The 541,482-nt window shown below is 44.5% G+C and overlaps 6 protein-coding genes across 7 annotated transcripts; 4 read left to right on the forward strand and 2 right to left on the reverse strand.

Moving 5' to 3' along the window:
* The first annotated feature begins 576 nt into the window (after positions 1-576).
* LOC138670155 (adenosine receptor A2b-like) lies at positions 577-97,390 on the forward strand. The gene is made up of 2 exons (XM_069757231.1): positions 577-1,419; positions 92,252-97,390. The coding sequence occupies exons 1-2, from the start codon at positions 1,070-1,072 to the stop codon at positions 92,940-92,942; spliced, it is 1,041 nt and encodes a 346-aa protein (XP_069613332.1). The 5' UTR covers positions 577-1,069; the 3' UTR covers positions 92,943-97,390.
* A 25,723-nt stretch (positions 97,391-123,113) lies between these two features.
* Positions 123,114-235,811, reverse strand: LOC138670157 (zinc finger SWIM domain-containing protein 7-like). Its single transcript, XM_069757234.1, has 6 exons — positions 235,703-235,811; positions 232,620-232,757; positions 213,993-214,014; positions 212,438-212,540; positions 149,106-149,210; positions 123,114-124,697 (listed from the first exon to the last, which is right to left on the reverse strand). The coding sequence occupies exons 1-6, from the start codon at positions 235,794-235,796 to the stop codon at positions 124,590-124,592; spliced, it is 570 nt and encodes a 189-aa protein (XP_069613335.1). The 5' UTR covers positions 235,797-235,811; the 3' UTR covers positions 123,114-124,589.
* A 5-nt stretch (positions 235,812-235,816) lies between these two features.
* Positions 235,817-305,969, forward strand: LOC138670156 (tetratricopeptide repeat protein 19, mitochondrial-like). 2 transcript variants are annotated; one of them, XM_069757233.1, is made up of 11 exons: positions 235,817-236,053; positions 240,723-240,814; positions 241,805-241,915; positions 242,616-242,654; positions 248,614-248,670; positions 256,717-256,778; positions 260,328-260,422; positions 261,890-262,044; positions 275,200-275,362; positions 292,185-292,340; positions 304,806-305,969. In XM_069757233.1, the coding sequence occupies exons 1-10, from the start codon at positions 235,834-235,836 to the stop codon at positions 292,325-292,327; spliced, it is 1,137 nt and encodes a 378-aa protein (XP_069613334.1). In that variant the 5' UTR covers positions 235,817-235,833; the 3' UTR covers positions 292,328-292,340; positions 304,806-305,969. The 2 variants fall into 2 exon arrangements, with proteins under 2 accessions (XP_069613334.1, XP_069613333.1); XM_069757232.1 differs by lacking the exon at positions 304,806-305,969 and having other exon boundaries at positions 292,185-292,400.
* LOC138671649 (nuclear receptor corepressor 1-like) lies at positions 300,668-442,361 on the reverse strand. Its single transcript, XM_069759819.1, has 42 exons — positions 442,284-442,361; positions 440,026-440,118; positions 416,732-416,784; positions 415,423-415,489; positions 410,263-410,435; positions 409,784-409,874; positions 408,175-408,353; positions 404,154-404,208; positions 395,922-396,023; positions 369,807-369,937; positions 367,405-367,667; positions 358,790-358,852; positions 352,051-352,190; positions 351,013-351,139; positions 348,609-349,161; positions 348,404-348,533; positions 347,998-348,193; positions 345,765-345,935; positions 343,438-343,601; positions 342,273-342,393; positions 338,957-339,058; positions 338,586-338,686; positions 335,458-335,629; positions 334,482-334,625; positions 333,494-333,577; positions 333,114-333,361; positions 332,681-333,020; positions 328,056-328,280; positions 327,304-327,513; positions 327,060-327,209; positions 326,762-326,947; positions 323,899-324,061; positions 323,226-323,701; positions 322,934-323,059; positions 322,715-322,848; positions 322,049-322,263; positions 321,708-321,842; positions 313,784-313,926; positions 311,057-311,110; positions 310,640-310,843; positions 310,097-310,279; positions 300,668-301,881 (listed from the first exon to the last, which is right to left on the reverse strand). The coding sequence occupies exons 1-42, from the start codon at positions 442,359-442,361 to the stop codon at positions 301,694-301,696; spliced, it is 6,933 nt and encodes a 2,310-aa protein (XP_069615920.1). The 3' UTR covers positions 300,668-301,693.
* On the forward strand, positions 424,529-469,177 carry NLE1 (notchless homolog 1). Its single transcript, XM_069757235.1, has 8 exons — positions 424,529-424,623; positions 426,539-426,731; positions 443,465-443,600; positions 448,089-448,135; positions 448,540-448,742; positions 465,507-465,666; positions 468,099-468,169; positions 468,840-469,177. Exons 3-8 carry the CDS (start codon positions 443,513-443,515, stop codon positions 468,850-468,852), a joined length of 582 nt encoding a protein of 193 aa, XP_069613336.1. The 5' UTR covers positions 424,529-424,623; positions 426,539-426,731; positions 443,465-443,512; the 3' UTR covers positions 468,853-469,177.
* Positions 469,178-510,304: 41,127 nt separating this feature from the next.
* On the forward strand, positions 510,305-518,738 carry LOC138671650 (uncharacterized). The gene is made up of 4 exons (XM_069759821.1): positions 510,305-510,367; positions 517,134-517,275; positions 517,373-517,523; positions 517,953-518,738. Exons 1-4 carry the CDS (start codon positions 510,305-510,307, stop codon positions 518,623-518,625), a joined length of 1,029 nt encoding a protein of 342 aa, XP_069615922.1. The 3' UTR covers positions 518,626-518,738.
* The last annotated feature ends 22,744 nt before the right edge of the window (positions 518,739-541,482 follow it).

The raw sequence follows: 541,482 nt of genomic DNA on the forward strand, positions 1-541,482 counted from the left end.
TGGCTTTTATGCTTTTTTGATGAAAATAGTATTAACTACATACCCTATGCTATTTACATGTACTATTACTGTTCACTTACTTATTATAGGGCATTTGCTCATTTTGTTGCCATCTTCAGTTCTTGCAGTTTACTATGAGTAGCCGGAAGTCATTAACCCTTTAAACAAGACCCTTGCGCTCCTCCTTTGATACCCATTTTTATAGCAATTGCTTCCTAGCTGCTTCCAAGAGCATTCACCCCAGGACATCTCACTGAAATTTATTTTTATTTATTTATTTTGCAAAAAAAAAAGAATATGATGCATTCAAAAGCAACTTCATCCACTGCAAACCTGTCCTGTGGCACAACAACTGCTGTGCAAACAGGAAAATGGCAGAAATGCTGGAAGTTGTAGTTCCACAGGCTGCAGCTGGAGAGAAAACACAAAACAAGTGAAGAAATGTGTGCGAGTTTGTGGGAGGGAAGGCAGCTCCTATGCAAACAGCTGGGCCAGCAACACCCTATAGGAGGGTCCTATAGTCCAAGGGGAAGGGCAGCAGCTTCAGGGCTTCCTAAACTCTGCTGTCTGTATAGTGTATAAGTGCAGGCGCTGCGAGCTACACAGCACTGAGGAGGAGGAGGAGGACTACTACTAACAGCATCTGCACAGATTCCCATCATCTGAGCAAGGATTACTGCTGCTATCTTGGAATACTTTTTCACCAGCTGAGGTCTCTGTCTGCACCCCCCTCCTAGAGCTGGTGCTGTGATGTATGGGCAGCACTGCACCTCTAAGGGGGCATCCTGGCACATCTGCTAGGAGTGACTGAGGACCCCTGAGACATGAGAAGAAGGTCGGATCCCTCGATATAACATGGTGATCCCATATGAGTTTGGCCATGTGAAGGATTCACAGACATTATGAAGGATTGCACTGGGGACAAGAAGTGACAGGTGGGCACTGCCAGCACCCACTGTCTGGGCATATAAGCCACAGTCTGCAGCTGACTGGACCTTTCCCAAGAAGTTACCAAGTTGAGTCTTTGACTCGTTCACTCCCAGCCACAGATGCCTGATCCTGTCTCCTTATGTGTGATGAACTAGTGATGGAAATAAACATTAATCACGGTTACATAGCTCTGGAGGTGATCATTGCTGTGCTGTCCATCGTGGGGAACGTGCTGGTCTGCTGGGCAGTGGCCATTAACAGCACTCTGAAAAATGCCACCAACTATTTCCTGGTGTCCCTGGCAGTGGCTGATATAGCAGTGGGTCTGCTTGCCATCCCCTTTGCCATCACCATCAGCATAGGCTTACAGACTGATTTCCACAGTTGCTTGTTCCTTGCCTGCTTTGTGCTAGTGCTAACCCAAAGTTCCATTTTCAGTCTGCTGGCTGTAGCTATAGACAGGTACCTGGCCATCAAGATCCCTCTCAGGTAAGACACACTTGTGATGGTGGGGGGATAAAGACTAAATTACATTTTGTTTTTTATTTTTTTAATGTTTTGCTATGTTTGCATAATTAAAGTTGGAAAAGTAAAATAATTATGGACAGGAGACAAATCACATCATACACTTGTTGCTGAAACACCTACGTCCATTATACCTGCCTGTAGCTACAATCCTTGTGTCTGTGGCGTAGGAGCAATCAGATAAAAAAAAAATCTAAAAGTTCCCATCATAAAATAATAAACATAACAAGATTCTCATTCATCCTCCATCATATATCAGAATTTATTGAAGTAATGGCTGTGCATATTTAATAGAAAATTTCATATAAATATGGTTTAGTAAAATATTAGTTCTTACCGTTGTTGCTATTAGTGGGTAAATAGAAGCGCCAGGGATGAATTTATTCAGTAGTCAACTGGGCTACCTCGAATTATGGTGGCATGTAAGCTATAAAGGCTGAATCTGGTGTCTGGGAGCATGGCAAATTAAAGACATTGGGGGCACAGTACTCTGAAGCAAAAAGCAGGCCGGCTATGTGCACACGTTCAGGAATCTCTGCAGAATTTTCCCGTAAAAAAAACCCAGACTCTTTCTGCAGGAAATCCGTTTTGTTTTTTTTTGCGGATTTTTCGCGTTTTTTTCCGGAGTTTCCCAATGCAATAATATAGCGTCAAAAACACAAAAAATCTGCAAAATTAATGAACATGCTGCGTTTTTTGCCATGATGCGTTCTTTTCTCGGAAAAAAATGCAGCATGTGCGCAAAAATTGCGGAATGCATTAAAAATGATGGGATGCTTATGTTTGCGGTTTTTTAGCGTTGTTTCTTGCAAAAAACGGCTGAAGAAATGCAAAAAAAAGCGAAAAATCCTGAACATGTGCACAGTCAGGGTCCCAGCACGCTATTTATACATTTAAGACCCATTCTATTGGTTTGGTGACGTCTGATAGTTGGGGGTCATTACTTGGTGGTTTCTGTAAGTCGCAAAGACTTGAACAGGGAAAGCCATGAACATATTTGTCCATTTCTCCATTCATTCTCCCATTGCCACCAAACGTCAATTATCCCGGTGGGATCCTACCGATCAATCATTTATTACATATTCTGTTGCTGTGCAGGAATATCTAACATGGGAAACCTCTGCTGGACAAACTTTTCTTACTAGTTACATCAATGGCTATTCTTAACGGGCTGCGAAGATTTCTCAGACCTGCACTAAGTTACTTTAGTCCCTGAGAAAAGAACATGTGCAGCATTTACCTGTTAGTAGACTCACATCATATTCCTGACCCACGGCCAATTCGGATGAATTACAGAGCACATTTCAGCTTTGTTTCTATTATCGCTGAGAGGAGTCCCGTAAATTGCATTGTCGTTTATTTTAAAGATTAAATTGAATGAAATCAACTTTTACAGCTGAAGAGCCTGACTTATCAAGGTTTGCCAGAAACGTCTTGAAATGCTGTAAAATATTATCTCATCTCAATGTTGCATAAAAATGTTGTGACTTTTGGGATTTTTGTTTTGCCAAAGTGGGTGGAACAGAATTTATCATAATTTATACTACTAAAGAGGCATAAATCACACCAAAATTGTACGCCAGCCCCTGGCTGGAAGTGGAAGAACATTTCTGACTGATTTAATGAGCCATTCGCAGTACCGTCCACGCCTCGTAATAGTGCTGCCTTTATGAAGAATGGCGTAGAGAACATTAGTATTAATGAATCGGGCACAAGATCACTATAGATGTCACTAATATTATGAAAATAATAACGAGTTATTGTTTCTAACTAAAAGACTCAACTGATAAAAAAGTCAATAATATAGCAACATAGGTACTTGGATACATCACGTATTCCAAAAATAAGGTCTATGGGCTATCGCTTATTGCCTGGTTCTATATGTATAAAATGATGTCTCTTGGAAACGTGTGCCCAAAATTGCAGTGAAAAGTGGTCTTCTCAAAGAAGGTCTCCAGTATATACAATGTATGGTGGAATGGAATATCTAGCACAGGGTACCTGAGTTGGGAGAGTAGGTCATATGCGTATATATATATATATATATATATATATATATATATACATATATATATATATATATATATATACATATATATATATATATATATATATATATATATATATATATATATATATATATATATATATATATACAGTGGGGCGAAAAAGTATTTAGTCAGTCAGCAATAGTGCAAGTTCCACCACTTAAAAAGATGAGAGGTGTCTGTAATTTACATCATAGGTAGACCTCAACTATGGGAGACAAACTGAAAAAAAAAAATCCAGAAAATCATATTGTCTGTTTTTTTTAACAATTTATTTGCATATTATGGTGGAAAATAAGTATTTGGTCAGAAACAAAATTTCATCTCAATACTTTGTAATATATCCTTTGTTGGCAATGACAGAGGTCAAACGTTTTCTGTAAGTCTTCACAAGGTTGCCACACACTGTTGTTGGTATGTTGACCCATTCCTCCATGCAGATCTCCTCTAGAGCAGTGATGTTTTTGGCTTTTCGCTTGGCAACACGGACTTTCAACTCCCTCCAACGGTTTTCTATAGGGTTAAGATCTGGAGACTGGCTAGGCCACTCCAGGACCTTGAAATGCTTCTTACGAAGCCACTCCTTCGTTGCCCTGGCGGTGTGCTTTGGATCATTGTCATGTTGAAAGACCCAGCCACGTTTCATCTTCAATGCCCTTGCTGATGGAAGGAGGTTTGCACTCAAAATCTCACGATACATGGCCCCATTCATTCTTTCATGTACCAGGATCAGTCGTCCTGGCCCCTTTGCAGAGAAACAACCCCAAAGCATGATGTTTCCACCACCATACTTTACAGTAGGTATGGTGTTTGATGGATGCAACTCAGTATTCTTTTTCCTCCAAACACGACAAGTTGTGTTTCTACCAAACAGTTCCAGTTTGGTTTCATCAGACCATAGGACATTCTCCCAAAACTCCTCTGGATCATCCAAATGCTCTCTAGCAAACTTCAGACAGGCCCGGACATGTACTGGCTTAAGCAGTGGGACACGTCTGGCACTGCAGGATCTGAGTCCATGGTGGCGTAGTGTGTTACTTATGGTAGGCCTTGTTACATTGGTCCCAGCTCTCTGCAGTTCATTCACTAGGTCCCCCCGCGTGGTTCTGGGATTTTTGCTCACCGTTCTTGTGATCATTCTGACCCCACGGGGTGGGATTTTGCGTGGAGCCCCAGATCGAGGGAGATTATAAGTGGTCTTGTATGTCTTCCATTTTCTAATTATTGCTCCCACTGTTGATTTCTTCACTCCAAGCTGGTTGGCTATTGCAGATTCAGTCTTCCCAGCCTGGTGCAGGGCTACAATTTTGTTTCTGGTGTCCTTTGACAGCTCTTTGGTCTTCACCATAGTGGAGTTTGGAGTCAGACTGTTTGAGGGTGTGCACAGGTGTCTTTTTATACTGATAACAAGTTTAAACAGGTGCCATTACTACAGGTAATGAGTGGAGGAAAGAGGAGACTCTTAAAGAAGAAGTTACAGGTCTGTGAGAGCCAGAAATCTTGATTGTTTGTTTCTGACCAAATACTTATTTTCCACCATAATATGCAAATAAATTGTTAAAAAAAAAACAGAATGTGATTTTCTGGATTTTTTTTTCTCAGTTTGTCTCCCATAGTTGAGGTCTACCTATGATGTAAATTACAGACGCCTCTCATCTTTTTAAGTGGTGGAACTTGCACTATTGCTGACTGACTAAATACTTTTTTGCCCCACTGTATATATATATATACCCTACTCTCTCAAGATATATACTCACACATATATGTGTGTATATATAATCGTGTATATATGTTTTATATATATATATATATATATATATATATATATATATATATAACATGTCACACCTACCAGCTCTGAATAGACAGGTTTGTGAACATGAATGTCAGCGCGTCGTGGCATCCTAACCCGGAGGTGTGAAGCTGTGTATTTAATAAGGGCACACACCCACATCCGTTCCTATCCTGTGACATGTGTTCTCCAGCCTTGTGCCCGGGATCATTAATCCAAGCTGTATGGGGCAGTGATTGCACTGACAACACCATTAAACACTGATCGCTAACAATCTAGAGACACACCGAGTGTAAACATACACAAGTAATAATTACTAGTCATGAATACATACTGGGCACTGCCCTTATACTGATGTGATAATTAGTGATGTAGTAACATTGCCAGTCTGCCTCTGTAGGCATTAATCGCTGTTGTTACACGTTTGTCCTGATATTTATATAATATGTTGCTCCGAGATTTGCTTTTATAAACAGAGACGGCCCTTTATTCTAATAGGTCACTATCTACTCTAGATTAAAGGGAATGTGTCGCCCATTTGAGTATTTTCATTTATTAATATGGGCATACAGGTTGCAGACAGCTGAAACTCGTCATACCTGTATGCCTCCTGGATGATGCCTTGTTCAGTAAAAATAATTTTATCTCTTTATGTTAATTAGATCTTCCAGGCTACGGGGCGTATGCTGCCCGGAAGATAAGACTGCTTTCTCTCTTCATTATACCAGATTTCTCCTCCATTCTCTTCGCAGTGTGGCTCTGATGTCCAGAAACCCCGCGCCTGCACCTTCTGCCTGCTGTCGTTCCTCAGCGCCGTTCTGCCCTTATCTGGGCACTGACTTCAATTTTGTTGTGCGCAGGCGCTGGAGAGTCACTGCAACTTCCGGTCCCAGTGTTCAAAGGGCTCTGAAACTGAGCACAACCGACTTTCTTCCTCCCGCCTTGCATAGTGCGCATGTAATTTTTTATTCCCCCATACAATAAAGTCATGCTAGGCAGATCCCTTAATTGTGAGAGCTGCCTGTCCTGAGTTTACTGAACAAGGAATCATCCAGAGGTCATATAGGTAGGACTAGTTTCAGCTGTCTACAACCTGCATGCCCATATTAATAGCTTTAAATTGTTCAAATGAGGAGTAGTCCCATCAGCTGACACCAGTGACCAGATGTCAACTTTATACCTCCGATCACAGCTGAGCGCTCGCGCTGTCTTCTGCCAGCGTGGGAACCGTGGGTCTCTGATGATTTCACCGCCGATCAGAAGCGGTGTTTGCTGCGCTGCCATGAACATGACAGCGCATCAAAAACCCGGTGTACAGACAGCCGAACCCGAACAGTAACACGGACATCCTGGTGAAGTCGGTGTTTGGTGTCTGTGTCCAAACAGTAGGTGTTCTGTATGGATGCCGAACTTTACTGTTCAGGTTCACCCATCTCTAATGACAGGTTCCCCTTTAAGGCCTGACATTATGTCACCAGTGCCTGATATCGAACAGTTCTCCAGTCTCCTGGATTGTCTTGCAATGAAATCTGCTTTCATCTAATTTTTTTTCTGCTTATTTCCAGTAATCATTTTCCAAAAAGATTGTAACATGTAACATTGGGTTTGTGCGATGATGAATAGAACGATGGAAACTTCAATTCCAGTTTTATACGACATCCCCTACTGAGTACTGTAAACTGAATAGTTATGTTGTAGAAATGTATAAGGTTTTACACTGGTATTCCTGAATATGAGGGATACACTCTTTTGATAACGTATTCTGAAGAGTAAATAAGCTTCGATTTGACATATAGAACTATAAAACATTCTGTGTGCTTAGATGTCTAAGAGCTTAAATGGCAGCTTGATTGATTTCCATACAGTTTTCCCAGAAAAAAAGATCTGGTGTGTGTTTTTTTTTTTTTGTTGTTGTTGTTGTTGTTTTTTTTTTTTACTTTTCTTTACACTGTTAGGCTGCGGTCACACGTTCAGTATTTGGTCAGTATTATACATGATTATTTGTAAGACAAAAATGTATTATACATTTGTAAGACAAAATCATGAATGGCACTAACACTGAAAAAGTATAATAGAAACACGTCACCACTTCTGTATTTATCACCCACTCCTGGTTTTGGCTTACAAATACTGAGGTAAAATACTGACCAAATACTGAATGTGTGAACGTGGCCTAAAGCTGACAATCACAATGCTGTGATCAGTGACTGTAGCCACTCTGGACACGTCTCTATGACTGAAAGCTAACACCTCTCAGTACTCTGGCCAAACAACATTGGAACATTATTTATCTGCAGATTAACCCTCAGGTTCTTATCGCCCCAAAAAAGAAAACAAGAAGTTAAAATCTAAATACTTGCTCCTTATTTCCCTCGACCATTGAGGAAACACAGGGGGCCCAAATGCACATTAGAGAGTTGTCCAGTCCTGCCAAAATCAGCGGATTTGGTTAATATAAATCTAAAATGTGTTGCCAGATTCAGTGTAATGGAACAAACAGTGGTAAATGTAATAAAGTGATCATTAGACTTAAGGTACCGTCACATTTAGCAACGCTGCAGCGATCTAGACAACGATGCCGATCGCTGCAGCGTCGCTGTGTGGTCGCTAGAGAGCTGTCACACAGACAGCTCTCCAGCGTCCAACGATGCCGAAGTCCCCGGGTAACCAGGGTAAACATTGGGTTACTAAGCGCAGGGCCACGCTTAGTAACCCGATGTTTACCCTGGTTACCAGTGTAAATGTAAAAAAACCAAACACTACATACTTACATTCCGGTGTCTGTCGCATCCCCCGGCGTTCTGCTTCCCGGCACTGTTTAAGCGCCAGCCGTAAAGCAGAGCGGTGACGTCACCGCTGTGCTTTACGGCCAGCCGGCGCTCAGTCAGTGCAGGGAAGCAGAACGCCGGCTCAATACACACAAAGCCCCCCCGGCTCAATACACACAAAGGTTACCAAAAATGGTTTTCCTGTTTTGTAGAACTTAAACTGGGCCTAATGGTGTCACCCCCACATGCCACACCTGTGACTTAATACCACCACACCATGACCAGGCCACATAGTGACCGAATAATACTACATACAAGGGACAAATACCACAACACCATTTCCAGACCACATATTACCACCGCATAGTGACTGAATACTACAATACTGATCAGTAATAAAAAAACAAAACACAATACTATCACCATAAGTGCCAGTATTCACAGGAGATCTGTACTTAGTATGCAGTGTCTGTGTAGAGGTAATACAGAGATCACTGGTGACATTATACACAGGACCTCTATATAGTATACAGTGTATAGTGTCAGTGTATAGGTAACACTGACTCACCAGTGACGTCTCTAGGTGAAGTCCTTCATCTTTCATCCAGCACAGACCGCCATCATTCCTTCCAGCCAGGACTCGTTTCTGCAGGAAATAACACAGTTATCTCGAGCTCCACTTGCAGAACACATTACTTAATTTTTCACAACTTCTACATTACATCACATGAAGAAAAAAAGGTGATATAGTGTCACTCTGCACAGTAACAGGACCGCCCCCCCCCCCCCCCATTTAAAACAGTATACTCAAAAAAATAAAATAAATACATCACTGCAGTAATAATACCCCTTAATTATCCCCTATGGTAACACTATTCCCCACCCTGGCCCCGTTTATCTCATTCCTGGCTCCAGCCATATGTTCTCGCATCCTGCCCTCATGAGTATCCATTCTACCCCATATGATCTCCACATCCTGCCCCATATGTCTCCATCGTATCCATCCTGCCCCATGATCCAATCTTGCCCCATGATCCAATCCTGCCCCGTGTCTCCAATCATGCCCCGTATCTACATTCTGCCCATGCCTCAAGTCCTGCCCCCAGTGTGTCCAGCATATTACCCCCATGTTGTCCAGCAATCTGCCCCAGTGTGTCCAGCATATTACCCCCATGTTGTCCAGCAATCTGCCCCAATGTGTCCAGCATATTACCCCCAGTGTGTCCAGCAATCTGCCCCAGTATGTCCAGCACTGCCCACAGTGTGTCCAGCAATCTGCCCCAGAGTCCAGCCTTTCCCCAGTGTGTCCAGCAGTCTGCCCCAGTGTGTCCAGCATATTACCCCCAGTGTCCAGCATTGCCCCAGTGTGTCCAGCATATTACCCCCAGTGTGTCCAGCAATCTGCCCCAGTGTCCAGCATTGCCCAGTGTGTCCAGAAGTCTGCCCCAAGGTCTCCAGCATTGCCTCAATGTGTCCAGAAATCTGCCCCAGGGTCTCCAGCATTGCCCCAGTGTGTCCAGCAATCTGCCCCATGGTCTCCTGTATTGCCCCAGTGTGTCCAGCATTCTGCCCCATGGTCTCCAGTATTGCCCCGGTGTGTCCAGCAATCTGCCCCATGGTATCCTGTATTGCCCCAGTGTGTCCAGCATTCTGCCCCATGGTCTCCAGTATTGCCCCGGTGTGTCCACCAATCTGCCCCATGGTCTCCAGTATTGCCCCGGTGTGTCCAGCAATCTGCCCCATGGTCTCCAGTATTGCCCCAGTATGTCCAGAAGTCTGCCCCAGGGTCTCCAGCATTGCCTCAATGTGTCCAGCAATCTGCCCCATGGTCTCCAGTATTGCCCCAGTGTGTCCAGCATTGCCCCCAGACAGTCAGACATAAAGAAAAAAAAAAAAGTAAAATCCTCACCTCTCCCGTTCCTAGCGCAGGTCCGGTGCAGCCAGTCAGCGTCTCTCCGGCTCTGCGACGCTCAGGACAGAGAGGCAGAGCGGCGCGCACAGTAGTGACGTCATCGCTCCCTCTGCTCTGAGACGTCGCAGAGTCAGAGGACGCTGAAGCCGCAGGAACCAGGAGAGGTGAGTATTAGAGCGGGGGGTGGGGTCCGGGGGTGGGGGGAGCTGGCCCTGGTCGTGGCGGCGGACGGCGCCGCCCGAAGATTTAAAGGGGTGTCTTTTTATTTTTTTTTCTTCTTCTCCTGCAGCGCCGGCCGCCCCCCGCATTGTGCCGCCCGGGGCGGACCGCCCCCCCCGCACCGCCCTTCCTACGCCACTGGTTACATACCGTAATTTCGATAGCTTATTTCCATAATACTGTCATTGTTCTTTCATGTAGCATAGGCCACTGGCGTCCCCTCTCATTTTCATCTGATTTTTATACCTAATGCAAGTCAAATATCAAAGGCTACAGACACTAATGTGCACAGGGTTGTAGACGCTCCCATTGCTGCACATCCAGTAAGTCATCTGCAAACATTATTTGTCTATGAATCATATGTTGTAGGTTGGTGGGTGCATCCAATTCCCTGGAAAACTCCAATTGGTTTATCTGTGAAGTAAAGGCAAAAATCTAGAGATTTAGGAGCCACGATCCAAATCTGTAATCACCCATCCTACCTACTAAATTATCACACCCAATCATGGCCCGTTAAAATGTACAGAAGTGTTAAAGGGGTTATCCAGGACAATTAATTTTTTTTTACTACTTGCCTAAGAACTAACAGACAGGTAATTGCTAACTACTTGCCTGTTGTGCCTGGCTCCGATCTCTGCCGACACAGAGCGGCCACAGACTGCTCCTGCTCCTGCTCATGATCCTGTGGCTTCCACTGACATCGCATCAACAGAGCATCTGCTTCTCTTCTGCTCTGCTCCGTTGATGGGGCGTGACTGCTGTCATCATGCTGATTTACAGCTGGCTCCCCACTGCCTATCTGTGGGGAGCCAACTGTTAATGAGCTTGAGGTCGGCAGTCATGTCCCATTGATAGAACAGCCCAGAAGAAAAAGAGCTAATCTGTCGACGTAGATCAGATGAATCATCAGCGGGATCGGTCGTTTATGAGTCAGCACCTTGTAGAACAGGTAGGTAGTTTCCTCTGTTAGCAACTACATGCCTATTAGTTTTTAGACCCATATTAAAAAAAAATCCCTTTAAATGTTTCCTACTAGTAAGGCCACAACTGTCCTCACTGTCAAAACCATGTATGCTACTCTCAGAATAAAGGTCACATCTATAAATCAACTTTTCCTGGGAGCTGCTCATTGATCTGCTGTTTACAGGTCCATCAGCAACTGGGCATTAACAACACAGCTCCATACACCAAGTAGTGTTCATTCTCAGGAACTGCAGCTCAGCTCCCATTGAAGTAAATGAAGAGTGTAAAGAGACGAGATGTCCTGGCCACAAATTCTGCACACGACCGATGGCGGAGATGTTCAGTGTCGGACCCATATGATCTGATACCCAATGGATAGGCAAACAATATCTATGTCCTGGACAACCCCTTTACATTTTTTCCACTATATATATGTGTATATATATATATATATATATATATATATATATATATATATAATACAGTACAGACCAAAAGCTTGGACACACCTCATTTAAAGATTTTTCTGTATTTTCATGACTATGAAAATTGTACATTCACACTGAAGGCATCAAAACTATGAATTAACACATGTGGAATTATATACTTAACCAAAAAGTGTGAAGCAACTGAAAATGTGTCTTTTATTCTAGGTTCTTCAAAGTAGCCACCTTTTGCTTTGATGACTGTTATGGACTGGTGGTTCAGAAACACAATGGACCTGGTGGTTAAGAGCACACAAAGTGACCTGATAGTTACTAATAACATAGGACAAGCTCTGAGACGTGGGAACTCTGCTGACCGCAATCCCTAATCCTATCACACCACACTAGAGGTAGCCGTGGAGCGCTCCTGACCAGACCTAGGCGCCTCGGGCACAGCCTGAGAAACTATCTAGCCCTGAAGATAGAAAAATAAGCCTACCTTGCCTCAGAGAAATTCCCCAAAGGAAAAGGCAGCCCCCCACATATAATGACTGTGAGTAAAGATGAAAATACAAACACAGAGATGAAATAGATTTTAGCAAAGTGAGGCCCGACTTACTGAATAGACCGAGGATAGGAAAGATAACTTTGCTGTCAGCACAAAAACCTACAAACAACCACGCAGAGGGCGCAAAAAGACCCTCCGCACCGACTAACGGTACGGAGGTGCTCCCTCTGCGTCCCAGAGCTTCCAGCAAGCAAGATAAACCAATAAAGCAAGCTGGACAGAAAAAATAGCAAACAAAAGTAACACAAGCAGAACTTAGCTTATGCAGGGCAGACAGGCCACAAGACGATCCAGGAGAGAGCAAGACCAATACTGGAACATTGACTGGAGGCAAGGAACAAAGAACTAGGTGGAGTTAAATAGAACAGCACCTAACGACCTAACCTCGTCACCTGAGGAAGGAAACTCAGAAGCCGCAGCCCCACTCACATCCACCAGAGGAAGCTCATAGACAGAACCAGCCGAAGTACCACTCATGACCACAGGAGGGAGCTCGACCACAGAATTCACAACAGATGACTGCTTTGCACACTCTTGGCATTCTCTTGATGATTTTCAAGAGGTAGTCACTGGGAATGGTTTTCACTTCACAGATGTGCCCTGTCAGGTTTAATAATTGGGATTTCTTGCCTTATAAATGGGGTTGGGACCATCAGTTGTTGTGCAGAAGTCTGGTGGATACACAGCTGATAGTCCTACTGAATAGACTGTTAGAATTTGTATTATGGCAAGAAAATAGCAGCTAAGTAAAGAAAAACGCGTGGCCATCATTACTTTAAGAAATGAAGGTCAGTCAGTCTGAAAAATTGGGCAAACTTTCAAAGTGTCCGCAAGTGCAGTGGCAAAACCCATTAAGCGCTAGAAAGAAATTGGCTCACGTGAGGACCGCCCCAGGAAAGGAAGACCAAGAGTCACTTCTGCTTCTGAGGATAAGTTTATCCGAGTCACCAGCCTCAGAAATTGCAGGTTAACAGCAGCTCAGATTAGAGACCAGGTCAATGCCACACAGAGTTCTAGTAGCCGACACATCTCTACAACAACTGTTAAGAGGAGACTTTGTGCAGCAGGCCTTCATGGTAAAATAGCTGCTAGGAAACCACTGCTAAGGACAGGCAACAAGTAGAAGAGACTTGTTTGGGCTAAAGAACACAAGGAATGGACATTAGACCAGTGGAAATCTGAGCTTTGGTCTGGTGAGTCCAAATTTGAGATCTTTGGTTCCAACCACCGTGTATTTGTGTGACGCAGAAAAGGTGAACAGATGGACTCTACATGCCTGGTTCCCACCGTGAAGCATGGAGGAGGAGGTGTGATGGTTTGGGGGTGCTTTGCTGGTGACACTGTTGGGGATTTATTCAAAATTGAAGGCATACTGAACCAGCATGGCTTCCACAGCATCTTGCAGCGGCATGCTATTCCATCCGGTTTGCGTTTAGTTGGACCATCATTTATTTTTCAACAGGACAATGACCCCAAACACTCCTCCAGGCTGTGTAAGGGCTATTTGACCAAGAAGGAGAGTGATGGGGTGCTACGCCAGATGACCTGGCATCCACAGTCACCAGACCTGAACCCAATCGAGATGGTTTGGGGTGAGCTGGACCACAGAGTGAAGGCAAAAGGGCCAACAAGTGCTAAGCATCTCTGGGAACTCCAAGATTGTTGGAAGACCATTCCCGGTAACTACTTCTTGAAGCTCATCAAGAGGATGCCAAGAATGTGCAAAGCAGTCATCAAAGCAAAAGGTGGCTACTTTGAAGAACCTAGAATATAAGACATAATTTCAGTTGCTTCACACTTTTTTGTTAAGTATATAATTCCACATGTGTTAATTCCTAGTTTTGATGCCTTCAGTGTGAATGTACAATTTTCATAGTCATGAAAATACAGAAAAATATTTAAATGAGAAGGTGTGTCCAAACTTTTGGTCTGTACTGTATATATAGATATACACTTTTGCTTTTTTTCTATCTATCTCACTCTTTGTTCAGTTGCTTACTTGCCTCGCTACCTGTCAGATATACCTATATGTCCTCTGCTCTGTAGCTAGGCTACCAATGTCACTTGTGTTTTAATTTGTTTTACCAAAGGAAGGCTCTTATGGTTTGTCAATCATAGCACACTAGATGATATTTGGCTGTGGACCCAAATAATACCTAAAAATTCCAATTGGTGAGGTGTGATTGTTTAATAATGCATCTTCATGTTGGCTGATGCCAATCATAGTCTGCCCATTGTGTCTATTATTACACTCATATTTGCTGTGTGTATTTATTGTGGTTACCAAAGTTATCTTTTAGTTACACAAGTTAAACCATAGCAGGTGTTCTTTGCATTGTGCTATTCACTACACGCCAACCAGAGACATTTTGTTCTTGCAAGGCATAATTTATTACATCATCACTCATTATTTTGATTTATAGCTTAGTGTTTGTATACAGGTTGGGTGACAAGGTGACCAGAAATCCCAGCTCTGTACTTTCAAAATGGCTGTCAATGGTTGAAAAATTTAAGAAACTGTGCTGATTAAAGTCCAATTTAGTTGAGCTGATAATCGAGAATGAGCCTTCATTGGAACACTTGTTTGCCGATTATTAGCTTGGGTATAAATGCCGGCAATCACCCGATGATCATTGAGTGATTAGATTGTTCATTTCACCAGTAAAATCATTGTTATCGGTAACAGATCGTCCTGGGTAAACAAGGGATGTGCTGTCGACATCAATGATTTTCTACGTACCTAGAATTTGGGTTGGCTTGTCTAAACAAGCTATCTCATGACCTCTGATCGGTTGCATGCAGCTTATTGGTGAATAAAAAAAATTGGAATCTGGCTCAACAGGACTGGATTTTCCTTTTCTTTTTCTTTTTCAAAAGAAAATATAGTGCATTCGAAAGAAAAATTTACATGGTCGACATGACACAGTCGATGTGTTTCGACTGCACTAGGCAGTCTTACTCATGACTTATTGGTGGTCGTTTACTTGGCAGATGTAAATACTTGTTTAAAAGACTGAGAAGATACCGTATGTTATTTTAGCATAAAATTAGTTAAACCTCAGTAATTGGAGCAATTATTTATAATTTAGTAGACAGATACATATAGACTTAAATATTTAAAGGTGTAATTAAGAATATGATGATTTTCTTTGCAACATTTGACAACCCGGCGTTTGGGTCACCCTACTTTTGAAGACCAACCACACAGTTGTATTCCCGGATACAGAGGCTTACCAGCCGCACAGTCATGTCACTCCCTTAATGGGGTGTAATGATTTCAATTCTCGCTCTGTGTGTAATAAACTCTCCTTCATTCATGACTTCTTCCTTTCTAATTCTCTTAATCTCCTGGCTCTTACTGAAACCTGGATCCAGCAGTCAGACACCACCGCTGCTGCTGCTCTTACATATGGTGGACAACATTTTTCTCATACCCCAAGATCGGACAACAGAGCAGGTGGAGGCGTTGGCCTGCTCCTTTCACCCAAATGTACTTTCCAAGTTATCCCCCAAGTACCCTCACTTGTCTTCCCTTCCTTTTAGGTCCATGTGGTCAGACTCTATGTCTCCATGCGAGTGGCGGTGGTGTATCGTCCTCCCGGCCCCTCTTATCAGTTCCTGGATCACTTTGCCACCTGGCTTCCACACTTTCTCTCCTGTGACACCCCCACCCTTATCATGGGTGATTTCAACATCCCCATTGCCTCTCCCGTCTCCCCATCTGCTTCTCACCTTTTATCTCTATCCTCCTCTTTCGGCCTCTCGCAGCATACTAACTCTCCAACACATAAAGATGGAAAATCCCTTGACTTGGTCTTCTCCCGGCTTTGCTCAGTGGATGATTTCACAAACTCCCCTCTCCCACTCTCTGACCACAACCTTCTTTCATTCTCTATCAAGAACTGCCATCCCGCTCAGGTCACCCCCACTTTCCACACTTATAGAAACATACAGGCCATTAACACCCAGAAACTTATGAAGAACTTGCAGTCCTCATTGGCCCCAATCTTCTCCATCTCATGTCCTGATTCTGCTCTGAAGCATTACAATGAAACCCTGCAAAGTGCTCTGGATGAAGCTGCTCCTCCTATACATAAAACAACTCAGCACAGATGGCAACAACCGTGGCACACGCTGCAAACACGTTTCCTGCAGCGGTGCTCCAGGTGCGCAGAACGTCTGTGGAGAAAATCTAATTTACCCGAAGATTTCATCCATTATAAGTTCATGCTAAAGACATACAATTCTGCCCTTCACCTCTCCAAACAAACCTACTTCAACACCCTCATCACCTCCCTGTCCAATAACCCTAAACGTCTCTTTGACACGTTCCAGTCCCTACTCAACCCAAGAGAGCAGGCCCCAACCACGGATCTCCGTGCTGACGATCTGGCCAATTACTTCAAAGAAAAAATTGACCACATTCGACAGGAAATCATCTTTCAATCTCTTCATACCATGCACTGTCCTCCCTCCCCCACTGCATCTAGTTCACTCTCTGACTTTGAAGCAGTTACAGAAGAAGAAGTAAGCAGGCTCCTTGCATCTTCTCGCCCGACCACTTGCACCAGTGACCCCATTCCGTCACATCTCCTCCAGTCCCTTTCCCCGGCTGTCACCTCTCACCTAACAAAAATATTCAACCTTTCCCTCACTTCCGGTATTTTTCCATCCTCATTTAAGCATGCCATCATACATCCATTACTTAAAAAACCATCCCTCAACCAAAACTGTGCCGCTAATTATAGACCTGTCTCTAATCTTCCCTTCATCTCTAAACTCCTCGAACGCCTGGTCCACTCCCGTCTTACCCGCTATCTCTCAGATAACTCTCTTCTCGACCCTCATCAATCTGGCTTCCGCTCTTTACACTCTACTGAAACTGCCCTCACTAAAGTCTCTAATGACCTACTAACAGCTAAATCTAATGGTCACTACTCCATGCTAATTCTCTTGGATCTCTCTGCAGCATTCGATACTGTGGATCATCAGCTCCTCCTCACTATGCTCCGCTCCATCGGCCTCAAGGACACCGTTCTCTCCTGGTACTCCTCCTATCTCTCTGACCGATCCTTCACTGTATGTTTTTCTGGTTCCTCCTCCTCTCACCTTTCCCTTACTGTTGGGGTTCCTCAAGGATCAGTCCTAGGCCCCCTCCTCTTCTCGTTGTATACTGCCCCTATTGGACAAACAATCAGTAGATTTGGTTTCCAGTACCATCTCTATGCTGACGACACCCAATTATACACTTCTTCTCCTGATCTCACGCCTGCCTTATTAGAAAACACCAGTGATTGTCTTACCGCTGTCTCTAACATCATGTCCTCCCTCTATCTGAAACTAAACCTGTCAAAAACTGAACTCCTTGTGTTCTCTCCCTCTACTAACCTACCTTTGCCTGACATTGCCATCTCCGTGTGCGGTTCCACCATTACTCCAAAGCAACATGCCCGCTGCCTTGGGGTCATTCTTGATTCTGACCTTTCATTCACCCCCCCCCCACATCCGATCACTGGCTCGCTCTTCTTACCTGCATCTCAAAAACATTTCTAGAATTCGCCCTTTTCTTACTTTCGACTCTGCAAAAACTCTTACTGTTTCACTTATTCATTCTCGTCTGGACTATTGTAACTCTCTACTAATCGGCCTCCCTCTTACCAAACTTTCCCCGCTCCAATCTGTCTTGAATGCTGCTGCCAGGATCATATTCCTCACCAACCGTTACACCGATGCCTCTACCTTGTGCCAGTCATTACACTGGCTACCCATCCACTCCAGAATCCAGTACAAAACTACTATCCTCATCCACAAAGCACTCCATGGCTCTGCACCACCCTACATCTCCTCTCTGGTCTCAGTCTACCACCCTACCCGTGCCCTCCGCTCCGCTAATGACCTGAGGTTAGCATCCTCAATAATCAGAACCTCCCACTCCCGTCTCCAAGACTTTACACGTGCTGCGCCGATTCTTTGGAATGCACTACCTAGGTTAATACGATTAATCCCCAATCCCCACAGTTTTAAGCGTACCCTAAAAACTCATTTGTTCAGACTGGCCTACCGCCTCAATGCATTAACCTAACGATCCCTGTGTAGCCTATTTAAAAAAAAAAAAATCAGGTTCCTCGCATTATGTTCTCATTCACTTTATGCAGTTAATAGCCCTATGTGTCTGTACTGCTACATACTTAGGCAGTTAACTGGTTCATGCAGCTTTACATGAACACCCGAGCCTTACACTATGGCCGGTCCGAATAACTAAAGCAATTGTTACCATCCACCTCTCGTGTCTCCCTTTTCCTCATAGTTTGTAAGCTTGCGAGCAGGGCCCTCATTCCTCCTGGTATCTGTTTTGAACTGTATTTCTGTTATGCTGTAATGTCTATTGTCTGTACAAGTCCCCTCTATAATTTGTAAAGCGCTGCGGAATATGTTGGCGCTATATAAATAAAAATTATTATTATTATTATTTCATACTTTTTTATACCTCTAAAGCAGCCCAATTTTTACTCCTGGACCAATTTCAAAACATATTTTTCCTGTTTGTCTTTAGAAAATGGTTCTCCACTAACCTCGATGCCACTTGTTACTCTCCCTAGCACCATCCTGGCCAGCCTAGCCTCATTACTCATATTACCTCCTATTTACCCATGGAGGGGTAGTTTTGCACTGGCCCCTTTATATCACCTTGTCTCAAGTCTATGGTCTCTTTTTACTATGTCTTTTTATTATTTAAAGACCCTGATTCATCCAAACCGGTGTTTTTCACGTCATTCTTGATGAGGCAGTGTTGTGCAGTGAGGGACTCCTGATTCATTGAGAGCTGCATGATTCTTAATGACTCAGATATATCTTAAAAGTGGCGCGCTGCTCGCCATAAATCTTACTCCAGTCAGAGATAAGAGTGAGATTTGTATTGTTAAAAAAAATGCCTCCACAACTTGTCATGAATTAGATGAGCAGCTGTCGCCGAGCCCCATTGCACCCCTATCCTGCTCCAGCTCCACACATCTTATCATGAAAACACTAAAAGTCACAATCTAGTGTTGAGCAAAAAATTTTGCAATTTTTCAAAGTGTTTCACACCCGAATTCTGGCCTAAAACACTTTGATGAATCGGAGCCTATGTTTTTTTTTTTATACCAAAGTATTTCCCTAATGAAAAACAAAAAACAATGAAACCCTTAAATGGACAGTAGTGCTTCATCATGTAAGGACCACAACTGATAAATGATACATGAGTGATTCCTTTGCCTGCGGCAACACTAGAAGTAATACAGCATTTCGTCTTTTTTGGGGTGGGAGGCTTTTACAGTATGTGCTGTTATTTTACTATATGCATTTTTAATGAAAGTGACGTAGAATCGGAAAGAACCCTGCTCATAAACTCAATAGAAGATGAACATTTCCTATTTGGAAATGTCGAGCCCTGGTCTGCTCCATGCCAGCACGCCTGTTACTTATGTAACACACATTTCAGGCTTTGCAAAGTAACAAGAGTCCAATGCAGTAGTTAATTTAATTTAATTATAGAGGACTTGTTCCAAAGAAAATAATCCATGCCAGATGCCGGCTGGAATAAAAAGATATTGAAATCAAGTTCATCCCTTTATGTGGAAGTTAGGCTGCCCGTCATTGTGATATAGGCGCTGAAAGGCGGCATGGTATTCTCCAAACCCATCACCTAACGTACCGACGGGCGTGCATCATATGCTCATGTTGCCTAGTGCAAGATACATAGTAGCCGTGGGGTGAAACAATGTATGTCAAGCACATTCATATCCAACTAATCAATAGCTCGTTTCCCTCCAGGCAGATGTTACAGGCTGTCTGGATGCTCAACAATATGTAATGACCAGAGGTCCGAATAAGATCCAGTGAGTCACAAACCAAGACCAAGGCAGAAATCTCCAACGGTATTTACTCAAAGGCAAAATAATCAAGGTAATATGGAGAATATTAAGACAGATGCACCCCAAAGATACACTAGCTCAGCAGCAGCTGAAATCACTGTGCCACTCCAAGGTCTCCTGAGAACTGTATACTACAACAGACTAGTAAGAAATTTACCTAACAGGCAACTAAAAACAGGAACAAGTGTAAATTGAATGTAGTGTTATTAAGGGAGCCCCTGGAATGGCACATTGAGTATAACTTACACAACTCTAATATAAGATACACCTCTAAAGTAACAACTTAACACTCTGAGCAGAGATACCCGGGTATCTATAACTATGGTACCGTATCCTGAGATGGATTTCCTCTCAGGCAGGAATCCGCACAGGCTGCAGCCAGTTCATATTTTCAGCGCCAATAAGTTACAGCAAGCTCCTCTTGTCTTGTCGGCCGATGCCGAGCCCAAACGCCGGGGACTTAGTTAGTGGTCTCACGATGTAGTCTCTGCTTCTGTAGCTCCTAGGAATGCTTCCACGACAATCCGTCCGTCTCTGTATCAGCAGTCTGCCCAGACTTGGTTCTCCACTCAATGCACAGGGAATCCACAGACTTCCAAATACGTACTGGGTTCTTAGTAAAGTCTCAGTCTTTTGTTAAATAAAGGGTTAACTCCTCTCCAGGAAACGTTAGCCTCACAAGTCTCTCACAGAGTAAAACAAAAGGTTAGTTCTTCTCCAGGGGAACGTTAGCAACAAAAAGTCTCTCAAAAGCTTCTTTTCCTCCAAAAACACTTGCAGTAAATCCACACACAGTCTCTCTTTAAGATCTCACAGCAGCTTCTGCCTTTGCTTCCCGCCTTTTTCTCTCTCAGCTCTCACTTCCTAGTTTCACTTTACACCCGAGACACTAGACCCCACCCAGCAGCACACATTGTCTCTGGGAGTTTTGCACGGTCTGTTCTCTTCTGCAATAGGCAAAAACCACAGGGTCCTAGTGCCCTCTCAGTGGGACTACAGTTCACCCTCTTACATGCCACCCCACTAGAGGTTGGCGTCCTCGACATACCTTCCCACTCAAATTCATCTTGAGCATATCGCTGAGGCGGTATTCCTGCCGTAGATCGTGTAGTTCTCCTGAGTCCTACATCAACAGGTGCGACCTTAGAGGGAGCTAGAGTCTCTTCCATGGTCGTGTTAGTGGGCGTAAGTGGAGTTGTCTCCTCCTGCGGCTCGATGTCCTGTGATACAGCGTCAGGACCAAGCAGTTGACCTGATGCACTCTCCTCAACAACATCCTCCATATCCCCAACATTCTCATCACCCGAGGCCAGATCGGTCACAGGGGGCAAATAAGCAGGCGCAGGAGTAAGCACACCATCAAACTCAAGATCATTCAGAGCTTCCGCCCCTTGAAACATGGCCTCTGGCTCTAGGGGGGTAGGCGCCGAATCTTCAAACCAGCACCGCTGTAACATGTTACGATGCAAATTACGGGTTGGCCCCCCTGTCCCCACCGGTTCGACCTCGTACACTGGAATCTCAGGGTTCACCTGTTTTTTTATCAGATACGGTATCGCCTCCCATCGGTCACTCAGCTTTCCTGACCGTCGTTTTGTCCTCACCAACACTCTGTCTCCCGGAGAGAACAGCTCTGTTTGTACAGGTCGCGTGTCCTTATGGACCACCTGGCGAAGGCGGTCACCCACCACCTGATGCACCACCCTCAACCGCCGCCGATGCTCTCGTACCCACTCGGATGCAGTCCGAAGGGGGGCGGAGGAGGGATCTGGCATGCTCAAATCCTCAATGTCTCGGCCAGGTCTACCAAACATCAACATGTGTGGTGAGTAACCAGTAGTACTGTGCACCCTGTTATTGTAAGCCCACATCAATTCGGGGAGATACTCAGGCCAGCATGTCTGTTGCTGACTCTCTAAGGACCTCAACATTTGCAACAGGGTCCGATTAAAACGCTCACACGCCCCGTTACCCTGAGGGTGGTAAGGCGTTGTTCTCGACTGCTCGATACCATAGAGCTGGTGCAACTCTTTCATCAGCGTTCCCTGAAAGCAGGCCCCTTGATCTGAATGTATTCTCTGCGGACACCCGAACACTTGGAAGAAATGTCGGCACACTGCCTCAGCCGCCGACTTGGCCATCTGATCTCTTGTCGGCACCGCTACAGCATACTTGGTAAAGTGATCTGTCATCACCAGGCAGTAGGAGTACCCTGATGTAGAGTACCCTATCAACACGTAGTCAATCATGAGTAGTTCCAGTGGAGCTGAAGTCTTAATAGACTGTGTGGGAGCCCGCTGCTCAGGGCTTTTGTTGAGCCCACAAATTCGGCACTGCCGACACGCGTCGGCCACCATCCCTCCCAACTCAGGGCAGTAGAGGACTCGCTGCAACCACTGAAGTGTCTTTTCACTTCCAAAATGGGCCCCCTTCTCATGCGCCTCACGAGCGACCACCGGCCCCATCCCCACAGGAATTATCAGTTGGTACCGATGCTGCAGCTCCGATGGCAGGTACACCTTACGATACAAAAGACCTTGTTCCACACACAATTTATCCCATTGTCGAAGGAGTTTCATTCCTTCCATGGACAACTGAGCCTTGTCCTCTGCACTGGGCCAGGCCTTGTTTTGTACCCAACGGCGCACAAGTGCAACGTCCGGACACTCATCCTGGACTCTTGTCCAATCTGAGGGTGTTTTACCCAGGACACAGGGCATCCCGGTGGCCACCCCACTTGAGTGTACCACACTTTGGAAGATAGGTATTTGCCCCAAAGCTGGAGTTTCAGTATCCTCAAGTTGTTCATCAACATCTTCCCCGGATGACCCAAGGGGCACTCTTGAGAATGCATCTGCATTGCCGTTCTCTCGACCAGAGCGAAATTTAATGCGGTAATTGAACTTGGCCAGTCTGGCGACCCACCGCTGCTCCAACGCCCCCAGTTTTGCATTCTCTAAGTGAGCTAGCGGGTTGTTATCTGTCATGACTAGCACCTCAGCTCCTGTTAGATACTCGGCGAAGCGTTCTGTCATTGCCCACACCAGGGCCAGCAATTCCAGCCGGAATGAGCTGTAGTTAGCCGGATTTCGCTCGGAGTCTCTTAAAGATCTGCTGCCATAAGAAATCACTCGCTCTCGGCCGTCCTGCACCTGTGCTAGTACTGCCCCCAACCCATGAAGACTACCATCGGTATACAACAAAAAAGGGGTGTCAAACCGGGCGTAGGCCAGCAATGGGGCACTCGTTAGGGCGGTTTTCACTCCATCAAATGCCTTTTTCTGTAGGGGCCCCCATGGAATGGGGCGATTTCGAGGACCCAGCGCTGTCCCTCTCAAAAGTTCATTCAAGGGACTCACCACTTGTGAGAATTTAGGCACAAACCGCCGATAGTATCCTGCTAGGCCCAGGAAGGCCCGCACTTCTCGCAGGTCACAAGGAGGTGGCCACTCTTGTACCGCCTTAATCTTACTGGCTAAAGGTAGTACCCCGTCCGGGGTCACCAGATGCCCCAAATATTCAATCTGGTTTCGTAACAGCTGACATTTTTTTGGCTTTATTTTCAGGCCGTAGCTCTTGAGCCGCCGGAGAACTTGACGCAGCTTCTCCAGATGATCTTCAAATGAGGTTCCGAACACCACAATGTCGTCCAAATTTATCAGGACTGATTCAAAATTTAGATCGCCCAAGCAATGTTCCATCAGGCGTTGGAAGGTTCCCGGGGCGGTAGCGAGGCCAAAGGGCATCCGGTTGAACTCAAAGAGCCCCATTGGCAATACAAACGCCGTCTTGGCCCGATCTTTTTCAGCCATTGGGACCTGCCAGTACCCGCTTGCCAAATCCAACGTTGAGAAATACTTGGCCCGACCCAGGGCCGACAGGGATTCTTCAATACGGGGTAAAGGATATGCGTCCCGTACGGTGTGGGCATTCAATTTCCGATAGTCCACACAAAATCGGAGTGTCCCATCCTTCTTGCGGACCAAGACTACAGGGGCCGCCCAGGGACTCCGGCTCTCTCGGATCACTTGGTTGTCCAGCATACTGGCCACCATGCTCTTCACCTCTTGATAGAGCGCCGGAGGAATTTGGCGATATCTTTCTCTAATGGGTGGAGTATCCCCCGTTGGAATCTCATGCTCAATCGTCTGGGTACACCCGAAGTCCTCTCCATGTCGGGAAAAGGTCTCTTGATGTTCCCACAAAACTCTCTCCAACTGCTCCAACTGCACGGGGGTCAGCTTCTCCCGATCCACTCCCATCTGCTCCATGATCACATGAACATTCCATTCCTCCGTAGGAGGTTCAGTCCGGCCTACCTCGACCGCGAATGTCCAGGATGACTGTTGGTCTGGTCGCAATTCGAACCCTGCATTTTCCGGCACCTTCTCTGCCGGTACGAACAGTTCAGCCAGTATGGTCCCAGCGGGAATTGCAACAGCTTCATCTAAAACATTGATGCATCGGACCGGTACTCGTCCATTCTTCACAATCGCCAAAGAACGGGCCACATGTACCTTGGCAAATGAGGAACCCTCTCGGGCGGGCTCAAGTAGCACTTCAAGCCCATTCAATCTCTGTGCAGCTCCCACAGGCAGCATTAAGAGTTCCTCTTGTCTGGGTCCCAGCAGGATCGGGGCCCTCGAAGTCACTCGGACCCGGCCCACCCGGCCACCTGGGACCGCACTTTTCAGCAAGTCGCAACTCAGCACTAGACGGTGTAGAATTCTCTGTGTGGGTCGGTGTCTTGTCGCACGGGCCCAGTATCGGGGTCCTTCACTGGCATACATCTGGTGATTCAAATCTCGCAGCACGTTCATTCCGAGCGTCACTTCCATCCCTCTTCTAGGGGGGTGATCCACCAGTACTACCCCTTTCTGCCCCAGCTCTTGACCAAACATTTTTAGTTGCATCCACACGATCCTTTTTACTGACAATTGACCATTATTTGCGGCGGTCAGTCGTATCACTCGGCCATCCTCTGGAATCACTAGTCGACTGAAGTATCTCTCATATACTTCTAGAGGCATTATAGTACATTCGGATCCCGTGTCAACAAAGCACCTCATCTTCCGCCCTTCAAACTCTGCTTCTATCACTGGACTACATGCAAACAAATCTTGTTCATTCCGTCGAGGGCTTTGTGTGGGTGGGGCCGCTGCTGCTTGCCCTCTCATGGCAGCGGCCGGAAGTTTAAAGCCGGCGACGGGGTTTCTGGGGCTGTAAGCGCCCGGCAGTAACGCGAGATGTGTCCCTGGCGGCCACACTTCCAGCAGGTGATTGTTCCTCGTGGGCGAGGGCTTGACTCATTCTGATAGGACGACCTGGCCATTTGCGGGGTCACCGTTCCAGGGGGTGAGGCAGGAGGTTCCCGCGAGGGGGTAGAGGCGGGATCAACTGTCAGTTGAGACAATTTCAGCTTCAACTCCTTCACCTCAGCACGCAGAGCTTGTACCACGCTTACCAGCCCCTCTCCCCCCGACCCTGATGAACCACCTTCCTCCAGCTGGGCACTGTTCACTGACCCCTCGGGAACATAGGCCGATTTCTCTTCCCTTTCCACTGCAGCTCGGTAAATCTGCCAGAAAGATAACTCTGGTGCAACCCGGGCCATTTCCAACAGTTTGTCCCGGAGAAGTCTATTGGCTACACCGGTGATGAATTGGTCCCGGAGCAAGCGGTCTACCTCCCGGAATGCCCCCATGGCCCCCGGGTCTAGTCGCTGCATCTCATTCAACATCTCTTGCAAAATATTAGAGTACTGCATCAGGGACTCACACTCTCTCTGGGGACGATTAAAGAATAGGGACCGAAGCTGGGCCACGCGCGCTCGGCCCCCCAAACTCCCCTCTAACAGTTCCAAAATCTTTTCTAATGTATCCCTCTCTGATTCTGGGCGCACCATCACCATACGCCTAATATCACCCTCCAGTGCATTTAATGCCAGCTCAGCGCGTAACGCGGGGGTCAAATTACACATGCGCAGAATACTCCGGATTCTCTCAGCCCAATCTTGCAACGCCATATTGCGCCCATCGTATTTCGGCATGTGCTGAAGTAAAGCTCCTACAGGCACATACCCTCCCGAAGTCGCCGCGGCTGCCAGGGGAACCCCAACCCCCGAGGAGGATGCGGATACAGCGGGGTCATTTCCACCCTCGCCCTCGTCCATGACAAACACTGGATCCTGCCGACTACGCCAAAAATGTAATGACCAGAGGTCCGAATAAGATCCAGTGAGTCACAAACCAAGACCAAGGCAGAAATCTCCAACGGTATTTACTCAAAGGCAAAATAATCAAGGTAATATGGAGAATATTAAGACAGATGCACCCCAAAGATACACTAGCTCAGCAGCAGCTGAAATCACTGTGCCACTCCAAGGTCTCCTGAGAACTGTGTACTACAACAGACTAGTAAGAAATTTACCTAACAGGCAACTAAAAACAGGAACAAGTGTAAATTGAATGTAGTGTTATTAAGGGAGCCCCTGGAATGGCACATTGAGTATAACTTACACAACTCTAATATAAGATACACCTCTAAAGTAACAACTTAACACTCTGAGCAGAGATACCCGGGTATCTATAACTATGGTACCGTATCCTGAGATGGATTTCCTCTCAGGCAGGAATCCGCACAGGCTGCAGCCAGTTCATATTTTCAGCGCCAATAAGTTACAGCAAGCTCCTCTTGTCTTGTCGGCCGATGCCGAGCCCAAACGCCGGGGACTTAGTTAGTGGTCTCACGATGTAGTCTCTGCTTCTGTAGCTCCTAGGAATGCTTCCACGACAATCCGTCCGTCTCTGTATCAGCAGTCTGCCCAGACTTGGTTCTCCACTCAATGCACAGGGAATCCACAGACTTCCAAATACGTACTGGGTTCTTAGTAAAGTCTCAGTCTTTTGTTAAATAAAGGGTTAACTCCTCTCCAGGAAACGTTAGCCTCACAAGTCTCTCACAGAGTAAAACAAAAGGTTAGTTCTTCTCCAGGGGAACGTTAGCAACAAAAAGTCTCTCAAAAGCTTCTTTTCCTCCAAAAACACTTGCAGTAAATCCACACACAGTCTCTCTTTAAGATCTCACAGCAGCTTCTGCCTTTGCTTCCCGCCTTTTTCTCTCTCAGCTCTCACTTCCTAGTTTCACTTTACACCCGAGACACTAGACCCCACCCAGCAGCACACATTGTCTCTGGGAGTTTTGCACGGTCCGTCCTCTGCTGCAACAGGCAAAAACCACAGGGTCCTAGTGCCCTCTCAGTGGGACTACAGTTCACCCTCTTACAAATACACTGGTGGAAGATGCTGTCAAATTGGATAGGATCCTCAACTAATAGAAATCCAGTGCCTGCTGCAAAACTACAGGCTGGTTGTTGTTAGAGAAGGGTCTGCCTTTCTTCCATATACTATACAGCCCCACCATAGGTTTCGTGTGATATTGAGTGCCAGTCAAGTGTACAGAGCTCAGCTGTAATAATACCAGGTAGGGCCAAAAAAAAGAATGTTTGCTGGAAAACAAAAGAACAAACCTCTCCTTGGGCCTCATTTACACATCCATATTTGTGCGTCAGTACTTCATCAGTATTTGTATGCCAAAACCAGGAGTGCATCCAAAACACAGTTTTTTCATTTTTGTTTTTCTGTGTAAATTTCACTCCTGACTTTTTCATACAAATACTGATGCAAAATCCTGACATGTGAGTTATTCTAAGACACCCATTAGGGGGAAGCAGCCCAGATACTTAAGAATAGATCTGATAATGTTATAACTGTAGAAAAAAAGACATCCATAATGTATACGTTGGTATATTGCATCTAAGCAAAACTGTACAAAACTGAGGTTCTTAAAGGGGTTGTCCAGGACTTTAACACTGATCAATATCACATATCCAAGCCCTTTCCACTTCCGGTCGACTTCAACTCAAAAATATTTCACGAATCCGTTCATTCCTCAACCAAGAATCTGCAAAAACCCTAGTCCATGCCCTCATCCTCTCTCGCCTTGACTCCTGCAACCTCCTGCTCTGTGGTCTCCCCTCGAACACTCTCGCACCCCTCCAATCTATTCTAAACTCTGCTGCCCGACTAATCCACCTGTCCCCCCACTATTCCCCAGCTTCTCCCCTCTGTCAATCCCTTCACTGGCTCCCCATTACCCAGAGACTCCAGTACAAAACCCTAACCATGACATACAAAGCTATCCACAACCTGTCTCCTCCATACATCTGTGACCTCGTCTCCCGGTACCTACCTACACGCAACCTTCGATCCACACAAGATCTCCTTCTCTACTCCCCTCTTATCTCCTCTTCCCACAATCGCATACAAGATTTCTCTCGCGCATCACCCCTACTCTGGAACTCTCTACCACAACACATCAGACTCTCACCTACCATCGAAACCTTCAAAAAGAGCCTGAAGACGCACCTCTTCCGACAAGCCTACAATCTGCAGTAACCACCAATCGACCAAACCGCTGCATGACCAGCTCTACCCTTGCCTACTGCATTCTCACCCATCCCTTGTAGATTGTGAGCCTTCTTTGCGGGCAGGGTCCTCTCTCCTCCTGTACCAGTTATGACTTGTATTGTTTAAGATTATTGTACTTGTTTTTATTATGTATACCCCTCCTTACATGTAAAGCGCCATGGAATAAATGGCGCTATAACAATAAATAATAATAATGTCTGATCGATGGGGGTGCATCACCAGACACCCCCACCAATCAGCTGTTCCCAATTTTGGAGATGGCCGAAACTACTCAGTTGCAGAGCTGCACAGCACATCTCCGCCGATGGAATACTACACATCCACCCCTTATTGATTTGAATAGATGGCTTATATATAGCCCACGGGGGTGTGCTGAGCAGCTCCATAGTAGCTGAGCAGTTTCGGCCACTACCTGGGACAGCTAATCGGCGGGGCTGCTGGGTGTTGCACACCACCACTCCCTGATCAGACATTAGGATCCTAACGATATCAATGTTAAAGTCCCAAACAACCCATTTCACACTATCTGTGAAGCCCACTTAACCTCCTAGTGGGTCCTAAACCTTAAAGATGCTGCAATTGTGGGCAACTAGTGCAGAAGCAATACCACATGAGTAGAAGGAGTGATCCAGGTACTCCATAGCACCCATACTGCAAGGCAAAGCACGCACAGCTCCAGGTCACACCACCCACCCCACCATTTTTTGGATGTGCAGTCTGTTTTTTTTCTAGAGTTATAGATCAGATAAATGATGACTAGAGCGCAATAGTAAGGAAAAAGTGTCCCCCAGTCCTGTCTGTGTGACACATATTGTATGTCTGTTTTTCATCAAACATACAGTGCACGTACCCTGTGTTGTAAAATGCTTTGTAACCTTAAAGTCTATCTTCACATTACATTTTACAGAATTGCATATGCAATAATTGTGGGATAAAAGCTTATTATCTGAAATGTATAATGTTAATGCTGTTGTAGAGCAAGACAATGTTTTAAACAGTAGGAGTCAGATTCTTTAAGGCAGAATACTGTCATTTATTATGAAATATTCTTTCTCGTAAGTAAAGACACTTGTAAGAATCAGCGGTTGTGCAATATATAGTGTAAGTGCTGAGCATATATAGCGAGTATGTTCATTGCATCAGATTGTGAATAATGACCCCGCTATTATGAGACCTCACATCTAGAAACACAAAGCCGAGGTCTCCTGACAACAATAAGCCCATTCACTTGCTTTTATATTGGCCTCTTACTATGACACATGTTATATTAGGATAGATGTTTGCTAACTAAAGACATGGCCGATGTCCTTGCTGCTACATTGGGGGATGTCCGTTCCAAGCATTTGGGTTATTATTTCCTAACATGGCTATTGATGGACCGTTTTAGAATTCTTTTTCTTGGGGAAAAAAAGGGTTCCTGAAAATACCCCTCCTAAAGCTCTCAATTAAATGTTCCTGAAACTTTCATGTCTAGAAACTGATCGTCTGTCGCTAATTGGGGGTAGAGTCTCAGGAGGTTGCCCTGTAGGTTGATTGACTTGCCCTGCTTCTTAGCCTTCGGTGTCTATAGTCTTGTCATACCCCATCAGGTTCTTCGCGACCTTGTATATTCGAGCGGGGACTTTGTAGTTTACTGTTTTGTGTCCTTCCTACTGTAGCTACAGAAAATTAGAAAATGTGTTATATCTGAATTTTTTTTATGCTGTCATATATGGATTTTATAGAGGGCCGTAGAGAATATCCAGGGTGGCGGCTGATAGATGGTCGAGGTGCGACACCGAGCTTCAACACCAATCAGCTGTTTTCAGCTTCTTCTGTACCGGACAGATGCAAAAGTGAACAGCACAGCTCCTTACACTGTTTGGTGGCTGTTCCCAGCAGCTCAGCTCCTATTTAAGTGAATGGATGGTGATCTACGGTAGCTAAAAACCACAACTGTGGGGTTCCAGCTCCAAACACTCTGTACTTCCAGCAGCCAGGGGACTTGCAATCAGTTGGTCAGGAGGAGGGGTCTGAGGGGGTACCAGATGTTGACCACAGACTGATCTGATCCTGAGGCCATGTTCACATGAACATCCAAGGGAATCAGGCAGATTATACTAATCACTCTCTGATAAAACTCTGATCACAGTGTGATTATAGTGTGATCTGGTCCTCTCGAATGAGGAGAAAATGGAGCAAAAAAATTCTCCATCTTCTGCATCCTGTCAGTCCGTGGAAGTCACACTTGCACTTGGATGTCATCCGAGTACTGTACGATTTTTCCACGCACTGATTGACTTGTATGGCTGGCTGTGATGCGAATATCAGATCCATATCAGGCATGCAGCGATTTTTATTTATTTTTATATTTTTGCCTCTCGGGCTGGTGCTCTCTGAGGAAAAAGTCTGACATATACACGACCGCATAAAATAATATTGGTCTGAGTGTGATCTGACTTTTTTTGGATCGCACTTGGACTAAAAATACGGCCAAGTACATGAGCCCTAAGGATCAGTCAATCTTAGTCTTGGACAGTCCTTTTAATGAGAGATATATGGCTGTCACCAAATCAAGAGTTGAAAATGTCAGGGGCCCACCATTGTTGGTGTCTGTCCCTTGTAAGTATCAAGATATAAAAGTAGTGTTTCAGCCAGGTAGGCTGTGATAACACAACTTTCCTTCATCTAAGCTACAACGACATTGCAATGAGGTTTCACATTTGTGACATCACTATTACATATCAGTCAGGTATACAGCTGTGACATCACTATTACATATCAGTCAGGTATACAGCTGTGACATCACAATTACATATCAGTCAGGTATACAGCTGTGACATCACAATTACATATCCGTCAGGTATACAGCTGTGAAATCACGATTACATATCAGTCAAGTATACATTTGTGACATCACGATTACATATCCATCAGGTATACATCTGTGACATCATGATTACATATCCGTCAGATATACAGCTGTGACATCATGATTACATATCCATCAGGTATACATCTGTGACATCACAATTACATATCAGTCAGGTATACAGCTGTGACATCACAATTACATATCCGTCAGGTATACAGCTGTGAAATCACGATTACATATCAGTCAGGTATACATTTGTGACATCACGATTACATATCCATCAGGTATACATCTGTGACATCATGATTACATATCCATCAGCTATACATCTGTGACATCACAATTACATATCTGTCGGGTATACAGCTGTGACCTCACGATTACATATCCATCAGGTATACATCTGTGACATCATGATTACATATCCGTCAGATATACAGCTGTGACATCATGATTACATATCCATCAGGTATACATCTGTGACATCACAATTACATATCTGTCAGGTATACAGCTGTGACATCACAATTAGGCTTCATTCAGGGTTTGCTCATGTACAGAAAATAAATAGTAGAAGTATTATCAATGTCTTGGATCCAAGATTCATCAGTATTTGGTCAGTGTCAGGTTTTGCCATCAGTGTTTTATCTGTGATTTTCACATGAGGATAAATTACAAAGCTTTTCCTATCTAATATATAAAGGTGTGTGTGTGTGTATGTCCGGGATTGGCATCTGCACCGTCGCAGCTACAGCCACAAAATTTTGCACACTCACACGTCTGGACCCCAAGAGCGTCATAGGCTATGTTGTGAGGCGAAATTTTAACCCTGCGCATTCCAATTCACCAATTTTGCCCCTAACTACATAATACAGTTGCTAAGGTGGGGCCCCGACATGGGATACTCATCACACATGGAGATATGAACACACACACAAAATGCGCCACACACTACCACGTGCTTGAACACATATACCACCCTCAGCACACATTTCAACACACATACACCAACCTCGCCACATAAAAGTTGAAACACAAAAGTTGCCACTCAAAACTCACCACGTGCAAAATTCGCCACATGAAAAACTAGGCTCACGCAAAACTCGCCACACGTGCAAAACTCAAACTCACTGTGGGCAGCACGGTGGCGCAGTGGTTAGCACAGCACCCTTTCTCTCTGTGTTTGCGTGGGTTTCCTCCGGGTACTCCGGCTTCCTCCCACACTCCAAAGAGATACTGATAGGAATTCTAGATTGTGAGCCCCAATGGGGACAGTGATGATAATGTGTGCAAAACTGTAAAGCGCTGCGGAATATGTTAGCGCTACATAAAAATAAAGATTATTATTATTTATTAACGCAACTCATGGAAAACTCGCCACACGCAAAACTTGCACAGGCGGAAAAATTGCCACCTGCACAAAAGTTGCAACACATGCAAAAGTTGCCTCACACAAAACTTGCACATACTCAAAATGCTCCACATCTAAAACTCGCCACGCGCAAAACTTGCCATGCGCAAAACTTGCTGCACACAACTTGCTTGCTACACTAACCTGTCACATGCAACTCGACACACAAAAAGTTGCTACACGCATGTCGCCACACAAAACTCATCTCACAAAAGTCACTACATGCATGTCGCCACACGCAACTCAACAATCACAACTTGACACATGAAACTCGCCCTAAAACACACACAAGTCTGGTATTATCCTTCAAAAATAAAAATCTGATTAATAAGCAGACAAACTACAAGAGCAACAAATGTACCATATAGGAAATACGTCAGCTGTCAGTCACATGACCTGTCTATTATGTGTATGTGTGAGCTAAAATATATACTGCCAGGGGGGAGGGCTTCCTGTTGGCTGGGGATTTATCAGGCTGCCAATAGCAACCAATCACAGCTCAGCTTCTATTTTGCTACAGTTAATCTGAGCTCTGATTGGTTAATATAGGCAACAAAGGACATTCTCAGTATAATAAAGCTTGTGTGAGGTAATAGCAAGTCAGTTAGGGTGTGTTAGTGGAAAGGCTGATGTCAGTCACATTACCTCTATGTGAGAGGATATAGAAACTGCCAGTTACAGACAATTTTTACCACAATAATGCCTCATAAGAAAAGGAATTCCATGGCACAAATGTCAGCTAATGCGAAAAGAAAAGCTGCATTACGGGCCAATGAAAAATGTGAAGACTGAGAAACAAGGCTGACACAAATGAGAACAGCAGCTGCTTCCTCAAGAGCCAATGAACTTTCTGAGGAGAGGGAAGCGAGGCTTGCAGACAAGAGAACAAGAGCTGCTTCCTCAAGAGCCAATGAACTTTCTGAAGAGAGGGAAGCGAGGCTTGCAGACAAGAGAACAAGAACTGCTTCCTCAAGAGCCAATGAACTTTCTGAAGAGAGGGAAGCGAGGCTTGCAGATAAGAGAAGAGCTGCTTCCTCAAGGGCCAATGAGTCATCTCAGCAGAGAGAAGGCCGACTTGCCACTAAGAGAATTGCTATTTCTTCCACCAGGGCACAGGAAATGGTTGGAGATTTGAAACATGCTGCCTTTTGTTACCAGTCAGACATAAACTATCAGCATAATCCTAACGTTCAAATAAGGAAAAATGGATGTGGTCTGCATGTACTGCAGTGCCCTGAAATGGAAAGATGAACCGCCAGGTTTATGCTGTGCAAATGGCAAGATAAATCTTCCACCTCTCCTGTCACCACCAGATCCCCTAAAGTCTCCGATTACAGGTACCAGTACAATATCCAAAGCATTTCTTGGACAACATCAGGAAGTACAACTCCTGCTTCCAAATGACATCATTTGGTGCAACAAAAGAAATGTTTGCAAACAGGATTTATGCCGACATTTAAAGTTCAAGGACAGGTTTACCACTCAATTGGCTCAACCACTGGACAGATCACCTTCCCAAGCAACTTTTGTTGCATTGTGACTTCCATTGAGGAGTTGAAAGCAAATGTTTTTCCAAACATTTAACTCCACTTCAAAAATTCTGTCTGGCTGTGTGAAAGGGCTATTCTAGCTCCCAAAAATGACAGCGTCAACAAGATCAATCTTCAAATTCTAAATCTCCTTCCAGGTGTGTGCACAACCTACAAGTCAGTGGATACAGTAATAGACCGTGCTCAAGCATTATTTTATCCAACTGAGATCCTCAATTCCTTGGAGCCACAAGGACTTCCTCCTCACAACCTCTTTCTAAAACCTGGAGCACCTATTCTGCTATTGAGAAATTTGGATCCACCAAAGCTGTGTAATGGAACAAGACTCTTGATTAAGAACCTGTTTCCACATGTAATTGAGGCAACCATTTTGACAGGATGTGTCACAGGAGAAGATGTTTTCATTCCAACAATTCCTCTCATTCCATCTGATTTGCCTTTTGATTTGAAACGCCTCCAGTTTCCTGTTCGACTGGCATTTGCTATGTCCATCAACAAGGCTCAGGGACAGTCCTTGAAAGTAGTTGGAATCGATTTACAATCTCCATGCTTTTCACATGGTCAACTCTGTGGCCTGTGCAAGAGTTGGAACAGCCAAAAATCTGTTCGTCTTTGCACCTGAAGGAAAAACTAAGAATGTAATTTATCAAAAGGCTTTTGAATAAGTAGTAGAAGATTACTTCACATTACTTGGCCAATTTAGTTAAATCTGTGTGGAATATCTCTGGTGTTGAAATATATGTTGTGAAATGCTTCTATTAGCTTAGGTTTTGCCTTTTAATAATTACATTTCTATCTTTGTTTTGTGGTTTTTGTGTGCAGAATAAATTTTTGTTAGTGCAGTGCCCCAGAGATCTGGTCGTTGCAGTATGACACTCAGCCGCTAAGGAGAGTGATGGTACGTCTGATGGCACTGAAGGAATTCTACTGACCAGGTATCACCAGCACACATTACACTTCACACTCCGGCCACTAGGGGGAGAAAAAGGCTTTATTTATTGGGCCACTCCTCACACTGGTAAAACTAGGGGTTGGATAGGAAGTTAGTCAGAAGCTGACTGGGTTGGATTCAGGCAACATCCCGTGGCAGGGGGTGTTGTAGGGAGAAGACACAGGGGGGTCCCTGTCAGGCGTGGGAACCTGGCAGGTGCCTAGCGAACAGAGCAGAACGTAACGGAACCGCGCCTGCACACCCCGTGGCGGTATCCTAAGAGAGAGACACGAAGGGAAGGATATTGTGGAACAGTGAGAAACGAGATCAAGCACAAAGGAGAACCAGTAGGAGTCGTGCCGTGAGACCGAGGCAACATCCTACTGAGGCGCGTAGCCGGTTGCCGGAACACCGCGGGAGTAACTGACTCTAGGCCTTACTTCGAACTCCGCAGGACAGTTAATTATAGGTTGGCTGTCTACCTTTAATTTAAAAGACATAGGGGGCAATGCGTGGAGAGGGGCGTCTCTAGGGTCCCGGAAGAGCTCCGAGCCTTCCCGTCATACGGGTGCGTCCTAGCCATAACATACTGGGGGACGAGAAACTAGTAACATCTGGAACAAGCGAGAGAAAATTAGAAAGAACAAACGAACGAGAACAGCAGTTGTGAGGACTATTCCGAATGCTCAGCAGGGTAGCACTACAACACACAGGCGCTAGTGGTAGGCACTGATTTCCACCTGCAAAGAGAACTCTGGAAGTGCCCATCGGACCGGCCGGTCTCAGATAGCCCTGTTAAACGTGCTCTGGATTGAGGATCCTGAAGTCTTCAGTAAAGAGGTAAAGAGACTGCAACCTTGTGTCCTCGTTATTGACTGCACTAAAACACCATCACCATCCACCTTACTGGGAAGCCCTGGGGACATACTTCACCTGTGGGAAGGTATACCATCTAGCTGCCATTCCATCACGCCAGTGGACCCCACAGCAGCGTCTGTCACCCTGACTGAATACCACAGGTGGCGTCACGAAATCTTGACAGACTCCTATCACCTTTTATTGGACTCCCCTTAGCAGGGTCACGGACCGGGTCTAGCCACCGTGACAGCCTCAGAACCGAACCAGAGAGGCCCGGTACCGAGAACTCGTGGCCCTGTGTCTGGGGGCGCTCCATTAACTCATTCAATTTTGCTAACAGCAGTTATTAACCCGGGTGAAGCCGGGTAGTACAGCTAGTATATTATAATGTTAATCATAGACAGCACACGGACTGTACACTGATGACCCGTAAGGTTATATTGGTACTTTTCATCCATGATGCTGGTAAAAAATGGACTTGTCTCCATGATTTTTGCTCAGAAACATGGTCTGCAAAAAAAATAAGAACATGTGAACATCCCCATAGACTATAATGGGTACGTGTTCTATCTGTGAAAATCACAGCTAGAACCCATACGTGAAATATGGATGTCTGAATGAGATGTTACATGTCACTGAGGCAGCCATCTCTCGCCTCACTATCACATATCACTTACATACACAGCTTTGACCATACGATTACAGATCACTCAAGCACATAGGTGCGTTTCAGGCTGTAAATTTAGGTAAACCTTTGTGACATCACAATTAGTTTTCACTGCTGCTGTCCTAAATGTAGATAAAGTGAACCAAATCATATGATTTAAAGATATTAGACTTTATCATTTTGTTCTTGAGAAGAAAATGATCCAATATCTCATGTCACTGAGTGGAAAAAGTATGTGTGAACCTTTTAAAATTAGCAGATAATTTGAAAGTGGAAATTAAAGTCTGGCGTTTAAATCAATGGGACGGCAATCAGGGATGAGTAGGCGAGCTGTTTTATTTCAAGAATTTGGATCGATCAAATCTGATCTTCATAGCACATGTTTAGTGGAAGGGTAATTCCCAACAGACCTGCAAAAATACAGTAAGGCTGAACTTGGCCGCGGCACAAGCTTGATAAAAAATACCTTTATAAGGAGTTACCAATACAAATATTTTTGCTCCCAGATTAACACTTGGTCTCATAAGGTCTTTTTCTCCACAGTGTAATCTCTCTTGACATAAAAAGTCCGGTTACTTTGTTTTCAAAGTTGATTAGATGGAAGCTCCAAGTCCGCAGCGATTTCGACTTCAGCTGAGTTTGTGGATCATTATATGCTTGTAATGACATTACTGCCTACTTATGTGATGATGGCCCATGCAGTGCCAGGCAGAAGCCATAAAACCAGGCAGTAATGTATATCAATGTATTCTTCAGTATCTCTGGCATACTGAGCAGTCTGGTTTGTGAGCCGCGATGCTGTAAGGGAAGGACAGGCTGTAATTCCATCGTGGACGCTATCTGATTATATTCTCGATGGCCGGCTTTATTTAGAGTCATGATAGGTAAATCTACTTAACTGGCACCACATTACTTAAAGGAGATTTCTAGCTTATTTCTGACTCGAGGTATTTGTCTTGCATGTTCTTCCCTGCTGCTGTATCTCAATGTATTTTTTTTGTTTATACGTTGAGATAATCTGATTTGATAAATGCACATTTGCTAAAGACAGAAAAAAATAACGTTATATGTTTGGTGATAATTTATGATAGCCTGCAAAAACAAGCACAGTGTCACCGCAGGATGGAAAACTCTTCAGTGATTATCTCGCAGCAACATTTATAAGCTATATAGAATAAATAATCCTTTCTAAAAACTATTATGTTACATATAATACATTTGTTGTAGTACAAATATTAATTTTGCACAATCCCTGTAGTTTTACCTTACTGATTCCCCACAAGATAAAACTGCTTTTTGGCACACATACCAATCTCTAGTAGCTATCCTAATTCTTATGCTTTCTAACTTGCCATCCACTATTTTTTTAATTGGTGACCCTATGTATCAACATTCTGCCAGCATTATAGGTACTGGAACTTCATTCACTGCTCTCTCAACTATCTATTATGCCTTTCATTGTCCAATAATTTGTCTGTTCTGAGCTTAATTACCATCTCTAGATTTTCCCTGTGTGCAGTTTGACTGGAGAAAAGGATCAGAGACAAAAAAAACTGCCCTTGCTTCTTGTTATCCTGTGTTCCAGTGTCAGTGATTGGCTGGAGCAATCACATGCTCTTCATCAGCATGTCATTGGTGCACCCGATAGGACTATGGGTACTCTGTACCGGGCCGGTTCGGTTCTTAAAGAGGTGGTCACAGTGGCACAGTGATCTGGTCCGTGGCCCTGGGCGTCCAGTAAAAGGGGCTTAATAAAGATGGGAATAAAATCTAATGTAGTAGTGTTCGTGACACCACCTGAGGTATTCGGCCAAGGGTGGCCGACGCTGCTTAAGGGGGTCCTCTGGGGCTGATGGTTTTGCAGCTTACATGGTATAACTCCCCACAGGTAGATCTTGGTTCCCAGGGCTCCCGGTGTAGCTGGTAAGAGGGATGGTTGACAGTGGGGTGCAGGAAATAATTGCAGGACACAGGGATAAGTTTCCTTCACCTTTCACTGGTAACACTCAGGCACAGTCCAGGGTACAGGTAACATGTGATAGTGGGGTCCGGGGAGCCTGGAAACAGCTTGGGATCCACTTAGCCAGGTGGGTTCGGAGGCCTTCCCTCTGCGCTGTATATCTGACCCTTGCTGCCTGAAGCTCTGTACAAGTCCTCTGTGTCTGTATTCTCGACCTGTATGGCTGACAGCTTGAACCTTTCATGGGCACTGTCCTTTCTCCAGCAGACTCAGGCTCCTCACTTGCTGTGGTACCTGCAGGTGTTGGATGGGACAGGAGACTTGCAATCTCCTGCCCTCCGGGTTCAGTGGCTGGGTCTGCAACTCCCACAACACCACGGACCCCGGTGTCCGGTCTCTTGGCGTATTCCTCTGGGGTGAGCCCACTCGCAGCTCCAGACCCCATGCTCCTCTCCTTTTGCCTCCTCTCCCCTCAGTGTCCGTAGCAGACTCTCACTAACTCCTCCAGCCAGAATATATAGGGAAGCTACCCTGAAGCCGGGTTTTACTATAAGTAAAGTACAAAAAGTAATCCGGCACTCCAAATGTGCAATAAAATAGGTGTAGCTTTATTAGGACTGCCATCCAAATAATTGCAACGTTTTGGTCTAACAATATGACCTTCCTTGGATTGATTGCTGAAAAATAGGTAAAATAGATAAAGTAGGCAGAGAGTCAGAATGCAGGGTCTCTATATATTCACTATATTGTGCTGCATTGTCTCACTGCCTGCTTTATCTATTTTTCCTATTGTTCAGCCATCAGTCTGAGGAAGGCCTTATTGTTAGACTGAAACGTCACATTTATTTGGATGGCTGTCCTAATAAAGCTACAGCTTTTTCATTGCATGTTTGGAGTGCCGGATTTCTTTGTCTTCTCGTTGACTAGTCCTTCTCCCTGCTAAAAGGCACAGACAGTAGTATACACTCAAGGTCCATGTTCTGTGACCTAAACCGCTTGATTGCCAGACTGATACATTGTAGCAAACTATCAGAGAGACTTGTTCAGTTGCTTCTGTTGTATTTAGCTCATGTGACATAAGAGATTTATTGTACGTTTTTAAAATCTCATGTATATGCCTGAACAGTTATTACAGGGAAGCTGTCATTAAATTCATGCAGCCAGAAACCCCAGGCAGGATGTATCAGACCCTGACATTGCGGCATTTCAGAAGAAACTTACTTTGAGGACCCGTCTGAAGACTATAGGGAGAAATCTGAATTGTCCAACGTGGTCGCTGGCCAGCTTCTCCCCCACCACGCTCCAGTTGATTAACATGTCCCTGTCTACACACATGGGAGAGACCTGTCAATCAACTGGATTGGGGCGGGGAGAAACCATCAAGGGGCAGTGCCAGACTAGTCAGGTCGCTTCCTTTAGTCCCAAGTCAGCTTTTTCCAAGTATATTTACTCTGCAATGCTGCAGTGTTTCAGGATAAAACATACAGTATCTGGATGCAGATGGGCAGCGAGGCTTTGATTGATGCTGTCCGTGGTTTCTAAAGCAGAAATGTAATGACAGATTTCCAGTCTTTTTCTAATATCAAGTCTGTAAACATTCCCTTTAATTGGCTGTTCGCTCCATATCAACTTAAGCCCTAGGCTAGTCAAATGACAGCCAACGTTTCATGTTGGACAGAAAAGGGAACATGGTTTAGGACTTGTACATTTGTAATCCCAAGAACTACGTATTTGTGAGCGGGGGCTTTGAATTATTACAGTTAATTACATTTGGCTTAGACTACAGTTATTCAATTATCCAAAAAATATCCAGTATTCTCATAACCCAATTTTTGTACAGCCCAGTGGACACGCTGTCTTTGCACTCTATTGTGTTATTTGTAGGATCTATTTAATAACCACCACATGTAATGAGGCAGCCCACGGAGGACAGGCCGATCAATACTGCAGCTCCAGCAATGGGAGATGAGACATTAATTGCCTGCATATTAAATAGCGGTTTGGACAAATGATCACTATTAATCTTTGATGGTTTATCACATGGAAGGGATTAGATTTGCAAAGAATTTCACTGTAATTTTAGCTTTATGCTGCCCAATAGTTGATTTTAAAATATGTAGAAATACATAACATATCAATATGATAAATGGAGAATATATAATGTTCCTATCTACTGGACATGTAGTTGGGATGTTCCCTTGTCCTGAAAAAAAAAAAAAGTCAAATAAGCAAAAAAAAAAAAAAAAAGTGAAAAATTTAAAGTAATCAGTCGTGTGAAAATTGGTATTTAGCAATGGTGGAAATACGGCAGAGTTAGCCCTTGTAGATGCTTTGTAATATATGTATCATTGATTCAGACATATTGGGGTAGATAAGCAAATATATATTCATTGAAGCATTCTGCACTGCTATACATAAATTATCATCACTCACATCGGTCCCTTTCTCCTATGAGAACAGTGAAATTTCAAGTATTTCATCTAGAAATCCAGTTAACCTGTCAGTATAATTCTAGAGTTTGTAAAAATACTGGAAAACCCAAAGGGAATATACAGAAACATGAATCCATGAGCCCAATACTGACCTGTTGTATTCTTACAAATGTGGACATATTTTTTGAGGAATTCTGATAAAATCTCATGTGATCAAACTTCTTGGAAAGCACCAAGAGTTCAAGACCTAAGGACCCTCTTAGGGCATCTAGTGGGTCATTCACCTTCAGGCACATACATATGGGCCAAGGAATAAGCATTTGTAGGATTGCTCTTTCCCAACTATTGGCCTATCTTAACAGGCCAGCAAACCACCCAACAGATAAGATTTCAGTGGGTGTGATGATTTTTAAGCTTCCTTTAAAAATCATCATTATCGGCAGCGCAACATCCTGTGTAACGAGGAAATGTGCTGCCGATAACATGATATTCTATGCGCACAGAACAATTGTATCATTTTATGCCATAGACTTCTGGTCAGCCCTTCTAAACATGTCATTGAACGTCCACTGATCAGCTTGTGAGTAGATGATGGTCTTGGTTACCGTCTATATGGGCATGTAGGTCACAGAAAGATTAATAAAATGATACTTTATCTGCGATTTATTGTTTGATTCCAGAGACATCTAGATTTATCTTAATAGGTAAATGAGCTAATCTGCATGAGAATCTGCCTCCGCAGACTATTTTAAATGAAAGGGGGCTTTACCAGTGTGAGACATGTAATGACTGACAGTCTGCTCTCCTGATCTCACCACATACAGGTGCTTCTCACAAAATTAGAATATCATCAAGAAGTTAATTTTTTTCTGTTCTTCAATACAAATAGTGAAACCCATATAATAGAGTCATTACAAAACAGAGTGATCTATTTCAAGTGTTTATTTCTGTTAATGTTGATGATCATGACTTACAGCCTATGAAAACCCAAAGTAATTATCTCTGTAAATTAGAGAGGGACACAATCCAAGCTGCTGGAGGTCTAGTGTGAAGTTTCCACAATCAGTGATGGTTTGGGGAGCCATGTCATCTGTTGGTGTAGGTCCACTGTGTTTTATCAACACCAAAGTCAGCGAAATCATCTACTAGGAAATTTTAGAGCACTTCATTCCTCCCTCTGCTTACAAGCTTTTTGTAGAAGGAAACTTCATTCTCCAGCAGGTCTTGGCACCTGTCTACACTGCCAAAAGTACCAATACCTGGTTTACAAACAACAGTATCACTGTGCTTGATTGGCAGCAAACTCACCTGGCTTTAGCCCCATAGAGAATCTATGGGGTTTTGTCAAGAGAAAGATGAGACACCAGACCCAACAATGCAGACGAGCTGAAGGCTGCTCTCAAAGCAACCTGGGCTTCCATAGCACCTCAGCAGCGCCACAGGCTGATCGCCTCCATGCCACACCGCATTGATGCAGTAATTGATGCAAAAGGAGCCCGACCAAGTATTGAGTGCATTTACTGAACATACATTTCAGTAGGCCAACATTTCGGATTTTAAAATCATTTTTCACGCTGATGTTATAAAGTATTATAAGTTACTGAGATAATGACTTTTGGGTTTTCATTGGCTGTAAGCCATAATCATCAACATTAACAGAAATGAACACTTGAAATAGATCACTCTTTTTGTAATGACTCTACATAATATATGAGTTTCACTTTTTGAATTGAAGAACTGAAATTAATTAACTGTTTGATATTCTAATTTTGTGAGAAGCGCCAGTAGCTGTGTGTGATTATAGAGAACAAAGTATGGGAGAGCTGAGCTTTGTCTCATTACAAGCACATGTACTGTTGTTGCTCTCTTCTCATAGTGTTGTCAGCTCTGCTGCAGAGCTGTGCCTGATTACAACTAACACCTGAAATTCCATTTCACAGGAAGCCACTGTGGGGGAGGGGAGGACAGCTGAGCTGATAACACTGTATGAGGAGGTAACAGCTGTAGATGTGTTTGTAATGAGACAAAGCTCAGCTCTCCTGAACTATGTTAGATATAATCTCATACACATATGAAGTGAGATCAGGAGAGCAGACAGTCAGTCATTACATGTCTCACACTGGTAACACCTCCTTTCATTCAAAATCATCTGGGGAGGCAGAGTCTCAGTGAGATCTACGTCCGGCCCATAGATCTTAACAGCTTATTTATATATTAAGAAAAACTTTCATTTCTCTGGAATAAGACATTGGATCACCGATATCTAGGTATAATTTTATTCATCTTTCTATGATGTACGAACCCATATAGACGGCTTAGGAGAGTTGATGGTACACACAATTTCCCTTTAATTGGTTTATTTACTTGGTATAGATTAACTTCATGGGCATTATTCCATAGAGGTATGTCATGATCATACATCTTTTGGTTTTCACAACTTTCTACTTTCTCTATGGAAAGATAATTGCACACAAATGTAATCTTGCCAATAACATTAGACTCGGGACCTATTAGAAAACGCCTCTAAATAAACTGAAGGGCTGTATTAGTTTTGCTGGAATTCTAAAAGACACGTATCTGCTTTATTTCAAAAAGTGCAGCATCTCATTTATACCCATAATTGGCCTGGGATTACTCAATTTACATTTTCTGACATTTGAAATTTACAGTGCAATGGAAACTGGGCTATTATTTTCTGTAAATCCTACCATGACCTCTGTGAGATACACGTGCTATAAGGAAAAAAGAATTCTGACATGTATGAACTCACTCACTTGAAATGGAATTGAGGCTTTTTGTCTTGTCACAAGGATCTTGATCTGACCACAGATCCTATTGATCTTCATGGAAATTCTACATTTAGATAGTAGGGTTTCATGAAACTTATAGTACTGCCCTCTATCCAAACCATTAAAGCGGTTGCACACAGATGAATGATAAAAGATGGATTGCCTATATTGTGTATTTCAATAATCCCTTGTTAAAATCTTCTTTTTTTCCTGCATCCTACTGTGGATAGAATACAAAGAGACCTTGAGTTATTACTGATGCAGGGCTAGCCTATATACTACGTGGTTCTGCGCTGTATACTACGTAGCTGGGCAATATACTACGTAGCTGGACAATATACTACGTAGCTGGGCAATATACTACGTGGCTGGGCAATATACTACGTCACTGGGCAATATACTACGTGGTTCTGCGCTGTATACTACGTCGCTATGCAATATACTACGTGGCTCTGTGCTGTATACTACATCACTGTGCAATATACTACGTCACTGGGCAATATACTACGTCACTGGGTAATATACTACGTCACTGGGCAATATACTACGTCACTGGGCAATATACTACGTAGCTGGGTAATATACTACGTCACTGGGCAATATACTACGTAGCTGGGCAATATACTACGTGGTTCTGCGCTGTATACTACGTCGCTATGCAATATACTACGTGGCTCTGTGCTGTATACTACATCACTGTGCAATATACTACGTCACTGGGCAATATACTACGTCACTGGGTAATATACTACGTCACTGGGCAATATACTACGTCACTGGGCAATATACTACGTAGCTGGGTAATATACTACGTCACTGGGCAATATACTACGTAGCTGGGCAATATACTACGTGGCTGGGCAATATACTATGTGGCTGGGCAATATACTACGTGGACATGCATATTCTAGAATACCCGATGCGTTAGAATCGGGCCACCATCTAGTATACAGTATAAGCATAATACAAAATGGCATCTAAATAGAATTGTCATATATTAGCCATGAAATATTTATCATAAATGTACCCCAAAAGGAATGCTATACTGTGTCTCTATCATTACACACTACAAAAATAGTAATACCATCCACCATAAAGTGCACAAACAATATACACAATAATGTAATATCAAAATAATCCTACAAAATACTTTCCACTGTCTCAGTAATTCTACTATACAGCTATAACAAAGATTTCTTGTGGTCACAAGCATCCCGTGCCAGGTCATCTGTGGTGCCCATCTCAGACCCCTAAGTCTGGAAGATATGCACAAATAAAAGATATAGAAACTTGTTCAAAATCTCCCCAAATCACATATGTAGTTTACAGCCAAATTGCCTTGTTTCAACAGGAATTTGCTTGGAATATTCTGAACCCCAGGGGGTTGATTGCTTCTAAAAGATGTTGTAATTCCAGTTATCTTGAAATTCAGAGAACACAATGACATGGTCCTCAGGCCAGAAAGCACGCTATGTGCTATATAAGCCTAGGACATCTCATTACATGAAGGCATGGTAGGTAGTTGTGGAATGTGCTGTTGGTGCACTTGAGCCTTGCCAGTGGAGTCGACATGATCCTGGATTAGTTGAGTATGTGATGTTTATTTAATGAAAACTTATGGGGGCATCATAAACAATGGCGGACTCTGATACAGTGTGGGGGGCGTCATCAATGCTAGGGACTATTATAAGTGTGGGGCCCATTATACAGTTTGGGGGTCAATGTGGGGCCATTATACAGCGTAGGAGCTAAAGTGATTTGCATAATTGACCCAATTCTCTCAGATGAGAGAATGCACGCTTATCTGCACCTGCCCATAGTCAAACATGAACAAAACATGAATTTAGAAACAGAGGCAAAATATGTGACAAGTCAAACATGGGTATAAATATTTCAAACAAATATTAAAAATATGGAACAAATGAGAAAAATTTGCAGATCAGTTTATGACCTGGTGACTGTGATAGGTGGGGTTTCCACTTCTGATGCCAAGAGATGATAAGCGCTCCATGCGTGGATCAATGAACCTCTGTATTCAGTGAATGGTTGTGCACTGATCACCTGATGAAGTTGTGCGGGGCAGGAAGAACACTGTGAAGGATATGGGTTTATCCACAATGAAAGGCTGCTGCTCCAACCGCTGATTCCAAGACTTGTGAATACCGAAATTGAAGAGATACCTTGAGGCGAAGAAAAAAGGTTGTGGTGTTCACCGGGTGCTGCCAGTGGACATAAGGTGTCCAGAGATGGAGTAGAAAAAAGGTTTTATTGAAACAACGCGTTTCGGAATAGATCTAAATGTACCCGATGAAGGAGTTGTATTTTATTTCAATAAAACCTTTTTTCTACTCATCCTCTGGACACCTTATATCCACTGGCAGCACTCGGTCTTTTTTCTTCACCTTGAGGAGTCACTTCTGACACCAATAAGTGAGGATCGCAAGTCCCATTGTTAGTTGGAGAATCGGCCACATGTGTGCTGACGTTTTTTACAGGAATCAATGGCACAGTCGAGTTTTCACATTCTTACATTTCCGTCTAGTGAAATGAATAATAATTCACTTGTTACTGTCACTCAGCATGCGGTATATGCCAATTCCAGAAATTCCAATTCCAGAAATTCAGTGCTCGGTGGTGAGTTACTTTTAACTTAATCCTGAGTTAGTCACTGGATAAATATTTTAGTCAAATAATTGAATATTTGCTGAGCACATGACTAAATATTTCAGAAAAACAAACCACTACAGGAATGAATATTTTCTAAATTTTAAGATTTCTATTAAAAACAAAAGAGCAAGACAAGTCTTGTGGGTAAAAAAAAAAGTCAAATTTTTTGTCTTCAAATTTGCTCTGCTTGGCTATCTCTAGTACATGTTGGCCTGATTTCATGGCTATTACATTTTCTCCCACAAATTTAAACATTTTCAAAGCCTTTAAAGTGAACCTGTCAGCTGATACATTCTGACCAATCCATGGAGAGCATGTATCAGGCACCGGCTGTTTAACTCAGGTCATATACACACACATAGGCAGAGACCTGCCAATCCAGGACAGCGGGCAGGGAGAAGCCGCCGCTGCCTGTCCGTCCAACTAGTCTGTAGCGCTGCTTGGTCCCCCGCAGCATTTCCGACTCTAACATACCTGGCTGAGCTAATTCCGCCAGTGCCTGATATACAGTTGTGGCCAAAAGTATTGACACCACTGCAATTCTGTCAGATAATACTCAGTTTCTTCCTGAAAATGATTGCAATCACAAATTCTTTGGTATTATTATCTTCATTTAATTTGTCTTAAATGAAAACACACAAAAGGGAATGAAGCAAAAAGCAAAACATTGATCATTTCACACACCACTCCAAAAATGGGCCAGACAAAAGTATTTGCACCCTCAGCCTAATACTTGGTTGCACAACCTTTAGCCAAAATAACTGCGACCAACTGCTTCCGGTAACCATCATTGAGTTTCTTACAATGCTCTGCTGGAATTTTAGACCATTCTTCTTTGGCAAACTGCTCCAGGTCCCTGATATTTGAAGGGTGCCATCTCCAAACTGCTATTTTTAGATCTCTCCACATGTGTTCTATGGGATTCAGGTCTGGACTCATTGCTGGCCACCTTAGAAGTCTCCAGTGCTTTCTCTCAAACCATTTTCTAGTGCTTTTTGAAGTGTTTTGGGTCATTGTCCTGCTGGAAGACCCATGACCTCTGAGGGAGACCCAGCTTTCTCACACTGGGCCCTACATTATGCTGCAAAATTTGTTGGTAGTCTTCAGACTTCATAATGCCATGCACGCAGTCAAGCAGTCCAGTGCAAGAGGCAGCAAAGCAACCCCAAAACATCAGGTTACCTCCACCATGTTTTACTGTAGGGACCTCGTTCTTTTCTTTGAATGCCTCTTTTTTTTTTTTTCTTTTGTAAACTCTATGTTGATGCCTTTGCCCAAAAAGCTCTACTTTTGTCTCATCTGACCAGAGAACATTCTTCCAAAACGTTTTAGGCTTTTTCAGGTAAGTTTTGGCAAACTCCAGCCTGGCTTTTTTATGTCTCGGGGTAAGAAGTGGGGTCTTCCTGGGTCTCCTACCATACAGTCCCTTTTCATTCAGACGCCGATGGATAGTACGGGTTGACACTGTTGTACCCTCGTACTGCAGGGCAGCTTTAACTTGTTTGGATGTTAGTCGAGGTTCTTTATCCAACATCCGCACAATCTTGCGTTGAAATCTCTTATCAATTTTTCTTTTCCGTCCACATCTAGGGAGGTTAGCCACAGTGCCATGGGCTTTAAACTTCTTGATGACACTGCGCACGGTAGACACAGGAACATTCAGGTCTTTGGAGATGGACTTGTAGCCTTGAGATTGCTCATGCTTCCTCACAATTTGGTTTTTCAAGTCCGCAGACAGTTCTTTGGTCTTCTTTCTTTTCTCCATGCTCAATGTGGTACACACAAGGACACAGGACAGAGGTTGAGTCAACTTTAATCCATGTCAACTGGCTGCAAGTGTGATTTAGTTACTGCCAACACCTGTTAGGTGCCGCAGGTAAGTTACAGGTGCTGTTAATTACACAAATTAGAGAAGCATCACATGATTTTTCGAACAGTGCCAATACTTTTGTCCACCCCCTTTTTATGTTTGGTGTGGAATTATATCCAATTTGGCTTTAGGACAATTCTTTTTGTGTTTTTTCATTTAAGACAAATTAAATGAAGATAATAATACCAAAGAATTTGTGTTTGCATCATTTTCAGGAAGAAACTGAGTATTATCTGACAGAATTGCAGGGGTGTCCATACTTTTGGCCACAACTGTATGCTGTCCGTGGATTGGGCAGCATGTATCCGCTGTCAGGTTCACTTTAAGTTTTGTAGACAATTAGACATCAGATAAATTTGTACTTAATCTAAAATTTATGTATCATTGATATAGTTTGTGTAAGAAATAATGTTTTGCGGGTTTTCTTAATTCTTCATTTTAAGTATTCAATATATTTGACATTGTCTTGGCAGACGTGGCTAACAGCCCCCATACACATTAGATGAAAGTCAGCCGAACCCTACAATTTTGGCAGGAACAGATGACGATCTTATATGTACTGTGGTCTCTAGACTCTCTCCCTACAGATGATGTGGGGAAAGAGAAGAATCAGACCACTGGTGGACACAGACGAGAGAGGACCCCTGTACAAAAACCATATATGGACCCTTTGTAGACAATCATACTCCTGGTTTGAAGCTGGAAGTGGCCCCCTTACCTCTTGGGCCCCTGTGTGGCTGCACAGGTTGCACTGATGGTATGTCTTCTTCTGGATCAGGCTGATGGAGTTATAGCAGCAAGTCTATTTTAAGGGGAAGTTAAGTCGCTGATTTTTTCATTGCATTTTTGAGTGGGTTTTTTTAACTTGTGTTTTAGCGCGTTTTTGTCTCTTTTTGATATGTAGTGTTTTAATGGTACTTTGTTTTTGATACTTTTTGGTATCAACATTTTTTTTTTTGACAACTTTATTGATAGTCATGTATGGATTAGATATGTTTTTTTTTATGTTTTCCGCATATGTGTTATTTAACAGTATATTTTCTGCATCTAATTAAATTCGACAGTGAAAATTTGCACATAAAACTCAGCGTACCAGTCATTTTGCGGATTTTAAAAATACACCGCAGGTCATGTTACACACATTGGGAATTAGGTTTCTATAAATCCCATCCACTTTGCTAGAAGTCTAAAACCTTGTATTTTGCGCTCAGCGTCAAAAACTCATATTGTGGAACCGTAACCTGAAGGATATCGGCTGCCAGTAGTGCCTGCTTACTCCCTTGTGGCTTACATGTGTGTATGCCCAGCTACAGGCGTGCTTGCCAACATTCTCAGCCTAGTCCAGACCAAAATTACTAAGTCTCCCCAGGATTTTACAGAAGCACGCTATTTGAAGGAATACAAATAATGTGAAATATTTTAAATAAAACCCAGACAGTTTCATATTCCATCCTCGTGCATCATGCCATACTGTCTGTTTACAGGTTTCCTGTTGGAAAATTGGCAGACAGAGTGGGGCCATCAGCATATAGTAAAGGGTTTGGCTTCTTTTTCCTCTTGAATTACCGTAATATTTAAATGATATTTATTTATAAATAACTCATATTTGTGAAGTTTCAGGCTCAGTAGCATAAGATACAGTATGTCACAGATTCATGTGATAAATGGATCATTTCTGGAGGAGGGGGCAGCTGGTGGGATTTCCGCTAATGGCAGAAAAAGGAGACCCAAAAGTCAACTTGTGTATATGGACTAGTGCACAAGCTTGGACTGCTCTACAGAGGAACACATGATGGGCCACCATGCAGGGATGAGGAATGGCACAATACATTTGATTCCCCTTCAGACAAAGGAAGAATCTCGCCATTTATTTAAAAAAAGGACCCAAATTATTATTATAAAGAAGCAGTTGTGAATGAGAATAATGTAATATTTGCATGTACTGTATTTGAAGAGTGGGCCTCCAGAGTCAATGTTACTGGGGGACCCTTGGCATCCCAGTCCGACACTGATAGTGCACATCTGTGATCACTTTCTACAGGACTGACTGATATAGCGTTTCCGCGATCTATCACCTCTTTTGATTACTAGCATACACCCCATGAAGACAAGTGTACATCACAATCAATTCTCACAGCGTGCTTGAAAAGCAAAAAACCTTGAAGACTTTTGACCGTGAGAAATGTTGTAGTGGAAAGCATCTGAAATAAGCACACCCTTAGGGAGCTATACCCAAGACCACAAAACTAAAACTTGGATTCACACTGAGCTTATACTGATCTCACTTAAACTACCGTATAAGCTAATAGGTTTGGTGACAAAGAATATTACAATTCTAGAACAGGACCGGAATAAGCAAATAAAGAAAGCTTTTTTTTCTTTATTGCTTAGGATATTGAATTACGTGTTTGGCACCTTATGGTGTTAAATCCTATGTGTAAATATTTCTGATAACATTTAGGGCAGATTACATGTATAGTAAGTATACTTAGAAATTAGCCATGCACGACCATAGTGATCTATCCCTGAGTTGTTGTTTTTTGCTGACTGTATGTTTATTTTCCAATTATCCAACTTTCAGCAGCATGCGAAACCTGTTTTACACATTCTAAATATGCTAGGATGCCTTGTTTAATCTTTGTTAATCGGCTTTATATTACTGTGTAACATAATAATACATTCATCTGTACATTTACATGGGATCGATATACCGTATTAGCCCGATTCATCCGAGTGTTTACACTAGAATTTATAAGGTCCTCACAAATTTTGCGTCTTTTGACATTTTTATGGCCAAAATGCAAAATGAGGCAGCGGGACAGGACATAGCCCACCCGGCAAATTCATCAAAACTGACACCTGTTCATTAAGACTGGCATGGAAAAAACTGTTCTTTTATGAAGTGTTTCAGTTCAGCAGGATTTTAGTAGTTTTGTGTGATTTTTGATCATGTAGCCTTTGAATGATCGTTGTCCATGATTTCGTAGTACAAGTGAACAACAGGACCCTTCTTTTACTACTGTCTCATTAATTTTTAGATTATAAAATTGTGATGTTGTTTTTTATGATTATAATTTATCTTGTTTTTACATAGTTTACTTTACTTCAGTGACTCATATAGTCCACAGATCTCAAATCCCCTGAGTATTTTGTGGATGTAGATCAAACAGTCTGCCTTATGGCTGAACTACTGTTTAAAGGTACCGTTACACTAAACGACTTACCAACGATCACGACCAGCGATACGACCTGGCCGTGATCGTTGGTAAGTCGTTGTGTGGTCGCTGGGGAGCTGTCACACAGACAGCTCTCTCCAGCGACCAACGATCAGGGGAACGACTTCGGCATCGTTGAAACTGTCTTCAACGATGCCGAAGTCCCCGGGTAACCAGGGTAAACATCGGGTTACTAAGCGCAGGGCCGCGCTTAGTAACCCGATATTTACCCTGGTTACCATTGTAAAAGTTAAAAAAAAAAAAAAAAACACTACATACTTACATTCCGATGTCTGTCACGTCCCCCGCCGTCAGCTTCCCGCACTGACTGTGTCAGCGCCACCGGCTGTAAAGCAGAGCACAGCGGTGACGTCACCGCTGTGCTCTGCTTTATGACCGGCGCTGACAGTCAGTGCAGGGAAGCTGACGGCGGGGGATGTGACAGACATCGGAATGTAAGTATGTACTGTTTTTTTTTTTTTTTACTTTTACAATGGTAACCAGGGTAAATATCGGGTTACTAAGTGCGGCCCTGCGCTTTGCGCCTAGTAACCCGATGTTTACCCTGGTTACAAGTGAACACATCGCTGGATCGGCATCACACACGCCGATCCAGCGATGACAGCGGGTGATCAGCGACCAAAAAAAGGTCCTGATCATTCCCCACGACCAACGATCTCCCAGCAGGGGCCTGATCGTTGGTCGCTGTCACACATGAGGAGATCGTTAGCGAGATCGTTGCTACGTCACAAAAAGAGTGACGTTGCAATGATATCGTTAACGATATCGTTATGTGTGAAGGTACCTTAAGGCTCCATTCACCCTTGGTTCCATGGTTTCTGTCACTGACAGCTTTGATAGATAATTGCCAGAGGGGAACCATTCACTCATAATGGGATTTGTTAAGTTTCCATTGTGATTCAGTATTTTTGAGTTGAGCACAAAGAACATGTGATTATAGTTTAGGGAAATGCAATTTCATCTACAAGTTGCTTCCGAAGGATTTGGTAATGACTTGGGGTGTGGAAAGATTTAAGAAAGGGTTAGGCAACTGCATTGTAACACGTTTGAGGTCAATCTTGGGGAATATTCATCAAAACACGAGACATGTACATAGTGCATGTAACCTAGGTTTTTTACAACCCACTTACCAAGGATCTATGATGTGTATTTGCTTTACGTCAGTGTGGTATAACGAGCATGTCTGTTGCATATTTCAGACTGTGTGTAGAAATCATCCTGAGAACACGTAGGATTGTTATAGAGGTTAAGGCGCGGGCTACTTGTGACTTTGGCTGCAGCACATATCGAATGGCCAAAGATAGCTCTATGACACTGATACATTACAGCATAATAGAAGTGAAAGGCTCTGCAAATCCAACATGTTTCGACTTTTTTGTGACTTGCCTGTTTCGATACCTAGCGAGTCATAATGCGATCCCATTTACTTGTATTATGCTGCGATGTAGCAGTGGCATACGGTCACACGATCTGAGTTGCATCGTTGCCCCAGTCTAAAGCTAGCTCTAAGTATTGTAACCTAAAAACATATTATTATCCCAATGAAACTATGGGCTTTTACCCATGTAGCGTTGATACAAAATATATGTAAATTATTATTCATCATTTATACTATAGTGCTCTTAATTCCTGAGTGCTATAGCGTGATAATGATAACCAAAGTGTGCAGATCCTTGCCGGTACCTCATGCGGAGAACATCAGGCTTAGCCTCTGGGACATTTAAAGGATTGCTAATCAATGTCTTCATCACTGATGAGGATGGTATAGATATATCTAATTAGCAGATGTAGTTCCTACAGCTCTATCTTATTATAATCTGTGAAAGAAAGTCGATTTTTCTTTAGGACTCATGAATATATTCCACATCTTTGCCATAAAAATTAAGAAACTAAGCTTAATGTGGTTAATATTTAATTCTTTATCAGATGTTGGTTGATCTTTAAGAGAACTTGTTACTTGATTCCTGCTAAATGAACCACGGGTAGCGTGAATCGCAGCATGATTACTGTTCTCTCCTAGTCCCAGCACTGCTGCAGGTAATTGACAGGTCTTTCCTACAGCAAGTCACCTGCCGATCACCTTTGCAAAGCTAGTAGAAACCTCCCAGGAGCAAGGCTGGACTATTCTGGTCTCGGGCTATGATCCCTGGTCGTATCTTTAAAATATATTTTCTCTGTTTAATAAAATTAAAAAAATAAGTTACCACGCTGTGTCTTGTGTGACCTCCCTGCACACTGACAGACGTTGTGCTCCTTGTATTCACCGTTATGCCGCACTATCTATATTGTAGTTCTTATCTCCTTGACATATTTTCCTACAACATATGTCAGACTCCAACAATGTATGTTATTTTCCTAAACAGGCAATAGTATATGCAAGAAGGCATAAAGAAAACCTCCCAGGTTAAAACTATTGGCGTTTCCCTCTTCCCAAGTACAATAATGCACAAAACAAAACATTTTTGTGACACTACAGCCCATATACAACCAAGGCGATATATGCAATGTGTCCCATGTGTGCGTGTTCACTTTAGATTAGAGAATAAATTACTACATGGAGATTAACTTTAAAGTGATTCTGAGAGCTGATTGACGCCACCAAGCTCGGGGCATCATGATTCAGACACCGACTCTGTTATTTCTGCCAAGTATGCTTTACTTGTAAAGCTGTGGCTTTTTGAAGAAAATATACAGCTCATTTAAAAAAAGATCATGGATCTCGAGTGATCAGTCCAAAAGGCCGATCCGTCATTTCTCACTGCTCCATACAACTTCTATTATACACTTGTCCCAGTTATCCTGGGCTGCATCTTCTTTTAATGTGGCCGCTGTAATTTGTTGCCCTCTATGTCAGATTTTGCAAGTTGGGCGGCGTGCTTGGTGGACTTCATCCTTTGTGCTTTTTGAACACTCAGCCTGTAAGACCTCTGAGTTGCTGCACACCTTAAACCTTGCCGACTACATTTTGAGTGCCTTATCCTGCATTGTCCTGCGGATGCATTCACTTAACAAGCTATATTGGACTTTGTTCATTCTCATCACTGACTCAGCCATGCTATACATCTGTGGTCCCTTTGTCTACCTCTGACAGCTGCTGTGGCCTGGCTGTGTCCTCCCTACATCTGTCCTTCTGTGGTCTCTAGTGTGCAAAGTGTTCTCATTCCCTATGTGCCATCCTTCCTGCTCCACCAACGCCATGGGTCGAGTGCCAACCTTGAGCTGCAGCTTCAATAGTCACCACCAGGTGAGTCTAACCCCTTCATTGACAGGTCTCTCCCTACATGTATGTATAAGGAAAAATCTGTCACTCTTGAGAGCCTCAAGGGACCCGCCTCTTGGAATAAGTTACCTGAGCGGCATAGTCCCCAGCCAGCTTATAAATGTAAATATCAGCTAGTTTCTGATTCATGTTGCCCATGGTTCAGGCAATGTGAATCGGCTGTCAGGTTCACTTTAAGGTACACTACTGTTGAAAAGTTTAGGGTCACCCAGACAATTTTGTGTTTTCCATGAAAACTCATACTTTATTAATCAAATGAGTTGCCAAATGAATTGAAAATCTAGTCCAGACATTGACAAGGTTCGAAAAAATGATTTTTATTTGAAATAATAATTTTCTCCTTCAAACTTTGCTTTCATAAAAGAATGTACCCTTTGCAGCAATTACAGCGTTGAAGACCTTTGGCATTCTAGCAGTTAATTTGCTGAGGTAATCTGGAGAAATGTCACCCCATGCATCCAGAAGCCTCTCTCACAAGTTGGTTTGGCTTGATGAGAACTTTTTGCATACCATACGGTCAAGCTGCTCCCACAACAGCTCAATGTGGTTGAGATCAGGTGACTGAGCTGGCCACTCCATTACAGATAGAATATCAGCTTCCTGCCTGCTAAATAGTTCTTGCATAATTTGGAGATGTGCTTTGGGTCATTGTCCTGTTGCAGGATGAAATTGGCTCCAATCAGGCGCTGCCACAGGGTATGGCATGGCGTTGCACAATGGAGTGATAGCCTTCCTTATTCAAATCTCCCACTTTACCAGCACCAAAGCAACCCCAGACCATCACATTATCTCTACAATGCTTGACAGATGGTGTGAGGTACTCTTCCAGCGTCTTTTCAGTTGTTCTGCATCTCACAAAGGTTCGTCTGTGTGATCCAAACACCTCAAACTTGGATTTGTCTGACCATAACACTTTTTTTCCAATCTTCCGTTGTCCAATGTCTCTGTTCTTTTGCCCATATTATATCTTTTCCTTTTATTAGCCAATCTCAGATATGGCTTTTTCTTTGCCACTCTGCCCTGAAGGCCAGCATCCTGGAGTCGCCTCTTCACTGTAGAGGTTGCCACTGGCATTTTGTGTGTACTTTTTAATGAAGCTGCCAGTTGAGGACCTGTGAGGTGTCGATTTTTCAAACTACAGACTCTAATGTACTTGTCTTGTTGCTCAGTTGTGCAGTGGAGCCTCCCACTTCTCTTTTTACTCTGGTTAGAGCCTGTTTGTGCTCTCCTCTGAAGGGAGTAGTACACACCGTTGTAGGAAATCTTCAGTTTCTTGGCAACTTCTCACATGGAATTGCCTTCATTTCTAAGAACAAGAATAGACAGTTGAGTTTCACATGAAAGTTCTTTTTTTCTGGCCATTTTGAGAGTTTAATGGATCCAACAAATGTAATGTAATGCTCCAGATTCTCAACTAGCTCAAAGGAAGGTCAGGTTTATAGGTTCCCTAATCAGCCAAACTGTTTTCAGCTGTGCTAACATACTTGCACAAGGGTATTCTAACCATCCATTAGCCTTCTTACACAGTTAGCAAACACAAAATACCATAAGAACACTGGAGTGATGTTTTTTGGAAATGAGCCTCTATACACCTATGAAGATATTACATTACAAACCAGACGTTTGCAGCTAAAATAGTCATTTACCACATTAACAATGTATAGAGTGTATTTTTGAATCATTTAATGTTAGTTTCATTGGAAAAAAACTGTGCTTTTCTTTCAAAAATAAGGAAATTTCTAAGTGACCCTAAACTTTTGAACGATAGTGTACATTTAGATGAGGCAAGAATTGGTTAACGAGCGTACATAAAAGCACTTGTTCCAAATTATTTGCCTTTGTAAACATGCCGGCAATCACCTTACAAATGAGCAAAACATCGTCGGGTGATCAGATCCTATATGCCCATTTTGATTTACATTAATCGTCTTTGTATAGCACTGATGGAACATTTATATTGAACAGTAATTTTATTATTCTCCTATGAGTATGTACAGAGTCAAAGAAGTGTACTCATCTTCTTTGTTCAGGATTGCATCGCTCCTCTGCCTCTCGGCTTCATGGTTGCCTTGAGTTGGTGCGCTCCTGAAAATTGAATGTTTTTAGATTGTGCGCTTTCCCAGGCTACTATCAGAGGCAACTTTGCCTCTGCAGCATGGAAAAAGTTTGGTGATACTGGGGATGACCAGATCCAATAATCTGGCCAGCTTCATAGCGGTGTTTGCAAACATCTTGCATGCGCACGCTCCGTGCCACTCTGAAGTGGTCGGTAACCTAGGCTCCGAGCTATACACTGCAAAACTAAAAATCCTTCTGTTCTAGAGAATGGAGAGTATTTTTAATAGGATGTTTATGAGTCGCCCCGCCTGGGCCGTGGGGTACTCTGTACCTGGTCCTGAGTTTCACAGGGGAATGTGACGGTGGTGACCCAGTCCGTGGCCCTGGGTGCCCATTTAAGGGAAAGGTCTTTAAAGGGAATAAAGTTTGTTCGTGGCGCCACCTGTGGTATTCGGTCAGTGGGGACCGACGCTGCTTTAAGGGGTCCTCTGGGGTTATGGCAGCTAGATGGTATAACTTCCCACAGATGAAGTATATCCCCAGGGCTCCCGGCGTTTAGATGGAAGATGGTGAATTGCGCAGTAAAGAATGAGGACACAGGTTTGCAGTCTCTTTACCTTGTTTACTGAAGTCTTCAGGCAGCCACAGTCCAGGGCACCAAATCACAGGGCAGGGATCCAGCCGGCTTGGAGGCAAGTTAGGAGTCCCCTTACCCAGGTAGAAATCAAAGCCTTCCTCTAGCGCCGTGGTGTTGTAGTCCCTTACTGACTAGGGCTTCAAGTGAGGTCCTCACAGGTCTGTCCCCCATATAGGATAGGACACGACCCATATGACTGGTGACTAGAGGCGGTTTATAGGGACTCTAGCACTCCCCAACCTCTAAGGGTGTCACCGTGCCTCCTGGGTACTAAGGCGGACAGGTAACGTGGAGTTCAGCTGTCCTGCCGGTCTCTGATGTAAGTCGTGGAGGGCCTTACGATCCTCGGTGTTCCGGCTACCGGTTTCTGTGCCTCAGAAGGAAGCAACTTGCTCGGCTACACAGCTCCGTAAACCCTCTTCTGCCTCAGACTGATCCAGTCTGTTTCCTGGCAAGAACTGTTCTGAACTTTCCCTCCAAAACTACCTTATATATAGGGAGTCACCTAGTGAATAGGATCAAAAGCTCCTCTTGGTGGCCTGGCGTGTGAATGTGTTGCATGCTTGTGCTACCTGGATACAGTTATCCCTTCTTGCCTTCAAGCAGGGCCGTATTTGCCAATAGGCACTTGAGGGCACATGCCTAGGGCACCAGGATGCGGGGGGTGCTCTTGAGCAAAGTGTTTTTTTTTTATAATGTCCGGGGTCAAGTGCCCGCCCTGCCCCCCCACCCATACTCACCCTCTTCCAGCGGTGCCTGCAACTCCATCTCAGCACCGGCAGCTCATCCTGTCCTCAGCGGTCAAGTGGTACCGCTCATTAAGGTAATGAATGTGGACGCATATTCATCACCTTAATGAGCGGTACCACATGACCGCTCATACAGGAAGGAAGACGCTGCGGTGAGACAGAGATGCCGGGAAGTTCTACGCCGCGCGGTGAGAGAAAGGTGAGTATGACGGGAGGATGGAGGAGGACGGGGGAGGATGGAGGAGTCATGCATACAGAGTGGGAGGATGGGGGAGCCATGCATACAGGGTGGGAGGATGAAGAGCCATGCATACAGGGTGGGAGGATGGAGGAGCCATGCATACAGGGTGGGTGAATGGGGGAGCCATGCATACAGGGTAGGAGGATGGGGAGCCATGCATACAGGGTGGGAGGATGGAGGAGCCATGCATACAGGGTCGGTGGATGGGGGAGCCATGCACACAGGGTGGGAGGATGGGGGAGCCGAGCCATGCATACAGGATGGGGGAGCCATGCATACAGGGTGGGAGGATGGGGGAGCCGAGCCATGCATACAGGATGGGGGAGCCATGCATACAGGATGGGAGGAAGGGGGAGCCATGCATATGGGATGGGGGAACCATGCATACAGGGTGGGAGGATGGGGGAGTCAAGCCATGCATACATGATGGGGGAACCGAGCCATGCATACAGGATGGGAGGATGGGGGAACCGAGCCATGCATACAGGATGGGGGAGCCGAGCCATGCATACAAGATGGGAGTATGAGGGAGCCGAGCATGCATACAAGATGGGAGGATGGGGGAGCTGAGCCATGCATGCAAGATGGGAGGATAGGGGAGCCGAGCCATGCATACAAGATGGGTGTATGAGGGAGCCAAGTCATGCATACAAGATGGGAAGATGGGGAGCCGAGCCATGCATACAGGATGGGAGGATGGGGGACATGTATGAGGAAACAGTACTGGGGAAAGGGGGGCATGTATGTGGAAACAGTATGGGGGCATATATGAGGAAAAATATGGGGGAATGGGTGCAGACAGTATGGGGAGCGAACGGGGAATGTGTGTGGACACAGTATGAGTAGCGATGTGTACAGAGTACGGGGAGTGAGGGTGATTGGATGTGTGCAGACATAGTATGGGGAGTCAGGTGAGCAGGCAGTATAGAAAATGAGGGGGTAAATATATGAGGAGACAGTATGGTGAACAGGGGGATGTGAGAGGAGACAGTATGAGGAGGAAGGGGAATAGTGTGAGGAGACAGTATTGGGGCAGAAAAGTGAGTGGGCACAGAATAGAAACTGAGTAGTGGGGGCGTAGCCTTGAGGGACAGTGTAAGGGCACAGACAGGAGGGGACAGTATACCAAAGAGGGGGGAGTGTGATGAGAGAGTACAGTATAAATACTGGGCCCTATAGGGGGACACAGTGTAAGAGGACAGTGTGAAGAAGGGGCCCGTATGGAATGGAGAGGTCAGTGTGAAGAGCATGCACCATAAGAGGGACAATGTGGGGGGTCATATTTTGTGCAGACAATATAGTGAGGGGCAATTTTTTATTTAGGAGCATTATAATGACACTTCTATCTTTAAGGGCATCATGTGGAGATTTTATGCAAAAGAGCGGAGAAGATGGAAGTCTGCAGAGACGAGCTGTGGATGAGAAAACTCATCATGGGATCTGGACAAGATGAAGAAAAAAAGAACGGCTCCAGAGACGACGTCATCTATAAGGTACCTGAATGTAAATGTTATTTGTGATACTAACTAACTCTCGTGTTTTTATTAGGTTTTCATGAGTCTGCAGTTATTCTTTGTGACTGCAGACTTCTGAATTATCATAGTGTGCACTGCATGCTGTCAGGATTCTCTCGCTCTGGCGATTTACATTCATGCGGTCACGTGCTGACTAGACGTATGTGGCCTCCGTCAATGAAAATTAACTGAGTGAGGCCAGGCACGTCTAGTCAGAATGTGGTCAGAAGTATACAAATCACATATTTGTGTAAACATGACTGTGCATTGGCAAGGGAGAATCGTAAAAGTGTGCAGTGCATTCGTTGTGAGAATTCAGAAGCTGCGATGTCAGGATTCAGCTCTGCAGGTTCCAGCAGTCATCACATGGACACTTCACTCACATGCGACTTTCATATTTGTGGTCCTGTGACAACGAGCTTCTCTTCTGCTTCTCTCAGTTTTTCACTGAACATTGAGAGCATTAGGGAGAGGAGCTTGTGGGTACAAGACTAAGTGTGAAAATCGCATTTGTCCTTGGCGGAGGGGGGGGGGCACCAAAATGAATTCTTGCCCCTGGTGCCAGAAAACCTAGGTACACCTCTGCCGGTATGCTACTGCGAACGGCGATTACGGGGTCCGGTGGAGGGAGGTCTGTGCACAGTGCAGTACAGTCAGTGAGGCAGGGACTGAGGGTGTGCACAGAAAGAGAATGGAGACCCGGAGACTGCCTGTCCCAATGTTCGCCGTAGCCTGGAGCCCTCATTATGGCTACGTTCACATTGGCGTTCCGCCAATGTGCGTCGCTGTTGCGCCGGCGACGCAGCGGCGACGCGCCCCTATGTTTAACATAGGGGACGCGTGCGTCGTTTTGGTGGCGTTTTTCGCCACGTGCGTCGTTTCCGACGCTAGCGTCGGACGCAAGAAAACGCTACATGTAGCATTTTCTGTGCGTCCGATTTTCGTCGGAAAACGACGCACGCGTCGCAAAACGCGCGCGTTTTTGCGCGCGTTTGCACGCGTTTTAGCGTGCGTCGCGCGTTGCGTCGCCGACGCACGGCGGCGCAACGCTAATGTGAACGTAGCCTATCATAGGAATATGGCAGTTAATAAATTGTTTTTCTAAAGCTTTATAGTGTAGTTTTAAGTCAGAGAGGGATGGTTAGGGATGAGCTAGCAAGGTGCAGGGACAGGTAGTGATGGCTACTTGCGGACTTGTGCGGCACTTGCGGTTTTGCAATTGTGGTGATACAAAAAACACTGCTAGCAGTGTTTTTTCCATTGCTGCAAGTACCGCATTTGCCGGATCGCGGCAAAACCGCAAGTGCCGCACATGTCCGCAAGTCCCATTAGGGAGTGAATGAGGCCGAACATAGTTGCCGTAAGTGATCATGTTACACGGCAGATGCGGAAAAACTCACTGCCGATAGTGTCATACTCACCAATGGGGAGGCAGCGCTAAAAGTGCCGAGGGCAGCAGAAACTCTAAATACGGCCCTGCCTTCAATCGTAACATCACTCTCCCTGTGAGGAAAGCAATGCAACTGTGACGACCAGGACCCTGGGGCACCGCATATATGTCTAGGTTGCTTGTTTTTCCACTCACTTTGCAATTTTAACGATTATTGAACATGAAGCATAATTCACATTGTTTTGTTTGTTTACATTTTTTGTGAAACCATGATGATGAGATGAATAGTCATCCCATGAAGCATTAGACAATAATATCTCAGCATTCCCAAAGTAGCTCTTAGCTTTTCCAGATGGCTAAACCTTAACTAAACAGTGAGAAGTAAGTTGTCAGCTTACACTAACAATGCGGTATGACTCCACATACAGGGCTACTCCTAGAAATGAACCGTTTGGCCACAGCTACTTGTGTTATGTTAGTGAAGGTCCTTATTGACTGACCCATTAGCACTAACACACTAGGTACTGACCTCTTACGTCTCATTAATATTGTTTTCAATTACTCTTCTAAATTCTTATTTGTAACCTTAGTTCCACCACATGTCTGCACGACCATCTCTATCCTCACCTACTGTATCCTCACCCATCAGTTGTAGATTGTGAGCCCTCGCGGGCAGGGTCCTCTCTCCTCCTCTACCAGTCAGTGACTCGTTTTGTTCAAGATTACTGTGCTTGGTTTTTTTATTATGTATACACTTTTCAAGCGCTATGGAATAAATGGTGCTATATTAATAAATAATAATAATAGTATTTGTATTGTATTATTAGAACCAGTGTGGTCTCCATTTGTTAGCGGCATCTCGTGGTTACGTTTTTTTTCCCAGCAATATACCTCTATTAAATCTTCCACGTCTAATAGGGCATCAGCTTACCAGCAGCACATAATGCCGGTTGTAATGATCCCCATATGGGGTCCTGTGCCTTCAGCCATAACATGGGCACTAAAATACTGTACATCTGGATTAGGGTATGCTCAGCAAACCACGGCAGTTTTCAATGCTCTGTTTTGAACCAAAGCCAAAAGTGGATCCATCAGAGGAGAAACATCAAGATATGTTCATACTGAGGTTTTGGGTTGTTGTTTTTTGTTTTTTTTTGAGTAGATCCAAAATCCTCCAAAAAAAAAAAATGTTTCAAGGGTTTGTTCTCATGACTCCTCTATTCCAATATTCCAATGGCAGAGGTTTTCCTAGCTGAAGCCTGTTGCTGGCATTTTTTTCTTGAAGTGATCTTGCTGTCACTTTTTTTTTTAACTATAGAGAATGGGCGACTTCTAAATGAAGCCACCTAAAGAATGAACGTTTTACTTCTTTATGGTTTCGGAACCTTGAAGAGGTTAAAAGACATCACAAAAGATTATGTGCACATCAATGTAATTTTTATACTGCGCTTTTCTGGCGCTTTTTCTTTCAGGTTCCAAGAGGAATCCACCTGAAAAAAAGATATGTGCACATACCCCAAAAGCACTATTCCTAATCATTTCTATGGGAAATCCACTTTGCTGGTCATATGAGAAGTTTTTAGAGCATTTTTTTTTCCTGAAAACCATTTGAAAAACACCTGGTGGAAAAAATAAAGCGCATGTCACTTTTTTAAAGAGGACCCTGAAGAAAACATCTCCAAACTAGGCATTGTGAACCCCAGAAATGGCATTTCCTGAAGCAGGATCCACTTGAAAAACTCATCGTTTTTAAGGCTACTTTCACACATCAGGTTTTTGCTGTCAGGCACAGTCCGGTGAATTTTTCAAAAAACGTATCCATTTTTTTTTCTGCCGCATCCGGTTTTTTTCTCATAGAGTTGTATTAGCGCGAGATTGCACCTGATGGCCTAACTTTTCATCCGTTTTTGCCGGATCAGTCAAAAATAAGTATTTTGGCGGCTGGAGAAAACGTCCAGAGGAACGTTTTTTTCTGTCCGGCGGAAAACCGCACAGCGACTGATCCGGCTAAAAAGTATGAAACGTGAAGTGAAATGACCGAATCCGGCGATCGTATCCAGTTTTTAACACAAATCACGCATTTTCGATTCTGGAATCTCTCTCTCTCTCTCTCTCTCAAGAGGAAATCCAAAGGCTACTTTCACACTAGCGTCGGAATCTCCCCGTCGCAATGCGTCAGGCAGAGATTCCGACGCTAGCGTTTAACACACTGCACAACGGAGGCAGCGCATGCATTTCTCCGTCGCATCCGCTGCCCCATTGTGAGGTGCGGGGAGGTGGGGGCGGAGTTCCGGCATGCGCGGTCGGAAAAAGCGGTCCATCAGGAGCAAAAAACGTTACATGTAGCGTTTTTTGCTCCCGACGGTCCGCCAAAGCACGACGCATCCGTCGCACGACGGATGCGACGTGTGGCAATCCGTCGCAATGCGTCATCAATACAAGTCTATGGGGAAAAACTGCATCCTGCAAGCACTTTTGCAGGATGCGTTTTTTCTGCAAAACGACGCATTGTGACGGATTGTAGTTAACGCTACTGTGAAAGTAGCCAAACTCTATCCCCGGTTTACAGAAAAAAAAAACAAAAAAAGGATCCAGCAAAAAAAATTGATCCGTCACATCAGTTTTTCACATTTTTCACCGGATCCATTTTTTAAATATTCAACGGATCCTACCTGACAGTAAAAAACTGTTGTGTGAAAGTAGCTAAACAACTCAAAAAATTAATTGTGAACAAAGCCTAATAATTCTTTCCTTTATATTTCTGGTTTACCTTGGATCCACTTCTGGCCTTAAATCTTTCATGCTTGAGTGATTTTTCATTTTTGTGTATTCCCTTTTTGCTTCGATCCTTCAAAGAGCTATAACTAGCAAAGCTGTATGAGGGATTGTTTGTTGAGGAACGAGACAGTGTTTTGAAAAACGCCACTGATTTGAACATAAAATGTGCTAGAAAACAGGAAAAAAAATTCCAAGTGCGGTACAATCACAAGAAAAGGTAATTTTGACTTTTTTTTGCGAGGATGGGGGAGTTTGTTTTTACAGCAGTCAATTCCTTGACTTTTTGACTCTATAGGTCAGTACAATTACAGCGATACCAAACTTGTAAAGATTTTTAGTTTTATTTGCTTTTTCTGAGACCCATAATGTTTTTGGTTTGATACCGTTGGACCTGTGTGAAGGCCTTTTTTTTTTTTTTTGCGTGGCTAGTTGATTTTATTTTCGGGCAGATACAACATTTTGATCCTTTCTAAGTGTATGGCGGGGACGGAAATAGTAAAATTCTGGCATTTTTATTTTTTTCTCTCGTTTTGGCTTTTAAAATACACGTTAATTAATATATTTTTTATTTATTATTTAAATTTCTTTATTTTTAATGATGATAAGGGAAATTATGAGAATTTACACATAATAGTCCACAGATTGACTGCCCTGACGGTACAACTGTGACGACTAGCCAGGGGCTGGGCTCTGTCGGAGACTAGTGATTTTGTTCTATATTCTTTAGTCGCCCAAAGAGACTAGAAAGTAAAGTAGAAAACATGTATCTTTTTTCTACTTTACTTTCTAGTCTCCTTGGGTGACTAAAGAATATAGAGAAAATCACTTGTCTCTGACCTGACGGAGCCTGGCCCCTGGCTAGTCTTCACAGTTGTACATTCAGGGCAGTCAATCTGTGGACTATTATGTCACGGTGGGGTCCGTGGAACACCATGCTCCCTGGACTGCATGCCTCTGTCATAGGCTACTTTCACACTAGCGTCGATACGGGGCCATCGCCATGCGTCGGGCCGATGTACCAAAGCAAACTGCGAAAATAATGAACAACGGGGGCAACGGATGCAGTTTTACAACGCATCCGCTGCCCCATTGTAAGGTCCGGGGAGGAGGGGGTGGCGTTCCGGCCACGCATGTGCGGTCGGAAATGGCGGACTCGACGCACAAAAAATGTTACATGTAACTTTTTTTGTGCAGACGGTGCGCCAAAACACGACGCATCCGTCGCACGACGAATGCGATGTGTGGCCATACGTCGCAATGCGTCGGCTAATGCTAGTCTATGGAGAAAAAACGCATCCTGCGGGCAACTTTGCAGGATGCGTTTTTTTCTCCAAAACGACGCATTGCGACGTCCGCCTAACGACGCTAGCATGAAAGTAGCCATAGATTGCCAGTAGCATTTAAGAGGTTAGCAGTAGTTGAAGGAGACAGATGCCGGCTGAGTAATGAAGCCCGTGTCTGCCAGACATGGTGCAGGCTCAGTTCATACATACAATTGCGGGGAAGGGTTAATGGATTTATCCTGACTTTTAAATTTGATGGGTTAAGCAGTCGATTTTTGATTGGTAGGGGTCTAATTCTTGACTTTGAACTGGGTTTAATGTAACTACATATTATTTATGGCACCACAGAACATGGTTGTTTTTAGTATACATAATAGGAAATTAGAAAAACGATGCTAAATAATTTCCAGCATGAAATACAAGAATTGCCCATTTCACACTCAATTGAAGCTATGTATAAAAAGTACTTTAGACTATATGCTTCACGCATCTTGTGACTGAATACATTGTAATGTTCTGCTCTGTAGAAATATGCAACGCAGTTTTTTTTTTTTTTTTTTCCAGGATTAGCAAATCAAGGCTTCTGGTAATTGTTCGACAGCAGATATAGTTTTCGCCTAATGTCTAGAATGACTATATAGTTCCTTACGTTCTCGGCATACAAGGAGTAGACATTGAGCAGATACTGGCCAGTTTGCTCCTGTTCTGTTTTCCTCCATTGCACTTTATCTTCTGACAGGAAAATCCTGTTCTTTTATGATACTGCTAAGGGAAATATTCGCGGATTACATTGTGTTCACAGGAATATGCTTTGCTGATCCGAAACAAGTCAGTTCCTTAGTTCTAAAGACAAGCTAGCGGCTGTGTGGCTAATGAAACACTCAGGCGGCAGATTGTAAAATAAAGCAGGAGGTAGCATTCAAATAGTCCTACGTATATATGTCAGTGTCATGTGCAATAAAATCCCATGTTTACTGCTTAAACAAGTTAATTGAGACAGGAACCCTTAAAAGAACATTAAACATATGCAAAAACAACCCAGCAATCTCTCACTAATCTTCTACTTTTCTTTAATTCAATTATGATTACAACTGAGAAATATATATTAAAAAATCTTCTCAGCAGGTCACCATGTCCCCCTTTCTTTTCAGTGTACTGTGTGAGGCTGAAACCTCAGCAGAAACCTCCCAATACAGTATCCTAAAACATCCCTAAGCCCAGCCCATTGCTTAATGGTGTGGTGCTTCAACTGGTCATCAGCTGAAGATGGATCTGATCAACAGGAGATTAACCCATGTGTTCTCTGCAGGATTTCTCATTTTAGAATCATGTAAAAATGCTTCAGACTGGCAAACCATAAGGGAAACAATATTTTTAGGTTTAGTGTTCCTTTAATAATTTGTACCCAGATCCTGGTTCCTGGAGGGACCCAAATGTTCTGAAAAATAGGGACACATTGTAGGATGGAGGCCATGTTACACATTTTGCATTGATGCCCAAGAGCTTTAGTTTTGCATCCTCATCACATCAGGAGTCAGAAATTTTGCTGTTCAGAACCCTGAAAAACGTGAAAAGTCGCAATAGCTGTCACCTAGCTTTCATGAAAGGCAGATCTGGCCATATATGCCACCATACGTCAGTGCTGCTATGTACAGTAACTAAGCAGGTATTCCATCCAGGACTCTAGTACATAGCAGTGGTATGCGTTGTCATCCCGAAATGTATAGAGTCAGTAAGCCAAGGTTCTGACTTCTCTATTTTTCCAAACCAGGTCAGACTCCATCTCCACATATGTGTATATGAGAATGCATTTACATTGGCCAAGTATCACAAGCGAGTGTTCCCTGGGACACTTGTTTCCAGATAATCGATCAGTACAAACAAATAAGCACTATTGTCATCCGTTGAGTGAAAAGATTTTTAAACTCGCTTAAAAAAATGATAATTCTGGGAAAGTACATTGTCCTATGGTAAAAGGTCCTGTGCTGCCGAGTGAAATGATAGATTGATCTGTGCACATAGACTATTACTTCTAGAAGTATGGTTAGTCTGTCTAAACAGGCTATTAAATGACCACTGAATGGCTTCCATGTAGGCGATCGTTGACGGCCATGGGTTGGCCAATGTAACCAAACCTGAACAAAGAAATAACGTACTAGAAATTTTAAATTATAGAGAAAGTCTTAAAGGACTCATCTGCTGAAGACAACATCTTTCCGCTTGCTTTATGGCATATGGCTATAATACCTTTTTACCTTTTGATATTTCAGCTAGAAAATTGAGTTATAGACAATACTGTCTCTGGTTTGGTGCTTAAGTTACACTGCCTTTAAAAATCGTTTCCTCTGCTTATGTACATTTTTGGCCGCAAGTATGTTTATTATGTAGTCCCACATACGGCCTAAATCTTGCATTGCATGCTTCTTCATATAAACATGGATTTGAGAACCATTGTTATCTGTGTTCAAGCTTGGACCGGCCCACAGGCGAACAGGTAAATCTCCCGGTGGGCCCCTGTGCACTAATGCTAGTTTTGTAGTACCAATACTCAATGTGAATTTAGAGACCACTGATTGACTGCAGCAGTTTCATGCTGGCCTCTTGTAAACGAAGGCCATAGGGATCACTAATTCATTTTGTACTTGAACAAGCAAGGGAGTGTTACGTGGGGTAATTTTCTTATTTTATCACATGTTGTTTTTAAATTTTTCAAAGGTTAGATACTTAATAATGGAACGCTGTCAGCATAGAATGACTGATCAAACCAAGTACAGTCGCTCAGCGCATCATTTAAGTACACCTTCCAGCCTGCTTGTCCAACCGGCTTGTCCTGATGAAGAGGTCCTGCGTGACCTTGAAATGCGTTGACTTTTACACCTGTTTAAATAAATGTTTCAATTTCACCGATTATTGATTACAGCAGCGCAAAAGTGATACCTCCGTTCTTTTCCTTTTGTACCTGTGGTCGTCCCCTCAACCGGTATCTGTGCATCAGCTGTTATATGCCTGTTACGTGGTGCCATTCAGCAACTTATCAAGGTAATACCCCTTTTTTGGATAAGACCCTATTGCTCTTTCTCTTTTCCCAGTCTTTTTTTTGTATTTTTTCCCTCGATCTCCACAACCTCCTCCTCCTTTGACAGTTCTGGCTTCATAGAGCAGAGAAGGGCAGATATAGAGGGAATACAAGTAGGTGGGAAGGTGTACTTAAATGTTTGGCCCTGCCATGGAGCACCGAGCGCCTGTACTTGGTTTGTACAGTCATTCGGCGCTGACAAACTCCTTTTAAATGTTATTATTTTTATTATTAAATCCAGGATATTTTGAGGTGTAATTTACCTTTACACATAAAGGAAGGTAGTGGGCTACATCACAGAATGTAATATTGTCCTCGCGTTTAATCATTTCATTTCTTTACAATTGTTATGTCACTAAGCAGCCACAAGTTCCTAGAAAGGGACAGTGTATAATTGTGCATATACTACATGTACATAATTGGTAGTGGAAGACAAAAGGAAAATCTGTTAAAGTGCTCAGAACAGTTATATATAGAAATGCACTGGAAATTGAGAGCCCAAGTTAGAAAATGGAATGTCCCTAAATTTGTAAGAAGTAAAAACTATATTAAAAAGAAAATAAAAACATCTGCTATGTACATCTAAGGAGCAGGCCTTTCGTTTTATGTCTCGCATGGGACTGTTCTATCACAGCCTTAGTTCTGTTTTCAGAAAAAAAGCCCCACAAGAAAGTGGACTTCACTGACCATTGCACCATTGCCTTTAATAAAATATTGATGTTAATGTTACTTTTATAGAATCTCCGGTTTACAGCAGAGGTAAAAATGTATCTTCTGCTCAGATTTTTGATCTTAAAAGGAAGTCTTTCAGCACATAATGACTGATAAAACCAAGGCACACTTGGCATAGCCGAGCAGTTCTGTACTTGTTTTCCAACTGCTGCCATCTATGGCTAATGTCAGTGCTGTCAATCAAAGGAGAGGAGGGCGGAGATAGGTAGAAATCAAGTTGATGGGAAAATGCACTGAACTTTTTGGCCATCCCAAGGGGGATCCGACCACTTGTGCTTGGATTGAAGAGTCGTTTTCTGCTGACAGACTCCCTTTAAAAGTACTGGTGTAAAAGTGGGCAAGCATAGCTAGTTTATACAAAAGACCACCACCAATGGTGATCCTATTTTATCTAAGCACACAACTCTCTTTTTTAGAAGTGAAGAGTAGTCACCGGTGGTCTCCATATCCACCTTTCCTGTATGTGGCTGCATTAGAACATCAGGTGGGGTGTGGATCCAGGAGAGATGGGCTCCCACCAGATATTTTATGTGTAGGTAAAAGCAATGTGGTTAATTTGTAATAACGGAGCGATATCTTTATTATCACCTGGCCAGTAGCTATATCGAGTTTATACCAGTCTTACAACGTTGGGTAGCATCATTGAGATTAACTCAATTTAATTAATTTCCTTTATGGGTTGTCTAAACTTTTTAATCTTTAATAAAACTTGATGTTCCAATAACAGCTTGCTATGGGATTGCTGTGACGTGTGATTTTCCAAAAATATTATATCGTCGTCTGATAAGTGTATCACTATATCGTTGTCCTCTACTCTGTAGTATATTCGCTGCTGGCATGATATTGACTTCTCGATTCATAACAATATAGTAAATGGGAACATATCGACGATTTTAATCTGAGTCATGGATCGAGTCTATGGGTCTGTGTAAACTCTTACAGCACACCGATGGTACCCTAGTTACATCTTCGTGCTTTTCGTTTTCCACTTACAGTTTTGTAGGTGAAGGTATTATTGGATATGAGAAAAATTTATGAAACCCTAATGGTAAAAACCGACATACTGACCAAACACTAAGGAAAATCTGATTCATCACGCTGATGACAATCCGTCCATTTTTCACATGCTGTAAAATAAAGAGATGTGTAAAACTGTTGTAATGGTGTTCTAACTTGTTTTTGGGGCTTAGAATAACTGCCTTAGGCCACGGTCACACTACCATTATTTGGTCAGTATTTTACATCCGTATTTGTAAGCCAAAACCAACAGTAGGTGAAAAATGGTGACATGTCTATTACACTTTTCCACTGATTAGTCCTCACCTGTTTTTGGCTTACAAACACTGAGGTAAAAAATTCACAAAATACTAATAGTGTGACCGTAGGCTTAGACACTGGTACTATGATCATACAAAATACAATAGTTTTCCACTTAGGTCACCTATATTCAGGTGTGATTATGTCAATATGATACTTTACCATAGCTCCCAACTGTCCCTCATTCTGCGGGACTGTCCCGGTTATGAGCCTTTGCCTCGCACTCCCCCACGGGACGCTCTGCTTCCCGCAGACAGCAGGAGACGCAGCTGACACGCCCCCTTGTGTTAAGCCACGCCTTTTCCCCTTCCGTATGCAGTGCAGTACATCTCAGAGACAGAGAAGGAGAGAGAGGGGGCATTTGAGGTACGTAACTGTAGTTAGTAACAGCCAGGTACGGACTTGGACTGAAATTCAGCCCTGGCATTTGCAATCACGCAGGCCTATGTTGCCCCTGTTTCCAAGCACCAGATGGGATATATTACTAATATTACCCTGGATGGAGGAAAGCAAGACTTACTACAAGACCAATATTTTTAATGATACCTGTGGCCTGCTGGAGTAAGTCAACAACTTTGTGCTCCATCACAACTGTTAATAGTATGCGTGTCTTCAGAACACCGATTCTGTTAACAATGTAGCAGACAAAGCAGCCCATAACCAGGCAGGCCCTTCTGGCATTTGCCAGAATTGCCAGATGGCCAGTCCGTCCCTGGTAACAGCTTACCTGCCGAACGGGTGCCAGTGTAAGCAGCAGTGGAGCTAATGCCTGGGGAATCCTTTGTGGAATGAGTGGGGCTGAGCAGGGTGGGATGGAGACTCGTCAGAGGCTTCCTCCTCTGTAACTGGCCTCGGCTGCCCAGTGCTGTGATTGCAGGGGAACTATCAGGGCCGGACTGGGACTAAAATTCAGCCCTGGCATTTGAAGTTACACAGGCCCACTTGTCACATGGTGACTGTATAATATCTTTGTACACTTGGAGGCAGGGCTGTTTTAGGCAAAGTGGGGCCCTACACCTAGGCAAAGTTTAAAATGGGGCCCCAAATGCTAACATATTGCACGTCACACAAAAGCATTTCAGTTGTATTTACAAGTGCTGAGTTCAGGCCGCTAAATGAGTTTGATCGACAATACTGAAGTTGTTCAGCACTTGTTTCCCGGCCTCTTTCCACCAGCTGAGGAATAATGATCGGACTGAACGATCACTGATAGATCACTAACAGATCACCATGCAGTATCATGTTATCAGCAGCACATCTACAGTTTACACTGGTGATGTGCTGCTGAGAACAATGATTTTTGTTCCAGCAAAAACAATCTGAATATGCAGCATTTTAATTGTTTAGCAAAATACACCCCATACTCCTCCATATATTATAATGTGCACCACAGTCCTCCATATGGTATAAAACACTCCCTATAGTCCTCTATATATTAAAATACACTGCTCAGTCCTCCATATAGCATAATACACTCCTCATAGTGCTCCATATAGTATAATGCACCACCATAGTCATCCATATAGTACAATTCACTTCCCATAGTATAATGCACCCCATAGTTCTTCATATAGTATAACGTATTCCCCATAGTCCTCGATACAGTATAATGCAGCCCACATATAGTATAATGCAGCCATCACCCTACAGAATATAATGCAGCCACCCCAGAGTATATTGCAGCCACCCCATAGAATATAATACAGCCCACCTCCTCATAATATTATTATTATTATTTATTTATATAGCATCATTATTTCCATGGTGCTGTACATGAGAAAGGGTTACATACAGGGTTATAGATATCGTTTACAGTAAACAGGTTTACAGTGATAGACTGGTACAGGGGGGAGAGGACCCTGTCCTTGTGGACTTACATTCTATGGGATAGTGGGGAAGAGACAGAAGGTAGGGTATATGTAGCCCCCATAGAATATAATGCAGCCCCCCATAGTATATAACACAGCCTCCCCCATAGGATATAATACACCCACAATAGTATATAACACAGCCACAAAGTATATACGGCCTCCCTCATAGAATATAATATACCCCCATAGTATATAGCACAACCCGCACAGCAGATAACACTGCCCACATAACAGTATACAGCACAGCCCATGTAGCAGTATCCAGCACAGCCCACATAGTATACAGCACAGCCCACACAGTAGTATACAGCACTGCCCACACAGTAGTATACAGCATTGCCCACACAGTAGTATACAGCACTGCCCACACAGTATACAGCACTGCCCACACAGTAGTATACAGCACTGCCCACACAGTAGTATACAGCACTGCCCACACAGTAGTATACAGCACTGCCCACACAGTAGTATACAGCACTGCCCACACAGTAGTATACAGCACTGCCCACACAGTAGTATACAGGACTGCCCACACAGTAGTATACAGCACAGCCCACACAGTAGTATATAGCACATCCCACACAGTAGTACAATAATGCAGCGCCCCATAGTATATAACACAGCCTCACCTATAGAATATAATACACCCACAATAGTATATAACACAGCCACAAAGTATATAACACAGCCACAAAGTATATACGGCCTCCCTCATAGAATATAATATACCCCCATAGTATATAGCACAACCCGCATAGCAGATAACACTGCCCACATAACAGTATACAGCACAGCCCATGTAGCAGTATCCAGCACAGCCCACACAGTAGTATACAGCACAGCCCACACAGTAGTATACAGCACTGCCCACACAGTAGTATACAGCACTGCCCACACAGTAGTATACAGCAATGCCCACACAGTAGTATACAGCACTGCCCACACAGTAGTATACAGCACTGCCCACACAGTAGTATACAGCACTGCCCACACAGTAGTATACAGCACTGCCCACACAGTAGTATACAGCACTGCCCACACAGTAGTATATAGCACATCCCACACAGTAGTATACAGCACAGCCCACACAGTAGTATACAGCACAGCCCACATAGTAATATACAGCAGAGCCCACATAGTAATATACAGCAGAGCCCACACAGTAGTATACAGCACAGCCAACACAGTAGTATACAGCACAGCCAACACAGTAGTATACAGCACTGCCCACACAGTAGTATACAGCACTGCCCACACAGTAGTATACAGCACTGCCCACACAGTAGTATACAGCACTGCCCACACAGTAGTATACAGCACTGCCCACACAGTAGTATACAGCACTGCCCACACAGTAGTATACAGCACAGCCCACACAGTAGTATACAGCACAGCCCACACAGTAGTATATAGCACATCCCACACAGTAGTATACAGCACAGCCCACACAGTAGTATACAGCACAGCCCACATAGTAGTATACAGCAGAGCCCACATAGTAAGATACAGCATAGCCCACACAGTAGTACACAGCACAGCCCACATAGTATACAGCAGAGCCCACATCCCTCCTCCCCCCCCTAGAATGGCCCCACAGTCCAGTAAAAAAAACCACACACCTCACCTCGTGCCCACGTTGCTCCCTGCTCCTGTCTCAGTGGCTGCCGCTGCTCTGCCTGGGACACAGTGAGTGCGTGCGCACCCGCAGTGTCAGAGGCAGAGCGGGGAATGATGGGAGAGGGAGCATCAGCAGACGCTCTCTCCTCCATCATTGCATTCAACTGTACCGGCGTCATAGATGCCGATATAGTTGAATGCGGCGGTGGCGGCGCTGGGAGGAGGGTGAGTCGGCGTGCAGCGGCCCACTACTGGCACCAGCCCTTCTGGCATTTGCCAGAACTGCCCAATGGCCAGTCCGGCCCTGGGGACTATCATCAGTAGTCGATGTCACAGTCCAGTGAATGCTGGAGGAGGAGGAGCAGCAGCAGCTGCAGCTCCCTGGTAGAGGGCTAATTAATGTGGCATGGTATTTTTCCCCACTGGCAGCCTCACCAATAATTCAAATGCAATTGAGTCTCATTGGGTGCTGCAGCCTTGTAAAGCCTGACATTAAGCTAAGCCTGACACTGTCTGCTGGTTGTCCTGGCGCTGGAGGAGGGTAAGCGTATGTGTGAGGTCAGGAGGTGTTTACAGTGTGGATGTAGCAGAGCCGTGTGTGTATGAGGTGTATGGATCGGAGCAGCGTGTGAAAGGTGTATGAAGTGGAATCGTGTAAGAGGTGTACGGAGCCGTGTGTATGAGGTGTGCGGAGCGGAGCACAGCCAAGTGTGTACGAGGTCTACAGATCGGAGCAGCGTGTAAAAGGTGTATGGAGCGGAGTCATATGTGTACGAGGTGTACGGAGCAGAGCCACGTGTGTACGGAGCAGAGCCGTGTGTACAAGGTATATGGAGCGGAGCAGAGTGTGCAATGTGTATGGAGCGGAGTCGTATGTGTGTGTGTGTGTGTGTGTGTACGAGGTGTACGGAGTGGAGCCGTGTATGTACGAGGTGTATGGAGAGGAGCCATGTGTGTATGAGGTGTATGGAGTGAAGCCGTGTGTACGAGCATACAAAGCATCATGTGAGCCCATTTTACTGTATGGACTATCGGTTGGGGCCAGTATACTGTACGCAGCATCATGTGGGGCCATTATACAGTATGGAGCATCATGTGGAGCTATTATACAGTATGCAGCATCATGTGGGCCCATTATACTGTATGGAGCATCACGTAGGGCCAGTACACTGTACGCAGCATCATTTGGGGCCGTTATACAGTATGGAGCACTATGTGTGGCCATTATACAGTATAGAGCACTACGTGTGGCCATTATACAGTATGGAGCATGTGTGGCCATTATACAGTATGGAGCATCATGTGGGCCCATTATACTGTATGGAGCATCACGTAGGGCCAGTACACTGTACGCAGCATCATTTGGGGCCGTTATACAGTATGGAGCATCATGTGTGGCCATTATACAGTATGGAGCATCATGTGGGGGCATTATAGTGTACTAGATGGTGGCCCGATTCAAACGCATCAGGTATTCTAGAATATGTATGTAGTTTATTTATGAAGTTTTAAGATGAATGCAATTTATACAAAGAATTTGGCCAGCCGCGACCAATTGGTGAAGCGTGGTTCAAATTCTGTAACAATTAGCTGGCGGACTGCGACTGTCGCAGGCCGGGCGTGACCAATCAGTGAAGCCAGGGTCGGCTCCAGGTTTTTGAGGGTCTCGGGCGAAGTAGTCTCAGTGGTCCCCCATCTTTAACACATACTACGATTCATGATGCACAGATACAGCAGAGAAATATAGCACAGCCAAGTAGTTTATAACACAGCCCACGTAGTATATAACACAGCCGACGTAGTATATACCGAAGCCACATAGTATATAACACAGCCCACTTAGTATATAGCACAGCCCATGTAGTATATAGCACAGCCCACGTAGTATATTGCACAGCCCACGTAGTTTATAGCACAGCCCACGTAGTATATAGCCTAGTCCACATAGTAAATAGCACAGACATGTAGTATATTGCCCAGCCACGTAGTATATTACCCAGCCACATAGTATATAGCACAGACAGGTAGTATATAGCACAGACACGTAGTATATAGCACAGCCATGTAGTATATTGCACAGCCATGTATTATATTGCCCAGCCACGTAGTATATTGCCCAGCCACGTAATATATTGCACAGCCATGTAGTATATTGCACAGCCACATAATATATTTCACAGCCACGTTTTATATAGCACAGAGACGTAGTATATAACACTGCCCATGCAGTATATAACCCAGGCCACATAGTATAGAGCACAGCAATGTAGTATATTGCCCAGCCACGTAATTTATACCACAGCCACATAGTATATAACACAGCCCACATAGTATATAGCACAGAGATGTAGTATACAACACAGCCAACGCAGTATCTAACACAGCCCACGTAGTATATAGCAATGTGGGCACCATATCCCTGATAAAAAAAGAATTAAAATAAAAAATAGTTATATACTCACCTCCGTCAGCCCCTGAATCCAGCCCAGACATTTACCGATGCTCCTCGCGATGCTCCGGTCCCAAGAGTGCATTGCGTTCTTGTGAGATGATGACGTAGCCGTCTGACCGTTTGACCGCGACCAATCAGCGACTTTGGATTTCCGTGACAGACAGACAAAGACGGAAGTGACCCTTAGACAATTATATAGTAGATGGAGCATCATGTGTGGCCATTATACAGTATGCAGCATCATGTGGGCCCATTATACTGTATGGAGCATCACGTGGGGCCAGTACACTGTAGGCAGCATCATTTGGGGCCATTATACAGTATGGAGCACTATGTGTGGCTATTATACAGTATGGAGCACTGTGTGTGGCCATTATACAGTATGGAGCACTATGTGTGGCCATTATACAGTATGGAGAATCATGTGGGGCCATTATACAGTATGGAGCACCATGTGTGGCCATTATACAGTATGGAGCACTGTGTGGCCATATATTTTTGTTTATAATTATTGTTTATGAAACATTCTGATCAGCAGTGCTAAATGGGTGTGGTTGGGGTGTGACTACTTGTGAAATGAGTGTGGTCAGAGGTGTGGCCTAAAATTCCCTGCTGTGCGCGCCACTAATTTTGTCTCTCTTTCCCTTCCTCAAAAGTTGGGAGGTATGCTTTACACAAAAGGTTAAAAATGTCCCTAATGGACTAATACAATTAGTTTGACAAAACTATTTTACACGTGGACATTTCTATCAATTGAACAAAAAACAATGTTTAACCTTGACTGGTTTGTGCAAATATGAGAAAGGGCAGAGTGAGTGATTTACCATTTATATTCTGTAACCAGAGTACTATTAAAAGCGTGAGACATTCCTTGTGTAAGAGAGGCTTCAATCTGCACCCGCAGGACCTTGAGGACGGCTTCAAATAGTCAGGACAAACTATTGACCGGTTAATCATTTCTAAAACTGGAGTGTTCCTTCTATTCTACCATCCTAATAAGAAAATTCAGTCTTTCAGTATAGTAATGTGTCCATGGTAAGTTACTCCTGTATATCTGCATTACATTTCATGTATCCTTTTATCTCTAAATTGAATTGTGTTGTTCCCCAGTCATTTTAATTTACTACTGTCTACCAATCATTAGGAAAAAAATAAAGGGATTGTCCACCTTATATGAGGCCACGTGCACATGTGAAGTATTGGTGAGGTTTTTTACCTCGGTATTTGTAAGCCTAAACCAGGAGTGGGTAAAAAATACAGAAGTGGTGACAGGTTTCTATTATACAGTACTTTTCCTCTGATTGTCCCACTCATGATTTTTTCTTACAAATGCTGAGGTAAAATACTCATCAAATACTGAATGTGTGAACGTGGCCTTACAAGGAAGCTGCCAGGATCTTTAGGGTTACTAATCTAATTAGGGTAGTAAATGACAGGTTCAAACATTCATTCTTGGCAGCAAATGGACATTCCATCACAGAGAAAATCAATATTAAAGGAAATCTGTCAGTATGATCAACCGTCCTAAGCAGTCTACAGGTGCTTCTCACAAAATTAGAATATCATCAAAAAGTTAATTTATTTCAGTTCTTCAATACAGAAAGTGAAACTCATATTATATAGAGTCATTACAAACAGAGTGATCTATTTCAAGTGTTTATTTCTGTTAATGTTGAGGATTATGGATTACAGCCAATGGAAACCCAAAAGTCATTATCTCAGTAAATTAGAATAATTAACAAAAAACACCTGCAAAATCTTCTTAAGCATTTAAAAAGCTCCCTTAAGGTACCTTCACACATAACGATATCGTTAACGATATCGTTGCTTTTTGTGACGTAGCAACGATATCGTTAAGGAAATCGTTCTGTGTGACAGCGACCAACGATCAGGCCCCTGCTGGGAGATCGTTGGTCGCTGAGGAAAGTCCAGAACTTTATTTTGTCGCTGGACTCCCTGCAGACATCGCTGGATCGGCGTGTGTGACACCGATCCAGCGATGTCTTCACTGGTAACCAGGGTAAACATCGGGTTACTAAGCGCAGGGCCACGCTTAGTAACCCGTTGTTTACCCTGGTTACCAGCATAAAAGTAAAAAAAACAAACACTACATACTTACCTACCGCTGTCTGTCCCCGGCGCTCTGCTTCTCTGCACTCCTCCTGCACTGACTGTGAGCGTCGGTCAGCCGGAAAGCAGAGCGGTGACGTCACCGCTCTGCTTTCCGGCCGCTGTGCTCACAGTCAGTGCAGGAGGAGTGCAGAGAAGCAGAGCGCCGGGGACAGACAGCGGTAGGTAAGTATGTAGTGTTTTTTTTTTTTTTACTTTTACGCTGGTAACCAGGGTAAACATCGGGTTACTAAGCGCGGCCCTGCGCTAAGTAATCCGATGTTTACCCTGGTTACCGGGGACCTCGGGATCGTTGGTCGCTGGAGAGCTGTCTGTGTGACAGCTCTCCAGCGACCAAACAGCGATGCTGCAGCGATCGACATCGTTGTCGATATCGCTGCAGCGTCGCTGAGTGTGAAGGTACCTTTAGTCTGTTTCAGTAGGCTCCACAATCAGGGGGAACACTGTTGACTTGACAAATGTCTAGAATGCAGCCATTGACACACTCCACAAGGAGGGTAAGGCAAACAAGGTAATTGCTAAAGAAGCTGGCTTTTCACAGAGTGCTGTATACAAGCATATTAATGGAAAGTTGAGTGAAGGGAAAAACTGTGGTAGAAAAAGGTGCACAAGCAACGGGGATAACCGCAGCCTTGAAAGGCCATTCAAAAATTTGGGAGAAATTTACAAGTAGTGGACTGCTGCTTGAGTCATTTCTTCAAGAGCCATCACACGCAGCCGTTTCCAGGACATGGGCTACAAGTGTCGCAATTCTTACGTCAAGCCACTCATGACCAATAGACAATGCCAGAAGCGTCTTTCCTGGGCCAAGGAGAAAAAGAACTGGACTGTTGCTCAGTGGTCCAAGGTGTTTTTTTTCAGATGAAAGTAAATTTTGCATTTCATTTGGAAATCAAGGTCCCAGAGTCTAGAGGAAGAGTGAAGAGGCCACAATCCAAGCTGCTTGAGGTCTAAGTGTGAAGTCTCCACAATCAGTGATGGTTTGGGGACTGGAGCAATGTCATGTGCTGGTGTAGGTCCACTGTATTTTATCAAGATTTTATGGGTTTCCATAACAACTCAGCAGTGCCACAGGCTGATCGCCTCCATGCCAAGCCGCATTGATGCAGTAATTGATGCCAAAGGAGCCCCAACCAAGTATTGAGTGCATTTACTGAACATACATTTCAGTAGGTCAACATTTCAGATTATAAAATCATTTTTCAAGCTGGCGTTATAAAGTATTCTAATTTACTGAGATAATGACTTTTGAGTTTTCATTGGCTGTAAGCCATAATAACCAACATTAACAAATATAAATACTTGAAATAGATCACTCTGTTTGTAATGACTCTATATAATATGAGTTTCACTTTTTGTATTGAAGAACTGAAATAAATTAACTTTTTGATATTCTAATTTTGTGAGAAGTACCTGTGTATGGGCATGTACGTCATAGGAAGTGGAATGAAATGATACCTTGATATCTGTGATTCGATTTCTTATTCCAGAGACTTCTATGTTTTTCTTATTTGTAAATGAGCTGTTAAGATCTATGGGCCGGACAGTGATCTCCCTGAGAATCTTCCTCCAGAGATTATTTTACGTGAAAGGGGGCGTTACCACTGTGAGACATGTATTGGTTACAAGTGTGAGACATGTATAACACAGAATAGTAGAACTGAACTGTGTCTCTTTACAAACACATTTGCTTTAGTTCTCACAGCTCAGCTGTATTGCAACACTGGCTGGCTGTAAGATGGAAGCTGAGATGAATCTGCAGATGTGTCAGTTATAATCACACACAGCTCTGAGGTGGCAACAGGAGAGCAGAGAGTGGCCATCACACATTACACTGGTAACGCCGCCTTAAAATAATCTCTGGAGGCAGATTCTCAGGGAGATCAGTGTCCGGCCCATAGACTGGAACAGCTCACTTACGTATCAGTAAAAAAAAAGTCTTTGCGATAAGACATCGGATCGCAGATATCAAGATATCACTTTATTCAACTTCCTAAGACCTGCATGCCGATATAGACAATTTAGGAGGGTTGATCCTATTTACAGATTCCCTTCAGGTGAACTAAGGCAATTCCCCGCTAATGCATTAATCCTCTGCATTTTTCCCTGCCTACTTTCAGCCCCATGTGCTTTACTGACATCCCTACTACACTGCAGTACACATATCTGTGCAGAAGAGACATCCATCAACCCCTGGAGGTGGCGGTAGGCCAGGAATAATTAGGAGCATCGATGTACTAGTTGGAAACTGGCCCGCCTTGGCGAACTTGCAGCCTAACTTACATATAGATTTAAAATTGGTTTTCTCAATGATGGAATATCTATTTGTGATGTAGAAGGTATATCTGAATATTTTTTAAACTAACCAGCAATATAATTAGTTTGGTAATCCTAAAGCTCCTGTGGGAAACAAACAAGACATTGACCCAATAATCACTATTGGCCAGTGCACGCCAGAGATTTGATGTCCGATAATCTCAACATGTTTAATGCTCCTGCCTCAGCCTGCTTTGCAGAAAAGGCCACTGAGCTGCACACGGAGACAGTCATGCCCACAGTTTGCGAACATTAATGGCCCGTTTTTGTATATGACTGACTGCCTGAACATGGCCTAAGGCTGACCTGAGATAGGTGTATATTGCAATCCTTTAAAGACTGCTGCTTTCTGTGTCTATGAGGCTATAAGTTTAGTTTAGAGACCCACGGTAAGTCTGGGTATTGTCGTCTATATGTGGACAATGAAATAAGCCCGTCTTTACCTAGCCTTAGGTTTCATTCACACTTTCGTTTTTCACATTCTGTTTTTAAGACCGATAACATACTGAGCCTTAGGTGCCAATAACTCAAAGGGATTAAGCCAGAATTCTCAAAAAAAAGTCTCCAAACATTTTGTGTAATGCAAAGTTTTGCAAAACTTTGGGCGTTTTCACGCCAGTTTAACCTAGCTCCCCCAAAATGGCCAAGATGGGGAAGGATGGGGATGTGTCATGCATGATTCATCTACTTCTTGATGAGGTGTGGCATTCCTTCACCAGAAATCTTACTCCTATTCCGTGTGCATGCCACCTGTCAGATGCTCCTGGTTCAGTAAGATTTGTACCTCTTCAAGACCTTACTTCAATACACCACTCTTTAAGACCGATGTGAACATCGTTGGTTTTGATGAATCGAAGCCTTAGAGATTAATGGAACTATTGACATACACGTGGATCTAGGATCTGTGCATTTCTTCCATGATACTCGGTACATAACCTTAACCATAACTTTTCACCAAGGATACATAAAAAAAATGAATGTCCATCAGTTTTCCATCCATTTTTGGACATGTTGAGATGCGCATATTATACGTCCATGTGCTGTCCTTAAGTAAAACGGATAGTACTGTATATAAACAGGACCTATGCAAGAAAATGGTGTCATTGATATGAATGCTTTTACAAAGTGAGTGTAAAACATTGCAGCATGCACTGGTCTGATCCATATAAACGCAATAGGTGCATTAAAAAAAGGGATGCCGTACGGATACAATCTTTTTTTTTTTTTTAATGGATCCATTGCAATTAACGTGGAAAACTGCATTTGGACCATTATTTATTTTATATTCTCATCTGAACCCGGCCTTTAACTGATCCATTGCTAAGTTTAGACAGATGACCTCTTTCAGTTTCTTAAAAACAGATGCAAAATGGATGACACATGGGAGAAACAATTTTTTAACAGGCAACGTAGCATAATTCACTGTGAATGCAGCGCTTCTGTCTAGAATATGGCTTCTGATGCAGCTTGATGTGAACATATCCATACATTTGGCTTAGGTTAACCACATGTACATATGGACCTATATTATTGTTACATGATACCCGTAAAGCCGTACAAAGACAAATAGAACAGTCTGTGCTCTGCCATATGGTTGCAGGAACATCATATAGCCATTTCATGCTTATGTGTAATTCTTCAGTCAGAAAAATCCTCCAATGTTTGATATATACTCGATATACCAGTAATGTCATCGAATATGAAAGCAAAGGTCAACCAAGACAATAAGGAGGTGCATCCATTGACATAATGATATACTCTATACAAAAGAGTTCTAACAAATAAACAAATGACCCAAATAAAAGAAATTGAATTTTCTTCTCTTTTGATTTATTTGTTATAGATTTTTCTCCCCTTGTTAATGCCATGGATCTCCAGCCACCATTGTTTGATAAATCATTACCCAGCCTTTATTAAAACCACATCTCGATCAAAGCCGGCAAATTATAAATAAGGTTTGATCATCACATTTGGCTTCTTGAAGAAAACAATTACATTTGTGGAGCCCAATCACATTAGCTAATTTAGACAAGATGTGATGGAAACTGTATACAGGCCATGTGCACTGAGCTGCTGATCGGCACAAGTTCGGTCAGATCATATGAAGGTTGTTTTTTTCATGTTTTATTTTTTTCTTGTTTTTTTTATTGAGCTACTGATTTGTATAGGATTTATTATTGAAGTCAGTGGATGATGGATTGAAAAATAGATGGAGACCGATGTCACAGAAAAACAGAAAAGGTCACGAAGGGAAAAAAAACAGCACAATTGTAAACTAAAGCTTATGAGCATAAACAAAATGAAAATTAAGATGCTCTATTTTGAAATCTTCAAGAGATGCTCAGAATGTCGTTTACAAACCATGAGTTGGCAAAACCCTAAGCAGACAGATTCTGTCATGTAAGATGTATATATGCAGCCTACAAATGTGCTCCACTATGATCCACAGAGAAAAGATAACATTCCATTTTAGGTCAGGTTTACACAGGTCAGGATTTTGCAGCTATTTCTTTTTTTCTGTTGAATTTGTCTCAATCTTGATCCATGGTAACTTAATGGATGGATTATCTGTAGGAATATAGATCTTGTGCAAGCCTAGATCGGTCCACCAGAGTCTTCTCCGCCATTATGTTGATAATATCAAGCCATTGGGTTGCTGGTCTTCCTCTTAGCCTTGTTCCTTCTATTCTTCCAACCATAATATCCATCTCCAGCGATTGATCTCTCAGTATAATGTGTCCATAGTAGGCAAGTCGTAGCTTGGTGATCCTTGCTTCGAGTTACATGTCTGGCTTGATTTGTTCCAAAATTGATTTGTTTGTTCTTCTTGCCATCCATGGTATTAATAACCTCCTTCTCAGCACCACATTTCAAAGGCATCGATTCTTCTCCTGTCTTCTTTCTTTATCGTCCAGGTTTTGCATCTGTATGTTACCACAGAAAAGAACAAACGGTGTACGAGCCGTGTCTTCGTCATCAGTGAAATGTTCCTAAATGTGAAGGTCTTCTTCAGTGACTTCATGAGATACCTGTACAAGAAAAATTTGGCCATGCTAAAACCACAGTTGCCAAAAAATTCATAGGGATGTTTAAGCCCCACTGTGTAAGGTACCTCAGGCCCTACCTGAAGCACCCAGTTTTGGGGTACAGTTTACTTAAAACATTCCCCCCTTCATTTCAGGAGTCCTGGGAAATCTGGTACAGTTGGCAACTGTGTAAAATCAGTGCTGTGCAGTCACGGAAATGGAGTCAGTCAGTTTTGGTACTGCCTCCAGTGCCATCCTCAAACTAAAAATATTAAATATTATATATTCTGAACACTGTATCATTATTGTATTAAATCTATAGCTGGATGTATATTTACTTTTTATAGAAATTTTCAGAAAGTTTGGAAATTTTAAGTATTTGTCATTTTCCATCAATGAGGCCCCAGTTTGCCATTTTATTACAGTTAATATGTTATTACTAACTTTTACACGTGAGCCATTTATGCACCCCCATTTAAGGCGTCAGAGCGTGAGAAGTCAGAAGTTTGGTTTACTGTATTGCACATTTTAGCAGAATCATCAGCACTCTAATATTGTGGGAGAATTGTTTTACGTGGAACCTACTGCAAATATTATCGTCATAAATTACAACATGAAGAGTTAGTGGAGAAACTGACACAAACAAACCAGAGAGGTCATAAATTAAATCTAGAGAGGAACTAAACATATCATCAGGCTGTAAGAGGTAACACAGTGCCTGCTGTCTGCTATATCTGTTCAACACAGTCCATGTACAAAATAAGCCTGCAGCTGCTGTATACTCCAACATTCTCAGTCAGAGCCCTGGTTACAGTACAGCAAATGCTGCAGAGACCCCCCTAAGCAAAAGATCACTAGCGAATCCATAAAAATCAGTAAGTTTAGATTACTTATATCATGGAATACTTTACACAAATTGCACTGTGTTAATAAGGCTGTAGGAGAGTACAGAAGCTGTAGAGTTTAGGATATCTATAGGTATCCAATAAGTTAATAAAATAATATTACTTTGCAGGGAAAGATATTAAAACAGTACATCTGTCCCAAAAGGACTTCAGCAACTCTTTGTAACTAGTTTTCTATTGTACTACTAGAAAAGCATTGCTTTAGAAATAGCAGCGTTTCTGTCTAAGGAACCACATCTTTAGAGATGATGAGGACCTGCGCACAGATTCCAGCTGATAGTGCACTGATCTGTTATAATTATTATCTGCTCCCTCTATTTGCAGATGATAAGAGCTAAAAACAACTTAGCCATTGGACTGAAATCCTCTTAACACCTCATTAGCTAATGAAGACTGTTGCTGTGATGAATCTGCTGGATGCAAACGCCTCCCCTCTTAAAGGTACCATCACATTTAGCGACGCTGCAGCGATATAGACAACGAGCCGATCGCTGCAGCGTCGCTGTTTAGGTCACTAGGAGACGTCAAACACCGGCAACAGCTGAGCGATGCAGGAGCGATTCAGTGACGTATTTATTGTTCTCGCTGGTTGTTCGCTCCATTGAAAACCATTGCAGGCATCGTTGCTTTTGCTGTCAAACATGACGATACACGCCGACCTGACGACCAAATAAAGTTCTGGACTTCTAGCTACGACCAGCGATGTCACAGCAGGATCCTGATCGCTGCTGCATGTCAAACACAACGAGATCGCTATCCAGGACGCTGCAACGTCACGGATCGTTGTCATTCTCGTTGGAAAGTTGTTCAGTGTGAAGGTACCTTAAGTCTCTGGGTTAAAGATTCCTGCTGTAGATGAGAGCTATAAATATGAAGTATTATGTCTTTTTTGGGGGGGTTCATGTTTTGGACCTAGTTACTACATACAAAAGCTTAATAAATATTATTAGGTGGAATACATATTAATAGCATTCAGATAATATAGATATTACCTATATACACTGCTCAAAAAAATACAGGGAACACTTAAACAACAGAATATAACTCCAAGTAAATCAAACTTCTGTGAAATCAAACTGTCGACTTAGGAAACAACACTGATTGACAATCAATTTCACATGCTGTTGTGCAAATGGAATAGACAACAGATGGAAATTATTGGCAATTATTAAGACACACTCAATAAAGGAGTGGTTCTGCAGGTGGGGACCACAGACCACATCTCAGTACCAATGCTTTTTGGCTGTTTTGGTCACTTTTGAATGTTGGTTGTGCTTTCACACTCGTGGTAGCATGAGACGGACTCTACAACCAACACAAGTGGCTCAGGTAGTGCAGCTCATCCAGGATGGCACATCAATGCGAGCTGTGGCAAGGTTTGCTGTGTCTGTCAGCTTGGTGCCCAGAGACTGGAGGCGCTACCAGGAGACAGGCCAGTACACCAGGAGACGTGGAGGGGGCCGTAGGAGTGTAACAACCCAGCAGCAGGATCGCTACCTCTGCCTTTGTGCAAGGAGGAACAGGAGGAGCACTGCCAGAGCCCTGCACATTTGTGGCTTGCTGGAGGTCATTTTCCATGTGTCTGCACAAACGGTTAGAAACCGACTCCATGAAGATGGTCTGAGAGCTCGATGTCCACAGATGGGCTTGTGCTCACAGCACAACACCGTGCAGGACGCTTGGCATTTGCCACAGAAAACCAGGATTGACAAATTCCCACTGGCGCCCTGTGTTCTTCACAGATGAAAGCAGGTTCACACTGAGCACATGTGACAAACGTGAGTCTGGAGATGCCATGGAGAGCGATCTGCTGCCTGCAACATCCTTCAGCATAACCGGTTTGGCAGTGGGTCAGTAATGGTGTGGTGTAGCATTTCTTTGGAGGGCCGCACAGCCCTCCATGTGCTTGCCAGAGGTAGCCTAACTGCTATTAGGTACCGAGATGAGATCCTCAGACCCCTTGTGAGACCATATGCTGGTGCGGTTGGCCCTGGGTTCCTCCTAATGCAGGACAATGCCAGACCTCATGTGGCTGGAGTGTGTCAGTAGTTCCTGCAAGATGAAGGCATTGAAGCTATGGAGTGGCCCGCCCATTCCCCAGACCTGAATCTGATTGAGCACTTCTGGGACATCATGTCCAGCTCCATCCACCAACGTCACGCTGCACCACAGACTGTCCAGGAGTTGGTGGATGCTTTAGTCCAGGTCTGGGAGGAGATCCCTCAGGAGACCATCTGCCGCCTCATCAGGAGCATGTCCAGGCGTTATACAGTACGGAGGACATACAGGCATGTGGAGGCCACACACAATACTGAGCATCTTTTCCTTGTCATGAGGCATTTCCACTGAAGTTGGATCAGCCTGTAATTTGATTTTCCACTTTGATTTTCAGTAACATTCCAAATCTAGACCTCCATGGGATATTCATTTTGGTTTACATTGATAGTTGTTATGCTTTATTGTTCTGAACACATTCCACTATGCAATGAATAAAAATTTGCAACTGGAATATTTCAGAGATATCTAGGATGTGGTATTTTAGTGTTCCCTTTATTTTTTTGAGCAGTGTATAAATCATTGGCGGACACAGATGGAAGAGGGCGCCTGTTCAAGAACAGTAAATCACACAGTACACACTACATATTACACTGTACAACATTACATGAAGGCTTCTCAAGGGGTATGGGAAACATGCCAATCCCCCTACGTATCTACACCTGGTTATTTCCTGCTGACAACATAAATGATCATAATTTCCAATGCAGTTCTACTATGGAAAGTGAGATTCTCTCTTCTAAGACTTTTATTTCTTCAGTAGTATTTTCTAACATGGCTCGGGGGAGCTGCTAAACCTGGCAGATGTCTCTGTAGTACCAGTTACAAATTACAGTAATAAGAGCCAGCATTCAGCAGTGTCGGGACCATGCAGGTGCCTGCAGAATGACTATCTGTCCTCTCTGCCAAAGGAGGCCATGCTGATTAAATGGCACTATTCAGGCAACTGGATGAGACAGTGGTTTCTAGCATGCTGGCTTTTGCATAGACAGTGACATTTATGCATATCAGGACTGTCAAGTGGCTAATACAGAATAGACCTAAACGGTGTAAATTTAGTTATTACCGCCTGCCAAAATACTGGGTTAAATTATCCATCTACTGTCAGCAGTAACATATAATTTACATATATTATCGGAGGTGCTGTGGTACCATTTTAGGCAATTTAGGTTAAATGGGTTGTCCAGGTTTGGAATGAAAGTCACCATCCTTTGGTTCACATTCCACCAAGGACAACATTTGCAAGGAGTCAGTATCTTCTCGTATTTGCGTGGGTTTCCTCCGGGTTCTCTGGTGTCCTCCCACACTCCAAAGACATACTGCTAGGGAATTTAGATAGTGACCCCCAATGGGGACAGTGCTGATAATAATGTATGTAAATCGCTGTGGAATTAATGGCATTATGTAAGCAAGTAAAAATATAACTATCCTCTACAAATAAGTCATCAATTTGTGGCACTCGGACAACTCCTTTAAGTACTGATACAGTACACATCAATAGAATATAAAGCAAGAAAACTGGGCATACAGTGTGTGTGGTCTCACTTAACTTAGTACTCTTGCAAAAGACGGGACTTCATTCATCAATGTCATTGTACAAGGTCAAATACACCAAACTGTTTAAAATATTGTCACAGGCTAATAGTACGATTACAAACCAATTTGATCCTGCATTCTTATTGTTTCCTTAGGACTTTTAGGGAAAATTCAAAAGAGACATTATTATATTGGGATGAATAACCAGGGCCTCTTCAGCTTAGATAAAGGACACCTTACATGTGTAACGTTGCTGAAAACGAAGTCAGTGCTAAGAACTGGTACATAATTTATTAATCCCAAGAACAATGCAAAGGTTAGGAGACATTTGTAAGTTTTCAGATGACACAAACTTTAGAATAGGAAAGGGTTAGTTACAGTAAAGCAAGCTTGACACAAGATGGTTATTGACCAAACCCCCAGATATTGGTGGGACCTCCTCACAATCTAGTGTGTATAAAGGCCTTCTTTTAGTCAAAAGGGAAAAAAAGGTTTTGATACAGTGTTAGCCACATGTTGATGGATATGTGGATTGAGCAGTTGGATTTTAGCATCCCTAATTCTTTCGTTTTTAGAAAAAAATAAGCCAACAAATAGGTGTCTGCAGGGATGTCAACCATCCAGAAATTTAAGATCAGCTCGTAAAATTATTTAAAGACATCTGTGTTTTTTTTTTAAATTTTAAAGAAGTTGTTCACTACTTGGAGAACTCCTTGTCATAACCCACGCTTGGACCCGATAAAATAAAAAGTCTATACTCACCTCTGGTGCTATTCCTGCGGTGTTGGCACTTGCTCTCCCTAGGGCTTGTTGTGACACGTGACCCCGGTGCCTAATAAACACTGGCATCACTGTCTCCAACTTTGGACAAATTGATCATGAAGAGGAAGTCCAGTCTGCAGCTGATCTCTGACTTCCTCTTCATGTTGAATTTGTCTGAAGGTGGGGACAGTGACATCAGCGCTGTTTGGGCATCGGGGTAACGTCACAACAACCACATGAGAGGCCCGGAGAGAGCGAGTGCCGACATAGCACAGGCACAGGAGGCGAGTATAAGCTTTTTTTATTTCTTCAGGGTCAAACGTGGGGTATGAGATGGGGTTGTCCTAGTAGTGGACAAACCCTTTAAGAATCTCAAGCAGATTATTTTGACTACAATTATCATTATTTTATAGTTCAGAGAATGCAGCTGATTACCATATTTTTCAGGCTATAAGATGCACTTTTTCCCCAGATTTTTTTGGGGGAAAATTGGGGTGCATCTTATAATTGGAATGTATTTACCAGGAGTGTGCCAACAGCAGGAGTTGGGAGATTCTGCTGGCCATGGGTTGGGAAGGGGGGTATTCTGTGGTCCGGTGCTGCAAGGCAATGATCTGACTCCCATCCCATAGTGATGCGGCAGGTTCGGCAGTGCTTGGTGGTAAGGGGGCTCCGCTGACATCTTGTGAAAGCACGGAGCTCCCGCACATCTATTGCTGCAACTTGGTGGCTGCCAGGAAAATGGCCGCCGGAGGCTGTGCATGTGCAGATTGAGGCATTTTCCTGGAGGCCACTGCATTGCAGCAATGGATGTGCGGGGGCTCCGGGCTTACACAAGATGTCGGCGGAGCCCCCGTACTACCGAACACTGCCTAACCTGCCGCACCAGTTTGGGATGGGAGTCAGATCATCGCCGGATCACCGAACACCTCCTGTGGCCCCACTCCACCAGCGCTGCCGACCCCCCTCCCACCGCGGTAAGCTGAATTCGGACTGTAAGACGGACCACCATTTGACGCATTATTTTCCTTCTGAAAATATGGGGTGCATCTTATGCACAGGTGCGTCTTATAGTCCTAAAATACGGTAATTCATATCAGAATTATGGCTTGTAGACACAGATCACTTATAATCAACATGATTTATTATGGTTTTACTATGTGTCCGGAAAAATATATTGTTTAGCCGTGATTTTTTGATAGGGTGTCCAGAAAAAATTAAAGTTAAGTTGGCAACCCTTGGTGTCTGGCTGCCGTTTACTCCACTTTTACTTCTAAGAACATCATAGTTGCTAACTGTTCTAGATTTACCAGTGTTCTTGGGCCGAGGTTTATTTAAACTCAACTGGCTGGTATAATTTCTGGCACACACTAAGTATCAGATGCTCCTGATTCATTAAGCGGCACACACCACCTAATGAATCAGGTCACTGTACTCCAGCGAGAGCTTCATTAAGACTGACAAGTGCTACGCCAATCTTAAAGAATCATCCCCAATAGAGGATGTATAAAAATATATTGTATATAATATATACAGCTCTGGCAAAAATTAAGAGACCACCACATCAAAACCCTGTCATGGCCAGCCCAATCTCCAGACCTGAACCCCATCAAACAAAGAAGAACTGCTTACATTTTTGCGCCAGAAGCAGTGTGAAAGACTGGTGGAAAACATGCCAAGACACATGAAAGCTGTGATTAAAAATCATGGTTATGCCATAAAACATTGATTTCTGAACTCTTCCCGAGTTAAATCATTAGTATTGTTGTTTCTAAATGATTATTAACTTGTTTTCTTTGCATTATTTGAGGTCTGAAAATCTCAGAAAACTTGAGACTGCCAGTTACATTTCAAGATAGTCTGCAGTCATCTGCTAGGCCTCAGACTACAGATGGCCACTAAATAAGCCAATTGTGAAGTTAGAGAAGGAACACTGCATAAATTTCTAATCTCAGAGAGATCGCTGGGAATTATCACATATGAGTATATTACGAAATGATTCTACCATCTATTGCCTAATAACTGATGGAGCCCAAAGCATGGGGCATATGGATATTTAATTTTTTTCTATGTAATGTTGGTACACCAATTTTTTTGACACTTTGCAAATTGTTTTTTTTTTATATGCTAGCTCATTAGGATAACATAATATTGTCTTAAAGCAAGGACATAAGGTTTTTAAACTTAATTATCTTCCATTCGATTATCGATCCCGCAGTGGCAGAAACATTTGTTTTCATCTAAACAAGTCTTACATGGCCATTGTTGATGCTTTAGATGGTGACTCTTGAGAAATGAGATTATTCACAGTTGAAGGTTAAAGGACTTCCTGTTGTATGAGTGAAAGAATAGATCATTGTGTGCTCTCGAAGTTGAAAACAAAATCAATGTTACACTAAGGGCAATCAACTCTACCCATGAAGTGATCTAGTATTGATCTGTATCAGTGTCCGTTTCAATTTTCTTTACCTTACCCCTTCTGCTATAACCTTGCTTTCCAAAACATCCATCAAACAGAAAGCCATGAATATGATATGTAGGTTTGTTCTACAGAGCATCAAGTCTATCTTCCTTCCTGAATTGAGTATTTCGGTCTTATAAGCAATAAGAGTAATTCCCATAATCATGATCTGTGTCCAAATGTCCTTTTGGATAAGTAGTCAATTCGTCCTTATATTATTACATTCCTATAATGAATATTCCTTTGAATGATATCATCGTATTGAAATTATTATTTTTTTCTTTGCAGGTACAAGAGTTTGGTCACTGGAAAAAGGGCGAGAGCCGTTATCGCGGTTTTCTGGATTCTATCATTCGGTATAGGCTTGACCCCACTAATGGGCTGGAATTGCTTGGAAGCAGACTGTGGCAGAGGAGACAGCATTTTCGTTCAGAATCGCACTGTCTCGTGTTTATTTGAAAAAGTAGTTACAATGACTTACATGGTGTACTTCAACTTTTTTGGATGCGTTCTTCTTCCACTGTTGATCATGTTGGTGATTTACATCAAGATCTTCATGGTTGCACGCAAGCAACTCAGGCAAATCGAACTCAAGTGTGTAGGTGCAGACAACTCAAGGACCACTCTCCAGAAAGAAGTGAACGCTGCCAAGTCTTTGGCTATTATTGTGGGCCTCTTTGCGTTTTGCTGGTTGCCTATCCACATACTGAACTGCATCACACTTTATGACCCCAATTTTCACAAGGAGAAACCAGAGTGGGCTATGTTCTTAGCTATTATATTGTCTCATGCCAACTCTGTGGTGAATCCTATCATATACGCCTACAAAATCAGAGACTTTCGTTACACCTTCCGTAAGATCATTTCAAAGTATCTTATCTGTAAAAAGGAAAACTTTTCTAAATGCCCCAAGGGCAGCAATGGGACCTCCAGACAGTTGCATATCAGTACTGTAAGCGCTAGCAACGCTTTTATGTGACCCCATACTTAGTCCAACTGTTTAACGCAACCCACATGGACAAGCCCTTTGTGTTGCTGGACAGGTTACATGGACATCTACTGTAAATCTGATGGTGGGCCATTATGGATATGATAATTGACCACTTTGCTGCTGCACTTTGTTTTTTTTATACGTTCACCATTGTTTTGTTTTTTTTTATTAGAGGGTATTGCTGAAGTTTCCTTCTAATTCCTCTGCACTGACAAATGTTCTGCTGGTTATATCAAACTGTTGTGATAAACTGTTCAATGCATGTATTTTACGGAACATTTATGAGGGACATGCACATAATCCCCAAAACTAATATTTCCACATAGAGTAAACAACCAAAGCCATGTATAGTCACAGTGGAAGGAAAGCTTCAGACCCATAGAAGAATGTACATTAGTTTGTTTATAAAGCACATTATTTATACAGCCTTTTATACATTGGTTGGATGTAGAGTAAATTTTTATTGTTTTGTAGATATTTTTTCTTTTTAGAATTTTTTTTACTATTTGGACATCCTGTATACAGCTCAGTTTATTTAAAGATCTTGTATGTCAAGTCTGTGTATTTAGTCTACATGAAGGTGCGTAAGGTGATCATACAATAAGCTGATAAATGCTAATAAGTCCGAACCTGGAATAAGTTTCCTTACAGAATAAGGAAAAGTAACAGTAAAACACTATTGTGTCTTATAAAATATATTCCATATGGAATTTCCATAAACATAAAGGACATTGAAGAAACCCCTCCATGAACTTTTATCTCTCTAAGTCTGTGTGTATGTATTTGTACTGCAGGGTCGGTGTGTTATTATACTGCTATCTTTTCAGCACCATTCCGCTTCTGGCCTCTTCTGAATAACGTCATCGCTCTTCAGACTCTCCGGACCACTCTGTGCTCTATGCCTGAGCCGGAAGTCTCATTTAGGGCAGGTGCAGACCAGCGTATTTTCGGTCAGAGTGCGATCCAGCAAAACATTGGCTCGTCCTCCGACCAATGTTAGTCCAGAAGACCGTGCACATGTCACATTTTCCCTAGGACCAATCTAGTCCGAGGAAAGTATCGCTGCATGGCCGAGTTGGATCAGTATTCAAATTGAATTCGGCAATGCAAGTCAATGAGTCCGTGGCAAACATCAGACTACACTCAGATGACATCTGATTTCCATGAACTGACAGAATGGAAAAAATGGAGAAATTTTTTGCTCCATTTTCTTCTCATTCGAGAGAATCGGATCATACTATGATCACACTCTGCTCGGTGTCATACATGGTCATCTGCACCTAGTCTTACAATGTAAATCTATGGAGCATCCTTCTGACACTCAATAGGCTTACATTGCAAAAGTCACTTCTGGGTCACGCCGAGCGCAGCGTGATCCGGAGAATCCGAAGAGCGGTGGCGTCAGTCAGAATAGCGTAACGGCGCTGTATACCGAAAAAAATGGTGGTAGAGGAGTATATTAATACACTGAAACTATGCTAGATACACATGTACACAGATTTAGAGAAAAAAAATTAATGGGAGGGCTTTTTAAAGCAAAAATAAAATATAAAAAAACACAGATTGTTGAATTCCAAAAACACAAGTTGCCTATAGGTGTGCTGGGAGGCATCACTTTTGCCGATCAGAATTTTGTATTAGTTGTATTCAGGGTCAGACTGGCCCATCAAAGAATGTTGGGTACCAGGGTCTAACACGATAATGACCCTCAAATATCTAGCAAAATATAAATCTTTCAAAAGTTGACTTTGGGTCCAGTGACTTGCCACTTTTGTAGGTTTTCTCACAAATAAACCCTTTAGACCTTATAGACATGTAAACCAGTCGTCATCTAGTGGGGCAAAGAAAACCGTAATTATAGTGCATATTATATAGTAAATTACGTGACTGCAGTGGAGATCAGGGGAGAAAATGTTGTCTCTCATCCAAGCTAAAGATGCGGAAGGAGGAAGAAAAGACCTATTTCCTGCTACAAGGAACCAAGGGTAGTAATTAGTAGCCCAACTCCAATATTATGCAAAATTCCACAGCGTGAACTAATTGTTGGAAAATACCATCAATAGCCAACCACAATATTGATGTCATATCACATAATTTATGACTTTCTTTAACAGGGTTGCATGACAGTAAAAAAATCAAGATTGCAGAAGAAATAGGGTTGTAAAAATACAGTAGCACCTTTGTTGATCAAGGACTGTCTGCGGTATTACATCGTAATCCCATTCAAGTGGGTAGAGCCGAGCTGGAACCGATGTTTCTGCGAGGAGGCAGTCGTGTTTCTCTATTCTCAGGCAACTCCATAAATGTACACATTACAACTGTGTTTTAGGATATGGTCAAACGTCCGTGTGCAAAAAAAAGTCTTCTATTTTTCAGGTGAGACTCCCCCCATGAGTGCATAAAAATACAAAAAAAAAGGATGCCATTCTGATACTATCCCGTATGGCCTCCAGTTTTGATGGCTCCATTGGAAACATTACATAGGAAACTGTATTAGGAATTATATTATTTTTATTATCATGGATTTTAAATAATTGGATGTTATGCGGATGTAAAAAAAATGGACATACGGAGGTGAAAATCAGACGTATAGAACACCATACAGATAGACAATGTATTAAATGCAGGGCAGAACCCAGCCTTACCGACAATACTATTGTGACTCTTGGCTCAGTTGACTACTTCAAACACTTTGTGAGTTTCTTACTAATGACTGGACCCGAGAAGCGCTCTGAGTCACTGGCTTCATCTTACTTTGCTCTTAGCAGGGTTCAGTAGGAGAACAGCTGCGGTGCAGTCTTGTCCCAGAGGGCTAATCTCAGATTGGAACCAAATGAAAAGGTCAATGTTCATTCAAGGTCCAAGGGGCAAAGCATAAATCCTAAGTATCCAAAATAATTCTCGGGAGGTTGGAAATATATGTATTTACATATTTGTACAATTTTAGTGATTGCAGAAGGAAAAAAAAGCAGATCACATGGTTAAAAAAAGTCCATTGTATGAGGGGTCTTACCCTTACCGGGGCTCTTAAGTTACTATTGTGTCATAGACAATCTGATGTTCTTTCATGGTGAAGGGCTGCACATTACTGTGATCAGGGTTTATTTAGACAGTAATGATTTACAACATGAAGACAATGGATTACACTGTGGGACTGTAAGCTCAGAAATACCCCCTATATCCTGTATATGTCCAGTATATATAGTCTATATGTGCTCAACATAACTCGTACCAGTGAGGCTTGAATAATTTACGTCCAAGCACTGGGACCCTACCAATCATGAGAACAGGTGCCTCCAAGCCCCCTGTGAGACTGAACAGGTGGTGAACATGTATAACCAACACTACATTCACTTCTACGGGACTGATGGAGCTAGTCATGCGTTATCTCGTTATCTCCTGTAGACCTATAGACAATAATTGGAGGAGAAACTATCTCAGAGTTATGGGGCTTGCCAACATCTACAAAAAATAGTTTAAAGATAGTAAATGTCATAAAATACCATGTATGATAAATAAATCCCAGTGCTCTCCTCCAATTTCTACTTACTTCCCTGCACGGGCAACATGCCAATCACTGGCCATAGCGGTAAAAGGCCCAAGACCACTAAGGTCACCGAGTGCTGTACTGATCATGTAGGGTAGATGTCGTGACTGCTGCAGGAAGGTGAACAGAGACTGGTGGGAGCATCAAGGCTGTGGCACTGGAGTGTCAGGATTTATCAGGTTAGAATTTTTTTTGTTACTATTTACACCATTTTAGGCTTTTTTCGCTTTATCCTGGAAAATCCCTTTAGGTTGGTCATTACCATGAGACTGATGTCAACTTAACACCCTTTTGGTCAACACCTACTTTTCCATCTTGACCATTAAAAGGGTTGTCCACCCTGTAGCATACACACTGAGCGCCTCTGTGCATGTATGTTCATTTCACTAGGAAGAGGGGAATAAGCCACTAGAAAAAGACTATTTTCGCCATAGGACCCCATATATATAGGACATTCAAAAAGTTCCTTCAATTTTTTTACTTATATGTACTGTCAGCTTTATCACACGGTGGTAACGCTATCCCAAATAGTTGAATGACAAAAGTCTGCTGCTTCTGTATATATATATTTTTTTAGTATATAGCCATTGTAATGTGAGAGGCCGAGTGCCTTAGCCCATCACTAAAGTACAGGGGTTCTGACATGTCTCCAAATCAAACCATTCTGAAACATATATAAGATTTAATTAAGAATAATAATAACTTTTAAAATTTTTTGTAAAAGTCAATTTCTATATCAGGTTTAGTTTTGCCAAAAAGCATTTGTACTTGTACCGATCGTAGCTACATTTACAATAAACATAACTTCACGCTAAAAAAACACAGGTACAGGTAGTCCCCGACTTACGGACATCCGACTTGTGTACAACTTGTAGATATGAACCATGTGAAAAAAAAAAAAATCTAAGGGCTTATACTCACTTGCGAGAAACTCGGATGGGTCTCGCATGTTAATACCCGGCACTGCACTTGGCACTCAGGAGCGGAGCACCATGTATTCCTATGCGGCCGCACGCTCCGATCTGAGTGCCGGCAGCAGCATCGGGTATTAACATGCGAGACTCATCCGAGTTTCTCGCAAGTGAGTATGAGCCCTAATACTCCCTGTAATGCTCAACTCTGCGGCCAGTCTGCTGCTCACCGCCTGCTGTCCCTTCTTCTTTCTGCCGCAAGCTCTTTACTATGACCCAAGGCTTCCAGCCGCGTCCAAGGTTTAGACGTCACTGCATATTGTAAGATCACAAAATCAAGGCATGTGCCGTGACCTCTGAAGCCTGAACGCGGTCATAAGTCCTGGTCTATAGTTACGAGCCTCAGTGTTTAATTAGCAGGAGATTATCACTACAGGACTAGGTGTCTCGTGCCTCCTCGTCCAGCCATGCTCCCAGCCCGGATTAGCAGCTTTTTGTCAACATACAATGTACACAGAAAGCTGTAAATCACTGTTGTGGGCGTGGTTATACACAGCTCAGCATTCCGAGCTCTGCTAAAGTTGCAGCAGAGAAAACTGTTATCACAACTGCTGCACCCAGCAAACTAAGTGATACATAGCTGGAATCAGGATCTTCTGTCCTTAGATGTTGCTGCTATGATGGAGCCAAGGATGCAGCATGAAATGACGGAAAAAAGAGAAATGGGCGGTGTGGGGTGGCCTGAGAGGTCAGCAATGAGGTATTCGTTTTTGTTTTACTGGACCTGTTCCAACTTGCATACAAATTCGGGATACGAACAAGTCTATAGTCCTTATCTACCATAATTCATAATCTGGGGACTGCCTGGACAAGTTCTTCAGTTACCTTCTGCCGGATGTAAAAAAAACCCTCTAAATTTACCAAATTTAATCATTTTTAAATCTAAATATTTAATTTAAATATAATATTATGTTATAGTCATAAGGCCTTTGATATAACTAAGAAATGACTGAATGAAGTAACTTGGCAGAAAAAGCAGTGACACATTTTCTGGAAACTTTTTGCTCACAGGAGGAAATGCTCTTTTGAATATTGAAGAAGCACTCCTCCTCCCATCTAAGTTTTTATATTGCAGTCATCATATTCTATAGCACTGTGTTCTTACAATTGCTCATTTTGCCTTTCTACCAGATAATTCTTCTCTTTTTTTCTGCTCTATGTAGAAACAGGAAGTCTCTTGTCTCTACATAAATCATTCCCCTATTCAACTCCAGACCCAGCTGCTCCCTCGACATCCTGCCAGGGACTTTTGCAATGATGTATGACTTATACAGGGAAAATTGACCTCCTGTTTCTACAGAGCTTAGAAGGATTCAGCTAGTCAATTTTTATTCACGTGATGTCATAGAACTAATGGAAATTTTTTTTTAACTAGCTATAAAGGCAAAATGAGCAATTGTAAGTGCAGATTGCTATATAATATGATAAATGCAATATATTAAAAGGATAAAAACTTTGATGGGAGGAGTGCTTCTTTAATTCCGCCATTGCATTAAATGTCTAATAAAGCTGCTTGAGTATGAAATGATAAATACCACTCCTAATACAATGTGTACCAGTAATGTAAGCTACAAATGATACTGACGGGAGCAACTCAGTATTTTCAATCCCTATTATCATGGTATTTTCTGAGAAAGGTCCATACCATCTCCATTATAAGTGTAGAGAATGTCGTCCCGGACTGGAAAAAATGTACAATACGCCTCTCAGTGCAGTCAAAGACCATTTCACATGATTTTATGTTACTGTTTTTTGATAAAGTACCTTTATTTTAATACTGTGATTTTTTTTTAATACTGTACTGTTTTGCACTTTATTGGGAAAATGCAGAATTTTACAATATTTATAAAGAACATGTTCATTTCAGTTATGTACATTCCTAGGAAATTCTGAAATGATCTTTTTGGTGTCAAGTCTGTTTTTAAGTCTTAACTATATTTTACATAAAATCTTAAAAAAAAGAGAAAAAAAGAATTGTAACAACAACAACAACAACAACAACGTTACTTCACATATATTATATCAGCCCTTGTAATGTGATTGTCATTGGAATAAATGGACTGGCGCATCTTCCTCTGGGCTCCACTGTACCCTGTGGGACCTGTTGAGTGGACAGGGTTGAAGGACCACCTGGAATATTAATGTGACTATTTGGACCATCTAGGACTTTTTGATGCACTGGTCTGTTTCTCACCATGTGATGTTGTTGTCGTGAAAGTTTTTGCACATACAAGTCGCATTGATATGATTATGATAATCAATGATGCCTCAGATCAATTACTTTTTTTTTATTTTACAAAAAAAGCCACCTTGCCTTGATTATTTAGGCTGAACCATATGTTACAATGTTCTCAATAGTTCAGCACTTTGCTTTTTGCCTTTTTTTCATGTATAAATAAAAGCACTAACATGGTCATTATTAGTAAGTGATTTCTACTGTGATGTGTTGTGTATATATTCCAAAATTCATGCACAGACCATTGAAAGGGTTGTCTCAAGTTCCCATGTGGTTCTTGCGCAGGCGTGTACTATGGAGGACAGAGAATGAACTTCAATCCAATATTGCAGCCAGCATGCAGCCAGCGGGTAAGGAAAGGGTGAATCAAACACCCAAAAACCCCGCCTCCATGGCTGAAGATTGTTCCCTCCAAATTCAGGTGACAGAGTCCCTTTAAGGAATCTCCTTGTCAGAAGTGTCCTCTCATCACCATCAGTGACTGGCACATTTTCCTGTAACAATAAAAATGCAAAACGTGTACCCACATATTACCGACAAATATAGTCCGTGTACCAAACACAAATCAGGACTATAAGGTCATGGGCTCCTTTTCTTGTACATCCTCCAACATACATGATACAATGTACGAGGTGCCCTGGAAGTATTTATATTGGGGAAACTATGCAAAGACTACAAACTAGGATGAATCTACACAGACACACAATCAGGAATGAAATGGACACACCTGTGGGAAAATATTTCTCTGGACCTGGACACAGTATGACAGATTTAAAAGTCTTAAGGTACCGTCACACATAACGATTTCTTTAACGATATCGTTGCTTTTTGTAACGTAGCAACGATATCGTTAACGAAATCATTATGTGTGACAGCGACCAACGATCAGGCCCCTGCTGGGAGATCGTTGGTCGCTGGGAATGATCAGGACCTTTTTTTGGTCGCTGATCACCCGCTGTCATCGCTAGATCAGCGTGTGTGACGCCGATCCAGCGATGTGTTCACTTGTAACCAGGGTAAATATCGGGTTACTAAGCGCAGGGCCGCGCTTAGTTACCCGATATTTACCCTGGTTACCATTGTAAAAGTAAAAAAAACAAAAACACTACATACTCACATTCTGATGTCTGTCACGTCCCTCGCCGTCAGCTTCCCGCACTGACTGTGAGCGCCGGCCGTAAAGCACAGCGTGACATCACCGCTGTGCTCTGCTTTACGGCCGGCCGGCGCTGACACAGTCAGTGCAGGAAGCTGACGGCGAGGGACGTGACAGACACCGGAATGTGAGTATGTACTGTTTTTTTTTTTTACATTTACAATGGTAACCAGGGTAAATATCGGGTTACTAAGCGCGGCCCTGAGCTTAGTAACCCGATGTTTACCCTGGTTACCCGGGGACTTCGGCATCGTTGGTCGCTGGAGAGCTGTCTGTGTGACAGTTCCCCAGCGACCACACAACGACTTACCAACGATCACAGCCAGGTCGTATCGCTGGTCGTGATCGTTGGTAAATCGTTTAGTGTAACGGTACCTTTAACACTAGAAGGTAATTTTAAGGACCACAGGGAAAGAAAAAATTGGGTTATACAAACTAATGAATATGTTTAATTCGTTGACACTAGGACTCAATTTAACACCTGGATTTATAGTCACTACATGGATACAATTCACACCTCCACCAGATGGACTCCAGATAACTAATAACATTATTCCCACTGCCTCTCCATTTGTAAGAAAATGCCTAATTTGATTACCTTGGCTTATCTATGGACTCATCACACTTCCCACCCCCTAACAAATGTCCTACTGTAGAATTCTTTAAATGTTGTGCTTGTTTCTTATTAATCTATTTGTAATCTTGCCTGAAGAAGGAGCCTCTGTGCTCTGAAAGCTTGCAAACATATTATTTTCTGGTTAGCCAATAAAAGTATCACTCCCAGAAAACTTCTGTCATCATTGGGCAGAAAAGTATTCACATCGATTTTTCTGGCTAACACGGTACCACAATACAATTTGTTATTGTACATCAACATGTCACGATTAATTCACCAAGCAGGATGGAACTTAATTTTTTAATAAAATCTGTATTTTAGAACGACAATATGAGATGGATCCATTTAAAAAAATGCATTGTCAGCAGATAAAACATGATTAAAGATGGAATTTAGTGATATCCTGTATATCGCTTCTTTATGGGTGATAAGATTACACTTTTTTACTGAATAATGAAGTGCAAACATGATCATACAAGAGAAATACAGCCTCCTATTTTTCCTGGGCAACTTTTCTTGTGTAGTTTTAGGCCAGGTTCAGACATAAATGACACATAATGAACGCATATAGGGTTGAGCGACATTTCCTTTTTTGAGGTCGAGTCGGGTTTCGCGAAACCCGACTTTCTAAAAAGTCGAGTTGAGTGAAATCGGCCGATCTTCTTGAAAAGTCGGGGGATCGGCCGAAACCTGAAACCCAATGCAAGTCAATGGGAAATCTATATATTTTTATATTTACTTCAGCGCGATATAGCAGAAAAGCCGGTAATTCAATTGCCGACTTTTCATTTCTCCTGCCTAAACCCGACATGATATGAGACATGGTTTACATACAGTAAACCATGTCATATCCCCCCTTTTTTGCATATTCCACACTACTAATGTTAGTAGTGTGTATGTGCAAAATTTCGGCGCTGTAGCTATTAAATTTAAGGGTTAAATCGCGGAAAAAATTGGCGTGGGCTCCCGTGCAATTTTCTCCCCAGAGTGGTAAAGCCAGTGACTGAGGGCAGATATTAATAGCTTGGAGAGGGTCCGCGGTTATTGGGCCCCCCCTGGCTAAAAACATCTGCCCCCAGCCACCCCAGAAAAGGCACATCTGGAAGATACGCCTATTCTGGCACTTAGCCACTCTCTTCCCATTCCCGTGTAGTGGTGGGATATGGGGTAATGAAGGGTTAATGTCAACTTGCTATTGTAAGGTGACATTAAGCCAGATTAATAATGGAGAAGTGTCAATTATGACACCTATCCATTATTAATCCAATTGTATGAAATGGTTAAAAAACACACACACAATATTGCAAAGTATTTTAATGAAATAAACACACAGGTTGTTGTAATATTTTATTGCTCTCTCAATCCACCTGAAGACCCTCGACCTGTAACAAATTAAAAATAATAAACCAACAATATACATACCTTCCGTAGATCTGTAACGTCCCACGATGTAAATCCATCTGAAGGGGTTAAAATATTTTACTGGCAGGAGTTCTGCTATGATGTAGCTGTGCTTGTGCCTGTAAAACCCCGGGGAAGGAAGGTAATGTAGGTCAATGACCTATAGTTACCTTCAGTCGCGGTGATGCGCCCTCTGCTGGATGTCCTCATATGACCTGGAGCGTGGGAAAAAGTTCCCCAGGCTCGAGGTCATATGAGGACATCTAGCAGAGGGCTCATCACCGTGAATGAAGGTAACTACAGGTCATTGACCTACATTACCTTCATCCCCCAGGGTTTTACAGGCATGAGCACAGCTGCATTATAGCAGAGCTCCTGCCTGTAAAATATTTTAACCCCTTCAGATGGATTTACATCGTGGGACATATCGACGGAAGGTATGTATATTGTTGGTTTATTATTTTTAATTTGTTACAGGTCGAGGGTCTTCAGGTGGATTGAGAGAGCAATAAAATATTACAACAACCTGTGTGTTTATTTCATTAAAATACTTTGCAATATTGTGTGTGTGTTTTTTTTAACCATTTCATACAATTGGATTAATAATGGATAGGTGTCATAATTGACGCCTCTCCATTATTAATCTGGCTTAATGTCACCTTACAATAGCAAGGTGACATTAACCCTTTATTACCCCATATCCCACCGCTACACTGGAATGGGAAGAGAGTGGCCAAGTGCCAGAATAGGCGCATCTTCCAGATGTGCCTTTTCTGGGGTGGCTGGGGGCAGATGTTTTTAGCCAGGAGGGGGGCCAATAACCGTGGACCCTCTCCAGGCTATTAATATCTGCCCTCAGTCACTGGCTTTACCACTCTGGCGGAGAAAATTGCGCGGGAGCCCACGCCAATTTTTTCCGCGATTTAACCCTTAAATTTAATAGCTACAGCGCCGAAATTTTGCACATACACACTACTAACATTAGTAGTGTGGAATATGCAAAAAAAAAAAGGGGGATATGACATGGTTTACTGTATGTAAACCATGTCTCATATCTTGTCGGGTTTAGGCAGGAGAAATGAAAAGCCGGCAATTGAATTACCGGCTTTTCTGCTGTATCGCGCTGAAGTAAATATATATATATATATATATATATATATATATATATATATATATATATATATATATATATATATATATATCTCAATGAATACATACATACATATATATATATATATATATAAGACGAAACCCGACTTTGGAGCGAAGATCGCCGACCCGATCCCACAGTGAGATCGGGTCGGATTTCACGAAACCCGACTTTGCCAAAAGTCAGCGACTTTTGAAATTGGCTGATCTGTTTCGCTCAACCCTAAACGCATATATAAGGCTGGAAGTTCGGGTGATGAAACCCACACTCACAACCACACCGTACATGGATTGTGAAATGTGGCCAGCAATTATTTTTATTCTTCTCTCGATGGAACTGTATGAGGTCTTGTTTTTTTGTATGACAAGCTGATGATTTGACTAATATCAAATTTAGGGTATAAGCAACGCTTTGGTAGATTTTTATTGCGTTTTTAGGGAGGTGTAGTGACGGAAAAAAGAACAATTCTATAATTTTAATTTGTTTTCTCTTTACAAAGTTTACTGGATGAGTTAATTATTATTATTATTATACGCAATGATACCAAATTTTAGATTTTTTGGTGGGGAGAGGAGGCGATTTGAATTATTACATTTTTGATAAAGGATTTTGTATTTTTAAGAACGTTGTTATATTTTTTAAAAATAATTAACAGCAGTGATTGGTGCTCAGTACAGGCTACTGCTGTTAGGAACAGATGTTGGCTATTTAACATAGCCAGCATCTACTGCATATGGAAGGAGCTCGGGTCCTTAACCTCTTCCACATTCAATGAGCCCTGTTTGGCATATGTGCCCGTTATTAATAGCCGCTCACTCCAGTAAAATAATTCCCTTGAAGCCAGAGTAGTCAACTTTTTTCTGGACAACTTGCCCTCAAATCATGATCAGATGACATTTTTTTCCGGACACACTAGAAAACCATATAATTAAGAATCACTAGGATTTTAGATAATACAGCCCACATTTTGATATGTATATAGAAATTAGCTGCAGTCACTGTGAATTGTAAAATGATGATAATTACAGTCATAATAATATGACAAGATTTAAAAAAAAAAGCACAAATCAAGTTTATTTTAAAAGAAATATGTCAGCAAGCTTTTTGCTATTTAACCTGAGTGAAGAATAATAAAAGGGCAGAGAGCCTGATTCCAGGGATGTGTCACTTGCTCAGCAGTTTGCTGTAGTTTCAATACAATCAGTGTCTTATCATCAGGAGATTATCACCGCAGAACTAGATGTCTCATGCTAGACAGTCCAGCTAGTCTGTATAGCCTTGCCCCCACAGATTGGCAGGTTGCAGACAATGTATAGTGGACACATGAAGCTGCCAATCAGGGGTAGGAATGGAGTTATACACAGCTCAGCATTCATGGCACTGCCAGATCTTTAGTAGGAAAACTGAGGATTTTATCAAAATTGCACAAAGCAGTCCAGTAAATTATACTTCACTGAAATCAGTCTCTCTGCCCCTACATCATGCTGTTCTCAGATTCCATAGTAAAAATCTGCTGACATATTCCCTTTAACCCCTTCATGACCCAGCCTATTTTGACCTTAAAGACCTTGCCGTTTTTTGCAATTCTGACCAGTGTCCCTTTATGAGGTAATAACTCAGGAACGCTTCAATGGATCCTAGCGGTTCTGAGATTGTTTTTTCGTGACATATTGGGCTTCATGTTAGTGGTAAATTTAGGTCAATAAATTCTGTGTTTATTTGTGATAAAAACGGAAATTTGGCGAAAATTTTGAAAATTTCGCAATTTTCACATTTTGAATTTTTATTCTGTTAAACCAGAGAGGTATGTGACACAAAATAGTTAATAAATAACATTTCCCACACGTCTACTTTACATCAGCACAATTTTGGAAACAAAATTTTTTTTTGCTAGGAAGTTATAAGGGTTAAAATTTGACCAGCGATTTCTCATTTTTACAACAAAATTTACAAAACCATTTTTTTTAGGGACCACCTCACATTTGAAGTCAGTTTGAGGGGTCTATATGGCTGAAAATACCCAAAAGTGACACCATTCTAAAAACTGCACTCCTCAAGGTGCACAAAACCACATTCCAGAAGTTTATTAACCCTTCAGGTGCTTCACAGCAGCAGAAGCAACATGGAAGGAAAAAAATGAACATTTAACTTTTTAGTCACAAAAATGATTTTTCAGCAACAATTTTTGTATTTTCCCAATGGTAAAAGGAGAAACTGAACCACGAAAGTTGTTGTCCAATTTGTCCTGAGTACGCTGATACCTCATATGTGGGGGTAAACCACTGTTTGGGCGCACGGCAGGGCTTGGAAGGGAAGGAGCGCCATTTGACTTTTTGAATGAAAAATTGGCTGCACTCTTTAGTGGACACCATGTCAAGTTTGGAGAGCCCCCGTGTGCCTAAAAATTGGAGCTCCCCCATAAATGACCCCATTTTGGAAACTAGACGCCCCAAGGAATGTATCTAGATGCATAGTGAGCACTTTGAACCCCCAGCTGCTTCACAAATTGATCCGTAAAAATGAAAAAGTACTATTTTTTCACCAAAAAAATTCTTTTAGCCTCAATTTTTTCATTTTCACATGGACAACAGGATAAAATGGATCCTAAAATTTGTTTGGCAATTTCTCCTGAGCACACCGATACCTCACATGTGGGGGTAAACCACTGTTTGGGCACATGGTAAGGCTCGGAAGGGAAGGAGCGCCATTTGACTTTTTGAATGAAAAATTATCTCCATCGTTAGCGGACACCATGTCGCGTTTGGAGAGATCCTGTGTGCTTAAACATTGGAGCTCCCCCACAAGTGACCCCATTTTGGAAACTGGACCCCCCAAGGAACTTATCTAGATGCCTAGTGAGCACTTTAAACCCTCAGGTGCTTCACAAATTGATCCGTAAAAATGAAAAAGTACTTTTTTTTCACAAAAAATTTCTTTTCGCCTCAATTTTTTCATTTTCACATGGGCAATAGGATAAAATGGATCGTAAAATTTGTTGAGCAATTTCTCCCGAGTACGCCGATACCTCATATGTGGAGGTAAACCACTGTTTGGGCACACGGCAGGGCTCGGAAGGGAAGGCGCGCCTTTTGACTTTTTGAATGGAAAATTAGCTCCATTTGTTAGCGGACACCATGTCGCATTTGTAGAGCCCCTGTGTGCCTATGCAATGGAGCTCCCCCACAAGTGACCCCATTTTGGAAACTAGACCCCCCAAGGAACTTATCTAGATGCATACTGAGCACTTTAAACCCCCAGGTGCTTCACAGAAGTTTATAATGCAGGGCCATGAAAATAAAAAATAATTTTTCTTTTCTCAAAAATGATTTTTTAGCCTGGAATTTCCTATTTTGCCAATGGCAATAAGAGAAATTGGACCCCAAATGTTGTTGTCCAGTTTGTCCTGAGTACGCGGATACCCCATATGTGGGGGTAAACCACTGTTTGGGCGCACGGCAGGGCTCAGAAGGGAAGGCACGCCATTTGGCTTTTTAAATGGAAAATTAGCTCCAATCATTAGCGGACACCATGTCGCGTTTGGAGAGCCCCTGTGTGCCTAAACATTAGAGATCCCCCACAAATGACCCCATTTTGGAAACTAGACCCCCAAAGGAACTAATCTAGATGTGTGTTGAGCACTTTGAACCCTCAAGTGCTTCACAGAAGTTTATAACGCAGAGCCATGAAAATAAAAAAAAATTCTTTTCTCAAAAATGATATTTTAGCCCGCAATTTTTTATTTTCCCAAGGGTAACAGGAGAAATTTGACCCCAAAAGTTGTTGTCCAGTTTCTCCTGAGTACGCTGATACCCTATATGTGGGGGTAAACCACTGTTTAGGCACATGCTGGGGCTCGGAAGTGAAGTAGTGACGTTTTGAAATGCAGACTTTGATGGAATGCTCTTCGGGCGTCACGTTGCGTTTGCAGAGCCCCTGATGTGGCTTAACAGTAGAAAACCCCACAAGTGACCCCATTTTGGAAACTAGACCCCGAAAGGAACTTATCTAGATGTGAGGTGAGCACTTTGAACCCCCAAGTGCTTCACAGAAGTTCATAACACAGAGCAGTGAAAATAATAAATACGTTTTCTTTCCTCAAAAATAATTTTTTAGCCCAGAATTTTTTATTTTCCCAAGGGTTACAGGAGAAATTGGACCCCAAAAGTTGTTGTCCAGTTTCTCCTGAGTACGCTGATACCCCATGTGTGGGGGTAAACCACTGTTTGGGCACACATCGGGGCTCAGAAGGGAAGTAGTGACTTTTGAAATGCAGACTTTGATGGAATGGTCTGCGGACGTCATGTTGCGTTTGCAGAGCCCCTGGTGTGCCTAAACAGTAGAAACCCCCCACAAGTGACCCCATTTTGGAAACTAGACCCCCCAAGGAACTTATCTAGATATGTGGTGAGCACTTTGAACCCCCAAGTGCTTCACAGACGTTTACAACGCAGAGCCGTGAAAATAAAAAATCATTTTTCTTTCCTCAAAAATGATGTTTTAGCAAGCAATTTTTTATTTTCTCAAGGGTAACAGGAGAAATTGGACCCCAGTAATTGTTGCGCAGTTTGTCCTGAGTATGCTGGTACCCCATATGTGGGGGTAAACCACTGTTTGGGTGCACGTCGGGGCTCGGAAGTGAGGGAGCACCATTTGACTTTTTGAATACAAGATTGGCTGGAATCAATGGTGGCGCCATGTTGCGTTTGGAGACCCCCTGATGTGCCTAAACAGTGGAAACCCCTCAATTCTAACTCCAACACACCCCTAACCCTAATCCCAACTGTAGCCGTAACCCTAATCACAACCCTAACCCCAACACACCCCTAACCCTAACCACAACTCTAATTCCAACCCAACTCTAGCCCTAAGGCTATGTGCCAACGTTGCGGATTCGTATAAGATTTTTCAGCACCATTTTTGAAAAATCCGTGGGTAAAAGGCACTGCGTTTTACCTGCGGATTTACCGCGGATTTCCAGTGTTTTTTGTCCGGATTTCACCTGCGGATTCCTATTGAGGAACAGGTGTAAAACGCTGCGGAATCCGCACAAAGAATTGACATGCTGCGGAAAATACAACGCAGCGTTCCCGCGTGGTATTTTCCGCACCATGGGCACAGCGGATTTGGTTTTCCATATGTTTACATGGTACTGTAAACCTGATGGAACACTGCTGCGAATCCGCAGCGGCCAATCCGCACCGTGTGCACATAGCCTAATTCTAAAGGTATGTGCACACGCTGCGGAAAACGCTGCGGATCCGCAGCAGTTTCCCATGAGTTTACAGTTCAATGCAAACCTATGGAAAACAAAAATCGCTGTACACATGCTGCAGAAAAACTGCACGGAAACGCAGCGGTTTACATTCCGCAGCATGTCACTTCTTTCTGCGGATTCCGCAGCGGTTTTACAACTGCTCAAATAGAAAATCGCTGTTGTAAAACCGCATTGAAATGCGCAGAAAAAACATGGTAAATCCGCAGCGGTTTAGCACTGCGGATTTATCAAATCCGCAGCGGAAAAATCCGCAGAGGACCAGAATACGTGTGCACATACCGAAACCCTAACCCTACCCCTACCCCTACCCCTAGTTCTTACCCCAACCTTAGTGGAAAAAAAAATTTTTTTATTTTTTTTTATTGTCCCTACCTATGGGGGTGACAAAGGGGGGGGGGGGTGTCATTTACTTTTTTTTTTTTATTTTGATCACTGAGATATAACCTATCTCAGTGATCAAAATTCACTCTGGAACGAATCTGCCGGCCGGCAGATTCGGCGGGCGCACTGCACATGCGCCCGCCATTTTGGAAGATGGCGGCGCACAGGAAAGAAGACGGACGGTCCCCGGGAGGCCAGGTAAGTATAAGGGGGGGAGATCAGGGCACGGGGGGGGGGGGCGTCGGAGCACGGGGGGGGTGGATCGGAACACGGGGGGGTGGATTGGAGCACGGAGTGGGGAATCGCTGTGCGGGCGGGTGGATCGGAGCACGGGGGGGATCGCTGTGCGGGGGGGTTTGATTGGAGCACGGGGGGTGTGATTGGAGCACGGGGGGAGCGGACAGGAGGACGGGGGAGCGGAGCACAGGACCGAGGGGAGTAGACCACAGATCGGGGGGCTGTGAGGCCAATCGGAGGGGTGGGGTGGGTGCACATTAGTGTGTCCAGCCATGGCCGATGATATTGCAGCATCGGCCATGGCTGGATTGTAATATTTCACCATTTTTTTTAGGTGAAATATTACAAATCGCTCTGATTGGCAGTTTCACTTTCAACAGCCAATCAGAGCGATCGTAGCCACGAGGGGGTGAAGCCACCCCCCCTGGGCTAAACTACCACTCCCCCTGTCCCTGCAGATCGGGTGAAATGGGAGTTAACCCTTTCACCCGGCCTGCAGGGACGCGATCTTTCCATGACGCATATGCTGCGTCATGGGTCGGAATGGCACCGACTTTCATGACGCAGCGTATGCGTCAAAGGTCGGGAAGGGGTTAAAGGACAGGCGAAAAAAGTTCCCCACTTTTACAGATTGTCCAGGAATTTATGGATGGTTGGCAACCTGCTGTAAGCCTAAGGCCGGAGTCACACTACAGCGAGATACGGCCGAGTCTCGCAGGTTAAAAACAAGCTCTGGCACTGGCACTCCGGAGCGGATCGTGCGGCTCCATGTATTGCTATGTGACCGCACGCTCCGCTCTGGAGTGCCGGTGTCAGAGCTTGGTTTTAACCTGCGAGACTCGGCCGTATCTCGCTGTGTGTGATCGCGGCCTAATAGTAGACTCATGCGTCCTATTCTGTACAAAACACTACATGTATGCAGGCTGCAATAGCCTGGCTCAGTTGCGTACGCAGTACAGATTTTCTGGGCAGCCTGTCAGGTATAGGGGTATGTGCACACGTAGAATGGTCCATTGCGGATTTTGCCGCAGCGGATTTGATAAATCCGCAGGGCAAAAACACTGCGTTTTTCCTGCGGATTTATAGCGGTTTTTGTGCGGATTCCACTGCGGTTTTACACCTGCGGTTTTCTATTATGGAACAGGTGTAAAACCGCTGTGGATTCTTCACAAAGAATTGACATGCTGCGGAATGTAAACCGCTGCGTTTCCGCACATTTTTTTCCGAAGCATGTATACTGCGGATTGCGTTTCCCATAGGTTTACAATGTACTGTAAATGCATGGGAAACTGCTATGGACCTGCAGCAAAATCCGCAGCGTGTCAACATAGCCTTAGGTGAAGGGTGAGAAAACTGGGTAATTTTCCAGGGCTTTTATCTCCAAAAGGCTCCCAAGCCTTTAACCCCTTTACCCCCAAGGGTGGTTTGCACGTTAATGACCGGGCCAATTTTTACAATTCTGACCACTGTCCCTTTATGAGGTTATAACTCTGGAACGCTTCAACAGATCCCGGTGATTCTGACATTATTTTCTCAAAACATATCGTACTTCATGATAGTGGTAAAATTTCTTTGACATTACCTTCGCTTATTTGTGAAAAAAACGTAAATTTGGCGAAATTTTGAAAATTTCGCAATTTTCCAACTTTGAATTTTTATGCCCTTAAATCACAGAGATGTGTCACACAAAATACTTAATAAGTAACATTTCCCACATGTCTACTTTACATCAGCACAGTTTTGCTGATTTAACATTTTTGTTTGTTAGGGAGTTATAAGGGTTAAAAGTTGACCAGCAATTTCTCATTTTTACAACACGATTTTTTTTAGGGACCACATCACATTTGAAGTCATTTTGAGGGGTCTATGTGATAGAATATAACCAAGTGTGACACCATTCTAAAAACTGCACCCCTCAAGGTGCTCAAAACCACATTCAAGAAGTTTTTCAACCCTTCAGGTATTTCACAGGAATTTTTGGAATGTTTAAAAAAAAATGAACATTTAATTTTTTTTCACAAAAAATTTACTTCAGCTCCAATTTGTTTTATTTTACTAAGGGTAACAGGAGAAAATGGACCCCAAAACTTGTTGTACAATTTGTCCTGAGTACCCCGATACCCCATATGTGGGGGTAAACCACTGTTTGGGCGCATGGCAGAGCTCGGAAGAGAAGGAGCGCCATTTGACTTTTCAATGCAAAATTGGCTGGAATTGAGAGCGTTTGGAGAGCCACTAATGTCCCTAAACATTGAAACCCCCCACAAGTGACACCATTTTGGAAAGTAGACCCCCTAAGGAACTTATCTAGACGTGTGGTGAGCACTTTGACCCACCAAGTGCTTCACAGAAGTTTATAATGTAGAGCCGTAAAAATAAAAAATAATATTTTTTCACAAAAATGAACTTTTAATTTTTATCTTTTTATTTTCCCAAGGTTACCAAACGTTGTTGTGCAATTTGTCCTGAGTACGCTGATACCCTCTATGTGGGGGTAAACCACTGTTTGGGTGCATGGCAGAGCTCGGAAGGGAAGGAGCAGCACATTGGCGCAGTGGATACCCAAGGGTAACAAGAGAAATTGGACCCCAGAAGTTGTTGTCCAATTTGTCCTGAGTACGCTGATACCCCATATGTTGGGGTAAACCCGTTTGGGCGCACGGGAGAGCTCGGAAAGGAAGGACGGTTTTACTTTTTCAATGCAGAATTGGCTGTAATTGAGATCGGACGCCATGTCGCGTTTGGAGAGCCCCTGATGTGCCTAAACAGTGGAAACCCCCAATTCTAACTGAAACCCTAACCCAAACACACCCCTAACCCTAATCCCAACCATAACCCTAACCACATCCTTAACCCTGACTCACCCCTAACCCTAATCCCAACCGTAAATGTAATCCAAAACCTAACCCTAGCCCTAACCCCAACCCTAACCCTAGCCCTTACCCCAACCCTAGCTCTAACCCTAATGGAAAAATGGAAATAAATACATTTTATTTTTTTTCCCTAACTAAGGGGGTGATGAAGGGGGGTTTGATTTACTTTTATAGTGGGCTTTTTAGCAGATTTTTATGATTGGCAGCTGTCACACACTAAAAGACGCTTTAATTGTAAAAAATATTTTTTTGCGTTACCACATTTTGAGAGCTATAATTTTTCCATATTTTGGTTCACAGAGTCATGTAGGTCTTGGTTTTTGTGGGCCGAGTTGACGTTTTTATTGGTAACATTTTTGGGCACGTGACATTTTTTGATCACTTTTTATTCCGATTTTTGTGAGGCAGTATGACCAAAAACCAGCTATTTGTGAATTTCAGCGTTTATACCGTTCCGTGTTTGGTAAAATGGATAAAGCAGTTTTATTCTTTGGGTCAGTACGATTACAGCGATACCTTATTTATATCATTTTTTTTTTATGTTTTGGCCCTTTTTTACGATAAACACTATTTTCTAGAAAAAAAATTATTTTTGCATCGCCTTATTCTGAGGGCTATAATTATTTTTTTCGCTGATGACACTGTATGGCGGCTCTTTTTTTGTGGGACAAGATGATGTTTTCAGCAGTTCCATGGCTATTATCTGTGTATTTGATCGCCTGCTATTCCACTTTTTGCTCGGCGGTATGATAATAAAGCGTTGTTTTTTGCCTCTTTTTTTTACGGTGTTCACTGAAGGGGTTAGCTAGTGGGACAGTTTTATAGGTCGGGTTGTTACGGACGCGGCGATACTAAGTATGTGTACTTTTATTGCTTTTTTTTAGATAAAGGAATGTATTTATGGGAACAATATTTATCTATCTTTATTTAGGAAAAAAATTTTTATTCTTTTTTACACATCTAAATATATATTTTTTTAACTTTATAACATTGCCTCGGGGGGGGGGGGGGGGAGGGTTTCACACCTGGATTTGGAGATCCTCTGCCATTCTTCCTTGCAGATCCTCTCCAGCTCCATAAGGTTGGATGGTGATCGTTGGTTGACAGCCATTTTCAGGTCTCTCCAGAGATGCTCAATTGGGTTTAGGTCAGTGCTCTGGCTGGGCCAGTCAAGAATGGTCACAGAGTTGTTCTGAAGCCACTCCTTTGTTATTTTAGCTGTGTGCTTATGGTTATTGTCTTATTGTAAGGTGAACCTTCGGCCAAGTCTGAGGTCCAGAGCACTCTGAAAGAGGTTTTCATCCAGGATATTTTTGTACTTAGCCGGAATCATGTTTCCTTCAATGACAACCAGGTGTCCTGTCCCTGAAGCTGAAAAACACCCCCATAGCATGATGCTGCCACCACCATGTTTCACTATTGGGATTGTATTGGCCAGGTGATGAGCAGTGCCTGGTTTTCTCCACACATACCGCTTAGAATTAAATTTATCACCAAAAAGGTGCATCTTCATCTCATCAGACCAGAGAATCTTATTTCTCACAGGCTGAGGTCACACTTGCGCGTGCAATGCGAGAAGCTCACACAAGTCTCTCGCATCACTACCTGCCAGCTGCATAGAAAAACATGCAGCCGCATGCCCCAGTCCCGAGTGTCGGCGGCAGTGCCGGGTATTGATGCGAGTTTCTTGCATTGCACTCGCAAGTGTGACCCCAGCCATAGTCTGAGTCCTTCATGTGTTTTTTAGCAAACTCTCTGCAGGTTTTCATATGTCTTGCACTGTGGAGACAAAGGCCCGACTTGTGGACAGCTGCAGCAATAGTTGACTTTGTGGAACTTTCTCCCATGTCCCTACTGCATCTCTGGAGCTCAGCCACAGTGATCTTGGGGTTCTTCTTTACCTCTCTCACCAAGGCTCTTCTCCCACGATTGCTCAGTTTGGCTGGACAGCCAGGTCTAGGAAGAATTCTGGTGGTCCCAAACTTCTTCCATTTAAGGATTATGGAGGCCACTGCGCTCTTGGTACCCAAGGTTCCTACAGAAATTCTGTTGTAACCTTGGCCAGATCTGTGCCTTGCCACAATTCTGTCACTGAGCTCCTTGGCCAGTTCCTTTGACCTCATGATTCTCATTTGGTCTGACATGCACTGTGAGGTCTTAAGCCCCCATCTCACATAGCGAGATCGCTAGCGAGATCGCTGCTGAGTCACAAGTTTTGTGACGCAACAGCGATCTCAGTAGCGATCTCGCTATGTGTGACACGTATCAGCGACCAGGCCCCTGCTGTGAGATCGCTGGTCGTGTCGGAATGGCCTGGACCATTTTTTGATCGTTGAGGTCCCGCTGGGTAACACACATCGCTGTGTTTGACACCTTACCAACGACCTCGTTGACAGGACGTCCCATTGAATCATCATGAAATAGCATCGTTCTACAGGTCGCTACAGGTCGCTACAGTTCACCGCATCGCTGCTGCGTCGTTGGGGAGATCGCACTGTGTGACATCTCACCAGCGACCACATAGCGACGCAGCAACGATCCCTGACAGGTCGTATCGTTGTCGGGATCGCTTAAGCGTCGCTATGTGTGACGGGGCCTTTATATAGACAGGTGTGTGCCTTTCCAAATCAAGTCCTATCAGTTTAATTAAACACAGATGGACTCCAATGAAGGAGTAGAACCATCTCAAGAAGGATCACAAGGAAATGAACAGCATGTGACTTAAATATGAGTCTGAGCAAAGGGTCTGAATACTTATGAGCATGTGATATTTCAGGTTTTTTTTTATTAAATTTGCAAAAAGTTCTACATTTATGTTTTTTTCAGTCAAGATGGGGTGCAGAGTGCACATTAATGAGAAAAAATGAACTTTTTTAAGTTTACCAAATGGCTGCAATGAAACAGAGTGAAAAATGTAAAGGGGTCTGAATACTTTCCGTACCCACTGTATGTAACATTCAGTGTTTGTGAGCGTGTGTAATTTAGTGTATATTTGTAAAAGGTAAAACATTTAAAAGTTCTACTTCTAGAGCAAATTGAGCTTTGGAAAAAAAAACTGCGCTGAGGAAAAATAAAACTACAACAAAAATATAAAAATTCATATATTACGTCTGTCAACATAATCTTTCTTTTACCTGGTTGTAAGAAAGAAATCAAGAAAAAAAGACTGAAAAGGAGCCCTTCTGAGGAGAGAGGGAGGGAGGAGAAGAAAAAAACAAAAAACACACACTAAATAGATATCTTGAATGTGTACAACTTTGTTACAGCTTAATCGGCCTGCTGCTGGTCCGGACATCCTAATCAGGTGCCATTTTGTAAGACAGCTGAAAAAACAAACAAAAAAAGGAGTGCCAGCGGAAGAGAACATTGCGTCCACACAGGGAGATGGGGAGTTGAAGGATTGAAGCGCCACTTACTTTGTAGGGGGGAGGAAATATTCCTATCACCCTTCTTCCAGTTCAGCCTCTCTTCCTTACACATAGACCAATGCAGTGCAAGTTAATGCATGTACGGGAGCGATTTCCAATCCAGCAAGAGACTCACAAAATTAATTTAATGGATAAAAAGACTTTCAGCTCAATAACAAATAAACAAACAGAACAAGGACAAGAGGTTGACTTGGAAGAAGGGGGGATAGGAATCTTTCTCCCCCCTACAAAGTGGAGCTTCAATTCTTCGACTACCCATCTTTCCGTGTGGACTCTGTGCTCTTCGGCTGGTGCTCCTTTTTTTGCTTGTTTTTTTCAGCTGTTTTACCTTATTATAATGATTTCTCTATCTGACCAGATAGTTTAAATGTGTTGGAAGCCAAAGGTGGATTTACAAAATAATTAAAATTCAAATTTAGATTTTTCGGAGCAAAAACACGGGTATTACATACCTGGTAATGTGTTTTTTCATGAGACATGACGGCACCACGAGAGAGGGGATCCGCCCATCAAGGACAGGAAACCTTCAAGATAAAAGGGGCAGCTCCTCTCTCCACATCAGTTGTTTTACAGAGTACGAGAGGAACTCCGCTGGTTAGTGTACACATAAATAATACATCCTAAACGGTTCTATTCACCGATACCCCAGGGAGTGTATAATACAAATAATGCTAATAATGCACCCAACTAATGACGTGATCAAAAGGGTGGGAATATAAGGGTGCCGTCATGTCTCATGAAAAAACACATTACCAGGTATGTAATACCCGTGTTTTTCCATCATACATGACGGCACCACGAGAGAGTTACAGAGATTTGTATTCTCTTCTAGGGAGGGATCACTGCTTGTAACACTCTTCTCCCAAAAGTGAGATCAGAGGTAGCAGATAGGTCTAGTCTATAATGTTTAAAGAAAGTAGACGGAGAGGACCAAGTGCCCGCCTTACAGATTTGGTCGATGGTAGCATCTGCTCTCTCCGCCCACGACGTCGCCATGGCCCTCGTGGAGTGGGCTTTCAGACCCTGTGGAACAACCCTGCCTGCACTACTATATGCTAGAATAATGGCCTCTCTCACCCATCTAGCTATAGTCTGTTTTGAGGCTTTAAGGCCCTTCCTTGACCCCTGGAACGAAACAAATAAAGCCCTCTGCTTCCTCCAGGATTTTGTACTCTCTAGATACTGTAGGATACATCTCCTAACGTCTAGGCAATGGAGTCTCTCCTCTTTTTTGTTACTAGGGTTGGGACAAAAAGAGGGTAGGGTTATATCCTGAGCTCTATGGAATCTCGATACCACTTTGGGGAGATACGCCGGATCTAATTTTAATACAACCCTATCGTCCATGATTTGTGTGTAAGGAGGGTCAGCTGACAACACGTGTAAATCCCCCACCCTACGGGCCGATGTAAGTGCCACTAACAAAGCTGTTTTTAATGTTAGAATTTTATCAGAAGTTGTATTTAACGGCTCAAAGGGGCTTTCCGTCAGGGCAGTTAACACTAGATTTAGATCCCATGGTGGAGGAGTAGGAGATGGGACAGAGTCAGCTCTACTACAGGCTCGGATAAACCTCACCACCCACCTATTACTTGCCAGGTCACAGTTGAATAGGGCTGCTAAGGCTGAAATATGTACTTTGAGGGTACTAACAGCTAACCCCAGATCTAAGCCCTACTGCAGGAACTCCAGTATTGCCACTATCGGGACCTCCCCTTCCCGTATTGGCCCCGAGCTGGACAGGAATTTCTTCCATATCCTCCCATAGATCTTGGTCGTTACTGGTTTTCTGCTGCTGAGCAAGGTGGATATTAACCCAGCTGAGAACCCTTCTTTCTCTAGTAACGACCGCTCAAATGCCAGGCTGTCAAATGAAGCCCGGAGTTCTGCGGGTGGTTGAAGGGACCCTGAGTTAGAAGGTCCTGGTCTTCCGGGAGAACCCACGGGTCCGTCACTGACATCACTCTCAGCCAGTAGAACCACGGTCTTTTCGGCCAGAAGGGCGCTATCACGATCACTCTGGCCTTGTCTTCCCTGATCTTCCTCAGAACCACTGGGATTAGACATATCGGTGGGAAGGCATACAGGAGTCCAGATGTCCATTTTATGCTGAAGGCGTCTACTGCCAACGGCCTATCTGTAGGGTTCAGGGAGCAGAATTTTTGGACTTTCTTGTTGACTTTTGAGGCAAAGAGGTCCACCCTGGGATGACTATCTGTAACCACCATCTGAGAGATTGGAGCACAGAGAGTGGGAGAGTGAGCTTCTGCTCTAACTGTCCCTGAAGTTCCAGGTCGTTCTGCAGCACACACCATTGCAGTTCTCTTGCATGGAACTGGGCCCATTTTACTGCCGGTATGCAGGAGGTTAGGGACCCCAACACCGACATGGCCCTTCTTAAGGTCATTTCCGGCTTTTTTAATGAGGCCATAATCATCTGTTTGATTTTTTCTTCTTTTTCTTCTGGGAGGCGGCACTCCTGTGCCACGGAGTCCACCGTTATCCCCAGGAAATTCTGGACCATTGCCGGCTCTAACTTGGACTTCTTGAGATTTAGTTGCCATCCCAGTGTCTGAAGAGTGTCCATCACTATCCTGACCTGCTCCTGACAGTGAGAAAAGTTCTTTCCCACTATCAGGAAGTCGTCCAAGTAGGGAATTATTAGAGTGTCCTTTTCCCTGAGATGTGCTGTGACCTCTGCAATCAGCTTCGTAAATACGCGTGGGGCGGTTGCTATCCCAAAGGGCAGAGCCCTGTACTGGAAGTGACGCAGCTGGGACCCCATCTGAACTGCCACTCTGAGGAACTGACGATCTTGTTGTCTGATTGGGACGTGATAAGCGTCCTTGAGGTCGAGGACGGACATGTAGTACTGGGGATAGAGAAGTTTCACCGCCGATTTTATGGTTTCCATCTTGAATGATGGTACTACAAGAAATTTGTTGAGGCCTTTTAGATTTATAATTGTCCTCCAAGAGTTGTCCGGTTTTTTTATGAGAAAAAGAGGGGAATAAAATCCTTCCCTCCTTTCGTCTATAGGAACTTCTTCCAAGACGTGCTTGTCTAGGAGTGATGTTACTTCCCCCTCCAGACTGTCTTGCTTCTCTTGGGAGGACTGTACCGGGGTCTGCATATACCTTCTTGGAGGCCAGTGGTGAAACTTTATTCTTAGGCCTGATCCTACGATCTGCCGGATCCATATGCTGGAGGAGATCCTCTCCCAGGCTGGAAGGAAGTGAGAGAGCCTCCCTTCCACCTGAGAAGGACCGTCACTGGGAGGGTTTTTTGGTGTCTCTGGGGGACTTGCCGAAATAGAAGCCCTTTCCTCCCCTGGGTCGCTTGTCCAGGTTGCTTCTGTCTCGGTCCCTGTACTGCTGTCTTCGGAATCTTTGGCCTCTCCGAAAGGAGCGACGAAATGGCTGAAACGGCTGTCTTGGAAAGTTCTTCTTTTTATCGCCGGCCTTCTCCAGTACCTCATCTAATGCCGTTCCGAACAGGAAGTTTCCCTCACAAGGCAAAGAACAAAGCTTCATTTTGGCCTGAGTGTCCCCTGGCCAGCATTTAAGCCATACGGCATGGCGTCCAGTGTTAGCTAACGCTGCTGATTTTGCTGCCAGCCTAGCAGAGTCTGATGATGCTTCAGCCAGAAACATAGCCGCTGCCCTCATAGTTGGAAGTGACTCTAGAATAGCTTCCCTGGGAGCTTTTTGCTCCACCTGTTCCTCCAGGTTGTCTATCCAGATCTTAAGGGATCTGGCGACACAAGTGGCCGCGATAGCTGGCCTTAGTGCTCCCGCTGAGGCTTCCCAAGCTGTCTTCAGGGAACTGTCCACCTTCCTGTCCAGAGGTTCTTTTAGAGAACCTAGGTCCTCGAACGGCAGGGAGGATTTCCTGGCCACTTTTGAGACCGCCACATCGATATTTGGGGCTCTGTCCCAAGATGAGGATGCTTCCTCTTCAAAGGGATACCTTCTTTTTAGGGAGGTAGTTATCTGGGACCTTTTTTCTTGCTTTTGCCATTCCCTTTAGATCAGTTCTTGTATTTGATCGTTAACAGGGAATGATCTCCATTTCTTCTTTTGTAGGCCACTGAACATGAGTTCTTGGGCTGTCTTTTTGGCCTTCTCCTCTACCAGCCCCATGGTAGAGCGAACAGCTTTAATAAGTTTATCTGTAGCCTCTGCTGGAAAGGTGTCTTCCTCCTCAGAGCTACTATCAGAAGAGCGGGCCGTATCAGAATCCTGCTCTGACCCCGAGGAATCCCTTTGGGATGCTATAGAGGTGCTGGATCTGTCCCTAGATCTGGCATCTGTGTCAGGTGTCTGTAATGCTCTTACGGACTTAGAGACTTCGGACTGAATCAGAGATCTTAGGCTGTCCGTAAAGGAGGGTGTTTCCTCCGCCACAGTCTGGTTAATACAGTCCTGACACAGTCTTTTACCCCAAGATGACATTAAAGGCTTTTTACATAAGGGACATTCTCTATTTTTAGTCTTCGCCTTATACTTTTTGGGGACCTCCTATACTCCACCCCGCAATGTATGTAAGAAAAGAGGGGAGAGACGGAGATAAGAGAAGAGAAAAGAACAGACATTAGCGTGCTGGACTTTCTCGTAGTTCACTCACCACTCGGACGTTTTCAAAGTACGGGTACCGGATCCGGAGGATGGCTGGTTTTCTCCGTGTCTCCCAATGAGACTAGGGACCCCTCCTTGTTACGCCGATCCGTCCGTATACTGTCCGAGCGGCTTTTGCTGCTGACATGGCGGGTCTGGCTCTTTTCGCTTGAGCGAGACCGCCTCTCCTGCACCTCCTGCTGTGGCATCAAATGCTCTGGCGAGAAACTCTCCAATATACACACCAGCACACAACAAGAGTAGTCACCTTCAACCTGACCTGGTTTTAGTGACACAGGGCAGCACTTCTAGCTCGTTTAAATAGATTCACTTTTTTTTTTTTTATGAATCACCTGGTTGATCCTGCCTTTATTGGCTGCTCAGCACCAGGTGTATTTATCCAATTAACTACCTGGCTGATCGTGCCTGCACCACCTCCGTGCATGTAATCAATCAAACACCTGGTTGATCCTGCATCTGCCACCGCTAGCGCAATGCTGCTGTATAAACAAAGCATGCCCCTGGCACCACTTCCGGGGCGCGCTCTTAATCATTCACCTGGTTGATCCTGCCTCTGACCCAAGTGCCACCGCTGGGTTCTGCGCGCGCACCCTGCACTTACTCGAGCTGCTCTGTAGCCCTCCAGCGTCCATGCACTCACCTTCCAGGCGCGCATCCGACCCTTACTTCCGGTGCGCGCCGAAGATTCCTGTCCTCCTGCCCCAGTGCCCTGCACAAACGTTCCGAGCGCTGCTGCCCAGCGATGTGCGCACGCGCGGCCGCCTCCTGGAATCATGGCGCCGGCCAGGCAGGAAACTCTGCAGTGTCCCCTCCGTCCGACACGCCACGCTTACCTCCAGATCTATGCTGTCAGATACCGCTCCACACCTCTCCGCTTGTCTCAGGTACAGATCCAGGAAGGAAGGAGAGGGGGGAAGGGGAGGGGGTGCTCTGGGGGGACCATCTGCAGTGCTCAACAGGGATGGCATAAAACCTCCAAGGAGCCTTACCTAGCCTGGGCACCAATGTGTCTCACAGGCTGCACGGCCACCATAGTCAACAGGGAGGGAGCACCTTTGTGACCTCCGAGGACAATTGGCAGGTGGATTTTTTTTTTTTTTTGGTAAAAGGGAAGGCCTCCGAGGCTCCAACTTCACCCGGGCATTCGCCTCGCGGGCTGTGGCCATGCTTCGCTCAGGGGGGGCATGGTATACATTGACCCCCGAGGCGACTACGGGTACCTGGTGACGGGTGCAGCAGACCAGCGCCTGCCCAAATCCACCTGACCCAGGCCCTGGCATCCTCTTCAATCTTCATCAGATGTCTTCCATCTTGAGGGTTCCCCGTCAAGGACAGGAAACCAACTGATGTGGAGAGAGGAGCCGCCCCTTTTATCTTGAAGGTTTCCTGTCCTTGATGGGCGGATCCCCTCTCTCGTGGTGCCGTCATGTATGATGGAAAAACAGTAACAATGCAGTGACGTCTCACCACCACCCGAGCTGCCGCCTCACCACCACCCGAGCTGCCGCCTCACCACCACCCGAGCTGTCGCCTCACCACCACCCGAGCTGCCGCCTCATCACCACCAGAGCTGCCGCCTCACCACCACCAGAGCTGCTGCACTCCGACTTTCTGTCTCTTCCCCATTATCCCGTAGAATGTAAGTCCGCAAGGACAGGGTCCTCTCCCCTCTGTACCAGTCTGTCATTGTAAATTTGTTTACTGTAAACGATATCTATAACCCTGTATGTAACCCCTTTCTCATGTACAGCACCATGGAATTAATGGCGCTATATAAATAATAATAATAATGATGATAAGAATCTGCATAACTAATCATATGCTACATAGCTGCAAGTCAAATTTATGTATGAGATGAATGTCTATAAAATGATGGCAGTATCCTATTTGAAGCAATCGTGGATGGTAAGATATGGAGCCTGAATATCAAAAGTTTTAAACATTGTTACCCTTTTGCTCATCAGTGTAGTATTAACTAATCCAATAGGGAATTGGAGTTGACACTTTGTGTCTCTAGTAGGAAAATAATGTTATACCTAGAACGTTATCTCTTCTGGAGGAAATACAGTTATACGTTAGTCTTATTACTAACAAATGTTGCCATATCTGCCATGTCAAAATGTGATGCAATGAAAGTATGAGCCACAAGATGAAACATCAGTTCTCAGGAAAAAAAAAGGTTTTAGATGAAGCAAGAATTCATGTACCATCCTTTATGTTCTGTTGACAATCATGTCGCCATCCCACAAAACATTTTTGTGCACTTTATTCATGGTGGCTTTCACATTTGCCTTTCAGAATAATGCAAAGTCGCGTGTGCTGAATATTAGCTTCATCTGCCATTTTGTTTATGCTTAAAAAAGGCCACTTGCTGGCCGAAACGTTGCTTTCATGATGCATTTTGGATGAATAAAGGAAATAGAATCATCTCTCTGGTGCCTTGGATACAATTTATCTCTGAATATTAGCTTTGGTTAAATTTCATGTAATCTAACACAGTAATCTTTAAGAGATCATCATAGACCACAGCATTTCCTGGAGATACGCGAAGGAGATGTGGCCTTCGTGCAAATAATAACATTAAGCTTGTTAACTTCCAATGGAATTGTCACACAAAACCAAGATGTCCAATTTAGGATATAAGAATATGCCACAATTTTTGCTTTCCAATAAAGACGAGACTAATGCTATTTTTCCACCACTTCCCATTTCAAACTTTTGAAGGGAGAAAGGACATCACCCTGGAGCCTTTTCCGGACATAGATGCCCCTGAGAATCTGCCTCCAGAGCTTTTTTTAAATGAAAGGAGGCATTACCAGTTTGAGACATGTATTGACTGACAGTCTGCTCCCATTGATCTACATGTCTCACAGTGGTAACTCTACTTTCCATTTACAATAATCTCTGGAGGCAGATGCTCAGGGAGATCTATGCCCGGCCCATAGATCTTAACAGCTCAATTACATTAAAAAACATGGCTTTCTCTGAAATAAGACATTAGATCACAGATATCAAGGTATTATTTTATTTAGCTTCCTATGACCTACATGCCCATATAGATGCCTTAGGATGGGGCATCTTATTGGCAGACGGTTTTAAAAAGTTATGCAAGGAATTAACTACCTAACCAGTTAGTGATCCCTTGAAGCTAAGCACAGGCAAAGCATCTTAACCCTAGTTGAAGACATGGAAAAGGCTAGTGTAACAGGAGGAATTGTGCTGGCTCTTTTCCTGGGTATAGCAGAAAATAGAGTGGTACATCTATGTGATGATGACATAGGCACAATGATGATTGCTGCTTTATCAATATTCTTCAATCAGTTTAGGAGAGGACTCATCGTGGTGTACAGTAAGGGAGCAGGAGAGAAAATTTGGGTTTTGAACCTTGTTTTTCATGACTGAAGATCTTTTCCTTCAAATTTACTGTACATATAACCCAATGTGGGTAGAAATAAAGCACGCTCACTGTATAAATTACCTACCTAAGAAAAACAAGAAGACATTAGCTTCTGTTTCACAGCATCTGCATAAATAAAGGATAGCTTGAAATTGGTCTTGGATGATTGAAGGTGACATGTAAGGATTATTATTTGATGTACAGTCTTTCGGCAAGGCATAAATGACATAAAATACAGAAATCGCCAACAAGAATTTCTGATTAGCAGTCTTTGGGTTTCATATCCCAAGAGAGAGAGTCCCACTTGTTACTGTAGATCATGATGCGCAGTTAGTCTTCTTTGGCCAGTAGAATTTCGCTCATCTGCTTATCAGACACAGAAAGATCTTGGCAGCACTCAATGGCTTGACTTAGGTAGACCGCAAGAATATGTTTGCACTGAAATTCAGAATCAGGAACAAAGTTATAATTGTCCTGCAAACACCATATTGAATACAGAAATAATAATCACTCTAAAATTCCATATTAAATTCTCTTCAAAATTTAGGTTAACTAAGATCCTGGAATTTCCCAAACAAAAAAGAACTACATGCAACTGGAAATAAGAGCAAACCTCAGAAGTTGTACTGCTTTTACCATACTGTGACTCTTCAGCGACTAGATCCATAAGAAAATAATTACTATTGTCTAGGAAACATTGGAATTATTATGATGAGAACCAAGATAAAGAGCAAGGTGTTGTAACTGTTGGCCAGGACTTTTATACAGAAGGCCTATCCTAAGGATTGGTCATCAATATCAGATTGGTGGGGGCATGACAATTGGCATCTCTACCGATCAGCTGTTCTCGGCGCCAACAGTGGTTGGAAGTAATTAATTGCTGAGCGGATATCATTTGAATGGGGCAAATGTGTAGCACGCAGCTGCTACACAGATAACGGTGCTGTGTAGTTACTCTACAACTTTATCACTTCTGCCTGCTACTGGCACCGAGATCAGTCGGGCATACACCCCAACCAATCTGACATTCTTAGCCTACCCTAAGGATAGGTCATCAATATAAAGTCCTGGACAACCCCTTTAAAGAGAAACCAACATATACATTACCAAATATGAAAAAAGGCATACGTATAGAAAAAGCTGTGTACACTGGTGACCGGTGTGGGGGTTGCACCAGTATTCATCAATATACTGGGAACTATTGAGAAACAATGGCAAAATTAAAATATAACAATATTATTATTATAATAATTAAAATTTAATGAATGATCAGCATTCATTAGGGTGGACAGCTTGGAATTGATGTTCACAATAATTAATTTGGAAAACAACAGATAACATCTGCTGTGATCAACATGGTGCACAACGTTATTGAGAAAAAGTAGGAGCCACCACAAAACAAAGAATCAGAAGACTGGGAGATGCCCTCTTCAGTACTATCTGAAAATATCTCATATGTCATATTTCTTCTGTAGAAGGTCAATTTTGTGTTTTTTCCAACCCATTTGGAGATGTTCTGTAGAAAACATTTCATCTACCTCAAAAGTTAATTCGGAGTAACACAAGGTTAATCTTCCTCTGTTGTCCAGAATCTAGAGTGGTTATAAAGAGTGCTGCTCTGAAGAAACTGTTCTGTCCTGCATTACACCCACATATTGAATGGTCACTTTGTAATGCCTATCTCTCCCAGAGATGGCGCTGAATGGAAATTTTGGCAATCACTTCCTGCCAGGGTTCCTTGCTAATTAAAGCTGGAGACCCAAGATAAAAAAAAGGCATACACAATTTTAAGAAGTCAGGATTATCTAAAGCAAAGAATCTCTAAACTTGATTTAAACATGTAGAAAATGCAAACAGTTGGGTATAATTTCTTATTAATATGTAAACTTAAAGAAATATGCACAGAAGTATTCAGAGGTGTAAACAAGCAGTTTTAGAAGCACTCCTCCAACCATCAAAATTGTTATCCTCTTAATATATTACAGTCATCATATTATACAGCACTGTGCACTTACAATTGCACATTTTCCTTTCTAACCAGTTAAATCTTCCCTTTTCCATTAGGCCTATGACATCACATGATAAAAACTGACTAACTGAATCCTTCAAGGCTCTATGTAGAAACAGGAGGTCAATTTTCCCTGTATGAGTCATAAGTCACTGCAAAAGTCAATGGCAGGGAGGAGGAAGGAGTTTTAAAGTCTGAGGGGGTAGATAGCCGTTTCTCTGGCAGTTCCCACTCATTATTGATCATGTCTATAATACTTTTATGTACGGGAAAACCAGGTTGTTTTTCAGTATGTATGCCGAATAACTCGTCTTGTATAGACTGAGGAACGGGTTCCTCCTTTAGCCCCATAGTATTCCTCACTGCGGACACCAATTCCTCAATGTATTCTGAGGAAAAAAGATATTTTCTGATTTCCGCAGATTTATGGGGTAACACATCTTCCCATTTGACTGAAGATGACGTATAAGAACCTTCAGACTCTGACCCAGAATATTCCTGGATCTTTCTCTTTTTGGGAAGTGATGGACCAGGCGAGGATGGTGGTGGCGGTGGAGGGGGGGCGAGCGTGGCCAAAGAGGTCTGGACCTCTTGTCTAACCAGGGAACGTATTTCTTCAATTAGTGAAGGGTGTTCCGCCCGGATTACTTTGTCCGTACAGGGTTGGCACAACTTTTTCTCCCAATTTAAGGGCATTTTCACATTACAGGTAGCACATTTGCGTTTAGTAACGGTTTTATGGCCAGGCTTGTCTCCCTAAAATGAGAGAGGAAGCAGTATAAGAAGGAATATTTAATCTACCTTTAAATGGGACCCATCCCTGCCACACTTACTGGGCCTTGAGAAGCGCTGGGCTCTGCAGCTGCAGGGCAAGACGAATCCATGCTTAAGCAGGCTTACCCGAGACGTCTTCGCAGCTTATATAGAAAATAAGACTGCACCAGCGCGTGGCAATTAGCCGCCCCTCCCCCTCCGCAGTCCCAGGCAGGTGTGCGAGGATGCAGCGTGCCTCACACGCCATTCGGTAGTCCATAACGCCGGACAGAATATCGCTCCTATGCATGAGCGCCGACCCGGAAGTGAAGGCACCACGTGACTTCCGGGTCGCCGAACAGCGCGCACAGGAGGGGGAAACGCCGGAGAGCTCAGGGAGGCCTCCGGGATGGGATCACCGGCCCGCTTTATCCCCGCAAGGGGACGCAGGAGGACCGGGAATGCGGTCCCGAATCCGAAGAGACGGGAACATAACAGAGGAGGAAGCCCGGCTAAGCTAAATACGGTACACTGCCAGAGCCGGCCGCGCAGCGTACCAGGAACCTCTCCATGCCCCATGGGGGACAGGAAAGAACTGGTTAATGGGAGGTGGGAGGGGTTTTTAACCTCTTGTGCTTCCTGTCCCCCATTAGGGTATAGAGACAACCTCCTGGGCTGTCGTGGAAGGCTACTAGAGAAAGCACTGGTGAACTCATCAATGCAAAAAGACCTGGGCGCCCACGGAAGACAACAGTGGTGGATGATTGCAGAATAATCTCCATGGTGAAGAGAAACCCCTTCACAACAGCCAACCAAGTGAACAACACTCTCCAGGAGGTCGGCGTATCAATATCCAAATCTATCATAAAGAGAAGACTGCATGAAAGTAAATACAGAGGGTTCACTGCATGGTGCAAGCCACTCATAAGCATCAAGAATAAAAAGGCTAGACTGGACTTTGCTAAAAAAACATCTAAAAAAGCCAGCACAGTTCTGTAAGAACATTCTTTGGACAGAGGAAGCCAAGATCAACCTCTACCAGAATGATGGAAAGAGAAAAGTATGGTGAAGGCGTGGTACAGCTCATGGTCCAAAGCATACCACATCATCTGTAAAACACGGCGGAGGCAGTATGATGGCTTGGGCATGCATGGCTGCCAGTGGCACTGGGTCACTAGTGTTTATTGATGATGTGACACAGGACAGAAGCAGCCGGATGAATTCTGAGGTATTCAGAGACATACTGTGTGCTCAGATCCAGCCAAATGCAGCCAAACTGATTGGTCGTCGTTTCATATTACAAATGGACAATGACCCAAAACATAAAGCCAAAGCAACCCAGGAGTTTATTAAAGCAAAGGAGTGGAATATTCTTGAATGGCCAAGTCAGTCACCTGATCTCAACCCAATTGAGCAGCATTTCGCTTGTTAGAGACTAAACTTCAGACAGAAAGGCCCACAAACAAACAGCAACTGAAAACCACCGCAGTGAAGGCCTGGCAGAGCATCAAAAAGGAGGAAACACAGCGTCTGGTGATGTCCAAGAGTTCAATACTTCAGGCAGTCATTGCCAACAAAGTGTTTTCAACCAAGTACTAGAAATGAACATTTTATTTACAATTATTTAAACTGTCCAATTACTTTTGATCCCTTTAAAAACAGGGTGGCACATATTAAGGAGCTGAAACTCTTAAACCCTTCATCCAATTTTAATGTGGATACCCTCAAATGAAAGCTAAAAGTCTGAACTTCAACTGCATCTGAATTGTTTTGTTTAAAATTCATTGTGGTAATGTCTATAACCAAAATTAGAAAAATGTTGTCTCTGTCCAAATATATATGGACTTAATTGTATATTAAGAATTAGTGAATTCGGGTGGCTATACTAATGATCCATATACCGTACTCTATTTTTTTGTGGGCAAATGTTTATAGCAGACATTTATAATTAATATGATTTTTTTTATTGTAGTTTTACAGTGTAACTGGGATATCAAACTAAAGGGGGAACAGTCCCCTATATTAACAGCAGAGCTAATCTTGGTCGGCTAAGACTCCAGGTCCAAAAGAGGCTGTAGTTTTGCCTACATTATTAGGGGAATGTTTTACTAAACTGGCAAATGTGTAAAACTAGAAAAGACAGAAGAAATGCCAAGTGAAGCATGATGAAGTCAAAGTACTTAGCACTGTGCTCAAACTACTCAACACATGGCAATCCTATGACTGTGAATGTACCTCCGCCACTTGTGTTCTCCCAGCGTCTGAATACCTGATGGCTAATGCAGTTGCCCTGAGAAATTAATAACAAAGAATTAGCAGGTAAGCCTGTCGTAGCTCCAATATTTGCATATCTCAGGCACACCTGTCCTTCTTTCTGCCAAATTCTTCTAGTATGGATTAGAGAACCTGTCACATTCTATATTTTATCTATGAAGTGGTCACACTGCTATAAGCAATAATTATTGGAAAAATATAATTAGAACTGATGAATTCAATGCAAAGTTATCCAATCGGTTGGCATTTCTAGTTTAGTAAACAGCCTAAAATGGTAACAAAAATTATAAAAGACACACCTTACCAATTCCATCACTTCTGTACTGATGCCTTCAGGTCCCTTGTTGTGTTGGGCTTCCTGTTTCATCAATGTAGTCCAGGGAAGCAGCAGAGGATTGTATTAGGCAAGTATGACTACTAGGAATAAGTGAACCCGAATGGTAATGTTCGGGGTTTGTACCGGACACCTAGTGTCTGGTGCCGAACCCCCAACATGGACTTCGGCAGCCTAATAAAGCTTGATGAAAGGCTGCAGTGCAGCCAATGAAGAAGCTTTAAAGAAGTTGTCCACCACTTGGACAACCCCTTCTTCTACCGCATGTTTTTCCCTGATAAAATTAAAAAAGCATATACTCATCTCCGGTGCCGTTCCAGCAGTTTCGACACTCACTCTTCCCATGCGGTTGTTGTGACACTTGAGCCTGGCATCCCATCAGCACCGACTTCACTGTCTATGCCTTTGTACGAATCAAACATGAAGAGGAAGTCAGGGCTACGGATGCTCTCTCATTTCCTCTTAATGTTCAATTTGTACAAAGACGGGAACAGTGACGCCAGGGCTGTTTGGACGTCAGGCTCACGTGTCACAACAACTGCACGGGAGCGCAGACACCGGAGGTGAGCATAAGCTTTTTTATTTTACTGGGGCAAAACATTTAGATCAAGAAGGAGTTGTACTAGTTGTGGACAACCCCTTTAAGGCAGTGGGCACTTCCGGCCTGATCCCAGCCATGCCAAGTAATGTCATATGATATTTATAGGTTGGGAAGGGCCATGAATATTGGGCCCTTCCCAGCATAATAAGACTAGCCCTCAGCCACCCAAGAAATGGCCCCACATAGAACATCAAGGACAAAAAGCTGACACTTTGGATGCCCTTTTAATTACCACTGAGGTCTACTGTGGGAAACAGGATATTCTGATGGGGAAAAGACAGCCAGATTGAAATTTTTGTTTGCAGGAGGAAAGCATGCCCTCCCAGGCTGAAGCTCCTATGATGAAATTATTTTTCCAGCCGTGGTGTCTCCATTATACAGATAGGAATATTGGGTTCTGCACAGATCTGATATTTACCGGATATAGATTTTCGGCATCATAGTGAAGGTACGGACGTGACACATTAACTCACATCACTGTAGGGACACTAGAATCTCTCCAATTGAATAAAGGACTGATAGATGGGGCTATACCTGTCATATTTGGTCCCTATGGAAATATAAAATCACAATAACAAATATGACATCAATATTGAACACTAGTGATGAGCTAGTATGCTCGTTACTCGAGTTTCTCAGAGCATGCTCCGGTTGTCTCCAAGTATTTCGGCATGTTCGGAGATTTAGTTTGTCGACGCAGTTGCATGATTTGCGGCTGCTAGACAGCTTGAATACATGTAGGGATTCCCTAACAGGGAATCCCAATGAAATACTCGGAGACCACCCGAGCATGCCCAGAGAAACTCGAGTAACGAGCATACTCGCTCATCAGTATTGAACACCTGTGATCTTCAGAGATGAAGATATCTTGGAAGTTGGAAATCTCAATTTCCTGAAACTGAAGCCATCACCAGCCCTGTTTTGAGTAATCAAGGGTAGGTATGTGGGCGTAACTTAGGAGCTGATAAAAAGCAAAAACTGGGTCTGGATCAATCGTCAGTCCATGGAATTCATAGTTTGCTGTGGGTACTGTTCATTTTTCTCGAAGCGCTTCCCTCCGCTAAGCTCTGTGCCATTCCTGTGACCAAGTTTGTTAACGTTCTTGTTTCTTCTTTTATTTTATGTAATTGTCTATATCGTATTGTTTTGTTCCCATTTTGTATCATCCTGAATATTTTTTTTTACTAAACACTGCCTATCTTTCTGCAGTAAATATAAAATGTAATAGCTCTGTTCCTTTTGCTGTGGAAACCAAACCCTTGAAAGCCATACACTATCTGTATTTGGTGTCCAATCGACCAGTATAAACAATTTGTGGTGGCAGCTAATCTTTCTTGGGTTATTGTGGAGTTGGCAGTGACCTTACCGAGGTAAGTATATATTCCATGAGTTGGAATTGGTTGTATATATACACCACGTGCTCACTTTGAGTTCCCCAATAACTGGCCTAGTAGTGGAAACAGCCACGGTCTCCTCCGTTAAATTGGTCAATTGTGCAATTGTCCTGATGAGGGGCAACAGAGAACTGTTCATGACAAAAAAAGGTATCAATGGGTGAATCTGCATGACCCCCTTCCCCCAGCTGTGACACTTGGCTTTAAAAAAATGAAATAAAAAGTGATAAAAAACGACAGGCCATTATGCAAAAAACTGATATGAAAACGTTAGGGCTCCTAAAATATGACAACCCCCCTCCCAAAAAACCAGAGCAGAGCAATTTTGTGTTTTAAAAAAAGTTATTTTTCTTGTGAAAAAGTAGTAAAACATAAATTGGGTATTAACAGAATCATAATCGACCTGCAGAGTAGCGTTAAAGAAGCACTCACATGAAAGTTTTCATCCTCTTAATATATTCAATTAAACATATTATATAGCACTGTGAACTTACAATTGCTCATTTTGCCCTTTTACCCAAAAAACTGGTCTCTTTTCTCTGCTCTATGTAGAAACTGGAAGTAACTTTTCCCTACATAAATCATCCTCCTCTTCCACTCCTTACTCAGCTGCACCCTCCTCCTCTCTAAGGACTTTTGTAGTGACTAATAAGTCATGCATGAAAAAGAGACCTCCTGTTTCTACATAGAGTTCAGAAGGATTCAGCTAGTCAGTTTTTAGTCATATGATGTCATAGACCCAATGGAAAACAGAAGAATTAACTGGGTAGAAAAGAGAAATGAGCACTTTTAAGTACACAGTGCTATTGTCACAATTCCTCCACTCAGTGTGGTGAATTTATGACAGGGGCATGCTGTCAGTATCGTGATAGACAGCTCAGCGTGGCTAGTGACAGTCCAATCACCCAATCAAGGCCGGGGCGTTTTGGGTTTCCTACAGGTGTCTCTTGTTCGGAGTGATTTCCAGGCTATTTAGCTGGTTGTCTGCATCTATTCTCTGCCAGTTACAGCTTTCAGCTCTGTGTGGCTTATCCTCTGTGTCTTGATCTATGATGTCTGATATTTTTTGTTGGATTCTGGATTTTCCTATTGACTATCTGTTTGTATTACCCCATTTTCCTTGACGCACTCTGACCTTAGAATTCTGACTCGGAACTGTGACCTGACTATGCCTTTTGCTTTACCCCTTAGTATATGATGAGCACTCTTGGTATCTGACCCCGAACCTGTTGACTACCCTAGCCTCACATCTTGCCCTTGAATAGTGACTAGTATCACAGCTATATAACATTAGACTGTGGAGACCTGGGTGTCGTAACCAGTGCCTTCCCCCCTCCCATCAATCCCGTAATGAAACACACACAGTCCTAGGTGGGTTGAACAGGTCGGTCACAGTTTATTAATTAAATAATCGGAGAAAGGGCAATTACATATCGTAACGAGCGGCTCGCGCCGAGCTCCTGTCCGTGATCGACAGGGGAATTGGCCCAACGAGCGGTTACGACCTTTGCCCTCCTCCGCTTTTTCCGCTGTGACTTAATAAAGGTTACCAGGGTTAGTTATAACAACATACGTAATAAATTTTTTTTTTTTTTTTTTTTTTAAATATTACAACATAATTCACACATTTACATTATCCTGCGGGTTAGTTTAATCATTAGCCTTTAAAAGGGAGGGTGGGTGGGACAAAAGCTTCCAGGTGTCCTGCCGGGAGTGAAAGAGAAAGTTCTCGGCCGGACACCTGGATTTAACCCCTGTAGGAGTGGCCTTAGGACCCCTCCCCTCTAGTGCCCACTGGCCGGCTGGGGGTCTTCCAATTAGTGCATCACAAAGGGGGGAGTGATGCTAGGGGGGAACTGGCACTGACATTCTTTTCGTGCAGCTCTCTGTGTGCTCCCCAGTCAGAGACGCGTTCCTTATACAGTACCGCGTCTGCCAGACTGTGGAGACCTGGGTGTCGTAACCAGTGCCTTCCCCCCTCCCATCAATCCCGTAATGAAACACACACAGTCCTAGGTGGGTTGAACAGGTCGGTCACAGTTTATTAATTAAATAATCGGAGAAAGGGCAATTACATATCGTAACGAGCGGCTCGCGCCGAGCTCCTGTCCGTGATCGACAGGGGAATTGGCCCAACGAGCGGTTACGACCTTTGCCCTCCTCCGCTTTTTCCGCCACGGAGGATCCCGTGTATTAACTACGCGGGACTCCGACCCCACCCCTCGATGTTAAGGCCTGTTCAACCCCATCCTGTAAACCAGACAGAAAAATATCGAGGCCAATGTCCGTTAGGTGAACTCCGTCCGGTCTTAATTGTGGCGTGTTATCCCCTTGTAGCTGGCGGTGCCGGATCACGATACCGCCTCTTCCTCTCACATATTTTCCAATCCGCGCGTTGAATTTCCTTCTTGTCCGCTCTATGGCTTTTTTATCTCTTACTCCTCGCCAAACGGCCCGTGGTGTTATATCCGACCACACCAGTATTATGTTCCTGAATAGACAGTATCCGACCACACCAGTATTATGATCCTGAATAGACAGTTGAACCTTTCCATATCCGTTGTCACCCATTTGTACAATTCAGCCACCTTTTGTTTGCCCAGGTCATTGCCACCCGCGTGTACCACCATTATCACCGGGTGTTCCGCCAACCTTGCTATGCCAACCATCTCTTTGAACACCTGTTTCCACTGGAGGCCTCTGACACCCCTCCAGTTAACTTTTATGCCCGGGAGGTAAAGATTTGTTCCTCCTGGCCGCAGTTTGGCCCTCTTTTCGGCCCAGTAAACGTAGGAATCTCCTACAACCCAAACATCCACCCCTGAAAGAGACAACACATGTTAATTAAGCAAGTGGGGTCTTATGTATCTGGCGAAGCATGCGGACTTCCAACGACCCATTCTCTGCCCCTCGGCCTCTGACACTCCTGCCCTAGCCGCTTCTGTGGCTGCCCCTATGCGGAACGAATGTGTTCCGTACTCCTTTGGATTTGCGCCGGCTTTTTCCAAGCATAGCTTGAACATCGCCTGAAATTGGTACTTGGTCATAGGGGACCCGTCTGTATGAATGAAGAAAAATCTACCAGCGTGTCTTATCCCGGCGTATCTTCTAACCATTTTTAGCGGGCAAGCTGGGCCATCTGTGGAGTTAACCAGTACCCATGTGCCCCTACCAGTGGGATCGCATTTGGATTTTCTAACCCTGATGCGCAGGGCGTCACTGCATATAACTATGTCCTCATTAATTAGGCCTCCTTCCGACGCGTTTTTTGACCGCGGTAGCAATTCGCTGATACGCCGCGCTCCGAAAAAGACGGTCGCAAAAGCTGCTGATATGAGGGCCGCCTCATATTGCGATAAGCAGACCGACGGGGATATCGCAATCAGGTCCTGCAATAGTCTCAGAGAAATGGGGCGGCGACATTCTTGGCTCGGCTGAAGCCTTTTCCAACCTTTTATGGCTTGTCTTATGCAAAAGGACTTAGTTACGTGTACCCAACCCAATAATTGAAAGAAAAATGCTAGCCCCGATAATTTCCGTTGTGCCGAGGTGCCCGACGCCCCACTTTCCCTCATCCGTAATAAGAAATCGGTTGTCACCACGCTTCGTGCTCGGTCGCATTTATCGACTGGCCTACCCCGAATTAGTGAGCACCACTCCTCCCAAGCCTTACCATACACCTGCCAGGTAGCTGGCGAAACGGAGGCCCGGATTAAGGGCATCAATGATTGGCCACTGTGTCCCACAGGGACTGTGGACACCGAATACCCCGGGGGTTGCGCGTTGGGCTGCTGGATTCTGAAAGCCTGCATATTGGAAAATAACAATGGGTTAATGATATTCTCATCGACTTCCGCCACCACGGTGGCTCTACACCAAATATTGTTTTCAAGGCATATCAGTGCAAGCCGTCGCAAGAGAGCGAGTATGGGCAAGGATGAAGAAGACATGTGATTTAAACTCTTCACTGTTTTCACATTTTTACTTTGGAAACGAATGTTCATGTTCCTCAACTGATCGGCCCATATCTCCAATGCTGCTACAACCACAAACAATTCCCATAGGGCCGGGTCTTGCCCCCACATTGCTGTCGTCCATTTCTCTGGCCAACCAGATTTGCACCATTGATTTTTATAGATTGCTGCGAAACCCTCTTTTTTGTTCCACCCTATTGTCAGCCCTAATTCCTTGCTTGTGATCTCTTTAGCCATGACGCACGTGTGACCGTTGTACGATTGTAGGAACGTCTGCCATACCAGCTGATCTGCTTTTAGCGAACGAGTGAGCCTAATTCTAGGGCCGGGCTAAGAAGCGCCTTTTGTTGCCAGGGATAGTCTGCGCGAGAAAGCTCTGCCGACCGGCATTACGCGGCAGGCGAAGGACAGTAGACCCAATAACGCCTGCATTTGCTGTAGGGTTACCTTGTTAACTTCGAGGAAGCTTTTCAACATTTGCAGGGTTTTTTGTATTTTATCCTCTGGTAATCAGAAAACCATCATCTTGGTATCTATTTCAATGCCCAGAAAGGGCAATACATTACATGGTCCCTCCGTTTTCTCCGGTGACAAGGGCACGCCGAATTTCAGTGAGATAGATTTGAATTTTTCTAGTAGATTGGAGCAGAGTTTAGAATTTCTGGGGCCGACAAACAGGAAATCGTCGAGGTAGTGAATTAGGGATTTACTGCCCGTTTCGTACCGAACTACGTGCTGAATAGCTCGAAATAGTGACATGAGATGGAACATCCCATTGGGAGGCACATGTCGAAGTAATAGTATTGGTCCCCTTTGCAGCCCAGAAAGTGGAAACATTCGGGGTGCACGGGTAGTAAACGGAATGCCGATTCTATGTCGGATTTGGCTAGTAGGGCTGCCCGTACTAATTCTACCGCTTTATCGAACGACGCGTATGAGACAGAAGCTTCTTCTGGGAAAATTGCGTTATTAACCGAATCGCCCTTTGGGTGAGATAAATGATGGATTAGGCGGTATTTACCGGGTTCCTTTTTTGGTATGATGCCTAATGGAGATATTTTAATGTTTTTGAAGGGGAGCGACTTAAAGGGGCCTGCTACCCTACCCATTTCCACCTCCTTGATGATTTTTTTGTCTAAGAATTTTGGGGAATTCGCGAGCCGATTTTAGGTTATCAGATAGGGTTGGCGTTCTTGTTAACCTAAAGGGAAGAAAGAACCCGTCAGAGAATCCTGCTTGCAGCTGCTAAGCCGCTTACTTATTAGGGTAGAGCTTTAGCCAGGGGGCCATCGCGGTTGCGCTCACTGGGGTTCTGCCTTGTAGGCCCTTTGTATGCCTGACAAATGCACCTTGCCGCTGGGTGTCCCCCCCGCAAGCAGAACAGTCATGTCTGAATTTGCATAAATTGTGGAAACGGCAGTTTCCCTCGTTATATAGCCAGCAGGCCCCGGGTTTTCGCACGACTACTGAGTTCTGACCTGCAGTTGTGGACTAATACTGCGAAGGCCTGGAGCCAATTATTCCTGGTTAACCCGATTTTTGATCTCCCTCTATCGAAACCCCTTTCGTTAGCTCTATCAACCGTTTGTTGGTCCGTTGATAACAGCGACCAAATATCAATATAATCGTTGTCCCAGATTTTCTGTCTCGTTTCCTGGTCTATATGAGCGCCTAGCGGGCTGATCCCGCAGAAGAAGGCGTCTTTGTGTAGATTAGCGGACTGTGGTGTTGAATTGTTCACCACATTTCCCCTTGCATGAGTTAATTGTAGGATTATCTCCTTTAACGCTGACGTTAGCTCCATTTCCTTTACATTAACCCCGTAGCGTAACGTTTCCTCGCTACCCTTGGTACACTCACCGCTGTGTGACTCTGGACGAGTGTACACCGATCCTGGAGGAACCCCCGCCGATGTTGACGGGGGGATGTCGCAGGACGGGGAAACTCTGGCTCCCGCTACAGCGAGGGACTGGCCGATGTGCTGGCCGATGCACTGATTATCGTGCGTTGGAGCCCGATTACTACCACGTGGTGGTGGATTGATGGCTCTGTCTTCCGTGACTGCGTGGTGGTTGTTGTGGCTGGAAGCCGCGGGGGATTGTTCTCCCCGGCTGATAGCCCTAGAGGGTGACCGTGATTTAGAGGACTTGCCACGTGCATGATGACTCCTATCCGGACTTTGCGATACCTCGGACCCCTCGGATGTTGCTGATGACAGATGGGAGCTGCGTCTGCGACGGTAGTGGCGCTTAGAGGAGTAGCGGGAACGGCGAAGGGAGTTATCGGAGGAAAATTGGGAGGACGTGTGGCATCTACGCCTTCGTCCGCCGTTATAATGCGGTGTAATGGGGGGGGGATTCTATGAGTAGACAGAGGGGGATTATTGGCCGTAGATGGTCCTGCAGTGCTAATTAGAAGGGGGGGCGTAAGGAGGTAACTGTATTCTTCCCTATTGCTGGGATTTGACGGGGCGGTGGTTAACGGAAGATTTTTATTAAGGTTTTGGGCAGTGGGGGGAGGTGAGAATGTGTCTGTGCTTGGTGCGTTTACTGAGATGTCGCCATGATTCCCGCTGTGCGGCTGTTGAGCGCCCTGCTCGGTCCCATGGGACCGAACAACGCGCTCTTCAGCCGCCCTATGACCTCTCTGGCCTGACCCCTGATACCCCCGTGCAGGCATCAGTGCTGCGCCTGCCGGGGGTAGGCTAGAGGTCACGCCCGGTGACAAATCAGCTCGCTGTTCGGTCGAGTTCGACCGAACAGCTCGCTCTGGGGAACGTGAGGGGTTAAAACCAGCCTCCAGGTTACCCCCTGCGGGCAGCGTATATGTGCCCGCAGGGAAGGTAATGGAGGACTGGCTAGCGCTGTTCTCCTTGCTGGGATCCGATGACCGGAAGTGGGTGGGCGGAGACAGGAAGTTGGTGGGTGGAGCTTTTCCCCGGTGCCGGACCAAGCCCGAGGAGGGAGCCGGAAGATGCCGGCAGCTGCGAGGCGGTGAGCCAGCCCCCTCCCCGACCTGGAGCCGCTCTGGGGCGCGGGGTAAGCGGGCGGACTGCCTTTCCCCCTGTATCGCCCGCAGCGGCCCTGGAGCGGCCGGGGATTGGGGTGATACCTCTAACCGCCCGGCGCTGCACACCCCCGCTGCTGTCCCGGAGGGCGGCGCCGCGGGCAGAACGGCGCGACCGGGGATTGGGGCGAGGGCTCTAACCGCCCGGCGCCGCACGCCGACACACCGCTTGCAGCCGGAGCTGCAGGCGGGGAAAGTGGCGGTGCCGCGGGCGGAACGGCGCGACCCGCCGCCCCCTCTGACTGCAAACATTTCTACGGCGGGTGCGTCGCCCGGCCCTACTCTGCCGCCTATGCCCGCCCGACGCTGGTCGGGCCCCGGACAGCTGCGGACCAGAGGGGGGCGCAGGTATCCAGGCAGCTCCACCCTCCGTACCCCCGGCACCCATCGCAGAACGACCCGTAGCCGGCGTGCCGATCCGCGGCTTAGGAGAGCCGGACATGGAGCGACCTGAGGGCCCAGGGGAGACGACTCACCAGGTGAGGGGATTGTGAGCAGGGGGGAGGAGAGGGGACAGAAAGCTGAGCCCTGACCCCGGTAAAATTGGCCTGAAGCCAGTGCTCACCTCTCTGTGCCGCTCCCTTCAACAAGGCCGCAACCAGGGGGTCCGACATCACTGCAGGGGCACAGACAAAAGCTTCCAGGTGTCCTGCCGGGAGTGAAAGAGGAAGTTCTCGGCCGGACACCTGGATTTAACCCCTGTAGGAGTGGCCTTAGGACCCCTCCCCTCTAGTGCCCACTGGCCGGCTGGGGGTCTTCCAATTAGTATGACTGCAATATATTAACAAGATAAAACCTTTGATGTCCAGTCTGTTCCTCCTACAGAGAAATCAGTGTTTGAATTGATATACAAATGTAGCTGAAGGTCTGAAACTTCTATCACTCCAGCTCTATTACGAGGCCTATTACCACCTCCTCTTGCTTGATTTACAGCCTCTACGCTCTGTGACTTCAGGAGCCATCAGTTAAGTAGGAGGAGGCAGTGGTGGGTAGGGAATAGAGCTGGAGTGACAGATTTCAGATCTACAGCGTCATTTGCTAATTTCTCAGTAACGGAGGAATGGATTGGCCATGTAAAGGCATTGCTGGATGGGGCTTTAAATTTGGGGTGTGACATCCTACTGACAGATTTCCTTTAAGCTTGTAGCTGAAGATCGGGACACCTTTTTCGATATGATGTTTTTTCGTAAGTTGCATATCTTATTCCTATGACCACCTTTAAGATGTGTTTTGCAATATTGTTCAAAACATACGCTACATAGATTTTCAACTTTTTGGAGTTTCTCTCATACATTTTTGCTATTTTGGTACTGTAAACAGACTGATATAACGATACAAACATGCCATCTACCAACACTGCATATGGCTCACCGCAGGCTCCAGACCAATGACATATTACAGCTGGGATGTCTTTTCATGACCCACAATATGTTTTAGGTTGACATGATTGCAGCACTTATTCACCGGTCACTATAACAACAACCATCAATGAGGGCGGCCAAATGGCCTTAATGATCCCTGATTTTTCTTCTTTTCACTGCACATTTCGTAATGTTTAACTGACACCATTAAATGAAGAGAACATAATAAGTAAGGAGAGGATGATGCCAGGATCATGTATCCCACCGACTCTGTATTGATCAAGCCCCGGAGCGTGACGTATTTACTATACCACGTGGACAGAAATAATTACATTATCCTGGTGAGAACGATCAGGCAAAGCATGATGAGCAATTATAGCAAATTATAAACACAAAGATCAGAGAATAATGGTTAGGACATAGGACACAAATGTAGGGAAAAAAAACAAAAAACAAAAAAAACAACACTGACCTGTTAGGGCAAAAGAGCAAAATAGGTTAAACACACCTCTGCTTTTTAACCACTTAAAGGGAAGCTACCAGAAAATGATTTGCATCAAGGTTTGGTGCTAAATGTATATTTTTTAATTACTTTTTTATCATATTACAATCTACATTAAAATAAAAATCTTGCAAAATCACACGGACCACTGGGGCTTTATTAGACGCTAAATTTATGTTGTTTCAGGAAATAACACATTTACATAGCCTCAATGGTCAGACTCCGACCGAATCTATTTTAATCAAGCATCTAATGAGTGTTTGCAAAAGTCATTGTGCAAGGACGGGACGTAGGGTGGCCTATTGCAATTGGTGGACCCTGTGTTATCAGCTGTCTATAGAGGTATTACCGGTTATTGTAATCCTGTCTCTGATGATAATGAGACTTCTAAAAACTCTTCCTGAAAGGAAAGGAAGTTGGAGTCTAAAAAGCCCTAGTCGCTTTTTCACCCTACCGGTTATGCTCATTAAAGCTGCGTGTACCTCCATAGCTTTATATTTGATTTGTGCATGCTTCGGAAGCCCCTGGCACTCGAATACTTTGTTCATGCCGTGAGCGCACGGAGCAATAACAGCGACGCACACTTAAGGCAACCATAACGCTCCGAGTACCAGCTTGACTGAACCATATCCAGCGCAACCCACATGACAAGGAGACTGGAGGTTACATAGAAGTTAACTAAAGATTAAGGCTGTGTGGACACGTTCAGGATTTTTCACGTTTTTTTCTGCTATAAAACCGCTTAAAAACGCAAACATATGCATTCCATCATTTATAATGCATTCCGCAATTTTTGTACATATGTTGCGTTTTTTTCCACCAAAAAAACGCATCGCTGTAAAAAAAACGTTCATTAATTTTGCGGATTTTTTGCATTTTTACCGTTATTTAATTGCATTGGGAAAGCTCCGGAAAAAACGCGATAAAAACGCGTGCGGATTTCCTGCAGAAAATCCTGACGTGTGCACGTAGCCTAAAAGTTTTTTTATTTCTCTACTGGGACGTTTACAGACACGTTAAGGATGAACATTACGTGACCTGTACGGCATTAGGGGCAATTTAGTGTAGCAAAATGACGTGACAGGTTCCCTTTAATAAAACATCATGATATGAAAAAACAAAATTTGACATTAAATTTTTTTTTAAATACATGGACTAGCATTATAGAATGCTGTAGATAAGCCCTGAAAGGCAGTGGCGGTATCTTATATTGGCCAAATCTGGATACAGGTTCGCTTTAAGGATGTGGCCATTTTTTTTTAATTTTTTTGGCTTTCGTTTTTTTCCTCCTCTTCTTCTAAGAGCCCTAACTTTTTTTTTTCTTTCTACAGTATATAGCTGTACGAGGGATTGGTTTTTTTTTTCTTTCTTCGGAACTAGATGTACAGTAATTTTGAATGACATTATTCATTTTACCACATCATGTAATGAAAGCAGGGAAGAGAATTCCATGATGAAGAAAAACAATGCAATTCTGCCATGGCGGGTGGTGGTGGGGGTTTTGTTTCTGCAGTATTGTTTGGTACCGTAAATATAAATATAAAAGAACCTGGCACTCAACTTAAATGCAAGTGTCTTGATTTTTTTTATTGTGTAGTACCAAAAAACGTTTCGGTCTATTTGACCTTCTTCAGTTACGTACGGAGAGGGTTAATTGATGGACTTAACAAACAAACGATAAAAACATATTGATTAAAGTAATTAGGAAAATGACAATGGTGCACCAAAAAGATGGAACCACAGGATAAGGAGGCAAACAACAGGCAAGGTAGAAAATATCAAAGTTATGGTCTAAAGGGAAAATACAAGGACTGATAGATGTTCTTGATAAAATTATCTTTATTGAACAGAAGTGGTAAACGGTAGCACTACAACAAAAAATGTGCCCGTACTTGGAATAAAATCAAATCCTTGTATTTTCCTTTTAGATCATAAGTTCGAGATTTATTTTGTCCGGTTTCTTATCGAATGGTCTACCATTCATGCACTTAGCAACTATATATCATCCACTGTATACATTAATTGATGTGTTACTTTTAGATATATATGGATTGCTGAGTTCAGTTTGTATCAATCTTAAGGTAGCAAATATATATACACAACTTGCTCAAAAGTGCATGTGCATTGTGCAACAGAATGTACCTATAGACATAGTATAAGGCCGGGATCACACAAGTGAGAAATACGGCTGAGTCTCGCATGTTAATACCTGGCATTGCCGCCGTCACTCAGGAGCGGAGAGTGCGGCCGCATAACAATACATGCAGCTGCACGCTCCGCTCCTGAGTGATGGCGGCAGTGCCGGGTATTAACATGCGAGACTCGGCCGTATTTCTCACATGTGTGATCCCGGCCTAAGTGTTAAATGTATCAGAGCTCAAGGGTACACAAGAAAGCAAGGGAGACCAAAAGAGGCTGTATACCAAAATTGGAATAATGTGCTGAGCAAGAGAATAGAGGAATAGTGAATCAATGCCTGGAGGTTACCTGCAATACTTCGGTGCCAGCTGCCCATTAAGGAGTTATGACCCTCTAGGTAGGTCGCGATCCTGGCCAGACTGGCAGTAGTGGGCCACTCGAGTGTGCCGCTGTCGGCACACTCCGAGTCCCCCCCGCTGTCGGCACACTCCCGGGCCGGCCCCGCATTCAACTGTACCGGCGTCATAGACGCCGGTACAGTTGAATGCAATGATAGGGAGAGAGCGTCTGCTGTCGCTCCCTCTCCCATCATTCCCCGCTCTGCCTGCCGCTGACACTGCGGGTGCGCGATGACGTCATATCATCGCGCACCTGCTATGCGACCGGGCGGGCAGACTGCAGCTGCTGAGACCGGAGCAGCGCGGGGCAAGAGGAAAGGTGAGTAGAGTCAGTGTTTTTTTTATTATTATTATTACATGGCATGGCTGCATTACATTCTATGGGGACTGGCTGCATCACATTCTATGGGGACTGGCTACATTACATTCTATGGGGCTGTGCTGCATTACATTCTATGGGGGCTGTGCTGCATTACATTCTATGGGGGCTGTGCTGCATTACATTCTATGGGGCCAGTGCTGCATTACATTCTATGGGGCTGTGCTGCATTACATTCTATGGGGGCTGTGCTGCATTACATTCTATGGGGCTGTGCTGTATTACATTCTATGGGGGCTGTGCTGCATTACATTCTATGGGGCCGGTGCTGCATTACATTCTATGGGGCTGTGCTGCATTACATTCTATGGGGCCTGTGCTGCATTACATTCTATGGGGGCTGTGCTGCATTACATTCTATGGGGGCTGTGCTGCATTACATTCTATGGGGCCGGTGCTGCATTACATTCTATGGGGCTGTGCTGCATTACATTCTATGGGGCCTGTGCTGCATTACATTCTATGGGGCCGGTGCTGCATTACATTCTATGGGGGCTGGCTGCATTACATTCTATGGGGCCGGTGCTGCATTACATTCTATGGGGGCTGGCTGCATTACATTCTATGGGGCTGTGCTGCATTACATTCTATGGGGCTGTGCTGCATTACATTCTATGGGGAGCTGGCTGCATTACATTCTATGGGGGCTGTGCTGTATTACATTCTATGGGGGCTGTGCTGTATTACATTCTATGGGGGCTGTGCTGTATTACATTCTATGGGGGCTGGCTGTATTACATTCTATGGGGGCTGGCTGCATTACATTCTATGGGGGCTGGCTGTATTACATTCTATGGGGGCTGTGCTGCATTACATTCTATGGGGCTGTGCTGCATTACATTCTATGGGGAGCTGGCTGCATTACATTCTATGGGGGCTGTGCTGTATTACATTCTATGGGGGCTGTGCTGTATTACATTCTATGGGGGCTGTGCTGTATTACATTCTATGGGGGCTGGCTGTATTACATTCTATGGGGGCTGGCTGCATTACATTCTATGGGGGCTGGCTGTATTACATTCTATGGGGGCTGTGCTGCATTACATTCTATAGGGGCTGTGCTGCATTACATTCTATGGGGGCTGTGCTGCATTATATTCTATGGGGCTGGCTGTATTACATTCTATGGGGGCTGGCTGCATTACATTCTATGGGGGCTGGCTGTATTACATTCTATGGGGGCTGTGCTGCATTACATTCTATAGGGGCTGTGCTGCATTACATTCTATGGGGGCTGTGCTGCATTACATTCTATGGGGCTGTGCTGCATTACATTCTATGGGGGCTGTGCTGTATTACATTCTATGGGGGCTGTGCTGTATTACATTCTATGGGGGCTGTTCTGTATTACATTCTATGGGGACTGAGCTGTATTACATTCTATGGGGACTGAGCTGTATTACATTCTATGGGGACTGAGCTGTAATGCTGGATACAGCTGTAATTATGTTCTATAGTCATGTTACACTCCCCTCACTTCTTGTAACCTACAAGTGTACAAAGATATTATACAGTCACCATGCGACAAGTGGGCCTGTGTACCTTCAAATGCCAGGGCTGAATTTTAGTCCCAGTCCGGCCTTGGCCGCGATGACATGTTGTGTGGGGAGAAGTCAAGGAACAGAGGGGGCCACCAGTCTCCCATGTAGCAGTCCTTCCCCTGCAAGCCAGACCTTTCATCTGACTGGTAACTGACTCATATTCTGGCTGCCGCTGACACTGCGGGTGCGCGATGACGTCATATCATCGCGCACCTGCTATGTGACCGGGCGGGCAGACTGCAGCTGCTGAGACCGGAGCCAGGAGCAGCGCGGGGCAAGAGGAAAGGTGAGTAGAGTCAGTGTTTTTTTTTTATTATTATTACATGGCATGGCTGCATTACATTCTATGGGGACTGGCTACATTACATTCTATGGGGCTGTGCTGCATTACATTCTATGGGGGCTGTGCTGCATTACATTCTATGGGGGCTGTGCTGCATTACATTCTATGGGGGCTGTGCTGCATTACATTCTATGGGGCCGGTGCTGCATTACATTCTATGGGGCTGTGCTGCATTACATTCTATGGGGCCTGTGCTGCATTACATTCTATGGGGAAGTGCTGTATTACATTCTATGGGAGCTGTGCTGTATTACATTCTATGGGGAAGTGCTGTATTACATTCTATGGGGTCTGTGCTGCATTACATTCTATGGGGGCTGTGCTGTATTACATTCTATGGGAGCTGTGCTGTATTACATTCTATGGAGCTGTGCTGTATTACATTCTATGGGTCCTGTGCTGTATTACAATCTATGGGGCCTGTGCTGTATTACATTCTATGGGGGCTGTGCTGTATTACATTCTATGGGGGCTGTGCTGCACTACATTCTATGGGGCTGTGCTGCACTACATTCTATGGGGCTGTGCTGCATTACATTCTATGGGGAGCTGGCTGCATTACATTCTACGGGGACTGTGCTGTATTACATTCTACGGGGGCTGTGCTGTATTACATTCTATGGGGGCTGTGCTGTATTACATTCTATGGGGGCTGGCTGTATTACATTCTATGGGGGCTGGCTGCATTACATTCTATGGGGGCTGGCTGTATTACATTATATGGGGGCTGTGCTGCATTACATTCTATAGGGGCTGTGCTGTATTACATTCTATGGGAGCTGGCTGTATTACATTCTATGGGGGCTGTGCTGCATTACATTCTATGGGGGCTGTGCTGCATTACATTCTATGGGGGCTGTGCTGTATTACATTCTATGGGGGCTGTGCTGTATTACATTCTATGGGGGCTGTGCTGTATTACATTCTATGGGGCTGTGCTGTATTACATTCTATGGAGGCTGTGCTGCATTACATTCTATGGAGGCTGTGCTGCATTACATTCTATGGGGCTGTGCTGCATTACATTCTATGGGGAGCTGGCTGCATTACATTCTATGGGAGCTGTGCTGTATTACATTCTATGGGGCTGGCTGTATTACATTCTATGGGGGCTGGCAGCATTACATTCTATGGGGGCTGGATGTATTACATTCTATAGGGGCTGTGCTGTATTACATTCTATAGGGGCTGTGCTGCATTACATTCTATGGGGGCTGTGCTGCATTACATTCTATGGGGCTGTGCTGTATTACATTCTATGGGGGCTGTGCTGTATTACATTCTATGGGGGCTGTGCTGTATTACATTCTATGGGGACTGAGCTGTATTACATTCTATGGGGGCTGTGCTGTATTACATTCTATGGGGACTGAGCTGTAATGCTGGATACAGCTGTAATTATGTTCTATAGTCATGTTACACTCCCCTCACTTCTTGTAACCTACAAGTGTACAAAGATATTATACAGTCACCATGCGACAAGTGGGCCTGTGTGACTTCAAATGCCAGGGCTGAATTTTAGTCCCAGTCCGGCCCTGGCCGCGATGACATGTTGTGTGGGGAGAAGTCAAGGAACAGAGGGGGCAACCAGTCTCCCATGTAGCAGTCCTTCCCCTGCAAGCCAGACCTTTCATCTGACTGGTAACTGACTCATATTCTGGATACTTTGTCTTACCATTATTGTATTTGCATATCTGACCATTGTATATGTGTAACCATTTTGTATATATGTGTTTTGTCTAGTGTCCCCTTAAGGCGATTAAATACAGTTAAGTCCATATATATTTGGACAGAGACAACAGGTTTCTAATTTTGGTTATAGACATTACTACAATGAATTAAAAAAAAATCAATTCAGATGCACTTGAAGTTGAGACTTTCAGCTTTCATTTGAGGGTATCCACATTAAAATTGGATGAAGGGTTTAGGAGTTTCAGCTGTTTTTAAAGGGACCAAAAGTAATTGGACAATTGACTCCAAGGCTATTTCATGGACAGGTGTGGGCAATCCCTTCGTTATGTCATTCTCAATTAAGCAGATAAAAGGCCTGGAGTTGATATGTAGTGTGGTGCTTGCATTTGGAAGGTTTTGCTGTGAAGTAAACATGCGGTCAAAGGAGCTCTCCATGCAGGTGAAACAAGCCATCCTTAAGCTGCAAAAACAGAATAAACCATCCGAGAAAGTGCTACAATATTAGGAGTGGCAAAATCTACAGTTTGGTACATCCTGAGAAAGAAAGAAAGCACTGGTGAACTCATCAATGCAAAAAGACCTGGGCGCCCACGGAAGACAACAGTGGTGGATGATCGCAGAATAATCTCCATGGTGAAGAGAAACCCCTTCACAACAGCCAACCAAGTGACCAACACTCTCCAGGAGGTGGGCGTATCAATATCCAAATCTACCATAAAGAGAAGACTGCATGAAAGTAAATACAGAGGGTTCACTGCACGGTGCAAGCCACTCATAAGCATCAAGAATAAAAAGGCTACACTGGACCTTGCTAAAAAACATCTAAAAAAGCCAGCACAGTTCAGGAAGAACATTCTTTGGACAGATGAAACCAAGATCAACCTCTACCAGAATGATGGAAAGAGAAAAGTATGGCGAAGGCGTGGTACAGCTCATGATCCAAAGCATACCACATCATCTGTAAAACCCGGCGGAGGCAGTGTGATGGCTTGGGCATGCATGGCTGCCAGTGGCACTGGGTCACTAGTGTTTATTGATGGCATAACACAGGACAGAAGCAGCCGAATGAATTCTGAGGTATTCAGAGCCGCCATACTGTGTGCTCAGATCCAGACAAATACAGCCAAACTGATTGGTCGTCGTTTCATACTACAGATGGACAATGACCCAAAACATAAAGCCAAAGCAACCCAGGAGTTTATTAAAGCAAAGAAGTGGAATATTCTTGAATGGCCAAGTCAGTCACCTGATCTCTACCCAATTGAGCAGCATTTCACTTGTTAAAGACTAAACTTCAAACAGAAAGGCCACAAACAAACAGCAACTGAAAACCACCGCAGTGAAGGCCTGGCAGAGCATCAAAAAGGAGGAAACACAGCGTCTGGTGATGTCCAGGAGTTCAAGACTTCAGGCAGTCATTGCCCACAAAGGGTTTTCAACCAAGTACTAGAAATGAACATTTTATTTAAAATTATTGAAGCTGTCCAATTACTTTTTGTCCCTTTAAAAACAGGGTGGCACATGTTAAGGAGCTGAATTGTTTTGTTTAAAATTCATTGTGGTATTGTCTCTAACTAAAATTAGAAAAATTTTGCCTCTGTCCAAATATATATGGACTTAACTGTATATAATTTAATATTGGGCTGCTCTTTTATCTCAATCCACACATCCATGATCTCAGCTTAGCTTTCCATGCTACCGAGGCTGGTTTCTGGCCCGATATAATCCCATTAACGGACTGGGCTTATATCAAACATGGGACTAGTTGCAGTTCTACCGGGCAAACCAGGTGCTGTTTCACTGGTGCTAGTGAAAGAAGCTTCTCAGCCTGTCAGAACGAGTGTGGTGCAATGTTAGTTACTGCGTGGGACACAATCTCACTCCCAGAGCCTCCTGGACCCATGTGGACAGGGGTTATCTGCCAAGTTGACCTTACATGTCCCCCCAGGGGGTGCGGTACATTGCGTTGGTGCAAGTGAGGAGTGCGTACCATGCAACTCCTCGGACATAATAGTGACATCAAGTAGGGTGGCGAGGTTAGCGTTCATCAGTGTGTTTCCCAATACTCTACAATGCAGATGACTTACCATCAAGTTGTCCTGTCTTCTGAGTACAGAGAAAGTGAAGGCAGGGCAGGAGCAGTAGTGACTGGTCTTGTAACAGGTGTACATCTTGCCTGAACTCCCAGTTACCTGAGCAAAAGTTAAAAACCACATTGTATTATCTCTTATTCCATGATAGGACACCATCTTTATTCTATGGCTTCAGAATTTTTATTTTAATCAGCTGCAATATTGTACAGTAATTATGCATTCAATGGTCAATCATATGTAGAAATAAATACATTATGTAAAAAAGTCTAAGGGCTCCTACTCACTTGCGAGCAACTCGGATGAGTCTCGCATGTTTAAAACCCGGCTCTGCACCTGGCTCTCAGATCGGAGCGTGCGGCCGCATAGGAATACATGCGGCCGCAAGCTCAGCTCCTGAGTGGGGGGTGCAGTGACAGGGTATTGCCATGCGAGACTCATCCGATTCTCGCGCAAGTGAGTAGGAGCCCTAATAGTTGCAGTAATGGCTCACGCACAACTCACAATTGCTTGTACTAATGCTTTATGGCAACACAACGTCCCTATGGGCAAGTTTCACACACCGGCAGGGACTCTACGATGGATCGTACAAAATACCTCATTTTAGTTTTTGTATAAAATCAGAGACACACAGAGTTACCATATAGACCCATATTATGTCATGTGCTGGAGTGCTAAGTTTTATAGATTGTAGCTGACAATTTCTGGAAGAGTAAACTTTTACTGTGTACTTCCTCGTTAGCAAAGAGGTGCTACATCAAAAGTGAAGCTGATTGCCCATAAGGCAGGTTGGTCGTCTCCGAGACTTCACATTGTAATGGAAATTATTTCCATGCCACAACAATAATCTGATATTAACACAATCCAGAAGAGGATGACTGGAGGACAGAATCACTTCCGACGGCCTTGAGAGACCACAGAAATATAAGTGAACCTGAAATCTTCACATATGATAGTCATGTTTGGTGTGTCTAGAATGGCGAAAGAATGCTTGGAAATATGGAGGTCATATTATTCCACTATGAGGTTTCAGCGGGAAAATATTACATAAATTAGAATAATGTACTTGCACCCATCTTTTTGCACATAAAATTAACCATAATAATAATAATAATCTTTATTTATATAATAATAATCTTTATTTATATAGCGCAAACATATTCCGCAGCGCTTTACAGTTTAACAGTTTCAAACACAACAGTCATAGGTAACAATGTTAACAATACAGTAATAAAGCAAAATAAGACAAAATAAGACGACCCTGCTCGTGAGAGCTTACAATCTACAATGAGGTGGGGGAGATACAAAGCACAGGTGTGTATTTACAATGATGTATTTACAATGATGGTCCAGCCATCTTCAATACTTCATACTCTGCTCATCTGAGCAAGAGGAGGTGGCGAGGGGTTTGGATGAGACCAAATATAACATCTCATCCATAAAAACCCAGTGTTGGATCCCAAGAGAGACAACGTGTATTGTACAGCTGTACAAATTTCTGCGGTAATATCCTCTGCCCGAAGCGCTCATTGGTCCAATCCCTAAGACGTTTCTGTGTTTATCCTTTTATATTGTACTGTTGTTGTTGTACTGTTTTTTATGTATGCCATCTTCTTATTACATCATCTTTATGTAACCTTAAGAACTGTACCTTTTTAAATCTAAAATGTAATAAGTTTGTTTCTTGCTGCTCTAAACTTACCTACTACCTTGAAGAGGGAAAGTATAGTCTGATTTTGTTATCCTCTGTATGCCAGAGTGCTAGAAGAGAACTTATTAGGTGATTGGGAAAGCCGGGTCTGAGTGTATACTAGTGTGTTACACAGGGTAGGCATCCAGTGGCCTATTAAAATAGTGGTGTGGATATGTGAGCTGGCGGTGAGGTGCAATTAGCTCATTGTTAGCCCGTTGTGATGGGCGAGTGTGAGAAGTGTAGTCCTCCTTTACAGCCACCTCCAAAACACATGTGCAGTGAGTGTGTGATGTTTGTGGCAATAAGATACAAAAATTGACCACAAATATTAGCTCATAGTCCTCGTACCTAGATGATTAGGACTGCTAGCTATCCAACAGATCTCTTTGTCTGCCATAATGCTGTGTCTGTCACTTGGTTAAAGCATGCTTGTCCTTGATACCATCATTGAATAAAACAAGTAAAAACGGCTTTTGATGCATATAGTAGTCTAACATGACCATATAAAATTCTCATACTCTGTAACTTGCCATCCACTCTCATTGAGCAGTTTATTAACATTCTGCCAGAACTATTGGTGCTGCAACCTTTCAGACGCATCATGCATTACTCCCGTCATTGTCAAATGGCTTGCCTACCATTAACAGAAAGCTCGGCTTTCTGAGATGCCTGCATTTAGCTTGACAGAAGGGAGAGGAACAGAAAGACAAAGATCCAACCATAGCTCCAGTAATCTGTCTCGGTGTCTCTTCTGATAGACGTGGATAACACTTGACAACAGGCAGTGGACCGTGAGTTAGACAGAAAGGAGACAAATCTGAAACAAAATAACTTTCAGTTTCCCAATTTATCATATCTATCAAGTGTGATCATAAGCACTTGGCTCATGTGCCAAATCTATAATTTAAAAAAAAAAGGAATTGTACTTTGCAGTAGAGAATTAGGGGATCGGTCTATAAATGTCAGTGACTAATGGCTTTTCATCTTCTATATAATTGTCTAAGGGTCACTTCCGTCTGTCTGTCTGTCCTTCTGTCACGGATATTCATTGGTCGCGGCCTCTGTCGGTCATGGAAATCCAAGTCGCTGATTGGTCGTGGCTGTTTTGCCACGACCAATCAGCGACGGGCACAGTCCGAAAGAAAGTGGCAGCTCCTTCCTCCCCGCAGTCAGTGCCCGCTCCATACTCCCCTCCAGTCAGCGCTCACACAGGGTTAATGGCAGCGTTGACCGTGGTGTAACGCACTCGGTTGACACGGCTATTAACCCTGTGTGACCAACTTTTTACTATTCATGCTGCCCATGCAGCATGAATAGTAAAAAGATCTAATGTTAAAAATAATAATAAAAAAAAAAATTGTTATATACTCACCCTCCGTTGGCTCCCGGATCGAAGCGGTTACCGACGCTCCTCGCGACACCCAGGTGACCGCTCCATGCATTGCGGTCTCGCAAGATGATAACGTGCGGTCTCACGAGACCGCTACGTCATCATCTCGCGAGACCGCAATGCACTCTTCAGACCGGACCGCGCGAGGAGCTTCAGTAACTGCTTCGATCTGGGGGCCAACAGAGGGTGAGTATATAACTATTTTTATTTTAATTCTTTTTTTTTTTTTTTTTAAACAGGGATATGGTGCCCACATTGCTATAGACTGCCTGGGCTGTGCAATATATTACGTGGGCTGGGCAATATACTACGTGGGCTGGGCAATATACAACGTGGGCTGCGCAATATACTACGTGGGCTGCGCAATATACTACGTGGGCTGCGCAATACACAACGTGGGCTGGGCAATGTACTACGTGGGCTGCGCAATGTACTACGTGGGCTGCGCAATGTACAACGTGGGCTGCGCAATATACTACGTGGGCTGCGCAATATACTACGTGGGCTGCGCAATATACTACGTGGGCTGCGCAATACACAACGTGGGCTGCGCAATATACAATGTGGGCTGCGCAATATACTACGTGGGCTGGGCAATGTACTACGTGGGCTGCGCAATGTACTACGTGGGCTGCGCAATGTACAACGTGGGCTGCGCAATGTACTGCGTGGGCTGCGCAATGTACTGCGTGGGCTGTGCTATACACTACGCATACATATTCTAGAATACCCGATGTGTTAGAATCGGGCCACCATCCCATACTTGTGCACCTGTCAAATTTTGTTTGAATGCAGATTGCACATTTTCTGTTAGTACAATAAACCTCATTTCAAGGCACAAACATTACTGTGTCCAACAGTTATTAGATATATAAAACTGAAATAGCGGTTGCAAAAAAACAATTTTTATAAAACATTAAGCTTAAGATTAATAGGGGTGCCCAAACTTTTTCATATAACTGTAGTTGAACATAACTATGCACTGCCAAATACTGATGTGTAAGAACTGTACAATTGACATAAAGGGGTTAATGGTCTTTTCCATTAAAGATTCAGCCTGCTCTTTAAACTCTATATCGTGTTCTATTTTCTTCGGTGATGTTTCCCTAATTCTACGAAGTCCATTAACTACAAATTTGGCTACTACTCATGTCACACAGAGAAACTCTTCTTTCCCATTTACCACCCCCAAGAGACCTGTCAAGGAAATGTCTGACTGTTTACAGCTGCCAAGTTCTAATTTGGACACTTGGCAGGAAGAGAGTCTCAGTCTGTATAGGACTATGGATGAAAAATGTTTACAAGCAAATCGGTCTGTACGACCAAATACATAAAGCTGCAGCAGCCGCCCAGTTTGTGGGAACGCATTGGAGAAACCATAATACTGGATCTGTTTTTCTACAAATTCAAGAACATCCGGAATCATCCTGCAGACATCAGGATCGTCTTGTACGACTAAGAACGGGAAATTACTCCAGACGAATCTGCATTTCTCCAAAACGGCAATTGCTTTTAATTAGAAGAAAGAAGATTCGGTGCCTGCAGAAACGGAACGGTGAATGCGCAGATCTTCAACATCAAGCATTTAGCATTAGACTACAATGTTTTCAGCTAAGCCTCTGTTCACATTTGTATCAAAACCTCAGTCACAATTTCCAGATAAAATAGTGTAGCATGTAGAATGCTTTTTCTAGTAAAATTATAGATTGACCTTATCATAAATTATATGATCCATCAAATGTCGCTGATGCCTGCAAAGCTCTTCAGCTTTTTTACTTAATACTCGCATCACCCATAAAGTAACTAGAACTTTTTTTGTCCAGAACCCAACATTGTGCAGGTCCCTTGGTTATTCTTCCTCTAAATGTATATATAATCAATAACAGTTATGGTGCCCATACACTTAGAGGTAATCTCAAATTACCTCTTGAGCAGCTCAGAGCTGTGCAGTCTCCTTGCTTCCTGGTTTCTAGAAGGGTGGACTCTTTTCCTTGAGTGACAGCTCTGGTGAATAGAACTATAAAGCTCATCACAAGTTCTGCTGTAACTTATCAGTGGTTTGTTCTGAGACTACACTGTTACAACCGGTATTTACACAGAGATAACAGGGCATTTGAACAAGCACACGTGTCCAGACAAAAAATAAACAAAGTATGTCCATTGAGTACATTTTTTAAATAATGAATTCAGCAATTAGGTCTTATAGAAACTATAAATGTTTGATTAGAAGTGATAGGTAACTCCACACTGACTTTGGACAAAAAAGGAAGGAGTTTTTAGAGCTAAAATTATTGCTGTATTGCTAATACACCTATAGCAAACAGAATAATTCAATACACACAAGTCAACTACAAAGACTGTTTAGCAACTAAACAGTACATGTGATGTAATAAGATTGTGTATGAGAGATAGATACATTAATATGAATGCACAAAGCAAACAGGCCCTAAATAATAGACGCGATGGTCAAAGTACTATGATTACAAAGCATATCTGCATGGATACATGGATTCACTTTGTCATAGGTATATGGCAATAATGCTTACCCATCATGAGTATGGACTGGCTGTTGCTATCGAAATGCTACAGAAACAAGCGACCCTGACGTGTGTTTCGTGTACATAGTTGTCGCTTCCCTCCTGAGGGTTTTCTTTATGTGTATTATCAATGAACCAATAATTTTAGCTAGAAAAAGACAGAGAGCAGAGAGCCTGATCATTACACCTGCAGTAAAAGCTGCAGGGCTGGCGATTTATAACTGCATGTCTTACATCAAATACCACAGTATGGCGTTCCTACATTGCACCATAATAAAAATGAACGTGGTCACATCACAAACTGCAAACTACCATTCAACATGCTAAAAATCCAAACCTGTTGGATTTTAGCAGCTTGTGTCAGTTAAGGGCCAGCGTGACCACACACATGTTGCGTTAGCGATATCCTTTGAATCCAAGCCTAACTAATAAAGCAGGAGGGTAGCTGGGGATGGGCAGACCCGTGGATGTTCGGGTTCATCAGGTTGGACCGAACTTTATAAAAAATAGTTTGGTTCGGGTACCAAAACGGTACCCGAACTTGATCCCGAACCCCATTCAAGTGAATTGGGGTCCCGAACATCTGGTGGTTTCCACGCTGTCATACAGCTCTTACCGGTGGTAAATTTACTGAAATCACCACCGCTGGGTTTTGTGGACCGCTGCGGATACCCACACTGCTACACAGAGGACAGCATGAGCCAGCAGCTGATGACTACTACTGTCATCAGTGTTGCCTGCTCTCGATGATAGCAGGGAGAACAAGAGAGGCTGGTGAGAGAATTCATCAGCTGGCGCCTGTCAACAGTAGGAAAGATGTCAATGAGATATTTAATTAGTACAGTGAATGTGTAGCTTACTGTACATGTATTTAGCTAATAAGTATAGAAATAAGGAAAACCGTGGAGTCCCCCCATTTTTAATAACCAGCAAAGGCTAAGCAGACAGCTGTGGGCTGAAATTAATAGGCTGGGAAGGGGCCAAGGATATTGGCCCCCTCAAAGACTAAATACACAAGTGATCAGTTGCCCCACAAATGAATAATCCATTATATGCACCTTGGCTCTTCCCGCTTGCCCTTCATTACTGATGTTAGCGCTCAGCACTGCATTCGGATGTAGCAGAGTTGGGAATCATTGTGGGATGGATTCACAGCAAATCCCTTTGGATTATTTTATTTTAAAAGGTAATAAATGGGGTAAAAGAGGGTCGAGGAGTGTTTTGTACAATTAGAGGACTTTTCTGTGTGTGTGTTTATTATTTTTGACTATGTGGTTAGTAATGGGGGTGACAGACATCTCTCCATTCCTAACCACACAGCTGACATCAACCCCAAAATATTACCCCACTTGCCAACGCACCAGGACAAGCGGAAAGAGCCAGGCAAAGCGCCAGAATTGTTGCATCTAATGGATGGATCCTTTTCTAGGGTGCCTGTGAGCTATTTTTAAGCTGAGAAGCACCACATATCCATGGACCTTCCGTGCCTCAGAATACCAGCCCCAAGTTGTCTACTTTACCTTGGCTGGTTATCAAAAATAGGGTGGATCCCATGCTGTTTTTTTATTTTTTTTATTTAATTTTTATATAATAATAAAAAAAACATAATGGTGGCCCATCTACTTTTGATAACCAGCCAAGATAAATCACACAGCTGAGGGCTGCAGCCTGCAGCTGTCTGTTTTACATGTGCTTGTTATCAAATAGAAGGGGAACGCATGTCTCTCTGTAAAAAAAATTTCTTAAATATTGCGCTGGCCAATCACAGCCTTGCCAATATTTGGCATGGTTGTGAAGGAGCCGAAAGTGCCAACACCAGAAAAGCTTATTGATTGGCTGAGCTGCAGCTTTATTCAGGCTGCCGAACCCACATAGTAGCACGTCCATAAGAAACACTTGTTCAGGATCCGTGCACGGACACTAGGTGTCCGATACAGAGCCCGAACTTTACTGTTCGGGTTCGCCCATCACTAAGTGTAGCTTAAAAAATTAAAAATATATAATACACACAGACATTGTGCACAATGAAAGCGATTGTTTTAGCTCATCAATGTTAGAAACACAATATTTTCCAAGGCCCAAGATTATGTATGAAACATAAGATGGTCGAATAATAACAGAACTAATCCTGGGTGATTCCTATATAACTTACAGGAGCAATGTGTAGGAAAGCATAATCGTATCGAGCTAAAATGAGTGAAAAGATTTCAGGACTCAGGCCAGCTCCATTTTAAGACATGACTGCAGTGCCTGGTAATATTGATAAAACAAAAAAGTATAAAACAGTGACTGATCTGATGGGTTCTTTGTTTTAATATGTATGTACAGTCTGGAAAGTAGATGTACTGTATTTTGTGCTGATGGAGCGAAACACCTACAAAAGAGACGGCTGGACTGTCACCTTCCGTTTCACGGATATCAGCACTTTGCACCTTGGAAAACAGCTGCAGGGAAAATGCAGCAAACTATTACTAAGGCTTCCTACGCAGTCTTTTTTGCAGTTTTTAGACTTTTGCTTTTTACAACCTTTACATTCAACCATAAAACAAAAAACCCCATACATGCTGCATTTTGAACACAAAAAAATGCAAAAGACATAAAAACTTCAATTTTTAACAATTAATTTTTTGAAGACTCACAGTAACTAATTATTTTATATTTATTGGCAGCAGAAGAATGACTGAAGTTAATGGGGAGCACGGTTCTGGCTTATGAATTTATATATTGAATAATGCGTGGCTAGTTGTATATTAATGATGTGGTGCATTATTTCAATTTTGGCATGCAGTGTGGGGGATTGTTTTATTACAGAAGGCCAATGTACACATATACCAAATTTTTCACTTTATAAGACGCACCCGATTATAAGATGCACCTAGGTTTTAAAGGAGGAAAATAAGAAAAAAAATCTTAGCCAAAAAATGTGCAAAAAACTTTTAATAAAATAAAAAGTAATATTATAATGGGAGGGGAGAATCTGTGAATGAGGCACTATTATCTCTCGCGTATCACCCCTACTCTGGAACCCTCTACCACAACACATCAGACTCTCGCCTACCATCGAAACCTTCAAAAAGAGCCTGAAGACCCACCTCTTCCGGCAAGCCTACAGCCCGCAGTGACCACCGATCGACCAAACCACTGCATGACCAGCCCTACCCTCACCTACAGTATTCTCACCCATCCTTTGTAGCTTGTGAGCCTTCGCTGGCAGGGTCCTCACTCCTCCTGTACCAGTTATGACTTGTATTGTTTAAGATTATTGTACTTGTTTTTATTATGTATACCCCTCCTCACATGTAAAGCGCCATGGAATAAATGGTGCTATAACAATAAATAATAATAATAATAATAATAATATTATCGAGGACCTGTGAGATTGCAGCTCTCTTATCAAATATCCATCCCCTATTGTAGTTGAAGACCTCTGATCTGAGTGTTGCAATTACAAAGGAGGAGGTATCTGATTTTAATAGCAGACCTCAGTTCACACCCACCATTCCCCCCCCCCTGTAATTGCAGACCTCAGACATAATAGCAGACCTCGGTTAACCCCCCCACGTCGGACTTCTTTGTAATTTCAGACCTCAGACCGCACACTCCCCTCCATGGTGACATATGTTGAAATAAAATTAAAAAAATAACTTATGCTTCCTGCTCTGGGCCAGACTACTTGCTGGGTGTCTCGCTGTACTGTCAGGTGACGTCGCAGAGCGTCAGGTGACAGTGCGCGCCTACGTGCACTGTGATCCTGCCGCTGGGTGTAGGAAGGATGCATACTGCGAGGTACCAGGGAAGAACATGAGGTGGGTGAAAGTATAAGACTTCTTCCCGCTTACCTGTCCCTGCTGCATGGCACAGCTATGGCGGCTTCCTTCACCACCACTCCTCCGGGTTGAAGCGATGGTGCAGGGAAGATGCATCCCCGACCTTGCGCTGACCGCATCCCCGATCCCACAGCTTCACCGCTGCTTGACACCTTCACTTTTTAAGACTCATTGCATCCCCCCGCCCCAACTTTTGGTGGGAAAAAAAAGTGAGTCTTATAAAGTGAAAAATACGGTAATATACAGTACAGACCAAAAGTTTGGACACACCTCATTTAAAGATTTTTCTGTATTTTCATGACTATGAAAATTGTACATTCACACTGAAGGCATCAAAACTATGAATTAACACATGTGGAATTATACACTTAGCAAAAAAGTGTGAAAACTGAAATTATGTCTTATATTCTAGGTTCTTCAAAGTAGCCACCTTTTGCTTTGATGATTGCTTTGCACACTCTTGGTATTCTTTTGGTTTGTACTGTATGTGACTGTTATTTTCAAAATGGGAACACGGCACTTGGTGCAGGGTGCTCAAGTAGGGTACTACCCCTTATATACCACGGTAAAAAGGACTGTACATGCTTTTTTCAAATTGCAAGCTATAGTTTTGTTTATAACCTTTCTCCATAGTGGTCACAAACGGCAAAAACTCATATATATTATATATATACATATATATATATATATATATAAATATATATATATATATATATATATATATATATATATATATATATATATATATATATATATATATATATATATATATATATATATATATATATATATATATATATATACACATATACATATACACACACACACACACACACACACATACATACGCATATATATCATAATAGATCAACAAAAATGGGAGGAGAAACAAGTACTGAGATCTCATCTCCCCAGATCTCCATGTGAGCATGCGCTGCCCCCGGCGGCCATTTTCCCGCAGTCCACCGCATAGGAAACCATGTAACTGCGGGGGCTCTGGGCTTTCTGTGGCCTGCAGCAACCATCCACTCTTGCCTCCTTCAGCAGCAACCCTGGGATCCTGCTCCACCACAGCCGGTAAGGTATTATAAGACGCACCCTCATTTTCCCCAAAAAATTTTTTGGGAAAAAATGCATCTTATAATCTAAAAAATACGGTATTTTTTAGGGACCTATCCAGATTTGAAGTGGCTTTGGGTGTCCTAGATATAGGGAAACCCCCAAAAAGTGATACTATTTTAAAAACAGCACCCCTTTGACATATTTAAAACTTCTGTCAGGTAGTTTATTAACCATTCAAGTGATTTTCAGGAATGAATGCAACGTGGCATGACAGGAATGAAAAAATGTATTTTTGTCACCTAAGTGTTGCTGACTTCTGAACAGATTACTACAGTCGGCAGACTCCACGGCCGCTATTTGGCCGTGAATTGCCATGGCAAACATCAGGACCACACAATTATGATCTCAGGGTGCAGATGGGGATAAATAGGAAGCCCCCACACTCTGTTAACCATTTATATGATGTCGTCACCATTGACAGCAGCATCTAAAGGGTTAAACAGATATGGACGGTGCAAACACTGATCGTGGCTAATGCAGCAAGTTGTCAGCTATAGTGTACAGCCGACAGCTGATGGATTGTCACCTGTATGGAGATGCTATTCTGTTATATCTCAAGTAAAAAGACATATTGGCGGTCATTAAGGGGTTAAGTAGGATTCTCGCTGCTCCATAGTCTTTGGCCGTCTTTGCCAAATTTTTCATTTCAGAACAAGTCAAATGTTTTTTTATTGGTGAAAGGTCTGGACTGCAGGTGGCCAGTTCATCACTCAAACCCTTCTTCTGTGAAGACATGCTGGTGTGATGGATGGAGTACGTGGTGTAGCATCGTCTTACTGAAATATGCAAGGTCTTCCCTGAAATAGATATTGTCTGGATGGGAGCAGATGTTATTCTAAAACCTCTATTTAATGCTCAGCACAGATAGCGCCTTTCAATATACAGTATGTAAGCTGCCCCCGCCATAGGCACTAATGCAGCCCCATACCTTCAGAGATGCAGGAACTGTGTGTTGATAACAAGCTGGGTGGACTCTCTACTCTTGACACCGACAAGCATCTGTGATTTCTATTAAAAAATGTCAACATTTGATTCATCTGACCACAGAACAGTTTTCCATTTTACCTCAGTCCAGCACGGTTTCAGGATTGTCGTGTGATATGGCCTGTTCTTTGTATGATAAAGCTATAACCTGCATTTTGAATTGCACGGCATATGTGTTCACAGGCAATGATTTGTGAAAGTATTCCTGAGCTCATGCAATGAGCTGCATGACCAAATTGGGTCTGCGATTTATGCAGGCCGCCTGAGGACCCATAGATCATGATTATCCAATATTGCCAGTCAGTCTTTTCCCTCGTGCACATGGATTTCTCTTTTGTATGTTAGCTGGTGGGATATTCAAAAGTCTTTGCAATTTTGCATTGAGGAACATTTTTTTCTGAAATTGATCCACAATTTTAGACATACAATTGTTCACAGTTTGGTGAACCTCTGACCATCTTTGCTTCTGAGAGACTCTGCCTCTCCAACATGCTCTTTTTATACACAGTCAAGTGATGTGAAAACTGACCCTACAGTCTTTTTCATTAGTACCACTTGATATTCCAGCCTTTTGTTAACAATGTCCCAACGTTTTGAGATGTGTTGCTGCCACCAATTTCTAAGAGAGTTATTTTTTTTAAATGAAAAGGAAAAATATCTAATCTTCACCTTCTGATCTATGTGTTATGTAATGTTGTGAATAAAATATGGCTGTAAGAGATTTCTAAATCACCGTTTTCTAATTTCTTTACATTTTAAACAGCGTCCCAATGTTTTGGGAATTGAGGTTGTATGTATTTTTCTATTGCTATGTGTGACTTTCACTCGTTGATCGACAACTCTTATTCCTCACACGCCCATACACCTTTCATGTGTTCTCAATGGTGAGAGCAAAGAATACTGCCATTAGACAATGACGACTTATCGTCCAGTGAACAAAAAGATCTAGCAAATTCAAGCTTCCCGACTCTTATCTATGTGGATATCACCTGTGTGAGGAGAGTTGGGAGAACCAAATACACATTAGCTTGTTGACGAATCCCACTAGTTGGCCATTTAATTGATTATAAAACATTTCCCACACATTGGCCTTTCTCCTGTGAGGTACCTCTCATGCATAACAAGATTTGTTCTTTATGCAAAGCACTTTCCGCTTTCTACACAAGAACATAGATTATCACATGTGTGAATTTTCTGATGACTAACAAGATTTAATGTTGTTGTAAAAAATTTCCCACATTCAGAAGATGAATAAGACTTCTCTCCTGTGTGACATTGCTTGTGTTTTAGAAGATGTAGTTTATCTGGAAAGAACCTCCCACATTTTGAGCAGGTGTACGGTTTCTCCACTGTGAGAATTCTTACAATCTGTGATTGAACAGGAGAAGGTTCTTTATTATTAGAGGAATTATCTGTGCTGTGAAGACCTGGATGTACATTAGGTGTAAAGAGGTTTGCTCCTGAGGAGTCATGCATGATATCTTCATCTTCTAGGTTATAATTTTGCAATAATACAAAGATTTCCTTTGAATGTCTACTGGTTGATAATCCTGATGTCTACTGGATAATCCCAACATGTAATCAAGCTGGCTAATAGCTGTAAATCATGCTGCTGAGGTGATAAAAACTTAATCTCCAAGCAGTCATAATTACTCAGAAACCACCTGAGCGTGCTCGGGAAAACCCGAGCAATGAGTACACTCGCTCATCACTACTGATCCTATCAGCTTCTTCTTTAACCCCTTCACGACATGCGCCGTACATCTACTGCGCATGCCGTGAATCCCCCTTTGATGTGGGCTCCGGCGGTGAGCCCACATCAAAGTCGCGACATGTCAGCTGTTTTGTACAGCTGACATGTGCGCGCAATAGCGGCGGGTGAAATCGCTATTCACCCGCCGCTATTAACCTGTTAAATGCCGCTGTCAAACACAGACAGCGGCATTTAACTACCGCATCCGGCCGGGCGGCCGGATATGACGTCATCGCCGACCCCCGTCACATGATCGGGGGTCGGCGATGCATCAGGAAGGTAACCATAGAGGTCCTTGAGACCTCTATGGTTACTGATGCAGGTCTGCTGTGAGCGCCCCCCTGTGGTCGGCGCTCACAGCACACCTGCATTTCTGCTACATAGCAGCGATCTGATGATCGCTGCTATGTAGCAGAGCCGATCAGGCTATGCCAGCTTCTAGCCTCCCATGGAGGCTATTGAAGCATGGCACAAGTAAAAAAAAAATGTTTTTAAAAATATGAAAAAAATATAAAAAATATAAAAGTTTAAATCACCCCCCTTTCGCCCCATCCTAAATAAAACAATAAAAAAAAAACCAAACCTACACGTATTTGGTATCGCCGTGTTCAGAATCGCCCGATCTATCAATTAAAAAAAAAGCATTAACCTGATCGCTAAATGGCGTAGCGAGAAAAAAAATCCGAAACGCCAGAATTACGTTTTTTTGGTCACCGCGACATTGCATTAAAATGCAATAACGGGCGATCAAAAGAACGTATCTGCGCAAAAATGGTATCATTACAAACATCAGCTCGGCACGCAAAAAATAAGCCCTCACCCGACCCCAGATCACGAAAAATGGAGACGCTACGGGTATCGGAAAATGGCACTTTTTTTTTTTTTTTAAAGCAAAGTTTGGAATTTTTTTTCACCACTTAGATAAAAAATAACCTAGTCATGTTAGGTGTCTATGAACTCGTAATGACCTAGAGAATCATAATGGCAGGTTAGTTTTAGCATTTAGTGAACCTAGCAAAAAAGCCAAACAAAAAACAAGTGTGGGATTGCACTTTTTTTGCAATTTCACCGCACTTGGAATTTTTTTCCCGTTTTCTAGTAAAAGACATGGTAAAACCAATGGTGTCGTTCAAAAGTACAACTTGTCCCGCAAAAAATAAGCCCTCACATGACCATATTGACGGAAAAATAAAAAAAGTTATGGCTCTGGGAAGGAGGGAAGCGAAAAACGAACACGCAAAAATGAAAAAGGGCCGCGACTTGAAGGGGTTAATAGTCAGATCTTCCCCCTGATGATTCTCCTCTGGACGTTCATGGGAATACAGAAGATGGGGACATCTCTCTGGTGGATTTATCCTCCTGGATCCATCTGGTGATGTGCGGGGCTGGTCGTCCTCCATCATGACGTCCGTGAATTGAACATTTGACAACATCTGCAAGGAGTTTGTATGTTCTCCCTGTGTTTGTATGGGTTTCCTCCAGGGTCTCCACTTTTCTCCCACACTCTAAAAGTCATACTGATAGGGAATTTAGATTGTGAGCCCTGATGGGGACAGTGATGATAATGTCTGTAAAGCGCTGTGGAATATGATGGTGCTATATAAGCAAAGCATAATAATTTAAACTTAATTATTTTTTTCCTTTTTACATTATCCAAATACAACTGTAGTGTAAAATATCACATTAATAGTTAAATTAGCAGTTTTGTTGAAAAGCCTAGCTGCAGAAAGTTCCCCTCAGATTTATTTATGGAAATCTCTTCCTGCAGTAAAATTTACAGCTTTGCTGAGTACACATGCCGATTCAGGGTTTACGTTAGTTGACCAAACATGTCAGCCAAAATAGACTGAGGCATTACTCCGACACTATTTTGATCTGTGCCTTAAAAATAACTTTGCATGCCAGACTGTACTTGTGAGGAGCACAAGCTGAACCATTAAAAGAGTCACATCAGCGTCAACCGTCAAGGCAAATAAAACGCTTTTGTCACAGAGCACTTATTTTTATAAAGGAAACAATAGAAGATTTCTTCTGTGTCTAAATTAGGACACTATACAATACAAAACTAATTCCAAGTTATCCGTTTTACAGAAAACATGTCTTGTAAGTTTACCAAAGCACGAACACAGATTAAGAGACGGTTGTAAATATAAAAGAATAACAGTTACATTACTATTGAAGAAGCTGTCTGCTAAACACTTCAGAATCCGCAAACTCCCCAGAAATCAATCAGATTAAGCATCTAAGGGACGTGCTGAAAATGTAACTCCCACATGAAAACTTGAAAATAGTCATGGCCAAAAGTGTTGGCACCCTTGAAATTGTTCCAGAAAATGAAACATTTCTCCCTGAAAAATATTGCAATTAAACATGTTTATTTCCTTTTGTGTGTACTGGAACACAAAACCCCAAAAGTGGGCATGACAAAATTGTTGACACCTTTCAAAAATGTGGGTAAATAATTTTGCTTCAAGCATGTGATGCTCATTCAAACTCACCTGTGGCAAGTAACAGGTGTGGGCAACATGAAAATCACACCTGCAAACAGATAAAAAGGGGAGTTTACTCAATCTGCATTGTGTGTCTGTGTGTGCCACACTAAGCATGGAGGTCAGAAAGAGGGGGAGAAGAGAACTGCCTGAGGAATTGAGAACCAAAATTGTTGAAAAATATCAACAACCTCAAGGTTACAAGCCCATCTCCAGAGATCTTGATGAACCTTTGTCCACGGTGCGCAACAAAATAAAGAAGTTTACAACCCATGGCACTGTAGCTAATCACCATGGACATGAACACCAGAGAAAAATTGATGAAAGGTTGCACCACAGGATAGTCCGGATGGTGGATAAGCAACCCTAATCAAGTTCCAAAGACATTCAAGCCATCCTGCGGACTCAGGGTGCATCAGCGCATACTATCCATCGACATTTGAATGAAGCAAAACACTATGGCAGGAGACCCAGGAGGACCCCACTGCTGATACGGAGACATGAAAAAAACTGGACTGCAGTTTTGTTAATTGTATGTGAGAAAGACAAAATCCTTCTGGGAAAGAGTCTTGACAGATGAGACCAAGATAGAGCTTTCTGGTAAAGCACATCATTCTGTTTACCAAAAATGGAATAGTGGTCTGCAAAGAAAAGAAAATTACCTACAGTCAAATATGATGGAGGTTCAAAGATGCTTTGGGGTTGTTTTGCTGCCTCTGGCACTGGGTGCCATGACTGTGTGCAAGGCATCATGAAATCTGAAGATTACAAAAGGATTTTGGGTCACAATGTAGTGCCCAGGGTATGAAAGCTGGGTTTGTGTCCTAGGTCATGGGTCTTCCAGCAGGACAATGACCCCAAACAAACTTCAAGAAGCACCCAGAAATGAATGGAAACAAAGCGCTAGAAAGTTTGGAAGTCGCCAGCAATGATCCCAGAACGAAATTGTACTTGTACAGAGATTTTTAAATTGCTGTTGGGCGGGGAGACGCTTCAAACAGGAAAGACCTGGAGTATATTGCAAAAGCAAAGTTTGCTGGCAGTTATTTCTTCCAAAGAATGTGCAACCAAATATTAAGATGAGGGTGCCAACTATTCTGTCTGCCCAATTTTTGGGGTTTTGTGTGAAATTATGTCCAATTTGCCTTTTTCCCGATTTTGTGTTGTTCCAATACACACAAAGGAAATAAACGTGTATAACAAAACATGTGTAATTGCAATAATTTTCTGGGAGAAATACTTCATTTTTTGGAACAACTGCAAGGGTGCCACACTTTTGCCCATGACTGTACTTATTGAATCAGTGTATTGACAAGATGATGCTATTCTTGGGGGAAGACCTACACAATGTTCGGAATGCAGTTTTAATGTCATGACAAATCAGTTTATCTTAGATATCAATTTCCCATAGCTGAAAATTCATTTGATATTAGTTACTTACCTGTCATACATGTACGGTGCATGTCGGATCTCCCCCTTTTATGTGGGCTCCAACATGGAGCCAACAACTTTTCCGGCACATGTTAGCTGATGTGAACAGCTGACATGTGCCCCTAACAGCCGCAGCTTACAGCAGCATTTAACACGATCGCACTGGAAACGCATCACTATTGCAGCCCATCGGCGCTCGTGTCATGTAACTGCAGGTCGCCAATTGGTTGGCCTAACAATCCAGGGTCTGCACGAGCAAGCCTCCTCTGTGTAGCACAAGTGACCGATGATCGCTACTTCTAGTCTCCATTGGAGAATATTGAAACAAGTGAAAAAAAAGGTATGAAAAATATAAAAAAGTTTAAATAACCCCTCATTCGCCCCATTCAAAATAAAACATTTAAAAAAAATACACATATTTGATATCACCGCATTCAGAATCGCACGGAGTAATGAGAAAAGTCAAAATGCCAGAATTACCTTTTTTTTGGTCGCCGCAACATTGCATTAAAATGCAATAACAGGCGATCAAAACATCGTATCTACCTTAAAATGGTCTCAATACAAACGTCATCTCGGAGCATAAAAAATTAACTCTCACCCAGCCCCAAATCCCGAAAAATGGAGACGCTACAGGCCATGGAATATTACGCAATTTTTTTTAAAAACAAATTTAGTTGTGTCTGTACTGCTACATACTTAGGCAGTTAACTGGTTCATGCAGCTTTACATGAACACCCGATCCTTACACTATGGCCGGTCCGAATAACTAAAGCAATTGTTACCATCCACCTCTCGTGTCTCCCCTTTTCCTCATAGTTTGTAAGCTTGCGAGCAGGGCCCTCATTCCTCCTGGTATCTGTTTTGAACTGTATTTCTGTTATGCTGTAATGTCTATTGTCTGTACAAGTCCCCTCTATAATTTGTAAAGCGCTGCGGAATTTGTTGGCGCTATATAAATAAAAATTATTATTATTATTATAGTTGTTTTTCCTATCACCACGTAAATAAAACACCAAGGTTACTTACTGGTAGCCGGTTTTTCCAGAGCCCATGACAGCACACCTGAGAGAGGGATCCGCCCAGTCGGGACAGGAAACCTACCGAAACAAAAGGGCGGTACCTCTCCCTCGCTTCAGTTGGTTTTCAGAGCATGAGAGGCCTCCTTGGTTAGTACACATGGTAATCCATCACCACATTATAATAATAACAAAAAACACCCAACTAAAAGTGCGCACCAAAGGGTGACAAAAGAAGGGAGGGAATATACAGGTGCTGTCATGGGCTCCGGAAAAACCGGCTACCAGTAAGTAACCTTGGTGTTTTCCCGTCTCCCATGACAGCACACCTGAGAGATTTTTGGAGAAAGGAACACCTTAGGGAGGGATAACCGCTTGCAGCACCCTTCTACCAAAGGTAAGGTCAGTTGAGGAGGATAGATCTAGCCGGTAGTGTCTAAAGAAGGTAGACGGTGAGGACCAGGTAGCGGCCTTACAAATTTGATCAATCGATACCTCTGCTTTTTCTGCCCAGGAAGTAGCCACGGCTCTGGTGGAGTGAGCCTTGATGCCTTCAGGGATCGGGGCACCACGAGAAGCATAGGATAAGGAAATGGCCTCCCTAATCCATCTAGCAATAGTACCCTTGGATACCCCATATCCCTTCCTGCTACCCTGGAAAGCTATAAATAGGGATTGATCCTTCCTCCACTGACTAGTCAGAGATATATACTGCAAAATAGCTCTTCTTACGTCAAGCGTATGAAATTTCTCTTCCCCTGGGTTCTTAGGATTATTACAGAAAGAGGGCAACACAATTTCTTGACTCCTATGGAATTTAAGAACTACTTTCGGCAGATATGCCGGATCCGGTCTGAGCACTACTCTGTCATCAAATATCTGTGTGTAAGGAGGGGAGATGGACAGGGCTTGCAAGTCACTCACCCTACGGGCTGATGTCAACGCTACCAGAAGTACTGTCTTAAGTGTAAGTATTTTTATTGATGACTCCTGCAAGGGTTCAAACGGAACACTAGTCAGAGCTTCTAACACCAGATTTAAATCCCATGGAGGAACCCTCTGAATTACCACTGGTCTAGATCTACTACACGATTTAATAAAGCGGGACACCCATCTATTGGAGGCCAGATTACAGTTATACAAGGCTCCTAATGCCGACACTTGTACCTTGAGCGTATTAGTTGCTAATCCCAACTGCAACCCCGCCTGTAAAAATTCTAAAATAGTACCCACAGGAGCTTTGTCCCCCAAAGGTTGCCCTGAAAAATCTAGAAACTTTTTCCATGTCCTGCCATATATCCTTGATGTAACTGGTTTTCTACTTTTCAACAAGGTGGAGACAAGCCCTGGTGAAAACCCCTGCCTACTCAGTAATGCCCTCTCAAATTCCAGGCTGCAAGATGGAAGCCCTTCACTTGAGAGTGGCATATTGGACCCTGAGTAAGCAGGTCCGGAATTTCTGGCAGGATCCATGGATCGGTCACTGACATTTGTCTCAGGAGGGAGAACCAAGGTCTTTTTGGCCAGAATGGAGCAATCAAAATTACTCTCGCCTGCTCCATTCTGATTTTTCTCACTACCGTCGGAATCATCGCTATTGGTGGAAACACATATGCGAGACTGAAATTCCATTGTATGTGGAGGGCATCTACTGCAAAGGGTTTTTCTCTTGGGTCTAGTGAACAGAAGTTCTCTACCTTCCTGTTGTTTAGGGTGGCAAACAAATCTATCACAGGTAGGCCCCAAGCCTGCACTATCTGTTGAAACACTCGGGGATTCAAAGACCACTCTCCTTGTTTCAGTGTTTTGCGACTTAGGAAGTCTGCTTTCGTATTCTCGACTCCCTTTATATGGAGAGCCGAGAGGGAGAGTAGGTGGCGCTCCGCTAGTTGTAGGAGGACAGATGCTGACTTCATCAGGGAAGGGGATCTCGTCCCCCCTTGGTGGTTGATATATGCGACTACGGAGCGATTGTCTGACATGACCCTGGTGTGATGACCCTGGAGGATGGGTAGGAAATGTTTCACAGCTTTTTCTACTGCCCATAACTCTCTTAGGTTTGACGCTTGTTGTGATTCCGATTGGGACCAAGATCCCTGAACTGAGAGAGTCCCCAAATGAGCTCCCCATCCTGAACCGCTTGCATCTGTGGTTATGATTTGATCTATCGGAGTTATCCACTGGACCCCTGATATCAAATGGTCTCTTACCGCCCACCATATTAGGGAATCTGTTACCTCTAATGAAAGGCGTAGTTTCCCCTCTAAATGCCCTTTTAACCACCTCTGCGCTGACAGGACCTCCCATTGTAATTGTCTTAAATGGAACTGTGCCCATCTTACTGCCGGTATACATGAAGTCAGAGAACCCAACAGGGACATTGCCCTTCTCAATGTCATTACGGGGTGATGAATCGCTGACTCTACAAGATTTTGAATTTTGACCAGTTTGTTTTCTGGCAAAAGACAAAGCTGACGCCTGGAATCCAGGACTAAACCCAGAAAAGATTGCACTAGCTCCGGCGTCAACCTTGACTTGGCAAGATTTATTTTCCACCCCAACCACTCTAGCGTTGATATGACTTGTTCTATTTGTGTTTGGCAATGTGTTGATGAGTTCCCTATTATGAGGAAGTCGTCCAGATACGGAACTATAACTACATTCTGAGAGCGGAGGAAGGACATGACCTCTGACATTAATTTTGTAAAAATTCTCGGTGCTATTGATTGGCCGAATGGTAGGGCAGCATACTGATAGTGCCTGAGACAGCCCTGTACATAAACCGCCACCCTTAGGTATTTTTGGTGGTCTTGATGAATTGGGACGTGGTAATAGGCGTCCTTCAGGTCTATGGCTGCCATGAAGCAACCTGGGAATAAGAGTTTTATGGCCGTATTTACTGACTCCATTTTGAAGGAGCAGTTTACTATTGACCGATTTAGATTTTTTAAATTGATAATAGTTCTCAGGGACCCGTCTGGTTTTCGTATGAGAAAAAGAGGAGAGTAAAAACCTTTTCCCTGCTCTTCCCCCGGGACCTCCACAAGAACCCGTTTTGATACGAGCTCCAGTACCTCTGCCTCCAAGGCTAGCTGCTCCTCTGGAGTCTTTCTTTGGGGCGTTAAAACAAAAATGTTTGTCGCGGTGGAAAAACAAAATCTATTCTTAGGCCGTGTTCGATGACCTTTAGAGTCCAATGACTGGGGGAGATGTCTACCCAGGCTGGGAGAAAAGATGAAAGCCTTCCCCCCACCTCTGGCCTGGCGTCATTGGGAGGGCTTTTTCGCCGATGTTGAGGGACCTTTAAACATGTATCCAGATCCCCTTCTGTCTCTGGAGTCCCAATTCCTTCTATCTCCCGGGGGGCGGCCTCTACTAAATTTGCCCCTCCGAAAATAAGGCCTTCTAAAGTCCACAGGAAAACGAGGGAATCCCTTTTTCCTACCTCCTGCTTTCTCTAAAATGTCTTCCAATTTTTGACCGAAGAGGAAATGGCCGTCACATGGTATAGAACAAAGTCTATTTTTTGAAGGTAGATCCCCCGGGCATCCCTTCAACCAGAGAGCACGTCTAGCTGCATTGGATAAACTTGCAGCCCTAGCTGCCAGTCTTACAGAGTCTGCAGAGGAATCCGCTACGAAGGCTGCTGCACCTTTAGCCAAAGTTACATTGGTTAGAATTTCATCTCTCGGGGCTTTAGACTTCAGTTGCTCCTCTATCTGCTGCAGCCAGACAATAAGCGAGCGAGAGACACAGGTTCCTGCGATTGCTGGTTTCAAGCCCCCTGCGGTTGCTTCCCAGGTGTGTCTTAGGAACCCATCCGCTTTTTTATCTAAAGGATCCCTTAATACGCCAGAATCTTCTAAGGGAAGGGATAATTTTTTAGATGATCTAGCCACCGCACCATCGATTTTCGGAACCTTATCCCAAGTCTCTGAATCTTTATCCTCAAAGGGGTAACGTCTTTTAGAAGCCGAGGGAAGATTACCCGATTTTTCTGGTTTCCTCCACTCTTTTTCTAGAAGGGCTTTTATTCTGGAATTGACTGGGAAGGTGCGTTTTCTCTTTTCCTCTAAACCCCCAAACATTATGTCCTCCAGGGATTTGGCCGCTTTCTCATCTTTAAGGCCCATTGAAGCTCTAACGGCTTTTACTAGCTTGTCCGTGTTCTCAGTAAGAAAGCACGGACGGCCCCCAACATCACTATCAGAAGAGGAGCCAGAGGACTTAGGAGAAGAGGAGCAGGGAGATAACGGTTCCTCCTGACCTTCCTCATCAGAAGGAGATACCTCAGAACCCGAAACTGGTTCAGGGTGCTTACCACCCTTTTTCTTAAGGGCTGCTTTAACAGAGTCTTGTACTTCGGCTCTGATTATTGCTCTAAGACTAGAGGCAAAGTCAGGGGTCTCTTCCTGGATAGTCTTTTGAATACAATCTATACAAAGACTTTTCTGCCACTGAACTGCCAATGGGACATTACAGAGGGCACATTCTTTATTCTTTGTCTTGGAACTAGCCTTCCTCGGCGCCTGCCAAGTAAACAGAAAATGTAGCCCATTACCACCAGGGTGACATTCACGTAGATCACTCACCACCCGCTGACCATAAAGGGTACCGGATTCCGAGGCGGACTGGGAGCACGGGGAACATTCCTCCTGGATGTCGAAGAGTCCTGAGACGTCCGACTAGGATGATTGCTGCTCCTTCCACTTGAGCGGCTATTCTTCTTAGGATGATGACGAGCAGATGTATCGCCTGATAAGGGCTCTTGCTGCTGCTGCTGCTGCTGCTCCATACCCTCCATCTCTGGAAACTGTATGGGAATGAGCAGCGATCTATTGCAGCCACCCCCTTAATAAGGGGTCGTTCCACAGCGCTCCCCGCCTCTTTCGGTAACAATTCTTGCTCCTCTCCCCCTCCAGAACACCGCCGGAGAGCCCACATAATTACCCGCATTTCAATCCATGGGCGCCGCCATCTTGGATCCGGCGCGCCTCTCTGACGTAACGCAGGCACGCCCATACCCAGCGTGCTCTGCACTGAACGCCAGCCGCGCACCCGGAAGTCGCTCCAGCAGAGGGGGAGAGAGCGGCGTGGCAGCCGCAGAATGGCTCCAGAGATCCGGACTGCGCTGGAACGACGCCCGCACGTGCGCAAGAGCCCGAAGGATCTGCGGACGGCGCTACCAGCGTCCCGAAGGCCGACATACAGGCATCCTGCCTGCTCTTCAAGTGCCGGGACGGGAGTGGGTAAGTGGATCTTCTATCAACGAAAAAATAAAAACAAAAAAGTACTGCCGTGATTCAGCACAAGGGTTCCCGTCAGGACAGGAAACCCAACTGAAGCGAGGGAGAGGTACCGCCCTTTTGTTTCGGTAGGTTTCCTGTCCCGACTGGGCGGATCCCTCTCTCAGGTGTGCTGTCATGGGAGACGGGATAAAAGCACCTATGCATGTTTGATATCTACGAACTTGTAATGGCCTGAAGAATCATAATGGCATAATCATAATAGCATTTGGTGAACGTGGCAAGAAAACCCCTCAAAAACAATTGTGAATTTTCACCGCACTGAATTTTTTTCACTTTTTCCTGTACACTATATGGTAAAAGAAATGGTGTTGTTCAAAAGTCCCGCAAAAAACAAGCCCTCACATGGTCATTTTGACAGAAAAATTAAAAACGTTATGGCTCTGGGAAGAAGGGGAGCAAAAAACAGAAACGCAAAAACGAAATTGGGCTGTGGCATGGAGAGGTTAAAGCAAACAACTACTTTTTAGCCCAGTTCAATGAATCCCTCTCTCAGCTCTGCTGTGTCAAGCTGCATCTTTCAAACTCCTCCCTACTAACGAGCTTTGTTGAGTCAAGCTGCAGATTACAAACTCATCGCTTCTAAAAGGGTAATTTAATTTATTTCTGTTATGCTGCTATCGCACAGAATCAGATCGCATACATTTCTTTGTTTTTCCGGTTTGCAATCGGAATCCAACTGCATCTGGCCCACCTGTATACCCTGCCGTCTGGATCCTTGCTGCTCCACATGGTGTCCAACAAGTCATCAATTTCTACTACATCATCTCCGCAGGTCCATGCTGCTCGCCCTGTCATACATCTTAAAGAAACCACCACACACACGAGCCCAAGACAATTTTACAATAAGAATGAACCAAAACAGTTTTCAAAATTAGTTTTGAACTACTTAAAAGAGAATCTGTCAGGAAGGTCAACCCTCCTAATCCATCTATGTGGGCATGCAGGTCATAGGAAGCTGAATAAAACGACACCTTTATATCTGTGATCCAATGTTTTATTACAGAGTGATCCATGTTTTTCTTAGTATGTAAATGAGCTGTTAAGAGCTATGGGCCGGACAAAGATCTACATGAGAATCTGCCTCCCAAAGTGATATAGAGAGTTACCAGTGTGAGACATGGGATGACTGACAGTCTGCTTTACTGATATACAGCACATGTCTCACACTGGTAAAGCTCTGTTTCATTAAAAATAATCTCAGAAGGCAGATTCTCAGGGAGATCTATGTTTGGCCCATAGCTCATTTATAAATTAACAAAAATGTGGATTTCTCTGGAATAAGACTTGGATTGCAGATATCAATTTAGAATATTATTTAGCTTCCTATAACTTTCATGCCAATTTAGATGGCTTAGGAGGCTTGATCCTACTGATAGATTAAATAGATGAACAATTATGGTTTAGGAATGGCCTTTATAGTACTCAGACTTGAGTATTATTGAAAACCCGTGGGTATATGTCAAGCATGCAAATGGACCAAAGCTGAGCTACAAGTGTTTTGCAAGGAACAGTGGGAACAAAATTCCTCAAAACAAGAATGCAAACATTGTTTGCTAGATAAAGACTCTTTTGCAGAATTATTTCTGTTATTTAACACTGCCAGGATGCTCAAACACTTGCCAAATTTTATTTTTTAACATTTTATCCATGTTGACTAATTCAACAAATAATGCATTATGCGTGTAGTAATGTGTGATTTATAAAAGGAGAATTCCCATCAAAGATATTATTGCATGTTCACAGAATGAGCCATAAATGAGTGATTGTTGTGAGCCCCAGGAAACACAACTATCTCAAGAAGAGAGGTTCCCGAACTCCAGTCCTGGGGAGGTGAACAGTGGGCACTGCTTCATGAACGGGATGGATGGAGAGGTAACATATGTGTAAGGAGATAGACCGGACCCCGGGTACCTACATGCCGGGTCCGGAAATTAAAGTGCTGCATCCTCTGTTCCCGTGGAGAAGCTTTAGAGAGGTGGACCTTGCCCTGCAGCCTGGGGGAAGCCCTAGTAAGACGGAGCTTCCTGCTGTCCCAGGGGGGCAGGGAGAACCTAAAAAGGGCGCGCAGCATCAGGAGGATAAGAGAAGCGCGCGAAGCAGAGTAGTCTGGCACCGGCGGAGTGCAGTGCGGAGGGCAGCGCAGAGGGGTGCGCCCTGCCTCCCTTACCAGAGGGTACCGGTGTGGCGATGGGCCATATAGGAGCCCCGGTCGCCAACAGAGAGAGCCATGCAGAGCAGAGCTAAGCCAAGCCTTGCAGAGCACAGCTGTACAGAGCCATGCCAGCAGAGCAGAGCCTTGCTAGCAGAGCAGAGCTAAGCCGGGTGCTGTTCCTGGTGTGATAGTGAGTACCGCACACGCTCTGCCCAAGGGTGACTGCATACTTTTGCCAGACCCCTGCATATAGGTCCACCGTTTGCGGATGACCGACTGTCACCTCCCCACTACCCTCCACGCTAAGAGGTGACCCTAGTTGAAGGCAGAGACTGCACTGAGTGTGCGATGCAGAAAGAGAGAGAGAGAGAGATGGACGTACAGGCCAGAGCCCCTCTACCAAGGTTCCCCCCAGTAGACTCAGATCCGTTCCTGCCACCTTTAAGCACAGGGGTACTACCCGCTACACAGAGACTACGTTGAGAAGTCACGCGCCGCTGTTGTCGGTGCCACCATTGGATTCCCGCCTGTCACATACCACACTGAGACACCACGTGCCGCTGTTGTTGCTGCCACTGTTGGAACCTTGAACTTCCTCACAATGGAAGACTACAGTCCGATAAGTTTAACCTCTGTATTACTAAAAACTTTCGTTCGTCCCTAACCTACCCTGCGATCCTCCCAGTTCTGCCCCATTCCTTACCTTCACCCTTTAACCCCCTACTCCCTGCGAGTATTGTTGTGTGTTAAATAAATACCTTAACTCTTGATCTGCCTCCTGTCCGTGACGACATCCCAAGTACCTGCTAGCATCTTACATATGGCTCTATCCTTTGATTCCTATGCAGTTAATAGTAGGCCAGTGTCAAAATGTGAGATATCAATCTTGGGTACCAGAAATTGTTGGCACATCCTATGGATATTTTATAACTGTCCGTGTCCAACCACAACCTCCCCAAAAAATAAAAAAAATACAAGAAAAATGGCTTGGGAAAAAACCCAAAAGGACAGTGCAGTATATGGTAGAAGATAAAAAGTATACAACTACTTAAGGAATGAAAACATTACGTCTACTAGTAGACACCATTCTGTTGGCACGAGAAATTTAGTTCCGTTGGCAAAAATGCAGCCGGTTTGACAAAACCAAGACACAAGCGACATTTACAGAAGCTGTAGTTTATAAAATATTACCAATTCTTCCGACCGCATATAATAAAATGATCCAATCTTTTATGTGTTGTGTACACAGTAAGCAGATGAGAATGTTTGACTCAGGTTATAAGCACTTATCTCAGCGGCATTTTACAGGGTTATAAAATGTATGCAACTTTTGTTTATATATTGATTATACACATAGCGATCTCGTATGCTGGCTCCACCGAGTTCTCGGATAATGGATACCGCTGTTGTCTGCAGAATGACACTCCATTATGTAATGGTGGCACATTGTTTTACCTGGAGAACACAAGGTTGCTGTAGATATGCTTTGTTATTATTTGGATTGCGTGTTCTGTTATCTAGAAGCCAATTATTCATAAAAGTTTTACAAACAGAAACATCAAAAAAGCAAATAAATCGCTACTGTTCCCTTGTCTGTCACAGACAAATGGCATTTTCAACTAATCTTGTGGGTGACAATGTTCGCTGGTGGGAAAAATCAACAACAAGCGAGGATAGTTTCCCAGATCTCAGTACACCATCCCTAGAGTAAGTGGCTTTTAGATTGGCAGAATGTATGCCTGTTCATTTAAAAGGCATTTTTTTTTTTACTTTGGTCAAGCTTTTGGGGGGTTTCATAAGACACCCCCATAACAAAAGAAGCCATCACAAGAATTCTTGCTGCTGTGATGCAATTAGTTGTAATTGGAGTAGAAAACTCAATACGCTTACAATTAGTCTAGAACGCCACCGCTTGTTCAATGGTTTTTGGCACCACTACTTAGATATCCCTATGCAGCATCAAAAGGTATCCTTATTAGCCAGAGGCAATGTTTCATACTGTTAAACAGGAGTATAAAGGAGTATTCTGGTCAGTGGAAGTCATTACCTTCCCACAGAATAGGTAATAACTTCTAGATTACATACAACTCCAATTCCAAAAAAGATGGGACGCTGAGTAGAATGTAAAGAAAACAAGAATGCAACGAGATGGAAATCTTCTATTCCCAGCAGAACATAGAAGACCGATCAGAAGGAGAGCGTTGGACGTTTTTCCATTTCATTTAAAAAAAAATTACGGAAAGTCATTGAGAAATTGATGGCAGCAACACATCTCAAAAAAGTTGGGAAAGGGACACGTCTACCACAGTGTGGCATCCACTTTCTTTTTGCCAATGTTAGTGCTTCATAGGGGCATTTAAGTAAGTGATAGCAGCAGGCGGGGCACAGCTCCTACTCCTGGTGCTGTTGGTGGCAGATGACGGCTATGTAACAGACAATATCTGCCAGGATAGATGAGAGCTCATTTATTGAGCTTACATCAAAAACAGGAACTCAACATATGACACAATAATACATCACTTGTCGGAAAGGGGTTAATCACTGTGCACTGAAATGTTCTACATCCTGAGGGTGCCAGATATCGCGCCCCACCAATTTGCTACTGATGTATCCTGAGCATGTGCCATTACGATCATAGTAGTTGATAACCTAATTAAAAAGGTCATTCTCATTATATTAACTGCTACAAATTGCAATTTTATGGTTTACTGCTCGTAGCACTACTTTGATACTGTCCGGATAGCAAGGTCTGGGAGGCAGCAGTGCACTGCTATGAAGCGGCAAAGACAAAACTGCCTCTGCCTATAGCATCAAAATGCACCTATCGGAGCAGTGACGTCATCATACTTGCAGGTCTGAACTGGTACTTAGGCAGGAGCGCACTTCCAACAGCAAGCAGGAAGCTAGGAGGCAAGAGAGCATTGCGCTATTGAGCTGCAACCATGAGACCACTCCATTATGCCAAAAAAAGTATATATTTTTAATGCATGTTCACTAGTGACGAGCGAATATACTCGTTACTCGAGATTTCCTGAGCACGCTCGGGTGTCCTCCGAGTATTTTTTAGTGCTCGGAGATTTAGTTTTCATTCTCGCAGCTGAATGATTTACATCTGTTAGCCAGCATAAGTACATGTGGGGGTTGCCTGGTTGCAAGGGAATCCCCACATGTACTTATGCTGGCTAACAGATGTAAATCATTCTGCTGAGGTGATGAAAACTAAATCTCTGAGCACTAAAAAAATACTCAGAGGTCACCTGAGTGTGCTCGGGAAATCTCGAGTAACGAGTTTATTCGCTCATGACTAATGTTCACAGGATGGGTCATAAATGGTTATGAGCTCCATCAAACAACCATCTCCAGAAGAAGGGTTCCCCAACTGCAGCACTGTGAAGCAGAGCAATGGTCATCATTTCAAGAACGTAATGGATGGAGAGGTAATTACACATGGCTCTTTCCTTCGATACCTATGGCGTTGGAAGCAATCAAACTGCAAAATGAGGGATATCGATCTGGATATAGAATACTAGAAATTGTTGGCACATCTTGTGGGTATTTTTAGAAATGTCCAAGTCCAAACCCCCAAAAATAAAAACAAATACAGGAAAGAAATTGCATACCACATAGTCAATGGTATTGAAAAGCCCTGAAAAACAATGGCAGTTTTCTGGACCATGATAGGCTAAGTCTTAGAGTTTTGTAGGCTCCGAGCAGTTTGTTTTTTTGTTTCTGTCTGCAGAGTTACCTAAATGGCCTTTTTATCATATAGTCATTGTCATCCTTCTACACAACAGTAGCATCCAGCATCCACATTTGTAGGCCTCCATCGCTTCTATCCCATAATCAAGGGCAGTAAAATGTAGCCTTGTCCTTTGAATGATAACGCACACTTGTCCCTCCTGACTGTTCGGCACAGCACAGGAAGATCCAGATGACTTGTGGAGCACATACTTCTAAAAAGCGCTTATGGAAGAAGGGAAACCATTAATTTGTGTTTAGACTTGCAGAAAATGAAGGACATGGGGTCAGCAGATGGGCTGGTTGTATGCCATGAGATTTCAGGCACAGGGGCTCTCTCGTGATAGATTTCCGTTCTTTGGGATACACAGCTTTCTCAATGAAAACAAACAGAGCTCTTAATCTCCGTCACTCCATCCTTAGCCACTGTGAAGCCAGATACAAAAGGAGGACAGTTCGCCCCTTGAGTTTTCAGAATTTTACAAGACTTGGCTTCTATCCTAAACTGCATCCTTATTTTTTCACCATCTGGCTGTGAAGTAATGGCCACCGTCTGCTATACATTTATGTCTGTAATGTATAACTTTTTTTTTAGCACATTGTATATTTTAGTTTGTTGTCTAATGCCATTTGGTTTTTAAGCTATAATTTTCGCCCTTATACTTTTCTTCCAATGTTAGATGGTCATTAGCTCTTCTTCATTGGGGTTAATTATAATAATTGCAGCATCTACGTTATATTATATAATGGGAGATGTCAGGCTCTATCTAACTATTCCCCTTGCTTTACACTTTTTGGAGGGGGTGAAAAACACACATGTGAAACACAAAAATCTGAATGAGGCCTTAAAAAGTAATTGAGAAAGAAAACAACTTTTTAGATTAACTTTTTAAACAAACTTTTTAAAGAACTTAAAGGCTACATTCCCACGACAAGTTTTTGGCGAGTTTTTGATGATATGTATTTTTTAAAAATACAAGTAACCCATCTTTCTTAATGGGTGCTGAAAATATGCAACATCAAAAACTCACTGTAGAGCAGATTCCCCTGCACACTTCTTCCCTCCCCGGCAGGGACGCAGACTCACTCCCGGCCTCGGCCCCCCATCCCATACTTCCTCCTCCGTCCTCTCCGGCTGTTGCCCGTGGTCTGCGCACGGCGCCTGGTGCACCAGTACGTAGAAATCTCCATCAATCCTTCTCTGGGTAAAAAAGCAACTAAATGGAGACAGGGAAAGAGCAGTTGACTGAATATCTTCGGGGAGTCCAAGTAAGATTTACAAATTAGATATAATAGGCAAATATTATAGAAATGTTAAAAAAACAATACATTGAAAATGTAGGTACTTTGCTGGCTACCAACCACAATATGATTTAAGTGGTAATAGTTTGAGAAAACAGGAAACTTATAAAACAATACAAAAACACTTTTTAATGTTTACCAAGAGTAAAAAAAAAAAAAAGAAAAGACAAATACATAGTAACGTTATATAACACCCCACACCCAGTAAAGAAGAAAGCGTTGTGAAAAGGAAGGGACTGGTTTCTTCTCAGCAAGTGCCCTGGAACTACACAAAGCACAGAGCAGGAAGCACCTGTACTGGCCGTATACCGTATTTCCTCCACTTTTACTGGGGAGACTTTATTGCCAATGTAACAATTCTGGTAACTTTAGCAAACTCCTTGAAATGAATCAGATAATTTAATAACTCATTCTTATGTTCTAGAGGGTAAAGCATGATGTTGCAGGATATCTGGACAGGGGGGAGAGCTGTAGCTTTGAATCTACTAGAGAGACACAGGTTAAAGAAACTATCCACGGAATGAGAGGGTCACTGCAAAAGACGCCATCATAGATAGATGTGCAGCAGTCCGGGAATCGTGAGCAGAAGTGTTTATTACCCGTCACATGGCTTTTTCAAGCATTGCTATATAGCTTATACAGGGTGCAACCATTTCATTATTTGCAATTGATAAGAACAATCATCAGCTTTTATATATTGTAAACTATAATATATAAAAATATTACCGGTATATCTATATATATAATTGTCTAAGGGGTACTTCCGTCTGTCTGTCTGTCCTTCTGTCACGGTTATTCGTTCGCTGATTGGTCTCGGCAGCTGCCTGTCATGGCTGCCGCGACCAATAAGCGACGCGCACAGTCCGGAAGAAAATGGCCGCTCCTTACTCTCCGCACTGACTGCCAGGCGCCCGCATACACCCCTCCGCTCACATCTCACACAGGGTTAATGCCGGCGGTAACGGACCGCGTTATGCCGCGGGTAACGCACTCCGTTACCGCTGCTACTAACCCTGTGTGATCAAGTTTTTTACTATTGACGCGGCCTATGCAGAGCCAATAGCAAAAACATCTAATGTTAAAAATAAAAAAACGATTATATACTCACCTACGCCGCCTTTCCAGCTCCTCGCGATACAACCGCCACGTTCCGTTGGCACAGATCGTCTGGCAGAAGGACCTGCCGTGACGTCACGGTCATGTGACCGCGACGTCATCACAGGCCCTGCGCGAGCAGGCTGGGACTGGAAGCTGCCGCCTGGACCTCGCACAGGCGACAGAACTACAAGTATGGTGAGTATGTTAGAACTACAAGGGGCCCTCGGATCGGAAGGTGAGTATGTTTATTTTTTATTTTTTAACCTGTGACATACGTGGCTAGGCAATATACTATGTGGCTGGGCAATATACTACGTGGCTCGGCGCTGTATGCTACGTCACTGGGCAATATACTACGTGGCTAGGCAATATACTACGTGGCTGGGCAATATACTACGTGGCTGGGCAATATACTACGTGGCTGGGCAATATACTACGTGGCTGGGCAATATACTACGTGGCTGGGCAATATACTACGTGGCTGGGCAATATACTACGTGGCTGGGCAATATACTACATGGCTGGGCAATTTAAATACATGGCTGGGCAATATACTACGTCGCTGGGCAATATACTACGTCGCTGGGCAATATACTACGTGACTGGGCAATATACTACGTGACTGGGCAATATACTACGGCGCTGGGCAATATACTACGGCGCTGGGCAATATACTACGTGGCTGGGCAATATACTACGTGGCTGGGCAATATACTACGTGGCTGAGCAATATACTACGTCGCTGGGCAATATACTACGTGGCTGGGCAATATACTACGTGGCTGGGCAATATACTACGTGGCTGGGCAATATACTACATGGCTGGGCAATATACTACGTCGCTGGGCAATATACTACGTCGCTGGGCAATATACTACGTGGCTGGGCAATATACTACGTGGCTGGGCAATATACTACGTCGCTGGGCAATATACTACGTCGCTGGGCAATATACTACGTGCCTGGGCAATATACTACGTGGCTAGGCAATATACTACGTGGCTGGGCAATGTACTACGTGGCTGGGCAATGTACTACGTGGCTGGGCAATGTACTACGTGGCTGGGCAATGTACTACGTGGCTGGGCAATGTACTACGTGGCTGGGCAATGTACTACGTGGCTGGGCAATGTACTACGTGGCTGGGCAATGTACTACGTGGCTGGGCAATGTACTACGTGGCTGGGCAATGTACTACGTGGCTGGGCAATTGTACTACGTGGCTGGGCAATGTACTACGTGGCTGGGCAATGTACTACGTGGCTGGGCAATGTACTACGTGGCTGGGCAATATACTACGTGGATCGGCAATATACTACGTGGATCGGCAATATACTATGTCACTGGGCAATATACTACGTAATATACTACGTGTCTGACTAATATACTACGTGGACATGCATATTCTAGAATACCCGATGCGTTAGAATCGGGCCACCATCTAGTAATATATAAATATACTAGATGGTGGCCCGATTCTATTACTAGATGGTGGCCCGATTCTAACGCATCGGGTATTCTAGAATGCACAGCCACGTAGTATATAACACAGCCCATGTAGTATATAGAATAGCCACGTAGTACATAACACAGCTCACATAGTATATAGCACAGACACGTAGTATATTGCACAGCCATGTAATATATAACACAGCCCACGCAGTATATAACACAGCAACGTAGTATAAAGCACAGTCCACGTAGTATATAGCACAGCCACATAATACATAACAGCCTACGTAGTATATAGCATAGCCACGTAGTATATTGCACAGCCATGTAGTATATAACACAGCCCACGCAGTATATAACACAGCCACGTAGTATATTGCACAGCCTACATAGTATGTAGCACAGCCCACGCAGTATATAACACAGACACGTAGTATACTGCACAGGCACATACAGGGCCGGACTGGGACTAAAATTCAGCCCTGGCATTTGAAGTTACACAGGCCCACTTGTCACATGGTGACTGTATAATATCTTTGTACACTTGTAGGCAGGGCCGGTTTTAGGCAAAGTTTAAAATGGGGCCCCAAATGCTAACATATTGCACATCACACAAAAGCATTTCGGTTGGATTTACAAGCGCTGAGTTCAGGCCGCTAAATGTGTTTGATCGACAATACTGAAGTTGCTCAATGCTTCTTTCCCGACCTCTTTCCACCAGCTGAGGAATAAAGAAATAATGATGGGACAGAACGATCATATCATGTTATCAGCAGCACATCTACAGTTTATGCTGGCGATGTGCTGCCGAGAACAAAGATTTTTGTTCCAGCAAAAACAATCTGAATATGCAGCATTTTACTTGTTTAGTAAAATACACCTCATAGTCCTCCATATATTATAATGTGCACCACAGTCCTCCACATAGTATAATACACTCCCTATAGTCCTCCATATAGCATAATACACTCATAGTGCTCCATTTAGTATAATGCACCGCCATAGTTATCCATGTAGTACAATTTACTTCCCATAGTATAATGCACCCCATAGTTCTTCATATAGTATAACGTATTCCCCATAGTCCTCGATACAGTATGATGCAGCCCACATATAGCATAATGCAGCCACCACCCTACAGAATATAATGCAGCCACTCCAGAGTATAATGTAGGCACCCCAAAGAATATAATACAGCCCACCTCCCCATAATATATAATGTTGCCTCCAAAGAATATAAAGCAGCCCCTCATAGTATATAACACAGCCTCCCCCATAGAATATAATATACCCCCACAATAGTATATAACAGCCACATAGTATATAGCACGGCCTCCCCCATAGAATATAATATACCCCATAGTATATAGCACAACCCGCATAGCAGATAACACAGCCCACGTAGCAGTATACAGCGCAGCCCACTTAGCAGTATACAGCACAGCCCACAGAGTAGTATAAAGCACAGCCCACACGGTAGTATACAGCACAGCCCACACAGTAGTATACAGCACAGCCCACACAGTAGTATACAGCACAGCCCACACAGTAGTATACAGCACAGCCCACACAGTAGTATACAGCACAGTCCACACAGTAGTATACAGCACAGCCCACACAGTAGTATACAGCAGAACCCACACACTAGTATATAGCACAGCCCACATAGTAGTATACAGCACAGCCTACATAGTAGTATACAGCAGAGCCCACACACTAGTATACAGCACAGTCCACATAGTAGTATACAGCACTGCCCACATAGTAGTATACAGCACAGCCCACATAGTAGTATATAGCACAGACCACAAAGTAGTGTATAGCACAGCCCACATAGTAGTATACAGCAGAGCCCACACACTAGTATATAGCACAGCCCACATAGTATACAGCACTGCCCACATAGTAGTACATAGCACAGCCCACACAGTAGTATACAACAGAGCCCACACACTAATATATAGCACAGCCCACACACTAGTATATAGCACAGCCCATATAGTAGTATAAAGCAGAGCCCACACAGTAGTATACAGCACAGCCTACATAGTAGTATACAGCACAGCCTACATAGTAGTATACAGCAGAGCCCACATCTCTCTCCCCCCCCCTAGAATGGCCCCACAGTCCAGTAAAAAAACAAACCACAAGCTCCTCACCTTTCCTCTTGCCCGCGTGGCTCCCTGCTCCTGTCTCGGCGGCTGACGCTGCACTGCTTGGGACACAGTGAGTGCGCGCACACCCACAGTGTCAGAGGCAGAGCGGGGAATGATGAAAGAGGGAGGTGACGCTCTCTCCTCCATCATTGCATTCAACTGTACTGGCGTCATAGATGCCAGCATAGGTGAATGCGGCGGCGCTGGGGGAGGGAAGGGTGAGTCGGCGCGCAGCGGCCCACTACTGGCACCGGCCCTTCTGGCATTTGCCAGAACTGCCCGATGGCCAGTCCGGCCCTGGGAACGTAGTATATAGCACAGCCCATGTAGTATATAACACAGCCCATGCAGTATATAACATAGGCCACGTAATATATAGCAATGTGGGCACCATATCCCTGTTAAAAAAACAATTACAATAAAAAATAGTTATGTACTCACCTTCCGTTGGCCCTCGGAACCAGCCGAGGCCTTTACCGATGCTCCTCGTGTTGCTCCGTTCCCAGTAATGCCTAGCGGCAATAACCCATGATCATGTAGCGGTCTCGCGACACCGCCTCGTGATCTCGGGGCATTGCCGCAATGCATTCTTGGGACCGGAGCGCAAGGAGCGGGAAAGGCTGCGGCGGACTTCGGAAGGTGAGAATATAATGCTTTTTGTTATTATTTTCAACATTATATGTTTTTACTATTGATGCTGCATAGGCAGCATCAATAGTAAAAAGTGAAGCGGTGTATAATCCCGCCCCAATATCGCTCATTGGTCGCGGCCGGCTGGCTGCGACCAATCAGCGACCCAGGATTTCCGTTATAGACAGACGGAAGTTAGAAACAGACGGAAGTACCACTTAGGTAATTATATATATAGATATATAATATTAAGGAGACCCACACATTATCTTTTTCTCTCTAAAATTTGTGTATGTAATGTGGTATGTGTTAATATAATCCCCAACCGCCATCTTCTCCGGGATCCAGCGCCGTTCCACTCATGTTCTCTGTGACTTCTTTAAGTTGCTTTACAAACACCCCCCCCCCCACACCCAACAAAAACAAAAAGCAACAGGGCTGACACATTGCATTGCTTTGGATGAATATATTCTTGAATTTACTATTTCTGCTTCGATTCTTGTCGGTATACGTGTAACACCCCAGGGTCCTGGTTGTTATAGTAGCATTGCTTTCCTCACGGGGAGAGTGATGTCATGCTTGGAAGCAAGGGAAGATCTCTTCTATCAGGTAACCACAAGCATACAACATGTTCACACTCCAGGCCAGGAGGGGGAGCTCTGATCCAGCTTGTGGGTGACGCCCCTAGATATATATTCCGGTCTGGAGGGAAAGTCAGTTTGTTCCTGTTAGGGAGACATAGGGGAAGGAAACAGAGGGGCTGTGCAGCCACAAGGTGCTGCAGCTCCTGAAGGACAGAGACAACACAGAAAGACGGACAGATATGTAGGGAGCGTGCAGGAGAGCAAAGCACAGGCGAGTAACAACTGGGGAGGACAGCTACAAGTGGGCTACCTCCCTGCAAAGCGCAGATTCCCGGTAGCCGGAAGACCGAGGTTGTGAGGGACTCCAAGACTTACAGCAGAAACCGGCAGGACAGCTGGACTTCACATCGCCTGTCTGCTCTAACACCCAGGAGACACAGTGGCGCATAGAGCCCAGGTCGTGATAGAGACCCTGTAAAAAAGCTCAAGCGACCTGTCATATGGGTTAGTGTACTACTTTTAAGGAGGGCAGAAAGAACAGTGAGGACCCTGACCGTAGCCACAGGCAGCAAGGGACTACACCAAAAGCCCTAGTAGGAAGGCTTTCATCTCCACCTGGTAGAGGGGACTCTGAACTTGCTTCCAAACCGACCACACCCTGCCTGTACCTGTGATCTGGAGCTCTGGACTGCGGCTGCCTGAAGCCCTCAGTAAACCAGGTAAAGAGACTGCAAACCTGTGTCCTCCATTCTTTACTGCACCATCCACCTATACACCGGGAGCCCTGGGGACCTACTTCACCTGTGGGAAGTTATACCATCTTAGCTGCCATAACATCACCCCAGAGAACCCCTTAAAGCAGCGTTGGTCCCCATTGACCCAATACCACAGGTGGTGTCACGAACACACACTTTATGACAAACCCTTTTAAGGACATTCCCTTTTACTTGGCGCCCAGGGCCACGGACCGGGTCACAGGCACTGTGACATCCCCTTTAAGTACCAGACCCAGTACCCCACTGCCCTGACGGGCGACTCATATGCATCAAGACCCTGAATCAAGGTCAAGTTTTCGGTCCCCGCAGCTGTTGCTTGCTAAAGTGCTTCTACTTTTCATATACAAGCAGACTCCTCCATTATGACACTGGGTTTTGCCACCTGGACAGACAGGTGTAGCATTTTTGTCCTCATCCACACCCATTCCAAGACTCTTGGGTCAATTCCCATCACTCGCTATTAAAGGTTCTTGCCACCTAGTAGCAAAGAGAAAGCATAACAAAACAGCAGCATGGCTTGCCTTTGTAGTATATACACCCTTGTAAGGAAATTTTGACCTGACCATAGTTTAGTACATCCAAATAAAAAGAGAAAATTTGGCAGCATCCTCAGCATTCGCATTACCGAGCAAAATAGCAGAAGCAAACCAAGTAAAACTACATTTCCACAAGCATTTTCATTTAAATTAATAAAACAGAGAAGACATGAAATCTATCCAGGAGTTCTGGATAGATGTTAAAAAGGAGCTTGAAAGTCGATTCCTCGGCAGCATGTATGAGATATTGACAGACAGGCTGTATGAATTCAGCCACATACAGCGGGGGAAATAAGTATTGAACACGTCACCAATAGGGATGGGCGAACCCAAACTGTAAAGTTCAGGACCGTATTGAACACAGTGTTCAGTCACACGGTCCCGAACACGGGTTTTCCATGTTACAGTTTCAGTCCAGTTTGGGCTGTAAAAAAAAAAAAAAAAAAAAAAGCAGAAAATTAATAATAAACTTTAGAATTATACTTACCTGTCCAGCGACGGGTCCTCCCGTCCCACTGTCTCCCGGCTGCATCTGCTTCCGGGGTTGGCTCATTACCTTCTGCCGGTATTCACTGCACTTGGCAGTCTTCAGCCTTTTACGGCAGTGTTCATGCGGTGACGTCACTGCACGAACACTGATGGAAAAACCCGAAGACTGCCGAGCGCAGTGAATACTGAAGGCAGTTAATGAGGGGCCACGGAAGCAGATGCGGCCAGGAGATAGCAGGACGGGAGGACGCGTCGCTGGACAGGCAAGTATAATTCTAATGTTTATTAATTTTCTGCTTTTTTTTTTTTTTTTTTTACAGCTCCCCCTCCCCAGCTCATATATGTAAAGTCTGAGTTCGGGGTTCGGATGCAAGTTCATTTAATGTCTAGCTCCGAACTTTACAAAAAACTCGGGCGAACCCGCCGATCCCGAACATCGTGGGGGTTCGCCCATCACTAGTCACCAATGTTATAAGTAAATATATTTCTAAAAGTGCTATTGACATTAAATTCTCACCAGATGACAGAAACAACCCATCAAATCCACACAAAGAAATCAGATCGTAGATGTCCATAAACCAAGTTGTGTAGTTGTGAGAAACGACACAGGCAAAAAGTATTGAACGCGTTTAGTGAAACATTTTATACGTCATACAAAAGCCTTTATTTATGATTATGGCCCCAACAGTGCTCATTAGTTTAGAAATTCTTCTGTCAATGTCATAAGTATGTTTTGCAACAATAAGGTTGCAAAGGACTTGAGACAGCTCACTGGTTTTACCTATCATCCTAGGTAATGAGACTTTTGATAGGTTACCAAATGACCCAGCTGATATTTTTCACTACATGGTAGGACTGCTTTCTAATTACTGGTAGATTTCAGCTGGTGTCATGACTTTCCATGGCTTTTTGCATTTCTATTTCATCATGTGTTCAATATTTTTTCCCTGTGTCATTTTTGTATTACACATACACCGACAAGCAAAAGGATAACAATGTTTTGAACTTTTTACTTTCATGCATCATGCATTACTGCTTCAAACGTGAAACCATCATTTTATAGACAATCATCGTGGCTATCTTACACATAAATTTGACATGCAGCTATTTAGCATATGATAAATTATGCAGATTCTTGTCATGTCACTGCATTGATACTGTTTTGCTCCTAAATATCTAAATGTTATTTTTTTATTATTTTGTTAGTATTTTGTAAATCCAACTTTGGCTTTCCATATAATCTTTCTGGGCATGCTCTCGATCTGATTCAGCAGGTCTTGACCGAAATCTGGTCCCAGGTCTCTTCTACATGTTCCCAAAGCTGGTGCATACTGGTTGACTCACTTGGGTATATATATACAAGTTTATCTTCATCTCTAAAAACAATTGTTTGATTAGGTTGAGGTCTGGGGACTGTGGCCCCATTCCAGCACTTTTACTTCATTGTCATTGAACTATTTCCTTGCCAATCTCAACCCAAGATGAATGTCTAAAAAATGATGGTAGTCTTGGTGATCAAAGCACTAGAGGATGGTGAGATATGGAGACTGAAAATCCAACTTTCAAAACATTGCTATCCTTTTGCTCGTCTGAGTAACTTCATTTAGGACACCTATGATTTTATTTCTTTAACTGTGTGGATTGGATGGGTTGCTCTGGATATATGGCGAGAATTTCATGTCAATAGCACCTTTAGAAATATATTTACATAGAAAATTGGTGACGTGTTCAATACTTATTTTACCCGCAGTATGTTTAACTCTGAAGTGCTGCAGAATTTCAGACAAAAACATACTTTAAGAGGTGACGAAACCACATAGGTGACTAGTCGAAAAGGCAGACTCCCTGCTTTTTCAACCTGCCTGCTCTCCTTGGATGACGGGTCTCTTCTTGTGTGCATGTACAGAGAGACACCTGTTAGTCTTTGGCAGTGGGCAGGGAGAAGCCAATGGGGATCTGCTTTTTTGACTAGTCCCCCATTTTGATTTTAAAGTATGTAGTGTTTCATAGACAAACATACATGGCTGAAATCATACAGGCAGTGTGATACAACCTGCCCATGGCAGCATGAATCCAATGCCAGGTTCTCTTTAATATTCTGTTTAACCATTTCTTACATTGACCTTCTACTGAACCCCATAAAGGAGGTTGCATGACACATACATGGCATAGTTCTGTAGATAACTAACTTGCTCCCTCAGCCTCTGTCCTACTGCAAGACAATATGAAAAGCTAACATGCTTAACATGAACCAATCATCAAAAGATGTATATACTGGAAACAATAGAGCACAATAGGGTTTTATCCACATATACAGTTGTGCTCAAAAGTTGACATACCCCGGCAGAATTTTTGCTTTCTTGGCCTTTAAGAGAATATGAATGATAACACCAAAACTTTTTCTCCACTCATGGTTAGTGGTTGTTTGAAGCCATGTATTGTCAAACTACTGTGTTTTCTCTCTTTAAATCATAATGACAACCCAAAACATCCAAATGACCCGGATCAAAAGTTCACATACCCCATTTCTTAATACCGTGTACTGCCCCCTCTAACATCAATGACAGCTTGAAGACTTTTGTGGTAGTTGTGGATGAGGTTCTTTATTTTCTCAGATGGTAAAGCTGCCCACTCTTCTTGGCAAAAAGCCTCCAGTTCCTGTAAATTCCTGGGCTGTCTAGCATGAACTGCGCGCTTGAGATCTCCCCAGAGTGGCTCAATGATATTGAGGTCAGGAGACTGAGATGGCCACTCCAGAAGCTTCACTTTGTTCAGCTGTAGCCAATGACAGGTCAACTTGGCCTTGTGTTTTGGATTTTTGGATCGTGTTGTGATGTTAAAACAGGGAAAAAAAAGCATGATAAGGATGCAAAAAACATCCAAAATGCATCAAAAACACGCATACTTTACATGTTTTTCCTGCCAAGAGTTGCAATTTTGGTGCAGAAATGTCTTCAGCAAATACTGAATGTGTGCACTTACTGCTATTTTAAAACAGGAAAAAAAAAAATCCTGCACAACTAATTTTCCTCTGGCAAGTATGAGAAGCAGATTTTATATTATTTTACTAAAGGCAAGTAGGAAACATGCGGTCAATCACAGTTCATGGATGCAAGTCAATTCATTTCTTTTTTTTTTTTTATAAAGAATAACTTCCATTCTTGCTTCATAATGTAAGTTTATGGAACACATGAAAGGAAGAAAAGTGAGTGGACGACCGTCCAGTGACACTGTATGAAGGATTGCACACTCATTTTAAGATTACAGAACTTGGATGAGACAGGAGGAAACGCGTTCATTAAGATTAATGGAAGTCAGGTTTTTTTTTGTTTGTTTTTGTAAAATTCTGGTTAACTTTGAAATCACTAATGAAATTGCCAATAACAGACTTTGTGATGATTTAATTGCTATTGTTATTTTCCTTTATTACATGACCACTGGGTAGTCTCTCTCAAATACTACAGATAACATTAACCCCTTATAGTCCTCATTTTTTATCACTGCATTCCGTGAGCCATATCATACGGTACTCGATTTTATTTTCATTGATGTTGCCGTATTCTTGTTGTCTTTTTTTTTACTTAAATTATTACTTAAATCATATAAACTACATAATGACGTTTTATTAGTATTTAAGGCTATTATATTCTATTAGAAGTCAATTTTTAATTCAGAAGAGTCTAAAAAAAAAGTGGTCTTTGTTGCCCACAGTAAATAGAACTCTGCGTTTGTTTTCTTTACGGAACATTTTTCAACATAATTTTTTCAAACAGACAGTGGGGTAAGGCTACTTTCACACATCAGGTTTTCGCCGTCAGGCTCAATCCGGCTAAGGGTGGTTTCCCATTTGCGTTTTTTTTTTGCGTTTTTGCGGTAAAAAACGCAAAAAAAAGCATGCGTTTTTTTTCCGTATATTTAACATTAAAAATGCATGCGTTTTTTTGTATGCGTTTTGACGCGTTTTTGCGACGCGTTTTTGCAACGCATGCGTTTTTTTTCTGCATGCGCTGTGTTGCAGAAATGCAACATGTAGTATTTTTAGCTGTGTTTTTTTTGCCGTAAAAAACGCATGCATTTTTTTGCGGCAAAAAAAAAATGCATTGCTGTCTATGTAAACGCATGCGTTTAAAAAAAAAAACAAAAAAAAAAAAACAAAAAAAAAAAAACACACTGATAAACCACCCCACACCATAAAATTGATAAAGGGATCCTACCCCTATCCCTAAGCCTAATCCCTTTAAGGGTAGGGTTAGGGGTAGGGTTAGGATCCGGTTAGGGTTAGGATCCCATTAGGGTTAGGATTCCTACCCCTAACCCTAGCTCTTTCTGTTTATAGTGGGTTTTTTACTTTATTTTGATGATTGGCAGCTTTCACACATTAATCTGCATGCGTTTAAAAAACTCAAACGCATGAAAAAACGCATGTAAACGCGTCAAAACACCGCATTTTTTTCACCACATGCAAAAACGCATGCGTAAAAAAAACCGCAGCGTTTGCACGCGTTTACATGCGTTTTTTCACCATGCTTTTTTTTAAAAACGCATGCGTTTTGAAACGCAAGTGTGAAACCAGCCTAATTTTCCAAAAAACGGATCTAGCGAATGTTTTTTTTCCCATAGACTTGTATTAGTGTCTTTGTGGATGCGTTCCGTCCGGTTTTCGCCGGAGGCGGCAAATCTGCCGTTTCGAGTTTCTGGAAAAAACGTCCATAGCAATGTTTTTTGTCTCTGGCGAAAAAGCCGGATCCGGCGATTCCAGCTGTTTGCTAGTTGGATCTGTCAAAAAAACGGATCTGTCGCATCAGTTTTTCACAATCTGCGCCGGATCCGTTTTTTTCCAACATTTGCCTGATTGTGCCTGATGCAAAAAAACCTGATGTGTGAAAGTAGCCTAAAAGGAAAAGCAAAGGGTGGGATAGGGAAGGGGGAAATATAGGAGGAGATCAAATATGGCAAGCGAGATCAGGGCTCGAAAAGATATGGACAGAACTGTCCAGATCTGTACATCGTGTTATTATTTAAGGAGACATAGAAGTGGTCATTGGTAGTCCGTGAAAATTTCTATGAAGACGGTCCTTTATTTTAAGGGGTAATTCTGTGCAAGAACTTTGCTGTAGCTTTCTTTCTGTTTTAAAGTGACATTATGGTTGCATCCTAGCAAAATATATATTTTTTTGTGGAATAATTTAGAACCCCTAAGATAGAGGTCGCCAACTCCGGTCTTCAAGAGTGAAAAAAAAGATCATGTTTTCAAGATTTGCTTAGCATTGGACAGGTGCTAGAATTATCACCTAAGCAATACTAAGGAAATCCAGAAAACATGATCAATTGGTGGCTTTTGAGGATCGAAGATGGGGAACACTACTCTAAGATATAAAAGGAGAAATCAGGGGAAAAAGGGCAGAACAGGAAAAGGCAAAAGGAAAAAAAATTAAAAGGAGGAGTTTAAAGAAAAAAAAAAAAAGGTATAAGCTGTAGGGGTTTTAGAGGACGTAATAGGTTACCGTAACCAGTTAGATAAGAAAAGAGAAAAAGTTTTTTTCACATTGCATCCAGATGCGATTGTAGGCATCCAGATAGACGGATCTCGATTTCCACCCTGCTCAAAAAGACAGTATGGTATCATAAAAACAATCTATTATTCGCTATGTGATGTGTGTTGGTAATATTTGAATAACTGGCTTCAAAGTCTGAAAAAACTATTTTTCTGGAGCATTTTTCCACCCAATCCATTCTGAATAAAAATGGATAACGCATAGGTTTGTTAAGTGCCAGCCATATGTGTAGAATAGTCTCAGGAGCTGCTGTCCATGTACGCTAAAGATTCTTATACCTTGGGAAAATGTGTGTTTCTCGGTTTTCATATTTTGCTAGGGTTATCTGAAAGTTGCGCTGTGATTGCATGCTAACGATTAAAAAGAAAACAACAATTTCAATATATCTCCCATGAATATTAATTTTAGGGCAATGAAAATGAAAAACGAAGATGAGCCCTATTAAAATATAATAATGCAACTAGACTATCATTAATATATCTGAATTTTTGCAAAACATAAACCGTATTTTATGTGCATTAAAAATGATTTCCCAATCCATAATGCGACTGTGTAAAATGACATGAGTTATTAGAATATAGATGAAGATGATCCAAAATATACGATTGTATATATGCAGCTGAACTGTACATTTTATTTTGGGTTAAGAGACCATGAGAAAAATGCTGGGAGCTGAAAAAAAAAAAAAAATAGAAAGTCTTCTGACCGTCATCCAAACATAATATTATCTGAGTATTCAGAAATCACACTGTATGTACCAGATGTGTGTATCTTGGACAGAGAGTCTCTTATGAACAGGACAGACCAACAAAAAGTTCAGATGTTACACCGCTATTAGCAGATCATGTAAGGAAGACGGGTAAAATTACATATCAAAACAGGCAGCCATCAGTCATTCATGAAACGTCATTGTGTGTAAGACATGGGTGGCAGACCAGAAGGTCAAGTGGACAATATGGCGGAAAATGTACTAACATGAAGCCTTTGGTTAGTTCTTACAAAAACTAAGAAAGCATTCTTTCAAGTGGAAACAGAACAACCTATGTTTGGGTTTCTGACAAATATCTTTGACAACAGGTGGGCAAAAGGTTAGGGTACCACTGAAAAAGAGTAGGCACTGAATAATAAATGTAAAAAACAACTATGCCTTTGCCTTTTAGTCAATTTATGCAGCCAACTGGACATAAATTGGCTAATATATATATATTGGGTGAAATAAGTATTGAACAAGTCACCAATATTTTTTATAAAGGTGCTATTGACATGAAATTCTCACTATGAGTTGGTAACAACCCTTCCAATCCACACAGACAAATAAATTAAACCATAGATGTCCATCAATTAAGTTATGTGTAATAATGAGAAAAGACACAGGGAACAAGTGCTGAACACATGAAGAAAGAGGTGCAAAAAGTCATGGAAAGTCATGACACCAGCTGAAATCTATCAGTAATTAGAAAGCAATCTTGCCACTTATTGAAAAATAATATAAGCCAATTAAACTGATGGCCAATAAAAAGGTGTCCTATCATTAACGTGTCACACCAGAAATATCTCATGAGGGGTAAAACTAGTGATCTCTCTCAAGACATTTGCAATCTTATTGTTGCAAAACATAATAATTATGGCACTGGTTACAGAAGAATTTCTAAATACTCAAGGTTCCAATAAGTGCTGTTGGGGCCATAATCCGAAAGTGGAAAGAACACAATTTCACCATAAACCAGCCACTGTAGTATTAGTAGACCTATTAAGCTCAACGGGGGGCCGGGGGTCACGTCATATCACGCTGGAGGGAAGAGGAGATGGGGACAGCCGCAGATACTCACTGCGCATGCGCCAGATTCCCAGCCCCGCAGTGAGAATACAGCAGAACACACTGTGGGATGGGATCACTAGATCAGTTGATGGGACTTGCAGGGCAGCACACACGGCGCATGACAGCAAAATAAGCGAGCACAGCGCAGGCGCCGGGTACATGCATACAAACAGAGAAGGCGGTGCCCGGCGCTGACTGACGGGCTGGGAGGCGGTTGAGTCCGGGGGAAAAGATGTGCCCCCCAGACAGAATAAAGGTATGGCGCGAAAATTATAAAACTTAATATTGCAGTGTTAGTAGGGAGCAAAAAAGAAGAGCCACCTTCACAGAATGCAGCCTTAGTGCTGCAGAAGGTGGCCCTTTTACTTAAAAATGCCCAGGGGGGTAACAGGTTCCCTTTAATCTTCCCTCATTACCAAGATCTTCCATACCTCTTATCAGTTTTGTGTCTCCTCTGTATACCTTTTCTAACTCTTGGGCATCCGGTCTATGAACTGGTGTCCGAAACCGAACAGCCTATTCCAGGTGAGGTCACATTAATGCTTTTTAAAATTATAGTATTATGCCTCTGTCCCACGAGCCTATGCTTTTTAATACATAACTTGTTGGCCATAGAAGCAGCTGGTTAACATTGCATGTTGTTGTTTAGTCTGTGATCGACAAGTACATCCAGAGCCTTCTATACAAGTGACTCTCCTAGTTTTACTCTCCCTAAAACATATAAAATAGTGTACGGTATCATCTTAATGAAGCCAGTTGTATATGGAGTTACATTGCAAAGCTCCATGGTGGGGAGAAAAAAAAAAAGAACACATTCAAATTAGCTCTCAAAGGAAAGAGATATCTCTTTTTTTTGCCACTTGTTGAAGATAACTACTTTATAAATGGTAATTTGCATGCTTTTAATGGTATACTAGATAAAATGCACAATAACAAAATTTCTCATTGTTATTATGCTTTCAGCGCCTCTAATGCATGATTTTTCTGTAACATCTTCTAAGCTGTTTTCAGGCCATTGCACAAAAACAGAATAATTGTAATCATTGGATTCAGCAACTAGGAAAGAAGTGATGATATATATATTTTACAATATACATTCCTTTTCAGTGAGTACACAAACTATAGATTATACTCGGGTTTCTTTTTAAGGACTCATCCAAGAAATTGTTAAGATATGTAAAATACAAACCCAAGTGGCTTCTATTTACAGAATACAAAGGAAAGAGAATGCAGCTGGGAAGCAAAAAAGATTGTCTTGTTTTATTTCCAAGAATATGATATGGATTGTGGTAGTAAATAGCAAACCAAATTGTAAGGAGACAAAGCTGCCTTTATGGCTCCATAGTGATCAGTTGTGGAAGGGAACAGCTGGATGGTGAAAAGCCACAATTATAGCCTGTCCATCATGCTACTACAAAGCGTTCTTCCGCAGTCGCACAAATGTACATGAGAAAGGTCACAAATGTTGCCTGCCAGCTGAATGTGCCGAACGAAAACATATGTTTTTACCGATGCTGCTCAATGTAACAATGTAAGTGTTGCTCTATGGGGACACGCACATAGAAAGTGGGTGCATCTGAGATAATAACCTAAGATGTAACAGAATATGGGGGGCTCAATACACACAGAAAAAAAATTGTTTCACTGATTTTTGAAAATTGTATAAAACCATAATTTTAGTATAATAAGATGCTACAAATATACATTTCACAGCACAAAACTATATACATACATTCATGATTCACGGACTGGCCATGGGTCAAAATCAACAGCCTCAGAGCATATACGAGTCTATCAAGTTCAGGTCAGGAGATCCGCGACCAGTCCATCCATTTAAGTCCGAGCTTGGACCGTGGCACCTGGATACATGAATCCAACCCCAGAAACCATCCATTATGGATTTGTACAAAATCAGATTTGTATGAAGACATTTTACAACACGTCTATGAGAACATACTACGCCTAGATTTGTGTCAGATTTCATGATTGTATTACATTTCATTGGATGTCATCTTAAGGAGATATTCTTTCTTGGATGTATGACTTAGGGAAAAAAAAAGATTGGCTTCATAGCACAAAATCACAAGGACACTGTATGAAGAAGACTTGCAGGACTGTGATATCCCGAGTTTACCCGGCACTTTCTTCCTTCAGGTGCTTACGAATATAATTCCACTCCACAATCTTGGCTCTTGTTTTCAATTGAAAACCGTAAATTTGAGTTTATGCTCCAGCTACATAACAAAACAAACCATGTTTCAGTCTGGACCTTCAGGCTGATAGATAGTAGAAATGATGTGAGGGCGCTGCTTGTATGGGAAATAGGAAATGGCACCATCGCTTAGTGACTGTGTCATCCAGGATTTCGCTCCTAAACAGCCGATTCTCCATCAAACTTCGCTTATGTGGGCTTGGTTATAGTATGATAATTTGCAATCATTCTGTTGAGAACATTAATTAGCGCTTGTGTGTTTTCAAAAAGGAAGAAAGAAAAAAAGCCTCCGACAGAAACCCATTGGCTTATATGTCTAAAATATAAGCGGACTTTAAAAAGTACATATCACAAGTCTGGGGAGGCATCTTTTACTTAAGAAAAGAGTGTGCAACCTCAGACTGGTGAATTTTCTATAGCGCTAACATATTACACAATGCTTTACAGACATTATCATCACTGTCCCCAATGGGGCTCACAATATAAATTCCCTATCAGTATGTCTTTGGAATGTGGGAGGAAACCGGAGAACCCGGAGGACACCCACACAAACACGGAGAGGAGAACATACAAACTCTTTGCAGATGTTGTCCAAGGTGGGATTTGATCTTATTAGCTAGAAAGAGCAGCTCCAGACTGGTGATAGGTACCGTATTCCTTAACCCCTTTACCCCCAAGGGTGGTTTGCACGTTATGGACCAGGCCAATTTTTACATTTCTGACCACTGTCTCTTTATGAGGTTATAACTCCGAAACGCTTCAACGGATCTTAGCGATTCTGAGATTGTTTTCTTGTAACATATTGTACTTCATGATAGTGCTAAAATTTCTTCGATATAACTTGCGTTTATTTGTGAAAAAAACGGAAATTTGGCGAAAATTTTGAAAATTTCACAATTTTCCAACTTTGAATTTTTATTCTGTTAAACCAGAGAGTTATGTGACACAATATAGTTAATAAATAACATTTCCCACATGTCTACTTTACATCAGCACAATTTTGGAAACAAACATTTTTTTTCAAGGAAGTTATAAGGGTTAAAATTTGACCAGCAATTTCTTATTTTTACAACAAAATTTACAAATCCATTTTTTTTTAGGGACCACCTCACATTTGAAGTCATTTTGAGGGGTCTATATGGCAGAAAATACCCAAAAGCGACACCATTCTAAAAACTGCACCCCTCAAGGTGCTCAAAACCACATTCAAGAAGTTTATTAACCCTTCAGGCGAGTCACAGCAGCAGAAGCAACATGGAAGGAAAAAATTAACATTTTACTTTTTAGTCACAAAAATGATCTTTCAGCAATAATCTTTTTAATTTCCCAAGGGTAAAAAGAGAAAATGGACCTCAAAAGTTGTTGTCCAATTTATCCTGAGTACGCTGATACCCCACATGAGGGGGAACCACTTTTTGGGCGCATGGCAGGGCTCAGAAGGAAAGGAGCGCCGTTTGACTTTTTCAAGCTAAATTTGGCTGGAATTGAGATCGGACGCCATGTCGCGTTTGGCGACCCCCTGATGTGCCTAAACAGTGGAAACCCCCCACAAGTGACCCCATTTTGGAAACTAGACCCCCTAAGGAACTTATCTAGATGTGTCATGAGCACTTTTATCCCCCAAGTGCTTCGCGAAAGTTTATAACGCCCGGGCGTGAAAAAAAAAATTCCTATTTTTTCCACAAACATGATCGTTTAGTCCCCAATTTTTTATTTTCTCAAGGGTAAAAGGAGAAATTGGACCCCAAAAGTTGTTGTCCAATTTGTCCTGAGTACGCCGATACCCCATATGTGGGGGGGGACCACTGTTTGGGCGCATGGCAGGGCTCAGAAGGAAAGGAGCGCCGATTGACTTTTTCAAGCTAAATTTGGCTGGAATTGAGATCGGACGCCATGTCGCATTTGGCGACCCCCTGATGTGCCTAAACAGTGGAAACCCCCCACAAGTGACCCCATTTTGGAAACTAGACCCCCTAAGGAACTTATCTAGATGTGTCATGAGCACTTTTATCCCCCAAGTGCTTCACGAAAGTTTATAACGCCCGGGCGTGAAAAAAAAAATTCCTATTTTTTCCCACAAACATGATCGTTTAGTCCCCAATTTTTTATTTTCTCGAGGGTAAAAGGAGAAATTGGACCCCAAAAGTTGTTGTCCAATTTGTCCTGAGTACACTGATACCCCATATGTGGGGGGGGGACCACTGTTTGGGCGCATGGCAGGGCTCAGAAGGAAAGGAGCGCCGTTTGACTTTTTCAAGCTAAATTTGGCTGGAATTGAGATCGGACGCCATGTCGCGTTTGGCGACCCCCTGATGTGCCTAAACAGTGGAAACCCCCCACAAGTGACCCCATTTTCGAAACTAGACCCTCTAAGGAACTTATCTAGGTGTGTGGTGAGAATTTTGAACCCCCACGTGCTTCACTAAAGTTTATAATGCCCAGGCGTGAAAATAAAAAATCCTATTTTTTCCCACAAAAATGATATTTTAGTCCCCAATTTTTAATTTTCCCAAGGGTACCAGGAGAAATTGGACCCCAAAAGTTGTTGTCAAATTTGTCCTGAGTACGCTGATACCCCATATGTTGGGAGGAACTACTGTTTGGGCACACGTTGGGGCTCGAAACGGAAGTAGTGACGTTTTGGAATGCAGACTTTGATGGAATGTTCTGCTGGCATCATGTTCCATTTGCAGAGCCCCTGATGTGACTAAACAGTAGAAACCCCCCACAAGTGACCCCATTTTGGAAACTGTACCCCCTAAGGAACTTATCTAGGTGTGTGGTGAGAATTTTGAACCCCCATGTGCTTCACTAAAGTTTATAATGCCCAGGCGTGAAAATAAAAAATCCTATTTTTTTTCCACAAAAATGATATTTTAGTCCCCAATTTTTAATTTTCCCAAAGGTAACAGGAGAAATTGGACATCAAACGTTGTTGTCCAAACTGTCCTGATTACGCTGGTATGCCATATGTGGGAAAAAACTGTTTAGGCACACGTTGGGGCTCGAAAGGGAAGTAGTGACGTTTTGGAATGCAGACTTTGATGAAATTGTCTGCGGTCGTCATGTTCCGTTTGCAGAGCCCCTGATGTGCCTAAACAGTAAAAAAACCCCACAAGTGACATCATTTTGGAACCTAGACCCCCCCCCCCCAAGGAACTTATCTAGATGTGCCCCCTTTTTGGAACTAATGTACGCTTTCTTGTAAAGTAAATTAGTAGTGCATGGAGGTGTGGTACAATCTGAAGCGATCCTTCATACACAGGCCAGGTTTTTCAGGGCAGGTGTCGCATTGATAAATGGTGTCCTTGCGTATTCCCCTTTTGTAACACACTCGGCACCTTTTTTGCGGCTTACCTTTTCTGCCGGTTGGCGGGACCACCCCCGGAAAATGCTGGCCTGGTACGATACGAGCACCTTCAGTTCCGGAAGTACTGGGGCCCTCTCCTTCCGGAGTACCAAATATCAGGGCCTTAACCACTACCTCCTGGAACTGAAGGTACGACGTATCGGTGTGGCGTGCACATCGTAACAGCAGGAAAGCGTTGAGCATTGCCATTTGTACAATGTGCACGGCCAGCTTTTTGTACCACACCTTGGCCTTTCTCAAAGCACTGTATGGTTGGAGGAGTTGATCAGAGAGATCAACCCCCCCCATGCTTTTGTTGTAGCCCAGTACACAGTCCGGTTTGCAGACCTGTGTAGAGGTACCCCGTACAGTGCTGAGGGCTCTGCCATCACCATGTATGGTGGTCAAGAGAAGGACATCCCTCTTGTCCTTGTACTTGACCACCAGCAGGTGGTCGCTACATTGGGCCTTGCTCTCACCTTTTCTGAGCATCTGCCCAAGTAGCGTCTTTGGGAGGCCTCTCTGATTTTTGCGGACAGTACCGCAGGCTGCGGTACCTTGCGCAGAGAGGGATCTGTAGAGTGGGATGCTGGTATAAAAGTTATCAGTATAGAGGTGATAACCTTTATCCAGCAGTGGGTGCACCAAATCCCACACGATCTTCCCACTCACTCCCAGGTCTGGAGGACACTCAGGGGGTTCAATCCTGGTGTCCTTCCCTTCATACACTCTAAACCTGTGGATGTACCCTGAGGCACTCTCACACAGCTTGTAGAGTTTGATTCCGTACCTGGCCCTTTTGTTGGGCAGGTATTGACGGAATCCGAGCCGCCCCTTAAAATGGACCAAGGACTCATCCACGCAGATGTCCCTTTTGGGCACGTACACTTCAGAAAACTTTTTGTTGAAGTGTTCAATGACCGGCCGAACTTTGAACAGACGGTCAAAGTTGGGGTCATCTCGTGCGGGACACTGTGCATTATCGGAATAATGCAGGAATTTATGGATGGCCTCAAAACGTCTCCGAACCATGGCCATTCGGAACACTGGAGTGTTATATAAAACATCTACACTCCAATACTGCCGAATTTCTGGCTTCTTCACGATCCCCATGTGGAGGACCAGGCCCCAAAACTGCATCATTTCAACTGCGTCTACAGGAGACCAGTTGGAAAATGATGTACCGGGGTTTTGCTCCAAAAATTGACGAGCATACAAATTAGTTTGCTCCACCATGAGGTTAATAAAATCCTCAGAGAAAAAGACTTTGAAAAAGTCTGTTTCTGTGAGGCCCGTGGTGTCAAACTTGATTCCTGATTCTGCCACAAAATCAGGAATCAGTGGCTCGTAATTTTCGGGGGGCGAGGTCCATGTGGGTTCCGCAGTGGGGAGCGCTGGTTCAGGAGTCGTGGGGGCTGCCTCATCTTCTGTCCTGGGGCGTCTGCGTGGCGGTTCCACAGGGCCCAAGGAGGAAGATGAGGAGGAAGAGGAGGAGGAGGAGGAAGAAGAAGAGGATGAAGAATCAGAAAAGTAAAGAAAAGTGGGATCCTCTCCCTCGCTATCAGTGTCGGAGGCAAGGAAAGCATATGCCTCCTCCAATGAATAGCGCTGTTGGGACGAGCGGGACATTTTTGTGTGAATATGGTGATTGGGTGCACTTTATTGATAACTGTATGTGTATGTGTGGGGGGATAGTGATTTGTGCAAACTTATCTGAAAAGAAAATGCTAAAAGGAGAAGAAAAACCTGTAAAAAGAAAAGTCTAAAACAGCAGGCCCAGCTCTGATCAGTGAACTGTTTCACTTATCAAAATTTGGCCGCTGCTTGATGTGCGCACGAGGGTCGGGCAAGGGGGGGGGGGGGAAAGGAAAACGGCAGGCACAAACTCTGATAAGTGAACTGCGTCACTTATCAAACTTTGGCGGCTGCGGGATGTGTGTACGGAGTTGGCGCAACGGGGGTGAGGGAAAAAAAGCAAGCGCGAGCGTTGATCGGTGAACTGTGTCACCAATCAACGCTCGGCGGCTGTTAAATGGGCGCACGGACGGAGGTGCAAAGGGGGGTAAAAAGAGGGGGAAGGGAGATGGGGGTGGAAGTGAGGATTGGGCAGGGATAAGTGATCAAAATGTACGGTTGTAGTCAGGTGGCGCAAAGGGGGGGTGAAAAAAAAAAAAAAAAAAAAAAGGAAAACGGCAGGCACAAACTCTGATAAGTGAACTGCGTCACTTATCAAACTTTGGCGGCTGCGGGATGTGTGTACAGAGTTGGCACAACGGGGGTGAGGGAAAAAAAGCGAGCGCGAGCGTTGATCGGTGAACTGCGTCACCAATCAACGCTCGGCGGCTACTAAATGTGCGCACGGAGGCGGCACAAATGGGGGTGGAGGGGGTAAAAAGAGGGGGAAGGGGGGATTGGGGTGGATGAACGGGGATTGGGCACGGATGAATGGGGATTGGGCACGGATAAAACTTACGTTTAGTTGTCTTCTTCTTTAGCAGGGATTGTGGTGCTACAGCCTGCTGTGGCACCACAATACCCAGCATGGCAGGGAGATCCAGGCAAAAAATCCAACAGGGAGATCCAGCAGTATGACCGCTCTGTAGGAATCCTCAGCTAGAATGAGGACCCTGCAGAGCGGTCATACACAGGTCAGGCAGGTGACACAGACAGGTCACAGAGCGGTCATGCTGCTGCTGTGACCTGTCATTGGTGGGATCGACCATAACATCGATCCCACCAATCAGAGCTTTCCTGGTGACCTGGCTGTGACCTGCCTAGGATCGAGCTGTTCGCGCCGTTCCTAGGCAGGTCACAGCCAGGTCACCTGCAGGGCACAGAGCGGTCACAGCGTGATCGCCGCTGCGCCCTGTGATTGGCGCGATCGACGATGACATCGATCGCGCCAATCGGCTCCTGCAGGCCCTGCTGGGCCTGCACTGTGTCCGATCCTAGGATCGGTGCTATTAGAGCACCGATCCACGCAGGTTCCGGCAGGGCACAGAGTGGTAATACCGCGTGGTGCCCTGCGATTGGCGCGATCGATGCGATCGGGCCAATCCGGGGTGTTCTTGCCGGTGCCTGGCGTTGCCAGGCACCGGACCTAGGATCGAGTACATCGGTACTCGATCCTAGCCTGTCACCTCATTGTTTCAGCCGCTCCGATTGGCTGAAACAATGAGAATGGCTGTGATTGGCTGTTCAGAATTGAACAGCCAATCACAGCGATCGAGAGGGCGGGTGGGCGGCGACAATGCCCTGGATGCCGAGGCCATCTTCCCCCAGGTAAGATGGCGTCGGAATTTTAATGCGATCACCGCGACTTAAGTCGCGGTATCGCATTAAAGGGCATGACGTACTATCCCGTCGAGGGTCAGATAGGCCCAGGGCACCTCGACGGGATAGTACGTCGAAGGTCAGAGAGGGGTTAAAGGGAACCTGTCACCCCGTTTTTTCAGATTGAGATAAAAATACTGTTAAATAGGGCCTGAGCTGTGCGTTACAATAGTGTATGTAGTGTACCCAGAAGACTCGCTACACTCATCAGGAGGGCGTTAAACTAGAAGAAGAGGGGACGGGAAGAAAAACATTAGACTCGAACAAAGACGACCCAGGAAAACATACTCAGAAGTGAGGTAAGAACATTTCTAAAACAATCCACAGTGAGGAGATTGGAACAAAACAAAATCCTCTAAACTGCATGCTCGCAAACGCCAGAAGCCTGACAAACAAGATGGAAGAACTAGAAGCAGAAATATCTACAGGTAACTTTGACATAGTGGGAATAACCGAGACATGGTTAGATGAAAGCTATGACTGGGCAGTTAACTTACAGGGTTACAGTCTGTTTAGAAAGGATCGTAAAAATCGGAGAGGAGGAGGGGTTTGTCTCTATGTAAAGTCTTGTCTAAAGTCCACTTTAAGGGAGGATATTAGAGAAGGGAATGAGGATGTCGAGTCCATATGGGTTGAAATTCATGGAGGGAAAAATGGTAACAAAATTCTCATTGGGGTCTGTTACAAACCCCCAAATATAACAGAAAGCATGGAAAGTCTACTTCTAAAGCAGATAGATGAAGCTGCAACCCATAATGAGGTCCTGGTTATGGGGGACTTTAACTACCCGGATATTAACTGGGAAACAGAAACCTGTGAAACCCATAAAGGCAACAGGTTTCTGCTAATAACCAAGAAAAATTATCTTTCACAATTGGTGCAGAATCCAACCAGAGGAGCAGCACTTTTAGACCTAATACTATCTAATAGACCTGACAGAATAACAAATCTGCAGGTGGTTGGGCATTTAGGAAATAGCGACCACAATATTGTGCAGTTTCACCTGTCTTTCACTAGGGGGACTTGTCAGGGAGTCACAAAAACATTGAACTTTAGGAAGGCAAAGTTTGAACAGCTTAGAGATGCCCTTAATCTGGTAGACTGGGACAATATCCTCAGAAATGAGAATACAGATAATAAATGGGAAATGTTTAAGAACATCCTAAATAGGCAGTGTAAGCGGTTTATACCTTGTGGGAATAAAAGGACTAGAAATAGGAAAAACCCAATGTGGCTAAACAAAGAAGTAAGACAGGCAATTAACAGTAAAAAGAAAGCATTTGCACTACTAAAGCAGGATGGCACCATTGAAGCTCTAAAAAACTATAGGGAGAAAAATACTTTATCTAAAAAACTAATTAAAGCTGCCAAAAAGGAAACAGAGAAGCACATTGCTAAGGAGAGTAAAACTAATCCCAAACTGTTCTTCAACTATATCAATAGTAAAAGAATAAAAACTGAAAATGTAGGCCCCTTAAAAAATAGTGAGGAAAGAATGGTTGTAGATGACGAGGAAAAAGCTAACATATTAAACACCTTCTTCTCCACGGTATTCACGGTGGAAAATGAAATGCTAGGTGAAATCCCAAGAAACAATGAAAACCCTATATTAAGAGTCACCAATCTAACCCAAGAAGAGGTGCGAAACCGGCTAAATAAGATCAAAATAGATAAATCTCCGGGTCCGGATGGCATACACCCACGAGTACTAAGAGAACTAAGTAATGTAATAGATAAACCATTATTTCTTATTTTTAGGGACTCTATAGCGACGGGGTCTGTTCCGCAGGATTGGCGCATAGCAAATGTGGTGCCAATATTCAAAAAGGGCTCTAAAAGTGAACCTGGAAATTATAGGCCAGTAAGTCTAACCTCTATTGTTGGTAAAATATTTGAAGGGTTTCTGAGGGATGTTATTCTGGATTATCTCAATGAGAATAACTGTTTAACTCCATATCAGCATGGGTTTATGAGAAATCGCTCCTGTCAAACCAATCTAATCAGTTTTTATGAAGAGGTAAGCTATAGGCTGGACCACGGTGAGTCATTGGACGTGGTATATCTCGATTTTTCCAAAGCGTTTGATACCGTGCCGCACAAGAGGTTGGTACACAAAATGAGAATGCTTGGTCTGGGGGAAAATGTGTGTAAATGGGTTAGTAACTGGCTTAGTGATAGAAAGCAGAGGGTGGTTATAAATGGTATAGTCTCTAACTGGGTCGCTGTGACCAGTGGGGTACCGCAGGGGTCAGTATTGGGACCTGTTCTCTTCAACATATTCATTAATGATCTGGTAGAAGGTTTACACAGTAAAATATCGATATTTGCAGATGATACAAAACTATGTAAAGCAGTTAATACAAGAGAAGATAGTATTCTGCTACAGATGGATCTGGATAAGTTGGAAACTTGGGCTGAAAGGTGGCAGATGAGGTTTAACAATGATAAATGTAAGGTTATACACATGGGAAGAGGGAATCAATATCACCATTACACACTGAACGGGAAACCACTGGGTAAATCTGACAGGGAGAAGGACTTGGGGATCCTAGTTAATGATAAACTTACCTGGAGCAGCCAGTGCCAGGCAGCAGCTGCCAAGGCAAACAGGATCATGGGGTGCATTAAAAGAGGTCTGGATACACATGATGAGAGCATTATACTGCCTCTGTACAAATCCCTAGTTAGACCGCACATGGAGTACTGTGTCCAGTTTTGGGCACCGGTGCTCAGGAAGGATATAATGGAACTAGAGAGAGTACAAAGGAGGGCAACAAAATTAATAAAGGGGATGGGAGAACTACAATACCCAGATAGATTAGCGAAATTAGGATTATTTAGTCTAGAAAAAAGACGACTGAGGGGCGATCTAATAACCATGTATAAGTATATAAGGGGACAATACAAATATCTCGCTGAGGATCTGTTTATACCAAGGAAGGTGACGGGCACAAGGGGGCATTCTTTGCGTCTGGAGGAGAGAAGGTTTTTCCACCAACATAGAAGAGGATTCTTTACTGTTAGGGCAGTGAGAATCTGGAATTGCTTGCCTGAGGAGGTGGTGATGGCGAACTCAGTCGAGGGGTTCAAGAGAGGCCTGGATGTCTTCCTGGAGCAGAACAATATTGTATCATACAATTATTAGGTTCTGTAGAAGGACGTAGATCTGGGGATTTATTATGATGGAATATAGGCTGAACTGGATGGACAAATGTCTTTTTTCGGCCTTACTAACTATGTTACTATGTTACTATGTTACCCTGATTCCCCACCTATGCTGCGAAATACATTACCAAAGTCGACGTTTTCGCCTGTCAATCAGGCTGGTCAGGTCAGGTGGGCGTGGTGACATCGCTGTTTCTTCCCCAGCTTTCCGTTGGTGGCGTAGTGGTGTGCGCATGTCCAAGTGCCGAATCCACTGCGCGCAGGTGAAGAAAAAGCGTGCGATCTGCGCTATGACCCCTGTCATCGGTGGGGGCGGCCATCTTCCTGAGGCCGCGCGTGCGCAGATGGAGTGCTCTGCTGCACGGGGCTTCAGGAAAATGGCTGCAGGATGCCGCGCGTGCGCAGATGGAGATTGCGGCGGCCATTTTCCTGAAGCCGAGATGCAAACTCGGCTTTGGGAAAATGGCCACCGCGATCTCCATCTGCGCACGGCGGCATCCCGCGGCCATTTTCCTGAAGCCCCGTGCAGCAGAGCACTCCATCTGCGCACGCGCGGCCTCAGGAAGATGGCCGCCCCCACCGATGACAGGGGTAATAGCGCAGATCGCACGCTTTTTCTTCACCTGCGCGCAGTGGATTCGGCACTTGGACATGCGCACACCACTACGCCACCAACGGAAAGCTGGGGAAGAAACAGCGATGTCACCACGCCCACCTGACCTGACCAGCCTGATTGACAGGCGAAAACGGCGACTTTGGTAATGTATTTCGCAGCATAGGTGGGGAATCAGGGTACACTACATACACTATTGTAACGCACAGCGCAGGCCCTATTTAACAGTATTTTTATCTCAATCTGAAAAAACGGGGTGACAGGTTCCCTTTAAACATTCAAAATGAACTTTTTCAAACTTTCTGCACAAAGGCTTCAGGACACAATATATAAGCCCTTGTTTGAGCACTGTAAGACTGGAGGATTTTATGATCTATCACACAAAGGCATCAGTTCCCCATAGACTGTCATACTTAATAAAAAAGGGTATATCACATGGTATACATTGTTTTACTAAAAGCCCCTCTGTGGTGGGACAGCAGTGGCCTCAGCCAAAACAAAACAAAACAAAAAGTTGGTTTGGTGCATGGTTGTAAATATGCATACTTACCTAGCTAAATGCTCCATAGATTGATTGATACAACTCTCTAATAGCTACTAATTAATCATAACCCTCATTTCAAAAGGAAATACATTATTTTTTAACTAGCTGGACGGACAAGTTAAAATTTTCTTTCAATGCATCAGTAACTGAGTAACGTGTTTAGACAAAGGAATGACCACAGCTATTGAGTTCACTGATCAAAAAACAGAATTTAATTCACATCCAACCCAAATATTACTGTAATGATTTTGTGCCTAAGATGTCAGCCAAAACCCTGCTGTAGGAGAAACCAGGCAACCATATATGAACTAAGCTTTTCATAACCGTGTAGGGCCAATATATTGATCAGTTGCTATTATCAAATAAAGTCATTAAATGGGTATTTCCATTACTTTTTTTTTTTCATTTTACATATGTCGAATGTGATACATGATAAATAGCACATACTCACCCACTGATTCCCCCTCCATTTCTCCTGGTCTACTGCCAGTCTCTTCTCTTCTAGCATGAGATCGAAGCAGCCCATCAATGCTATTTTTTATAGCACACTCAGGTCAGTACGATCATTCAATGGAGGCAATGCAATTCTCGACCTTTATCAGAAGATCAAGTATAGCCTCTGTGGTTATCATAACTAGAGCTATGATTTTGAACTATAAATTACAAAGGCCTGCAGAAAAAAAAAAACTTCTGAGACCAAGTGATCATGGAGATAGCTCTAAAGATGAATAATCTGAGAAAGGAAAAAAAAATATACAAAAGATCTTCAACAAAGTAGATCTCTGAAGAACTTTGCCAACGACTGCAGTTTGACGAAGACCTCTACTGAGGAATTCGCCTAGCAAGATTGATACAGGAAATTTGCTAGTGTTTTCCTAGGGTGTGACTTATTTGTGCAAAGAATCGCTCTCTGAAATAGGCCATGGCCCCAACCAATCGTTCCAAGAATAGTAACCAGCAGAAGGATCCAGGGACCAGCAAGAGGCAGGTTCAACCAAAAGTTACCCTTCACCTCAAACCAGCAGAATACCATCAAGGGGCTAAGCTAGGGAGCTCAAGCACTGGAGCCTTGGAAACAGCAAACTGTTGCCCTGAAGCTGAAGGAAGTGGATGAAAAACTAATGGACATGTCTCAAGATGTGTTCCGTAAAAAGGTGCTGATGGACGAAGGCTTCTCCAAGAAACCCTAAGAATCCAAGTCTTAGTGGATTTGATACATGACTGTCATCTTTAGAAGGTATTACCAGGCAGTGGAAACAGAGAGCCCGGAAGTAGACGGAGCAGCTCTGCAAGTAAGTACTTCCCGGCAGCGGCGGCTGCCAACAGAGATAACAGCTGATCAACGGGGGTGCCTGTTCTCAGACCCTGGCCGTTCAGACTTGATGACCTATCCATGGGAAAAGTCATCAAGTCTGATCGGCCTATTCATAGATCAATATAAAAGTAGTGGACAACCTCTTTTAGAACTCATGTGAGCACTCCTTCTGTGACTAAATGAGCAGTTAGGTTGAGCAGTGATGCCAGACTCCTTGGTCTCCAAGAAACTCAGAATGTTCCTGTACCTTCATTTGCATTAACACATGGACTCATCTCAGGAAGGTCTTTTTTATGATGGTTGAAAGTGCAAAAACATTACCCACAGATAGGGGAACTTTAATTCTATAATATGCATCAAGATGTTATTACATCTCAGGTATAATGTTGGAGCAGTGTAAACTTGATTTGATTCATTCTGTTTCAAGGCTCAATAAAAAGGTCAAACATTGACATTGAGAAAAATCTATAGTGTAACTTCTGTAGGAGAGCTACTATATATTGCATACTTTTTCCCAAGGAACATTTCTGGTAAGATGGGGATCTTTATAAGGAGAACTAGAACTTTCTGTGAGACAACTCAAGCTCCAAAAATGTCTATTTCCAAACAGTCTATAAAAACCCTATCTATAGAGGGAGGACAGCATATACCATGACAATTTTATGAATTCTAATACATGAATTAAGTATGAATACCCCAAAAATCAATCAATTCAAGAGGACCCTACAGTCTGTCAAGTTTATCTAAAGATAGTTCACATCCATATTGACGAGACTGAAAAAAAATTAGATTAATACCATTTTGCTCATGTATTTACAAACATTGTATGGTGTGTCTTCATCCCAAGGGGCACAATGAATGGCTCCAAATCTCAATGATATACATGGAAGCCATAACAATGTTCCTACATATTAACGGCCATGTCTTAAACAGAGAACAGATGTTCTGCAATTATAAAGCGCTAATATAGACTTGTATATCGAAACATAGAAATAAAGGACGGGGGGGGGGGGGAGACATTGCAGCGCATAGTAATATTTATGGTCTAGGATGGTGAAGACAATGAACACTTGAGTTGAAGAGTGTGAAAGTAGCCAGATAAGCATACGGTAATCCAAAGATATAAAATGACTGACGCAGTATACTCCTATTTCTGCTTTTTACTAGCAGCAGACAGATAAACTTTCCTTAATTTTTAATGAAGCTCAAGGCCTAAAAACATAACAATGAAGACTATTGGGTAGATCCACAGTGGAGCATAATGTTGGCTGGTAGAGGATAGATTTAGGAACCACAGACATACAATATGCCTTAACAAGAAACAATATTTTTAGAAAATTATTTTCTTTCACCTTATCTGGAATGTTTGTATGATAATCACCTGGGACGACATGCAGAAATTTTGGCTGATTGACTAATTGATTGATTAAAATCGGCATTCATTTTCTAAATATTATTTTTTTTAAAGGCATGGATGTAACAAACGGAGAACGAGACCTACTCACCTTCCTTCACCCCGTGGATCCAGCTCAGGCCAGTCTGGATGTCTGCAATGTCCTGATATCAACAGGACCAATGAAGCCAGTGATTAGTTGCAGCAGTCAAGTGACTAGATGAGTGTGTCAGAGGTTTCTTTGATGATGCGCTCTTTAGTCACCGGACTGCTGCAGCCAATCAGAGGCTTCAGTGGTCCTGTAGACATCTGGACGGCACAGACATTGCTTCCTAATCCAACACAGATCTCCAGGGTGGCCTGCTCTGGATCCATGATGGTGATGGAAAGCAAGTAGGAGTATTCCTCTGTTTGTTTATTTTGAAAACAATCATGCTTTAAAAAAAACAGCGACTTATGGCGGTTTCACACCAGTTTGAAGCAGTTCCTCCAAAATGGGCAGAACAGGGGTGGAACGGAACATGGCTAACTTTACACGTCAAATTCAGCAAAAGTGCTAGAGGTTTTTTTAATGGCAGAATTGCAATTTTTTTTGGTGAGGCGCGTGCCACAGAGAAGATGTGCTAAATTCATTAATTAATTCAGTGTATCGTACTCCAACAAGCCTTTCATTAATACTGGATGTGCATATTCTTAATGAATTGGCCCCAAAGTGATTGGTAATGGTTGGAAATTAATTTTAAAGGGAACCAGTCACCAGTTTTTGAGCCTATGGACAAATGCCACCACCTTCAACTGCCCTTGTGCTGCATTCCACAAACATGTCTATCAGCTCCTGACTCCCCCTGTAAGCACCCCAAAAATATGATTTGATATTCTCCCTCATTGCATGTAAATGAGAGTCATCCGTTCCGATGGACGTCCTTGCTGCGGTGTCTGTCATCTCTGCTCCTAATCTTTTAGTCGGAACCATTTGAAACTTTTTCCTACAAACCAATGCGTCAAGTCACCTTAGTTTTTAATAATAATAATAATAATCTTTATATTTATATAGCGCTAACATATTCCGCAGAGCTTTACAGTTTGCACACATTATCATCTCTGTCCCTGATGGGGCTCACAATCTAAATTCCCTATCAGTATGTCTTTGGAATGTGGGAGGAAACCGGAGTACATGGAGGAAACCCACGCAACCACGGGGAGAACATACAAACTCTTTGCAGATGTTGTCCTTGGTGGGATTTGAACCCAGGACTCCAGCGCTGCAAGGCTGCAGTGCTATCCACTGAGCCACCGTGCTGATTCTCTTAATTTAAAGAAATCTGTAAGTAAATTACAGCTGCTTGTGCTCGTGCTGCAATGGTCTCCTGGCTTCACGTGACCGCTGCAGCTAATCAGTGGCCACTGAGAGATCGAGGTTGACAGCTGCAGTCAGAGTTGGAAGAAACAGTTTAGCAGACCTGTTTTCTAACTTGGACAGGATATGACCATTATTTAGTTTTAGGACCGCCATGTACCCATTTTTAAACTAATTAGAACATTTTCAAAAAAAAATAAAAAATACCTGGAAAGTGCTTCTTCCACTAGGACTTGTGACATGGGTTACGGAACGCTGGTCAACCAAGTCCAGGGCGTATAGAGCAGTCGGCCCAAAGATAAACTTCAATCTAAAAAAATATAATGAAAAAGAATCAAATATAATACTGTACGTAAGCCCTACAAAGTCTAATTAGTAGCATATTATCACTCCAACGTAACAACAGCTGTAGTCTCCAAGATAGAATCCATCCAATAAATGGTGCCCTATCCCATGTAGAAAATATCAGTGTGTTATCTCCTAACTAAACTTTGAACACTTTTTTAATATATTTTTCAGGCACTTTTATTTCCTGCAGATCGGTGGAGATTTGTACATTTAACAGATATGGCTCAACCCCTTTAACATGCAGGGTGATGCAACAAGGATGGCACAAAATTCTAGTTTCAAAAATTAGAAACAAGAGAACATCATAACACAAATGTATTCATATAAAATACACACAACCTATCAAAGTGTTATCTACATGCTACCAATTTCCATTGGTGACACAGCAGATGTCTAGGCGGTTTTCCAGTTCTGTGCCATCAAGTCCTCGGATATGGATTCCACTGTTTCAGTCATTTTTTGTCTCAGGCCTTTTAGATCCTGTGGCTGGAGAGGCAGATACACTTACCGCAATCCTTGATGAAGCCCCACAGAAAGACATTGCAGTGTGTTAGATCTAGCGATTATGAAGGTCAGCTCAACAATGGTGAAACGTTTCAGAGATTGACAGTAGCTTTTAACATGTTAACAGCCGCGAGTGGAGCATGATTCCACCCGCAGCTGTTAGAGGAATATGACAGCTCATCAGATCAGCTGTCATGTGCCTGAAAACATGCTGGCCCAGCGCCAGAGCCTGCATCAAATGCCGGGACACAACCTATGACGTACCCAAACGTCATAGGTCATGTAGGGGTTGTCCGGTCCAAACTGATAAGTCTGCAGTCACTCTCTGTGACTGCAGACTTATGAATCCCCCCCCCCAGCACATGGATTCACTGGTTTCTGATCCGAGAACAAAGGGTGTGTATAAGTTATGCATACTCCTGGCCAGGACCTGTCTAGTGGGCGTGGCCTCTCTCCATACAAGTGTATGGAAGCGAGGCCGCATCCACTGGCCGGGAGAATGTTTAACATATGAATATCCTCTGGTCCTGGCTCAGAAGCTGGCGAATACCCGCAGCGCACAGTGTCTGGATTCACACTGTGACTGCAGACTTATCAATTTGGACCGGACAACCCCTTTAACATCCACCTACCATGCTGCTGAAAAGAAGCAGCTTTTAGTGTGCGTATTAGGTAGCCGATACAATAACAAATATCACTCCACCATCTGTGTACAAGAGGATCTGGGAGATAGGAGCTACATACAATGCAAGATCACCAGCACTGGAGATATAGGTGGACTTTTTTTTTTTTTTTTTAAGTTATTCTAATTTATGTTTTCTTTTATGATGTAATCAAGTAAATTAATATTAACATAGTGTATTGAAATATGCAAAATACAAATTAGCTTAACAGATAAAAAAAAACTTACCCCAGTAGATGTTCATCAGAAACTGAAAAACAGAAACATAACAAAAAAGGGATATAAACATTGAGTAAAAAACTGTGCATGCATGTCATTGTTCTAGACACACAATAGCCATACATAACCATAGATGTCCAGGGACAAAGTATACAGATGTATTTTGCTGGTGGTTTTGCCGGTAGCCGAGCTCATATACACAGGATCCACCTTTTACCATCGGCACACTCACATATATCAGTGTGAATTTTTACATCAGTGAGACACGAGCCGTTATTCCTCCATGTGGCATCGGTTTGCCACCGTTTTGAACCAGTTTTTCAAAAATCAGGTAATCGTGTAGACTGAACCTTTTTTATCCATTCATTCTTGGCAATAGAGCAGCTCAAAACGGATGAAACACGGATGCAAAACTGAAGTACAAAAGTAGATCCTCTATGTTCCACCCGTTTTATGACTGACCTGCGAAACAGATGAGAATAGGATGTGTGCAGTCTCGCAGACCCATTTTAAAAAAAGAAACAGATGTGTATCGATCAATGGGACTCTATGGGTCAGTGTGCTGCCCAAGGGCAAAAAATGGACCTCATACAGATGTGTCATGTGTGAACGTAGTTAAGGTTCATTTCCCTCAGTACATGTGCAGCAGCCCCCCCCCCCCCACCATGCACGCACTGTGCGATGCGGGGATTCACCAGTTTCTGACCCGGGACCGGAGGGTATGTATGAGTTATAAGATATTTGACAGCGTCATCACCCCTATACTGCTGTACGGCAGCACCTCAAATATAGCCTGACGGGCAGAGCTGGGCCGATTCCCCATTTGGTTCACTATCCACAAGAGGGCGCTATAACACCAGGAGCACATACAGAGGGGCAACCCCAGCTCCCACCATCATAAAGCCCTGTTGAGTCGAAGCCCAGAGCAAGGCAGGAACCCCGGTAGCCAGCCCAGCCAAAGTCAACAACACACCCTGACAAAAGCCCAAATAAAGGGGACCTCAGAAAGCTGCAAGAACTGATACATAAAAGGATGGAAAAGTGAATGAGAGAACGCCCAGAAACTCATCATATATCAGTCACTGTGGAGCGACTACACTTTGGTCCCATATCTGGAGAGGTTACGACACCCCAAAGACAGGCAGACCATGAGTCTGCACAGATTGAGTGCCCACAGTCTAGAGGTGGAAATAGGGCAGAACCGATAGACATACAAGTCGCGCGAGAACAAACTGTGTCAGCTGGGGGCCATGGAGGACGAGGCGCACTTCCTGCTACACTGCAACAAATACACAACGGTGACGGCCTCCCACTTCCAGAGACTCCACTCAAATCCTGGACTTCCCACCCATGGACGAGGAGAGGAAACTCCTAATTCTTCTGGGGGGGAAGAGGAATCAACGGTGGAGATTGCCGCCCAATATTGTGCCCTCTGACATCCCATCCCCATAACCCAGGTCCCCCTCCCCTGTCATACTTATTTTTTTTTATTGCTTTGCAACACTAATTGTATTTTGGTTCTGCCAATAAAGCCTATTTAAATGAGAGAGCGAGAGAAAGAAAAGGGCGAGAGAGAGAAAGAGCGAAAGAAAGAGGGAGCGAGAGAAAGAGCGAGAGAGAGAGCAAGAGAAAGAGCGAGAGAAAAAGAGAGCAAGAGAAAAAGAGAGCAAAAGAAAGAGAGCAAGAGAAAAATAAAGAGAAAGAAAGCCAGAGAGAAAAAAAGAGAACAAGAGAGAAAAAAAAAAAAGAGAGTAAGAAAAAAAAATAAAAAGAGAGCGAGAAAAAAAGAGAGCGAAAGAAAGAGTGAGAGAAAAACAGAGCGAGAGAAAGAGAAAAAGAGCAAGAGAAAGCAAGAGAGAAAAAAAGAGAGAGAAGTTAAAGAGCCACCCTGGACTCGTTCTGTTTAGTGGGTTTGACCCCTTTCTCGAACATCCGTGATGAGTGAATCTCGCAATATCCTTATACATCACTACACCCACAATATGTGTAGATACCGTATATAAATGACTGGGTCTCAATACGCGCCACGAAATACAAGCACAATTTAACACATTGATACATCAACAGATTCCTCCTATCAAATGGTAACGCCAATGAATACAAGGAAGACATATTTTAATTGCACTTTATATCCATGTATGTGTTATTTGTATATAGCCAACTAATAAAGCATTACATAAAAACGCATAAATATCTCTGCAGAATTTCTTCGAAAACACAGTGACCATTTAAACATAACAAAAACAGATTTATGAAGTAATGTGCTAAGACCTTAGAAAACACAACTTGGATTCTTCATAGTATTTAGACACAGGGGTTTCCTTGACCTTAGTCATGTGCGGATGAGATTCCCCTCCTCAGTACAATGCTGGTCACAGGTAACTTTCCTGCCATTGTCGCACCACGCTGTGCTATACTCCGCCCCAGACATAACACTATTGAGCATAGACAAGGAAAGCCAGTGTAAAAGTCATCGCTGTGTTTTTGTTAGGAAATAAATCTATCAACCTGAAAACTAAAAAGAAAAGGCATATGGTGACCACATGTAAAATCCCCCCCCCAAAAAACAGTGATCTTCCCAGCAGAAGAACAAAGGACTATTGCTTCTGATGGAGAACAATCGCCATTAACCCTCCGCTATGGAACGGATACCACATAATTATAGAAGTGCTAATGTTCTTGATACGCCCGGCGAAGCGCTGAGCTGTGAGATGATGAGATACTCGAAGCTGAACAGGAAACGTGAGAAATGAGATCTAGGCTCTAGTAGGAGTGAACAATTCCCATTATGATATTGGCAATGCCGTCGCCTGAAGTGGATGACACTCGGAATGTTTTTCAAGGCAGCAATGATAACAGAAATAAAGCGAGTGATAATCAAGCGGGACGAAGCCATATTATTATAATGAACATTTACTAGAGCGTCATCCAAAGCCCAACAGATATTAGAAAGGACGACGGGCAGAGGTTTTGTATTGCAACCATTTTATTATCATCAACATTGCACTATTTTCCTAAAAGCACATTTGGAGCATCTGCTTTTGGATGAGGATAATTCTATGTTCCCCTTGTGTCTGTCTGCATGTTTGAGAACAGAATGGGTGGAATAAGGGCAAACAACCTATAAGATTTTAGAGGTGAAAGATAAAGCCAGAGAATAAGGATACACATGATTTTTTTTCTTTGCCACTATTTTTTGGGGTATAGTTTGATCACATCCATTAAGGGTCGCATATTGTATTAAATGAAAATCATGAGGAAAACAAATGTGGCAAAATACAGGTGCTTCTCACAAAATTAGAAGATCGTCAAATAGATGATTTACTTCAGTTCTTCAATACAAAAAGTGAATCATATATAGAGAGTCATAACACACAGTGATCTATTTCACGTGTTTATTTCTGTTAATGTTGATGATTATGGCTTGCAGCCAATGAAAACCCAAACGTCATTATCTCAGTAAATTATTATACTTTATAACACCAGCTTGAATCTGGTTGCATACTTTTGGGTCTCCCTGTATATAGCTTTACTATGTATCGGTGACTTTTCAGAACAAGCCATTGGGTGTGTTCATTCGGAAGAACACCATTTCTGACCATCATATGAGCAGTATCCTATAATTAAACACCAATTTACCCCTCCTAATTTGTAGTTGTCTCTGATCTAGTGGGTAAAGAGCATCTGTTATGATGTCTCCCATACACTGCACACACAGAGACCGTGAGAATGGATGTCACACAGATATTCCAAGTTGGAGAATCAGAAAAAACTTGTCGGATATGCCAACTGATGAAGACTGTCCAAAGTCAGGTAGATTATTATTATACATTTTTATAGCGCCATTTATTCCATGGCGCTTTACATGTGAATACGAGGCAAATATAGACAAATACATTAAACATGAGCAGATAAGGCACACGGGTACATAAGGAGGGAGGACCCTGCCCGCGAGGGCTCATGAAGATTTATTTATTTTTGTTATTGGGCATTTCGGAGGTGATCCAACTCCTCTCTCAGATACATGTATCTGACTCTGGACATCCTTCATCCACTGGCGGCACTATACGCCTAGGACCCAGCGGTCGGAGCAGCAGCCGTCTATTGTGGACTCACACCAGTGTTGTACCTGTTAGTCAGAACCTCCCCAGGTGAGCAGTGCACGATCCGGTGCTCAAACTAGATCCGCGGATTTACACCAGGAGCACTTTCCCCATCTTTCTACCCAGATTTTCCAAATACAAGAATAATGTCTGAAAAGAATTTTAAAAGCTACACAATTCAAGGTGAAAGTACGATCCCACGAGCTCACAAAATGTGTGCTGAGCTGGGCGGTTTGCAGGGCTGAGAGAGCTGCATAATTACAAAAGTAACAGCCACAAAGTGAAGTGCTTATTTCTACTTTCATTATTACGCAGCAATACATTCTACCTGATTTTCACATATTACACGGTTACAGAGCAATTACCAGCAGATACTAAGCTTCCGAGAAGCTAACCATGTAAAAGAGGGACTTCTGACAACTACAAGTGGGGACAGCACAGATGACTTGATTTTTATTAAGACATACTAGATTTTACATATCCAAAAATAATATCGCCCACACTAAAGTTTGTCAAATTTCGGCCCGATCCCATATTTCCAGCCACTCACCAATCGGTACACCCCCTACCACTCAGGAGATGACACCAGTAGAGATGGGCGGACCCCTGGATGTCCGGGTTCAGCCGAACAGTTGAAAGTTTGGATTCAGGTACCGGAACAGTACCCGGGCCAGGACCCCATTCGCTTGAATGGGGGGCCTGAACATCCAGTGTTTGCCACACTGTCATATGTATGACAGCGCGGCAAATACTGCTTCTGATCGGCGGTAAAATCATTACCGCTGGTCAGAGAGCCGCAGTTCCCATGCTGTCAAATGGCAGCGTGAGCCAGCAGCTGAGATCGGAGGAAGTTTACCTCCGGTCACTGGCGTCGGGCTGCTGGGACTACTGCTCCCATCAGCCTACGCCTGCTGCCGCAAGTAACAGCGAGAGCATGCGGCGTCTGATGGGTCATTGATTTCAAACTTTTTAAGTTTAATTAATCTCTTCTGAACCAACCGTAAACTATAAACATCTGGGATTTCTGCTTTCTACTCTGCAGTAACGTTATTAAATGTCAGTGCATAGTAGAGCGGCTGCACAAGATCACGCAGCTGGGAGCAGAGAGCTAGCTGTCAGACACAGCCAGACTCCCTTTAGAAAAGGTAGGAAGGGTTTATTACCGTCTCTGCATGCTCGATCACTGTATATAGAGCTGAACAAGCACTCCGGTACCTGCGGTCATGGGGTTACTGGGTGCAGGAACTAAAAAAAAAAAATTGTGGTAGCATAGTTTTTTGAAGAGCTAATGGTCTTCACTAGGAGCAGTATTTCCTAGCATAAAATACAAATTGCTGTGGGGTGTTGTGACTGTGTGTAACAGTATGTGATCCTCTTTCTTGTTTTTCAAAGTTGCCAAAGTATGGAGAGGTATGGAGACATATTCTAAAAACAAACTAAAACCAAAACAGATTAAAGTCATCAGAGGGCGCTTATGAATTGCGAGATATTTAAAGGGATTGTCCAGGCTTTGGATTAAAGCATGCACTCACTCTATGTGCACTGATAAGATTCTCCGGGGCTGGCATGGGGTGTGTGACTGTATGTGATTTGCATACGTGCGGTCACGTGCCAACTAGAAATCTGCTGCACACGTCTAGTTGGAATGAGGCCAGAAGTTTACAAATTGCATACTTGCGGTTAAATGATCGCCTGCTCCCGGCACCGGAGAATCCTGATAGTGTACACTGAGGATTCACAGGTCTGCAGTGACATTATGTTACTGCACACTCAAGCCCAAAGACGGGACAGTCCCTTTAATGAAAGTTAGATGAAGCACATAAGTGCATAGAGTGGAGATAAAAGCTGGAAATGGATAAGATTTATTTTTCAGAAAGGGTTTAATAATAAATAACAAGAATAAAAAAATAATAAGTTTAAAAAGTGATCTTATCGGATTCAGGAAACAATTTTGTTTTTCTCAGAGCAGTTTTAATTGCACGGTGTATATTTTCTACTAGACTGTTAATTTATCAATACATCTTAGTGGCGCCGTTACTTTTGATTTTCCTCATTACTTTCTGTAAATAATTGAACATCTGGAGGACTTGTCTCCACGTCAGGCTGTACCGAGACCAGAAAACCTCTCGTCACAGAAACACATTCAGACATGAGCAAGCCGACACGATCCGTGAACTAAAATAGTCAGAAAAACTGATGCAACGAGTCCGTCCGATCTGGCAGCAGGTGTGTTATCTACGGTCAATACAATTTTTGACCTAAATAAAAAATATTTGCTGTTATTTGTGAAGGCTTGGCAACTTCTCAGAGCCGAATCTTGATTTTGGCAGGAAACAGAATGACTGCCGACCATTGAGCTAAGCAATGAGAAGAATGAAATCAGCAGGGAAATAAGAAAAATCAGCCGCATGAAATATTTACCCAAGATATAAAGATGTAACTCACTTCCAGTCACACGTTACCACCATGGGACAATAACCTTCCAGACTTAGAAAATGCTATAAAATGGTGCACTCAGCGAGAAATTACTTTGCCATATGGAAATCATAAACGGTCATGGCTTTCCTGCTCGGGACCCCCAATATGTGGAGAACTGCTAGTTAGAGGCACGTGCTGTCGCCCCAGCCACCCATTATGTAGTCACACACTCGTGTAATACTATATACAGCAATCAGCGGGTAATGATTACGGTACATTTATATAGCGCCGACCTATGCCGCAGCACTTTACAATTCAGAGGGGACTTGTACAAACAAAATAAGACATTACAGAGTAACACATAGTTTAACAATTACCAGGAGGAGCGAGGGCCCTGCTTACAAGAGCTTACAATCTACGCAGAAAGAAGAATGACACAAGAGGGGAAAAAGTGCTTGTAATGTATGATCCAGACATCAATATAATAAATAGGGGGTTTTAAAAGGGTTCTTCCCGTCTCCAAGATCCTCTCTCAATATGTAGTGGGTGCAATAATAATAATATTAGCAAATACCTCCTATTAGAAATGTAGTATAGTTCTTCTGATTCGCTATGTCGCTTACCCGATGTGCAGGGCACTGCAGTACGTTAGGTAGCCATGGTTACGACCACCGAACTAAGGCTGTGTGCCCACGTTGCCTTTTTTACGTGTTTCTGCCTCGTTTTTTGCCGCAGCGGAAACGCTTAAAAAACGCATTAAAAAAACGCTTAAAAAAAACGCATTCCCATGCAATCCTATGGGATTCCGCAGTTGCAGTGCCCATGCTGCGGATTTTCCCGCGGCGGAATCGCGTAGCGGTAAAATCCGCAGCATGTTAATTATTTCTGCAGAATCGCAGCGATTCCGCAGCCATAGGATTGCATTGAAATGTTCACTTTACGCATGTGGCTATGCCCGCCATGCGTAAAGTGAGCGCTTCATGTGCGGATGGTACCCATGTCTGGAGGAGAGGAGACTCTCCTTCAGGCTCTGGGATCCATATTCATGTAAAAAAAAAAAGAATTAAAATAAAAATTAGGGATATACTTAGCTTCTGATTGCCCCCGGAGTCCTCCCGGGTCTCAGCGGTGCACGCGGCGGCTTCCGTTCCCAGGGATGCATTGCGCGAATCACTTGAGATGACATTGCGGTCACGCGGCCGTGACGTCACAAAGGTCCTTTGCGTAAAGCATCCCTAGAAATGGAACGTACCGGGAGTGCCGCTGAGGAGATCGGGGGCAGTCGGAAGGTGAGATAAAACAATATATTTTTATTTTTTTTATTACTTTTAACATTCTATCTTTTACTATTGATGCTGCATAGGCAGCATAAATAGTAAAAAGTTGGTCACACTTGTCAAGCACTATGCTCGACAAGTGTGACCAACCTGTCAATCACTTTTCCAAAAGATGCTTCAAATCGCTTGGAAAACGCAAGTATTCTGCAAGCTAAAAACGCTTGTGTTTTGTGGGAAAACGCATGCGAATTCCACATGCGTTTTACCCACGGCAGGGAGTTGCGGAAATGCTGCGGACATTTTCCGAAGCATTTCTGCAACGTGGACACATAGCCTTACTGTCACTATATGAGTGGTCATAACCATGGAGTATGTGACATAGCGAATCGGAAGAACTATACTGCATTACTAATTGGAAGTATTTACTAATTTATTAACTATTTACCACTACATATTGGGATAGGATCCTTGAGATGGGAATACCTCTTTAAATAATGCTGCATGAACTAGTCACCAGCCAGTATCTGTCCAAGTATAAATACAAAGTGCTATTGTGCGCATGGAAGATGTAGGAACAGATGATCATAGGGATAGATACTCAAGAAAAATTAGGAAGGGAGAACAAGGAATAGTTATATTAGTGAGAAAAGGTGAGGTGTTAAGCCTGTCTAAAGAAATGTATTTTCACTTAAAAGAGTGGAATGGCAATTATGGGTAGAGGGCGCAGAGGCAGGAGATGTAGGGTGGTGCAGCACTGTGGAGCGCTTTGTGGGTGAGGGTGATAAATTTATATTGAATGCTAACGGATGGGCAACCAGTGCAACGACTGGCACAGGGTGTAGGCATCGGTGCAGTGATTGGACAGAAATATGAACCTGGCTGCTGCATTCAGGATAGTTTGAAGAGGGGAGAGTAGTATGAGGGTGACCGATAGTAGAGAATTGCGACGAGATGAGAATGAATCAGAGCAACAGTAACGGCTTTTGCAGAATCAAAAACAAGAAAAGGTTGAATTCTTGAGATGTTTTTGAAGTGCAGGTGACATGAGCGAGTGATCGCATGTGGGGAGTGAAGGTTAGATCTACACTGTGTGCAGAATTATTAGGCAAGTTGTATTTTAGAGGATTATTTTTATTATTGATCAACAACTATGTTCTCAATCAACCCAAAAGACTCAAATATCAAAGCTTAATATTTTTGGAAGTTGGAGTGTTTTTTTTTTAGATTTGGCTATCTTAGGAGGATATCTGTTTGTGCAGGTAACTATTACTTTGCAGAATTATTAGGCAACTTAATAAAAACCAAATATAGTCCCATCTCACTTGTTTATTTTCACCAGGTAAACCAATATAACTGCACAGAAATGTTTACTCCTAAATTTTGACATGCAAAAACAAAACCCCAAAAAATTAGTGACCAATATAGCCACCTTTCTTTATGACACTCAGCAGCCTTCCACCCATAGATTCTGTCAGTTGCGTGATCTGTTTACGATCAAGATTGCGTGCAGCAGCCACCACAGCCTCCAGACACTGGTCCGAGAGGTGGACTGTTTTCCCTCCCTGTAGATCTCACATTTTATGAGGGACCACAGGTTCTCTATGGGGTTCAGATCAGGTGAACAAGGGGGCCATGTCATTATTTTTTCTTCTTTGAGACCTTTACTGGCAAGCCACGCTGTGGAGTAGTTGGAGGCATGTGATGGAGAATTGTCCTGCATGAAAATCATGTTTTTCTTGAAAGATACCGACTTCTCCCTGCACCACTGCTTGAAGAAGTTGTCTTCCAGGAACTGGCAGTAGGTCTGGGAGTTGAGCTTCACTCCATCCTCAACCCGAAAAGGTCCCACAAGTTTATTTTTGATGATACCAGCCCATACCAGTTCCCCACCTCCACCTTGCCAGCGTCTGAGTCGGAGTGGAGCTCTCTGTCCTTTACTGATCCAGCCTCTGGCCCATCCATCTGGCCCATCAAGAGTCAGTCTCATATCATCAGTCCATAAAACCTTTGAAAAGTCAGTCTTAAGATATTTCTTGGCCCAGTCTTGATGTTTTATCTTATGTTTTTTGTTCAAAGGTGGTCGTTTTTCAGCCTTCCTTACCATGGCCACGTCCCTGAGTATCGCACACCTTGTGTTTTTTGTTACTCCAGTAACGTTGCAGCTCTGAAATATGGCAAAACTGGTGGCAAATGGCATCTTAGCAACTTCACGCTTGATTTTCCTCAATTCATGGGCAGCTATTTTGCGCCTTTTTTGCCCAACACGCTTCTTGCGACCCTGTTGGCTATTTGCCATGAAACGCTTGATTGTTCGGTGATTACGCTTCAAAAGTTTGGAAATTTCAAGATTGCTGCATCCCTCTGCAAGACATCTCACAATTTTGGACTTTTCAGAGCCCGTCAAATCTCTCTTCTGACCCATTGTGCCAAAGGAAAGGAAGTTGCCTAATAATTAAGCACACCTTATATAGGGTTTTGATGTCATTAGACAACACCGCTCCTCATTACAGAGATGCACATCACCTGATTTACTTAATTGGTAGTTGGCTCTCAAGCCTGAACAGCTTGGAGTAGGACAACATGTATAAAAAGTATCATGTGATCAAAATACAACTTGCCTAATAATTCTGCACACAGTGTAAATCAAATACATTCCCAAGTAAGCAAGCTGCTTGAGAGTTATGGTGGAGTCACCCACAGAAATAACAATATCGGGTTTAAGCCTCTTTCACACGTCTGTGTCTCCGGTACGTGTGGTGATAGTTTTCATATGTACCGGAGACACTTACACACGTAGACCCATTCAAGTGAATGGGTCTGTGCATGTCAGCGTGTTTCCACAGACTCTGTATCCCTGGGCAAAATTCTCTGACATGTCGGTTTTTTAACAGCAGCACGGGCCGCAAAACATCTCGTACACGTGCACACTGAGGACACACGAATGACAACCGTGTGACACGTACCGGCACCTGGGAAGCAGAGGTATAACTCAACACTTTCCCTTGCTAGTGCTGATTGTAATGCTAACAGAGGGGAATGAGGAGAGCCATCTTCAGCACCTGGTGCTGGGGAACAGCGCGAACTGTACCGCTGATTCCCAGGCGCCAGTACGTGTGATACTGATGTGGCATATGGTTACCACAAGTATTATACACGGATATCTCCGGCACTGGTTTTTCCGGTACCAGAAATATCAGGACGTGTGAAAGAGCCCTTACGTTGGTTAGTAGATGGAGGAAACACAAGGCTTTCAGTTTTAGCAAAATTCAGCTTACGATACAGAGAATCATGTAATTGAACACGACACTTCTGGCCAAATGGTGCAAATGTAGACTCTCATCCCGTAGTACTATACATATGATACTTGGCACTCAAATATGATAAAAAAATATAGTTCTTACCGATAACGGTATTTCTCTGAGCCCATGACGGCACCACGGAGAGAGGGGATCCGCCCACCAAGGACAGGAAACCTACGGATAAAAAGGCGGTACCACTCTCCTGCATCAGTTGTTTTACATAGAGAACGATGGGAGACTACTAAAACATTTGTAAATTTTAACTGTTTATTATAACGAGATACCGCGTGTTTAAAGACTATGAATAGACTATGGCACTAATTTGATGTGCACACCCATAAGTGAAGGGAGGGAATGTACGGGTGCCGTCATGGGCTCAGAGAAATACCGTTATCGGTAAGAACTATATTTTTCTCTGATCGCCCATGACGGCACCACGGAGAGAATTGCATAGATAGTACATTCAGGGAGGGACCACTGCCTCCAGAACCCTTTTACCGAAAGTAAGGTCTGAAGAGGAGATTAGGTCCAATCTATAGTGCCTATAGAATGTGGATGGTGAAGACCAGGTAGCAGCTCTACATATCTGGTCTATGGAAGCTCCGGCCTTCTCCGCCCAGGAAGTCGCTACTGCCCTTGTTGAGTGAGCCTTAACCTCCCCAGGAACGGGCATCCCACTTGCAGAGTATGAGAGACTGATGGCGTCCGTGATCCATCTTGCTATGGTGGCTTTGGATGCTTTTTTCCCCTTCCGGGGACCCTGGAAACACACAAACAGAGAGGGATCCTCCCTACTCTCTCTAGTGGCTTCTAGGTAATGTGAGAGACACCTTTTTACATCTAGTGTATGTAATGTTTGTTCCTCCTTATTTTTAGGGTTGGGACAGAAGGAGGGGAGAGATATCTCTTGGGACCTGTGAAATTTTGAAGCCACTTTCGGTAGATATGCTGGGTCTGGTTTTAAAATGACTCTATACTCTAGAAATTGTGTGTAGGGAGGATTAGCTGAGAGAGCCTGTAAGTCGCTAACCCTACGGGCAGAAGTGAGGGCGACTAACAGAGCAGTTTTTAGAGATAGATTTTTCAGTGAAGCTTCGCGTAATGGTTCAAATGGAGTACTAGTCAGGGCTTTAAGGACCAAGTTTAAGTCCCATTGAGGAACAACTTTTACTGGAAGAGGCCTCGATCTTCCTGCTGCCCTAATAAATCTAGAAACCCATCTGTTTGAAGCTAAGTCAAAATTGAATAGGGCTCCCAAAGCTGCCACATGAACTTTTAGGGTACTAGTGGCTAACCCCATCTCCAACCCATTTTGTAGGAATTCTAGTATGGAAGTAAGGGGAATTTCTTTCCCTATTCTTACACCTGAAGAAGACAGAAATTTTTTCCATACCTTGCCGTATTGTTTTGTTGTAACCGGCTTCCTACTTTGTAACAGAGTTGAGATTAGCCCCGGAGAGAACCCCCTGCTCTCTAATAATTTCCTTTCAAGAGCCAAGCTGTCAAGTGCAAGTTCTTGACTCGTGGATGACAGACTGGGCCCTACGACAATAGATCCTGAAGGTCTGGTAATACCCAAGGGTCGGATATTGACATCTTCCTCATCCATGAGAACCAAGGTCTCTTCGGCCAGAACGGGGCAATTAAGATGACCAGCGCCCCGTCCTCCCGAATCTTCCTCAGCACTGCTGGAATCAGAATAAGAGGAGGGAAGGCATAGACAAGATGGTGACCCCAAGATATCAGGAAAGCGTCCACAGGTACTGGGTTCCCCAGAGGAGATAGGGAGCAAAAGGAGGCTACTTTTTTGTTTAGATGGCTCGCAAAGAGATCCATTTTGGGAACACCCCATCTTTCTGTGATCTGGGTGAATATTGATCGATTTAGTTCCCATTCCCCCTGTTTTAGGCTGGACCGGCTGAGGAAGTATGCTTTGTAATTGTCTACTCCCCTTATGTGTAGGCTTGTTAGGGATAAGAGGTTGCTCTCGGCTATTTGCAGGATTGAGTCGGTCACTTCCATTAGATTTTTGGAACGGGTACCCCCCTGGTGATTTAGGTAAGATACTACCACCCGGTTGTCCGACATTACTCTTACGTGGTGAGAGTGAAGGACCCCCAAGAATTCTTGAAAGCCAAATTTTACTGCAAGGAGTTCCTTCATGTTGGAGGATTTGTTTACAAGAGATGGAGACCAAATGCCCTGGGCTACTAGGTCGCCCAGATGGGCCCGCCACCCTGAAGGGCTTGCATCTGTAGTCAGGACTTTCGAGAACTGAATTACCCATGGGACTCCCTCGGAAAGATTTTCCTGCGATTTCCACCATGTTAGAGAGTGATTGGTGCGAGGAGATAGAGTCAACTGCCCGTCTAAATGCCCTCCTAGATGGATTTGCTCCGATAATATCTGCCATTGAAGGACTCTTGAATGTAATTGGGCCCACTGGACCGCTGGAATGCAAGGTCATGGAGCCTAAGAGGGACATGGCCTGACGGAGTGTTATGGAGGGGAGAGATTGGGTTCTTGATACTAAACTTTTTAGTTTTTGTATCTTGTTCTCTGGGAGCCGACACTCCATCTTTTTGGAGTCTAGAGTGAGACCTAGGTACTCCTGGACCTGGGAAGGCATTAGTCTGGATTTCTCTATGTTTATTAGCCAACCCAACTCCTTTAAAGAATGCATCACTATTACCAGTTGATTCTTGCAATGTTGCGGGGAGGAGCCTATCACCAAGAAATCGTCCAGATATGGAACGATTAGGGTATTTTCTTCCCTGAGGTGAGCCATTACCTCTGCTATCAGCTTTGTGAAAACCCTCGGGGCTATGGCAAGGCCAAATGGTAGAGCTGAAAATTGGAAGTGATTTAGGACTCCACTGATGTGAACTGCCATCCTGAGGAACCTCTGGTGATCCTTGTGTATTGGGACGTGATAATATGCGTCCTTTAGGTCCAGGACCACCATGAAGCATTGGGGAAACAACATTTTGATAGATGATTTTATCGTTTCCATCTTGAATGCTTGAACCTCCAAGTAATCGTTTAGTTTTTTTAGATTTATAATGGTCCTGAAGGAACCGTCTGGTTTCTTCCTCAGGAATAGAGGGGAATAGTACCCTTGCCCTCTTTCTTGTGGGGGAACCTCCAGGAGTACTCCCTTTTTTACTAGCCCGATGACCTCGTTTTCCAGTGCCAGCTGTTCTTCTGACGAAGATCTTATAGATGTCATCGTAAAAGAGGGACGGGGGCATTTTTTGAATGTCAGCCTCAGACCTGATTCTATGATGTTTAGAATCCATTGACTGGAGGTAATCTTTTTCCAGGCTGGGAGAAAGAGAGATAATCTCCCTCCCACCTGGGGCGAACCTTCATTGAGAAGGCTTCTTGGTATCGCTGGGGTTTTTGTTAAATATGAACCCCTTGTTCTTGTTCCTCTTATCCTCCCACTTTCCCTGGCCTCTCCCAGGGTTCTTACGGAAAAACCTCTTGTTCCGAAAGGGCTTCCGGTAAGAGGGGAGACCTAGAGAGGGAAAGGACTTTTTCTTGTCCCCTGCTTTTTCCAAGATATCATCTAATGTGGAACCGAACAAAAACTCCCCTTCGCAGGGGATAGTACACAATTTTGTTTTTGTTTGTAGATCGCCAGGCCAATTCTTAAGCCAGAGGGCACGCCTGGCCGCATTAGCAAATACTGCCGACCTGGCAGCTAATCTTATAGAGTCTGCCGAGGCGTCAGCCAGAAAGGCCGCAGCTCCCCTTATTACGGGTAATGTCTTCAGCATCAAGTCTCGGGAAGTTTTCCCCTTTAATTGACCCTCTAGTTGATTCAACCAGATTATTAGGGAGCGAGATGTGCATGCTGCTGCCACTGCCGGTTTCAGGCCTCCTCCCGCTGACTCCCAAGAGCCCTTGAGGAAGGCATCCGCCTTCTTGTCCATAGGGTCTTTTAGGACCCCCATGTCCTCAAACGGGAGAGCAAATTTCTTTGATGCTTTCGCTATTGCTACATCTAATTTGGGGGCTTTTTCCCAAAAGGAGCAGGATTCATCCTCAAAGGGGTATTTCCTTTTGGGAGTTAGGAGAGTCTTTTTCATGGGTTTTTTCCATTCCTTTTTGATTAACGCTGCAATTGCTTCATTAAGCGGAAAAGCTCTTCTCTTTTTTTGTTCTAAGCCCCCAAACATAATGTCTTGTGCTGATTTTTTAGGGTGGGAGTCTACTAACCCCATAGTACTCCTCACTGCCTTTATGAGGCCATCAGTGTCCTCTAATGGGAAACAATTGTGACCTCCTGAAGAAGAAGTGGATGACGAAGATGCGGAGGAGGAGTCGGAGGATACCGAACTCGCACTATCGCTGTCAGACTTAGAGACTGGGGACGAGGACCTGTGTCTGGTCCTTCTCCGTTTTTTTCCCCTTTTAAGGGATTTAAAGGTGTCTTCCACCTGCTCTTTAATCAGGTTTTTAAGATCTGTTGCAAACCCGGGCAGGCTTTCTGATACCGTCTGCTGCATGCAGGAATTACATAGCTGCTTTTCCCAGGCGAGTGGAAGATCCTCTTTACAGATGGCACAGACTTTGTGCTTGGTTTTACCTACGCTTTTCCTCCCCTAAAAGAGACAAATAATAATCTTACTGTCTCTAACTTTCACGAAGATCAACTTACCACCTCCAGGACCCATAAATACCGATTGGGAATTCTCAGCCTCTGGCTTTTTCCCCGACGCCGTGCTGGACTCCTTGCTGTGTTGAGACCTTTGGCATCCTTTGCTGGTGTCCTGGTAACCTTTCTGCTGTCGCCTTTTTTGCTGCTGCGGCGATGCTATAGGTGGAGGTGATTCAGGCAAGGGAGATGCCGGGTCGCTCATACTGCTGCTGCTGGTCTGCGCAAAAACACTGTCGCTGACACGACTGCTCCTGAGGCTCCTGCCAATATACTGCAGAGCCACTGGGGGGGGGGGGGGGGGAAGTAAATCCTCCCATTTAAACTTTCCCGCCGCTCCCCTTTTTATATATATATATATATATATATATATATATATATATATATATTTTTTTTTCCTTTCTCCGGCGCCTGCGCAGTAGCGCCCGGCCGGCACGAGGAGCGCTGAAACGCCGGCGCCTGCGCAGACACTCCTGCGTCTTGTAGAAATGCCTAAGCGTCATGTCGGGATCTATGGAGCGTCCAGACTACGGCGAGGAGCGCCGAACGCCGACGCCTGCGCAGTTGCTTCCACAGCACCCCGGCGTCTCGCGAGACCAGCGCAGCTCCGGGCATGCGCCGACTTTCCAAGATGGCGCCCGGAGTACAGATATGGCGCTGCTGACCGGCACCCCTGGTCCTATGCAGACCCTTATTGCGCGGCTCTGCAAGCCCGATGGCGTTGCAGTGTGCAGGCTGACGCGTGCTAGGGGAGGGCCACGCCGCACCTCCCGCAACCACAGAGGGACCCCCCTGGATGTTGCCGCTGCTGCATCTTACCTGAGGAGGTGACCGCGAACTCCTTGTCACCTCCTCCACGCACCCTTGAGGCCTACTAGCCCCCAGCGGTGGTGCCTCGGGTCACCACCCCAGCCGAGGCAGAGGGACCCCAGCTGCCTGAATCGGACTGGTTGGCCCCGGAATTCCAACGCTGACTGGTAAGTCCGTAGGTCTCCCATCAAGGACAGGAAACCAACTGATGCAGGAGAGTGGTACCGCCTTTTTATCCGTAGGTTTCCTGTCCTTGGTGGGCGGATCCCCTCTCTCCGTGGTGCCGTCTTGGGCGATCAGAGAAATAGGGATTTATTGAGTAATAGCAATCCAATAATACTGTAGATACTTCGGTCAGTATACTGGATCTTCATCTTCATCCAGGGTATGAGAACTCCCAACTTTTCTAAAGTGGTAGATTCTGCTCATACCCTGTGCGCGCTTTGTTTTTTTTTTTCTTCAAAATTTCGAACACATTTTTTCACCATTTAAACAAAAACAAAAACAAAACAAAAAAACACTACACATGTTTGGAATCTGCATAGTTATACAGACTTGGAGAATAATACTGCCAGGTCAGTTTCAACATGGTAAATAAAATAACATTTGTAGAATTGCACTTTTTTTGCACTTTCAACGCACTTGGAATTTTTTTCTCCACTTTCCAGTGTATTATATGATAAAACGAAGTAAAAAAGTACAATTTGTCCGGCAAAAAACAAGCCGTCAACGGCTGGAAAAAAAAAAGAGAAAAAGGAAAATAGCCCGGTCATTAATGGAGTTAAAGATTTTTTTTTTTTTGTGCTTGTAAAAACAAGTAACTATAAAATCTTATTAAAAATCCTCTCTGTTCTCAAAAATGGAAGGAATTCGAATTCTGTTGTGTGCAGGTTGTTGCCCGTTATCAGTCCCTGGGAAGCAGTGGATCGGTGCGCTCCTGACAGGCAGAACAACGCTTCCACACCGAATACATAGTATAGGATCGGCACCATGTGCACTGGGGCAGTCCGATTACCCCCTGAAATTAGGTTAGTCAATGCTGGATTTCAACAGGGGTATCTAGCAATGTTTTATTCCATTCTCTCTGTCAAAATGAACATGCACACTGACTATGTTGGAGCTACGTATATAAATGTCGCATAAGGCGCATATCATTACATGAGTGACCAGCAGTTACCGGTATGGAGCTTTAGAGGAGCACGTGGCCAGACCTGCCCAATCTTACATGGGAAAACTCCTTTTCTATTGGTGAAGACTGATGGACAAGTCTGGTCACATTGCACAGCTCTCCTGTCCGTACAATCTATGAGGAAAGCGGCACCAACAGGAGCAGGAGGAGAACCGGCCATACCTGTATAACAGTAAGTGCCATGTCATGTCCCCAACACGTCTGATAAAATACAGATAAGCAGGACGACCCTGGTAACTCACTCTGCAGCCAGATATACACGGCAGCTTTAGGAGGTATATGCTGCAAAACCTGCAGTGATTTTTATCCCCAGATACATGCTTTTAAGTCTTAAAAAAGGACTCAAAAAAGCTGGACAACCCCTTTAAAGGGTTATTCCCATTCCAGCTTCTCATGGGTGTAATAGAAATAACTCCATCCAGGCTGTGACCACAGGTGGTGGGGTAATGCGAACAGCCGAAACCTTTGTATTGGAGTTACGGAAACAGTGATATTTAGCTGAACCTCCAGAGGTCGGAGTTATAGAGGTTGTCCTCTAGTTTAGCACTGATGGCATATCGTTAGGATAGGTAATCAACGTCTGATCGGCCGGGGTCAGACATCCGGCACTCCTGTGGATCAGCTGTTTTCGGTGTCAGCCGGAAATATTCACTTGCGGAGCTGCTCGGTCTTCTGAGAACGGCCGCCGCAGGTTACCACACATCCGCCTCCTTTTGATTTGAATAGCTAGGTAAGTAATAAACAATGATTTGCACCCATAAAATCAAAACTGCCTGAGCCCTGAAGGGGTTATTGAGAGCATTCTGGTTCTGGGATTATATCACGGACAATAGCACCAAAATGACAGGATTTCAGTAGAAAAGCATGGTGTTCTTACTTTGGGAGGTCTCTCGGTAAAGGCGTTTTATTTCGCGTAGAAGCTCTTCTACTGCCGATGGCAAGGTAAAGTCCATGTCTTCGGAACATGAGTCCACGGGAACATCACAGCTCGCAGAATACGGCGGCCGCTGCAATCCTAGACATAAAGGGAAACAACTACAATAAAAGACATTTTCTATAATATGAGCTGCGGACAGATGTGTAGTGATATAGATTAGGCTACCCCGGGGATGCAGGCGACTCAGTCACAAATCCTATGTACCGACAGGACAGAGTTAAGCAAATCTGGTCCTGACTTAGAGAACCCCGTCTCTAAGGAGAGACCTTCCATCTAAAATCTCCTGGGAAGCCTGGGGGCTAGCTGTCCAATCTGGTACAGGGGCATGCTGAAACTGTCAGGACTTTGATTGACAGGTCAATCATCCAATCTGGTGCATGGGATTGCTGAGCTGTCTGTTTTAAATTAACCCCTTTGCTATGATCTGCTATCCTTCTGGTATTTTGACCTTGGACCATTACCTGACTATGCCTTTGTCTCTTCCTTCTATTTATGACGTACCCTCCTGACTTTTGACACCTTGACTATCTGACTCGCGGCTTGTTCATGAAAAGTGACTCAGGGTCATAATAATATTACCAGTTATCGTCACTAGATTCTGTGATGGGGCATTGAGCCAGGGAAAGTAGTCTGATTTCTGTATGTGGAGTAGGAAAGAAATCCCCCCCCCCTAATATGGGGCAATCAGCAATTGGCTCATGGGGTTTTTGTCTTCACTGGAACAAAATGATATTAAATTCCAAACGATAACCTAACAAGTCTTATTAAAAAAAAAAAAACATTTTCTAGAAAAACACCTGAATCATCACAAAAAAATTGCCACAGTAATAGAAAGGTACAAGAACACTGTTTTAGGCAGGAAAGTCGAGAGGTTGGAGAACACTAATAGCCGGGGGCTCTAGGACTGGCACCGGTGATGCGCTATGGGCCTGAGTTACCAATACTGGCCCGCTCTTCCTGCCAATCTCATTGAAAAGTCTACGGAGTAAGAGGTGGTAAATGTTCTTCAGTAGTTAGATGTCACACTCAGTCCACAAAAATATAAGTTGTTCTTGTGTTGCCACCTATAGATAAATGACTGGTGTCATGAACATCGCCCACTCGCTGTCATAAAACTGCTCAGGGGTCTCTGCTTGTCACTCACCTATCACAATAGGCTAAGAGATACGCGCACCCTACACTTCTTGCTGCCACCCTTTGCCATTTTGATAGGCCAGTGAGAAGCCTGCCCTGGGTAGCACTTAGTATACACGCACACCCAGCTTTCCCAAGCACCCGATAGGTTCTCTTCTTGCACTCTGGCATATACAGGGTAACAAACCAGGCTATACTTTTCCTTTTAAAGGTTGCGGGTACGTTTGAACGCAAGGAACAAACGTATTACATTTTTTATTTGATATACAAAAATGCTTACTATGTTACAAAAAAGATGAAATAACTAAAAAAGACACAGATAAGAGCAAAAACAATATTATATAAAGGGGATGGGAAAAGAAGGGTCTTAAGGATTGGATCTGTGAAAGTGTCGGGCATAGGAGATCGCCGCAGAAAAATATGGACAGATCTGCTATCAGTGAGGGATCAGTGACAGAAGCCATCAGTATGAATCAGAGCAGCACATGAAGACCCCTCACCATCACAGGCCGCCCCCGGGGCACGATCATATCAGTAAGTGAAAATAAAGATTAAACAACAACCACAAGACGGATTTCATCCCCAGGTATCATGTTAATCAGTATAACGGCGCCGCCCTGACACTGTCTGGAGGTTACTGAGCACAATCCTGATGACAGGGGCACATTAAGGGAAATGTGAGTAATCCTTCAGGGCGGCTGCTGTGTCCGCCACCAGCCAGAACACTGCGGATGCCAACCAGCCAGAGCACTGCGGATGCCCACCAGCCAGAACACTGCGGATGCCCACCAGCCAGAGCACTGCGGATGCCCACCAGCCAGAGCACTGCGGATGCCCACCAGCCAGAACACTGCGGATGCCCACCAGCCAGAGCACTTCGGATGCCCACCAGCCAGAACACTGCGGATGCCCACCAGCCAGAGCACTGCGGATGCCCACCAGCCAGAGCACTGCGGATGCCCACCAGCCAGAGCACTGCGGATGCCCACCAGCCAGAGCACTGCGGATGCCCACCAGCCAGAGCACTGCGGATGCCCACCAGCCAGAACACTGTGGATGCCCACCAGCCAGAGCACTGCGGATGCCAACCAGCCAGAACACTGCGGATGCCAACCAGCCAGAGCACTGCGGATGCCAACCAGCCAGAGCACTGCGGATGCCAACCAGCCAGAGCACTGCGGATGCCAACCAGCCAGAGCACTGCGGATGCCAACCAGCCAGAGCACTGCGGATGCCAACCAGCCAGAGCACTGCGGATGCCCACCAGTTTCCTGTATGACATAACTAGTGCGATTGATGAGGGTCAAAAACCTGGGAACCATAAATCCTGAATAAAGATGATGACATTTGCAGGGCCCCGGTCCTTCGGCGATGTTGGTAGTCCGGGGCCACTAATCGGATCCCTACAAACCTCCCACCTGCTGCCTCTTCCCATTAGTGGGCCTCATCACTCATTGTAACACTAAACCCCCAGCAGCCCCTAGAACCTAACACATGCTGGGAGTTATAGTCCCAGGACAGATTGCAGAGCCCTATCATACACCTTTCCTCGTCCTCTACCCTATCTCACACACACTGGCTCTCTCTTGCTCTGCCAACAGTCTGCAGTGCCCCCTGGGAGTTGTAGTTCATTCACCCTATGACCTATGCAATACCTGAGCTCAGGACACGTGAACTTCATGTATGGTAAGCCATCATGTCATGTGACCTGCAGAACCGCAAGGGATCTCGGGATTTGAAGTTCTTTAGTATATCACTTTTACTTAAAAGCCTGAGAGAATACGGCTCGGCTGTGAGCGTCAGTTAGCACATCTGTCCACCAGGTGGCAGGCAATAAATGCTATTCTAGGAACTGTATAGCTTATTACTACGCCACTTTATGCTCTGACCTGCAGAGGGCAGAAGAGTCCATCCAGCGCTGCTCTTCCAGTACTTCCTCACTGTACCCGGGCGCTTATAAAACTCGTCATGGATTGATTTCATTGGCCGCCTTCTGTCACGTGATGATTGACAGCGTCACATGACAGTCAGGACGATGTATGTGAGGGCAGTGTGGCGGGTGTGTGCTGGCGGTGTGCACAGGCTGAGTGCTCGGGGGGCAGCATGGCGGACCGCATGGTCAGCTCCTGCTGGTCCTCGGCCGGGGGTCCCCAGTGTGTCACGTGTGCTGCACTCATGGCGGCGGGATGGGTCGTACAAGAGCAGCTCCCGTCCTCCCTTCATCCTCCTGAGCGCAGCAGGTGAGGCCCCACCATAACACAGGTGACCATAAACACGGCGGCGTCATGTCCTCCAGAGCAGCATGCACCCACGTGTGGCCATATAACACGGCTGCGTCATGTCCTCCAGAGCAGCATGCACCCACATGTGACCATATAACACGGCTGCGTCATGTCCTCCAGAGCAGCATGCACCCACATGTGGCCATATAACACGGCTGCGTCATGTCCTCCAGAGCAGCATGCACCCATGTGTGACCATGTAACACGGCTGCGTCATGTCCTCCAGAGCAGCATGCACCCATGTGTGACCATGTAACACGGCTGCGTCATGTCCTCCAGAGCAGCATGCACCCACATGTGACCATATAACACGGCTGCGTCATGTCCTCCAGAGCAGCATGCACCCACATGTGGCCTTATAACACTGCTGCGTCATGTCCTCCAGAGCAGCATGCAGCCACGTGTGGCCATATAACACGGCTGCGTCATGTCCTCCAGAGCAGTATGCAGCCACGTGTGGCCATATAACACGGCTGCGTCATGTCCTCCAGAGCAGCATGCACCCACGTGTGACCATATAACACTGCTGCGTCATGTCCTCCAGAGCAGCATGCACCCACATGTGACCATATAACACGGCTGCGTCATGTCCTCCAGAGCAGCATGCACCCACATGTGACCATATAACACGGCTGCGTCATGTCCTCCAGAGCAGCATGCACCCACATGTGGCCATATAACACGGCTGCGTCATGTCCTCCAGAGCAGCATGCAGCCACGTGTGGCCATATAACACGGCTGCGTCATGTCCTCCAGAGCAGTATGCAGCCACGTGTGGCCATATAACACGGCTGCGTCATGTCCTCCAGAGCAGCATGCACCCACGTGTGACCATATAACACGGCTGCGTCATGTCCTCCAGAGCAGCATGCACCCACGTGTGACCATATAACACGGCTACGTCATGTCCTCCAGAGCAGCATGCACCCACGTGTGGCCATATAACACTGCTGCGTCATGTCCTCCAGAGCAGCATGCACCCACATGTGACCTTATAACACTGCTGCATCATGTCCTCCAGAGCAGCATGCACCCACGTGTGACCATATAACACGGCTGCGTCATGTCCTCCAGAGCAGCATGCACCCACGTGTGACCTTATAACACTGCTGCGTCATGTCCTCCAGAGCAGCATGCAGCCACGTGTGGCCATATAACACGGCTGCGTCATGTCCTCCAGAGCAGTATGCAGCCACGTGTGGCCATATAACACGGCTGCGTCATGTCCTCCAGAGCAGCATGCAGCCACGTGTGGCCATATAACACGGCTGCGTCATGTCCTCCAGAGCAGCATGCAGCCACGTGTGGCCATATAACACGGCTGCGTCATGTCCTCCAGAGCAGCATGCACCCACGTGTGACCATATAACACGGCTGCGTCATGTCCTCCAGAGCAGCACGCACCCACGTGTGACCATATAACACGGCTACGTCATGTCCTCCAGAGCAGCATGCACCCACGTGTGGCCATATAACACTGCTGCGTCATGTCCTCCAGAGCAGCATGCACCCACATGTGACCTTATAACGCTGCATCATGTCCTCCAGAGCAGCATGCACCCACGTGTGACCATATAACACGGCTGCGTCATGTCCTCCAGAGCAGCATGCACCCACGTGTGACCTTATAACACTGCTGCGTCATGTCCTCCAGAGCAGCATGCAGCCACGTGTGGCCATATAACACGGCTGCGTCATGTCCTCCAGAGCAGTATGCAGCCACGTGTGGCCATATAACACGGCTGCGTCATGTCCTCCAGAGCAGCATGCACCCACGTGTGACCATATAACACGGCTGCGTCATGTCCTCCAGAGCAGCATGCACCCACGTGTGGCCATATAACACGGCTGCGTCATGTCCTCCAGAGCAGCATGCACCCACATGTGACCATATAACACTGCTGCGTCATGTCCTCCAGAGCAGCATGCACCCACATGTGACCATATAACAGGGCTGCGTCATGTCCTCCAGAGCAGCATGCACCCACATGTGGCCATATAACACGGCTGCGTCATGTCCTCCAGAGCAGCATGCAGCCACGTGTGGCCATATAACACGGCTGCGTCATGTCCTCCAGAGCAGTATGCAGCCACGTGTGGCCATATAACACGGCTGCGTCATGTCCTCCAGAGCAGCATGCACCCACGTGTGACCATATAACACGGCTGCGTCATGTCCTCCAGAGCAGCATGCACCCACATGTGGCCATATAACACGGCTGCGTCATGTCCTCCAGAGCAGCATGCAGCCACGTGTGGCCATATAACACGGCTGCGTCATGTCCTCCAGAGCAGCATGCACCCACGTGTGACCATATAACACTGCTGCGTCATGTCCTCCAGAGCAGCATGCACCCACATGTGACCATATAACACGGCTGCGTCATGTCCTCCAGAGCAGCATGCACCCACATGTGGCCATATAACACTGCTGTGTCATGTCCTCCAGAGCAGCATGCAGCCACGTGTGGCCATATAACACGGCTGCGTCATGTCCTCCAGAGCAGTATGCAGCCACGTGTGGCCATATAACACGGCTGCGTCATGTCCTCCAGAGCAGCATGCACCTATGTGTGACAATATAACAGGGCTGCGTCATGTCCTCCAGAGCAGCATGCACCTACGTGTGACAATATAACAGGGCTGCGTCATGTCCTCCAGAGCAGCATGCACCCATGTGTGACCATATAACACGGCTGCGTCATGTCCTCCAGAGCAGCATGCACCCACGTGTGACAATATAACAGGGCTGCGTCATGTCCTCCAGAGCAGCATGCACCCACATGTGACCATATAACACGGCTGCGTCATGTCCTCCAGAGCAGCATGCACCCACATGTGGCCTTATAACACTGCTGTGTCATGTCCTCCAGAGCAGCATGCAGCCACGTGTGGCCATATAACACGGCTGCGTCATGTCCTCCAGAGCAGTATGCAGCCACGTGTGGCCATATAACACGGCTGCGTCATGTCCTCCAGAGCAGCATGCACCTATGTGTGACAATATAACAGGGCTGCGTCATGTCCTCCAGAGCAGCATGCACCTACGTGTGACAATATAACAGGGCTGCGTCATGTCCTCCAGAGCAGCATGCACCCATGTGTGACCATATAACACGGCTGCGTCATGTCCTCCAGAGCAGCATGCACCCACGTGTGACCATATAACACGGCTGCGTCATGTCCTCCAGAGCAGCATGCACCCACATGTGGCCATATAACACGGCTGCGTCATGTCCTCCAGAGCAGCATGCACCTACGTGTGACAATATAACAGGGCTGCGTCATGTCCTCCAGAGCAGCATGCACCTACGTGTGACAATATAACAGGGCTGCGTCATGTCCTCCAGAGCAGCATGCACCTACGTGTGACAATATAACAGGGCTGCGTCATGTCCTCCAGAGCAGCATGCACTCACGTGACCATAAAAGACGACCAAAACTGGATAGATATAATATATAAACAATCTTTAGAGTACAAAATATTATAAAGCCATGACAATAACCAGACACAGATGAAACATGATGGAAAAATGGTGCGAGTCACCGCATAGAGCTGCTACTGTGCAAAAAAACATGCAGACCGGAAACGACCTGGTTCCCAAATATATAAGATGTATGTATGGGGGATGAGACAACCGAATGGAAGCACTGCAAAAAAAAAAAAAAAACGGATTCAGAGAAAATAAAAAAAAATCTATGTGCACATAGCCTAACAGCCCAGTGGTATAATCTGCTATGTCCGGAGACCACCCAATGGCAGATCTATGCTCCCGCCAGTGTCTGACAGGCTCGTTTCACTTTCCTCATTGAAATGTACAAGCTCTGGATGTCACCCACAATCAGCCACAATTCTACTGATCTATGGCCACTGTTAAATCCCTCGATGCCTCTCGGTCAACTCGGCCCAATAATCTGTATCTGGACTGAACTCTCTCTTGGATCCCATCCCCACTTTTTCTTACCTGATCGCCCTTTCCTGTAGGTTTTCTTCCTGTTGCTCAGTGGAAGTAATTTGGGTCTTTCTATGCATCTGAACCTTAGGCCGGCATCCCACTAGCATATGGCCTCCAATACAAGAGCATCCGATGCGATATGCTAATGACCCTCGACTCCTTCTGAGAACGTGAGCCGAGTATCAGTGCTCTGTTCTCCGATCCCCTCACCTGGGAGAATCGGAGCACAGGTGTGCAGAAGACAGAGAAATTAACTTCTCCATTGCCGGCATCCGTGGGAATTGAACTGCACTCAGATGACATCCGAGTGCAGCGCGATATCTCACGTGCACCCATAGACTTGTATGGGTGCATGCAATCCGATTCTCAAAGCCATTTGCAGCATGCTGAATCGGCATGAGAAAATAATCGCAGATGCGAGCTGTCCCATAGTATAACATTGGACTGAGTGCTATCCGATTTTTTAATCGGATTGTGTTCATCCAATTACATCACAAGTGTGAGCGAGCCCTTAAGCAAATTTGAGCTTTGTATAACGCTGGATTTTTGATACTTTAGGATTTTTTGGTGAGGTCACTTATTATCAGGACATCCTGGAGTTTTCATGTTCCACGTATCGTTACTGTTACTTTAGCATTACAGTAACTTTTGCCATTTGCATTGATTTACAGCGTTTTCTCTCTTCTCTAAACTTGAGGAAGACAAGAATGAAGAACTTACACTAGCAGAAGAAAATATTGTTTATCATTTGAAGAAAGCCAAGGTAAGATGCGAGGAAGAAAATTGTCTAAACCAATCAGAAAACTGTCATAAAATACTTTGAAAAGTAATTCATGGTGAATCTGTAACAAGCATCGTACATGAGGCTTTTGCTGTAGATTCTCCTTGTATTTGTGTAATTCCCCACAGGACGGATTAGCTGCATATTTGTGTAGGTAAAATTGGCAAATAATAGAAGCAGGCAAGTGGGTGAAACAATCCGCGACAAAAATCTGTCGCATGTAAAACTTCCATCATAGTTCCCTTCACAAAAGATGGCCTTAAAGGGAAGGTGTCATCAGAAAACAACCTATCATTTAAGTCAGGTTTTTATGTAACATGTATTTTTTTTTATTTCTTATCACAATTTATATGAAAAAAAATAGTAATCTTACACTTTTCACTGTCTGCTGGGGCTTTTTAGACTCATGATTCCTTGTCTTTTGAGGACGTGTTAACAGCTGGCTCATTATCATCAGAGGCAGGCTTAGAATGATAGTAACAGCTCTATACACAGCTCATATCACAGGACCCAGCAATCACAATAAGGACACATTCACACTAGCAGTATTTGGTCAGTATTTTATATCAATATTTGTAAGACAAAACCAGGAGTGGAACAATTAGAGGAAAAGTATAATAGAAACATATGCACCACTTCTGCATTTATCACCCACTCCAGGTTTTGGCTTATAAATATTGAGGTAAAATGCTCACCAAATACTGTACTTGGCCTAAGTGATGTCACAGATCCCCTCTTCCCTGCACAATGACTTTTGCACACGCTCATTAGATGCCTCAATACAAAATATAGGTGTTGAGTCTATTCCTGCCAACTTATTTGTGAATTTTCTGATATAACAGTATGCTAAAGTCTGTAAGAGCCCCAGTGTCAAGATTTCCAATTTTTATTATTAATACAATTGGGAAAAAAAATGGAATGAGGTGTCTTAGACTTCGTGGTAATTTCATTGAATTATTTTGTCTACCTTAGCTTAGTGTTATGAAAGGTGAAATGGAAGAAGCAGAAGAGATTTTACACAAAACTCTGCGTCTGGCACACGAGTGTGAGAGCAAACGGGCAATCATTTACACATACGATCTGGTACGTCATTGCTTTGGTTTTGTTTGTTTTTTTCAAATTATCTGCACAAGTAACATTTTATAAAAAAACTATGTGTTGAGACCTTCATACGCAATAAGAAGCATACAAATCACAGCAGAGAGCCATTAAAAATCCAAATTCATTATAATTTTAAATAAATCTACATAATCAAATTTAAGCAGAAGTTGTTACATAGGGGACGCTGCGGTCGACAGTAAGCAAGTCTATGTGATTTTTTACTTTATAAATAGAAGGGCTTAATTACCATTATCATTCTGAATTCCATTAAATCTCATTTGAACAATAAACAATAATATCACATAGCTCCATTATGTACGTTATACGGAATACAAAGATTACCCTGTAAATTAACCATTTGGTCACACAAGCCTAGTTGCAAAGAAATCTGTATATCAGATCCAAATATCTATAACGTGCATACGTGCAACTAAAGTGACATGCAGCTTCAATCTAATATGTATGCCCGGTGCATCAGCTATCCTAAGGAGTTGGTTAAACTGTAGTACAGGTATACTGAAATTACAGAATGTGCAAACTCCTTAGGATAGGATAGCTGGTGAATCGAGCACACATATTAGATTGAAGCTGCATGTCACTTTAGTTGCACGTATGCACGTTATAGATATTTGATATTTGCTCTGCTGCATCAATGATTGTATTTGTTCTTTTTGTTTTTTAGATGGCAAACGTGGCATTTCTGAGAGGTGACTATGACAGTGTGAGTATACACTATATCATCCACACTGTATTATATGTAAAGGGCACCTGTCAGTGAGAATGTACCTAGAGAACCTGAAAGACTGCGGGATGGAGCAGCGAGAAGTAAGCAACTGTTATCCATGGCACAGGGCTTTAGTGTGCTGAAATTCATGTTTTAACCCCTTAGCGACCGCCGATACGCCTTTTAACGGCGGCCGCTAAGGGTACTTAAACCACAGCGCCGTTAATTAACGGCGCTGTGGAAAAAGTCCATAGCGCCCCCCAGAGGCCGATTTTCTCCGGGGTCTCGGCTGCCGAGGGTAGCCGAGACCCCAGAGAACATGATTCGGGGGGTTTTTAACCCACCCCGCATTTGCGATCGCCGGTAATTAACCGTTTACCGGCGATCGCAAAAAAAAAAAAAAAAAGCGATCTCTTTTTAATTTCTCTGTCCTCCGATGTGATCGCACATCGGAGGACAGAGAAAAGGGGTCCCAGGTGGCCCCCCAATACTCACCTAGCTCCCCCGATGCTCCTCGTGTCTCCCGGTGGGCGCCGCCATCTTCAAAATGGCGGGCGCATGCGCAGTGTGCCCGCCGGCCGGCACCGGGAAAATCTTTGGGGTCTCGGCTGCTGGGGGTAGCCGAGACCCCAAAGAGCACGATCGGGGTCGGTATTACCGACCCCTGTTTTGCGATCGCCGGTAATTAACTGTTTACCGGCGACCGCAAAAAAAAAAAAAAAAAAGTAAAGTGTAATTCTCTGTCCTCTGATGTGATCGCACATCAGAGGACAGAGAACTAGGGGGATTCGGGGACCCTAGCATACTCACCTAGGTCCCTGGATCCTCTTGCTGCTCCTCCTGGCCGCCGGCAGCAGAACATGGCGGACGCATGCCCAGTGCGCCCGCCATCTGTCTCCATCTGCCGGCCGGCAGGAGAACAGCAGTTGGGGCTAAAATTAGGGTTAGGGGTAGGGTTAGGGGTAGGGTTAGGGGTAGGGTTAGGGTTAGGTTAGGGGTAGGGTTAGGGGTAGGGTTAGGTTAGGGTTAGGGTTAGGTTAGGGGTAGGGTTAGGGGTAGGGTTAGGTTAGGGTTAGGGGTAGGGTTAGGGGTAGGGTTAGGTTAGGGGTAGGGCTAGGGTTAGGGCTAGGGTTGGGGCTAAATTTAGGGTTAGGGTTGGGGCTAAATTTAGGGTTAGGGTTGGGGCTAAATTTAGGGTTAGGGTTGGGGCTAAACTTAGGGTTAGGCTTCTTTCACACTTACGTCGGTACGGGGCCGTCGCAATGCGTCGGCCCGACATACCGACGCACGTTGTGAAAATTGTGCACAACGTGGGCAGCAGCTGTAGTTTTTCAACACATCCGCTGCCCAATCTATGTCCTGGGGAGGAGGGGGCGGAGTTACGGCCACGCATGCGCGGTCAGAAATGGCGGATGCGACGTACAAAAAAACGTTTCATTGAACTTTTTTTGTGCCGACGCTCCGCCAAAACACAATTGATCCAGTGCACGACGGACGCGACGTGTGGCCATCCGTCACGATCCGTCGGCAATACAAGTCTATGGGCAAAAAACGCATCCTGCGGGCACATTTGCAGGATCCGTTTCTTGTCCAAAACGACGGATTGCGATGGAATGCCAAACGACGCAAGTGTGAAAGTAGCCCTAGGGTTAGGGTTGGGGCTAAAGTTAGGGCTAGGGTTGGGGCTAAAGTTAGGGTTAGAGCTGGGATTAGGGTTAGGGTTTGGATTAGGGTTCGTATTAGGGTTAGGGTTGGCATTAGGGTTACGCTTGGGATTAGGGTTAGGTTTGGGATTAGGGTTAAGGTTAGGGTTGTGATTAGGGGTGTATTGGGATTAGGGTTAGGTTTGAGGTTAGGGTTGAGATTAGGATTAGGGGTGTGTTGGATTTAGGGTTTTGATTAGGGTTATGGTTAGGGTTGACATTAGGGTTGTTTTGGGGTAAGGGTTGTGATTATGGTTAGGGTTAGTGATTAGGATTATGGATGAGGTTGGGATTAGGGTTAGGGGTGTGTTGGGGTTAGGGTTGGAGCTAGAATTGGGGGGTTTCCACTGTTTAGGTACATCAGGGGGTCTCCAAATACGACAGCCAATTTTGCGCTCAAAAAGTCAAATGGTGCTCCCTCCCTTCTGAGCTCTGCCGTGCGCCCAAACAGTGGGTTACCCCCACATATGGGGCATCAGCGTACTCGGGATAAATTGGACAACAACTTCTGGGGTCCAATTTCTCTTGTTACCCTTGTGAAAATAAAAACTTGGGGGCTACAAAATCTTTTTTGTGAAAAAAATAATATTTTTTATTTTCACGACTCTGCATTCTAAACTTCTGTGAAGCACTTGGGCATTCAAAGTTCTCACCACACATCTAGATAAGTTCCTTGGGAGGTCTAGTTTCCAAAATGGGGTCACTTGTGGGGGGTTACTACAGTTTAGGTACATCAGGGGCTCTGCAATCGCAACATAATGCCCACAGACCATTCTATCAAAGTCTGCATTCCAAAAAGGCGCTCCTTCCCTTCCGAGCTCTGCCGTGCGCCCAAACAGTGGTTTACCCCCACATATGGCGCATCAGCGTACTCGGGATAAATTGGACAACAACTATTGCAGTCCAATTTCTCCTGTTACCCTTGTGAAAATAAAAACTTGGGGGCTACAATATCTTTTTTGTGGAAAAAAATAATATTTTTTATTTTCACGACTCTGCATTCTAAACTTCTGTGAAGCACTTGGGCATTCAAAGTTCTCACCACACATCTAGATAAGTTCCTTGGGGGGTCTAGTTTCCAAAATGGGGTCACTTGTGGGGGGTTTCTACTGGTTAGGTACATCAGGGGCTCTGCAAACGCAACATAATACCCGCAGACCATTCTATCAAAGTCTGCATTCCAAAACGGCGCTCCTTCCTTCCGAGCTCTGCCGTGCGCCCAAACAGTGGTTTACCCCCACATATGGGGTACCAGCATACTCAGGACAAATTGGACAACAACTTTTGGGGTCCAATTTCTCTTGTTACCCTTGTGAAAATAAAAATTTGGTGGCTAAAAAATCTTTTTTGTGGAAAAAAAAAATATTTTTTATTTTCACGGCTCTGCATTATAAACTTCTGTGAAGCACTTGGGCATTCAAGGTTCTCACCACACATCTAGATAAGTTCCATGGGGGGTCTAGTTTCCAAAATGGGGTCACTTGTGGGGGATTTCTACTGTTTAGGCACATCAGGGGCTCTCCAAACGCGACATGGCGTCCGATCTCAATTCCAGCCAATTCTACATTGAAAAAGTAAAACGGCACTCTTTCTCTTCCAAGCTCTGCGGTGCGCCCAAACAGTGGTTTACCCCCACATATTGGGTATCGACGTACTCAGGAGAAATTGCACAACAACTTTAGTGGTCTAATTTCTCCTGTTACCCTTGTGAAAATAAAAATTTGTGGGCAAAAAGATCATTTTTGTAGAAAAAATGCAATTTTTTTTTTTCACGGCTCTACGTTATAAACTTCTGTGAAGCACATGGGGGTTCAAAGTGCTCGCCACACATCTAGATAAGTTCCTTAAGGGGTCTAGTTTCCAAAATGGTGTCACTTGTGGGGGGTTTCCACTGTTTAGGCACATCAGGGGCTCTCCAAACGCGACATGGCGTCCAATCTCAATTCCAGCCAATTCTACATTGAAAAAGTAAAACGGCACTCCTTCTCTTCCAAGCTCTGCGGTGCGCCCTAACAGTTGTTTACCCCCACATATTGGGTATCAGCGTACTCAGGAGAAATTGCTCAACAACTTTTGTGGTCTAATTTCTCCTGTTACCCTTGTGAAAATAAGAATTTGTGGGCGAAAAGATCATTTTTGTGTAAACAAAAGCGATTTTTTATTTTCACGGCTCTACGTTATAAACTTCTGTGAAGCACTTGGGGGTTCAAAGTGCTCACCACACATCTAGATAAGTTCCTTAAGGGGTCTAGTTTCCAAAATGGTGTCACTTGTGGGGAGTTTCCACTGTTTAGGTACATCAGGGGCTCTCTAAATGTGACATGGCGTCCGATCTCAATTCCAGCCAATTCTGCATTGAAAAAGTCAAACGGCGCTCCTTCACTTCTAAGTTCTGCGGTGCGCCCTAACAGTGGTTTACCCCCACATATGGGGTATTGGCGTATTCAGGAGAAATTGCATAACAAAATTTATGGTTACATTTCTGTTTTTACACTTGTGAAAATAAAAAAAATGGTTCTGAATTAAGATGTTTGCAAAAAAAAGTTAAATGTTCATTTTTTCCTTCCACATTGTTTCAGTTCCTGTGAAGCACGTAAAGGGTTAATAAACTTCTTGAATGTGGTTTTGAGAACCTTGAGGGGTGCAGTTTTTAGAATGGTGTCACACTTCATTATTTTCTATCATATAGACCCCTCAAAATGACTTCAAATGTGATGTGGTCCCTAAAAAAAAATGGTGTTGTAAAAATGAGAAATTGCTGGTCAACTTTTAACCCTTATAACTCCCTAACAAAAAAAAATTTTGTTTCCAAAATTGTGCTGATGTAAAGTAGACATGTGGGAAATGTTATTTATTAACTATTTTTCATGACATATCTCTCTGATTTAAGGGCATAAAAATACAAAGTTTGAAAATTGCAAAATTTTAAAAATTTTCGCCATATTTCCGTTTTTTTCATAAATAATCGCAAGTAATATCGAAGAAATGTTACCACTAACATGAAGTACAATATGTCACGAAAAAACTATCTCAGAATCAGCGGGATCCGTTGAAGCGTTCCAGAGTTATAACCTCATAAAGTGACAGTGGTCAGAATTGCAAAAATTGGCTCGGTCATTAAGTACCAAATTGGCTCTGTCACTAAGGGGTTAATTCCCTGCAAGTTATCGGACTGCCCAATTGGACCACTTGCATGTGTAACTTGTGAAATGTTGTACAATTTATTAGCAATCTCCAATCCACATGCCATTATATGATTGTCTAATTGCAATGATCACCTGGTGTAAATGCTGCAGTTCTCCCGAATCTGGCAATGTTTATTTTGTTGTGCCTGCGCCTCTCCATTCCTGAGAATTGGTTCCCACTTCTCTATATATAAATCTATTCTTTTTTATCCAAGTGGGTGTGGTCCTCAAGAAGACTCCTACAGTGATGACTTTAAGACCATGCCCACTTGGCTAACAAAACTAGATTCACATATAGAAAAGAGCAACAGAGAGTCCCAGTAACAAAAAAAAACCCACTGTCTGATTCAGGAGGACAGACACATTTATTTTTCTTGTGGGACAAGTTGTAGATTTGAATGACACTATTTGACATACCATATATGTCCACTAGGGGACGCTAGAGTTCAGGTTTTGTTATTCTCTCAAGGGGCTATTTTCTTATTTAAAGCCCCGGATGAATATTGCATTGTCTATAAGTCTCCTTACACTGGCTTGGCACTCTCCACGTTTCCCCTTAGACTCCCAGTTAGAAGCTTCTCACCTAGCCAAATCATATTTCCTGCTATGCACTGATGAGGGGCACACACTCTGAAACACGTGTTTGCAAATAGTTACTAATTTGGCTTCTTATCCTAAGTCATGTGACGCGTTAAAGGGGCGATATTGACTTTTAGGATTGCCATATCCAATAGGTGGCGCTAGAGTTCAGTTCTTTTTTTTCTCTGGAGACAGTGAAATGTTGAAAAACAGGAATAGAATTCTGCCATTGTATTTTGGGTTTGATTTTAGGGTGTAAATTTTGCAGTAAAAATTTCCTCGCAGCCAGTCTTGCATAGATTTAATTATTGTATTTATTTTGGGTGGTTTTCAGGTTTCTTCTCTGAGTTAATTAATTTTATATTTTGATAGATTGAACTTTTCAGATCCGGCGGTTCCGAGTATGCTACAGTATAGGTCACCGTGTTCTTGTGACTGATCCCTCCTAAAAGCCACTGAATAACATTTTTCCTTTCTTTTGAAAAATAGGCAGAGAAGTTATTTAAGACCACAATGATATACATGATAGATGGCGGAGTCAAACAGGTACGTTTTTCAATTAAATTAAGTTACCCTGGCTGTTGATTAATGCAGCCTGTACCGCAGAAAGCATGAATCAGACCCTGCATTTTTACTACTGAGATTTGTCCAGGATAAGGGAACCTGACCGCTGCCAGGATAAGGGAAGCATGAATCCGAGGCTGGCTCTGTTATGTCAGCACGGCGCGTTTTACTCCTAAACGCTGCGTCTTTCATCTTTTGCACCAGTCACCAAAGCGACATTTTCCCCAGCCGGGTATAAATGTATGCTTTCTATGAAATGCCGCAGAGTTTGAATCTCTGATACACGTTACCCAAATCATGGCAGCTGTCAGGTTTCCTTCTCCTGGGCAAATCCCAGGGGCAAAACCCCCCAACCCATATCTGATTAGTGCTGCCTGTTAGGGTATGTACACACGTAGAAAATCCGCTGCGGATTTTTCCGCAGCGGATTTTGAAAAACCGCAGTGCAAAACCGCTGCGGTTTTTACTGCGGATTTATTGCGGTTTCTACTGCGGATTCCGCTGCGGTTTTATATTTGCAGTTTTCTATTGGAGCAGATGAAAAACCGCTGCGGATTCCGCAGAAAGAATTGACATGCTGCGGATTGTAAACTGCTGCGTTTCCGCGCGTTTTTTTCCGCAGCATGTGCACTGCGGTTTTCGTTTCCCATAGGTTTACATTGTACTGTAAACTCATGGGAAACTGCTGCGGATCCGCAGCAAAATCCACAGCGTGTGCACAGAGCCTTATTCCGATAGCATGAAACAACTGTCAGGTCAGAGGGAATTTATCAGCAGATTTCTGCTGTGTGCTCTGAAAGCAGCATGAGATAGGGCAGAAACCCTGATTCCAGAAATGTATCACTTAGGCCTCTTTCACACTTCCGTCGCTGTGGTTGCAACGCATCCAGTGTTATGAAGGATGAGGGAAAAAGATATATTTGTTTTTTCACGGACTACAAAATCAGGCAGGCAGCGTGCCGAAATGCGCGTTTGGGAGGACGCCATACAGGTACCAGGGAATCTTACTACTTTTGTAACTTACTTTTTTATTGTATGCACCTTTGTCTTTTTCATTATTTTCTATTCTTTGTATCACTATACTGATTTGCAGCTATCTACATTTTATACTGTGCCGCACTTTGCACATGATTGTCCCTTATATACATAATCGGCATGATATGTAATGATTTATACTTGTACATATGGTAATGTTTTGTAATTGATTATTTGTGTTAAGTGATATGTGTATGTAAATTAACTGTTTGTTTTGCTGCTACCAATGGCAGACCTCTCGGATTTTCAAAGAGGCCAAATTGTTGGTGCTGGTACGGCAGGCGCTAGTGTAACAATAAGCGCCCAAATGCTTGGCGTGTCAAGAGGTACTGTCTCCAAAGTAATGACTGCTTTTGAAAGAGAAGGAAAAATCTCTGCAGCAAAGCACAGGTTCGGCCGAAAGTCAAAGTTGACTGAGAGAGGAATTGTGATAGAGGATTTCAAGACCACGGCTCCGAAAATCACTGCTGAGCTCCATGAACAACTACAGAACCCAGTTTCCACGAAAACTGTTAGTCGGGAGCTGCACAAATCTGGATTCCACGGAAGAGCTGCAATTAGAAAACCGCTGCTTTCAATGACAAATGTTTCCAAGCGTTTAGAGTGGTGTAGAAACCTCCAGAATTGGTCCCGCGAGCAGTGGAAACGTGATATTCTCAGACGAATCATCGTTTACCCTATTTCCGACCTCCGGCTGAGTGTGGAGACAGCCGAAAGAAGCAATCTATCCAGACTGCCTTCTCCCAACCGTAAAACATGGCGTAGGTTCTGTGGTGATCTGGGGTGCTATTTCGTGGAGATCCGCCGGGCCAATGATATCCCTTCATGGAAGAATTAACAGCCGAGATTATTTAGGCATTTTGGGCGACTAAGTGCATCCAATGGTCCAAGCACTGTTCCCGGAGGGGAACGCCATCTTTCAGGATGATAATGCACCAATTCATACAGCTAGAATCGTTAAAGCATGGCAGGAGGAACATTCTAATGAAGCTGAGCATCTCATCTGGCCCCCACAATCCCCAGACCTCAACATTATTGAGCATTTATGGTCGATTTTAGAGATTCAAGTTAGACGTCGATTTCCGCCGCCATCATCGCTCAAAGAACTGGAGGGCGTTTTAACTGCAGAATGGGCTAAAATTCCTTTGGAAACAATTCACACCTTGTATGAATCCATACCTCGAAGAACTGAGGCTGTAATAGCCGCAAAAGGTGGACCTACACCTTATTAAACTAACTTTTACCCCTCGCCACGACAGCACCCTACAGGAGAGAGGGATCCGCCCCACAGGAACAGGAAACCTACAGAAAGATAAAAGGGGGCGGTCCGCCTTTCCTCCTCAGTTTAGGTTTCCTGTTCCTGCGGGAACGACAGGACTCTAGATGCTACAGAAGTACCTGGGCATGCACGCCGCCTGTGCAGTCTCTTCGGAACGGCAGGGGCTGCAGCCTGGAAGCAGCGTCGGGGGAGTTACGCTAGACGGCTCCCTCCTCGTCTGGGAGGCATACAGATGGCCGGGTCCGGAGAAAGCCGCCCGGCATCTGCATTATGCGGCGGCTTCAGCGTGGGAGTTCCTCGCCCGGCAGAAGGGGTGAGTGAGAGGAGCTTCCTGCATGGCGGTCCGAGGACTGGAGGCCGCTCCGCGCACGCTGACCGCCATTAGTAAGTTCACCCCGGAAGTAGATGCTAAACTTCCGGGATAAGCAGGCCGAGATCAGCAGTGGGGTAGCGCGAGTTTGCGCATGCGCAGTACCGCTTAAAAAAAAATAAAAATGGCGCTCTATATAAACTGGCTAACCACTGTTACCTGCGATGCAAGATGTCATCTCCAGGTGCCATGGATCCTGCAGCAGGAGACTCAGTTCCCTCCAAGGACCGCTCCAGCAGAGGATCATCAGATGCCGGTCGAAAGAGCGACACAGTGGATAAATCCAAAGGATCTCGGCCGTCTGATCCGGTAATAAAAAGCTTCACTGGGTGAGTTTATAACTCTGCCTATTAAGCTGACGCCGTCTCTCCTCCTTTCTCTCTCTTTCTCCTCCTCTCGCTATGTCTTATCTGGATCAGGCCAAAAAACGACAAAAAACCAAACATAAGGAATGCGCCTTATGTAGCCAGCCCCTACCAGACTCATACCCCCAAAAAACTCTGCAAGGATTGTATAGCAGAAACCACACAAGGAGCAGCGGTGTCTATTACGGACTTACGCGCCATTATAAGAGAGGAGTTAAAGACTATGTCACAGGATAAACCACAAAAAAGTAAATCCAAAAAGCCAACGCCTTTATTAGACTCTGATAGTGAGCAAGCCGTACTCTCAGATATCTCTATAGCCTCTTCATCATCATCATCATCATCATCTTCAGAAATTGAGGGACGTTCATGTTTCCCCTTAGATAGTGTGGATAATCTAGTGAAATCAATAAGAGACACTATGGGGTGTGAGGAAACAAAGGGCGCACAAACCACGCAGGATATAATGTTTGCGGGTTTGGCGGAGAGGAAAAGGAAATGCTTTCCAGTCATTCCAGCAGTGAAAGCATTAATAAAAAGAGAATGGGAGAAACAAGATCAGAGAAGTTTTTTGCCCTCGGCGTCAAAACGGAAATACCCGTTTAGTGATGATGAGTTACTTACGTGGACCAAAATCCCTAAGGTTGACGCAGCTGTTGCCTCTACCTCTAAGCCGTCCACATTGCCTGTTGAAGACGCGGGGTTACTCTCAGACCCTCTAGATCGCAAAGCCGAGTCGTCCCTTAAAAGATCCTGGGAGGCAACTACAGGCATATTTAAGCCATCAATAGCGATCACTTGTACCGCCAGGTCAATGCTCATCTGGATTGACCAGCTAGACCAAAGCATTGAGAATAAAATGTCACGGGAAAAATTACGAGCTGCTATTCCCTTAATACGAGGTGCAGCAGCCTTTATGGCGGACGCGTCTGCAGATTCTCTCCGCCTAGCAGCTAGATCCGCAGGTCTGGTAAACAGTGCAAGACGGGCGTTATGGATGAAAAGCTGGAAAGGGGACGCACAATCCAAATCTAAGATATGCGCAATCCCATGTGAGGGTGAGTTCCTCTTTGGAAAAACCTTAGATGACATACTCAAGAAGGCAAAAGACAGGAAAAAGGCTTTTCCTGATACCTCTATTCCCTTTTATAGGAGAGCCTTTAAGAGAAGGCCATTCGGCAAGAGAAGGCAGACGGACAGGTTGTCAACATGGTTCCCTAAGGAAGATAAACAAAGAGGTACCATGTTCAGAAGACCCAACCCCCAAAAGAAAGCAAATTCTGAGGATATAACCATTCCAGTAGGGGGCAGATTAAAATTTTTCACTCCCCAGTGGGAAAATATTACAACTAGTTCGTGGATTTTAAATATAATCACAGATGGAATAAAATTACAATTCTCTCGCTTTCCCCACGAATCATACATTATAACATCTCTCAGCTCGCCTATACAACAGGAGGCCCCGGAGAGTGAAATCCAAACCCTATTATCAAAAGGGGTTCTAGTCCAAGTTCCGGAAGGACAGGAGACTAGAGGATTCTATTCTCCTCTATTCTTAATTTCCAAACCCGATGGTTCATTCAGAACAATCCTAAACCTCAAAAAGCTTAATTCATTTATTAAAAATGATACATTTAAAATGGAGTCTATAAAATCCACCATAAAGCTACTCTTTCCAAACTGTATGATGGGGGGCATTGATCTAAAAGATGCTTACTACCATCTCCCTATTCATGACAGATACCAGAAGTTCTTCAGGGTAGCGGTGGCAATCAAAGGCAAGATTTGTCATTTCCAGTATGCAGCCATGCCCTTCGGCCTTTCTACAGCGCCAAGGATTGTCACCAGTGATTCTAGAGGTGATGGCTTATCTTCGCCAAAAAGAGACATTAATTGTGCCCTACTTAGATGACTTTTTAGTAATCGGAAATTCAGTTTCTCAGTGTGCTGACCGTTTAGCTCATGCAGTTTCATCTCTACAGGATCTAGGTTGGATAATCAATATCGACAAATCCAGACTGACTCCACTGTGACTCCATAACTCAAAAATGTCTGCTCCCTCAGGTAAAAATCTCACTCATCAGACATAAAGTCACAACAGCAATAAATAATCCTCACATGACCCTAAGAAAAGCCATGTCATTACTGGGATCTCTTATTTCCTGTATACCTGCAGTCCAGTGGGCACAATACCATACCCGGACACTGCAGCACCAAATCCTCCAAGAGGAAAGACGGCTACTTAGCTTAAATGCAAAGATAACGTTGTCCCAGGAAGTTTTATGTTCCTTAACGTGGTGGCTGGATTCTAACCATTTGATGAGTGGTGTTCCATGGGTAATAACACCATCTCATATTATAACCACTGACGCCAGTCCTCATGGATGGGGCGCTCATATGGGAAATGATTTTTGCCAGGGGTTATGGGACACTGAAGAATGCCACAACTCATCTAATCTGAAAGAACTAAATGCAGTAAGATACGCCTTATGTCATTTTCTCCCACAGCTCCGGGGAAAAGACGTTCGAATCCTTTCCGACAACACCACCACAGTGGCTTATATAAACAGACAAGGAGGTACTCAATCAGAGACTCTGATGTCTTCTGCTGGGAAAATTCTGGATTTGGCAGAAAAACATCTATTATCCCTCAGTGCAGTTCACATAAGGGGGAAAAACAACCAGCAGGCAGACTTCTTAAGTCGACATACCCTAAGGCAGGGAGAGTGGTGCCTAAACCATCATATCTTCCAACGGATAGTATCCCTATGGGGTTGTCCGCAAATAGACCTCTTCGCCACGAAAAAAAACAGGCAAGTCCAGAAATTTGCATCCCTATCGTTAGCAGATCATCCGGACATTCTAGACGCTTTCCAAACCCCTTGGCAATACAGTCTAGCGTACGCCTTCCCTCCGATAATATTGTTACCACAGGTTATTCGGAAGATCAGGGAGGATGGAGCGAGAGTTGTACTAATAGCACCATTCTGGCCCAAAAGGCCATGGTTCTCATGCCTACAAGCCATGTCGGTTTCGGACCCTTGGGTCCTCCCCTTGACACCCAACCTTCTCTTCCAGGGTCCGTTTCTCCACCCCCAGGTGGACAATCTCCATTGACGGCCTGGAATTTGAGAGGCAGATGCTAAAATTAAGGGGATTTTCCGAGGGACTAATTGACACACTCCTCCAAAGTAGAAAACGCTCTACCACAAAAATTTATACAAAAATCTGGAAAAAATTCCTACAGTTCCATAAATCTCCCAACACATCAGAAATTCCATTACAATCTATATTGGAATTCCTTCAAAAAGGGAGGGAACTAGGTTTAGCTGTAAATACGTTAAAAGTTCACGTATCAGCACTGGGAGCCCTCTATGGCCATAATATTGCAGGAAATAGATGGGTATCCCGATTTATCACGGCTTGTGAAAGGATAAATCCTGTTAATATACCTAGAATTCCACCCTGGGATCTAAATTTAGTTCTACAAGCCCTAACAGACTCTCCATTTGAACCAATAGATTCAGTATCCATTAAATATTTATCACTTAAAACTGTCCTCTTGGTAGCACTGACTTCAGCTAGGAGAATCAGTGACATCCAAGCTCTTTCTATAGATCCACCTTTCCTGCTAACTTTTCAGGATAAGTTGATTCTTAAATTAGACCCTTCCTATCTCCCCAAGGTAGCGAAGAAATTCCATAGGTCACAAGAAATAGTCCTACCCACCTTTTTCAGTAACCCTTCCACTCCTGAGGAATGTAAATATCACACTCTAGATGTTAAAAGAGAAGTTTTAAAATACATTGAAAGGACCAGTAGCTGGCGACAGTGTAGGGCTCTGTTTATATCCTTTCAGGGTCACAAGAAGGGTCATGCAGTCACAAAAAGCACCTTATCCCGGTGGATCAGGGAGTCTATCACACTGGCTTACTCCGCGAGGAAAGAAAACCCTCCGAAAGGCATAACGGCACACTCTACCAGAGCTATGGCATCCTCCTGGGCCGAAAGAGGAGACGTCCCAATAGAAACCATATGTAAGGCGGCAACTTGGTCAGATCCTTCTACTTTCTATAACCACTATAGGCTTGACCTATCGTCAACTTCTGACCTAGACTTTGGCAGGACTGTCCTCAGCACGGTGGTCCCCCCCTAGGTGATGGTCTCTGAAAGATCTCCTGTAGGGTGCTGTCATGGCGAGGGGTAAAAAGCCGGATTACTCACCGGTAATACTCTTTTAGTGAGTCCACGACAGCACCCTATTACATCCCTCCCTAGGTTAATATAGTATATACTAATAAAGTAAAAAGTTCCTCTTACTAAATATAGTGCAAATAAGTTTAAACTTAAATAATGATATTTTGCCTAATACTGGCGGTCCTCCGGGTACTCTGAAATCAAAACTGAGGAGGAAAGGCGGACCGCCCCCTTTTATCTTTCTGTAGGTTTCCTGTTCCTGTGGGGCGGATCCCTCTCTCCTGTAGGGTGCTGTCGTGGACTCACTAAAAGAGTATTACCGGTGAGTAATCCGGCTTTTTGTTGATGATTCCATTATTTTTTCCAACTTTTTTCTTACACCACTGATTGGCAGCTTTCTGTGTACACTGTATAGTGACATAAAGATGTGATTTAGTGCTGGGGGTGTGGTTGGGCTAGGAATCACGAGAGAACTAGTCCATTAGGAATAATCTTGTGCTAATAAAACACTGATTTTATTGAAACAAAAACACAGTCCAGTAAGTAACACATCGCTGGAATCAGGGTCTCTGCTCCTACATCATACTGCTCACAGATAACAGCAAAAACCTGTGGAAGAAATAGCAGCTAATCTAGAGGTAGAGACCAATAATGCAGCGTAGAAGCCATATACTGGCCAGAGATAACTGTTATTATAGTGTTATAGCTTATTCCGAAAAGGCAAGTAAAATTAGGTTTTGTTCTACGCCTCGTGCATATATGTTTTTTTGCTTCTCTAACAGGATGACAATTCATTTATTGAGATTTCACTGAAAATGGCCAGTATCTACGCTGCTCGTAACCAGTAAGTTACTCTCTACTGCATTTCAGCCAAAACCAGAGTTTAACCCCATCATTCACTGAGGTGTTGAGAATTAAAGGGGGTTTCCCGTGTTTTATACGGATGACATTAGACTGTCCTATTTGTTTATGATTGGTGACGGTCTGACCTCTGAGCCTTATGAATCCTGAGACTGGAGGGGCCACTGCGTTGGTTTAGTATAGTTTCTCCTTCTGAGACAGCCATCATAGTTGTAAGATGCTTCAATAGGAAAAGTCAGTCCAACATTTACATGTAAAGGGGTATTCCCATCTCCAAGATCCTAACCCAATAAGTAGTAAGTATAATAATAATATTATCAAATATCTCCAATTAGAAATGTAATATAGTTCTTCTGATTCACTATGTCAGCATGTGCAGGGCATTGCAGTAGTGTAGGTATGCATGGGTTATGGCCACTAAAAATTAGCTGTCCCTGTATCAGTGGTCATAACCATGGATACCTAACCTACTGCAATGCTCTAAATGGGGAAAACGACATAGCGAATCAGAAGAACTGTACTACGTTTCTAATTGGAGGTATTTGCTAATATTATTATTTCACCATCTGAACTACATATGTGGATAGGATCTTGGAGATGAGAATAGCTATTTAACACCTTCACGACATGCGCCATTATTAGTGATGCACATTTCATTTCTTCCCATTGATGTGGGCTCCGGTGGTGAGCCCACATCTTTCCCGGGACATGTCAGCTGTTTGTAACAGCTGACATATGCGTCTAACAGCTGCGGGTGGAGTCGTGATCCACGCCGGCTGTTAAGGTACCGTCACACTTAGCGACGCTGCAGCGATACCGACAACGATCCGGATCGCTGCAGCGTCGCTGTTTGGTCGCTGGAGAGCTGTCACACAGACCGCTCTCCAGCGACCAACAATGCCGGTAACCAGGGTAAACATCGGGTAACTAAGCGCAGGGCCGCGCTTAGTAACCCGATGTTTACCCTGGTTACCATCCTAAAAGTAAAAAAAACAAACACTACATACTTACCTACAGCCGTCTGTCCTCCAGCGCTGTGCTCTGCTCTCCTCCTGTACTGTCTGTGTGAGCACAGCGGCCGGAAAGCAGAGCGGTGACGTCACCGCTCTGCTTTCCGGCTGACCGACGCTCACAGCCAGTACAGGAGGAGTGCAGAGCACAGCGCTGGAGGACAGACGGCTGTAGGTAAGTATGTAGTGGTTGTTTTTTTTTACTTTTAGGATGGTAACTAGGGTAAACATCGGGTTACTAAGCGCGGCCCTGCGCTTAGTTACCCGATGTTTACCCTGGTTACCAGCGAAGACATCGCTGAATCGGTGTCACACACGCCGATTCAGCGATGTCTACGGGGAGTCCAGCGATCAAATAAAGTTCTGGACTTTCTTCCCTGACCAGCGACAGCACAGCAGGGGCCTGATCGCTGCTGCCTGTCACACTGGACGATATCGCTAGCGAGGACGCTGCAACGTCACGGATCGCTAGCGATATCGTCTAGTGTGACGGTACCTTAAACCTGTTAAATGCCGCTGTCAATCTCTGACTGCGACATTTAACAGACGCTTCTGGCAAGCGCACCAGAAATCCCACCCATCGGTGACCCCGTCACGTGATCGCAGCTCACCGACAGGTTGGCATGACAACCAGTGGTCTCCAGCAGACCTCTATGGTTGTCACTGCTGGATTGCTATGAGCGACGCCTGGTGACCGGCGCTCATAGCAACTCAGCAATTTTTCTACATACAGGTGATCTGATCATTGCCTGTATGTAGCAGAGCCGATCGGGTTATGGCAGCTTCTAATGAAGCATGCCGAAAGTAAAAAAAACAAACAAAGTTTAAATCACCCCCCCTTTCGCTCCATTCAAAATGAAACAATTAAAAAAAATCAAACATACACATATTTGGTATTGCCGCTTTCAGAATCGCCCGATCTATCAAGCTATAAAAAGAATTAATCAGATTGGTAAATGCCGCAGCAAAAAAAAAAAAAAAGTGAAAACTCCAGAATTATGTTTTTTTTTGGTCACCGCAACATTGCATTACAATGCAATAAGGGGCGATCAAAAGATCATATCCACACCAAAATGTTATCATTAAAAACGTCATCTCGGCACGCAAAAAAACAAGCCCTCATCCAACCTGAGATCATGAGAAATGGAGACGCTATGGGTCTAGGAAAATGGCACAATTTTTTTTAACAAACTTTGGATTTTTTTTCACTTAAATAAAAAAGAACCTCTACATGTCTGGTGTCTATGAACTCGTAATTATCTGGAGAATCATAATGGCCGGTCAGTTTTAGCATTTGGTGAACATGGTAAAAGTAAAATCCTAAAACCGTTGCGGAATTGCACTTTTTTTGCACTTGGAATTTTGTTCTCGTTTTTGAGTACACCGTATGGTAAAACCAATGGTGTAGTTCAAAAGTACAACTTGTTCTGCAAAAAGCAAGCCCTCACACGGCCACAATGACCAAATAATGAAAAAGTTATGCCTCTTGGAAGACGGGGAGCGAAAAACAGAAACGCAAAAACGAAAAAGGGCTCCATCACGAAGGGGATAAAGGCTGCTGCAATCATATCTGCATTAAAGCCAAGCCGGAGGTACAGGGAGGGTCTATGTAAATCCTGTCCTTGGCGGCTAATGCCAGCAGCATACGCATCCATGGAAATCACAAAATAAGACCCCTGTTATCTATTGTCTAAAGGCTCATTTCCACTAGCCCCCGCTGCGGTAAAGAGTCGACTAACTTCCTGTTTCAGGAAATACCACATGTACTTTAGCTGCAATGAACACACTCTATCCCTATCTTTTGTCTTGAAGCATCTAATGAGCACGTGCAAAAGTCATTGTGAAGGAAGCGTGAGCAGGTGAGCTGTGACATCGCCTATTCTGAATGGTGGATCCTGTATTATCAGCTGTGTATAGAGGTCTTACCAATCATTGTAATCCTGCCTCTGCTGATAAGAAGACCGCTGAAAACTCTTTCCTGAAAGGACAGGAAGTCTAAAAATAGCCCTAGTGACCAATGTGAAAATTGCAGGCTTAATAATTTTGTTTATTTAATAAAGATTGTGGTATGAAAAAAAAATACATGTGATACAAAACCTGATTTAACCCTGCTGTTCTGTTCGGTCTGGGGAGACCTATTTTGAACTTTGGTATTTTTTGGGGTGTTCAAGATGCGGTTCTGAAACTTGTGGTTGATTGACTTAAATGAGGATGGGTCGGTCGGCCACGGGTTTCAGAGCCGCATCTTGAATATTTTAAAGAATATTGAAGTTCAAAGTCGGTCATTTTTGACCAACAGAACAGCAGGGTTAAACAATACGTCATTTTTTATGCTAAACCAAACCTAAAAATCATTTCACTCAATGAATGCAGGATTTGCTCGTTCATTGGATAATCGTGCTGTAAATGCACCGTTAACTCTGTGACTACAAATTGGACCCATCTGCTCCATGTATCCCGCAGTAGTAGAGGATACCTGAGGGTGTGACAATTATTCTCACGTATTGATTTATTTTCCATAGGAATGATTTGGCGGTAGCAGGATTCCAGTTCTGCATCATGAGTCTGGATGAAAAAATTGAGAAGGAAAAAGAATTATCTGCGGAGATGCTGAGCGGTAAGATAAATGTTTAATGAACGAACCTTCTAGCAGAACCACTGGTAAAGAGAGGTACTTTTAGTTCTCTATACAATTAAACATATTTCAGTTACTTAAAGTAAATCTTCATCATTTAACCCCTTCCCGACATGCGCCGTACTAGTTCTGCTCTGCGGGATTTGTGAGCTTTTCTCACGTTGCTAGCGGGGATGTCACCGAGGTCACCGCAGTTCAGCCCAGCTGCGAACGGAGCCTCAGTGACCAGAGGTAACCTCGATGACGTCACCGCCGGTCACTGAGGCTGCGCTCACAGCAGTTCATTCACCAGTGGTTTTCAGCCTGGACAGTCGCATCTTGGCACCATCCATGTTGAAAACTATTTCTCCCCCAGACATGGATTACGGCGTGGGACAGAACGACGGAGTGGTATGGTATATTGTTGTTTTTTAAATTTTTGGTTTATTACAGGAGGTCAAGGGCTTCGGTGGAATTAGGCGAGGTCATGTCTTTGTCATTTTTTTCAATTAAAGGAGTTTATTGTGGCTGTGTCTTTATTTATAATACAACTATAGGATTAGTAATGGATAGGTGTCTTATAGACACCTCTCCACTACTAAGCCGTGGGCTTGATGTCATGTGACAATACAAAGGTGACATCAACCCCACAAATATGAACCCCACTTGCCACCGAGCCAGGCAAAGCGCCAGAATTGGCACATCTAATAGATATTCCTTTTCTGGGCAGCTGCGGGCTGCTATTTTTAGGCTGGGGGGGGGGGGGGGAGGCAATATCCATGGCCCCTTACCACCCTGAGAATACCAGCTCCCAGCTCTCTTCTTTTTCAAGGCTGGTTGTCAAAAATGGGGGGGACCCATTGTTTTTAACTATTTAAATAATGAAAAAATACGGCATGGGGACCCCTCTATTCTTAATAACTAGCCTTGCTGAAGCTGACAGCTAGGGGTTGCAGCCCCCATCTGTGAGTTTTGCCTGGCTGGTTAACAAAAATGCAGGGGAACCCACGCCGGGTTTTTTAAATTATTTATTTACGGCGCAGGAGTGGCTGATGAATACTCTCATCCGCCGTTCCTGCCCTCGCTGTTATTAGCGGCAGCAGGTGTTGGATGATGGGAGCAGTAGTCCCATCAGCTGACACCAGTGACCGGAGGTAAACTTTATACCTCCAATCACTGCTGAGCGCTCCCGCTGTCTTTTGACAGCGTGGAAACCGCGGCTCTCTGACCGGCGGGGATGATTTTCTGGTGAGGTCCGTGTTCGGTGTCCGTGCCCGAACAGTAGGTGTTCATTGCGGGTGCCGAACTGTTTGGGTTCCCCCATCTCTAGTCTGAATACGGTACTTTCCGAACCCACTGTAGTATCGTGTGACGCATATATAGCATATAGCATTTTAGATTACAGATGTGATTTCTAAGATAACCAGAATTCTTGTTTGTGTCTTAAACAATCTTGTTTGCTTCTTACAGCAGAAGAAAGGACAAACACACGGCTTCTTTTAGGCTTGTGTCTGGATTCTTATGCACGTTACCTGCTAGCCAATTCACAGCTGTTACATGCCCAGACCATGTACGAGAGAGCCCTGCACATCTGTAGAGAGGAACAAGGAGAACTGCACCCACAGGTGATTGGAAAACCACCACCAAAAAGACCCTAGAGGCCCTGATATTAGTGGCTATGATTATTTACACTGTATGGTTGTGTGTGTTTTACATACATAGCGATTTATTAAGATGGTATTTTCCCTTTTAGAGGAAATACTGCTGAATTATCCATAAAAAAACACTGATACATCATGGATTATGGGAAAAAAATCAAAATTTAATACAAAACCAAATAAGATTATTGGCTCAGTGATTAGCATTGTAGCGCTTGGCTCCTGAGTTAAAATCCCACCAAGGAAAAACATTTTTTGTATGTTTTTATGGGTTTCGTTTAGATTCTCTGGTTTTCTCATTTGTTTCATTGGGGGACATAGAACCATGGGATGGATAGTCTGCTGCCACCTAGAGGCTGACACTATTATTGTAATTACCGGTAAATAAAAATGATTCCTCCCAAGGACATTATACTCTGCCTGCTGGAGCCAGGCCTCCTCATTTTAGTGTAGTGTTAGTTGGAGGTAAGGCCTGGCTCAGACCTGCCTTAGGTTAGGAGCTAACGACTTTGTTACTCAGAAACATCCATCTGAAAAACAAAGTGTAATTGTGTGCTCTGTTTCATCCACGTAGCGACGGAGAGTACAGGCTGTAATTGTTCTGTCCATATCCTCTTGCGTTGGCGTGGCCAAACCAACATACCTTGACACAGACAATGCAGGTACTGGTGCGAAGGTCCGTAAGCCAACTAGCTCTTGCCGCTGCCCCACATGGCTGCGTGCATAGAGCAGAAAATTAAGGGATCCGGAGATTCAGGACAGGTACTGTAAGTATATCCCTGTCGTAAGCACATTTCCCACCCTTCCACCATCTCCATTATGGTCCTAGGTTGGTGGTTGCCAGGAGTTGTGCAGGGGGCAGGTGCTGCTCCTGGGGGTTTTACTCATCCCGCTGGTACCTTGGTCTTAGTAGATCAGAGTTGGACTGGCGGTGGATGGGAGTGTGCCATCGCACACTTGGTCTTGGTGTGTGGCATGACCGTGGGAGCACTTGACCATTTTGTTGGCAGGAGGTTTAGGGCAATCACTGTGCTGGATGTTTCCAGCTAATAGGCGGCCACTTATCTCGCGGCCTATCAGCACCAGTGTCCCAGCACACCGGGTTCCCGCCTCTGGCTCCGCCCCTTCCTCTTCTGTGGCGGTAGTATGAAATGGTGTGGGGCACACAACCACCTCGGCAGCTTCCTCCTGGTGGGATAGCAAACTCATGGGATGCAGATTTTTGCATTTCTTTGTCTTTTCTCTATCACTCATGTCTGAGTCTAGAGAAGACTGCACATCCATTAGTGCCGTCTGCACTTGTCACTTATGCTTGTGTGACTTGTAATAGTAAGTTTTTCACCCGTCAGTCTGTGGCCTATTGTACCGCCTGTCCCCCTCCTGCGTCTTTGCTGGTAGCCACACAAGGCTATGACAACTAAGGAGAATGTGGCCCCTCCTGCCTGGACTTATGGTTTAGCCCATTCTGTAGTCAAACTAATCAGGGTGTCCAGGACGTTACTGTTGTAGTATGATTTCCAGTGACCACTCCGCCCTGGGAGCTCAGATCACCGCTGTGAGTGGGTTGAATTCTCCAGCCACAGGGTGCAGTTTTCTCACCCTGTTTTCCCAACTTTGAGCGACCGAGAGAGCAGTGTGGTTTCACCCACATCGCACCCTCTCGGACCCGCTGGGCAGGACTTCGTTCCCTGTCACGCCTTCGGATGTTGAGGGTGACCTTTTTTCTCGGTGGCCAGTCCTTGCCCGTTTCCCCTCCTTATCCCTCTCCTCGGAGTGGGCTGAGAGGAAGACGACGGTCACTTCCAGTGACCCTCTCCCCCTGTTTAGGGGTTGATGCCGTCTTCTGCGTCGGAGTGCATGGCGCGGGAAGGAGGACTTCATTCCCAGGACCCTCTCCTAGTACAAGGGCTCCTGACGTGTTCCTCAGCCTCAGGTAGGGAATCTTCAATCAACAAGCAGGGCAGCTCAGGATGGCGAACGTGCAGAGCCAGTAACCCTCCCATCGATCTCTTAGGAGGGCTCACCTCTGCTTTCTATGGAGTCACGACTGAGGGGCGATCTAATAACCATGTATAAGTATATAAGGGGACAATACAAACATCTCGCTGAGGATCTGTTTATACCCAGGAAGGTGACGGGCACAAGGGGGCATTCTTTGCGTCTGGAGGAGAGAAGGTTTTTCCAACAACATAGAAGAGGATTCTTTACTGTTAGGGCAGTGAGAATCTGGAATTGCTTGCCTGAGGAGGTGGTGGTGATGGCGAACTCAGTCGAGGGGTTCAAGAGAGGCCTGGATGTCTTCCTGGAGCAAAACAATATTGTATCATACAATTATTAGGTTCTGTAGAAGGACGTAGATCTGGGGATTTATTATGATGGAATATAGGCTGAACTGGATGGACAAATGTCTTTTTTCGGCCTTACTAACTATGTTACTATGTTACCTGTTAATCTTGCGCCGCTCTAGCCATCGGCCACTAGCGCGGCAGGCATCTTTAATTTTCCCCCCTTCTCTTTCAAACTCCTTCGAGCGCTCAGCGCGCGCCTTTTTTTTCGATTTAGGCAGCCTTTCAGCGCTCGGCTTACCACGCCCCCCTACGGCATTGTCCCGCCCTGCGTCCCCGTGGACACGCCTTCCCCGGAGTCCAGCGCTCTCGGGGGCGTTTTTTTCTCTTGGGAGTTCCTCCCTTCCTTCTGCGCTTGGACATGCCCACCTCCGTCGCGTTGTTCCCGCGCTCCACAGGTCGACTTCCTCTTCCTGCTGCGTCTCCATCGCATCGCGTGGGACACGAGGATCCCTGGGGGACACAGACTCCTGCGGCTGCCGCTGTCGCTGTTTTTTCGGTAGGCTTGGCGCTACTGCTCTCTCGGGCTCTACTCCTCCCTGCAGTACTTCTCCGCACCTGCGGTACAAGGTAATACCTCTACCTATGTCTGACCCCGCACCAGGCTATTCCACTACGGTCATCCACTACGCCTGCGCTCACTGTAAGAAAAAGTGGGCCTCAGGTCAGCCTTCTCCTTTCTGTCTGTCCTGCGTTCCTCCCATCATGTCTGGCCCTCAGGAAGCTCCTAGGTCCCGGGATGAGTGCACTCCCCCTCCCCCGGAGTGGGCTGTTGCAATGTCTCAATCAGTGTTAGACCTGACTAAGGTGTCTCAGTCTCTGGTCCAGGCACTTGAACGTATCCCGCTTCTCTATAATGCCACCAGTGCCACGAACGCTTCACACGGCGATTCGCTCGCACCTGTCCAAGACCCTCACAGAGGCAGACTTGATAAAAGAGACAGAAAAAGGACCCTATCTAGATCCGCTTCCAGTTCCCCGGGCCACACCGGGTTACCCCTATCTGCCCATTCCCCCTCCTCGCAGGCGGACGTCGGGTCTGACTTAACCTCTCAGTCGGAATCTGACTCGGATGCAGATCAGACTTCCGGTACACAGGATATGGTCGATAGCCTTATTTCGGCTATTATTCAGACGCTTGAACTTGAGGACGAGGCAAGCTCTCAGGACGTCTCCGTTGCGTTTAAACAGATTAAACGTCCCTCTAGGGTTTTTCCTAATCACAAGGAGTTTGACAACACTACCTCTACACACTGGGAAAACCCTGGTAAGCGTTTCCCTGGCAGGAAACGGCTAGACGTTTTATACCCTTTTCACTCCGACCTTGTCAGAAAATGGTCCGAGTCTCCTAACGTCGAACCGCCTGTGTCCAGACTATCCTCTCAGACGGTTTTGTCTATTCCGGACGCGGCTTCTCTTAAAGACCCCACGGACAAATAACTCGAGGCTTTAGCCAAATCGGCGTTTGAGGCTTCTGGGGCCTCCTTCTGTCCTAGTTTCGCCTCTTCATGGGTAGCGAAAGCTGTGTCAGCCTGGGCCAAAACCCTGCGCAGAGGCATTTTGGCCTCTGCTCCTGCTGAGGAACTGTCTGATTTAGCGGATCAGATTTCTCTTGCGGGTAAACATCTCATGAATGCCTCCCTTGATGCGGCAGCCTGCTCGGCTAGGGCTAACAGTAACATTGTGACCATTCGCCGGGTTCTTTGGCTCAAAGCGTGGAACGCAGATCCTGCTTCAAAAAAATCCTCACTGGTCTGCCCTTCCAGGGTTCTAGACTTTTCGGCATGCAGCTAGATCAAATGATCTCGGACGGTACGGGTGGTAAGAGTACCTCCTTACCCCAGTCCAAGCCGGAATGTTCCTTCAACAAGAGGGGCCACCAGTCCTTTCGTCCTTTACCTCCTCAGGAAACCCCAATCAGGACCGCTTTTCCTCACAAGGAGACCGGAGGAAGCCTTCTTTCAGGCCTCCCTCGCACTGGAGAGCTAAGAGCCACCCATCAAACCATCTGGACCTCGTGGCCACAAATTTTCCAATAAATGACGGGTCGCCCCCACCTGGAAATCCTTCCAGGGTGGGAGGCCGGCTTCTTCTGTTCTCAGAAGTTTGGCTATCGGTAGTCGACGACGCCTGGGTCAGGGAGATCGTCACTTCAGGCTACAAGATAGAATTTTCTTCGTCCCCAGGAAGACGTTTCCTGCTCTCTCCTCCTCCCAAACAGTCCTCCCATCTCCCAGGGCTTCTCCAGGCCGTCGATTCGCTCCTCGCCTCAGGAGTCGTAGTTCCGGTTCCTTATCGCGAGTGGTTTTCGGGTTTTTACTCGAACTTGTTCGTGGTTCCAAAGAAGAACGGCTCTCTCCTTCCAATTTTGGATCTCAAGCGGTTAAACCACCGTCTCCGGATTCGGCACTTCAGAATGGAATCACTATGCTCGGTGGTCGCGTCCATGGAACCGGGAGAGTTTCTGTGTTCCGTGGACATTCGGGATGCGTACCTACACGTTCCGATTTGCGTACGGCATCAGAGGTTTCTCCGGTTCGCGATCCAAGAACATCATTACCAGTTCACGGCCCTCCCTTTTGGACTGGCGTCTGCTCCCAGGATCTTTACGAAGGTCATGGCAGCGGTCATGGCCATTCTACGTTCAAAGGGGATTCTGGTAATCCCATACCTCGACGACCTCTTGATCAAGGGTTCGTCCCGTCGGGTTGCAGCCAGAGCCTCCAGCTTACACTGGACACTCTTATTCGCCTCGGCTGGATAATCAACTACCAGAAGTCATCCTTGATTCCAACCCAACGTCTGGAGTTCCTGGGCATGGAATTCGACACCTCTCAGGCTCAGGTCTTCCTCCCCAAGGAGAAGTTCCTTTCTCTTCGTCAGAGCACTAAAGGGCCCGAACCCTCTGTCCCTCCGCCTCGCCATGAGGGTTCTGGGGAAAATGGTCGCTTCTATGGAAGCGGTCCCCTATGCTCAGTTCCACTCTCGTCCCCTCCAGCTGGCCCTTCTGACTGCCTGGGACAGGAACCCGCTTTCCCTGGACCGCCCGTTTCGCCTCTCTTCCAAGGTGAAGCAGTCTCTCTCTTGGTGGACGCTGTCCACCTCCATTCTGTGCGGGAGGTCATTTCTCCCTCCCCGCTGGCAGGTTATCACCACCGATGCCAGCCTCCAGGGTTGGGGAGCGGTCTTTCTCCACCTCACGGCCCAGGGCCACTGGACTGCTCAAGAGGCGCGTCTTCCTATCAACCTCTTGGAAATCAGAGCCATCTTCCTAGCCCTCATCCGCTGGGAGTCTCTCCTCGGGAAAACCGGTCCGCATTCAGTCGGACAACGCCACAGCCGTGGCTTACATAAACCATCAGGGAGGGACTCGCAGCAGACAAGTCATGACGGAAGTGGCAAAAATTCTGCGTTTGGCGGAGAGCCACGTTCCCTCTCTATCAGCCGTCCACATCCCAGGGGTGGACAATTGGGAAGCCGACTTTCTAAGTCGCCAAAGCATCATGGCGGGCGAGTGGTCTCTCCACCCCTCAGTCTTCAGCCAGATTTGTCAGCGGTGGGGCGTCGCAGACGTCAACTTAATGGCCTCCCGGGCAAACCACAAGGTTCCCCAGTACGTTTCCAGATCTCGGGATCCGATGGCTGTCGGATGCGACGCTCTCGTGATCTCGTGGGCCCAGTTCCAGATGCCCTATCTGTTCCCACCCCTCCCCTTGATCCCAAGGGTCGTAAAAAAGATCAAGTCGGAAGGGGTCCCCGTGCTTTTGGTAGCTCCACATTGGCCTCGCAGGGCCTGGTATGCGGAACTAGTGAACATGCTATCGGACGTTCCATGGAGACTACCAGATCTACCGGATCTTCTTTCGCAGGGGCCCCTCTTCCACCCGAATTCTCGGTCTCTGAATTTAATGGTATGGCCGTTGAGGCCGCGGTCCTGAAGGACGCGGGCTTTTCTCACAGCGTCATCCAGACTATGATAAGAGCGAGAAAACCGGCTTCCTCGCGTATCTACCACAGATGTTGGAAGGCCTTTTTCCGATGGTGCGAGGACAACAGTCTGTTTCCTATGACCTTTTCCCTTCCATCCCTTCTCAGTTTCCTTCAAGCGGGTCTCGATTCGGGACTTTCCCTTAGCTCCTTGAAGGGTCAGATTTCCGCTCTGTCCATCCTTTTTCAAAGAGACCTAGTCTCCCTTCCTCAGGTGAGGACCTTTATTCAGGGGGTCGCTCATATAGCTCCCCCTTATCATCTTCCTGTCGAGCCTTGGGATTTCAACCTCGTGTTAGGCGCCCTCCAGCGTGCGCCTTTTGAACCGATTCAGGACATTTCCTTCTCGCTTCTATCTTGGAAGGTAGCCTTCTTGGTCGACATCACCTCCATTAGAAGAGTGTCGGAGCTGGCGGCATTATCCTGTCATTCTCCCTTTCTAGTCCTGCACCAGGACAAGGTGGTTCTTCGACCAGTTCCTTCCTTCTTACCGAAGGTAGTCTCGGCCTTTCACATCAATGAGGACATCGTCCTCCCTTCCTTGTGTTCTTCCCCGGTTCATCCCTTGGAGAAATCCCTTCACAAGTTGGATGTGGTCAGGGTTATCTGGATTTATCTTTCCAGAACTGTTTCCTTTCGTCAGGCTGATCCTCTGTTCATCGTCTCGGAAGGTCGTCGAAAGGGGCTCCCCGCCTCCAAGTCTACAATTGCTTGTTGGATCCGTTCGGCGGTTCTGGAGGCATACCGTGTCCAAGACAAATGGCCTCCTTCGGGGGTGAAGGCTCACTCTACCCGGGCTGTGGGAGCTTCCTGGGCAGTTCGTCACCAAGCTTCGGCCTCGCAGGTTTGCAAGGCCGCAACATGGTCATCCATTCACACCTTTGTAAAATTCTACAAGGTACATACTCAGGCTCCTGCGGACGCGAGCCTGGGTAGGAAGATATTGCAGGCGGCGGTTTCTCACCAGCCGACCTAACTCCTCTTTTTCTGCAGAATATCCCGCCATAGGGACTGCTTTTGGACGTCCCATGGTTACCTGTGTCCCCCAATGAAGCGAGAAAGAAAGAGGAATTTTTGGTTCTTACCGTAAAATCTCTTTCTTGGAGCCTTCATTGGGGGACACAGCACCCTCCCTTGAAGTTGTACCGTGTTGGCCAACGTGCCCTTGTTGTGGGTTGTACATAGGTTGAGTTTAATCGTACTTGTTCCTACTACTGCTTTTGCACCAACTGAGTTGCCTGGTGCCTGTCGGAGGGTGTATACTGCCGGGGAGGAGCTACTTCTTCTTTATTTGCATAGTGTCAGCCTCCTAGCAACAGCAGCATACATCCATGGTTACCTGTGTCCCCCAATGAAGGCTCCAAGAAAGAGATTTTACGGTAAGAACCGAAAGTCCCTCTTTTTCGTTTGTTTTTCCCTCCTCTTTTTTTTTCCCCCCACAGCCGTAGCTTTCATTTTTCTGTCCACATAGACATATGATGGCTTGTTTTTCATGGGACAAGTTGTACTTTTGAATAACACCATTCATTTTACCACAGAGTGTACTTGAAAACGTGTAACAAAAATTTTAAGTGCGGTGAAAATTCTGACATTGTTTTTTGGGTTATGTCTTTACGGTGTACATTTTGTGGTGAAAATGACCATGCAATATCATTCTCCTGATAAATTCGATTACAGTGATACCTCACATGTCGGTTTTTTAAATTCTTTTAGTGGTGAAAAAAACGACGTTTGCAAAAGAAAAAAAAAATTGGAGTTGTCGCCATTTTTCGAGACCTGTAACATTTTTATTTCTCTTTTGCCACATTGGGGGACACAGGACCGTGAGTGTATGCTGCTGCCACTAGGAGGCTGACACTAAGTGAATACAAAAAAGAGTTAGCTCCTCCTCTGCAGTATATACCGCCCACTGGCTCCAGACAGAACCAGTTCATGCTTAGTGTCCGTAGGAGGCACACTGGGGTCTACTATTCAGGCCATTTTTTATTTTATTTTTATTTTTCAACCTTTTTCCACGAGGAAGACTGGGGCGACGGACCCTTTCAAGGGGCCGATCTCCCCCAACCAACAACAGGTGAGCACGGCGAGTGTCGCCTCCCCGTATCCTCATGCGACGTGGGATGCCATGCCTGAGCTATACTAGGGGCGACGGTTCCCTTCAGCACGCCGATCTCCCCGCACCAGCAACAAACGGGAACATGGAGTGTCACCTCCATGTACCCCCTTCTGAGCCAGGCTACAGCCGGACACAGCCCTGTGAAATCCTAGGGGAGTGAACTCTTAGGATACACAGAGGCCCCTATGGAGTCCATGCTGCACCACCACTGATTGAACAGCGGTATTGCAAGGAGATGGATGGTCCCGCTCCACCTCCCCTCTAAAAGGTGATGGTGGATGGAGGGTTCATGCACCGTCTGCAACCCTCACCTGCAAGCAGAATGCCGACTCTGCCTTCCCTCCAGCTCCGGTGGTAAGTTTGGAATCTCGGGGGGCTCCTACAGCGCGATCCTTTGGATCTTTTTGCAACCGGGCATTTTTCCCCAGCGGTGATAGTCAGGGGGGGCCCTACAGCCCTTGTGGCCCTTTTTCCGGTTGGGTGCCATGTAATTTAGTTCCCGGCTTCGGCCCGCGCCAGGCCGCAAGCCGGTAACTCCGACGTGCTCCTGCGTCGGTGGCGCCGAAAAATTTAGTCCCCGGCTTGCAGCCTGCACTAGGCCGCAAGCCGGTAACTGTTTCGGCTGGCGCTGAAAAATGTAACCCCCGGCTTGTGGCCGTCTGTAGGCCGCAACCCGGAGGCGACGCCCACGCGATGACGCGTTCTGGCGGCCCCTCCCACAATCTTGCAGCTTCTAGTTTAGGACTTTTGTATTCTTGGGGGCCATCTTCCTGCCCCCTCTTCCACTTCTGGATCCGTACACCCGGAATCGCCCCCCCTTTTACCTGCAGATCTTGCTTTGAGAGCTAATCTGCAGGCGACGGGCTGGAACTGGCCCACAGGATCAGATCCCAGATCTGGGACGCTTCTGCTCAGGGTAAGGGTCCTTAAGATGATTGTGATGCCGCAGATACTGTACGTGCCCCTATTTGGCTCCCATTGTGGAAACAGAAACACATGGGCTACTTGCACAGTGAACAAGTCTGTAGGAACAAAAGCTGTTGCATTCAGCGTGTCCACATGGACATATCCTCTCTGAACCCTGTTCACACAGGTAATATACAGATGATCAGGTTTTTAAATACATCAGATAGGGATTGCATACATCAGTTAGGACTGCTCTATATGGGTATACCTTGACGTTTGGTGGAGCAGCTTAGTATAGATTTTTTGCAAAAAACGTATCAACCAAATACCCTGTTTTTACATCTTTTAACTACACTTGCTGATTACTGTGATTTTTCTGCAACAGAGTGTTTTTGGTTTTACTGTGCTCTTTTGTGTCTTCAAGTTTTTTGGCTCCCATTGTGTAGCTTCCGCAGGATAAAATTGCTATTTGGTGAGTTAGTGTGGGGTAGGAAGAGTCTGAGAATCAAACAGGAAATATTGCAGAGTCCGAAGGAAGAGGGGGGGTCTTTCTCTACCTAATCCCTGGATATATTTCTTGTCCGCACAATGCCAGCATCTCAAGGGATGGGGGGACATGTCGGCTAAGGGACAGGCACCTGGTAGTGTGGAGTATCTACAGTAATTAAAACCTGGCTGTTGAGTAAGGATCTAGAGGCGGGACTTTTCAAAAAATGGGGGTCTCAGTACCATACCATAAATTTAATTCACAAGGTATGTCAGAAAGGGGGGTAACACATTTCACAGAATTTTGTCTATTTGGGATAATATCTACAGTTAGGTCCATATATATTTGGACAGAGACAACATTTTTCTAATTTTGGTTATAGACATTACCGCAATAAATTTTAAACAAAACAATTCAGATGCAGTTGAAGTTCAGACTTTCAGCTTTCATTTGAGGGTATCCACATTAAAATTGGATGAATGGTTTAGGAGTTTCAGCTCCTTAACATGTGCCACCCTGTTTTTAAGGGGACCAAAAGTAATTGGACAATTGACTCCAAGGCTATTTCATGGATAGGTGTGGGCAATCCCTTCGTTATGTCATTCTCAATTAAGCAGATAAAAGGCCTGGAGTTGATTTGAGGTGTGGTGCTTGCATTTGGAGGGTTTTGCTGTGAAGTAAACATGCGGTGAAAGGAGCTCTCCATGCAGGTGAAACAAGCCATCCTTAAGCTGCGAAAACAGAAAAAACCCATCCGAGAAATTGCTACAATATTAGGAGTGGCAAAATCTACAGTTTGGTACATCCTGAGAAAGAAAGAAAGCACTGGTGAACTCATCAATGCAAAAAGACCTGGGCGCCCACGGAAGACAACAGTGGTGGATGATCACAGAATAATCTCCATGGTGAAGAGAATCCCCTTCACAACAGCCAACCAAGTGAACAACACTCTCCAGGAGGTCGGCGTATCAATATCCAAATCTACCATAAAGAGAAGACTGCATGAAAGTAACTACAGAGGGTTCACTGCACGGTGCAAGCCACTCATAAGCATCAAGAATAAAAAGGCTAGACTGGACTTTGCTAAAAAACATCTAAAAAAGCCAGCACAGTTCTGGAAGAACATTCTTTGGACAGATGAAACCAAGATCAACCTCTACCAGAATGATGGAAAGAGAAAAGTATGGCAAAGGCGTGGTACAGCTCATGATCCAAAGCATACCACATCATCTGTAAAACCCGGCGGAGGCAGTGTGATGGCTTGGGCATGCATGGCTGCCAGTGGCACTGGGTCACTAGTGTTTATTGATGATGTGACACAGGACAGAAGCAGCCGAATGAATTCTGAGGTATTCAGAGCCGCCATACTGTGTGCTCAGATCCAGCCAAATGAAGCCAAACTCATTGGTCGTTGTTTCATACTACAGATGGACAATGACCCAAAACATAAAGCCAAAGCAACCCAGGAGTTTATTAAAGCAAAGAAGTGGAATATTCTTATATGGCCAAGTCAGTCACCTGATCTCTACCCAATTGAGCAGCATTTCACTTGTTAAAAACTAAACTTCAGACAGAAAGGCCCACAAACAAACAGCAACTGAAAACCACCGCAGTGAAGGCCTGGCAGAGCATCAAAAAGGAGGAAACACAGCGTCTGGTGATGTCCATGAGTTCAAGACTTCAGGCAGTCATTACCAACAAAGGATTTTCAAACAAGTACGATAAATGAACATTTTATTTAAAATTATTGAATCTGTCCAATTACTTTTGGTCCCTTTAAAAACAGGGTGGCACATGTTAAGGAGCTGAAACTCCTAAACCCTTCAACCAATTTTAATGTGATTACCCTCAAATGAAAGCTGAAAGTCTCAACTTCAACTACATCTGAATTGTTTTGTTTAAAATTCATTGTGGTAATGTCTATAACCAAAATTAGAAAAATGTTGTCTCTGTCCAAATATATATGGACGTAACTGTATTTTCAGGAGTTCAATAATATGGAGGGATTGGGTGAGTGGAAGGAAGTGGGCATGGGGTTGAAAGGTCAGTTGATTTACAGGGGGAACCTCAAGGCATATAAAGTGTTGCAGGAGGAATTTCAGTTCCCAAGGCTGAATATCTTTCAATACAGATGGGTTCAACATGCATTCCAGGCACAAAGAAGAAGAGGGCCTATAGAGGTGCAGACGGATCTCACGCTAAATTTTATTCTTAAAAATAGTGGAACGAAGGGGGTAATATCGGAAGTATATGGAGATCTGTTGCACACCTTTTTGGGAGGGCACCCTGTCAAGGCCAGATGGAAGTGGGAGGCTGATCTGGGTGAGATGATAATAGGTGGGAGTCTATTCTAGAGTATGTACCCAAGATATCTATGAGTGAGCCTGGGAGATTGTCACAGTTGTACGTGATTCACAGGGTGTATAGAACACCTGATATGCTATTTAAAGCTGGGCTGAAATCCAACTCTGATGGCCCTAGATGTTCACAATCTCAGGCAGACATATTACATATGCTTTGGCATTGTCCCAGATTGTCCTCCTATTGGATTGTACTGTTGAACTGCATTGAAATGGCATATGGGTGCGTTGTCCCTAGGAACCCGTTGATATGTATATTAGGGTACGTGGAGGAAATATTAACTGACAACACGACTAAAATTGCAATTGCAAGATTATTGTTTATTGCGAGGAAACTGATTGCAAAATATTGGATTAGAGAGGAGCCTCCATCCAGACGTGATTTCATTACTCAAACGAACCATATAATTCAATTTGAGAAAAGTATTTACACTAAGAGAAACAGGCTGGTATTCTTCCATAAACCATGGCAGCCGTGGCTGGATGGGATTAATTAATGTTTTACCAGCATATAATATTAAAGAGTACAACTTATACTCTGTTTAATATTGTCAACTATGGACGAATTATTGTTTGCTCCTGATTTGGTCTCCATGGGGGGGGTTAATCTATTGTAAAACACAAAATGAGTATTGACACTCGATTTGTTGTAAATCTTGTTATGGTTAATAAAAATAAGTCCGGCATACCCACTGAGTCTTTGAGGAGGAAGACACTTCAGAAAACCAATGGCAGTATTGTTGCAGTTGCGGGAACTCGAACATATTATTAGAGCACGCCGAAAACACTCGGTTAGCACCTGAGCATGATCAGATAACACCTTATCCAAGCACATTCACTTATCACTAGTTACAGGGCATTTCTGTATCATGTCTGCCTGTTGTACTCGTCTCACCATCGTTCTGTGTTTCTCTCTTGCAGACTGTGACTTTACTCAGCGACCTGGCGACAGTGCTGGAAGCTCAGGGCCGCTTTGGTGAAGCATATACCTATGTAAAACAAGCACTTGATGCAGCACAACAGACTGAGCACCCCAATCAGCATGTTATACTTGGCAACATGGCGATGATCCTCTTACATCAAGGTATGTATTACAATGCAAACAACACTGATGAAAAATGGGGCGTGCAATGCCTGGAAGAAAACTCTGCCTCCGGTCTTCATTAGCGGACCAGCCCCCTCCCATTAGGGTCACAGTGCTCTGCGATGTGTAGTGGTGGCCCCCGCGCCTGTGGTGCCAGGGGGTGACAGATTCCCTTTAATGGAAGTTGAACACATCAGATAATGCTATAATTATTTTTAAATACATGTGTAAAAATTAAAATGAGCAAGATCTGTAATTCTGGAAACTATTTTTCCAAACACTGAAATATATTTTGCATCTGTGCTCTATCCATGATGAGTACCCACCAAAATGAAAACAAAATAATACTTTCTTTATCGCCTCTCATTGGGGGACACAGGAACCATGGGTGTATGCTGCTGCCACTAGGAGGCTGACACTATGCAAATAAAAAAGTTAGCTCCTCCTCTGCAGTGTACACCCCACCGACTGGCATTAAACTCTTCAGTTTTAGCTTAGTGTCAGTAGGAGGTGGACACGGGTCTTTCTTTAGACCCTTATCTACCTCAATGTGCGTCGTTTCTTTTCAGGTTTTTTCCGGATGGGATACAGGGTGAGCTGTCACACCTGTAGTCCCTCAAGCGGACTATGAGTACGGCGTGTACTGCCACCCCGTATCCTCAGATCCCTCAGCAGGACCAAGAGCCTGGCACACAAGCGTGCTCAGAAGTCCGGTCCTGGCCCGTCCCCCACCCACTCGCCCACCAGAGCCTGTCGGTCGGAGGAGACGAGGACGTCCATCAGCAGCTCCTATGGACGTCTGATACCTTCTCAAGGTTAGTAGCAGACGACGGGGGATTTTACTAGGTGAGTATTTCTAAAGAGGTTCCCAGGACTCAGCGCGGGTCATCGCTGCATTTGCAGCACTTTCCCCGTTCCCTGCGCGGTGGCTACCTTTCCATGCCCCACCGCGTTCCTCCAGCGGTCGCCGTTCTTCTTTCAGGCCCCGGCCTCCCGGGGCCTGCTTGCGGCACACTCCTGCCTGCAGTTTTTCCTTCAGCGGTCGCTGGCTCCTAATTTAGGCCCCGGCCTTTCCCGGGGCCTACTTGCGGCGTACCAGCTGCCCTCAGCGTTCCCCCCCCTCAGCGTTCTATGCGGCGGCCTCTCCGGCGGCGCTCACCTCCACAGCCAGCTGGGGCCTACTCCGGCGATTCTTCACCGGCGGCAGCGCTCCCTCTCTTATATGCGGCGGCTGCCGCGCCGCTCTGCCGGGCAGCGTCTGCGCCGCGGGGATCTTCTCTCCGGTCACCGGCTCCAAATTTAGGCCCCGGCTTTTCCGGGGCCTACTCCGGCGACAGCGCTCTCTCTCTTTCATGCGGCGGCTTCAGCGCCGCTCTGCCGGGCAGTGTCTGCGCCGCGGGGGTTCTTCTCAGTGGGCACCGGCTTCTAATTTAGGCCCCGGCTTTTCCCGGGGCCTACTTCCGGTGCCGCGCTCCGCCCACTTCCTTCTTCATCGGGCGGGCTTTTTTTCCCGCCCGACATACTGTGCCTGCTCATCGGCGCCCCCCTGTCTGGCTTCGCCCCCGTCCTCCAGGGACAGCGTCTGTGTGTGCTCACCGCTTCTTAGCTGCAGGAGCTCATGCAGCGTGCCCCACACCTTCGCCACTGCATTCTCCGTGGGCACAAAATCTGCACAGAATCCAGCACCTCAGGGCAGGAGTTCTCCTCCGGCAAGTGGGACATCTTCCAGGACGGGTCCGTGAGTAGCTGCACTGCAGACTGACACCCCCCTCTGCCCCACTGTCCCCTAACCCACTGGCATCTTCAGAGGACCTCTCAAAATGTCTACCTCTAAAGGGGGCCGCTCTCGCCCCCCTACTTCTTCTTCTGCCTTAGTCACGTACTTTGCTTGTTCATCCTGTAACAGCAAACTTCCCTCAGGTCAGTCCTCCCCGCTGTGTCAGTCCTGCAGCAACCCGATTGTTCCCACCGCCCAGGATCCCCCGGCTGTTCCGCCCGAGAGTGATCCCCCCATCCCAGGATGGGTCGCCTCTCTGTCACAGTCGGTGGCCGATTTAACACGGGTATCTCAAACCCTGGTGTCCGCGCTGGATCGATTACCCCTGCAGACCTCGGCCGTAGCCAGCGGGTCACAGGAACCGCCGCCAGAGCTCTCCTTGATAAGCCACAAAAGGTCCAGACAGGAACGTCGGTCTGAGTCCTCTTCGCGCTCCATCTCGCCGCTCGGCCCTCCCCCGCGGTTGGTGTCCCACCGATCCTCCTCCCCTGAGTCAGGCGAGGCATTATCTGATGCACCTTCGGAGGATACTTCGGAGCTGGATCCTAACCAAATCGCCACCATGAGTGAGACAGTCCAGAACCTCATTGGGGCAATAAACCAAACATGTGGCATCAAGGATCCCTCTACGGAACCCGCAGATCAGGCGGTTTCGTTTAGACGGGCCAAACCACCTTCAAAATTTTTCGCTCCTCATCCTGAATTCGAGGAAATCGTGTCCAGAGAGAGAGAGAACCCCACTAGGCGTTTTCAGAGGGGAAAACGCCTGGGTGTGTTATATCCTTTTCCTCCAGAACTTACCGCCAATTGGACGGCCTCTCCCTCGGTGGACCCCCCTGTTTCCAGGCTGTCCACCAACACGGTGCTTCCTCTGTCCGGCGGAGCATCTCTGAAGGATTCTAACGATAGAGTTATAGAATCCTTCGCGAAATCTGCTTTTGAAGCGGCTTCAGCGGCTCTATGTCCAGCTTTTGCGTCCACTTGGGCTTCAAAATCCATCTCAAAATGGGCCAAGGATCTTCGGCGAGGTATCCTGGATGGGCGCCTCCCGCGCAATTAGCGGAACTTGCCAACCAGATTTCCCACGCTGGTGAATACCTGGTTTCCGCCTCCCTGGATGTCGCGTCTTGTGCGGCTCAAGCTTCCAGCAATGCCGTTGCCATCCGCCGGACCGTTTGGCTCAAGGCCTGGCAGGCGGACTTGTCCTCCAAAAAGTCCCTCACTAGTCTGTCCTTCCAGGGCTCTCGCCTCTTTGGTTCCCAGCTGGACCAAATAATTAAGGACGCCACCGGGGGTACAAGTTCTCTTCTCCCCCAGGCTAAGCCTCGTCGCCCTCCTCCTAGACGACAGTTTCGTTCTTTTCGGCCTTTTCGTCACTTCGCTGCGTCAAACTCCTTTTCCCAGCAGCAACAGAGGCCACAGGCACGTCAAGAGAAGAAGGCGGTGTCCTTTAGGCCCACTCCGTCCTGGCGTCCTCGTTTCTCCCAGGGTAGATCCTCCAGGCCCAGGACTGGAAGATCCACCTCGGCATGACTCTCGGCAAGACTCCAGCCCAACTCCCAGATTGGGCGGCCGTCTTCTCCTTTTCAGGGACGTCTGGATTTCCGCAGTAGAGGATGCATGGGTCAGGGAAGTTGTATCCTCGGGATACAAAATAGAATTCGCTTCCCGACCTCGGGATCGTTTCTTCCAATCCCGTCCTCCAAGAGACCCCGCTCTAGTTCCGGGCTTCTTCTCAGCCATCGCTTCTCTGCTCAAATCCGGGGTAATCGTTCCCGTCCCAGAAAAAGAACGCTTCACGGGTTTCTACTCGAATCTTTTTGTGGTACCGAAAAAAGACGGCAAAGTTCGCCCCATTCTGGACCTCAAATTGCTGAACAGGAGAGTTCGCCTGAGACACTTCAGGATGGAATCCCTTCGTTCAGTAATTGCTTCCATGGAGGCTCAGGAGTTTCTATGCTCAATAGATATCCAGGACGCCTACCTCCATGTCTCGATATTTCCCGGACATCACCGTTTCCTGCGCTTCGCAGTGCAACGAGATCATTTTCAGTTCGTCGCTCTGCCGTTCGGTCTCGCAACCGCGCCAAGAGTGTTCACAAAGATCATGGCGGCGCTGATGGCCATCTTGAGAGTCAGAGGCTTGGTCCTATTTCCATATCTCGACGACATCCTCATCAAGGCTCCGTCCTTCGCTCAGGCCCACGAAAGCCTGTCCATTGTTCTCGACACCTTAGCCCGTTTCGGGTGGCTGGTAAACCGGAAGAAGTCCTGCCTTATTCCTTCTCAGCGCATCATCTTTCTGGGCATGCTTTTCGATACTCGTCAGAGCAGAGTCTTCCTTCCCACAGACAAGAGATCCACTCTCTGTCGGGACATACGCTTGCTCCAGGGTCCTCGACCTCCCTCCCTCCGTTCGGCCATGAAGGTTCTGGGGAGGATGGTAGCTACATTGGAAGCGATTCCCTTCGCCCAATTCCATTCGCGACCCCTTCAGCAAGCCATTCTGTCTCAGTGGGACAGGTCGGTCTTCTCCCTGGATTGACCGATCAAACTCTCCTTTCGGGTCAGGCGGTCTCTCAACTGGTGGCTGACGTCACCTCTCATCTCCCAGGGCAGGTCCTTCCTTCCGGTTCACTGGCAGGTGGTGACAACGGACGCCAGCCTGCTCGGCTGGGGTGCGGTTTTTCGCCACCTGACGGTCCAGGGCCGCTGGTCGCTGCAGGAGTCATCTCTGCCGATCAACGTCCTCGAAATTCGGGCCATCTTCCTGTCCCTCCGCCACTGGGAAAGGATCCTCAGGGGCCTTCCAGTCCAGATCCAGACGGACAACGCCACGGCTGTGGCATATGTCAACCATCAGGGGGGGACTCGGAGCTCCTTGGCCCTTGCCGAGGTATCCAAGATCCTCCTTTGGGCAGAGGCAACGGTTCCGGTGATATCCGCGGTGCATATCCCCGGCGTGGAAAACTGGGCCGCCGACTTCCTCAGCCGGGAGGGCCTCGCGGCAGGGGAATGGTCCTTGCATCCGGAGGTCTTCCATCAGATTTGTCTTCGATGGGGAACTCCGGATGTGGATCTCACGGCGTCCCGAGTCAACAGGAAGGTTCCGCAGTTTGTCTCCAGGTCCCGCGATCCTCTCGCAGTGGGCGTCGATGCTCTGGCCATTCCTTGGTCACAGTTCGAGCTGCCCTACCTGTTCCCACCCCTTCCATTACTTCCCAAACTGTTGAAGAAGATCAAAGCGGAAGGGGTGCCGGTCATCCTGATCGCCCCGGATTGGCCCAGGAGAGCTTGGTTCGCGGAGCTCGTCAACCTTCTCGCGGACGCTCCCTGGCGCCTTCCAGACAGGCCCGATCTGCTGTCCCAGGGTCCGATCTGCCACCCGAATTCTCGGTCGCTCAGTTTAACGGCGTGGCTGTTGAGACCGCGGTTCTGAGAGCGTCTGGCCTTTCGGACCGGGTGATTCACACCATGATTCAGGCTCGGAAGCCTTCGTCTTCCAGGATCTACTACCGCACCTGGAAGGCCTACTTCCGGTGGTGCGAGTCCAACCGCGTTCCGCCTATGGTTTTTTCCCTGCCTTCTCTTTTGGCCTTCCTTCAGGCAGGACTGGATTCGGGCCTGGCTCTTAGTTCCCTGAAGGGTCAGGTCTCTGCGCTTTCCATCCTCTTTCAGAAGACCTTGGCCTCTCGGCCACAGGTTAAGACCTTCTTTCAGGGGGTAGCCCACGCCGTCCCGCCGTACAGGGCCCCTGTGGAGGCATGGGACCTAAACCTGGTACTGGACGTTCTGAAGGTTTCTCCCTTTGAACCTCTTAGGGAGATTCCTCTATCAGTTTTATCATGGAAGGTAGCCTTTCTTGTGGCCATCACGTCCATTCGCCGCGTTTCCGAGCTGGCGGCCCTGTCTTGCCGTCCTCCGTTTTTGGTCATTCACCAGGACAAGGTGGTCTTCCGGCCCCCACCTTCTTTTCTTCCTAAGGTGGTTTCCACCTTCCACCTCAACGAGGACATCGTTCTACCTTCCTTTTGTCCAGCTCCGACTCATCCTCTGGAGCGATCATTGAACAAGCTGGACCTTGTCAGGGCTGTGAGGATCTATCTGGACAGAACGTCCACTTTCCGGAAGACGGATTCCTTTTTCGTCATTCCTGATGGCACGCGCAGAGGCCAGCCGGCTTCTAAAGCGACTATTGCTCGATGGATCAGAATGGCAATCTTGGAGGCTTACCGGGTCAAGAACAGAGTGCCCCCTCCTGGGATTAAGGCTCACTCTACCCGGGCAGTCGGCGCCTCCTGGGCGGTGCACCACAGGGCTTCCGCCCTACAGCTGTGCAAAGCGGCAACTTGGTCTTCCATCCACACGTTCGCCAAATTTTACAAGGTCCATACCTATGCATCGGCGGACGCCAGCCTAGGCAGAAGGATCCTGCAGGCGGCAGTGGTGAGTCCTCTGACCTGATGGAAGTCTGTTTTTCCCGCCCTTGGGACTGCTTTGGGATGTCCCATGGTTCATGTGTCCCCCAATGAGAAGCGATAAAGAAAACAGGATTTTTGGTTGCTTACCGTAAAATCTGTTTCTTGAAGCCTCCATTGGGGGACACAGCTCCCTCCCAATGTTTTTGTTATATGTTCTCTGACTGTTCTCACGTTTACAGTTCTCAAGTTTGTGGTTATGGTTTTTCAACCTTGTTCTTTCTCCTACTGCTTTCTCACTAACTGAAGAGTTTAATGCCAGTCGGTGGGGTGTACACTGCAGAGGAGGAGCTAACTTTTTTATTTGCATAGTGTCAGCCTCCTAGTGGCAGCAGCATACACCCATGGTTCCTGTGTCCCCCAATGGAGGCTTCAAGAAACAGATTTTACGGTAAGCAACCAAAAATCCTGTTTTCTCCTACGCCTCATTGGGGGACACAGGACCATGGGTGTCATGCTGCTGCCACTAGGAGGACACTAAGTAATACAGAAACAATAGCTCCTCCCCTGCAGTATACACCCTCCTGCTGGCTCCAAGTGAACCAGTTCTTGCTTAGTGTCCGTAGGAGGCACAGTTTTTATTTTAGTTTTTTACTTTTTATTCTATTTTTCTCTATCGCCTCTCATTGGGGGACGCAGGAACCATGGGGTGTATGCTGCTGCCACTAGGGGGCTGACACTATGCACAAAAAAAGTTAGCTCCTCCTCTGCAGTGTACACCCCACCGACTGGCATTATGCACTTCAGTTTAGCTTAGTGTCAGTAGGAGGTGGACACGGGTCTTTCATTTACTTTTTATTCTATTTTTTCCCTTAACGGAGCAAAAATAATATTTTTGGAAGGTAAATCTTGACTGACTCTCCATATTCTATACATATGCAGTACAGACCAAAAGTTTGGACACACCTCATTTAAAGATTTTTCTGTATTTTCCGGACTATGAAAATTTTACATTCACACTGAAGGCATCAAAACTATGAATTAACACATGTGGAATTATATACTTAACAAAAAAGTGTGAAACAACTGAAATTATGTCTTATATTCTAGGTTCTTCAAAGTAGCCACCTTTTGCTTTGATGACTGCTCAGCACACTCTTGGCATTCTCTTGATGAGCTTCAAGAGGTAGTCACCAGGAAAGGTTTTCACTTCACAGGTGTGCCCTGTCAGGTTTAATCAGTGGGATTTCTTGCCTTATAAATGGGGTTGGGACCATCAGTTGTGTTGAGGAGAAGTCTGGTGGATACACAGCTGATAGTCCTACTGAATAGACTGTAAGAATTTGTATTATGGCAAGAAAAAAGCAGCTAAGTAAAGAAAAACAAGTGGCCATCATTACTTTAACCCCTTAGTGACAGAGCCAATTTGGTACTTAATCACCAGGCCAATTTTTGCAATTCTGACCACTGTCACTTTATGAGGTTATAACTCTGGAACGCTTCAACGGATCCCACTGATTCTGAGATTGTTTTTTCGTGACATATTGTACTTCATGTTAGTGGTAACATTTCTTCGATATTACTTGCGATTATTTATGAAAAAAACGGAAATATGGCGAAAATTTTTAAAATTTTGCAGTTTTCAAACTTTGTATTTTTATGCCCTTAAATCAGAGAGATATGTCATAAAAAATAGTTAATAAATAACATTTCCCACATGTCTACTTTACATCAGCACAATTTTGGAAACAAAATTTTTTTTTGTTAGGGAGTTATAAGGGTTAAAAGTTGACCACCAATTTCTCATTTTTCCAACACCATTTTTTTTTAGGGACCACATCTCATTTGAAGTTATTTTGAGGGGTCTATATGATAGAAAATAATGAAGTGTGACACCATTCTAAAAACTACACCCATCAAGGTTCTCAAAACCACATTCAAGAAGTTTATTAACCCTTTACGTGCTTCACAGGAACTGAAACAATGTGGAAGGAAAAAATGAACATTTAACTTTTTTTTGCAAACATCTTAATTCAGAACCATTTTTTTTATTTTCACAAGTGTAAAAACAGAAATGTAACCATAAATTTTGTTATGCAATTTCTCCTGAATACGCCAATACCCCATATGTGGGGGTAAACCACTGTTTGGGCACACCGCAGAACTTAGAAGTGAAGGAGCGCCGTTTGACTTTTTCAATGCAGAATTGGCTGGAATTAAGATCGGACGCCATGTCACGTTTAGAGAGCCCCTGATGTGCCTAAACAGTGGAAACTCCCCACAAGTGACACCATTTTGGAAACTAGACCCCTTAAGGAACTTATCTAGATGTGTGGTGAGCACTTTGAACCCCCAAGTGCTTCACAGAAGTTTATAACGTAGAGCCGTGAAAATAAAAAATCGCTTTTGTTTACACAAAAATGATCTTTTTGCCCACAAATTCTTATTTTCACAAGGGTAACAGGAGAAATTAGACCACAAAAGTTGTTGTGCAATTTCTCCTGAGTACGCTGATACCCAATATGTGGGGGTAAACAACTGTTAGGGCGCACTGCAGAGCTTGGAAGAGAAGGAGTGCCGTTTTACTTTTTCAATGTAGAATTGGCTGGAATTGAGATTGGACGCCATGTCGCGTTTGGAGAGCCCCTGATGTGCCTAAACAGTGGAAACCCCCCACAAGTGACACCATTTTGGAAACTAGACCCCTTAAGGAACTTATCTAGATGTGTGGCGAGCACTTTGAACCCCCATGTGCTTCACAGAAGTTTATAACGTAGAGCCGTGAAAAAAAAAATTGCATTTTTTCTACAAAAATGATCTTTTTGCCCACAAATTTTTATTTTCACAAGGGTAACAGGAGAAATTAGACCACAAAAGTTGTTGTGCAATTTCTCCTGAGTACGTCGATACCCAATATGTGGGGGTAAACCACTGTTTGGGCGCACCGCAGAGCTTGGAAGAGAAAGAGTGCCGTTTTACTTTTTCAATGTAGAATTGGCTGGAATTGAGATCGGACGCCATGTCGCGTTTGGAGAGCCCCTGATGTGCCTAAACAGTAGAAATCCCCCACAAGTGACCCCATTTTGGAAACTAGACCCCCCATGGAACTTATCTAGATGTGTGGTGAGAACCTTGAATGCCCAAGTGCTTCACAGAAGTTTATAATGCAGAGCCGTGAAAATAAAAAATATTTTTTTTTTCCACAAAAAAGATTTTTTAGCCACCAAATTTTTATTTTCACAAGGGTAACAAGAGAAACTGGACCCCAAAAGTTGTTGTCCAATTTGTCCTGAGTATGCTGGTACCCCATATGTGGGGGTAAACCACTGTTTGGGCGCACAGCAGAGCTCGGAAGGAAGGAGCGCCGTTTTGGAATGCAGACTTTGATAGAATGGTCTGCGGGTATTATGTTGCATTTGCAGAGCCCCTGATGTACCTAACCAGTAGAAACCCTCCACAAGTGACCCCATTTTGGAAACTAGACCCCCCAAGGAACTTATCTAGATGTGTGGTGAGAACTTTGAATGCCCAAGTGCTTCACAGAAGTTTAGAATGCAGAGTCGTGAAAATAAAAAATATTTTTTTTTCCACAAAAAAGATATTGTAGCCCCCAAGTTTTTATTTTCACAAGGGTAACAGGAGAAATTGGACTGCAATAGTTGTTGTCCAATTTATCCCGAGTACGCTGATGCGCCATATGTGGCGGTAAACCACTGTTTGGGCGCACGGCAGAGCTCGGAAGGGAAGGAGCGCCTTTTTGGAATGCAGACTTTGATAGAATGGTCTGTGGGCATTATGTTGCGATTGCAGAGCCCCTGATGTACCTAAACTGTAGTAACCCCCCACAAGTGACCCCATTTTGGAAACTAGACCCCCCAAGGAACTTATCTAGATGTGTGGTGAGAACTTTGAATGCCCAAGTGCTTCACAGAAGTTTAGAATGCAGAGTCGTGAAAATAAAAAATATTTTTTTTTCCACAAAAAAGATATTGTAGCCCCCAAGTTTTTATTTTCACAAGGGTAACAGGAGAAATTGGACTGCAATAGTTGTTGTCCAATTTATCCCGAGTACGCTGATGCGCCATATGTGGCGGTAAACCACTGTTTGGGCGCACGGCAGAGCTCGGAAGGGAAGGAGCGCCTTTTTGGAATGCAGACTTTGATAGAATGGTCTGTGGGCATTATGTTGCGATTGCAGAGCCCCTGATGTACCTAAACTGTAGTAACCCCCCACAAGTGACCCCATTTTGGAAACTAGACCCCCCAAGGAACTTATCTAGATGTGTGGTGAGAACTTTGAATGCCCAAGTGCTTCACAGAAGTTTAGAATGCAGAGTCGTGAAAATAAAAAATATTTTTTTTTCACAAAAAAGATTTTGTAGCCCCCAAGTTTTTATTTTCACAAGGGTAACAAGAGAAATTGGACCCCAGAAGTTGTTGTCCAATTTATCCCGAGTACGCTGATGCCCCATATGTGGGGGTAACCCACTGTTTGGGCGCACGGCAGAGCTCAGAAGGGAGGGAGCACCATTTGACTTTTTGAGCGCAAAATTGGCTGTCGTGTTTGGAGACCCCCTGATGTACCTAAACAGTGGAAACCCCCCAATTCTAGCTCCAACCCTAACCCCAACACACCCCTAACCCTAATCCCAACCTCATCCATAATCCTAATCACTAACCATAATCACAACCCTTACCCCAAGTCAACCCTAACCATAACCCTAATCAAAACCCTAAATCCAACACACCCCTAATCCTAATCTCAACCCTAACCTCAAACCTAACCCTAATCCCAATACACCCCTAATCACAACCCTAACCTTAACCCTAATCCCAAACCTAACCCTAATCCCAAGCGTAACCCTAATGCCAACCCTAACCCTAATACGAACCCTAATCCAAACCCTAACCCTAATCCCAGCTCTAACCCTAACTTTAGCCCCAACCCTAGCCCTAACTTTAGCCCCAACCCTAACCCTAGCCCTAGGGCTACTTTCACACTTGCGTCGTTTGGCATTCCGTCGCAATCCGTCGTTTTGGACAAGAAACGGATCCTGCAAATGTGCCCGCAGGATGCGTTTTTTGCCCATAGACTTGTATTGCCGACGGATCGTGACGGATGGCCACACGTCGCGTCCGTCGTGCACTGGATCAGTTGTGTTTTGGCGGAGCGTCGGCACAAAAAACGTTCAATGAAACGTTTTTTTGTACGTCGCATCCGCCATTTCTGACCGCGCATGCGTGGCCGTAACTCCGCCCCCTCCTCCCCAGGACATAGATTGGGCAGCGGATGTGTTGAAAAACTACAGCTGCTGCCCACGTTGTGCACAATTTTCACAACGTGCGTCGGTATGTCGGGCCGACGCATTGCGACTGCCCCGTACCGACGTAAGTGTGAAAGAAGCCTAACCCTAAGTTTAGCCCCAACCCTAACCCTAAATTTAGCCCCAACCCTAACCCTAAATTTAGCCCCAACCCTAGCCCTACCCTAACCCTACCCCTAACCTAACCCTACCCCTAACCTAACCCTACCCCTACCCCTAACCCTACCCCTAACCTAACCCTACCCCTAACCCTACCCCTAACCTAACCCTACCCCTAACCCTAACCTAACCCTACCCCTAACCCTACCCCTAACCCTACCCCTAATTTTAGCCCCAACTGCTGTTCTCCTGCCGGCCGGCAGATGGAGACAGATGGCGGGCGCACTGGGCATGCGTCCGCCATGTTCTGCTGCCGGCGGCCAGGAGGAGCAGCAAGAGGATCCAGGGACCTAGGTGAGTATGCTAGGGTCCCCGAATCCCCCTATTTCTCTGTCCTCTGATGTGCGATCACATCAGAGGACAGAGAATTACACTTTACTTTTTTTTTTTTTTTGCGGTCGCCGGTAAACAGTTAATTACCGGCGATCGCAAAACAGGGGTCGGTAATACCGACCCCGATCGTGCTCTTTGGGGTCTCGGCTACCCCCGGCAGCCGAGACCCCAAAGATTCTCCCGGTGCCCACCGGGAGACACGAGGAGCATCGGGGGAGCTAGGTGAGTATTGGGGGGCCACCTGGGACCCCTTTTCTCTGTCCTCCGATGTGCGATCACATCGGAGGACAGAGAAATTAAAAAGAGATCGCTTTTTTTTTTTTTTTTTTTTGCGATCGCCGGTAAACGGTTAATTACCGGCGATCGCAAATGCGGGGTGGGTTAAAAACCCCCCGAATCATGTTCTCTGGGGTCTCGGCTACCCTCGGCAGCCGAGACCCCGGAGAAAATCGGCCTCTGGGGGGCGCTATGGACTTTTTCCACAGCGCCGTTAATTAACGGCGCTGTGGTTTAAGTACCCTTAGCGGCCGCCGTTAAAAGGCGTATCGGCGGTCGCTAAGGGGTTAAGAAATGAAGGTCAGTCAGTCCGAAAAATTGGGCAAACTTTGAAAGTGTCCCCAAGTGCAGTGGCAAAAACCATCAAGCGCTATATAGAAACTGGCTCACATGAGGACCGCCCCAGGAAAGGAAGACCAAGAGTCACCTCTTCTTCTGACGATAAGTTTATTCGAGTCACCAGCCTCAGAAATCGCAGGTTAACAGCAGCTCAGATTAGAGACCAGGTCAATGCCACACAGAGTTCTAGCAGCAGACACATCTCTACAACAACTGTTAAGAGGAGACTTTGTGCAGCAGGCCTTCATGGTAAAATAGCTGATAGGAAACCACTGCTAAGGACAGGCAACAAGCAGAAAAGACTTGTTTGGGCTAAAGAACACAAGGAATGGACATTAGACCAATGTAAATCTGTGCTTTGGTCTGATGAGTCTAAATTTGAGATCTTTGGTTCCAACCACTGTGTCTTTGTGCGACGCAGGAAAGGTGAACCGATGGACTCTACATGCCTGGTTCCCACAGTGAAGCATTGAGGTGTGATGGTGTGGGGATGCTTTGATGGTGACACTGTTGGGGATTTATTCAAAATTTAAGGCATACTAACCAGCATAGCTACCACAGCATCTTGCAGCGGCATGCTAGTCCATCCAGTTTGCGTTTAGTTGGACCATCATTTATTTTTCAACAGGACAATGACCCCAAACACACCTCCAGGCTGTGTAAGGGCTATTTGACCAAGTAGGAGAGTGATGGGGTGCTACGCCAGATGACCTGGCCTCCACAGTCACCAGACCTGAACCCAATCGAGATGCTTTGGGGTAAGGTGGACCCAGGCTCGGACTGGCCCACCTGAGGATTCTCTGGTGGGCCCTGGCACTGACATCTGCTGGCATACTGGCCAGCAGCTGCATAGGGCCGCCACTGCTCCAGGGGCCCCTTGCCAATGGCTATATGGCCCGTGAGTCAAGGGGGCCCACTCTGTGCCAGTAGCAGCATCGGGAGACAGGATCCTGTCCCCGGTACTAAAGCAAAATGAATATTCACGCTTCCCCACGCCCCTATGGGCGTGGAGAGGCGTGAATACCATTTATCTTTAATAGCGGGCAGCATTAGCCGCAGGGTGCAGCTAACTCTGCCCTCATGTAAAGCCGCACCACACACACACACTCACAAAGTAACGCGCGCACACACAAACACAGCACAGCACACATACACACACACACGCAGGCACAGACTCACAGAGCAGCTCACCACACGGCGTCCTGCTTCCTGTCTGAGACAGCCCAGTTGGATCACGTCATCATCCAGCGTGCTGCTGTCTCGACTCAGTCTGAAAGCTTCCAGGAATCCAGCGAGGAAGAGGCTGCTGGGGTGAGCGGCTGCTGCAGGGAGGTGAGCTGTGCTGTGTGTGTGTGTGTTGATGAGCTGCGGTGAGCTGTGTGTGTGTGGTGAAGGACAATGATGGAGGTGATGGGCAATGAGGGTGAGGGGAGGCAATGAGGAAAGTGATGGGCAATGATGGTGATAGGTAATGATGGTATGGGAGGCAATGATGGAGGTGATAGGCAATGATGGTGGTGGGGGAGACAATGATGGAGGTGATGGGTAATGATGGTGGGGGAAGACAATGATAGAGGTGATGGGCAATGATGGTGGTGGGGAGGCAATGATGGAAGTGATGGGCAATGATGATGGGGAAGACAATGATGGAGGTGATGGGCAATCATGGTGAGGGAGGGAATGATGGAGGTGATGGGCAGTGAGGGTGAGGGGAGGCAATGAGAAAAGTGATGGGCAATGATGGAGGTGATAGGTAATGATGGCGGGGAGGCAATGATGGAGGTGATGGGCAATGATGGGGGAAGACAATGATGGAGGTGATGGGCAATGGTGGAAGTGATGAGCAATGATGGTGGGGGAGACAATGATTGAGGTGATGGGCAATCATGGTGAGGAAGGGAATGATGGAGGTGATGGGCAATGATGGTGGGGAGGCAATGATCGAGGTGATGGGCAATGGTGGTGGGGGGAGGCAATGATGGAAGTGATGGGCAATGGTGGAGGTGGGAGGCAATGATGGTGGGGGAGGCAATGATGCAGGTGATGGGCAATGATGGTGGGGGGAGGCAGTGATGGAGGTGATGAAATGGACAATGTTGGTGGGGGAGGAGGCAATGATGCAGGTGGTGGAATGGGCAGTGATGGAGGTGGTGGGGGAGAATGAGAGGGGTGGAGGGGGAGAAGGCAATGATGGAGGTGGTGATGAGGTCAATGATAGGGTGGCGAGGGGCTGCATTACACTTTATGAGGGGGCTACATTATATTCTGTGGGGGGACTGCATTATATTATGGGGGGCTACATCATACTATGTGAGGGGGCTACAGTATACTCTATGGGGGGCTGCATTATATTCTGTGGTGGGGCTGCATTCTCTCAGTTGATTACATTATATTCTGTGGTGGCTGCATTATACTATATGAGGGGGCTGCATTATACCCTATGAGGGTGCTACATTATATTCTATGGTGGGGACTGCATTATACCTGAGGGGGTTGCATTATATTTTGTGGGGTGCTGCATTATATTCTATGAGAGGGGACTGCATTATATTTTATGAGGGGGTTACCCCAACCCGTGCTACATAATTAAGACATGAACTACCTTATATTATACCCTGATATTAGCGCTTTTTACTGCACAATTGGTGGTCTTGTATCTATTTCTATGTAGCTACATAGTGGGCCCCAAGAATGATTTTCTCTGGTGGGCCCAAGGTGCTCCAGTCAGACGCTGGGTGGACCGCAGAGTGAAGGCAAAAGGGCCAACAAGTGCTAAGCGGCTCTGGGAACTCCTTCAAGATTGTTGGAAGATCATTCCCGGTGACTACCTCTTGAAGCGCATCAAGAGAATGCCAAGAGTGTGCGAAGTAGTCATCAAAGCAAAAGGTGGCTACTTTGAAGAACCTAGAATATAAGACATTTTCAGTTGTTTCACACTTTTTTGTTAAGTATGTAATTCCACATGTTAATTCATAGTTTTGATGCCTTCAGTGTGAATGTACAATTTTCATAGTCATGAAAATACAGAAAAATCTTTAAATGAGGGGTGCCAAACTTTTGGTCTGTACTGTACTAGAATGTAATATTGGTACCTTTTCCTGCATGGTTCCTCTGTTATTCCTCTTGTAAATGTTTCAAAAAATTGAGAACTGAGTGTCAAAATTTCTCTTATCAAAATGATTATGAAGAATGAAAGTGTTTATTAAATGGAATATGTCATCAAAATGTTTTGATTTGTATTTATTTTTAATAAATGGTATATAATATTTTAAACGGTTAAACAGTAGGGAGAGCCGCTGCCGGATTCTGCAAAATGTGTCATCTGAAAGTAGCCTATTGTTTTAATTAAGTTTTTGTGACACTGATTTTTTAATCTTTTTTTTATTTTACATGTCATCAACTATCCCATGTCACCTTTTCCGGATTCCATTTCAGTAGTGACCTCATCATCACAGGCAGAATTACAAACATACACAACACCTGTAACACTGGCGTCACCGCCGCAGCTGCTCCAGCTCCCACTACGCCTCCTGTGTCCCAGGACCGAGGCAGGTCTCCTGGCAGCGCACTTAGGGCGCATGCTCTCCACTTCGTAAAGAGGCAGTGCTTGCACTCCTGTTGTTTCTCCCACCAATAGCTGGGAGGCGCTATTGATTTAAGGCACCTCCCCAAGTAGGGAGGTGCCTGAGCAACATCCGAGTTTAGTTTGTATTCAAGCTGCTAAGTCCATTGTCAGATCCCAGTTCCCACAGCATTTCCTGTTTCTCTGTACCATAACTTGTTTAGTAATCTCCGCCCATTCTGTCTCTACTGGCCATCATGCCTTGTTATCCAGAAGCCGCACTATCTGAACTACAGATGCTACAGTACCAGACACTGCCCTGGAGTGGTACCTGGCAGCTACCTGCAGGTCAAGCCTGACCTCACCGTCAGAGGCTCCAGTGAAAACCAGGTAGCCTCTTGGTTACACCCCTCCAGGGTAAGCGCGGTCTGTGCCGCAGTGGGTAAGTGATTCACCAGCGTGACCACACATATTACAGCAGAAAACAAAGGGATCCAGATGGTTACAGCTCACTTCTTTCCCCCTGCACTGTGACCAGAGCATTCTTCCACAGATGTCAATGGACATTTCCATTGATGAGATGTGTTTTTTTTGTTAATTGTACCGCTAAAGAGATAATGTCCTTCTCACACAGAGCACTTGGCGGATGCAGAGCGCATATTTAAAGAAGCTTTAACAAAGGCAGAAGAAAAAAAGGACTCGTGGTCCATTATCTACATCCAAAAGGGGCTCGCAGAACTGACCAAGAGGAAGAAACATAAGGAACAGAATGTGTAACCTGTGCATGCAGGTAAAAAGCATTAATAATGTTTGCAAATGTGACACTTTTAAATAAATATATATTTATAAATTCTTATTTTAAATTTTACCTATAAAAAACCCTATTCCTTTCCATTTGCCACATTAATAACTGACCCTGAGATGTTAACATTGATGGCCTACACCAGTGTTCCCCAACTCCAGTCCTCAAGAGCCGCCAACAGATCATGTTTTCAGGTTTCCTTAGCATTGCACAAGTGATTGAATTATCCCCTGGGCAATTCTAAGGAAATCCTGAAAACACGATCTGTTGGGGGAACACAGACCTACACACATAGGAACCCCACTGACCAGCACCATAAAGCTGCCGATGATAAGCCGCTGTGTCTGTTTTATCACAGGATTGCTACCCCTTACTTTGAAGGATGCTATAAAACTAAACTGCTTTTCATCATGTTGCAGGTTAAAGTCATGCTCTTAGTAACATACATAGTAACATAGTTAGTAAGGCCGAAAAAAGACATTTGTCCATCCAGTTCAGCCTATATTCCATCATAATAAATACCCAGATCTACGTCCTTCTACAGAACCTAATAATTGTATGATACAATATTGTTCTGCTCCAGGAAGACATCCAGGCCTCTCTTGAACCCCTCGACTGAGTTCGCCATCACCACCTCCTCAGGCAAGCAATTCCAGATTCTCACTGCCCTAACAGTAAAGAATCCTCTTCTATGTTGGTGGAAAAACCTTCTCTCCTCCAGACGCAAAGAATGCCCCCTTGTGCCCGTCACCTTCCTTGGTATAAACAGATCCTCAGCGAGATATTTGTATTGTCCCCTTATATACTTATACATGGTTATTAGATCGCCCCTCAGTCGTCTTTTTTCTAGACTAAATAATCCTAATTTCGCTAATCTATCTGGGTATTGTAGTTCTCCCATCCCCTTTATTAATTTTGTTGCCCTCCTTTGTACTCTCTCTAGTTCCATTATATCCTTCCTGAGCACCGGTGCCCAAAACTGGACACAGTACTCCATGTGCGGTCTAACTAGGGATTTGTACAGAGGCAGTATAATGCTCTCATCATGTGTATCCAGACCTCTTTTAATGCACCCCATGATCCTGTTTGCCTTGGCAGCTGCTGCCTGGCACTGGCTGCTCCAGGTAAGTTTATCATTAACTAGGATCCCCAAGTCCTTCTCCCTGTCAGATTTACCCAGTGGTTTCCCGTTCAATGTATAATGGTGATATTGATTCCCTCTTCCCATGTGTATAACCTTACATTTATCATTGTTAAACCTCATCTGCCACCTTTCAGCCCAAGTTTCCAACTTATCCAGATCCATCTGTAGCAGAATACTATCTTCTCTTGTATTAACTGCTTTACATAGTTTTGTATCATCTGCAAATATCGATATTTTACTGTGTAGAGTAGAGTCTGAAAAGGAAGCTTTTGTCCATAGTGAAGGTGCCTTCAACAACTCTCTTAAAAGAAAAGCTTCAGTATCAGTAAGGGGTATACTGAAAATCTCAGTGACCCTAGAATGATGCACTGTCATAGGATGCCACCTATGTCCAAAATAAGTTTGTGAATTTTTTTCATGAGTGATCTGTAAGTGCGATTATTGTAATGTGGAAGAACCGAACAGTAAAAAATAGCTCAGCCACAAAGCAGCGACTTACAGGAGCCTTTGTGTAATGCTTAAAGGGACTCTGTCAGCATATAATAACCAAGTGCAGGCGCTCGGTGCTTTAGGTCTGGGCCAAATATTCGTTATAGTCCCTTCTCCTGGTCTATAAAGCTAGAGCTGTCAACCTAAGAAGGAGTGGAGAGAAGAGTGAAAATAAGTGGGTGGGAAGGTACACTTAAAGGAAATCGGTCAACATTTGATACCTAAACGATCAATATGGACATACAGGTTATAGAATGCTGAAAACAGTCTTCCCTGTGTGTCTCATATCAGATTCCTTGTTGTTGAGAAATCATTGTTTATCATCACTTTATATAAATGACATCTTCCAAGCTCTGGGGAGGACGCTGCCTGGAAGATAACTCTGCCTCCAGAGTCCTAAAGTTCAGATCTCCTGTTCTGTGTTAGTTACTTGTCTCACACTGGTAACTTCCCCTTCATGTAAAATAATCTCTGGAGGCAGAGTTACCAGCGTCCACCACAGAGCCTGGAAGAGGTCATTTATGTAAAGTGATAAAAGAGGATTTAAAAACATCAACAAGGCATCTAATATCAGACAGATTCCCTTTAACGGTTTGGCCTCTCTAAGACACTTTAAAAATAGTTTATCCTTTGTTTCATCGCTCACTAAGTTTTTATCTGTCCCTGGAAGTGACATTATCACAAGAACAGTATCAGGCATTTCAGGAAATGGGTTTCTTTCTGTGGTTGAGAAGCTGCACTCAAAGCAAAGGTTAGCAAGTACAATTCCAAGAATCAGATGGAAGGTTTTAAGAGAGTTACCACTGGACTCGGGAGAAGAGGACACGGACTGATCTTTAGGTTGATTTTTCATATATGAATCAGGTCGGGTCTTCCAAGAATGGTCCATGATTTATGGATGTGTGAAATGGGCCTAATGGAGGCAGCAAGTGAAATAGGGGAGAAAGATCACAGCCAGTTCTGGTTATCCCCTCCCCTTTATATCTTGCAGTGACCTCAGGGATCGTCTTCCACAATCAGGAATGATACGTGGCCACCAATTCTCAGATTTATCTTTTATATTGTATAAAAGAAAAGTTGAGCAATTGCACATGTAATGATCTCATGGGCCATATCAGAAAAGGTTTCATCTCAATATCGTCTTTATGACAGTTGTTAACCGTCCTTTGGAGAATAGAGATTTAGTTTGGCTGGTTCGTTCCTGCTAGTATGTGAAGCCATGGACATAGTCATAGGTCGCATGTAACCGTGCACATCTGGCACATATTTATAGTGGTAGTTCTTATGGCCCATGTAGACAAGCCGATAAAATGACGATTGTTCTCCGCGCCTAGAATGTTCCTTGGCCGGTGTTCATACTCTAGTTTAAAAAAAACAACACACCAGTTTATGGGCCGACTAAAGCAGCCATTAGGGTATATTCACATGGAGCAGTTTTCCTGTGTTTTTCTCCACTGGAAAAATGCACTTAATGGAAAATACAGCAGTAATATCACATTAAAACATGAGTCTTGGTGGGTATTTTTTGTTTGTTTTTTGCAGCTCATGCTCATTGTTATCAACTGGAAATAATAAAGTGGTATTCTCATCTCCAAGATCCTATCCCAAGATGTAGTAATTGTAATAATAATACTAATAATATTAGAAGATACCTTCAATTAGAAATGCAGTATAGTTCTTCTGATTCGCTATGTCTCTTTCCTCATGTGCAGGACCTTAGGTATCCATGGTTATGACTAGTGATGAGCAAATATACTCGTTACTTGAGATTTCTCGAGCATGCTCAGGTGTCCTCCGAGTATTTTTTAGTGCTCGGAGATTTAGTTTTCTTCGCCGCAGCTGAATGATTTACATCTACTAGCCAGGCTGAGTACATGTGGGGCTTGCCTGGTTGCTAGGCAACCCCCACATGTACTTATGCTAGCTAAGAGATGTAAATCATTCAACTGCGGCGATGAAAATTAATTCTCCGAGCACTAAAAAATACTCGGAGGACACCCGAGCGTGCCCGGGAAATCTCGAGTAATGAGTATATTTGCTCATCACTAGTTATGACCACTAGCAACTAATTACGGTAACTGTCACTATATCAGTGGTTGTGTAACCATTGATACCCAAGGTTCTACAATGCCTGCACATGAGGAAAGAGACATGGCGAATCAAAAAAAATCTATACTACATCTCTAATTGGATGTATTTGCTAATATTATTATAATTATTACACCTACTACATATTGGGATAGGATTTTGAGGAAGAAAATACCCCTTTGATAAGATTTTAGACAATTCATTCCATTTAGAGTATAAAATGCTACATTTTTCCACAAAACAAGAGGGAAGAAATTAAGTAAAAACATTGCTTAGGTGAAGTTTACATATTGTGTATTTGGGAGGGGATTCTCTACACAACATATGTCACGCCGGGCGGGTCTCCTGAGTATATTTGGTACCAACCCTACATCGCACTTTTTCCTGACATCACACTATCAACTATATATTGACAGCCTGGTACAGTTGAAAGCACTGATGGAGGAGGGAGCGTCAGCTTACGTTCACTTTCCCATCATTCCCCCTTTCCATCTGACATCGCAACGTGCATATGTACTGAGATGTGCAGAGGATCTGAAGACACTATGAAGAGAGGTATTTATTCTTTTTAATGTGGTACCCATTATACTGTATGGAGCACTATGTGGGGCCCATTATACTGTAAGGAGTTCTTTTTGTGTCCATTATACTGTATGGAGCACTATGTGGAGCCCATTATACTGTAAGGAGTTCTTTTTGTAGCCATTATACTGTATGGAGCACTATGTGCGGCCCATTATAGTGTAAGGAGTTCTTTTTGTGTCCATTATACTGTATGGAGCACTATGTGGAGCCCATTATACTGTAAGGAGTTCTTTTTGTGGCCATTATACTGTATGGAGCACTATGAGGAGCCCATTATACTGTAAGGAGTTCTTTTTGTAGCCATTATACTGTATGGAGCACTATGTGGGGCCCATTATACTGTAAGGAGTTCTTTTTGTAGCCATTATACTGTATGGAGCACTATGTGGGGCCCATTATACTGTAAGGAGTTCTTTTTGTAGCCATTATACTGTATGGAGCACTATGTGCGGCCCATTATAGTGTAAGGAGTTCTTTTTGTGTCCATTATACTGTATGGAGCACTATGTGGAGCCCATTATACTGTAAGGAGTTCTTTTTGTGGCCATTATACTGTATGGAGCACTATGAGGAGCCCATTATACTGTAAGGAGTTCTTTTTGTAGCCATTATACTGTATGGAGCACTATATGGGGCCCATTATACTGTAAGGAGTTCTTTTTGTAGCCATTATACTGTATGGAGCACTATGTGGGGCCCATTATACTGTAAGGAGTTCTTTTTGTGGCCATTATACTGTAATGTGCGGCCCATTATAGTGTAAGGAGTTCTTTTTGTGGCCATTATACTGTATGGAGCACTATGTGGGGCCCATTATAGTGTAAGGAGTTCTTTTTGTGGCCATTATACTGTATGGAGCACTATGTGGAGCCCATTATCACAGTAGATAATCAGTAGATTTGGTTTCCAGTACCATCTCTATGCTGACGACACCCAATTATACACTTCTGCTCCCGATATCACACCGACCTTTTTAGAAAACACCAGTGATTGTCTTACCGCTGTCTCTAACATCATGTCCTCCCTCTATCTGAAACTAAACCTGTCAAAAACTGAACTCCTCGTGTTCTCTCCCTCTACTAACCTACCTTTGCCTGACATTGCCATCTCCGTGTGCGGTTCCACCATTACTCCAAAGCAACATGCCCGCTGCCTTGGGGTCATCCTTGATTCTGACCTTTCATTCACCCCCTACATCCGATCACTGGCTCGCTCTTCTTACCTGCATCTCAAAAACATTTCTAGAATTCGCCCTTTTCTTACTTTCGACTCTGCAAAAACTCTGACTGTTTAACTTATTCATTCTCGTCTGGACTATTGTAACTCTCTACTAATCGGTCTCCCTCTTGCAAAACTCTCCCCGCTCCAATCTGTCCTGAATGCTGCAGCCAGGATCATATTCCTCACCAACCGTTACACCGATGCCTCTACCCTGTGCCAGTCATTACACTGGCTACCCATCCACTCCAGAATCCAGTACAAAACTACTACCCTCATCCACAAAGCACTCCATGGCTCAGCACCACCCTACATCTCCTCCCTGGTATCAGTCTACCACCCTACCCGTGCCCTCCGCTCCGCTCCGCTAATGACCTCAGGTTAGCATCCTCAATAATCAGAACCTCCCACTCCCGTCTCCAAGACTTTACACGTGCTGCGCCGATTCTTTGGAATGCACTACCTAGGTTAATACGATTAATCCCCAATCCCCACAGTTTTAAGCGTGCCCTAAAAACTCATTTGTTCAGACTGGCCTACCGCCTCAATGCATTAACCTAACGATCCCTGTGTGGCCTATTTATAATAAAAAAAAAAAAAAAAAAAAAGGTTCCTCGCATCATGTTCTCATACACTTTATGCAGTCTTAGCCCTCTGTGTCTGTACTGCTACATACTTAGGCAGTTAACTGGTTCATGCAGCTTTACATGAACACCCGAGCCTTACACTATAGCTGGTCCGAATAACTAAAGCAATTGTTACCATCCACCTCTCGTGTCTCCCCTTTTCCCCATAGTTTGTAAGCTTGCGAGCAGGGCCCTCACTCCTCCTGGTATCTGTTTTGAACTGTATTTCTGTTATGCTGTAATGTCTATTGTCTGTACAAGTCCCCTCTATAATTTGTAAAGCGCTGCGGAATATGTTGGCGCTATATAAATAAAATTATTATTATTATTATTATATTATACTTTAAGGAGTTCTTTTTGTAGCCATTATACTGTATGGAGCACTATGTGCGGCCCATTATAGTGTAAGGAGTTCTTTTTGTGGCCATTATACTGTATGGAGGGCTGTTTGGGGATTACAGTTGGGGAATCATACTGAGATGGGGTCACCATTCTTTGTCGGGGGAATAGAGGGAGGGTCATCATACTCTGGTGGAATTCACTGTGGGGGTATCATTCTGTGTTTGGGGGGCACTTTTGTTGGCATCATACTTTATTTGTTTTATTCAAGGGTTTTTATAATTTATTACATATTTAAATTCGGCCATATGTTTTTTTTACAGCTCTTACATAATATATTATACTATTCCAATATTTTATTCTTAGATCTATTAATTAAAATGTACTTTGTCGGACAACCACTTTAACTTTGTTTCCATATGAAAAAGTTTGTTTTATTTGATAAGGAAAAACGTCCTCAATTGTACACATTTTTTTAATAAATATCAAGGTTGGCCCGCGACTTTGCCCAAGCTTTAAATTTTGGCCTCATGTGTATTTGATGGATTTGTTTTCAGGAAAAAAAAAATCACCTAGCAATATAGTACCAGCTAAGTAAATTATATTTCAACAAAACTACCCATTGCGATATTTTCTCCTCATGAACTGACCTGCTGTGCAGGTTTTTAAATCTGCAGCATGATGTTAATCCTATGTGCACTTTCAGCACTTATTTCTCCATTTGCAATAGAAAGGCTGAAATCTACAGAAAATTCCACCCATAACACACAGAATTTGCTACAGATTTGCTGTAGAAAACTCGGCAATAAATGAACATTATCTGAGGCCATATTCACATGGAGTTTTTGGGGGAATAGATTTTCTCTAAAATCTGACTAAAAGCCACTTGCCATACTCTTCCTAATAATTTATATTGGAAATTCACTTTGAGTGTTATTTTATTTCTAAGATATTTTTAAAAACAACTGGTAGAAAAAAAAAAATGCATGTCACTTCTTTGAAATGGATCCGGATGCTGTGCACCAAACTAGGCACTGTGCTATCTATCTAAAGGCAGGCACTTCACGCAAAATAAGTCTGCAAGAAAAAAAAACCCAAAAGGGAGCATTTTACCTGGAAAAACTCATGGTTTGTGTTTGCCATAAAAAAACCCCTCTGACTTCAGATTCAAGAGTCGGAACCCAGCCTTTTTTTTTTTTTATACCAAATTCTGGGAATGCCCCCCCCAAAAGCTATGTAGAAATTTCACTAAACGTTATACATGGCGCTGTATATGAGTACAGAGATTGTTTTAAAGGGATTGTATTTTACTCTGACAATACCCAGTAAAATAACAACACTTACACTCGGCTACGGTGCCAGAGCAGTTTCAGTAGTGTCAGCACTGCCTCTCGGGGCTTGCATGACATCATGTCATGCAATCTCTGTGGCTAATCAGTGCTGGCTTCCATCTCTCCCCTCCTTGACATCAAGAGGAAGAGCGAAAACAGCAGCAGCTCAGACTTCCTGCAGATGTCAGCTGCGGTCAAAAAAGGGCATCACTGAAGCAGACGCTGATTGTCTGCAGGGTTCACGTACCATAAAAATGTCATGTGATCCCCAGGAGAGCAAGTGAAGACACTGATGGAATGGCGCTGCCACCGGAGTTGAGTAAAGATGATGTTATTTTACTGGGGGAGGGAGAGACGCATTTGGATTCAGAAGGGGTTGTCCGGGTCTAATTTAGGTTTTATTTGTACGCATCATAGTCTGGAAACTGTTCTGGCAGCAATAAGGCTAGTGCGCAATAGTTCAATCATCACCATTTATAAAGAAGGAAACGGAAATTTTGTTTTGAGCAAAAAACTTTTTATTACAATTCATGTATAGAATTAAATGAAAGCGGTGAGAGGAAAGGAGCGGTTGGGGGAGGAAAAAATAAAATTAAAACTTCTACTGCACCAATCTGTCGGCCTTGAGACTGACTGGTGACAGTCCGGCCTATATACATACGTCCACTAGTTTCCTTGGGGAAATAGGTTTCTCTAAAAGGATAAAAACAACCTAAAAATTCACAGACACAAATTTGCAATGGTCATTGCTAGTGCAGAAAGCTTTTGCTCATATGAGAGGTGTGATAAAAGTAATAGTTGTAAAAAGGTTTGTGTTTTGTTTTTTTGTCATTACAATGAGCCAACAAGAACAACTCAAAAATACTGGGTTTCATCATGGGTTAGAAGAATGGCAAACAATATTAGAGCTCTTCTATTTTTACCGTTTTTTTTTTTCTTGTTGCATAAAAATTGCAAAGTTCTTCTACAAAAAATCAAGGATGGCCGATAAGTCTGATAAAGGCCAGTCATATAAGGTGCAGGAAAGTTATAGGATTTGCCATTTGGAAGTTTACGTCTAATCCCAGAAAGGGAAAAAAATATAGATTAAAAAAAATGAAATAATATATAAGAGTCCCTCAAGTGCTGGGGAGTGGATTTAAAACATACATACACCATACTAGAGTAAAGTAAATAATAAACCACTGCAAATATGTACAAAATGATTTAAAGACGTTCTGTTTTCTTTACAAATAGTTGGAAAACGGCAGCTGTCCAGTCATCCACTTTTTTTTTTTAAATCCTTAAAACTTCTTTACATACTAATGTGGAACATCAGGTCTTTACAAATTACATTCTGCTAGTTGCAGGCCTGGATAAAGCAGGCGGATATCCATTTATATATATACTTTTTACACGGCTCTAGGATTCCACGTGCAGGAGGATTGCCCCGTGCTTCTCAAGTGGCTTTCCTTAGGAAAAGTCTCGAAGCCGGTTGACAAAAACCTTGGTAAAACCAGGGTTCAAAACCTACAAAATGCTTCAGTCGTCACTGTCTGACAGGGTTTCATACTGTGATGAGAGCAGAGGCGCTGGTTCACGGTCCCATATTCGGCTCTGCTGGTGCGCAGAAGGTTGCGTCATGGAGGTTGGTGCACAAGCGATGGATGATGGAGGGGTATTGTTCAGTATTCCCATAGTCAGCGGGTTGTACGGGAACTGTGTGGAACCTAAAGAAAATACAGAAACAATCAGCCTTTTGTGATCAACATACGAACACAAATATACACCTTTATCAGCTCCATGCTTTAGAGTAGGGGTTTCAAATACGCGGCCCCTCAGGCTGTTTCATAGCTCCCGTAATGATATGCCCCAGTCCAGGGGGCTGCTGACCCCAGCGCTTCTCTTCAAATGAATGTGAGACCTCGGACGCACATTAATTTGAAATATATCGCGGCGCAGAGACCAGCTCTCTACACTGCAATACCAATAGCGGCCACCGGGCAATCAAGAGGCCAGCAGCTGACAGCACGGCCATATACTGCCCCGGCTGTGGAAGAAGAGGAGGACGCTGATCGCCGAGGGAGTGGGGGACAGGTGAGAGATTGGTTTTTTAATGGGGATCATGGCTGCTACATGGGAGCAGGAGGGGGACATGGCTGCTACATGGGGACCAGGAAGGGGGGGGGACATGGCTGCTACATGGGGACCAGGAGGGGGACATGGCTGCTACATGGGGACCAGGAGGGGGACATGGCTGCTACATGGGGACCAGGAGGGGGACATGGCTGCTACATGGGGACCAGGAGGTGGGACATGGCTGCTACATGGGGACCAGGAGGGGGACATGGCTGCTACATGGGGACCAGGAAGGGGGACATGGCTGCTACATGGGGACCAGGATGGGGACGTGGCTACTACATGAGGACCAGGAGGGGGACGTGGCTGCTACATGGGGACCAGGAGGGGGACATGGCTGCTACATGGGGACCAGGAAGGAGGACATGGCTGCCACATGGGGACCAGGAGGGGCACATGGCTGCTACATGGGGACCAGGAAGGGGGACATGGCTGCTAAAAGGGGACCAGGAGGGGGACATGGCTGCTACATAGGGACCAGGAGGGGGACATGGCTGCTACATGGGGACCAGGAAGGGGGATATTACTGCAATGTGGGGACCAGGAGGGGGACATGGCTGCTACATGGGGACCAGGAAGGGGGACATTACTGCAATATGGAGACCAGGAGGGGGACATGGCTGCTAAAAGGGGACCAGGATGGGGGACATGGCTGCTACATGGGGACCAGGAGGGGGACATTATTGCAATATGGGGACCAGGAGGGGGACATGGCTGCTACATGGGGACCAGGAGGGGGACATGGCTGCTACATGGGGACCAGGAGGTGGGACATGGCTGCTACATGGGGACCAGGAGGGGGACATGGCTGCTACATGGGGACCAGGAGGGGGACATTATTGCAATATGGGGACCAGGAGGGGGACATGGCTGCTACATGGGGACCAGGATGGGGGACATTACTGCAATATGGGGTCATTCCATATCAAGTGATCTAAATATGAATATTTTTTTTACCTGACGTCTTTTTTTTTTTTAAATCAAATAGATTTTTATTGATTTGTAAAAATGCAATAAACATTTAACAATAACACATGTGTTTTTCAAATCCCCCCCCCCCCAGCATTAACCCACCTTTACCTATCCCACCCCCTTCATCCCCATCCCTCCCTCCTTTCCCACTTAGACAGCTCACGTCCTTCTTTTAACATGTCTTGTAGCATTATATACTTTAGTATAATATAGTGTCCTTCACTATGAATTTATATACCATTATTTTATAGGCGAAACCTCCTCAGGCCTATTTTCCCTTAGGCTATGTGCACATGTTGCGGATTAGGCTTAGGAATTTCTGGTGCGGATTCTGCCTCTCCTGGCAGAAAACTCACCTGCGGATTTGTTGCGTTTTTTGTGCGGTTCCGCAGTGTTTTTTGTGCGTTTTTGCTGCGGTTTTCTTACAGATTTGCTGTGTTTTTTTACCCCTGCGGTTTTCTATAATGGAATGGGTACAAAAACGCTGCAGATTCACAAAAAAGAAGTGACCTGCTACTTCTTTTAAACCGCAGCGGATTTTCCGCAAAGTGTGCACAGCATTTTTTTTCCCATTGATTTACATTGTACTGTAAATCAATTGTGGATCTGCAGCGTTTCTGCACCTCAAAAAACTCTGCGGATCCGCAGAGAATCCACAACGTGTACACATACCATAACCTCCTCCTAACCAAATTCCAACCAAGGCGTCCACAATTTGTCATACAGAACCATTTTCCCTCTTTTCTGATATACTCCCTTTTCTAAGGCTATGACCTTCCCCGCATACTTGATGTATTCTCCCCTCGAGGGAGGCTCCTCTTTCATCCAGTTTCTTGCTATAACCTTCCGAGCCATGTATAGCAGTCTAGCTATTGCTATTTTCAATGTGTTATCTACAATTATCTCATCCACATATCCCAGCACGCACACCAATGGTTCCCTTGGAATTACACATCTATACGCCCCTTCTATCCGGCTGAGAACCACTAACCAAAAAACAGTCAACTTCGGACACGACCGGAGCATGTGGAACATTCCAGCATTATCATTCCTACACCTAGGGCATTCCGAATCGGGTCTCAACCCAGCTCTATATAGAACATCCGGAGACCTATATACTCTGTGTATAACGTAAAGCTGAGAAAGTCTATATTACCTGACGTATGTAGATTTTTTTTATTTTTTTGTTTTTATGAAGTACAACTTTAGTTAATTACAAATTAAAAGTTTTGAATTTTTTTTTTATCAGTTAATTTTTTACAGATTTTTAAAGTTTTGAAAAAGTGCGGATTTTTGCCTGGTATGGCTTTACATTTTTTATCATATCTCGGGCTGGAATTAAGATATAGAGGTGGGAGAGGCATCATTGTTCTCAGAACGGTGATAGCTTTCATTTGATATGTCACAATACTATGTTTCTTGATATTTTGCTTTGGAGAAATCAAATTCAAAATTTGGATGCGCAATTGTGAAAAAAACGTATATTTTAAAATTGTTAAAACATGCATGTGGGTTACTTGTGTTCTTGTTTATATTTACACAGGGATTCAACTTGGGACCTGTCAATTTTTTTTTTTTTTTTTTTTAAAGCCTTGAATCATCTGATTTTATGTTTGTGTGAGTTTCTTCCCTTTTTCTTTTCAAATCACAATTTATTGAATTCAACATTTATATACAACAATAAAGAAACACAAAAAACAAATACCGAAGTGCCAGAATAAATCCATCTTAATCATCATAACAACTTGCTCAGCATTTTCAACCTGAATTCTTTGAACAAAACCAAAAGATAAAAGGTGATCATATCCTCAAGTGTGATTTTCTAAATACAGTCTCATCCTAATTATATGTTAAAAACAAGATTAAAAGAACCAATATTTTTACCACCTATTTATACATGGAACAATTTTTTTTCTATTATATCACTAAACATGTCATTTATGAAGTGTCTAAGAAGAATAGTCCAGTAGTTAAATCCTCGTTCTATAAAATATGAACTAATCAAACAATTAATAGGTTTTCCCACGGCCTGTTATCATCAATGTGTCCCTTCTAGTGGGAGAAATGTCATCTTGTCCATAAGCGTTTACTAGCAATGGCCGTTTCCTTCTGTGTCAGAGTATGTGCGGCCGGTCATGGTGCTCGGCTCCACCTGAGTTATATCTGATTTTTGTAACTTTTACAATGTCTGATTTTCTTGGATACACAAAGGACAGCGCTGGACCAGAAAGTGCAGAAAAGTCACTTCTACGCCTTCATTTTCACAATCTTTGGAGAGTCTAGTAGCCGCCAGCGCCGATCATATTCACAGGTCACATCACCAGTTATGTCATCCATTGCCGATCTTGTGCCGCCTTCTACCACGTCATGGTCGTCACTGTCTTTATTTCTAGGGGTGACAGTCCGGTATTGCCGAGTCCCCTTTCTGCTTCCTGTAACCGAGGTTTTCACAAACTCTCCTCCTCTTCGTAGTCCTGGTTTGTACAATACATGAACTGGATGTTATGAATGTTTTTCTCCCTCCATTTGAGGAGTTTCCTGGGTGTTAAGATTTGGTGTGAATACGGTCTGTGGAGGCCCGAGCTGCCGGCCGGTCATCTGCGCTGCAGTCACCGTCTACCCCTGGTCATTCTCAGCCCTAACAAAGCTTCTCCTCTGTCCTCTCCTGCTCCTAAGCGGTAACATAATAAAATAATACCGTAACATCTAACAATCATGGATTATTTGGTAAATCTAGACCCCGCACTGTTAGACCACAGGCTGAACAGATCTGAATGCGAGATTTTCAAATTGACACTGTAATAGTTTTATTTTTTAAAATATGATCCGATCACGATCCCAGCTTGTATTTTGGTACAGATGTGGCTAGGAGCAGAGCAGGCACATGTGCAGTTTTTGAAATTTTTTAAATTAAAGGTTTTTTTTTCGGAAATGCGTTTTAAACTTTTGCACTTGCGTTCGCATAGGTAAAATATTATCAACGATACTCTTGTGACATATCTGGTGATAGCCTGTACAGTTCTGAGTAGAATGGTGTTTAGTTTGTTTCTATATCTCTTTTCTAGCCTGAGTTATGGGGAGAAATGTAAAGGCAGGCAACACCGAAATTTGCACTTTTTCCGAACTTTGAAAATCAGTTAAAATTTTTTTCTTCACATTTTGCATTCTCTGACACACTATTACCAAATAACAAAATCTCAAAAGAATTAAAAATATAGTGGTAAAAATCATTGGTTCACTTGACATGGAATGACCCTATGGGGACCAGGAGGGGGACATGGCTGCTAAGAGGGGACCAGGATGGGGGACATTACTGCAATATGGGTGGGGACCAGGATGGGGACATTACTGCAATATGGGGACCAGGAGGGGGACATTACTGCAATATGGGGACCAGGATGGGGACATTACTACAATATGGGAACCAGTATGGGGGATATTACTGCTATATGGGGACCAGGATGGGGACATGGCTGCTACATGGGGATCAGGAGGGGGGCATTACTACAATATGGGAACCAGTATGGGGGATATTACTGCTATATGGGGACCAGGATGGGGACATGGCTGCTACATGGGGATCAGGAGGGGGGCATTACTACAATATGGGAACCAGTATGGGGGATATTACTGCTACATGGGGACCAGGATGGGGACATTACTACAATATGGGAACCAGTATGGGGGATATTACTGCTATATGGGGACCAGGATGGGGACATGGCTGCTACATGGGGACCAGGAGGGGGACATTACTACAATATGGGAACCAGTATGGGGGATATTACTGCTATATGGGGACCAGGATGGGGACATGGCTGCTACATGGGGATCAGGAGGGGGGCATTACTACAATATGGGAACCAGTATGGGGGATATTACTGCTACATGGGGACCAGGATGGGGACATTACTACAATATGGGAACCAGTATGGGGGATATTACTGCTATATGGGGACCAGGATGGGGACATGGCTGCTACATGGGGACCAGGAGGGGGACATTACTACAATATGGGAACCAGTATGGGGGATATTACTGCTATATGGGGACCAGGATGGGGACATGGCTGCTACATGGGGACCAGGATGGGGACATTACTACAATATGGGAACCAGTATGGGGGATATTACTGCTATATGGGGACCAGGATGGGGACATGGCTGCTACATGGGGACCAGGAGGGGGACATTACTACAATATGGGAACCAGTATGGGGGATATTACTGCTATATGGGGAGCAGGATGGGGGATATTACTGCTATATGGGGACCAGTATGGGGGATATTACTGCTATATGGGGAGCAGGATGGGAGACAATCTAGCCAACATCTTATAGTAATAACTATATGGTGCTAATTGTATTGTATGGGACCAACTGGGGAAAAAAAAAGGGAAAAAGTGTAAAAAAAAAAATTCTAAATAAAGTATGAAAAAATATTGTGCAACTAAAAATGCTGTTTTATGAACAAAAAAAGCCAATGCACATTTGTTATCGCCACATCCATATCGACCTAAGCTATAAAACTGTACCATAACCCATGCAATTAATGTCATTTAAAACAAATAAAATGACAAAAATGTTAAAGGTGTATAGAAACAAAACTGGTATCATTAAAAATATCATCTCATCTTGCACAGAATGTGGCCGTCAAATTTACATTTTTTTCCTGTGTGGAAGCCATATACCCAGGCACGTTTTGAGACCCCCCGCTTTAGAGGAAGTCCGAGGCCATGCTGCGGTGCAAATTGTGTGCTCACGCTAGGGCTAAAGTTACAGAAGAGTATAACATAAGTAGTCACAGTTTCATCTAGAAAACTTAGCCAATTTTTTTTTCTCATTTGTCATCCATGTGCAACCTGTTTTCATACAGCAGCAGTTACCATATTTTTCAAATTATAAGCCGCACTTTTTCCCCAAAAAATTTGGAGGGAAAATGGGAGTGTGACTAATAATCCGAATTGTAGCTGTGGTGGAGTGGGGTCCCAGGATCACTAATGCAAAAAGCTTCTGGTGGAGGCAGATGTGAGGTGGTGCGGGGCTCTGCCCACATTTTGTGAAAGCCAGGAATCCTACACTTTTCATACTCTTCAATGTAGTGGACTCTGGGAAAATGGCCGCTGGAGGCGGAGCGTGCGCAGATTGAGATATCAGATCCCAAGATCTCAACTGAACCACTTCCGGCCTCCATTTTCCCCAGAGTCCACCGCATTAAAAGGTGTGGAAGGGGCAGGGCTCAGGGCTTTCACAAAATGCCGAACACCCCGTCCTACCAGCCTGGGGCCCGCAGCTTCTCTGCTCCATCACCGCCACCCCCCAAGGTAAGCTACCGTAAAAGCAGATTATAACACACACCACCATTTTATGAAAACATTTCTTTTGCCTCTAGTTTGGGGTGCATCTTAAAACCGATGCATCTTATATTACAGAATTGCAATATATCTGTAAAAATTAGATGCTGTGGCTCCGTATAGAAAAACCCATGGTGGAGTACAGCAGTACTGCCATGGCGGGGCACACAGGTGAAAGACAAAGACTAATACACATCAGCGCACAGAGCATGGAAAGTAAGCCTAGCTTCCTCCCTTGTCCAGCACCATGGGAATTGTGTAGAAAAAGGATGTTGCTGAACTTCGCTGTGGGCAGAGAAGAGCGAATGTGTAGACTGCAGAACCAAGACGGGTTAGCAAATTTGGGGTTTGGAAAAATTACAAATTTCAGATATATGAGGGGACAGTTCAGAGGTCTTTCTAATGAGATCTTTAAACATAAGCCTGCTATGAGGACAAGAGGGCCTCCTCTACATCTAACAGAATAATCAGATTCTTTACGGTAGGAGCAGTGAGGCTATGGAAGGTCTGGACGCCTTTCTGGATAAATATAATGATACAGGTTATGGGCACCGCATTCTTTGATGGGACCCTGATCCAGGGAGCTAGTCTTGATTGCAGAGTCGAAAAGGAATTTTTCCCCTAATATGGAGCTACCAGAATTGGTGTCATGGAGCTTTTGGCTTCTTCTGGATCAACAAGTCAGACTATAGGTTTAACTCATAAGAGCAAACAAACGACTTGTATTTAACAGAATGATTTAGGATTTTTGTTCCTGTCTTTTCAGCCATATGCCATTAGCATTTAACAAACAAAAAAGCAAATTTCAGAGGTAAAATGAGCAGCAGGACATAACACCTGAATACACCTTCTGCAGAGACCACAAATAAGGATATGACTTTTGAGAGGTATAAAGTGCAGGTCACATCAGAAATATCATTTATAGCCTGAGGGTACGTTCCCACATTGAGGAATTGCTGCGGTTTGGACGCTGTGTATTTATTCAGCGTCAAAACCGCAGTGGCCAGATGTTACAGCACATCCACTACGCGACTACGTGGATTTGCGGATCCCGCACGTAAACTGACATGTGGCGCGTCAGGACTGCAGCATGTCAAGTTCTCTTGCAGGGATGCTAGTCTCCGCTACAGAAATGAAACCAATAGAAAGTATTGGATGCGGTGAATCCGCACAGTTCAGTGACCACATGTGGATTTACCGGCGTTCAATAGACGGCAGAGTTTTGGACGCAGTGAAAATATACTGCATCTATAGCGCGGTTCATTCGGGATCGTGGGAACATAGCCTGTAGGTTATAAAATACAAGGAAATGACGTAATTTATGTAATTGCCTTTGGTTTATTATGAGCTTATCACTCTAATTTTGAGTTATGGAAATTATTTTCATGAACAGTAAAAAATACAGTATGTCTGCCCAAGTTTTCCCAAAATGTAACTACACACTATGTAATGGGCTTGTAAAGCAAATGTGCTTGCTCTCACCTGTGGAAGAAGGTCGGTCTTCCCAGGCCCATGCAGGGGCCTGTCTGTAGTCTCCTTCTGAGTGAACGGAGGAGACAGAAGAGGGCCGTTCAGCCCCCAAGTATGCCTGGCTGCCAGGCATGGGGGACTTCATTTTGCGGCTGCCAGATTTGCTTATCAGTTTTTGCTTGATGGTTCCTCCGCCTGTAACATGGAGAACTTTTTATAAAAGGTAGTCGGAAAGGGCTGATGGAAGAGTGCGATACTGGTGCAGGTCAGTCCTGCAGATCACAGAATTGTGGGCCCTTTCACAAAGTGAATGGAATGATGGCCTCCATATTTTACCTGCGGGGGGAACAGCAAGGGCAGCACCTTGGTCCAAGGTATAAAAGGACTGGATGTGTGACGTTCCAATGGCAATGTTTGATTTCATACTACTACACATTTATAGGATTAATGGAGACATACTACAGGTAGGTGATGCGCAGCGGTATCGGATACTACTACCTTAGCCACTAAGCCATCACAGGGACATAACATCCTCTGCTGATTTCTAATACCAACCTGAATTGGGTGATGGATTTGCTTCTTCTCTGCGGGAATCACTGTTTGAAGAAGCTGAAGAGTTGCCTTGTGCTACACTCATTAGGACACTGTGGTCATCAGACTTATCATCAAAACTGCCCATTAAAGCTTTACGGATAATGTCCTCGAGACCGAGATTACTGGCGGGATCAGCAAAGGAATGACCTCGAGAACTGATGGCTCCTGTGGAAAAGGGAACAGCGGTGCTGTTATTATTGCAATGATTCTTCGGATAGGCCATCAGCATTAGATGGATCGTGCTTTGGTGGTCAGCTGGGACCCCAACTTATATAATAGTGATGGCCTATCCTAAGGATAAAAGACAAGTATAACAATGTTAATGACCAAGCTAACTTTACATCTGGTAAACCTTTTACTATCTATCTATGCTCTTACCCGAGCTAGTGACCGCCGGCAAGTTAAAGATCTCGGTTCCTGGTTGAGCAGCAGCTGTAATAAATAATTCCAGCTTTCATTAGTCACAGTTATCAATTATTGACTGACACAGAAAAATACAGAGTAAGATACAAGAACAATAAGAAAATATCCTGTATACAAATAAGTTATACTTTAATGCAGTCAGACAGAAAAGATTTTTATTCTATGCCCCATCAATGACTGCTGAAGAATTTTGGGCACAAATGGATTACAGACACCCCAGTAAACCCAAGTCTCCGGCTACCAATCCATTCATTATGTGAGGAATAGGAAACTGGCCCGAATAATATAAGTGATCACTACTACGGGGAAACATTCATATCTCTGCCAATAAAGTATTAGCCCTATAATATGCCCATAATAATAGAATGTGTTATGGTAAGGCTCCGTAATACCCAGCACTGCTGCCGACACTCGGGACCGGAGCGTTCAGTTACATAGAAATACATGCAGCCACACACTCCGGTCCCGAGTGCCGGCGGCAGTGCCGGGTACTGAGGCGAATTTCTCGCATTGCACTCGCAAGTATGACCCCAGCCTAAGAGTAATTCCCACAAGTTGCCTTAAAGAGGGCTGTCCAGGTTTGAAGTGAAAGTCCGCATGCACTGTCAGGACTCCCCAGTGTCGGTGGCGAGATCGGGTGGTCCCGTGACCGCACATATGCGATATGATAGGATTACTTGTGTTGAGCAAGGCCACGCACGTCTAGTCTGAATGTGGCTGGGAGCATCTATGGCACATTCCTGCGGTCACATGACCGCCCGCTTCCGGAATGCACGCTGTGAAGATTCTAGTCAGATTACACCAGACTTCCGTGTCAAATCTGGACAACCCAAACTCAGCCAGGCTTGGCACAGATGAGGGCACACTGCCCAAAACATCCGTAAGCAGATGAGCTTGTGTCTCGGCAATTATCCTCGGTCATGATGCAGTGCTCGTTAAAGGGTCAGACATTGACATGGTGTAGCCACCTCTTCTAGGTGGTGACACAGCTCTAGTGCAGAACAAAACAAATTTTGCATTATTTCATGGAGAATTGCCTTACAACTAGTTATTTGGTCCCTTAAGAAGAGCCAGTACAACCCCACATAGAATCATCATTGTAGAGCCCATCTGCTATATGCAAAGTGACAGATTTACATTTTAGGACCCTGTAGGCACCATGTCATGTCAAAAACATCTCATACCTTGTGTGGTCCTCCTAGCCTCCCCCCATCTATTTATACCTATAATTTCTCAGGCACCCTTCCCTCAAAGCCTCAAGTCAAACATATTATACTACGTGTGAGCCAAGGACAGTGCATGGACCCATAATTGCCAGTGCATATGGCTGATTTTCCACACAGACTAGTGGCCTGCGTAAAAAACAAAAAGAATGTACAGCATGCAATCCAGTCCAATTTATGGACCAAACCAGTGTATGTAGATAATAGGCAGCGCCTGAACTTGTCTGCTGTGTGTAACAGCACACGGCACCAATCACATTTACATTTTATGGATACGACACGCCTGAGTTTTAGTTCAGCTGTCTGAACCTGGTCTAAGACCACCACAAATCAGACCAGGGATTCTTATGACCAATTTTCAATCTCCTGGCATCTTCATTAAGAGAGGACCATTTTTGCACTGCAATTTTGGGTTCGCCTTCATTAATATTAGTTACCATTTCCTTAAATTGAAACCAATTAAAGGGAACCTGTCACCAGGTCGATACAAGTTACAGCCACCACCTTTCAGGGCTTATATACAACGTTCTAAGCCCACATTATTATACTCACCTGGGGGTGGTCCGGACTGATGGGTGTTGCTGGTCTTGGTCCGGCACCTTCCATCTTCTTGCGATACTGCGCCCCTGCTTCACAGGTTCCCCGGCATCGCGCTCCTGCGCAGGCGTACTTCTCTGTCCTGTTGAGGGCAGAGCAAATTCCTGCAGTGCGCAGGCGCTTGGCCTCTGACCTTTCCCGACACCTGCACACTGCAGTACTTTGCTCTGCCCTCGTCAGGGCAGCAAGGCAGGAACGTGATGCCGGGGAGCCCATGTGGATGACGCAGGGACATGTCATCCACATGAAGCAAGCGGGAGGACGGCATCGCAAAAAGATGGGAGGTGCCGGACCAGGACCTACGACATGCATTGGACCTGACCACCCCCAGGTGAGTATAATAAAACATATTTTTCTTCTCTTGCAGGTCGGATCGGGAGCTTACATACAGCATTATAGAATACTGTAGATAAGCCCTGAAAGGCAGCGGCCGTAACTCATATTGGCCAAACCTGCTGACAGGTTCCCTTTAAATTTAGCTTGTGCTACTGAATGGAAGCAAAGATCTCTGTAGGATATATGCAATTTTGCATACAGCTATGTTCCCACAATGAGCTTTTCGGTGAGTTTTTGCAGATTTTCTGCAGCGGTTCTGCACCCATTAGGTAAGATATGTTCCTTGTATTATTTAAAAAATACTCCGTGTCAAAAACTCATAGTGGGAACCAAGCCTAAGAGGCATTAACATAGTGTCAAACGGGATTTTTTATAGAAAAATGAAGATTGCTCAGAATACAGAGGGAATATTAAAGTAATTATCATTGTTTGCATTAACTCTGGGATACAGTAGGTTTCATTGTTGTCACCCCAATTAAAGTTAGAAAAAGCCAGAGAAAGAAGAGAGCAGCTGTGTCCCACTTACCCATGTCAGAGTCACCGCCACCAGAAGAGTTTAACTTACGAAAAATCTCTTGTTTCTTGAACATCACCATAGGGGAGGTATTTTCCAACTTGGTGAAGAAGGAGGGAAGATAATTCATATTTCCTGGTGAACGGGAGTCATTCCTGAGAAAATCATTAGCAGACATAACAGAAGGAATGAAATAACTTGAGAATAAGCTGCGTATGTACACAACATAACTACGAATCATATCTACTGATCTATATATCAATATAAGGTAAATATTATATATATTAGTAATTGCTGGATCTCAATATGCTCTAAAGCAGAAATGCAGCCAATAGCAAGAAACACGTGGTTCCAAAATAATAAACATCCCACATTTGTTTCTACACAGACGGACATGTAGGATTCATGTGAGAAAGCGCTTACTTAGGAAAGAATGCTAAGAAATTTAGAAAGTACTTAAAGGGAACCTGTCATGTGCAAAAACAGGATTTTTGGTTGCTTACCGTAAAATCTGTTTCTCGGAGCCTTCATTGGGGGACACAGGAACCATGGGTGTATGCTGCTGCCACTAGGAGGCTGACACTATGCAAATAAAAAAGTTAGCTCCTCCTCTGCAGTATACACCCCACCGACTGGAAGCAGGATATTCAGTTAGTGAGAAAGCAGTAGGAGAAGCAACGTGTAAAAGAGAAAGAATAATAATAATATAATAATAATAAACTTTATCTACTAGCGCCAACAAATTCTACGGCGCTCCATAGATTAACAGTTTCAAACACTCAAAGAGTGTTCAAAGAACTCAAACGTAAACAGTAAACAGAGCTGTTCAACTTGGGAGGGTGCTGTGTCCCCCAATGAAGGCTCCGAGAAACAGATTTGACGGTAAGCAACCAAAAATCCTGTTTTCTCTATCGCCTTTCATTGGGGGACACAGGAACCATGGGACGTCCCAAAGCAGTCCCTGGGGTGGGAAAAACAGACTTCCATCAGGTCCGAGGACTCACCACTGCCGCCTGCAGGATCCTTCTGCCCAGGCTGGAGTCCGCCGTAGTTCGGCGACACGTGTGGATGGAAGACCAGGTTGGCGATTGCAAAGCACTGGAAGCGCCGACTGCCCGGGTAGAGTGAGCCTTATCTCAGGAGGCACTCTTGTTCTTGACCCGGTAAGCTTCCAAAATTGCCGTTCTGATAGAGCGAGCAATAGTCGCCTTGGAAACCGGCAGGCCTCTACGCACGCCATCAGGGATGGCGAAAAGAGAATCCATCTTTCGGAAAGCGGCTGTGCTAGCCAGGGAGATCCTCACTGCCCTGACGAGACCCAGCCTGTTCAACGATCACTCCAGAGGATGAGTCGGAGCTGGACAAAAGGAAGGGTATAACGATGTCCTCGTTGAGGTGGAAAGATGAAAACCACCTCGAGAAAGGAAGGAAGGCAGGCAGAGGTCTGCGACCACCTTGTCCTGGTTTAAAATCAAGAAAGGAGGTCGGCAAGAAATGGCCGCCAACTCAAAAACGCGGCGGATCGAAGAGATGGACCTGGGAAAAGCCACCTTCCGAGATAGAACTGACAGGGAAAACTCCCTGAGAGGCTATAAGGGGGGAACCCCTAAGCACAACCAACCCAACCTTTAAATCCCATGAAACCAGAGGCCCTGTACGGAGGGACAGCATGGGCTACTCATTGAAGGGAGGTCTTAACCTGTGGCTGAGAAGATAACGACTTCTTAAAGGGAAGAAGAGCGCAGGAACCTGGCCCTATAGGGAACTGAGAGCGAAGCCCGAATCCCGTCCTGCCTGAAGGAAAACCAAATGGAAGGCAGGGAAAAAGGACATAGGTGAAAAGCGGTTGGACTCGCATCAACGAAAGTAAGCCTTCCAGGTACGATAGTAGATCCTGAAAGACGACGAAGGCTTCCCAGCCTGGAATATAGAGTGACCCATCTGGGCCGAAAGGCCGGACGCTCTTAGAACTGTGGAGTCCACAGCCACGCCGTTAAACTGGGCGACCGATAATTCGGGTGACAGATCGAACCCTGAGACAGCAGATCGGGTCCGCCTGGAAGACACCAGGGGTGTCCGCGAGAGGATTGACGATGTCTGCAAACTAGGACCTCCTGGGCCAATCCGGGACGATCAGAATGACCGGCACCCATCCAGCCTTGATCTTTTTCGACAGCTTGGAAAGCAAGGGAAGGCGTGGAAACCAATAGGGGAGCCCGAACTGCGACCGAGGAATGGCCAGAATGTCAACACCACTGTGAGAGAAACACGGGAGCCTGGGCCGACCCGAGGGACCTCCTGTTCAATTGGGACGCCATGAGGATCACCTCTGGAGTCCCTCATCGAAGAGCAATCCGATAGGAAACCTCCTGAAGTACCTTTCCCCTGCCGCGAGGCCCTCGCGGCCGAGGAAGTCGGCGGCCTAAATGTCCACGCCGGGGACATGCACTGCGGAGCTCACCAGGACCGTTGCCTCTGTCCAAAGGAGGATCCTGGAATCTCGGCCAAGACCAGCGAACGCCAAGTCCACCCCTGGTGGTAGACATCTGCCACTGCTGTGTCATTGTCTGTCTGGATTCGAATTGGCAGGCTGCTGAGAAACCTTACCCAGTGAAGGAAAGACAGAAAGATGATCCGGAACTCGAGGACATTGATCGGCAAAGAGGGCTCCTGCGCCGACCAACAACCCTGAAAGAACAGGAGACAAAGCTCCGCGCCTCCGCCGAGCGGACTGGCGTCCGTCGTCACCACCTGCCAGGGAACTGGAAGGAAGGATATGCTGTGAAGGATCTACTCTGGGATAAGAGAAGTGACCTCGGCCACCAGTCGAGGAACCATTTGACCTGGGAGAAAGCCGGATCGGACGATGCAGGGAGAAGACAGACCTGTCCCCTGCGATAAAATAGCCTGCTGAAGAAGTCTTGAAAGAAACAGGCGAAGGGAAAATTGCTTCCGATGTTGCAACCAAACCTCCTTAGGGCCTTTAAGGCCCATCGGAAAGGAGGGGAGCCGAGAACCCTGGAGCAAGCGAACTTCCTGACAAAGGAGGGATATCCTGTCCTCGGGAAGGAAGACTCTGGTCCGACAAGTGTCGAAGAACATGCCCGGAGATACGAGGCACTGAACAAGATGGAACTTCTTCTTGTTGACAAGCCACCCGCAACGGTTAGAATGTCGGGAGAGATGGATAGACTTTCGGGAGCCTGAAACCGAAATTCCTGAGCCTCCATGAAAGTGATTACTGAACGACGGAATATCATCCTGAAGTGTCTCCGACGAAACTTCCTGTTCAGCAAATGGAGATCCGGACTGGGACGAACCTTGTTGTCCTCTGTCAGTACAGAAAGATTCGAAGAGAAGCCTGTGAACCGTTGAACCGTTCCTGTTCTGGGACGGGAACGTTTACCCCGGATTTAAGGAAGGAAACAATGGCTGTAAAGAAACCCGGGACTAGAGCGGGGTCTCTTGGAGGTTGGGATTTGAAGAAAAACGATCCCAGGACCGTGAAATGAAGATTTTGTATCTAGAGGATACAAGTGCCCTGGCCCAAGCGCCCTCTACTGAGGAGACCCAGACGTCCCTGAGGAACAGGAGACGGTTGCCCAGCCTGAGAAACGGGCTGGGGTCTGGTCGTGGGTCATGCCTAGGTGGAACTTCCAGTCCTGGACCTGGAGAATCCACTTTAGGAGTAGCAGGCACGCCAGGAAAGAGTGAGTCGAAGAATGCCTTCTTCTCTTAACGTGCCTGTGGCCTCTGCTGTTGTGAAGAGGAATCTGATGCCGCAAAACTACGAAAAAAGGTCAAAAAGACCGAAGTAGCCGCCTAAGGGGAAGTAGGCGAGGTCTGGAGAAGGGGACTGGTGCCGCCGTCCTTAATAAATTTGGTCCAGCTTGGAACCGAAAGGACGTGAACCTTGAAAAGGCAGGCTCGTAAGGGACTTCTTTGAAGACTCTTGAGCCAAACAGTGCGACAGCTGGCAACAACATTACTGGGCGCCTGTGCGGCAGAAGACGCGACATCCAGGGAACAAATTATTCCCAGGCGTGAGTAATCTGGGAGGAAAGTTCCGCCAGCCGGCCTGATGGAGCTCCAGCTTGAATGCCCCAACGGAGTTGTTTAGCCCCTCGGATACAGACTTCAAAACCCAAGTGGAAGCCAAAGCTGGGCATTGGGATGATGCGGCAGTTTTGAAAGCAGACTTCACGAAGGATTCCCTGATCCTATCGATGGAATCTTTCAGAGCCGCCCACCGGACCGCGTAAGGACTGTGTTGGTGGCAAGTTTAGCAGCCGACGTATCCACAGGGGGAGAGGTCGTTCTCTAACGCCTCTCATTCCGGTTGGCAATGAGATCCGGAGGAAAGAGATATGAGACTCCAAGACGGTTGTCTCTTTGAGAACGTCTGGTCGAATTCGCTCTTTCTCTGGACAGAAGCTCCTTGAATTCAGGATGAGGAGCAAATACCTTGGGAGGTAGCTTAGACCGTCTAAACGAAACCGCCTGATCTGCGGGTTTCGTAGAGGAATCTTTGATGCCACAGATCTGATTGGTCGCTCCAATGAGGCTTTGAACCATATCCCTCATGTTAGCAATTTGGTTCGAATCCGGCCCCAAATTATCCTCCGAAGGCGTATCAGAGAAAGCCTCGCCTGACTCAGGGGAGGAGGATCGGGAGGACGCCGACTGCAGAGGAGGACCGAGTGTCGAGATGGAGCGAGAAGAGGACTCAGACTGGCATTCCTGTCTGGACCTTTTGCAGCTAGCCTTGGAGGGCTCGGACGGAGCTTCCTGCGACCCGGTGGCTACTGCGGGGGTCTGCAGGGGCAACCGATCCAGCATGGACACCAGGGTTGAGACACCCGTGTTAGATTGGCCACCGATTGAGACAGAGAGGAGGCCCAGCCTGGGATGGGGGTATCACTCTCGGGCGGATCGGCCGGGGGATCCTGGGCGGTGGGCACAATCGGGTTGCTGCAGGAGTAGGAAGACGAGAATGGCCCCCTTTTTTGCCCGAGTGGTGGGGGCAGGGGGGGTGGGGGCAGAGGGGAGTGTCAGTCTGCAGAGCAGAGCTACTCACGGTAGACGGAAAACGGGATCCGGAGGACGCTGTTCGGTTTGATAGGATGGGCCTCCGGTAAGAAGTCGTCTTTTAGGCAGGAGGGCGATATGGGCTCCTGCCGCAAATTGGACCGATCTGCGGATGTGACCGCGGTATGGGCTCCTGAGATGTGGAGGAGAGGTGCATGTAAAGGAGTCCCAAGATGGCGCCGGTGGGCGGAGAGAAGGCGGGCCGCAGTGAAAATGTCGGGCGGGAGAAAAGCCCGCCCGATGAGAGAAGAAAGGGGGCGGAGTCCGGCACCAGAAGTAGGCCCGGGCAGAAGCCGGGGCCTGAATTAGATAGGTGGCCGGAGGGGGAGCCTTACAGGCTGCGGAGTAAGGAAACTGCCAGCAGCTGAGTGGCCGCACACCGCAGCCGGAGCAGCGGCGCCGAAGGAGACAGGATGAACAGCCGCATGTCGCGGCCGGAGGAGCGCAGCTGCAGGGACCCGAAGCGAAGCAGCCGCACTGAAGAAAAGAGAGAAAGCGCCGCATACAACGGCCGGAGCCGGGCAGCCGCCGGCGGTGCGGCGGCCAGAGAAAGCCGCGCTGGTGCAAAGTGGCCGCTGTTAGAGCGGCCGGAAAGCGCGGTCACGTAGTCAGAAACGGCGTAAGCGGTGCGGAGCTGAAGGAGATGGGACCCAATGCTCGGGGGAAAAAGCTTTACCTCTGAGTTGCAGGTAAGATGACCTGCATCTGAACTAAGGCACCCCCCTTTGTGGATCTAGGAGGGAAATACTTACCTCAAACATCCCACGTCGGTACTAACCTGCAAGGGATGAGACGTCCAGGGAGCTGATGGACGTCCTCGTCTCCGCAACCGACAGGCTCTGGTGGGCGAGTGGGTGGGGGACGGATGCAGGACCGGACTTCTGAGCACGCTTGTCTGCCAGGATCATGGTCCTGCTGAGGGATCTATGAGGATACGGGGTGGCAGTACACGCCGTACTCATAGTCCGCATTGTGGGAGTACAGGTGTGACTGTTCACCCTGTATCCCTCCGGAAAAACCTGAAAAGAAACGACGCACATTGAGGTAGATAAGGGTCTAATGAAAGACCCGTGTCCACCTCCTACTGACACTAAGCTAAACTGAATATCCTGCTTCCAGTCGGTGGGGTGTATACTGCAGAGGAGGAGCTAACTTTTTTATTTGCATAGTGTCAGCCTCCTAGTGGCAGCAGCATACACCCATGGTTCCTGTGTCCCCCAATGAAAGGCGATAGAGAAAACGCTCTTTGCCTGCATCTATATGGTTAATAGGCAGGTTTATATCATTACAATGATGCCCGGCTACCTAACTCAAAGCGCAGTCACTTACATCATAATGGGACCTGCGCTTTCAGTACAGCATCAGAGCGGCAATTTATTTGCATATTAACCCTATATCTGCAGGTAATCAGTTATTTGTTTTGCTCATGACAAGATCCCTTTAACCCCTTAATGACCGCCAATACGTCTTTTAACTGACCTTAGATATAAGAGAATATCCTCCCCATACAGATGACAATCCATCATCTGTCGGCTGTACACTATAGCTGACAACTTGCTGTATCAGCCACGATCAGTATTTGCACCTTCTAAATCTGTTTAACCCCTTAGATGCTGCTGTCAATAGTGACTACATCATTATAAATGGTTAACAGAGTGTGGGGGCTTCCTCTTTATCCCAATTGGTGCCCTCAGATCATGATTTTGTTGTCCTGATGTTTGCCGTGGCAATTCATGACCAAATAGCGGCTTTAGAGTCTGACGGCTGTAGTAATCTGTTTAGAAGTTAGCAACATTTAGGTGGTAAAAATACACATTTTCATTTCTGTCATACCACTTTGCATTAATTCCTGTAAAGCACCTGAAGGGTTAATAAACTACCTGACAGCAGTTTTCAATATGTTTAGGGGTGCTGTTTTTAAAATGGGATCACGTTTGGGGGTTTCCCAATATATGGGACCCCTAAAGTCACTTCAAACATGGATAAGTCCCTAAAAAAATAAATTTTGTAAATTTCTTTGAAAAAATGAAAAATTGCTGCTACATTTTTAAACCTCCTAAAATGCTAAAAAATTAAAATAACATTTTACAAATGGTGCTGATGTAAAGCAGACATGTGGGAAATGTTATTTATTAATGGTTTGCTGGTGTATGACTATCTGGATTAAAGGGATAATCATTCAAATTTAGAAAATTGCTAATTTTTTAACATTTTTCTCAAATTTTTGATTTTTTTATAAATAAACACAAAAAATGTTGAACTAAATTTACCATTATCATAAAGTAGAATGTGTCACGAAAAAACAATCTCAAAATCACTGGGATTTGTTGAAGCGTTGCAGAGTTATTACCACATAAAGTGACACTGGTCAGATTTCAAAAATTTGGCTCGGTCACTAAGGGGTTAAAGAAAAAAAAGTGACCAAACGTTGCCTTATTACATGTAATCATTAGTGATGAGCGAAAGTGCTTGGATAAGGTTATCCGAGCATGCTCATATTCGAGTCTACGCGACTGTGTGTTTTTCGCGGCTGTTAGACAATCCCTGCATGTGTTGCGGCTGTTAGACAATCCCTGCATGTGTTCCGGCTGTTAGACAATCCCTGCGTGTGTTGCTGCTGTTAGACAATCCCTGCGTGTGTTGCGGCTGTTAGACAATCCCTGCATGTGTTGCGGCTGTTAGACAATCCCTGCATGTGTTGCGGCTGTTAGACAATCCCTGCATGTGTTGCGGCTGTTAGACAATCCCTGCATGTGTTGCGGCTGTTAGACAATCCCTGCATGTGTTGCGGCTGTCTAGACACTCCGTTAGCACATGAGCACGTTCGCTCTTCACTTATCGATTATACCTTTGTTCAGCAGGCTCTGGCCTCTGCGGCAGCAGCATCATGTTCTCCTGTTTGGCATGCATGATGGTGGCTTGTGGAGGCGAGATCGGCTCATATGGCTCATTCATGTGCCCTCTGTCCGGTGACTTTCCAGGTCTGTCGTAGAGAAAGCACTGGACTATGAGGCATCATATTTTCTACATTAACCCGCTCTGTCTCACACTCCCATTGCCGATTATATCACTAAGCTTTTTATGTATTCACAACATTGAGAGAGGTATATAAAAGCTTGTAGATCCTTGGTCACATACAAGTTCTTCTAAGCTTCCAACATATAAAAAAATAGCCATGCATCTCTTTACCTTCCCCTGGGCTTTTCAGGCATGTTTTCCGGTGATACCCTAGAAGAAGGCCTCTGGTGATGCACTGGCGGTGCCTGCGATTCAGGACTGAACCTGCTGGTCTTGGATCGGATGGGTGCCGATGACGGGGCAGTGCTCTGGAATGTAGATGTCGGGGGCTGCTGAGAAGCCTGGTTGGTAGACTGGTTTCTGGCAAAGTCTTGGGTTATAATGTGCTAAAATAAAGGAGCAAACAGGTTAGAAATGTGTAAATTATATAAACACTAGAGCGGCGCTTTATTTGGAGAGATATAAGATCAAGATGGATTAGATACATTTTTCCAACCCGAGCGAAGTGTATATATCCTGATCTTATTAATATTAGCTATTTCTACATAAACAATGACATTTTTCATCTGCCAAAAAACTAAAAAAAGAGAAAGACAGAATTTAAATTTAGTTGGTGCAAACTGATCGCACGTCCCAGTCCATGAACATGTCGCTGGACGGGACTCACCCAACTCTGATGGCCTCCTCTTTTAGTCCATCATCATTGTTACGGAGAGCTGCGGATGTCATCCGGTAAGGGGCAGGTCCCCGTCTCCCGTCCAGCAGATCATTGTTGTGGCCGATGGACTGTGGGACGTGCGGATCGATTCACTCCAACTCTTAAGTCACAAAACTTACACATATGTGATCAGCTAGGGTGATCAGTCTATGGGTCTGCGGCACATGCGTGGGTGCTGGCTGTTGGGGGGATGGAGGCTCCTGCTGCTGCCGGTAGCGATTTGCTTGCGTTTCATACTGTCGGCTGCTTTCAGCTGAATGATGCAGAAAGCACGTTGTAAAATTGTGACGTTTGTGCATTCTTATAAGGATCCACGTGTAGCAGCGCTGGACACTTACCTTCTGCTTGGTTTGCTTTAGGGACTTCCTGGGGGTACGATTCTTTTTCCTGCACCTGTACTGGGGAATTCGCTGGGCTGATAACTTCAATTGTGTCCCGGGGAGGCTCATAGCGATGGGAAGACACTAAAAAGTCACAGAAACAGAATTCCCAGTCACTCGCTCTATGGTTGATGGAGGCAGGTAGGACTTTACTCACACAACGCAGAATGGCGCAATCTATTGACTTAATCCTAAACAGAGAATTACTTACATAAATGAATAAAAACCACAGGACAAAATCTGCACTTACTGCTGCTGGAGGAGTCGGAGCTCTGCGAGCCTCGCTCACGGCCATCCTTATCAGAGGCAATCTGTTGGGTTATGATGACATCAATAAAATTGGCTGCTGTAATCGTGGTCTTTCCTCTCGTTCGGAGCTCCTCCATATGTTTCCTTTTGGTGTCTGCGGCTCTATCTTTTCCTGCTTCTGAATATACCGCTGGTGCTTGCTGGCTCTGGGATTTAGTACTAGAGAAACTCGATGAAGTGTACGGGCTCTGTACCAGTCTACGCTCGGACTCCATCTGCTGTTGCTCCATTGCCGCCCGTCTAGCTATATTTTCCTCAGATCGGGAGGATTCGTGCTTGCTGTCCTTTGGCTTGTTGACTTCCATCTGAGGTGCGGAGGCCGCTGCATCTACCAGAGCAGCCAGTGCATCAGCAGCGGTGCTGTACCGGGTAGCTGGAATTCCCTGGGTGATAGAGGGCCCTCCAGGATTCAGCGGCCTAGAGGAGGACAGAGGTTACAGGTTAGGACATTAAGTTTAATCTGAACCCTGGGCAAAGAATAAAAACGTCTTGAACACCTCTAAGGATCTGTAATGGGGCATTGACGGAAGCTCTGTTAAGAAGTCCCCTTTTTACAGAAATCGTAGTGAAATGTTTTTGGTTTTTTTTAAAGCTGTAATCAGAGAAATACTTACATTATTCTCAGCTGAGCAGGGTCTAAAGGTGTAATGACACTTTTCCCATTAGCTCCATGTAAAATACTTGGTCTTTGTTGTATCAAGCTCTCCTGGGAACGGACTGATGGCGATGGTGAACGAACATACCCATGACTACCTGGCCTACCAGGCTGCTCGGTGACTGTAAAGATATTATGGTATTTCGTTAACGACATACACTGATTATTAATCGGTTATATACACTCCTCAACATTGAAACTGCTACACCAAGAAGGAGAAGTCGTCCAATTCAGGAAATCACAGGAATCAAAATATCTTGATTTATTCATTGTTTTATTTATCCAGTATGAGTGCCATGTGCAGATATCCCAGCATTTACACGCTTTGGCTCAATGAGATTATTAATGGTTGTCTGAGAAATGTTCTGTCACCCTGAATGCACTTGGTCAAATCATCAAGATCTGCTGCTGGCAGCGCACTTAGCAATTGCCGACCAATACTGTCCGAGGTATGTGCGTCAGGAGACTAGTCCAGACATGCTGTAGGACATGGTAGCACTTTTTAGCCACACAGACTACTCACAGTAGCAAGAGCATATGGCCTGGAGTTGTTGTGTTGACATACAACTCCTGGGGCATCGTATGTGACATCCAATTTCACTTGCAGAACAGAATGGATTACTACGCTCCATCCTTCTAATCGGATGATCCAGCCATGCAGACGTTTGCCTCTGTAAAGCTTTCTTTGTCATTCCAGTTTATTGCTGTTCCCCAACCACTGGAATAAGCAATGTTGAACAGTGGGGACATCTCGGCCTACGCACGTAGGGACCTACTGGAAAAGCAGGTTTTTTCAGTTTAAGTGTTCTGTCCATTTCCGTTTGCTATAACTGGCACATCAATGAACAGGAGGCATTGCCCAATCATCCTGCAAGATTTGATCCGATTTTTGAGGTTTCATATGGCTGAAAACATTTCTTTAAATCTGGCTTTTATGCCCGTCACCTGCTACAGACTGGACTTGCGGTGCTTGAAAATGTGATCATTTGCAGATGTTGGAGTCACCTGCTACTTTCTCAATTTTCAGCACCTTCTGGCTTGTCCTCCTTGGTGTTTCAACTTCAATGTTGAGATTAGATATTGAGGTTAAAGAAGACTATTCTCCTTTTTCTTTACAAGGCCAAATTATTGGGATTGTGTCTCTTCACAGAAGACAATAAGGGTACCATCACACTATACGATTTACCTACGATCACGACCAGCGATACGACCTGGCCGTGATCGTAGGTAAATCGTAGTGTGGTCGCTGGGGAGCTGTCACACAGACAGCTCTCCAGCGACCAACGATGCCGAAGTCCCCGGTAACCAGGGTAAACATCGGGTTACTAAGCGCAGGACCGCGCTTAGTAACCCGATGTTTACCCTGGTTACCAGCGTAAAAAAAAACAAACAGCACATACTTACATTCCGGTGTCTGTCCCTTGCCGTCTGCTTCCCACACTCAGTGACTGCCGGCCGTAAAGTGAAAGCACAGCACAGCGGTGACGTCACCGCTGTGCTGTGCTTTCACTTTACGGCCGGCAGTCAGTGAGTGCGGGAAGCAGACGGCAAGGGACCTGACGGACACCGGAATGTAAGTATGTGCTGTTTGTTTGTTTTTACATTTACGCTGGTAACCAGGGTATACATCGGGTTAATAAGCGCGGCCCTGCGCTTAGTAACCCGATGTTTACCCTGGTTACAAGCGAACGCATCGCTAGATCGCATCGCTAGATCGGTGTCACACACACCGATCTAGCGATGAAAGCGGGAGATCCAGCGACGAAAGAAAGTTCCATACGATCTGCTACGACGTACGATTCTCAGCAGGATCCCTGATCGCTGCTGCGTGTCAGACACAGCGATATCGTAACGATATCGCTGGAACGTCACGAATCGTACAGTCGTAGCGATCGAAATGGCACTGTGTGACGGTACCCTAACTCCCACCCACTGGCCTTGGCCCCAGGCAGGACCTGTGATTTAGTAACTTTCTTCTGACTCCATGAAATCAACAAACTACTTGTACAACTCCCAGCAATAAATATATAGACCACATTTTTCAGATTATAAGATGCACTCCCCTCCCCCCCCCCCAAATTTTGGGGAAAATGGGGGTGCGTCTTATGATGCGGATATACCTTACCGGCTGCCATGGAGCAGCGTCCCAGGGTCGCCGCTGGAGGCGGCAAGGGTGGAGTGTTGCTGCAGGCTGGGATGAGGGGTTGTGCGGAGTGCCGCTGCGGGGGCTCTGCCGTCATCTTGTGAAAGCCCAGAGCCCCCGCAGTTACATGGTTTCCTATGCAGTGGACTGGACTCTGGGAAAATGGCTGCTGGCCAGGGGCGGCGCATGCGCAGATGGAGATCTGGGCACCAAGATCTAGGGAGGTGAGATTTCAGCTCTGAGATCTTATCTCCCGAGATCTTAGTGCCGAAATCTCCATCTGCGCATGTGGCGCCCCCGGCAGCCATTTTCCCCAGAGTCCACCACACAGTAAACCATGTAAGTGCGGGGGCTCTGGGCTTTCACAAAATTTTGGCAGAACCCCCACAGCACCGAACACCCGCAGCTGCGTGCCGCACATCCAAACACCCCCTCATCCCAGCCTGTGGAAATGCTCCACTCTTGCCTCCTACAGCAGCGACCGTGGAACCCCGCTTCATCGCAGCCACCACCCCTGCTAAGCAATAAGACACATGGATTATAAGAAGCACCATCATTTTATTTTTTTTAAAAAAGGTGGTTTTTTTTTTCCTATTTTTCTCTCCAAACTTGGGGTGCGTCTTATAATCTGCAAAATACTGTATATATCTCACTTGCTGTAGTGGGCTGTATGACTTACTAGGCCGCAGGTAATGTTCACTTTGAGCGGAAGCTGCGGCGGCGATTCTTTCTCTCTCCCTTTCCCGCTCTCGTTCCCTTTCTCGCTCCCGCTCTCGCTGCTCTTTTTCTCGCTCCCGCTCTCTTTCACGTTCCCTCTCACGCTCAGCATTGGCAGAAGATGCAGCTGCTAGAGGTGAAGGATGCCCTGTAAAACACAACAAATAATGTCAGACGCCAGAAAATGAGTCGAAGACAATCAAAGACAGTCAAAGACAAAAAAGGGGCAATGTATATTTAGCAAATAAAAAATGACAAACCTGGAGACATGGAAGCTGGATTATACGGTCTTGGAGGAAAAGCTAGTTGTGTTCCTGGTATATAAGTAATTCTGTCCATTGGTGGTGTACTAGTTCCTCCAGGATGGGGGACCAGGATAGTGGGTGGCATGTTGGTCAAATCAATAATTCCTGTTCAAAGTAAAGAGTACTCCGTAAATAACAAGACTCATTGGGTTGTGAGTGTATACAGAAGGGACAGGATCCAGGACATAAGTGGACTTACCTCGGGCTCCTGGATATGGAATAGCTAGCCCCTGGTCTCTTGGAGAAAGCCCCCGACCAACATCTGGTCTTAAATTGACTTGCATTTGCTGGGAAGTGATGTAGTCATTGAGGATTGTCTGCCGCGTGTTCTCCATTGCATAGAGCTGGTACTGACTCGGATAGCCAGGAGTGGGAGACAGCTGTCTCTGAAACAAGTAAGCTGCAGCAGCTGGTCAGAGAAATATGGCAAAAGTTCAGGGTTAAATATCATTTTTTTATTTTATTCGAAAAGCGGAACAAACATTGTAAGCTTTCATTTTAACAATAGAATAATTCATTAAAAGGAGGAGTTTTTTTTTAGTTTTGGAAAAACTTTCTCCCAACTGCAGTTTATTTACAAAACAAACAAACTGGGCTTTACTCACCCTCCCCAGGCCCATCAACAAGTCTACGCCGATCGTCCTGGTGTCAACAACGCTGCAGCCAATTGGTGGTCTCGCCGATTTCGTGCCACCCATGCTGTCACCACTGAGCTCACTGACTGGCTGCAGCGCTGTTGGTGGAATGTCAGTGCTGCAGACACTGGCAGCAGCGGTAGGATCTAAGTGTTGGGCCCGGGGATGTTGGGTAAAGCTTTGGTTTTTTTTATGTTTTTTTTAAAACAACAAACATACATACTGCTGCCAAAAGACAGGGTTTCCGGAATTGGAAAACCCCTTTGACTCCCATGCCATTATTATAGTTTTATCGACAGTACTGCTGATTACATACCAGGATCCAGAGCTCTGTGGAACTGGATAGGGTCAAGGTGAGGCGGCAGATGAGCTCTGTAGACTTCCCCAGGGGCAGGCCCGCGAAGGTGAGGGTCGAAGGGACTGTGAGCAGCAGACGGATCTACACCCGGGACTGGCGACTTCACCACAATGTTTTCTCTCTGTGTAGGAGTTAATGTGCTTTTTCTCTCATGACTGGAAGACTTCCCTGGAGTCAGTCCACCTGAAAACACATGCAGTACAGTAAGGAACCTGGCCCTGCATTTTTTGGCCACCTACAACTTTTTCATGATGCCTAAATCCCAACCCATTTATTTTAAAAGTCCGTTAAAAAAAAAAAATCAATATGCCATTTACATTCCCATATCATCAATCGTCTGTAGCAAAAATCAGGTGTGGTCTTGTTAAGAAAGCATTCTGCAGGAAAAAGGTCAGAAGGAGCTTTTATTTTTAACCGGGCCATATCTATAATATAATGGTGGGAGCGTATTCTGTCCGAAGCCTTTATAGACTGCGCAAGCGCCGGCGCAGTCTGGACCCCACAGAGTGACGCTCCCGGGAGATCGCGGTATGCGTTATCACTGAACGCACACCGCGATCTCCAACAGAGAAGCAGGGAGCGCCAGGAGGGTGAGTATCGGCTATATTCACCTGTCCTCCGTTCCACCGCTGCGCGCCGCCATCTTCCCGGTCCTCGGCCTGTGACCTTCAGTTCAGAGGGCGTGATGACGCGCTTAATGCGCGCCGGTGCTGCCCTCTGACTGAATGGTGGAATGGGGCCAGGTGAATATAGTAAGTGCTGGGGGGCCTGAGCTGGCGGCGATACCGGCACCTGACCCCCACAGCGCGCCGGTGTCCCCGCCTGCTCAGGCCCCCCAGCACTCGGCGCCCAGCGACCATAGGTGAGTATGTTTTTTTTTTTTTTTTTTTTTATATATATTGCAGCAGCATACGGGGGCATATAGAATGGAGCATGTTAAGGGGGCCATCAACCATAATGGAGCAGTGTACGGGGGCATATAGAATGGAGCATGTTTAGGGGGCCATCAACCATAATGGAGCAGTGTACGGGGGCATATAGAATGGAGCATGTTTAGGGGGCCATCAACCATAATGGAGCAGTGTACGGGGGCATATAGAATGGAGCATGTTTAGGGGGCCATCAACCATAATGGAGCAGTGTACGGGGGCATATAGAATGGAGCATGTTTAGGGGGCCATCAACCATAATGGAGCAGTGTACGGGGGCATATAGAATGGAGCATGTTTAGGGGGCCATCAACCATAATGGAGCAGTGTACGGGGGCATATAGAATGGAGCATGTTAAGGGGGCCATCAACCATAATGGAGCAGTGTACGGGGGCATATAGAATGGAGCATGTTAAGGGGGCCATCAACCATAATGGAGCAGTGTACGGGGGCATATAGAATGGAGCATGTTTAGGGGGCCATCAACCATAATGGAGCAGTGTACGGGGGCATATAGAATGGAGCATGTTAAGGGGGCCATCAACCATAATGGAGCAGTGTACGGGGCCATATAGAATGGAGCATGTTAAGGGGGCCATCAACCATAATGGAGCAGTGTACGGGGGCATAGAGTATGGAGCATCTTATGGGGCCATAAACCATAATGGAGCAGTGTAAGGGGGCATATAGTATGGAGCATCTTATGGGGGCCATAAACCTTTATGGAACAGCGTACGGGGCACATATTATGGAGCATCTTATGGGGGCCATAAACCATAATGGAGCAGTGTACGGGACCTATACTATGGAGCATCTTATGGAGGCCATAAACCATAATGGAGCAGTGTACGGGGGCATATACAATGGAGCATCTTATGGGGCCATAAACCATAATGGAGCAGTGTACGGGGGCATATACCATGGAGCATCTTATGGGGGCCATAAACCTTTATGGAACAGCGTACGGGGCATACACTATGGAGCATCTTATGGGGGCCATAAACCTTTATGGAGCAGTGTACGGGGGCATATACTATGGAGCATCTTATGGGGGCCATCAACCTTTATGGAGCAGTGTACGGGGCATATACTATGGAGCATTTTATGGGGGCCATAAACCTTTATGGAGCAGCGTATGGGGCATATGGATGGGAGCAGCAAATTAAAGAACGGGGGCGCAGGATGGGAGCAGCACATGACAGAATAGGTCATCACATGACAGAACGGGGGTGCAGGATGGGAACAGCACATGACAGAACGGGTGCGCAGGATGGGAGCAGCACATGACAGAATGGGGGCGCAGGATGGGAGCAGCACATGACAGAACGGGGGCGCAGGATGGCAGCAGCACATGACAGAACGGGGGCGCAGGATGGGAGCAGCAAATGACAGGGTGGGGACGCAGGATGGGTGCAGCACATGACAGGATGGGGACGCAGGATGGGTGCAGCACATGACAGGATGGGGACGCAGGATGGGTGCAGCAAATGACAGGATGGGGACGCAGGATGGGTGCAGCACATGACAGGATGGGGACGCAGGATGGGAGCAGCACATGACAGGATGGGGACGCAGGATGGAGCAGCACATGACAGGATGGGGACGCAGGATGGAGCAGCACATACCAGGATGGAGACCATATACCAATATAAATGCTCGCCACCCAGGCGTAGAACGGGTTCAATAGCTAGTCTATAATATAACGGTGGGAGCGTCACTCTGTCCGAAGCCTTTATAGAATGCGCAAGCGCGATGCACCTGCGCAGCCAGGACCCCACAGACAGAGTGACGCAGCCGGGGACCCGCACAACAACTTCCTTATCCTCCCCCAATATACCGGCCATGGGGGCTCCGTGCTCCCCTGCATACCCGCAACATACCGGTCATGGGGGGCTCCTCACACCCCTGTATCCCTCCCAATATAGCGGCCATGGGGGCTCCCTGCTCTGCAGCTCCAGGACCTTCGATGATGTCACCACCATGTGACGAGTGTGGGCGGAGTCAGCCCTCCGCTGTGCTGGCTTCAAAGGTGCTGTATCTTATATAGCCACACTCAGGCTGTAAGTATAGCCGCCCTCAGGCAGCACAGGCAGGCACGCTCCGCACAGCCGCCCTCAGGCAGCACAGGCAGGCACGCTCCGCACAGCCGTCCTCAGGCAGCACAGGCAGGCACGCTCTGCACAGCCGCCCTCAGGCAGCACAGGCAGGCACGCTCCGCACAGCCGCCCTCAGGCAGCACAGGCAGGTACGCTCCGCACAGCTGCCCTCAGGCAGGCACGCTCCGCACAGCCGCCCTCAGGCAGCACAGGCAGGCACGCGCCGCACTCAGGCGGCACAGCTGCACTCAGGCGGCACAGGCGCACTCAGGCGGCACAGGCGCACTCAGGCGGCACAGGCGCACTCAGGCGGCACAGGCGCACTCAGGCGGCACAGGCGCACTCAGGCAATACAGGAACGTTCAGTATAGCTGCACTCAGAAAGTACAGCCATGCTCAGTACAGCCGCACTCAAGCAGTGCAGGCATGCTCATTATAGCCGCACTCACGCAGCACAACCGCACTCAGGCAGTAGAGCAGGAGAGAGAGAGATGGGAGCAGAACATGACGGAATGGGGGCGCAGGATGGGAGCAGAACATGACGGAATGGGGGCGCAGGATGGGAGCAGCACATGACAGAATGGTGGTGCAGGATGGGTGCAGCACATGACAGAATGGGGGCGCAGGATGGGTGCAGCACATGACAGAATGGGGGCGCAGGATGGGTGCAGCACATGACAGAATGGGGGCGCAGGATGGGAGCAGCACATGACAGGATGAGGCGCAGGATGAGAGCAGCACATTACAGAATGGGGGTGCAGGGTGGGAGCAGCACATGACAGAATGGAGGCACCGGGTGGGAGCAGCACATGACATGGCAGGATGGGGTCCAGGATGGGACCACCACATGACAGAATGGGGGCGCAGGATGGGAGCACTACATGACAGGATGGGGGTGCTGGATGGTAGCACATGACAGGATGAGGGCACCAGAAGAGTAGCACATGACAAGATGGAGGTGCAAAAAACAGGATGAGGGTGCAGGATGGGGGCTGCACATGACAGGAAGGGGGCGCATGACGGGAGCAGCACATACCAGGATGGAGACCATATACCAATATAAATGCTCGCCACCCGGGCGTAGAACGGGTTTAATAGCTAGTACAATAATATCAGTCAGTCTTTGCAATTGCTCGGCTGACAAACATCTTTCCTGACTCCCCAAAACACAGGAAAGCTCAGTTCAGCCATCTACAAGCTGAGCAAAAGTATCGGCTGTTGATCTTCAGCAGGTCAGATCCTTCTCTTCCCTGCCATCATTTGGCGGGGAATATTTGGGAAGCTCCCATACATATTGGGTCGGCCGATCACAAATTGGCAGGTTCGGACAACTTTTATCTAATGTGTATTGGGGGCTTTATGATTAGTAGAGGTTCCTAAGGTTGGACTTCCATCAATCTGCAAATGACTAGAAACATCAGGGCTTAGATGAAAACGGTCTCTGTATGAAGGAAAATTACTACGCTACAGTACTGGAACATACATTCATTCACCATTAAAAGAAATGTCACTGACACCAGGTTTTGACAGATTTCTCAAGTCATACTGAAGTCCTACCTTCTGATGAACGTGCCATGGGTGAACTTCTGGACATGGGGCTGGGATAGTTCACTGGGGTCCTTCTAGCGTTAGCATCCTCATATATGCCAGGGCTCAACTGAGACTTTGTGGCTTCGTGAAGAGTTGAACGGAGAACTGAGGTACCAGAACGTGCCCGGATTGCATCGGATGTTTTAGGGTCTTCATATTTTGGGCGTTCTACCACCTTCAAATTTTCTGGCATCATTTCCATCTGTGGCATCCCACGTGGAAGCCTACTTGGACCCATGATCAAGGACTTGACATTATGCTTAATGGTGGACTGACTAGACGCACCTTCATGTTTTATAGGTGTGCCCTGTTCACAATAAACCATTAAAAAATAATAATAATTATAAACAAACACCAACACATAACAGCCTGCCTAATGCAAACTGAGCATGAACCATACCTGGGATATCGAACCTTCTATAATCGTCCGAGAAATCTCTGGGGTTTTGCGACTTTCTTGACCCAGGAGGTCCTGTCTAGGAATTTCATGAATGGAGCGTCCCATTTCTTTGATTGTAGTAACACCATCGTAAGGTTTGCCTTTGGTGATGGCTCCTTCAAATGATCGTATTGGTGGGCTTTCACGTTTTATCTGCTTAGCGTACTTCAACCCTTCTTCAAAGTTCTCAGATGCTGCCCTTGGGGTACCTAAATGCCGATTTACGAGAAATTTGGCTGCTAAATTACAAGCCTTAAATTGTGGGATATGAGCGATCAATATTTGAAATCATATGAAACGGTCTGTAATCACACGTCTACAGCGTTTCATCTGACAACTACCTTGCATGATGGAGCCAGACATCACTGGCCTCTCCTTGAGATCTGGATGGGAGCTGCCTTTAGGAAGAGTACGACATATTAATCCTGAAAACAAAAATGAAAAGGAAACCGGTTATGACGCATGCGTATATAGTAATGAATAAAACATTCTGGTTTATCACATGGCATTTCTATCTGCATAGACCAGTCTTGATGAAAAAGGTTCTTTTAGAAAAAGCCATGGTGTGAAGTTTTCCATCCCTGCAACCACCACCTGTCACACTTCGCACTTGTTTTATATAGTGCTCTTACTTCCCTGCAGTATGGACCCTTCGTTCCAATACTTCACACTCTAACGTTAGTTTCCAGAATCTATTATACAATTTATCCCTCTTTGTTCTGCTGTAAATCCCATGATGCATGACCAGTATCATCTCTGCCTGTATGGAGGACTCTGTGGTTATCTTTCCCACTGTATTCTTCGAAGTGACCTAAGTATATGGAGCTGTAGAATCATCATCAGTAAATGTGATAAAATGTTCTGTCTTCCCCCTTCCTCCCCACATGAATGTAGCTACATTGCATACATTGACATCATGCAGGAAGCTCTGGTGCCTGAGATGGTAACGTCTCCATCTCCCCACAGAGATCATAACACTAGGAGGTAATTCTCAGTAAGGTCACCATGACACCACATGACCGGACTGAAGAGACATATACTATGAGTTTCCAGATATAAAGCAACGGAGTAAGGTAATTCTAACAGAATTACAGCTATTGGGGGGCTAGTAACAATACATTAAAGAAACAAAAAAATCACTGGAGCGGTACATTAAAGGGATACAGACATTTCAGTTTCTTGGTTTAAAAAGGAAAGTATTTTAGCTTATTGTTATATTTAATATCAGAATTTAATATTTTTAAACATTTTTCGCAAAATGACAAATTATCAAACCCATTTCATGTCATCTGCTTTCATTTTATGGATAGTAATAACAATGCCAATTACCTTCCATCGGTGCCGATACAGCGGATTCTCTCACTGCCAAGTTCTGCTTTATATTTCCTTCCATAACGTCATAGGTTCTCTTCAGCGTCACCTCTGGAGCACTCCTGGGACTCCGAGTACCATCTCGTAGATTCTTAATGGCCGCTGAAATCAAGTTGTAGGTCACAGGCTTTATTCTGTCATCCTAGCTTATATACATATGCATAGATTGGGTCACTGCCTTAGGGTAATTTAAAGACATCAGAGAAATACCTTTTCGATTCTAGCAAATTAAATATTAAAGCGATTTTTGGTTTCAGAACAAACTGTGTATTACTCACCCTCCCCGGGTCCATCTCTCTTCCAATGCTCACATCATCAGCGCTGCGACCAATAGATGAGCTCAGCTGCTCTGCCCTAGTATACGGCTGAGCTTTCTGATTGGCTGTAGCGCTGTCTACGTTATGTTAGCGCTGCAGACAATGTGAGCAGTAATGGAGTCTCAATACTTGACCCGGGGATGGAAAGTAAAGCATAGGGGGTTTTTTTCGTTTGTTTTTTAAACTTAACTGCAGCTGGGGGACAGGCACAGATACGTTTGGTGAGGGAAATACTATTCTAACGCTTTAGTTTGTACCTTTGGTTAAAATTAGTTGCAGTCTGCAATCTCCACTCATTCATTGACACCCGGATCTCCAAGCTGCTCCTAGTTTCGCACTTCTCTCCAGTGAAGGGTGTCCTTCCCAGTAACACGTGCCGAATGTGAGCGGTGTGTGTCCACAATGCTACTGCCTGCACTAGTGTGTCAGCACAGCTTCATTCCTGGAGCGATTTCCCCATCATGTGCTTTCCTGCCTCTCTACAGTCCGTTTTCTTTGCCCTAGCTGATGTTTTTCCTCCTCTCCACTCTCTGATCTGCCATGTATCAAACCTCTGCACCCCATTGCTATATACTGAGAGTGGAGGGTGCAGAAATAATGAAAGGCAATATACTTACAGTCATAGGACACTATGTGTCCGCTCTTTCCCTCATAAATGACGTGGCCTTTAGTGGCGGACTCCTCTCTACATTTCTCGGCACTGCTGATCTCTTCGGTGGCCAGACGTGTGATTGTGGTCTTCAGCAGGACATCGGCAGCAATACCAGATTGTGACAACGCTGGAGTACCCTAAGACCACAGTAATGGAGACTTACTGTCACAGGAGAAATCCAGGCTACACAAAAACAGGTCACTGAAATACTAAATGGCCTCAATAATTTACTAAATGTGCAATTTCCAGATCTAACTTCCCATCTCCGACAACACATGACACATAACAGTAAAGCAGACAGGAATACACTGATTACAGCACATCTGCAGACCTTCATTGTGCGTACAGGGGGTCCCAGCTCCAGATTCTAATCCTAATATCTAAATGACCTGCAATAATTGTAAAAGAAATGTCTAACTACTGCCAGCAGGCACTAGGGGGCGCTGTACTAACAATGACGTTTAAGAGGCACTCCCAGCAAAAGTTTTCTACCTCTTAAAGGGAATCTGTCAACAGCTTCTTGCTATGAAATCTGAGGTCAGCATGAGGTAGGGGTTAAAACACAGATTTCAATTATGTGTCACTTATCAAGCGGTGTGATGTTGTCTACTTAAAATTACAGTTTTATCACCTCGGGATTATAATTTTTTTGAACTACAGCAGTGCATGCTAGTAAGACTCCTGTGATAAGCAGCTTACTATCTGTAAAATATATATATGTACACACACAGACAGATGTGGGCAGGGTTAGCTGTGGTGTGGTTAACTTTCTCAGCTCTGCTGCATTGCTACATCTAAAGGTACCGTCACACTTAGCGACGCTGCAGCAATACCGACAACGATCCGGATTGCTGCAGCGTCGCTGTTTGGTCGCTGGAGAGCAGTCACACAGACCGCTCTCCAGCGACCAACGATGCCGGTAACCAGGGTAAACATCGGGTAACTAAGCGCAGGGCCGCGCTTAGTAACCTGATGTTTACCCTGGTTACCATCCTAAAAGTAAAAAAAAACAAACACTACATACTTACCTACCGCTGTCTGTCCTCCAGCGCTCTGCTCTGCACTCCTCCTGTACTGGCTGTGAGCACAGCGGCCGAAAAGCAGAGCGGTGACGTCACCGCTCTGCTTTCCGGCTGACCGACGCTCACAGCCAGTACAGGAGGAGTGCAGAGCACAGCGCTGGAGGACAGACAGCGGTAGGTAAGTATGTAGTGTTTGTTTTTTTTTACTTTTAGGATGGTAACCAGGGTAAACATCGGGTTACTAAGCGCGGCCCTGCGCTTAGTTACCCGATGTTTACCCTGGTTACCAGTGAAGACATCGCTGAATCGGTGTCACACACGCCGATTCAGCGATGTCTACGGGGAGTCCAGCGACCAAATAAAGTTCTGGACTTTCTTCCCCGACCAGCGACAGCACAGCAGGGGCCTGATCGCTGCTGCCTGTCACACTGGACGATATCGCTAGCGAGGACGCTGCAACGTCACGGATCGCTAGCGATATCGTCTAGTGTGACGGTACCTTAAGATCTCTGATTGTGTCAGAACAGCTGCACCCAGTAAACTAAGTGATATATCACTGGAATCAGGGTCTCTTTTCCTACATTATTCTGCTCTCAAATGAGGTAGCAAAAACCTGCTGACAGATTCCCTTTAATATATTGCTGCATCATATTATATGGCTGATCAATGTTTGTCCAAACCAAAAACTCATAGCACTTCAAATTACTATATACATACGCACATAGAGTCTGACAACGCCTTAACAGGACAGACAAAAAAAAAAAAAAAAGATATCTATGCCATAATGAAACTTCAAAAGTTTATTGAAAACTTGATAAAAATAAATTAATTAAAGCAATATGTCATAGAACAAGGAATACCTCAAGGGACATAACAGATCTGAGTATCTATTAGACTTTTGAAATTTTATTATGGCATATGGATCTCTATTTTTGTCTCTCCTGTTAAGGAGTTCACAGACTATGGGTATGAATATCATATTATATAGCACTGTGTTCTTATAATTGCTCATTTTACCTTTCTACCCAGCTAATTCTTCTCTTTTCCATTAGGTCTATGGCATCAAGTGATCAATAACTGACTAGCTGAATTCTTCTAAGCTCTAATTAGAGAAAGGAGGTCAATGTTCCCTGTATGAGTCATAAGTCACTGCAAAAGTCCCTGGCAGGGGGAGGAGGGAGCAGCTGGGTCAGGATGTGAAGAGGGGATGATAAATGCAGGGACAAGAGGCTTACGGTTTGTACATACAGCTGAGAAAAGAAGAATTAGCTGGGTAGAAGGGAAAAATGAGCAATTGTAAGTACACAGAGCTATATACTGTAATATGCTGAGTGCAGTATATTAAGAGGATACAAACGTTGATGCGAGTGCTTCTTGAAGTAGGCAGCATGCTTGTAAGTGCCCTCTAGTGGCAGATGCAGGCAGTTGCCATCATTTCTTACATTTGAATGTAATGAGATTTGGACTGAGCCTCTGATGAATAAGATGATATAAGAAATTCAGCACAGAATGCTACACCTGCTCAAATAAGACATCCAAGAATTGGACAACCACTTTGACCACATAATAATCTTGCACATTAAGGGTATGTGCACTTCTATAGAGCTCCTCTGCAGATTTTTCCGCAGCGGATTTGATAAATCTGCAGGGGAAAACCGCTGCGGGTTTTCCTGCGGATTTATTGCGGTTTCTATTGCGGATTCCTCTGCGGTTTTTCATCTGCAGTTTTCTATTGGAGCAGGAGTAAAAACGCAGCGGATTCCGCACAAAGAATTGACATGCTGCGGAAAATAAAACGCTGCGTTTCCGCGCGTTTTTTTCCGCCGCATGTGCACTGCGGATTTTGTTTCCCATAGGTTTACATTGTACTGTAAATTCATGGGAAACTGCTGCGGATCCACAGCAAAGTCTGCAACATGTGCACATACCCTAAGACTGTAGTTTCCTAATGCCAACCCCTTCAGAACAATCTGTATATTACAAAGTTGACAGCAAAAAACCCAAGACATCTTATTAAAAAGTTCAAGACTTGGCAAAATGTTTGAGGGGTTGTCTAAACATGAGAAAATACCTGAGTGATAGACCCTCGTAAAGATGGAAGCGCTTCCATGGGAAGTTTGGTGGCCGGAGTGCCTCGCGTGATGCTCCCTTCCTGTAGTGCAGTCATAGTACCTGTGATAAGAACAGTAACAAGGTGAGCGCTATAGAACGGACATTTCCGATATTCCTGACTCTTCTGTTGATGACCCGGCCTGCGGTGTAACATCAGGCCAGCCCAGGTAATCAAAAGAAAAGAGGTGGATGCCGGGAGGGAAGAGTCGATTCTCTGAGCTCGCATTCGATGGCCGCTGGACAGGGTCCTGCTCAACAATTCACACCAACTCCAGTCAGCACAGCACAATTCACACAGATTTACCGATACCCAGCTGTATTTTCACGTACCTCTGACAACACCTTCGTGCTGAGCCCGGACAAGGAGCCCCTCCGGCTGCGAGCTCTGGCCGCGAGGGGAGAACTCTTCTTGTTTTATGTAGGTAACACAACCTAAAACGCACCGGAGAGAAGATAAGAAAAAAAACACATCATTGGTCAACGTAGATTTCATCAAAGACTTGCTGCCATAGATTTCACCCTTAACCCCTTAAGGATCAGGCTACTTTGTAGGTTAACGACCAGGCCTTAATTTTTGTCACTTTATGTGGCAACGTTTTCAACGGATCCCGATGATTCCGAGAAAGTTTTTTGTGTGACATATTGTACTTTATGATAGTGGTAAAATGTCTTCAAAATTTCTTGTGTTAATTTGTGAAAAAAATGCAAATTTGATACAAATTTTTGAAAATGTCACAATTTTTAAACTTAATCTTTATGTTCCTAAATCAGAGTGTTACGTCACACAAAATAATTAAAGGGAACCTGTCACCCCCAAAATCGAAGGTGAGCTAAGCCCACCAGCATCAGGGGCTTATCTCCAGCATTCTGCAATGCTGTAGATAAGCCCCCGATGTATCCTGAAAGAGAAAAAGAGGTTAGAGTATACTCACCCAGGGGCGGTCCCGCTGCGGTTCTGGTCCGATGGGCGTCACGGTCTGGGGCCTCCCATCTTCTTACGATGACGTCTTCTTGTCTTCACGTTGCGGCTCCGGCGCAGGCGTACTTTGTGGGCCCTGTTAAGGGCAGAGCAAAGTACTGCAGTGCGCAGGCCTGGGCCTCTCTGACCTGTCCCGGCGCCTGCGCACTGCAGTACTTTGCTCTGCCCTCAACAAGACAGACAAAGTACGCCTGCGCCGGAGCTGCAGCATGAAGACGAGAAGAGGATGTCATCGTAAGAAGATAGGAGGCCCCGAACCGGAGCGCAACGCCCATCGGACCAGAACCGGACGGTGACCGCCCCTGGGTGAGTATAATCTAACCTCTTTTTTTCATCTTTCAGGATACATCGGGGGCTTATCTACGGCATTACAGAATGCTGTAGATAAGCCCCTGATGCTGGTGGGCTTAGCTCACCTTCGATTTTGGGGGTGACCGGTTCCCTTTAATAAATAACATTTCCCACATGTCTACTTTACATCAGCACAATTTTGGAAACATCATTTTTTTTTTTTTTTTTTTGTAAGGATGCTATAAGGGTTAAAAGTTGACCAGCGATTTCCCATTTTTCCCCAAAAAATTTAAAAAAACATTTTGTTTTCTCGGGACCACCTTACATTTGAAGTAACTTTGGGGGGTCATTATGACATAAAATACCCAAACGTGACACCATTCTAAAAACTGCACCCCTCAAGGTGCTCAAAATCACATTCAATAAGTTTATTAACCCTTCAGGTGCTTCACAAGAATTGAAGCAATGTGGAAGGAAAAAAAAATGAACATTTAACTTTTTTTCACAAAAATTTTACTTCGGACACAAATTTGTTTTTATTTTCTCAAATGTATCAAGAGAAACTGGACTACAATATATGTTTTACAATTTCTCCTGAGTACCCAGATACCCCCATGTGTGGAGGAAGACCACTGTTGGGGCGCATGGCAGGGCTCAGAAGGGAAGGAGCGCCGTATCATGTTTTGAACGCAAAATTGGCTGGAATTGAGATAGGACGCCATGCCGCGTTTGGAGAGCCCCTGATGTGCCTAAACAGTGGAACCCCCCCCTCAAGTTATACCATTTTGGAAACTAGACCCCTCAAGGAACTTATCTAGATGTGTGGTGAGCATCTAGAACCGCCAGGTGCTTTACAGAAGTTTATAACAGAGCTAAGAAAATAAATAAAAAAAATAAAAAAAACATTTTTCCTGCAAACTTTTTCTTTTAGACCCCAAATTTTTTCTTTTATCAAGGTTAGCAGGAGAAAATAGACCCCAGAATTTGTTGTGAAATTTCTCCTGAGTACGGTGATACCCCATATGTGGGTGAAAACTACTTTTGAGGCACAGTGCAGAGCTCAGAGGAGAAGGAGCGCCATACTATACTGCAGATTATACCATTATGGTTTGAGGTTGCCATGACCCAGTAGTAGAACGCCCCATAAGTGACCCCATTTTACAAACTACCCCTCTCAATTAATTCATCTAGGGGTGCAGTGATCATATTGATACCCAAGGTGTGTCACAAAATTTTACACCACTGGGCAGTGAAGAAAAAATTATTACATTTTTACCACAAAAATTTTGTTTTAGCCCCAGAATCAACATTTTCGCACAAAAAGTGGGTAAAATTGGCACAATTTCTGCTGAATATAGAAACACCCCATATGTGGCTGTACAGTACTGCTTAGCCATACGGGGAGTCTCGGTAGGGATGGAGCGCTATTTGCCTCGAGAAGCGCAGATTTTCCTAGAATAGTTTGCGGACTCCATATACAGAGACCACTGTGCTAGAGAGCAGAATGAACAAATCCACAGCAGGTGAAGAATTAGTTTTATTTTTTTACGACATTCCTCGTGTGGTATAAGTGATTAGGCGATTTATTCTTTGGGTCGATGCAATTACAGCGATACCAGATTTATGTCCTTTTCTCTCCGTTCTGCGAGTGGTAAAATTGATGTCAAGTCTTATTATCGGGTCAGTACGATTATACGATTACAGCGATGCCACATTTATATTTTGTTATGTTTTGGCGCTTTTACACAATAAAAACTTTTATAGAAAAATTAACTACTTTTGCGTTGCTTTATTCTGAGAGCTATATCTCTTTTTTATTTTTCCGCTGATGGAGCTGTATGGTAGTTTGTTTTTTTTGTGGGACAAGATGGTATTTTCAGTGATACTATTTCTATTTACATTTGTCTTTTTGATTGCGTTTTATATCACTTTTTCCAAGCGGTATGATGATAAACCATAGATTACTACTTTTTTTTTTGTTTTGCTTTTTTTTTTTCTACAGGGTTTGCTGAAGGGGTTAACTAGTGTAACACTTTTATAGATCGGATTTTTCCGCACGCGGCGATACTAAATGTGTACTGTTTTTGCTTATTTAATTTTTTTTTCTTCACATAAAAATGTGTATTTATTAGTGGATTTTTATTATTTTGTAATTTTTTGATATATTTTTTTTCCCCCTTTTTTACCTAGTCCCTTTATGGGACTTTCACTTTTTTTTCACTTTTATGAGGCACTGGGGTGTAAAGTCATGATCTACAAAAATAAAGTGATACAAGATTCCTTTATATTTCTACCAGCTATTCTGAAAGGCCCGTGAGACACAAAGCACACAGAATGGATCTATGCATTACATCACAATTTCACATAACTACCTACCGGTTTTTGCAGATTCCTGTTGCCTCGGTAGGCCAAGAGAAATGGAGCCCACAGAAGGTTTAATCGGGTCTTGGCTGTAGGGTTGCTGACTGAGAGAGGTTAAATATGTTCCAGGGGTTCCCTATGGAATAACAAATAAAAATATTGTCAATGCGACTCCCAAGGGACCGACCCCCCAGCAATCAGGAGTCGCACGGACCCCCATCAATCAGGAGTCGCACGGACCCCCATCAATCAGGAGTCGCACGGACCCCCAGCAATCAGGAGTCACACGGACCCCCAGCAATCAGGAGTCGCACGGACCCCCATCAATCAGGAGTCGCACGGACCCCCATCAATCAGGATTCACACGGACCCCCAGCAATCAGGAGTCGCACGGACCCCCATCAATCAGGAGTCGCACGGACCCCCAGCAATCAGGAGTCGCATGGACCCCCATCAATCAGGAGTCGCACGGACTCCCATCAATCAGGAGTCGCATGGACCCCCAGCAATCAGGAGTCGTACGGACCCCCAGCAATCTGGAGTCGCACGGACCCCCAGCAATCTGGAGTCGCACGGACCCCCAGCAATCAGGAGTCGTACGGACCCCCAACAATCAGCAACCTATTCCCAATCATGTGCACAAGTGAGAACTTGTTATTGTGGACAATATGGCACCATCTAACAAGTCACTTTCCCACAATGTCTCCCTAGTTATAGTTCTGTGCTCAACTTAGTAAAATTTAAGGCAATCAAAAAGTAAAATGCATCCATCTGTCACCATGATATGCTTATTTGGGGCGGCTTATTACAAGAGGTCTGCAATACCTTTAGTCCAAATGGCACCGAATAAGGCCCAGAGACGCCCATAGGACTGCACCGCCCCGAAGGGGAGTACGATAACAGGTCTGTTTTGTGCTATACAGAGCACATATATACAGCATTAGCATTCTAGATTACTGTATATAAGGGCTTACTAGTGCTGGCACTACTTTATATGGGGAAAACCTGTGATAGGTTCCCTTTAAATAAGGCACCAAATTGTGGTGAAAGACCCCAGATACAGCACTTACGCTGACAGCTGGCAAAAAAAAATAAAAAAAATGAGCCCCCAAATTTGATATAACCAAAACTGAGCACAATAGTGTAGAAAAAGAAAAAGTAAATTCTTTATTTAGCCCACCTGTGATATGGAGCCCCCCATTATGAAAGACGGTTTGTCAGACGAGGTCACTGAAGTTTTGGACGAAGGGATCAGGGGAGGAGGTGGACGGGTCGGGCGGGTCACAGGGAGTCTTGTTCCTTCAGCTAAGGATGTGATCACTTGATGGGGCGCTGGCTGCAATACTGCGAGAATAAAAGATTTTTAAAGATGTGAAATACTGAATTCAACATAAATGAGAAGACGCGATACCTGGAAACCCACAGGGGAGCCGTGATCAGGCCGCTAGATGTCTCACATTGGGGCTATTGTTATTTCACAGCCATTACACACAGAAAAATGAAGACGTGACCAAGAGATCCAATCTCCTACACCTCCTCACATGGGGAGAGGTAGGGGTGATGATTGGGGACTTGTAGAGCTGCTTTAGCTTTCCAATGTCTGCTAATGTCATGAAGAAAACATCATTATAGTGAAAAATCAGCAGCAGATCAGTCCTGTAAGAACATGGGCTCACCCAAAAAACCATCTACAAGTAACCACAGATCCCATCATATTGCAGGCAATAAAAAAAAAGGAAATGTAAAGCCACAGTCAGGTGTGATAATTACACCAATCCCTTCGCCTCAAAGCTTATTAGCCTCATCATTCATTTCCCTGCAAAGCCGCCTGCATTACCAGCCTCCCACCAGCAGGTGTCGCTATTGCACAGCTTGTGCTCGAGCTCTCCAGGGACCATGTTGCACTGATTTCCGCCCGTTAATGTGCGCAGATCGACTATATTCCAGTTGTTCGGCCCTCGATTACTATGCGAACACTGTGGGGAAACCGAACAATCGCTAACACGATCATTCCGTCTCCATACAGGATCACGTCATCGGCAGCACATTCCGTTTCCATGGTGAAATGTACTACAAGTAACAACTGCAATCAGCCAATGAAATAGTGTTTATCTCACTCATCAGCATGTTTACACAGGCAGGTAATAGGGATGAAGGTTTATACAATTGCTAGGTTGGCGATTATCTTATCATTTAAATGCATTTTAACAAGAATTTATTTTTGTACAGTACTCCTTTTATGGAGTTCAATGGGAGCTGTATACATATTGGGCCCTATTTATCAAAGCTTTAGTACCAGTATTGTAGGGCAAAAAAAAATAACAAAAGACTGACTGGCACATCCAAACTAGTGAACAGGTGCACACCAGGAGCAGCTACCGCCATATACAATATACAAAGAAAGGGTTGCACTCTATCGTGCTAAAGCATGTCACTGTGAAATATATGAAAGATGAATAGCAATACAGCTTTTGAATATTAGGAAAAAAAATATGAGACGCTTTGCACAAAATTTGCCCAAATTATGTCTGCCCATCAACCAACGTCAAGGTGGTCCCAAAAAGGTTCCTAGCTACCCATAAATGCAGGCTTTGCTGAGAGAGGTGTTCACATTCACCCAGGAATTCAGAAATCAGAAATAGGCCGGGGTCACACTTGCGAGTGTGATGCGAGAAACTCGCAAAATTCTCTCGCATCAATACCCGGCACTCGGACTGGAGCATGCGAATGTGTGTATTTCTATGCAGCCGCAAACTCCGGTTCTGAGTACCGGCAGCAGTGCCGGGTATTAATGCGAGTTTCTCGCATCACACTTGCAAGTATCTTAGGGACTCATCAGTTTTTGGCACCACCTTGATGATGGTTGATGGGCAGACATAATTTGGCCAAATTTTGTGCAAAGCGTCTCATGTTTTTTCCTAATATTCAAAAGCCGTATTGCTATTCATATTTCATATATTTCACATTGACATGCTTTAGCACGATAGAGTGCAACCCTTTTTAGGGTTGAAAAGGAGTAACTTGAGGCAGTGCTAAACTTTTGCAACTTCTGGCTTTCTCCAGCTGGGGTGGGACGAGCAACAGCGATCGCCATGCAACAAATCTTACTCCAGCAGGGACCGGAGTAGGATTTATGGAGAAGCATACATGGAGGCACACGCTACTTGTCCCTTCATTAAGAGCAGGCACCTCTCATTGAATCATAAGCCCCTGACTCCAGGAGCCCACCTCAACAACATCAGCATGATGATCGCTGGTCTTAATGAATCGGGGCAATAGTATACAGAGTACGCCCACCGGTGGTGGCCGGAGGCATCCAGATTATGGCGGAGAGAAAGTAGTAGGGATTTTTGGAGTTTTACCACAAAGAATTTCAGATGCAAAAGCAAAATCAAATCAGAAAGTGTAACCCATTCCGCCATGCAGACCGGATAAGTTGCAGAAAATGGGCTGATAAGAGAAGAAAATGAGAAAAAAAAATGCTGAGATGTGTCCAGTCAGCAGTACCTGGGGGGACACAGTAGCGGACAGGATTCAGGTCAGCTTGGGAGGAGACTTTGCCGACCTCTCTTGGAGACATCCTATACGGTGAAATGGAGCGCGCCGCGTTTTGCATTTGCGCTTCGTGCTCCAGCGCTCGCTTCACTTCCGCGGCATAAGGCATATACACGGACTTTCCTGCCAAGAAAAGCGAGTTACCTTGTGAGAGACATTGACAAACTGCGCTGAACACAGAAACCAATTACACCACAGACGAAAACCAGCGCTGGCAACCATTTCTGTTACTAATATTGACGCCTTACTGATGCAGTCAATTTTTTGTGTTTTGTTTTTTTATCTCAAGTGCTATAACGTAACGTTTCCAGTGACACAGCTGATGAAGTAAAAAAAAAAAATGTTTTTAATGTCTAGTTTCTATGTTGCTCATTGTGTGACAATATTCTTGTCAGTGCGATTCCAGTGATAACTCACTTTTTATTAAATATTTTAGAAGCTTTTATTCTGAACTTTGCTATAAAAAATTTTTTTTTGCGGATACCATTTTCAGAAACATGTAGACAATGGCATCTGCAGGCAGAATATTATAAAGCAAGAGGAGCTGATCAAATATATATTTTGGTAGGAAAAGTTTCAGTAAAACTTGCATTATATTCATTAAAATCTCTGCTGTTGGTATGTCCAGGAGTCCAGTGGGCGGTCCTATTCAGAGACTGACAGTCTTGCCTGTATGACTGTGCATGCAGATAGCTGTCAGTCACTAGTAGGACCGCCCACTGGACTCATTCATAGATATCTGGGATTTTACAGGAGAACAAAGTTATACTGAATCTTTTCCAGCAAACCTATACATCATTCTGTTCAGCTTCTTCTCTGTCCACAGACCACACTGCACGTTCAATGTGACAGTCCCTTTAACAGACACAGTCACACCAAGTATGGTTTATTTTTCATAATTTTTTAAATTTTACTTGTAAAAAAAAAAAGCTAAATCTTTGAGTTACATCCCCACACACTTTTTACAACCTTTTTTATTCTAAAATGTTATTCTTTTTTTGTCCACTAAGGGATTTGAACATATGATTGCTTGTTCTACAACACTGCCATACAACTGTCCCTTACATAGTCCTGTCTGTGCCCGAGCGTCCAAGGTATTATCAATCCACCAGCCATGAGGGTCTTCAGCAGGCCCCTGGAAATACCTCAGACTGGGTGCCTGGGCAGGATCACCCAAGCTCAAGTGCCGCTTTTTGGGATTGTCACAGGCTTTTTAAGAAATTAGCTGCGATCGGAGCTCGCTCTCGAGCCTGCTCCATACACCAGACCTGGCACCACGGTCATGGTCCTGGAAGGGATTAATGGATGCTTGAGATATACCAAATCCAGGGCCAGCACGCTCTCACAGGGTTAACAGAAGAGTCTTGAATACTGGCCCTGTGGGCCAGCACGCTCTCACAGGGTTAACAGAAGAGTCTTGAATACTGGCATACTAAGAGCACGATAGGGTGACAATGGCAATCATTCTTACCAAAGGGATCCCTCCTTTATGAAGTATCCTGCAGGATAGATCTCTACTATAAGTACCAGATCCACTGATATTCATTATGTGAAATATATATATTTCATAGAATGTGGCAGTAAAACGTTCAGAAGGCCTCCCTGACAGAACAGCCGTTAATCATTAATCAGCCACATAAGCAGTAACAGGGCCACATGACAGATAAAGGTTCCCAACGTGTTTGTTACCTCATGTGAAAACAGTCCTGGTTGGCAGGAAGCCTTCGGTGGTCAGTGCCAGGGTAAATATTCTGGGATTTGTGTAGCAACACTGAAAACAGAACGGTTGAGCCGCTGCCAATATTTCAGGAGCCTGGAAAATGTCCAGAGTGATCCGTGTCCGCATAATCTGAAGATCACTTCCCGATGAGAAACAAATCACATGGCGGCTCCCATCCGCTTTGCTCAGCGTTACATCACACACAGCGGTAAGACCTCAGGACAACCCATGAGGTGCCCCAAGATAAATGTCGGCAGGCAGCCATTCCTCCCACCTCCCTATAGACAGGCACATTCAGTCCAGCTGTACAATCATGTGCTGTCAATGGGGAAAGAGGAGGAAGCCGACTGCCAGACACTCCGGAATCGGCCGGAATCCCGTGAGAACAATGTGATCGGGTGCCGAATTTAACAAGTCTCTCCTCGACATCATATGTCAGGGGTCGAGAGGCTGATTAGTAATTACCTTCCCATTCAATACTTGGACTCTTGGACAAGTTGACCGGACTGGCCGATCTTCGCTCCATACTGAGCTGCTCCTGTCTCTGCCTTTGCTCTTCAAGCAAGTTGTTTTCGTGCAGAGACTGAAGATGTCGCTGGTACAGGGAGAAACTGTTTGCCGAGACTGGTGCCCCTGATATATTTCCAGGGCTGCAAGAAACCTAAGGCAAGAGGAAAACAGATGTGAAGAGGCAGCAGGCATGGCTACCAAACTATTGCTTTCAAGAGTTAAAGAACTATGAAACAGTCATGTATAATTCCGCTGATCATCAGAACGGTGGCGCCAAGCCCCCGGCCCTCCTCTCTCTGCAGATACTGAAGCCTCTGAGGCCACCTTGAGATAAGTGTAAAGTTCAGGTGCATACACTTACCATGGGTGGGATAACAGCGGCTCGATGATGCAATTGCTGCAGATCCAATGGGCCTTGCTTCATTGAGGGGGATATCAGGATTGTTCCTGCTGGGTTCAACAGTGACGGCTTTGAATCTAGTGTGTACATCCTAAAAGAGGGGAAACGAAAGTGATGCAGACATAGAAACATCTTACAGGTTATACTATAGTTGTAGCACTCTCACCTTGACCTATCAGGCTCTCCATCTACATCCTCATCCGCACTGCATGTGGCACTGGAGTCATTGTCGGAGTGGGATTCCGGCCTTTCATGGGTTGCCATCTGGTTGGTGGAGTACTCCATATCTGCCAGGTCTAGTTTCTCCTTACTCCTTTCTGGCTCTTGGTCTTTGCTATCTTCCTCTATTTTAACTTGGGCACTATCTGGAAGCTTCACATCGACCTCAACAGGTTCCACTTTGGTATTGACTTGGAGACTTGGAGATGGTTTAGGTTCGGAGCTGTCTCGTCTCTCCCCAATTTCCATTGCCTCCTCTGGTTCAGCGTTAATTTCTTCTTTTACCTGCAACTCTGGGTACTGGTTCTCAGGGGTCTTTGTATTTTGGGAGGTAGTAGAGGGGGATGCACAAGGTACAGGTTTGCTAGCGGGATCTTGCTCCGGAGAAGAAGCTCGGGGTAATGAAGAAGTGGATGGCTCTGTGGCTTCATCAGCTTGTTTAGCCCCTTCCTCGGGCGATGGAGATGGCGCACTTTCAGTGTCTGAACTGTTTTCCGCACCTGCAGCAAAATGTAATTGTGAATGATGAATGTTAAGAGGATTTTAGACATTAAGGTCACACAAAATGTTCACCGGCATCTGGTTCGACTACAAATCGGTGCAGTTTTTACCCAGTCGTTGACTATGTTTGAAAACCCCCAAAAAGGATGTTGATGCCATTATCAGACTCTACTGCTGCATTTTACATGCATTTAACCTTACACCTACAGCATATGCCAAAAAATAGCAAGACATAAGAGAACTCCTGTGAGAAACGGTGATTCCATGGTGCAATCATGCTAAACAAGAGCTCGTTCCTGTCCCGAATGTCAGTGGCAGCCTCCTGTGCCCTGTACAGGAAACCTATAACCCCAGCTTACTACACCACGGGCAATGTGGAGCATGTGCGCTAGTAAAAGGGATTAATCGACAACTGAAGGCTGGCGCTTTTTTTAACTCCCTCATTGATTTAACCTAAGCCTTCCAGAGTTGTAGGAATCACAAAGCAAAAAATAGCCGCAAGGAGCAGACAAATCTATTTTTAATGCAATTAACCGCAAAATGTGGGATTAACTTCCTATATCTGGGGCCATGCAACCTGAGTCACAGGAAATGAAGACCTCTGAGCATATTAAAAGGAGAACACCGGGGCTGGAAGAAGGGCTAGACTTAGCCTAAGCCTACTAAAATAAGCCCAGGCAGCCTGAAAGGCCCTCACAATTCTCTATGGCCAAGAGGCACCATTTCTCAAGCCCACCATATATATTAGCCGTAAGCAAGAAGAGAGCATCCATACAGCAATGACTACCTGCTCAGTAAAAATGGTCAATGTGCCCAACTATCTAACCATCAAGTGAGCTGTGTGGTGGTCTTGCGTGTGTCTCCATAGGCGTGCTACAGGATCCCAGGCTGGTCTGTTACTACCATGGTGGAGATGGTGCATATCTATTCACAGAGGATCCAATCCACCGGCTACATCAGTACTCTGTGGTTGCTGGATTAGAGTCCTGAACTAAGCCTCTGACCTCCTGGTCGTCACCATTGCTACCTGACGCCACGCCACACTGGGTAATCAAGAGAAGAGCTGTTGATTCAAGGAGGTAAGAGGCGATTCTTGGGGCTCCCATGTGCAGTGTTCAAGCATTTCAGTTCTATGATTGACCTTGTACACAGTACATAGATTTTCTTTTAGATTTTATATTGATTATTAAAGGGAACCTGTTACCAGGTTTGGCCGATATAAGATACAGCCATCACGTTTCAGGGCTGATATACCACATTCTATAATGCTGTAGATAAACCCCCGATCCAACCTGTAACAGAAGAAAAATAGGTTTTATTATACTCACCTGGGGGCGGTCCAGTTTGATGGGTGTCCTGGTCCGGCGCCTCTCATGTTCTTGCAATGTCGCTCTCCTGCTTCTTCATTGCTCCTCGGCATCGCGCTCCTGCGCAGACGTACTTATCTGTCCTGTTGAGGGCAGACCAAAGTACTGCAGTGCGCAGGAAAGGTCAGAGAGGCCCAGCACCTGCGCACTGCAGTACTTTGCTCCACCCTCAACAGGGCAGATAAGTACGTCTGCGCAGGAGCGCGATGCCGGGGAGCGATGCAGAAGCAGGAGAGCGGCGATCATAAGAAGATGGGAGGCGCCGAACCTGGACCTGCAGCATCCATCGGACTGGACCACCCCAGGTGAGTATAATATAAATCATTTTTCTTCTCTTGCCGGTCGGATCAGGGTTTATCTACAGCATTATAGAATGGGGTATATCAGCCCTGAAAGGCGGTGGCCGTAACTCGTATCAACCAAACCTGATGACAGGTTCCCTTGAATCTATATAAAACATACCATACATGTAATAAACCGTACCATCACTGTCCTCTGGGTTCTCCTCGTCATTGGATCCTTCATTTTCGTCATCTTCTTGGGCAGATACAGTAGAGGCCACACTTTCACACTGCGACACATCTCTCTCCTCACGTGGCCTGCGAGGAGACTGAAAGAGAATTCATGTCACTTTTGGACAGAGGATAAGGGCCATAACTATGACCACAATGTTTACTAAAGCCATGACTAGATAAAGGGACAGTACTTTCAATTAAACCAATATAGAAAGCTAATTATTGCAGTAACACAGCCATTTAAAGGGAACATTCAGCACCATTTCCACCAAACAACCAGAGGTAATAGGGCACTGTGCAACAATTGCTCCATCACGGCGAAATTCGTCTTTTTACTCATAAGCAAATTATGCTGCAAGTGCAGTGGAGGGAATACTGGCGTAAGGGCAGTCCATGGCTTCTCGTCACTTCTCCCTGCCCATCGCTACTTGACTGCCAGTGGAGACAGTCTCTTCTGTGTGACGTCATCTCTGCTCCCAGCCAAAATCTCTAGCAGGCATCAATCATTTGGCTGGCGCCAGGATTTAGGCAGAACATTGGCACGTTTCTGTCCAGGAGAAGAGGTGACATCACACACACACATTGCCCCCTCTGTCAATTGAATACCAGAGAGGAATACAGAAAAGCTATGACCTGCACGTGCAGGGATACACCCACTGATGTACTTGCAGTCTAGTTTGCATGTGAACCAAAATATGCAATTTTCCGACACAAAAGAGAGTGACAAAATTGACATCTTTGCATCTGTTACACACTGCCAGGTAGTTCTGACTGCATAGTAAAAATTATTGCCAACAGAGACCCTTTTAGAGAGTAAGTAGACTTTCAGTAAAGTTCTGCCATTTTGCTCTAGATCCGGCTGGTCTAAGTGCAGAGACTCCGCACCAATCTCCTAAATGGAAGAGCAGAAGAGCTCAGCCGAACGCTGCTCCCCACGGACCCAGACATTTTTGGCGGTTCCTCTGTAGCCATCTGTCAGACACACTCCCTGCTCACTGATCCTCACCTTCTGTTTGTGCTGCTGCAGCAAGTTGTCCAGGTTGTGCCTTCGTTTGTAATTAAAGTAGAAGTTTTTACACTGGGCTTCACTCTTCGTTCCAACCATCTTGGCGATAGCCCCCCAGTTACGACCATGTTCCACCAAGCCTGCCGAAACACAAGCACAGACCAATGGGACCTCTTTGAATTAAAGGAAAGGCATTGAGTGGGGTTAAATATTGAGTCTGTTAACCTGGAGGAAAAAGGTTAACATTAATGACATTTAATGCCAAAATAGAGGATCTCATATTAGAAGGTCTCCAATACCCAATGTAATGAAGTTACACGCGGGACACTGGAAGATACACGCGGGACACTGGGAGGACGGTAGCTTCAGTCCAAGTAATATTCTAGGTTACGCAGCGTGGGCGCCTGCAGTGCCACTACAGACGTCACCTGTGTTGTGAGCGGCCTCTAGTGGCACATACACACGCTGGACCAGTCTCGAAGAACTCTACTGGAGAGGACTAACATCCATATGGACCAATGCGAAGATTTAACACAGGTTGTCTACTGAGAACTGGTCTATAAGCAGATCGCAGGGTCTGCACTGCAACCTGGCAATTAAAAGCGCTGTAAGCGTCTGAAAATCCCTACTTGTTAGAAGGGTCCACGGTCGAGAAATGGATCACAGGGGGTCTTACAATCAGCTGAATGCGAGGATTCACCAATTTGCAGTCACAGAGAGAGACTTGTAGCTTAAGAATGGACAATCCCTTTAATGTAAACTGTCCTGAAAGGGCAAGTAGTAAGGCTAGGTTCACATTGCGTTAGTGGGTGTCCGCTGACGGAATCCGTTACATGGCGCAATTAACGCTATGTAACGGATCCATTAGCGCACCCATTGACCGTAATGTATCTAACGCATCGCTAACGTATGCCATTTTTGGCATGCGTTAGCGATGTCCCGTTATTTTCTGACAGACCTCGAACGCTGCTTGAAAAAAGAAGAAAAAAAAAAAATAGACTAGGACTGTGGTGATGATGCAGCCCAGTGCTGACCTGGAAAGGGTAAGTAAAACTTTGTTGTTGTTTTTTTTTTTACACATGAGCCTATGGGGGAAAAACGTAGCTTTTTTATGCAAATTTTCAGCTGCATTTCACAATAAAAGCAAAGTCTATGCGATTTCAGAAATCTCATGCACACAAAGAGCTGTTTTTGCAAAATGCAGGATGTCACTTCTTTTAGCTTTTTTGCAGTGGTTTTCACCCATTGAAAGCAATGGGTGATGCAAAAAAACGCTGCAAAAAACGCAGGTATCAGGTTTTGTGGATTTTTGGTGCCAAAACTGGATGAAGTAGAATCAGATTATTTTTTTATGCACTCAATTTTAACAGCATGCATAAGAGACAAATGTACCTGGACAAAAACACCGCAAACACTCAGCAAAACCTGCTTTTCTGACGTTGCAGGTTTTGCCTGCAGAAAAAAAAAACGGAACATATGAACATAACCTTAAGCAAGCAACCCCTTTAATAAATTGCTGCCCTGAAGAACACCAGCCCAGAAACTCATGACTTTAAGAAAATAGTGTCATACCCTATCAATGACACAGATGTTAGGGCTTCTCTGCATGTATATGGTGAATGGAAATACACAACCTGGTATAGAGATTACACACCGAGCAAATACAAAATCCACCTTCCAATGATAGAATATAAGAGCCCCGAGGGTTCGTAAAATATGTTAGTCATTAATTATATTCAGAAATCAGCAATACACAAATATTCTTTATTTCAATGCCACAAAATGCTTAGGCAGAGCCAAGAAAACCATACAACACTGGAAGATTGAAGAATATGAAGAGGCCACAAGTCGATGGTCTACAGAAGCAGGAGTCACATCATGTGCCATACAAATCTGATTGTAACCTCTACACCTCTGGCCACCTCTCTCCTCCCCTCTGCAAATCCCTCCACTGGCTCCCAACTCCACATCGAATCCAACTACTAACACTGACCTACAAAGCCATCCACAACCTGTCCCCTCCCTATATCTCTGAACTAATCTCCCAATATCTCCCTCACACAATCTTCCCAAGACCTCCTACTCTCCTCCACACTTATTCGTTCCTCACACAACTGCCTCCAAGACTTCTCCCAAATATCCCCCATCCTCTGGAACTCCACGCCTCAACACGTCCGGTTATCCACCACCCTCGGGTCCTTCAGAGGGAACCTGAAAACCAATCTCTTCAGGAAAGCCAACAGCATGCAATAACCATTCTGCTGCCTCACCACCATCAGAGCTGCCACCCCACCACCACCCGAGCTGCTGCACCCCCGACCTTCTGTCTCTACCCCATTAACCCATAGAATGTAAGTCCGCAAGGACAGGGTCCTCTCCCCTCTGTACCAGTCTGTCATTGTAAATTCGTTTACTGTAAACATTATCTATAACTGTATGAAACCCCTTTCTCATGTACAGCACCATGGAATTAATGGTACTATATAAATAAATAATAATACACCGGATGTCAGAGACATCATGTGCCATACAAATCTGATTGTAACCGCTACCCCAGATGTCGGAGACATCATGTGCCATACAAATCTGATTGTAACCGCTACCCCAGATGTCGGAGACATCATGTGCCATACAAATCTGATTGTAACCTCCACACCAGATGTCGGAGACATCATGTGCCATACAAATCTGATTGTAATCACTACCTCAGATGTCGGAGACATCATGTGCCATACAAATCTGATTGTAACCTCTACAGCGGATGTCAGACATCATGTGCCATACAAATCTGATTGTAACCCCTACCCCAGATGTCGGAGACATCATGTGCCATACAAATCTGATTGTAACCCCTACCCCAGATGTCGGACACATCATGTGCCATACAAATTTGATTGTAACCCCTACCCCAGATGTCGGACACATCATGTGCCATACAAATCTGATTGTAATCACTACCTCAGATGTCGGAGACATCATGTGCCATACAAATCTGATTGTAACTGCTACCCCAGATGTCGGACACATCATGTGCCATACAAATCTGATTGTAACCGCTACCCCAGATGTCGGAGACATCATGTGCCATACAAATCTGATTGTAATCACTACCTCAGATGTCAGACATCATGTGCCATACAAATCTGATTGTAACCTCCACACCAGATGTCGGAGACATCATGTGCCATACAAATCTGATTGTAACCTCCACACCAGATGTCGGAGACATCATGTGCCATACAAATCTGATTGTAATCACTACCTCAGATGTCGGAGACATCATGTGCCATACAAATCTGATTGTAACCTCCACACCAGATGTCGGAGACATCATGTGCCATACAAATCTGATTGTAATCACTACCTCAGATGTCGGAGACATCATGTGCCATACAAATCTGATTGTAACCTCTACAGCGGATGTCAGACATCATGTGCCATACAAATCTGATTGTAACCGCTGCACTGGGTGGCAGAGACATCATGTGTAGTGATGAGCGAGTGTACTCGTTGCTCGGGTTTTCCACAGCACGCTCGGGTGACCTCTGAGTATTTATGACTGCTCAGAGATTTAGCTTTCCTTGCCACAGCTGGATGATTTATGGCTGTTAGCCAACCTGAGTACACGTGGGGGTTGCCTGGTTGCTAGGGAATCCCCCCATGTAATCAAGCTGGCTAATAGCTGTAAATCATTCAGCTGCCATGATGAAAACTAAATCTCCGAGCAGTCATAAATACTCGGAGGTCACCCGAGCGTGCTGGGGAAAACCTGAGCAACGAGTATACTCGCTCATCACTAATCATGTGCCATACAAATCTGACCGTAACCGCTAGACTGGATGGCAGAGATTATATGGCTGAAATGGGATGTGTATGTGACCCAATGTGAACCGATGGAGATTGGCTGTGGAGAATCGTACAACAGCCACGGTGGGCTCCATCTGCAGCCCCGCTGCTCCTACGTTCAGCATTAGAGGTTCACCAATGCTCACTAGAATTGTAACCGCTACCTCAGATATCGGAGACATCATGTGCCATACAAATCAGATTGTAACCGCTACATCGGATATCGGAGACATCATGTGCCATACAAATCTGATTGTAACCGCTACATCGGATGTCGGAGACATCATGTGCCATACAAATCTGATTGTAACCGCTACCTCAGATGTCTGAGACATCATGTGCCATACAAACCTGATTGTAACTGCTACATCGGATGTCGGAGACATCATGTGCCATACAAATCTGATTGTAACCGCTACCTCAGATGTCGGAGACATCATGTGCCATACAAACCTGATTGTAACTGCTACCCCAGATGTCGGAAACATCATGTGCCATACAAATCTGATTGTAACTGCTACCTCAGATGTCGGAGACATCATGTGCCATACAAACCTGATTGTAACTGCTACACCGGATGGCGGAGACATCATGTGCCATACAAATCCGATTGTAATCGCTACCTCAGATGTCTGAGACATCATGTGCCATACAAACCTGATTGTAACTGCTACATCGGATGTCGGAGACATCATGTGCCATACAAATCTGATTGTAACCGCTACCTCAGATGTCGGAGACATCATGTGCCATACAAACCTGATTGTAACTGCTACCCCAGATGTCGGAAACATCATGTGCCATACAAATCTGATTGTAACTGCTACCTCAGATGTCGGAGACATCATGTGCCATACAAACCTGATTGTAACTGCTACACCGGATGGCGGAGACATCATGTGCCATACAAATCCGATTGTAATCGCTACCTCAGATGTCGGAGACATCATGTGCCATACAAATCTGATTGTAACCGCTGCACTGGATGGCGGAGACATCATGTGTAGTGATGAGCGAGTATACTCGTTGCTCGGGTTTTCCCCATTACGCTCGGGTGACCTCCGAGTATTTGTGACTGCTCGGAGATTTAGTTTTCATCGCTGCAGCTGAATGATTTACATCTGTTAGCCAGCCTGAGTACATGTGGGGGTTGCCTGGTTGCTAGGGAATCCCCACACGTAATCAAGCAGGCTAATAGGTGTAAATCATGCTGCTGAGGCGATGAAAACTAAATCTCCGAGCAGCCATAAATACTCGGAGGTCACCCGAGCGTGCTGGGGAAAACGCTTGCTCATCACTAGTCATATGCCATACAAATCTGACTGTAACCGCTAGACTGGATGGCAGAGATTATATGGCTGAAATGGGATGTGTATGTGACCCAATGTGAACCGATGGAGATTGGCTGTGGAGAATCGTACAACAGCCACGGTGGGCTCCATCTGCAGCCCCGCTGCTCCTACGTTCAGCATTAGAGGTTTACCAATGCTCACTAGAACACGATGGTAGGGTAAAGCGGCCATATTCACGGCTTTTACCAGCTTTCTTCCTGCAGTCAAAATTATGGAGCCCAACATGTGAGACTTTTAGAATCCAAAAGGTTGCATTAAAAAAGAAACAAAAAAATGAATCACGAATTTTGGCTGAGCCAAGTTTTCATTGCAGACGCTTCGCTGGTAAACGTCTTCCAGAGTCACACAGGCTGTCAGTTTCTTTCCTTCCTGCTCTGTTCACCTGAAATGAACTAAAGCCATGTGTCAAGCCGTGCCAAAACTCTGCGCTGCCCCACTAATCATATTGTGTGACTGTATTAGCAGAGGATTATCGAGTCACCCAAGGTAAAGACTTTTTGCCTTCTTCATGGAGGTCAAAGACGCCAGGAGCCTTTTTCGCCATCCAGTATCTCCCTTTTCAACATCCCAAAAATGACCTTCGGCACTAAAATCGCATACTGTATAGAATTTTCATTTTTCTAGCATCATCCTCACTTATGTAAATCCCTCACAACATGGTGCAGATGAAAAGCATGCACACAAACACATGCAGATCAATCACAATGTACAGAGACCATTAGAAAAAGAAGACGTCAGGATGCAATAAATAAGTGAAGGAAAATCCAAGCCCATTACTGTTCTGTATATATAGTGCATGGCACGTCAATAAATAAAGAAGAATTAAAAAGAGAAAAGAAAAAAAAAGGAATCATCATAAAAAGCAAAATAGCTCTCGGGCTATGTAGATCAGAAATAAAACTGAAGCTGCAAAATAAAAGCTGTGTGTCCGAGTACATCATCGCACAAAGCCAAGATGAGACAAGAGGGGAGAAGCCTGGACCAGCATCCTAACTTCTTCAGCACAGAGATCATTATTATTATTATTTTCATAATAAATTATGTTTTATATTATTACTGAAATTGTGGAAAACCTTCAGCAGCCTCAAGTCATTGCTATTAATGATTTACTACACAGGCTCATAGGGTCAAAAATGCATTTTAGAATATTAATACATAGGTTTGGGGTGCTGCACTTTGGAAGAAGCCCCCTATAAAGGGGTTCATCAACTTCCACTTAAAGGACAGAAAAAGGAGAGTACAGGGCCCCACTCAGATTCACAGCACAACCGGTAGCACTATGTGTGACCATGTGACCTGCTTTTTAGACCATGTAGAAATGACTTGGGGGGGGACATTGAGACCCTCGGGCTACAGTCTGCAAGAGTTAGGGGATGCGGAACAGCCACATAGCCACATATAGCAATACAAAAAGCAACGTCTAAGAGCAAACAAATGCCACAACTACATCAAAACAACACACAAGACAAAAAACTCTACTAGGTCAGCAGCGTCTACATCTGGCCGGAGAAATCCACAGAAGCCAAACTTGAAAGCGTTACCTTTTTTAGCAATTTCCATTTCTTCTTCAGTCCAACGGGAGGTCTCCACGGTCTCGGCAGAAGCTGAAAGCACAATACAGCAAATCCCATCAAAAAGAAAGACCCGGATTTGCATTACGAGCACCAATCCTACAAAGCCCACACATAGTTATCCATTTACGTGCAGGCTTCCTCCGTAAAAGCCATTTGAGGGGAAAGAGAGGCTTGAGATGAAGGAGGCAGTCGCTCCTGATTTTGACAAGAGGACTTGTGACAAGCTAGCGGGCAATGTACTAACCGCTGAAAAGCTCAGCTTCACAATGACTGATGAACTGAAAGTATGCCTCAAAACACATCCATGCAGAGTAGTAACACCGCAGAATGAATGCAAAAGGAAAGGAAAAAAAAAAAGCAAAACAACAAGTCAGTGCCTCATACTCCAAACCATAAATGGCATAAAAACACAATACCACTGCAACGTCCACCACAAATAAGACCCTATCCTATACCATATGGGTCTCCTGTGCAAAGAAAAATCAGCACAAACAACTAATAAAAACATGGCTCTGAAAGCGGCTATAGGGGGCGCTAATGGGGAAACCACCGGATCAAATGCTAAAGGACGTGGCAGAATACTGTGCTACTAGAAACCTGATGGGTCACGACAAGTACGTAGCAAAAGCGGTCACCTCCCGACCGAAAGTACGAGACGAAGGGGACGTCACGGCTAATACAAGTCATCTGTGACCTCAGGCCGTGACACAACCTACACGACAAACTGAAACAAAAAGCACAAGCGTACAAAGCACAACACTTGTACAAACATGCACGTAGGCGATGATGGTCCCACATCCACAGACTACACATCAAAAGGCTTCCATTCCTGGTATTGCAAATTTAACGTCGTGAAATGGCACAAATATAAAGCAGAAAACATGGGGTTAATGTACAAGATCTACTGCCGACAAAAAAAATAATAATAAAATGGAACAGATTCCCAAAGTAACCAGATAAATGTTATGGTGCGGAGGTAAATGATTGCCGTAACTTATTGCGCCACTTTTGGTTTGCATGTGCCGAGATGTCCTTACCCCCAGTACATATTAGGTGAAAAGATCAGATATTAATGAAAGATTAAAGAATACAAATCCAAAATTCAGATGTACATGAGGTTTAATGGCCACAAGTTGAAGCAATGAAAGCTCCAAATGACGTCGCCTCCTGCCCACACCCATGGACAAAAGATCATATTCTCCCTGCGTGTTAGGAAGGACAATTACGATCACTTTGACATTTTTTATTAAAGAAAAAATAATAAAGAACTGTTGCATTTATAGCACAACCGACGTCCTCTATCAATAGCAGATAGAGGCTGAAGTCACCCTCAGCATTCAGCGCCTGTGTAGCACAGGTTCGAGGTGCATCCGCTGATATGCTGCTTCTTAAATATTGCGCTGGCTTGCTGCTGCATCATAAGGAAATCATTTTTAATAGGTTGCTACTGCAGAACCAGCAGTAAGCCAGCTATATGAAATCCATTCCTAATGATGCACAAGAAAGCCACAGTAACATTTTGGCCTGGTTATCACATAGGACAGACCTGGACAAACTATGGTCCCAGCTCTTTGGCTGTTCTTATCTGGCTCGCACACCAAGGCCGCCCTCCCCACCTCCATCCCGCTTTCACCGGTATCCGCATCCAGCGTCCTCCATCATTCAGCCTGTACAACTAGGGTCATTAGATCACACCTGCTTTGGAGCCTCACCGAGCAGAGCAAAGTCCGGAGAAGTGCGCTAGGGGTGAGGAAAGCAGTGTTTGTTTTTTGTCATTCATTTGTGGAGCCATCATTATGTATTTGGAGACTGTGGGGGATCTCACTGTGTGGGGGATCTCACCGTGTGGGGGATCTCACCGTGTGGGGGATCATCGTTTCATGTTGAGGGCAATGGGGAGGGGTCATACTGTGTGGGGGACATCATAATGTGCTGGGGTTGTCAATCTGTGTTTGGGGCAGTTGGGTGGCTATTAGCAATCATACCGTTAAGGGCAGTTCGGGGGTCATCATTCTATATTAGGAGCTGTGTATGGGGGAAGTGAGGAATCATACTGTGGGGGTCATCATAAGGAGTTGGGGATTGTGAGGCGATTTTACCATGTTGGGGACTGTGGGGGGATCCTAATCTGAGGGTCACCATTCTGTGTTTGAGGTCTGAGGGAAATCAAACTGCGTGGGAAACCATAGTAACCATCATGCTGTGTATAGGGTACTGCGGGGGGCCATCACACTGTGTGGGCTGATAATACACTGCTGGGGGATCATACTGTATATAGGGAGCTGTAGGGGGATCATACTGAGTGGGTGACATCCTGTGTATTACATCATACTGTTTATGGAGCCATGGGGTCCATTATACTATGTGGGGAGCTCTGGACCATCACACTGTGTGTGGGGATATGACACTTTTTGGGGGGAGCAGTATATCATAGTACGTACCATGGCTGAATAACAAGAGCAGTATAATTTACTGTTTTTCATAAACTATAAAAATGAGTACGGTAAATTATGTGGTTTTGAATCAGAAAAAAAAAAATAAAAAAGCAATAAAATCAATATAACATAATATGTTAATGTTAATATTGAACAGAATTAATTTCAACGTATGGGATCAGACCTCTGCAACAGTCCCGGCCCCTTGAAAAAATTAATTGACCACCTCTTGCTCCCCAATCAGCTGGTGCGGGTCCCAGTGGTCAAATCTCCATGACCAGTAAGTAATCTATCCATTGGATAGGAAACGCATTAGTTTTAACGAAACAAATCCTTTAGAGGGTTTAAGAATTAAAAAAAATAAGTAAACGTGGCTTCTTCCTTTGGGCACATCTGTGTGAGGGGTGTACGATATTGCAGCACTATGGCCGTGTAGAACTACAACATGTAACCGGTACACAGCAATGTATATGATGCGGACAGATTTCCCCTAAATAAACAGCGTGATAACCCCCTCATACATAGTAGGGCACATTCACACTTGGTACAGTGCATGGCAAAGAATAGGAGGAAAAACCTCTGGACATTGCTGTAACCAAACAAACATTCCCTGAATTACATGGCAGAAGGAACAAATACCAACAGTAATTACAGCTTTGTTATTGGCAGGAGGGGAGAAGGGGCAGCCTGCCAGATCCCCAGTGCTATGCCCCAATGTTACATAATCCATCACTAACCTATACATGCACTGGTTTTGGATGAAGGGAGAATCAGTTCCTCCATTTATAAAATAGACACGACACGTTCTTACCGGCAACCAAAACCGAACTGCAGCTACACACTGACATTTTCAGGCTCTTGTAAAAGTGATTTTCACATAGATTTAGAATGAATTCGTATTTCAAGTTTGTATGTTCTAGCGCTGCAGTGTGCTGCCTTATTTATTTAACTATATACGAGTTGGCGACTCTAGGTTCAGCACCTGTTCACACTTAGTCTATGTTTGATGTGCCGGTCAGGTTTTTGAAATGTATTCTCTAGCCTTCTGATCGTGCACTCCGCCTTCTAGCCACAGGTGTTTTAATTACAGCTGGTCCAATACCCCTCCATAGAGAGAGAATTTTAGTCTAGGAAGAGGTTTCACATGTACCCATTCTGATGGAGACGTTTATTCTCAGCAAGGTAAGGCAAGCGTAGGACCTGGTATAAGAGAGATGCCGTAAAGTGGCTACACATAAAATTGGCCATTTTTGTGCGCTAAACGCTCTCATTTTTCATATTTCTAGTGCATTTATGCAGTTCAAATTTCGTATTTCAAGTTTGTATGTTCTAGCGCTGCAGTGTGCTGCCTTATTTATTTAACTATGTGTATAGCATGTGTCCACAGCAACTCTCTGCCCCCAAATTAGGAGTTCTGCATTACCCTGCAGTCCTGTTCACAGGATGACACTTCACTTGACATTACCAAACCTAACCCATTCATTCAGAAAAGAAAATTTTCTTTTAGTGGCAGTTTCACAATGACTGTTATCCTCGTCTTGTGTAGATACGGGAAAGCATCTACAGTCTCAGGGAGAGTAGAGAAAACAGGCTATAAAAAAGGAGGAGAGCAAATGACAAGGAAAATAGGTGCAGGATAGAAGCTGTGCTGATATATGAGCTAATATTATTATTATTATTATTATTATTATTATTATTATTATTATTATTATTATTATTAATGAAGACAGTCGCACACTGGATACACACAGAGCTCACACCCAAGCCTGTATTACTGAAAAAGACACCCATAACAGAAAAATCTGAAACATGGATCAGGCTGAAAACTGAATACAGATCTAAAAGTTAATGAAGATATTAAATACACGATACCCTAAATCATTAAACAAATCAAAGAAAAACAAATTAAGCACACCAACATTTATCCTATTTGTGACAAGGTCTGAATGGAACTTCGGATTTCACACTGAATAACAGATTGAATAAATTCTCTGGGTTATTGCAATCGATACCTAATATGTGTAGGGTTTTTTGTATGCAATGGGAAAAAAAATTGATTTTTTTTTTCATATTTATTTTTTGTGGCGTCAGATGTGGAAAAAAATAAGTTGAAATAAGCATGCCTTCGAAAAATAGAAATGTTAATGGTGTCAAGTAACAAAATACAAAGACAATGAACCAAAAAAGAAGTCTAAGGCTATATGCAGACGTTGCGGATGTTACTGTGGAATTTTCTCTGCAGATTCTGCCTTTCTTGGCAGAAAACGCAGGTCAGAATCTGCGCTTTATTTTGCGTTTTTGTTCGTGTTTTTTTTTTTTTTTTTGCGGATTTGCTGCAGATTTTGTACAGATTTCTTCCTTTTTTTTTACCCCTGCGGATTTCTATTATGGAATGGGTGCAAATCCACAAAAAGAATTGACATGGTCCTTTTTTTGAATCTGCTGCGTTTTTCGTGCCGATTTTTCCGCACCATTAGCACAGCATTTTTTTTGCCATTAATTTACATTGTACTGTAAATCACTTGCGGATCTGCAGCGTTTCTGTGCGGAAAAAAACACTGCGGATCCGCAGAAAATCTGCAACGTGTGCACATACCCTTAATCGACTCAACATTTTCTGTAGCCACCAGTTTTTGAAGGAACTCGGCAGGTAGGTTGTTCCAAACATCTTGGAGAACTAACCACAGATCTTCTGTGGATGTAGCCTTGTGTAAATCCTTCTGTTTCGTCATGTGATCCCACAAAGACTCAATAGATGATATCAGGGCTCATGTAACTTCCCTGCAGAGTCCCTTCAAAAAACTGTGTACAAGCATACGCAGAATTGATGCTGCTCTGAAGAAAAATTGTGGTCACACTGAATATTGATTTGATTTAGATTTCTCTTTTTTTTTCATTCACTTTGCATTTTGTAAATTGATAAAATAACATATTAACACTTATATTTTTTTACAGCATTCTTACTTTGCAACAGTTTTTTTTTTTACCTTATTGCTCATTTTTTCCACTGTAACTGGGGTTATCCATAAGGGGTTAGTTACAGGGGAAAAGGGCCCATTAAAAAGTGACATAGGTGACTAGAGGAGCTGTTGTGGAACTGCTAGGACCCAGCAGCACTGATATCCTGGGTGCTACAGAAGCATCGGTATATTCACTGTATAGTGCTCACTGAGCACTATTAGGCTAGCAAAGGAGAAGAGAGAATCTGTAAAAACAAACAAACAACAAAAAAAAAACCACTTGTCTTCTTCCCAGATGTATTTGACAGCCAGAGACAGGACCTGCTCCTTCTAGATTGCAAGATTAGGAGTTTTAATCTACAGCCACATGCAAATTGCCTCTTCGAGAGACAAAAAGGACTTGGACTCTATAGCGCCACCTGTTGGAAGTCACAAGTCAACCCCTCTTTAACGAGTCTTGCAATATGACCTAGGATAAAAGCCAAATTAGAACCTACAGCCATAAATTTACGACGGCGTGGGGTTAAATCTCAGAAACAAGCATTGCAAATATAGGACACTTGGTTGTTTCGGGGTTTTAAACAAAAGGATGATTCAGTAAAAAAAAATAAAAAATTCCCCTACTACCTTCTAATTATGCATGTAATGTAATTCAAGAGTATTACAACGCTCGCTGGCTTGGCTCGAGTCCTCTCCTGGCCCACGTGACCGCTCTTCAGTTTTGATGGCTCGCACTGTGTGGAGCAATACTTCTGTCCCAGTGTCCGGCTATGAGAACCAAGAGAAAGCTCCATAGCCTGACACTGAGGAAGCGACTCCTGCTCCACAGACACAAGCGAGCGTGAGCGGCTAGTCTGAATTCAGGTCAGCCGAAGAGGACAAAGCGGAGCCGCAGAGAAAACCTTGGAGGATGAAAATTGAGAAGTATTTTTATACACTACATTACATAAATAATTAGGACAGAAAACCGTTTGTCGAGACATCTTCTGGAACGAAGTAGAGCAAAGTGCTGACTATTCTACATGCCTTGAGATTATTACATTAGAATAAGGTTACATTCCCACGGTGACATTTTGATGCTGCAGGTTTTCTGCACCATTTCTTCACCCGTTAAGTAAAATAGTTTACTTGCATTTTTTCTAAAATACGCAGAGCAAAAAAAACGTCAAAATTGCTCAGCATTGGGGGGGTCATCTCTAAGCCCAGAACATGACAGCAAGAAACCATAAACCTGGACTCAAAAATGTTTCCCCATAAAGTTAATTTTAATCAACATTTTAATGAATAGATCTTGGAATAATAATAATTTCCACAATTGGATGTGTTTAAATAAAATGTTCCTGTGCTGAGATAATCTTATAAATGTCTGTATATTCTCTTTTGCTTCCTCCCCTGCCCAGGAGCTGTGGTATGATCAGGCCATGTTCCTGTACGGTCAGACACGGCCATTACACAGTACACAGCAGGGGCACATTTATAAGATTATCTCGGCGCAGGAACATTTTATTTAAGCACATCCAATTGTGGAACTTATTATTATTCCAAGATCTATTGATTAAAATGTTGATTAAAATTAACTTTGTGGGGAAAACCCTTTAAGTATATGGGAAACATGAAAGGTTTTGACTTGACACAACAGAAACTTGCTCTATAAAAAAAACACCCTCTATAGACAAGTGTGTTAAATTACAAACAACCCAATAGCTCATTTATAAGTCCTCGGTTCTTTACAAAAGCGCTCCTAGTGTTAGTTCTTCTATAGGCTCACACTCCAGGTGACTGTTCCACACTGCATTTTTCTTACATGCAATGGACTTATTTACTTCAATGTACTTTACTCTCATTTTCTTCCCTTCAGTCCTAGATCTCGCACTGCTTTTTATTACTCTATACTCTGCTATAATTCCCTTAAGGCATCAGATGAGCAGATAGAGCCAGGACCATTATTGTCTGCTGTGGAGACTTAATTACCCTGCTCTCTATTTTCCTAAATAAGCTAATAATAGATGCTAAGTATACAGTTATAATGTAGGAGATAACAGTGAAGCCCTCTTAATTGTGAGAAATGAGCTGTGCAGTCATCATTATCATCATCGATAGAAACTTCTGTCCCTCCTGTGAAGAACTTCAGAGATACAGTCTATGCAATTTCATCATAAAGGCATTTCTAATGACCGAGCTGGTGACACCCCTCGGACGACATAGAGCCAATAATTCTCAGGGGGATCATCATGAGACGACATGACTCAACTGAAGAAAAGTATACCATGAATTTACAAATAGAAAGAAACAACTAAATAAGGTGATAGTAGCTAAATTGCATCGTTTTCATTAACTTTTTTTCGCCAAAAATGTGTGGCGAAAAAAGTGATGTAAAAATGGGTCATGGGTCGTAAGCCGGCTTATGTCTGTACTTCACGGTCAATTCTGAACTGGTTGCAGGTCTTCTGGACCATGAACGGTGGACGTGTGAAGACTAGAGAAAAGTATAAGTGATGCCGTTTACAGCTTTCGGAAGCAGGGACAGATATCGCTTATACGTGTTACACATTATTGTCAGGTTTTGGTAGTTTCTGAGTAACTAAGGTAATCATTGGACATTGTGAACGAAGAAGAAAATGATTGCCTGTTTTAATCAGTCATACCACAATGAAAAACCATTGTTGTAGTCTCACACCAAAATGTACAGTCACTGCTGCTGAAAGCCCAGCTCACGTGACCGATGGGCAACTATGCTACGCACTATCCGGCTGGGAGGATCATGCTGATTAACAGACCCACAACCTCAATTTTTCAAACAGATCCCAATGTAGTTTCAAGAATTGTGGCGCTGATACATGACTTGAGGCCGCGCCACGCTGCACGTGCAAAATGTTTGGCGTAAATGACACTTCACGGGAAAGCTGAAAATGCCCTAAATGTGCAAAATAAGAAATGATCATGTAGTGATTTATCCAGAAAGTCAGTGCAATAAGCAAAGAAATGGAGAAGCGAGCAGCACACCAACATGTCAGACATGTGATTGAGGCAAACCAACCAGACCAAACAATTTTCAGAAGAATCGATGAGGTCTGGCTGCTACATAGATCTACTCTGGCCCTCCAGCAAAATCTAAAGTGGGCTGATATCTTGCCTGTTTGAGCAGAACACTACCAAAGTACTGTATGTTTTTTTGAAAATTACTCACTTTGCTCTTGTGCAGGTGTTGCAGGTGGCGGAGGTTCCTCTGGCGGAGTAGGCACAGGTGCAGGAGGAGCAGGAGGAGTAGCAGCAGCGGCCGAGGTCGGTGCAGCAGCAGCGGCCGCATTAGCAGCTTCATTAGCCATTGATCTAGTTATCCTCCCCTTCCTCCGGCCTTGGCTGTTTGCAGTTTTACGCCCTTTCGGAGTGGATTGTTCCCTTTCTTCATTGTCTTCTACTGCAATCTCAATTTTTTCTTTGGCATTTTCCCTAAAAGTTTTCAGTGAAACAAGCAAATGGCATCACTGCAGCCAGATCTGCAAATATATGTAGTATTGACCGTCTGAAAATACTTCAACGGCAATTTGGGGACAAATAAATGTAGTTGTACAATATTTCAGTTTACTTTCGGAATCAATTCCACAGTCTTTCCAAGATCTCTGTCTTGTGGGAACACAGGGACAGTGCCCTTAAGCCGCCAAAAACATTAGACTAACGTCGGCTGAACCCACTGATATCAACTGGACAGTTCTGAAAGGGAATCTGTCAGAATCAAGTGTCCTAAGCCGTCAGTATGGGCATGGACGTCATAGGAAGCGATATCCAGTGTGAGACATGTAGCGACTGACAGTGTACTCTGATCTATGCATCTCAAACTGGTAACGCCTCCTTTCATTTAAACTGATCTTTGGAGACAGATTCTTTGGGATAGATCGTAACTGATAATTTGCATATTAAGAAAAACATGGATTTCTCTGGAATAAGACCATGGATCGCAGATATCAAGGTATCATTTTATCCAGATTCCTATGACCCGCATGCTAATATAGACAGCTTAGGGTACGTTCACACTAGCGTTGCGCCGCCCTGCGTCGGCGACGCAACGCGCGACGCATCGAAAAACGCGCGCAAACGCGCGCAAAAACGCGCGCGTTTTGCGACGCGTGCGTCGTTTTTGACCAAAATCGGACGCACAGAAAATGCAACTTGTAGCGTTTTCGTGCGTCCGACGCCAGCGTCGGAAACGACGCACGTGGCGAAAAACGCAACCAAAAAGACGCACGCGTCCCCTATGTTAAACATAGGGGCGCGTCGCCGCTGCGTCGCCGACGCAACAGCGGCGCAACGCTAATGTGAACTTAGACTTAGGAAGGTTGGAGCAGACGTGAATGACACACGGAATTCTTTCTGGTCATCTCACAAACTCACAGCTCATTTCACAAAGTGAAAACAAGAGTTAAACAAAAAGATTTGAAGGACCCTGGTCTAGTGGCTACGTCAGCAACTAGTCTGTGGCTAATAGACCACAGCCCAGCACAAAGTAATCAGTGCGGAGTCCCCAACTAGTCAGAAAAGGGATGGCTCATGCCGACAAGTAGGAGGCTGTGGTCTGGTGGCCGTGGACTGCCGACATGGTAACTGGATCAGGGTCCTGCAAATCTTTTTGTCACATTAAAAACGCAATCCAATCCACAGGCAGCATGTTATAGAGCAGCACAGTGCTGTCATATCAGAGGAGGTCTACATGGGGGTCTGAAAGTCCACACATGCATGTCCGATGGAGACCAAATTCTGAAGCTGGGAGTAGACATCGTCAGACAGAACCTACAGAATGACACAGAAAGCTGACAAGCAAGATGAAGTCTCTGCTCCCTGCACAGCGGAACCGAGCTGGATGAGCAGATATCTGTATCTAGAGGGGTTTTTATGTGTCATTTGGGGTGGGAAAGCAATGGTGAAATGTAGTGGACAGCCCCTTTAAAAATGAGGGTCCCATTTAGTGTCTTGCGATGTATAAACATGCATACAGATCTATCTGTCAATCATTTAATCAAAGGACCGCCTAGTGGACTCCTAAGACCTGAGTTACATCAATGTGTTAGTGTCACCTTCTCCAGTACATGCTGCATCGTCCATATGTCCAGTGTGTGCATAAAGTGACTTGCGTGAGCTTTATCCAATAACCTAAGTTATGGCCTTTGTCTTGGAGAAACGCCTTATAAAGCCTACACGCACAGTCGCCATTTACTTTCTGTAAGTGACGCGGCTATATTTCTTTCACCACACAGACTGTACATTATTGATTCAATGCTTCGCTATATTTTCGACACCCTCTTTTACATTACAGCAGGGGTTAGAGGTTTCCTGCCCCCTTTGGTGACACAGGATGTGAGGCGTGCAACCACTATTCTTGCAGTGAGAACAGAAAACTCGACAAACCCCAAAAATCCCAATAGGCAAATGTACAGCAACGAACAGCAAGTGCAAAAATTAAAGGAAGAACATCTGTATGTGATGCAGGATGGAAAATGGAGACTGTAATGTCAGACCGAACATAGTATGCAGCCACCAGCGAGCAGATTGTGACCTGATCGCTGAGGAACATGGCAGAAAAATGGAACTACTCACTTAAACTCCTCCTTTTCTTCCTTCTCCTCTTCATCTCGTCGCTCCTCTTCTTTTTTCTCACTTTTTTCAGATTTCTCCTCTTCTATTTTATCAATTTCCTTTTCTTCTTGGGAAGGGCGTGTAATCTGTTGCTATTAGGGAAGAAAGGAAATGGCACAATTATTACATTGTTTCATTGCAGCACAAGGCAAGTACTGGCAACCATGTAAACCTTAATATTAAGATGCCACATGAGGGCAAGAGACCCCAATTCCAACAATGTATCACTTACTGGGCGTCTTGCTGTGGGTTTTGATAAATCTGGTATCTGCTGCAGATCTGCTAGTCTTCTCATTGATGAAGTCTTGCTATATATTTCTGGATATTCATGAGCTCTGGGTATCCCAGCACCCTCCCACCAACACCAATTGACAGCTGTATAAGCACAGCGTAGGTACCAAGCTGTCACTCAATGCCAGGGTTACACAGAGCTCAGCTTTCAGGAGACGTTTCTGCTGCAACTCTGCCAAACAGAGATATAGTCAAAACTAAAGCAAGAAGTCCAGCAAGGGACCCAGAGCTGGAATCAGGGTCTTTGTCACCAATGTTTATCCTTCCCAATCAAAAGGCAGAATAAAAAGGGAACAAACGCTCATTAAAGAGGACATTTACATCTAGAATAGGTACATCACATACAAGAGGTGTGCACTGAATACTCGTGTTTGGCTAACGGCTATTCCTCCAGACCTCCTGAGCGGAGGACACCAGACCCCATTGAGAAAAAGAATGGGAGGTGTTAAGATTCAACATGATTGATCCTTTTCTTTACAGACATAGGCAGAGCCAAGTCATGTGAATGAATACCATGAGGTGCATGGGTGTGACCTTAGGGACCACCACCAATCCTGAGAATAACGGTGACCCAGCCCTGAATCAGCTTTGCAGCCCCTTCGGTCTCTTTTCAGTGATGTCCTGGCCACAGCGCCATTCTAGGGAATGAGACCGCGGGCACCACTGCGCAGTGAAAAGCCCGGGCCGGCAGTGCTTGATCGGTGCGGTGGCTACTTCATTCTCAGGTCAGATTCTCACTTATCAAACAGTAATAGCAGCATTTTCCAACCAGTGGCCCGGGAGTCACATGTGGCTGTTTGTGGATCCCGAGGGTCTAGCAGGCTCAGATACCTTTGTGCCTTAGTGTGTCAATAACACTAAACCTTTGTACCAGAGACAAAATCTCGATCCCGCAGTTATCCCCACACTGGTTACTACACTTTTCTCAATGCCTGGCTGGCATGGAGCGTAGGATGGAAATATCCTCGCTTGTCAGGCAGCCGCTTCTCTGCTAGCCAGAAGATGGCAGCAATAAACTACTTCTACAGACTTTTCAATATCCACAATTTATTGTGCAAGGGTTATAGTGACAGATAGAAAAACTGAAATGCGAAGGTCCCAAATTCTCCAAAGCCTGCAGACTTGTGAACGTCTACAGAAACTGGATTCTGTAGTATTCACCACCTGCATGAGCTCTACCCATGCGAGTCTGAGAGGCATCCAACTGCTTTAACCTACATGTAAAGCAAGGGTTAACACAGGGGGGAAATACCCCCAAGGAAATGTATATTATGACCGAGCCCTGCAAGTGAAAAGTGATCCCCTCAAATACACGTGTGTAGTGACGCGAGGCAGACGAGACAGAACCAAGGTCTATAACATATAATCCAAGAATGGAGCAAATAAAAGGCTCATATACAGAAATAGGATCTGCTGAAGTCAGGCCAACGTCCTGAAAGGAACAAATACATTGCCACAAACCATGAAAGGCAGGAAAGTGATCACATGGACCATACACTGCAGGAAAATGATCACATGGACCATGCACTGCAGGAAAATGATCACATGGACCATACAATGCAGGAAAATGATCACATGGACCATACAATGCAGGAAAATGATCACATGGACCATACACTGCAGGAAAATGATCACATGGACCATGCACTGCAGGAAAATGATCACATGGACCATGCACTGCAGGAAAATGATCACATGGACCATACACTGCAGGGAAATGATCACATGGACTATACACTGCAGGAAAATGATCACATGGACCATGCACTGCAGGAAAATGATCACATGGACCATACACTGCAGGGAAATGATCACATGGACCATACACTGCAGGGGAATGATCACATGGACTATACACTGCAGGGAAATGATCACATGGACCATACACTGCAGGGAAATGATCACATGGACCATGCACTGCAGGAAAATGATCACATGGACCATACACTGCAGGGAAATGATCACATGGACCATACACTGCAGGGAAATGATCACATGGACTATACACTGCAGGGAAATGATCACATGGACCATGCACTGCAGGAAAATGATCACATGGACCATACAATGCAGGAAAATGATCACATGGACCATACACTGCAGGAAAATGATCACATGGACCATGCACTGCAGGAAAATGATCACATGGACCATACACTGCAGGGAAATGATCACATGGACCATACACTGCAGGGAAATGATCACATGGACTATACACTGCAGGGAAATGATCACATGGACCATACACTGCAGGGAAATGATCACATGGACCATGCACTGCAGGAAAATGATCACATGGACCATACACTGCAGGGAAATGATCACATGGACCATACACTGCAGGGAAATGATCACATGGACCATGCACTGCAGGAAAATGATCACATGGACCATACAATGCAGGAAAATGATCACATGGACCATACAATGCAGGAAAATGATCACATGGACCATGCACTGCAGGAAAATGATCACATGGACCATACACTGCAGGAAAATGATCACATGGACCATACACTGCAGGAAAATGATCACATGGACCATACACTGCAGGAAAATGATCACATGGACCATACACTGCAGGAAAATGATCACATGGACCATGCACTGCAGGAAAATGATCACATGGACCATACACTGCAGGGAAATGATCACATGGACCATACACTGCAGGGAAATGATCACATGGACCATACACTGCAGGGAAATGATCACATGGACCATGCACTGCAGGAAAATGATCACATGGACCATACAATGCAGGAAAATGATCACATGGACCATACACTGCAGGAAAATGATCACATGGACCATACACTGCAGGAAAATGATCACATGGACCATACACTGCAGGGAAATGATCACATGGACCATACACTGCAGGGAAATGATCACATGGACTATACACTGCAGGGAAATGATCACATGGACCATGCACTGCAGGAAAATGATCACATGTACCATACACTGCAGGAAAATGATCACATGTACCATACAATGCAGGAAAATGATCACATGGACCATACACTGCAGGAAAATGATCACATGGACCATACACTGCAGGAAAATGATCACATGGACCATGCACTGCAGGAAAATGATCACATGGACCATACAATGCAGGAAAATGATCACATGGACCATACACTGCAGGAAAATGATCACATGGACCATACACTGCAGGAAAATGATCACATGGACCATGCACTGCAGGAAAATGATCACATGGACCATACAATGCAGGAAAATGATCACATGGACCATACACTGCAGGAAAATGATCACATGGACCATACACTGCAGGAAAATGATCACATGGACCATGCACTGCAGGAAAATGATCACATGGACCATACACTGCAGGGAAATGATCACATGGACCATACACTGCAGGGAAATGATCACATGGACTATACACTGCAGGGAAATGATCACATGGACCATACACTGCAGGGAAATGATCACATGGACCATGCACTGCAGGAAAATGATCACATGGACCATACACTGCAGGGAAATGATCACATGGACCATACACTGCAGGGAAATGATCACATGGACCATGCACTGCAGGAAAATGATCACATGGACCATACAATGCAGGAAAATGATCACATGGACCATACAATGCAGGAAAATGATCACATGGACCATGCACTGCAGGAAAATGATCACATGGACCATACACTGCAGGAAAATGATCACATGGACCATACACTGCAGGAAAATGATCACATGGACCATGCACTGCAGGAAAATGATCACATGGACCATGCACTGCAGGAAAATGATCACATGGACCATACACTGCAGGGAAATGATCACATGGACCATACACTGCAGGGAAATGATCACATGGACTATGCACTGCAGGGAAATGATCACATGGACCATGCACTGCAGGAAAATGATCACATGGACCATACAATGCAGGAAAATGATCACATGGACCATACACTGCAGGAAAATGATCACATGGACCATACACTGCAGGAAAATGATCACATGGACCATGCACTGCAGGGAAATGATCACATGGACCATACACTGCAGGGAAATGATCACATGGACTATACACTGCAGGGAAATGATCACATGGACCATGCACTGCAGGAAAATGATCACATGTACCATACACTGCAGGAAAATGATCACATGTACCATACAATGCAGGAAAATGATCACATGGACCATACAATGCAGGAAAATGATCACATGGACCATGCACTGCAGGAAAATGATCACATGGACCATACAATGCAGGAAAATGATCACATGGACCATACACTGCAGGAAAATGATCACATGGACCATACACAGCAGGAAAATGATCACATGGACCATGCACTGCAGGAAAATGATCACATGGACCATACAATGCAGGAAAATGATCACATGGACCATACACTGCAGGAAAATGATCACATGGACCATGCACTGCAGGAAAATGATCACATGGACCATACAATGCAGGAAAATGATCACATGGACCATGCACTGCAGAAAAATGATCACATGGACCATGCACTGCAGGAAAATGATCACATGGACCATACACTGCAGGGAAATGATCACATGGACCATACAATGTAGGAAAATAATCACATCAATGATACAAGGCAGGAATATGATCACATGGACCAAACAACGCAGGAAAATGATCACACGGACCATACAAGGCAGGAAAATGATCACATGGACCATACAAGGCAGGAAAATGATCACATGGACCATACAATGCAGCAAAATGATCACATCAACGATACAATGCAGGAAAATGATCACATGGCCCAAATAATGCAGGAAAATGATCACATGGACCATGCACTGCAGGAAAATGATCACATGGACCATGCACTGCAGGAAAATGATCACATGGACCATACAAGGCAGGAAAATGATCACATGGACCAAACAACGCAGGAAAATAATCACATGGACCATACAAGGCAGGAAAATGATCACATGGACCATACAATGCAGGAAAATGATCACATCAACGATACAATGCAGGAAAATGATCACATGGGCCATACAAGGCAGGAAAATGATCACATGGGCCATACAAGGCAGGAAAATGATCACATGGACCATACAATGCAGGAAAATGATCACATGGACCAAAACGCAGGAAAATGATCACATGGACCAAAATGCAGAAAAATGATCACATGGACCATACAATGCAGGAAAATGATCACATCAACGATGCAATGCAGGAAAATGATCACATGGGCCATACAACGCAGGAAAATGATCACATGGGCCATACAAGGCAGGAAAATGATCACATGGACCATACAATGCAGGAAAATGATCACATGGACCAAAACGCAGGAAAATGATCACATGGACCAAAATGCAGGAAAATGATCACATGGACCATACAATGCAAGAAAATGATCACATCAACGATACAATGCAGGAAAATGATCACATAGACCATACAAGGCAGGAAAATGATCACATGGACCAAAACGCAGGAAAATGATCACATGGACCAAAACGCAGGAAAATGATCACATGGACCAAAACGCAGGAAAATGATCACATGGACCATACAATGTAGGAAAATGATCACATGGACCATACAATGCAGGAAAATGATCACATCAACGATACAATGCAGGAAAATGATCACATGGACCATACAAGGCAGGAAAATGATCACATGGACCAAACAACGCAGGAAAATGATCACATGGACCATACAACGCAGGAAAATGATCACATCAACGATACAATGCAGGAAAATGATCACATGGACCATACAAGGCAGGAAAATGATCACATGGACCATACAAAGTAGGAAAATGATCACATGGACCAAACAACGCAGGAAAATGATCACATGGACCATACAAGGCAGGAAAATGGTCACATGGATCAAACAACGCAGGAAAATGATCACATGGACCAAAACGCAGAAAAATGATCACATGAACCATACAATGCAGGAAAATGATCACATCAACGATACAATGCAGGAAAATGATCACATGGACCAAACAACGCAGGAAAATGATCACATGGACCATACAACGCAGGAAAATGATCACATCAACGATACAATGCAGGAAAATGATCACATGGACCATACAAGGCAGGAAAATGATCACATGGACCATACAAAGTAGGAAAATGATCACATGGACCAAACAACGCAGGAAAATGATCACATGGACCATACAAGGCAGGAAAATGGTCACATGGATCAAACAACGCAGGAAAATGATCACATGGACCAAAACGCAGAAAAATGATCACATGAACCATACAATGCAGGAAAATGATCACATCAACGATACAATGCAGGAAAATGATCACATGGACCATACAAGGCAGGAAAATGATCACATGGACCAAAACGCAGGAAAATGATCACATGGCCCAAACAACGCAGGAAAATGATCACATGGACCATACAATGCAGGAAAATGATCACATGGACCATACACTGCAGGAAAATTATTACATCAACGATACAATGCAGGAAAATGATCACATGGACCATACAAGGCAGGAAAATGATCACATGGACCAAAACGCAGGAAAATGATCACATGGACCAAAACGCAGGAAAATGATCACATGGACCATACAATGTAGGAAAATGATCACATGGATCATGCACTGCAGGAAAATGATCACATGGACCATACAATGCAGGAAAATGATCACATGGACCATACAATGCAGGAGAATTATCAGATCAACGATACAATGCAGGAAAATGATCACATGGACCAAACAACGCAGGAAAATGATCACATGGACCATACAACGCAGGAAAATGATCACATCAACGATACAATGCAGGAAAATGATCACATGGACCATACAAGGCAGGAAAATGATCACATGGACCATACAATGTAGGAAAATGATCACATGGACCAAACAACGCAGGAAAATGATCACATGGACCAAAACGCAGGAAAATGATCACATGGACCAAACAACGCAGGAAAATGATCACATGGACAAAAACGCAGAAAAATGATCACATGAACCATACAATGCAGGAAAATGATCACATCAACGATACAATGCAGGAAAATGATCACATGGACCAAACATCGCAGGAAAATGATCACATGGACCAAAACGCAGGAAAATGATCACATGGACCAAACAACGCAGGAAAATGATCACATGGACCAAAACGCAGGAAAATGATCACATGCATCAAACAACGCAGGAAAATGATCACATGGACCATACAAGGCAGGAAAATGATCACATGGACCATACAATGCAGCAAAATTATCACATCAACGATACAATGCAGGAAAATGATCACATGGACCATACAATGCAGGAAAATGATCACATGGACCAAAACGCAGGAAAATGATCACATGGACCAAAACGCAGGAAAATGATCACATGGACCAAAACGCAGGAAAATGATCACATGGACCATACAATGTAGGAAAATGATCACATGGATCATGCACTGCAGGAAAATGATCACATGGACCATACAATGCAGGAAAATGATCACATGGACCATACAATGCAGCAAAATGATCATATCAACGATACAATGCAGGAAAATGATCACATGGACCAAACAACGCAAGAAAATGATCACATGGACCATACAAGGCAGGAAAATGATCACATGGACCATACAATGCAGGAAAATGATCACATCAACGATACAAGGCAGGAAAATGATCACATGGACCATACAAAGTAGGAAAATGATCACATGGACCATACAATGCAGGAAAATGATCACATCAATGATACAAGGCAGGAAAATGATCACATGGACCATACAATGCAGGAAAATGATCACATGGATCATGTAATGCAGAAGCATGATCACATGGACCATACAACACAGGAAAATGATCACATGGACCATACAAAGTAGGAAAATGATCACATGGACCATACAAAGTAGGAAAATGATCACATGGACCATATAATGCAGGAAAATGATCACATGGACCAGACAACGCAGGAAAATGATCACATGGATCATGTAATGCAGAAGCATGATCACATGGACCATACAACACAGGAAAATGATCACATGGATCATGTAATGCAGAAGCATGATCACATGGACCATACAACACAGGAAAATGATCACATGGATCATGTAATGCAGAAGCATGATCACATGGACCATGCACTGCAGGAAAATGATCACATGGACCATACACTGCAGGGAAATGATCACATGGACCATACACTGCAGGGAAATGATCACATGGACTATACACTGCAGGGAAATGATCACATGGACCATGCACTGCAGGAAAATGATCACATGGACCATACAATGCAGGAAAATGATCACATGGACCATACACTGCAGGAAAATGATCACATGGACCATGCACTGCAGGAAAATGATCACATGGACCATACACTGCAGGGAAATGATCACATGGACCATACACTGCAGGGAAATGATCACATGGACTATACACTGCAGGGAAATGATCACATGGACCATACACTGCAGGGAAATGATCACATGGACCATGCACTGCAGGAAAATGATCACATGGACCATACACTGCAGGGAAATGATCACATGGACCATACACTGCAGGGAAATGATCACATGGACCATGCACTGCAGGAAAATGATCACATGGACCATACAATGCAGGAAAATGATCACATGGACCATACAATGCAGGAAAATGATCACATGGACCATGCACTGCAGGAAAATGATCACATGGACCATACACTGCAGGAAAATGATCACATGGACCATACACTGCAGGAAAATGATCACATGGACCATACACTGCAGGAAAATGATCACATGGACCATACACTGCAGGAAAATGATCACATGGACCATGCACTGCAGGAAAATGATCACATGGACCATACACTGCAGGGAAATGATCACATGGACCATACACTGCAGGGAAATGATCACATGGACCATACACTGCAGGGAAATGATCACATGGACCATGCACTGCAGGAAAATGATCACATGGACCATACAATGCAGGAAAATGATCACATGGACCATACACTGCAGGAAAATGATCACATGGACCATACACTGCAGGAAAATGATCACATGGACCATGCACTGCAGGAAAATGATCACATGGACCATACACTGCAGGGAAATGATCACATGGACCATACACTGCAGGGAAATGATCACATGGACTATACACTGCAGGGAAATGATCACATGGACCATGCACTGCAGGAAAATGATCACATGTACCATACACTGCAGGAAAATGATCACATGTACCATACACTGCAGGGAAATGATCACATGGACTATACACTGCAGGGAAATGATCACATGGACCATGCACTGCAGGAAAATGATCACATGTACCATACACTGCAGGAAAGTGATCACATGGACCATACACTGCAGGGAAATGATCACATGGACCATACAATGCAGGAAAATGATCACATGGACCATACACTGCAGGAAAATGATCACATGGACCATACACTGCAGGAAAATGATCACATGGACCATGCACTGCAGGGAAATGATCACATGGACCATACACTGCAGGGAAATGATCACATGGACTATACACTGCAGGGAAATGATCACATGGACCATGCACTGCAGGAAAATGATCACATGTACCATACACTGCAGGAAAATGATCACATGTACCATACAATGCAGGAAAATGATCACATGGACCATACACTGCAGGAAAATGATCACATGGACCATACACTGCAGGAAAATGATCACATGGACCATGCACTGCAGGAAAATGATCACATGGACCATACAATGCAGGAAAATGATCACATGGACCATACACTGCAGGAAAATGATCACATGGACCATACACTGCAGGAAAATGATCACATGGACCATGCACTGCAGGAAAATGATCACATGGACCATACAATGCAGGAAAATGATCACATGGACCATACACTGCAGGAAAATGATCACATGGACCATACACTGCAGGAAAATGATCACATGGACCATGCACTGCAGGAAAATGATCACATGGACCATACACTGCAGGGAAATGATCACATGGACCATACACTGCAGGGAAATGATCACATGGACTATACACTGCAGGGAAATGATCACATGGACCATACACTGCAGGGAAATGATCACATGGACCATGCACTGCAGGAAAATGATCACATGGACCATACACTGCAGGGAAATGATCACATGGACCATACACTGCAGGGAAATGATCACATGGACCATGCACTGCAGGAAAATGATCACATGGACCATACAATGCAGGAAAATGATCACATGGACCATACAATGCAGGAAAATGATCACATGGACCATACACTGCAGGAAAATGATCACATGGACCATACACTGCAGGAAAATGATCACATGGACCATGCACTGCAGGAAAATGATCACATGGACCATGCACTGCAGGAAAATGATCACATGGACCATACACTGCAGGGAAATGATCACATGGACCATACACTGCAGGGAAATGATCACATGGACTATGCACTGCAGGGAAATGATCACATGGACCATGCACTGCAGGAAAATGATCACATGGACCATACAATGCAGGAAAATGATCACATGGACCATACACTGCAGGAAAATGATCACATGGACCATACACTGCAGGAAAATGATCACATGGACCATACACTGCAGGAAAATGATCACATGGACCATGCACTGCAGGAAAATGATCACATGGACCATACACTGCAGGGAAATGATCACATGGACCATACACTGCAGGGAAATGATCACATGGACTATGCACTGCAGGGAAATGATCACATGGACCATGCACTGCAGGAAAATGATCACATGGACCATACACTGCAGGGAAATGATCACATGGACCATACAATGCAGGAAAATGATCACATGGACCATACACTGCAGGAAAATGATCACATGGACCATACACTGCAGGAAAATGATCACATGGACCATGCACTGCAGGGAAATGATCACATGGACCATACACTGCAGGGAAATGATCACATGGACTATACACTGCAGGGAAATGATCACATGGACCATGCACTGCAGGAAAATGATCACATGTACCATACACTGCAGGAAAATGATCACATGTACCATACAATGCAGGAAAATGATCACATGGACCATACAATGCAGGAAAATGATCACATGGACCATGCACTGCAGGAAAATGATCACATGGACCATACAATGCAGGAAAATGATCACATGGACCATACACTGCAGGAAAATGATCACATGGACCATACACAGCAGGAAAATGATCACATGGACCATGCACTGCAGGAAAATGATCACATGGACCATACAATGCAGGAAAATGATCACATGGACCATACACTGCAGGAAAATGATCACATGGACCATGCACTGCAGGAAAATGATCACATGGACCATACAATGCAGGAAAATGATCACATGGACCATGCACTGCAGAAAAATGATCACATGGACCATGCACTGCAGGAAAATGATCACATGGACCATACACTGCAGGGAAATGATCACATGGACCATACAATGTAGGAAAATAATCACATCAATGATACAAGGCAGGAATATGATCACATGGACCAAACAACGCAGGAAAATGATCACACGGACCATACAAGGCAGGAATATGATCACATGGACCAAACAACGCAGGAAAATGATCACACGGACCATACAAGGCAGGAAAATGATCACATGGACCATACAAGGCAGGAAAATGATCACATGGACCATACAATGCAGCAAAATGATCACATCAACGATACAATGCAGGAAAATGATCACATGGCCCAAATAATGCAGGAAAATGATCACATGGACCATGCACTGCAGGAAAATGATCACATGGACCATGCACTGCAGGAAAATGATCACATGGACCATACAAGGCAGGAAAATGATCACATGGACCAAACAACGCAGGAAAATAATCACATGGACCATACAAGGCAGGAAAATGATCACATGGACCATACAATGCAGGAAAATGATCACATCAACGATACAATGCAGGAAAATGATCACATGGGCCATACAAGGCAGGAAAATGATCACATGGGCCATACAAGGCAGGAAAATGATCACATGGACCATACAATGCAGGAAAATGATCACATGGACCAAAACGCAGGAAAATGATCACATGGACCAAAATGCAGAAAAATGATCACATGGACCATACAATGCAGGAAAATGATCACATCAACGATGCAATGCAGGAAAATGATCACATGGGCCATACAACGCAGGAAAATGATCACATGGGCCATACAAGGCAGGAAAATGATCACATGGACCATACAATGCAGGAAAATGATCACATGGACCAAAACGCAGGAAAATGATCACATGGACCAAAATGCAGGAAAATGATCACATGGACCATACAATGCAAGAAAATGATCACATCAACGATACAATGCAGGAAAATGATCACATAGACCATACAAGGCAGGAAAATGATCACATGGACCAAAACGCAGGAAAATGATCACATGGACCAAAACGCAGGAAAATGATCACATGGACCAAAACGCAGGAAAATGATCACATGGACCATACAATGTAGGAAAATGATCACATGGACCATACAATGCAGGAAAATGATCACATCAACGATACAATGCAGGAAAATGATCACATGGACCATACAAGGCAGGAAAATGATCACATGGACCAAACAACGCAGGAAAATGATCACATGGACCATACAACGCAGGAAAATGATCACATCAACGATACAATGCAGGAAAATGATCACATGGACCATACAAGGCAGGAAAATGATCACATGGACCATACAAAGTAGGAAAATGATCACATGGACCAAACAACGCAGGAAAATGATCACATGGACCATACAAGGCAGGAAAATGGTCACATGGATCAAACAACGCAGGAAAATGATCACATGGACCAAAACGCAGAAAAATGATCACATGAACCATACAATGCAGGAAAATGATCACATCAACGATACAATGCAGGAAAATGATCACATGGACCAAACAACGCAGGAAAATGATCACATGGACCATACAACGCAGGAAAATGATCACATCAACGATACAATGCAGGAAAATGATCACATGGACCATACAAGGCAGGAAAATGATCACATGGACCATACAAAGTAGGAAAATGATCACATGGACCAAACAACGCAGGAAAATGATCACATGGACCATACAAGGCAGGAAAATGGTCACATGGATCAAACAACGCAGGAAAATGATCACATGGACCAAAACGCAGAAAAATGATCACATGAACCATACAATGCAGGAAAATGATCACATCAACGATACAATGCAGGAAAATGATCACATGGACCATACAAGGCAGGAAAATGATCACATGGACCAAAACGCAGGAAAATGATCACATGGCCCAAACAACGCAGGAAAATGATCACATGGACCATACAATGCAGGAAAATGATCACATGGACCATACACTGCAGGAAAATTATTACATCAACGATACAATGCAGGAAAATGATCACATGGACCATACAAGGCAGGAAAATGATCACATGGACCAAAACGCAGGAAAATGATCACATGGACCAAAACGCAGGAAAATGATCACATGGACCATACAATGTAGGAAAATGATCACATGGATCATGCACTGCAGGAAAATGATCACATGGACCATACAATGCAGGAAAATGATCACATGGACCATACAATGCAGGAGAATTATCAGATCAACGATACAATGCAGGAAAATGATCACATGGACCAAACAACGCAGGAAAATGATCACATGGACCATACAACGCAGGAAAATGATCACATGGACCATACACTGCAGGAAAATGATCACATGGACCATACACTGCAGGAAAATGATCACATGGACCATGCACTGCAGGAAAATGATCACATGGACCATACACTGCAGGGAAATGATCACATGGACCATACACTGCAGGGAAATGATCACATGGACTATACACTGCAGGGAAATGATCACATGGACCATGCACTGCAGGAAAATGATCACATGTACCATACACTGCAGGAAAATGATCACATGTACCATACACTGCAGGGAAATGATCACATGGACTATACACTGCAGGGAAATGATCACATGGACCATGCACTGCAGGAAAATGATCACATGTACCATACACTGCAGGAAAGTGATCACATGGACCATACACTGCAGGGAAATGATCACATGGACCATACAATGCAGGAAAATGATCACATGGACCATACACTGCAGGAAAATGATCACATGGACCATACACTGCAGGAAAATGATCACATGGACCATGCACTGCAGGGAAATGATCACATGGACCATACACTGCAGGGAAATGATCACATGGACTATACACTGCAGGGAAATGATCACATGGACCATGCACTGCAGGAAAATGATCACATGTACCATACACTGCAGGAAAATGATCACATGTACCATACAATGCAGGAAAATGATCACATGGACCATACACTGCAGGAAAATGATCACATGGACCATACACTGCAGGAAAATGATCACATGGACCATGCACTGCAGGAAAATGATCACATGGACCATACAATGCAGGAAAATGATCACATGGACCATACACTGCAGGAAAATGATCACATGGACCATACACTGCAGGAAAATGATCACATGGACCATGCACTGCAGGAAAATGATCACATGGACCATACAATGCAGGAAAATGATCACATGGACCATACACTGCAGGAAAATGATCACATGGACCATACACTGCAGGAAAATGATCACATGGACCATGCACTGCAGGAAAATGATCACATGGACCATACACTGCAGGGAAATGATCACATGGACCATACACTGCAGGGAAATGATCACATGGACTATACACTGCAGGGAAATGATCACATGGACCATACACTGCAGGGAAATGATCACATGGACCATGCACTGCAGGAAAATGATCACATGGACCATACACTGCAGGGAAATGATCACATGGACCATACACTGCAGGGAAATGATCACATGGACCATGCACTGCAGGAAAATGATCACATGGACCATACAATGCAGGAAAATGATCACATGGACCATACAATGCAGGAAAATGATCACATGGACCATACACTGCAGGAAAATGATCACATGGACCATACACTGCAGGAAAATGATCACATGGACCATGCACTGCAGGAAAATGATCACATGGACCATGCACTGCAGGAAAATGATCACATGGACCATACACTGCAGGGAAATGATCACATGGACCATACACTGCAGGGAAATGATCACATGGACTATGCACTGCAGGGAAATGATCACATGGACCATGCACTGCAGGAAAATGATCACATGGACCATACAATGCAGGAAAATGATCACATGGACCATACACTGCAGGAAAATGATCACATGGACCATACACTGCAGGAAAATGATCACATGGACCATACACTGCAGGAAAATGATCACATGGACCATGCACTGCAGGAAAATGATCACATGGACCATACACTGCAGGGAAATGATCACATGGACCATACACTGCAGGGAAATGATCACATGGACTATGCACTGCAGGGAAATGATCACATGGACCATGCACTGCAGGAAAATGATCACATGGACCATACACTGCAGGGAAATGATCACATGGACCATACACTGCAGGGAAATGATCACATGGACTATACACTGCAGGGAAATGATCACATGGACCATGCACTGCAGGAAAATGATCACATGTACCATACACTGCAGGAAAATGATCACATGTACCATACAATGCAGGAAAATGATCACATGGACCATACAATGCAGGAAAATGATCACATGGACCATGCACTGCAGGAAAATGATCACATGGACCATACAATGCAGGAAAATGATCACATGGACCATACACTGCAGGAAAATGATCACATGGACCATACACAGCAGGAAAATGATCACATGGACCATGCACTGCAGGAAAATGATCACATGGACCATACAATGCAGGAAAATGATCACATGGACCATACACTGCAGGAAAATGATCACATGGACCATGCACTGCAGGAAAATGATCACATGGACCATGCACTGCAGGAAAATGATCACATGGACCATACACTGCAGGGAAATGATCACATGGACCATACACTGCAGGGAAATGATCACATGGACTATACACTGCAGGGAAATGATCACATGGACCATGCACTGCAGGAAAATGATCACATGTACCATACACTGCAGGAAAATGATCACATGTACCATACAATGCAGGAAAATGATCACATGGACCATACAATGCAGGAAAATGATCACATGGACCATGCACTGCAGGAAAATGATCACATGGACCATACAATGCAGGAAAATGATCACATGGACCATACACTGCAGGAAAATGATCACATGGACCATACACAGCAGGAAAATGATCACATGGACCATGCACTGCAGGAAAATGATCACATGGACCATACAATGCAGGAAAATGATCACATGGACCATACACTGCAGGAAAATGATCACATGGACCATGCACTGCAGGAAAATGATCACATGGACCATACAATGCAGGAAAATGATCACATGGACCATGCACTGCAGAAAAATGATCACATGGACCATGCACTGCAGGAAAATGATCACATGGACCATACACTGCAGGGAAATGATCACATGGACCATACAATGTAGGAAAATAATCACATCAATGATACAAGGCAGGAATATGATCACATGGACCAAACAACGCAGGAAAATGATCACACGGACCATACAAGGCAGGAATATGATCACATGGACCAAACAACGCAGGAAAATGATCACACGGACCATACAAGGCAGGAAAATGATCACATGGACCATACAAGGCAGGAAAATGATCACATGGACCATACAATGCAGCAAAATGATCACATCAACGATACAATGCAGGAAAATGATCACATGGCCCAAATAATGCAGGAAAATGATCACATGGACCATGCACTGCAGGAAAATGATCACATGGACCATGCACTGCAGGAAAATGATCACATGGACCATACAAGGCAGGAAAATGATCACATGGACCAAACAACGCAGGAAAATAATCACATGGACCATACAAGGCAGGAAAATGATCACATGGACCATACAATGCAGGAAAATGATCACATCAACGATACAATGCAGGAAAATGATCACATGGGCCATACAAGGCAGGAAAATGATCACATGGGCCATACAAGGCAGGAAAATGATCACATGGACCATACAATGCAGGAAAATGATCACATGGACCAAAACGCAGGAAAATGATCACATGGACCAAAATGCAGAAAAATGATCACATGGACCATACAATGCAGGAAAATGATCACATCAACGATGCAATGCAGGAAAATGATCACATGGGCCATACAACGCAGGAAAATGATCACATGGGCCATACAAGGCAGGAAAATGATCACATGGACCATACAATGCAGGAAAATGATCACATGGACCAAAACGCAGGAAAATGATCACATGGACCAAAATGCAGGAAAATGATCACATGGACCATACAATGCAAGAAAATGATCACATCAACGATACAATGCAGGAAAATGATCACATAGACCATACAAGGCAGGAAAATGATCACATGGACCAAAACGCAGGAAAATGATCACATGGACCAAAACGCAGGAAAATGATCACATGGACCAAAACGCAGGAAAATGATCACATGGACCATACAATGTAGGAAAATGATCACATGGACCATACAATGCAGGAAAATGATCACATCAACGATACAATGCAGGAAAATGATCACATGGACCATACAAGGCAGGAAAATGATCACATGGACCAAACAACGCAGGAAAATGATCACATGGACCATACAACGCAGGAAAATGATCACATCAACGATACAATGCAGGAAAATGATCACATGGACCATACAAGGCAGGAAAATGATCACATGGACCATACAAAGTAGGAAAATGATCACATGGACCAAACAACGCAGGAAAATGATCACATGGACCATACAAGGCAGGAAAATGGTCACATGGATCAAACAACGCAGGAAAATGATCACATGGACCAAAACGCAGAAAAATGATCACATGAACCATACAATGCAGGAAAATGATCACATCAACGATACAATGCAGGAAAATGATCACATGGACCAAACAACGCAGGAAAATGATCACATGGACCATACAACGCAGGAAAATGATCACATCAACGATACAATGCAGGAAAATGATCACATGGACCATACAAGGCAGGAAAATGATCACATGGACCATACAAAGTAGGAAAATGATCACATGGACCAAACAACGCAGGAAAATGATCACATGGACCATACAAGGCAGGAAAATGGTCACATGGATCAAACAACGCAGGAAAATGATCACATGGACCAAAACGCAGAAAAATGATCACATGAACCATACAATGCAGGAAAATGATCACATCAACGATACAATGCAGGAAAATGATCACATGGACCATACAAGGCAGGAAAATGATCACATGGACCAAAACGCAGGAAAATGATCACATGGCCCAAACAACGCAGGAAAATGATCACATGGACCATACAATGCAGGAAAATGATCACATGGACCATACACTGCAGGAAAATTATTACATCAACGATACAATGCAGGAAAATGATCACATGGACCATACAAGGCAGGAAAATGATCACATGGACCAAAACGCAGGAAAATGATCACATGGACCAAAACGCAGGAAAATGATCACATGGACCATACAATGTAGGAAAATGATCACATGGATCATGCACTGCAGGAAAATGATCACATGGACCATACAATGCAGGAAAATGATCACATGGACCATACAATGCAGGAGAATTATCAGATCAACGATACAATGCAGGAAAATGATCACATGGACCAAACAACGCAGGAAAATGATCACATGGACCATACAACGCAGGAAAATGATCACATCAACGATACAATGCAGGAAAATGATCACATGGACCATACAAGGCAGGAAAATGATCACATGGACCATACAATGTAGGAAAATGATCACATGGACCAAACAACGCAGGAAAATGATCACATGGACCAAAACGCAGGAAAATGATCACATGGACCAAACAACGCAGGAAAATGATCACATGGACAAAAACGCAGAAAAATGATCACATGAACCATACAATGCAGGAAAATGATCACATCAACGATACAATGCAGGAAAATGATCACATGGACCAAACATCGCAGGAAAATGATCACATGGACCAAAACGCAGGAAAATGATCACATGGACCAAACAACGCAGGAAAATGATCACATGGACCAAAACGCAGGAAAATGATCACATGCATCAAACAACGCAGGAAAATGATCACATGGACCATACAAGGCAGGAAAATGATCACATGGACCATACAATGCAGCAAAATTATCACATCAACGATACAATGCAGGAAAATGATCACATGGACCATACAATGCAGGAAAATGATCACATGGACCAAAACGCAGGAAAATGATCACATGGACCAAAACGCAGGAAAATGATCACATGGACCAAAACGCAGGAAAATGATCACATGGACCATACAATGTAGGAAAATGATCACATGGATCATGCACTGCAGGAAAATGATCACATGGACCATACAATGCAGGAAAATGATCACATGGACCATACAATGCAGCAAAATGATCATATCAACGATACAATGCAGGAAAATGATCACATGGACCAAACAACGCAAGAAAATGATCACATGGACCATACAAGGCAGGAAAATGATCACATGGACCATACAATGCAGGAAAATGATCACATCAACGATACAAGGCAGGAAAATGATCACATGGACCATACAAAGTAGGAAAATGATCACATGGACCATACAATGCAGGAAAATGATCACATCAATGATACAAGGCAGGAAAATGATCACATGGACCATACAATGCAGGAAAATGATCACATGGATCATGTAATGCAGAAGCATGATCACATGGACCATACAACACAGGAAAATGATCACATGGACCATACAAAGTAGGAAAATGATCACATGGACCATACAAAGTAGGAAAATGATCACATGGACCATATAATGCAGGAAAATGATCACATGGACCAGACAACGCAGGAAAATGATCACATGGATCATGTAATGCAGAAGCATGATCACATGGACCATACAACACAGGAAAATGATCACATGGATCATGTAATGCAGAAGCATGATCACATGGACCATACAACACAGGAAAATGATCACATGGATCATGTAATGCAGAAGCATGATCACATGGACCATACAAAGCAGGAAAACGATCACATGGACCATACAAAGCAGGAAAACGATCACATGGACCATACAATGCAGGAAAATGATCACATGGACCATACAATGCAGGAAAATGATCACATGGACCATACAATACAGCAAAATGATCACATCAACGATACAATGCAGGAAAATGATCACATGGACCACACAAGGCAGGAAAATGATCACATGGACCAAACAACGCAGGAAAATGATCACATAGACCAAACAACGCAGGAAAATGATCACATGGACCAAATAACGCAGGAAAATGGTCAGATGGACCATACAAAGTAGGAAAATGATCACATGGACCATACAATGCAGGAAAATGATCACATGGACCATACAACACAGGAAAATGATCAAATGGATCATGCAATGCAGGAAAATGATCACATGGACCATACAAAGTAGGAAAATGGTCACATGGACCATACAATGCAGGAAAATGATCACATGGATCATACAATGGAGGAGCATGATCACATGGACCATACAACACAGCAAAATGATCACATCAACGATACAATGCAGGAAAATGATCACATGGACCACACAAGGCAGGAAAATGATCACATGGACCAAACAACGCAGGAAAATGATCACATAGACCAAACAACGCAGGAAAATGATCACATGGACCAAATAACGCAGGAAAATGGTCAGATGGACCATACAACGCAGGAAAATGATCACATGGACCATACAATGCAGGAAAATGATCACATGGACCATACAACACAGGAAAATGATCAAATGGATCATGCAATGCAGGAAAATGATCACATGGACCATACAAAGTAGGAAAATGGTCACATGGACCATACAATGCAGGAAAATGATCACATGGATCATACAATGGAGGAGCATGATCACATGGACCATACAACACAGGAAAATGATCACATGGACCATACAAAGCAGGAAAACGATCACATGGACCATACAAAGCAGGAAAACGATCACATGGACCATACAATGCAGGAAAATGATCACATGGACCATACAATGCAGGGAAATGATCACATGGACCATACCCTGAACCGCCAACATCCGGCCATTAGTAGCCTGCAGCAGTCCTTCAGAAAACCCAGAAAATTCAAGAATTTACACAGCAAAGAAGCTGCAACCACGCCGTCAATCAGATTTAGGTACTTTGCGCAACCAGCGCTCATCTACATAAATATAGCTCGTCAAATCCATATAGATGATAAAGGGTTAAACCCACCGTCATTGTGACACATCCTGTGACCCTGTCTAAGTTAGAAATTATCTCATACACCAGGTATGAAACGCATTAAAGTGGATTCCACCGCGGCCTTCTTCATTACCACGACACCTGCTTCTGAAGACACTATTCTGACAGCTGCCGAGTGTAAAGCGTCCAGACCACGAGACGAGAAACACGCATGCTTTTTACCCCTGGCCATACTGATCTGAAACCCTCCTGCAAAATTCACGGCAGTAGCCACCGCCGCTAGCACGCACCTGCACATTCATCTGCTCCTGCACAAGGTTCCCCGTCACCTTGGCGGAAGGTGGATACTTGGCCTGGGGCGAATCTCAGTAGGAAGACATTCAGGAGGGGGCACAACGGCAGAGGCATCACTATCCGCTGTACAAAAGTTGCCTGACCCGGCAGCATGTTTATTCCAGGAAATTGTGTCATCCTGCCACTTAAGCTGCCTACAGAAGAGTTGACCATCTCACATGCAAGCTACTAATCTCGCAAGGGTTACTCAAGGTAATCCCGACTGTACTCAGCTTGATTGGCTGCAACAGCAGCAGAGCAAATTTCTGTTTAGTCAGATCACAGCGATCTGCCACCTGCTACACACAGGAAAGCTATGCCGGAGCTTACAGAGAGGTGTGCAGAACGGCAGAGGAGCCTTCTCTAATAGCTGCTATATTCTACTCTTCTAGAATCTGCTCGTCTCCTGCCAGATACTAGAAGATCAGGAATGAATAAAGGTTGGGGTGATAGCGGAACCCCAATTATTTCTATTCTACAGGAACGGAGACAGCCAAGTACGCAATCTGGAGAACTGCCAAAACCTTCACTGAAATGTGCTGTGTAATGTTCTGCTTTCCCTGCTGGGAGAAAAGGGCTTACACCAGCAATAATGACCGATCATAGGAAGATCCAGCAGGACAGCACTAAAAAGGCAGATGGGGGACTTTACTTACAGGGGTTATCAAGCACTTTGGTTATTTTTCCTTATTGGGCTAAGAACGTAGCTGGATGTAGTTGCCAACTACCTGCCGGTTCTGCCCGGCAATGATCCTGCTTCATTTCACCTCTCGTCAACAGAGCATCTCTTCCTCTTCTGCTCTGTAAATGGGGCATCACAGCAGACATAATACTGATCGACAGCTGGATCTCCGCAGTTAGGCAGCGGGGAGCCGGCTGTCAATCAGGGTGACATTGGCAGTGAAGCCAGGCCGACTGAGCAGAGCGGAAAAGAAGAAGCCGCTCTGTGGACGTGATGTCACCAGTAGGAGAATTGTCGGTGTGAGTGGTCCGCGACCCAGCAGACATCATCGCAGGGCAGAACAACCAGGTAGTTAGCAACTATCTGCCTGTAAGTTTTTAGCAGAATAAGGAAAAATAACCAAACTCCTGGCCAAATCCTTTAAATAGACCACCTGTTTTATCCTATATTGTAAAATCAATTGCCTATATAGCTGTAAAAAATAAATAAATAAAAACACGCACAAAATACAGACATTTGTCTTATGTAATTTTTTTTGGCCTTTAGAGTTTCCTAGACTTTTTAGCATTAAGAAAAAAAAAATATAATATTGGGCACAATGTATTTTATAAAATACTTTTTTTTATTGTTTTTTATGCCAGTCTTAAAAATGTTGTCCACTACTCAGAGAACCCCTTTCCACTGTTTCTCCCAGTAATATAATAATACTTATAAGGAAGGAATGTGGTGGAGTAAAATGTGCCTAAATCATCAAGAGGCAACACACCAGAAATGTTACCCCAGTCAGGGACCAGAGTACATTTCTGGCTCAAGTTACACCCCTAACTTTTGAAGAATTTGTCGCGCGGGCATAGTCACGTTCCACCCATGCTCAACCCACTTTGGGACTGGTGTGAAAACATCAAGTCGCAAAATGTGTGCACAACAACAAGTTGCGCAAGATGTTCGCAACTTTTCAAGGTATTTTATGCCAGAAATCTGTTGCTTATTCTGACGGACCGTCTTCATTTAGCAGAGACAAATGCATGTGTGTGACTCTAGCCTGGAAAGGGCATGATCATCAAACCCTTACTTTGCTTTTTGGTACACTTCATTAAACAATAATCAAATCCAGGAGGACAGCTTGTTTGGCCTAAAGAATAACTTCAGAAGTGACAAATCTTGACAATGTACCGTATTTTTTTCAGACTATAAGACACATTTTTTTCCTCCAAAAATGTGGAGGAAAATGGGGGTGCGTCTTATAGCCCGGATGTACCGTCTCTGGCTGTGGTGGGGAGGTAGGGGAACAACAGAAGCAGAGCACCGGGTCACAGGAGGCAGGAACCTTCGGCTGCAGCTAATACCTGTACCTGCTGCTAAAGAGAAATGAATATTCACTGCATTTCACGCCCATGCGAGTGGAGGGCAGTGAATATTCATTATAGTTTGTAAGCTTGCGAGCAGGGCCCTCACTCCTCCTGGTATCTGTTTTGAACTGTATTCCTGTTATGCTGTAATGTTTATTGTCTGTACAAGTCCCCTCTATAATTTGTAAAGCGCTGCGGAATATGTTGGCGCTATATAAATAAAATTATTATTATTATTATTATTATTTAAGAGCAGACACGCTATTAGCTGCAGCAGCCGGCTTCCTACAGATACCGGGCGTTCGTGTGTGTACCCGTTACTTAAGGCAACAAATATTCACTGCTCTCCACTCCCATAGGCATGGAATGCAGCAAATATTCATTCCCTTTAGCAGCAGCACACGTGAAAGCCCAGCAGCTGCTGGAAGCTGGCAGCTGCGGCTAACACTGTGCTCACTATTAAAGAGCAATGAATATTCACTACTCTCCACGCACATAGTCCCAGTGTGGAGAGTAATGAATATTCCCGGCAGCTGTCCTCTGCTTGTAAGCAATGTATGACGTCCCAGCCATGCGCTGCTTACAAGCATAAATCAGCTGCTGGCATCAGAACATGACACTGCGAGGGAGCAGTGTTTTTTGATGGGGTGTCATGCATACCAGGATGGGGGGCCAATCATACCAAGATGGGGATGAGGAGACTATACATACCAGGATGGGGGATGAGGGGACCACGCATACCAGGATGGGGGATGAGGAAGCCGTGCATACCAGGATAGGGATGAGGGGGCCATGCATACCAGGATAGGGATGAGGGGGCCATGCATACCAGGGTAGGGATGAGAGGGCCATGCATAACAGGATGGGGATGAGGGAACCATATATACACCAGGATAGGGGATATTAGTACAAAATTGACCACATTATTGCTTCAATTTTTTTTTACTAATTTCCTCCTCTAACACCTAGGTGGGTCTTATGGTCAGGTGCGTCTTATAGTCTGAAAAATTACAGTCACTCATTTTCGTGTTGCAAGCTTCTATACATGAACCCATTTAGGACGTAGCAATTTTTTTCGCATTTTTTTCCCCTCCTCTTCTTCCAGAAGCTATGACTTTTTTTTTTGTAGACATAGTAAGGCCTTGTTTTTGGCAGGATTAGTTGTAGTTTTGAATGACATCATTCATTTTGCAATAAAATATACTGAAAATAAAAATTGGAGGTAGGAGGGCAATTTCTCAGTGTGGTGACATGGTGATAAAAAATGCAGTTCCGCCATGTTCTTTGGGGCTTTATTTTATGGCATTCAATGTATGATAAAAATGATTCTCCAAGTCAGACAATTACGGCAATGAGAGCTTGTTTTACGCGTGGTGAACTGATGATTTAATTGACACCAATTTGGATTATGTAGATTTGATTGCTTTTTTCTGTATTTTTTTTTTTAGGAATCTGAGTATAACTTTATGGCATTGCGAGTTTTTTTTTTTTAAATCTCTTTTTTTTTGTCCATGTAGGGAACTTTAACTTGTGATTTTCTGATCACTTATGTGGTATGCTGCTCTCCTATGAAGCTCTCCCATCACAGCTGTAACAAAAATGGCAATGATAGGGGACTTCAGCAGACCCCCGGTTACTATGGTAGCCCATTAACACTCCACAACCCTGCAAGGAGGGTGGGGGGAGGGTATGGGATGAGAACCAGAGATTGACGGTGGTATTTAAATAGTTAATAGCTGTGGTCAGAGCACAGCACTGGCTGCTGTTAGAGACCAGCTATGTAACATAGTCATTATTCACCGTGGGTGGCAAGAGCGCAGCTCCTGAGACACCTCCATATGCGAGTACTCCAGCACAGAAAATGCTTACGTCCATTTGTGCAAACTGGATAATATCCAATTAACGCCCGCATAATACCCATAATGGCAGATGGAGAGCACGTACCTGGTTTCGGCCTCTCCTCTTGCCGTAGTTCCTTCTTACAAGAGCTTTATAGTTTTCATTTTTCTTAGTTAAATAATAATAAAGCACACAATCCGCAATGTTCTGAAAAGAAAGGAAGTATTCAGGTTTGGCTTGTTAGTTTCTTACAACCAGCAGAAAACACTGGACAAAACAATAATGTGGAGAAAAATCTTGACAAGTTAAAGTGAACCTGACAACGGATTCATGCTGTCCGTGGTTCGTTCTGGCAACTGTGTGTTTTACTCTCAAACAATGTGACACATCAGAGAAAAGCTATCCTGAAAAGCTCACTCTGTATTTCTCAGCAGTACAAGCCCCCTCTGTTCCCCCCATCCAACCAGGAAAAGCATCTTCTCTGTGTCTCGCACTGAGAAAAGCATCCCCCTACTCTCCGTTTCCCCCACCAGAAAAATAAAATCCCTCTCTGTTCCTCCTACCTGCAATAACAATACCTCTGTGTCTACCATGTGCAATAACATTTCCTATGTCTCTCCCACCTACAATAACACATCCTCTATGCCTCCCACCTACAATACCACCTCATGTGTGTCTCCCACCTACATTAATACCTCCAGTTTCTCCCACCTACAATAATACCTCCAGTTTCTCCCACCTACAATAATGCCTGTTTCTCCCACCTACAATAACGCCTCCAGTTTCTCCCACCTACAATAATGCCTCCAGTTTCTCCCACCTACAATAATGCCTCTAGTTCCTCCCACCTACAATAACACCTCCCGTTTCTCCCACCTACAATAATGCCTCCAGTTTCTCCCACCTACAATAACACCTCCCGTTTCTCCCACCTACAATAATGCCTCCAGTTTCTCCCACCTACAATAATGCCTCCAGTTTCTCCCACCTACAATAATGCCTCCAGTTTCTCCCACCTACAATAACACCTCCCGTTTCTCCCACCTACAATAACACCTCCCGTTTCTCCCACCTACAATAATGCCTCCAGTTTCTCCCACCTACAATAATGCCTCTAGTTCCTCCCACCTACAATAACACCTCCAGCTTCTCCCACCTACAATATTACCTCCAGTTTCTCCCACCCTACAATACCTCGTTTCTCGAGAAACCAAGCACACGACAAAGATATGCATAGCAAGAATAATTTTACTCAATGAAATATAAGTAAAAATGCCATGCCACAAGGACTGATATATAAATAAGGGTAAGTCGCTACCAAATTCAGAACAAAAGAGATGTGGGTCAATAAAGACCCAAAAACGACCAAAAACCCAAATAAAGATATGTAAACATCAACTTTATTATTGCACAAAAATGTATATATATACAAAAAGACATATAATACAAAGGAACAGATGAGGCTCAGTACCACAGGGTGTACAAGGACACCACTGAAAGAGCATAAAAGGAGCGCACGGAGTCGGGGTCAAAGTCTACTCCATACTAATACAAGGTGGACTATAAAGTCCATACCACTATGCTGGAAAATATTAATACCATTATACATCCACATAGACACTAAAAGGGCCCAATAACATGAGTATCATGAATGAATATACATTACCTAAAACAGGGCAAATGGGTAGACCAGATCCAGGGTCCGTGCGCCCTCCCCAACGCACGTTTCGGTGATAAACCTTCCTCAGGGGGAATGTACAGAGAGGTCGGGTGTGCGACTATATAACTACTAAAACCGGAAATAGAAAGCCGCTGTAACCGGAAATGGAACACCGCCGCAACCGGAAGTGACATATAGTCACTAAGCAACCAATTCCCTATGTAACCAAGTAAAACAAGATCAAGCGGCGATGTCACCGCTAATCCGACACCAGCGGGTACGCCGCACAACGCCGTACACTGGGTCGGCACAGGGCCCTGTGTCCCCCAGCAACGAGCGCGTAGCGGCGCAGCCATAGTGTCAAGGCAACACAGCCGCGCATGCGCAAAGGCATGCTATGGACAGAAACTCCATCTTGGAATAGGGAAAAGGGCAAATCGCGGCAAAAACGGCAGGAATAGAAGGGAAATACCACGAATAGACTTACACAGATAGGGACATGTGGAAAGTACAGATAAACACCTACAGACAGCAAATAAAACAGATAACACACACAATCAGATATATACATAAAATAATAATAAATGACTAAGAAAAAACAAATTAAGAATTACACCTATGAGGTCGTATACAAACGACACTATATAGATCCATGTGTAGCGCATGTGTGCGGGACACTTTGAATTTTGAACGTTGTTTTTAGTAATTGTTCTTTGTGTCATTTTATTAATATTTGTATATTTATATTTATATTCAGGTCTTGTTGTGCTTTTTTTCGTATTGGTGGTGTTACGTGCCGATGTGGACATGTGGATGGGTCTAGTCCTTGGATTGGGTTTTTCTACACCGATGGTCGTTTTTTCTGAAGATACATGGACTTTATCATCAATAGCCCCTATGTAGCGGAGCGGACATCATGGACTGAATGCTACGATACATGATTTGATTACAAGTTGCTTTTGCTTATATATATGAACTATCAGCTGGTCATTAATGCTATCGCAGTTGCTCTGTGCGCTACACATGGATCTATATAGTGTCGTTTGTATACGACCTCATAGGTGTAATTCTTAATTTGTTTTTCCTTAGTCATTTATTATTATTTCATGTATATATCTGATTGTGTGTGTTATCTGTTTTATTTGCTGTCTGTAGGTGTTTATCTGTACTTTCCACATGTCCCTATCTGTGTAAGTCTATTCGTGGTATTTCCCTTCTATTCCTGCCGTTTTTGCCGCGATTTGCCCTTTTCCCTATTCCAAGATGGAGTTTCTGTCCATAGCATGCCTTTGCGCATGTGCGGCTGTGTTCCCGTGTTGCCTTGACACTATGGCTGCGCCGCTACGCGCTCGTTGCTGGGGGACACAGGGCCCTGTGCCGACCCAGTGTACGGCGTTGTGCGGCGTACCCGCTGGTGTCGGATTAGCAGTGACATCGCCGCTTGATCTTGTTTTACTTGGTTACATAGGGAATTGGTTGCTTAGTGACTATATGTCACTTCCGGTTGCGGCGGTATTCCATTTCCGGTTACGGCGGCTTTCTATTTCCGGTTTTAGTAGTTATATAGTCGCACACCCGACCTCTCTGTACATTCCCCCTGAGGAAGGTTTATCACCGAAACGTGCGTTGGGGAGGGCGTACGGACCCTGGATCTGGTCTACCCATTTGCCCTGTTTTAGGTAATGTATATTCATTCATGATACTCATGTTATTGGGCCCTTTTAGTGTCTATGTGGATGTATAATGGTATTAATATTTTCCAGCATAGTGGTATGGACTTTATAGTCCACCTTGTATTAGTATGGAGTAGACTTTGACCCCGGCTCCGTGCGCTCCTTTTATGCTCTTTCAGTGGTGTCCTTGTACACCCTGTGGTACTGAGCCTCATCTGTTCCTTTGTATTATATGTCTTTTTATATATATATACATTTTTGTGCAATAATAAAGTTGATGTTTACATATCTTTAATTGGGTTTTTGGTCGTTTTTGGGTCTTTATTGACCCACATCTCTTTAATAACTCGTTTCTCCCACCTACAATATTACCTCCAGTTTCTCCCACCCTTCAATAATACCTCCAGTTTCTCCCACCTACAATACCTCCAGTTTCTCCCACCTACAATACCTCCAGTTTCTCCCACCTACAATACCTCCAGTTTCTCCCACCTACAATATTACCTCCAGTTTCTCCCACCCTACAATACCTCCAGTTTCTCCCACCTACAATATTACCTCCAGTTTCTCCCACCTATAATACCTCCAGTTTCTCCCACCTACAATATTACCTCCAGTTTCTCCCACCCTACAATACCTCCAGTTTCTCCCACCTACAATATTACCTCCAGTTTCTCCCACCTGCAATACCTCCAGTTTCTCCCACCTACAATATTACCTCCAGTTTCTCCCACCTACAATATTACCTCCAGTTTCTCCCACCTACAATAATGCCTCCAGTTTCTCCCACCTACAATAATGCCTCCAGTTTCTCCCACCTACAATAATGCCTCCAGTTTCTCCCACCCTACAATATTACCTCCAGTTTCTCCCACCCTACAATAATACCTTCAGTTTCTACCACCTACAATAATACCTCCAGTTTCTCCCACCTACAATAATATGGTACCTCCAGTTTCTCCCACCTACAATAATACGGTGCCTCCAGTTTCTCCCACCTACAATAATGCCTCCAGTTTCTCCCACCTACAATAATACCTCCAGTTTCTCCCACCTACGACAACGCCTCTTCTGTGTCTCCTAGCTACAACTCCTGTGTCTCCCATCTACAAAAATACTGTCCCTCCTCCATGCATCCTATCTTTAACAGCGCCTCCTCTGTGTCTCCCACATACAACTTTGTGACTCGCACCTACAATAACACCTCCTGGTTCTCCCACCTACAATAATGCCTCCTCTGTCTCCCACCTATAACACCGCCTCTGTGTCTCCCACCCACAATAATGCCTACTGTGTCTCCCACCTATAACACCCTCATCTGTGTCTGTCATCTACAATAACACCTCCTACGTACAACACCTCCTGTCTCTAGAGATGCTGTGGCTACTAGCCGAGCCATTTTGGATGAGCACGGGGCAGCCTTCCCACCATAGTGACTAGCCACCCTTCCCGCCATAGTGACTGGCCACCCTTCCCGTCATGGTGACTGGCCACCCTTCCCGCCATGGTGACTGGCCACCCTTCCCGCCATAGTGACTGGCCACCCTTCCCGGTCCTAACTTCCTATCATCTGTACTTCCAACAGGTGGCGCTATAGAGTTTAAGTCCTCTTTTTCTCAGAAGAGGCAATTTGCATATCATCTGTCTTGGCGTTTCTGTCTTGACAAACCCACCATCACGCAGTGAAGACCAAGTTAAAAGGGAAAGACTTTGTGGCTGGAATTTTGGAATTATTCTGGCTGAAAATATAATTTCCATTAAATAAAATGTGGTTATTTCTTGCAGTGGGCATCCATTGAGGTTCAGTTCTCTGAAATGTGAGTGATCATTTAACAGTGTTTTGTTCATCACTAGTATGGGTGTAATCCCATTCTATATATGTTGTGTTGTTATTTCGCATGGTGTCTGTATTCACTACCCACAAGTGATGCACTGTCTAAACATGAGCTCCTTGTAACCATCGGGAAGGTCCTCATTTCAAGCACAGATATTCCTCATTTCAAGCCCACAATCATGCAGAGTTATCGACTGTTTAATAAGTAAATTCCTTCAGGGTAAAATTGCTGCATAAAGTTCTGGGTAATTTTAGTCACATGCTTTTGTTTTGCTAAGATCTCCGGGTACGTTATTATGCAGGTAACTCCGTATATACTCGAGTATAAGCCGAGATTTTCAGCCCACTTTTTTGGGCTGAAAGTCCCCCTCTCGGCTTATACTCGAGTCATATACCGGGGGTCGGCAGGGTAGGGGGAGCGGGGGCTGTGTAGTTATACTTACCTGCTGCGGCGCGGTCCCTGCAGTCCCTGGCTTCCCCGGCGCTGCAGATTCTTCCTGTACTGAGTGGTCACATGGCACCGCTCACTACAGAAATGAATAGGCGGCTCCACCTCCCATAGGGGAGGAGCCGCATATTCATTGCTGTAAATGACCGGTAACTGTGACTGCTCAATACAGAAAGAAGCTGCAGCGCCGGGGAAGCCAGGGACTGCAGGGACCACGCCGGAGCAGGTAAGTATACGGGGAGCGCAGCGCTGCGCGATATTTACCTGCTCCTCGCTCCGGTGCGGCTCCGTCTGCAGCGTCTCCTGGCAGTGACGCTCAGGTTAGAGGGCGCGGTGACGTAGTCAGTGCGCGCCCTCTGCTGAGCGTCAGTGCTGGAGACGGAGCCGCACGAGGAGCAGGTAAATATTGAAAGTGCCGGCGTCCTGAGCGAAGAGAGGTGAGTATGTGATTTTTTTTTTTTTATGGCAGCACCAGCAGCATTATATATGGCACAGCTTTATATGGAGCATCTATGGGGCCATAATCAACGGTGATGACCATTATATATGGCACAGCTTTATAAGGAGCATCTATGGGGCCAAAAAGTACGGTGCAGAGCATTATATATGGCACAGCTTTGTATGGAGCATCTATGGTGCCATAAAGAACGGTGAAGAGCATTATATATGGCACAGCTTTATATGGAGCATCTATGGGGCCAAAAAGTACGGTGCAGAGCATTATATATGGCACAGCTTTATAAGGAGCATCTATGGGGAAATAATGAACAGTGCAGAGCAATATACCGTATATGGGGCACAGCTTTATAAGCAGCATCTATGGGGCCATAATCAACGGTGCAGAGCATTATATGTGGCACAGATTTATATGGAGCATCTATGGGGCCATAATGAACGGTGCAGAGCATTGTATATAGCACAGTTGTATATGGAGCATCTATGGGGCAATAATGAACGGTATGGAGCATCTATTTTTATTTTTGAAATTTACGAGTAGCTGCTGCATTTTCCACCCTAGGCTTATACTCGAGTCAACAAGTTTTCCCAGTTTTTTGTGGCAAAATTAGGGGGGTCGGCTTATACTCGGGTCGGCTTATACTCGAGTATATACGGTAGTGGCTTGAAAAACTGCAGCGTGGGAGGGATCCAGCAGCAGATCACAGGTCGTGGTGTTGATCTCTAGAACACCTTTTGCACAGATCATGTAGCAGATTAATAAAAAAAAAAAAATTAAAAGAATGTTTTTAACATTGTTAGTAGTGATGAGTGAATGTGCTGGAATAAGGTGTTATCTGAGCATGCTCGCGTGCTGAGTGTCTCTGGCACACTCAAAAAATATGTTCGAGTCCCTGCAGCTGCATGTCTCGTGGTTGTTCGACCGTCACAACAAACTGTTGGGCAATCTCTCCATGTGTTGCGGCTGTCGAACATCCGCGTAGACTGGAACATATTATTCAAGCACGCTGAAGACACTCAGCTAGCACATGAGCATGATCAGATAACACTTTATCCCAGCAGGTCCTCTCATCACTAATTCTTAGGGTTACAAACCAAGTAAAGTATATAAGCAAAGGAAATAGTTGGTTTGACTTAAAAAAAGAAATGAGCCGCAATAACAACAATAGCCGGCGTCTCCTCCTCACTCTGATCAGGGAAACTTACAGTGACTGTAGAGGATCTCATCCTCGTGGTGCGGGGCTTTGTGTCTCCATATCACTGACATAACCAGTAGGGGAAAACTAAGGTAACAGTATCCCCCATCAGCAGCCATTGCTGAAGCCTGTGGGCCGTCCAACTCCATCTTGCAAAGATTTGTGAATGAGGTAGGGTAAACGTTCTATAAACCTATCCCAAAGGTTCAAGACATTTTGAACATTTATGTTCCTTACGAAGAGATGCCCTGATGCCTTCTCCCAGTGCATCTTCATTAAAAAGGCACGTTCTCCCAAAAACAATGTGAATGTAGGGGGCTGAGGACTAAGTCATGTGTGGATCCTGTAGCTCATACTATTTGTAAAAGTTTCCTTACATGAGGAATGCATCCACGTTTCAGCATCAGACATCTTTTTTTCTTTTTTTTTAAAGGGAATCTGTCACCTCATTTTCCGTATATAAACTGCGGCCACCGCCATTAGGGTCTTATCTACAGCATTCTGGAATGCTGTAGATAACCCCCCATGTATCTTGAAAGATAAGAAAAACAACTTAGATTATACTCACCCAGGTGCGGTCCCGTCCGATGGGCGTTACGGTCCGGTCCGGCGCCTCCAATCTTCATGCGATGACGTCCTCTTCTTTGCTTCCTGTCGCGGCTCCTGCGTAGGCGTACTTATCTGCTCTGTTGAGGACAGCGTAAAGTACTGCAGTGCGCAGGCGCTGGGCCTCTCTGACCTTTCCCGGCGCCTGCGCACTGCAGTACTTTGCTCTGCCCTCAACAGAGCAGATAAGTGCGCAGGAGCCGCGACAGGAAGACAAGAAGAGGACGTCATCGTATGAAGATGGGAGGCACCGGACCCAGACCGCGATGCCCATCGGACCGAACCGCCCCGCGGAGTAAGTATAATCTAACTTGTTTTTTTATCTTTCAGGTTACATCGGGGGCTTATCTACAACATTACAGAATGCTGTAGATAAGCCCCTAATGGCGGAGGCAGCAGCTTTTATATGAAAAATGGGGTGACAGATTCCCTTTAACAAAGTAAAACATACAAAACGCACTTACCTTTCTTTCAAGACAAGTGGAAATAAGTGCAAAGTTTTTAGGATGTTGCATGAACCTAAAAAGTGAAAAGACAAATCTATTAAGACATAAAAGAAATCGAATGGAAGAAACAACAATTCAATAATAATAAGTTTTATATACCATATACACGCCGAGATTTCCAGTCCATTTTTTTGGGCTGAAAGTCCCTCTCTCGGCTTATACTCGAGTCATACCCAGGGGTCGGCAGGGGAGGGGGAGCGGGGGCTGTCTAATTATACTCACCTACTGCTGGCGCGGTCCCTGCACGTCCCTGCTTCTTTCAGCGCTGCAGATTCTTCCTGTACGGAGCGGTCACATGGTAGCGCTCATTACAGTAATGAATATGCGGCTCCACCTCCCATAGAGGTGGAGCCGTATATTCATTACTGTAATGAGCGGTAACTGTGACCGCTCAATACAGGAAGAAGATGCAGCGGTGGAAGAAGCAGGGACGTGCAGGGACCGCACCAGCAGTAGGTGAGTATACAGGGAGGGGAGAGCAGCGCTGCGCTATATTTACCGCTCCTCGTTCTGGTGCGGCTCAGTCTTCAGCGTCCTCTGGCTGACGCTCAGGGCAGAGGGCGCGGTGACGTGGTCAGTGCGCGCCCTCTGCTGAACGTCAGTGCTGAAGACGGAGCCGCACCGGAATGAGGAGCAGGTAAATATTGAAAGTGCCGGGGGTCCAGAGCAAAGAGAGGTGAGTGTGTGATTTTTATTTTTTTTTATCGCAGCAAAAGCAAATGGGGCAAGTGGCTGTATTCATGATCTTATGGGGCCATAACGTTTGTGCAGAATTATGTGGGGCAAGTGACTGTACGGAGCATCTTATGGAACCATAACGTTTGTGCAGTACTATATGGGGCAAGTGACTTTACGGAGCATCTTATGGGGCCATAACGTTTGTGCAGCACTATATAGGGCAAATATCTCTATGGAGCATCTTATGGGGCCCTTATTACCATTTATGCAGGATTATATGGGGCATTTTTTAATATGGAGCATCTAATGGGGCCCATCAAACTTTATGGAGCATTATTTGGGGCTCCTGATTCAATATGGATATTCAAAAACACAACCTACTGATGTCTCAATTAAATTTACTTCTATTGGTATCTATTTTTACTTTTGAAATTTACCAGTAGCTGCTGCATTTTCCACCCTAGGCTTATACTCGAGTCATTAAGTTTTCCCAGTTTTTTGTGCCAAAATTAGGGGGGTCGACTTATACTCGAGTATATACGGTAATTCAATTCACGACATGCGCCGTACTAGTACTGCGCATGCCGTGTCACCCCCTTTGATGTGGGCTCCGGCGGTGAGCCCACATCAAAGTCGCGACATGTCAGCTGTTTTGTACAGCTGACATGTGCGCGCAATAGCGGCGGGTGAAATCGCTATTCACCCGCCGCTATTAACCTGTTAAATACCGCTGTCAAACGCAGACAGCGGCATTTAACCGGCGCTTACGGCCGGGCGGCCGGAAATGATATCATCTCCGACCTCCGTCACATGATCGGGGGTCGGCGATGCATCAGGAAGGTAACCATAGAGGTCCTTGAGACCTCTATGGTTACTGATGCCGGCCTGCTGTGAGCGCCACCCTGTGGTCGGCGCTCACAGCACACCTGCATTTCAGCTACATAACAGCGATCTAATGATCGCTGCTATGTAGCAGAGCCGATCAGGCTATGCCAGCTTCTAGCCTCCCATGGAGGCTATTGAAGCATGGCACAAGTAAAAAAAAATGTTTTAAAAAAATATGAAAAAAATATAAAAAATATAAAAGTTGAAATCACCCCCCTTTCACCCCATCCTAAATAAAACAAACAAAAAAAAACCTACACGTATTTGGTATCGCCGCGTTCAGAATCGCCCGATCTATCAATAAAAAAAAGCATTAACCTGATCGCTAAACAGCGTAGCAAGAAAAAAATCCAAAACGCCAGAATTACGTTTTTTGGTCGCCGTGACATTGCATTAAAATGCAATAACGGGTGATTAAAAGAATGTATCTGCACCGAAATGGTATCATTAAAAACATCAGCTCGGCACGCAAAAAATAAGCCCTCACCCGACCCCAGATCACAAAAAATGGAGACGCTTCGGGTATCGGAAAATGGCACTTTTTTTTTTTTTTTTTAAAGCAAAGTTTTGAATTTTTTTTCACCACTTGGATAAAAAATAACCTAGACATGATGTCTAGGAACTCGTAATGACCTAGAGAATCACAATGGCAGGTTAGTTTTAGCATTTAATGAACCTAGCAAAAAAGCCAAGCAAAAAACAAGTGTAGGATTGCACTTTTTTTGCAATTTCACCGCACTTGGAATTTTTTTCCCGTTTTCTAGTAAAAGACATGGTAAAACCAATGGTGTTGTTCAAAAGTACAACTCGTCCCGCAAAAAATAAGCCCTCACATGACCATATTGACGGAAAAATAAAAAGTTATGGCTCTGGGAAGGAGGGAAGTGAAACATGAAAACGCAAAAACGAAAAAGGGCGGCGACTTGAAGGGGTTAAATATAATTGCCAATAAACATTTTTTTCCTCATAAACATTATCTCCCTACACACACATATATAGATATATACGCAGAGATATAATGTTTAAAGGGAACCTGACAGCTGATATTGCACATGCTTCCTAATCTTTGGGCAGCATGTATCAGGCACCGGCTGTATGATCTCAGCCATGTATGTTTGACTACGAAATACTGCGGCATTTCAGAAAAAAAACACACTTAAGGGTATGTGCACACGTTGCGGATTCTCTGCGGTTCCGCTGCGTTTTTTTCAGTGCAGAAACGCTGCAGATCCGCAATTTATTTACAGTACAATGTAAATCAATGAGAAAAAAATGCTGTGCACACTTTGCGGAAAATCCGCTGCGGAAACGCTGTGGTTTAAAAGAAGTGGCATGTCACTTCTTTTTTGTGAATCTGCAGCGTTTTTGTACCCATTCCATTATAGAAAACTGCAGGGGTAAAAAATGCAGCAAATCCGCAAGAAAACCACAGTAAAAACGCACAAAAAATGCTGCGGAACCGCACAAAAAACGCAACAAATCCGCAGCTACGTTTTCTGCCAGGAGAGGCAGAATCCGCACCAGAAATTCCTAAGCCTAATCCGCAACGTGTGCACATAGCCTAAATAGATGGTGGGGACACGGCCATGTGGCAGACAAGCTGGACAGGCGGTTTTCCGGTTTCATCTCCCCACCTGCTGCCCTGGTTTGACAGATTTCGGCCAACATGCGCGTATAAGGCAGAGTCCTGTCACTCCAGAGCAGTGGGCAGGGAGAAGCCGCCAGGAACCCATCTGTCTGCTCATCTCCAGCACTACTCAGTCCCAGTCAGGTTTTTAATTATGATTTTCTGGAAGGCGTTAGAGTTTTAGAGTCAAACATCCCTGGCTGAGATCATACAGTCCGCGCCCGTCAGGATCACCTTAATGATAGTTACACTTTAAGGCTACAATGTAAATCTGCACAGATATCCCGATTTCAGGGCTGGATTCCGTAGTTTTGGAAGCTTCTGCCATTGTTCCAACACAGGTGACAGCTTTCTCATCCTCTGTGTTGATGATGTGTAGAAGGAGCCAGCTGCCAGGCTCAGGTCTTTAGCTAAGCCAGCCCCCTTCTCATGAACGGGAGTGGCTTGGTTAATGATCTGGGCTAAATAGACAGCCTCTTCGTACATATCAAAGACAAAGAGGGGGAGGAAGAAGCTTTCCTACAAAGTCAAACCTAGTGGACCATGGGGAAGACACTGAAATAAGCACAAAGGTGCAGGCTTCATAATCTATGTTATTCTGTTACATTCACACATACAAAACATCCTTAAGTCGGCATTCAACCACTTGGAAAAAAAAAAAAAAAAAAAGAAATGAAGGAAATCCCGGTCAGAGGCATTAACATATTTTCTATATAGTAATAAACTCAAATACATGGGAAAAATGTATAACAATGATGGGTGGGAAAGGGGGAGTGGGGAAGCAATTACTTTTCTTTAAATATTTCCTTTTCGTGATCTGTCCAGACGTTCATGAACTGACGATCCTTATAAACTTTCATTGGGTCTTCCATCAGACCATTCATGTTAATGAATTTCACCCGTCTCTGCTCTGCGTCGAACATCATGGGAGGGATAACGGAGAGCTGTCTCATTTGTTTTTCATTATTCTGCAAAAGTCAAACAAAAATAAAATAAAAATTTAATCTGATACAAAGGAAATTTGGCATGGAAAGGAAAAAAAAACAAAAAAAAAACCCAAGAGTGTATAAAAATGGAGACTGCGGCTAAGATTTCTGATCTATGCGACACATCGATTAGCACTTTGCTGGGATTTCAATGTTTATCTCCGCAAGTTCTGCAGATCTGTTAATATCTACAAAGCAAATGATATATCCACACAGTGCGGTAATTATGTTTTACTGAGGCCGAATTTAAAGGTAGATGATAAAACTGCATTGTGTGAATTTGCTGAAGCAAAGCACTATAAGAAAAAAAGGAATTATGGAAGTGAGATTAAACAAGAGACATTAACCCTTTCAAGAGCATATGCTGTAAAAAAAAAAAAATAATAATAAAAAAAAATACACGTCATATGGACACAGATCAGTACGGAGGTTGCTCGGGAGCCGAGTCCACATCATACTCGGTAGGTGCCATCTGGGCTATATAGCCAAAATGTCTTGAATCAGCAATGACCGGTGATGTTTAGGCATTGAGAGGTCTTTGTCAATCATTGACAGTGGTCCCATCCACCCCCCAACAATACGATCGTGGTAGAGGGAGGTCAATGTCATGGCAGCTGGCTGCCTACCAAAAGCCCCCATCGCTGACAACACTGTCTTCCTATGAAGCCCTGCCTTTGGCCAGGACGTCGTTGGAGACCATCAGTTTCACTATATGCTGCAATATTAAAGAACAACCGTGCCAACTTTAGGTTCAGTTCCCTCCCCAAAAAGACCAAAAACATAAAAGGAAAAAAAAGTTTTAAAAATTATAAATATAAATTCAATTCACTTCCATTTTCACAGTTGAAAAATAATAAAATAAAAAAAATAAATTAAACATATTTATTATTGTCAAGTCCTTTAAACTCCCATCCAATGGCAGAATTGCGCTTTCCCCTGAGCTATATAAGAGAATGTAAAACAAGTCCCCAAAAGCCTTTCACAGAAAAAAAAAAAAATCTAATAAAAATGATGGCTTTTGGAAGAAAAAAACAAAACAAAAGGGCAAAAAAGGAAAGTCAGCCAATCCGGAAAGGGTTTAGGTGTAAAGGTATTTTCTGGTGCAATGGGCATTTATTAAGCGCAATGTAAGTCCTAGGAGAGGTCGTAGGGAAGGAAATAAATACGATCGTAGACCACGGCTGTCGATGGGATTGAAAACCCACGATGTAGCACACATGTGAATGATAAAACTAGACGAATGAACTCAATTACACGCCCCTGTATTGCAGAACTCAGCTGGCGGATCTACAGAAGGATTGGGAATGTCCGGCAGCAATGACGGATTCAATTAAAAAAAGAAATATTACAAATTCATAATGTGCTGATCGGATATTTTCACAGCCGGAAAACATTTTTCGACGTTAACTCACCTCCTGCTCAGAGAGGCCATCAATGATTTCAGAGATTTCATGTTCGCTCCTAGCAATGGTGGCAGATAGTCCAGCTCCCCTCTGACCAACCCTTAAACACAGCATACGGACACCGTTTAAAGGGGGTTGAGACCTAACATATTAACATGAACGAGGCTAGAAGTTGGCAAGTCAAAATATAACAAATACATCAACACGACTGATAGTAATGGAAAAGAAGGAAAGGTGAACTATAAAGGGAATACATCTAACGATAAATGGCCGCCTGGGACAATAAAAGCATCCCCCTCTCCCCAATAATAATCTAGTGGATGGGGTCTGGTTAATCTAACCCTTATGAAAGCTGCCGGTTACTACACATTTCTTCAGCAAAGTTGATGAAGAAAAGCAGCACTATGTAGCAGTAAGGAAAATGGGTGAGTGACTGTGAAATACACGGTCCTACAAAGTCCCCAAAGGTTTATCAGGAAAAGATTTACCTCTGAAACCTTTCTTGCTGCTCACGCTGTTTCCGGATTTCGGGGAACTGCTTCTCGTAGTATTCTCGGGTTTTGCTTTCCTTTGCTTTCCTTCTTGGGTTATTTTCTATCCGGTCTACTTTTTTTTCCCAGGCTTCCATCAGCTGGTCGTAACGCTGACAAATGTTCTGTTCCTGCAAAACCCAAGAGAAAGCACATCATGTCCTCTGTGACAAAGTTACTGGTAGAGTGCTGGAGGGGAGATATGTTTCACTACACTTAATGGCTTCAGTGATATAAAACCCAGAGTTTTTCCTCCATCACACTAAGTGTGGTGAGGGATTAAGCTAATTTGTATAATGAGCTAGATTTTATGTGGACATCCATAGAGCGGGTTGGGAGAATGTCCACCTTATCTCCACTCTAGGGTGTGGTCTGTGGCTTAAGTAGCTGGCCTCCAAAGGAAGCAGTGTTCAGTGTCTGGAGAAGAACACTCCAGAGAAGCGGTTGTGTTTTTGCTTATGCCTGAACCGTGGGGTCTTACTAACTCTGAGCGGGCTGATTCCACTAATGCAAATACTGTGACTAGTGCTAACATTTTGTTTTGCTCAGAGGGCCTTTTACTTTGTGCTTCAGCTCGGTTTATGCCGCATCTAAATAAACCGAGTGCATTCCTAAAGCTCCAGTGTTCCCATGTCTACCTCCATGTACAGCAAAGTGAGCCAATCTACCACACGTGGTGTTAGAAGTGCAGGCAGCGTTCTTAGCGAACACGTGACAGCTACAAGAGGCACTGCATGTCCTGGATGAAGGCGGCCACAAGCCAGCGTACGACGACAGGCAAAATGGAGGACCTGCTTAAGCATCTGGTACAAGCACAGCAGGAACAGCACCAGAAGCAATTACAGCAGCAACAGATGGCGCAACAGGAGACAAGTAAGCTGCTTATACAACAAATGCAACAGCAGCACCAGCAGACTGACTCGCTCGCAGAGGCAGATCGTAGACGTCCGGAAGCCCATCTCCCAAATCCAGGTGACGACACGTACGTCCGGAAGGCGTGAAGACGTGCTATGCAAAAATACGACCCCAGGTGATTATGTAAAGGCATTTTTGACAGTGTTCGAGCGAGAAGCAGAGCGTGAGTAGCTACAGTCAGCGCAGAGGGTGGAGGTGCTCGCTGGCCCCCTATCTAACTGATGAGCCCCAGAAGGATTATTAGGATTTGGCCTTACAGGAAGTTCAGGAATATGCCAAATTAAAAACTGAAATTTTGGCACACGTGGGATTGACTATGTTGGTCAAAGCACAAAGGGTTCACCACTGAGCGTATTATGGGGATAAACCACCTCGATCCCAAATGTTTGCTCTACTGCATCTTGTGCCAAAATGATTGCAGCTGGAATCCTCTACTCCAGACCAGATGGTCGAGCGGGTTGTCATGGACAGATTTTTGCACTCCCTTCCTAGGCTGCTGCAGACCTAGCTTGCCAAGGGAGATCCCCGGAATGCGCGGGCCCAGTGGAATGGTACCGGATGGTCGAGGTTCCTATGAAAGCCAGTGGGTGGTGCATCCCCATACTGGGGTACCCAGTGGGAGCCTGGGCCCCAAAAGAGGGGTAGTAGAGCCACCACTGGGGGGGGGGGGGGGGGTCCTAGATCCTAACAGGTCGCTGAATGATTGTTAATGCTATAGGTAAGCTCTTACTTTGCTGGAGATGTCGCAGTCCGGGACATATAGCTACTCGTTGCCCCTTGTCCTCCAAAGAGATGGACTTCAGCCTAGGGAGGCGCTGCTCCTACTACGTCTATCCCACCTGCAGTGTGGACTATCAGCCCGGCGAGGGTCCACATGTCCCGTGTCAATAAATGGGGTGCCAGTGTCAGGACTCAAGACTCCGGGAGCTTGGTGACCCTGATAAGGGTCACACTCCCCCACCAATTGATCCCAGGGAAACACGTGGGCGTCTGCTATATCCACGGAGACGCCAAGGATTATACCATCGCCAGAGTGTCAATAAAAAACAGCCAGGGTACGGAGTCCCATGAAGTCGAGGTAATCAAAGGTTTGATACACCCCGTGATAATCGGACGGCACGTCAACCTTTTCTAGGACTTGTGGGTACAGGCAGGGAAATCAAGTGAAGCAGACAGGAGTCAGCTCAACCCTGATGAAACCCCATTGCAGTCGGACGTGGATGAGTTCCCCTTGTGTGTCCTGGCTGGTGCACTGAGGAAGGCAGGGATTACCATAAACCCCAAAAAAGTGCGCCCTCGGGAGAGAAGAGGCAAAATACTTGGGCTACGTCGTGGGAAGGGGTGAGCTAAAACCATAAATAGACAAGGTGGAGGCAACATTAAAGTGGCAGCAAACAGTCTCCATAAAGCAGGTTAGGGCGTTTCTGGGAATTGTGGGTTACGATCGGCGAATTATTCTGAATTTCTCCATGATAGCCCCCTCCCTGACAGATCTTCTCAAGGGCACAAAGTCGTCGATGGTCACATGGTCCACTGAAGCAGAGATGGCATTCCTGGAGTTGAAGCTCGTCCTGTGCAGACAGCCGGTCTTGGTCGCTTCATGCTCCAGACGGACGCCTCCGGGGTCGGTTTGGGAGCTATGTTGTCCCAGGAAATACATGCTGAGGTAACATCCAGTCATATACAGTTAGGGCCAGAAATATTTGGACAGTGACACAAGTTTTGTTATTTTAGCTGTTTACAAAAACATGTTCAGAAATACAATTATATATATAATATGGGCTGAAAGTGCACACTCCCAGCTGCAATATGATAGTTTCCACATCCAAATCGGAGAAAGGGTTTAGGAATCATAGCTCTGTAATGCATAGCGTCCTCTTTTTCAAGGGACCAAAAGTAATTGGACAATGGACTCTAAGGGCTGCAATTAACTCTGAAGGCGTCTCCCTCGTTAACCTGTAATCAATGAAGTAGTTAAAAGGTCAGGGGTGGATTCCAGGTGTGTGGTTTTGCATTTGGAAGCTGTTGCTGTGAGCAGACAACATGCGGTCAAAGGAACTCTCAATTGAGGTGAAGCAGAACATCCTGAGGCTGAAAAAAAAGAAAAAATCCATCAGAGAGATAGCAGACATGCTTGGAGTAGCAAAATCAACAGTTGGGTACATTCTGAGAAAAAAGGAATTGACTGGTGAGCTTGGGAACTCAAAAAGGCCTGGGCGTCCACGGATGACAACAGTGGTGGATGATCGCCGCATACTTAATTTGGTGAAGAAGAACCCGTTCACAACATCAACTGAAGTCCAGAACACTCTCAGTGAAGTAGGTGTATCTGTCTCTAAGTCAACAGTAAAGAGAAGACTCCATGACAGTAAATACAAAGGGTTCACATCTAGATGCAAACCATTCATCAATACCAAAAATAGACAGGCCAGAGTTAAATTTGCAGAAAAACACCTCAAGAAGCCAGCTCAGTTCTGGAAAAGTATTCTATGGACAGATGAGACAAAGATCAACCTGTACCAGAATGGTGGGAAGAAAAAAGTTTGGAGAAGAAAGGGAACGGCACATGATCCAAGGCACACCACATCCTCTGTAAAACATGGTGGAGGCAACGTGATGGCATGGGCATGCATGGCTTTCAATGGCACTGGGTCACTTGTGTTTATTGATGACATAAGAGCAGACAAGAGTAGCCGGATGAATTCTGAAGTGTACCGGGATATACTTTCAGCCCAGATTCAGCCAAATGCTGCAAAGTTGATTGGACGGCGCTTCATAGTACAGATGGACAATGACCCCAAGCATACAGCCAAAGCTACCCAGGAGTTCATGAGTGCCAAAAAGTGGAACATTCTGCAATGGCCAAGTCAATCTCCAGATCTAAACCCAATTGAGCATGCATTTCACTTGCTCAAAGCCAGACTTAAGACGGAAAGACCCACAAACAAGCAAGACCTGAAGGCTGCGGCTGTAAAGGCCTGGCAAAGCATTAAGAAGGAGGAAACCCAGCGTTTGGTGATGTCCATGGGTTCCAGACTTAAGGCAGTGATTGCCTCCAAAGGATTTGCAACAAAATATTGAAAATAAAAATATTTTGTTTGGGTTATGTTTATTTGTCCAATTACTTTTGACCTCCTAAAATGTGGAGTGTTTGTAAAGAAATGTGTACAATTCCTACATTTTCTATCAGATATTTTTGTTCAACCCTTCAAATTAAACGTTACAATCTGCACTTGAATTCTGTTGTAGAGGTTTAATTTCAAATCCAATGTGGTGGCATGCAGAGCCCAACTCGCGAAAATTGTGTCACTGTCCAAATATTTCTGGCCCTAACTGTACCTGAGTAGAAAACTTTCCTCCTGCGAGACAACCTATGCCATCATAGAGAAAGGGTGCTTGGCCATCAAGTGGGCAAATCGACACCCTGAAATACTACCTATTAGGCAGAAAGTGAGATGGATGAGGGAAAAGAACAGGAAGAATGCCCATGTAACTAGATGGTTTCTGGCGCTCCAGGACTTTTGTTTTCATGTGGAGCACAGGCCAGGGAAGTCACATGGGAACGCAGATACCCTGCCCAGACTCCACATCTTAGCCAGTAAAGGTGTCAAGACCTCGGTTTTGGGCGGGGGAGGGGGAAGTATGTGCAAAGTTACTGGTAAAGTGCTGGAGGGGAGATAAGTTTTACTACACTTAATGGTGTCACTGATATAAAACCCAGACTTTTTCCTCCAGCACACTAAGGGCAATGAAGGGTTAGGCTAATTTGTATAATGGGCTGGCTTTTATGCGGACATCCATAGAGCAGGTGGGAGGATGTCCACCATATCTCCACCCCACCCCTTAGGAAGCAGCAGTGTTTAGTGTCTGAAGAGGAACAAGAAGTGCATATGCTTGAACCGCGGGTCTTGCTAACCCTGCGTGGGCTGATCCCCACTAAAACAAGGACTGTGCCTAGTGCTGCCATTTTGTTTTGCTGTTTTGCCCAGATGGCAGTGTTTACTTTGTGTTTCAGCTTGGTTTATACAGCGGCTAAATAAACCAAGTGCATTCCTAAAGCCGGAGTGTTCCCGTGTCTACCTCCGTGTACAGCCGAGTGAGACGATCTACCACACCTCCAATGAAGAGAAGCAGAAACAGTAATGGATTGTAGTGCAGCAGGTAGCTCGCACGGCACCTGTCTGCAGCAATGATGATATGTACCCTTTGCTTCCTAGCATGGTTTCTTCTCTTGAAAAACAGAATGAGCTTTTTCCTCATCACCTGATTCCTGGAACAAAACAGAAATATATTAAGCTGATTGTATGTAGTAAGCAATTGTTAAAGAAGTGGTCTCTAAATAGATAACGAATGGTAAGCGCTTGTAAAAGCAAGCAACTGTGCAATTTACACGCTATGAAAATGCCTTCCTTTCTAAAGAATGGTGGGATTTTTATTTGCTCAGATTAGCGGCTGGCCTCCTCTACAGTCTTTCAGCGGCCTCCTGACTTAACTTAGCTAAGGAGAGCAGTGCTTACAAGCTTTGCTATAGAGCTTGCAGGCACTGCTCTGAAGCTGGCCCGACTGCTGAACTCAGCCCGCTTCAGTGCCGCTGTGTTATTCCAATGCTAAAGAGGCTGCTTGCAGCACCGTTAACAACAAAAGGTTCCCATGTCCCCCCTGTGAATGGAGCGGTGGGAACACGTGCACACTAGATTTATGCTGGCCCGATCCAGTGTCTAGTCTAGTCCTCCATGACAGCCAGACCACTGCAGTCTGTGTCTCCGACAGCTACTAGGCCCCATGATGTCAAGGCCTGACGCATGACATGACGTTGTCTGTGGCCTATCGACTAGTTCTCAGCCAAGTAAATGCTAGAGGAGCCCAGGAAGCTGCTCACGGGAAGGAAGACCAGCCTGGAGGCCATGAAGGACTCAACCAGACATAGAACCAGGTGCGACCACCGCTCCATATACATGGAGGACATGGGACCCATGTTCTGGTGATTGGTGGAGATACCCACCAATTAGACATTTTATGACCCACTCTGCATAAAAGTGATAAAAATATTGGCAAGATAAAACCCTTTAATACATAATCATATGATGAATATCAAAAGGTGATTAGAAAAGGCCAACATTTGCACAAGTCATTACATTTTGTGCCTAATATGCACGAGGCTGATCTCATGCAGGCCACATTTGTAAGATTTTTGTTTTTCAAAGGGGATTTGACTTGAATGGAAAAATAAGTATCTCCTCTTTTCTGATGGATTCACACCGCCAAAACCCGTACCTCAGCCTGTAGCACTGCACTGAAGTATCCAGTATCTTCATTGCAGTCATTTGGCTGAGGACTGGACTCGGCTGCACACATTTCACATTACAAGCAAAGAGATGGATTGAAAAAAAAAAATCTTAAAACACTTGCATGCATGATGCTCCACCATTAAAGATCCCTAGATGTATTTGTTCTCCTTGTAAGGTGTGAGGATGCGATTGCCGCAGCAAGGCGATGCCCGTTATATACTTACGTCTTGATGTTTTCATGGTAAACCTTGGTGTCCGAGGGCTGGTTATACAGCGGCTAAAGAAACAAAAAGAAGCAACAACATTGCTATAAAACAAGGCTGAATGTCATCACAGATGTAAGAGATTGTCAGACCTTGGGATGAATGGTGGCCAGAAAGAAAGCCCAATCCTTTCCCTGCAGGCCAGTCTCAATACATCATTATAACTCGGCGCACAACAGGACGCTCTACCCCAATTTACAGCTCACAAAGTCAAAAAGTAAAAGTCCTCAAGTAACCAGACAAAATTACTATGCAGCTCACAAAGGCTCGGAAAGTCTAAATTGGGAAGCTTTCGCCAATCAGATGAGAAATGATAAAATGGTAAAAGGACTCAATCTTGTGCTCAATTTTCTTTTCTTTCCATAAAAATAAAGAGAGGAAGAAAACTTTCAATGTACAATTTTAACTTTTAAAACACCGAAAATTACAGACCCGGTTCAGGCACCTTCACAATAACAAGGACGGCGGAAATAAACATCATAATGGACAGACGTGCGGCTTATAAACCGTACATGGGTGTTCTCTCGTCTTTAACCCCTTCCCGACCCATGACGCCACGTAGGCGTCATGAAAGTCAGTGCCAATCCGACCCATGATGCCTATGTGGCGTCATGGAAAGATCGCGTCCCTGCAGATCGGGTGAAAGGGTTAACTCCCATTTCTGCAGAGACAGGGGGAGTGGTAGTTTAGCCCAGGGGGGGTGGCTTCACCCCCTCGTGGCTACGATCGCTCTGATTGGCTGTTGAAAGTGAAACTGCCAATCAGAGCGATTTGTAATATTTCACCTATTATAACGGGTGAAATATTACAATCCAGCCATGGCCGATGCTGAAATATCATCGGCCATGGCTGGAAATACTAGTGTGCCCCCACCCCACCCATCGCCCCCCCAGCCCTCCGATCTGCCCGGTACACTGCCCCGCTCCCCTCCGTCCTGTGCTCCGCTCCCCCCGTGCTCTTGTCCGCTCACCCCTGTGCTCCAATCACCCCCCCCTGCACTCCGATCCACACCCCCCCCCCGTGCTCCGTTACACCCCCCCCCCCCCCCCGTGCTCCGTTCCACCCCCCCCGTGCTCCGTTCCACCCCCCGTGCTCCGTTCCACCCCTCCCGCGCTCCGATTCACCCCCTCATGCTCCGATCCCCCCCCCCTCCAAGCCCCCCCCCCCCCCCCTTCATACTTACCGATCCTGCCGGGGTCCGTCCGTCTTCTCCCCGGGCGCCGCCATCTTCCAAAATGGCGGGCGCATGCGCAGTGCGCTCGCCGAATCTGCCGGCCGGCAGATTCGTTCCAAAGTGCATTTTGATCACTGAGATATAATCTATCTCAGTGATCAAAATAAAAAAATAATAAATGACCCCCCCCCCCCCCCCTTTGTCACCCCCATAGGTAGGGACAATAAAAAAAATAAAGAATTTTTTTTCTTTTTCCACTAATGTTAGAATAGGGTTAGGGGTAGGGTTAGGGTTAGGGGTAGGGTTAGGGGTAGGGTTAGGGCTAGGGGTAGGGTTAGGGGTAGGGCCAGGGTTAGGGCTAGGGTTAGGGCTAGGTTTAGGGGTAGGGTTAAGGGTAGGGTTAGGGGTAGGGTTAGGGGTAGGGTTTCGGTATGTGCACACGTATTCTGGTCCTCTGCGGATTTTTCCGCTGCGGATTTGATAAATCCGCAGTGCTAAACCGCTGTGGATTTATGGCGGATTTACCGCGTTTTTTCTGCGCATTTCATTGCAGTTTTACAACTGCGATTTTCTATTGGAGCAGTTGTAAAACCGCTGCGGAATCCGCAGAAAGAAGTGACATGCTGCGGAATGTAAACCGCTGCGTTTCCGTGCAGTTTTTCCGCAGCATGTGTACAGCGATTTTTGTTTCCCATGGGTTTGCATTGAACTGTAAACTCATGGGAAACTGCTGCGGATCCGCAGTGTTTTCCGCAGCGTGTGCACATACCTTTAGAATTAGGCTATGTGCCCACACTGCGGATTGGCCGCTGCGGATTCGCAGCAGTGTTCCATCAGGTTTACAGTACCATGTAAACCTATGGAAAACCAAATCCGCTGTGCCCATGGTGCGGAAAATACCGCGCTGAAACGCTGCGTTGTATTTTCCGCAGCATGTCAATTCTTTGTGCGGATTCCGCAGCGTTTTACACCTGTTCCTCAATAGGAATCCGCAGGTGAAATCCGCACAAAAAACACTGGAAATCCGCGGAAAATCCGCAGGTAAAACGCAGTGCCTTTTACCCGCGGATTTTTCAAAAATGATGCTGAAAAATCTCACACGAATCCGCAACGTGGGCACATAGACTTAGGGTTAGGGTTGGAATTAGGGGTGTGATTAGGGTTATGGCTACAGTTGGGATTAGGGTTAGGGATGTGTTGGGGTTAGTGTTGGAGGTAGAATTGAGGGGTTTCCACTGTTTAGGCACATCAGGGGTCTCCAAACGCAACATGGCGCCACCATTGATTCCAGACAATCTCGTATTCAAAAAGTCAAATGGTGCTCCCTCAATTCCGAGCCCCGACGTGTGCCCAAACAGTGGTTTACCCCCACATATGGGGTACCAGCATACTCAGGATAAACTGCGCAACAATTACTGGGGTCCAATTTATCCTGTTACCCTTGTGAAAATAAAAAAATGCTTGCTAAAACATCATTTTTGAGGAAAGAAAAATGATTTTTATTTTCACGGCTCTGCGTTGTAAACGTCTGTGAAGCACTTGGGGGTTCAAAGTGCTCACCACATATCTCGATAAGTTCCTTGGGGGGTCTAGTTTCTAAAATGGTGTCACTTGTGGGGGGTTTCTACTGTTTAGGAACACCAGGGGCTCTGCAAACGCAACGTGACGCCCGCAGACCATTCCATCAAATTCTGCATTTCAAAGTCACTACTTCCCTTCTGAGCCCCGACGTGTGCCCAAACAGTGGTTTACCTCCACACATGGGGTATCAGCGTACTCAGGAGAAACTGGACAACAACTTTTGGGGTCCAATTTCTCCTGTAACCCTTGGGAAAATAAAAAATTCTGGGCTAAATAATTATTTTTGAGGAAAGAAAACGTATTTATTATTTTCACGGCTCTGCATTATAAACTTCTGTGAAGCACTTGGGGGCTCAAAGTGCTCACAACACATCTAGATAAGTTCCTTTCGGGGTCTAGTTTCCAAAATGGGGTCACTTGTGGGGGGTTTCTACTGTTTAGGCACATCAGGGGCTCTGCAAACGCAACGTGACGCCCACAGAGCATTCCGTCAAAGTCTGCATTTCAAAACGTCACTACTTCACTTCCGAGCCCCGGCATGTGCCCAAACAGTGGTTTACCCCAACATATGGGGTATCACCGTACTCAGGAGAAACTGGACAACAACTTTTCGGGTCAAATTTCTCCTGTTACCCTTGGGAAAATAAAAAATTGCAGGCTAAAAGATCATTTTTGAGAAAATAATTTTTTTTTTTTTTTCATGGCTCTGCGTTATAAACTTCTGTGAAGCACTTTGGGGTTCAAAGTCCTCACCACACATCTAGATTAGTTCCTTTGGGGGTCTAGTTTCCAAAATAGGGTCATTTCTGGGGGATGTCCAATGTTTAGGCACACAGGGGCTCTCCAAACGTGACATGGTGTCCGCTAATGATTGGAGCTAATTTTCCATTTAAAAAGCCAAATGGCGTGCCTTCCCTTCCGAGCCCTGCCGTGCGCCCAAACAGTGGTTTACCCCCACATATGGGGTATCAGAGTACTCAGGACAAACTGGAAAACAATATTTGGGGTCCAATTTCTCTTATTACCCTTGGCAAAATAGGAAATTCCAGGCTAAAAAATCATTTTTGAGGAAATAAAAATTATTTTTTATTTTCATGGCTCTGCGTTATAAACTTCTGTGAAGCACCTGGGGGTTTAAAGTGCTCAATATGCATCTAGATAAGTTCCTTGGGGGGTCTAGTTTCCAAAATGGGGTCACTTGTGGGGGAGCTCCAATGTTTAGGCACACAGGGGCTCTCCAAACGCGACATGGTGTCCGCTAACAATTGGAGCTAATTTTCCATTCAAAAAGTCAAATGGCGCGCCTTCCCTTCTGAGCCCTGCCGAGTGCCCAAACAGTGGTTTACCCCCACATATGAGGTATCGGCGTACTCGGGAGAAATTGCCCAACAAATTTTCTGATCCATTTTATCCTATTGCCCATGTGAAAATGAAAAAATTGAGGCGAAAAGAATTTTTTTGTGAAAAAAAAGTACTTTTTCATTTTTACGGATCAATTTGTGAAGCACCTGGGGGTTCAAAGTGCTCAGTATGCATCTAGATAAGTTCCTTGGGGCGTCTAGTTTCCAAAATGGGGTCACTTGTGGGGGAGCTCCAATTTTTAGGCACACGGGGGCTCTCCAAACGTGACATGGTGTCCGCTAAAGAATGCAGCCAATTTTTCATTCAAAAAGTCAAATGGCGCTCCTTCCCTTCCATGCCCTGCCGTGCGCCCAAACAGTGGTTTACCCCCACATATGAGGTATCAGCGTACTCAGGACAAATTGGACAACAACTTTCGTGGTTCAGTTTCTCCTTTTACCATTGGGAACATAAAAAAATTGTTGCTAAAAGATAATTTTTGTGACTAAAAAGTTAAATGTTCATTTTTTCCTTCCATGTTGCTTCTGCTGCTGTGAAGCACCTGAAGGGTTAATAAACTTCTTGAATGTGGTTTTGAGTACCTTGAGGGGTGCAGTTTTTAGAATGGTGTCACTTTTGGGTATTTTCAGCCATACAGACCCCTCAAACTGACTTCAAATATGAGGTGGTCCCTAAAAAAAATGGTTTTGTAAATTTCGTTGTAAAAATGAGAAATCGCTGATCAAATTTTAACCCTTATAACTTCCTAGCAAAAAAAAATGTTGTTTCCAAAATTGTGCTGATGTAAAGTAAACATGTGGGAAATGTTATTTATTAACTATTTTGTGTCACATAACTCTCTGGTTTAACAGAATAAAAATTCAAAATGTGAAAATTGCGAAATTTTCAAAATTTTTGCCAAATTTCCATTTTTATCACAAATAAACGCAGAATTTATTGACCTAAATTTGCCACTAACATGGAGCCCAATATGTCACGAAAAAACAGTCTCAGAACCGCTAGGAGCCGTTGAAGCGTTCCTGAGTTATTACCTCATAAAGGGACACTGGTCAGAATTGCAAAAAACGGCAAGGTCTTTAAGGTCAAAATAGGCTGGGTCATGAAGGGGTTAAATTCTCTATCAGTATATGTTTGGTGTGTGGGAGGAAACCAAAGAACCCAGAGGAAACCCATGCAAGCACGGGGAGAACATACAAACTCCTTGCAGATGTTGTCATTGGTGGGATTTGAGCCTAGGACCCCAGCGCTGCAAAGCAGCAGTGCTAACCACTGAATGCATTTGCACGACATTGGGCTACGAGCCGGACGACCAGATACAGGTGTTCCATTGACCCCACACCACTGCACTCAAAGGCTATCATGATGCAGAGCAAGATAGCGATGGTGGATGTAGGTCTATGCTTTTCTATAATGAGTCCTGCTTTGATTTGGCTGTAATGATAGCTGGAGATTAGTCTGGAGACCATGTGGGCAACTCCATGAAGAGAAGTTCACAAGGGAACGTGCAAGTGTTCCAGGAGCCATTTTTCAACACAACGCCAGGCCGCATATTACTTGCACTGTGAGCAGCCTGCGTTTCTTATACATCCTACCATAGTTTGCAGCGTCTTTGAACTTGGTCAATATTTGAAGAGTGATTTCTCAGTAGGGATCTTGATGATTTGTGTGTGCATGTGCAATCAGCCTGGCAAGAGATCACTCAGTCAACTGTACTTACACTCCTTTGCACATTATCAGTGAGGTTAAGTGTGTGTATTTCTGCGGTTTATGCTCATATGCTATACTGAATAAATCCACATTATTGAAATGTTTTCCTCCTTTATCTATTATTAAGATGACTGTGATTTCCATAATTTACTGAGTTTTCCTTTTTGATGTTGCAATTTCAATGTTAAAGAGTGTATATTCCATTGCATGTCTTAAAATGAGGTGGATGTGATATCATGTAAAGCAGGATGTGGAAATGTCCATCTTGTTTGAGATTTGAAAACGTGAGTCATGTAGATATCTTTTATTCAAACAAAATAAAGATGTCTAGTGCTTTTATACATCAGGAGGTCAAAAATGATGTTTGGGAACCAAAGTTACAAACGTGTGACTGTATTAACCCCTTCACGCCGCATCCCATTTTCTTTTCTTTGCGTTTCTGATTTTCACTTCCTTTCTTCCCAGAGCCATACCTTTTTTTATTCTTCTGTCAATATGACCATGTGAGGGCTTTTTTTTTTGCGGGACTAGCTGTACTTTTGAGCGACACCATTGGTTTTACCTTGTCGTGTACAAGAAAACCGTTAAAAAATATTCCAAGCGCGGTGACCGTGAAATGCAAAAATTTGCAATCCCACACTTGTTTTTTGTTTGGCTTTTTTACTATGCTCACTAAATGCTAAATCTGACCTGCCATTATGATTGTCCAGGTCATTACGAGTTCATAAACACCAAACATGTCTAGGTTCTTTTTTTATCCAAGTGGTGAAAAAGTGGTTGAAAGGGAAAAAAAACGAAGCGTCTACATTTTTCATGATCTCGGGTTGGGTGACGGTTTATTTTTTTGCATGCCGAGCTGATGTTTTTAATGATACCATTTTGCTGTAGATATGATCTTTTGATCGCCCATTATTGCATTTTAACGCAATGTTGCGGAGACCAAAAAAATCGTAATTCTGGCGTTATGACTTTTTGTCGCTATGCCTTTTAGTGATTGGATTAATCCTTTTTTTTTTTTTTTATTTGATCTGGCGATTCTGAACGCTGCGATACCAAATGTGTATGTTTGAATGTTTTTGTTTTTTTTTTTTAATGGGGCGAAAGGGTGGTGATTTGAACTTCTGTATTCTTTAATTTTTGTAATATTTTTTAAAACTTTTTTTTAACTTTTGCCATGCTTCAATAGCCTCCATGGGAGACGAGAAGCTGCAATAGCCGGTCGGCTCTACTACATGAGAGGCGATGATCAGATCGCCTCTATGTAGCTGAATTGCTAACTTGCTATGAGCGCCGACCATTGGGTGGCACTCACAGCAAGCCGGCACTGACAACCATAGAGGTCTTCAGGAGACCTCTGGTTGTCATGCCAACCCACTAGTGACCCGCAATCATGTGACGGGGGACACTGGTGAGCAGGATTCTGGCCCGATAGCCGAAAGCGCGTGTTAAATGCATCTGTCAGTTTGACAGTGGTATTTAATGGGTTAATAGCCATGGGTGAAACACGATTCCACCTGTGGCTATTGCGGACACATGTCAGCTGTTCAAACAGCTGACATGTCCCGGGAAATATGTGGGCTTAGTGCCAGATCCCACATCAAAGGGGGAGATGCGTCATGCGCCGTACTAGTACGGCGCATGTCGCAAAGGGGTTAGAAAAGAATTAAGTAAAACCAATGATCTGGCCCTAAAAATAACAAAGATTGGAGCATGTCCTTCGGTCTTCACATGCACCACATTCCCTAAAACAGCTGGGTGCGTGTCTTTTAACAACCTCGCCTGGGAACGTGTGTCATTCAGTAAGCACTTTTCATTTCTGTAGCAATATCTGCTTTTACTTGATGATGATGATTTTTGCTATTGGTACTAATTTGTAAATTATTTAATATTTATTTTATATATTATTTAATCCAGGTTACATTTTGTTTCAGATTTGTATCTGGGACCCAAACACAGGAAAGCAAATTGGCAAAACGTTAATAGGACACTCAAAATGGATAACATGGCTGTGTTGGGAGCCTCTTCATTTGTAAGTCAGGCATGTTAAAATCCTAGTAAAATAATGCTAACATTTTCTGAAAGAAAAAATGTAATCGAATGTCCAGTCATCTGCTCAAGAAACGATCTACACGTCACTACTTACATGGGATGATTATCTGTTATTTATCTTTCTCTATTTTTAGCTAAACCTGTACAAGGTCAGAGCTGTGGTCTATTACTCCAGTCTAGCTACAGGGCCTATAGGGAGTCTAAGGTAGTCTAGGACATTCCTCCTTTCTCATCATTGGTTCAGGCTGCTGTTCTTCTCTACAATCTCGCCTTCCCTGTAACTCTACCTGCTAATTGGCTGTTATGAATAAGGCCACATTAACACATCAGTATGTGTAAGCCAAAACCAGGAGTGGAACAATCGGGAAAAAAAAGTATAATAGAAGCACGTCACAACTTCTGCATTTTTTTAATCAATTTTTGGCTTACAAAGACTCCTGTGAAATACTGACCAAATATTGAACATGGACTAGACAGACGTCTGTCACAGAAACATCAGGAAGTCAGCGCATTGAGCACCGATTTACAGAATAACAAGGGCCAAATTGGTACAACCCATTAACCCACTAGCGAGAAATGGTGACTTAAAGCCTTTGCATCACAGAGTCTATGGGGTTGCATTTTGAAGGGGTTATATTCTCATCATAGAAGGTGATGGCATTTCACTCTATACAAGTGGGTCTTTCACCACTGCCCATGCTGCCCTATTTTCAGCTTAGTTTTATGGTCACTCACTTTACAAAAACTAATGTGGGTAACAGTATATTGCAGTCCAAGGAAAAAAGTAACCAGCTCACCCAAAGAAAGGACATCTCAAATGCATGGATACAATCTTGTTGTATCGCAAGTTCTCTAATATAAAATGGTGAAAAAAAAATCCTTTGCTGGATTTTTTGCCCTTTTGTAACGGTATGTTACCCCTTTATTATTCCCATGTGCATCATGGACAAAAGTTCTGAAAATTAAATTTTTCATTGTGTAGTTCCTTTTTTCTAGACATGGAAGATGCACAGAAAATTCAATTGTCTGGGAGGGAAACCACATTATCTGATATACTTCATATAAGTGCTTCTCACTAAATTATAATATCATCAAAAAGTTAATTAATTTCAGTTCTTCAATGCAAAAAGTGATACTCCTATATTATATAAAGTCATTACAAACAGAGTGATCTATTTCAAGTGTTTATTTCTGTTAATGTTGATGATCATGGCTTACAACCAATGAAAACCCAAAGTCATTATCTTAGTAAATTAGAATAATTAACAAAAAACACCTGCAAAGGCTTCCTAAGAGTTCAAAAAGGTCCCTTAGGGTACCGTCACACAGTGCAATTTTGATCGCTACGACGGCACGATTTGTGACATTCGAGCGATATAGTTACGATATCGCAGTGTCTGACACGCTCCTGCGATCAGGGACCCCGCTGAGAATCGTACGTCGTAGCAGATCGTTTGAAACTTTCTTTCGTCGTCTAGTGTCCCGCTGTGGCGGCATGATCGCATGGTGTAACATATATCGTATACGATGTGCGCATAGTAACAACGGCTTCTACATCGCACATACGTCATGAAATTATCGCTCCAGCGTCGTAGATTGCAAAGTGTGACAGCAGTCTACGACGCTGGAGCGATATTGTTACGACGCTGGAGCGTCACGGATCGTACCGTCGTAGCGATGAAAATTGCACTGTGTGACGGTACCCTAAGTCTGTTTGTTTCAGTAGGCTCCACAATCATGGGGAAGACTGCTGACTTTACTTAATACATTAAAGTTGAACTCCCCTCTGCATTTCACATTTTCGGTAAAGGTATTGATGCACTTGAAATAGACCCAAACTTCCTTTTATATACACTTTTGAGTTTGGATTTTCTGTTTACCTTTCATTTTTTTAGGAACCCAGAGTGCAGGTACCTTGCCAGTGCATCCAAAGACTGCAGCATTCGTATCTGGGACACGATTACAGGGCAGTGCCAGAAGATCCTTACCAGTCATACACAGTCAGTGACCACTGTTAAATGGGGTGGAGATGGTCTATTATATTCTGCCTCACAGGATAGAACCATAAAAGCCTGGAGAACCAGTGATGTAAGTATATAACAAATGCCATTTCTCGATCGCCTCATTGGGGGACACAGAAAGCCATGCCACTATGAGGCTGACACTAGGTAATAAAAAAAGTTATCTCCTCCTCAGTAGTATCTACCCACCAACCAAAGCGTAGTCAATCAGTTTTAGCTTAACGTCAGCAGGACGTGGACACAGGGTTGCTCTTAGCCCCATTTCTACCTTGTGTTATGTTGTGTTTTATTAATGATTTTTTTTTTTTGGGGGGGGGGGGGGGGAGATCCTGTTGCCCAAATCACAAGATGTAACTGGTCACTGGTTCTCCTCTCTAGAGACCGAGAGCATAGTGTGGGATTGTGTCACTACTGTACCCTCTTGTGTCTATCAGGTAGGATCCTATCCCCCTAACACATCAAGAGTGTTTGGGGCATCGGCACAGAGGGACAGACTGACTACCATGCGCTCTCCCCCCCCCCCCCCCACCCCACCCCAGAGTCAGACGTGCAGGGTGGGAAGGCGTAACCAACTGACAACCATCATGACGCCTGATGACCGTTTTCCCCATTTTGCTGTGAAGATAGATGCCTGGGTCCTGTTTTACGTAGGTTTATATCCCACCCGTGGTCCCCTTGTTGCCTTGCTTCTCCCTGGTGGCCAGGTTTCTAAATTTGGCTTGGGGCCTGCTCATGCTGCCAGGACATGCCACCATCATCTAGCCAGTGGTGTGGGCTCTCCCGAGCTCCCCGACCACCATCTCATCCAACCACACAGCAGACCTTGCCTCCCAGACTCTTGGGAACTCTGTGCGCTTTGTTTTCTTTTTTTAAGTGCGGGAACTCTGTGCTCTTTCTGACAACTCCCATTCCTCAGTGCCATATTTATTCCCCTGACCCTGACGTCACACCGAAACATGAGTAGAGGTAAGCTGGCTGTATCCTACCGCAGTGTTTGGGCCGCCCCTGCTGACTAGAGGTTCTGTGCTTACCAGCAGTTTCCCTGAATGCCATTCAAGGACCCCCCCTTTCTGTAGAAAAGAAATGTTAATTTATATATTTATTATATATATATATATATATATATATATATATATATATATATATATATATATATATATATATATATATATATATATATATACACTGCTCAAAAAATTAAAGGAAACATTTAAACTTAGGAAGCAACACACTGTTTGACAATCAATTTCACATGCTGTTGTGCAAGTGGAATGGACAACAGATGGAAATTATTAATTCATTTTCAAGACACACTCAATAAAGGAGTGGTTCTGCAGGTGGGGACCACAGACCACAGGACCACATCTCAGTACCAATGCTTTCTGGCTGATGTTTTGGTCACTTTTGAAAGTGACTCAGGTAGTGCAGCTCATCCAGGATGGCACATCAATGCGAGCTGTGGCAAGAAAGTTTGATGTCTGACAGCGTAGTGTCAGAGGCTGGAGGCGCTACCAGAAGACAGGCCAGTATACCAGGAGACGTGGAGGCGGCCGTAGGAGGGCAACATCCCAGCAGCAGAACCGATACCTCAGCCTTTGTGCAAGGAGGAACACTGCCAGAGCCCTGAAAAATGACCTCCAGCAGGCCACAAATGTGCATGTGTCTGCACAAACGGTTAGAAACCGACTCATGAGGATGGTCTGAGTGCCCGACGTCCACAGTAGGGGGTTGTGTTCACAGCCCAATACCGTGCAGGATGCTTGGCATTTGCCACAGAACACCAGGATTGGCAAATTCGCCGCACAGCCCTACATGTGCTCGCCAGAGGTAGCCTGACTGCCATTAGGTACTGAGATGAGATCCTCAGACCTCTTGAGACCATATTCTGGTGCTGTTGTCCCTGGGTTCCTCCTAATTGAGGACAATGCCAGACCACATATGGCTGGAGTGTGTCAGCAGTTCCTGCAAGATAAAGGCATTGAAGCTATGGACTGGCCCGCCCGTTCCCCAGACCTGAATCCGATTGAACACATATGGGACATAATGTCTCGCACCATACACCAACTTCGCGTTGCACCACAGACTGTCCAGGAGTTGGCGGATGCTTTAGTCCAGGTCTGGCAGGAGATCCCTCAGGAGACCATCCGCAGCCTCATCAGGAGCATGCCCAGGTGTTGTGGGGAGGTCATACAGGCACGTGGAGGCCACACACACTACTGAGTATCTTTTCCTTGTCTTTAGGCATTTCCACTGAAGTTGGATCAGCCTGTAACTTCATTTTCCACTTTGATTTTGAGCATCATTCCAACGCCAGACCTCCGTGGGATATTAATTGTGATTTACGTTGATAATTTTTAGGTTTTGTTGTTCTCAACACATTCCACTATGTAATGAAAAAAGATTTACAACTGGAATATTTCATTCATTGATATCTAGGATGTGGGATTTTAGTGTTCTCTTCATTTTTTTTTTTGAGTAGTGTATATGCGCGCTGATCTGGCATTAGTTGAACATCCCTTCGGTGGATATTAGCTACTCACAAATGGCACCCTTACAAAATCCAGCTGCTGCAGCATCTCAACGAGGATGACCCAGATCGGCTCGCTGAATTTGCAGAATGGGCAAAACAAAAATTGCAACAGGACCCTCAGTTTACACAGAAAATTATGTTCAGTGATGAGGCAAACTATTTTGGGTGGGCCATTTATATGGATACACCTAAATGAAAATGGGAGTGGTGACCGTTTTCTTGCGTAGGGTGTCTTGCATTAAAATCTGCCGCAATGACCCTGGGTACTGTGTTCACCAGACACAATCATCAATGCAATTTCTATCCGCTCCTCACGTGTTAACCTCTGCGACATGTCAGTGGCTGTAAACAAAGGGAAACTTGTGAATAACTCATGACAGAATAAAGTTACGGTAAAACCAAGCACATCACTGTTTTTCTTGTGAAATATACATGGCCCAACCTGTGTGTGTATAAAACATATATATATATATATATATATATATATATATATATATATATATATATATATATATATATTCGTATATGTGTAGATATATATATATATATGTATGTACATATATATATATGTATGTGTGCATGTGTGTGTATATATATATATATATATATATATATATATATATATATATATATATATATATATATATATATATATATATATATATATATATATATATATATAATGTGAATATATATATATATATATATATATATATATATATATATATACATATATATATATATACATATATATATATACACACGCATATACGAATATATATTTATTAACACATATACGAATATATATATATATATCTATCTATATCTACTCTATAAAGCTGAATGTGTGTGTATGTATGTATGTCCGGGATTGGCATCTGCACCGTCGCAGCTACAGCCACAAAATTTTGCACAGTCACACGTCTGGACCCCGAGAGCGTCATAGGCTATATTGTGAGGCGAAATTTTAACCCCGCGCGTTCCAATTCACCAAACAATTTTGCCCCTATCTACATAATGGGGAAAAAAGTGAAAGGAAAAGTGTTGGAAGCGTCGCAGCTACAGCAACAAAATTTTGCACAGTCACACGTCTGGACCCCGAGAGCGTCATAGGCTTCGTTGTGAGGTGAAATTTTAACCCCGCGCGTTCCAATTCACCAAACAATTTTGCCCCTATCTACATAATGGGGGAAAAAGTGAAAGGAAAAGTGTTGGAAGCGTCGCAGCTACAGCAACAAAATTTTGCACAGTCACACGTCTGGACCCCGAGAGCGTCATAGGCTATGTTGTGAAAAAATGGGAAAAAATGAAAGGAAAAGTGTAGGAGGCAAATTGACAGCTGCCAGATGTGAACAAGGGGGACTTAAAGAATGAGAGCGATGGCGCCAAAGAGTATATACCGTACAGTTGCTAAGGTTGGGCCTCGACATGGGATACTCACCACACACGGGGATATGAACACACACACAAAATGCGCCACACACTACCACGTGCTTGAACACATATTACCCTCAGCACACATTTCACCACAAATACACCAACCTCGCCACATAAAAGTCAAAACACAAAAGTCGCCACTCAAAACTCGCCACGCGCAGAACTCGCCACATGCAAAAACTAGGCTCTTGCAAAACTCGCCACAAGTGCAAAATTCTCCTCATGAAAAACTCGCCACACGCAAAACTTGCACACGCGGAAAAATTGCCACATGCACAAAAGTTGCAACACATGCAAAAGTTGCCTCACACAAAACTTGCACATACTCAAAAGGCACCACACATAATACTCGCAACGCGTAAAACTCGCCATGCACAAAACTTGCTGCACACAACTTGCTACACTAACCTGTCACATGCAACTCGACACACAAAAAGTTGCTACACGCATGTTGCTACACAAAACTCATCTCACAAAAGTCGCTACATGCATGTCGCCACACGCAACTCAACACACACAACTTGACAAACGAAACTCGCCCTAAAACACACACAAGTCTGGTATTATCCTTCAAAAATAAAAATCTGATTAATAAGCAGACAAACTACAACAATTGCACCATATAGGAAATACGGCAGCTGTCAGTCACATGACCTGTCTATTATGTGTATGTGTGAGCTAATATATACTGCCAGGGGGAGGGCTTCCTGTTGGCTGGGGATTTATCAGGCTGCCAATTTAGCTTACAAATACTGAGGTAAAAATACTGAGCAAATAACGTGTGAACGAGGTCTAATACAGGAGGAGATGACACACAGGTATATACTATATACAGGGGAGATGACACACAGATATATACTATATAGAGGAGGAGATGACATATAGGTACATATATATACAGGAGATGACATACAGGTATATACTATATACAGGAGGAGATGACATACAGGTATATGCTATATATAGAAGATGACATGCAGGTATATACTATATGCAGGAGGAGATGACACTCAGATATATACTGTATACAGGGGAGATGACACACAGGTATATACTATATACAGGAGGAGATGACATACAGGTATATGCTATATATAGAAGATGACATGCAGGTATATACTATATGCAGGAGGAGATGACACTCAGATATATACTATATACAGGGGAGATGACACACAGGTATATACTATATACAGGAGGAGATGACATACAGGTATATACTATATATAGAAGGAGATGACATTCAGGTATATACTATATATAGGGGAGATGACACACAGCAGGTATATACTATATACAGGGGAGATGACATACAGGTATATACTATAAACAGGAGATGACATACAGATGTATACTATATATAAGGGAGATGACAAACATGTATATACTGAGGTGATAAGGTGAAAATGAGAGGTGTGAGGTGAAAATGAAAAGGTGTGAGTGCAAAATGAGAGAAGTGAGGAAAAATAGTGGAGTGATCAGAAAATGACAGATGTGAGGTTGAAATGACAAGTGTTAGGGGGGAATGAGAGGTGTGAGGGAGAAAATGAGAGATGTGAGGGGGAAAATGAAAGATGTGATTGGGAAAATGAGAGGCGTGATGGGAAAATAAGAGAAGTGAGGTGCTATAACTAACCACAGATATTTACTATGCCCAGGCAACGCTGGGCTCTTCAGCTAGTATATATATATATAGCTGAATGTGTGTATATGTGTGTGTGTATGTCCGGGATTGGCATTTGCACCGTCGCAGCTACAGCCACAAAATTTTGCACAGTCACACATCTGGACCCCGAGAGCGTCATAGGCTATGTTGTGAGGTGAAATTTTAACCCCACACTTTCCAATTCACCAAACAATTTTGCCCCTATCTACATAATGGGGAAAAAGTGAAAGGAAAAGTGTTGGAGGCGTCGCAGCTACAGTCACAAAATTTTGCACAGTCACACGTCTGGACCCCGAGAGCATCATAGGCTATGTTGTGAGGTGAAATTTTAACCCCGCGCTTTCCAATTCACCAAACAATTTTGCCCCTATCTACATAATGGGGAAAAAGTGAAAGGAAAAGTGTTGGAGGCAAATTGACAGCTGCCAGATGTGAACAAGGGGGACTTAAAGAGTGAGAGCGATGGCGCCAAAGAGTATATACTGTACAGTTGTTAAGGTGGGGCCCCGACATGGGATGCTCACCACACACGGGGATATAAACATGCACACAAAATGCGCCACACACTGCCACGTGCTTGAACACATATACCACCCTCAGCACACATTTCACCACACACACACGAACCTCACCACATAAAAGTCGAAACACAAAAGTCGCTGCTCAAAACTCGCCATGCGTAATACTCGCCACATGCAAAACTAGGCTCACGCATAACTCGCCACACGTGCAAAACTCACCTCATGGGAAAACTCGCCACACGCAAAACTTGCACCCGCGGAAAAATTGCCACATGCACAAAAGTTGCAACACATGCAAAAGTTGCCTCACACAAAACTTGCACATACTCAAAAGGCACCACACATAAAACTCGCCATGCGCAAAACTCGCCATGCGCAAAACTTGCTGCACACAACTTGCTACACTAACCTGTCACATGCAACTCGACACACAAAAAGTTGCTACACGCATGTCGCCACACAAAACTCATCTCACAAAAGTCGCTATATGCATGTCGCCACACGCAACTCAACATACACAACTTGACACATGAAACTCGCCCTAAAACACACACAAGTCTGGTATTATCCTTCAAAAATAAAAATCTGATTAATAAGCAGACAAACTACAAGAGCAACAAATGTACCATATAGGAAATACGGCAGCTGTCAGTCACATGACCTGTCTATTATGTGTATGTGTGAGCTAATATATTCTGCCAGGGGGGAGGGCTTCCTGTTGGCTGGGGATTTATCAGGCTGCCAATTTAGCTTACAAATACTGACGTAAAAATACTGACCAAATAACGTGTGAACGAGGTCTAATACAGGAGGAGATGACATACAGATATATACTATGTACAGGGGAGATAACACACAGGTATATACAGGAGAGATGACACACAGGTATATCCTATATAGAGGAGGAGATGACATACAGGTACATACTATATACAGGAGGAGATGACATAAAAGTATATACTATATACAGGAGGAGATGACACACAGGTATATACTATATACAGGAGGAGATGACATACAGGTATATACTCAGGGCCGGCTCCAGGTTTTTGAGGGCCCCGGGCGAAAGAGTCTCAGTGGGCCCCCCCCCCCCCTTTAACACATACCACAATTCATGATGCCCAGATACAGAAGAGAAATATAGGTATAGTCCAATGCCATAATTCACTTCTTACATGAGTGATAGCTATTGTAAATTCTGCAGTGTATATATACAGGACAGGAGGAGTGGTACTGTGCGGTGTATATATACAGGGGAGAGGTACTGTGCGGTGTATATATACAGGAGGAGAGGTACTGTGCAGTATATATATACAGGGGAGAGGTACTGTGCAGTGTATATATACAGGGGAGAGGTACTGTGCAGTGTATATATACAGGGGAGAGGTACTGTGCGGTGTATATATACAGGGGAGAGGTACTGTGCAGTGTATATATACAGGGGAGAGGTACTGTGCGGTGTATATATACAGGGGAGAGGTACTGTGCAGTGTATATATACAGGGGAGAGGTACTGTGCAGTGTATATATACAGGGGAGAGGTACTGTGCAGTGTATATACTTCAACAGCTGCCCAGGCCCCCAGCACCTGTCCTGTATATATATTATATACCCTGTATCTATACAGGCTGTGCTGGGGGCCTGGGTTGGGCGGCTGCTGTAGTATATATATATATATATATATATATATATATATATATATATATATATATATATATATATATATATATATATATATATATATATATATATTTTTTTATGCCATGGCCGCCCCCCCAGGTCACCCAGACTGTCAGAATATACAGCGATATAGCATGGCACTCACTCAGGTGCCGGTAGCAGCTCCTCCAGTCCGGAATCTGCCTGTGCCTGATTAGTTCAGCACTGCACACAGCCAGGAGAGCAGAGCAGGAGAACTCTCCGCCCACAATGTCACGCTGGCTGTGTCCTTAACCCCTATGTGCCTGGCCCTGCACTGACTGAGAAGATGCTTGTGCCAGGCAGGGCAAATTGAAAGGGTAGAAAGGGTTAAAGCGGCCAGATGGATGTATGACTGCGTGAGTGGGCCCCCCTGTCTTGTCAGGGCCCCGGCACTTGCCCGGGTGCGCCGGGTGCTGACGCCGGCCCTGTATATACTATATGCAGGAGGAGATGACACACAGATATATACTATATACAGGGGAGATGACAGGTATTTACTATATACAGGAGATGACATACAGGTGTATACTATATATATAGGAGGAGATGACATACAGATATATATATATATATACAGTGGGGCAAAAAAGTATTTAGTCAGTCAGCAATAGTGCAAGTTCCACCACTTAAAAAGATGAGAGGCGTCTTTTATATACATCATAGGTAGACCTCAACTATGGGAGACAAACTGAGAAAAAAAAAACCAGAAAATCACATTGTCTGTTTTTTTATCATTTTTTTTGCATATTATGGTGGAAAATAAGTATTTGGTCAGAAACAAACAATCAAGATTTCTGGCTCTCGCAGACCTGTAACTTCTTCTTTAAGAGTCTCCTCTTTCCTCCACTCATTACCTGTAGTAATGGCACCTGTTTAAACTTATCAGTATAAAAAGACACCTGTGCACACCCTCAAACAGTTTGACTCCAAACTCCACTATGGTGAAGACCAAAGAGCTGTCAAAGGACACCAGAAACAAAATTGTAGCCCTGCACCAGGCTGGGAAGACTGAATCTGCAATAGCCAACCAGCTTGGAGTGAAGAAATCAACAGTGGGAGCAATAATTAGAAAATGGAAGACATACAAGACCACTGATAATCTCCCTCGATCTGGGGCTCCACGCAAAATCCCACCCCGTGGGGTCAGAATGATCACAAGAACGGTGAGCAAAAATCCCAGAACCACGCGGGGGGACCTAGTGAATGAACTGCAGAGAGCTGGGACCAATGTAACAAGGCCTACCATAAGTAACACACTACGCCACCATGGACTCAGATCCTGCAGTGCCAGACGTGTCCCACTGCTTAAGCCAGTACATGTCCGGGCCCGTCTGAAGTTTGCTAGAGAGCATTTGGATGATCCAGAGGAGTTTTGGGAGAATGTCCTATGGTCTGATGAAACCAAACTGGAAATGTTTGGTTGAAACACAACTTGTCGTGTTTGGAGGAAAAAGAATACTGAGTTGCATCCATCAAACACCATACCTACTGTAAAGCATGGTGGTGGAAACATCATGCTTTGGGGCTGTTTCTCTGCAAAGGGGCCAGGACGACTGATCCGGGTACATGAAAGAATGAATGGGGCCATGTATCGTGAGATTTTGAGTGCAAACCTCCTTCCATCAGCAAGGGCATTGAAGATGAAACGTGGCTGGGTCTTTTAACATGACAATGATCCAAAGCACACCACCAGGGCAACGAAGGAGTGGCTTCGTAAGAAGCATTTCAAGGTCCTGGAGTGGCCTAGCCAGTCTCCAGATCTCAACCCTATAGAAAACCTTTGGAGGGAGTTGAAAGTCCGTGTTGCCAAGCAAAAAGCCAAAAACATCACTGCTCTAGAGGAGATCTGCATGGAGGAATGGGCCAACATACCAACAACAGTGTGTGGCAACCTTGTGAAGACTCACAGAAAACGTTTGACCTCTGTCATTGCCAACAAAGGATATATTACAAAGTATTGAGATGAAATTTTGTTTCTGACCAAATACTTATTTTCCACCATAATATGCAAATAAAATGTTAAAAAAACAGACAATGTGATTTTCTGGATTTTTATTTCTCAGTTTGTCTCCCATAGTTGAGGTCTACCTATGATGTAAATTACAGACGCCTCTCATCTTTTTAAGTGGTGGAACTTGCTCTATTGCTGACTGACTAAATACTTTTTTGCCCCACTGTATTTCAACTGGTCCTGAAGTGTATTGAGCACGAAACGGCCGTCGTCCGGGTGCATTCACTACCCTCCCTCCCTGCGTTTTCTATGTATATGTCCGAATAAACCTGACGTTTCACTACCGGTGAGTGCGCTCTTTTCTCTTCTTTTTCTTCTTATTTTTTGTGGAATTTTATATGGACTGTTACCAGAGGAGCACCCCGGCATGTGATGCTATATGTGAGGCTATCTATGGCAGCACAGTGCAGTGAAGGAGTTTTGTGAGGGTCTAACGAATTACAGCGGTGCGGATGACATACAGGTGTATACTATATATATAGGAGGAGATGACATGCAGATATATATATATATATATGTATATATATATTTACATAGACAGGGGAGATGACATACAGGTATATACTGTATACAGAAGATGACATACAGGTGTATACTATATATAAGGGAGATGACAAACATGTATATACTGAGGTGAAAATGAGAGGCGTGAGGTGAAAATGAAAAGGTGTGAGTGCAAAATGAGGAGTGAGGGAAAATAGTGGAGTGATCGGAAAATGACAGATGTGAGGTCGAAATGACAAGTGTTAGGGGGGAATGAGAGGAGTGAGGGGGAAAATGAAAGATGTGATGGGAAAATAAGAGAAGTGAGGTGCTATAACTAACCACAGTTATTTACTATGCCCAGGCAATGCCGGGCTATCCAGCTAGTGTGTGTTTATATATATATATATATATATATATATATATATATATATATATATATATATATATATATATATATATATATATATATATATATATATAATGTGTGTGTGTGTGATTGGAGACACCTTCTCATTTTAAAGATTTTTCTGTATTTTCATGACTATGAAAATTGTACATTCACACTGAAGGCATCAAAACTATGAATTAACACATGTGGAATTATATACTTAAACAAAAAAAGTGTGAAACAACTGAAATTATGTCTTATATTCTAGGTTCTTCAAAGTAGCCACTTTTTGCTTTGATGACTGCTTTGCACACTCTTGGTATTCTCTTGATGAGCTTCAAGAGGTAGTCACTTCACAGGTGTTGATGGCTTTGACAAAGATCGTTTGATCGAAACGCGTCGCCGTGTCTCTGCTGTCCATCGGCACATACTGGAGGGAGAATGTACACCGTGTACAATATGTTTTTAAAGACCTCAATAAAATAATTATTTTAAGGAGCTGGAACTCAACCCCCTTTTTTTTCCTATGGAATACTACGCTTGTCGGCAGCAGAGTTCCGAGCACCTGTGGTGAAGACTGGTGAGCTGGCTTATGTTTTATTTTTTGTGACTTCACAGGTGTGCCCTCTTAGGCTTAATAAGTGGGATTTCTTGCCTTATAAATCGTGTTGGGACCATCAGTTGTGTTGTGCAGAAGTCTGGTGGATACACAGCTGATAGTCTTACTGAACAGACTGTTAGAATTTGTATTATGGCAAGAAAAAAGCAGCTAAGTAGAGAAAAACGAGTGGCCATCATTACTTTAAGAAATGAAGGTCAGTCAGTCCGAAAAATTGGGAAAACTTTGAAAGTGTCCCCAAGTGCAGTGGCAAAAACCATCAAGCGCTACAAAGAAACTGGCTCACATGAGGACTGCCCCAGGAAAGAAAGACCAAGAGTCACTTCTGCTTCTGAGGATAAATTTATCCGCGTCACCAGCCTCAGAAATCGCAGGTTAAAGGGAACCTGTCACCCCCAAAATCATAGGTGAGCTAAGCCCACCGGCATCAGGGGCTTATCTACAGCATTGTGTAATGCTGTAGATAAGCCCCCGATGTAACCTGAAGGATGCGAAAAAGAGGTTAGATTATACTCACGCGGGCGGTCCGATCCAATGGGCGTCGCAGTCCGGTCCGAGGCCTCCCATCTTCATAGGATGACGTCCTCTTCTTGTCTTCACGCTCCGGCGCAGACGTACTTAGTCTGCCCTTTTGAGGGCAGAGCAAAGTACTGCAGTGCGCAGGCGCCGGGCCTCTCTGACCTTTCTCTGTGCCTGCGCACTGCAGTACTTTGCTCTGCTCTCAACAGGGCAGACAAAGTACACCTGCGCTGGAGCCGCAGCGTGAAAACAGGAAGAAGACGTCATCGTAAGAAGATGGGAGGCCCCGGACCGGACCGCGACGCCCATCGGACCGGACCACAGCGGGAACGCCGCTGGGTGAGTATAATCTAACCTCTTTTTCTCATCTTTCAGGATACATCAGGGGCTTATCTACAGCTTTACAGAATGCTGTAGATAAGCCCCTGATGCCGGTGGGCTTAGCTCACCTTCGATTTTGGGGGTGAAAGGTTCCCTTTAACAGCAGCTCAGATTAGAGACCAGGTTAATGCCACACAGAGTTCTAGCAGCAGACACATCTCTACAACAACTGTTAAGAGGAGACTTTGTGCAGCAGGCCTTCATGGTAAAATAGCTGCTAGGAAACCACTGCTAACGACAGGCAACAAGCAGAAGAGACTTGTTTGGGCTAAAGAACACAAGGAATGGACATTAGACCTGTGGAGATCTGTACTTTGGTCTGATGAGTCCAAATTTAAGATCTTTGGTTCCAACCACCGTGTCTTTGTGCAACGCAGAAAAAGTGAACGGACGGACTCTACATGCCTGGTTCCCACCGTGAAGCATGGAGGAGGAGGTGTGGGGGTGCTTTGCTGGTGATAGTGTTGGGGATGTATTTAAAAATTGAAGGCATACTGAACCAGCATGGCTACCACAGCATCTTGCAGCGGCATGCTATTCCATCCGGTTTGCGTTTAGTTGGACCATCATTTATTTTCAACAGGACAATGATCCAAACACACCTTCTGGCTGTGTAAGGGCTTATTTGACCAAGAAGGAGAGTGATGGGGTTCTACGCCAGATGACCTGGCCTCCACTTTCACCAGACCTGAACCCAATCGAGATGGTTTGGGGTGAGCTGGACCGCAGAGTGAAGGCAAAAGGGCCAACAAATGCTAAGCATCTCTGGGAACTCCTTCAAGATTGTTGGAAGACCATTCCGGTGACTACCTCTTGAAGCTCATCAAGAGAATGCCAAGAGTGTGCAAAGCAGTCTTCAAAGCAAAAGATGGCTACTTTGAAGAACCTAGAATATAAGACATATTTTCAGTTGATTCACACTTTTTTGTTAAGTATATAATTCCACATACGTTAATTCATAGTTTTGATGCCTTCAGTGTGAATGTACAATTTTCATAGTCATGAAAATACAGAAAAATCTTTGAATGAGAAGGTGTGTCCAAACTTTTGGTCTGTACTGTATATCTGTCTCAAGATACCATCCTATAAATTGGGCCCTCACTTCATCAGTCCCTTCAAGATGTTGAAGCAAATTAATCCAGTAGCCTATAAACTCAAACTCCCAGCCTCCTTGCGATGTACAATTTTCATAGTCCTGAAAATACAGAAAAATCTTTAAATGAGGTGTGTCCAAACTTTTGGTCTGTACTGTATATACACCTATACACACACACACACACACACACGCGCGCGCGCGCGCGCGCACACACATATACACACACACATACATACACACACTAACATTATATAATCTTGACCAGTTTGTTCCTCACCTACATCAGGACATACTAAGGGTAAGTTAACACGACGTTTTTGCTGCATTTTTTTATGCAAATTTTCAGCTGCTTTTTACAATAGCAGCAAAGCCTATGAGATTTCAGAAACACATTGTTTTTTGTGTGATCAGTATTTTGTGCTCTGCTGCATTTTTTCACCCATTAACAGCAAAAACGCAGGTATTATTATTTGCTGCTTGTTTGCTGCTGAAAATTCAAGGACATTAGCATGGACAAAGAGAAAAAAAAATGCACCATAAACGCACCAAATACGCAACAAAAACGCACCTAGACCTGTGTTTTTGACGCAGCTTCTTTCCTGCAAAGAAGATCAGGTTTTGCTGCAGAAAAAAAGCAGCAAAAGGGCCCTGTGTGAACTTACCCTAACTGTTTTTCCTGTGGGATGGGCAAGCTCAGGAAATGCCTAGCGGCCTCACGTTTGTTTTGCGGATCTGGTGTTGACACTCTACAGCTTTTTTCTTCATATCCTTTTTGAATCATCCTTCCTTGTTGTTTGGAGAGTTCTTTGGACAACAATCTCCCCAATCCAGTACTGTCACCCTCCCTTTTTGACCTCTCTGGTCATGGTAGTTCTGCGTTTGGTTCTCTATTCTTCTTTGTGAGTGAGAGCTTTCTCTCACTCTGTTCTTTTCCTTTTCCTCCTAGCAGTCTCTTGGATATATAGCTCTGACAAAAATTAAGAAACCACTGTAAAATTTTCAATTTGTCTGATTTTTCTCATAATAGGTATATTTTTGAGTAAAATGTAAATTGTTCTTTTATTCTATAAACTTCTGGCAACATGTCTCCGAAGTTCCAAGCAATAAATTTTGTATTTATTTTCTGAAAATGAGAAATGGTCAAAATAACAAAAGAAAATGCAGTGCTTGTAGACCTCAAATAATGCAAAAAAAAAAAAAACGAGTTCATAATAATTTAGAAACAATACTAATGTTTTAACTCAGGAAGAGTTCAAAAATCAATATTTTGTGGAATAACCATGATTTTCAATCACAGCTTTCATGCGTCTTGGCATGCTTTCCACCAGTCTTTCACACTGCTTTTAGGTGACCTTATGCCACTCCTGGTACAAGAATTTAAGCAGTTCTTTGTTTGATGGCTTGTGACTATCCATCTTCCTCTTGATTGCATTCCAGAGGTTTTCAGTGGTGTTCAGGTCTGGAGATTGGGCTGGCCATGACAGATATTTGGTGTGGTGGTCTTTCATCCACACCTGATTGACCTAGCTGTGTGGCACATTGTCCTGCTGGAAAAACTAGTCCTCAGTGTGTGGGAACATTGCCTGAGCAGAAGGAATCAACTGTTTTTACAGGATAACCTTGTATGTGGCTTGATTCATACGTCCTTCGCAAAGATTAACCTGCCCAATTCCAACCTTGCTAAAGCATCATCACTGAACCTCCACCAAATTTCACAGTGGGTGCAAGACACTGTGGCTTGTACGCCTCTCCAGGTCTCTGTCTAACCATTAGATGACCAGGTGTTGGACAAAGCTCAAAATTAGACTCATCAGAGATTAACTTTCTCCAGTCCTCTATGGTCCAATCCTTATGGTCTTTGGCAAACTTCATCCAATGGCTGTCAGATATGTAGAGAAGCTGATTTTTATAGAACTGTGCAGTGGTCTCTTAATTTTTGCCAGAGCTGTATTGTAATTGGTCAGTGTGTCTCAGCACCCCAACTGTCGAGAATAGTTTACTGGAGGGTCATCATAATGGTCTTCTAGCCTGGATCCGCTTTACAATTCTGGAGGCGTATTTGCAAGGAACAGAGCTCCATCACGGTCTTCCTGCTCTCTTCATCTGGGCCTAGGGCCTTCTGCACTATTCATCCTCAAGCCTCTATTTGCAGCTGTCTAAGCTGTTTCTCAGTTATCTGTTCGACATTTTTCCAGGCTCTGCAGAATATTCACTTTCGGGCCTGGACAGAAATCTTTTGCATATTACAGTGACCAGTTTCCTACATGAGATTTTCGCCTCTTCATACATATGACTGGTGCTTTTGTCTTCCCACACTTGGGGACTGCTTTGGGACGTCCCATGGTTTCCTGTGTCCCCCAATGAAGCGATAGAGAAATTAAGATTTTAGGTTCTTACAGTAAAATATTTCTCAGAGCCTTCGCTGGGGGACACAGCATCCACCCTTTCTAAATGCCTCTGTTGGGCCGGTCTGTATTTTGCTTTAGGTTTCTTCTCTTACTTTCATACTAACTGATTGGCTAGACTTCGGTTGGTGGGTGTATACTACTGAAGAGGAGCTATCTTTCTTATTGCCTAGTGGCAGTAGCATGCACCTATGGTTTCCTGTGCCCCCCAATGAAGGCTCAGAGAAATAAATTTTATGGTAAATACCCAAAATATTTTTATTTTCTTTATTTTAGTGCCAAAAAAACCCAAACCACTTAAAAGTAAATCTGTTACCTACCTCACGTTGTCATCTCTGGTTTCAGCTATGTGTCTGTTATGTGTAAATATGGAGCATTTTGGCCAATCATTTTATTAGTTGCAGTACACTGTACATGGTGTTAGTCTCTCTTATGTGTAAGTGTCTAGTCCCTATCACCCACAGCTGTTTGATATATTTTTCCTATGCATATTAATATTTGGAAAGCTGTGGTTTGGAGAAGCATGTAGTTCAGGAATTAGGAAAAAATTGACTTCTGTCACATGGGCCTTGTTTTTGCCTTCCTTCTTTTGAAACACCTATGGGCTGTTCTCATGCTTAAAGGCCTCTAAAATATATGATACAATGTGAAATTAAATGTGGCAATATTATCATGGAAAAGTAATACTTAAGTCTGTTTTATATCCGTTTCACACATCCAACATTTACTGTCCGAGTGCACCCTTTGGTCTCCTGACCAGAACTCAACAGTCTTTTAGGCATATATGATGCATTCAGGTCAAGATTCCCATGACCAATCCAGACATCATGTCCTTATCGGATCATGAATTTTTGGATGTGTGAACCCGACCTTATGCTCTTAAAGAGAACCTGTCTGCCCAACTTAGTAATGCAAAGTAAAGACATGGCTGTAACACAGATTAAATTGATACCTTTGGTGAAGAAATCTCCTTTGTTGTTCTTCTATAAAATAATAGGAAATATGTACTGGCCATAGTCTAATCAATAAATCTCTTTTAGGGTGTTCTGTGCCGCACTTTACAAGGTCATGGACACTGGGTTAACACCATGGCACTTAGCACAGACTATGTTCTCCGCACCGGGGCTTTCAATCCAGCAGAAGCCTCCATCAATCCTCAAGACATGCAAGGCTCCTGTAAGTGTTTGGTTTCATTATCATCCTTATCTATATATAGAATCGTCTAAGGGGCACTTCCGTCTGTTTGTCTGTCTGTCACGGAAATCCCAAGTCGCTGATTGGTCGTAGCCAGCAGCCGCGACCAATCAGCAACGGGCACAGTCCGGCCGTGAAATGGCCGCTCCCTACTCCCCTGCAGTCAGTGCCCCCTCCATACTCTTCCCCCCTCCCCCCAAAGGGTCATTGCCCGCCGCCCACATAGCATTTTAGCAGTCCGTTACACCACGGCATAACGCGGTGTAACGCAGTCTGTTAACGCTGCTATTAACCCTGTGTGACCAACTTTTTACTCTTATAGATATAATGTTATAATTAACATTATAAAGATATAATGTTAATAATAAAAAAAATGGTGCTATTCTCACCCTCCGGCGTCCACCGATGCGCGTGAGCGGCGAGGCTGCCACCAGCTTCCGTTCCCAGAGATGCATTGCGAAATTACCCAGATGACTTAACGGTCTAGCGAGCGTGGCTGTGCTATATACTACGTGGCTGTGCTATATACTACGTGGCTGTGCTATATACTACGTGGCTGTGCTATATACTACGTGGCTGTGTTATATACTGCGTGGGCAGTGCTATATACTGCGTGGGCTGTGCTATATACTACGTGGCTGTGCTATATACTATGTGGCTACTATATACTACATGGCTGTTCTATATACTACGTGGCTGCTATATACTACGTGGCTACTATATACTATGTGGCTACTATATACTACGTGGCTACTATATACTACGTGGCTACTATATACTACGTGGCTGCTATATACCACGTGGCTGCTATATACTACGTGGCTGTGCTGTATACTACGTGGCTGTGCTGTATACTACGTGGCTGCTGTATACTACGTGGCTGCTGTATACTACGTGGCTGCTGTATACTACGTGGCTGCTGTGTACTACGTGGCAGCTGTATACTACGTGGCTGCTGTATACTACGTGGCTGCTGTATACTACGTGGCTGCTGTATACTACGTGGCTGCTATATACTATGTGGCTGCTATATACTATGTGGCTGCTATATACTATGTGGCTGTGCTATATACTTCGTGGCTGTGTTAAATACTGCGTGGGCTGTGCTATATGCTACGTGGCTGTGCTATATACTACATACTACGGGGCTGTACTATATACTATGTGGCTCTGTTATATACTACGTGGCTGTACTATATCTTGCACCTTGAACCCCCGACATCCAGCGCCCCGAACCCCCGACATCCTGCGACCAATCAGTGGCATACGCAGTCCAGCCGCGAATTGACGCGGGATTTAAACCACGCTTCACTGATTGGTCGCACCCGGCCGTGTGCGACCAAATCAGCGATGTTGTCGCGGTCTTTAAACGCCGCTTCGGTCATTGGTCATGCCCGGCCGGCCGCGTCCAATCAACGATATTGGCGTGGGATTTAAACACTGCTTCAGTGATTGGTCGAGGCCGGCCGTGAGCTACCAATCAGTGATATTGGTGCGGTATTTAAACACTGCTTCGGTCATTGGTCGTGTCCGGCCGGCCGTGACCAATCCGTGACAGGCGCAGTCCGGCCGTGAATTGGCGCCAGATTTGAACCATGCTTCGCTGACCGGCCAGCCGGGCGCGACCAATCCGCAATATTGGTGCGGAATTTAACCCCCACTCACAGCGCGACGTACATACATATTCTAGAATACTCGATGCGTTAGAATCGGGCCACCATCTAGTTGTTTGTAATGATCATTAGCATCTCCGGCTCTTTAATTGCCAGTTTACTCGGCATTAGCCATTTCCTATAAATGCTATCTATAATATTTGCACATTTAATCTAATTTTGTTATATAAATATATTTTTTTGTTTTTAGTTAAAAAAAAAATACAGCCTGATGTTAGTTCTCATTCAGTCTGTAGTGAAATGTAAACCAGCTACCGTAATTATAAAGCGTTTTTGTTTTGAGGTGATTTAAGGGTACAATAACAAGATATAAAATGTATAACCACCAATAAGGGCTTATTCACACACGGAGCATTTTTGCCCGATTTTTCAGTGCGCTTTTCAAGGATAAAATTCGCTTCACTTTATGATTTCCCTAAAATGAATGACACTTCTGAAATCTCATGCACATGCTGCTTATTTTTTCTTATTTCACACAGCGATTTTCCTGCCAACAACTCGGATTTTTGGTGCAGAAAAATCTACTGAAAATACTCTACATGTGCACATAATCTAAATAATATTAATCCCTAGTTTTTTCTTTATTAGTTAAAGATTGCCACCGCCCCATTCATTTTTTCTTAGGACAGTAGAAAGGAGCATATTTAGGAATGGTACCGTATGCACTACCCAGTGAGGTGCCAAGGTAGGTTCCCACACCATGTGACAATTAAAGAAAATGAACCTGGCACTCAACTTAAGGTGAATCTCCTTTATGTTTATTACAGCACAAGCATATTGCACTGCTCTGGCATTTTTCCTGCTCCTCCTAGGCAGCACGGTATGTCTTTCTACCCATTTATTTACTATTCTATTCCATTATGCGATGCAGTGAAGCTGTTCTATTAAGTCCTTTTTACTATGATATTCCATTATGCAATGCAGAAAGGCTATTTTAATATGAATTTGGTGGTACAACATTGATCTCTATAGTGATTTATATTGTCTAGCTATGTCCACATTGGGTTGCAATATATGGGGGGCTCCTCTTCCCTATAGGTCTTTCTATATATTACTCTGTTTGACCAGTTTTATTATTAGGTACATACTTTGTTTTTTGTTTATAATGAGGGATGTAACTCATTCTGTTCCTCCGTTAATTTTTGTACATAGTTTATTGAAGAAGGCCAACAAGGGCCGAAACTTTTAACTCTTTTGCTGTAATAAACACAAAGGAGATTCACCCTAAGTTGAGTGCCAGGTTCATTTTCTTTAGTAGAAAGGAGCAATCACGTAGCGGGTACCATTCTATCTAGACAGAGCATTTCCAAGCCCCATTATCTGGATTGGTGCGGGTTCCAGCTGTTGGAATTAAACTGATCAGCAAGTTAGCGCCTATCCTATGGATAAGTGATGACTTGTAATGGGAATAACCCTTTGAGGAGACCTGAGTGGATGTATGGGGCTAGTTCATGAATCCCTGTTGATGTTATCTTCTGATAATAAGCAGCATTATAGCCTTAAGGTACCGTCACACTAGACGATATCGCTAGCGATCCGTGACGTTGCAGCGTCCTCGCTAGCGATATCGTCCAGTGTGACAGGCAGCAGCGATCAGGCCCCTGCTGTGCTGTCGCTGGTCGGGGAAGAAAGTCCAGAACTTTATTTGGTCGCTGGACTCCCCGCAGACATCGCTGAATCGGCATGTGTGACACCGATTCAGCGATGTCTTCACTGGTAACCAGGGTAAACATCGGGTAACTAAGCGCAGGGCCGCGCTTAGTAACCCGATGTTTACCCTGGTTACCATCCTAAAAGTAAAAAAAAACAAAGACTACATACTTACCTACCGCTGTCTGTCCTCCAGCGCTGTGCTCTGCACTCCTCCTGTACTGGCTGTGAGCGTCGGTCAGCCGGAAAGCAGAGCGGTGACGTCACCGCTCTGCTTTCCGGCCGCTGTGCTCACACAGCCAGTACAGGAGGAGTGCAGAGCACAGCGCTGGAGGACAGACAGCGGTAGGTAAGTATGTAGTCTTTGTTTTTTTTTACTTTTAGGATGGTAACCAGGGTAAACATCGGGTTACTAAGCGCGGCCCTGCGCTTAGTTACCCGATGTTTACCCTGGTTACCAGCATCGTTGGTCGCTGGAGAGCTGTCTGTGTGACAGCTCTCCAGCGACCAAACAGCGACGCTGCAGCGATCCGGATCGTTGTCGGTATCGCTGCAGCGTCGCTAAGTGTGACGGTACCTTTAGTATTATTATATCATTGGGTTACTCCATAAACCCGTATGGAGTGAAAGAAACTTTATTGGAAAAACTGGTAGCCAAATGTTTAACCTTTTGCAACAGTGTGGCTTTACGTTTTTGCTCTTTGGTTTCTTCCTTCTCTTTCAAGAGACATAAAGTTTCAATTTTTCCATCAATATAACCATAAGGCTTGTTTTTTTGCACGTTTATTTGTAGTTTTGAATGATGCCATTCATTTTACTAATGTACTGGAAAACAGGAAGAAAAATTCCAAGTGCAATGAAATTATCAGAGATTGAAAGTGGCATTTAGGAGGTTAACGGTGGATGGAAATCTGCTTGCTGCGGTTAGAGGCAGATGATGGCTGTGTAGTGAAGCCATCATCTTCCGGAATGATGTAGGCTCAGCTCCACAGCCGGCATCAAAAACTGTGACCCAACGTTGGAAGTACCAATATGTCCAATGTGGGGAAGGGAGTTAACAAAGCTGTGTTTGTGCCTTTTTAACTGTTTTTCTGTACTTTTCAATGACATCTGAATGCCAATACCTGTTATTTTTGTTACCATTTAGTGGAGCAGTTGAAAGAGAAAGCTTTACAGAGATACAACCAAGTTCGGGTGAGTAGAGATGAATACAGGCACTAGGTGTGGAAATAGTTTAATCGAGGATTTCCTAGAAAGCAGAATGTTGGATAAAATCAAATCCTGAATACGTGGCAAAGGTTTGATCTACCATGTAAATATTAGAGTGCAACATGTATCTCTAAGAAAGCAAAAAGTAATTCACCAAAATGCTGTGCACGACAGGTCTTTGATATTCATTCATGCTTACCAGAGTGAATATTCTGTTCTTCCATAAGTTGTTCTAGAAATGTGACTGTGCACCTCTGGTTTGGTGTCTTTCTTTATTGTATAATGACCTTATTGTTTTCTTCAGTTTTAACAAAGCAGTGTTGAATAGTATCTCGCCAGAGACTTTCTTGCATGGATTACTTTTAACATCAGTTTGTGGTCTCAAACAGGGAAAAGATCCTGAGAGGCTCGTGTCTGGCTCTGATGATTTCACATTATTCCTTTGGGCACCAGCTGAAGATAAGAAGCCATTACAGAGGATGACAGGACACCAGGCTCTCATCAATGAAGTTCTGTTTTCCCCTGACACCAGAATCGTTGCCAGTGCCTCCTTTGACAAATCTATTAAGCTATGGGATGGTAGAACTGGAAAGTAAGTGACTTTATCTTTTGTGATCTTTTTTTTTTTTTTACCCTGAAGTGTGCCACTCCTGTTCTGTCCTGTTTGCCGGTCGGTCCCATTAGATTAACCCCTTCATGACCCAGCCTATTTTTACCTTAAAGACCTTGCCGTTTTTTGCAATTCTGACCAGTGTCCCTTTATGAGGTAATAACTCAGGAACGCTTCAACGGATCCTAGCGGTTCTGAGATTGTTTTTTCGTGACACATTGGGCTTCATGTTAGTGGTAAATTTAGGTCAATAAATTCTGCGTTTATTTGTGATAAAAACGGAAATTTGGCGAAAATTTTGAAAATTTCGCAATTTTCACATTTTGAATTTTTATTCTGTTAAACCAGAGAGATATGTGACACAAAATAGTTAATAAATAACATTTCCCACATGTTTACTTTACATCAGCACAATTTTGGAAACAAATTTTTTTTTTGCTAGGAAGTTATAAGGGTTAAAATTTGACCAGCGATTTGTCATTTTTACAACGAAATTTACAAAACCATTTTTTTTAGGGACCACCTCACATTTGAAGTCAGTTTGAGGGGTCTATATGGCTGAAAATACCCAAAAGTGACACCATGCTAAAAACTGCACCCCTCAAGGTACTCAAAACCACATTCAAAAAGTTTATTAACCCTTCAGGTGCTTCACAGCAGCAGAAGCAACATGGAAGGAAAAAATGAACATTTAACTTTTTAGTCACAAAAATTATCTTTTAGCAACAATTTTTTTTATTTTCCCAATGGTAAAAGGAGAAACTGAACCACGAAAGTTGTTGTGCAATTTGTCCTGAGTACGCTGATACCTCATATGTGGGGGTAAACCACTGTTTGGGCGCACGGCAGGGCTTGGAAGGGAAGGAGCGCCATTTGACTTTTTGAATCAAAAATTGGCTCCACTCTTTAGCGGACACCATGTCACGTTTGGAGAGCCCCCGTGTGCCTAAAAATTGGAGCTCCCCCACAAGTGACCCCATTTTGGAAACTAGACGCCCCAAGGAACTTATCTAGATGCATAGTGAGCACTTTGAACCCCCAGGTGCTTCACAAATTGATCCGTAAAAATGAAAAAGTACTTTTTTTTCACAAAAAAATTCTTTTAGCCTCAATTTTTTCATTTTCACATGGGCAACAGGATAAAATGGATCCTAAAATGTGTTGGGCAATTTCTCCTGAGTACGCCGATACCTCATATGTGGGGGTAAACCACTGTTTGGGCACATGGTAAGGCTCGGAAGGGAAGGAGCGCCATTTGACTTTTTGAATGGAAAATTAGCTCCAATTGTTAGCGGACACCATGTCGCGTTTGGAGAGCCCCTGTGTGCCTATGCATTGGAGCTCCCCCACAAGTGACCCCATTTTGGAAACTAGACCCCCCAAGGAACTTATCTAGATGCATATTGAGCACTTTAAACCCCCAGGTGCTTCACAGAAGTTTATAACGCAGAGCCATGAAAATAAAAAATAATTTTTCTTTCCTCAAAAATGATTTTTTAGCCTGGAATTTCCTATTTTGCCAAGGATAATAGGAGAAATTGGACCCCAAATATTGTTGTCCAGTTTGTCCTGAGTACGCTGATACCCCATATGTGGGGGTAAACCACTGTTTGGGCGCACGGCAGGGCTCGGAAGGGATGGCACGCCATTTGGCTTTTTAAATGGAAAATTAGCTCCAATCATTAGCGGACACCATGTCACGTTTGGAGAGCCCCTGTGTGCCTAAACATTGGAGATCCCCCAGAAATGACCCCATTTTGGAAACTAGACCCCCAAAGGAACTAATCTAGATGTGTGGTGAGGACTTTGAACCCCCAAGTGCTTCACAGAAGTTTATAACGCAGAGCCATGAAAATAAAAAAAAAAAATTATTTTCTCAAAAATGATCTTTTAGCCTGCAATTTTTTATTTTACAAAGGGTAACAGGAGAAATTTGACCCCAAAAATTGTTGTCCAGTTTCTCCTGAGTACGCTGATACCCCATGTGTGGGGGTAAACCACTGTTTGGGCACACGTCGGGGCTCAGAAGGGAAGTAGTGACTTTTGAAATGCAGACTTTGATGGAATGGTCTGCGGGCGTCACATTGCGTTTGCAGAGCCCCTGGTGTGCCTAAACAGTAGAAACCCCCCACAAGTGACCCCATTTTAGAAACTAGACCCCCCAAGGAACTTATCTAGATATGTGGTGAGCACTTTGAACCCCCAAGTGCTTCACAGACGTTTACAACGCAGAGCCGTGAAAATAAAAAATCATTTTTCTTTCCTCAAAAATGATGTTTTAGCAAGCATTTCTTTATTTTCACAAGGGTAACAGGAGAAATTGGACCCCAGTAATTGTTGCACAGTTTGTCCTGAGTATGCTGGTACCCCATATGTGGGGGTAAACCACTGTTTGGGCACACTTCAGGGCTCGGAATTGAGGGAGCACCATTTGACTTTTTGAATACAAGATTGGCTGGAATCAATGGTGGCGCCATGTTGCGTTTGGAGACCCCCTGATGTGCCTAAACAGTGGAAACCCCTCAATTCTAACTCCAACACACCCCTAACCCTTATCCCAACTGTAGCCGTAACCCTAATCACAACCCTAACCCCAACACACCGGTAACCCCAACACACCCCTAACCCTAACCACAACCCTAATTCCAACCCAACCCTAGCCCTAAGGCTATGTGCCAACGTTGCGGATTCGTATGAGATTTTTCAGCACCATTTTTGAAAAATCCGCGGGTAAAAGGCACTGCGTTTTACCGCGGATTTCCAGTGTTTTTTGTCCGGATTTCACCTGCGGATTCCTATTGAGGAACAGGTGTAAAATGCTGCGGAATCCGCACAAAGAATTGACATGCTGCGGAAAATACAAAGCAGCGTTCCCGCGCGGTATTTTCCGCACCATGGGCACAGCGGATTTGGTTTTCCATATGTTTACATGGTACTGTAAACCTGATGGAACTCTGCTGCGGATCCGCAGCGGCCAATCCGCACCGTGTGCACATGGCCTAATTCTAAAGGTATGTGCACACGCTGCGGATCCGCAGCAGTTTCCCATGAGTTTACAGTTCAATGCAAACCTATGGAAAACAAAAATCGCTGTACACATGCTGCAGAAAAACTGCACGGAAACGCAGCGGTTTACATTCCGCAGCATGTCACTTCTTTCTGCGGATTCCGCAGCGGTTTTACAACTGCTCCAATAGAAAATCGCAGTTGTAAAACCGCATTGAAATGCGCAGAAAAAAACATGGTAAATCCGCCATAAATCCGCAGCGGTTTAGCACTGCGGATTTATCAAATCCGCAGCGGAAAAATCCGCAGAGGACCAGAATACGCGTGCACATACCGAAACCCTAACCCTAACCCTAACCCTAACCCTAGTTCTTACCCCAACCTTAGTGGAAAAAAAATTTTTTTTTTTTTTTTTTTTTATTGTCCCTACCTATGGGGGTGACAAGGGGGGGGGGGGGGTCATTTACTTTTTTTTTTTATTTTGATCACTGAGATAGGTTATATCTCAGTGATCAAAATTCACTCTGGAACGAATCTGCCGGCCGGCAGATTCGGCGGGCGCACTGCACATGCGCCCGCCATTTTGGAAGATGGCGGCGCCCAGGAAAGAAGACGGACGGTCCCCGGGAGGCCAGGTAAGTATAAGGGGGGGGGGAGATCAGGGCACGGGGGGGGGGGGGGGGGCGCGTCGGAGCACGGGGGGGTGGATCGGAACACGGGAGGGTGGATTGGAGCACGGAGTGGGGGATCGCTGTGCGGGCGGGTGGATCGGAGCACGGGGGGGGGGGGGGGGAATCGCTGTGTGGGGGGTGGGGGGATCGGAGTGCGGAGGGGTTTGATTGGAGCACGGGGGGTGTGATTGGAGCACGGGGGGAGCGGGCATGAGGACGGGGGAGCGGAGCACAGGACCGAGGGGAGCAGACCACAGATCGGGGGGCTGGGGGGGCGATCGGAGGAGTGGGGTGGGTGCACATTAGTGTGTCCAGCCATGGCCGATGATATTGCAGCATCGGCCATGGCTGGATTGTAATATTTCACCATTTTTTTAGGTGAAATATTACAAATCGCTCTGATTGGCAGTTTCACTTTCAACAGCCAATCAGAGCGATCGTAGCCACGAGGGGGTGAAGCCACCCCCCCTGGGCTAAACTACCACTCCCCCTGTCCCTGCAGATCGGGTGAAATGGGAGTTAACCCTTTCACCCGATCTGCAGGGACGCGATCTTTCCATGACGCATATGCTGCGTCATGGGTCGGAATGGCACCGACTTTCATGACGCAGCGTATGCGTCAAAGGTCGGGAAGGGGTTAACATGGGTTCATGACTCTACCAGATGCAGCCTGAGCTTCTGTATTTGGAAAAATATATATATTTTTAAATTTTAGGACAACCTCATTAATGATGATCTATAATGTCATGTAGGCAATAGTTGCTGACGTATTGTTACAGTGAACTCAATAACTCGAAGGGTACGTTTAGAGCTTTTCTTTATCCATGTTCTGTTTTCGTACTCGACAGACTGTATACAGACAGCACACTTATTTTGAAGTCAATATGCTAATGCACATGCTCGATTTTGGGTCTGCTTGGAAAAATAGTTGAAGCCTACAATAGGCTTGTCCTTTTTAAGAATGGGACACTGCTAGTTTAATGGTGTCCAGCCTTTACACACATTCTAGATATGAATGCAGTCACATCCACAATTTGCAGAATTGTCAATCTGCGTTTGTTTGTATTGCAATTCTTAAGAAATGTTTATTAACCTAAAGGAAAAGTAGGAATTGTCAGCTATATTTACTGGATGGATTCTGGTGGATTATGAACTTGATACTGATAAATTGTGCTAGCCTGTTGGGTAACTACTAAATAAAAAAATAAAATCATGAAGTTGAAAAATATGTTTTTTAAATTACAACACCATGAAGAAAAGTTGAGGAATTATGGAAATCACAGGCTTGGTAGAAATTTTGCAATCTCTTAATATATTCAGTATCAAGTATGAGCGCTACACGCAGAAATAAACGCTATTACACTCTTTGACTGCTATCACTTAGGTTATTAATGGTTGTCTGAGGAATGTTCTGCCACACTGAATGCATTTAGGCAGCCAAATTGTTAAAGCACCACTCCAGCGTTTTTTTTTATTGCAGAGCTGGAGTGGTGCAACTAATCTAGGTTTCCTGCACCCAGGATTATAGTTAACAGACACCATTTTCTTCCGATCTTGACACTGCTTCAGTCATCTTGTACAGGTTGTGACCTGCCGCATCGCTCCAGTGTTTGCTGGGCGACCCGGAAGTCACTACTTAATGTAAGTATATGGGAGCCAGAATGAGGTTGTCAGACTTACACTAGGAGCTTGTGGCCGTTGCCTCTAAATTCCGGTTTTGGTTACAAGATGGTGGCGTAGGACCAGAGCTGTATCAGCAACCGCTGAAGATTGCAGCAGGTAAGTCTAATACTAGTGTCAGGTAACTTAGATTAGTTGCACTACTCCAGTGCTGACATAAAAAAAAAACGCTATCGTGGTGCTTTAAGATCTGCTGCTGGCAGGTCCCTTTACAATTGCAGAATAGTGACGTCCTAGATGTGTTTGATGGAAGACAAGTCCAGAGAAGCTGCAGGCAATGGTAACATGTTTAGGCCATACAAAAGACTGTGCTCACTGTGGCATGAGTAACGTGCCATGCGGACCTGCGTTAATGTGTTTCAGAATGGGTCCTGGGACACTGGAAAAATTGTAGTAGCAAGGACTACTATTCCTTTTTGGTGTTGCAATTTCAATTTTAAGGAATGTATTTTTATTGCCATTTTCTTCCTGACGGTGCTATCTATTAGAAATAATATAAGGCCTGGGAGCACAGCCTTCCTATGTGTGAAATTGAATTTTTCCTTTCCTCTGTGTATGATGGCCTTCCTTTTGTGCACTGTCCAATTAACCCCTTAATGACCACCAATTTGTCTTTTTACTGACTGCGATATAAGAGAATAGCATCCCCATACAGGTGACAATCCAGCAGCTATCAGCTGTACACTATAGCTGACATCTTGCTTCATCAGGCATGATCAGTGTTTGCACTGTCCATATCTGTTTAACACCTTAGATGATGCTGTCAATAGTAAGTACAGCATCTAAATGGTTAACAGAGTGTGGGGGTTCCATCTTCAACCTCATTGGCACCCTGAGATCTCGCTCATGTGTTCCTGATGATTGTCATGGCAGTTCATGGCCAAATAACAGTCTTAAAGTTTGTCGGCTATAGCGGCCTGTTCAGAAGTGAGTGACATTTAGGTGGTAAAAATCAATTTCTTCATTCCTGTTATGCCACTGTGAATTAATTCCTGAAAAGCCCCTGAAGGGTTAATAAACTACCTGAAAGCAATTTTGAATGCGTTGAGGGGTGCTGTTTTTAAAATGGTATCACTTTTGGGGGTTTCCAATATGTAGAATCTCGACACTTCAAAAGTGAACAGATCCCTAAAAAATATAGGTTTTGGTAATATCCTTGAAAAAATGAAAAATTACTGCTACATTATTAAACCTAATAAAATGCTAACAAAATAAAACATTTGAAAAATGGAGCGTATGTAAAGCAGACGTGAGGGAAATGTTATTTATTAACCCCTTCCCGACCTTTGACGCCACGTAGGCGTCATGAAAGTCGGTGCCAATCCGACCCATGACGCCTATGTGGCGTCATGGAAAGATCGCGTCCCTGCAGGCCGGGTGAAAGGGTTAACTCCCATTTCACCCGATCTGCAGGGACAGGGGGAGTGGTAGTTTAGCCCGGGGGGGTGGCTTCACCCCCTCGTGGCTACGATCGCTCTGATTGGCAGTTTCACTTTCAACAGCCAATCAGAGCGATTTGTAATATTTCACCTATTATAACGGGTGAAATATTACAATCCAGCCATGGCCGATGCTGCAATATCATCGGCCATGGCTGGAAATACTAATGTGCCCCCACCCCACCCCACCGATCGCCCCCCCAGCCCTCCGATCTGCCCGGTACACTGCCCCGCTCCCCTCCGTCCTGTGCTCCGCTCCCCCCGTGCTCTTGTCCGCTCCCCCCGTGCTTCAATCACCCCCCCCCCCCCGTGCTCCGATCACCCCCCCTGCACTCTGATCCACCCCCCTCCGTGCTCCGTTCCACCCCCCGTGCTCCGTTCCACCCCCCCGTGCTCCGTTCTACCCCCCCCCCCCGTGCTCCGTTCCACCCCTCCCGCGCTCCGATTCACCCCCCCATGCTCCAATCCCCCCCCCCCCCCGTGCTCCCCCCCCACCCTATCATACTTACCGATCCTGCCGGGGTCCGTCCGTCTTCTCCCCGGGCGCCGCCATCTTCCAAAATGGCGGGCGCATGCGCAGTGCGCCCGCCGAATCTGCCGGCCGGCAGATTCGTTCCAAAGTGCATTTTGATCACTGAGATATAATCTATCACAGTGATCAAAATAAAAAAAATAATAAATGCCCCCCCCCTTTGTCACCCCCATAGGTAGGGACAATAAAAAAAAAAAAAAAAAAAAATTTTTTCCACTAATGTTAGAATAGGGTTAGGGGTAGGGGTAGGGTTAGGGTTTCGGTATGTGCACACGTATTCTGGTCCTCTGCGGATTTTTCCGCTGTGGATTTGATAAATCCGCAGTGCTAAACCGCTGCGGATTTATGGCGGATTTACCGTGTTTTTTTCTGCGCATTTCACTGCGGTTTTACAACTGCTATTTTCTATTTGAGCAGTTGTAAAACCGCTGCGGAATCCGCACAAAGAAGTGACATGCTGCGGAATGTAAACCGCTGCGTTTCCGTGCAGTTTTTCCGCAGCGTGTGTACAGCGATTTTTGTTTCCCATAGGTTTACATTGACCTGTAAACTCATGGGAAACTGCTGCGTATCCGCAGCGTTTTCCGCAGCGTGTGCACATACCTTTAGAAATAGGCCATGTGCACACGGTGCGGATTTGGCTGCGGATCCGCAGTGGATTGGCCGCTGCGGATCCGTAGCAGTTTTCCATCAGGTTTACAGTACCATGTAAACATATGGAAACCAAATCCGCTGTGCCCATGGTGCGGAAAATACCGCGCGGAAACGCTGCATTGTATTTTCCGCAGCATGTCAATTCTTTGTGCGGATTCCGCAGCGTTTTACACCTGTTCCTCAATAGGAATCCGCAGGTGAAATCCGCACAAAAAACACTGGAAATCCGCGGAAAATCCGCAGGTAAAACGCAGTGCCTTTTACCCGCGGATTTTTCAAAAATGATGCTGAAAAATCTCACACAAATCCGCAACGTGGGCACATAACCTTAGGGTTAGGGTTGGAATTAGGGTTGTGGTTAGGGGTGTGTTGTGATTAGGGTTGTGATTAGGGTTATGGCTACAGTTGGGATTAGGGTTAGGGGTGTGTTGGGGTTAGGGTTAGGGCTGTGATTAGGGTTATGGCTACAGTTGGGATTAGGGTTAGGGATGTGTTGGGGTTAGGGTTAGGGCTGTGATTAGGGTTATGGCTACAGTTGGAATTAGGGTTGTGGTTAGGGTTAGGGGTGTGTTGGGGTTAGGGTTGTGGTTAGGGGTGTGTTGGGGTTAGGGTTGTGATTAGGGTTATGGCTACAGTTGGGATTAGGGTTAGGGGTGTGTTGGGGTTAGTGTTGGAGGTAGAATTGAGGGGTTACCACTGTTTAGGCACATCAGGGGTCTCCAAACGCAACATGGCGCCACCATTGATTCCAGCCAATCTCGTATTCAAAAAGTCAAATGGTGCTCCCTCAATTCCGAGCCCTGACGTGTACCCAAACAGTGGTTTACCCCCACATATGGGGTACCAGCATACTCAGGATAAACTGCGCAACAATTACTGGGGTCCAATTTCTCCTGTTACCCTTGTGAAAATAAAAAAATGCTTGCTAAAACATCATTTTTGAGGAAAGAAAAATGATTTATTATTTTCACGGCTCTACGTTGTAAACGTCTGTGAAGCACTTGGGGGTTTAAAGTGCTCAATATGCATCTAGATAAGTTCCTTGGGGGGTCTAGTTTCCAAAATGGGGTCACTTGTGGGGGAGCTCCAATGTTTAGGCACACAGGGGCTCTCCAAACGCGACATGGTGTCCGCTAACAATTGGAGCTAATTTTCCATTCAAAAAGTCAAATGGCGCGCCTTCCCTTCCGAGCCTTACCATGTGCCCAAACAGTGGTTTACCCCCACATATGAGGTATCAGTGTACTCAGGAGAAATTGCCCAACAAATATTAGGATCCATTTTATCCTGTTGCCCATGTGAAAATGAAAAAATTGAGGCTAAAAGAATTTTTTTGTGAAAAAAAAGTACTTTTTCATTTTTGCGGATCAATTTGTGAAGCACCTGGGGGTTCAAAGTGCTCACTATGCATCTAGATAAGTTCCCTGGGGCGTCTAGTTTCCAAAATGGGGTCACTTGTGGGGGAGCTCCAATTTTTAGGCACACGGGGGCTCTTGAAACGTGACATGGTGTCCGCTAAAGAGTGGAGCCAATTTTTGATTCAAAAAGTCAAATGGCGCTCCTTCCCTTCCAAGCCCTGCCGTGCGCCCAAACAGTGGTTTACCCCCACATATGAGGTATCAGCGTACTCAGGATAAATTGGACAACAACTTACGTGGTTCAGTTTCTCCTTTTACCATTGGGAAAATAAAAAAATTGTTGCTAAAAGATAATTTTTGTGACTAAAAAGTTAAATGTTCATTTTTTCCTTCCATGTTGCTTCTGCTGCTGTGAAGCACCTGAAGGGTTAATAAACTTCTGGAATGTGGTTTTGAGTACCTTGAGGGGTGCAGTTTTTAGAATGGTGTCACTTTTGGGTATTTTCAGCCATATAGACCCCTCAAACTGACTTCAAATGTGAGGTGGTCCCTAAAAAAATGGTTTTGTAAATTTCGTTGTAAAAATGAGAAATCGCTGGTCAAATTTTAACCCTTATAACTTCCTAGCAAAAAAAAATTTTGTTTCCAAAATTGTGCTGATGTAAAGTAAACATGTGGGAAATGTTATTTATTAACTATTTTGTGTCACATAACTCTCTGGTTTAACAGAATAAAAATTCAAAATGTGTGAAATTGCGAAATTTTCAAAATTTTCACCAAATTTCCGTTTTTATCACAAATAAACGCATAATTTATTGACCTAAATTTACCACTAACATGAAGCCCAATATGTCACGAAAAAACAGTCTCAGAACCGCTAGGATCCATTGAAGCGTTCCTGAGTTATTACCTCATAAAGGGACACTGGTCAGAATTGCAAAAAACGGCAAGGTCTTTAAGGTCAAAATAGGCTGGGTCATGAAGGGGTTAATGTTTTTGTGTGTTATGACTATCTAGATTAAAGGGATAATCATCCAAAGTTTTAAAATAATTTTTTCAAAAATAGTATTGTCAAATTTCTGATATTTTTATAATTAAAAATTAAACATATCAACTTAAATTTACCATTATCATAAAGTACAATGTGTCACAAAAAAGTCTCAAAATCAATGGGATATGTTGAAGCATTTCAGAGTTGCTACATAAAGTGACAGATGTCAGATTTAATCCCTTCATGACCGGAGATTTTTTCGGGTTTGCGTTTTCGTTTTTTGCTCCCCTCCTTACCAGAGCCAAAACTTTTTTATTTTTCTGTCAATATGGCCATTTTTTGCGGGACGAGTTGTACTTTTGAACGACATCATTGGTTTCAGCATATTTTCGTATACTCGAAAATGGGAAAAAAAATTCTAAGTGCCGTGAAATTGCAAAAACAAGTGCAATTCCGCACTTGTTTTTTGTTTTGGCTTTTTTGCTAGGTTCACTAAATTCTCCATGTCATTACGAGTTCATAGCCACCAAACATGTCTAGGTTCTTTTTTATCTAAGTGGTGAAAAAAAATTCCAAAGTTTGCTAAAAAAAAGAAAATGTGCCATTTTCCGAAACCCGTAGCATCTCCATTTTTCCTGATCTCGGGTTGGCTGAGGGCTTATTTTTTGCGCACCGAGCTGACGTTTTTAATGATACCACTTTTGTGCAGATACGTTCTTTTGATTGCCCGTTATTGCATTTTAATGCAATGTCGTGGCAACCACAAAAACATAATTCTGGCGTTTTGATTTTTTTTTCTCTCGCTATGATGTTTAGCGATCAGGTTAATCCTTTTTTTTATTGATAGATCAGGCGATTCTGAACGCGGCGATACTAAATATGTGTAGATTTTATTTTATTTTTGTTTTATTTTGAATGGGGCGAAAGGGGGGTGATTTGAACTTTATTTATTTTTCATATTTTTAAACACTTTTTTTTTTAAAAACTTTTGGCATACTTCAATAGCCTCCACGGGAGGCTAGAAGCTGCGATAACTCGATCGCCTCTGGTACATAGAGGCGATGCTCATATCGCCCCTATGTAGCAGAATTACTGCATTGCTATGAGTACCAACCACAGGGTGGCGCTCGTAACAATCTGGCATCCAGAACCATAGAGGTCTCAAGGAGACCTCTGGTTGTCCTGCCGACGTACCACAGACCCCACGATCACGTGACTGGGGTAAGCAGTGTGCGTATTTCTGGCCCAATGGCCAGAAGCGCACTTTAACCCCTTTCTCCCAGGTGACCTGGGACTTAATTCCCAGGGACGGCATAGTACGTCAGAGGTGATTAGCCACGCTCACGGGGGGAGCGCGGACGGGTGTCAGTTGATTATTACAGCTGACATCCGGCACTATGTGCTAGGAGCGGTCACGGAACATTAACCCCCGGAACACTGCGATCAAACATGATCGCAGTGTTCCGGCGGCATAGGGAAGCATCGCGCAGGGAGGGGGCTCCCTGCGTGCTTCCCTGAGACCCTCGGAACAACGCGATGTGATCACATTGTTCCGAGCGTCTCCTCCATCCTCCTCCCTGCAGGCCCCGGATCCAAGATGGCCATGGGGGTCCTTCTGGGTCCTTCAGGAGGTGGCTTGCAAGCGCCTAGCCGGCAAGCCTCCTGCACTGCCTGTCAGATCGCTGATCTGACACAGTGCTTTGCAAAGTGTTAGATCAGCGATCTGACACTATACAGTGATATCCCACACTGGGACAATGTAAAAAAGTTTAAAAAAAACAATTCCTAAATGAAGAAAAAAAAATATTGTTCCAATAAATAAATTTATTTATGTAAATAATAAAATACAATAAAAGTACACATATTTAGTATCGCCGCGTCCGTAACGACCCGACCTATAACGACTGTCCCACTAGTTAACCCCTTCAGTGAACACCGTAAAAAAAGGGCAAAAAACAATGCTTTATCATCATACCGCAAAACAAAAAGTGGACAGTGCTCCTTCCCTTTCGAGCTCTCCCGTACGCCCAAAGAGGGGTTTACCCCAACATATGGGGTATCAGCATACTCAGGACAAATTAGACAACTTTTGGGGTCCAATTTCTCCTGTTATTCTTGGGAAATTACAAAACTGTGGGCTAAAAAATAATTTTTGTGGAAAAAAAAAAGATTTTTTATTTTCACGGCTCTGAAACACTTGGGGGTTCAAAGTTCTCACAACACATCTAGATAAGTTCCTTGGAGGGGTCTAGTTTCCAATATGGGGTCACTTGTGGGGGTTTCCACTGTTTAGGCACATCAGGGGCTCTCCAAAAGCGACATGGTGTCCGATCTCAATTCCAGTCAATTTTGCATTGAAAAGTCAAATGGCGCTCCTTCCCTTCCGAGCTCTGCCATGCGCCCAAACAGTGGTTTACCCCCACATATGGGGTATCTGCGTACTCAGGACAAATTGTACAACAAGTTTTGGCATCCAATTTTTCCTGTTACCGTTGGTAAAATACAACAAATTGGATCTGAAGTAAATTTTTTGTGAAAAAAAAGTTAAATGTTCATTTTTTTTTTAAACATTCCAAAAATTCCTGTGAAACACCTGAAGGGTTAATAAACTTCTTGAATATGATTTTGAGCACCTTGAGGGATGCAGTTTTTAGAATGGTGTTACACTTATTTTCTATCATATAGACCTCTCAAAGTGACTTCAAATGTGATGCGTAAAATAGTAATTGATGATTCGCTCCTGGACCCCAGATTGGAAGAGATGTGTACTAAATGTTTGAACAGGGGCTATCCTAGTGATGGAGTTAGGAAACATATGAGAAAAGTAAGAGGAGTATCGAGACTTGATGTGAGGAAGAAAAAAGTTAAGATGAAAGATAAACGCATCCCCATTGTATCCACATTTAGTACGGCCAGTGGTCAGATAAAGAACATAGTATTGAAACACTGGCATTTCTTGCATCAGGGACTTCCTGAAATTGAGGAGTTTTCCCGGCCTCCAATTTTGTCTTATAAAAGAGGTTGTAATTTAAAGGATAAACTTGTTAAATCCGACATTGGTCCAACAAAGGCGGTTATACAGAGGACTTTAGGCCCCCCAAGATTAGGGAATTTTCCCTGCTTGGGGTGTGCCTGTTGTGGCAGTTTATTAAAAGGTGATTTTTTTAATCACCCTCATACAGGGAAGAGAATTTACATTAAAGAAAGGTACACGTGTACCTCCAGCTTTGTGATATATTTAATTGTATGTCCTTGTGGACTGACATATGTAGGTGAGACTACTATGGAAATCAAGGTGCGCATTAGTAAGCACAAAAGTACCATCAGGACCAAAATGACAGAATTACCAATACCCAAGCACTTTATTGATAGTGGTCATTCAGTCAGCCAGTTGAGATTCAGGGTAATCGATAGTGTACCCACTTTGAGAAGGGGTGGGGATAGAATTAAGTTATTGAAACAGAAAGAACTCAGATGGATCTCTAGGTTGGGCCCTTGTTATCCTGGAGGGTTGAATATTGATTACAATTTACAGTTATGTGTCTCTTAAAGTACTTGACATGGTCTGTGTGACGTGCTTTTTTTTGTGTAGGTTTGTTTTTAATGGGTGTTTGGTTTTTAACAATTCACTTTGTCCATTTAGGATACTAATGTGGTTAAGCTAATGAATGTTTAGATTGCTTCCCCCTTTTCCTTTTTTTGCTTTTTTGGTGTCCCCCCTTTTTTTTTTGTTTGTTTGATGTCTTGTTTTATTTAGCTCTGTTATTTGCCAATTGACAATAAGATCCTTATGGATATGATTTTTTATGCCAGATGATCATTATACATAACATTACTGGAGGTTGAATGAATGTGTGATTGTAGTAACAGATTGCCAGGGATATGGCGATATAAGTTGTTATAAATATACACTCCCTCTTCTTTTCAAAGCACTTGAACGGCCGGGCAAGTGGTGATGGCGCATCATTGGAACTGAGCGCCATCCCCCTTGAGTGAGGGACAGCTCCGTGCGGCGGGTGGGCGTGTCTCCTGGGTCTCCATGACGGCGCCGCGTGACCAGTCATGTGACGTTTGATGGAAGGGCCGGATGTCATGCGTACTACGTGCTGGAGCTTCTGATATGCCGTGGTTTAGATGTGTGTTCGGTGCTAGTGATGTGTCATCCGGTCACATGGTGGGGCACACGTGAGTGTGTGCCATGTGGTAAGTACAGCGGTCCTCTAGTAACAAAAATCAGGATTGGTTCCTGAATATGAGGCAATGTTCATAAGAGTACACCTATTGGCTTTATAATAGGATTTGTTATTGGCTGAGTATGATGTGAACCGATACAAGATACGGGCTATTACATTGGCTGAGGACATATATGGGTGTTAGTATGGACTTAGTGATTGGTCCCGATATAACAGGAAGTGCCGGTTTGTTTACATTTTGTAACTGTCCATGTGTCATTTACTTTATATATGGGTGGTGTTATATGGCTTATGTTATACTTATGACAATGTGAATGTTTTTTAATCTTGTATGTTATGTAGGATATGTGTTTTGTATTACGGTATATATTATTTGATTACCAAACACTGATATGTAAATTATATGGGCAGTTCCTGAGCAGGTGATTGGTGGGTTATCACCCCCTCTCCTATTTAAGGCTGCCATTTTGATTGTTTTGTATGCTTGAAAAAGACCTTAATGGTCGAAACGTCGCATTTGGCACAATAAAGAATACCATACTTTCTTTCACCTGGATTGGATGCTGTCCTTCACTTCAATTTATTTCAAATGTGATGTGGTCCCTAGAAAAAAATGGTATTGTAAAAATGAGAAATTGCTGGTCAACTTTTAACGCTCATAACTCCCTAGCAAAATAAAAATTTGGTTCGAAAATTGTGCTTATATAAAGTAGACATGTGGGAAATGTTACTTATTAAGTATTTTGTGTGACATATGTCTGTGATTTAAAGGCATGAAAATTCAAAGTTGGAAAATTGTGAACTTTTCTCCAAATTTCCATTTTTCCACAAATAAACGCAAGTAACGAGAAAACATTGTTAGAATCACCGGGATCCATGCAAGCGTTCCAGCGTTATAACCTCATAAAGGGACAGTGGTCAGAATAGTAAAAATTTGGCCCGGTCATTAACATGCAAACCACTCTTGGGGGTTAAGGGGTTAAATTCCGCTGTCAGAGTTTGACAGCAACATTTAAGTATTTAAGGCTATGTGCACACGTTGCGTTTTTTACCGCGGAACCGCAGCGATTTTGATGCTGCGGGTCCGCAGCAGTTTCCATTGCGTTTACAGAAAACATGTAAACCAATGGGAAACTGCAAACCGCTGTGCACATGCGGGAAAAACCGCGCAGAAACGCAGCGGTTTACAACCCGCAGCATGTCACTTCTTTGTGCAGAATCGCAGCGATTCTGCACACATAGAAATGCATTGATCCGCTTACTTCCCGCATGGGGCTGTGCCCACCATGCGGGAAGTAAGCGGATAATGTGCGGGTGGTACCCGGGGTGGAGGAGAGGAGACTCTCCTCCAGGCCCCGGGAACCATATTTGTCGGTAAAAAAAAAGAATTAAAATAAAAAATAATGCTATACTCCCCTCTCAGCGCTGCACGCGGCCGTCCGGTCTTAGGTTTGCTATGCGAGCAGGACCTGCGGTGACGTCGCGGTCACATGACCGTGACGTCACGAAGGTCCTTCTCGCACAGCATCTTTGGAACCGGACCGCCGCCTGCAGCACCGAGGAGATCGGGATGTCAGAGGGTGAGTATAACTTTTTTTTTTTTTAGCATTACTATTGATGCTGCATATGCAGCATCAATAGTAAAACCAGTGCAGGAGCAAAACCCGCAGCGGAAACCGCAAGACAAAACGTGATAAATCTGCAGGGATAACCGCAGCGGTTTTGCCCTGCAGATTTATCAAACCGAACCTACGTGTGCACATAGCCTAATAGGTGCGGGCGGATTGCGAATCCGCCTGCGCCTATTGCAGGCACATGTCAGCTGTTGAAAACTCGCGGCTTTGAGGTACAGTTTGCATAATATGTTACAGAATTTTGCATCTTGCTAGTTCTTTGGGTATTTCCTTTATTAGTCAGTCAAATGAGCAGTACAATCTTAATTCAGAGAAATTGGTAATTTTAGTAGAAGTCAGTTGCACAGGAACTACACCAATACTTTCATTCATTGTGTGTCATGAGCTTGGCAATATACAGGCATTTACCTCCATTGCTGTAGTTTACAGGACATTGTGTAGGCGAAGTATAATAATGAATCTGCAAAGAAAACAATTAAAATCCAAATGCTAGTAATATTGGCCAACAAAAAGGTTTAGGTTTATATTTTCTTATATCCTTAATATATACTTATATAACACAATGCAATGTGTTTTTTTGTAATGCAGGTACTTGTCTTCCTTACGTGGTCATGTGTCTGCTGTGTATCAGATTGCTTGGTCTGCAGATAGTCGGCTTTTAGTTAGCGGAAGCAGTGACAGCACACTTAAAGTTTGGGATGCTAAGACAATGAAGTTGTTTGTGGACCTACCAGGACATGCAGATGAGGTAAGAAACACACATAATGTGTGTATTTTTCTTCTTGCCTTGTTTTAATGTCCATGTGCACTTTAACATATTTATTGCAGTGTATCTAAAATAGCAAATTTACCTACCATCTTGTACATCTTCCATGCTTAATTTTGTACTAAGGTTGCTCTTGCTCTATGCAAACACAATAGAAACAAACCCTTCATGTAGTCTAATACTGCATTCAAATGTTAAGACTCCCATACACATTACAGTGCAGTTGTCCAAACTTGCTGATTTTACTGTGACCAGACAACTGTCTTAGGTGTATGGTGGCCTCTTGAATTTTGTACTCGGGAGAAACTTATTCCCTTCTCTCCAATATGAACATGTGAACACTCAGTTGAAACAAGTGTGCATGTGTATGGGAAGGAATAACTACGCTGCTTTGTCAGTACGGAACGACTGTTTAAACTAAGTCCGGCCATTCGGTGCTTCATGCCGGGGCATGCTCATTTTCACACAATCACCCACCTGTTTTTCTTTGATTGACAGCTCTGGTTTCATAGAGCAAGAGAAGGGTTGAGATTGATGGAAACCAAGCAGGTGTAAGGTGTAGTTAAATGATTGGCCCCGCTATGAAGCCCCGAGTGCCTGTACATGGTTTGAACAGTCAGAATCCCTTTAGAAGAGCATTCAGCCAACAGCTATTGAAAGTGTATGGGTACCGTTACTCAAATCTACCATCTTTTTACTAACCTATTTGGTAGATTAATAAGAAGAGGGTGAAGTGGAAGAGAGTAAGATGTAGTTTACACTGGTTTTTCCTATACTTTAGTCCTTACGGCTCCCAACAGAACAGAACATACTAAGGAAATCCTGAAACCATAATCTGTCTGCAGCCATGAGGACTGGAGTTTGGGAAACACTGGTTTACCCGTCTGGCGGCACAATGTGACCGCCAATTGGTAAACCTTAACTGATTGTATGTCGGTTAAATGCCTGTTTATACAGGTAGACAAAAGCAAGCGATGCGCTTTGACTGATCTGTAATAGATTGCGCAGTGCGGATAGACTGCCATGGTTTCTTCAGTGAGAATCCTGTTTGCATAGAATGATGCACCCGCCAAGAGCAATGATTTATTTGCGCTATGCTTTTGCTCGTTTGTCAGGTGGTCTGCAGGCTGTTTACACTTCAAAATAACTACAAAATAACAAGCGTTTTTAAGAAGACTCATTCACGATTATCTTTCAGTATAAATGCAGTTGAAGAGGAAAAAACAAATTAGGACACTACTGATGAAGGCTGCAACTTTGCGTTAAGCAATGTCCTGTAGCAACCTCCCTACCAGTGCTGAGATTCCATCAAGACTACACTGCCCAAACTACTGTGCACTTTTTGTTACTTTTCTGATTTGCGGTTTCCCTAATCCATATGTCGGGGTCGTCACGACAATACCCTTCATCCACCAGTCATTCCAAATCAGATTTAAAGCAGTGGTACCGAAGTGAAGAATGAGTCAGACACAATGCTGGTTCAAACTCAGAGTCTGCTTATGCTTCCACACGTAGTGGTAACCTCACAGCAACTGAACTGTTTATTTCATATACATAACATTATATAGTCCATTGGGGGAAGGTGTGCAGAGGGTGGGGTTAGGCGGGGTTTAAGCAATGTATCTAGTATTCAGTCCCTCTGATTGGCTATGACATCATCTGATGAATCTTCCTTTGTCCACATCTTGTTAAGTTTCCATTTCTCCAGAAACGATACTTTAGCTTCAGAAACGAAAGTAGATTCTTGGCAAGTACAAAAACTAAGGCAAAAGTGAATACTGGCAGCCATCTTAAATACAGTTAAATTTGCATTTAGCAAGCAAAGGGGAAAAACTTATTGTTTCACAGCATAAGAATATATATAAGTACAAAAGGGTATAAAAACGTATATTTTTACCTTGACACATAGGATTTTAAAACTGTTCTAGCTGGCCCATTCTCTTTTCCTGGGTCTCTCCTCCAAGAAAATACTAGAAGCAAAATAAAACTTCTGGGCACCCCATTCAATTTTTTTTGCGATTTAAAATTCCTTCCCCTCTTTGCCAATTTTTGGCACCACAGCTTCAGGTCGACCCCTGCTTGTGTGCGAATGGCGAGGTTACTCTCTCTAGATTGCATGTTTACATTGCTTTCCATCAGAAAGCCTAATACTCCATCCATAGCGTATCATTTATGTATGAGCCTTTAGTAAGCATGAGTGACCAAAAATGCATTGGTATATTGCACGTATGTGTTTTTGTTTTTTTTAACAGTATTTCCTAAATGCAAAATAACACAGATGAATAATCTTCCAAATTATATAATCCAGAATTAACGTTTGTTGGGTATCTTTTTTTTTTAATTGGTCATTTGTGTTCAAATAAAAAATTTATTTGGTAAAAAATGTGCTTTATTATGGTAATATCTTACTTTAGGTCTATGCAGTTGACTGGAGCCCTGATGGACAGAGAGTAGCCAGTGGCGGGAAGGATAAATGCTTAAGGATGTAAGTATCACTATATTTAGCCAGTCATCTTGCATCAGGATGTGAGTGGAGCTGATGACATTGTGTTGGCCGGGACATGTCGAAACACATGCACAGCCAGTAGATGTTTTCCTTGGTTCCTTTTCTAATGAATTAGAATAGGACCTGTGCACACATACAGGTAGGCCATTACCAATGCAACGTCATCAGCCTGCTCACCTCCTCATGCAGAAGTAACCTGTAATGGAAACCCTTTTAAGCAGGTAACATAAACCAGACTTACATTGGTCACTGCAGTTTTTCAGTTTTCATTTAAGAGGGGTTTTTGGCCACCTTTCATGTAATCATCAGGTAAAAAGATCTATTAAAAAATCTATTAAAAAAGCTGACATTGTATTAATATTTATCTAAGGCAGAAATTTTGTAAACACATGTGCTGCATGTTAATCTACCCTTACTGATTCCTTTACACAAAGGTAATTTCCCTTTAGTAAAATAAACCACACTATGTAGACGTGTCCTGCAAGAATTTGCTTCATATATGAAGAGACAATGGAAGCACAAAATAGTTTATATTTTTAGTTTATTAGTTCATTTTTCCTAAAATAAAGCACAACTGTCTAATTTCCTCCCCTTTCATTATACAGTCCACCATATTTACTATGTAAATTTGTGTATCTTTCCACTACAGATGGAGGCGGTGAGTCTGGCAAGAAACTGGCATGGCGTGGAGAAATATTTTAATACTTTCATTATAAAGCTGACCATTCACGCGTGTGGTCCATAAGAGCTTGACCAAAAAACAATTCATCATGCAAAGAGGACTGGTAGACCCATCACCACTTGATACCCACATGTAATGTGGATTTATACATGTAAGTTGGTGGTGTACCCTAGCAAGAACTTAATTAAAATCAATATATTCTCAAAAGGAGTAAGGACTTAAAAGATGAAATGCGCTGCTGTTCTGCTGAATTTATGGCCAGCGGTACAGGCACTGAACAGAGTAAAAACCTATCTGATGATGTGTCTTTGGCTTGCTTTATGATTGTATGCTTAGGAATAATGAGTATTCGAGTATGATATTGTCCGCCACTCAAGCACTGATAAACTCTGTCATTGATTTCCCTGGAGCTGACAATCTACGGCATCAGACTTTGGAAGATGTGTAAAGAAAAAAAGGCCCTGACATTTAAAAAAAAAAAAAAGTGGTGGAGATTTGAGTACAAGGACCCACGGCTGTCGACTAGAATGAAGGTGCTTCAAGGGCCACTGAACTACATAGACTAATGAATGGGTAGACACTCTAAAGTTAAAGTCCTTTATACTTAGAGAAATTATGCCCCTTCTTGCCAAACAAGAACAGTATGGAAAGGATTGCAATTGAATACTCCTATATCCACTACTTCCGTAAAACCATATATTTGTACCTACAGTAATGATTAAAGCCATGTAATTTTTGACTGAAGTGTGTTTTGAATATATAGAATAAATACATCAATATTTATAAAGGCTGTAAAGCATTATTTCCAAGACATCGCTCCTGACAGCACCATCGGAAGGTAGTCCTTCGTATCCTTGATAAGGACAGGAAGACGCAATAGATTAAAAGGTCCCTCCCTCCAACACCCACCAGTGTTTTTCTGTCCCTATAGACACATAGGAGGCTCAGAAGCAGGGTCCGGAGGAAGAAATTACCTGTTGTTCGAACAAGAGCTCCTGACTGCCAGCACAGGAGGATTGTGGTGGATACCTCACATCTTTTGTTTCTTCCGCAGCAGAGTCCGGAGGCTGACACCCCGCTGAACACGGGGTCCATCAGCCTGGCCTACAGAGCTGGAGCTCCTGGATTGAGGCACTTCCCCTTTATGGGGCTCTCTGCTCACGTTATCCATCTATGGTCGCATGGCTGGAGTATGCGCTGAAGATGCCGGCATGCTGGAGCATTACCAGTTACAGGGGTATGACACCCAATACCTAATTAAAGGGGAAGCCTCTTTTGACAATTCGGATGCAAGACCGATGGGATGGTACTATTTATTGAACCACCAGAGTGGAGCTGAGTTACCAGTGCATTTAGACAACCAGCATTGGAGGGACAAAACGCTGGCCGTTGATATCACTTCTGAATCACTGGGACAAGTGAGTGATGTTGAAATAAATCACATTTACAGGGTTTTTTCCACCTGGCATCTACAGTGGGTAAAATAAGTATTTGATACACTGCTGATTTAGCAAATTTTCCCACCTACAACGATGAGAGAGGTCTGTAATTTTTTTTCAACTCTAAGTGACAAAATCTAAAAATAAAAACCAGGAAATCACATTGTATGATTTTTAAACAATTAAATTGCATTTTATTGCATTCAATTAGTATTTGATCACCTATCAACCAGCAAGCATTCTGGCTTTAAGAGACCTGTTACTTTTTCTTTAAGAAGCCCTCCTACTCTGTACTCATTACCTGTATTAATTGCACCTGTTTGAACTAATTACCTGTATAAAAGATACCTGTCAATACACTCAATCAATCACACTTCAACCTCTCCACCATTGCCAAGACCAAAGAGCTGTCTAAAGACAACAGGAACAAAATTGTAGACCTGTACAAGGCTGAGATGGGCTACGGCCCATCAAATCAAATACACAAGCTGCTTGGTTAGAAGACAACTGTAGCTAGAATTGTTAGAAAATTGAAGAAACACGAGATGACTGTCAATCTTGGGGCTCCATGCAAGATGACTCTGAGAAAGTTCAGGAATTGGCCTAGAACTACACGGGAGTAGCTGGTCAATGACCTGAAGAGAGGTGGGATCACAGTCTCAAATATTACCGTTAGTATAACACTACGCAGTCTTGGATTAAAACCCTGCAAGGTCCCACTGCTCATGCTAGCATATGTCCAAGCACGTTTTGAAGTTCGCCTATGACCATTTGGCTGATTCAGAGGAGGCATTGGAGAAATTCAGACATTTTGGTATCAACTCCACTCGCTGTCTTTGGAGGAGGAAGGATGAGTACAACCCGAAGAACACCCACCGTCCCAAACATGACGCAAGGTGAGGGAAACATCATTCTTTGGGGGTTCTTTCTGCAAAGGAAGACTGGATGCCTGGTCCATTTTGAAGGGACGATGGATGTGGTCATGTATCGCAAGATTTTGGCCAACATCCTCCTTCCCTCAGTAAAAGAGCATTGAAGATGCGTCGTGGCTGGGTCTTCCAGCATGACAGTGACCCAAAATACACAGCCAGGACAACTAAGGAGGGGCTCTGTAAGAAGCATTTCAAGGTCCTGGAGTGGTATAGCCCTGAAACCAATAGAAAATATTTGGAAGGAGCTGAAATTCAATGTTGCTAAGCAACAACCCCAAAACCTGATCTGAAGAAGATCTGTATGGATGAGTGGGCCAAAATCCCTGCTGCAATGTGTGCAAACTTGGTCGAACTACAGGAAACGTCTGACCTCGGTAATTGCAAACAAAGGTTTCTGTACCAAATATTATGTTCTGTTTTCTATTGTATCAAATACTTATTTCATGGAATAAAATGCTAATTAATTATGTAAAAGGCATACAATGTGCTTTTCTGGATTTTTTTTAAGATTCTGTCTCACAGTTGACGTGTACCTACGATAAAAATTACATACCTCTCCATTCTTTGTAGGTGGGAAAATTTGGCAGAGTATCAAATACTTATTTCCCCCACTGTATACTATGTTATATATATTTATCCGTTAGGAGAAAGATGTTCCTAAAATATCTAATTCCCCCTTATGTATCTAAGAAGAAAGGTGAAAAAATGTACCACATGCAATGTTAAAGGTTGGGACACATATGGGGAAACAATTATGTCCAGAATGTATTGTGAAAGTGGTAAGGGAAGAACATTCCTCTTTCATTACTGATATGAGAGCCATAATTAGAGAAGAGGTTCAGAATTCCTTTAGTTTCCCCCTCAGTCCTCAAAGGCAGTTATGGGATATGGAGTCAAGTTCAGTGGACAAATTGCCATATAAGGCTACTTTCACACTAGCGTCAGCCCGTTGCAGTGCGTCGGGCCGACGCATCCTGTGTCAACACAACACAACGGGGGCAGCGGATGCATTATTACAACGCATCCGCTGCCCCATTGTGAGTTGCAGGGAGGAGGGGGCGGAGTTTCGGCCGCGCATGCGTGGTCGGAAATGGCAGACAACGCACCAAAAAACGTTACAAGCAACGTTTTTTGGTGCCGACGGTCCGCCACAACACGACGCAATGGTGTTGCAAGATGCGTTTTTTCTCCATAGGCTTGTATTAGCGACGCATTGCCACACGTCACAACCGTCATGCCTTGCGCAGGCGTGTACTATGGAGGACAGAGAATGAACTTCAATCCAATATTGCAGCTAGCATGCAGCCAGCGGGTAAGGAAATGGTGAATCAAACACCCGAAAACCCCGCCTCCATGGCTGAAGATTGTTCCCTCCAAATTCAGGTGACAGTGTCCCTTTAAATGAAAAAACACAAAAGAGAATGAAGCAAAAAGCAAAACATTGATCATTTCACACAAAACTCCAAAAATGGGCCAGACAAAAGTATTGGCACCCTCAGCCTAATGCTTGGTTGCACAACCTTTAGCCAAAATAACTGCGACCAACCGCTTCCGGTAACCATCAATGAGTTTCTTACAATGCTCTGCTGGAATTTTAGACCATTCTTCCATGGCAAACTGCTCCAGGTCCCTGATATTTGAAGGTTGCCTTCTCCAAACTGCCATTTTTAGATCTCTCCACAGGTGTTCTATGGGATTCTGGTCTGGACTCATTGCTGGCCACCTTAGAAGTCTCCAGTGCTTTCTCTCAAACCATTTTCTAGTGCTTTTTGAAGTGTGTTTTGGGTCATTGTCCTGTTGGAAGACCCATGACCTCTGAGGGAGACCCAGCTTTCTCACACTGGGCCCTACATTATGCTGCAAAATTTGTTGGTAGTCTTCAGACTTCCTAATGCCATGCACACGGTCAAGCAGTCCAGTGCCAGAGGCAGCAAAGCAACCCCAAAACATCAGGGAACCTCCGCCATGTTTGACTGTAGGGACCGTGTTCTGTTCTTTGAATGCCTCTTTTTTTCTCCTGTAAACTCTATGTTGATGCCTTTGCCCAAAAAGCTCTACTTTTGTCTTATCTGACCAGAGAACATTCTTCCAAAACGTTTTAGGCTTTTTCAGGTAAGTTTTGGCAAACTCCAGCCTGGCTTTTATATGTCTCGGGGTAAGAAGTGGGGTCTTCCTGGGTCTCCTACCATACAGTCCCTTTTCATTCAGACGCCGACGGATAGTACGAGTTGACACTGTTGTACCTTTGGACTGCAGGGCAGCTTGAACTGGTTTGGATATTAGTCGAGGTTTTTATCCAACATCTGCACAATCTTGCGTTGAAATCTCTTGTCAATTTTTCTTTCCCGTCCACATCTAGGGAGGTTAGCCACAGTGCCATGGGCTTTAAACTTTTTGATGACACTGCGCACGGTAGACACAGGAACATTCAGGTCTTTGGAGAAGGACTTGTAGCCTTGAGATTTGCTCATTCTTCCTCAGAATTTGGTTTCTCAAGTCCTCAGACAATTCTTTGGTCTTCTTTCTTTTCTCCATGCTCAATGTGGTACACACAAGGACATAGGACAGAGGTTGAGTCAACTTTAATCCATGTCAACTGGCTGCAAATGTGATTTAGTTATTGCCAACACCTGTTAGGTGCCACATGTAAGTTACAGGTGCTGTTAATTACACAAATAAGAGAAGCATCACATGATTTATCGAACAGTGCCAATACTTTTGTCCACCCCCTTTTTTATGTTTGATGTGGAATTATATCCAATTTGGCTTTAGGACAATTCTTTTCGTGTTTTTTTATTTAAGACAAATTAAATGAAGATAATAACAAAGAATTTGTGTTTGCAATCATTTTCAGGAAGAAACTGAGTATTATCTGACAGAATTGCAGGGGTGTCAATACTTTTGGCCACAACTGTATGTGCTGCTGCGGAGACTCAACCAAACCTGATATTCTAAGGCTATACCTTGCTTTTTTGGTGTGTTTTTTTCCTGAAGCCAAAACTTGATCTTTTGGCAGTAAAAAGTTAGACAAAAAGCAGGTTTTGCTGTCTTTTTGCTGCTTTTCTTGCTGCATTTTTCAGGATCTCAAATTTCAGCTTTGCCTCAACTATACAAGCATGAACAATTCAAGGTGTTAGGCCACCAGTGCGAGACATATTGAAACCATAGAAGATTTATGGAAAAAAGAGACATTTGGTCAATTATTTAGTGGAAAAAGTTTTATTATGCATGGAAAATATAGTGACTATTCTGAACAAAAAAGTTAATGAGTTCATGAAAAATAGGGGGTGTTGAATTTATCAGGTATAGTTTACCTAAGGTATGGCACTGAGTTGGTTGGGCACTGTTTACTTTTGCATGATGGTCGGGGCCATTGAGTTGGTCGGGCATTGTTTACTTTACACATATAATTAATGTAAAACTGTACTAATACTAACAGCCAAGCGCATGTGATTATACAAAGACATTTTTATTTAAACCTGGGAAATTCACAAGAATAAATAGGTTTCACATCCTGCTGTACCTGCTATTTTTCACCAAATACGCTGCAAAAAACCTCATGGCAACGTTTTTTTGCTACTATTTTGCACTGCGTGAAAAAACGCTGCAAAAACACTGAAAAAAGTGACATGCTACAGCAGTTTTACATTGACAGGAAAAAAAACAGCTTTTGCTGGTACTGTAAAAAGCTGATTTTAATTTGCATAAGAAATGCAAACGTGTGAAAATAGCCGGAGTCTGCTGTGCTGCTGATTTTCTTTGTGTTTTTGTGAGTAAATGATTGCTCACTGCATTTGATGTATATGTTATGTATACAGCCTAACAAGAACGAGGAAAAGTATGCGATCCTTTGGAACTACCTATATTTCCCCATTGATTACTAATAAAATATGGGCTGATTAGTATCTAATTCACAATTATGGACGCACACAAACAATACCTAATAAGCCCTTGGTGTCACAGCTAGTTTGTCTTTATGACAAACTTTTTTTTTTTTTTTTTCACTTTTTTATTGTACCATTACAAGAGCCATAACTTTTTTTATTTCAGCGACACAGTCATATAGATGACTTAGGAGGCTTGATCCTACTGGCAGATTTCCTTTAAATTTATATAGGTTTTTATTATGTTTTCCTTTTCTACAAGAAATTAAAAAAGAAAAAAAACAATTTTTATTAGTAATGTGGGGGCTTGTCTTTTGGCAGAAAAGGCTTTTCTTTTCACTGGTATAATTTTCGGGTACATACAACTTTTTGATCACAGCTTTCTAATTTTTTTTTTATTCATTTTTTTTTTTTTAGTAAACGTGAACAAAAGCGGTAAACCTGGAATTTTTTTTTTTTTTATTCCACAGATCACTGTGCGGTATAATTGACATATCAGCTTTATTCTACCGGTTTATATGATTATGGGGATACCCAGTTTACACCTTTGTTTTACAACTTTTGCCCCCAAAAAATCTTTCTTTTTTTTAGTTGTCATAATGTATGTTTCCTAACTTTTTCACTTTTCTGTTTACCAAACGGTCTTTTTTGTTCTTTAATGATGTGTAGATTTTATTGGTACATTTTTGGAATACATACGACTTTCTATCACTTTTTATTTTCTTTTTTGTAATGGTACCGTCACACTGAAACGATGCTGCAGCGATACGACAACGATGTCGATCGCTGCAGCGTCGCTGTTTGGTCGCTGGAGAGCTGTCACACAGACAGCTCTCCAGCGACCAACGATGCCGGGCCGCGCTTAGTAACCCGATGTTTACCCTGGTTACCAGCGTAAACGTAAAAAAACAAACACTACATACTTACCGTCCGTGTCTGTCCTCCGGCGCTGTGCTTTCCTCTGCACTGTCAGCGCCGGTCAGCCGTAAAGCAGAGCGGTGACGTCACCGCTGTGCTTTACGGCTGGCCGGCGCTCACAGCTAGTGCAGAGAAGCACAGCGCCGGAGGACAGACATGGAAGGTAAGTATGTAGTGTTTGTTTTTTTTTACGTTTACGCTGGTAACCAGGGTAAATATCGGGTTACTAAGCGCGGCCCTGCGCTTACTAACCCAATGTTTACCCTGGTTACCAGTGAAGACATCGCTGAATCGGCGTCACACACGCCGATTCAGCGATGTCAGCGGGAGATCCAGCGACGAAATAAAGTTTCAAACGATCTGCTACGACGTACGATTCTCAGCGGGGTCCCTGATCGCAGTAGCGTGTCAGACACAGCGAGATCGTAAGGATATCGCTGGAACGTCACGGATCGTGCCGTCCTAGCGATCAAAGAAAACCAGGGATTCAAGCTTGATGAGGCTAATTTGCATATTCCAGGTGCCTTCTGGGAAAAGCGAAGAGTCTCCCTAAGCTAGAAGATCGTTGGGTACAGCCGGGACCAGCTGCTTGGAAAGAATCACCAAACCAGGGATTCAAGCTTGAGGAGGCTAATTTGCATATTCCAGGTGCCTTCTGGGAAAAGCGAAGAGTCTCCCTAAGCTAGAAGATCGTTGGGTACAGCCGGGACCAGCTGCTTGGAAAGAATCACCAAACCGAATTTTTGCCTGTAGGACATTAATGCAAGAGAGCTTGGCTGAGTAGATTACACAAGAAGGAAAACACACAGCAAGTCAGCAGGACCTAGGAGCAACATGGCAGATGTGACAACCTACATGGTGAGCTGCAGCATGTGCTACATGTTCACAGATCGACCAGAAGAAGAATTAAATTTCACCTGTCAGAAGTGTAGACTAGTGGCCCTTTTAGAAGAAAAGGTGCGGGGTCTGGAAGAAAGAATAGCAACTTTGAAACTCATCAAAGAGAATGAAGACTTTCTAGACAGAACAGAAGCATCTCTACTGGTCACAGAAGGTGAAAAAAGTGTCAGAGAACCTCCAAAAGCAGATGAGTGGAAGCATGTGACCAAAAGAAGCAAGAAGACCATGGAGAACTCACCAACCACACAACTGAAGAACCGATATCAAATCTTTGTAGAGGATGAAGATGGCACACCTAAGGATGAAGCAATACCAGCAAGCAAAAAAGAAAAGGGCACACAGCAACAAGTGACAGCAAAAAGTACAGCCAAGAAGCAACGAAGAGTGGTGGTGGTGGGAGACTCACTACTGAGAGGCACAGAAGCAGCCATCTGCAGACCGGACATAACTGCAAGAGAAGTATGCTGCCTTCCAGGTGCGATGATCAAGGATGTGACCGATAGGATACCAAAGCTCTTCAACTCCAAGGACGTCCACCCATTTCTTCTGATACATGTTGGCACCAATGACACGGCAAGGAAGGACCTACCGACAATCTGCAAAGACTTTGAAGAGTTGGGGAAGAAAGTAAAGGAACTGGATGCACAGGTAGTTTTTTCTTCTATCCTTCCAGTAGATGGGCATGGCACCAGGAGATGGAACAGGATCCTTGATGCAAACAACTGGCTAAGACGATGGTGCAGACAACAAGGATTCGGATTCCTGGACCACGGTGTGAATTACTTGTACGATGGACTCCTCGCCAGAGACGGACTACACCTCAACAAACCTGGGAAACACACATTCGCCAGAAGACTCGCTACACTCATCAGGAGGGCGTTAAACTAGAAGAAGAGGGGACGGGAAGAAAAACATTAGACTTGAACAAAGAAGATCCAGGAAAACATACTCAGAAGGGAGGTAAGAACATTTCTAAAACAATCCACAGCGAGGAGATTGGAACAAAACAAAATCCTCTAAACTGCATGCTTGCAAACGCCAGAAGCCTGACAAACAAGATGGAAGAACTAGAAGCAGAAATATCTACAGGTAACTTTGACATAGTGGGAATAACCGAGACATGGTTAGATGAAAGCTATGACTGGGCAGTTAACTTACAGGGTTACAGTCTGTTTAGAAAGGATCGTAAAAATCGGAGAGGAGGAGGGGTTTGTCTCTATGTAAAGTCTTGTCTAAAGTCCACTTTAAGGGAGGATATTAGCGAAGGAAATGAGGATGTCGAGTCCATATGGGTCGAAATTCATGGAGGGAAAAATGGTAACAAAATTCTCATTAGGGTCTGTTACAAACCCCCAAATATAACAGAAACCATGGAAAGTCTACTTCTAAAGCAGATAGATGAAGCTGCAACCCATAATGAGGTCCTGGTTATGGGGGACTTTAACTACCCGGATATTAACTGGGAAACAGAAACCTGTGAAACCCATAAAGGCAACAGGTTTCTGCTAATAACCAAGAAAAATTATCTTTCACAATTGGTGCAGAATCCAACCAGAGGAGCAGCACTTTTAGACCTAATACTATCTAATAGACCTGACAGAATAACAAATCTGCAGGTGGTCGGGCATCTAGGAAATAGCGACCACAATATTGTACAGTTTCACCTGTCTTTCACTAGGGGGACTTGTCAGGGAGTCACAAAAACACTGAACTTTAGGAAGGCAAAGTTTGACCAGCTTAGAGATGCCCTTAATCTGGTAGACTGGGACAATATCCTCAGAAATAAGAATACAGATAATAAATGGGAAATGTTTAAGAACATCATAAATAGGCAGTGTAAGCGGTTTTTACCTTGTGGGAATAAAAGGACTAGAAATAGGAAAAACCCAATGTGGCTAAACAAAGAAGTAAGACAGGCAATTAACAGTAAAAAGTAAGCATTTGCACTACTAAAGCAGGATGGCACCATTGAAGCTCTAAAAAACTATAGGGAGAAAAATACTTTATCTAAAAAACTAATTAAAGCTGCCAAAAAGGAAACAGAGAAGCACATTGCTAAGGAGAGTAAAACTAATCCCAAACTGTTCTTCAACTATATCAATAGTAAAAGAATAAAAACTGAAAATGTAGGCCCCTTAAAAAATAGTGAGGAAAGAATGGTTGTAGATGACGAGGAAAAAGCTAACATATTAAACACCTTCTTCTCCACGGTATTCACGGTGGAAAATGAAATGCTAGGTGAAATCCCAAGAAACAATGAAAACCCTATATTAAGGGTCACCAATCTAACCCAAGAAGAGGTGCGAAACCGGCTAAATAAGATTAAAATAGATAAATCTCCGGGTCCGGATGGCATACACCCACGAGTACTAAGAGAACTAAGTAATGTAATAGATAAACCATTATTTCTTATTTTTAGGGACTCTATAGCGACAGGGTCTGTTCCGCAGGATTGGCGCATAGCAAATGTGGTGCCAATATTCAAAAAGGGCTCTAAAAGTGAACCTGGAAATTATAGGCCAGTAAGTCTAACCTCTATTGTTGGTAAAATATTTGAAGGGTTTCTGAGGGATGTTATTCTGGATTATCTCAATGAGAATAACTGTTTAACTCCATATCAGCATGGGTTTATGAGAAATCGCTCCTGTCAAACCAATCTAATCAGTTTTTATGAAGAGGTAAGCTATAGGCTGGACCACGGTGAGTCATTGGACGTGGTATATCTCGATTTTTCCAAAGCGTTTGATACCGTGCCGCACAAGAGGTTGGTACACAAAATGAGAATACTTGGTCTGGGGGAAATTGTGTGTAAATGGGTTAGTAACTGGCTTAGTGATAGAAAGCAGAGGGTGGTTATAAATGGTATAGTCTCTAACTGGGTCGCTGTGACCAGTGGGGTACCGCAGGGGTCATTATTGGGACCTGTTCTCTTCAACATATTCATTAATGATCTGGTAGAAGGTTTACACAGTAAAATATCGATATTTGCAGATGATACAAAACTATGTAAAGCAGTTAATACAAGAGAAGATAGTATTCTGCTACAGATGGATCTGGATAAGTTGGAAACTTGGGCTGAAAGGTGGCAGATGAGGTTTAACAATGATAAATGTAAGGTTATACACATGGGAAGAAGGAATCAATGTCACCATTACACACTGAATGGGAAACCACTGGGTAAATCTGACAGGGAGAAGGACTTGGGGATCCTAGTTAATGATAAACTTACCTGGAGCAGCCAGTGCCAGGCAGCAGCTGCCAAGGCAAACAGGATCATGGGGTGCATTAAAAGAGGTCTGGATACACATGATGAGAGCATTATACTGCCTCTGTACAAATCCCTAGTTAGACCGCACATGGAGTACTGTGTCCAGTTTTGGGCACCGGTGCTCAGGAAGGATATAATGGAACTAGAGAGAGTACAAAGGAGGGCAACAAAATTAATAAAGGGGATGGGAGAACTACAATACCCAGATAGATTAGCGAAATTAGGATTATTTAGTCTAGAAAAAAGACGACTGAGGGGCGATCTAATAACCATGTATAAGTATATAAGGGGACAATACAAATATCTCGCTGAGGATCTGTTTATACCAAGGAAGGTGACGGGCACAAGGGGGCATTCTTTGCGTCTGGAGGAGAGAAGGTTTTTCCACCGACATAGAAGAGGATTCTTTACTGTTAGGGCAGTGAGAATCTGGAATTGCTTGCCTGAGGAGGTGGTGTGTTATGGCTGGCAATCAGGCAACACAGCGTGCAGTAATCAGCGCACATACAGAGATCTGGCAATAACCAAAAACAATAGGACGAGCTCTGAGACGTGGAATCTCTGTAGACTGCAGTACCTGATCTATCCTCACACAACTATAAGCAGCAGTGGATTGCGCCTATCAACTACCTATGCAACTCGGCACTGCCTGAGGAGCTGACTAGCCTGAAGATAGAAATACAAGCCTGACTTACCTCAGAGAAATACCCCAAAGGAATAGGCAGCCCCCCACATATAATGACTGTTAGCAAGATGAAAAGACAAACGTAGGAATGAAATAGATTCAGCAAAGTGAGGCCCGATATTCTAGACAGAGCGAGGATAGCAAAGAGAACTATGCAGTCTACAAAAAACCCTAAAACGAAAACCACGCAAAGGGGCAAAAAGACCCACCGTGCCGAACTAACAGCACGGCGGTGCACCCCTTTGCTTCTCAGAGCTTCCAGCAAAAGTTAATAGCAAGCTGGACAGAAAAAACAGAAAACAAACTAGAAGCACTTATCTAGCAGAGCAGCAGGCCCAAGGAAAGATGCAGTAGCTCAGATCCAACACTGGAACATTGACAAGGAGCAAGGAAGACAGACTCAGGTGGAGCTAAATAGCAAGGCAGCCAACGAGCTCACCAAAACACCTGAGGGAGGAAGCCCAGAGACTGCAATACCACTTGTGACCACAGAAGTGAACTCGGCCACAGAATTCACAAGAGTACCCCCCCCTTGAGGAGGGGTCACCGAACCCTCACCAGAACCCCCAGGCCGACCAGGATGAGCCACATGAAAGGCACGAACAAGATCTGGGGCATGGACATCAGAGGCAAAAACCCAGGAATTATCTTCCTGAGCATAACCCTTCCATTTGACCAAATACTGGAGTTTCCGTCTAGAGACACGAGAATCCAAAATCTTCTCCACAATATACTCCAATTCCCCCTCCACCAAAACAGGGGCAGGAGGCTCCACAGATGGAACCATAGGTGCCACGTATCTCCTCAACAACGACCTATGGAATACATTATGTATGGAAAAGGAGTCTGGGAGGGTCAGACGAAAAGACACCGGATTGAGAATCTCAGAAATCCTATACGGACCAATAAAACGAGGTTTAAATTTAGGAGAGGAAACCTTCATAGGAATATGACGAGAAGATAACCAAACCAGATCCCCAACACGAAGTCGGGGTCCCACACGGCGTCTGCGATTAGCGAAAAGCTGAGCCTTCTCCTGGGACAAGGTCAAATTGTCCACTACCTGAGTCCAGATCTGCTGCAACCTGTCCACCACATAATCCACACCAGGACAGTCCGAAGACTCAACCTGTCCTGAAGAGAAACGAGGATGGAACCCAGAATTGCAGAAAAATGGAGAGACCAAGGTAGCCGAGCTGGCCCGATTATTAAGGGCGAACTCAGCCAACGGCAAAAATGACACCCAATCATCCTGGTCAGCGGAAACAAAACATCTCAGATATGTTTCCAAGGTCTGATTGGTTCGTTCGGTCTGGCCATTAGTCTGAGGATGGAAGGCCGAGGAAAAAGATAGGTCAATGCCCATCCTACCACAAAAGGCTCGCCAGAACCTCGAGACAAACTGGGAACCTCTGTCAGAAACAATATTCTCAGGAATGCCATGTAAACGAACCACATGCTGGAAGAACAAAGGCACCAAATCAGAGGAGGAAGGCAATTTAACCAAGGGCACCAGATGGACCATTTTAGAAAAGCGATCACAGACCACCCAAATGACCGACATTTTTTGAGAAACGGGAAGGTCAGAAATGAAATCCATCGAAATATGTGTCCAAGGCCTCTTCGGGACCGGCAAGGGCAAAAGCAACCCACTGGCACGTGAACAGCAGGGCTTAGCCCTAGCACAAATTCCACAGGACTGCACAAAAGCACGCACATCCCGTGACAGAGATGGCCACCAGAAGGATCTAGCAACCAACTCCCTGGTACCAAAGATTCCTGGATGACCGGCCAGCACCGAACAATGAAGTTCAGAGATAACTTTACTAGTCCACCTATCAGGGACGAACAGTTTCTCGGCCGGACAACGATCAGGTTTATTAGCCTGAAATTTCTGCAACACTCTCCGCAAATCAGGGGAGATGGCAGACACAATGACTCCTTCCTTGAGGATACTCGCCGGAGAGTCGGGCACAAAACTCCTAGACAGAGCATCCGCCTTCACATTTTTAGAGCCCGGAAGGTATGAAATCACAAAATCAAAACGAGCAAAAAATAACGACCAACGGGCCTGTCTAGGATTCAAGCGCTTGGCAGACTCAAGATAAGTAAGGTTCTTATGATCAGTCAAAACCACCACGCGATGCTTAGCACCCTCAAGCCAATGACGCCACTCCTCGAATGCCCACTTCATGGCCAGCAACTCTCGGTTGCCCACATCATAATTACGCTCAGCAGCAGAAAATTTCCTGGAAAAGAAAGCACATGGTTTGAACACTGAGCAACCAGAACCTCTCTGTGACAAAACCGCCCCTGCACCAATCTCAGAAGCATCAACCTCGACCTGGAACGGAAGAGAAACATCAGGTTGACACAACACAGGGGCACAGCAAAAACGACGCTTCAACTCCTGAAAAGCTTCCACGGCAGCAGAAGACCAATTAACCAAATCAGCACCCTTCTTGGTCAAATCGGTCAATGGTCTGGCAATGCTAGAAAAATTACAGATGAAGCGACGATAAAAATTAGCAAAGCCCAGGAATTTCTGCAGACTTTTTAGGGATGTCGGCTGAGTCCAATCCTGGATGGCCTGAACCTTAACCGGATCCATCTCGATAGTAGAAGGGGAAAAGATGAACCCCAAAAATGAAACTTTCTGCACACCGAAGAGACACTTTGATCCCTTCACGAACAAGGAATTAGCACGCAGTACCTGGAAAACCATTCTGACTTGCTTCACATGAGACTCCCAATCATCTGAGAAGATCAAAATGTCATCCAAGTAAACAATCAAGAATTTATCCAGATACTCACGGAAAATGTCATGCATAAAAGACTGAAAAACAGATGGAGCATTGGCAAGTCCGAACGGCATCACCAGATACTCAAAATGACCCTCGGGCGTATTAAATGCCATTTTCCATTCATCTCCCTGCCTGATTCTCACCAGATTATACGCACCACGAAGATCAATCTTAGTAAACCAACTAGCCCCCTTAATCCGAGCAAACAAGTCAGAAATCAATGGCAAGGGATACTGAAACTTAACAGTGATCTTATTAAGAAGGCGGTAATCAATACACGGTCTTAGCAAACCATCCTTCTTGGCTACAAAAAAGAACCCTGCTCCCAATGGTGACGACGATGGGCGAATATGTCCCTTCTCCAGGGACTCCTTCACATAACTGCGCATAGCGGTGTGTTCAGGTACGGACAAATTAAATAAACGACCCTTAGGGAATTTACTACCAGGAATCAAATCGATAGCACAATCACAATTCCTATGCGGAGGTAGGGCATCAGACTTGGACTCTTCAAATACATCCTGAAAGTCCGACAAGAACTCTGGGATGTCAGAAGGAATGGATGACGAAATAGACAAAAATGGAACATCACCATGTACTCCCTGACAACCCCAGCTGGTTACCGACATAGAGTTCCAATCCAATACTGGATTATGGGTTTGTAGCCATGGCAACCCCAACACGACCACATCATGCAAATTATGCAGTACCAAAAAGCGAATAACTTCCTGATGTGCAGGAGCCATGCACATGGTCAGCTGGGCCCAGTACTGAGGCTTATTCTTGGCCAAAGGTGTAGCATCAATTCCTCTCAACGGAATAGGACACCGCAAAGGCTCCAAGAAAAATCCACAACGTTTAGCATAATCCAAATCCATCAGATTCAGGGCAGCGCCTGAATCCACAAACGCCATGACAGAATATGATGACAAAGAGCACATTAAGGTAATGGACAAAAGGAATTTGGACTGTACAGTACCAATAACGGCAGAGCTATCGAACCGCCTAGTGCGTTTAGGACAATTAGAAATAGCATGAGTAGAATCACCACAATAAAAACACAGTCTGTTCAGACGTCTGTGTTCGTGCCGTTCTACTTTAGTCATAGTCCTGTCGCACTGCATAGGCTCAGGCTTACTCTCAGACAATACCGCCAGATGGTGCACAGATTTACGCTCGCGCAAGCGACGACCGATCTGAATGGCCAAGGACATAGACTCATTCAAACCAGCAGGCATAGGAAATCCCACCATTACATCCTTAAGAGCTTCAGAGAGACCCTTTCTGAACAAAGCCGCTAGTGCAGATTCATTCCACAGAGTGAGTACTGACCATTTCCTAAATTTCTGACAATATACTTCTACATCATCCTGACCCTGGCATAAAGCCAGCAGATTTTTCTCAGCTTGATCCACTGAATTAGGCTCATCGTAAAGCAATCCCAGCGCCTGGAAAAATGCATCAACATTACTCAATGCAGAATCTCCTGGTGCAAGAGAAAACGCCCAGTCCTGTGGGTCGCCGCGCAAAAAAGAAATAATAATCAAAACCTGTTGAATAGGATTACCAGAAGAATGAGGTTTCAAGGCCAAAAATAGCTTACAATTATTTCTGAAGCTCAAGAACTTAGTTCTGTCACCAAAAAAACAAATCAGGAATCGGAATTCTTGGTTCTAGCATCGATTTCTGATCAATAGTATCTTGAATCTTTTGTACATTTACAACGAGATTATCAATTGAGGAGCACAGAGCCTGAATATCCATGTCCACAGCTGTGTCCTGAAGCACTCTAATGTCTAGGGGAAAAAAAGACTGAAGACAGAGCTAAGGAAAAAAAATGATGTCAGGATTTCTTTTTTCCCTCTATTGGAAATCATTGGAGGGCTCCTTGTACTGTTATGGCTGGCAATCAGGCAACACAGCGTGCAGTAATCAGCGCACATACAGAGATCTGGCAATAACCAAAAACAATAGGACGAGCTCTGAGACGTGGAATCTCTGTAGACTGCAGTACCTGATCTATCCTCACACAACTATAAGCAGCAGTGGATTGCGCCTATCAACTACCTATGCAACTCGGCACTGCCTGAGGAGCTGACTAGCCTGAAGATAGAAATACAAGCCTGACTTACCTCAGAGAAATACCCCAAAGGAATAGGCAGCCCCCCACATATAATGACTGTTAGCAAGATGAAAAGACAAACGTAGGAATGAAATAGATTCAGCAAAGTGAGGCCCGATATTCTAGACAGAGCGAGGATAGCAAAGAGAACTATGCAGTCTACAAAAAACCCTAAAACGAAAAACACGCAAAGGGGCAAAAAGACCCACCGTGCCGAACTAACAGCACGGCGGTGCACCCCTTTGCTTCTCAGAGCTTCCAGCAAAAGTTAATAGCAAGCTGGACAGAAAAAACAGAAAACAAACTAGAAGCACTTATCTAGCAGAGCAGCAGGCCCAAGGAAAGATGCAGTAGCTCAGATCCAACACTGGAACATTGACAAGGAGCAAGGAAGACAGACTCAGGTGGAGCTAAATAGCAAGGCAGCCAACGAGCTCACCAAAACACCTGAGGGAGGAAGCCCAGAGACTGCAATACCACTTGTGACCACAGAAGTGAACTCGGCCACAGAATTCACAACAGTGGTGATGGCGAACTCAGTCGAGGGGTTCAAGAGAGGCCTGGATGTCTTCCTGGAGCAGAACAATATTGTATCATACAATTAGGTTCTGTAGAAGGACGTAGATCTGGGGATTTATTATGATGGAATATAGGCTGAACTGGATGGACAAATGTCTTTTTTCGGCCTTACTAACTATGTTACTATGTAAAGTGCCACTGTGTGACGGTACCCTAAGCTACATTAGTAGTAACAATGACATAGTTGTTCATATACTGTATTTGTTTTGTAAAGGGACGTTCACTGTGCATTAATTTAATTTTATAGTGCAGCGATACCGATAAACACAGAACTTGGAGGTGCCGATAAGCTGTCTGACAGAGGGAGATCGCTCAATCTATCTCCTCACATGCAGCTGTTACTATTGACTAGCTCCGGTCGTAGCTGTGGATGGCACGAGCAAAACTCTTGTGCCCATGCAATCCCTGAAACATAATTGTACACCCAATTGCAGCAAATCACTTGCGATATGGACGTACAGTTACGTCCATTTGCTGGAATGGGATAAGCTCTTGTATTGAGATCTACAGTGATTGGACATAACATTCAATAACTTTGGATTTAATGTACACATTGTCCTTTAGTGGCAGTCACCTCTACTAGAGGTTTCCTGAAGTTGGAACATGATTTACATAAGAGGAGGAATTTTGGACCTGCAAATATGTTATTTAAACAGTATTTTAAGGATGTCTTGCAAGCACAGTCCTTTGTCATGCCTCATCATCTCGCCAGGACTAAGGGTGGCTTTCTCACATGACCATTTGAAAACACAAGCCATTACCCTTGTGAACCAATCTTTAGTTGATTCAATTGTCTGCTTTGGGTCTTGTTGCAGAACCCAACGCCTCTTCAGCTTGAGGTCATAGAGTGCATCCCTTGTGATTTCCTGAGCCAATAAACCAGCTCCAAACTGTCACACTCCAATTCGGCCTCGTTCAAACAAAATTAGCTAAGGTGCATGGTCCATGTGGAATAGCAGTATGTGCTAATCTGGTCTGTTTGAGAGACCAGAATCATAAAACAAAAATAGTAGGCAGCCCCTGCATCGTCCCACAATGCAGAACTCCACATGGGATCAGTCACATCTGCTATTCGTGGACTTGACTGGCCCGATTTTACAATTGCCACCTGAACCAGGCTTTAGGATGTTATTTTTCCTCCAAACATGGCATTTTTCCAACTATTACATGTAAAATTATATGTAATGGCCACTAGATGGTGCCTAATCAATATATGTTGGTAAATCTGTTGAATAACTCTTAAATGCCACAATATTACTGTACTTCCTTATCTAAGCAATTCCCTTTGTTTGCTTTGTGTTTTTGGAGGCTAATATAGAAATTAGTAATCAAGTCACGTCTTCAGATTTGCACTCTTTGTCCCTGATTCATTAAGACTCGGCTTTGTTACACCAGTCTTAATGAATGGAGCCCTGATGCAAGATGCACCACCTAAAGTCCCCTTCACACGTCTGTTTTTTATGTAAGTATGTGGTCCATTTTTTAAATGGACTCTGTCACCTGAATTTGGAGGGAACAATCTTCAGCCATCGGGGCGGGGTTTTGGGGTGTTTGATTCACCCTTTCCTTACCCGCTGGCTGCAATATTGGATTGAAGTTCATTATCTGTCCTCCGTAGTACATGCCTGCACAAGGCAATCTTGCCTTGCGCAGGCGTGTACTATGGAGGACAGAGAATGAACTTCAATCCAATATTGCAGCCAGCATGCAGCCAGCGGGTAAGGAAAGGGTGAATCAAACACCCGAAAACCCTGCCCCTATGGCAGAAGATTGTTCCCTCCAAATTCAGGTGACAGTCCCTTTAAGTACCGTGAATATGGACACGCACATCCATTGTATTCAATGGTGGTGCACACATAATTTTTTTTCACACAAACCATATGTCTTTGTGAGAAACCCGCAGACATGTCTGTTCTTTTTTTTTTTTTTTTTCATGCGCCATAGACAAAATGCATGCTGCACACGTGTATACTAATGACACACGGATGACATCCATGTGTTAACAATGTGACTTGTACCGGCACATGGGAAAAGCGGTATAATTGGCGCTATTCGCAAGTGCCAATTGCTGAATGCAGCTCTCATCATTGTCGCCTGGTCACCCTGCAAACAGCTAAATCGGGCGATGCTGGTGGGAGTTTTGAGTCAGCACCCGCTTTGTGTGTATATTGTATTAAATAAATCATTGAAATAAAAAAAAAATGGCTTGGGGTCGCCCTTCATTTTCCTAACCAGCTGAAGGAAAGTCGACAGCTGGGGGTTGATGTTAATATTCTGAGAAGGGGTCAATAGTCCTAAAGGTTCCCAATATATTACTATCAGCTCACAGCTGTTTGCTAAGCCTCTACTGTTTATTATTAGGGGGACCTCCCAAAAAATGACGTGGTCCCCCTTATACTTACTAACCAGCAAAGGCAAAACAGACAGCTGCAGGTTGATATTAATAGTGTAGGAAGGGACCGTGGATATTGGCCCCCTCCTAGACTAAGAACGTCAGCCGCCCCAGAAATGGTGCATTTATTAGATGTGCCAATTCTGGCGCTTAGCCTCCATTCTTACTACTTGCTCTGGTGTGGTGACTAGTGGGGTAATAGTTGTGGGGTTGATGATAGCTGTTTTATGTTCACTGACATCAAGCCCAGGGGTTAGTAATGGAGATGTGTCAGACACCCCCATCACGAACCCCATAGTCAAATTTAATAAAGACACAGAGTAAAGTTAGTGTTTTGGCTGGCGTGGTGAGCATTTGCATCACTGATATGACCAATCACCAAACCATCCAGCCATTGTGGGTCATGGGCATTAATGGATTATTGGTGGAACGTTGAGTATATCTTTGCTTTTTTATTTTTAGGTGAATAAATGGGTAAAAGAGGGTCAGGGAGTGTTTATTTCAATGAAAGGAATTTATTCTGTGTCTTTATTAATTTTGACCATGGGGGTGTCTGATAGACACCTCTCCATTACTAAGCCCTGGGCTTGATGTCAGTGGAGGCTAAGCACCAGAATTGGCACATTTAATGGATGTGCTATTTCTAGGACGGCTGACGTTCTTAGTCTGGGTGGGGGTCAATATCCATGGCCCCTTCCTAGGCTATTAATATTAGCCCGCATCTGTCTGTTTAGCTTTTGATGGTTAGTAAATATAGAGGGGACCCCAAGTCACTTTTTGGAGGTTCCCTATAATAACCAGTAAAGGCTTAGCAAACAGCTGTGAGCTGATGTGAATAGCCTGATAACCTTTTGGCTATTGGGCCCGTCCCAGAATATTAACACCAGCCTCCAGCTGTCGGCTTTCTCTCAGGTGGTTATGAAAATTAAAGTGTACCGTACGCAAATTTGTTTTTGTTTTATTTAAACAATAAATGCAAGTGGAGAAAAATAAGCACACAACAGTAATTCTAAATCACACTTGCATCTTTTTATCTACAGTATCTATCATCTATCATGTTCCTCATCACTATCGAGCTCTAAATTTGAACATCTTTAATACATATAACGCTTTAATTTCTATGCTGCAATTCATTCCATACTTGCCACCTGACGGCACACGGACACCCAGTTGTCACATATATGTACACACGGCATACGAACATGGATCTCACCAGTATTGGTTTTTCCAGTACTGGAATCGCTAGGACATGTGAAGGAGGTCTAAGTGATTAAGAGGTGTGCACCTCTTTAATGAATGTGGCACATCATTCAACCACCATGCACCTGTTCAAGAAATGTACGCCAGCCAGGGGGACTGAAGCACATTTCTGTAAAAATGTATGCCCTTTTTATAAAGTAAATTATGATGGATTTGTTGGGCATGATTGACGATGGAAAATCGGACCAAGACTATAAACTCCAGCTGGTGATCTCATAATGTGACTGTCATGGAAGGTCACATTTAGGTAGATTTTCAATTTAAGACTTAAAATCCTGGAAACTTATTATTGCTAGTTTGTCTTATCCCCTTACATAAGCTTAATTTATTGATCTTTTTTTCAGCTCTAACCTTAGGCAAGTGGTTATGTAACTTGATGTTGACTAGATTCACACAAGATATTTATTTTCTGCATCGGTCAAATGCTCCATGGATAGCAAAGCTGAATTATGAGTATTTAGCCATGTATGCAGTTTAAAGTTTTCAAACCTTCTGTCCTATCCCTAATGCCCCTTGACATATTTTGAAATAATAATCTATATTTCCTGTTTTACAAAAAAATTACTAAAGTTGTTTTTCCCTACTTCGAAAAAAAATTACTTTAACACTAGTATGACAGTTTCAATAGTTGATGCATTAATCAGCTGTAACGGATGTCCCTGTGTGAACCAGAACCACTGATTTCTTATTGTAAATGACCAAATATGATTGTTTAGGATTTCAGCTCAAACCCATTGAAATAAAAGAAAGAGTTGCAGTACTGCCTACAACCTGTGAATAGATGTGGCACTCTTTTTGGAAGAAAATAGCGATGAGCTTCTAACCCTGGACTACTCATTAATCAGTAAAATAGTATTTTTCAGGGACGAACTGGGAAAAAAAAAGCAGCCCTCTCGCACAAACCTCAACAGTCAACATATTATAACTTCCCCAACCACCAAGACCCAATGCAAGATTCAGCAAATTTTGCTTTACTCAGTCATGTCTTTTACTACTCCCTTAAAGGGTCTATCTTAAGTTTGTAAGCTGTCACCTATCCGTGGGATAGGTAAGGACTTAATGATAACTGTGGTCCAACTGCAGGGACCAGATAGCCAGATTGAGCTTGGAAGAGGCCCCTACTGATCCTGAGACCTGGGACTCTGAAGAACCCGTGTTAAGTGTATAAGAAAGTGATCAATCACTGCTTCATTCACATGGCCCATAGGCACACAGACCTAGAAAATAATAAACACAACAATACTGAGACAGCTGCAAACACGTCGTATAACATTCACAGAGACTGCTTTATATACATCATAGAATTCACAGACTGCTAAAAACACATCCCATATGATAAACTGGGGCTGCAACATATACATCACATAGAAAATACTGAGACTGCTGTATACATCACATAGGAAACATAGACTGCTGTATATACATCACATAGGATACAAAACACTGAGACACAGTCTTTCTCTTGCCACCACTTTCACACAGCAAAGAAGACAGTTATGCTATTCACCCATGTCCTTCCTCAGTGGAGCTCACAAGCAGAGGCATGGAGATGCTGTCATTGCTAGGTAAGTTGTGACTGAAGAGTTTTATAGTTTCTGCTTACACTACACGTCAGCGGTTTTAGCATATGCGCAGTACAAACTTCTGAAAATGGCTGGTGTTTTTTTTTTCCGCCTGTGAGTGGTAGTCCACAGGCCTGGTATTATTGGTAGGAAAAAATTCTTCTGTTATATGGGTATCATATAGAACTGTGAAATGAGTGGCTATGTGTGCACTGTAGTGGTCAGGCATAAGTTAGAGATCCATTTACTGCCGTACTATCTGATATACAAGATAGTTCCACAGATCTTGCAACATATAGTTGACTGTTGCTGCATTCTTGATAGAAGAAATGTTTCCTACAGATACTGATAATAAATGGATTAATAAATGGATGCATAGAACGTGATGTCAAGATGATAAGCATAAAACTAGAAATGCCAGTGCCTTCAGCAATTTTGTAGAGGAGGTGTCACACTACCACTTTTGCTTACAGTTATCAAACAAGATTCAATGAGCTAATGTAGCTGTACATCGTATAACATGGTAATCTGTTGATCATTGGAGTATTGGGTTCTAATATTTGTCACTACAGGTTCCAGGTGGATATACTGAGGGTACCGTAGATACATTGATCTGGTATGTTAGCCTTAATGTTAAAATATAAATATAGCCTTTTCAGAGAGGAAGAGGTCTCTCACCCAGCCAAACCAGTTTTCCTGCTTTGCACTGATAAAGGGCCAACACCCCCAAAACATTAAATTTCTGGTTTGACTTCTTAGCCTAAGTCATGTGTCAAGACCCTTTGAAAGGTCAATATTGACTTTTAAGATTGCTACTTCCAATAGGTGGCACTAGAGTTCCTGACTTTTTTCCTCTCTGAAAAAGCCATTTGCATATTTAAATATCAACGGGAGCATTGCTTGACTTTTAAACCATATTATGCTAACTTGATGCTTTACAAACAGAAAAATGTTTCCCCTTGTACCACCTAACGTTTTGTAATGGGTATAATAATGCTGTTAAGGGGTTATCTGTTGATGATATGTTGATCAATGAGACCTGCAACGATCAGCAGAATGGGGAACTTTTATACTGGTAGAATGTAGCAGAAGTGCACATGTGCGACCTGCGTTCCAGTAAGGAACCACTCCAGCGGTTTTTGGGAGTTTTTCGCACTGTGTACACCACTTCTAATGTAAGGTCTCTGCGCACAGTCTCATACTCGCCCTTCGGCGTCTTCTTTATTCGGCACCACTCCTCTCCTGCGGCTTCACTTTGTGATTGCAACTTCTGACTGGCCAGAAGTTAAGTCACAAGCTCTCAATGCAAGTCTATGAGAACCAGAACAAGGCCAGAATGAAGCTCTCATAGACTTACATTGAAAAGTTAACTCCAGCTCACGCCATAAAACATTGGCGCAACCCAGCAGGTCACAAACTGGTGATGGAAGCGGCGGTGAAGATGGCGGTAAGTGAGTTTAGGACTAGGGTCAGGAACCTTAGATTTGAAGCACCACTCCAGTGATAAAATAAACGCTGGAGTAGTGTTTTAATCCCCTGTGGGGCTGCCTTGCGCTGTATAAAGAATGCATGGAGCAATGTTGGGCGTCCGTTTGGCTGCTCTAATTTGTAACGTGGATAAAGTTCTATGACCTCGCTCAGCAAATTTTAACCAGACTGCTCCTTTATATGGGCACTATAAATCATTAGGTAGCTTAAATAGAGCCATACAGCTTAGTAATCATCTAATGAAATGCTGGTTTCATTAACTAAATTCAAAAATTGCCAGAGAAGGGACAAAACATATAACAAATAATGTGACCACTGTGGTGGAATTGCTATATGTGGGCACTGTATGGAGTGATTTTATATTTTCTGACCTGTAAATATATGAATGTGCTCAGGGCTGGCATTAGAAGCAGACAGACCCGGCAGCTGCCTAGAGCCCCTGCTCATCCAGGGGCCCCCAGCTAGCGGCACATCACACAGCCGCTATGGGGCCCCTGTGAGGCAGGGGGGCCCGCCGCCGCATTGAACTATATCGGTGTCTGCCAGTACAGTTCAAAGCAATGATGGAGGAGAGAGCGTCATCTGACGCTCCCTCTCCCATCATTCCCCTCCCATCATCGCGCACTCACTGTGTGCGAGGCAGTGCAGCCGCTGAGACAGGAGCCAGCTGGGAGCAGCGCGGGCACGAGGAGAGGTGATGAGTGTGTTTTTGTTTTTTTACTATAATAGTGAGTGCTGGACTGTGGGGCCATTCTTACTATTATATGTGGGCTGTATTATACTGTATCGAGGACTATGGGGAATATATTATACTATATGAAGAACTATGGGGTGCATTATAGTATGGGAAGTGAATTGTACTACATGGATGACTATGGCGGTGCATTATACTATATGGAGCACTATGAGGAGTGTATTATACTATGTGGAGGACTGGGCAGTGTATTTTAATATATGGAGGACTATGGGGAGTGTATTATACTATATGGAGGACTATGAGATGTGTATAATACTATATGGAGGACTGAGGAGTATATTCTACTATTGGAGGACTATGGGGCATATTATATTATATGGAGGACTGAGGAGTGTATTATACTATATGGAGGACTGTGGTGCACATTATAATATATGGAGGACTATGGGGTGTATTATACTAAACAAGCAAAATGCTGCCTATTTGAGTGATTGGATTGTTTATGCCAGAACAAAAATCATTGTTCTTAGTAGAACAATGCCAGTGTAAACTGTAGATGTGCTGCTGATAACATAATACTGTATGGTGATCTATTAGTGATCATTCTGTCCCCATCATTCTTTCTCAGATGGTGGAAAGAGGCCGGAAACAAGCTGGGAACGATTTCAATATTGTCGATCACACTCATTTAGTGGCCTGAACTCAGCGCATGTAAATACAACCGAAATGCTTCTGTGTGATGTTCAATATGTTAGAATTTGGGGCCCCATTTTAAACTTTGCCTAAAAATGGCCCTGTGTGTGCTTAAATTTGAACAGATTTAGTGCTGGTTTTGTGTTGCTAAGGCAGAAAAATAATTTTATGCTATTTTGTATGGTAATACTGTTAACTGAACAATAATGGCAATTTTTGCATTATTTCCAGGTGGTGCTTTTATTTTTATAATTTATTCTGTCTTCTGTAACATTGTCATTAATCAGAACAGGAGAAACAAAAGCTTTTGTAAATAAATGGTTTTATATTCTGCTGAGGTGTAATTGGAAAGGGCCATGACCTTACTACCATGTGACTTCAATGTACGTGGCCCCGGGGAATTCGCGTGTGACTAGAATTTCAGCTGCATGCTATAAAAACCGCCAAGCCCTAGTCTGAAACAAAAATACTGAAACAATGTTGGTAATGGTGCTGAATTCCCAAAATACCAAATTTAGTGTACACTACCATTATATACCTTGCTGCAGTTTCATTAGATATGGAGGACAGCTTCTGAGGGCTTTAGTTTTATGACACTTGAGAGGTAATTTAAAAACCTGTTTACCACTTTTGTCAAGGACACTTCTTGTGAAAACAAGATTATCAGACTACTTGACTACATGGACAATGCAATACTATAAATGTCTCATAGGCCAGGGCTTTATAGGGTAACTTTTAAAAAATATATATATTATAGCGGCTTTACACCATGTTCCAAATTATTATGCAAATTATATTTTTCTCAGATTTTCCTAAATGGTCGGTGCAAATGACAGTGAGTCTAATAAAAGTCATCACCCGTTGGAGTATACATCGAATTTTATTGAAGAAACCTCCCAATGATAACAGCATAATCTCCAAAATGAATAAAAACTCAAAATGCACTGTTCCAAATTATTAGGCACAGTAGAATTTATAAACATTTGATATGCTTTAAAGAACTGAAAATGCTCATTTGTAGACTTTGCAGCATTAGGAGGTCACATTCACTGAACAAAAAAGCTATTTAACTCCAAAACCTCCTAACAGGCCAAGTTACATGTTAACATAGGACCCCTTCTTTGATTTCCTCTTCACAATTCTTGCATCCTTTGAACTTGTGAGTTTTTGGAGAGTTTCTGCTTGTATTTCTTTGCATGAAGTCAGAGTAGCCTCCCAGAGCTGCTGTTTTGATGTGAACTGCCTCCCACCCTCATAGATCTTTTGCTTGATGATTCTCCAAAGGTTCTCTATAGGGTTGAAATCAAGGGAAGATGGTGGTCACACCATGAGTTTATCTCATTTTATGCCCATAGCTGCCAATGACTTAGAAGTATTCTTTGCAGCATGAGATGGTGCATTGTCATGCATGAAGATGATTTTGCTCCTGAAGGCACATTTCTGCTTTTTATACCATGGAAGAAAGTTGTCAGTCAGAAACTCTATATACTTTGCAGAGGTCAATTTCACACCTTCAGGAACCTTAAAGGGCCCTACCAGCTGTTTCCCCATGATTCCGGGCCAAAACATGACTCCTCCACCTCCTTGCTGACGTCGCAGCCTTGTTGGGACATGGTGGCCATCCACCAAACATCCATTACTCCATCCATCTGGACCATCCAGGGTTTCTCGACACTCATCAGTAAACAAGACTGTTTGAAAACTGGTCTTCATGTACAGTGGGGCAAAAAAGTATTTAGTCAGTCAGCAATAGTGCATGTTCCACCACTTAAAAAGATGAGAGGCGTCTGTAATTTACATCATAGGTAGACCTGAACTATGGGAGACAAACTGAGAAAAAAAAATCCAGAAAATCACATTGTCTGTTTTTTTAACAATTTATTTGCATATTATGGTGGAAAATAAGTATTTGGTCAGAAACAAAATTTAATCTCAATACTTTGTAATATATCCTTTGTTGGCAATGACAGAGGTCAATCGTTTTCTGTAAGTCTTCACAAGGTTGCCACACACTGTTGTTGGTATGTTGGCCCATTCCTCCATGCAGATCTCCTCTAGAGCAGTGATGTTTTTGGCTTTTCGCTTGGCAACACGGACTTTCAACTCCCTCCAAAAGTTTTCTATAGGGTTGAGATCTGGAGACTGGCTAGGCCACTCCAGGACCTTGAAATGCTTCTTACGAAGCCACTCCTTCGTTGCCCTGGCGGTGTGCTTTGGATCATTGTCATGTTGAAAGACCCAGCCACGTTTCATCTTCAATGCCCTTGCTGATGGAAGAAGGTTTGCACTCAAAATCTCACGATACATGGCCCCATTCATTCTTTCATGTACCCGGATCAGTTGTCCTGGCCCCTTTGCAGAGAAACAGCCCCAAAGCATGATGTTTCCACCACCATGCTTTACAGTAGGTATGGTGTTTGATGGATGCAACTCAGTATTCTTTTTCCTCCAAACACGACAAGTTGTGTTTCTACCAAACAGTTCCAGTTTGGTTTCATCAGACCATAGGACATTCTCCCAAAACTCCTCTGGATCATCCAAATGCTCTCTAGCAAACTTCAGACGGGCCCGGACATGTACTGGCTTAAGCAGTGGGACACGTCTGGCACTGCAGGATCTGAGTCCATGGTGGCATAGTGTGTTACTTATGGTAGGCCTTGTTACATTGGTCCCAGCTCTCTGCAGTTCATTCACTAGGTCCCCCTGCGTGGTTCTGGGATTTTTGCTCACCGTTCTTGTGATCATTCTGACCCCACGGGGTGGGATTTTGCGTGGAGCCCCAGATCGAGGGAGATTATCAGTGGTCTTGTATGTCTTCCATTTTCTAATTATTGCTCCCACTGTTGATTTCTTCACTCCAAGCTGGTTGGCTATTGCAGATTCAGTCTTCCCAGCCTGGTGCAGGGCTACAATTTTGTTTCTGGTGTCCTTTGACAGCTCTTTGGTCTTCACCATAGTGGAGTTTGGAGTCAGACTGTTTGAGGGTGTGCACAGGTGTCTTTTTATACTGATAACAAGTTTAAACAGGTGCCATTACTACAGGTAATGAGTGGAGGAAAGATGAGACTCTTAAAGAAGAAGTTACAGGTCTGTGAGAGCCAGAAATCTTGATTGTTTGTTTCTGACCAAATACTTATTTTCCACCATAATATGCAAATAAATTGCTAAAAAAAACAGACAATGTGATTTTCTGGATTTTTTTTTCTCAGTTTGTCTTTCATAGTTGAGGTCTACCTATGATGTAAATTACAGACGCCTCTCATCTTTTTAAGTGGTGGAACTTGCACTATTGCTGACTGACTAAATACTTTTTTGCCCCACTGTATGTCTGGGCCCACTGCAACCGTTTCTGCTTGTGAACACTTTAGGGGTGGCCGAATAGTAGGTTTATGTACCACAGCAAGCCTTTGAAGGATCCTACACCTTGACGTTCGAGGGACTCCAGAGGCACCAGCTGCTTCAAATATCTGCTGGTGTGTAATGGCTTTTTAGCAGCTGCTCTCTTAATCCAATGAACTTGCCTGGCAGAAACCTTCCTCATTTTGCCTCTATCAGCACGAACACGTCTGTGCTCTGAATCGGCCACAAATCTCTTAACAGTACGATGATCATGCTTAAGATTTTGGGAAATATCTAATGTTTTCATCCCTTGACCAAGGCATTGCACATTTGATGCTTTTCGGCAGCAGAGAGATCCTTTTTCTTCCCCATGTTACTTGAAAACTGTGGTCTGCTTAATAATGTGGAACATCATTTTTAAGTAGTTTTCCTCTAATTAGAATCACCCGGAAAACTAATTATCACATGTGTTTAAGATTGATTTCAGTGATCCATTGAGCCCTGAGACCTAATACCATCCATGAGTTTATTTGAAAAACAAAACAATTAAATCTTCATGATACTTAAATCCAATTTGCATAATAATTTGGAACACAGTATAATGTACTGTTGATAAGTGGGGGTCCGAGTCCTGAGAACTAAAGAAATCAGTCATAACCGCATTGAAGAACGGTGCCGTCTGCAATTCAGCGCAGTGTTTTGACCGTTTTCTGGTTTTCTCAGGACTTGGCCCCCCCAACTATCAGCAACACATTTAAACCCCTATAATATATTAAAATCTAAGTTTTGCGGAGATCAGTGTATGGGCTCAATAGTAGAGTAAGCATCCGTACATCACTTTCATCAGAGTGGTGGAAGAATCCATAGAATTACTATTGAGCCTGTATGCTGCTTTGTGTGCACAGCTTGTACAGGATAAAACACTTCAAGGCAGTGTACTGATAAATCGTTAGAGTTGCAAGACCCAAACCCCCACTGTTAAGCAGCACATTGCAACGCCTATAATATATACAAGATGTAATTAAATGATTAACTTTTTAAAGGGTTTTTCAGTCTTAGGGTACCGTCACACAGTACAATTTTGATCGCTACGACGGCACGATTCGTGACGTTCGAGCGATATAGTTACGATATCGCAGTGTGTGACACGCTCCTGCGATCAGGGACCCCGCTGTGAATCGTACGTCGTAGCACATCGTTTGAAACTTTCTTTCGTCGTCTAGTGTCCCGCTGTGGCGGCATGATCGCATGGTGTAACAAAGGTGTGCACGATATTGTATACGATGTAAAGGGCGGAGGAGCTGGCTACGTAGGAGCGCAAAATTCTCCACCTCCCGTGTGCTGATTGGGCGGTACAATACTGTGCGCTCATTCGACAGACAAAGGACTATTGTTCCAAGCGGATAAAACCGGAGCTGTCGAGCGCTCTATTCATTTCTCTCTGTAGCACGTGCTGGATACAGAACTCCTAAATTCGCTGGATTCCCTGTACTTTTATAACTACTATAACTACAGACTTTTACCGCAAAAGGTATGCATAACGCTACAGCGTAGCAGATGTTGCGCTTCAACGGGGATAAACGCTGGAGCGTGGTCGATTGTTCCTTTATGGAGAGTAGGGTAGGGTAGGCCAGAGAACCTCAGGTACACAGCTGTAGCGTGGCCCAATTAATTAATCCTTTTACAGATCGAGATGGTTGACTGCCCCATTTTATGCCAGTAGTAACATATATAGTTATTAGATCAATGGTCAAAACATTGTTTTGTAAGCACGTGTATTTATTGTACATTTGTTTTATTTTTAGGAACTATGCTCACTTCCGATGAGAGTTCTGTTGTTGCTGCTGCCCTGGTGTTTGAGGCAGCACGTCTCCAAGAGGAGAGACGTCCTAAACGAAAAACGGAGCTGGCTGCAGAAAAGATCCACATTGTCACACATGGGTCTCATAAGAGAGTTACGTGACAATAACCCTCATGATTTCCGAAACTACCTTCGGATGTCAGAGGAATCCTTCCAAATAATACTGTCTGCTGTTACGCCACTCATACAAAGGCGTGATACGCCGATGCGTGCAGCCGTGCCCGTGGATGAAAGGTTGGCGGTGACACTGCGGTTCCTGGCAACAGGAAGGTCTCTTCAGGATTTGCAGTTTTCCGCAGCTGTTTCCAGACCTTTCCTGAGCGTTGTGATTCCGGAGACATGCGAGGCCATTGTGCACAGCTTAAGGCATTATATGGAGGTACTACTATATTATTTTGGCTGTTGTGTTATGTCGATATATTATACTAGCTATTTAACCCGTTCTACGCCCTGGTTGCGCGCATTTCTATTGGTATATGTTCTACATCCTATCATGTGCTGCTCCCATCCTGCGCCCCCATTCTGACATGTGCTGCTGCGATCCTGCGCCTCCATTCTGACGTGCTGCTCCCATTTTGCGGCTCCATTCTGACATGTGCTGCTCCAATCCTGCGCCACCCTTCTTTTATTTGCTGCTCCCAACGTAATTTAATAGGTTATATTATTTTGATATATTGTTTTGCACCCCCTCTCAGTCAGTGAAGCCGTCTGATAAAATGGCTGCCTGCATATTCAGGATTGTTGACTATAACTTTGTTATACTAATCAAAACTGTGCGTCTACTGTCACTCGTAATACTTTTGAATTCTCACATTGCGCAAACTGCGAGATGTGGGAAATCTCTAGTACTGGCAGTGGGGACGTGATCACAAGTTTGTGATTTGCATACATGCCATACAGGTCATGTGCCAACTCAATAGACGTGGCCTCGTTCAATGCAAATGTTTTGAGCAAGGTCAGATACAGACTAATTGGAATGTGACCAGAATTAAGCATATCTCAGACTTGTGGTCACATGACCACCTATCCAGCACCGCCGGGGATGTGACCTGTTTGCTTATAATCAGTGTGTGTTCATAAAAGCTGAGTGAGTTTCTGGTATCCAGACAGACTCTTGCATCTGCCGCGGTATGTAAACTTTTGAGCACAACTGTAGAAAGCAAGTAATGATAAAAAGAAGAGGAAGGGGGTGAAACTGTGTGAAAAATATCTGGGAGGCATCTTGTATAAAGCGCACCCAGGGAGGTGCCTGAGCAACCCCTATAGTTCATTGTGTGCGAGCGTGCGCGTGCGTCCATGTCTGTGTGTCCAGGTCCCTTGTCCTAATATCACGTGTAGTGAGCCATAACCTGAATCCCTGGTCATTGCGTGGCCAAGTGTTATGATAAGGTAATTCAGTACCACAATGGACATAGAAGTCAGAGCACATACAGTGATCTGACAATAACCCAAAAACATAGAACGAGCTCTGAGACGTGGGAACTCTGCTGACCGCAATCCCTAATCCTCTCCAACCACACTAGAGGCAGCCGTGGATTGCGCCTAACGCTCCCTATGCAACTCGGCACAGCCTGAGAAACTAGCTAGCCTGAAGATAGAAAATAAGCCTACCTTGCCTCAGAGAAATACCCCAAAGGAAAAGGCAGCCCCCACATATAATGACTGTGAGTTAAGATGAAAAGACAAACGTAGAGATGAAATAGATTTAGCAAAGTGAGGCCCGACTTTCTGAACAGAGCGAGGATAGGAAAGGTAACTTTGCGGTCAACACAAAACCCTACAAAAAAACACGCAAAGGGGGCAAAAAGACCCTCCGTACCGAACTAACGGCACAGAGGTACACCCTCTGCGTCCCAGAGCTACCAGCAAGCAAGAAACAACAAAAAAGCAAGCTGGACAGAAAAAAACAGCAAACAAAAAGCAAAAGCGGAACTTAGCTATGCAGAGCAGCAGGCCACAGGAACGATCCAGGAGGAAACAGGTCCAATACTAGAACATTGACTGGAGGCCAGGATCAAAACACTAGGTGGAGTTAAATAGAGCAGCACCTAACGACTTCACCACATCACCTGAGGAAGGAAACTCAGAAGCCGCAGTATCACTCTCCTCCACCAACGGAAGCTCACAGAGAGAATCAGCCGAAGTACCACTTGTGACCACAGGAGGGAGCTCTGCCACAGAATTCACAACAGCCAGGCCCCGAACCCAAAACTGCGTCTGGCGATCTGTGCCATTTGAAGCTGCATCGTTGGTACCTGAACCCTGAGAAGCCACAGGGGCAGTACCTGAACCCTTTAGCCATTCCATCAGTACTTGAACCTTCACCTGTGTCAGTCCTGGTTAGAGTTCATACTGTCGGAGCCCATTCCAGTATCGGAATACAGTCATTTGAGACTTTGTGTCAGTTTCCGCTCTGTCACAGCACCCAGAACCTGAGTAGTATGAACAATCTAAATCCTGCTTGTTAGTGATTCAGAGTCCTTATCTGTGTCAGTGAACTTGACTCCTGGGGTCAGCAGCTGCAGTACGGGGAACTGCCTAGGAGTTGTACCTGGCGGTTACCTGTAGCTCAAGCTTGACTCCATCATCAGCTGCTTAGCCATGCCCCTCCTAGGTAAGCCATGGCCCGTGGTATAGTGGGTCCACAAACCATGTGCGCCACCTGCGGGCAGGGTCATCATCAAGGCATTACTGCCCTTACTGGCATATAGGGCCCGGTGAGCAGAGGGGGCCGGCTGCAGGCCCCCTCTATTCTGCTCACTGGGCCCCAGTGGCAGAATCCTGCCACTTCAGTAACTGTCTTCAGACACACATTCAGTTAAAATCTGTTGCCGAACAGGAGATTCTTCCCACACGACGACAGTTAACAGCCGCCAGCCAATCACAAGCTGGCAGCTGACGTCTGCAAGCACGTCGCCGGGGTCGACGGTCCGCGTCTCAGGTAAATCTAGCAGAGGACACTGCTGGACCTCGGCCAGGTAAGGAGAAACTATTGAGTGTATTATACTCTTATGGGGGTGCATTATACTCCTATGGGGTACACAATACTGCATTGGGTTTGCATTATACTATATATGACTATAGGGTGCATTATACTATTATGGGGGTGCATTATACTGCAATATATGATTATAGGGTGCATTATACTACTATATATGACTATGGGATGCATTATAGTATTGTGAATGACTATGGGGGCAATATGGAGACGTGAGACAGAATGAGAGGACGTGTGGTCCAGAATGTGGGATATTATTACTGTTGGGGATAATTAAAGGATATTTTTGAGGAGGGAGGTTAGGTTCTGCCGCTGTGCAGGGCGACACGCTTTTTTTCTTCATCTGGCGTAGTGTAGAGGATAAGCCGGATTACTCACCGGTAATACTCTTTTAGTGAGTCCACGACAGCACCCTACAGGAGAGAGGGATCCGCCCCACAGGAACAGGAAACCTACAGAAAGATAAAAGGGGGCGGTCCGCCTTTCCTCCTCAGTTTTGATTTCAGAGTACCCGGAGGACCGTCAGTATTAGGCAAATATAATTTATTTCATTTTCAAACTCATTTGCTCATGTATGATTAAAAGAATTTTACTCAATAGTTAGTACTATATTAACCTAGGGAGGGATGTAAGAGGGTGCTGTCGTGGACTCACTAAAAGAGTATTACCGGTGAGTAATCCGGCTTTTTACCCCTCGCCACGACAGCACCCTACAGGAGATCTTTCAGAGACCATCACCTAGGGGGGGGGACCACCGTGCTGAGGACAGTCCTGCCAAAGTCTAGGTCAGAAGTTGACGATAGGTCAAGCCTATAGTGGTTATAGAAGGTAGAAGGCTCTGACCAAGTTGCCGCCTTACATATGGTTTCTATTGGGACGTCTCCTCTTTCGGCCCAGGAGGATGCCATAGCTCTGGTAGAGTGCGCTGTTATGCCTTCCGGAGGGTTTTCTTTCCTCGCGGAGTAAGCCAATGTGATAGACTCCCTGATCCACCGGGATAGGGTGCTCTTTGTGACTGCATGACCCTTCTTGTGACCCTGAAAGGATATAAACAGAGCCCTACACTGTCGCCAGCTACTGGTCCTTTCAATGTATTTTAAAACTACTCTTTTAACATCTAGAGTGTGATATTTACATTCCTCAGGAGTGGAAGGGTTACTGAAAAAGGTGGGTAGGACTATTTCTTGTGACCTATGGAATTTCTTCGCTACCTTGGGAAGATAGGAAGGGTCTAATTTAAGAATCAACTTATCCTGAAAAGTTAGCAGGAAAGGTGGATCTATAGAAAGAGCTTGGATGTCACTGATTCTCCTAGCTGAAGTCAGTGCTACCAAAAGGACAGTTTTAAGTGATAAATATTTAATGGATACTGAATCTATTGGTTCAAATGGAGGATCTGTTAGGGCTTGTAGAACTAGATTTAGATCCCAGGGTGGAATTCTAGGTATATTAACAGGATTTATCCTTTCACAAGCCGTGATAAATCGGGATACCCATCTATTTCCTGCAATGTTATGGCCATAGAGGGCTCCCAGTGCTGATACGTGAACTTTTAACGTATTTACAGCTAAACCTAGTTCCCTCCCTTTTTGAAGGAATTCCAGGATAGACTGTATCGGAATTTCTGATGTGTTGGGAGATTTATGGAACTGTAGGAATTTTTTCCAGATTTTTGTATAAATTTTCGTAGTTGAGCGTTTTCTACTTTGGAGGAGTGTGTCAATTAGTCCCTCGGAAAACCCCCTTAATTTTAGCATCTGCCTCTCAAATTCCAGGCCGTCAGATGGAGATTGTCCACCTGGGGATGGAGAAACGGACCCTGGAAGAGAAGATTGGGTGTCGAGGGGAGGACCCAAGGGTCCGAAACAGACATGGCTTGTAGGCATGAGAACCATGGCCTTTTGGGCCAGAATGGTGCTATTAGTACAACTCTCGCTCCATCCTCCCTGATCTTCCGAATGACCTGTGGTAACAATATTATCGGAGGGAAGGCGTACGCTAGACTGTATTGCCAAGGGATTTGGAAAGCGTCTAGAACGTCTGGATGATCTGCTAACGATAGGGATGCAAATTTCTGGACTTGCCTGTTTTGTCTCGTGGCGAAGAGATCTATTTGCGGACAACCCCATAGGGATACTATCCGTTTGAAGATATGATGGCTTAGGCACCACTCTCCCTGCCTTAGAGTATGTCGACTTAAGAAGTCTGCCTGCTGGTTGTTTTTCCCCCTTATGTGAACTGCAGTGAGGGATAATAGATGTTTTTCTGCCAAATCCAGAATTTTTCCAGCGGAAGACATCAGAGTCTCTGATTGAGTACCTCCTTGTCTGTTTACATAAGCCACTGTGGTGGTGTTGTCTGAAAGGATTCGAACGTCTTTTCCCCGGAGCTGTGGGAGAAAATGACATAAGGCGTATCTTACTGCATTTAGTTCTTTCAGATTAGATGAGTTGTGGCATTCTTCAGTGTCCCATAACCCTTGGCAAAAATCATTTCCCATATGAGCGCCCCATCCATGAGGACTGGCGTCAGTGGTTATAATATGAGATGGTGTTATTACCCATGGAACACCACTCATCAAATGGTTAGAATCCAGCCACCACGTTAAGGAACATAAAACTTCCTGGGACGTTATCTTTGCATTTAAGCTAAGTAACCGTCTTTCCTCTTGGAGGATTTGGTGCTGCAGTGTCCGGGTATGGTATTGTGCCCACTGGACTGCAGGTATACAGGAAATAAGAGATCCCAGTAATGACATGGCTTTTCTTAGGGTCATTTGTGGATTATTTATTGCTGTTGTGACTTTATGTCTGATGAGTGAGATTTTTACCTGAGGGAGCAGACATTTTTGAGTTATGGAGTCTAGATGGAACCCCAGAAACGCTTGAAGTGATAGTGGAGTCAGTCTGGATTTGTCGATATTGATTATCCAACCTAGATCCTGTAGAGATGAAACTGCATGAGCTAAACGGTCAGCACATTGAGAAAATGAGTTTCCGATGACTAAAAAGTCATCCAGGTAGGGCACAATTAATGTCTCTTTTTGACGAAGATAAGCCATCACCTCTAGAATCACTTTGGTGAAAATCCTTGGCGCTGTAGAAAGGCCGAAGGGCATGGCTGCATACTGGAAATGACAAATCTTGCCTTTGATTGCCACCGCTACCCTGAAGAACTTCTGGTATCTGTCTTGGATAGGGAGATGGTAGTAAGCATCTTTTAGATCAATGCCCCCCATCATACAGTTTGGAAAAAGTAACTTTATGGTGGATTTTATAGACTCCATTTTAAATGTATCATTTTTAATAAATGAATTAAGCTTTTTGAGGTTTAGGATTGTTCTGAATTAACCATCGGGTTTGGAAATTAAGAATAGAGGGGAATAGAATCCTCTAGTCTCTTGTCCTTCCGGAACTTGGACTAAAACCCGTTTTGATAATAGGGTTTGGATTTCACTCTCCAGGGCCTCTTGTTGTATAGGCGAGCTGAGAGATGTTATAATATATGATTCGTGGGGAAAGCGAGAGAATTGTAATTTTATTCCATCTCTGATTATATTTAAAATCCACGAACTAGTTGTAATATTTTCCCACTGGGGAGTGAAAAATTTTAATCTGCCCCCTACTGGAATGGTTATATCCTTAGTATTTGCTGTCTTTTGGGGGGTTGGGTCTTCTGAACATGGTACCTCTTTGTTTATCTTCTTTAGGGAACCATGTTGTCGACCTGTCCCCGTCTGCCTTCTCTTGCCGAATGGCCTTCTCTTAACCCTGCTGTTCTGTTCGGTCTGGGGAGACCTATTTTGAACTTTGGTATTTTTTGGGGTGTTCAAGATGCGGTTCTGAAACTTGTGGTTGATTGACTTAAATGAGGATGGGTCGGTCGGCCACGGGTTTCAGAGCCGCATCTTGAATATTTTAAAGAATATTGAAGTTCAAAGTCGGTCATTTTTGACAAACAGAACAGCAGGGTTAAAGGCTCTCCTATAAAAGGGAATAGATGTATCAGGAAAAGCCTTTTTCCTGTCTTTTGCCTTTTTGAGTATGTCTAAGGTTTTGCCAAAGAGGAACTCACCCTCACATGGGATTGCGCATATCTTAGATTTTGATTGTGCGTCCCCTTTCCAGCTCTTCATCCATAATGCCCTTCTTGCATTGTTTACCAGACCTGCGGATCTAGCCGCTAGGCGGAGAGAATCTGCAGACGCGTCCGCCATAAAGGCTGCTGCACCTCGTATTAAGGGAATAGCTGCTCGTAATTTTTCCCGTGACATTTTATTCTCAATGCTTTGGTCTAGCTGGTCAATCCAGATGAGCATTGACTTGGCGGTGCAAGTGCTCGCTATTGCTGGCTTAAATATGCCTGTAGTTGCCTCCCAGGATCTTTTAAGGGACGACTCGGCTTTGCGATCTAGAGGGTCTGAGAGTAACCCCGCGTCTTCAACAGGCAATGTGGATGGCTTAGAGGTAGAGGCAACAGCTGCGTCAACCTTAGGGATTTTGGTCCACGTAAGTAACTCATCGTCACTAAACGGGTATTTCCGTTTTGACGCAGAGGGCAAAAAACTTCTCTGATCTTGTTTCTCCCACTCTCTTTTTATTAATGCTTTTACTGCTGAAATAACTGGAAAGCATTTCCTTTTTCTCTCCGCCAAACCCGCAAACATTATATCCTGCATGGTTTGTGCGCCCTTTGTCTCCTCACACCCCATAGTGTCTCTTATTGATTTCACTAGATTATCCACACTTTCTAAGGGGAAACATGAACGTCCCTCAATTTCCGAAGCTGATGATGATGATGATGATGATGAAGAGGCTATAGAGATATCTGAGAGTACAGCTTGTTCACTATCAGAGTCTGATGAGGGCGTTGGCCTTTTGGATTTACTTTTTTGTGATTTATCCTGTGACATAGTTTTTAACTCTTCCCTTATAATGGCGCGTAAGTCCGTAATGGACACCGCTGCTCCTTGTGTGGTTTCTGCTATACAATCTTTGCAGAGTTTTTTGGGGTATGTGTCTGGTAGGGGCTGGCTGCATAAGGCGCATTTCTTATGTTTAGTTTTTTGCCGTTTTTTGGCCTGGTCAAAATTAAGACATAGCGAGAGAAGGAGAAAGAGAGAGAAAGGAGGGAGACGGCGTCAGCTTAATAGGCAGAGTTTATAAACTCACCCAGTGAAGCTTTTTATTACCGGATCAGACGGCCGAGATCCTTTGGATTTATCCACAGTGTCGCTCTTTCGACCGGCATCTGATGATCCTCTGTTGGAGCGGTCCTTGGTAGGAACTGGTTCTCCTGCTGCAAGATCCATGGCACCTGGAGATGACATCTTGCATCGCAGGTAACAGTGGTTAGCCAGCTTAAATAGAGCGCCATTTTTTTTTTTTTTTTTTTGTAGCGGTACTGCGCATGCGCGAACTCGCGCCACCCCCACCGCTGATCTCGGCCTGCTTACCCCGGAAGTTTAGCATCTACTTCCAGGGTGAACTTACTAATAGCGGACAGCGCTCGCGGTGCGGCCTTCTCCGGACCGCCATGCAGGGAACTCCTGCCACTCACCCTCCGCCGGGCGAGGATCACGCTGGAGCCGCCGCATAATGCAGATGCCGGGCGGCTTTCTCCGGACCCGGCCATCTGTATGCCTCCCAGACGAGGAGGGAGCCGTCTAGCGGAACTCCCCCGACGCTGCTTCCAGGCTGCAGCCCCTGCCGTTCCGCAGATACTGCACAGGCGGCGTACATGCCTAGGTATGTCTGTAGCTTCTTAGCGTCCTGTCGTTCCCGCAGGAACAGGAAACCTAAACTGAGGAGGAAAGGCGGACCGCCCCCTTTTATCTTTCTGTAGGTTTCCTGTTCCTGTGGGGCGGATCCCTCTCTCCTGTAGGGTGCTGTCGTGGCGAGGGGTAAAAAGGAAAAATTGAGGACTGTGTTCTAGATAACTGTTATTTTCTGCAGAGACGAGTCCTGGCTGGAAGAAGTGATGGTGGTGTGCGCTGATTGAAGATCAAAAGCAAAGATGAAGGATTTCAACTAGCGACATCACTTGTGAGTTAGCGTGTTACCTGTACACTGACAGTATACATTGTATACTATATACAGAGCTCATGTGTATAATGTCACCGGTGATCACTATAATCAATGCAGTGACACTATATACAGAGCTCTTATGTGAAAGGTCACTGGTGATCACTGTATTACTTGAACACTGTACGCAATATACAGAGCTCCTGTGTATAATGTCACTGGTGATCACTATTACCTGTACACTATACACTATATACAAGGCTCCTGTGTGTAATGTCGCTGGTGATCACTGTTACCTGTACACTCAGGTGCGAACATAGCGCATGTGTTACTGCACCAGGGCTCAGAGATGAAGGGGGGCTAAAAATGAGGGCAATCTGGACTGCTTATCCAGCCCCAAGGCTCCGGGGGACTCCTGGCCAGATTGCCATCATGTGCTGCGGGCGGGGAGCGATATCTGCAACTTTGCTGCCTACAGGAGAAAATGGCAGTGGAGCGGAGCTGCAAGGATCCATCCTGTGCTTCCTGCCCACGCTTCCTGACACAGCTGCACGGCTGGATGACATCAGCATGTATCTGTTTCAGATAAAAAGCTGCTGGCTATGAAGATGCTGCAGCAGTGGGGGAACAAATGGAGAGATGAGCGGTGGTATGTGTGTAGGTGATGAAGAGGGCAATGATGGGGGTTGTGGGGCAGAAAACAATGATGGAGGTGGTGAAAAGCACAATGATCGGGGTGGAATGGATAATGATGGTGGTGGTTGGAAAGTGCAAGGATGGGATGGAGGGGGAGCAGGCAATGATGGTGGTGATGGAATGGGCAATCAGGGGGGTGGTGGGGAGACCAATGATTGGGGTATTGGAGAAGGCAATGATGGGGGTGATGGGGAGAATGCAATGATGGGGATGGTGGGGAGAAGGCAATGATGGGGGTGGTGAAAAGGACAATTATGGGAGTGGTGGGGGACAACAATTAAAGTGTTGGAGAGGGCAATGATGGAGGTGGTGGGGTAGAAGGCAATGATGGGGGTGTTGGGGGAGAAGGCAATGATGGGGGTGGTGGAAAGGACAATGATAAAGGTGGTGGGGAGGACAATTATGGGAGTGCTGGGGAGAACAATGATTGGGGTGTTCGAGAGGGCAATAATGGGGGTGGTGGGACAGAAGGCAATCATGGATGTGGTGAAAAGGGCAATATGAGGGTGTGGAAGGAGAAGGCAGTGATGGAGGTAGTGGGTGGAAAGGACAATGATGGGGTGGTAGGGAAGAAGGCAATGATGGAGGTGGTGGAAAGGACATTGATGGGAGTAGTGGGGAGAACAATGGGGTGTTTGAGAGGGAACTGATGGAGGTGAGGGGAGAACAATGATTGGGTTGGTAGACAGGAAATGTTGGAGGTGGTGAAGAGGGTAATGATGGGGTGTGGGGAAGACGGGAAAGATGTGGGTGGTGAGGGAGAAAGCAATGATGGAGGTGGGGGAGTGGTCAATGATGGGAGTGGTGGGGGAGAACAATGTTTTAGGTGTTGGAGAGGTCAATGATGGAGGTGTTGGGGGATAACAGGATTGGGGTGTTGGAGACAGCAATGATGGAGGTGGGAAGGACAATGATTGGGGTGGTGGAGAGGACAATGATGGAGTTGGAGAAGAGGGTAATAATGGGGGTGGTGGAGTGGACAATGAGGGATGTGGGGATTGGGATGGGAGTAAGAGGGACTTATAATGGACTTATGAACAGGAGGAGAGGGAGGAGGACATTAGATATAAATGTAAAATGAATTGGGTGGTGGAGGAGGGTGGTTAGCCCATGACAGTATCCTCCCCATCTCACAATTCATTGTGATTCTATCAGGGACTTAAAATTTATTGGGGAGAGGAGGTGATAAGGTGCATAGGACACGTTATAATGAACTAAAAGGTGGGAGAAGACGCTGTCAGGGACTTGTAATGAATTTTGAGGTGGCAGAGGATGCTCAGTATCTGATGATGTCTTCTCCCACCCCCAAATTCATTATGATGTTATCAAGGACTTATACTGATTGGAGGAACACAAGACAGGGGCTAAAGTTATGTGTACACGTTCAGGATTTGCAGGAGAAAATTCTGCATGTCCTAATATGTTGGCAGGAAAGACGCTGCGTAAAACACATTTAATTTTTGGCAGCGTTTTTGCCATGCTTTTGTTACACATTTTCCCCCATTAGTATGAGTAGAATGCCCTGCAAGAATCAACATTATGCAGATTTGAATTTGCTGCAAATCTGTAAGGAAAAAAATAAGCAGCATGTGCACGAGGCGTTGTATAGTTGACTGATGCACAGTGACACCATCTGCAGCAAGTTGATGCTGCAGCTCTCTGGAGGTGGTCTGAGGATTGTCCTTGACTTAGCTCACCTTTCTTCATCTCTGCCTTTCTGATGTTTTTCTTGGCCTGCCACTTCTGGCCTTAACGAGAACTGTACCTGTGTTTTTCCATTTCCTTACTATGTTCCTCACAGTGGAAATTGACAGGTTAAATCTCTGAGACAGCTTTTTGTATCCTTCCCCTGAACAACTATGTTGAATAATCTTTGTTTTCAGATCATTAGACAGTTGTCATGAAGAGCCCATGATGCCACTCTTCAGAGGAGATTCAAACAGGAGAACAACTTGCAAGTGGCCACTTTAAGTAGCTTTTCTCATGATTGCATACACCTGGCTATGAAGTACAATTATTTGTACTAAATGTCAAACTGGGGGTCTGTATGTGGGGGGAGAAAGGCCAAAAAGGTAGAACAAGAATGAACTCTCATCGCCATACTTTAAGAGAAAAAAGAATGGATCTACCTGTGGCAATACATTTTTGTCTCCCCAATCATAACATTATGGACATGAAATTACTTGTTTTAAAGGGTAATTTCAAATCTCAGAGAGACAGAAGAATATGGGAATATAAACTGATAATGATCTTTGACACACTCAGTGCAGGAATGAATGTGTTGCATGGATATCAACTAAGAAACTAAGGAATTTGCCCCTCAGACCATGTGGTGTCATCAAAACAGAACCAAACCCCAATCAGAGGACAATAAAACATTTCTTATCTAAGAACTGGTCCAATATTTATGGACAGAACTGTTTATCACTCATGGTAATTCTGCTTCATGTCACCTGTCTTATCCATGGTTTTTTTCTGTCATGTGTTGTGCATAAATGTGATTCTTCAGAATTTGTTTTAGTCTATGCCTTATGAAGAGACCTGTGTAGTCTTGAAAGCTTGCAATTTGTTACCATCTTTTCATTTAGCCATTAAAAGGTATCAACCACTGAGGACTCTCAATTCTAATTAGATAAAATTGCACACACTTTCCAGGAGCAATTTCCAATTTGAAGATTTAAGTATTTATATTGAGTACTAGATGGCAGCCCGATTCTAAAGAATCGGGAGTCTAGAATCCATATATACTTTATTTATTCAAATGTAAAAATAATACAATTAATAAATAATAGTAAGAAAGAACAAAAAATGGCTGCACTCACCAGCTCTTGACAATTCTTGTTATTTAAGGTACAGTTACACAGGATCCATGAACATGCTTATGAGGGGAGGGATGAAAGACATCAGACGACAACTTTGCGTGTTGTGGCAAATGCCACAACAACGGTTCTTTGCTTAAGAACAATGTCAGGTAGTAGGAAAATAGCCAGTTAATAATAGGCAATAGTTCTTTGCAGGAATGCAGATATTAATAAATAGGCAGTTTATATTGCAGAGAAATTGCTGGGCAATAATGGACAATGTCCTTATGTGGCAAATAATAGAGCAATATACCCAATGTGGCAAAGAAGAGGTTAATAAACGGCAGTCTCTCAGTATAACAGTCAGTGAATAATAGGCAGTATATGGAGAAAACACCAAACAAAAGTTCAAAATTGGTGTGAAAATGTCACTGAACCACTTCACAACTAAATATATATAGTTTTGGTAAATGGTATTATCATTTTTTTGACGAAATTCGGCAGGAGCTTGAAGAGCAACGTCACTGGGCCCGCCTCCACGCAGTAGAAACTTGCTGTGAGGTAAAAATTCAAAAATCACACCAAAATGGCGGGCGGAGTGTGTCACAGTACGGCACGTTTCTGATTGGTCGCTCGCAGCAGGCGGCAACCAATCAGACACTGGACACTGTTGACGTCACTTATCTCCGGACATTAGCTCCGGACAGGAAGTAGTATTCTAGGCAATTATATATTAGATATTGGAAATGCAGCTATTGCAGAGTTATTAAAATTATATATTTCGTAGATCACTATTACTAATTGTGACAATATAATATGGAAACACGGTTTAAATAATTTTCCAACAACTTATGCTGCTGCAGAAAAATGAATGTTATTCAGATAGGCAGCATCTGAGCTTTGATCATTCAGAAGATTAGCCTTTAGCATTTACTCAGTACATAGGATCATAGAAAACAGTGCAGTCCAAAGAGAACAGATAAACTTATTGCTTATGTTACATTCTTAGGCTATATTCACACGTTGCGGTTTTTACCGCGGAACCGCAGCGATTTTGCCGCTGCGGGTCCGCTGCAGTTTCCACAGCGTTTACATTTCCATGTAAACCTATGGAAACCGCAAACCGCTGTGCACATGCTGCGGGAAAAACCGCGCAGAAACGCAGCGGTTTTCATTCCGCAGCATGTCACTTCTTTTTGCGGAACTGCAGCGGTTCTGCACCCATTGACCTCCATTGTGAGGGTCAAACCCGCAGTAAAACCCGCAGATGAAAAAATATCTGCGGGTTTTCTGCGGTTTGGTGGTGCAGAAACCGCTACAGCCGGAAGTGCGGGGAAGCAGGAGGAAGTGCGTGGGCGGAAGTGCGTGGGCGGAGTGTGGCTGTCATGATGGAGGCATATCGTCGCATGGGGATCGATGTCGGTCGCTTGATCGATTTGGTATGTATGTGTATATGTGTGTCCCCATGCGACGATAGTGCCACCCAATTGTGTTAAATCACCGTATGGGACTACTACTCCCATCCGATATTAGGATGGGAGAGTTGTCCCTGTGTCCGGCGACTTTAGCACAATTGTACGGTAAAACAAAACATCACACATCACACACAATACACACACAATAAAAACGTGACATACATGACACACAGTACATAAAACATAGAGTATATACTCACCAACACCACACTTGTAGGCGAAGCCCTCGTCCATAGAAAAAAAATCCAAAAATAATAAACCAAATCCATACTCCCTGTCCGCAGAATCCATAAAACGATTGTCCCACGACGATCGGCTGCTCTCCGGTGATACACTGCCAGGAGCGAAGCTCCTAGCAGTGTATCGCGTACTGTCCCGGAGCTCAATGGCGCCGGCGTCTCGGTTACCGGCAGTACAGCTGCGTTGAACTTTCCCACGCAGCACTGCCGGTAAGCGAGAGTGCCGGGGTCAATGACCGCCGGTAAACTCGCTCGCGCATGCGCAGTAACACACCGACAGGAACTATGGCTCCTGTCAGTGTGTTGCTGCAGCCATGGAGAGCAGACACATCTCTGGATGTGTCTGTTCTCCATGGAAGATCTTCGTGGGACCCTCGATGGATTTCTGCGGACAGGGCCAGGGAGTATGAATTTGTTTTTTTGTTTTGCCTTTTTTTTCAGGTCGAGGGTCTTCAGGACGGATTTAAGCGTGCAATAAATTATGGTCAAAAAGTGTTTGTCTTTTTTTTAACCCTTTCATTGGCTTAATAATGGATAGGCGTCTTATTGACGCCTCTCCATTATTAACCGGGCTTAATGCCACCTTACAATAGCAAGGTGGCATTAACCCCTTATTACCCCATATCCCACCGCTACACGGGAGTGGGAAGAGAGGGGCTAAGTGCCGGAATTGGCGCATCTTTTTGATGCGCCTTTTCCGGGGCGGCTGCGGGCTTATATTTGTAGCCAGGGGGGGGCAAATATCTATGGCCCCTTTCCTAGGCTATGAATATAAGCCCACGGCTGTCTGCGTAGCCTTTCTGGCCTAAAAATATAGGGGGACCCCAACACTTTTTTTTTTGGGGCCCCCTATATTTTAGGGCCAGAAAGGCTACGCAGACAGCTGTGGGTTAATATTCATAGCCTGGGAACAGCCATGGGTATTTTAACCCCTTCCCGGGCCTCAAATATTGGCCCACGGCTGTCTGCCTAGCCTTTCTGGCCTAAAAATATAGGGGGACCCCAACACTTTTTTTTTTTGGGGCCCCCTATATTTTAGGGCCAGAAAGGCTACGCAGACAGCTGTGGGTTAATATTCATAGCCTGGGAACAGCCATGGGTATTTTAACCCCTTCCCGGGCCTCAAATATTGGCCCACGGCTGTCTGCCTAGCCTTTCTGGCCTAAAAATATAGGGGGACCCCAACACTTTTTTTTTTTGGGGCCCCCTATATTTTAGGGCCAGAAAGGCTACGCAGACAGCTGTGGGTTAATATTCATAGCCTGGGAACAGCCATGGGTATTTTAACCCCTTCCCGGGCCTCAAATATTGGCCCACGGCTGTCTGCCTAGCCTTTCTGGCCTAAAAATATAGGGGGACCCTATGTATTTTTTTTAGGGGGTCCACATATATTATAGTAACCCTTTAATAGGATTAATAATGGATAGGCGTCTTATTGACGCCTCTCCATTATTAACCGTGCTTAATGCCACCTTACAATAGCAACCCTATCATTAACCCTAGGATCCCTTTAGGGTTAGGGTTAGGATCCCTTTAGGGTTAGGGGTAGGGTTAGGATCCCTTTAGGGTTAGGGGTAGGGTTAGGATCCCTTTAGGGGTAGGGTTAGGGTTAGGATCCCTTTAGGGTTAGGGTTAGGATCCCTTTAGGGTTAGGGGTAGGGGTAGGGTTAGGATCCCTTTAGGGTTAGGGGTAGGGTTAGGATCCCTTTAGGGTTAGGGGTAGGGTTAGGATCCCTTTAGGGGTAGGGTTAGGGTTAGGATCCCTTTAGGGGTAGGGGTAGGGTTAGGGTTAGGATCCCTTTAGGGTTAGGGTTAGGATCCCTTTAGGGTTAGGGTTAGGGGTAGGGGAAGTTTTAGGATCCCTTTAGGGTTAGGGGTAGGGTTAGGATCCCTTTAGGGTTAGGGGTAGGGTTAGGATCCCTTTAGGGGTAGGGTTAGGGTTAGGGTTAGGATCCCTTTAGGGGTAGGGGTAGGGTTAGGGTTAGGATCCCTTTAGGGTTAGGGTTAGGATCCCTTTAGGGTTAGGGGTAGGGTTAGGATCCCTTTAGGGTTAGGGGTAGGGTTAGGATCCCTTTAGGGTTAGGGGTAGGGTTAGGATCCCTTTAGGGGTAGGGGTAGGGTTAGGATCCCTTTAGGGGTAGGATCCCTTTAGGGTTAGGATCCCTTTAGGGGTAGGGTTAGGGGTAGGATCCCTTTAGGGTTAGGGTGCCCACGGCTGTCTGCCTAGCCTTTCAGGCCTAAAAATATAGGGGGACCCTACGTATTTTTATTTTGGAGGGATCCGTGTGATGTCCGTGTGTCTGCTTTTGTGTCTGTGTCCTTGCATTGCAACAATTTTTTCAATGTTAACACTATGACAGAAAAAATGCACACGGATGGCACACAGACAACATCCGTGTGCGGTACGTGTTTACACGGACCCATTGACTTTAATGGGTCCGTGTAATCCGTGCGCTCCCACAAACACTGACATGTCTCCGTGTTTTGAAAACGGACACACGGTCCTTGAAAACACGCTGACATCTGTAGAGATACATTGATTTTAAAGTGTCTACGTGAGTCAGTGTCTCAGGTACGTGATAAAACTGTCACCTCACGTACCGGAGCCACTGACGTGTGAAATGCAATGTCAAATTTTTAAACATTTGTGCTGTAAGGACACCTCTTAACTCCAACATGGAAGTTGAGCTTAGCCCACCGGCATCAGGGGCTTATCTACCCATTCTGGTATACTGTAGATAAGCCCCCGATGTATCCTCAAAGATGATTAAAAGAGGTTAGATTATACTCACCCAGGGTCGGTACCGGTCCAATGAGCGTGGCGGTCTGGTACAGCCCCTCCCATCTTCTTATGATGACGTCCTCTTGTATTCACGCTGTGGCTCATCTCCCTGGTGAGGGCACAGCAACGTACTGCAGTAATGCAACGTAATGCCCTCAACAGGGCAGACAAAGTACGCCTGCGCAGGAGCCGCAGTGTGAATACAAGAGGACATCATAACAACAAGATGGGAGAGGATGGACCGGACAGCAACGCCCATCGGTCCGTTACCGCCCCTGTGTCACTATAATCTAACCTCTTTTGATCATCTTAGAGGAAACATGGAGGGCTTATCTACAGTTCCCATTTTGGGGGTGACAGGTTCCCTTTTAGATTACTTATCATTTGGATATAGTATGTAATGACACTATTCTATTCATTGTAGGTTCGCGATATACCTTGTATATGGGATGCCGCTGATGTGTCCTACAAGGACAAATATTTCCGAGACCATTGCTGGACCAAGATTGTGAGGGACCTCTATCCGGAGTGGGATTCCCTGTCCATTGCAAACCAATTGGAAATTGGTAATTATATTGTTACCGATTATTATTAATATTATTATTATTAGAGTTTATGATACATTTACTTTGAAAAATATATATATATTTTTTTGTTTCTTAGAAAAAAATGTCAAGCAGAGATGGAGGTCAGTTCGTGACCGGTACAATAAATTCATCAATACATGTGACCGGAGTGGATCTTCTCCAAGTCGAATAACCTTTCCTTTTTACGATGAACTGCAGTTCCTGCTCACAAGCCGGACTTTGCGGAGGTAGGTTATAAACCACTAATATATATGTAGCCTCATCAATGTTGCCATGTGGTGTAGCACAGTTGACTGCGTATTGAACCCTGTGTCCTGCCGCAGCGTTCAATACACAGCATCCAGAATTTATACCATAGTGAAGAGAGCATTTTCCAAAATCCTGTCTGCGCTATGATTCAACAGATGGAGTTGTGAGAGGTATGGCACTACACCGTGTCTATTTATCTTGTGTTGGCACTTTGACTGCGCAAGATAACTAGCACATTGTTTGGCTAGCATGTTGTGATAACGCATGTGTTAAATCAAAACATGCATTATCAGCACACATGCAAAAAAATTAACTGCGTTTAGGAGTAATCGGCCTTTATGCTGTTCCTAAAATGTTGCTCCTCCGCAGCGGTCATGATTAATAATTTTTTTCCTTTTCTCACACAGGACTGAGGGAAACCTTTCCAACCCGCCTCCTGTGGATGACCACTCCGAAGATGGAGCAGGCACTGATGGAGCAGGCACTTCCTCGGGAGCGGGAGGGACAATTTTTCCATCTCTTACCACAGCTTCTGCTGAGGCCGCATGTCCAGCAGCTGCTGCAGGCACATCAACTGCAGCAGCTGTTGGATCATCTGGTTCGTCAGAAGCTGTGGTAACAGAGAAGAGAGCTCCCTATCCGGTGGCAGGAGAGTCCATTAAAAAAAAAAAAAATGTGGATAAAACTGAGAAGATGGCCAGTGACACACTTGATTTACTGAAACAATCCTCAAGTGAGGACCAGTGTGACTTTTTTGCATTGACCATTGCCCGAAAGGCACGCTCACTGCCACCGGATAGGCAGTCTCTCTTCATGTCTCTGTGCCAAACATCCCTCACCGCTCTGGAGGACCCTGCTCCAATTGAGTCATACGAGAAGGTTTTGACGGGGGTTTTCGGACTCTTTCGCCCACGACCGAAACCCAGTGAACCGCACTATAGAGTGTCTTCCTACACCCAACCGGCACAGAATTTTTCTGGAGGAGGAAACACAAGCCTGGGACCATCAGCAAGTCAATCTTTCATGACTGACACAAGTAGCTCATATGGGTGTTCCCAGGAATACACCTACTTGCATTAAGATGCAATTGTTTTTGAAAAAGTTAGTTCAGTTTTTCATATTGAAAAAATTTTTCTCAAGTGTTTGGAAAAATTTAGTTGCTTGTTAAATAAATTAATGTTGATCAAATGTCATCTCTGATTTTTAGATACTTTACATACTTAGCTGACAGGTGTACGGTGTCATGGCTATATGGGGGCTGGACTATGGGATGGACATGGTGTGATGGCTGTATGCGCACTGGACAATGGGATGGAGAATAATTCTTAGTTAAGAATTTTATATATACAATACTTATTCAATCCAAAAACAACCAAATTAAAATAAGAATTTTTTTATTAACCATAAATAAAAATTACAAATTATTTTGTTCCCCAAAAAAATACAACAAACAAAATTGAATATCGATGTTGAATTCTCTCCTGTGGCCAAAAATCTGCAAAGAAACAAAAATGAATATTAGAAATGTCACACAAAAATACAATAAAACATGTCAGCAGTTATGGGCGCTATAATATGTGTTCAGCCCCTTTCATGTTTTATCTAAAGTATTCTATAATGCTGCCCTTAGTAACACGGCACAACACAAGGGTATCAATAAATAAACCACCAGTCACATCAGAAGGGACTTGCAGGTCCGTGTCCAGCCACTCCAATGTTTAGCCAACGACACCACCCTCCTACTTCCTTCAACGCACTAATCCGGCCTGTTGAGGGCAGAAGTAAGTCCTGCAGTGAGCGAAGGCAAGAAAAGGAGACAGGCCCAGCGCATGCACATCTGCGCACTTTGCTCTATCCTCATCAGGACCAGAAAGTACATCTGCGCAGAAGAGAGGTATCGCAAGAAGGGAGGCGCACAAACTGGACACAGCAAGATGGGATAACATTACAAAACACACACACGGGTATGATGTATCTCCACTGACCCAGGGCCCAAATTATAGAATTCTGTAGATAAGGCATAAAATACAGTGGGCACATCTGGTAGCACACAAAAATGTTTACATTTTCCTGGCGTGTTATAAACATGATATTTCCGGTAAAGCATTTGCCCGTAAAGTATTTGCCCATAAAGCAGAGCACAGTGGTGATGTCACCGCTCTGCTTTCCGTCCAGCGCACTTACTGCAGGGAAGCTGACGCTGCGGGACGCGACAGGAATGTTTGTTTTTTTTTTTTTACAATTATACAATGGTAACTAGGGTAAACATCGGGTTACTAAGCATGGCCCTGCGCTTAGTAACCCGATGTTTACCCTGGTTACTCGGGGACTTCGGCATCATTGGTCACTGGAGAGCGGTCTGTGTGACAGCTCTCCAACGACCACACAGCGACGCTGCAGCGATGGACATCGTTGTCTAGATCGCTGCAGCGTCGCTAAATGTGACGGTACCTTTATTAGTTTGTCAGTGTCTCCGAGACATGTGAAAACTTTCATCACACATACCGGACACACGGACATGTGAAAGAGCCCTAATAACATTCAACCCAAAAATTATTTACTTACCGCAAGGTGATGAGCAGCCTTTCCTCAGCAGAGATGGCCTTCCTCATAAAAGTGTCTTGCAGTGTGAGATGGGGGGAAACTATTGCCAGAAGTTGGTCGAACTCCAGGATTGGCAGACGGCAAAATGAAACGAACTTTTCCGGGTATCTGAAAATGTAAAAAAAAAAAAAAAAAAAAAAAATGTTACATAACATATCATAACATTTGTGGAAAAACATTACTTTGTATTTTCATGAATTTCTACTTACTTCCGCAAATCATTATAAAGCACATAACAGTGGCCTTTTTGTGTACGTTCTGCAACAAGCGGGTGCACCCACAGTCTTTTCCGTCTTCTCTCCTGCTGCTGCCTCTAAAATAAAAAAAAATACATTTTTTTTACAACACAACACTGTGAAAATTAAGAAAAATCAAGATGTCGGTAAAGCGCAGTAGAATATGTGTAGCGTAAAAAAAAAAAAAAAAATGCACTTCAGCTTACCTGCTGTCTATGCATATTCAAGATTTGCAGCAGCAACCCCAGCATAAGTATCCGGTGCGGCCTGCGGACGTGTACCTGCGGCATATTTTGGTAACTTCCACTCATGTTTGCACAAAATGGAGGATGAAAGAAGAAGGGGATGGACAAGGAAATGACATCATTATTTTTTTTTTTTTGTAACTGAAGTTTGTCAAGTTTCCAGAGCTTTATTTAGGTAAAAAACGCAGACAATCTGCACTAAAAAACGCACTAAAAAACGCACTGAAAAACGCACCAAAAACGCACCTGCGTTTTCTGCCATGAGCTGCAGATTTTAGTGCAGAAAAAAAAGCTGGAAAATCTGCAATGTGTGCACATAGCCTTATAACCAGTGAATATGTGATCTGAATAATCTCAAGTGAACATGCTAAAATGGCTGGAAATAAATCACTGTCTGACATGATAATTAGCTATACCTGCTTGAATGCTGACTTGCTAAGTTGGTTCATATAGTAATTGATTACTGTCATAGGAGAGACAGGTGAAATAGAGAAAAAGTCCTAAACTGTTTACAAAGTCTCTTGTACTACAGTTTGTGTTTTCCAGGGTTTACACTATGAAAATTTGCTCTATATCTGCATGTAATAACACTCAATTTTCAACAGACTTTTTTTTTATCTTTTAACAAGAGAGGTACCAGATTTTTATAATTTTTTACATAGTAAAAAGCCCATACAATAAATAGGGTCCAAAAGGTCTATCAGAAAGAAACTTGGGCCCCTCACCTGATGTTTGGACTCAACAATTATTAATAGAATTAGAAATGCAAATGTTTTTTATGGATGGAGACAAAATGTCAGAACAATTTCATCTAGTAGTCACAAGGAAGCCCAGTTTAACAGTGGTGGACACACCAACAAATTCCGCAGCAATGTATAATTAAGCAGGGACAATAAAGACATCACAAAGTAACACAGTTCAACAGTTACAGGAGGCCCTGCTCATAACCTAACAATCTATAAGGAAATTAGGGGGGGACACAATAGGTAGAAAGTTCTTGTCATATATGGTCCAGCCATCAGTATAATAAATAGTGTATTTTAAATGTGCCTCTTGATCAGGGCCAATTTTAGACAAAGCGGGGCCCTTGGTGAACGTTTAAAGTGGGACCCCAAATGCTAGCATATTCCACCATCACACCAATACATTTCAGTTGCATTTACAGTACAGACTAAAAGTTTGGACACACCTCATTTAAAGATTTTTCTGTATTTTCATGACTGAAAATTGTAAATTCACACTGAAGTCAAAACTATGAATTCCACACATGTGGAATTATATACTTAACAAAAAAGTGTGAAACAACTGAACAGTAGGACTATCAGCTGTGTATCCACCACACTTCTGCTCAACACAACTGATGGTCCCAACCCCATTTATAAGGCAAGAAATCACACTTATTAAACCTGACAGGGCACACCTGTGAAGTGAAAACCATTTCCGGTGACTACCTCTTGAAGCTCATCAAGAGAATACCAAGAGTGTGCAAAGCAGTCATCAAAGCAAAAGGTGGCTACTTTGAAGAACCTAGAATATAAGACATATTTTCAGTTGTTTTGCACTTTTTTGTTAAGTATATAATTTCACATTTGTTAATTCATAGTTTTCATGCCTTCAGTGTGAATTTACAATTTTCATAGTCATGAAAATACAGAAAAATCTTTAAATGAGGTGTGTCCAAACTTTTGATCTGTACTGTACCTGCGCTGAGTTCTGGCCGCTACACGAGCGTGATCGACAATAGTGAACTAGTTTGTGAACTAGTTTGACGCTTGTTCCCTGGCGCGTCTTTACACTGGCAGAGGAACAATGATGGGGACAGAACAATCACTACTAGATCAATCTGTCCATATACAGTATCATGTTATCAGCAACATATCTGCAGTTTTCACCGAGTGATGTGCTGCTGAGAACATTGATATTTGTTTTGCAGCATAAACAATTCAATCACTCGATGAATAGGCAGCATTAGTATAATACACCTCATAGCCTGCATATAGTAGAACGCACCCCATAGTCTTCCATATAGTATAATGTGCACCATAGTCCTCCATATTGTATAATGCCCACCCCATCGTCCTCTATATAGTATAATATGCCCCACAGTCCTCCATATAGTATAATGCACCCCATAGTACTCCATATAGAATAATGCATTATATAGAATAATGCACTCCCCATAGATAATGGATAATCGCTCTCACTGTGGTTCGCTGAAGTTCCAAAGTTTGAGAAATGGCTTTATAACCTTTTCCAGACTGATGGATGTCAATTTCTTTGTTTTCCATTTGTTCCAGAATTTCTTTGCCTCGTGGCATGATGTCTACCTTTTGAGGATCTTTCAGTATACTTTACTGCTACACCTGTTCTCAATCAAGAAATCACTTAATTAGGACCTGCCTGACAAAGTAATCAGGCTTGCGTGCGGCTAGGGAATTTGAATGCAGCTTCCTAAAAATGTGATAAACCACAGTTAACCACACAAGATTGCCTTGCGCAGGAGTGTACTACGGAGGACATAGAATGAACTTCAATCCAATATTGTGGCCAGCATGCAGCCAGCGGGTAAGGAAAGGGTGAATCAAACACCCAAAAACTCCGCCCATATGACCGAAAACCGGTCCCGCCAAATTCAGGTGACAGGCTCCCTTTAAGGTGGGCTATCACTGTCACACAGGGACCTTGAGATGTGCATTTAAGTATGACAAATATGCAAAAGAGTAGGAAGTCGGGAGTGGCAAACACTTTTGCACAACTGTATATCCCCCATCCTGGTATATCCTTATACTGTTGTCCTTCCTGAGATATCTACTATATAATTGTCTAAGGGGTACTTCCATCAGTTCTGTCTGTAACGGTTATTCGTTCGCTGATTGGTCTCGGCAGCTGCCTGTCATGGCTGCCGCGACCAATCAGCGACGCTCCTTACTCCCCGCACTCACCCCTCCAGTCTGCCCTCACACAGGGTTAATGGCAGCGGTAACGGACCGCGTTATGCCGTGGTGTAATGCAGTCCGTTACCGCTGCTATTAACCCTGTGTGACCAAGTTTTTTACTATTGACGCAGCCTATGCAGCACCAATAGTAAAAACATCAAATGTTAAAAATAATTTAAACAAAATAAAAAATGATTATATACTCACGCCGCCTTTCCCGCTCCTCGCGATGCAACCAGCACGTTCCGGTCGCACGGATGGTCTGGCAGAAAGATCTGCCATGACGTCACGGTCATGTGACCACTACACGGTCATGTGACCGCGACGTCATGACAGGTCCTGCACGACAAGGACCTGCCGTGACGTCACGGTCATGTGACCGCGACGTCAGCACACCCTGGGACCGGAAGATGCCGCCTGCACCCCACACAGGCGATAGTGCTACAACGTGCCTGCGGAAGGTGAGTATATGTTTATTTTTTATTTTTTTTTAACCTGTGTCATACGTGGCTGGGCAATATACTACATAGCTGGGCAATATACGTGGCTCTGTGCTGTATACTACGTCACTGGGCAATATACTACGTGACTGAGCAATCTACTACGTGGCTGGGCAATATACTATGTGGCTGGGCAATATACTACGTGGACATACATTCTAGAATACCCGATGCGTTAGAATCGGGCAACCATCTAGTATGTATATATTCACACCCCATGTATATAGAAAAAGTATTAGAGCAGCACAAAAAAAAAAACACAAAAGTGAAAATTGAAAAATAGAGTCAGGTGCAGAGTCCCCCAGGCATAGACCAAACCTCAAATGTAGGAATCCAAAAATAATATCATAGAGCAATAATTGACCCCCGGAAGAAGGCACGTGGCTGAAACGCGCGTGGGGGTGGGTGGCATCGTGGTCGTTCATGGACTTTTTTACTATTACTTTTACTGGTCATGCTCTATTATCTGTATGTCATTCATTGACACCTTTGGTTGTGGTTTGATGGTGTTTGGTACATCTGTTTACAATTGGTATATGCACATATATTTGTGCATGCCTCTATTAATCTTCTGCACGATGCACTGACACTTTTTTAGGCTGACCACTTATTTGGTTTTCTCTGTATGATTGCCTGTTGTCAGGGCCGCCATCAGGGCATGACAGCCATGACTGGTGTATGGGGCCCGGTGGGCAGAGGGGGCCCGCATCGGGCCCCGTCTCATCTGCTCACCGGGCCCCCCCTGCAGGCGCTGAGGGCCCGTGCCTGCACGTCAACAGTTAACAGTCGCCACCAGCCAGCCGGAGGCTGGCAGCTGACTTGAGCCGCCGCAGTGCGCAGTCGCACGTCGCCGGCGTCTGACGTCATCGTCAGCCGCCGGCGAGTGCGTCCTTCATCTGCGTGGAGGAGCTTCACCCACCGCAGGAGCACACGGCCAGGTAAGAAGTATTTTTTTTTTTTTTTTGGTAGCGGCGATCCAGGGGAGGGGGCCCGGGGCAGTATGCTGGACACGGGGGCAGAATGCTGGGCACGCTGGGGCAGAGGAGATGCTGGACACGGGCAGAATGCTGGACAAAGGGGCAGAAAGCTGGACACAGGGGCATTATGCTGGACAAAGGGGCAGAAAGCTGGACACAGGGGCATTATGCTGGACAAAGGGGCAGAAAGCTGGACACGGGCATTATGCTGGACACGGGCAGAATGCTGGACAAAGGGGCAGTATTCTGGACACGGGCATTATGCTGGACAAAGGGGCAGAAAGCTGGACACAGAGGCATTATGCTGGACACAGGGGCAGAATGCTGGACACAGGGGCAGAATGCTGGAACAGGGGCATTATGCTGGACACGGGCAGAATGCTGGACAAAGGGGCAGTATTCTGGACACAGGGGCAGAATGCTGGACACAGGGGCATTATGCTGGACAAAGGGGCAGTATTCTGGACACATGGGCATTATGCTGGACACGGGCAGAATGCTGGACAAAGGGGCAGTATTCTGGACACTGGCATTATGCTGGACAAAGGGGCAGAAAGCTGGACACAGAGGCATTATGCTGGACACGGGCAGAATGCTGGACAAAGGGGCAGTATTCTGGACACGGGCAGAATGCTGGACACGGGCATTATGCTGGACAAAGGGGCAGTATTCTGGACACATGGGCATTATGCTGGACACGGGCAGAGGAGATGCTGGACACGGGGGCATTATGCTGGACACAGGGGCCGAATGCTGGACAAAGGGGCAGTATTCTGGACACAGGGGCATTATGCTGGACACGGGCAGAATGCTGGACACAGGGGCAGTATTCTGGACACAGGGGCAGTATTCTGGACACGGGCAGAAAGCTGGACACAGAGGCATTATGCTGGACACGGGCAGAATGCTGGACACAGGGGCAGAATGCTGGACACAGGGGCAGAATGCTGGACACAGGGGCAGAATGCTGGACACTGGCAGAATGCTGGACAAAGGGGCAGTATTCTGGACACGGGCAGAATGCTGGACACAGGGGCATTATGCTGGACAAAGGGGCAGTATTCTGGACACATGGGCATAATGCTGGACAAAGGGGCAGTATGCTGGACATAGGGGCAGAAAGCTGGACACAGAGGCATTATGCTCGACACAGGGGCAGAATGCTGGAACAGGGGCAGAATGCTGGACAAAGGGGCAGTATTCTGGACATGGGCAGAATGCTGGACACAGGGGCATTATGCTGGACACAGGGGCATTATGCTGGACACGACACGGGCATTATGCTGGACGCAGGGGCATTATGCTGGACACAGGGGCAGAATGCTGGACACGGGCATTATGCTGGACACGGGCAGAATGCTGGACACGGGCAGAATTCTGGACACAGGGGCAGTATTCTGGACACAGGGGCAGTATTCTGGACACGGGCAGAAAGCTGGACACAGAGGCATTATGCTGGACACAGGGGCAGAATGCTGGACACAGGGGCAGAATGCTGGACACAGGGGCATTATGCTGGACAAAGGGGCAGTATTCTGGACACATGGGCATTATGCTGGACACGGGCAGAATGCTGGACAAAGGGGCAGTATTCTGGACACAGGGGCATTATGCTGGACAAAGGGGCAGAAAGCTGGACACAGAGGCATTATGCTGGACACGGGCAGAATGCTGGACACTGGCATTATGCTGGACACGGGCAGAATGCTGGACAAAGGGGCAGTATTCTGGACACGGGCAGAATGCTGGACACGGGCATTATGCTGGACAAAGGGGCAGTATTCTGGACACATTGGCATTATGCTGGACACAGGGGCAGAGGAGATGCTGGACACGAGGGCAGAATGCTGGACAAAGGGGCAGAAAGCTGGACACGGGCAGAATGCTGGACAAAGGGGCATTATGCTGGACACGGGCAGAATGCTGGACAAAGGGGCAGTATTCTGGACACGGGCAGTATTCTGGACACAGGGGCAGTATTCTGGACACAGGGGCAGTATTCTGGACACAAGGGCATTATGCTGGACAAAGGGGCAGAAAGCTGGACACGACACAGGGGCATTATGCTGGACACGAGGGCAGAATGCTGGACAAAGGGGCAGAAAGCTGGACACGGGCAGAATGCTGGACAAAGGGGCATTATGCTGGACACGGGCAGAATGTTGGACAAAGGGGCAGTATTCTGGACACAGGGGCAGTATTCTGGACACAGGGGCAGTATTCTGGACACAGGGGCAGTATTCTGGACACAGGGGCAGTATTCTGGACACAAGGGCATTATGCTGGACAAAGGAGCAGAAAGCTGGACACGACACAGGGGCATTATGCTGGACGCAGGGGCATTATGCTGGACACGAGGGCAGAATGCTGGACAAAGGGGCAGAAAACTGGACACGGGCAGAATGCTGGACAAAGGGGCATTATTCTGGACACAGGGGCAGTATTCTGGACACAGGGGCAGTATTCTGGACACGGGCAGTATTCTGGACACGGGCAGTATTCTGGACAAAGGGGCAGAAAGCTGGCCACGACACAGGGGCATTATGCTGGACGCAGGGGCATTATGCTGGACGCAGGGGCATTATGCTGGACACGGGCAGAATGCTGGACACAGGGGCAGAATGCTGGACAAAGGGGCAGTATTCTGGACACAGGGGCAGTATTCTGGACACAGGGGCATTATGCTGGACAAAGGGGCAGAAAGCTGGACACAGGGGCATTATGTTGGACACAGAGGCAGAATGCTGGACACGGGCATTATGCTGGACAAAGGGGCAGTATTCCGGACACGGGCAGAATGCTACACAGGGGCAGAATGCTGGACACAGGGGCATTATGCTGGACAAAAAGGCAGTATTCTGGACACAGGCAGAATGCTGGACACGCTGGGGGGCGTGGCCTGAGAGTCCATGTGAGCGGACGTGCGGCTGTGAGCTCCCGCCGCTGTATATTGTAAAATCCTGCAGAGCCGCTGCTGTTTGGTCCCTGCGGGGGCTTACTGGCTGCGGGGAGACTTGGAGAGGCCGGCGGTGCTGTTCGGTAGCGCTGGAACCGACGAACATGACCAGGAGACGGCAGAAGGACGCGGGAGCCGGGGATGCAGGCGCAATCCAAGATGGCGCCGACTTGAGGGAAAAGGCAGACAAGGAGAACGCCGCATGCAGAAAGCGCATGGAGGTAGCGGCAAAGCTCCAGCAGTTTGCGAGAGCGGAGGCCGCAGAGGAGGGAGCCGGAGCTGATACCGAAGAGGAGGAGGAGGAGGAGAGCCCAGCAGGAGAACATGAGGTACAACAGGGGAGAAAGGAGAGTAAAATGGCGGTGGCAGAAGGGGGACCCGAGGAAATGGCGCCAGAAGCTGAGCCTACCCTAAGAGACGTTTTTGCGCTAGTCTCTTCATGTAAACAATCTCTGACCATACAGATACAGGAGGTTAAGGGGGACACAGCCCAGATAAACGCAGCCATGCAGAAGATTGACAAACGTGTGGGGGAGGTAGAGGAGAGAGTGAGCACTGCAGAAGACCATATAGTGCAGCTGCAAAAAGCAGAGAAAAAGTTCACTCAAGCAATAGCTGAATTGGCTGCGAAAAATGAGGACCTCGAGAACAGGTCCAGAAGAAATAATATTCGCATAGTGGGCATCCCTGAAAAAGCTGAAGGGAGGAATCCAACGGAATATATTGAAAAATGGCTGTTAGAGACATTTGGAGATATGGCGCTAACAAAAGTGTTCGCGGTAGAAAGAGCGCATAGGGTCCCGCCGAAACCACCTGTCCCTGGAGCGAATCCCCGTACCATGCTCGCCAAAATTCTAAACTATAGAGACAGAGACATTATCCTGAGGAAGGCCAGAGACATGACGGATCTGACAGTTGAAGGTCAAAAGATTGCTATATACCCAGACTATTCTACTCTGGTGCAGAAACAACGGATGATGTTCACGGGTATCAAGAGACGGCTGAGGGAATTGGGTGTGCAGTATTCCATGATGTTCCCAGCAAGACTGAGGGTGGTGGCGTTTGATAAAATTCATTTTTTCCAGAAGCCGGAGGACGCTACCCAGTGGATCGATATTAATGCTAAAAAGCTTAAAGGAAAAGGAGACTGAAACTGTGGGAAGAGTCTGAAGTTGTTTACTTATCTGTCAGTTGGAAAAGAGTCATGTGATTGACAAGCCAAGGGGTTTGGGGGGGGAAGAAGGGAAAGGGATGGTGTAATGGCTGCTGGGAAAGGGGGAGGAAGGGTTTGCGACATATTTTAAGTTTATGCAGACTTCTTGTGTGTGCAAATAATTCTAAGTTAAAATGTTTTGAGAACGTTATTTTTCAAAATGTCTGAAATCCTGTTATGTACAGTGGTGGGAGGAGGGTTGGGAAGGTAATGCCAAACGGAGTGTTCGCTATGGGCGATGATGCCCCACTCTTGGAAAGAGGTGGAATGGTTAGATGTGAGGGGGGAAGGGTGGGAGGGGGAGTTGGGAGGGGGGGGGGGGAGGGTAGTTAGACAGCCTGAGCTCAAAATTGATGATACTTATAGTGAAGATGAGCCAAGTGATGGGGACCCGTTTTAAGATTTTGTGCTGGAATGTGAGAGGCCTAGGGGAGAAATCTAGACGTGCTGCGTGTTTGCAATATGCAAGAGACCAAAGGGCCTCAATGATATGCTTGCTGGAGACGCATTTGGTAAGGGAAAAAGTGGATGTTTTGAATAGACGATGGATCCAGAGGGGATATCATTCTACCTTCTCCACGTATGCAAGAGGAGTCTCAATCTTGGTTCCAGCGGGAGTTCAGTATGAGGAGGTGAAGGTATATGTGGACGTGGAGGGACAGTATGTACTATTACGGTGTATACTGTATGGAGTGATGCTGTGTGTTGCCGCGATGTATATTCCGCCTCCCTACTCTAGCAGGAAGATTAGAGAAGTAATGGAGCGAGTGGAAAAATGGGGACCGACACCGTTAATAATTATCGGAGATCTAAATAACATCTGTGATGAATATTGGGATAAAAATAAAAATACTCAGAATAGGTCGGAGGGACACATAACAACATTTGGCACCTATATACAGGAGATAGGTTTGATTGATCTGTGGAGGGTTAGACATGTGGGGGAGAGAGGGTACTCATGTTATTCACCGGCACATGCCACACTCTCTAGGATTGATATGGCTCTGGGTAACAGGATTTTGGACACATTGGTTGGGGAGGTGAGATATCTGCCAAGGGCCTTGTCGGACCATAGTCCAATTGAAGTAGAGGTTAGATTGGAGGGGGCTCGCTCGCTAAGTGGGAGAGAATGGAAGATTCATCCTAATTGGTTACAGAGTATTGAGTTGGAAAGTATAGGACGGGAGGTGGCGGAATTCTTTCTCTTAAATGATGGAAGCGCCGACGCTCTTACAATTTGGGATGCAATGAAGGCGTACCTGAGGGGACTACTGTTTAGGGACATTAGTAGGTGTAAGCGGAGGACGAGAGAGGTAGAAAAAGCGGCAGTTGAGGAGTTGAAGGAAGCAGAGGATGGGATGGCCACACTGGGAACCCCTGAGGCAGAGAGAAGAATGAAAAACGCACAAAATCATTTGGAAAAAATTCTGCTAGGCAAAGCTGAGAGGAAACGAGATTTCCAAAGGGTATTGTTCTATCAGGAGGGAGAAACAGTGGGACATATGCTGTCGGTAGTGGCTGCTGCTCAGAGAGGTTCTTCATATATACACTCTTTGGATTCTGCTAGTGGAGGTAAAATAACGGAAACACCTGAAATTTTGAGAGCCTTTGCGGACTTCTATGCAGATTTGTATTCCTCTCGGGTTGGTGAATTGGTCGAGGATGCACTGACTTTCTTGGAAGGTCTGGATTTGCCGAGACTGAGTGAGGCAGATAGGGAGAGCCTTGAGGCCCCTATCACTGAGGAGGAATTGAGTCGGGCATTGATGTCTATGGCCAATGGGAAGGCGCCTGGGGTCGATGGGTTACCCGCTGAGATCTATAAAGGGTTGGCAGAAGTGTTGATTCCTAGATTAAAAATGGTATTGGAGGAAGCTAGGTCTTGTGGGCGCTTGCCAGCCTCTATGAGAGAGGCCATAATAGTGGTCATTCCAAAGGAGGATAAGGACTTGGGGAAACCGGAGTCGTACCGCCCAATTTCTTTACTAACAATTGATGTCAAGCTTCTGGCCAAGGTGTTGGCTCTCCGCCTCTCTAGTGTTATTGCGAGTCTGGTGCATTCGGACCAATCTGGCTTTATGCCGGATAGATCAACGGCGATCAATTTGCGGAGGTTATATGTAAATTTGCAGGTAGAGTCTGATAACTGTGGTCGAAGAGTGATTGTATCGCTAGATGCACACAAGGCGTTTGACAGCGTCGAATGGGGGTACCTCTGGCAGGTGCTGGAATGTATGGGGTTTGGCCCGCAGTTTGTGGCCTGGATACAGCTGTTGTACTCATTACCATCCGCCAGAATTAGAGTAAATGGGGAGCTATCTCGTCCTATAGGGCTGGCTAGGGGTACTAGGCAGGGATGCCCGCTTTCACCCCTCCTGTTCGCGTTGGCTGTAGAACCTCTTGCTGCTAAGATTCGGCAGTCGGATGGGGTCCCTGGGTTTAGGTATGGCAAAGTAGAGGAAAAAATAGCGTTATATGCGGATGATGTTTTGCTGTTCCTGGAGGATCCAGACAATTCACTAAGAGGGGCCGTTGAAATTGTTGAGAGATTTGGTACTGTGTCGGGACTAACAATTAATTGGGATAAGACGGTTCTTTTTAGAGTGGATGACGTAGGAGAGAATGTGAGTGAGGATGTTGGGGATGAGAGGCTGAAGGTGGTTTCCCAATTTAAATATCTTGGAATATGGATTTCGGTGCCGGTGGCGGAGTTTCTGCAAAGAAATTTGACTCCTGTTATGGGGGTACTCAAGGCAAAGGTAGACGCCTGGAATAAGCTACATCTATCGGTCGTCGGTAGGGTAAACCTTATTAAAATGGTCCTTATGCCCAAAATTCTTTATGTTCTGCATAACGCACCAATTTGGATCCCTCGGGGGAAGTTCAGGCAGATTAATGCCCTCTTTAGAAGTTTGATATGGGGTAGACAATATCCACGTATTAGCTTGGAGACGCTTCAACGACCCAAGGAAGATGGTGGTTTGGCTTTGCCCAACCCGGAAATATACTTCCTTGCGGCCCAGAGCCAGCATTTGAAGGGCTGGGCGCGAGGGGCGTCATCCAGTGCAGTACAACAGCTATTGGAAGAGGTGACGGACCGACGACCGATGGCCAGGTGTTTGGAGGATGGCTCATTGGGCGCGCTGGGGAAAATATACCCAACCCTGTTCCTGATTCGTAAATTATGGAATAGATTAAGGCAGATTCGTGGGGTTACAGGGTTGACTAAATTCACACCGATATGGTCTAACCACAACTTAAAGGATTTTGAGGCCCTGGGAGGATTGATAGAATGGCAGAATAAGGGAATTTGCTTTGTTCACCAGATAATCCAGCAGCAGGAGCTGAAGTCCTTTTCCCAATTGCAGGAAGAATTTGGTTTGCGATCCACAGGGGAATATCAGTATGCGCAGATGAGACATGCCTTTAGAGCTCAGAATAAGAAGGCTGATATCAGGGTTCAAGATGATATAGTGTTGGAGTATGTGTGTGGTGAGGGTACTACAAGGGGAGTTATTTCCACTCTGTATAAGGACCTTATGCACACATTTCTGCTAGATTTCCCTATAAAGGCGAGAGCTAAGTGGGAGAGAGAAGTGGGGCCGATGGAAAATGAAACCTGGGAATCGGTGATGGAGTGGGTTCCGCGACTATCCTTGAGTGAACCATATAGGCTCTCGCAGCTATACATTTTGCATAGGGTATATAAATCTCCGGAAGTGTTATACAAAGCGGGATTGCGTGCCAATTCTGGGTGTCCGAGGTGTGCGAGTGAGAAGGCAGGAATATATCACATGATGTGGACGTGTCCGAGACTGGCTGCCTTTTGGGTGGTGGTTTTGAGCCGAGTTGAAGCAGCGTATAAGTGCAGAGTTGTTAGAGACCCGATAGTATGTGTGCTGGGATATGTGGAAGAAATTGGAGTTGACAATACTTGGAAGATTGCAATTGCTAGGCTACTCTACATGGCCAGGAAAGTAATAGCACGAAACTGGATAAACGCGGAACCACCTGTGAGAAGGGAATTTCTCCAATATGTTCAACATGGTCTAAAATTGGAAAAGGGGGTGTACAGTAAAAGGGGGAAAATAGAACTCTTTAATAAAATATGGTCTCCTTGGCTTGATTTGGATTGAGGAGTATAGGCGTCGTGTTTCCTAAGACCTGGAAGAGGATAAATTACAAGAGGCAGATAATGCCTCGGTGGGGTGGAGATTGAGACTGAGCTGTCTTATGGGGGAGGGGGGTAGTTGGGGTAATGTTGGGGTTTATTAAAGTAAGAAAATGTGTATCTGATATAATGCAATGTAAATGGCATTCTGTTGTTCTCCTTTTTTTTTATATTGTTAATAAAAATCTATTTAAATTAAAAAAGAATGCTGGACACGCTGGGGCAGAGATGCTGGACACAGGGGCATTATGCTGGACACAGGGGCATTATGCTGGACACAGGGGCATTATGCTGGACACGGGCAGAATGCTAGACACGCTGGGGCAGAATTCTGGACACGCTGGGGCAGAATGCTGGACACGCTGGGGCAGAATGCTGGACACGCTGGGGCAGAATGCTGGACACGCTGGGGCAGAATGCTGGACACGCTGGGGCAGAATGCTGGACACGCTGGGGCAGAATGCTGGACACAGGGGCAGAATGCTGGACAAAGGGGCAGTATGCTGGACACAGTGGCAGTATGCTGGACACGGGCAGAATGCTGGACACTGGGGCAATGCTGGAGACACTGGGGCAGACTGCTGGACACACTGGGGCAATGCTGGAGGACACACTGGGGCAGATGATTGCTGGAGACACTGGAGCAATGCTGGAGACACTGGAGACACTGGGGCAGATTGCTGGACACACTGGTGGTAATATGCTGGACACTGGGGCAGATTGCTGGACACACTGTCTGGGGGCAATGCTGGACACACTGGGGCAATATGCTGGACATACTGTCTGGGGGCAATATGCTGGACACACTGGGGCAGATTGCTGGACACACTGTTTGGGGGCAATGCTGGACACACTGGGGCAGATTGCTGGACACACTGGGGGCAATATGCTGGAGTCAGACACTGGGGCAGATTGCTGGAGACACTGTCTGGGGGCAATGCTGGACAAACTGGGGCAATATGCTGGACATACTGGGGCAGATTGCTGGACACACTGGGGGTAATATGCTGGACACGCTGGGGGCAGGACTGGAGGCATGGGCAGAATGTAGACACGGGGCATGATTGGAGACACGGGGCAGAATGAAAGACATGGGGCAGGATTGGATCATGGGGCAGGATGGATACGATGGAGACAGATGGGGCAGGATGGGGAAATCATATGGGGTAGAATGGATACTCATGAGTGCAAGATGGGAGAACATATGGCTGGAGCCAGGAATGAGACACATGGGGCCAGGGTGGGGAATGTTATTACCATAGGGGCTAATTAAGGGATATTATTACTGCAGTGATGTATTTATTTTATTTTTTTGAGTATACTGTTTTAAATGGGAGGGCGGTCCTGTTACTGTGCAGAGTGACACTATATCGCCTTTTTTTCTTCATGTGGTGTAATGTAGAAGTTGTGAAAAATTAAGTAATGTGTTCTGCAAGCGGAGCTCGAGATAACTGTGTTATTTCCTGCAGAAACGAGTCCTGGCTGGAAGAAATGATGGCGGTCTGTGCTGGATGAAGGACTTCACCTAGAGACGTCACTGGTGAGTCAGTGTTACCTGTACACTGACACTATACACTGTATACTATATACAGAGGTCCTGTGTACAATGTCACCAGTGATCACTGTATTACCTATGCATTATATACAGAGCTCCTGTATATAATGTCACCAGTGATCTCTGTATTACCTCTACACAGACACTGCATATTAAGTACAGATCTCCTGTAAATACTAGCACTTATGGTGATAGTATTGTGTTTTTTGTTTTTGTTTATTACTGATCAGTATTGTAGTATTCAGTCACTATGTGGTGGTAATATGTGGTCTGGAAATGGTGTTGCGGTATTTGTCCCTTGTATGTGCTATTTGGTCACCAAGTGGTAGTAATATGTGGTCTTGACATGGTGCGGTGGTATTTGTTCCTTGTATGTGATATTATTCGATCTCTGTGGTTGTAATTTGTGGTCTGGTCATGGTGCGGTGGTATTTGTTCCTTGTATGTGATATTATTCGATCACTGTGGTTGTAATTTGTGGTCTGGTCATGGTGCGGTGGTATTTGTTCCTTGTATGTGATATTATTGGTCAAAATATACCTAAATTGTATTGCAAATTTTTAATAGGTTACAGTAGAGTAGGGCCCGGCCATTTTTCTGGAATAATCTGGTTCGGGTATATCATGACTCCCGTCACATGACCCCCGTCACATGACCGGGGGGGCCCACAGTGTCTGAACAGCCCGGGGCCCTGGCTACCCTTAATCCACCCCTGGTCCGATGGGACTTGTAGTCCCATTGGGCTATGCCTGCTACAGTGACAGTGAGTGACACATTAGCCAATGATGGGATAGTAGTAGTCCCATCATCCGGCTAATGTGTTGAATGTGAAAAAAAACAAAAAACATACACATGTACAGTACATGCAACACGCAACATACACCATGCAACATACATCACGCAACATACACCATGCAACATACAACACACAACATACAGTACATACATACAGTACATACATTACATAAAACAGAGTACATACTCACCATCACTTGTCACCTTGATCCCCTAAGCCGGTGTCACCTGTAAAAAATATTAAAATAATAAATCAACAATATACTCCCTGTGTCCACAGAAATCCAATTAAAACGAGTGTCTCCCGTGGAGAGCAGCAGCATCAGCTGATGCGACCGCTCTCCAGGGGCTCCAGGAATACAATGACGGAAGGTATCCTTCCGCACTTTATTCCTCCACCACTGTAAAAAATAGTCCCTAGTCTCACTTGTGGCACTGCTGTGTAAGAAAGTTCCAACGCAGCAATGCCATATAATGAGACCCTGTACTAAGGTAACCTCAGTGATGCAATGCAGGAGCCATTGTCTCCTGTCAGTGTGTCACTGAAGGTCTATAGAGCTGTGACATCACCCAATGTCGCTGTTCTATAGGGGAGATCGTCATGGGGCACTCATTATTAATTGGACTGCGTCAGACAGGGAGTATATGGTTTATTGTTTTTAATATTTTGCAGGTGATCGAGTATGGTAAGTATGGTTAAATTAAGAATATTAAAATACTTATTTTCTGGCTGTCTATTTATTTGTGTTTAACTCTTTCACTACTCTAGGATTAATAATGGATAGGCGTCTTATTGATGCCTCTCCATTATTAACCCGGCTTAATGTCACCTTACACTAGCAAGGTGACATTAACCCCTTATTAACCCATATCCCACCGCTACAGGGGAGTGGGAAGAAAGGGGCCGGAATTGGTGCATCTCACAGATGTGCCATTTCTGGGGCGGCTGCGGGCTGATATTTGTAGCCGGTGGGGGGGGGGGTTTGGCAATGTCCATGGCCCTTCTCTAGGCTATGAATATCAGCCCGCAGCTGTCTGCGTAGCCTTTCTGGCTATAAAATATAGGGGGACCCCATGTCATTTTTTTGGGGGGGTCCCTCTATTTTAATAGCCAGTAAAGGCTACGCAGACAACTGTGGGCTGATATTTATAGCCTGTGAGAGGCCTTGGGTATTAACCCCTTCCCAGGCTACAAATATTGCCCCCCAGCCGTCGGCTTTCCCCCTCTGGCACAGAAAATTGCGCTTGAGCCCATGCCATTTTTTTTTACCGTTTTTTTTTTTATCAAACATTCATTAATAAGCATAGGCCTTGCTACTATATATCTATGGATAATCTTTCTATAGATATATCCATAGATATATCTATAGATATATCTATAGGGTGCGTGGCCACGGGCCAGATTGCTGGCGCTTTGGACGGAGCGGAAAACTCGCTCTGCCCAAAGCCCCGCCCCCTTCTGTATGCGCGGTGATTCCGGATATGTTCATTGCACACATCCGGAATCTCTGCACCCCATATATAGGACCCTGTGATTTACCTTGCGGCGACAGAGCGTCGCTGCAAGGTAACCAGACATGCTGCGTTCTAAAAAGACGTGCCGCATGTCCGTAAACGCAGGGCCACCGGATGTGTGTTCGCATCCATAGTGGAGACGGGATTTCATAAAATCCCCTCCACTATGCTGTAACATCTGGACGCTGCGGATTGAACGCTTCGGCGTTTTTTTTTTTGTTCAATAATACATCTTTATTTAGCTTTCGTAAATGCATACAAAAAAGCATAAAAACCGTGCAAAATAGCATCACTAAACGTATAAATACCGCGCAAAAACAGCTGTGTTTTCTGCCAGGAGATGCAGACTTTGTGCAGAAAATTCTGCACACAAATCTGCAACGTGTGCACATAGCCTAAGTCTCCTCCATTCTACGCATAGTCATGTCAGTATACTGTCTATATGGACTCCTGTGTCTCACCCTCCACGACGCTCAGGTGAAATTCCTGCTGTATGCAGATGACCTGCTGCTGCTGTCACCAACTGAGAAAGGCCTCCAAGACAACCTGAAAGTCCTAGAGAAATTCAGCTCCACCTGGGCTCTACCGGTCAACCTAAAGAAAACCAACACCATGGTGTTCCAGAGGAGAAAGAGAAGATCAGACCAGCACCCATCATTTGTCCTCAACAACTGCGACCTCACAAGAACGGACAAATACACCTACCTGGGCTTAGAGATTCACCGGTCAGGGAGCTTCAAACAAGCCATAGAGAACCTGAAAGACAAGGCCTACAAAACCTTCTATGCCATCCAAAGGAAACTATCATATGAAGCCACCAGTGAGGGTCTGGCTAAAAATCTTCGACTCCATCATCGCCCCAATCCTCCTGTATGGCAGCGAAGTCTGGGGTCCTCACACCTACCCAGACTGGTCAAGGTGGGATTCCAGTCCAACAGAAATATTCCACCTGGAATTCTGCAAGCACCTTCTCCAGGTCCATCGGAGCACCTCCAACAGTGCTTGTCGGGCCGAGCTGGGCAGATTCCCTCTACACCTAACAGTTCTAAAGCGGGCGCTGTCATTCCGGGCTCACCTGCATAGGAGCAATCCAAGCTCCCATCACCATAAAGCCCTGATACATGTAGGTGAAACAGAAAAACCAGAACCCTCGGAACAGCCCAGCCAAAACCAACCGGACCAGAACACCAATCACAACAACCTGACAAAAGCCGGAATTAGGAAGATGGCAGACGAAGGCCAGGAGAGGTATGTCAGTGACTGGAAGAATGATATCATTAGCTCACAGAAACTGATCATGTACCGGAGACTACAGACTGGCCCCATATCTGGAGAAACTCCCGGACCCCAGAGACCGCAAGATCCTGAGCCGATATAGACTCAGCGCCCACAGTCTGGCCATCGAATGTGGCCGACACAGGCAGAGCTACAAGCCCAGGGAGGAAAGACTGTGCCAACACTGTGACCAGGAGGCCATAGAGGACGAAACCCACTTCCTGCTACACTGCTCCAAATACTCAGCAGTGAGGGACACTCACTTCAGGAGACTCTCACATCTCTTCCTGGACTTCATCACCATGAAGGAGGAAGAGAAAATATATATCCTGCTGGGAGAAGAAGAGAGAGCAGTGGAGATAGCAGCGCGGTATGTAAGCGAATGTCATAGACTGCGAGAAAGAGAACTATGATGCCATGGACTATAGCCCCCACAATGGATCTGCCCCATCCACCTCCCCTATGCCATGAACTATAGCCCCTACCCTGGATCTGCCCCATCCACCTCCCCTATGCCATGGACTATAGCCCCCCATCCTGGATCTTCCCCCATCCACCTCCCCTATGCCATGGACTATAGCCCCCATCCTGGATCTGCCCCCATCCATCTTCCCTATGCCATGGACTATAGCCCCCATCCACCTCCCCAATGCCATGGACTATAGCCCCTACCCTGGATCTGCCCCCATCCACCTCCCCTATGCCATGGACTATAGCCCCTACCCTGGATCTGCCCCCATCCAGCTCCCCTATGCCATGGACTATAGCCCCTACCCTGGATCTGTCCCCATCCACCTCCCCTATGCCATGGACTATAGCCCCCACCCTGGATCTGCCCCCATCCACCTCCCCTATGCCATGGACTATAGCCCCCACAATGGATCTGCCCCCATCCACCTCCCCTAGGCCATGGACTATAGCCCCTACCCTGGATCTGCCCCCATCCAGCTCCCCTATGCCATGGACTATAGCCCCTACCCTGGATCTGTCCCCATCCACCTCCCCTATGCCATGGACTATAGCCCCCACCCTGGATCTGCCCCCATCCACCTCCCCTATGCCATGGACTATAGCCCCCACAATGGATCTGCCCCCATCCACCTCCCCTATGCCATGGACTATAGCCCCCACCCTGGATCTGCCCCCATCCACCTCCCCTATGCCATGGACTATAGCCCCCACCCTGGATCTGCCCCATCCACCTCCCCTATGCCATGGACTATAGCCCCCACCCTGGATCTGCCCCATCCACCTCCCCTATGCCATGGACTATAGCCCCTACCCTGGATCTGCCCCCATCCACCTCCCCTATGCCATGGACTATAGCCCCTACCCTGGATCTGCCCCATCCACCTCCCCTATGCCATGGACTATAGCCCCTACCCTGGATCTGCCCCCATCCACCTCCCCTATGCCATGGACTATAGCCCCCATCCTGGATCTGCCCCCATCCACCTCCCCTATGCCATGGACTATAGCCCCCATCCTGGATCTGCCCCCATCCACCTCCCCTATGCCATGGACTATAGCCCCTACCCTGGATCTTCCCCCATCCACCTCCCCTATGCCATGGACTATAGCCCCTACCATGGATCTGCCCCCATCCACCTCCCCTATGCCATGGACTATAGCCCCCACCCTGGATCTGCCCCCATCCACCTCCCCTATGCCATGGACTATAGCCCCCACCCTGGATCTGCCCCCATCCACCTCCCCTATGCCATGGACTATAGCCCCCACCCTGGATCTGCCCCCATCCACCTCCCCTATGCCATGGACTATAGCCCCCAACCTGGATCTGCCCCCATCCACCTCCCCTATGCCATGGACTATAGCCCCCACCCTGGATCTGCCCCCATCCACCTCCCCTATGCCATGGACTATAGCCCCCACCCTGGATCTGCCCCCATCCACCTCCCCTATGCCATGGACTATAGCCCCCACCCTGGATCTGCCCCCATCCACCTCCCCTATGCCATGGACTATAGCCCCCACCCTGGATCTGCCCCCATCCACCTCCCCTATGCCATGGACTATAGCCCCCACCCTGGATCTGCCCCCATCCACCTCCCCTAGGCCATGGACTATAGCCCCCACCCTGGATCTGCCCCCATCCACCTCCCCTAGGCCATGGACTATAGCCCCCACCCTGGATCTGCCCCCATCCACCTCCCCTAGGCCATGGACTATAGCCCCCACCCTGGATCTGCCCCCATCCACCTCCCCTAGGCCATGGACTATAGCCCCCACCCTGGATCTGCCCCCATCCACCTCCCCTAGGCCATGGACTATAGCCCCCACCCTGGATCTGCCCCCATCCACCTCCCCTAGGCCATGGACTATAGCCCCCACCCTGGATCTGCCCCCATCCACCTCCCCTAGGCCATGGACTATAGCCCCCACCCTGGATCTGCCCCCATCCACCTCCCCTAGGCCATGGACTATAGCCCCCACCCTGGATCTGCCCCCATCCACCTCCCCTAGGCCATGGACTATAGCCCCCACCCTGGATCTGCCCCCATCCACCTCCCCTAGGCCATGGACTATAGCCCCCACCCTGGATCTGCCCCCATCCACCTCCCCTAGGCCATGGACTATAGCCCCCACCCTGGATCTGCCCCCATCCACCTCCCCTAGGCCATGGACTATAGCCCCCACCCTGGATCTGCCCCCATCCACCTCCCCTAGGCCATGGACTATAGCCCCCACCCTGGATCTGCCCCCATCCACCTCCCCTAGGCCATGGACTATAGCCCCCACCCTGGATCTGCCCCCATCCACCTCCCCTAGGCCATGGACTATAGCCCCCACCCTGGATCTGCCCCCATCCACCTTTCCTAGGCCATGGACTATAGCCCCCATCCACCTTCCCTACAGCTCCTACCCAACATCCCCACAGTACCTATCCCTATTGCCTTTATACACTTGCTTTGGCAAAACTGATGTGTATTTGGTCCTG

The sequence above is a fragment of the Ranitomeya imitator genome, chromosome 3 (genome assembly GCF_032444005.1).
Source record: "Ranitomeya imitator isolate aRanImi1 chromosome 3, aRanImi1.pri, whole genome shotgun sequence".
NCBI classification, from domain to species: domain Eukaryota; kingdom Metazoa; phylum Chordata; class Amphibia; order Anura; family Dendrobatidae; genus Ranitomeya; species Ranitomeya imitator.

Excerpts from the sequence above, each read along its gene's own strand:
- LOC138670157 (XM_069757234.1), bottom strand. The coding sequence starts at position 235,796 with ATGAAATCAATCCATGACGAGTTTTATAAGCGCCCGGGTACAGTGAGG. Across the intron at positions 212,541-213,992 it reads TCTGATGAACATCTACTGGG|ATTGAAGTTTATCTTTGGGC; the intron begins GTAAGTTTTTTT and ends ATATTTTTTTAG. Across the intron at positions 124,698-149,105 it reads GAAGACAGGACAACTTGATG|TGCAAACATATTCTTGCGGT; the intron begins GTAAGTCATCTG and ends TCTGAATTTCAG.
- LOC138670155 (XM_069757231.1), top strand. The coding sequence starts at position 1,070 with ATGTGTGATGAACTAGTGATGGAAATAAACATTAATCACGGTTACATA. Across the intron at positions 1,420-92,251 it reads GCCATCAAGATCCCTCTCAG|GTACAAGAGTTTGGTCACTG; the intron begins GTAAGACACACT and ends TTTTCTTTGCAG.
- NLE1 (XM_069757235.1), top strand. The coding sequence starts at position 443,513 with ATGGCACTTAGCACAGACTATGTTCTCCGCACCGGGGCTTTCAATCCA. Across the intron at positions 448,743-465,506 it reads TGGGATGGTAGAACTGGAAA|GTACTTGTCTTCCTTACGTG; the intron begins GTAAGTGACTTT and ends TTTGTAATGCAG. Across the intron at positions 465,667-468,098 it reads TACCAGGACATGCAGATGAG|GTCTATGCAGTTGACTGGAG; the intron begins GTAAGAAACACA and ends ATCTTACTTTAG.
- LOC138670156 (XM_069757233.1), top strand. The coding sequence starts at position 235,834 with ATGACAGTCAGGACGATGTATGTGAGGGCAGTGTGGCGGGTGTGTGCT. Across the intron at positions 236,054-240,722 it reads CATCCTCCTGAGCGCAGCAG|CGTTTTCTCTCTTCTCTAAA; the intron begins GTGAGGCCCCAC and ends ATTGATTTACAG. Across the intron at positions 275,363-292,184 it reads GATGATCCTCTTACATCAAG|AGCACTTGGCGGATGCAGAG; the intron begins GTATGTATTACA and ends CTTCTCACACAG.
- LOC138671650 (XM_069759821.1), top strand. The coding sequence starts at position 510,305 with ATGGAGGTGGGAAGGACAATGATTGGGGTGGTGGAGAGGACAATGATG. Across the intron at positions 517,276-517,372 it reads TGCAAACCAATTGGAAATTG|AAAAAAATGTCAAGCAGAGA; the intron begins GTAATTATATTG and ends TTTGTTTCTTAG. Across the intron at positions 517,524-517,952 it reads ACAAGCCGGACTTTGCGGAG|GACTGAGGGAAACCTTTCCA; the intron begins GTAGGTTATAAA and ends TTTCTCACACAG.
- LOC138671649 (XM_069759819.1), bottom strand. The coding sequence starts at position 442,361 with ATGGGACGTCCCAAAGCAGTCCCCAAGTGTGGGAAGACAAAAGCACCA. Across the intron at positions 351,140-352,050 it reads TGCAGCAGCACAAACAGAAG|TCTCCTCGCAGGCCACGTGA; the intron begins GTGAGGATCAGT and ends ATTCTCTTTCAG. Across the intron at positions 324,062-326,761 it reads TGAACATTACCTGCGGCCTA|TCACCGAGCAGCCTGGTAGG; the intron begins GTAAGTCATACA and ends ATATCTTTACAG.